Source organism: Sphaeramia orbicularis, chromosome 6, assembly GCF_902148855.1.
Source record: "Sphaeramia orbicularis chromosome 6, fSphaOr1.1, whole genome shotgun sequence".
Taxonomy (NCBI): Eukaryota; Metazoa; Chordata; class Actinopteri; order Kurtiformes; family Apogonidae; genus Sphaeramia; species Sphaeramia orbicularis.
The window spans coordinates 4,610,891-5,149,606 of record NC_043962.1 but is presented as its reverse complement, the minus strand read 5'-3'; the positions used below and the strand labels follow the sequence as shown (position 1 = coordinate 5,149,606).

Below are 538,716 nucleotides of genomic sequence, written 5' to 3'. Positions count from 1 at the left end.
TACACTGTGCGATTATTTCAATCGTTGCACGCAGCTCCATCTCAAACTGTGCGAATCAGTCGTAAAGTCAGGCTCACGATTCATGTTCTCACACTGTACGGACCGACGCTCGTATGCGACCTGACTGCTCACACTGTAGGACCATACACCACAGGACGCACGACACGTTCGAGTGTTGTATCCGGAAATACAACGTTAAAATACCAAGGAATCCGTAAAAGTGCATAGACGATTGTGTATTGGCGTGAGCCACAAAATGGTAGTGCTAAACAAAAACCAACGAGCTGCTTTGGTAATATGTGCCATTATCTGCGGGGAATCAAAAAAGAAGAAAAGACAACGATGTGTTCGGTGCAGGCATTGGTTGGCCAGACGTGGACAGTATGGGCTGTCATCCTACAGCAAAGAGAAGTAGAGGTAAGCTGCAACAGCTAAACTGCACTAGGACCATAGCCAGCTACTGTTAGCTTTTGTACGCTACTGTACGCGTCTGTGTTCGCGCATGCACAGTGTGAGAATTTGAGGCACATCGGTTTGTGGCACTGCTTTGACAGTACGATACACTCACGAGGAGCGAGCAGGATTTCAAACAGCTCCGTTTTCCTTGCGAACACACGATTGCTGGTCGTGAGGTGGTCGTGAGGTGCTAATCGCTTCTCTTTACCCCTTGTACACTGCACGAAGCACGACACACGATTAGAGGCACATCGGGCCCGACCCCAGAAATAGTCGCACGAGTGAGAAATCGTCTCTAAACTCGCACAGTGTAAGGCCGCCTTTAGGGTTTGAGGTTTTGAATTGCATTATTTGCATGTGTTAGTCCCACGAGTAAAAACTTTATTTTAATGGTGTTAACACATTACCATGTACTTATAAAGTCCAGTTTTACCCAGACTATCAATAATTAGTTTTTTTAAGTGTCATGTAAACCCACTGACTGTTTCAGAGACCCCTGGTGGCAGATACTGAGTACTGTATGTTTAAGTACAAAATGAAGAGTAACCAAAGGCATTGTATTTTCCATCAGGATAGTCAACTGAATATACATGATGTACTTTTGCCTCCGGAAACTGCATAAAGTCATCCTTCATCCTGTCATGTTTTGTCTGCATGGTTTTTGTAGCTCACTGTGTGTTTTCACCCTCTTCTCCTACAGATTCCACAGCTACACACCTTGGAAGCCATCTCCGCTGACAAACTGATAGATAGCCTCTGTCTCCTTTGTGTTCTCCCCACTTGGTGCATCACACAGTTTTCCATCCACCTCCACCTCTGCTTTCCTCTGGCAGTGGGTATCCAGCCTTAGCGGGGTGCAGGCGAGGCTGGCTTTCTGCTGATACAATGACACCCATGTATAATTCATAGAGGGAGTGTGCACGGCGGTAGTTACACGCAACGCTGGCCTATGTTATCTGCTCAGAGCCTGGGAGGGGGGCCACAACACTCCATTCAGTGTCACACTGTCGCTATGACAGCTGGTTCACTTAGAAACACCTTTTTGCATCTTGTCTCTTGGAAACAGGCAGATTTCTTCGGTGAATTTGTTCATCATAAGTGCGACAATGATGTATTTTAAGCCTGGTTCAGATACGAGTTTTAAAACCCTGATACATGTTGAAATCTGACTGCATCACACAAATAAAATAATCTCTAATCTCAAATGAAAATAATAGCACATCGCATGCCAGGGGATATTATTAAAGCAGTGGTTCCAACCTTTTTTGGCTCGTGACCCCATTTTAACATCACAAACTTCTGACGACCCCAGACATTCAAAACAGAGACATTTTTTTGCTAAAATTAATTTGTTTATGATCATGTAATAGTTTGCTGTACTATGTTGCAAACAAACATTAATTTTAGATGACATTTAGTCTATATAATGTATATTATTATGGATGGAGGCAGTAAAGCCAGGTGTAGATTACTGCACAAAGGTAGAATTTGATTTTCCTTGGTCAGGATATGTACAGTAAATCCAGCTTGGATTTACAAGGCTGACAATTAATACTGAACAAACAAGAACTCAAACTATGAATTATGAAAGAGCTGCAGCATCTGAAACCAACCACAATGAACATTTGAAAGATAAACAGTAAAACAGTTCTTCAGTTTCAGCTTCAGAGGTTACCATGTCTTTAATGTATTGTGATCATCTCTCTCAACTCACCATACATTTTTTATTAGTAAGTTTTTTATTTTTATCTATTACTAGAAAATTTCAGGCGACCCCATTTGAATTCTAGTTGACCCCCCCCCCCCCCCCCCCCCCCCCATTGCACACTGCCACACCAACAGATCAATTCCACAGGAAACACTGTAACTTATTTCTTTACTTCATCCATTAAAAAAGACATCACAACCGTTTTATAGAAAACAACAGATGCTCTGTGCTTCTAATACTCTTGTTTTTTAGATCCATGTGTAATGTAGCCCACAGCTCCAACTACTTGCAACACAACGCAGTCTAAATTATTCACTCAAAACCAGTCTGTGGAAGCCCACATAATTCACCTTTTTGTTTTTGTAACTGAAGTTTGCCTCAAATTCAATAAATATTTTATTGAACCACAGCTATTGATACATGATCCAGACCTGAGCCTCAGAGAACTAAACTTAAAGCAGCTTCATTTTGTTTTGGGGTTGTTGTTTTTTTTTGTTTGTTTTGTTTTTTTACAAAATGCCCCACACAAAATGAACAGTTCAGGTGAAATGTTATTGCATTAAACGCTATCTAACTGGCAAAGTTATAAGAAGGTGATCAATCTCCCAATAGAAGTGGGAGATACTTTCACTGGAGGAGAACTCAACTAATTCAATCAAAATCCATGTATGACTTCTATCAGTGACCGATAGGAACTATATTAATATCTCTAACAATTTACATGGTATAAATCATCAAAATATGGACCATTGTAAGGAAAGGCACATTTTTAATATTTAAAAAATTCATCAAAAATCCTAAAATCAAAATTTCTCAAAACTGTGATTAAACTTTGTGAACATTGTCCCAAGGAACATACATATAAAATTTGAAAATAATCTGACCAGTAGTTTTGACAGAAAATATGTTTGACGACAAAAATGAAGACAAAGATCAAGATGTAACGAAGATGAAGCCAAAGCCAGATGCAGTGCCTTCACAATAGCTCAGGGCCCGTAAGCCGGTGAGATAAAATTATATAGAGCAGATTGAAATGGGCATTTTCTTTTAAGAATCTCTTCAAAAATGTTATCATTTCAGAAACAGCACAGTTTTAACATCAAGCAAAAATAGTATGCTAGCAAACATTTAGCCTTATAAGCATCAAAATGCATTCACAATAAGCAGTAACCGTCTGTCACTGATTATTATGGTCTCACTTGGAACACCAATATGTAATCATCCATATATTTTTTCCTCAATATCAAATATGTTTGAAAAACTATCAGCATAGCCCAGGTTACTCTTTGAGGTTTGAGATTAGATCTGTAAACCACTTACATTACACCATTATCTTCAGCAAACATTGAGACTGATTGAGGTCAGAAAGGACACTCAGGCTCAAATTTGGGGCAAATCCCATAGTAGGAGCCTGGCGTTCAGCATCAAGTGTAAATAATCAAAAGCCACGGTATGTGTCATTTGTTAAATATACAGTATGTCTCTGTGCCATTAATATACACAAATGATTCATTGTGGTATACTGAGTATGCGGGAGAGTTGTGTATCTTTGACTTTGCCCTCATATCACATTATTACTCACACTGCCCTTTGTTAAATGCATCCCTTTATGTCATTATCTCAAATTAAATTCAGAAGCTTGGTTACAAACTTGGAGATCTGAGGGGCGAACTGACTGCAACATGATTAATGCGTTTCCATGGATATTGTGGCCACAGCCGTTTACAACGTCTGACGCATCCCATAGGAGCTGCATCGTTTCCAGTATTAAACCTAAAAGTATCATCAGTCTAAATTCAGAAGAATTGCATAGAAATTATGTTTCACTTTCTTCAGATGTGTATGGAGACATATGTTTATTCAGTTCCCCTCTGGAACTGCAATGTGAATACTTCATAGATAATCAGAAAACATGTGTGGGAGTCATGTTTGCCATTAATAACAAGGTGCAAAAATCTCATTTTGACATTTTAAACTGTTTATATTGCACATTTATATCAATAGTAAACCAAATGACAATGCTACTATGGAAACTCAACACTTCATTTACACAAAAGCATCATGAGATTAACACGTCAAGCTATGTATGAAAAAACAATGTCACAAATCAACTAGTTACCAATATTAACCCTATGACGCCAAACGTATCACATTTGATACATTAGTTTTGAAGCCCTCTACATGATCAGCGTGATATTTTTTTTCTTGAAAAACCTGATGTATACAATTACGGGGTGGGGAAGCAAAATTTACAATATTTTGAGGCAGGGATTGAAAGACAGTGTATGACCAATTAGTTTATTGGAAGTCATGAGAATTTATTTGCCACAAGAAAATGTACATAATAGAAAATGTTTTTATTCTATGTGTCCTCCTTCTTTCTCAATAACTGTCTTCACACGCTTCCTGAAACTTGCGCAAGTGTTCCTCAAATATTTGGGTGACAACTTCTCCCATTCTTCTTTAATAGTATCTTCCAGACTTTCTCAGAATAGTTTTGCTCATAGTCATTCTCTTCTTTCCATGAAAACAGTCTTTATGGACACTCCAACTATTTTTGAAATCTCCTTTGGTGTGACGAGTGCATTCAGCAAATCACACACTCTTTGACGTTTGCTTTCCTGATTACTCATATGGGCAAAAGTTTCTGAAAAGGTATGGATAATAGTGTTTGGTATGATTATGACATCAATATATGTTTGGTTTCAAAACAATTGACGTAGTGTCTGCTGAGAAAACACAACTAAATGTTCATTGTAAATTTTGCTTCCCCACCCTGTAGATACATACAATACATGGATACTCCACCAGGGGGGAGGAATTCATTCACCAGAGGCCTTTCAAGTGACACTATAAGACTGTCATTAATGAGGAAGGAGGAAGACCTTTGCCAGTTTTGAAAAGGAATTACCAATTTGTTCGACATATTTGTGTTATATTATGTTTTCGTTTGTTTAAAAATATTTGAGCTTTGAGACCTGATTTACCAAATACGATACAAAATTGAAAATCATACATGGAAAATGATATTTGAAAAAAAATTTTTTTTTTTTTTTAGATTGTTCAGAAGGACCATTAAAGGCTCCAGTTTCAAAGAACTGGAATTTATCTTCTGTCAGTGATTTAATGGTTCAGGCTTTAAAGGGTTAATATCAAAATAAATTTTAAATGTACACATCATGCAGAATGACCAACAGTATTAGAGATTATTACTACTTTATCAGTTATTAGTTTTTAATGTACAATTGCCTGTTTTTTACTATTATTTTCACAGCTATTTTTGTTGTGCTGCTACTGGAACCTTAATGTCCTGAGGGCTCTTGCTCAAGGGGTCAATAAAGGTCTATCTAATCTAATCTAATCTAATCTTATAGTTTCAAATTTAAGTCAAAGTTTTGTCATTTAATTCCATCCAAATTATGTGTAATAGTAACTAACGAAAATTATGTTAAAACAGTCTAGCAATGACTGCAGAAAGAATTGGGTGAAGAACGGGAAAAAATGACACATTTACATAACCTGTGAGATAAATTTGTAAACCATTAAGTGTAAAAATTGTGTTGTTTACCTAAACAATGTGATCTTTGTAACCCCTTGACCTCACAACCAGTTTGTTCTGTTTTTTGCTTTGTATAAAAAAAAAAACTTTCATAAATAAAGAGTTAAAAAAAAAAAAAAAAAGGGAAAAAAACAGTCTAGCAGATGGTTTCATGCACTGTTTGTCTTATTTAGAACATAACCACTGTGACAGAATTAGAAAACAGTTTATTTCATTATTCTTTTGGATTTCATGGTTTTTCTGTCACTAATTGATCTCTACCAGCTGTGTTGTTTGTTCAGTATTTACTTCCATAAATCAAATGCACCTCATGTTTCAACAACACAAACTGAAGCCTTAAATCTTCAGTGCGTGATACTTTTTTGGTTGCACAGGACACAAATTCTATAGCTACTTTTCAGCAGGTTGTAATTCATGTAGTCAAAGAGGAAACAGCATTTCCTCCATGCGTAGCTTTTAACTTCTATGAAAATGAGGTTCTATGACACTGTATGCTATTTATTCAATAATTCATTCATTTTCTCAACCGCTTAATCCTCTGGAGGGTTGTTTGTGGGTGTTTATTACTAATTACTGTGACCATATTCAGTGTATACAGGCTACAAGGAGGTGTGAAAAATGCAACATTACAAAATATTAAATCAGACATAACAACAAATCAACTGAAAAATGTTCCAATATGTGATGGAAAAGGTTACAGACACACTGCAGACATTAGTGAGTTTCTTGTGGAGCCTATAGTTGGTGAAACATCAGCAGCATGTGTGTCCACTAGTGACACCACAGCCTTCATGACACTGAGGTCACCAGATTGTCGATTGGTGGATTCGATCCCACTCGGCCAGGGCTACATCTCACAGCTTACAGCGAGTTGTGGGAGGACCATCCAGCTGGCGTACTTACAGACACAGAATGTTTCACAAATGCTCAAGGAGGATTCTCATTGGAGGGAATAAGGAGGCCAGTCTAATGCCTGATGATGTGAGGATTCAGACATGTCTGGGTGGCAAACACGGCATTGTAACATTTCACAAAATTTCAGTTCTGAAGCCAGGATTTTTATAGCCAATAATGCCACAGGACATTTTATGCACTCCCTGTTTTTGTGCATTAATCTAGGAGTCTGTATTGAATTAGTCTAACCTCATGGACACAGACCTGCGTTTTCCATTCCACTCGTGAAATAAGCTCCTAATTCCTTCATCAGTAGTTATAATTGTTTTACTATATTTACTTAATTTCTGTATCCAATACATTATTTATTTGAACACTTATTTATGTGTAATTCTTTAATTATTATAATGATAATATATTGTCTATGTCTAGTACATGTTGCACAAACTGCTGTTATAATTGTGTCTTAACAGAGTGTTTTAATATAAGTTATATTGAATAATACATATACATAAAGTGGTACCTTGATTTACGAGTGCACCAACTTACAGGTCTTCCAAGTTACAATCCGTCGCTCGGTCAGTTTTTTTTGCTTTGAGTTGTGAGCCAAAATCTGAGTTATGAGCAAACTTCTGATATGCCACCGTTAGTTGTCGTAGCCAATAAAAAGAAAAATGTTGGAGGACAGCTAGTAGGTATCCTCATGTCAGATCCTTCAGCTTTCTGCTCACCAAGACCAGAGGAGTACTGATGGGTTCCTCCTGTCAACCCCATTTTTATATAGCCTACTGCCTATGGCTAATTATAAGTGAAGGCGCATTTTTAATATTTTAAAAATTTGGCAAAAATTCAAAAATCAAAATTTCTAAAAACTGTGGACAAACTTCGAAGACATTATCCCACGGAAGATGTATATAAAATCTGAAATGAATCTGATCAGTATTGCTGGAGAAGATGTTTGATGAAATTGCTAATTAAGACCATGACAGACACAGCGCCCTCACAATAGCCCATTGCCTAAAAAACTAAAAACGCAGATTAGATAGATGGATACATAGATAAAATACAATGATGGAAAAAAGTTTTTGGACACAACATGCGTTTGGGATATATTGCATTAAGAATCACTTAACATCACATTCTCCAAACCCACATGCTCCCTCTGCACATGCTCTGTTCCATCAAAGCCACAAATGGATGTTTCAGTGGATAGCGAAACACATCGAGGACATGGCATGTTGAAACTGTCAACAATTTAGTTTGTCATTTTTTTCTTGTTAATAATAACAAAATTTACATTTGTTTGTATTTGTCTGATGCAGCCACACCTTTTGAATTACAGAAAAAAAGGACACAAATATTTCCAAGTATCTGAGATTGTGTAAAATTCTAAGGGTGTCCAAAACTACTATATATATAATTTATAATATAATTGTTATGTTACTGTCATTAAAAGACCGCCCCGATGCTGTAAACACGGGGGAAACAGTGAAAGGTATGAGCAAAGTTTAAACTAAGGGTGAATGATATTCCCTGCAGCTGCCACTGATAAAGTCAGACTGTGTGGAAAACATGGAATCGGTCTCCTTGTTTCAGCTTTAATGCATGTTAAGTATGAATCTTATACAAACAGCATGTATGCAGATACTAATGAGTCATAATTGCATTTACTTGAAAATAATGGTTTGAAAGCAGCAGAGGTCTATATTCTGGTTAATAAAGGGCAACGTTAACAACAAATTGAAAATGACTTTAAGTGGCTGACTCACATTTTTATCATTTATCATTCATGCTGCACTGCATTTTCATATTACTCAGAAAAAGGCTGTAAAACTAGATATTCACCAGTATGCCTGGAAATAATGACAACAGACATGCAGCATGTAGAGAAAAAAGACAACGTGAAGTCTGGTATTAGGAAGAAAAATGGTGTGAGAACATTTTGCTATAATTTTTTAAATTGCGATAAAAGTCTTGCCACTGAAAGACCATAATGGACCTCAGAACATTAACGCCATAAATCTCATATTGTCTGAACAAAATGGTTAAAGACATGTTAAGTGCAAAGGGAAGTCCCACTAAATATAATACAAAAGCTGTTTTTTCTCTAAAACCTTTGTTTTTACTGCTGTACATACTTCACATAGTCGCTTTGGAAAAAGCGTCTGCCAAATGCCTAAACATAAACATAAACATACAGGATATCCAGATTGGATCTAAATACAGACTAACAAATGTATATGTGTGGACATTATAACTTTACTAAACCAACAAACCTTATGTTGGGCCACGACTTTTAAACAGCATTGTGTTTTTGTAAAACTAGAATACTGCAGGATTAGTTCTCTTTGGAAATATCAACTATGATGAATTTCCCTGAAAGTATGTGTACAGCACTACCATCTGTACTGTAGTTAAACCCTGTGAACTGCAGTTGAAAACATGAGAAGGTGGTGCTTTGGGTTCTTTCGTTTAAAGTACCTACCACAAATGTTTACCGGTATCTAGTGAACTAAATGCCAGCCTAATAATAAAGAAAACAACTGTAGCTAGATTAAGTCACTATATTTGAAATGACTGACGCAAACAAAACACAAAGTGCTGTAGAAGAAGAGCACAGAGCATCCTGAGGGATAACCACCACCCACCACATACATGTTTTAGGTGGGTGGAATCTGGCTACGATCTGAGAACACCCCCAGCCCATCAGCATCAGCGCCCACAGGACCCACTTCTACACCACACTTTTTCCCCACCACTGTGAGGATGGTGACAAAGGTCAAACAAGGGGGAAACAAGTCCCTCATCCCCTCGGACACAGCAACCAACATCACTATATGAAATGGATGCTAAATATCTTTGTTCTATGAACAAATCCTCAAGGTGCAATATTTATGTTTTTAAGGTGCAATGCCATGTACTATGTAACTTTTAACATACTTCAAATTTCTTATGACTCCTGTGTATCTATTTCTACCTTATTATGTGTATTAGTGTACAATGCAGCACTTTTTTTTTTTTTTTTTTCCCTTGAACTCAAGAGCAAACAACAGAAACTCCAATATACTTGTATTGTAAATGTACCTGTGGATAATTATATAATAATAAAGTTGTTTTATCTTTATCTTAAACTGTATGAAGTTTACAAAAAATGCTCAGGAAGCGAAATAGGTATGTATTTGAACCTATAAAAAAAACAGTTTCACCTGTTTATGTCTCTGTGTAACAAAAACATTACAGCAACTAAATGCAAAACACCATTAAATCAAAATTTGTCAAAACAAAGAGAAATTAGAATACATCCAAAGTAACACAATATATCTTGAAATTAACAATACCCTTGAAAAAATATATAAATATGAGTAAATAGATCATAATTTGACCTTAAGATAACTGTTTTTCTCAATAATAAATAAGGTACACCCATTTTAAATCTGGCAAAATTGTCAGTTTTCCATACCATAAACTAAAATGTACCTATTTATTCCTCAAAGGTCTTTCTCCATATTATCATAACATCTAACCAGCATTAACCTCATGTACCACTGGACCCACACACAGGTAGTAATAACCGTTTCAGGCCTATATGTAGCTCGGGTTCGGCCAGAAAAATCCATTCCACAAGCATAAATCAGAAAATTCAACTTACAGTTCAGAGTTCCGGTCAGAAACACGTCCGAGGGTCACAGTTCAGGAAGGCGGGCTCCTCCGGTCAGTCCTCTGGTCCAAGGCCACAAACAGGCGACATTAGCGGCTAATGCTAACACCAACTCCGCGTCCTCAAACGGTTCCATCCGGGCAGTAGCGACATCCTCTTCATTGTAACTCCGCGACTCACCGCAAATATTTTCGACAAGAATAAGTGTCTAACACTTAATCAAGCACTGTTTAAGTGATTAATTAGACATATTAAATGCTAACGACCATAGGGTTTTTCTAAGATCTAACCGCTGTGCCTGGTCTCTCGTGGTTCCTCCCTCGCGCCCTCTTGGCTCCTCCCACACCCTTCAGCCAATTAACCACAGGTAAATAATCACCTGAACTGACCAATCAGAAAACAGAAACATTACATATACGGAAATACCGGTGTACTCTACTGACACACACTGGTATTTATTTATTTATTTATTTTTTAATCTATCAACAAATTACAGGCTTTATAACCTCATTCACTCTACTATGATTTTGATATAATAATAAACAGAATTCCTCCAAATTGATCAAAAAAATATCTAAGAAATATAATGTAGCATTTATTTATTTACTTTTGCCATGTTCTGACTTTCTTTTTCCTGGTATTGGCTTCATTTAGCCCCCAGACTCTTCTTTCTGTTGTTCATTAACCCATAAAAACCTAAACACTCACTACTGCATAAAATCATCAACTGATGTAAACAGCTGATAAGCTAATCATGTCAATCCATGTAAATAATTGGTGTAAAATACAGTTATTCATCTTTTCATGGTCATCAGATATAATCCATTTGGATTTTCAGAGGCTTCGTAGTGAACATGGAAACATCGTCATCTTCTGCGACACTGATTCATCAGTAAAACACATGAAGTTTGATCAATGACAATGGTTGAAGATCCTCGCTTTTACTTCAGTTAATTATTTATTTTTCCAAAAAAAGTTATTTTTCTTCATATTTTGTCTTCTGATACAGTAACCTTTGAATTTACTCTACATAATTTCATTGAAAAATGCAGAGTGTTACATTATATATATTATGTCACATTATTATATTATGTTATATGTTATGTGTTGGTGTTATATTATAATAAATGGGGATAAATCACTTATTAAAGGTTAAATCCAGGGGGAAAAAATTTGTTGTTTGACAAACAAGTTTGAAAAAGTCACTTTTTCTTAAGTCTTGGTTGTTTTGATATAAGCTTCAAATTTGCTCTGAGCTTTTATTTCCATCTACACGGTCAGGTAATTAAATAGAGGAAGACACCAGCTTTCCGTCGAAAAACAACATGCAGAGACAGATCTGAAGCGCTATCAGTATTTAAGACACTTAAAACCACCATCTCCTACAGTTAAAACACTGCCAATGGAAAACTGCACTAGTCACTGTATTTGACGTTGAGTTATATAAATTAATTTCTGATCCCTGAGTGTCACCTCACTACAGAAGGACGTTACAGGAATAAGCAGACAAGTATACGGAATGAGTGCATACACAGAATTATGTTTTGTGGGGGGAAGAAAAGCTTAACAACTGACAAAACAGAGGGTTCCAACTGTTTTCATTCTTTGTAAACCATGGCTTTTCTGTCTGTGCTGAAGGTTTTTCGTGCTCTATATTTTTTATTTTCTTAGTAGAGCCATGACATTAGCAGTGGTCCTCATAGTCTGCGTAATAACAACAGTGCATATGTGAATCATTTTATTTTGCCAGCAGGAGACCACCGTAGATTACAAGTGTTGCTGTTCGTCGGTGTTAAGCAGATGGTACTCAATCTGTCAGAGCTTTATTGCTGTGACGAATTAGCAGATAAAATATAATGACAGTTGTGCTGTAAGATGAACATTTTTACTGCTCTGTGTGTTTTAGAATTTACAGACAAGGTAGAAGTGGCATATAATGCAGGGGAAATATACATCATCTTGTTACCACCTTATTTTTTTCTGGATCCTGTAATTTCCATAGTAGTTTCCAGTAGCTTTCAAAAACATGAATGAACAAGATGAATTGTCAGTGCTTAGATTTAAACATTCATGTCTTTGTTAGTGTAAACAAGACACTATTACCTTCAGAGATGAGAGAAAAGCCTTTGCATTTTATTTGCATACAGTGCCTATGCATAAAACATGAAACATACAGTATTATCGTATGTTTATACTACATAGTTTTATGTAAAAGTCCAACATTATGTTTGTTGGTTTAGTAAAGTTCTACTGTCCACACTTCTGCATTTGTCCGTCTAAGTATTTAGATTCAACATGGATGCATGTACAGCAGGAAAAAAATGAAACACTTCAGGGAAAAACACCTTCTATAAACCATTGTAGTCTTATTTATTGTGACCTCCCTTTGTGCTTATCATGTCTTTAACCCTTTTATTCAGACAATATGAGATTTATGGCATTAATTTTCTGATGTTTTACACCAGGTTTCATTCAACTCATGTCAGATGTTTTTAATTGTTTGTGCTGCTTCTTGTCATGGGGTCAGAGGTCAAGCTAAATAGTTACTTTAATCTTTATAACACCTTTAGTTTATTTTTTGTTTGACATTTTGCTGTTTTTTGCTATGTTTATTGCATAAATCAATAATATACATAACCCGTATACTATGCCTAAATTATATCCATTATTATGTCTATAACATCTTCATTGGACTTTAATGCTGTATATTGTAATGTTTATTCATCTGTATATAATCCATATAGTGTATTTATAGCTCCCTAAAAATCCATGTACATACTGTCTAGTCTATTGATTGTACTTCTGGTTTGATGGTAAACTGCATTTCATTATTACCTTGTACTTGTACATGTGTAATGACAGTAAAGTTGAACCTAATCTAATCTAATCTGAGCAGTGATTTACAGTTGAAACATCCAAGAACTTATTGGTTAACCATCTTTTGAATGAATATAAAGTATACATACCATTGTATATTCACTCAGTTCATTATTTCAATACATGACTCAGAGATGTTAGATACTGATATGCCATATAAATCTGAATAATCTCTAGCTACTTTCAGATTTTTATAGAAGTCATCTTTGCTAACTTTGCTGTTTTTTTTTTTTTTTATCTTCCCAAAATGTCAAACCAGGTTTTGCTGCATTTCACATCTTAGTTTATTGTTGTGATCATCGTGATCCAGACCAAAGGTAGGATCTTCTCTGAGCTCCTTCTGAACTGAACACGGTGCAAAAACAGTTTGATGAGATATTTAACTTTTTATTTTTCCTCTCACAACCCTCCCGTTGGCAAACATGTTTTTATTAACCTGGAAAAGAAGCTGCTCTGAGACAACAATTACTTTCAGGCCATCACTTTACTGTTTGGTCTTTATCCATCTGCTGCTCAAATGTACCCCTCAAACCTTCTCAGCATCACACTAAAATAAAATTAAAAACAGACAGTGTTTATGTAAAATAATCCTCATTAGCTGAAAGTCATGGTAATCTTCCTGGGTTCACATCACACCATATTCATATGAAATCTACAACAGCATTTATACACATCACATTCACAAACAAGAAGAGGCGAAGAGGAAGAAGAAGAAAAAGAAGAAGACATTTTTGTTGTTGTTTGTCCAAAAAAGTAAAAGTGCCATTTTAACAGTATTCTGTCTCAGCTTCTCATTTACACATGTATATTTTAACTTACAGATCACAGTGGGTCTACAAATACGCAAAATATTTAGTAACAGACAGAATTTTGGTAAAATTACACTTATATATACTACATGATCAGTAAATTAAATTTAGGAAAATACCAGATTTTCTCATAAAAATTAAAATTACAGAGCACAATATTATATTAAATGGTGATAAATCACTTCAGAAAGGTTAAAAATAGAGAAAATTTTATTTAGGAACTGCCACAAAAGTAGCTCTGGGTCTTTATGGGTTAAAAAAAAAACAACACATCAGTGATTTAGTGAAAGTTAAAGCAGAGTTGTGCTATAATTCCTTATTTCACCTTCTGACTGAACTGTACAGATGGAAAATACCAGATTTTCTCATAAAAATGCAAAACACAGAGCATAATATTACAATAAATGGTGATAAATCACTTAAGAAAGGTTAAAAATAGAGAAAAATGCATTTGGGAACAGACAGAAAAGCAGCTCTGGATTTTTATGGGTTAAAAACAACAACACATCAGTGATTTAGTGAAAGTTAAAGCAGAACTGTGTTATAATTCCTTATGTCACCTTCTGACTGAACTGTACAGACACTGTATCTGCAGACTTTGTAGATAAACAGGTTAGAACAGTTTTTCTCCAGATAGTACTTGGGAGGTAGTCTGCTTCATTTATTCTCACCAGGCTCAGAAAAGAAGTGTCTTGTCAAAGACATCCGTCCCTTTTTGGAAAAAGACCCTCGGCTGCTAACAGGGTTTAGATAGTGTGAATTATTAATGTGAGAGGAACAGGAAGATGGATGTTTAATGTCCTGAGCCCTTACGTTAGCCTAAAGGCCAGTGCACAAAACAGTCGGCTTTTATCAGCACACACACTGGCTGAGATATCCCATAATATGCCTTAAAAAAACAAAAAAACACAAAAACTGGTTTTCTCTGTGGAAATCTTCAGAGGAAGTAAACAGAAATGATAGGAAACAATTCAGCCACAGACAATATAGACATGACGGATGAGAATAATAGTTTATGGACAAAGTGCGTCTGCTGAAGCTTCTACCTGTTGACTTTATTGAACCACAAATCAGACGTCTGCACACATGCATAACTGAGGGGCTGAGATGGAGCAGGTGTCGGTGTAAATCAGTGTGAAAGGACCTTTTACTGTCTGTTGACTTTATGTGATCGAACAGAACAGCTTAAATGTACTGGTGTTAATCAATGTACGGACCTGTCACTTAACAGTAAGTGTAAGTGCATGTTTTCAGAATCAGAATCCTTTATTAATCCCCGGGGGAAATTATTGTGTGTTACAGTGTGTGTATATAGAAATATGTGTGTGTAGTTTAATAATCACAGGATAAAAATACAAATAACGTAATAACAGTAATAGTGGTCGTAACAACGATGTATAAGTAATAAGTAATATAAGTATGTAAGTAATAGAAATAATATTTTTTTTATTTATTTTTTTTTATTTAACCAGGAAAAACAGATCCCACTGAGATTCAGAACCTCTTTTTCGAGAGGCAGCATGAAATACAACACAGTTAGAACATACAAACATTTACAGGACAAGTCAAACTATGAAAAACAAGTGCAAGTTATTAAAAAAAAAATAATAATAATAATATGCAATAACAAAAATAAACTAATAAACTAACAGCAACAACAAACATTGCACACTGGATCACACTGGTAACTATGTAATAACAGTATATCATTCTGTATGTGAACATTAATGCAGTGTACTGAACTTATCACCATGGAAATAATAACCTGTCAAGCTGCAGACGTTTAGTTCATTTTCATTTTTCTTTTGTATCAGCTCATGTATTTCCACTGCAGCAGAACCAGCCTGGTGGACCAACAGGTATTAAACAGTTTGGTTTTAGTCGCTGGTGGACGTTTGGGTATTTATGGGTTTATATGTGCGTCTGTATCAGCTCTTATCTCTTAGACTACGTTTATTCCAACATGGTGAACTTTGGTCCCACCTATATTTGACATTGGCTCTTGTTTCTTCTCATACTGATTTTCTGCATCAAATAATCCTGCAGAGTGAAATAATTCCCACCCATGAATGGACACCGTGGCTCAGTATGTATGCGCTGCAGATTGTGTGGGTTTCTGACCTGCTGCTTTGGTGCGTCAGCTTCTGATTAAAATCTCAACCAGCAAAGAGGAAGTAGCCATGGAGACAGACTGAGGGACGTAAACACCAGGGGTGAGTCCTTATGTTGGCAACCACAGTAGCCGTCTAATCTTTGAAGACTTTTTTATATCCGTGTGTCAAGAAATCAAAGCTCAGCAACGGTTGGTTTGACCGTCCACCCAGGTTTAACTGATGGTCACAGCGACAAACAGGCCTGCAGGAGGTAAATATAAAGAATTAAGTACATTTGAATGACTTCTATGGCCTCTTACTTCTATACTGCAGTGCACAGACTTGTCTTTGTTGTAAAGTTACCTTCATTTCTTTTGTACTTGGAAAAAGAATCTAAAAACATTAACTTCATTTCTTCAGGGTGAAAAGTTTTAACACCATTTCCAATCTGCAGCACAACAGACACACATTTTTACCCCCATCTGAAGGTGCAATGCTATGATGCACAGGTAAATTCCACATTTTGGTTTGTAAATTATCATGCATGACCATGACCATTAATAGTTGTTTTTTTTTAACATCTGAACCAACTTAGAATAGAAAGAATACAATGAAAAACAATTTAGCAGCATCTTCCTCAGCAGTCGCAGTAAAAAGTGATACTAAAAACAAGTCCGATATAAAAAAATAGACCAATAAAATACAGCAGATATACAAAAAATGGACGATAATAAATAAAGTACACAACTGTCTAAAATATTCATTAAACTAACAACAGAAATGTAGAAATGTGAAGTGAAAGAGCATCTTTTTTATGCTATTATTTGGCTATTAGCTGTTAATCAGAATACTTTAATTATTAATTATTGTGTAGATAAACTGGAAGAAAACTCCAAGGCACTCTTTAAATACTGTTTGACTTCCTGATGAAGGCTTGAAGCCGAAATGTGTAGAGGTGTTTTTTAAGGTCTAGATATGACCATGCCATGGTAATAAAGGCATTTTAATGTTTAAAAACAGTGCCTTGGAGTTTTCTTCCAGTTTGTTATCTACTTTAAGAATCCCTTTTTCGAAAGAACACCTCAAACAAACTCTCTTTTGGTCCTAGAAGTACTCCTTCCCATGAATTTTTTAATTATTGTGTACAGTTACTTCATTCAAATATAATCAAAGTACCAGGGGAGAAATTATTAATACCTTAAAATAATTTAAATATTTATAAAGGTGATGTATGAAATCTTTGTATGGACAGTAGGGGGTTAACATGTAATTTTTTTTTTCCTGTTTTACATTTCCAAGTTAAAGACCAATGGAACTCGTCATCCATGGTGACAGATCTCATATTAACCCTTACACTTCCATGCGCAAAAGGTTTTTATTTTTGCACAGTTCAAATCAGTGTTGCTCACTGACGCATGAAAACTGACCCAGGACACCGGTGTCACATGCTGTAATGATCCGAGTACGGTGACTGAACCCAAATGCAAGACCCGGAAGCAGACGTAAAAGTTTACATTGTTTATTAAACATAGGTTTAACTGACAAGTCAAGGAACGTGTTAGAATACAGATTCTTGAGGTTACAGAGTTCAGGGTTCTTCTCAGGGTTTGTGAGGCGAACCGGAGAAGGACCCTCACAGCCCGGACCGAAAACACACGTCGGGTGTCCGACTAGGGTAGAGCAGAGGGATGTCAGAAAACAGACCAGGTCATACACGGTGAGGCAAACGGAGAGGCAACAGTACATTAGGATAAGACAAGCTCACGTACCAGTAAAACAGGCAATAGGTCGAACACACGTTGAGGCAAACAACAACAGAGGCACAGACAGGGGTCGGGCGGAAAGGCAGAGGTCCAGAAAAACAATCCAGGTCAAAAACAGGTGGACAGACAAACAAGATCCAAAAACACTGGTAAGTAACACACTAGGCGATACGAACTGGCACAGAACAGGGGAAAACACAGGGTTTAAATACACAAGAGGGAGGGAAGACAATGAGACACAGGTGGAGCAAATCAGGGCGGGGACAGGTAATCACACACAGGTGGAAATGATTAGGGAAAGGAAGCAAAGACACCAGACATGACACATGAGGAGAACTTAACAAAATAAAACAGGAAGTGACAGACAAAACACACAAGACAGACAAAACCAGACTAATGTCTGGTGGCAGATGTGACACATGCTCAATAAACACATATGAGCAGATTTTCAAAAGATCACATTTTGGTTTTATGTTGTTTTTTCTGAGGGTCTACTTTTTTGTGATACATCCTGTATATAGCAAATATACACATTAAACACAAAAAATATACATATACAAATACATATATATGTAAAGCCCTAAATATACACACACATATCTATCTATCTATCTATCTATCTATCTATCTATCTATCTATCTATCTATCTATCTATCTATCTATCTATCTATCTATCTATCTATCTATCTATCTATCTATCTATCTATCTATCTATCTATCTATCTATCTATCTATCTATCTATCTATCTATCTATCTATCTATCTATCTGTCCCAATTACAATACCACAGAATAAAGGCATGTACATACTGTGCAAAACTACAGAAATCTCTTCATTTTGTCGAGGTGGATGAACAAAAATAACTACTACTTCCCACTATAACTACCACCTGAGGTCCAGCAATTTCATTACTCTATCTGTTCCAAAAGCCTGCACTGTCACAGACAGACTGTGACAGAATTCCTTTCATTTTGCTCTAGCAAATGATTGGAACTCCCTTCTAAACTCCTTTAAACTTTCAGCTCTTCCATCACTCCATATGTTTAAACAGAAACTACAACATTCCTTAGTTGACTGTTGCACGTGTTGACTCCCCTTCTGCTCTCTCCTCATGCACTCTAGTAGTTATTTATGTTGTTTTTAACTTCATAGTGTTTTCACCATTGGTTGCGAGTCTTGGATTCATCTGTACTGTTTCCTTTTATCTGTTTTTCTTTTGTTACCTGCACAAAGGAACAGCGGAGGTTATGTTTTCATCTGGGTTTGTTTTGTTGGTTTGTTTGCCTGTTAGCAAGATAACTCCAAAAGTTATAGAAGGATTTTGATGAAATTTGCAGGAAATATTGATACTGGGACAAGGAACAAATGATAAAAATTCTGGTGGTGCTTGGGGGGGGGGGGGGGCTGGTCTGAGTGCTTTTCCTTTTTTTTTTGTTCAAAGTGTTTTTTTATTACATATCAAATCATTCAGAAAAGCATAATACAGTCATTCTTTTCTGTTTTTTTTTTAATACCCAAACCCATGAACATTCCCACCCTGTTGCACCATAAAAAAAGATAACTGACAATAATAAATAATTAAATAAATAGGAACACAGATATTAGTCACAGACTCGTATTAATAAGACTACTGTGAAATAAGTGAAGGATCGACCTCTTCTATGTGATTCGGAGCAGGTCGCTCTGAGTGCTTTTCTAGTTTTGTTTTGTCTTTGTTTTTGTCTGTTGGGGCCTCTTGCCAGGTCATCAGATTTTACCTGGTAAAATAAAGTAAAGTAAGAACATGTTCAGATTATGACATTTAATACTTCAAGAGAAACTCAAGTGCAGAACTTCTGAGAAGTATGTAATCATTTCACCAAAGGTCAAAAGTCATTACTGATGTGTATAAATAAGAATTAAAAAAAAAAAAGGAATATGTCTGGAAACACAGTGATTCCAAATTTAGGAGCAACAGTGTGAAATGAATACAATCAAATAACAAACAGTTATGTGATGTGTATATGGATGAATGAGTGTGTGTGTGTGTGTGTGTGTGTGTGTGTGTGTGTGTGTGTGTGTGTGTGTGTGTGTGAATAAATAATATAAAAGAGTAATGTAAAAGGAAGAGGGACATCTATATTATTAATATTTTAGGGAGAGGGGGTGGGATTAAATAAGTTGCACTTCTTCCCACCCCTTTTCGGGCATGCAAATGAAACTACTGTGCTGTTCTTCTGTTTAAGATTGTTATGATTCTTGATATTTGTATTATTATGTATGTTTTGCTAATTTGCATATTATGTTAAATTTCATTGCATGTTCAGAATAAATCACTAAATCAAAATTTTAAAAAACAGTTATAAATAATGATAAAAATGAGCTGAATAATTACTATGCAAATACTGGGAATTATGGGATAAAATCAGTGTGAAATCAGCACCGTTCTGTCACCTTATAAAGCATCCGTGAAGGTGACGTTTGTTGTTCCATGCAGGTTTCATCGTGCTGCTGTGTTCTGGAGGTGGAGTGGCCGTCGTTAGTGTGAGACGAGGTGGTTCTTCAGGAAAACGTCCACATTGAAGTGCTTTTCTGTAAACGTATAATTTGCGTTGGCCGGCGGCTGCAGCAACATGAACTTGACACAGACGAGTGTTTATAATGGGGATGAAAACACCCTGATGAGGATGATGAGGATGGAGTGAGTGCTTTGTGATGCACGTACACCAAAGCACTCCCGTCTACTTGAGCCTCTTCAGTTTTCAGCTCGTCTCAGGCCCATGTGACCGCGTCTACAGCGTATGGACTGACATGGTAATAACAGTGGAGCTGCAGCTGGTCCCTGCATCCAGACTAGAGGACATGGTCAGACAGATGTTAGTGTTGGACATACGCTATATGGACAAAAGTATTGGGACATGTTGAATTCAGGTCTTCACATCTCACTTAACCTATAAAGACCCAAATGTCCACCGTCGACCAAAACCATCTACTGATCGAAACTGTTTAACACCTGTTGGTCCATTGATCCTATTAATACATGTAAATAATTGGTGGAAAATTTTGTACATATAGTACAGTAATAATAATTAAAAATAAACCCCAAAGACTTGCTACCGATGTCTTTGTTTTGTTTTTTTCTCTAAACAGAGAACTTATATGGAACGTGTGCATGTTAAATTTCATGTTGTACAATTGCTGATTTTTCAGACACGATATACAAATATGCTTGGATGTCTGTTGAAAAGTATCTCTCCAAATGAAAAAAATACAATTATTTAAAAAGAAAAAAAAACAGTTGTCCATTTACTGAATATTTACCTTTATAATTATTTTGTATTTACTATACATTTATTTACATTTATAAATATTTAATTTATTTATATTTACTAAATTTTTTTTAATTTATATTAATTTAGTTGCTGTTCATTTTTTTATACTAGACTGAAAATTGTTGTAGACATTGACTCAAAGATGGTGCTGATTCTGTTGTTATATTTTTCTTCTGTATCCTGTTTGAATTGTTGTCCTCTGTTTTATTTACTTAAGGGTGGCGGTGGGGGGTAGATTTCTTTTTCTGTTTTATGATATATCTTGTGTCTGTACTTGAAAATGTAAAATATCCATAAAATATGAAAAAAAAAAAAACAGTTGTAAGAATCCGAAGAAGCTTCCAGTGTCCTCAGTCCTTTTCATCCAACCCTGAAACCTTCAGTTTATGCTGACATTATGTCATACAAAGACACAAATGCAACGCCTACTTGTACTTGAAGAGGAACAAACATACAATGAGAATAAAGAACCTAATCATAATTTCATGACTGAGGACTGATTGTCGCATGTGTTCGTGTACTTTCTGCAGGAGCCTATTGATTGTCAATTACCTCCGTCAAATGAAATGTTGAACAATGACTTTGTTTTCCACTCCATGGAGCTTTAAAAGCCTCAGTAGAAGTGGAAATGTGTGCGTCTGTGTTTGTGCTTTTTGCCTGCACAGCTTTAGCTTTTGTATGTTTTTTAACCCATAAAGACCCAGTGCTGTTTTTATGGCAGTTCACAAATGTTTTTTTCTCTTTCCTAAGTGATTTGTCTCCATTTATTCTAACATTATCTCCTTTATTTTTAATTTTCTCTTTGGGAAAATCCTTCATTTTTCTATATTCAATTCTCTGATCATGTAGATGTTCATAAAAGCTCAGATTAAAGTTGAGGGTTATTATATAAAAAACAGAGAAAACTGAAGAAAAAGTGACAGAGCTTTGTCTGATAACAGCAGTTATCTGATTATGAGAAACCAGATTAACACACCTAGATTTCTCCCCAATACATTTCATGCATGTGTACAGGTTGATCTGATTTCTTTTTTTTTTTCACATCTGCGCATGTGTAAAAAACACCAAACCAAAATCTATATAAACGGAAGTTACACAGCAATGTGAGCCTAAGGAAAAAGGTAAACAATGAAATGAAATGGATAGCAGCAACATGTGACCTATTTTGTAGTCTTATTAGCTCCTCCCACATTAGGACAGCTAACGGTGACACTGTAGGCGTTGCCATGGGCAACAAGACAAGACCAGATGTTTTGAAAATGACAGGAAGTGTATGTCTTACATCATAACGTACATATGTACTTCAAAAGAAATCAAATAATGGACTGAAACATGTAAACCAGGGTTTTTTGATTATCACATTTTGTAAGTACATGTAAACGTGTCAGATCTGATTACAGCAATTATCGGATTACACCCAGTTATCAGATTTATATGGTCATGTAAACGGGCTCAGTGTTGTAGAAGATGACAGTGTTTCCACAGTAACTACGGAGCCTCTGAATGTCCAAATGGGTCATATCTGATGACCATGAAATGATAAAGAACTGTATTTTACACCAATTATTTACATGGATTGATAGAAGTAGTGGATCAACAGGTATTAAACAGTTTATATCAGTAGATGGTTTTATTCAATGGTGAATGTTTAGGTTTTTATGGGTTAATGAACAACAGAAGGAAGAGTCTGGGGGCTAAATGAAGCCAATACCAGGAAAAAGTAAGTCAGAACATGGCAAAAGTAAATAAATATATGCTACATTATATTTCTTTGATATTTATTTAAATCAATTTGGAGGAATTCTGTTTATTATTATATCAAAGTCATACTGGAGGGAACGAGGTTAGAAAGAGATCTATCTATCTATCTATCTATCTATCTATCTATCTATCTATCTATCTATCTATCTATCTATCTATCTATCTATCTATCTATCTATCTATCTATCTATCTTCAACGTCATTAGTTGGTGTGTGATTGAATGATACATTGAGTCATTTCTAATAATATTTTATCATTTGTAAGAGATAGAGACTGATCAATGACATAAAAAACAGATATTTTCCATTTATTACCAATTTCCTTATCAGTTTTTGAGCAGAACCAGCAAAAAACCCAGCTGATGGTTTAATAAATTCATGTCAAAATGTTAGAAAATGTTATTTTTGCAGCCTAGAAATGGTTCAAGGGTAAATTCTTCATATTACAAAGTAATTTAAGGCCTTGTGTTTTATCTCATAACTAAAGTACAGCCACTTAATTCTGTCAAGACTCCAGAGTTATCACAGTTACAGGTGGTTTGGACAGTTCTGTTCTCTGTAATATGCACAGTACACAGTATGTGATTTAACAAACTGAGTATAAAACTGCATATTTCTATTATATGTTTATCATTTATCACTATTTCTTCCTTCTGCCTCATTTCATTACGTAAAAGACTTTTTGCCACAGCATCAACTCTGTTAATGGCATCATTAGTACATTTCATTTTGGTTTCATGTTGTTTCTCTGCTAAATATTGTTTCACTTTACTGTCTCTTATTATAAATATATGCGATTCATATTTATGTTGCTATACAAATGTGGAAAATGAAGTCGACACGAGCACCTGCAACTTCAGGCTCTGCCATGAATCCACAAGGAGAAAATGCTGCATCTGATGTCCTTTTTCTTTGCGGGGTGACGCTGTTCCATTTTATTTATTGATTGATTTTCTTGTTGGATGTAGGAACTTATAGAATTGGCATCTGGAAACGTTAGGAGGATGGAAATCACAAATGCAGGTTCTCACATAATAATGAACTAATTACATGCCACAGCGATGCACAGACCCCGAGTTTCCATCCCGTTTTACTCTTAACATTTCTATATCATATGCATCAGACCCTTGCCGTCTTATCTGAAATATTCAGATTGATGCTGTGACCTTAACAAGAACCCACAGATATGAGTGAAAGGGGGAAACTGTAAAATTGATTACCTTGCTCTGTCAGATGGAAGGGAATTGATTCGGAGCCATTTCATTTGATTCTCTCAGCAGGAGGCTGATTCACAAGAAAGTAACAGTTTCCACCCTTATAATAGGACTTATCGTCAGACGCAGGATTTTTCTGAGGGGATAAAATGAGGATAATTACTGTGATTAAATTTTATATTATATTAAAACATCATTCTTTTGGAGGTGAGCATCATTATCTTGTTTTATATTGAAATAATTTCTGCTATCACAGAGTGAAGGCTTTATTTATCAAGTCAAAATGTTTAGTAAGTCAAAATGTTTAACCCTTTAACCCCTGAGACATGATTCCAGGTAAAGGTGCTGCTGTGAATGTGTGTTTCAGTTCATGAAAGCTGCTGTGAGTATGTCCCTATGTCCATGTCTATGTCCCTTTACTTCAGTGGTTTTGTTTTACTGTGTGTTTTAGGGTCAAAACAGGTGGAAAAACTGAAAAAGACACAGAGAGGAATTGAAGTTTGACAAGTTTTGACTAAATAAGGCACTCAGAATGTACATCAGTAAGAGATTTAGGATGCTGAACATCAACTGTGAACAAGAACACACTGAACAACAAGTGTTTGAATTTGGGCCCAGTAGTTTAACCCTTTCATGCATGAGCTGTGAGAACCTGAGTCAAGATTTATTTTTTGAGTGTTTTTATTCCTCCTTCGCCATGGAAAAAACTATGTGATTGAGTTTTTTTTTCTATGGAGTTACAAAAATATCCATGCATTTAATTTTTGAAGTAAAGAAATGTGTTTAAAACCCAATATCAGAAAGTGATATGAAAACAATGAAATAAAAACATTTTTAATGCTGCTAATCTGATGTCTTCTCACATTTTAACATATTCTAATGCTAGTAATTACTCACTTCATGGAGATAATATGCAAAAAAAACCTTCTTGTCTAACAAATAACAATTGATTTACACTCAAACATGTTCGTGCAGATCAGGTTTATCAAGAACAGCAAAGTTACAGTAATGGTCTGAATTGTCAGTGTATGGAATGATGCATAAGTGTCCACTGTGTTGGCTGATATGGAACTAAAACAACAAAACCCATTAATATACAAGAGAACAGCTGGAGAAGAACTGTCCACTGGAGTGACCTATGCATGAAAGGGTTAAATTTTGAGGCTTTTTTTTTATTTTTATAAATTAGTCCAGCTGTGTTTTGACACCTGGTTGAACTCCAAAAAGCAGTTCCACTGTCAAAACACAGTAATAACAAATGAAGGAAAATCACCACAACACTAAAAATGAAAAACAACAAGAAAAACAATGTTAAAAAAAAAGAAAAAAAAAAGCTCCAACTGTCTATTTTTAAAGTGAGTCGGTCTCACTCACTGCTCTGTGTTTTGCTTCCCATTCCACATCATTTAAAAATAATTTTCATCTTGTGTCTTTTGTAAAGTTAGGTTAGGTTAGGTTACTTTATTTCAGACACAGACATAATACAAAACATAAACTGTCTTTAAGCTGCTGTGGAGATACATTAAATACATCTTAAACATGAAGCCAGCCTGGTGCTTTTCAACGTAAAGTTTTCATCTTGTTCATGTAGTTCTTGTCTTAGGTAGTTTTCAGCTGGCCCTTTAAACGAAAATGACCCCCCCCCCAGTTTGTTGACTGTACCCTCTGTCCCATTCAGCCACTTGTGTTCGTTAGTACAATCAACAACTGAACATTTTAGGTAACTGGCTCGAAGTCTGGACATATTTTCAGTGTGGACTACAACCACTGCTGATGATAAACAATTGTCGTACTGGAGAAAAGTTCCTCTGAAGTCTAGACCTTATATGTGCAAATGTTGTGACGTAACTAATTATAAAATCTAACAAATTAAAGCTCTACCTACTGATGTGGCATTTCTCACAGCACTTAGTAAAAGTTTGAACATGAACAACCCGCCTCCCTCCAAAGCCCCGCCCCCTTCCCTCTGCCTGAGCTCTGAGGCTCCTCCTCCTCTCTCCTCCTCTCACCTGATGCGTGATGGAAATGGAGGAGGAAGCAGAGGTGGAGGTCCGGTCCGTTTTGGCGTGTCCGCGGACCCCTCCCTCTGTAATCAGATGCATCATCCACCTGCCGCGGGCCCACGGCTCCTGTTCCATCAGTAGACCTGGTCTGTGCAGAACTGGGTCAGGGTCTTCACTGCAGTGCCCAGGGGATGGGCGCGCGCACTGTGAACGCGCGGCCTCCGCGAATTTTCCGTGGACATTTGAGGTTTCATAGTCCATACAATTCTCATCCTACATCATCTTACATGTGTGACACCATGTACATGTACCTGTATGAGTCCCACCGTCATAAAAGCTGAGCTTTATGCAGACCTGTTCAGTCCAGTACAGCTGACTTCCGGACTTTTATCTCCATCCTTCATTCATCAGACTCCCGTTTGTGCCCCTCAGTAAATCCGTTTCTTCCCTTCCACATGTGCATGTCAGTTCTATCCAAACACATCCTAGACAGCAGACTGTGGTCAGTGGTCAGTAGACTGTGGTCAGTGGTCAGTAGACTGTGGTCAGTGACAGGAGGAGCAGCGCCAGTGAAGTGTCAGATTCAGAGGGACACATATCGGATGTGAGACGGAGATAATGGATCGGATGCTGGACGGCTGTAATGGATGATTGACAGGAGGCTCAGCCAGGTTCGGCCAATTATTTCATTCGGACCGACTAAAATGATTGGTCAGACTTTTATTGGAAATATATGAGAATTAAACATTTTTGAGTTTCAATACCTGGTGGATTTCTTTTACATTTTAGTTTGACACACACTTATTAGGAGCATTTTAAGATGACAAAAGAAAAATGTAAAAATGCCACATCATACAGTATAGCTTTAAGCAGGAATTAAAACAGGTTGTAGAACTCCACTGGATCTTTGTGTATTGGTTAGAATCTGGCGATATGATTCAAATCACAATACTAGGATCACGATACGATATATCACCATACTGTTAAAAAGGCCATTTTTAGTTTGTTTCTTTTTTTTAAATGATTATTTCCTTAAAGAATTGCATTACACCAGAAATCTGCACAAATACTAAACACATTTTTATTATCACAACAGGATTTAATGCTATATCACAAAATATTCCTGTGTTAAGACTTAAATATGTTTTAGAGACATTACAGTTTAAGATCCTGTTCAAATGTTCATATTCTATTTGTTCAGAACTAACGTCAGAACATTATTTTAGTTCAATCCCAACAAAGGAACTAACATCAGCCTCTCTCAGACGGTAAAAGTGATTTTAGGATGCTTCAAATAACCATTATTTAATAAATTAGTGTTAAACAATAATAAATAAAATATAAACAAAAAAGAAAAAACAAAAATTTACCTCCACCATATCTGCATTTGAATAAATATCTAAAAATACTGATACAGTACTTTTTAATATTGATACAATATTGTGAAATTAAATATCATGATATATTGCAGAACAGATATTTTCTTACACCCCTACTGTTTATTTTCCTTTTTTCTTCAAGTTCTCAGGACCAAAAAACAAACATTATCCTGGAAAGAAATCACTGGTGAGAAATGATCCTAATAATTGAACTAACTTTCCTTTCTGGGCTCTATTCCAGCTGTTAGACGTCATCGCTCTGCCTTTACATCTCACATTGTTTCAACCTGTTGCTTCTTTTCCGGTTTTTAGTCTCAGGGAGAAATGCCTCCAGGGCCAGAAGCTTCTGTGAACACAGACGGCAAAATGGATTTACAAATAGTGCAAATAGGCTTGGCAGGTAAATGGGTTCACATGAGGCCACTGAGCAGCTTCCAAGGAGTGAGTGGGAGGGAGGGAGACCGATGTATTCATCTTAAGCACAAATCAATACCACAGTCTGCTTTAGATAAAGAAATGAGGACAGGGAAGGAGTTTTAAAACAATCACTTCAGTTATTTTCACTAACGATTTATTGGCCTATTATTATTTTTTCTTTTGATTCACTGGCTTCTCAAGAATTAATTTAACCTTCAAAGACCCAAACAGCCACTGGAGACCAAAATCATCTACTGAGCTAAAATATTTAACCCATAAAGACCCAAACACCCATGACCGTCCAGAACTATGTACTGATCTAAACTGTTTAATACCTGTTGATCTGCTAATCCTATTAGGGATGGAAATTATCAATTAATCCATTAATCATTAGTTGGTTGACCTTATCGATCGATTCACAATTAATTGATAAGCAGCAATTTTCGTGAGAACCTGAATTTCTCTCTTTCGATAGGGTCTATAAGAATAAAAGCTAAATATTGTTTATATACTTCATGAAAAAAGCATGTCATACTCCTTAATGATTGACTTATTGTACCATTGGATACAGTACAGGCAATGACATTTATGGAGTAGAACTAAATCAATTGTAAATAAATAGATAAATAACCCCTGTTATTCAACTTCAGCGATGAAGCCTAGTTTGTGCAGTGGCGCCCCCTACTGTCGACACCACAAATCCTGCCATGGAAAAGGGCAATTAACAGACAATTAATAATTTAATCGAACAAATTCTTATTGACAATTAATTGATAGTCGATTAATTGTTTACACTCCTAAATCCTATTAATCCATGTAAATAATTGGTGTAAAATACAGTTATTAATCTTTTCATGGTCATCAGATATGACCCATTTGGACGTTCAGAGGCTGTGTAGTTGCCGTGGAAACACCGTCATGTTCTACAACACTGATTCACCAGTAAAACCCATGGAGTTTGATCAATGACAGTGGATGGACACGGTTGTTTTATGTTCAGTTAATGATAGATTTTTGCTGAGATTGTCACTTAATCTTCTGTTTTCTCTGTTTCTGATATAATAATATAATATATATTTATATTATATAAGTTGAATTTACTCTGAGATTTTATGAACATCTACATGACCACTAAAACAAATATAGAAAAATACCTGATTTTTACTGAAGAAATGCAAAATAAAGAGGACAATATTACAATAAACTGTGATAAATCACTTAAGAAAAGGCAAATATAGAGAAAAATTCATTTGCCGACTGCCACAAAAGTCGCACTGGGTCTTTATGGGTTAATAACTTCTGAAACACTAAACTTATCAATATGTTGAAATAATTCAAGGAAAATTCAATTATTCATCTTTTCATGGTCATCAGATTGGACCCATTTGGATGTTTAGAGGCTCTGTACTGTTACCATGGAAACACCGTCATCTTCTACAACACCAGTAAAACAAAACAGTATATGGCTGTATAAAAAGATCTAGGTAGAACCTGGATAGTAACTGTAATGTATATATATGTATGTATGTATATATGTGTCAAGGCCCAAAACGGAATCTGGCCCCCAGGATGGAATTCTATTCTAGGCCGGCCTAGAATGGAATCCTGCTGGTATAATGTTATTTTTATACCATGTTTAATGCAAATGATCTAAATTATTACAAAAATCAATACATGGAATTTGCAAATATGTGGGAAAAAAATGAAACAAACAACATTTTAATTGTAAACTATAATACACTTTATTTACAAATAGAACCTAGTGGTACTCCCCACCAATACATGGTACAGTGAAATCGACTGAAATTGACAATAGTTACTCAAGGTATGTAAGCCTGAAAATGTAAAATTATGACAAATTATGGAATTATGGATCATTTGCGTTAAACATGGTATAAAAATAACATTATAGCAGCAGGATTCCATTCTAGGCCGGCCTAGAATAGAATTCCATTCTGGGCCGGCCCAATTCTGAATCGGGCCAGATTCTGTTTTGGACCTCGACATATGTGTAACTATATAGTGCAAAACAAGCAAAAAAAAAAGAAGACTGAAGGAGTAAGAACTAGGGCTGCACAAAACTGGAAAAAACTAACATTGCGATTTTTTTTTTACCCTGTGATATATATTGCGATATGAAATAGCTGTGTGGTGCCGACATAAATGGCCAAAGAAATTAGTTGTGTTACGTCTTGTTGTGTTGACCAGTGCAAGGCACTATCGACACAGAACACGTGTTTCAGTTTCATCCTTCTTGTTGCTGAAATAATTCCCGATAACTGACGTTGCTTTTCTTTTTGGCACCAAGTCTTCATTTTCAGTGATTTTTTTCTTGTTCGTTGCTAATTTTTCAATGTTGTTACTAGGGGTGTAAGAAAATATCGGTTCTGTAATATATTGCAATATCTAATTTCACGATACTGTATCAATATTAAAAAGTACTGTATCTATATTTTTAGGTATTTATTCAAATGCATATTGTGGAGGTTCATTTTTGTTTTTCTTTTGTGTTTATATTTTATTTATTATTATTTAACACTCTTTTATTAAATAACATCAGTTCCTTTGTTGGCATTGCATAAAAATAATGTTCTGATGTTAGTTCTGAACTAATAGAAAATGAACATTTGAACAGGATCTTAAACTGTAATGTCTGTAAAACAGAATTTAAGTTTTACCACAGGAAAATTTTGTGATATAACATTAGATCCTATTCTGATCAAATAAAAATGTGTTTAGTATTTGTGCAGATTTGTGGTGTAATTCAATTCTTCAAGGAAATAATCATAAAAAAAAAAAAAAAATTGCCTTTTTAACAGTATCATGACATATCATGATATATATTGTATCGTGATCCTAGTATTGTGATTTGTATCGTATCACCAGATTCTTGCCAGTACACACCCTTAGTTGTTATCAGTGACTCACTCCATGTGCAGGGGCGTGGTCTGCTTCTGCAAACTGATTAAGAACACCTGTGATTGGTGGATCGCTGTGCACAGTGTGTCAGGTACCCTTGAAACTAGATGAGAACACGTTGAGTGCATTTGCCTCCTACATTGCAGGACCTGTGATATGACTATTGCACACATGTACATTGTGATGACGATGTTCAAAAAACAATATATTGTGCAGCTCTAGTACGAACACTGATTCCTGTTGTGCATTTTTCCAAATTCAGTGTATTAATGATGCCATTAACAGAGTCGATGCTGTAGCAAAACATCTTTTACATAATGGAACGAGACAGAAAGAAAAAAAATGTGATAAATGATAAATACATGATAAAAAATATGCAGTTATGGACTTTATACTCAGTTTGTTAAATCACATACTGTGTCTTGTATGTATTAGAGAGAACAAAAGTGTACAAACCACCTGTAGCTGTGATGACTGAGTCTGGACAGACTGAAGTGGCTCAGTCACTCAGTCCCTGCAGTGACTGTAAATGCCACAGTAAATATGGCATTTAGATCACTGTCACTCACTCATCCCCTCGGTTTCATTGTCAGCCTCTGCATCTCTGCCTCTTCCTTCCTCCCATCCATCTGACGTTTCAACATTTATCTCCCATTTATTCTCCCACACGATGTCAATCCTGTTTTCATTTCCTCTTTAATATCCTTCATTGTGCCTCGTTACTCCCTTGATGTGGGAACAAATATACGAGCAAAAACCAACAGATCACAGGACGTTAAAGTCTGGTTGGTTATTTTCTCCAGAACAAAACAGAAGAAGCTGTAATGAGGTAAACACATCTGTCGCTCCTCTGCTGCTCATCGGGTTAAGGTTTAGCTCATGAGAATCCAATGGGCCTAAGATTAGCTTTGCTTTCACAGGTCATTAACGCCTGTCTGGTAATTAAAGACACCATTAGGTCTGTCTTTTCCATGACTCCTTGAATGTGTCTCCTGACAGCTGTACTCTGTTTAGGCTCTAAATATATAAACGTACGCTGAGCATCAGATGGCTTTAGGTTTTTAACCCTTAGATGCATAAGTGGACCAAAAATGAGTCTCTTTACTTGCAAAATTAGATTAGATTAAATTAGATTAGATTAGATTAGATTAGATTAGGTTTTATTGATCCCGTATTGGAGACATTCCCTGGTCAAGGCAGCAACAGAATAAAATGCAAGAAAAAATGTGAATGCATAAAGATAATGCAAAAGACAAACAATATATAGTAATAATAATAATAATAATAATAATAATAATAATAATAATAATAATAATAATAATAATAAAAACTCTAATGATTATAGACATATTTACAACAGAGTGGAACTGTAATACGTCAGCACATATGAGACAAAAACAGGACAGGATTACACTATTGTGTTGTAAAGTAAATATCTTTGGAATGAAAAGTTATTTTATAATCCAGGTGTTCCTCAAAATGTACGTTATTGACATCATGATATTCAAAATTTTAACTTATCCTGTACATATTTTATGTAACTGTATTTATTGTATTTATAGTCCAAGCTTCCATAGGTGGGTCAAAATGTAAAATGTAAATCTGTTAAAAAATGTAAAATTATAATAATAAAAAAATTAGAGGTAAAAATATTTCCAACATCAAGTCATTATTTTGTGGACCAAAATATGGTACAAATGATTATTTTTAACAAGACAAAATGACAAAAGTGTCATCAAAACACACTGATTTCAACACTTGTGCATCTAAAGGTTTAAAATAACTTAAATTTCATATAATTTGCTCCCATTCTCTCTGTTTGTATCAGCACCAAACACTCTATGTGTTTAATATTGCAATAATATCCTAAACTCAAATAAATTCAAAATCATAATAAAATACACAGTGTATAGTCCAAAAAAACATCCAATTTGCCAGAGGGATGATTCAGGCAGGACAATTAATCAAATCACAGTCTGTGTTATTCTGTTTCTGTAAAAAGCTGTGGTTTAGACACATTTCAGAAATGGGAAAAGATGAATACAACCTCTGTTACCTGGTGATGCTTTGTGATGCTGAGCAGACAGAGGTACTTCTGCTTTGTATTTTGATCTTTTTATGTTTCTGTGTGTTTTAGTGGGAAAAAATAAAATAAAATTCTCTGTATTTTCACTGCAAACAAGGACATTATTGTTGACAATTACAGACTGTCAATAAAACTGCAAAACTTCCATACAGAATATGTCTCAGGTACAGGGGTTGGACAAAATAATGGAAACACCTTCACCTCAAGATGATAATGCCCCAATCCATACAGCTAGAATTGTTAAAGAATGGCATGAGGAACATTCTAATGAAGTTGAGCATCTGGTATGGCCGGCACAGTCCCCAGACCTCAACATTATTGAGCATTTATGGTCAGTTTTAGAGATTCAAGTAAGACGTCGATTTCCACCGCCATCGTCTCTAAAAGAGTTGGAGGGTATTCTAACTGAAGAATGGCTTAAAATTCCTTTGGAAATAATTCACAAGTTGTATGAATCAATACCTCGGAGAATTGAGGCTGTAATTGCCGCAAAAGGCGGACCTACACCATATTAAATTATATTTTGTTGATTTTTTAAGGTGTTTCCATTATTTTGTCCAACCCCTGTATGTTCGTTGCCTTCATACATTGACATGACATTATACACTAAATGAATAGAAAAACAATCGGTAGCTCAAGGCTAACTTGAATGGGAAATTCCATATGCATGCTAGCGAATAGCATTCACAAATTAACTGGAGATTTACAACGTCCCTTTATCCAACAACAAAGATTTACATCAAAGGTATTGTAGTATTCATCCATACAACAACTGAACATAAAAAAAAATACTCACAAGAAAACGTTTTCCTGGCCATAAAAACACAGTGAGAAAATAATACCTTTTTAATTCCTTCTTAGGTCTAAACTGAACTGACTACGGAAACACCGGAAGGACAAAATACACACTACTGCGCCTTATTCTGACCACTAGAGGGCTCCCTTCGCTTTGTATTTACAACAGATACAACACGCAATATCACAATAAAAACCACAAACCATTAACTGTTTTGGAAGTTAAAAAAGTAAAACATATATTATGAATATGAACATATAAAATGTAGAATTTAATTATGTCTCTAGTTTTACATAATCTGTCAGTTAAACAGAAACTGGGAGAGAGTTTCACATCTGCACTTTTGAGTGAAGTTACAGCAGCGACCGAGTACTGTAGAAAACCTTCTGTGATCTGATGATTCCAGTGTGATCCCAGACCCTGGAGGGTTTATACTGTTTACATATGTGCTGTATGTTCCAGCAGACTGAGAAATACACATGTGTGCTCATGCATTTCAGTAAAAAAATTAATATTATAGAAGCCATATGGGATCATCTGGACAGAGAAAATGATAAAAGACCATGAAAGCCTCTGGGACATTCTGAAGATGTGTAAGAAAACACAGGATTATTTAAGAAAACATCTAGACCAGGGATGTCAAACTCATCTTAGTTCAGGTTTCACATTCAGTCCAATGGTATCTCAAGTGGGTCAGAGCAGTAAAATAACATGATAGCCTATAGATAATGATAACTCCAAATTCCCCTCCTTATTTTAGTCCAAAAAACCCAAACATTAAAGTTTACATTTAAATATTTTACGTTTAAATATTTACATTTACAAACTATCCAAACAAAAATGATGTGAATAGCCTCAAAAAACTGAAATTTGAAAGTGAAACCAGGAAAATAATAGCATAATAGCCTATAAATAATGACAACTTAACTTGAAAAAACAGAAGTTTCTTGAGAAAAATAAAAACTATTCTAATAATATCATGCCTCAACTTATGATTTATACATATGCATTACAGATCAAATCTACAAACGCACAAAACATCCGGTAACAAGTAGAATATTGTTAAAATTGCATTTAATTTTCATTAGACATTTGAGGTTGTTCATATTTGTTCAGGTTAGTCACATTTTATTGATAAAGGATAGTTTGTTAATGTATATTATTATATATTAATAGTCAATATGATATTTATCCCAATATAAAACTATATTACGACATTTCTCATTATTGTTTTGTTATTGCTGCCACCAGTCTGAAGGATAGCTGTCTTCTAAATGTTTACCTCCATGTGATAAGTCAGAACCTTAAATACTTGACTGTGTTTTGCCACAACTGCAGTTTGTTTTATTAACTTTTTGACCTTGTTCACTTTAATGAAATGCAGGAGTACAAGCATATCAGCTCTACAGGCTTTTAGAGTAAGAGAAGATAACAAAATGTCATCTATATAAAACAAAAAGTTGACTCCTTTGTGGTGGTTCAAATTTTGCTAAATTAGCAAACATTGCTTATGAAAAATTGGTAGGTGATTCACAGTAACTCTGAGGTATTCTGGTATGAATGTATCATTTCATTTTGTATGTAAATGCAAACCAAAACTGACTATCTTCATGTTCTGGTCCAGAAAAGAACACATTGTTAGTGGCAACTACTGAGACAAGGTGGCTTCATGGTCTCAAATTATTCAACAATATTTGTAAGTCAAAATGTGGTCGGTGCACATGGACTGCAAAAATCTAAATCTTACCAAGTGTATTTTTCTCATTTCTGGTCAAAATACCTCATCACACTTAAAATCAGACATAATCACCTAAAGAGGAACTTTTCAGTGAGATATAAGAACTGATTTTTAGACAATAGATCTGGAAAATCTTATCTCAATGCATCTTACCGAGATCATTTTCACTTGTTCCATGGGCAGATTTTTTTGCTTAATTCAAGATCTTTTTTTGCTTAATTCAAGCAAAAAAAATCTGCCAATGGAACAAGTAAAAATTATCTCGGTAAGATGCATTGGAATAAGATTTTCCAGATCTATTGTCTAAAAATCAGTTCTTATATCTCACTTAAAAAGATACTCTTTAGGTGATTATGGCTTATTTTAAGTGTGATGAGGTATTTTGACCAGAAATGAGCAAAATACACTTGGTAAGATTTAGATTTTTGCAGTGTGGAACTACAGCTTTATTAATTTCCTGTAAATCCTGTATCATGCACCAGTTTTCGGATGGTGGATCTTTCTTGGCTAAAAACAAAGGTGTATTACAGAGTCGGTCCCAACAATCCCAGACCCCTGTGAGAAAAGAAACACCTGAATTCAACGTGTCCACATACTTTTGTCCATATCGTGTCTGACTTTGGCAGTTATGCTCTGAGGCTAACAATATGTTAACAGAATGGACTTAACTTAGGGCACAGAGCATAACTATGGAGAAGAATGTGTTTGTGTTTCAGGTGGAATAAATAACACGTGTTTTTCCCGCCTTGGCTGATTATCTGTGATTTACAAAAACACTGCCTTTCTGCTGCAAGAGCAGCTCCGAAAACAGCTCCACTAATAGAAAGTAATGACAAGCTGGAGATAATGCAGAAATACACTGCTGCTCATGCCCTATAGTCCTGTTTGCACTTAAACTAGTGTCTAACCTTGTTCCAGAACATGCATTCATTTAGGCGTGTTCCACGTCCTTGAGGCGTTTCATGTCATTCTGCTTCCATCTGCATTTGTACTGCGGATGAACCAGCACTGATCTGTTATTTTACACACTTACATGTCCACAGGAGTACATTTACCGTGTTTATTCATGGATAAGTTTACTCTGAAGATGTTTTACAGGCGTCATTTTAGTTCAGGTTCCACATTCAGCCCAATATGATCTTGGAACAGCAAAATAATCACATAATAACCTATAAATAATGACAACAACAAACTTCTCACATTTTACAGTGAAAAAAATAAATAAAATTACATTATGAAAATGTTTACATCTACAAACTATCCTTTTAAAAAATGTGAATAACATGAAAAACCTGAAATTTCTTTTTAAAAAAATTAGTGCAATTTTAATATTATGTCTCAGTTTATCATTTACACATGTACATTACAACTTTGCAGATGACAGTGGATCTACAAATACCCAAACATTTAATAACATGTAGAATATTGTTTTTTAAAAAAAGTTATTAAAGTAAAAACTGACTTTCCAACACATACTTCACATGATGCACCAATCTTCCACACTGAACCTTTCAAACAGCAGTGCCAAACATACGGCTCATGGGCCAAAACCAGCCCTCAAAAGGGTCCGATCTGGTCCATGGGATGAATTTATGAAATAGAAAAATTACACTGAAGATAATAACAATGAAGGAGGTTAAAATCATTTTAGTTCAGGTTCCACATAGGATGTAAAGTGGGTCAGACCAGTGAAATATTATCATAATGACCTATAAATAATGACAACTACAAACCTTTCTCTTTGTTTTTGTGTAAAAAAAAAATGACATTAAATTGTGAAAATATTTACATCTACAAACTATCCAAACAAAAAGGATGTGAATAACCTGAAAAAAAAAAAGAAATTTCTTGAGGACAGTAAGTGTAATTTTAAGACTATTCTGCCTCAATTTAACATTTATACATGTACATTATGGATCAGATTTATAAAGACACAAAACATTTAGTAACAGGCAGAATATTGTTAAAATTGTGATAAATTTTCTGTAGACATTTCAGGTTGTTCACATTTGATTTGCACTAGAACAAAGATTTATAAATTTGGAGTTGTATTTATAGGCATAAGGTAATGTAATTATTTTCACATGAAACCAAGAACAAAATTTGGAGTCATTATTTATTACAGGGGTATTGTTTTTGGTTCGGTTTGTTTCTTTGTTAACACTTTAGCAGCAAACCTATTGGTTCAATTCATACCAAATTTGGTTTATAGATTGCCAATGATCCAGGATAGATGTCATTACATTTTGGGAACAGTAGGTCAAAGTTCACAATTTTATGAATTTTTAAATTCTTTTTTCTCCCATTTACTTATAATGGGTGAAATTTCACATGCCCATAAAAGCATCAATTTTGTGTCAATTTACTTCAAACTTGGCACATATATAGAGGCACAGACATGATGACATCACCTGGATCGATGCCAAAATAAGTTACAATACATGCGAGGGGGTGGGGTTTGTTGTGCCTGACACCACTTGTTTTATTATTGAACCTTTAATACGATGTTTAGCTTCTTTCTGTAATGACTTAATGAATGTACCTGTCGCCTTTTTATCTCTTAATTGAGTCGAAGGATGGACATTTAACCTCTGGGTGTCATATTAATAGTGTCCATATTTATCTGGTGTCCGTGCCTTTATCCTTTAAGCTCTGTCTGGATGTTGGCGATAGCACCAGTGAGTGACACTCTTCAATCCCTGCTCTGTTTCCTGTTCCACCGCTGCTCTTCTGATGTTCAGATTTCTCATCCTCCTGATGTTCAGATGGGGCGGCTCTCGTCTGCTCGATGGTCGACCGGCCTCGTTCGCTCTGTAATCTACAGGAGGGAATCGCACAGGCCTCGCTTTGTCTGGAGATTTGTGTAATCTGAGGAAACCGAGACTTTTCTGAGAACGACCTCCGCCTATCGCCGCCGCCATCGCATCCTCTGATGTGCGCAGAGGATGAAGGTGGAAAAGAGCTGGAAGAAATTCAGTTTGTCTTTTTCTCAGAATGTGATACGAGTGGAAATCTGAAAGGCAGAGCAATGGGAAATGCCCCCACTGTGATCCGCTCCTCCACCCCAATAGTTCCAGGCTTAGCCCCCGCTGAGGACTCAGCCGATGGGATGTATTTTTAGAAGAACTGCAGGGGGAAAAGTTCACATGAGCAATTGTAGGTATTATTGTAATGTGGGCGAGCACAGATTCAGTTAAAAGAACCACACACACAAACACAAACTAAAACATCTTTTTGTATCATCATCGGTCTTTCTGTCCATCCTTCAACATCATTTTATTAACGAGGCTTATGCTGTCGAGGGCTGACAGCGATGGTATATCCCCAAATCCCCCCAATTCTCTGCTATATATAAATCTATCCATGATAATTATTAGACAATCAATATGAACTGAATTTGAGCTACATGGACCTGATAGTGGCAGAATGATGGTCAGAGAACCAATTTTTCCCACAAAACTGAAATAAAATGACACATATGAACTCTAGCTGATAGACAGAACATGGACATTTGTAAGACAATCAATATGAACCAAATTTGATCTCAGTCGGTCTATTATTGCTAAATTTATGTCCAAAAACTGATTTTCAACTAAAGCACCCCCATTTAGATGACTTATAATACTCATAGTGAAGCTGAAATCTATAGGGTTCTTCCAATCTTCACCACAAACTTGTGCAATATTCTTTTATTTTGCTTGTGTAATTAATACCCCACAGTCCTGTGTAGAATTGTGCAAATACTACATTACAATGCTTGTTCATCTGTGCAATATGTCATGTAAATGTAAGGCTAAAAATTGCACAAAGACTATAGACCAAACAGTAAAAAGACCAATCGTGCACATATAAAAATGAGGTAAATGTTACATCACAGACTGACAAAGGTGAAATCAGTGTAATATTTAACCTTTTATAGGTCGCTCATTGAAATACTCTGAAATTTAAAATTTCAACCTTAGTGTGTTATTGGACATCGTCATCTACCTCCTCGGTGGTTGCTGTGACAACAGTCTTCCTCCTTTCGCCATAAACCATCCGAGCAGCGCTCGCTAAAAAGTAAACACATGCAATAAAACAACTGTTATATGGTCAAAAACTGACAAAAATCACTCGTATTCACTATTTACAGCTTCAACATGTCTATAAAATGTCTCTGAATCACTGAATACTGTTATAAAAACCAACGTACTTCTGGATCTCACTGAGGCACGGGATTGGTCCCATTTTTAATGTTTGCAGAAATGACCAAAAATAGTCACTTGCCTTAGAAAGGGTTAAACAGATACACCAAGGATGCCAAATATACGACTCGTGGGCCAAAACCATAAAAATGGTCCAATCTGGCCTATGGGATGAATTTACGAAATGTAAAAATTACACTGAAAATATTAACAGTCAAGTTTGTTCCAGGGCCACATATAACCCAATGCAAAATCAAGTAAAATAAGAGCAAATAACCTATAAATAATGACAACTCCAAATTTTCTTCTTGGTTTAATGTGAAAAAAGTAGAATTACGCAAAAAACAAACTATCCTGTCACAATAAAATGTGAATAACCTGAACAAATATGAACAACATGACATTTCTTCAGAAGCATAAGAGCAGTTTTAACAATATTCTGCCTGTTACTCTGGGTTTTGTGTATTTGTAGACCCACTGTGATCTGGAAGTTTTGATAATGTTCTGAGACATAATATTGTTGAAATTGCATTTATATATTTTTTTCGAAAGATATTGCACATGGTTGTTCAGGTTATTCATGTTTTAATAATGTAATTTAACTTTAATGCAAAAACAAAGAGAAAATTTTTGATTATTATTGATAGGTTTTTATGTTGTTGGTGGTTCGACCCACTTCAGATCAAATTGGGCTGAATGTGGAACCCGAAAATAAAATGACACCCCTGAAACACAACCTATCACAACATATCCTCTGCCTTACACACATCCATCTCATTACTACTGTCTAATTATTGTATGAGTACTGGGTTACTTTGCAGTAAATATCCTAGTATATCCCATCTCCTTCTCCTGGATTCGTTGTTATCTAATATTCAGTTAATCTGAGACTGTGCTCGGTGTGTTTCTGTTGTAGTTGGTTCTATTCTTAGTTCTGTCCACTTATTTTTTCTTTGTATGCAGTCATCCAGTTTCCCCTGGAGCATCAACAACTTTCCCCTAATCCCATCAAACCAAGGACTGTGGCCATCACTGTCAATTCAGTGACAACAGTGAGTCACAATAAAAGAAAAGAAAAGAGTTGGTTGTTTCTTTTGGCAGAGCTCCTCCACGTCCTTGTTAGCCCGTCTCCAGGTCTGTGACAGGTTTTATTTTTTATTCTCCAGATGTTTTTAACGCTGACAGAAACAGCTCATTAGCATCATGGAGCTGTTGTTTCCATCTGATCAGACTGACAAACAGCCAAGGAAGGAAATGAGAAACAGAACCAAAACCACCAGCACCTATCCACGTGTCCAATGTTAACGTGTAGTACCGCTGACAGCCACTAGGGGCAGCTCCTAAACACCCTGCTTCCACAGACTCACACTGAGCTTCTGTCTGAGGTCATTTAAACACATAAGTGGGTTTTTATAGAAACAGATTTTATCCCACCTCTGTTTTCAATAATAACACTGAACACTTTTAGATTGTTTTCAGAAAAGTTTTTATCTACACCAGGTATTTCCAACTCATTTTAGTTCAGGATCCACATTCAGACCAGTAAAATAATAACACAATAACTTATAAATAATGCCAACTGCAAATTTTTCTGTTTGTTTTAATGCAAAACAAAACAAAACAAAACATTACATTATGAAAATATTTACATGTATGACCAATCCAAACAAAAAAGATGTGAATAACCTAAAAAAGGAAATTTCTTAAGAAAAATAAGTGCAATTTTAACAATATTACGCCTCAACTTATTGTGTATGTTTACATTTACATTTACATTTATGCATTTGGCTGATGCTTTTTTCCAAAGCGACTTACAGGGGGAAATCCAAAATAACAGATCAGATCAACAAAGACAGAAAACATTTAGTAACAGACAGAATATTGTTAAAATTGCACCTAAAAAAAAGGATACTTTGTTAATGTAGATATTTTTGTAATTTAATGTTATTTTTTGCACTAAAGAACATTTTGTACTTGTCATTATTTATCAGCATAATGTAATATAATTTTTTTCACATTAAACCAAGAAGAAAATTTTGAGTCATTATTTATAGTCATGATTTAAAATGGATTTTTTTGGGTTTTTTTTTACATTTTGAAAATTTGAAAAGCAAAGTGTATATATATTATATAATTATATAGTATATAACAGAAATAGAACAATGTCAACATCCCTTCAGTGAGTGAGTCCTTTGGTTTTGCTGCAGAATTTGTCAAAGGTTCAGATGTAATTCCATTGTAAATGAATGTGGGTCATTTTGACCCACCTATGGAAGCTTGAGATAGTAATACAAAAACTACAATTACATAAAATCTCAATGTGATATCATGGCATAAATATACACGCCACTCTTAACTGGCATGTTATGTGTACGCATTATAAGCTTTCAGCATGTATGTTCATGCTGCATCAAATACCACACACTGAGGGTTAGGGTTAGGGTTATGCAAACCAGAGATCTTGGCGTACATTGACAAGCGAAAGGTCAAAAATGTGTACTAATGGCATCCCAAATGCCATGAGAACTGGCACAATTTCATGACATCAGTCTCTAAAATCTATAAAAGGTAAGTTAAGAATTTAAATAACATGTCAATAACATGTTTTTTTAGGAATATGTGGAATAAGAAATAAGAAAAGCTTTTCACTACAAAGATATTGCAAGAAAACAACCTCGACGGATAATTTTTTTTAGCCACTTATGCATTTAAGGGTTAAAAACATACTTTAAGCAGAAGATAATCGATTGAAACTCCATGTATTAGGATGAAAACGTGTGTTTTACAAATGGCACAAACAGTGTTGGTCCACGCCAGGATCTGCAGGTGGATGTCAGGAAAGTGTGGATATAAAGGAGTTAAACTGGTGATGGATCAGAGTGGGATCCTGTGGTTCTTCCACACATTTAATCCACAGGTGTTGACATGGTGCAGTGAGCTGGCTCATCACCGCCGTCACTGCAGCTGTCGACATCAGGCTGTAAACATCGACTCTGAGTGCATCCACAAAGAAGAACCCAGTGAGGAGTCCAACCAACAGCACACACAAACAAGAACAGAACAGAACAGAACAGAACAGAACAGAATAGAATAGAATAGAATAGAATAGAATAGAATAGAATAGACTGTCATTGTGTGTGCAGTTAAATTAGGCTTTCTCCTCCAGTCAGTGCAACAATATTAACCCATAAAGACCCAAACATCCACCATCGACCAAAACCATCTACTGATTTAAACTGTTTAAAATCCATTAAGAGCCACTAATCCTATCAATACATGTAAATAATTGGTGTAAAATACAGTTTGTCATCCTTTCATGGTCATCAGATATGACCCATTTGGGCGTTCAGAGGCTCCGTAGTTACCGTGGAAACACCGTCATCTACAACAACACTGATTCACCAGTAAAACCCATGGAGTTGGATCAACAACAGCGGATGGACACACTGGGTTTATATGTATTAGATAATAAATAAAATGAACAAAAAAAGAAACAACAAACACACAAACTACAAAAAGATAAATAATGTGGAGAAAAAAAAGCAAAAAATTTTCTAAAACAAAGTAAAAAAGAATAACATGAGCAACTAAATGAATAAAAGTATTCAAAGTAATGAATAAAATGTACAAAAATAAAGAATATGTTCAGTTCTTGATATATTTTGCTGAATAATCACCTTTTCTTTAGTGTTCTCTGTTTTGATTAAATAACATTGGAGTTTACAATGAGTCTTCATGAACATCGAAATGAAATATAAGAAAATACATGATTTACAGTGAAAAGGCAGTGGATAATATAATAAATGGGGATAAATCACTAAAGAAAGATTAAATAGAGGGAAAAATTCATATGAGTTAATAAAAAAACCCAACAATATATCAGAAAATGAGAATAGAATGAACATAAAATTATAGAAAATAAAATGTAAGACAAGAAAATGGAATATAAAACTTTGCAAAAAGTAAAATTAGAATAGAACTAAAAGCAGAATAAAAATATAAATAGACATAACATACGAATAGACACAATATTCACAGTATGTGTATCTATAATATTAACAATATTAATCGTATGTATATCTATAACATTAACAATATTAATAGTATGCATATCTATGAACTTGAGTTTATATACAAATAGTACCTTTATGTTTGGATAAATATTAAATAAATATCGGATTGTTATTGTAAGAACAGACGATTATTGCACGACTTCTTTCACATCATTCGCTCTTATCGTTCACTCTTTTGTCTCAGTAAAGTGAAATGTTCAGAAGGGTGAGATGGAGTCTGGTGCTGTGGTGAAGTGAGTGGCAGGTGGGTGAAACCTGCAGAAACAGACGCCTAATGGAGCTGACACTCACGGAGCCGTCTGATTGGCTGAGAGATTGCATTCCGGTTCTGTCACTTGGAGTGCAGAGAACCCAGGTGTTCCAGAGCGGTTTAGGAGGACAGTCATACGTGTGTGACGGCAGGGGTCGGACATGTCTGTAGACCAGGGGTGACAAACATACGGCCCGTGGGCCAAAACCAGCCCACCAAAGGGTCCAATCCGACCCACGGGAGGAAGTTATGGAAAACAAAAGTTACACTGAAGGTATTAACAATCAATGATGTTCAGATCATTTTAGTTCCAGACTACAAAGATTTAAAGGACTCATATTTAGCTTTTTTAAATGGGGTAAAAACTAGTGCCTGTTTTGGAAATCTAAGTACTGTGTACTGCTTCACCTCCTAAGACCCAGGAAATGTCAGCAAAGTACAAGCTTGTTTTGTTTTGTATTAAATAAGTGCCTATACTGGAAACATCATGATGCAACAGTTTTTTCAGATGCAGTTTTTCAAATTTTTATGGAATGTCCTTTGTGGTGGACAGTTTTCTGTTTTTGTTTTGTTTTTTTTGTATTAAGTTGTGAAACTCTTGTCCACAAATGTGGACAGAAAACCCATAGCTGGGTCTTAGGAGGTTATTTCAAGCAAAAAAAAAAAAATAAAAAATTAAATTAAGCAAAAAAACAAACAAAAAAAAATCTGATTTTGCTTAATCTTGAATTAAGCAAAAAAATCTTGAATTAAGCAAAACAAAACAAAACAAAACAAAACAAAACAAAACAAAACAAAACAAAACAAAACAAAACAAAACAAAACAAAACAAAACAATCTGCCAACGGAACAAGAAAAAATTATCTTGGTAAGATTTATTGAAATAAGATTTTCCAGATCTATTGTCTAAAAATCAGTTCTCATATCTCACTGAAAAGTTACTCTTTAGGTCAGACATGTCCAAAGTCCGGCCCGGGGGCCAATCACGGCCCGCGGTCAGATTTTATACGGCCCACAGCTTGGGTTTTAGAATGTATTATTTATGGCCCGCTTGGACTGTTGAACTGAGTACATGAATTATAAAAGGTTCAAAATGCAGTTTCTCCTTTCACCTCATGGTGGCAGCACCACTCTAACTCTATCTGGTTCTGTGACCTCGCCATGAACTTTTTTCGTTAATTTCAAACCACGGTGCCTGTAAATAAAAAAAGGAAAGTTGACAGTGAGGGCCGCCGCTTCCAGGAGAGATGGGAATTACAATTTTTTTTCACTGAAAATCGAGGCAATTATGTTTGCTTAATTTGTCAAGAGACTGTTGCCTTGTTTAAGGAATTCAATGTAAAGAGACAAAAGCAGACAAAACATGCTAACGCATATGACAAGCTAGCAGGGAGTGAGCGTTCCGAAAAAGTGAAGCAAATTCAAGCTGCTTTAAACTCACAACAGTGACTCTTCATGTGAACCTCAGAGTTCAATGAATTCACCACCAAGGCAGGCTACCAAGTTGCCAGGTTAGTTGCCTCTAACTGCTGGTGTTATGTACTTGTAGATGTGACACAAATATTACTTTCTGAATGATTTTGTGAAAGACAAGAGTAAGAGTCATATGTTTTCATCTGAAATGTTAACAGACTTTGCATTACTGAGTAATATATGAGTAATGATTACTCATATAAGTCATGTTTAAAATGAATGTGGGGTTAAGATTTTTATCAACTTGGACGTTTAAGATACTCCATACAGTTTGTTCTATGTTATCTGACTCCAGATGTGAAAGGAAGAATTGTTTTTTTTGTTTTTTTTTGTTGTTTTTTTTAAATTTGTTCACACCTGAGTGGCTTAGATTTGGTTACGTTGCCATTTTAAAAAATGATATTGTGACAATGAAAATAAAATTGTTGTAGAACAGCGCATTTAGATGTAATTTTTACTGTTTAAAAAATGTCTGAAGGGACCACTGGCCCCTGGCAATGTCCACATTATCAGATCTGGCCCTCTTGAAAAAAAGTTTGGACACCCCTGCTTTAGGTGATTATGTCTTATTTTAAGTGTGAAATGAGAAAAATACACTGGGTAAGATTTAGATTTTTGCAGCGTAATAAGCCAGTTGAGATAAAATTTGGTTCATATTGATCGTCTTACAAATGTCCATGTTCTATCTACCATCCAGAGTTCATATGGTGTCATTTTCATTCAGTTTTGTGGGAAAAATTGGTTCTTTGACCATTATTCTGCCACTATCAGGTCGGTGTAGCTCAAATTGAGTTCATATTGATTGTGTAACAGTTATCATGGATAGATTTATATATAGCAGAGGACTGGGGGGTTTTGGGGGATATACCCTTGTTGTCGGCCCCCGACAGTGTAAGCCTCATTTTATTAATATTCTGCCTGTTACTAAATGTTTTGTGCCTTTTGGTTTTTTCAGGTTGTTCATATCTTTTGTGTTTGGATACTTTATAAAAGTTAAAAACAAACTGTATGCCGGAGGGTTAACCCTTTATCGGGCACTCATTGAAATACTCTGAAATTCAGAATTTACTGGACATCGTCTTCTACCTCCTCATCAGTTGCCATGACAACAGTCTCCCTCCTCTTGTCATAAAACCTCCGAGCCGCACTTGCTAAAAAGTAAACACATGCAATTAAAACAACTGTTATACGGTCATAAACTGACAAAAATCACTCATATTCACTATTTACAGCTTCAACATGTCTATAAAACGTCTCTGAATCACTGAATACTGTTATAAAAACCAACGTACTTCTGGACCTCACTGAGGCACTTGTGGAAATTACCAAAAATAATCACTTGCCACTTGATAAAGGGTTAACTGTGAGAAAAGACTGGAACAGTGTGTATTGAGAGTACACAGATTTACAGATTATATAAAAAAATGAAAAACATGATTCAAGATGTTTTTTTTTTTCAGCTTCCACACATTTTTCTTCAGCCCTAATTAAGACACTTCTGCAAAAACAGCCTTTGTTTAATGTGAGGATGTTTGTATTGTACCATCTGTCGGTCATAAGTTCAACGTTTTTCTTTTTTTTTTAGGTTGAAACCATTGTGCTGGAACTGAACAGCCTCATTAACCTGCCTCCATTTTCTGATGCTAATTTATTCTTGCTGCTAGTTTAACTACATCCAAACTGATACCCAGTACCTCCCTGTATATGACAGACAGGGCAAAAAATATGCAGTAATGACCCATTGTCATTTCAGTATATAAAATGTAGAATAATTTTGCATGAATCACTTTAATTTACTTGTTTTACCACTTTGAGCCAATAGCAAGAGGAGAAGAGGAGAGGAGATGAGTCATGTTAACCCTTAAAGACCTAGAAGGATTTCCAAATACATTTTTTGATACATTTAATCTTTAAGTGACTTATCAACTTTTTTTTTCTTATGCTGTTTTTATCAGATTTATTTATTTAATTATTTGTTTATTTATTTATTTTTTATGATGGTTGTATTTTGTTGTTCTTAGCCCACTTTGCCCCCTGTGTTATCACTGTTTTTACTTATTTACTTATTTAATTCCTTGTTTTATGATTCATGTACGGCACTTTGGCCAGCTGTAAAGTTCTTAAAGTGCTTTATAAATAGTTGGTAGAGTAACATTCATTATTATATTATCTCCTATATTTTGTCTGTATATTTAATTTACTGATCATGTTACATTATTGTCATTGTGTGATATCATGTATTTGGTTAAATGTCACATTGATTTCACCTTTTTCAGTGACTGTGATGTAAAATTTACCTCATTAAAAATCTAATAATGGAACTTCATCCTGTACTAGTGATGACTTGTTAACTCTTAAAGTCCTAGACCTATTTCTTTTCTATAACTTCCAAATTCTAATTCCCAATTTTTCTCTACATTTAATCTTTACTCAGTAATCAACATGTATTCCAATATTCTTCTCTTAATTTTGCATTTTTTTCAGTGAAAATCATGCATTTTTTTTATATTTATTTCACTGATCATGTAGATGTTCATTAAAGCTCAGAGTAAATTCAAAGATTATTATATCTGTAAAGAGGAAACTGAAGAAACCGTGACTTTTCAGCAAAATATATCATTAACTGAACATAAAACAAGTGTCTCCATCCACTGTCACTGGATTTATTTATTGTACTTATTGCGCTGATTTATTGGTTCATTTTGTTCATTACTTTGGCTGTTTGACTTCATTTTTGATTTTTTTTTTTCTTATTTTTTCCACATTATTTATTATTTAGTAGATTTTAAATTCATTTTTGTTAATTTTATTTATTAACATATATAAACCCAGTGTTTCCATCCACTGTCACTGATCCAACTCCATGGGTTTTACTGGTGAATCAATGTTGTAGAAGATGACGGTGTTTCCATGGTAACTATGGAGCCTCTGAACGTCCAAATGGGTCATATCTGATGACCATGAAAAGATGAAGAACTGTATTTTACACCAATTATTTACATGTATTACAGGATAAGTCATCATGTACTTAATACAAAATAAATAAAGAGAATTAATGCTGAAATATAGAACACAATAAATACATTCATATAATAGTTTTATTGTAAATCATCTTGTTTAAACTTTGGCAACATTTGAGGGACATTTCTATTTCATATTATTCAAAATTAGTTTATTTGAGTAGATAAGTATTTATTTTTTGTTGATGAAGGTTCATTTATTACTTAATGATCAATTTATTTATTTTTCTTATCAATGAAGGAGGGCACCTTTCAGTTTTTATTTTGCACACAAAATGTATTTTAAAATGTGTTCTTTTTTATATATTACAGTTAAATACATGTTGTTTGTTTACAAAGTTTTGAAAATATAAACAGACACCTTTGGCACAGGAACAAATTTTGCCAAATTATTTTCAATCAAAAATGCAGACGTGAGAGTTGGAGTGCCGGTCTAAAAAAGTGTACTTCAGGGGGTACTCCACAGTAAAAAGTTTGAGAACCACTGGATTAGTGGATCAGCAGGTATTAAACAGTTTAGATCAGCAGATAGTTTTAGTGTTTAGGTCTTTAAAGGCAACTGCAGATATGGAGTGCAAACATTTTTTTGAGACAGGGTTGAAAAAGCAAATACATTTTGATGCAAATGAGGAGTGCAGAAAGTGGCTGCAGTGCAGGAATATATCTTTGTGCGTTGATGAGAAAGAGTTATTGCTATATGGAAATGTTATCGAATGAGAATCAGGCTCCTCTGCAGAAAGAAGAACTGTGGGTATGAGGTACTTCAACAAAATTTTATTGATTTTAAAGTACTGAAAGAAAAACACTGCACAAATTAGAGCACAATGCATATCCAATAAAGCAATCAAACATCATTTTACAACAGCAATACACAGATAATAAGATAAAGCCACCTTAAAAAACAAAGTGCTTGAAAATCAGTGATTACAACGCACTGGAAACACAACAAACCAGCAGCTCTCCAGGGCTAAATGACGACAGTGTTAGACACACACACACACACACACACACACACACACACACACACACACACACACACACACTGGCATGACTGAGGGAGTTTCACTACAAAGCTACAATCAGTCAGTTCATGCACTGCAATTATCCAAAAGGAAACATGTCATATGCAATACAAGTCATTTTAGTTTGTTTGAAGTGCACAGTTACAGAAATAAGTTGTGAGTCACTGTGCTCTGTTCTGAGATCGTAGTAATAATTAAATCGTCTCGTTGCACTGTTTCGCTGGAAGCCGTCGGCGGGAAACCAAAGGATTTTTACATGGCTGCACTTACACGGCAATTCCCTCTTTGTTTGTGCTCTCAGTTTTAATATCCAGCTCCCTGCAAGTTATACGTGCACACACACACGAGTTATATCAACATAGTGACACAACTCTACTTGTTTTACTGTCTTCATTGTATATATATATATATATATATATATATATATATATATATATATATGTATATACATATATATTTACATTCAGGATACAAAGAAAATGCACAAAAAATAGAATTTGGTAAATAATGTGAAAAAAAATCACAATCACCATCATTATACATGAAACAATAATAGGAAAATAAAAAATAAAAACATTGCACAACAGTTATGAGAATAAAGTGTATCTGCGACAGTTATTAGATCCTAAAACTCAATGATTTCATCTTACCATCATTGTTTTGCAGTTCAGTACTTTCTGTTTTTCTGTTGATGTCCATGTTTGAAAAAAGTACTAAAATGCCTGAAAATATCTTTATTTTTTCAGATTATATGAAGCGGGGGTTGTATGAGGCACCACTTCAGTGAAGGACATGAGAAATAAATGATCTGAGCTGTAATAACTTACCGTACTCACTTAAAAAAGATCTATTTGAAAATCCAAATTAGTTCAAGGGTTCATTGTAATGAAAATAGTTTCACTGCTTTACTTCCTGTCAGACAGTCTTTTCTAAATTAAATCCTGTGTGAACTATGTGGACATGAATGGACTTTCAGGGCTCCTGTTTTACACTGACAACACCATCAGAGGATTCTGTCATTTCATTATCCTCGTAGCATAATTACCTAACTCATAGAAAAATGGACAAAAGTATGTGGACACACTGAATTCAGGTGTTTCTTTTCTAACGGGTCTGGGATACAAAACAATAATGACTAATGTCAGAATTTAGTTTTATATTGGGATAAATATCATTGCATTGGTTAGTTTGGTTTATATTGTTTTGTTTCTAAAATGCCTCAGAGATGATTGATTGATTGATTGATTTTTTTTTTATCCATAACTATGATTTTAAATGGTCTGCCTCTAAATTTCTAAAATATTTTCCTCTAACTAAATAATTTTCTACCACATCTAACCATCTACTTTCTTCACATCTCACGGAGGAAGAAAAATCTCCCATTAAATCTTAAGGAAATATTGGAGTTTATAAACTATATGGACATAAATACTGGGACACATCCTGTCTACAGCTGTAAGATGTCCTGTTCATGATGATTTGACATAAACATAAACATCAACATCAATAATCAATATGACATTTATCACAATATAAAACTATATTCTGACATTAGTCATTATTGTTTTGTATCCCAGACCCCTGTTAGAAAAGAAACACCTGAATTCAATGTGTCCACATACTTTTGTCCATTTGTGGATGACGTAGGCTATTATGCTTTGAGGATAACTGTACATTTATTGACATTCTACTTAATAATAATTCACAGTTCATTAGCTACAGTAACTTGTATTAGCATTAATTCATATAGCAGTCTGCTAATTAGCACAGCTAGCGCTAGTTGGTTTATACACACATTCTGGATTCTGTTCATATTTTTAATAGACAGGATTTCTAGGAGAAGCCAGAGGGCTTTTGGTACATTTTAGTATTTTAAATTTAGCTGTATTTCCACTGGTAAACACAACGACTTTCTAATGAATGTTTGTTGACTGTATTATTGTAAAATGGCTGAAATGTGTTGGTCTTTCCAAATTTCAATTTCAACATACAGTCCATCTACACACAGTACATGTAATGTATTTTAAAGCGCTAAAATATCCTGCACAAAATGATAACATACAAAAAAACTGAAAATCCTATATGCACAAATGAATAAATAAATAAATAAATACATACATACATATATAAATAGATAAATATTATGTAAAATACAGCAGAAAAAGCCAATTAAGCAGGATCAGTGCAGGTAGGTATTGCATTTGTACAAATATAAAGAACAACAACTGGTGAAACCAGTAATTCATGATTTTTACAGCTGTACATCAATTTAATTAATTTAATGAAAGAGAAAATGGAAAATATTGTTTTTCACCAAGACACTTTTAAATTACATGCTTTAGTTTCAACAGCTCAATGGTGGAAACATATTTTTAGGCTTTAGACAGCAGCACTCTGCTGGTTATCCCCATCACTAAATAATCTTTTACAGCCATGTACAGCAAACACAACAGTAAAATGTTACGCTACGTTGATTTAAGAAAATGTCAGTAAAGATGATTTCACCAAACACAGCTTTGGTAAAGTCAAAAAATAAGCAACAAAAGGTGACTGGTGTCAGTTCTGTCATTAATTAAAGGGTAAGCTGACTTATGGAACAAGTTCCTCGAGACCTGGTATATTCCCCAAAAAAGAAAAACAATGTACATACACTACATATATTTATAAATATCTCAGCCTTTTTTAATTAAAAAAACAAACAAAAAACTAACAATAGAATGTATTGTTGCCTTTCAAAAAATGTTCCTTAACCTCCTGAGATCCAGGAAAGTATACGTACTGGCTTTTTTTAATTAAATAATTGCTTAAATTGGAAATATCATGATGCAACAGTTTTTTCAGATGCATTTTTTTTTGTATTTTATGGAATGTCCTTTGTAGTGGAGAGGGTTTTTTTTAATGCTGTGAAATTCTTGTCCACAAATGTGAACAGAAAACCCATAGCTGGGTCTTAGGAGGTTAAAGCTAACAATAAATGTGCAAAAGTGATGAAATAAAGTGTAAGTGTACACATTAAATATAAAACATAATGTTCTTTAGACCAGTGATTCTCAACTGGTGGGTCACGACCCAAAAGTGGGTCTCAAACCCATTTTTAGTGGGTCGTGGGCGTTTGTCTGGGTTAAAATAATGTTAATAAACCAATCCTGTGCTTTGTTTTTTATGGAGCTGAGTGCCGTCCATTCACACTCCCCAACAGTAGGTGGCAGTAATGCACTGCAATAATTAACACCAGACATTTAACAATATAAAAGAAGAACCAAAAGTTTATATTCAAATCATGGAGAAACTCAGGTCTGACACTGACTACATCAGATATAGTTTTACCTCCACTGGACAAAAACCTCAGTGTGTGAAATTCTTGAATAAGTGACTAAATTAACTTTTAATTTTTAATAAAGTGCAAATTTTTGGTTTTGGTTAAAATGGGAAAAAAATGGTTTTAGAGGGAATATTTCCATATTTATCATCGCCACCTGCTGGTCAGTTTGGTTTATCATTAAACTTGTCTTCTGTGTTTTTATACTGTGATAGTCTATTATTTCAGGTTTAAAACAAACCATCTTTTATGAAATACGTTTGAGAAGTTTAACTGTTATCAGTTTGGGTCTTGTCTTGTCTTTGGGGAGTGATAGTGGGTCCTGAACCCAGACCAGTTGAGAACCATTGGATTAGACAGAACAGAACTCTGATATCAGGTTTTTGGTTTTTTTTTTTTAGCTGAAAAACAGTTCAGGAACAAAAAATACAGGATGGTAAACACTTTAAAAACTTTTGGTAAAATATTCTAAACTTCAGGGTCACTTCTTTACATTTGTGTGTGATCATGTGGAGTCTGTTTTGTGCGTTTGTCGCCTTGTCTTTGTTGCCTCCATCACTGATCACAGCCTGTGGACTGATTTCTATGTTTCTTTGCTGATGACTCAGGTGTGTTTTTCTGCATTGCCTATTTTTTGATTCTCTTCAGTAAAAGGAATGACACCTGCTGTCATTAGCTCCACTGACTGAGAAGCAGATAGAAAAAGACCACGAAAATAGATTAAAACAGGTTATGATGGCGTTTTGATCAACTACAGAAAATAATTTTTCTGTTCATCTGATGTTCTGATGAAGCTGTAACAACAACACGGAGGGTGGAAGTCCATTTTTTTATACATTTCACATCCTTCAGGTCATCCTGATCATAAGTACAGTTTGTCCACAAAGTCTCTTCACAATTTAAAAAAATATTACAAAAGCAACTGTTGAGACATGTTTACCAGATTTGTTCCTCAGTGGTTATTAAATTTTTAATCATGCTGTGGGATCATAAGCAATCCAATCATTGGTCTATTTTTCTTCAGTGAGAGACCATTCAGTGCAAATGTTGACCTTTGACCTTTTGACTGAATATGTGTCACCACAACTGGATGACCTTTGACACACCATCATTTTCCAGGTAGATGGTGCACTACCACATTGGGTTCTGCATGTTGGTGAGTTCTAAATCTAACATTTCCAGTATGGTGGATTAGAAGGGATGGTCCAATTCCCTGGACACCTCCTTCACCAGATCTCACTGCCCTGGTTTTCTTTCTCCGGGGTTATGATAAAGATATGGTGTATGGAACAAAGATACAGGACATCAGTGACCTGTTAGATCACTGATGCCACTGATGAGTCTATGATACAAACAAGGAAACAAACCCAGAACTGTCTGGATGGGCTTCATACAACTAATAGTCCCATACAGAGGTGGATTAAATGAGGGGAAAAAAACCCAACCTTCAATATCTACTTTTCATTTTGTAATAATTTCCACAGATTTGTCTAGTTATTTGTGTTTGTAATAAATGTGTTAAATTGTAAATAGACTTTATGGACACCCTGTACTTTAACAGAAACCAGCTGGACATCCTGTTGGTTCTGTAGAATCTGTAACTTCTGTTCCAAAAACCTCCTTCAGTTCCCAGTTACGGAACCTCTGTGGACTTATGATGCAGAGTCTTTATTCCAACTGGTGGTGCTAGGTGGCACCATAGAGCACCTCCTCTGCCGGGGGATGGTTCCAGTTCAACAAACATACCTTTCTCTTTCTCTTCCATTACACAAAGGGTGTCAAACATACGGCCTGTGGCCCAAATCTGGCCCACCAAAGGGTCCGATCCAGCACGTTGGATGAATTTGTGAAGTTACACTGTAGATATAAACAGTCAAAGGTGTCGAAATCATTTGAGTTCAGGGGCCACAGACAGACCAATATAAACTCAATCATAATAACCTAATGTAATAATGACAACTCCAAATATTTCTCTTTCTTTTAGTGTAAAAATTAAAATTAAATACAATTTTTTACATTTACAAACTATCCTTTCAGAACACCTGAACAAATATGAACCACATGAAAAGTCTGAAGAGAAGTAAGTGCAAGTTTAAACATAATTTTGTTAATGTTTCTTAAGGTTTTTTTTTTTTTTTTTTTTTTGTGCATGTTCTGTTCTTGTTATTCTGTATTTTGTTCTTTTTTCTGTTAACTGTCTTTATATTTCTCAAATTTCTCAAAATTACTAACTGTTTGGTGTATTTTTAGATCCACTGTGATCTGTAACTTGTCATGCAAATGTATAAATGATAAACTGAGACATAATATTGTTAAAATTGCACTCATTTTTCAGGTTGTTTGTGGCTGTTCATGTTATTCACATCGGTTAAAGGATAATTTGTAGATATAAACATTTTCATATAATTAAATAATGAATGTTATTATTTTACTGGTCTGACCCACTTTAGTTCATACTGGGCTGAATGTTGAACCTGAACTTAAATGAGTGTGACGCCCCTGCATTAATCCATCTGTCTTCTCTGTTTAGAACGTGTACACTGGTGTCCTCAGGGAAGCGTTCCTTATTGTTCAGATCCAGATGTTCTGTTGAATCCTGACCCGAGGGGCTGGTTCTGTGTTGGACCATGTACTCGTGGTTCTGTTGTTCCTCTATATCCTGAACTGCATGTGCAGGGACGGGTGTCGAGAACTTCTAGCACAGAACCAGCTCCCAGTAGCTCAACTCCTTGGAATCATTTGTCTGTTTGCTTAACGATTCTACTTATCGGTTCTGTCACATCAAAAGCATCTTCATGTGTGACATCATTTCCGTGTTTTGGTTCAGAACGTGTCCAACATGTCATTGAGGCACAAGCTCTGAATTATGGTTTCATTTAATTTTGCTTCCAGTTACAACAGTTGCAGAGCTTCCGTTACGACAAAGGGTTGAATACCTCTGACACACACAAACATTTAACCACAACATCCAATTAAAGTGCACCAATGGAACGGCTGTGATTGGCTGCTTAGAGAAGGGGGTGGTGACTCTGGAGGCGGAGCCTTCAGCGAGGTGTCCAAGCATTAAACTCCTCCTGGTTCTATTGATTCTGTTAATGTTAGCGTCATTCACTGTCAACCTGCTTTACTATTGTTTATGAATAATCTCCATGACAACCAGGCTCAGATGCTGCAGCAGGTAGATCTAACACTCCTTTAACTACACCTTTAGAACCATTTAGGAGGCTTGATCCAATCCAATGTCAAATATTTGTGCATATTTGAAATTAAAGAGTTGATGCAAACAAAGGCATTTGTACTACAGTGAGTAAGAGAGATCAACAGGGAACTGAATCGCAAAATGATATGGATAACTGAACCAGAATCGCCAAATTCTTATCAAATCTCATCCCTATGCATGTGTAACACTGATTATCTCTGACCAGGTTTGTCTAATGTCACGTTCAGACTGTATGAAATCAGCCCAAATACAGACTGATCAACATAAATACTGATGTTTTATCATGTTTGAGGGATGTTTTATCCCATATAGTATGTTAGAATGCACCACAACATCTCAAGACATCAGGACCGAGCTGTGAGCATGTTAGCATGTTAGCATCCCATTGTGTTCTGTCTTGGTCATGATGTTGGCCAATAGAAACTAAGCACTGATGTAACCGTCCTGCATGAACACAACCTTCTGTCAGAACTAGTGGCAAAAGATGCAGCGACATTACAAAACAAGGAGTAAAACAAACGATCATGTGTTTCATTTAACGGTGACTGGACTCAACAGTCATCCTTACAACTTTCCACACAACCAGTGATCCATGAACACTAACATGTGACCAGGAATCAGCTTTCCTGTCATTTATATGGACCTAGTTTTAGTGCTGCAGAACTGCAAAACAAATCCTGATGCTCTGTGTACTGTTACCCTGTCTCTGGTTTAAAGTCTAATGTCATATAAATTATATATAATAATAATGTATCATTAAAACAATAACAAGCTACACTTCCACAGTTACACTGTTGCACAGTCTTTTTTAATCAGCAGCAAAAGTAAATATTTAATAAAATGTTGGATGAAAAGTGTCTGATTTCAAAAAAACTGATACTGTTTTATTCATATGATTCCATTAGTGGAGGTCATTTCAGTAATATGACAGAGCAAGTTGTTATTTATCCATGCAAACACACAACTCTTTTCCACTTCAGGTGTGTTTTTGCTATTTTACATATTTTAAGCTGATGACTAACACTCATTATGCAGGCATAATGTGCATGCCCTCTATATGAGGAATCAGTGCTCTGTTGGGCACATCATGGTCACTTTTTTGTTTCTTTTTTTAGGCATTCCCTACTGAAAATAGCCAGTGTCATACACACCACTTCAGACACTATTGTTTATTTACATTCATGTTCCCCCAAGTTGGTGTCCACATCGGAGAACATAGTATTCTGTCAAATCTCTCAGCTGTAATTGGTACTGTGACGGTTAAAATAGACAAAAATATTTTCCATCTGAACTAGGAATACCAGAGCTGCTGGTCTGGACTGGACCTGAACCCATAAAATGTGCTTATTCCCATGAATATCTCTGTTCTTTACATCCTTCTCTACATCCTAGAGTCTGGTTTCAACCAACTCTATATGTAAAGCATCATGAGATAACTTTTGCTATGATTTGGCGCTATATAAATAAAATTTGATTTGATTTGAATTTGATTCTCCAGGAATTCACATCATACTTAGTCAGAACTCACTTGGCTCAGTCCAAAATGATGCAGTAAATTTACTACTTACTGATTGGCCACTAGTCTGCAGTATAAGGTTGGTATATTAAAGCTACAGGTCTATTTCTGTTCTGTATTTAATTATGTTTAATATCATACACTGAACTTTTAGATCATCCTTGTCATATTTTGTCAAATTTCAAGCAAAAACCACAAACTACAGTTTATCACAGAATTATTTCCCCAAAACCTGACTTATAACAATTGGATTTTACTGATCTTTAGCTCAAGTTTACTAGTTTACTTTATACCTTTTAATAAAATGGATTATGTGTGACAGATTTAGAACTTCTAGCAGCCTCACTAATGCAACCTGTAAGTAATATCTCAGAAGATGTTGTCGGAGGTTTGTTTCAAAGGTGGAATCTGTGCATGAGAAATCCACAGTGGCGTGGAAACACCATATCTTCACAAACTCACATAATGGTTCAGTTTAGTGTGTAACTATTTACATATTTGTAAGTATTTGCTGATCATTTGTTGTGGATGTGTCTGACAAAGTGGTGTTATCGTGTGTTGAAGGGCTACCCGACTCTTCCCTGTCAACGGGTATCTCAAATGGGCCTTCTCTATCGCTGAATGCTCCCAGGCCACCGTCAGTGGATTTATCTGTGTTTGTTCTATTGACTGATATGGTCTCAGAACAACCACTACCGTTCTGCTTTGTGGTCACATCAATGGGCTCATTGAATACTGCTCTCCTGGCCTTTTCATTGGTTCCGTTGCTGTTGGCCTGGGAGGTCCGTGGGTCGCGGACGGTGCCGAGGCTGGCCTGGATCACTGACATGGTCCTTTGGTTTCCCTCCAGTCGCTGACAACGGTAAAGCCCACGAAATGCTGAGCGGAACTTCTGCGACATGGCGTTGTAAATGACAGGGTTTATAGCGCTGTTGGCGTAGATGCAGGTTCGACAAAACAGCAGGAACCAGGCGTCCAGGTACTCCTTGGACACGAAGGAGTTGATCAGAACCAAGGTTCGGTAGGGCATCCAGAGCAGAGCGAACAGGATAACCACAACGGCAAGCATCTTGGTCACCTGTGGGAAAAACAGCTGATTAAAACCTGGATTATGCTATGGAATGCACGCAAAACATAAAGCAATACAACAGGTTCTGTTTGAAGAAAAGTTATACCAATGATTTTGAACTGCTCCATTTCCACCTGATCACTGGCAACCATTTTATTTTTAATACATTAAAGTTTCTGCCATAAAACCTTTGTCAATATAGTCCTGTTACACCTGGTTGGAAAGCTTAGATTCTCCTCAACTGAGTCACTAATATTTTACAAGTGTATATTTTCGGTTTTCTGTCTTTACTGCATTTTATTTTGGATTTGCTGCAGTCAACTCAGAAATTTCCCCATGGTGGGATCAATAAAGTCTCTCTTCTCTTCTCTTCTCTTCTCTTCTCTTCTCTTCTCTTCTCTTCTCTTCTCTTCTCTTCTCTTCTCTTCTCTTCTCTTCTCTTCTCTTCTCTTCTCTTCTCTTCTCTTCTCTTCTCTTCTCTTCTCTCATCTCATTTCAGACATTGTTGATAGGGTGTTCCTGTTTCAAAGCAGCTAGAAAACCAAGGTTAAAAATAGGGGTTTTCAACAATTTTCCCACAGTAGTAGATATTCCAGTGTATGAACACAACCCAACACTTTCATTCCTTTAGCCACTGTCTCACACAACCAAAACTCTACTAATGCACCGTTATAGTGTGTATCTTGTCTTATCTTAAGTTTATTTTACAGTATTCCCGAACATCAAAGCATAATTAGTGAAGGAAACACCTGGATAGCGATCAAAACTAATAGGAATTTAACCTATAAAGACCCAGTGCTACTTCTGTGTCGGTTCCCAAATAAAAATTTTTCTATATCTATATCTAACCTTTCTTTAGTGATTTATCACCATTTATTTATAACAGTATCCTCTGTATTTTGCATTTTATCAGTATAAAGATATTTTCCTGTATTTAATTTACTAATCACGTAAATGTTCCTTAAATCTCAGATTAAAAAAGAGGGTTATTATATCAGAAACAGACAAAACTGAAGAAAAAGTGACTTTTTCAACAAAATCTCTCATTAACTGAACATAAACCCAGTGTGTCCATCCACTGTCATTGATCCAACTCCGTGGGTTTTACTGGTGAATCATTGCTGTAGAAGATGACGGTGTTTCCATGGTAACTACGGAGCCTTTGAACATCCAAATGGGTCATATCTGATGACCATGATGAAGGGTGAAAAACTTTATTTTACACTAATTATTTATATGGATTGATAAGATTAGTGGATCAACAGGCATTAAACATTTTACATGACTAGATAGTTTTGGTTGCCAGTGGATGTTTGGGTCTTTATGGGTTAATAGCATATGAGTGCAGGTTGTATTTTATCAAACACAAACTGAAAAAGAAAATGTTCTGAAACTAGAGGTTATTACCTTTCAAATGAAGAATCATTGATTAATTGGTTAACTTTGACCTTGTGGTTGTTAGGTTAGAAGCTTTGGAACTTGTTCACTAAGAGAAAGTTAACACAAATTAGGTGGGAAGTAACAGGTTAATATCCACAACTGTATATAAGCACTCACTAATACAAAAGGTGACTCAGGACTATGTTAGAAGGAAGTTTCTTAAATGTGTCCACGGTCAAAACAGGGCAGAAGGTTAATGATCATTGAAACCAGGATAATAACATGGGAAGTGTTGACCGGGGGAAATCTAACCTGAGAGTATCCATGTTATATCCATATTATATCCATGTTAGGGCTTCCATGGCCCATTAAATGCATTAACTTGTTTCAAAAAAAGGAAAAAAAAACACCAAGATTTATCCAGTAATACTTTGAAATGTCCATGAAAATATCCCCATGGAAACAAGGCAAATAGTGTGTGGTTTTATGTTGTGTTCTTGTCAACCACCCAGTCTTATAATGAATACGAATTAATAAGAAAAAGTAAAATAAATTGTTGGATTGACCAGGAAAAGTACCAGTGTAAAATTGCTGCAGTTCTTTAGTTTTTCTATTAACACAGATACTCATTGACAAATTCACTGTAACATTATTATATATATATATATATATATATATATATATATATATATATATATATATATATATATATATATATATATATATATATATATATATATATATGTCTGCCCTGCAATGAACTGGCGAGTTGTCCAGGGTGTACCCCGGCTTCGCCCCTATGTAGCTGGGATAGGCTCCAAGTGACCCCCATGACCCTAGTGAGGATAAAGTGGGTTCAGAAAATGAATGAATGAATGATTATATATATACATTTATTATTATGTATAAATGTATTGTAGATATTAGGAGTGGCTGCAACCCAAGAAACCTTAAGACTCCTCCGTATGATGGTAAAATACTGAATTTTTCCTAAAAGTTTTATTCCTGCTCAGTGTGGTTTTCACCTTCTGCTCATTCACACCTCACTGATTTTACTTTCAAGAGTTTGAAAGTCAGCTGACAGTTCCATGTTATTGGATTGTGCAGCACTTGGTCAGAACTTGTAGTCGATATGGATCTAGGAAGACAAAACTACACAGCAAAAAAGTCACCACTCGGATTTAACCCATGAAGACCCAAACATCCACCACTGACCAAAACCATCTACTGATGTAAACTGGTTAATACCTGTTGATCCACTAATTCTATCAATACATAATTAGTGTAAAATACAGTTATTCATCTTTTCATGGTCATCAGATATGACCCATTTGGATATTCAGAGGCTCCTTAGTTACCATGGAAACACTGTCATCTTCTACAACATGACGGTGCCAGTAGGTAAATCCGACATTGATAGAAATCAGCCACTGAGACAATGTTCAGAGCGCAGAATTTGGAGCACAGTACTCAATACACAACTGACACAGAACTGAGACGTCTAACATGTAGCTCCGCCCACCTTCTCCAGCCTCCAGAGCAAAGAACACCATAAAACAACATATAGAGTATTTACAATAATTACTATTCTATACTTTATACTATCACTAATTTCTTCCATCAATTACTACAGTACTGTGGTAGTAAAATACACAAAAGAATGCATTGAAGTATATGTCATACATTGTGGACCCTTCATAAAGTCACTATCTTCTCAATCTCTCAGAACGGGGGGGGTGCAGTCCATACATAACATCACTTATGCTAGCGTGAAATGGAACCGAAACTTACAGCGGATCTTACATGAAATTTACTCATCTTTTATCCTGTATCACTAGATCCCCTCCAATGCTCTATGAGCCCCCCATAAATGCTGGGCCCCATGAATTTGTCATGTTTACCTCCCCTTCACCCCCCTTATCAGCGCCCTAGCATCATATATCACCACAGTACTGTGGCAACAAGAGGCTAATGAGTTCATGGAACAGTATCTGTTATTGGCTCTAGTACAAATGCTAACATTGGATTGACTCTGTGGCAATAGACAAACCTATATTTCATAGTAGCCATTGCCCAGTATTAATAATAATAATAATAATAATAATAATAATAATAATAATAATAATAATAATAAAAAGTTAACAGTAACAATGACAATGATAATACAAATAATAATAATAATAATAATAATAATAATAATAATATAAATTGCACAGAAAAAAGGAAACAATTATTGCTGCTTTAGTCTTCAAAGCTACATGTGATATCAGTCAAATACAATTGACTGATTGAAAATTGACTTAGAGTCTGGTTTTGACCAACTCTATATATAAAATGTCAAGAGATAACTTTTTTGTGATCTGGCGCTATATAAATAAAATTTGATTGATTGAGTGATTTAATTGGTTTCCCCTGTAAGTCGCTTTGGAAAAAAGCGTCTGCCAAATGCGTAAACTAAACTAAACTAAACTGATATATTTTTTTATTATTTAGTTTTATATTATTACAACAAAAACAACAAAAAAGGAACATGAACGTGAAAACAGACACAGGGTCATCATAACAATCAGGAAGTTTGCCAGTATCTAAGGTTAAGCTTGCAGAAGCACAAAACAATAAATGAACAAAAAATGAGATGGGTTCCTTCAGGGTGTACATGTGATTTTTGTTTTGGAGGAAACTCAAAGACTTCCAAAAGCTTACAAACATGCCTATTTTTTCCATAAATCAGATTTCTTTCACATTCTAGATGTGTAATGTATAATGCACCGTGACGCTGACGTTGATTCCACAGTTGGCAGTTTGTCATCATGTGCTAATGTGTCATTATCCACTGATGTGAAAAGTGTAACCTTCAGTACTGAGGACACAACACAGTGCTTTAGATTACATTAATTGGTGTAAACTAATTTATGAGACCCTGGGGTTTTGGTGGAGTTTACCCCGCCTGCAGAAATGCGCGAGTTGTGCCAAAGCTCCAAAGCCCAGCACAATATGAGCAGATGCATCATTGGATTGTCTGTGATTAGCTCTGATTGGTTTATGATTATTAGAGTCATCATCCACACTCCGGGTGAAACACAAACAGAGCGAGTGGGTGGGTGTGTGTTTGTCTGTGCGATCGACACCAGTAATTAATATGTTGTTTGTGCCGTCTGTGTGTTTAGAGGTGGTCGATTGAAGCTACATGAGTCACTGAAGAGTGAAAGACGACAGAGAATAAGGACGAGTGAGAATAGGAAAATAAAAACACTGGCATCATCAGCCCCGTTCAGAGGGGACCAGTGCGACCTGGTGACCTCAGGTGGTTCACAGCCGAGAAGAGAATTCACTGACATTATCCCTGTGGTGTGATGTCGACGCTCACTGTAAACAGGCTTCAGGTTATTGGGAACTGTTGAGGTTTGTTTTGAAAGATGAAAAATGTTCACTGTTACATTCTCAGACTGTTGTCAAATACGACAGCGTATTAGAACCACACAGGAAAAATAAAAACACTTGTCGCTATGAGAACAAAGTTAAAATATTTTGTGAATAAAGCCATAATATTATGAGAATAAAGTCGTAGTTTAAAAAAAAAAAAAACCCTCATGATTTAACGATAATAATGTCGTAGTTTTATAAGATTAAAGTCATAATATTTTGAAAATAAATTCACAATAGTGCAATAAAAGTAATAATTTAGAAATTCTAAGCCTTAAGCCTTGTTGATGACAAAGTTTCTGGTCATAGATCTCTGATGTAACCACCAACAGTCCTGCAGCCGACCACTTCCAGTCAGTTCCTCCTCCACAAAAGAGGCAATTTCCTCAAAATCTGTTCGGTTCTTCACGACGAAACAAACCCAAACATGTGTTGTTGGTGGGCGGGGCTAAAAGGCTCAGTATTTGGCCTTTGTGCGTAAACTCCAAATGAAAGTAGAACCTCACAAAATGTTCTGAGTGCTCCATTATGCGACAAGTGGGTATGACTTTATTCTCGTAAAATTATGATATTTTTCCTGCCTGTTTTTAAATTATGACGTTATTCTCATAATATTACAACTTTATTCTCATAAAATTCTGACTCTTTTTGTAAAAGACTTTATTCTCATGAAATTACAGGTTTTATCTTGATATTTTATGACTTTATTCTCGTAGTGAAAAGTGTTTTTATTTTCTTATGTGGCCCTAATACACCGCTGTCATTAAATGGACAGATACAGGAAATGTTTCCTGTCCCACATTCCATTTGACTTTATTATAACTCACCTCCGTCTGGTGTTTAAACTCTGGTCATTAACCCATTTGCACCTAAATGTCATTTTGCACCTTCTCATACTGAACATTACAGTTTATTTTGCACATAAACAGTTTTATTTTGGCACATTACAGTTAGTTGTCCAGGTCTTTTACCCAGGTCTTTTTTCATACTTCTAATATATTATGTACATTTGTGTATTGTGTGTATTGTGTATGCTGCTGCTCTGTAATTTCCCAGTTTGGGATAAATAAAGTATCTGTCGGTCTGTCTGCCATCTCATAAAGGTTATTACATACTCTACAAAAACAGAGAAATGTGTTTTTTTGAGGTGGCAAGAACAACTTTTATGCCTTTTTCAACTGGACCAGAGTCTATCTGTGTTGACTTCACCCGTTCTGTCCTCCAGGTTCTCTGGTTTCCCCGACCATTAAAAAAAAATAGTTCCAATGTCCCTTGTATGTCAGCGTCATGTTCTATCTGAATCAATCCCCAGTTGAATCTGTGAGGTTGTCAGGTTCTGTTCTATGTTCCAGTCCTGTGGTCTGGATGCAGATCAGTCTCCCAATAGAGGGTATGTACGTGATGTCACCGCTAGCGGAAGTCACCACGGTTCCGCCCACTGAGTGGCAGAAAGAGGGAGATGAGTAGCGGCTTTGGCTTGAATACTGCAAAAATTTTAGTCAAAAAAATGGGGCAGAGCTGTTGTGCCACTGATCGCACAAATAGGTTTAAAAGCACTGGGAGCTATTGTTTTAGCGGCGACCTAAAGCCAAAGACAGAAGAAGCAGATGGATCGCTGCAATTCGTAGAAATAACTGGAATCCAGGCAACGAAACCTGGATTTGTGTCAGGTAACGTTAATTTATACTGTGTTCTTGTATAAAATCATCCCTTAAATTCCATCTGGTTTTGGCTAACGTTCCTTCTTAGTAAAGCTCTTCATGTTAGCATCTGTCATTTAGTTCTATGTTTCAGAACTGAATCGTTTGTGTCTTCAGTTGTGTGATTGTGAACCTTGTGCTCTACATGATTTGTAAACTAGCTTAAACTGAGGCTAACCTAGTTTTCCAGATCAGGGGCTCCTCTAGCACACAGCTGTTGGATCTGTGTTGGATCCAGTATTTGATGTGAACTCTCCTTAAATCTCCACAGTACCAGTAGATCATCCACTCACTTGGGTCAGTACTAAGGGTTCAACTCCAGTAAATCAGTAGTGAACTGTGAGCACTACTGCTGGGCCTTTACCGCCCAAATCACCGCCGACAAAATCCGTCTGCACTGACACAAAACCTCCAAAACAATAGTATGTTGAATGAAAGCACTCACCAGCTGGAATCCTCTAATGAACCAGGACCAGGATGGACACAACTCTGGGTCTGTTGGATGCTTTCAGCCTTTGCATTGGGGATTTTCCCGGCGTTGAACTCAGGTTCATGTAAATGTCAGGATAGGTGATTTCTGTCCCAGATCAGTGTTGGTAGAACAGCTGTTGTTTGGTAGCTTGTATGGATCCATGTCCAGTCCAGTTGTCTTTAATTTCATGTTATATTCCACATTTTTCCCGGTCTCGCTGTAGTTACTGCTATACTCCGCCATGTTGAGCCGGTTTGTTTTTGCCACTCAGTCTGACTGAGAGGGGCGTGGCCTAGGGGGAAGTGACGGATGTGCATTCCCTCTACAGAAGTGGGCGGTACTTTCACTGGCAGAGAGAACTCAACTACTTCAGAGTCCATATATGACTTCTATCAGTGATCAATAGGAACTATACTGATATCTGTAACCATTTCCATGTTATAAACCTTTAAAATATGGACCATTAAAAGGAAAGGCATATTTTTAATATTTCAAAAATTCATAAAAAATTAAAAAATCTAAATTTGTTAAAACTGTGAGCGAACTTTGTAGACATTGTCCCAAGGAAGATACATATAAAACTGTTTGCTATAAAAAAACTCCTACTGCATACAACCATACTGTATGGCATTTTTGTTCCTTTTATTTATGAGATTTATGAAAAAATAAAAATAAATAAAAAAAATTATATATATATATATATATATATATATATATATATATATATATATATATATATATATATATATACAGGGTGGGGAAGCAAAATTTACAATGAACATTTAGTTGTTTTTTCTCAGCAGACACTACGTCAATTGTTTTGAAACCAAACATATATTGATGTCATAATCATACCTAACACTATTATCCATACCTTTTCAGAAACTTTTGCCCATATGAGTAATCAGGAAAGCAAACGTCAAAGAGTGTGTGATTTGCTGAATGCACTCGTCACACCAAAGGAGATTTCAAAAATAGTTGGAGTGTCCATAAAGACTGTTTATAATGGAAAGAAGAGAATGACTATGAGCAAAACTATTCTGAGAAAGTCTGGAAGATACTATTAAAGAAGAATGGGAGAAGTTGTCACCCCAATATTTGAGGAACACTTGCGCAAGTTTCAGGAAGCGTGTGAAGGCAGTTATTGAGAAAGAAGGAGGACACATAGAATAAAAACATTTTCTATTATGTACATTTTCTTGTGGCAAATAAATTCTCATGACTTTCAATAAACTAGTTGGTCATACACTGTCTTTCAATCCTGCCTCAAAATATTGTACATTTTGCTTCCCCACCCTGTGTGTGTATATATATATATATATATATGTGTGTGTGTGTGTGTGTGTGTGTGTGTAAATTTTTGCCTCAAAGGTAACCAGAGGGTGCAAAATGTATCGACGGAGTATAAAACACATACAGTTGCACCCCATGTTTTCTTCAATTTCTTGTTCATTTGAATGCCTGGTACAACTAAAGGTACATTTGTTTGGAGAAATATAATGATAACAACAAAAATGGTTCATAGTAGTTTAATTTCAGAGCTGATATCTATCCATTTTCCATGTTTTCTTAATAATAATCTAAGTCACTTCAGTTCTCACATCAATATCTATGGCATTGTACTGACAAAAACAGTGCTTTTAGGCATTCTGTGTTTTCTTTTCTGTCTGTTTTAGTGACATGATACACACATGAGTTAGTACTGGATTGCATAACCCTTATTTTTGATGACTTTTGACGGTCTAAAAATTTTTCCATGACTGTATAAAAGTCACTGGATTTCAAAAATATAACTAAAAGAAAAGTTCTTGCCAAATTTCATATGCCAAAAGCAGCAAAACAGCAAAAATGATCACGAAATGAATTTTTAAAAAATGAGGAAAAACGTACAGTAATGCCTGAGGTGGATCTAAGGGTTAAAATACAACAGTAAAACAAACCATAGGCAACGGACACACACATTAATGGGCATCAAGGCCACTGACCCTCAAATGCCATAGGGCTGGAGTAATTCACCAAGCATGTATGTGTGTATTAGTGTGTATTTGTGTGAACTGCGTGCCTTCACCCTCCTCGCCCGGCTGGTGGCCATGGTAACAGCTCAGATATTCCTGAACCCAAGTGAGACTGGGAGTGGGAATAGAAGCAGTCAGCCTGTAAGACTCCGGTGATTAGTCTTATCGCCGGCCCATAATGCTCCACACCTTCACCCGTCTGCAGCCTTCGCCCTCCCCGTCTTCAACTCACCGTGACAACTCACCGTGGAAGCACCTCTGCCTTTTCACGGTACAACAGAACAAAAAAAAAAAATTAAACCACAGTGCAGCAGGGTGATACCGGTACCATCATCCACACACCTCCCCCTCAGAAAAATGTTATTTTAGATAAGGTCTGTGTCTGTGTGCCTTAAGCAGCGAGACAGCAACAGCCCACCTCAGCAGGTAGATAACCACAGTAAATGTCTGCACAACAAAGCATTTAATTGGACACGAAAAAGGCGGGGACGCTTTCTAATTACGTCTGTGCCCCAATAATGAGACCGAAAGCACCGAGGTTGGCATTTGGAATCTGCATATCATGAATGTAATGATGCAGCGACAGGATATTTGACTTTTTTTTTTTTTTTTTTCTTTTGCAACAGGCCGAGTCCAGTGATGGTTTCACACAGGAACGATTCTTCACACTGAGCCAAAGAATTCACAGTTAGCTTCAGGAAACAATCAGTCACACCCGTCGCTATTTTCAACATGTCCTTGGAGAGACTGTTGATGAAGACACTATTAGTAACCACATCAGCCTATAGTATTCTCCATGCATTAACCTTCAGGTGTCTGGGTGAGCATATTACGCACACTTTACACTTCATGTTAGAGAAGGTCGTGTTATTGTTTCGCAATTTGTATTATGTTAGCGGAGTGAATATAGTAAATAGCATCATCAGTAAAACATCAGAGAAGATATAAACTCTGCATGTTGGTGAAAGATTCAACCTCATATATGTGACAGTGTTGGTGTTACTCATGTGTGTCCATGTGACCAACAGGCATATTTAACCTTCTTGTATCCGGGTGAGCATATTATGCACATTTTGCACTTCAGGTTATAAAAGGTCATAATATTTTTCATAATTTGTTTTAAGTCAGAATTTAAAAGATGTTAATTTTGGCATTATTTTTAATATTCTGATGCAGCCTCTAAAATCAGCACATTACATTACATTTACATTTATGCATTTGTCAGATGCTTACAGGGGAAGATTAACAATTAAGCTCTCTCCCTCTACTTCTTACTACTTATCTACTTCTGCTTCACCTTAAAACAACCACAGTGGACCAAATTGCTGTACATAAGAATAAATAAAAACCAAAATAAAAGAATAAAATACAAGAATAGACTAAAAACATAAAAGAGCTGTACAATTAAAAACAGTATCGTACAGAAGAAGAAAAAAGCGAAATCATAAAATAATAGCACATTGTAGATAATGTTAAATTCCTACACCCTTCTACCAAGTGAGGACAAAATGCACACTGACATATTTTAGAAAATTTTAACTAGCACAAAAAGTAGAAATGTATACTAATCGATGTTGGTGTTAATCACTGCCATATGCCAGGATGGAAAATTAAAAAAAAAAAAAAAGTGTAAGTAGTTCATTGAAAAAAAAAGTTTTTGGTGTTTTTTTGCATCAAAAAATATGGTTTGCTCATATTACAAACATGACATTTAAAGGGTTAAAAATATGACTGTTATTGAGCGTTGAGTATTTTTGTTTATGGCTCAAGTTGATGAAATGCATAAAAAAAAAAAGTTAAAAACAAACTGTATGAAAAAATGTTTTATATTACTGCATACTATTTATTAGGACGGACCTCTATGGGCAGGACATGGAGGGTTAAGAGGTTTTATGTTTGTTTGTATTTGTTTTTTTATGAAGTATATTAAAGAAAAAAGTTTTTGTGTTTTTTGCATCAAAAAATATGGTTTGTTTACATTACAAATATGGCATTTAAAGGGTTAAAATATGACAGTTATTGAGTATTTGGTATTGTTGTTTATGGCTCAAGTTGATGACATACAAATATTTTTTAAAAGTCAAAAACAAATTGTATGATAAATATTTTGACATTACTGCATCACTGCACAGATTGTGTGCTTTTGGTGTTTTGGTGGACCTCTATGGGTGGGACACCGGGGGTTAAAGTACTATTATCTGAATGAAGGAGCAAAGAAGTGACTATTTTAGAACTGAGAGTGAGCAAACATCTACAGTTTAAGCTTCAGCGGAAATCCCAAAACACATTATGCAAATCCTCCGCTCTTCGACAGAACCCCTTGAACACATTAGATTAGGATCTTCTCTTCGGTCTCTGGAGTCCTTTTACGTAAACACCTCCGATAGCTGCACGGGAGAATTCTACAACACCTGACTCTTATATCAGGACAGGCTTAGTGTAAATACTTGTCCCTTTTAAGACTGTAGATGTTTTTATTTAAATCACAGGTGTCAAATTCATTTTAGTTCAAGTTCCACATTCAGGTTAGTATGATCTGAAGTGGTTCAGATCAGTAAAACACTATCATAATAACATGTAAATAATGGCAACAGATTTTCTCTTTGTTTTAGTGTAAAAAAAGTAAAATTAAATTGAAAAACTATCCTCTAACAAAAAAAAAATGTGAATAACCTGAATAAATATGAACAACATGAAATGTGTTAAAGAAAGTAAGTGTAATTTGACCAATATTCTGCCTGTTATATGTTATTCACTTTTTTAAAGGATAGTTTGTAGATGTCAACTTTTTCTCAATCAATTTATTTATTAATTTTTAGCTTTCAATTACAATTTTTTTTTAACTTTGTTCACCCTAAAACATAGAGAAAAGTTTGGAGAAGACACTATTTATTTATTTATTTATTTATTTATTTATTATTTTATTGGTCTGACACGCTTTAGATCATATTGGACTGAATGTGGAACCTGAACTAAAATTAATTTGACACCTCTGTTTTATAATAGAAAAAAATTTAAATTACATATGAAAACATTTACATCTACAAACTATCCTTTAAAAAATGTGATCAACATGAACAACCAGAAATTTCTTAAGAAAAATAAGTGCAATTTTAACAATATTCTGCCACAATTGATCATTTACACATGTACATACTGTACATAGTGGATCTAAAAATGCACAAAACATTAAATAACAGACAGAATATCGGTACAGTTACACATATTTCTTTAAAGACATTTCAAGTTATTCATATTTGCTCAGGTCATTCACATTATTTGTAAAAGGATAGTTTGTAAATTTAAACATTTTCACACAATTCTACTTCTTTCACACTAAAACATTTGGCTTTGTTATTATTTATAGGTAATTATGATAGTATTTTACTGGTTCGACTCACTTAAGGAGGAGCCTGAACTAAGATGAGTTTGACATTAAAACACCTGGATGGTCTCAGACAAATTGGGAAAGGTCTAATAAATTTGTTAACCCATAAAGACCCAAACGGCCACTGTTGACCCAAACTAACAAGTCATGTAGATTTTTTAATACATGTTGATCTGCTAATACTACCAATACATGTCAATAATTGATGTAAAATACAGTTATTCGTCTTTTCATGGGCATCAGAAATGACCCATTTGGATGTTCAGAGGCTCCATAGTTACCATGGAAACACTGTCATCTTCTACAACATTGATTCACCAGTAAAACCCATGGAGCTGAATCAATGACAGTGGATGGACACACTGGGTTTATGTTCAGTTAATGAGAGATTTTACAGAAAAAGTCACTTTTTCTTCAGTTTTGTCTGTTTCTGATAGAATAACGCTTGACTTTAATCTTTAAATTTTAATGAACATTTATATGATCAGTGAATTGAATTGGAAAAAGTCAGATTTTTAGAGAAAAAACCCGAAACACAGAGGATAATATTACAATAAAGGCTTCAATACAGAGAAAAATTCCTTTGGGAATGGCTACAGAAATAGCACTGGGTCTTTAAGGGTTAATTATGGAAATAAAGTGACCACCATCACTTTATCCTTGTATCACAATATATCATTTTATTCCTTGAATAACTTTGAACATGTCATAAGGTTCTATAATCATATCAACTGTCCAAGGAAAATATGACAGCAGGATATATTAACTCTATTTATTAATAATCATCATCCTTATCATCATCATCAATACCATTTCTACAACACGTGTTATTTTCGTCTTTCCCTGACAGAAGCTGAACTCTGGTTTATCATGTTTCATTTATTACTTTATGAATCAAAATTTCATCCAGCGGTGGACGGCAGTGACACCTTCCATTAACATCAGGGAAACAATTAACCACCGCTGTCACTATTGATCCATCAGGTGTTGTTTATCAGGTGTGCATGAAGGTCAGACAACAACTAAAAACAAAGATTCATAATATCAACAGCTGGTGAGACAATGTGTGGGAGTTTTGCTCATTTTTGTCAAGTTTAACCTTTCTCTAATGCAACCATTACTCATTTAGGTGTAAACTTTTATCACTTTATCTGAGCACCTGGCTTTTTTTTTTTTTTTTTTTTTTTTTTAATTTTCCATTAGAATGCACATAAAGTGAATGAAATATCTACAACATCATCATTCTGCTCTATATACAGATTTATGCAGAGATTTGGGTCATTTTCTGGACTCTTTATTGTGTTCCCTTGTGTTGAAGTATGTGGAAATACCTACAAAACCAACCTCCAACCATTATGCATTAGTAGTATTTTAATATTGATGTGTTTCGGTGTGTGTGTTGTGTTTATTGAATGTATTTATGAGTGAGAAGAATGTAGTATGAATGTTATTGTGGTTTTATTATGTGGGGGGAATGTGCAATTTCATTGTATTTATTATGCAATGACAAATAAAGCTTCTATTCTATGCACACGTCAAAAGAGAGCGATACCAATAAAAAACAAGACAGGATATCTGGAACATATTAATAAAACTATTGTCACTCTCACATACATTCAAATAAAGGGATCTGGTGGACTTGAAAACAGCATAAATATGAAAAAAAGCAAGAAATAAATGACTAACAAGTGACAGAAATACAGAAATTATTCTCACAGAAATTAAGAGAAACTAAATATGAAACATTTCGCCTGAACAAATCTCAAACAGATGTGCATTTCATATTATGGAATAGAACAGAACAAAATTCAGTTTTAATCCACTTTTAACTTTAATATTTCCTAAATGAGCAGGATCGGCCTTGTACATTTAACTAAGGCCCAGTTTACACAACAACGCTCTCGGGTGAAAACGACAAAATATTTGATCAGATGTGCTTTTTGTTTAGATACCAACAGCGTTTTTAGGGGGTTGAAAATGCAAAAAAAGTGAAACCAGTGAAAAGTGAAATCCAGAGTCAAAATCTTAAATATGCTCCACTCTCTCGTCACCATCTAAAGGGTTAAAAACGCAAAACTGCTTTACAATCTTAAGGTTGAAAAGTTGAGATTTTCTCTTAGAGGCTCAATTAAATCATTTCATACCACTTGGGATCCATTTTTACGGTATTTCAATTCTTTAAATTTTCCTCAGAATACAGATGATTAAACATCATTGAGAAAGAGGGGAAAGGAGAGAAAGGAGGGAATGAGAAATTATGTTTTTACTTTTACGATATGAGTTCCTTTATCATTATTTATGGTTTCTGTTTTTGGTTTTATTTATTTATTTATTTATTTACTGATTGATTTTTTTTTTTTTTTTTTTTGGCCTGTGGATTGGTTGGGTGGGATGAGATGGGATGGGTGCTGACAGTCAGATATGTCATTTTTGATTGTGCATTGACTGTTACGAATTGATATGTCTGTCGTGTTCATTGAAAATGTCCAATAAATATAGTTGGGAAAAAAAAACAAAAAACGCAAAACTACATTCTCTCATCATGTAGAGTTTACATCACAGGCATGCACCAGTACAGGAAAACAACATGTTGGATTATATCCCTGCGACGGACCTTCAAGTTGCCCTAACGGGTCGAATTTACATCCAAGAGTCGTTTCACCAATTGTCACAAATCATTATAGAGAGTAGTGTTCTATTTCTTGTTTTGTGATTGTATTTCATGCTAGGAGAGAACAGGGACAGAAGTAAAGGTTCTACACAGGCGCTTGGTCTTGGTGGTGCTGATGCCACCTGGTGTTCATACGACGTCCATAAATAGGAAATTTCACACACTTCTGCGTGTCCGTCTGGATGCAGATTTTTCCGCCACAACGCACGTCTAAACGCGGAATTAAAAGTGAGAACACAATGCCACTTTTCAGTTCAGATCGTTACCATCTAAACGTAGCCTAAATCACACATGTGTGTCTTCAGATTCACCATCAGCATCAGTTTAACCACAAACACATCTGACAATGATCACACAACGAATCTGGATTCAACTGAACGAACATGAATGTGTGACATTAACAGTTAAACAGACAGAGGCTTGTTTTTTTAGTAGAAAAATGACCTAAATCTCCTTATGATTCCATGGTTTATGTAACATAATGATACCTTTGTAGATATTTCATTTCTTTTATGGATAATTTAATGGTCAATTATTTAAAAAACAAACATGAAACCTCTTAACCCTCCGGTATCCCACCCATAGAGGTCAGTTCCTAATGATGAAAGTGCATAATCTGACAACAATTCAAACCAAACTAACAAAAGCAATCATATTTATCCCAATATAAAACTATATTCTGACATTAGTCACTATTGTTTGTATCCCAGACCCCTGTTAGAAAAGAAACACCTGAATTCAACGTGTCCACATACTTTTGTCCATATAGTGTATATTATCTAACAAATGGACCAGTATATTGAAGTAAATCTAATCACAGATATTTTAGCAATGGGTGAGAATATATAATTTCATAGCAGTAAAATACAGAAAAAGTAAAAGCTTAGAGATGTGTGAGTGTGGATAGTGAGGCTGCAGAAGTGTAAAGTTCTCCACAGATGATTAAAGTTCCCCCTGTGCTGCCCACCCCCCCCCCCCCCCCCCCCCCACCCCCCCAGTCTGACAGCCTTTACGCTTTGGTGGTCACAGCTCAAATTGGTCGAATGGCAGCTTGTTGAGTGGAAATGAAATGGATGAGATATCAAAAACTTGATGTCAGAAGCATGTTACTGTGCTTCATCATCTGGGTAGGCGGGTCCAGCTGTGGTGGCCCCGCCCACTGGGCACCTGGTATCTGTAATTAGGATCCACAGGTGACCTCAAGGGGGAGGGGCTTCATTCACATTCAAGTTATATGAAAAATACAAGTTTGACAGAGAAGTAAGAGTGGTTTCAACCCCTTTAGAACACAAATATATGTGTTTGCTGCCAAAAAACCCCAAAAACAAACATTTTTACCTCCATCATTCATTTCCCCATATTTTGTGACAAATGTGTCAAACATTAATTTTTACAGCCCGATCTGATGCCAAGTGGACCAGACCAACAAAATAATAACATAGTAACCTGTAACTGATATCAACTCCAAACTGTCCTCTATGTTTTAGTGTGAAAAAAGTAAAATGACACAATGAAAACATTTACATCTATAAACTATGAAAGAATGAATGAGTGAGAGGAAATTATGGAATTTATACCGAATGAAATTATGAGGATGACAACAAAGAGATACATTATGAAAAGTAAATACAAGAGGATGTGTTGAACAAATATAAAATATATGTGAAATACTGTCACTGATGGTTTTTAGTTAACAATTAAAAAATATAACACATTAGAGCATCCATCCATCCATCCATCCATCCATCCATCCATCCATCCTGTGCCTATTAGCATTAAAAATGAACATTTTAAACAATGCATGTAAATAATGGAAGTTGGTAGACATTGATAATCCTCTGTTGTTATTTTATTAAGAAGCTGAAATTCGTTTGGTGTCCAGGTGGTGTTAAACATGCTGTTAGTCAGAGTGGTCTGTGTTTTTTATAAATTATCACCAGCTTTGTGAGTTTCACCCACAGATTCCGTCCTGTCATTCTCTCTTGGTGATGGAACCCAATGAGCGACATTACCGACTCTTATCACTTTCTTCAGTCGTCCTACAGGCATTAAGAAGGTTGGAGGACTGAGCTGTGGGAGAACTCTGCATTTGTTTTCATCCCTCTAAGTAAAACTTGGCCTTTTCTTTTTGTAGATTTGACCTTTGTGATGCTTTGTAGAAATACCATCATATTTGTGCAGGAGTGGAGCGTGGTGTCCTCAAAGTGTCCCTTATGGCAAAAATAGAATTTACTTATTGTTCCTTCAGTTGGATGTCTGACCTTCACTGTGGGTTTGACATGTGCTGCCTAAAGTGTGGCTTTTACAGGTGATATTTAGCATGATCTGATTATTCAAGAGGAATGGACTCATGTTTGCAGCTTAGGGCGTTTTCACACCTACCTGCTTTGATCCTGACTTTTCATTCTGTTTTCTACCTCATATGGAGGGGTCATACCTGGACCGTAATGTGGTCCAAATAAAAGAGGCTGGTTTCAACTGGGATCAAACAGAAACAGGTTTTGGTTTGGTTCATATACAGCACAGGTGTGACACTTGACCAAAACCAGCCCACCATAGGGTCCAATCTGGCCCGTGGGATGAATTTATGAAATTCAAAAATTACGCTGAAGAAATTACCAAACAAGGATGTTAGTTCACATACAGACACGTACAGAACATTTCGCTCTCAGGTGGACCAGACCAGTAAAATACTAACACATCAACCACGTTACCCCCATCCTCTCTTCTCTCCACTGGCTCCCAGTTCACCAGCGCATTGATTTTAAAATTTTAATGTTTGTTTTTGAAGCTTTAAATGGTCTGTCTCCTCCCTGTTTATCTGAGAATTTATCGGTTCATCGCCCCAGCAGAGCCCTCCAATCATCCTCTCAGATGGTTCTGAATGTCCCCAGATCCCAGTATAAACTATGGGCTGATCGTTCATTTGCCATTGCCACTCCAAAACTGTGGAACTCGCTGCCTCCTGACTTGTGAGTCCTCCCTGACCTGTCCCTGTTCAAGTCCAGGTTAAAGACTCGCCTGTTTAGACTGACTTTTAACCCTTACCACTGAGACACTATAAGGTTATAAATCTGTGGTCTTTTTTTTACCACTGTGTGTTGTGTCTCATTGTTTTATGCATTTTTATAGTATTTGACTAAACTGTTGCTATCTTATAATTTAATCATGCTTTTAGATATAAAACACTTTGGTCTTTATGTTGTTGTAAAGTGCTATACATAAACGTTGATTGATTGAATAACCTATAAATAATGAAAAACGCAAATTTTTCTTTTTGTTTTAGTTTAAAAACAATAAATTATATGAAAATGTTTGCATTTACAAACTAGCCACTTACAAAACTTGTGAATAATTTGAACAAATATGAACAACCTGAAATGTCTTAAAAGAAGTCAGTGTAATTATACCAATATTCTACCTGTTATTAAATATTTTGTGTATTTGTAAATCCACTGTGATCTATAAGTTGTAATGCACATGTGTAAATGATAAATTCCAGTGACTCATCCAATAACCAAATGGTTGGTGGTTCAAATCCTGCTCTGTCCTAGTCATGTGCTGTTGTGTCCTCAGACATACCACCTTTCCTCCAGTGTCACCCACACTGGTATATGAATACGTATGAATGTTCGGAGGGGCCGTTTGGCGTGAATTGGCAGCCATGCTTCCGTCAGCCTCCCCCGGGGCAGCTGTGGCTACAAACGTAGTTTACCACCACCAGAGAGGGAAGGAATAATGGATCAATGATGTAAAACACTTTGGGTGCCTTGAAAAGAGCTATAGAAATCTAATCCATTATTAATTCAATTCAATACTTTATTGTCATTGTACAAAAAACACAAGGAGATTGTAGTTCAAGCATCTTTCAGGCAGACGTAGCAAGACAAATGCAAAAGGAAAATTAAAGTGCAACTCCAAAGAGCGATGAACTAGCATCAAAAAACTGAGAGATAATATTGTTAAAATTTCAGGTTCTTATTCATATTTTTAAAGGATAGTTTGTAGATGTACACATTTTCATCATGTAATTAAATTTTTTTTCACTATAAAACAGAGAACTATTTGTAGTTGACATTATTTATTGGTTAATATGGTATTATTTTACTTTATTTGAGTGACGTGGAGACATGACAAGTGAAGGACAACATACTAACATCACATACAAACGATGAAGACAAGATGAGACAGAGACAAGCAGAGAGTCAGAACATTTTAACAGTTTGAAGGTGTTAAAGGCGTATGTGTGTGTTTGTGTGTGTGTGTGTGTGTGTGTGTGTGTGTGTATATATATATACAGTACCTACATACATATATATATATGTGTGTGTATGTATTTGTATTTGGGGAAACGTAACCGAAAGGTGAGGATATGATTTGTCAAATTAAGTTGGGATTAGATATGGAAAAGAGTAATTTAGGCAGAAGAAAAACATTAAAAATACTACTACATGTTCAAGATGGAGTGGAAAGGGAAGAAAAAGGGGGAAAAAATGGGGGAAAAAAATAGCAATATTAGTAATAAAATTAGTAATGCCACACATTTCATTACTGTTACAATTCTTGCTTCCATGTCTAGTCTTTGATTTCCATTTGTTTTGATACATTAATTAATTTTCTATTTTTAAAGTTTCCCTCCTTTTATCTTATTTTTGTCTTTGCTTCTGCCTTCGCTTCTTTACTTTAGATCATGTTAGGCTGAATGTGGCTCCTGAACTGACACCCCTGGTTTAAAGCCTTAACTCTCTTTCCAAAAACCTCTGACATTTGAGTCAACACAAAACTATGGGTTTTCCAAAGCCATTCCATTTTCAGAAGAACAATATTGTACACCCTTCTGGGTAAAAAAAAAAAGTTAGTCATAACCTTCGTGAGTGGTTATAGGCTTAAGAAGGTAAAGGCTTTCAAGACCAAAAGGCCTGGGAGAAAGTAATCTACATTTAAGAGCACAGAGACAAAACTGCCGAGCAGAGCGATACCACGCAATCTCACAATCTTAGCATGAGAGGCTTTTCTCAGAAAGGACGCTCTTTCAATGCTCAGCCCAAGGAAAAGAAGCCATTACCAACACAATTACCATCAAGGCTCATAACAGCCGTCACAGAGAACCACCAAGAGGGCACTTTTGTGAGGCGACAGCCAGCAGAGACATCATCACCACAGCGTTAAGAGGAAATCACAGCCTCTATACTCCCAGCATATCACACATACCCAAAGATGAGACCAGGGTCAAGTGTGAATACAGCTATTGCACCTCAGATAAGACAAGATGGAGGAAGAATAAAGGAGAGAGCACATGGGGTTAATGGGAAGTAAACCAGACGTGGGATGAAACACAAACCTGTTTCCTGGAGGAGAGTGCGCTCTTTGGTCGAGTCTGACGACCTCCTTTCACTGTTTCAGAGGCTTCGCGGCAGCTTCGGCGGAGCGTGGTGGCACTGGTGTCAGGGTGGTTGGGCAGAGGGCTGGAGGACACAACAGACATGTTAGACCAGGGGTGGCAAACATGTGGTCCGCGGCCCAAAACCAGCCCACCAAAGAGTCCAATCTGGCCCGCAGGAAGGGCAAAAATTACACTGAAGATACTGGCCGTTTCTCAACATGAGTTCTTGCCTGTTCTTTCGTTCTTGCGTTCTCGTGAAACATCATCAGTTGTGGCCCGAGTACTGTTCCAATTGCAAGTTCACATAAACCAAGAACGCATAGAATACCCGGATGTTGTTCTTGTCAGCTAGCTTAAACCAAGGATGCACAGCTGGTGACTAGTGTAGACCAAGGTTATAATAGTTTTGGATTTTTCATTATAGTTTAGTTTATTTAGTTTTGACTTTTTTTTCTCTAATTCAGTTAGTTTTAATTCATTTTTAGAGCAGGTTTGCTAGTTTTAATTAGTTTTCTTTTTTTTTTTTCTAAATGCTTAGTTTTAGTTGAGTTTTAGTATTAATTTTAGTTCTGTTGTATCTTATCTTCTTTGCCATCGTATTCAAATAAATCCCAGAAAGGACTCTGCTTTCTCCCAGCTTTAGTCTCCATGTTTCCAGGTAGAGTGGGGACAAGAAGACCACTCTAAACGACAAGTGATGAGAAGTGACGGACCGTGAAGTACCGCATGGTGCCACTAGCTAAAATTGCTAGAGTGAAATAAATTGCTTTCATATCAATCTGACATTAACAAATACAAAAACGAAGGGAATTTTATCCAGAATTTTTATACGTTTTAGTTAGTTTTGTAAGCATACAATACAGTTTCAGTTAATTAAAGTTTTTTTCTTTTAATTATAGTTTTTATTTATTTCAGTTAACGAAAATGTTTTTTCAATCCTAGTTTTCGTCATTTCATTAGTTTTCGTCAACGATAATAACCTAGGTGTAGACTTGGCAGGTAAATAATTCCCAAGATGCAGTTCATGCCGGCTGGAGCAGGACCCGGACAGCTAAGCCCAGCTGAACTGACGACATGTATTTTTGAAAAATGTACAAAATGTTTAAATGACATTTAAACACTAGTACAAATGTATTGAAATCAAATCGAGTGACATTGTGGTGATTTGAGAGAAATACGTTAGGGAGCAGATGGAGTAAATACAGCAGAGACAGGGAGGAAAGTTCACAAGTACGCAGCCATTCTAAATACAGATGGACTTGCGTTCTTGGGAAGTTCATTCTCTGGGACTGTTCTTACCAAGACCGTGGTCGCCGAGTTCACAAGACTGTACTCTGTACTCTTGATATTGAGAAACAGCCACTAACAGTCAAATCCAAATCCAGTCTTCAAGGTCCGGTATCCTGCATGTTTTAGATGTTTCCCTCTTCCATCACTCCTGGAAGCCATTCCATCGTTATCAGGCTTCTGCAGAGTTTGATGATGAGCTGATCATTAATTGAACCAGGTGAGCTGGACATATCAAAAACATGCAGGATACCGGCCCTCGAGGACAGGGTTTGGACACCCCTGGTCAAGCGTGTCAAAGTGGTTTTAGTTCAGGTTCCACATTCAGACCAATATGATCTCAAGTAAAATAATAACATAATAACCTACGAATAATCACTTCAAATTTTCTTATATAAAACGCAGATTTCCCTTTTTTTTCTCTTGATATTTGTTGTTTTACTAGTGCATATTTTCTATTTGTCTTCCTTGCACTTTATTTTTGTATTTGCGGCTGTCAACTGGGTCATTTCCCCACGGTGGGTCAATAAAGTCTATCTTATCTTATCTTAACTTATCTTATCTTATCTTAACTTATCTTATCTTATCTGATCCTATCTTGACTTATCATGTCTTGTCTTGTCTTGTCTTACCGTCTTGGTTTAATGTGAAAAAAATAGTATTACATTATGCCTATAAATAATGACAACACATAAAAGTATGAAAATATTTAAATGAACAAACTATTCTTTTACAAAAAAATATGAACAACCTGAAATGTCTAAAGAAAATTAAGTGCAATTTTAACAATATTCTGCCTGTTACTGAATGTTTTGTGCCTTTGTAGATCTGATCTGTACTGTACATGTATAAATGATAAGTTCAAGCATAATATTGCACTAATTTCCTTAAGAATTTTCCGTTTTCTTATGTAATTCACATCTTTTTTGTTTGGATAACTTGTAAATGTAAATACCTTTATAATTTAATGGGGTTTTTTGCACTGAAACAAAGAAGAAAAATTGGAGTTGTCATTATTTATAGGTTAATATTTTATTATTTTACTGGTCTGACATATTTGAGATCAAATTGGGCTGAATTTTGCCCCTGAGAGGAAATGAGTCTGACACCCCTGTGTTAGACTGTGCTTGATCCGAGCATTAATGGGCTGGTCTGTCTGGTTTCTTGATATTTTTTGCTTGTTAAGAGCACCATGGTGGGTACTACGTCATTTCAGCCCAGTTCAGATCAAAAGTTTGTGACAAGAAGCAAAAGGGTGCGATGTGCTCTGAGCTGACCCGTCTCAGGTGGACTGGAGTCACCTGTTGGCTTTACCTGTGACTCAGCTCGTCAAAACGCCACTGGCTGGTTTTAGATCATAATATAATGTTATCTATGTTTGTAGCCCACCCGTCACCTGGAAAAATAACACTGTCCTCAATTCCCCCTCAGTAGTTTTTGTTTTGTCTGCCTCTCAGCGGTGACTTCGTGTCCTCTTAAAAAGTGACTACTTCAGGAATACCCTCAAGTATTCACCGTCATCCACACAAGAAATGGAACTGAGTAAATAACCCACTGTTTACCCTTTAAGCGCTAAACTCACAATACTGCCACAAAACAACTGACTGAAACAGACCATAATTCCAGATAGAGTTGACAAATCTTGTTACCAACTCCCACCAACAGATTGCAGACATGTGCCCCTTCAATCCTAACACCATTTCAGGGCATGTTTCTATTCAAAGTGAAGAAGAAAATCCAGTTTAAAGGCGTGGTCCTGAGCTGGTTTAGTAAGTAAGTAAAGTTGATTTAGTTTTAGTTTGGATAGATAAGGACAGATTTGGATAAAAAGATACTAAAACCTACTGTATTTTACTTTCTACTAATGTTCAAGTTCATTTATTTTAAAGATAAAATGACAAAAAAAACAAAAACACAAAGAAAACTTCCATGTAAGTATGTTCAAAGCTAAATTTTTCTAGAAGTTATGTAATCCAATATGGCCACCACCCTGTTATGTCACAATACACCCATCATAAACTTTGGGTTACACCCAATATGTTTCTCATTTATTTTATTTCCTCCGCCAGGGAGGTTATGTTTTTGTCAGCGTTGGTTTAGTTGTGTGTCTGTTTGTGTGCAAGATAACTCAAAAAGTTATGGACGGATTTGGATGAAAATTTCAGGAAATGTTGATACTGGCACAAGGAACAAATGATTAAATTTTGGTGGTGGTGGGGGGTGGGTGGGCCACTGATCTGCCTTGGCGGAAGTCTGTGCTCTCCGAGTGCTTCTAGTTTTATTTATTTATTTAACCCTTAATTGCCAAGACAAGCAATTAAGAACAGATTCTTATTTACAAATTTACAGTTTGTCTTTATTTCTAAACACTTCCAAGATACAGCTTTTTGAAATGTTGATATCAAAATTGAATTAAAAAAAAAAAAAAAAAACTCTGACACCTGCAGTAATTCATATTGCAAGATTCTCCAAATTGCATCATTCTGGTCTCATTTGTTTTATTTGGACCTTCTAATAAATGTTATGGTCCATCTTTGTTTTTTGTTTTTTGTTTCATTCTGACAGATAGTTCTTCTATGGTTGAACTAACATTTACTTTACCATTAGCATTTACCCATCAGCCCTCTCTCTCCCACAGCTCCATTCTTTCTTTTGTCTATATATGGTCACCCTTGGCTCCTGGCTTCAGAATCCTTTTAAAGTGAAGCACATCTTTATATATACATTCATCACACACAGACTGATAGATTTCAAGTGTTTATTTCTTTTCATTTTTGTGAATATAACTTACAGCTAATAAAAACCCAGAATTCAGTATCTGTGTTATCTGCTCATACTGAACTGTGGGTTTTGAAGACATGAAAAGAAATAAACATTTTAAATATATCAGTCTGTGTGTGATGAATGTATATATAAAGATGAGCTTCGCTTTTTAAATTAAATTACTCAAATAAATCAACTTTTTGATGGTATTTTACTTTACTGAGATGCACCTGTGTATGTCTGCTGTATATAAACCTTCATGTCTATAATGCAGTTACCTGAGGTAGAGGACCCGTGCTATCAGAGTGTACAGCACAATGGCGAGGAGCAGCGGAATGACGTAGAAAATGGCAAAGTCGATGAGGTAGATGGGCAGGTAGAGCTCTCGTTCCACCTTGTAGCCGCACACCACATGTCCATCCTCTGTGACCTGGATGTGACACAGGGATCACATCAGATACGACTGAGACCAATATCACAGTCTATAAAAACTACTAAGGGAAATATTCTGTTCATTAACCTCGATGTCCACCAGGAAAAACCACAGCATGCAGTACACGCAGGTGAAAATCCAAACCCCGGCGATGATTCGTTTGGCCCGGGACACTGTGCACACTGTCTGCGCCTTCATGGGATGGCAGATGGCGATGTATCTGTGGATGGGATGTACAGGATAGAAGGCATGATGTCATTCTGGAGGTTAAACTAAAAGGCCGAACGGACGGAATTTTAAACAGAAATATTCAAGTTTGAACCTTTCATGCATAAATTATGAAGACCTTTTTTCCTGAGTGTTTTTATTCCTCTTTAGGCATGAAAAAAAAAACATTGCAATTTAATTTTTTTATTAAACTATTTTTCATAGAGTTAGAAAATCAGAAAATTATAAACTGTGAAAATTATGAAATATAAACATTTTTAATGCTGTTAATCTGATGTTTTCTCGCATAACATTACCATATTCTAACACTAGTTTTTACTCACTTTATGGAGTGACTATTTGATGACTTTTTTTTTTTTTCTTCATTAATCTCTTAAATCACTCCAGCTCTACTCAAAACTACGAAACAGATTGTATCCCTTTAAATGCCACTTCGAATACATAATGAACCTATTATTTATGAAAAAAAAAACAAAAAACAAAACATAAAATGGCCTTTTTTATATAATGAATAGTGGGGGGTTGGGGTGGGGGGTGCTGGTGATTACATTTTAAGATATATTAGCACCTATGATTAGCATTAGCATTAGCACATTAGGAGCACTGAGTTGTCATTCAAGGCCCCTGGGAACCAACTCTGGATCTTTTCAATGAAAAACACTCACACTCTAACAACAATTATCAGTTAATTTTTCCACTAAAAACTATTGGTGCAGATTAGGTTTATCTAGAACAGTAAAGTTACAGTAATGGTATGAATTACATTGTAAATACAGACACTGATGCATGGAGTCCAATTTAGTCAACATGGGATTAATTGCAAATTTTTTCTAATATAAAATAAATATATGGAATTTTTTCCAGTAATATTAATCCTTAGATGTTACTTGGTGCTATCATATTTTTTCTACCTTCAGGGGTGTCCTGATATAAAAGGATTTGTAAGATATTCCTGGGATGTTCAGCATTTCTGAGTGTCCACTGTTAGCTGATATGGAACTAAAAAAAACAAACCCATGCAAGAGAACAGGTTTGAATACATGAACACTGGAGTGAACACTCGGCATGAGTCAAAAACATCCTCAACATGTGGTGTCAGGCACAACAAATCCCGCCCCTAACATGTATTCTAGTTTATTTTGGCATCGATCCAGCTGATGTCATCATGTTTATGCGTGCGGTAATGTCAGCATATCAATTCACTCTATATACGTGCCAAGTTTGAGGTAAATTGAAACAAAATGTATGTTTTTATAGACATTTCAAATTTCACCCATTATAAGTAAATGGGGAAAAAAAGATTTAACCTGTTAAACCCTGACCATATTTTCAGGGGGAAAACAGCTAAAAAGACATACCCAAAGTAAATGAAGAATTACAGTGGTTGGACAAAATAATGGAAACACCTTCACCTCAAGATGATAATGCCCCAATCCATACAGCTAGAACTGTTAAAGTTGAGCATCTGGTATGGCCGGCACAGTCCCCAGACCTCAACATTATTGAGCATTTATGGTCAGTTTTAGAGATTCAAGTAAGACGTCGATTTCCACCGCCATCGTCTCTAAAAGAGTTGGAGGGTATTCTAACTGAAGAATGGCTTCAAATTCCTTTGGAAACAATTCACAAGTTGTATGAATCAATACCTCAGAGAATTGAGGCTGTAATTGCCGCAAAAGGCGGACCTACACCATATTAAATGATATTTTGTTGATTTTTTAAGGTGTTTCCATTATTTTGTCCAACCCCTGTACTTCACAATAATAAGGTTCATATGGATGTTCTTGGTGTCTATGGACATTTAGAGACCTCACAGAATCTATTCCCATTGTCTAAAGTATTGTATCTATTACTATGCCTGAGTAAACTGTAACAAACTAAAAGAGAAATTGGAATTTTTTATCCTCGCCTGTTTTTTTTTTTCGGCTGGACTGACAATGATATGCATAAATTAATTGTTCGTGTCGGAGATTTTTAATAGCGAATATTTCACCCCACAAAGATTAAAAATCATGTTTGAACATTAAAGTTTGCACTAAAATACACTTTTGATGTACTTTTATTAACATTAGGGTCTAAACTTTGAGCAAAAGTTGAAAAAAACATTAATTGTCTTGATTTATTATATTTTTATCGTAGATGAATATTAATATAATTTTTTTGGCTCGCGGGCAGGCTGATAGGGCTAAAGGGGTTAACAAATTTATCAAAAAATTTGGAACTTTGACCTACTTTTCCCAACATGTAATCAGTTCTATTCTGGGTCACTGGCAATCTATAAACCCAGTTTGGTATGAATTCACCCAACTGTTTTGCTGCTACAGACAATTGAAATTTTGCCCATTATAAGTAAATGGGGGGGGGCTTAAAAAAAATCCTAAAAAATTTTAACTTTGACCGATGTTTCTCAAAATGTAATGACATCTATTCTTGATCACTGGCAATCTATAAACCCAATGTAGTATGAATCGAACCAATAGTTTTGCTGCTAAAGTGTTGACAAACAAAGAAACAAACAAACCGAACCAAAAACAACACCTCTGTGGGGGGCGGGGTAACAATGGCGGGGTAATAATGGCGCAGACATAGCGGTTCACCTCTCTACAGTGAAGGCAGTGATGGAGCAGGAGGACACGTTGATGCCCAGGTACTGCAGGTAGGTGATCCCCAGGCAGCCGGCGTGTCCGAACACCCACGTCCCCGTCAGGCTGTCCGACACGTTGGGAAGCCCCGCCGCCACCAGCACCGTCAGGTCTGCGATGGCCAGGCTCACCAGGTAACAGTTGGTGGGAGTCCTCATGTGGCGCGTAGTGAAGACCACCAGAACCACCATGATGTTACCCACGATGCCCACGCCACACACCAGCAGGACCAGGAACACCGACACCGTCTTGTACTCCAAGGACTCGGACACGGAGACGCTGGGGTTCAGCGAGATGTTGGTTGGGGTGTCGACTCTGGAGCTCACGTTGTCGGTCATGTCTGATAAATGCTGGGGTTTGCGTTAATCAAAGGCTGGGCTCAGTCAAATGAAGTTAAATGGAATTACGCCATTTTGTCATTAATAACTGGTCATTCAGTGTGTGCAGATAAACGTGGAATTGTAAATGAACGCTGTGAAGCTCAAACATCGTACTATTTTGACTGTTTTATCAGTAATAGGGCTTTGGATTTGTCTGAACAGGGCACTGAACCACTGACAAAACAGAAAGAAGCTCTGAAATGTGCCTCAGTAATTCCAGTCTTTTGTGTCCGTCTTCCTTTTAACTAACACAGAACAGTGACGAGTTAGAACTAATTGAAGGTCATTATCCCAGGGCTTCCACACACCATTCACTCTGAACAGGTCCCCTCTGAGTCACCTAGAAATAGAAAATGAGCCCAGTTAATACAACAAACAAGGAACAGACATGGCAAATATCCCCCAGACTGGATGTCATGTACACATTCAATAATGCATATTCACACAGATTATGTGTGTGTGTGTCCTTCAGGTCAGTACAGGCCAGTTAGAAACAGATGATAGTTGACTATTAAAGTCAAAAGGCTGAACAATCACATGAAAGAAAAAAAGAAAAGAGGTCAGAAGACTTAACCCTTGTGCATCCCTGTATTCTACTACCTTCTGAGTCATAAATATACACTATATGCACAAAAAACTGCTATAAAGGCATCATATATCAGTATTTTTTTCTGTTTTTTTTTTATTTATTAATCTCTTAAACCACTCCAGCTCTGCTCAAAAGTGCAAAATGTTCAACCATTTTCAGGATTTTAACCCTTTAAATGCCACTTTGAATACATAATGCCTCTATTATTTATGAATAAACACATAAAATGGTGAGGGTGGAGGGTGGGGGTATTTTTAATGCTGCTAATCTGACGTTTTCTCACATTTTTACATATTTTAATACATGTTGTTTTCTCACGTTATGGAGATAATTTTGTTTTTTAAGTTTATTTCTTCTTTAATCTCTTAAACCACTCCAGCTCTGCACAAAACTATCAAAAGTTCAACCATTTTCAGGATCTTAACCCTTTGAATGCCACTTTGAATACATAATGCCTCTATTATTTATGAATAAACATAAAATGGTGAGGGTGGAGGGTGGGGGTATTTTTAATGCTGCTAATCTGATGTTTTCTCACATTTTTACATATTCTAATACAAGTTATTTTTCCACTTTATGGAAGATTTTTTTTTTTTAGTTTATTTCTTCATTAATCTCTTGAACCACTCCAGCTCTGCTCAAAACTACCAAAAGTTGAAGCAATTTCAGGATCTTAACCCTTTGAATGCCACTTTGAATACATAATACCTCTATTATTTATGAATAAACATAAAATGGTGAAGGTGGAGGGTGGGGGTATTTTTAATGCCACTAGTCCGATGTTTTCCCACATTTTTACACATTTTGATACATGTTGTTTATTCACTTTATGGAGGTAATGTTTTTTTTCTTCAGTTTTTTCTTCTTTAACCTCTTAAACCACTCCAGCTCTGCTCAAAAGTGTAAAATGTTCAACCAATTTCAGGATTTTAACCCTTTGAATGCCACTTTAAATACTTAATGCCTCTATTAAATATAAAATGGTGAGGGTGGAGGCTGGGGGTATTTTTAATGCTGCTAATGTGATGTTTTCTCACATTTTTACATATTCTAATACAAATTTTTCCCACTGTATGGAAGTTTTTTTTCTTTCTTCAGTTTTTTGCTTCATTAATCTCTTAAACCAGTCCAACTCTGCTCAAAACTATCAAATGTTCAACCATTTTCAGGATTGTAACCCTTTAAATGCCACTTTGAATGCATGATGCCACAATTAGTTATGAATAAACACATAAAATGGTGAGGGTGGAGGGTGGGGGTATTTTTAATGCTTCTAATCGGATATTTTCTCACATTTTTACATATTCCAGTACAAGTTTTTCCCACTTTATGGAAATTTTTCTTTTCTGTCTTCAGTTTTTTGCTTCATTAATCTCTTAAACCACTCCAGCACTGCTCAAAACTATCAAATGTTCAACCATTTTCAGAATTTTAACCCTTTAAATGCCACTTTGAATACATAATGCCACTATTATTTATGAAAAAACACATAAAACGGTGGGGTTGGAGGGTGCTGGTGATTAGAGACTTGGATATGTCAGCACCTAGGATGAGCATTAGCATTAGCACATTAAGAGCATTGAGCTACCATTAAAGGCCCTTGGGACCAATTCCAGAATTCCAGATCTTCATCAGCAATATGGTCAAGGGGATTGTATACAACTGTTTTTTATGGTGTGTGTGTGTGTGTGTGTGTGTGTGTGTGTGTGGGGGGGGGGGGGGGGGGGGGGGGTAAAAACAACAGGCAAACACATCAGGTAAAACCCTGTGAGCCAAAGGCATGAACCACTACAACACCACGCTGCCCCATGTATATATGGTGCATGTATCCTTGGAAATGTGATAGAAAATATACCGTTAAGAAATGTACAACATGCTGCTGCCATTATCTGTGAAGGGGAAGATACTGGTCGATAATGGACAGTGCAGCCTCACTTCCCCAAAGACTCTGATGATGGATGAGGTGCAAAGTTTAACATTATGATCTGCCACATCAGAGGTGTCAAACTCATCTTATTTCAGGGGCCACATACAGCCAATAAGATGATGAAGTGGAACAGACCACTAAAACAATAACATAATAACCTATAAATAATGGAAACTGCAAACTATTCACCATGTTTTAGAGTGAAAAAAGTAAAATTACACTATGAACATATTCACATTTAGAAACTACCTTGTAAAAAAATGTGAATAACATGAACAACCTGAAATTTCCTCAGAAAAATTGTGCAATTCGAACAAGATTCTGCCTCAGTTTAACATTTCCCCATGTACATTACAATTTACAGATCACAGTGGATCTACAAATACACAAAACATTTCACAGCAGGCAGAATATTCATATAATTGCACTTACTTTTATTAAGACATTTCATATTTGTTCAGTTTGTTCACATTTTTTGTAATAGGGTAGTTTGTTCATGAAAAAATGTTCATGTAATTTACTTTCTTACACTAAAACAAAGAGAAACCTTTGTAGTTGTCATTATTTACACACTGGGCACAATAGGTTTATATATATTTATAAATAAAATGAACAAAAATGAATTAAAAAAACGTACAAAATAATAAACTATGTGGATAAAATACACAAAAATCTACTAAAATAAGTTTAAAAAAAAAAAGGATGAAATAAGCAACAAAATGAAGAAAAACAGCCAAAGTAATGAATAGAATGAAAAAACAAACAAACAAACAAATCAACATAATAATATGTAACATGAATGAAATAAGCCAAAAACTGAATTCAAAGAAGAAAAAAAAACAAAAAGGGCAACAAAATGATTGAAACCAAATAAAGTTACAAATAAATAAATAAATAACCAAAAATGATTCAGAACATTTACAAAATAATCAATAACATGGAGAAAATCGGCAACAAGGTGAATATTATGATGGTATTGTACTGGTCTGATCCATTTTTTCATTTCACAAATTCATCCCATTGGCTGGACTGGACCCTTTGTTGGGTCGGTTTTGGCCCACGGGCCGTATGTTTAACACCCCTGTTCTACAGTATTATGGGTGTATATGTAAGTACAGTCAGCAGAAGGTGCAGGATTCCTGGTTCCTCTCAGACCACTTGAATTCCAATAAGATTTGTTTTCCATATGACATAAAACAAATTCAATTCAGCCCAATAAATCAAATTCTGTTTACGGACCCATTAAGGCCCTGGGCCCTGAAACAAGCTCTAATTTACTACTGGGCCGTTGCACAATTAAATGACATGGAAATGATGAACTATGACATCTTTACCTTTTTCACCCTGCTGCTTTTATACAGGTGAATGGAGCAAGATAATTGTTTGTAGCTCAAATAACTGCAATATGGAGGTTATGTAATGACTGAAACAGGCATAAAGCTGGTTTAAGAGGGATTAAAATAAATATTAACCCATAAAGACCCAAACATCCACCGTTAACTAAAACCATCTACTGATGTAAACCGTCTAATACCTGTTGATTCATTAATCCTATCAATACATGTAAATAATTGGTGTAAAATACAGTTTGTTGTCTTTTCATGGTCAGCAGATATGACCATATTTGGACATTCAGAGGCTCTGTAGTTACCGTGGAAACACCATCATCTTCTACAACATTGATTCACCAGTGAAACCCATGGAGTTGGATCAGTGACAGGGGATGGACACACTGGGTTTATATATATTAATATTAATAAATAAAATGAACAAAAATGAATTTAAAAAAAACCTTACAAAATAATAAACAATGTGGATGAAATACGCAAAAATCTACAATAATAAGTTTTTTAAAAATGCAACAAAATGAATAGAAACAGCTAAAGTAATAAATAAAATGAAAAAAACAACAACAAATCAACAAAATAATATGTAACATGAATGAAAAAAGCCACAAACTGAAGTAATTCAAAGAGAAAACAAAACAAAAAAGGGCAACAAAATGAACAAAACCAAATAAAATTACAAATAAACAAATAAATAAATAAATAAATAAATAAATAAATAAATAAATAAATAAATAAATAAATAAAAACTAATAAGAAAATTTACAAAATAAGCAATAACATGGAGAAAATAAGCAACAAAGTGAATTAAAAAATGTACACATTAACTGAACGAAACCCATGTAGTTTGATAAATGACTGGATGGAGATGCTTCAGTTAATGATATATTTTACTGAAACAGTAACTTTTTCTTCAGTTTTCTCTGTTTCTGATAAAATAACCTTTGAATTTATTCTGAACTTTAATGAACATCCACATGATCAGTGAATTAAATCTAGAAAAATACATGATTTTCACTTAAAAATGCAACATATAGAGGATAATATCCTAATAAATGGTGATAAATCACTTAAGAAAAGGTTAATTATAGAAAAAAGAATAATTTGGGAACTGACAGAAAAAGCACTGGTTCTTCATGAAAAATGTATGAAAAGTACCTTTTACCACTTATGATAAATCCATCAAAACAGCCTGACGTAGAAAAAGAACAGAAGAGAAAGTAAATTATCTGTTCTGGACTTAAGCGTAGGTTGGATAGTGAGTCTGGAGGCACAGTACGGTCAAAGATTAATACTATAATTTCTCTGGAGACACTTTAAGGTTCTGTAATGTTACCCAGGAGACCCTCGGATGAAGAGCCAGGACTGAAATTATACCAAGAGGAGCTATAATAAGATCTGGTTGAGACGTTAATAGTCAATATTCATTTGAGACATTTTGCTGCTTCGGAGCAGGGAGTGCAGGGGTGTCAAACATACGGTCCACGGGCCAGAACCGGGCCGCCAAAGGCTCCAATCCGGCCCGTGAGATGAATGAAGATTACACTGAAAATATTAACAGTTAAGGCTGTTCATACGACTCAATGTAATGTGGAATAATAGAATAATAATGAATGAATAATGACAACTGCAAATTTTCACCTTGGTTTAATTTGAAAAAAAGTAAAATTACACTATGAAAATTTTTTTACGTTTAAAATAAAATGTGAATAACTTGAACAAATATGAACTTGAAATGTCTAAAGAAAATGAAGTGCAATTTGACCAGTATTCTGCCTGTTATTATATGTTTTGTGCCTTTGTAGATCCAATCTGTACTGCACATGTATAAATGATAAGTTCAATTTAAATTTTTTTCAGGTTATTTACATGTTTTTTGTTTGGACAGTTTGTAAATGTAAATATTTTCATAATTTAATGTTTTGTTTTGTTTTTTGTTTTGTTTTATTTTTTTTACTAAAACAAAGAGAAAAATTACTAAAGGTCTTGTGCCTTTGTAGATCTGATCCATAATGAGCATGTATAAATGATAACTTGGCGCATAACATTGTTAAAATAACACTTATTTTTCTTGAGAAATTTCTTTTTTTTCCCCAGGTTATTCACATCTTTTGTTTGGATAAATGTTGGACTAAATGTTTTTCTGCATTTTTAGATTGACTGTGCTAATAATAAGCTGAGACATAATATTGTTGAAATTGCACTTATTTTTTTAAAAAAGATATTTCAGGGTGTACATGGTTGATCAGATTATTCACAACAACTTTCACACTGAAACAAAGAGAAACATTTTGATTATTATTTCTAAGTTATTATTTTACTGGTCTGATCCACATTGGGCTGAATGTGGAAACTGGACTAAAATACGTTTAACACCCCTGATGTAGTTTAACAAATTACCACTAAACCTAAATTTTGGGGACATCTGTCCTCTTCTATTGTAGCACTTAGAGATTCACCGAATGAAAAGTGTGTTATAAATAAAATGTATTATTATTATAATTATAATAAAGCCGCATTCATATAGACACTGTCGGGGAGAAACCTCTTAAGTCCATTTTTGGATTGTATTGATCAGTTTTCACTTTGGCCTGATGGTTTTAGAAATATTTAACCAATGAAACGTGTTGAAAACGGCTTGTGACTACATCTGTGAACTCCATTTATTTATTTAGAATATACATCATTTTTTGACCTGTTCTGTGAACACTTTTTCAAATGCTTGGACTCCGTTTCTCGCATACTTGGAGGAAGTTAAATTGGACTAGAGCGTATATCTGTGTACCAGTGACTGTCTTCAGCCTCTGCCCCTCTTTCTTTCTTTGAACAAGGACTGACTAGTTAATTAATTGATCAGTTGTTACACACATCTGAGCCTTTGTGTTTTTTTTATTTATTTATTTATTTTTTTGTGTGTATGTTTCACATAATTGAAAACTGCAAAATAAAATATTATAAAAAAGAATATACATCATTTTTCCAGTTTCCTGAAAAATAACTGTTTTGGACATAAGAGGTTTCCACCTGACAGCAACGATGTGCAACATAAGTGTATTAAAGTCATCTTAACAGGATATTCTATGAAAACCAGGCCCACACTGCAAATTATTTGGTTCTTACCAAGATTTAAAAAAAAAAAAACTTAGAAGTGTTACATAATTGATCTTGTTTTAAGAGTTAATTTCTTATTTCTAAGTGTTCATTTTACTTTCTGTTTTTTATTTAACCTTTATTTAACCAGGAAAAACAGATCCCATTGAGATTCAGAACCTCTTTTTCAAGGGAGCCCTGGCCAAGAGGCAGCATGAAACATAACACACAGTTACAACATACAAACATTTACAGGAAAAGTCAAACTACGAAAAACAAGTGCAAGTTATTGAGCTAGTCTGTAGCACTTCATACATCTGTAGACATGCTTATTTCTAGATTTAACAATCTTATTCAAGAACTCTTGTCAGGTGAAATTGTCTTGCTGCATGGACAGATATTTCACTTGTGTTGAATACATTTTTTCTCAGATTTAGTGTTTTTATCTTGTTTTTAGACACCTTTTTTGCAGTGTAAACATGCTGAGGGCTTCTACTTATTGTCATTATGCACTTCTGATGCCTCCTAGTGAACGTCTGCTTTACTTACAACCACATCCCAAAGTCTCGCTCTTTCTGATTAAAGCCATTTCTTTGGATGTTATTAAAGACGAGAGTTTGGGTCTCTTTGTAATCTGCAGGATCCAGAGGTTTGTTTTGCGGTGTTACATCCTGCCTGAGGCTAATTAACCACCGTGGAACCCTGGGAAACTGGACCAGGCATGTGTTGGTGCCTCTGCTCGTCTCCCAGCCGGTTCACTCACATATTGGGTTTCCCCTCCTGAGGGCTGCCTCTAATAAATTGAGGTGGACATGAAATGAAAAGTAATTTAGTTCCACTATTTTGCCATCAATCAGGCTGCATCCACTCTCTATTGCATTCCACATCCCACTATGACTCAAAGCTTCTACACGCTGTAAATCTGTGTTTATCCATCATGCTGGTCTGAGCACTTTGGAAACACCGCCTGGTTCCGGAGTTTTCTACAAAACACTTTCCCAAGATGCTCTTAAGAGATAGAAGTACACCACTCATCATGTAAAAGCTAAGATGAGTGTTCATGTCCATGTCCGTCAATCATTTTCCCCTCCTCCATCAGTTGTAATTGCAGTCCTAGAGTGGTTAACCCTTTGTAGTACGTACAGTATACAGACTATAGAACAGGGGGGTCATTTTAGCTCTGGTTCCACATTCAGCCCAATTTGGTCTACAGTAAAATAATAGCATTATAATCTATAAGGAATATTAACAACAAAATTTTATCTATGTTTTAGAGTGAAAAAAAATAATTACATGATGAAAATGTGTCCTTCTACAAATCATCCTTTAAAAAATGTGTTGGCCAGACCAGTAAAATGTTTACCATAAAGTCTCAGAGCGTCTGTCTGTCTGTCTGTCAGCGTGGTTCTGAAAAATTGAAATGTTTTTATCTGGCCAATTTGGTACCTACAGTTGAGGAATAGTCCCATCTCCAAATTAAAAATCTTTTTTCTTTAAAATTCCCTCTTTTAAAGTCAGGAGGGGCTGGTTTAATTCATGTTGCTAAGCAGTTGCCAGGGGGAGGGACAGGAAGCAGCCTTGCACGACAGGAGACAATGGGCGTGTCCACTGTTGTCCTCTGGTGGTCAAACACAGGAGGTCATTCAGTGCTGTCCTCTCAGGCAAAGGGCCAATGTTTTTGGGAGATATTAGAAATTTTGGAATACAATAGCCTTACAATCCTGTTGCTATGGACATGATGATCCCAGTCATCCCCTGTATGATGAGTTCAGGTTACCTCCATCAGGTCGCACATACAGTGTTCCTAAATGTAGGACCAATAGGATGAGGAATTCTTTGGTTCCGGCACCCATTGTTCAACTAAATAACTCGTAATGTTAGTCCTATTGTCTTTAATGGACTATTTATTGTATTTATTGCTGGTTTGTTGTCCGTGTGATACTGCTGGCTGTACAAATTGCTCCTCGGGGATAATAAAGTTTACCTTGACCTTGACGGTTCACAGGAAGTGCAGTATCACACTGCATGATGGGAAATGGAGTTAAAAACAGGAACGACGCATTTACTAACTTCAGTCCCTGGATATCAGTATTAATAGATTAATTGTTGTTTAAATTTTAAAGAATGATTTACCAAAAAAAATGATGTCAGTATAGACTAACATCTTTTCCCAAACGTCAGCTATAAATAATGACAAAAAATTTTGTCTTTGTTTTAGTGCAAAAAAACCCCAATGAAATTATGAAATATTTACACTTACAAACTACAAACTTAAAAAAACACAAAAAGGTGTGAATGACCTGGAAAAAAAACTGTGAATTAAAATTAAAGTGCAGCCAAACTTTGCATATTGTATAAACACATAAACTAGTGTTAGGTTGGGCTATTATCAGGCTAGCTGACTGCCCATATACTTCAATTATTCGTAGCATTAGCTAACATCGATAAGTTGCACTAGCTAACAGACTGGGTATTGTTCTACTATGACAGAAGCAATTTAATTCAGTAACTGGGAACTGCAAATGTACAACTCAGCAGCCAAACTAGAGTCAATTCCATCCTCTAGACTCCAACAAATATACACTATATGGACAAAAGTATGTGGACACATTGAATTCAGGTGTTTCTTTTCTAACAGGTCTGGGATACAAAACAATAATGACTAATGTCAGAATATAGTTTTACATTGGGACAAATATTATATTGATGATTAATATTGATGTTCATGATCTCAAATTCTCATGAACAGGACATCTTACAGCTGTAGACATAATGTGTCCCAATACTTTTGTCCTTATAGTTTATAGACATCAATATTTATTTAAAGTTTAATGGGAGATTTTTCTTCCTCAGTGAGATCTAAAGAAAGTAGATGGTTAGTTGTGGTAGAAAATTATTATTTACAATCAGAGCATGAAAAGCAATTTAGAAATTTAGAGGTAGAACATTAAAAATCATAGTCAAGGATAATAAAAAAAAAATCAGTGTTGAGTGAAATTAAGTAAAGACCATCACTGAAGCACTTTGGAAAACAAAGACAACACTTTAAACCAAACTAACCAATGCAATGATATTTATCCCAATATAAAACTATATTCTGACATTATTCATTATTGTTTTATATCTCAGACCTCTGTTAGAAAAGAAACACCTGAATTCAACGTGTCCACATACTTTTGTCCACATAGTGTAGTTTATTGTGTGTGAATTTTACACATTGAACCTTTAACCTTTAACCATGTTGTTCAATACACTTTCAGCAGCTGTATAGCCACTATTTTTAATCACTAGATGATAAAATAATTCTGAAAAAAGATTCTTGAAGACTCGACACATGAAAAGTGCTTCTTTGTATGTTGCTCAAGGCCTTAAGTATCGTCACAACAGCTTCTACTCTCCAATAAACACTAAAGTCCATCAAACAGCCGCACACACACTCCAAATCTCATTGTGTGGATGCAAAACTTCACATTTCAGTGGACTTGTTGACATTCCACCACGGTCTGCAGGGTTTTAAGTATACTGTGGTGCTTTTCTCTCATACTCTTGTGGTTTTTGTTGGACATTGCCGCAAATTAAGCACTAGACAATAAATGACCTCAGATTCTTTAACAGTCATTGTGTAATAAACCTCTTGAGTAAAGAGGAACCACAGTTCTCAAAATAAAGTATAAAAATGGACAGTTACTGAATATGCATATTAGTGGTCAGGATTCTGATGGGAAAACTAACTTTTCCAGAAAAAAAAATAAATAAATGAAATAAAACAAAAACAAGGATGATGTTATTTTTGTATGGGTCTGGAGCACTTATTTATCATCAAAATACTTCATTTCATGTTCTTTCTTATTTTCCTTCAGTAAAAGTGCAGGTCTTTGTGTAAAAAAAAAAAAAAACAATGGTAAAAGTACAAGTACTGATTTGATTTCTTTACTTCAGTAAAAGATGAAAAAATAAACGTAAAGTAAGTTTCACTCTGGAATCAATAATGCTTATTTGTATCTGTATAAAAGTCTATTGGCCTATGAAGGACATTTCTATCAAATATCATGTTAATACAATAAAGACTCTTTCTTCAGCTTTCACTTTTTTGTTTTGTTTTGGAGTTTTCATGAACATCTACATGATCAGTGAATTAAACATAAAAAAAAACAACCTGATTTTTACTTAAAAATGTGAAACACAGAGGATAATATTATAATAAATGGTGATAAATAACTTAAGAAAGATTCAATAAGGAGAAAACTGGGTCTTTATGGGTTAAGCTGAAATTATTCTAGATGTTGTAAAGGTGAAAAATATATGATAATTCTTTTCAAATGTGATAACATAACATGCCGTGCACTGTTAGTACCCCTCGGCCAAATATAGTGTAAGGTTCTGCTGAAAGTTACTGCCCTATAGGCCCTACAGGTGATCTATGTTTTCAGTAGGCTTTGGCTCCATGCCAAGATGCATCCACAGTATAGATTTGGCGCAGATATCACAATGCACTCTTCAGATTATGCGATTATGTCGATGAATGGACAGACAGACAGATGACAAAACGATTACAATACAAAACTAATGCCTGTTTTGGAAATCTAAATACTGCGTAAAATGAGTAAATGGAAAAATAGATCTGGAAACTATTTAAGTAAAGCAATGATGTATTTGTACATAGTTACTTCATGTTGCAGTTTTGATCATATCTTATAGTTCTTTCATCTTAAAGGAGTGAAATTTTGTTTCTTTTTTAAATGGAATTCTTCATTTCCCAACATTTCCCTGTGCTCTACATAAACTGTAAATGCTCTGCTTGGGTCTGAATTCTTCATTCATTCAACTCCACAGGTCCATCTTCAACCCTTTTTCTGAGTAATGACACCAGAAAGGTGGTTTGGAGCGCTGGCCCTTTAAATGCAAATGAGCCACTTCAGGCCTCGCCCCCTCCAGGTTGTTGACTGTGCTGCTCTGTCCTGTTCAACCAACAACTGAACATTTTAGGTAATCGGCTCCAAGTTTGGACATATTTTCAGTCTGGACTAGAACAAACAATAATGGCATACTCTGAGAAACGTTCATCTGGACCTTATATGTGCAAATGTCATGACATGACTAGTTATAGACAAAACAAATTAAGCAGGAATTAAAACAGGTTGTAGAAATCCACTAAATTTTTGCTAAAATAAATATAAAGATAGCTTCGCAGCACCTGGAGGGTTCAAATTCAAACTTTATGAACTATTAGGGTTCAAATACACAAATAACTGAACCAAAGATTAATAAAAGTGGGTTTAGATAAATATGAGCCCTTTAAGAACAAGTAAATTCTACTTTACTTTACAAGCATTCATGGTCCATCCCCTCTGCTCTCCAACTTTGAGGAGAATAACCCCAGTGATACTTTTGTGGCACCTCCCAAATAAGCTGTCTTTTTTTTAGAAGTGATTTTTCACCATTTGTTTTAATATTATTCTCTATATTTTGTGTTTTTCCGTGAAAATCAAATTTTCTCATGTTTAATTTACTGTCATAAAAACTTAAAAACTTAAAAACGTAAAGTTGAGATTTATTATATCAAAAACAGAGAAAACTGAAGAAAAAGTGACTTTTCAGTAAATCTCTCATTAACTGAACATAAACCCAGTGTGTCCATCCACTGTCATTGATCCAACTCCATGGGTTTTACTGGTGAATCAATGTTGTAGAAGATGATGGTGTTTCCACGGTAACTATGGAGCCTCTGAACGTCCAAATGGGTCATATCTGATGACCATGAAAAGATGAAGAACTGCATTTTACACCAATTATTTCCATGTATTGATAGGATTAGTGGAACAGAAGTTATTAAACCTTTTAGATCAGTCGATGCTTTTGGTCTGTTTGGGTTTTCATGGGTTAAACTAATGATCCTAATACCGTCAGACTGTCTCATGTCCTTGTTAACATTAAAACCAGCGGCTGGTGTTAATGTCTGTTCTATCTCGCTGCTCAGATGAATCCTGACCCCCTCCCTGGACATGGTAATCGCAGATGTGGCAGTCGTTTAAACCTGTTAAAGCTGGCGGTCAGTGGCAAACACAACAAATGAAAGCAGACAGAGAGAGGAAGAATGAATAACAACAAGCACAAACTGCCCTTGAGCAAGGCACGAAAACCCCAGAGCTCTTCCATACCCACTGACCATGAGTGTGAGTGGGAAGAGTGGGACAGATGGGAGATCTGAATGAATGAAATTAGTGTGGAGAGTAACAGACTTGAAGAAAAAAAAGAGGAAAGAGGAGATTAAAAATATCAAAAGTCTCCCTTTTACACCATAGAAAATGAAACCGGCCCCTTCTTTTATTTTTTTTTTTTGCTATAGCCCTGTCGTTGTTCTAGACGCACTTAACCCATAAAGACTCATTGCTACTTTCGTGGCATTTCCCAAATGAATTTATCTCTCTATTTAACCTTTCCTAAGTGATTTATCCCTTTTTCTTTTTTTTTTTTTTTTTTTAAATAATATTATCCTCTGTATTTTCAATTTTTTGGTGTAAATCATGTTTTTTTTTTTTTAAATATCTAATTCACTGATCATGTAAATGTTCTTAAAAGCTCAGAGTAAATTCAAAGGTTATCATAACAAAGCTGAAGAAAAAGTGACTTTTTCAACAAAATCTATCATTAACTGAACATAAACCCACGCACTGTCATTGATTAAACTCACAAACATGGGTTTTACTGGTGAATCAATGTTGTAGAAGATAACGGTGTTTCTACGTTCATCACGGAGCCTCTGAACATCCAAATGGGTCATGTCTGATAACCATGAAAAGACGACAAACTGTATTTATGCCAATTATTTTTTTGGATTAATAGGATTAGTGGATCAACAGGTATTAAACACTTACATCAGAAGGTTATTTTGGTCAACGGTGGATATTTGAGTCTTCATGGGTTAAGTAAAAAAAGAGCGAAATGCTGCTGATATGTTAAACACAACACTTAAAACTTACACACATCCTTATTGATTTCAGAAAATAAATAAGATGCTTTACCTTGTCTGTCTTTGCATCCTCCAGGATCTTGTTCAATTTTAAAATCAATATGAATAAGTCAATTAAAATAAAAAAACACAGAGCTGGTTGTTCTTTGTGAGTGTGCTGTAGATCTGCAGAACAGGCATGCTGCCCACCGTACAACACTATGCCCTGTGTTACTCACTGAGCTCCGTCACTGTCTCACACTCTGCTGGTAAAGGAGCCACTAGTGCCTTCAAAATAAAAGCAGAATAGCATCTACTTATGACGTTATGGCATTTCATAGGTGCCGCAACGATGTGTCATAGACCTGCCCACAATAAAACTTCATCCAACAGACAATATAATTAGAATCACACACAATTATATTTTTGCACACTTATTTCTGTGTTTTTCTCTAATTATCATATTGAAAATATATTGTCTGGTGCATATTAATTAATGACTATATACATATGTAATAATATGTATATAGTCTGTGTAGTTTTTATTATTATTGTTATTATTATTATTATTATTATTATTATTATTATTATTATTATTATTATTATTATTATTATTATTATTTTATATTGCTTTTTGCACTGTCTTGTTTTTTGTACTATCTTTATGTTGCATCCTTTTTCTTGCAGTTTATGTTGTTGCTGCCCTGACCATTGAATTTCCCCATTGTGGGATCAATGAAGTCTAGTCTAATCTAATCTAATCTAATCTAATCTAATCTAATCTAATCTAATCTAATCTAATCTAATATTGTACAAATTGCTGTTCTAATTGTGTCTTAACAGAGTGTTTATATATATATATATATGAAACAAGATCAAAAAGATATAAAAGACGAAACAAGGCAAAAAAGATGAGAACAACATAAAACTTGCAACAACAAAAATGATGTGAAAGCAATGTAAAAAGGACAAAAACACAGTAAAAAAAAATGGAAGAAGCCAAAAACAGCATAAGACAAAATAAGACAAAAAGGATGACAAACATTGTAAAAACTAAAGCAAGAATAAAATGAATATGACATGAGAGGCATCAAGACCAAAAGGACGTAAAACATCGAACGAAAAAAAAACCAACATAAAAGATGAAACAATGACTGTGACGTAAAACACAAAAAATGATGTAATGGATGAAACAGGATAAAGATGAACAACATGATTCAGGTAAAATAAGACAAAAGGACATATGAAGGCCATGTTCATGACGAAAATGATCTATTTCTTTTTGTTCTAAAAAAGTGTTCCATGAACACAGCCTTGTCTCAAGAAATTTTGTCCACACAAAATCCCAGAAGACACTGTAGTATATGCATCAAACCTGTAAGTGGCGCTGTAACACTACCACAGACATACACTAAAAACTACAAAAATGGCATGAATGCACCTAAAACCTGTGCAATGTAAACAAACACAAGAAGAAGATGACATGATGCACATGTGGGTTAAGGGAGAGGCAGGGCTATGACATCATCATTTCAGAAAACGTGTATGGGATGTAAACATGAAAATACAAGGCTGGGGTTTTGGGATTTGTTCAGTCTGGAACCTGGTTTCAAAAATGACTAATGTCTGGTTCCATGTAAATAAAACACCCATATGATAATAAAAACGTCCACAGACAGTCCTGAACTTGTGTCCATGTGGACCTGAACCTGAGACATTTATGTATTTAGACTGATCTGAAATCAAAATAATCCAAATGAATGCAGTCTGAGTTCTTACTCAACAACCTGAAATAAGATGAAACAAATTGAAACAGATGTGAAATGGAGAGTGGGGCATCATTACATCATCACATCATCATGCTTCCAGAGTGTGAACTTTTTCACTTTTACAGAAGCTGGATCAATACTTCTACTTTTACCAGAGTGTTATTTTCCCCCCAAGTATCTGTACTTCTACATCTGTAGCTTTACAGTGAAGCATATTATTGCGCACTTATTTATGTGTATTTAATTATCATGTTGATAATATATTGTCTAGCACATATTGTACAAATTGTTGTTATAACTGTGTCTTAATAGAGTGTTTTAATGTGTGTGTGTATGTATATGTGTGTGTGCATTCAGAGCTATATATATTTGTATATTTAGAGCTTTACTTATGTCATTTTGTTTTTCTTTTCTGTTGTATTGATAGTTTCTTTCCTGCTACTTTTTATTTTACTTGAATGGTAAAATAAATGTAACATCCAACAATTTCCCCATGGGATTAATAAAGGATTCTGATTCTGATTCTGATAAAGAATTCCACACGAATAGAATAGAATAGAATAGAATAGAATAGAATAGAATAGAATAGAATAGAAGCTAAAATAAATAGGTTTTGGGTAAAGTAAATAAGTAAACAAAAACCAGCACAAACCCATCACTCACACACAAGCATACATTCTTTTATTGTACTGATCTCTTTAAAATTTAATAAATAAATAAATCTATTTAGCCGACATTAGTGAATTGTCCATTTATTACTTTTGTCCTGTTGGTTTCCATGACGTCATCACCTAAAAAGTGACTAACTACTATTGTGTAAAAGTAAATGTACTGACTGATTGTTATTTTATGTAAGACTTCATAACATACAGTATATGACACATGTCCTAACACTGTGCAGGTCATGTTAGATGCACATTTGGATCCTGCTGATGCTTAAACAGCTGATGAGAATCCAAATACTCTGGATCTTAGTCTTACTTTGAAAATACTCTGAGGAAGTCATGGATCCTCTCGTCTGCAGCTTGATGATTCATTGTCGAAGCGCTACTGGCAGCGACTATTTCCAGAAGCGCTCCAGCCTTATGTTCATGGAAGGAACTCCTAAGTGCACACATTCACACAACTCAAAGGAAAAAAGGCTGCACTAATGAACTCAAACGATGCTGAGGAGAGCATACAGGCTGGCTGATGTCTGTCACATATGCACATATTCACAGTGGTAAGTGTCCACAGAACCATCAACTAGTGTTTGTCATCGGATTAAACGCCTGTTTTCACAATCAGAGTCAGAGTCACAATACTTGAAAAATACTTTGAAGAATACTTTTACTATTAATTGTGTGTTACAGTTGCTCCATTCAAGTAGCATGAAAGAAATTATTAATTCAATAAAAAAGAAAAATATATGTATGTAGATATATAGAGCTCTAAATACTGTATCTAAACACATACACATTAAAATGCTCTATTAAGTGGTCATAATGGACTGTATACATCACCCCACTGAAGCCAGATTTAACTGAACTGGAACTGACAAGTTATAACTGAACTGGTTGATTGTACTGGAGCTGAAACTTGTGTGATTTTTGGAATAAGAATAATGAAAATAAGGGAAAAATGTGACTTTTTCTGTTCTAAAGTATGTTTAACAAAATCTAACCAAAAAATGGGGGAAGACTTACTTTAAGAACAGCTGTGTTTGTTTTGTTTTTTAAACAGAGAACTTGTATGGAATGTGTGTATGTTAAATTTCATGCTTTACCATTGTTGATTTTGCAGACATGGTACACAAATTTGCTTAACTGTCTGTTGTAAAGCATGTTTCAAAATGAAAAAAACTGAATTATATATATATATATATATATATATATATATATATATATATATATATATATATATATATATATATATATATAATAAAACACCCTATTGAGACAAAATTAGAACTGCAATTTGTACAATATGTACTAGACAATATAAAATCAATATGATAATTGAAGAAATATACATAACCTAGCACACTGACCCATAGGGATCCATGGATTGTAGAAGTTTTTAGATTTTTATCTAACCTTTAGTTAACCAAATAAAATCCCATTGAGATTGAGATCTCTTTTACAAAGGCCAAGATGTGAGGCAGCACACACCATGATGAAAGACAGGCAATTTAGGAATGTCACAAATTAATAACAACAAAACAGTAGATGTGGTAGTGTGGACGCTGTTGGGTATTCATGCATGCTGTACTGCATTTGTCCAGCAGTCACCGCCAAAGCATTATGGCCATAGCAACGTGATTATAAGGCTATTGTATTCCAAAATGACTAATATCTACCAAAATATTGGTCCTTTCAACTTGCCATTTTCGCTAGTGTGTTTCTCGACCAAAAATACATAAGTTTGACAAACTGCAGCAGTCAGCTCTGTACGGATTTTGCGTGAATCCCCAGACACACACACACGCACGCGTGCGCACACACACACACACACACACACACACACACAAATGCACACAGAAGCCACTTGGCTTTTATAATATAGATAACTGTTCAAAAATATTGTTGTTTTATCAGAAATTATTTGGTGACAGATCACTGTTCACTGTCTAGAATTAACACTTTGCCATTATACTGAAGTTAAAGTGTTAAAGTGTGGGGATGTGTAAAGAATTATGAGCCACGATAACATTTTAATACCATTCTGAACCTCTAGAGCAGGAGGGTCAAACTCATTTCAGTTCAGGAGTCACATACAACCCAATATGATCTCAAGCGGGCTGGACCAGTAAATACTGTATAATAATAACCTTTAAGTAATGTCAATTCCAAACTTTTCTTTGTGTTTTAGAGTGAAAAAAAGTAAAATTACATGATGAAAATGTTTACATCTAAAAACTATTCTGTAAAAACTGTGAATAACATGAACAGCCTCAAGGAAAAACAGGTGCAATTTCACAATATTCTGCCTGAGTTTATCATTTACACATGTGCATTAAAACTTGCAGATTTTAGTGGATCTACAAATCCACAAAACATTTAGTAGCAGGCAGAACATTGGTAAATTGTACTCACTTCATACTTCCATGTTCATATTTGTTCTGGTTATTCACAGTTTTTGTAAAAATGACAGTTTGTAAATGTCCTCCTGAGACGCAGCAATGCGTTTTTGTTCTGTGTAGGGAAAAGTTCAATAGTTTTACTTTACTTTTACTTTTTTACACTAAAAGAAAAAGACAAATTTGGTGTTCTTACCATTCATAGGTTATTATGATTGTATTTAACTGGTCTGACCCACTTCAGATCATATTGGTCTGAATGTGACCCCTGAACTAAATAACTATACATATTTATTAAACTACACCATAGATAAATCAGGTATTTATTAAACACCATACAAGGTCTTGTTTTGTCAATGCAAATAAACCTAAAAATGATCTTGTCTATTGAAGTTGTTAAAATACTCTGGACACTACTGCCATCTAGCGGGAGAAGCTGCACAACACAGTGATTAAAAAAATAAACAATGTCACAACGTAGAGAAAAACTATCAACTATCTATTACAGTCGTTAGTTCGAATATGTGTGCAATATATAACCAAACACACACACACACACACACACACACACACACACACACACACACACACACACACACACACACACACAAAAAAACCCTCTTGGACCAATACATTTACCTTTAGTTTGAATGTGCGGTTTTTCTCCTGTTTTCACAATATCCAGCTGTTGTTCCACCATGAAATGATTATTATTATTAGTGGTTGTTATCTGGCACTTAACCGTGGACACCGGACGTGATAGCTCCTAAAATTGCTCTGCACACTACTTCCATCTAGTGGGAAGACAGAGACATTACAATACATTCAATTTACAGTTTTTTGTTTGTTTGTTTTTTAAATACTGGAACATTTTGAGATCTATTGTATAAATGGACATAAACCAATATATATGTATAATAACATCAGCTAACCAGCACTTTGCCATTTGTTTTCCAATTCAATTCAATTCAATTCAATTCAATTTAATGTTATTAAAGTATGTAAGTTTTGGCAGATTTTTTCTAAAAACAAAAAAGAGAAAAAAAGTAGACCATAAACGAGTAAACAAGGAGATCTTGTGTAAAAAAACCAAACAAACAAACAAAAAAACTATTGTATAAAAACTATTGTTACTACTACTACTACTACTACTACTACTACTATAGTAATAATATTATTTGTTTGCATCCTACAAATATGGGGAATAATATTAAGATGAGGCTGAATAGAGATTCTAAATAAGATGTGAAGTACATTATCAAATTTAAATATATGCATGACATAAATAAATGGCACACATTTAAAAAAAAAAATTGCTTTGACCAAGGAAATTTTCATTAAGCATGCTTTTTGTATTTTAGTTAATTTTTTATCAGATGCTATTCTTAATCTTATTCTTATTCTTGTCCACATTTACGCCTCACTGATTCCAGATCAGATTTACAATTTTATAATATCCGAATGTGTCCTGATATCTGATTTCAGATCAGTCCTCATTTAAAGTCTGCGCGGCTTTTTTCCTCCCTCCTGAACTCTGTCGTATGTTGATGACGTAAAATTAATGGCCGCTCTCGCCGTGCCGTGCGGGATTTTTTATTTTCTCCGCCATAGCGGTTAAATTTTACCGTGTAATATTTGCTGTAGAAAGAAAAAAATAATATCATCGGGCGAAGACAGTTCTTAAGGCACCAGGGCCGTCTTTAAAGAGCTCCGGGTCGACAAGGTGAATGAAAATATGTGAATGTTAGCAGGTAGAAAAGTGTAGTTGCGCTGTTAGCTTAGCTTCGGTGCAGGCTGTATTGTTAATTGAAACACGGACTACTGTGTGCTACAGTGACAGAAAGAAAAGTGGAGGTGTCGGGGTCATTATGTCGTCGAGCTTGTTAATCGGTTGTTCGTCTATATTCACCAATGAAGAATAGCTGTCCGCTGCGTGAAGGGTGCTCGGTGGATAGCCAACGGTCTTCGGGTTGGGCCTTGTTGCAAACTCGCGCGACTCATCTGTTAGCACCATTAGCAGTCGTACTACGCTGCAGATGAACTTATGTAGTATTTACAAACTTGGACATGTTGTCTAATTAAATACACACAAGTAGGTATACGGTGTGCAATTCTTATGAGACACTGAAATAAGATTTTTATTCGTTAACATAGCATTTAGCTACTCTACTGGTTCTGAGGGTTTTTAGTGTTCAGTACCAGCGTCGGAAGTAAACTTTAACTTACACTGCACAGTTTTTTGTGTATTACCACTAGATTAGAACGCTTAGCTGTCAGTTTAAAGTATGTTGAAATTATTGATTTTATTTCCATTCAGGGTTGTAGTTTGGTAAGGAGTTTGCCTGTTTTTAAAGACCAAATCACCCGAAATAATGTTAAGTTAGTTTGTTGTCTGACTTTATGAATGCTTCGCTTTGCACTATAGAAGTAGCTATACCAAACACATTTAGGTCTAGTGTTGTTATGTTTTGTTACTAATAGCAGTTCATGGTCCTGCAGCATTGCCTGCTCCAACAAGTCAGTGGGTAAAATAAGTAATGTCAGTGCAATATTCTTTATTTTTTAAATTAATTGCAAATGAACTAGAGATAAATATTGTTGCTGAGTTATAAACATGTTTAATTCAGAGTTTTAAAAATAGGTTGGTATGATGTGAAAACTTTCATGCACTCCTTGTTTACTGTGTCTTACACTGTATTGTTTTCCTGTTTCCAGCAGAATATTCTCTAATGGATACTCCTGAAAGCCCTACCCAGTCCCCTCAGTCTCCAGAGGAAGAGGAGAAGGGTCTTTCTGACAGTGAATTGCTGGATTCTCTCGATGAAGATGGAGACAGGGTCATTTCAGACAGTGAGATAGTCCAAGAGGAGGAGAACACAGGGTTTGCAGAGGAGGATGAAGAAGAGGTAGCGGTGGAGAGCAGAGGGAGACTTTCTGGATTAGAGAACAGGGAAGAGGAGGATGAAGTGGTCCCTGATTTTGTCTCTGACCCAGAGGACGAGGGGCCCAGTGAAGAAATGGGGATGGGACAGGAGGACAAAAACATTGTGCTAATGGAGGAAGATGAGGGTGGGGAGGGGGCTCATGGCAGCCATTTTAATGGAGAGGAGGATGATGAAGAAGAGGACAGAGTGATTGACACGCCACAGTCTCCAGACTCAGAGCCAGAACAAGGCAGAAGCTACATCACTGCAGAGGATGGAGAACGTAGGGAGGAGGAAGAGCAAGAAAAGAGATACAGCAGTTTCAGGAAGGATGAGGAGGAGGAGGACAAGGGTAAGGCTGAGGAGGAAGAGGAGGAAGAAAGACTGAGAGATGAGGTGCGGAGGATATCAGCTGCTGTAAGGGAGGTGAAAGACGACTCCGCATCAGTTTCCCGAGAGCTGGATGAACATGAACTGGATTACGATGAGGAGGTGCCTGAGGAGCCCAGCATCCCCACACATGAGGAGGAGGAAGATGAAGATGATGCCAAGGCAGAGGGTGAGGAGGAGGAAGAGAGTGAGGACAAGAGTAGCAGTAAAAGGAAGGAGAAGAAACCCATTCTCCCTCCATCTCCAAAAGACAATCAGTCCAAGAAGACAGATGGAAGGGGGGAGAGGGTCCGTAGGGATTCTTTCAGAGACAAGAAGAAGGATGAGGATGATGGAGAGATTGACGAAGGAGAGATTGATGTAAGTGATTGTGTGTTTGTCACATTGAGCTGCATGTTGGACAGTTAAAAGCTGACCTTTAGCCCAGCATCCTTAGTATTTGCTCGGGATGGAAAGCACATTAGATTAATTTGACTATTTGAGACCTTTCTTTCACTAAACATACTCAATACAACTTATTCATTGTAATATATTGTGAAATTGTGTCTGCAGTTACTACCTACCAGTGGCACTTTCTTTTAGAGCTGGGCAGTGTGGCCAAAAATGTTACCACAAATATTTAAAATGCACACAATATTTGTGAATATAAATATTTCCTTATCATTTGAGAATGATAATTATCACATAAAAATGAACTTGTTATGCCTTTTCACTTCTTGTTTGTATTGCAAGTGAAATCATTATTTGTGGTTTTGAGTTATTTGCTAAAAGTATAACAGGATGAAAACATAAAGGATCAAACATGACAAAACACATGTAATCCATGATTTTATGATTTAATGGTTATTTTCACCTCTGTAATTGAAAGGGCTAGAGTAGAAAATGTGTGAAACCTGAACTCTTACTCAACAGATACAGAAAGTTACAGAAAATTATGATATATGTGATTTTAAACTGTTTTTCATGGTAAAAACATGAGAAACAATTGTTGTTTGTTTAAGATAAGATTGGATAAGATATACTTTATTGATCTTCCAAGCAGGAAATTCAAATGTACAGGTGCACAAGACAATAAACATCAAATACAGTAGAAAAACAGAGAAGATAAAAAAAAATCTAACTAATATGTTAAAGTGACTGAATGAAGTGACAGAATTTGACCAACTTGTTACTGTATTTATTTGTTGATATTCCACATGAGCAGCATAGTTTTATTAAATGAAACAATATGTTGATCATCTTGAATTTAGACACAACTGACTTAATATCATGATTCATGCATGACACTGAAAGTAATTAGATTACATTTTTTTGGCTGTATCAGCCAGCCTTAACTGCCATTAACTGGTTATTTTCATCACTGCTTAATGTAGTGATTTCTTTTACATCTGTGAATCATTCATTCGTTTGGTGTGTGAAGTGTCAGAAAATTGTGAAAAATATTGATTAGTGTTTCCCAAAGTCCAATTTGATGTCATCTAATGTCTTGTTTGATCCATTTCATGACTTGTAGCAACAGAAAACGGCATCACATCCATTGTTTTAGGTTAAAATGGGTCTAACTGAACGTGTTTATTGCTGAAAAACACAACTGGACTTAAATCCTCCTCCTAGTGACATCAACACAACAAACAATCCTTGAAGCCACACTCTTCCCTGTTTTTTGACCCATGTAAAATGAATGTTAGCCATTAGAGAGAAAGACAAACAAAACAGCGTGTGGTGGTCTCTGATGCAATGTTTGGGGTCACCACAGTGGAGATCTTTTCTTTTCAGTACTCTGGTTTTTACATACACAGGTCACATCACTCATGATGCTCAAGTCTGTTCTGATGTTCTTTCTAAATGTGTAGGATGATGACCTGGAAGAGGGGGAGGTCAAAGATCCATCAGACAGGAAGATCAGACCACGACCTATTTGTAGATTTTTCATCAAAGGTAAGGAGTGAATGTTTGCTTCTGTTTTACACTACGGGGCCAAAAAAGTTCCACAAACTAATATTTCATTGGGTCGTCTGTATCCACTGTGGCGTCGTTAAGCTTCTGTAATGTCACATCAGTTATTTCCATAATTTTATGGACATGTAACGTGAACCTAGAATCAACCCCATATTATAACACTGCCACCACAGGCTTGTACTGTAGGCCCTAGGCATGATGGGTAATCACTTCATCCACCTCTCTTCTCACCCTGATGGATCATCACTCTGGAACAGGGTTAGTCTGGACTCATCAGACCACATGACCTTTTTCTTTTGAAACACACTCCAATCTTTATGCTTCTATCAAACTGATTTTTTTTAAGAAATGAAAAGTTCCTCACAACTCATTTTTGTTCAGGTTCCACATTCAGCCCAGTTTGATGTCAAATTGGTTGGACCAGTAAAATAGCAACATAATAACCTATAAATAAATACTATGCGAAGTGCAATTGTAACATTATGTTTCAGTTTATCATTTACACATCTGTATTAAAACTTACAGATCACAGTGGATCTACAAATACACAAAACATTTAGTAACAGGCAGAATATTGGTCAGATCGCACTTACTTTTCTTAAGAAATTTCAGGTTATTCATGGTTGTTTAGATTATTCACACTTTTAGCTTACCAGCCGACAGGCCGTAAGCTATTGTCGTCATGTGGCGTCGTCTGTCGGCCATTACAAAAATTTCAATCGTCTTCTTCTCCGAAACTACAATTCTGATTGACTTCAAACTTGGTATACAGCTTCTTTATGATGATGTCAACAAAAGTTAGTGAAATTATTTGGATCTGGATCTGATTCTGGATTTGGTGCAACTTTGAAAAATTTCCCCATTATAAGAGATAGGAAGTGGATCGATGCAATAACTCAGTAAATATAAATCATATCCAGTGTAAATTTCTACAGTCCAGCCCTGATGGGGAGATGACCAAAACATAATGTCCACATGCTGATCAGGATCTTCTTCTGGATCCGGGAACTGACGGAAAATTTAACACGGGCTCTTATGGGGAAAAATTTCGATGGTCTTCTTCTCCCAAACTCCAGTTCTGATTGAATTCAAACTTGGTATACAGCTTCTGTATGATGTCAACACAAGGTATTGAAATTATTTCAATTCGGATCTGATTCTGGATTTGGTGCCACTTTGAAAAATGTTCCCATTATAACAGATAGGAAGTGGATTGATCCAATAAATCAGTATCAATGATATCAAGTTGGAATTTGAATTTTTTTACAGATCTGATTGGAATATGACCAAAACATGGGCTATTTCTGTAATAGAATAAATACACAGAACTGGGTGATAATAAATGGCATCTGGATACATTTCCCAAAGCTTTTAATTTGGCCGGTAAGCTACAGGGCTATTGGTCCTGTTTTTTGTGATATGATAGTTTGGAAATCTAGATATTTTCATTGGGTAATTTTATTTTTTCATACAAAATAAAAATATAGTTTGGATTTGTCATTATAGTTTATTGTGATAGTATTTTACTGGTCTGACCCATTTGACATCATATTGGTCTGAATGTAGAACCTGAACCAAATTGATTTTAACATCCTTGATTGTTCCTATCTTCAGTGTGATTTTTGCATTTCACAAATTCATCCCATGGGCCAAATTTGACCCTTTGGTGGGCATGTTTGACCCACAGGCCGTATGTTTACCACCCCTGAGTTAAAAGGTTAAAGCACTGCAACATAATAATCACTGCATTAATTATTCAAGGATCTGAATTATGTGCTCAGTTAAGTCCAGGTGTGGACTTTGTTTTTTGGCCAGGCTGTGTGTATTTACACAAACAGCTTCTGCTAACTGACTTTATTTGTGTTTATTTCATGAATATCACAATAGATTTCAATTTACTTTAGCGGTGTGTGTGAGTCTGTGGTGCAACTTTATTTGTGTATTTGGACTCTTAACATTTCAAAAAATTTGAATTTGAACCCTCCAGGTGCTGCAAAGCTGTCTTTATGTCAATTTTGGCAAAAATCAAGTGGATTTCTACAGCCCGTTTTAATTCCTGCTTAATTTGTTACGTTTTATAAGGTCAAGACTTCCGACGAACATTTCTCAGAGTATGCCATAATTGTTTGTCAGCAGCAGCAGTTGTAGTAAAAACTGAAAATATGTCCAGACTTGAAGCCGATTACCTAAAATGTTCAGTTGTTGGTTGAACGGGACAGAGCAGCACAGTCAACAACCTGGAGGGGGCGGGGCCTGAAGTGGCTCATTTGCATTTAAAGAGCCAGTGCTCAGAATGACTTTTCTTTTGTCATTACTGAGAAATGGATTTGAAGATGGACCTGTGGAGTTGAATTAATGAGGAATTTAGACCCAAGCAGAGCATTTACAGTTTATGTAGACCACAGGGAAATGTTTGAAAATGCATGTTACGTCTCCTTTGATGGTGTGAGAAAAGGAGACATCAACCCGACAATTAAAATAAAGATGAGTCAGAGTATGTGTGAAACAAGTGGAAAGGGTTTATTGAACAAACCAATAAACTACTAACAAAGGATCACTAATGTGGAGGAGGAAGGGATGAGGTGGTTGTGCCAACCAAAATCAGATCAATACAATAAAACTGACTAATCTGATTCTACCCTTGAAACAGAACTCAAACAAAACCCTGACTCATCAAAAAAAAAAAAAAAAAAAAGAACTTAACCAAAGATAAATACAGAAGTGGCACCTGATGTGCCTGATGAGACAATGGTGAACTACGTGAAGGAAAGAATGTAACACGTAACAATGCATAATTCCATTTTGGATGAATTATTTGTATTTTTCGAATGTAACCGCTGTGACACAATTAAGAAGCTAGAAGCACTCGGAGAGCGCAGACCTCCGCCAAGGCTGATCAGTGCCCCCCCCCCCGATCACCACCAAATTTAATCATTTCTTCCTTATCCCATTTCCAACAAACCCTGAAAATTTCATCAAAATCTGTCCATAACTTTTTGAGTTATGTTGTACACTAACAGATAGACAAACAAACAGACAGACAGACAAACAAACCCTGGCAAAAACAGAACCTCCTTGGCGGAGGTAATAACTGCACTCCCTTAGCTCACCTGGGTAAACATAGCGAAAGTTTTCCCAGGATTAACCTCCACAGGTCAACAGAAATGGCTATTTCACAAAAAACTCCTCCTCGGTAATGAATAGCAGGGTGGTCATGGTCATCTGATAATGGCTGCTACTTCACATGCTGTCACTAAGGAGCCCCTTGAAGTTTTAAATGTTTCATATTTGTTACTTTCCAAGCCTGGACAAGTCATGAAAGCACATTACATAGCTTTGAAAAAGTCAGTGTAAAATATACAATAGTATGTCTGAGCAGTGATATTAATTCTAAGGACAGGGAGTAATTTTTTTGTTAAAGCCCATTTTATGTTGAAATGAGGTTGATAGTGGCAAAAGCCAGTTCACAATTTAACTGAACTTCTAAGTAAAAATAATTAAAAGAAACATGTCTGAGTCAGTGAACTTAATTAGTCAGGAAATATGGTAGTGAATCTACACACAGAAAGGTCTTGGTAGAAACAGAGTTTAACTTTTGGGCTGTTATTTTACTTTAAAGGAAGTTACTCCAGTGTAGAGGCCTGATATGAAATATTGGTTCCAGTTTCTGCAGATGTTGGTGTAAACGGATTAATCAGTCCCAACTCTATAACATTTGAAGTTATTTCAGGTTTCCCTTCAAGGTTTCTGTTCCTAAAATTCTATCATCTGAATGTTAGACCTTAAAATGTCATAAAATATTGCATCAGATTTGATTTTGACAGGATTTCCAATGCACTATATAGTAACGTTAACATTACTTTTGCATTTTTTAAATAAATTATAATACAAACTAAAATACAGTAGGTCTTAAATTGTTTTAATATTGGCCCTAAAAGTCTTAAATGTTGAAACCTGCTGAACCCCTGTGTTCTTCTGTCTCTAAAGTCAGACATTTTTTATTTTCTACCATTTTCTTTCAGACTGTTTGTACGTTGAGTTGAAGGAATGTGTCTCGGTGTTTGATGACAGTTTTAGCTTTCAGTTTCTGAACAATAGAGGGCGCTGTTGTACTTAATATACAGATAAGCTCCATTGGTGGCTAACTTAAACCATTAGATCTGGGAAAGTGATTTTAGTTTGATTATTCTTCACATTGAATGTCCACTCATTTGGTGCTTCTCCAAATGACTTTTTTTTTTTTAAATTTCTGTCTATGTTGGCTAATATCACTGTGCTTTTGCGTCGTATACTGGATGTATGTTGAATTTTGCATATATCTTGAGTTGTACAGTATGTGAAATATTAAATACTCATTAAATGTTTGGGTTTTTCAAGTATGATTGCTCTTATTTTCTGATTACATTAATTTTAAAACCCATTCTGCTTGTTTCATCCAGGAAATGGCACTTGGGGTATGAAACTGTCGGTTCATCCACCAGGAGTTAACGACAAAGGAAACTACTCCCTCATCACTAAGCCAGATCTGTTTTCACCCAACGGAGCGCCACCTGGAGGACCCACACCACTTATTCCCAATAACCCCTGGGTATGTCTTTCACAGTGTTCTTTGATTACATAGTAAAGTCAAAAAGTAACATCTTATTTCTGTTTAAAACCCTTTAAAGACGATGAACCATTTGCACTATTGACAAAATTCACATGGTTACTGAAAAGCGGAGATTCAGCACTTCTGATTGCTATATAACACATTATAGTAGACGCCTGCATTGTCTTAGAGGGAGGGGTAGAACTAAGTGAAGCAGGGCAAACCAGCAGCAGGTGTAGTCGGTGGTAGACACATTTCTTTTATCAGTGTTTTAGCGAGTTATGAGCGGTGTTTTTGCATTGAAATCATGTAAATAATTGTATATATAGTGATAGTGATGTTGGGGGAGTTCTATTAGTGTGTCTTGCCCGTGTTTTTGTCGCGTGTCAGTGTTTTACTGTAATTTCGTAAAGTTTTGTTCACATTTATCGTTGTTTTTCATAATAAATATGGTTAAAAATTTAAGTCAGGATTTGTATTTTTTGGCTATAATAATGGCTGTTTTAGCATTTATTACGTATAATAATGATAGTTAATTGCTCGATAATGATATTCAAGTTCTTCCTGAGAAAAGGTACAAAGAAATTATCAACAAAAAAAATGCTTTTTTTTTTTTTTTACCCTTTTCTTGCAAAGCACCATAAAGAAATCTAGGCTGTTTTAATGGTAGTCTCAAAAAGCGTTAAGAAAGACACTGTGTCCAAGCTGCTGAAACAATCTTAACTGGAATTATGCAACAAATGTAAAGTGTTATCTGTTTTAGGCCGGAACCTGCGGTGAGGAACTCCCCCCGCCACCTCCTCCTGTGGAACCTCCTGTGGAAAGCGCCTGGGAGAGGGGTCCTGAGACATGCCAAAGAGGTAACACTGCCTGGATTGAGCCTGAGCCATGACAGCTGATGGTGGCTGTTACACTCCTCAGGCTGTGTGTAAACCAGATGTGACTTCAGACTCTGTTTATGTAGTGACACAGCAAGAGAAGAGCTCAAAAACGAGCAGAATTTAGCACAGTTACTTTTTAGCATGCTATTGTCAGAACACTGGACCAGCTCTTTACCCTCCACAGGCTCCTAGAGGGTTCATGAAGTTTGCTCATCCAATCCACATGTGTGTTGTGGATTTGGAGAAGGCCCCGGGATATCATGTGGGGGTACCGCAGGAGTATGGGGTCCATGACCCGCTGCTACAGGCCATTAGGTCCTTGTATAAACGGAGCCCGAGCTTGGCCCGCATTGCTGGTAGTAAGTTGGATTTGTTCCCGGTCCGGTTGAACTCTGCCATTGCTGTCCTTTGTCACAGATTCTGTTCGTCATTTTTATGGACAGAATTTCTAGGCACAGCTGGGGAGAGGAGGGGGTCCGGTTTGGGGACCTCAGGGTTGCATCTCTGCTTTTTGCAAATGGTGTGGTCTTGTGGCTTTGTCAATCCATGACCTTCAGCTTGCACTGGGACGGTTCACAGCCGAGTGTGAAGCAGCTGGGATGAAGATCAGTACCTCCAAGTCTGAGGCCATGGTCCTCAGTCAGAAAAGGGTGGAGTTCCCTCTCCGGGTTGGAGAAGAGTTGCTGCCCCAAGTGGAGGAGTTAAAGTATCTTGGGGTCTTGTTCACGAGTGACAGGAGGATGGAATGAGAGATCGACAGTTGCGGTGAAGAAGGAGCTGAGCCAAAAGGCAAAGCTCTCGATTTACTGTTTGATATACATTCCGACCCTCACCTATGGTCACGAGCTGTGGGTAGTGATCGAAAGGACAAGATAATGGATCCAAGTGGCGGAGATGAGTTTTCTTCACAGAGCAGCTGGCTTCTTCTTTGGGGATATGGTGAGGAGTTCAGCCATCCGGAAGGGGCTCAGAGTAGAGCTCCTGCTCCTCCACATTGAGAGAAATCAGCTGAGGAAGTGAGAATGCCTCCCGAACGCCTCCCTTTTCAAGGCATGTCCAACTGGAGGAGACCCTGGTCAGACCCAGGACACGCTGGAGGGATTACACCTATTGGCTGGTCTGGGAACGCCTTGGAATCCCCGATGAAACTAGAGGAGGTGGAAAACACCACAACCTGAAATTTCTTAGGAAAAATAATGAAATTTTAACAAAATTATGCCTCAGTTTATCATGTACACATGTGAATTTACAGTGGATCTACAAAGACAAAAAAACTTTTAGTAACAGGCAGAATACTGAGACATAATGACATGTCTATATTGAGACATTTGAGGTTGTTCATATTTGTTCATGTTATTCACAATTTTTTTGTGAAAGAATAGTTTGTAAATGTAAACATTTTCATGTAATTTTACTTTTTTTACACTGAAACAAAGAAAATTTAGAGTTGCCATTATTTATAGGTTATGATAGTATTTACTGGTCTGAGCCACTTAAGATTGAATTGGGCTGAATGTGGAACCTGAACTAAAGTGATTTGACACCTTTAACTAATATCTGTTAATATCTTCAGTGTATTTTTTGCATTTCAAAAATTCATTCCACAGGCCAGATTGGATGCTTTGGCGGGCCGGTCTTGACCCATGGGCCATATGTTTGATACCCCTGCTTTAATCCCTTTGCAGTTGTGAATGTGCAGTGTATGACATCAGAGTTTTAAACTCATCCTTTTATGTCTCATGTCGTGTCCAACAGGTGCTGAAGAAGGCCACCATTCGTAAAGAGCAGGAGCCTGACTTCGAGGAGAAGCGTTTCAATGTGACCATCGGAGAGGACGAGAGAGAGTTTGACAAAGAAAATGACTTTTTCAGAGAACGAAGTTACCGCATCATCAGAGAGTAAGACCATGTTTACATTCTTTCACAGACGTAGTGACACAAATATGCCAAGTATGAAGATGTCAGTGTGTTTCTTGTTATTTTGTGTTTTTCCTCTACAGTGAAATGGACTTCAGAGATCCTATATACAGGTTAGTCTTCATATTACATTCCATGTCACTATAGTGACTTTTCTGTTTTCTACATGTACTAAGTTCCTATAATGTTTGGATGTCACTTTGGTACAAAATGAAATGGATTCAGAGTTGGATGGAAGTATTGTATTTTCACTAGATATGGGTAAAATCTGTTCATCTTGGTAAATTAATATGATAAAAACACGATAAAGCGGTGAGTTTTTTCCCCCAATTTTTAGCAACTGACCTGAGCAACTGACACCATATGGACAAAAATATGTGGATATGTTGAATTCAGGTGTTTCTTTTCTAACAGGGGTCTGGGATACAAACAAGAATGACTAATGTCAGAATATAGTTTTATATTATGTTGTTATATAAAATGTCCCATTAAAGTTTGAGGAAATATTGATGTTTATAAACTATATGGACATACATATTGGGACACATCATGACTACAGCTGTAAGATGTCCTGTTCATGATGATTTGAGATAAAAACATCAATATTTCCTCAAGTGACGTGTCAAGAAAGTAAGTGGTTAGTTGTGATAAAAAAATTATTATTTACACTCAGAGCATGAAAAATATTTTAGAAATTTAGAGGTAGATCATTTAAAATCATGGTCATGGATTAAAAAAAAAAAAATGTTGAGAGAAATTATGTAAAAAACATCTCTGTGGCATTTGGAAGTAAAGATAATTTAAATCAAACTAACCAATTCAGTAACATTTTTCCCAATATAAAACTATATTATGACATTTGTCATTATTGTTTTGTATCCCAGACCCCTGTTAGAAAAGAAACACCTGAATTCAACATGTCCACATACTTTTGTCCATATAGTGTATATAACATGTGGTTGGATTATAGATGTAGATGCATGTTTAGGATCAATATTTAACTGTTTTAATCCAGTAATAATCCCAATTAATGATCTGACAGGTTTCATTTAAATGCCCATAATTTCAGACCAAAGATGAGGTAGATGTGACTGTGGCCTTATGGTTATGTTATGTTGTGTATTGACCTTTACTGAACCTTAACCAGAGTTGTGTTTGTTGTCTGCAGTGATCCATACGCTGACCCGTATTATGACTATGAAATGGAAGCGCTGTGGAGAGGAGGCCAGTATGAGAACTTCAGAGTCCAGTACACAGAGGCTCCGGTTCCATACCACTACAGTGTAAGTCAACCCAGATTATTATTCACACATTTAACCCTTTAAGGTTTATTTCTGTGGTGACTTCTAAATTAATTTTCCTGATATTTAACCTTTCCTAAGTGATTCATCACAATTTGATATAGTGCTGTTTTGGAGTGTTCTACCAGTGTGTTTTGTCAGGTTTTTGTCAAGTTTCACTGTTTTTTTCCCCTTGTTTTTATCTGTATTTTTGTGAGTAGTTGATTGATAGTTGTAATTTAGCTGTAAATATTACAGAAAGTTATGTATATTTCTATATGTATGCAGCGCTATCCAGGGCATACAGAGATGCAGTGTCTGTATTTGAATCAGATAATGGATGTTTTTGTCAGTGAAATGAGAGGCTCTGTCTACAACTAGACAGAAAGTGAACACAGACTATCACACAGGATAAGAATGACTAGAAAGAATTAAAAATAAGAAGGACCTGGACACAGAATGATCTAGACAAACTAAAATATTTGAACACATGGAGAAAAGTTTAAAGCTTATTTCTAGAATTCCGTAAAGTTTCGTTATGCACATGCAGTTATTTTTCATCATAAATATGATACAAATTCAAGTCAGTTTTTTAAATTTTTACAATAGCACACTGTTTCAAGCTTTTATTACATATAATAATGATAAATAATGGACAGATATTGAGAGTTAAGTTCTTCCTGAACAAAAGTGCAAGAGAATTGACAAAAAAAAAGACATTTTCTGACACTTTTATTGCAAAAACAACAAAAAGAAATCTAGGCCTGTTATAATGGTAGACCTTAAAGGGTTAAGAGTGACTTAACAAATACCATTTATTTCTAAATCATGTTTGAAAAGGCTCAAACATGACAGACCGTTACTTAAATAGCTGGTGCTATCCTTCGCCTGAGTATGACTGTAATTAATGGACAGATATTTAGAGTTAAGTTCTTCCTGAAAAAAGGTGCAACAGAATTGACCAAAAAAAAAAAAGACATTTTCTGACACTTTTATTGCTAAAACCACAAAGAAATGTCCTGAAATAATGGTAGTCCTAGGGTTGATTAATAAGAATACCGTCCATGTCAACAGGAACGTGAACGGGAACGCGACCCCCGAGAACGTCACCGCGACCGAGAGAGAGAGCGAGACCACCGCGAGAGGGGAGCGGCGACAGAGAGAGAGGGAACGAGAGAGGGAGAGGGAGCGTGAAAAGGAGAGGTTGAGGCGGAAAGAGGAATGGGAGAGAGACCGCATGAAACGGGACGAGAAGGATCGGCCGAGGATGAGGCCGCCTCGAGACGCCAGGGAGAAGAAGGACGAGGACAAGCTGAAACCACGCTCCCCGCTCAATCTGCCACCCAAGTAAGTGTCACTAATGATGCCTTCATGTGCTGTCGGGAAGATGAACCTTTCCACCTGTGAATTTGAAAGTGCAAGTGTGTTGTGTTCAAGTGCTTTTGTTGTCGTAGTGAAATGAAAAATGGCCAACACACAATTGATGGTGACCTTCTACTTGGGTAAAACACTTTTTGTCGTGTTAATTAATCTGATAAAGCAGTTTTCATTATTATCCAAATTGTGTTTACTATAAATGTGTAAAATCCTCAGTTAACAGCAGCAGAACGTTAATATAAGTGTTGTTTATCATTTGCATTGAATCAGTTGTTGCTCTGCGCCATGTTGAAAAGGTCAAAGGTTATTTTCATCTCAGCAACTCCTGGATCAAAAATTTTTCCAGTTCGTGAGGGGACTGGGTACAGATTTTAGGTAATTCTACTTGACTTAATTGGTTTTATGCAGTTTTATACAGTGTTTTGCAGAAGTCTTCACCCCCCTTGAGCTTTGGTTTGTTGTATGGTTGTTATGAACATACATATTTTTGAGTTTAGTGAAGCCTCAGTGACCTTTAACCTCTCGAAATCTCTAAACAGTAAGAAACATTTGACTTGTAGAGTAGAATAGAATAGAATAGCCTTTATTGTCATTGTGTGTACAGTTAAATTAGTAGTGCAACTCCAGTCAGTGTAACAATATTAATAAAAACCAATACTTCAGAAAATCAGAATAGAGTGAATCTAAAATGGCAAAAACTAAAAATAAGATAAGGAATTAGAATATAAATTTTTTACAAAAGTAAAATTAGAATAGAGCTTAAGTAGAATAAAATAAAAATAGCCAAAAAATTTAAAAAGACACAATATTAACAGTATGTTTTGCCTATGAAAATCAAATCAATATGTATATCTATGTACTGAAGTCTATATAAAAATAATGCATTTGTTTTGATAAACATTGAATGTATAAGGTGTAAAAAGAGCAAGTGCGCCAGGAAATAGACAGTGCCAGATCCCCTGGGCCTGTTCGACATCCGTCCCATGAATCTGAAAAACAAAAACACCACATCATCTCAGACATATGTTATAGTTTTTACTTATTATACAGTTTCTCTTTCTGTTCAGTGAATCTCATGCATCACCAAAACCATAAGTTTTTATCTGTTGGTTGAGTTTAAATTCAAGTCATTCTTAAGTCTGTAAAAGAAGGAAACAGTGGAAACACTAGAATTTGGCATGCCTTCCTCTTACACAGTTTTCTCTCTAATTTAAGAGACTGTATCTAAAGGTGGATGATTGTACCATCATGCTACAAAAGTAAAGCCAATATATGATTTATGGATTCTACTGTGTTGTGTCTGTTGAGCCACAGTAGAGCAGGAGAGATGGATTTGAAGTAAAGCTGCAGTGATTAGTTGGCTAATAGTCTACGGCAAAATGAGTCAACAATTAATTTAGTCTTCGACAGGTCATTAGTAATGTCATGCTCTTACGTTTTAGGAAAAATGTTTATTTTATTGCCGATTGCAACCCTCATATATTTAGTTGTTTAACAAACTTTGTTAGACACTATAATTGTTTTGCACAAATAAGTATTTTATTGATGCTGGAATATTTGTTGAGTATTGAATTTATTTGCTATGCACTCTAATTGTTGTACACCAAATGTTCTTGTTACAGGAGAGAAAATGTATTTTCCTGCGATAAATATAAATAATAGTCATTGATTTATTTATTTGTTTTTTTGCAGTTTATAATCTGACTAGTCGACTAGTGAAAGAGTCATTAGTTGCAGCCTTAATTTAAAGCTATCAGTAGTATATTTATTTAATTGCTGGTCTAAAATATTGCAGACTTAAAGTGTAGGCAATAAAAGCAGAATTAAATCTAATCTAAGAGCCCAGAATGTTTTTCTGTGCATCAAATTAAAATTAAGCTTTTTCAGTGTTTATTTCTGGAATTCCATAAAGTTTCGTTACGCACATATACAGTTGTTTTTCATAATAAATATGATACAAATTCAAGTCGTTTTTTTGTGTATCGGATAAAAAGTAAGCTTTTTCTGTGTAAACCACTTATGATTTATGATATGTCAGAAACTGGACAGGATAATCACTACTGTAGTTCCAGCCTGTGTGTTTTATTTTTTATTCCTTGAAAAAAAGTATCTCCGCACTTTAATTTCATACCTTATATTTATGGAAAGATTATATTATATTGTCAAAACAGAGGCAGAGTTTGACTGTAAATGTTCTGATTTCACATGTAGCCTATTTGTTACTTAATCCAGTCAATCTAGTGTGATGTTTAATAAATACTTGACTTAACCAACATTCACTCCAGTTCCACTTCCCCGTCCCACTCTGGTTTCTGTTGGCTGATGGTGTTGTTTCAAGTACTATTCATGAAGCGATTTTTTTTTTTTTTAACGAGTTTGACAATTACTTGGCTCAGAGTGTTGACATAGGCAGGTTCTCCAACAGGTATTTCTCCAGACAGACGGTGGGTGGAGTATCGCACATCTGATGAAACATTTGTTGGCAGGGTCATGGTCAGATAAGACTTTATCATCTCATCCTGGGCTGTGAAACTCATTTTAGTTCAGGTTCTACATTCGGTCCAATTGGATCTCAAATGGGTCAGACCAGTAAAATATTAACATAATAACCTATAAATAATAACTAAATTTTTTTTTTGTTTAAGTGGAAAAAGTAAGAGTGAAATTTTAACAATATTATGCCTCAACTTCTCTTTTACACATGTGCGTTACAACATGCAGATTGCTGTGTATCTAAAAATACACAAAACATTTAATAACAGACAGAATATTGATAAAATTTCACTCATTTTTCTTAAGACATTTCTGGTTAATGGTTAAGATTATTCATATTTTTTGTGATAGGATAGTTTGAAAATTTAAACATTTTCATTGTTTAATTTTAGTTTTTTCACACTAAAATAAAAATAATAATTTGGAGTTGTCATTATTTATAGGTTATTGTGATAGTATTTTACTGATCCTGAGGTCACTTTAGATTATATTGGTCTGAATGTGGAACCTGAACTAAAATGATGTAATTTTTGCATTTCACAAATACATCCCATTGGCCACATTGGACCCTTTGATGGGCCGGTCTTGACGCATGGGCCACATGTTTGACACCCCTGAGCTTAAGGGTTAAAACACTGCAACATATTAATCACTGCAGTAATTATCCAATGGTTCATGGTTGTTTAGATTATTTATATTTTTCATGAAAGGATAGTTTGTAAATGTAAACATTTTCATCATGTAATTTAACTTTTTTCACCCTAAAACAAGATGAAAATTTGGAGTTGTCATCATTTATAGGTTATTATGTTATTATTTTACTGGTCTGATACACTTGAGGTCTAATTGGGCTGAATGTGACCCCTCTACTAAAATGAATTTTACATCCTTGTTTTGTTAATATCTTCATTATAATTTTTTTCACCTCAAAATTCATCCCATTGGACCCTTTGACAGGCTGGTTTTGGCCCACGAGCAGCATGTTTGACACCCTATCTAATCTGTTCTTTGTGTGTTTTAGCTTCAGGGGATTATTTATGCAAAGGCCAATTGAGTTCAGCTGTAGAAAACTGTCATCGATATGTGATAGATGAGTTGGTCATATGTTAAAGGGTTTTTACCTTTGGCTGTGTTTGGGTTTTGGTTCTGTCATAAATTAAAACTAATGCAAATCAGATGTACAGGCAGAAATACAATATGTAGCCTGTAGTTTTGGTGCTGGTCTTTAACCCACCATCTCAGTTTGATCATCAGTACCTTTCTTTGTGATGAATATGTTTTGGGAATATGAAAGCTAAGTTGGTTAATTATTATCCCTCCTGAGTCCAGATTTGCACACAAAATAAATATTGTTGTAATGGCATTGAATTATAGCTTCATTCTATGAGTTGTTGGCTTCACAGTGCAATAACAATGCTACTTCAGTATATATACATTTATTAATATATAACTAAACTTTAATGCAACTTAAGTATGACGATGCTGCAGAACTATACATGTGGAAATGTTCTTTATCTGGACCTCCTTGAATCATAACTGACCCCTGGACTAAAGGAACATGAATAATCCTCCACACTTCTTGAATTGATGATGAATTGTTCTTTAGTGCTCATGATTTCCATAAATATACTCAAATAGCAAAAATATGGAGAATCTAAACCTTCTGATGAGATGCAGCATAAATAAATTGACAAAAGTAATACCTTTATAAGTCTTTTTTTTTTTTTTAAGTTATATGTTAATAACTTAACAAATATTTGTGAGGTATCTATGATTGGAACCTGATGGACATCCATTAACCTGTTGCAGCCAAACGGAAGCAAAAAAGAACTGAAACTCATTTTCCACAGACACACTGGTAGTGCTACGGCTTCCTGATAGGCTTCTTCTCATCATGGTGATACATTTCTGACATACTTTTAGGCTGCCAAAAATGTGAGAGGAAGTTTAATTCACATTTTTATCTCACCGTCCAATAGACCACGAGCTTTTGTGAAGGCGTTTTGTTTGTCTTTGTTCCTTCGACAAAACTACAGATTAATTTCAAATTTTACTTGTAGCTTTCTTGAGACAATGTCTACAAAGCTTGTTCACAGTTTTGAGAAATTTAAATTTTTTAAATTTGTATTAATTCTTTAAAAATACTCCAAATGTGCCTTTCCTTCTAATGGTCCATATTTTTATGGTTTATAACATGTAGCCTAAATATTTAGAGATATCAATATAGTTCATATTGATCACTGATAGAAGTCATTTATGGACTTTGATTGAATTAGTTGAGTTATCCTTTAGTGCTGTATGTTCAGCCCTGTGATGAACTGGCAACTTGTCCAGGGTGTACCCTGCCTTCGCCCCTATGTAGCTGGGATTGGCTCCAAGCGACCCCCGTGACCCCTGAGGATAAAGCGGGTTCAGAAAATGAATGAATGAATGAATCCTTTAGTGCAGGGGTGTAAAACATACAGCCCGCGGACCAAAACCAGCCCACCAAAGGGTCCAATCCAGCCCACGGGATGGGGGGAGGGGGTGTGTGCATGCGCATGCGTTTCAGTCGTTAACTGTGCGCGTGCGTCGGTTTCTGTCCTACTTATAATACTATGGGGGTATTATATGTATGCAGTTTGTGCCCCCACAGAAGTGAAAGTGAAACTTTACGCTCATTTACCTTTTCCCTACCTCCTGAAGCTTCGCAAACTTTCATTTGAGGGGGCAGGACATGTGTCCCGGCCTATTACATATTATACATATGTATAATAAGTCTAATGTGATGGTGATGATTTTTTTCTATGAAATGTTTGGTGTGGCAGCATGGATTTTGCCACGGTGCTGTGCCACAGCAAAGCCTTCCTTGTGGAAATGCTGATGATGTTAAAATCATTTTAGTTCAGGTTCCACATACAGAACAATATGATCTAAAGTGGATCAGACCACTTTAACAACTTGAAATGTCTTAAAAGAAGTGCAATTTTATCAGTCCTCTGTTATTAAATGTTTGTGCATTTATAGATCCAGTGTGATCTGTAAGTTATAATGTGCCTGTGTAAATGATTAACTGAGGCAGAATACTAATAAAATTCCACTTATTTTTCTTAAGAAATTTCAGGTTTTCATGGCTGTCCTTGTTATTCATATTTTTTTAAAGAATAGTTTGTAAATGTAAACATTTTCAGAATGTAATGTAACTTTTTTGACTGTTGTTATTTTACTGTTCTGGCCAACTTGAGATTATATTGAGTTGTAAGTGTCCCTTGAATTAAAATGAGTTTGACGCCCTTGCTCCAGTGAAAGTACCACCCACTTCTATTGTGAGATTGATCTCCTACATCCAGACCACAAGACTCTAACAAAGAGATAAAACGTGACAATGTCACAAATTCAACTGGGGATTGATTCTTGATAGAACATGCCACTGAGATACAGGGACATTGGTCCAATTATTTATTAGGTGTTGTGGTATTTATTTAGAGGCATGTCTCTACTCTGGTTGCACTGCATGTTTCTTTCTACAAATATTACACACCACCATACTGTTCTGTTGCTGAAATAGAGGCTCATTCAGTCATGAAATCTATTGTCCATGACACAGCAGGTAGTCTCACATTCTTCCACTGTTTTACTGACATGCGAGGTTAACACTGTTGAAATTGTGCAATAGAACACTTTTTTTATTGTCAACCCTGGAGGCAACAACAATGCACATTACGTTCACGGTACACAAAGCAGAGGCAACACCCACCCATGTTTTACTGTTTTGCTCACAGCAGTGTGACGTAGACTACTTAGGCAACATTACCTGCCAAAAGCAACAAGGAAACACTTGCAGTATCACCAGTTATTTATGTTTATGTGCAGTTTTTCATGAGTAACAAGTTCACTGCAGTGCAAAAGACACAATCAACCTTAACTGATAACTCGTAAAAATAGATGCAGACTGAATATTAATTAACTGAGTTTAGAATAGCGTAGAACAGATCATTATTGTCACAGGAACAATGAAAATTTGTTGAGCAGCAGGAAAACAATCAGTGCAAAAAAGGACTATAAAAAAATATCACACAAAATACCACACAAAGTACAGAAAAATGTAGGCAATGTTTGGAAGCTACAAGATAAACATTAAACATACATATACTACTAAAGTACTACAAAACTCATCAACTCATTTGTCATAATTTGACTGTGTTTTTTAAATTACTCATCAACATCATGAGTATTTTAAGTGAATATGAAAATAACTGACAATGACAGAGTGGAAAAAAGTTGCCTCTGTTCATGGACTTAAAGGCTTTGGGTGGTCATTGAAATTATACAGGATGTCCATAAAGTCTCTTTACAATTTAACAAATTCAATACATAAGCAAATGAATAGACAAATTTATGGAATTGATCACAAAATGAAAAGTAGATATTGATGGGGTTTTTTTGCCTCATTTTAATACACCTCTACATGGACACACGATCAATGTTTTCCTCAGATGTTCTTGGTCATCTATATCCAACACTGCCCCTGTCCCCATAAAAAATATAACGTGCATGTGCATTTGAAAACCCTCGGCCTTCAGTCCATGCTTAAGTTTTTGTACTCGAGTGAGTTCATATGGACTTTTGATTATCTCATTGGGTGTGTAAGTATTTTTCTTTAACATGCACAAATATATTTTTCACAACTTGCAACCTCAATGCACACATAGCCTTGCACCCCCCTGGGATCTCTGGGATGCATGCATCCTCTGTCCTAGACGATGCCTAGAGATGAATAAAAGGACTGACACGCAGTGGAAGTGTTTGGTCTGGGATGTGTTCCTCTGCATTGTTGTGGACAGGAACTGTTTTAGAAAGGGGCATAAAATGATCTTTTGTGACACCTGATTGTTTGTATATAGTTGTGAAAGTTCTATATAGTTTTTTTGAGTTGAAAAAATAGTTCGTTGAATGTGTTTGTTTCATCATATTGTGACACCAAATTGTTTTTGAAATAGCTGTTTAGGTTTCCTAAAAAATGCTTGCGGTATTACCTGCATTTTCTTTTAAATAGTAGTATATAACTTTATTATTGGCTAAATTTACAATTGTTTTGAAGATTTCTATTTATATGTTCATTCTAAGTCATGAAAATGGTTCATTCAGCATGTTTTTTGTGATTTTTTTTTTTTTCTTTCTCTACTCAGATTTCATGTTTTTTGTGTGATTTTTATGTTCAGTGTGTTAATATAGCATGTCAGATGAATAAATATGACTGTACAGTCACACAGGTGAGGTGCTGAAAAAAATGGGACCAAATAAGGCAAGGTAAACAGTTTTTTGATAAAAGTATTCAAAAACGGCCGTCACCCTTCCTGTTTCTCTACGAAAGAACAAAGAGCTACATCAGATCCATCTGCTGATGTTCACTTTCAGTTAAAATAAACAGCCTGCTTTTACAGAAAGCTCCTTTGGTCTATTAATAAAACTCTGGAAGTTGTGCAAACATCCTATTCTGTGTTCCACTGTGTGGGTTTAATGGGTTTATTTGCCCGATTTTCCTCTATCATTCCTTCCTTTATTAGAATACATATTGGAGATCTAAAAATAGAAGCTGTGTTGTGGTCCTATTTTTAGCTGCGTGGGTGGTGCTTAGATACACTCATTTGTTTTCTCTTGCATCACCCCTGTGGAACTTGTTATTCACTTATCTGAGCCATGGACTGGTGGTGTGTGTTTACGGTACAGGACACCCAGTCGGTCATGTTTGTCATCTACACGATGATGCAAATCAACTGACATGTTCCAACACTGATGTGGACACTTTAATAAAGGGTTTGTGCAGCTGCCTTCATTGTCTACACGCAGTTATCTAAATGGCTTCTGTTGAAATAATAAACCAAAACATAGTCCCGTCACAGGCTGAAAAATCTAAACCAAAGCCATTCACACACCTACAGCATTCTAGGTGTCTCTAATTCAACACTGCCTTTCCACAGTTGGGAATATCCACGGCACCTTCATTTCCTTCAGTAAATATTTAGATACTGGCTTTGAGCTAAACACTTGAATTTTGCCGTCTTATTAAAAAATGAACAGTGATTCATTTACTCTGGAAATTCCCACGGGTGTTGGTGTTAAACGTCTTAATTATGAAAAATCCAGCACCTCCCACTTAAACAGGATTTTTTTTTTTTGTTGTTTTTATACTTTTGTCTAACAGAAGGTACTTGTTGATGTCACTTTCCCACCTGAGCATGTCCCTTCAGTAGTAGTGGCAGTGTAAATGCCAAACTCCAGCCTTCAAACTACACATTATTTCTCAATTGGCTGCTGTCAGATGTGTCGACACTGAGCCAAAGCTTTTGTTTTCTTCTTGGGTTGGTTTTGTAGTAGCTTAAGATGCATAGTGGAAATAAAAAAAGCTTCTTGAAAGCTTGTTTTGTAATTGGGTCAAAAAAATTCAAGGATGTACAAGGACTCATGAGGTTACCAAGAAATCCCCAGTTTTTATCAATATGCACCAGTCATTAATATACTTAGTCAATAAATGAGCTGAAGTTTCCATGACTTTCATTGAACCCATTGTGCTTTGTCTTAAATGTGATTTTGAAATATGACCAAACTGTCATATTTGCATAGTTTCATTGGTCACATAGTCTGACTCATCACTTCTTGGAGTCTGCTTTAACTTTGTCCGACCTGTTAATCACCTTTTTATGTTCATCTTAGCCCACTTTCTGTATTAGTGATGGGGGAAATCCACTGGTTCTGATCTTTAGGTATGGGGGAGTGCATAGAGTCCACTTACACTGCTGCTGACGGGCAACATTTGATTGATGTATATCAGCCAGAAACTTCCATAGCCGTCCCACTAGTTTTTTTCCTGTAAATATTATTTTAACTGTTGTGTAATCCTCCAAATCAAAATGAGCGTTTGTTTAGAACAAGGTTGTCAAACTACATTCTGACCAATATGATCTAAAGTGGATCAGGCCAGTAAAATAATAACACAATAAACTATAAATAATATAAACTCCAAGCTTGTCTCTGTTTTAGAGCAAAAAAGTAAAATTACATGAAGTAAAATATTTACATCATGAACAAACTGAAATGTCTTAAGAAAAATGAGTGCCTTTATAACAATATTATGTCTCAAGTTATAATTTATAGATTTGCATTACAATGTATAGATTAAAGATACACTATGTTTTAATACAAGTGTGGGATTTTTATTTGTTTTATCTTCTGGTTGTGTTTTTAGATGCTATTTATCCTATTATTGTGTATCTGTTTTGATCAGTTTTAGTATATCTTAGATTCATTCTTATTTTACTAGTTTTAGCATATCTTGTAGTTGTATCTACAACTTTGTACAGCACTTTGGACACTTTGCATCATTTTAAATGTGCTATAGAAATAAACTTGAAATGGAATCTACAAAGGCATAAGACAATCAGTAACAGTCAGAATTTGTTGAAAACTGCATTTATTTTTCTGAAGACATTTCATTCATTGTTGTTCATATTTGTTCAGGTTATTCACATATTTTGTGAAAGGAAAGTTTATAAATGTAAACACTGTAAACAAATGTTGCACACTGTAATTGTACTTTTTACACTAAAACCAAGAGAAATTTGGAGTTATCATTACTTATAGGTCATTATATTATTATTTTACTTGTCCGGTTCATTTTAGATCATGTTGGTCTGTATGTGGAACCCTTGACTTTTAATATGTCAGTGTAATTTTTGCCAGATTGGAACCTTTGGCGGGCTGGCTTTGGCCTGCGGTCTTATGTTTGACACCCCCTTGATTAGAAGATAAACTCATAATTTGGGCCAGCACACTGCAGTATGAATGCGATTGGGATATACTATTTCAGCACAGTACTGAGCCTTAAAGTCTGCACTGCACTGTGGGTAATAATGTCATGCAGGTAGATGTAGTTGCATCATACATTAAGGAGTTTCAATGTGTGTCTTTCAGTGTCCCCTTAGATTCTGCGCAAGAATTAGACTGAGATGAAACCTGAATGTTAAGAACATACCATAGAACAAGAATAACAACAAAGATCTAAAGCAGCCGTCGCAGATGACATCACAGTCTAGGCCAGGAGTGTCAAACATATGGCCCATGGGCCAAAATCAGCCCGCCAAAGGGTCCAATCCAGCCCATGGATGAATATGTGAAATACAAAAATTACACTGAAGATATTAACAATTAAGGATGTTAAAATTCTTTTAGTTCAAAACATTCAGACTAATATGATCTCAAGTGGATCAAACCAGTAAAATAATAACATAATAACTACACATTTTTCTCTTTTAGTGCAAAAAAGTAACATTACATGAAAATGTTAACGTGTACAAACTATCCTTTAACAAAAAATGGCTTAATACAGTGGTTGTCAACTGGAGAGGCGCAAGGACGGGGGGGGGGGCATCACGGATTGGCTGGCTGTTAGTACAGAGGAGGTGCAGCATATTCCCCCTATGTCAAAATGCAAGTGGTTGGACTATTACACCCCCACCCCCCATTGCATATTTGTTTTTGGGTGGGAAATGATGAGGTGAGGGGAGCTTTATCTAATAGAGCTCAAAATTTTGGGGGAATAGTGGGGGCAGCAGGAGGCTCATGATGTCGTTAGTGGGGCTTTGGCACATAGGACTTATGTAAATATGAGGCACATCTAGTTCATTGTAACCCAAAAAACAGATTTGCTTCCACCCTGCTGCCTGTCTCTAACCAGTTTTTTTTACATATTCTCAGCAGACCGATGGAGCCTCCATCAAAGAAGGAGGTCGTCCCAGTCATGAGGCGACCAGACGAGTGGAAAGATCCGTGGCGTCGGTCCAAATCTCCCAGAAGACGCCCTGGTTTGGGATCCCCACCCCGGGGACGCCGCCGACATCGGCCCTCGGGCTCCTCTGTCTCTCTTTCCAACTCATCCAGGTGTGAACTCTATATTACTTCTTAGAATCTGAGCAAAATGAGGCAAGTCAACAGCTTTATTCTAAGAGATGGAGTTGTGTGAAGACGGAGAGGAATGTTCAAGTGCTTCTTCGCCTGTGTTTCACTGTTTTTCTCCATATTTTTTCGGTTAGTATTTTATTTTTACATTTTGAACAGTGTCTGATACTATTAGCAGTATCCAACATGCTGTTTCAACTTTTTCTGCTTTGAGGTTGTATTTATGCATTTATTCATTTAGTTTTAACTGAACCTATGATTATGAACAGCTTGGAGATGACAGGTGAAAATAAACTCTTTAGTGAACTTCAACACATTTACGATGACGTAAATGTACATTCATGTGAATAGTCAGTGAAAATTAAAGTACAGTTGTGGGCTGTTAAGTAGGGATTGTATCATTTGCTTTAAGTCCTTTTTAATGTCTTGTTTATCTTTCTCAGAAGCCAAGATACGTTTACTGACATGCGGAAATATTGTACATTAACACAATTAGTTTACCAATTAACTCATCTGACAACTGACGTCTTAAATTAATAATTGCCCTGGATGACATCACATCATCTGAGGTAGAGTCGTCACATAACAGAGAAATTTGTTTGGTTAATCCTGGGTCTGTTTGCAGTAATGCACCTCACAAATTGACTTGAGCCTTCAGAAATTCCACTGTTAAATCAGGCTTAAGTTGACCTATTAAATGACACTCCTCATAGGGGCTCAGACATGAATCATCCAAGCCTGTTTTCCTATCAGTTTGTGTTTCCTCTTACCTTAAACCAAGGGTGTCAAATGTTTGGTCTGCCGGCCAAAACTGGCCCAACACAGGATCCAGTCTGGCCTGAGGGATAAATTTGCGAAGTGCAAAAAGGACACTGAAGATATTAACAATCAATGATGTTAAACTCATTTTAGTTCAGGTTCCACATATAGACAAATATGATCTAAAGTGGGTCAGACCAGTAAAGTTATAATAACTTATAAATAATGACAGCTCCAACTTTTTCTCCTTGTTTTAGTGTAAAGGAAAATTACGTGAAAATGTTTACATTTATCACGTCTGCGACGGCTGCTTTAGATCTTTGTTGTTATTCTTGTTCTATGGTATGTTCTTAACATTCAGGTTTCATCTCAGTCTAATTCTTGTGCAGAATCTCCCAAGGGGACACTGAAAGACGCATATCGTCTTAAAAGGGAAACTCCTTATTGTATAATGTAACCACATCTACCTGCATGACGTTATTACCCACAGTGCAGTGCAGACTTTAAGGCTCAGTATTATACTGAACTAGTATATCCCAATTGCATTCATACTGCAGAGTGTTGGCCCAAATTATGAGTTTATCTTCTAATCAAGGGGGTGTCAAACTTAAGACCACAGGCCGAAGCCAGCCCGCCAAAGGTTCCAATCTGGCAAAAATTACACTTAGATAATAATAGTCAAGGGTTCCACATACAGACCAATATGATCCAAAATGGGCCGGACCAGTAAAATAACATAATAGCCAATAAGTAAAATTACACCAAAGTGTTTACATTTATCCCACAAAAATGTGAGTAACCTGAACAAATATGAACAACATGAAATGTCTCAACAGAAGTGCAATTCTATAAATGCTCTGCCTGCTACTAAATGTTTTATGTATTTGTAGATCCACTGTGATCTGTAAGTTTTAATGTACATGTGTAAATGATAAACTGAGACAGAATATTGTCAGAATAGCACTTCTGAAATTTTAGATTGTTTATGTTATTCACATTTTTTAAAGGATAGTTTGTAGATGAAGAAACAATAGGACTTTGTAGTTACTATTTATAGGTTATTATTTTATTGGTCTGATCTATGTGAGAGAATATTGGTCTGAATGTGGAACCTGAACTAAAATTAGCTTTAGCCCATCCGAAGATCAGAACTCCACATATTCTGGTTCTGTTATGTCCTCTGTATTCAATTAGAGTATCTGCATACAGCTGGATCCTGTTGAATAAATCCCCTGTGACGATATACTGTACACGGAAACACTTTCTAAGTGTCCTGAAGTCATAATGTGGCTAATTTAGAGCATGGGTTATTTATGTCTGTGTTTACACACATCGTGTGTGGTTGGATATTTGAGGAGAAAACATCCTGTTGAGTGACGTAGAACGCAAGACAGAGAAGGAAGGGATTTGTCATGGAAGCTGAATCGTGATCCGTCCTAGTTTTCACTTCGCAATGCTTTGGCACTGGCATGTTGTCACTGCATGGACGAAAGTATGTGGACACGTTGAATTCAGGTGTTTCTTTACTAACAGGAGTCTGGGATACAAAACAATAATGACAAATGTCATAATATAGTTTTACATTAGGATAAATATAATTGCATTTTTTAAGTTTGGTTTAAATTGTTATCTTTGCTTCAAAAATGCCTCAGAGATGGTTTTGATTTAATTTCTCTTTGATTGAGTTTTGGGTTTTTTTAATCCATGACTATGATTTGAAATGTTCTACCTCTAAATTTCTTAAATATTTTTCATGCTCTGACTGTAAATAATAATTTTCTACCACAGCTAACCATTTTTCAAACTTTAAAGAATTATTGTTTATATCTCAACTCATCATGAACAGGACATCTTACAGCTGGAGACATAATGTGTTCCAATATTTTTGTCCATGTAGTTTTTAAACATCAATATTTCCTCAAAGTTTAATGGGAGTTTTGTCTTCCTAAATGAGATGTGAAGAAAATAAATAGTTAGTTGTGGTAGAAAATGATAATTTACAGTCAGAGCACAAAAATATTTTAGAAATTTAGAGGTAGAACATTTAAAATAATGACCATCTCTGATTTATATTATCTTTGCTTCTAAAATGCCTCAAACTAACAAATGTAATGATATTTATCCCAATATAAAACTATATTATGACATTAGTCATTATTGTTTTGTATCCCAGACCCCTGTTAGAAAAGAAACACCTGAATTCAATGTGTCCCAGTACTTCTGTCCATGTACTGTATCACTGTGTGTTTGGTGAAAATCACCGTCACTTGTATTCAAGATGAATTTTGTTACACTTGAATTTTGAGCACATCTCACAGGACTTTAAATGTGGCCAGTAGTAATGAAATCTAAGAAAGTCTGTGTTTGGTGGTTTAGACGTAAGTTCTTCTGGTCTAATGTGTAAAGTCGACTCAGATTTTAAAGGGTGTGTTTTATAAGTAGACAAAATGTTTTGGCTGTACCGGACAGAAGACTCTCCAGAAGTTCCCAGATTGTTTGTTTGTTATCGTCACGGAAAACAAGGCCATGTCTCAATACTCTTCCATGTCCTGTCTCTATTTGTGTTGCAGGTCTTCGTCTCGTTCGTCATCCTACACAGGGTCTGGGTCGTCACGTTCTCGCAGCCGTTCCTCGTCATTCAGCTCGTACTCCAGCCACTCGTCACAGCGCAGCTCCTTCAGCGGCAGCCGCTCCAGGTGGATCACATGCTCTAAACATTACAGTAAAACACACACTGAACTCTAGCAACACCTCAGTCAACATAAATGGACACAGAGGTTCAGGTTAATACATTCATTTCAGCTGTAGTACACAAATGTTTTTAACTCAAGATCCAAAAGAGAAGTGTGGCATCTGCCTCGTGACTAAATAAACAAGCAAAATAGTAAACACTGAACAAAACTGAAGAACTTGTCATGGAAATGAACAAAACAATCAAGAAAATTCACCAAAATGAAACAAAATGTACAAATTAATGAAGGAAATTAACAAAAATGACACAAAATGGTGAAGAAAACTGAAAAAATGAGCAAATTGTCAAGAAAATTAACAAAACAAAGAAAATTAACCCAAGTGAAACAAAGTAATAAATAAATGACAACAATGTAGTGAAGAAAATGGGCAAAAAGTAATAATATGACCACGAAAAGGGACTAAAAAAAACCCAAAAAATGATACAACATGAATGAGACAATCAAGAAAATTAACCAAAAATGAAACAAATTGAGCAAATCAATCAAGGAAATTAACAACAATGAAACAAAATGATGAAAAAAACTGAATAAAAATGAACAACTTGTCAAGAAAATGAACAGAACGATCAAGAAAATTAAACAGAAGGATAAAATTAGCAAATTAATATGGGAAATTTGCAAAAATTAAACAGTGACCAAGAAAATTTAACAAAAATGAAGAACTTGTCAAGAAAATTTCATACTTGTTACAATGACAGTAAAGATATTCTATTCTAAAATAAAGAAAATTAACCCAACATGAATCCAAATGATGAAATAAAAAAAAGGATGAAGAAAATTGCAGAAAAATGAACAACTTGTCAAGAAACTAAACAAAACAATCAAGAAAATTAACAAAAATGAAACAAAATGATGAAGATGTGAACAAATTAATTACTGAAATTAACAAAAATTAAACCAAATGATCTACAAAATTCAACAAAAAATTTAACAACAAAACATTATAGAAATGTGGCATAACTGCCATCCAAAAATATTATTCAGTAAATGCTAATAGCAGTCGTGTGTCTTGTTGAATAGATCTATTTTAACCGAGGCGTAGAAATGCCTGACGGTAATGATTAGATTATAGTGAGTTAATGACTCATGATATAAATAGATTTATTTTAACATACTGGACTGATGCCAAAGTTTAAAATAAATACAAAGTGATGACTGATGTAGATACTGGATTGGTTGGATTTGTTTTTCTCATTTTTGCCAGTGAACAATGATAAATATTACTCAACTGTTTTAAACTCTTTATGAACTCGGAATGAGCACAAATTCACTCACACAACTTTATGAAACAACGCAAACACCTGATACGATGATTATCTTATTATCATTAAACCTACATTTTACAATCAAATGTTGGCAATTACATCTCAACATGTTCATTTCTATGTAAAAGCTTTACTGTAGAATTCACACTAAACTTTAGCAACATCTTAGTCAACATAAATGGACACAGAGGTTCAGGTTAATACATTCATTACAGCTGTAGTTCACAAATGTTTTTAGCTGAAGACCCAAAAGTGAAGTGTGACATCTGCTTTGTGACTACATAAACACAAGAACATTAAACAAAAATGAACGTGTCAAGAAAATGAACAAGACAATCAAGAAAATTCACCAAAAATGGAACAAATTAATGAAGGAAATTAACAAAAATGACACAAAACAGTGAAGAAAACTGAACAACTTGTCAAGAAAATTAACAAAACAAAGAAAATTTACCAAAATGAAATAAAGAGAAATAAAGAAATGGCAACAATATAATGAAGAAAATGGTCAGTGAGCTTAACTAAGAATATAGTCGCAAAATGTTTCTTTTTTTAAGAAGTTTTCTTCTTTTTGTACATTGTCAATATTTTTCTGTATGTTTTTCGTTTAATTTTGTGTGATATTTTTATAGTGTTTGTGCACTTAAAGTGTTTACTGCTAAACAGATTTTCATCGTTCCTGTTACATTGACAATAAAGATGTATTCTGTTTTTTTTTTTTTTTTTTTTGACACTTAGTTTTTATTAGTTATTTATCACTTTGTCATACAGAACATAACAAACAACAATCGGCAACAGATAATAGTCACAATCTAATAGTAAAGATAATTTAAGTTACAGTTATGAAATGGCAATCAAGTTACACAATTTCATTTTTAGAGCAGCAGTTTATGTAACACTTAACAGAACTATGAGACAAACCACCAATTAGTTGTTTTTAAAGAAACTAATCCATTTGCCCCATCTTATTATGTAAAGTTCAGCTTGAAGCCTCAGCATAAATGTTAATCTTCATTTTGTGAGTTTCATCAACAATTTTCAATCAGTCCTCCAGCACTGGTAGATCAAGCCATTCACGAGTGATTGTTTTTTTGTTTGTTTTTTTGCTGCAGCACCAAGATTTTTAGAAGGTATTTATCATTATTGTCAAATCACCAGGAAGCTCTCCTAGCAAAAGTGGTAAAGTGGATTGCTGTAATTTAAAACCCAAAATCTGTTCTATTTTATTCCGACATCTTTACAAAAAGTTGTACTTTTCATACAGGGCCAAAAAATGTGGGTGTGGTTTGCCTCTGTGTCTTCTATTCTATTCTATTCCAGTCCAGTCCAGTCCAGTCCAGTATGGATCACCATAATTTTGCCGTATGCTGTTATCATATATGAAATGAAACTACATCCTGCTGACCTTTTTATGTTTGATGTCTAGATCTCGATCCTTCTCCACGTCTCCTTCACCAAGTCCAGCAGCACAGAGGAATGCGAAGAACCGACCGGACCTGCCTCCTGTTCCAGCTAAAGGGTAGGTGTAAACGTAGACCTGTTTCATCCACAGTCAACCATGATTATTGATCTCAGCTTCATTCATGTTTCTACTCACAAACACATTCACCGTAGGTCAGTATGAAGCTCAGCACGTCATTTTCACTGCACCTGGAATGATTACTGTTCATTAGCTGTAGCAGTGCATGTGCTCTGTTAGCATGCGACACTATATGGACAAAAGTATGTGGTCATGTTGACTTCACATGTTTTTTTTCTAACAGGGGTCTGGGATACACAACAGTAAAGACAAATCACATAATATAGTTTTATATTGTGATAAATATCATATTGATTATTACTATTGATGTTCATGATCTCAAATCCTCATGAACAGGACATCTTACAGCTGTAGCCTTGATGTGTCCCAATATTTTTGTCCATATAGTTTATAAATGTCAATATTTCCTCAAAGTTTAATGGGAGATTTTTTTCCCTAAGTGACATGTGAAGAAAGTAGATGGTTAGTTGTGGTAGAAAATTATTATTTACAGTCAGAGCATAAAAAAAATTTCAGAAATTTAGAGGTAGAAAATTTAAATTCACAGTCATGGATTTAAAAAAAAAACAAAAAAACAAAATCAATGTTGCGAGAAATGAAGTCAGAATCATCTCTGAGGCAAATAATCTCTGAGAAAAGAAACACATTGTTATGGAAAAAATATTACTCTACTAATTTGTCTATAATAGAGAAGGATAAGTTCAAACGTTCAGTGTCAAAGAAATCCCTTTATTTGGAGCTCCATAGAAAGAGATCCCCCTCAGACAAAGACTGAGACGGTCTGACCCCAAAAATACAAATCACCCTGTAGTCTTCTGTCTCCCATGAAAAAATTATGACGTGTGGAAAGTGTTTTGGTTAGTGTCAGGAACTTAGAGATAAGACCCCTGTGAGAAATGTTGGTTTGACCTTCTACTCTGGACACAACACAAAAGAGGTCCAAACTGCTCTATAATACACAGTGACATGAATATATCTGAAATAGAGTTAGAAGCCTATATGATATATGAAATATATGAAAATATATATGAATATATATGGATATAAGTAATTTTGCCATTACATACTCCCCCCTCTTGATCATTCATTGATCACTAAGAATAAACCATAACAAAAAGACCAATCACACACATCCATCCCTACACCCCCGTCAAGGTTCAAGTAGAGATTTCCTAAACCATCACAGAAGAATGCTTTGTTTTCCCAGAGGGCAGACTCTTAAGTAATCATCAAGCAAATGTATAGAAAACAGAGAGATTTTCATATGTACATGTTAACAAGTTTACCAAGTACCAAGAGAAACAGGCTCATCATCCGGAAAAAAAAGTTGTTTAAGGAATATCTGAAATAGACAGTATCTGCAAACATGTCTGTGCACTTTCTGTGTTTCTGTGGGGTGCCCAATTTACAAACAGAGGTCATCGTACATATGGACAGGAAAAGGGACCTAAAGGTAAACTAAATCTCCAACGGGACAGAAGTGCAACATGAGTTTGGAGTCGGTGAGGTTCACCGGAAAGGATCTGAAATATAATGTGTGTTCAGTTTGTTTGGACTTTGTTTCATTAGGTGAAATTATAAAAATGGGTGCTTTTATTTTAAAAGAATTCAATTTGTCCACATACTTTTGTCCATATAGTGCACTGGTGTCAAACATACGTAGGACGAATTTGTGAATTACGAAAATTACACTGAAGCTATTAACAATCAAGGATGGTAAAATCCTTTTAGTTCAGGTTCCACATACAGACTAATATGATCTCATGTGTGTTGGACCACCAAAATATTGTTGTAATAACCTTTGAATAATGACGACTTCAAATTTTTCTCTTTGTTTTCGTGCAAAAAAAGTAAAATTAAATGTTTACATGTTTTACAAACTATCCTTTCACAAAAAATGTGAATAACTGGAACAAATCTGAACAACCTGAAATGTTTAAAGAGAAGTGCAATTTTAACAGTAGTCTGCCTCTTATTAAATGTTTAATGTGTTTGTAGATCCATTTTGGTCTGTAATTTGTAATACATATGTATAAATGATAAGCTGCAGCAAAATATTGTTAAAATTGCAATTAATTGCAATTATTATTCCTGTTATTCACATTTTTAAGGGAACTTTGTAGATGTAAACATTTTCATATTGTAATTTTTAGGGATATCCTGATCTGATCTATAGATTGGTATCAGCTGCTGATCTGGCATTTTTTTTAGAAGATCAGATTTAGTCACGAGATCAGGCCGATCCGGGACCGGTTCTGGGGGAGTAAACAAATGTCCTGCCCCCTCAAATTAAAGTTTTGGAAGGTAGGGAAAATAAAATGAGCTACACAATAGCAGGAGGCTTAGAGGAATTAGTAGATTGTCTATAGGTTTCTCTTTCTGGTCCGGTAGTGATGCACGAATCGGGTTTTTTTCAATCCTTGGGGCTTTTGTGGAATTAATTGACCCGACCCAACCCACCCCACAAATAAACCGACATCCTTTTGACTTGCCCCAACCCGACCTGCGAGTATAACCCGCTGATCTGCGTATTACGAATGTACGTCACAGAACCCACCCCCATATAATCCCTGGACAGACCCGTCCATAGACGTTGTACAGCAGTGGCAAACATACGGCCCATGGGCCAAAACTGGTCTGCCGAAGGTTCTAATTTGGCCCACAGTATGAATTTGGAAAGTGCAAAAATTATACTAAAGTTATTAAGAGTCAAAGGTATCAGTTGTTTTAGTTCAGGTTCCACATTCAGCCCAATTGTGATCTCAGGTAAAATAATAGCATAATAACCTATAAATATTGACTCCAAATTTAAATCAAAATTTCATTGTAAAATGTCGTATCGTTGTCAGCAAAACTAGTCATAAAAAATATCGGATCAAAAGCAAAAAAAGTCCAGATTGGGACACTTTTCACTGTTATTATTTTACTGGTTTGGCCCCCTACTGATCATATTGGGCTGAGTGTGGCCCCTGAACTAAAATGAGTTTGACACCCCTGATACAGTGTATGACTTAGAACATGCCTGCTCGTGTGCATGCTTCAAAAAACAAGAAATGCCTTTTCCCCCTAAAGTGTTCCGCTGAAGCCTGGTGCCATGCCTCCGCCTCGTAGGGACGCCAAGCCTCCCATGAAGAAAGCTCCCAGTCCTCCTCCACCCGGTGGACCGCAGGGCAGGCCGCCCAAGCCCATGGCAGAGGGAGGGAAGCCCCCCCCCAACCCACGGGAAGCCGGAGGCCCAGGGTCCGGGCCTCCTGGTGAGGGACCCAGGAGGCCGATACCGCCACGGGAACCCGGAAAACCGCCTAACCCGCGAGAAGGCAGGCGGAAAGAACGGCAGCATGTTCCCCGCAGGTAGGTGACTGTTCACATCACACTGAATGAAGGCCTTAATTCTCCTTAAAAATGATAATTAATCCTTAAAGCTGACACTCAAAGGTCTTTAAAATCCCACAGACACAATAAATTTCTATATTTTCTTTGTAAATCTGGGTACAGAATTAGTCCAGTGTGTAATTAATGCTGATCATTTTATTCTAACAGAGATGGGAATGAGTGGAGTGTCCAACAATTATTCATTGGTCGGGTGGTCAAGTATGAGCTTTAGCAGCTTGAACATCAGTAACAGAAACATTATTCATAGACAAATGGAAATGTAACATTAGTGGACGTAAACGTGGTTCAGACTGGTTCAACATGAGGTCTGTTGGAGTGATATTTATGTGAATGGAAGGAATGAAATTTGACCAAAGAGAAAGATGTCTTAAAAAGTTCTAAATTTGGCTTCATCAAACCTGCAGATACCCTGTTTGTGTATTTAGTGTATTTTTTGCATTACATTATATTCTAGCATATTTTTTGTATAAATTAGTGCATTGTAGTGTAGATTTGGAGCATTTTAGTGTATATTTGGGTCTATTATAGCGTATTTTTGGAGCATTTTAGTGTATTCTTTTATGTATTTTATTCTGCATATTGGTATATATTACCTATGAGGCCTGTTGGACTGTTATTTATGTGAGGTCTGAAATTTGACCAAAGGTCTTAAAAAGTCATAAACTTAGCTTCCTCAAACCTGCAGATACCCTGCATATACTGTTTCTAATGCCACAGTCACCAGGGCTCCATTCAACATAAAGTGTTACTAGATGTGACATAAAACCAAGCAGATCACAGACTGAGCTTGAATCATCCCTGCATCTGGACTTTCATGGGTCATCGTGCCACGAGGTTTGATGTTCAGCCAATTTAGAGAAAACTCTCTGAAAATGTTGGATTCTTGATAAATTCACCACATATTTGAGCCGAAATGGCTGTATTCATGTATGAGAAAATCTTTGTCCAGTCCTTGTATTAAGTAAAAACACTTATTGTTTTAAAAAGTTATATCATGGTCAATATAAATTGGCTTTTTTGACAATAATTTGCCAAAAAAAATTAAAAAATACTGTTAAATCTCAAAGTTTAAACAAATTTATACCAAATAACATCAGTGGATTAAAAGTTTAAGATTAAAAGCATAGAATGGAAAATAACCGATTGCCTAATTATTCATTTGGGATTTTTTGTGTCCTCCAGTGACTTGGAGTTTCTTCTGTTTTCATGATGTAATTGTAACTAGAAATACTGATAAACCAGTTAGTGGGCCTTCCAGATACAGGCTTATTTACTTAAGACACTTTCAGTTCATTCAGCAGATCTCTGTTGTACTAGTTGTGGGATTAGTGACATCAGTTTCCTGGACCTGTTCAATGAAGTCAAAAGTCAGGCAGAAATTTTTCACAAATTTTATTGCCCGTATTTCATTTGTTAAAGAAATCAGTCAGTCCAAGAGTGTTAATACTTATCATAGGTGCAGTATGTTTACAGTTGTAAGTCTAATACCCTGTACTTCAGTGTTTTTCAACCTTGGGGTCGAGACCCCACATGGGGTCGCCTAGAATTCAAATGGGGTCGCCTGAAATTTCTAGTAATTGATTAAAAAAAAAAAAAAAAAAAAAAAAAAAACAACAACTTAATAGAAAATATATGGTGAGTTGACAGAGACAATCCCAGTCCATATGAACTCTGATGAACTCTGAAGCTGAAGCACTGTGGTACTGTTTATGTTTCAAATGTTCATTGTGGTCGGTTTCAGATTCTACAGCTCTTTCATAATTTGAGTTACTGTTTTTTTCAGGATTAATTATCAGCCTTGTAAATCCAAGCTGGACTGACTGTACATATCGTGACCAAGGAAAATAAAATTCTCCCTTGGTGCAGTAATCTACACCTGGCTTTTCTGCCTCCATCCTTAATAATATACATTATATAGACTAAATGTCGTCTAAAATTATGTTTATTTGCAACATAGTATAGCAAATTATTACATGATCAAAAACAAATTAATTTTAGCCAAAAAAAAGTCTCTGTTTTGAATGTCTGGGGTCGCCAGAAGTTTGTGATGTTAAAATGGGGTCAGGAGAGAAAAAAGGTTGGGAACCACTGCTCTACTTTGAGTTGTTTCAGTAACAGTGAAGACGGCATCACAATAGTTGTCGCAGCATCAGTTTGATAACTGACGAGTATGATATCTACAGTTGAAATGAGACAAGCCGGTCCTTCCCGTACCTTCCAGAGTCTCCAGCTAGAGCAGGGGTGTCAAACATTCAGCCTGTGGGCCAAAGCCAGCCAGCCAAAGGTTCCAGTCTGGTCTATGGGATGAATATGTGCAAAAAAATTATACTGACAATATTAACAATCAAGGATGTTAAAATCATTTTAGTTCAGGTTCCACATTCAGACAAATATGATCTAATGTGGTTTAGACCAGTAAAATAATAACATAATAACCTATAAATAATGACAACTACTCATTTTTCTTAATTTTATTGTAAAAAAATTCAAATTACAAGAATGTATTTACATTTACAAATTATCCTTTAACAAAAAATGTGAATAACCTGAACAAACATGAACAACCTGACATGTCTGAAGAGAAGTGCAATTTTAACAATGTACTACTTAACCAAATTACACTGAAGATATCAACAGTCAAGTGTGTCAAACTCATTTTAGTTCAAAACTCCAGATTTCAACAATATTCTGCCCGTTTCTAAAAGTTTTGTGCCTTTGTAGATCCGATCCCTTATGCACATGTGTAAATGATAATTTGAGGCATAATATTGTTAAAACTGCACTGATTTTCTTTAAGAAATTTCAGATTGTTCATGTTTTTGTGAATGGATATTTTATAAATGTAAAAACTTTCATAATTTCAGACTTTTGCACTAAAACAAAGAGAAAAATTTCAGTTCTCATTATGTATAACTTATTATGCTATTATTTTACTGGTCTGACCAGTTTGATAAATGAGTTTGACAGCTCTGAGCTGGAGTATCTATTCAGGATGAGGTTCTAGTAAAGATCCGTATCTGCTGCAGTATCGTCTGTCAAGGAAACTGTCACAACACGAAGTGAATTTAATTCATGCTGGGAATCAGGAAAAGGAAAAACTTATCTTCCTGTTCTGTGCATTATGATTAATTACATCAAGGTAGCCAGTATCAAAACACAGGCCGATGCTTCAGTGGGGTTTTCTACAGTTTTGACATCACCTGGCCCAAACACATCTGAAAACTAGGTTAATGATAAACTGAACCGGTACCTTCTGTCAGGAACTGTTAGTCCAGTTCAGGGTTTTCCAAAATGCTGAGGCTCTGTTTTGGCTCCAGTGTTCTCCTTCAAGTTCCTTCGGAGTTTCAGTTTTCCAACCAGAAAATATTTGTCTTTCAGTACAAATTTATTTTTGTTTAGGAGAGATGTATTGCACCAGGTTGTAGTACTAGTGCTAATTTCCACCTGTCGTCCCTGGGAAGGCTGGTGTTCTCATTAGTAAAAAGCAGGCATTGATGCCAACTGAAACATACAAAGCAGTGTAAGATGTATTTTCATAACTCCAGTGATGTTAAAAAATCATTCACATCCAACCATTCACTCTTATTTGTCCCACTGCTGTCTGACACACACACACACACACACACACACACACTCACACTCACTCACTCACACTCTTAACACGTTTACATCACATTACATTATGGCTACGGGTTTGGTTTGAGCGTAGCCGTTTTTTCACCAAGTGCAAAAATGTGTGATAGTTCGTAATTGTTTGTAGCTCCATTGGTAATGTGTTCCACTGTTGCATGTAAATATAGATTATTACACATCATAATGCATGAGTGTCAAACTGGTTTTAGTTCAGGTTCCACATTCAGCCCAATATGATTTGAAATGGGTCAGACCAGTAAAATAATAACATGTTAACTTATAAATCATGACAACTACAAATTTTCACCATGTTTTAGAGTGAAAAAAGTAAAATTAAATGATGAAAGCATTTATATCTACAATCTATCCTTTAAAAAAATCTGAGTAACATGAACAACCTGAAATTCCTTAGGAAAATTAGTTGAAATTTTAACAATATTCTGCCTCAAGTTTATCATTTAAACATATACATTACAACTTCAGGTTGTTCATATTTGTTCAGGTTATTCACATAGAATAAAGTAGAGTAGAATACATCTTTATTGTCACTGTTTCAGGAAAAATGAAAATCAGTTTATCAGCAGATTCTTGAAGAGTAAAAAGAAAGACTGTATATAAAAACTATCACACAAAATTATACTGAATATGCATATCTATATTATAAAAGAGAAGTGGACTCTGTCTGTGTGTCTCGGGCATCACAAAAAATCTGTACAGAGCTGACTGCTGCAGTTTGGCATACTTATGTATTTTTGGTCAAGGAAGAGGCTAGTGAAAACAGCAAGTTGATGTTGCCATGGTGTCAGATTTCATGTGCAGAAACAGACATGCCAGCTGAGAGGTTATTTAACTGAAAATGCCAGTGGAATTTACCAAGAAGGTAAAGGAATGACCTGTATCAGAGGATCTAGAACCCGTGATTCCCCACAGGTCAACACAGTAGTTTACTCACATACAAAACTACAAAGAAATGCTGAACATATACAAAAGATCAAACTAGTTGACAGGAGAGAATAAATGTTTAAATGGTAAGGATGCTATTAATAAAGTTTAAAAAGATGCTGTTAAGCCTCATGATTTATATAGGTTAGGATACCAAAGGATTAATATACATGTGTATTTATCGTTCATTAATTTTGTGATTTTTACAGTTAAATATAAACAACCTAATAATAGAATAGAATATTTTTGTTCTTGTAACAAGTCCAACCAAATGAAAAGTGCCATTCAGTCTGTACATCATATATAAAACCTACTTTAAAAATACAAATAAAAGGAGCTAAAATAAAGAGATTTTAAGTCAAATAATAGGTAAAAAAAAAGAAGAAAAACCAAGCAGAAACTCATCACTCACACACAAGCATGCAATCTGTTTTTGCTTTCATCTCTTTAAAACATCATACACATCAGATGTGTTTTTCTTTAGTGTTGTGACTGTTGTTGGGTAAAAACTGTTCTTACATCTGTTTGTCCTTCTATTTATTGTTCTGTATTGTCTTCCAAAGTAAGAATTTAAAGCAAAGCGTGCTATTTATTAGCCTGGCCAGCCATCCGTCTTTCTCAAAGAGAAATCTGTCTGGAATCGTGGGGCTTGAATCCAAATATGAAGGTGGCACTAACAGGTGCTGAGTAAACCAATCACAGATAAGACAGATGTGATTACTGTCGCTTTTGTCAGAGAAACTTGAGAATACAGGGTATAATCTGTAATTCAACCCTTATTTTTGAATCAAGTAAACAACCAACAACAGTTGTAAAGAGATTTGCTGACTTGGAACTGACTTTGACTCACAACAAAAAGAATGTGTGTATGACGCATTGTGAAACACCTGCCCCCCAGACTTGTGATAGGTCAGTATAGAATAATCGTACATATTTCACAGCGGCTGGCCCAACTCCAGACTGTTTTCTCAGAATTGAATACACTGGGAAGACCGGATGGCTGGCCCTTCTAGCAATTTATTACTTGTTAAAATCAGTTTAGAGAAATAAAACTTACAAAACTAAACAAAAATCAAACACTGAAGATGCAATTTAAAAAAAAATAGAGTAACTAGAAAAGACTCGGAGAGTGCAGACCTCCGCCAAGGCAGATCAGCCCCCCCCCCCCCGGTCACCAGCAAAATTTAATTATTTGTTCCTTGTGCCAGTATCAACATTTCCTGAAAATTTCATCCAAATCCATCCTTAACTTTTTGAGTTTTCTTGCTAACAAACAAACAAAACCCCATGAAAACATAAATGACTGTTTTGTCTGATAGTGGGTGAGTGTTGCTTCTGTATGGGAAGTTCTACTCATGCCTCATGCTCCCTGTGGACTAGTGTGGGTTAAATGTAGATAATGGAAGAAATTGGACTTCATCAGCTCCATTGTGCTTCATATCAGACTCCTGGTGAGTCATGTCCCTGCAAACAATACTACAATACGAATCTGGTCCATTTGGATCCATGTTTTAATAGGCCACTGTTCCAAAGGTCATATTTGACTCACATTTCTACAATAGATGTGAACTTTGGATTGTTTGTGGACGCATTCCATAATACTTGTTAAAAGTGTTTGGCATCAACAGCTATGGTACACTGTTCATCCACATATGATTCCAGATCAGATAAGAGGGAAACCTGTCGAAGCAGTTCAAATGACTGTTGGACATATTTGAGATGCTTTCTTCTAGTTTTCATAAAGCTGCTACAAGGTGCAACTTCAGAGAGAAAATTGAAATTACTGCCTCATAGTTGTGTGCCACCTAAAACCAATCAATTAGCATCCATTTTTTTTAATACACAGTGGTGATTTTGAGGAAAAGATGTGTGTATTTTTGGGCAAAATGGAAGTTTACTGTATTGTTGTGTGGTTGTAGTGAATCAGTCTCAGAAAACATGGTATATTCTTTAAAATGCAGATCTCAAGTTACATTAAATGAAATTTAATACAAATTACCAAATCACGAAATATTAAAGTGTGGGATTTTTGTTTTGGCCAGATTGTGTAGAATCATCCATTCATTCCAGTAAACTAATTACACATTATCTAGGTCTGGAAACACAATAACTTTTCCTCAGTAATTTGATGTGATACTCTTAAAAAATACATTTGTTAGGACCACTGGCATTGCCCATTGTGTTTGCATAAAGGAAACACTTGTAAAAGGTAAAATGCAGACGTTGTAGTCTGTCATGTTATCTATTCTACTGTAGGTTGTTTTGATGAATTGAAATTTTAGCTTTTATTTCTTCATCATGGATGCAAAATAAGTTAATAAGAGACACAACTAGAAGAGGGCTGCAATTTAATTTTATTAAAAGTACTCAAAAGATGTCATTTTTGTTCATTCTAGTCTTATGTTGCTTTGTTCACCTAAGTTAACAGGCCCTTGTTTCACAAATATGTAGTTTATGTTTTTTATTGGTTCCAGTTTGCAGTTATTAACCCATAAAAACCCCAAAAGGCACTGGTGAGCAAAAGCATCTACTGATTTAAAATGTTTAATAGCTGTTGAGTCACTAATCCTATCAATACATGTAAATAATTGGTGCAAAATGCAATTTTTTTTTGTCTTTTCATGGTCATCAGATATGACCCATTTGGACATTCAGAGGCTCTGTAGTTACTGTGGAAACGCCATCATCTCTTACAACATTGATTCACCAGTAAAACCCATGGAGTTGGATCAATGACAGTGGATGGACACACTGGATTTTATATATGTATTAATAAATAAAATGAACAAAAATGAATTAAAAAAACCTATGAAATAATAAATAATGTGGAATAAATAAGAAAAAAATCTACTAAAATAAGTAAAAAAGAACAAAGTAAGCAACAAAATGAACAAAAAACAGCCAAAGTAATGAAAAAAAGAGAAAAAGAAATCAACAAAATAATATGTAAAATGTACAAAATAAGCCACAAATTTAAGTAATTTGAAGAAAAAATTTTTACCAACGCACCAGATCACAGGTTTTGGTTTTCATTGCATTATAGAAATGGTTCAAACTTTAGTGTAAATGGTGTTTGGTTGTACTGACGAGTAAGTTATTTCACGGTGTGGCGCACATGAAAAGTATGCCTCTGATTCTTTACGACATGTGTGGGCAAAAAGGGAAACTGGATGTGGAATAGTTTCAGGTGTGTGGGTTTCTGCCTACCTGCCTGTTCACTGTTGACAGTGAACGACACTATTACCCAGACTCACCGGTGAAAGGTAGGTCTGTGTTTCCTTACACTGTTACATTTGCATATATTTCTGCGTAGGACGGGGAGGCGCAGGTCTATCCCACAGCTGTGCATGTGGGGGAAGACCATAGAGACTCTGTGTGGGTTAGGGAGTGGGTGGAGGTTTTGAGGAAAAAGTGTCCAGTATTGGGTTTGGTATGTTTATGTTTATGCCAGAGAGGAAGAACAGTTAAAGGGCAGGGAAGAACAAAAAAAGGTGTGTGAAAATTTTTGTGTGTGTGTGGGTGGGCAGGATGGATCACACCCTGGAAACTATCCAGGAAAACCAGTTCAGACACCTGTTTGTACTTCTGTCATCTACTTCCCTTACATTTTTATATAATGATATGGGTCAGTGATACTAGTCGGGGATATAAGATGAAGAAACATGCAAAAAAAAAGGTAGTTTTCCATCATTAAAATGAGATGCAACCACAGGATACAGTAGTGCTTGCTGGTTACACTGGTACACACTTTTATTTACTCCTCTTGTTTGTTTGTGTTTTTAGTTTGAATATTAACATTTAAAGCCAAAAACAACAAAGAAAAACAAAAAAAATGTATTTGAAAAGAGCAGAATGAAGTTCATCTTTTATACTCCTGCCCTCTTACAACATCTTCCTCTACTGACCACAGTCCCATGTTGGCTTCACAAAATAACCTAAGACATCTTGCACATACCAGGATAAATTCTGACCAATCCTGCACAAAATGCAAAAATGTTTTACATATCAAAATAAACTGTCTTTCTGCTTTGACATGTAGACGGGTATTTTTCAAAATGGGTATTTCCCCCTCTGTTTAAAAAAAAAAAAAAAAAAAAACCCTTATGCATATGACCTTTTTCAAAAGTCTTGGTTTACACAGCCCTGTATATCTACACTGTCAGGAGCATGCCAGGCCTGTAGATGGCAGTGTGGTGAGACCATAGAGTACCATCAACCAATCAGAATCCTGAGAAGAATCATAACGAAATGTTACTTCTGTTACTTCGCATGTGACTCAAATGTATTTCCATCGAAAACTGTTACTTCCATCCGAGAGATTTAGTTTGAATAGATAAGGACAGACAGCAGCACCTTTACCTGGAATCATGTCTCCACCTTTTTTGGCTCGTGACCCCATTTTAACATCACAAATTTCTGGTGACCCCAGACATTCAAAATGGAGACTTTTTTTTGGCTAAAACTAACTTGTTTTTGATCATGTAATAGTTTGCTATACTATGTTGCAAATAAATGTTAATTTTAGATGACATTTAGGCTATATAATATATATTATTTTGGACAGAGGCAAAAAAGCCAGATTGAGATTACTGCACAAAGTGACAATTTATTTTTCTTGGTCACGATATGCAGACTGATCTCATGAAATTGCGTTGTATGTCACGCCAGTTCTTATGGCATTTGGCGTGCTATACATACGCATTTTCATTCTTTCATGTGTTATTCAGTGCCATTTGATCAGGTGTCAATGTACGCCAAGATCACCAGTTAACATATCTGTAACCGCTAACCCTAACCCCTACCTGCTAATTGTGTGGTATTTGACACGGGGTGAACATACACGTGGAAAACTTATAATGCATACAGATAACATGCCAGTTAAAAGTGGCATGTTATCTGTACACAATTCATGATATCACGTTGGGATATGTACAGTCAGTCCAGCTTGGATTTACAAGGCTAACAATTAATATTGAACAAACAATAATTCAAACTGTGAATTATGAAAGAGCTGCAGCATCTGAAACTGACCACAATGAACATTTGAAAGATAAACAGTACCAGTACCACAGTGCTTCAGATTCAGAGTTTGTCATGTCTTTTATGTATTGTGAATGTCTCGCAACTCAACATATATTTTTTATTAGATTTTTTTTTGGGGGGGGGGGGGGGCGTCATCAATTACTAGAAATTTCAGGCGACCCCATTTGAATTCCAGGTTACCCCACGTGGGGTCCTGGCACCAAGGTTGAAAAACACGGGGTTAAAGGGTTAACTCCGTGTAAAATGTGTAAGTGTGCCTGTAGTGCCATGCGTAGTTGTTAGTAACATGAGATGGTTAGTTTACTTTCTGTGTCGGAGCTACTTTATCTTAAATCTGTGTGGAGTGTCAAACTAAAGGCTCTGCTCTCTGTCTATGTATCTGTGTCTCTTCCAGGAGGACTGTGAGTGGCAGTGTCAGTGGAAGTGGAAGCAGTTATACTGGTTCAAGCTCCAGGTCCAGATCTTCTTCCAACTCCCTCTCACGCTCGCGTTCCGGATCCAGGAAATCCAGGTACTTGCTCAAACACTCCCTAGTTGCTGGTGTAATTGGACATTCACAGGCGACGGCAGCACCGGCTAGTTTAAGTAACGAGTCTGTTGTGTTTGAGCCTTTTCAAACGTGAATCAGAAAAAAACGTTCTTTGTTAAGTCACTCTTAAATAAGTGAAATGTTGCCTAAATTGTTTTTTCATTCTCTTCTCTCTTGTCTTCTTGTGCTTTTCTGTTGGAACTCTCCAGGAAATCCAGGTATGGGGTTGATGGTTCCACTGGTGGGTTTGTGTCTGTCCATTCACTGTATTTGTTTCATGACATGTTTATGGCCTGGTTCGGTGATGCTGTGTTGACATGTGTCTTGTCTTGTGTGCACAGATCCCTGAGCGTGAGCAGTGTGTCGTCGGTGTCCTCGGCGTCGTCCAGCAGCAGCTCGGTTCGCAGCGCTGACTCTGACGACATGTACGCCGACCTGGCCAGCCCGGTGTCCTCCGCCAGCTCTCGTTCGCCCACGCCCAGTCACCCCCGCAAGGACAGAGGAGCGCCACGGGACCGCCCACCCCACGGCAGAGATAAGGCCAGGGGTTAGTAAAACACCAGGGGCAATAAAACTTGTACCCAGTAAACCCACGACTCATTCCACATCGGTTCAACACGCACTCACAGCAAACAAAGATCTGTGAAAACCGCTGGTAAATTCATGTAAATCATGAAAAACCAAATGGCTTTACTCAACTACTTCAGCTCTGAGTTTGTTCTCAGGAGCTAAATAGATTCTGCTCCTTTTTCTATTCCTCCTTCCTCATCTCCTTCTGCTCCTCCTTTGTCTTCGTTTTTCTGCTCCTCCTTCTTCATCGTCTCCGTCTTCTGCTCCTCCTTTTCTTTCTCCTCCTTCTACTTCTGCTTCTTTTTCTCCTTCTGCTCCTCCTCCTTCTGCTCCTCCTTTTTCTCCTTCTCCTTTTTTCTGCTCCTTCTTTGTCTCCTTCTGTTCCATCTTCTTCTTCTCCTTCTGCTCCTCCTCCTCCTTCTTCCCCCTCTGCTGCTCCTTGTTCTTCTCCTCTTGCTCTTCTTTCTTCTCCTCCTCCTCCTCCTTTTTCTTTTTCTGTTCCTCCTTCATCTCCTCCTTCTGATCCTCCTCCTTCTTCTGATCCTCCTGCTTCTTTTTGTCCTTCTTCGTCCCCTCCTTTCTTCCCCCTACTCCTTTTTCTTCTTTTTTCTGCTCCTCCTTACTCCTCCTTTGCTCCTCCTTGTCCTTTCACCTCCTTCTACTTCTTTTCTTTTTCTTTTGTTCCTAATAGACTAGGTGATGCTGATACCACCATTTCTGGTTCTTTATTTCATTTTGTTCGTATTTATCCTCCTCTTAACAAAGACCTTTTCATCATAAATATTAAAATAGTCACTATATCACAGTCTTTCAGTCCTTCATCACATTATGTTCAATTGAACACGGATTCACACATATTTTCACACATTTATGACAAATACCTTGAATGGAACACGACAGATAAATGACAATACATGACTGTATCGATGTTTGGCCAATGTATCAGTGCATCTCTAAATTTGTTGAATATTTGTATTGTGTAAGTGATTATATTCATTGCAGATATACAACTTTAGTGGCAGTGACAGTCAAACACATGGAAGCTCAGTGAAATTACTACCTGTTTGTAACTATCACTTCATGTTTGGCACAAAACATAAAAAATAATGGTATGTCAGGTGTAAACTCTGAGCATCATACTTCATTTCCTGCATTCCAATGAATTTTTTTTTTTTTTTACTCTATCCATAGCTGGGCCCCGTGGTAGAAGTGTTTATTTTACTTTCAAGTCTCACTGAATTGCTTAAATTGTCATTTTCCCCAGTTATCGCATCTTCTTTCAGATATTGAATCTTAGTGTTTATATGATGCAGATTTTTAAATGTACTCGTTTTCCTCATCACAGAGCGGCTGTCAAAGAAAGACGAACAGTTCAGGGACGATCGTAGGAAGATGGACCCAGCTGGTGGCCCCCCTCAAAGAGGCAACCCCATGCCCCGATCAGGGCCTGGAAGCAGAGGTGGCCACCCTGTACACCCCCCACCAGGCGCCATGGGACCCCCAGGGAGCTATGGAGGATCAGGTTCCCACAAAGACATCAAACTCACCCTCCTCAACAAGGTACAACCAGGTCTCAGATCAGTTATACAGGTGTTAAATACTGGACAGAGGTGAATTTAAGGAGTTGCGTTAGTGTGACACTGGTAGTATGAAGCAGAACTGTGTTTAAGATGTCAATAAAAGCTGATGCGCAGGAGTACGAAGGAGAGTCAAAAAGGTCTCAGATGAGCGCTGTGCCACTGGGGATGAAATTTGGATTTACCAGTTTTACCTAGGAATTCAAGGCTGAGGTCTGTTGAATGAATGAATGAATAAATAAATAAATAAAATAAAGGTTTTATTAGATTTGTCTGAGAACTTTTTGACTCCCTTGTTCAGTAGAACCTCGTAGTAAGAGATTAATTAGTTGCAGGACCAAGCTTGTTTTGTGATTTACTTGTTTTACAAAATCAGTTTTCCACATTGAAATGAATTGAAATATAATTTGTTTATTCCAGCCTCCAAAAACTACCCAAAAATCCGTTTTAAGGGCTTTGAAAACAGAATGCAGTTTGAAAGAAAATGTGTTGAACTTTATTTTGAACATAAGTAGGAACAAAATACAAAGGTGAACAAATTGCAAAGAGAAACCACACATTTAAATGGAACACTCCAGAATATCAAAGGCAACAAGCCAACCAAAGAAAGAAAGTGGTGCCAGGCACAACAAACCCAGCCCTTCACATATTGTAGCTTATTTTGGCATCGATCCACCTGATGTCATCATGTCTATGTGTGTGCTGAGCTTATCAATTGCATCTATACATGCGGCAAGTTTGAAGTTTTTTTTTTTTTTTTTTTTTGAAGTTAATTGAAACAAAGTTGATGTTTTTATAGACATTTGAAATTTTGCCCATTATAAGTAAATGGGAGGGGAAAAAAAGATTTTGAAAATTCATGAAAAATTTTGACTTTGACCTGCTTTTCCCAAAATGTAACGCCATATATTTTGGGTCACTGGCAGTCTATAAGCCCAATTTGTCGTGAATTCAGCCAATAGTTTTGCTGCTACAGACATTTAAAATTTCGTCCAATATGAAATAGGAAAAAGCCAAGCTGATATTGTCCAACCCCAATTTTTCATAACTAATATATACAGTCCATAAAAAAAGAACAGGTCGGCACTAAGTTACTGGAAAAGCTCAAGTTATAACATACCATAGACAACAGAACAGCACTGCTCAGTGATGCACCAATGATGTTCTACTGTACATTGTACTCTGGTGTAAAATTGCGTCATCAGTGATGGTCCTGTTCTTTCCATCAGGTTCAGTGAACGTGCTTCCGGCGTTGAGCTGAACTCACAAGTGGAATCTGTGGTTTCTGTTTGGAATGATAAGCCACAGATTAATTATAAACTACAAGGCTTTCGGCATGACTCATTTTCTGGCCTTGGTGTCCAGTCGAGAAGTCTCCATAGACCATTCCTATGGTTACCTCAATGACAACGAAACTTTACACTGTTGGCGAAATCTCTACAACTACTGTCTGATTTTCAGTCATGGATGTGTAACAAAATGGTTCAACTGCACATCTGACAATATTGGAAAAAAGAAGTCTTTGCGTAAGGAAATGCAAAAATGTACCTGGACCGAATACACAAAAGATTCTCCTGGAGCCAACAGGAAGTCCATAATTTAGGTTTGAACGTGCAGTTTTCACCTGTATTTTGTTACCAGCAGCCTTTCTACATAAAATTTCTCATACAGACTTAACCTGAGCAACTTCACACGTGGTTTGTTTTATCTTGGGACCTTTGGGAAATGGACTGATTTATGGTGATTAGCAGTTTTGCATTTGAGGGGGTGGATCAGAATTTTAAAAATCATGCAAAAATGAACAACTTTTGAATTCCGACCTAATACAAATTGTGAAAAATAATATGACCTTTTACAACATGAAGCACAGTGAGCATAATACGCTCATCCGGATACTGGAAGCTTAACTCCTTTGAGGAGTAAACCGGAAGAGCTCAGGCCTGAAGACATCCATATGTCCACTGTAAAACTCCTCCACTGTGGTTGATGCGAGGGTCTGATCATGGCTGCTGCAGCTTTGATTCTTACATGAAATTCAATGGTTTCGTGTCAGATTTTCTCCAATAAACAGATCTCTATCTTCAGAAGTTTATTTTGGACATTTAGAACATATACATTCTGACTTTTAGCTGAGGTATATTCCACTCCAGGCTGTCACATACCTGCACTTAGATCCAAAAGAACATTCGCTAGTGGTGAATCTGTTAGTTTGGACCAAATGATAAAGCAGGAGGACGTTGTTTCTTGGATGAAGTATCTTGGCACTTTGGTTTTCTTGGTTGATTCATTGGAATCTATCCTGTCATTTTGCAGCAGCAGGGTGATAAAGGCAACAGGAAGAGGTACCTTCCATCAGATAAAGATCGGCCGGGTTCCCCTGTCAGCAAGAGGATGGCCATGTCTCCAGACAGAGGTGAGAGCTTAGACCTTTATGTCTTTTACACCAGTTATACTCATATAATGACCAAAAACACAGTATAATATACAGGACCATCTGGGTTGAACTGCATATTTTCACTTTGAATCATATAAACATGTTCATTAACCCTATTAGGACTACCATTATAACAAGACTAGATTTATTTGTTGTTTTTACAATAAAAGTTTCAGAAAATGTCCTTTTTGCCAATTCTTTTGCACCTTTTTTAAGGAAGAATTTAACTTTCAATATCTTCTCATTAATTATCATTATATGTAATAAATGCTTAAAACAGTGTGTTATAGCCAAACATTTATCATGAAAAACAACTTTAAATGTTCAGAACGAAACTTTATGAGATTATAGAAACAAACTTTCAAAGCATTTGGGCAGCGGAGTGCAGTCGGTGAGAGAGAGAGAGGGAAGTTTTTTATTACTTTTAGCAGCATTTTAGCTGTGTTTTTGCTCTGAATTCTTGTAAATAATTGTATACAATAGTGATAGTTCTGGTTTGAAGTGTTCTACTAGTGAATTTTTCTGTTTTTTGCCTTTTTTTTCCTACCTTTTTTTTAAATATATATATATATATATATATATATAGTTCACTGATAGTTGTATTTTATTTTTTAGTTTAGTTTTCTTCAGAGTATGAATGTGTGAGTGAATGAATAATGGATCCACTGTACGTGCTTTGAGTATGCATTCATAGAAAAGCGCTATATCCATCTAATCCATTATTATTAATAATAATAATAAGTTTTTCGTTTTATTCAATTTTTTTGGTTTTGTTCATCTTTTCATTATTTTGCTTAATTTTTGTACAGTTTTCTTCATTTTTCATTATTTTACTCAATTTATGCTTAGTTTTCCTAATTTTTTCATTTTTTTGTTCAATTTTCTTTTTCAGTTTTAATTATTTATTTTAATCACTGTTCCTATCTGTATTAAGTCAACCCAGATTATTCTTCATGTATTTAACACTTAAAGGTTTATTTTTGTGGTGACTTTTATACCTTTCCTGTGAGTCATCACAATTTGATATCACACAGGATAAAAATGACTAGAAAGAACTAAAACATTATAAGAAGAACATAGAAACAGAATGATCTAGACAAACTAAAATGTTTGAACACATGGAAAATAGCTGAAAGTGTATTTCTATAATCTCAAAGTTTCATTATGAACATTTATATATATATATATTTTTTAAATAATACACGATAAAAATGTAAGTCCCTTTTTTATTTTTACTACAACACACACTTTTAAGCATTTATTACATATAATAATGATAATTAATGGAGAGATATTGAAAGTTAAGTTCTTCCTGAAAAAATGTGCAAAAGAATTGGGGGGAAAAAAAGAAATTTTTTGACACTTTTATTGCAAAAACAGCATAAAGAAATCTAGGCAGCCTGTTATAATGTAATCCTTAAAAGGTTAATGAACCTGTGCATTTATTTCTTTCCTGTCTACTTCACACAGCACAGTTGTTGTGGACTTTTGTATATAAGTGAATTTGTTTGCGTACGTCATTGGTTTTTTTTTTCACTATTTTTCTTTGTCATATTGACCTATATAAATTTCTAAAAGAAGATATGCACGGGACCTGAAGGAGTTTCCGTCTTTAGTTGAAAGTACTGTATTCTCCACTAACCTCAGTTACATCATTGTCTTTCGTTGTAATGTATTGTAACGATGAAATGAGTTGATTTTAAACAGGAACATGACACTATTGTATACTGTAACAGACCCCCTGCACATTATTAGAAACGCTTTTATACCCAGCTATCCATGTTCATCATTATTACCCATGAGCATTTCTTTACAATGATGCCTTCCCCTGGTTCTTTCTACACTAAAGTTCAACTGTTTCTCATGAGGAACTGTCATAGTCTTAATATGAAGCTCTTTGGTCACTGTGATGTTCTCATAATCACTGTACTGGTCACTGCAAGTCACATTTAATTCTAGTACCAGTAATATTTATCTGAATGGGAACTTTTCTAACAATCAGAAATAAGACAAATATAAGTCAAAGCAGAATTTTCATATTACATCAAAAATGTTAGAAAAATCCCATTTAAACCATGTAATAATATAGTTATTAACCCTTAGTGACCCCTCAGGCCATTTTCGTACTTCTTTTCTTTGTTCATTTGCTGATCATTATGTCTGTATTTCAGTTTACGGCATGAATGTCTGCAGAATGTTTCTTCTTGACATGTTTTTGAATCTAATGTCAGATTTATGCAGAAAAGAAAATTGATAAATGAGGATTTTATAGCAGAGTGTGTAAAACGGTGTCAGTTGTGTTTAATAGGCCTGTAAGAATAACTGATATTAGATTAAAAAAAATATCTCAAAAAGAAACATTCTGCAGAAATGCATGCCATAAACTGTAACTCAGACGTAATAATCAGCAAATCAGTGGCCCAGGGGTTACTAAAGGTTAAGTAGATTTTTTTGGCCCTATGTTCTCCTAAACCTGTTCCTTTGAGTTGCATCCTTTTGCATCAGCCTGTGGTTCGATGTATCAGGCAGATACACTGTGAATAGTTCTATTCTTTATCTTGCACATCCAAATATTGTGTCACAGAGCTCTTTGTTTTGACAACTTCTTGTTTTTTTTTGTTTTTTTTGTTTTTTTTTCTCTGACTTGGAAGTACACAGCTGTTTTTCAGCAGTCTCCAATTCATTTCAATTTCAAACAAATCCACATCCCTCTTTAACCACCCCACAGTGGAAGTCATTAAATGTCATGAAAACCAGATGACGACATCCTTGTACTGTTCAAAGCCACACTCCGTTTTCTAACATGTGCTAACATGTAGATAAGAACAGAAGAAGTAACGGACTGACTGGCTGGTTTTACATGATACTGAATAACTAAGAGTATTAACTGAAATGTAGTAAAGAATGATTAAATCATAATGAACACTGGAGTGACACAACACCGAACACAAAAATAACTAAATACTAAAAAGAAAATAATAGAATAGAAACACTGAAATGCCACAGATGTATGTGCAGTTTAGAAGAATTATCGACAGTTTGCAATATTGTAATAACACACTCCAAAATTAGGTGGAAATGTAGAGTTTTAAATTAATTAAGCCCAACCTAAGCCTTCAGAAATCAATAGTTCGGATGATAATCATCAGAATCAGAAAACTTACTTAATACTTAATCCCAGGGGAATTTATTGTGTGTTACAGTCGCTTCATTCAAGTGTAATAAAATGTAGCAGGAAAGAAATTATCAATACAAAAAAAAGCAGTTTGTGCAATATGTACTAGACAATGTATTATCAATATGATAATTAAAGAAATATATGTGAAAAGTGTACAAAAGTATTGTTTCATTTGTCATATTGGTGCATTTGGGTGGAATCATCATCATAACTACATTTTATAACAGGTGAGAAAAATTACAATTTCATCTTTCCTCCAGGTCGTCCGGTTTCCCCCAATCATTAAAAACAGTTACATATATGTTAGTTGTCATGTCAATGCCTCTGACAACGGTGCTGCTGAAGATCTGGAGTTAGTTCCTGAACACTTTCGATGGCAGCTAAATGATGCCAATATGCTAATGCTAATGCTAGGTGCTGTGTGTGTATTAGGATGGGTAAAGTGCAGACTGAATTTCCCTACAGGGATAATAAAGTGAGTTGACCTTTGTTGCGGGGTTCTTTCCCACACTGCTCAAAAATTATAACACCACAGGTGTAGTTGAAAGTGCAAAAAGATGGTGGTGGTTTATTTTGCCGTCGGCCTCCCAAAGTGCAGTGCAGTATTTACAAGTGAAGTCAAAAATGGAAAAACAAAAAAAAAACACTATTTACAAATTTACAAAGCACAAGAAAAAATACGCATCTGAACAGAGTTCTCCAATAACTCACCAAAAATTTCCCCCCCAAAAAATCTCACAAAGGTTAAGCGATACACAGTACAGTTGCCAGCTCTGCAACTCAGAGAAGACTGACCACCAGGGCTTCAGCAGCCTCCTTTTAAACTCCAAGCTCCTCTTTTTGGGCCGGTCAATTAAAGACTTTTTTAACAAAACATATTTTTAACAGTGTTTTTAAATGTAATTATTCACAACCGGAATAAACATACAACACCTCATAATTCAATAGATTTTCCAAGTAATTACCTAACCCAAATACCTCCTTCCTTGAAATAAAAATACAGAAAAACCAAAAACACTACATTATTAAGTCACATGATGTGAAAACCGCACAAGATTTCCCCTATAATATTGCCCCGGAAATGACCCCTCATTCTTTTTCCTTGAATGACGTGGCGGGCATGACAGAACGCCAAGACAACACGGACCCAGGTAAGTGATTGAAACTGTTGCTGCTGAGTGTGCACCCTCGGTTGCACTATAGTTTGGACGGGGAAGAGAGTGTGAGTGGCGAACTGATGAGTGAGTGCAAACACGGACGGGGAGAGACTGAATGACGTGAGTGTGTGTGTGCGCTTGCCTGTATGTGTGTGCGCGTGCCGGGTCGCGTGTGCTCCGCTCATAGCGGGAGACAGCGGACTCAGTGACGGGGTCGCTCCATCACAACCTTTAAAAAAATAATGAACAACATGAAAGAAACTCCATGACTTGTGAAAAAAATGAAATATAAAGAATTACTAAGTGAAAGTGGCTAAGTAATACAGAGTAATAAATTAATAATATTGTGTAACTATCACAACCTTAAAATAAAAAATTGCAGAATAATAAAGCACAACATGAAAACTACCATGGGAATTTAAAAAAGATGAAACAAATACAAACAGCAGTAGGACCTGAGGATAAGTGTCTTCTCTCACAAGGTCTGTGTCAGTTTAACGTTAAAGTTGCTCTTGGTGTTTTTCAGGACGGGACAGGAGGATACCAGGCCGAGCTCCGCCGTCCCCACGCATGGATCGGCCCAGAGCCCAGGGGCCACGGCCCCTCCCCGGCCCCCAGGGAGACAGGTGTGTGCATCCTTCCTCCAGTAGACGTCATAAGTCAAATACTGCTGAGTTGGAAGTGTGGAAATTCTACATCATGTGGCTCATTGTTGTTGTCACTAACATGTATTTGCTCCTGTTTGTCAGTGTGAAGTTTGACCACAACAGTTTGGCCCAAATAAGGAACATGTCACACAGTGTTTTACAGCAGCACGTGTCATAATATTTACACACAGAGCTGAATTTCCCATGAAAGGGAACTTCATTCTTGTGGTCACATCTGGAGTATGAGCAGAGATCTCATAGAAGTGTGAAATCTAATAATCTGACTTTAATTAGAAATAGATTTATCATGTTTATCACATTATCATGTTGCTTATTTTTGATGCAAAAGTAGTTGGATTTCCTACTGTGATGGTGTCGCAGTTTCTAACATAGTTCACTTTGTAATTTAACACAACCTGCCACTACAAATGTTGCAGCCAGTTTGTGAAAATCCAACTGATGTAAACTGGATGGAACCAGAACAAAACAGCAAAACATTAGCCTCATACCATAGTTGCCAAAGTTATAATTTTGGCCAAATTGTAATGCAAGCAGCAGTTTTAGGAGAGTAAAGTAACACATGAGATGGTGGGTAGGATAAACAAAGGTCACACACAACGTCAATGCATTTTTGTCACATTCTTTTAGTAACAAATGTAAATTGGAGTTTTATGTGGATGAAAGATAAAAAGGTGTGAAAATATAGCTTTTTCCAAATACCTGGCTACATGTATACATGGCATTATTTCCATAAGCATGTTTATTTGGCATCATTAACAATGAAAGTCATAATAATAGCAACAACAAGAACAATATTGACAACACCAATAATAACAATAACAGAAAACACATAACAGTAATAATAGTGATAATAATCATCATAGTAATAACAGTAATAATAGTAACAACAGTAATAACAGGAATAATAATATAGTAATAACTGGAATAATAGTAACAACCATAATAATAATCATCATAATAATAATCCAATCAGATACAACAGGGCTTTGTGTTGCTTCTCTGTCGTCAGGCCTAATTATTAAAGTCATAATGGAAGGTTTTGTTGTTCTTGTCCAGCTCCACCACAGAATAGAGGTTAAAGGTGCCGTTAGAGGACCGCTGCCTCAGGACAATGCTCACACTGATGATCAGAGTTTTTGTTCTTCCTGTGTTTCTAATTAGGAGTTTCCTCTTTTGCTTTTTGTTCTGTCATATTATCTGCTTCTACTTAGAGGAAATAGTAACTCTAACTCTGTTCTTCAGTAGAAAACGTCCTCTGTCACCGCCCCCCAAGTCATCTGGGAAAGGCCCGGCGGTGCCATCGGGCAAACCGGCCGCTCCCGGCTCAGTTTCGGCCGCTGGCTCTGGTTCCGGTTCTGGCTCCAACAAACCCAGCAACACACTGTCCCGCCGCGAGGAGCTGCTGAAACAGCTGAAGGCGGTGGAAGACGCCATTGCCCGCAAACGAGCAAAGATCCCCACCAAATAAAACGCCCGGGTTGCACCGCGTCGCAGCCCGCCTACCGGTCTGCCTGTCCACCGCCGGCGCTGCCTCGTTCGCCAGGGCAGCGGGAGGCCCCTCCCCCGCCGCCTTCAGTGGACATGTACAAATGTTCTGTGGTTCATGTATAAAGGTTATTGTGTAAGTGAATGAAAAACAGCAGCCACGAAACAACCACCTTCTGCTTTGGTCGCCCTCGGAGATTGATCTAGGAGCGCCATTGACTCCCTTATGCCCCGCCTCTGCTCCCTTTAACTCTGTGAATGTCTGGGCTGCAGTTTTACCTCATCAGTAGAAGCAGGATGGGACAGTGGGGCATTCGGGGCAGATGGTGGGCGGTTCCTTTAACGGCGTTCGGGTTCGCGCTGCTCGTCCTTCGGTGAACAGGAAGAACCTTTCCTCGTACCGTGTTTCTGCCCAGAAATTAAATTAAACACAAACTGAATCTATTTGTTGTCATCCCCTTTTTTTTTATCGTGTTCTGTTCTCATGTTTTTCTTTGGAGTGGTATGAGCTACAGGATACTGACCTCCACAGCGCTTCTTCTTCTTCTTCGTATAAATCTGCTTCCGTTCCGATCACCAGCCCACCATCCTTCACCGTGGGCCCACTTTGAACTCCACGTGTAGGTCTGTGTTCTGTGTTTTAGGACGGCGTTCACTGTCGCACCTTGTACAATAATAGCAACTCATCGGATTCTCTCCAGCATATGATTATAGACAGCAGTGATGTGAAGTATTGCTTTCTTTAAAAAAACAAAACAAAACAAAAAAATCGACTGCATTTTTGTTTCCTTCTTAGCTCTTCTCAAGTGATAAATCAGTGTTTTATTTGTTTGTTCACATTTTTAGTTGGAGGACTGAGAGATGGAACGGGGACATATAGAGACGAGATATGTCATGCTTTTGTGATAAAAGCCTTCTAAATAAACTATTTTGATAAAAAGTTCACCTGCCTGTTTTGTCTGCTGTTGTTTAAGTGGAAATGAAGAGATGTTTTAATGAAGACGCTCTGTTACAGGTTTATGGAAGCGTGTAGGCGAAGAGTTGTTGAGTTTGAAGAATGGGCCGTTCTCTTAGAGCCTCCGTGGAGCTCTTATAGGTCAGTCATCCATGAAGCAGTCCACTGCAGTGAACCACAGCCAGTACAACCACCAGGTACTGTATCATAAAGCACGTTCCATAAGTCTGTGTAATTCAACAGGCTTCTTCCCTGAAACTACTGGTCACATTCATTTCAATTTTTTATGTAGCTTCCTTGAGATGATGTCTACAAAATTTTCTGAAATTTTGATTGTTGAATTTTTAAATGTAAAAAATTCTACACAGCCTTTACAAATAATGGTCCATATTTTGATGGTTTATAACATGTAAGTGGTTACAGATATTAATATAATTACTATTGAGCACTGATCGGAAGTCATCTATGGACTTTAATCTGGATCGGTGACCTTTGACCTTGAAGAGTCAAATGCAAGGTCACCAATGTCTAGATTTTAACAGTCATCATCTCTGAAACTACTGGTTGGATTCATTTCAAATTTCATATGAAGCTTCCTTTGGAAAATGTCTACAAAATATGTTCAGAGTTTTCAGAAATTTAGATTATTGCATTTTTGAGAATTTTTGAATTATTAAAAATGTGTATTTATAATGGTCCATATTCTAATAGTTTATAACATGTAAATGGTGAGCGATATCAATATAATTATAGTTGAGGACTGATTGGAAGTCATGGACTTTCATTTGGGTCGATGACCTTTGACCTCGAGTGACCTTGAAGGGTCAAACTCAAATTCACCAATGTCTATATTTCAACAATCTTCTCCTAAACTACTGGTCGAACTCATTTCAAACTTTCCAAATAGCTTCCTTGCGACAATGTCCACAAAGTTTGTTTACAGTTTTGAGAAATTTTGCTTTTTGAATTTTTAAGGAATTTTTTTGAAATACAAAAAATTTGCCTTTACTTATAATGGGTCATATTTTGATAGTTTATAACATATAAATAGTTACAGATATCAATGTTATTTCTGTCGATCACTGATAGAAGTCATATATGGACTTTGAATTAGTTGAGTTCTCCTCCAGTGAAAGTACCGCCCACTTCTATTGGCAGATTGATCTGCATCCAGACCACAGGACTGGAACATAGAGACAGAACCTGACAACCTCACACATTCAACTGGGGATTGATTCAGATAGAACATGATGCTGACATACAGGGACACTGGAACTGTTTATTCTACATAAAGCTGTTAAGCTTCGTAAAATCACGTACGTTTTAAATGGAAACAAATGACGTAGTAATTGCTCAAAATATTAAACTGTAGCTTCTGTAAAACTGACAACATGATCATATGTTTGTGTCCATTAACATAATAATTATATCTAATGTATGAAAAACCCCTGTTCAACTCTGTACCACGAGACAATGTTTTGAGGATGATCATGTGCCCCATTTGCATTTTTACAAATGTCAGCACAGTCTGCAGTCATATGGTTTCCCTATTTTATTGGCTTCTGTATTAGAATTAAACTACCCCTTGGCTGCACTTACACCAACATTTCTCACATTTTACATGACATATAAGTAATATGTAATTTAAAATCCAGACTGAACAGTCACAGTTGAAGCACAATGTTATGGAGGTGAAGATTTTTTTGCACATCGTTAACCTCAGTATAATTGCTCAAGTCATTCACTATATGGACAAAAGTATGTGGACATGTTGAATTCAGGTGTTTCTTTTCTAACAGGGATCTGGGATACAAAACAATAATGACTGTCAGAATAATAGTTTTATGTTGGGATGAATATCATATTGATGTTTCTATGTCAAATCATCATGAACAGGACTTACAGCTGTAGACATGATGTGTCCCAGTATTTATGTCCATATAGTTTATAAACATCAATATTTCCCTAAAGTTTAATGGGGGATTTTTCTTCCTCAGTGAGATGTAAAGAAAGTAGATGGTTAGTTGTGGTAGAAACTTATTATTTACAGTTAGAGCACGAGAAATATTTTAGAAATTTAGGGGAAGAACATTTAAAATCATAGTCATGGATTTAAAAAAAAAAAAAAAAAAAAAATGTTGAGACAAATTAAGTCAAAACCATCTCTGAGGCATTTTAGAGGCAAAGATAATTTAAACTAAACTAACCAGTGCAATGATATTTATCTCAATATAATATAAAACTGTATTCTGACATTAGTCATTATTGTTTTTTATCCCAGACCCTGTTAGAAAAGAAACACCTGAATTCAACGTGTCCACATACTTTTGTCCACATAGTTTATGACTTAGGCTACTATGCTGTGAGGTTAACGATATGTTAACTGTTTTGTATCTAAGAATCCCTTTCATTCTGTGACCTTTACCTGTACCAGATATTTGCTTACTTTTCCATATCTTTGGCATAACTGAGTAAACACTCATAGAATAAGAGCTTGGTCTCTGATACTGAAATAAATCCCAAGTGTTACTGGACAGGGGTCTCTGACTGTTTTACCTGCTTCTTGTTTTAATAAGTTTTAAGAATTTAATCATAACATACATGCGTTAACCTTTGAGCATCCCTCTAATTTACCACTCTCCAGGGCTACTGACATGTAATGACAGCGGTTTTAAAATTATCATATATCAATATTTTTTCTGCATAAATTTCTTAAACCACTTCAGTTCTGCTCAAAAATACCAATTGTTCAGTCATTTTTCAGGATTTTAACTCTTTAAATGCCAGTTTGATACGTGTTGTCACTTGTTTTATAAAAAAAAAAACCCAACAAAATATAAGGTTATTTCCATATAATACATGGTGGATGGATGTGTCATTGTTTTATATTAGAGTCTTGGACATGTTAAAGATGATCAATAATACTGATTTCATTGCATCAGTAGTTTTTGTTCAGTGTTGTTGGACCCTCATGGAAAAAATTACTCACTGACTTGCATTGAAACACGTTTTTTAATCTCACATTAAAAAATACTAATGCAATGAAATCAATGTCATTGCTACTTTTTGACATATACAAGAATCTAATCACCAGCAATGAATCCCCGCTATTAATTATATGAAAAATGGCTTATGTTTGTGTTTTTTAAAATAAATATCAGTGGCACCATGTATTAAAATTGGCATTTAAAGGGTTGAAATCCTGAAAATTATTGAACTTTTGGTGGTTTTGAGCATGAAATGGTTGAAGAGATTTACACAGGAAGAAAAAATATTGATATATGATGATTTTATAGCAGAGGGTGTAAAAGGTGTCAGTAGTGTATAATAGACCTGTAAGAGTAACTGACATTAGATTAAAAATATATCAAAAAGGAGCATTCTGTCGACAATCATGTCTAAAATGTAACATATAGTGATCAGCAAATCAAAAAAGAACAATGTACGAAAATGGCCTGAGGGGTCTCTGTGGTTATTAATAATTTTTCCTAATAACCTTTTTCTGCTGTAATATGAAAAGTCTGATTAATATTTGTCTTATTTCTGATTGTGAAAAATGTTTATATTCAGATAAATATGACATGTACTTGAATTAAATCAGTGAGTGAAAACAAACCTGTCACCACAGTTTACGAGGACAGTGTCTTCAGCTGTAGTTCCTCTTTTACCCATAATGCACGCTTTCTTCAAGAAAACAGGCTGAATTCCACTCAGAAAGTCCAAACTTCTCTCTCTGAAACCACTTGGTGTTTTTCCACAAAATCTGATATGATTCTATCGATTGTCTCTGAACATAAATGTAAAATACAAAACAAGAATGATGCAGCAAAAGTCAAAAACACAAAGATGAAGTTTGACGTAAGTATTTTAAAAACATTTGTGGCGACACCAAAGACACAAGACTAAAGTGTCAAAATGAGATGAAAATGATTTGAAACAGACTTCCAGACACTGTTTTGGCAGCAGAAAATCGAGACACTCATATCTGTGTACATTATCATTTGGACTGATGGTCTCTTGCGTGTGTTGGTGACGTATTTACACTGTTACTGCTCAGTGTTAGAAGTATTTGTTTACGTCATCTTGCTCCTGTGACGCTCCATTAAAGTGCTACTTTTATGATCATTCACAAATGAATTTTTGTCACTATCTAACCTTTTATAAGGGATTTATAACCATTTATCAGATTCAGATTCAAGTTTGTCATTTCAGCATACAAAAAATACACAGAAACGAAACATAGTACTCAGGTCCCTGACTGTCAGCAGCATTTAGTAAATAGTATAAATTACTGATAAAATAATAAAATACTGATATAAAAATTATTAATTATAAAATTATTAGAATATTATAATCTGTACTTTGTTTTTTTTGTGTAAATCATGCATTTTCCAATATTTAATTTAGATGTTCATGATAGTTCAGAGTTAATTCAAAGGTAATTTGATCAAAACAGAGAAAACTGAAGAAAAACTGACTTTTTCATCAAAATGTAGTATTAACTGAACATAAAACAAGTGTTTCCCTCCACCGTCACTGATCAGATTCCATGGGTTTTACTGGTGAATCCAGGGGGACTGATCTGCCGTGGCAGAGGTCTGCGCGCTCTGAGTGCTTTTCTAGTTTGTTAGTGTTTTGATGATGAAAGACTCGGTAAATACTCAGAGAATGATGGTGTACGTTTGTAAATTTGCGTCATGGTCAGATATAAAGTTGATGACGTTCAGTGAGCTCAGTTTGAGTGGATTCAGACCTTGTGACAGCGCAGCAGATTCGGGATGTTTGGATTGTGTCGCAGGCACTGCACCCATTGGCCCGTCCATCCTTCTCTACACTTGACCTCAGTGTGTGGTTTCCCCTCGAGGCTTTTGCACTGATGTAAAACACATTCTACGTCTGTTTATTTCCCCGTGTGCAGAGGGAAGATGCTGCAGCGCCAGTGAAAAGTATTGTGGTTTGACCTCTAGGTTCAGATCAGGAACTCACTGCACTTCAGATCTGTCATTATTTCTCGTCTGAGTTTGCAGAACAGTTTATGTAAATCATTGTTGGTGAAACTTACAGGTTGAATCATAGTGAAACGTGTTGTTTATTCTTTGTATTATTATCATCGGTCCTCTGTTCAAGCTTTATGCATCATCTTTGAGGATACCCACCCAAATTACACACACAGATACAGATTCCGATGAACTTTATCAGTCCCTAGGGTGAAATTCAGTTTATTAATCAGCTCAGAAAAATGAAAAAGATTGAATCATTTACTGAGATGTAGCCTCTGAAGGATCTTCTGAACCTCTCACTCAGTAGTTGCTTTAATAGAATACAACACAATTCAGGGTTTTCACAAGGATTTTTTCACAGTGTAGGGGCACCATGTACGCGGTGCGCGCCTGTACATGGTGCGAGTTTTGTAGTTTTGGGGGTGTGGGGGCATCCTCCCTTGGAAATTTTGAAATTTATAACTCTCTGAACACTATTTCCTGCATTTTGAGGGGCAAATTTTGAGGAATGAAGCCAAGTTTTTGTCTTTGTTACAACAGTGATTAAAAGCAAAAACTGTTTTTTGTTTTTTTTTTTCAATTTGTGAATGGTAATTATTGATGGGAAACGATGAAACGATTATGAAATGATGCGATATTACCCTTGCGTTTACCCACGCTTCGACGCTGACATGATCATAGAAAAATATTCACTTGCACGAAATTAGGGATAATCGGAGCGGCACTCACACTACACGCACGCACAGGCTAAATTTTAGATATAATTTTCCACGGGTGATCACGGGTTTAAATCAGATAAATTGATTGAAGTCTCATTGTCAGCCAATGGGCGTAAGGCAAGTGATGTTGCCAGGTAGGCGTCAGACAATATCAAGGCACACAAAGGGGTGTTGATAATATTGTTCTCATTTCCTGTCTGCAGCGCTTTGCGCCAAGACAAAGGAATATATTTTTTCAAATTCAAATCTCGTTATCATTACGCTGGACGATCACACACACACACAAAAAAAAACACCGCAGCGCTGGTTGAAAGACAGTGTCGCGAGTCAAATCTCAGCGTCGGAGCCCCCCAGGGACAGCGTCGGGGGCCCCGACGTTCAATGACACTAGCGAGAACCCTGCAGTTAGTGCTGTCAATGATTAACATTTTTAATCACATTAATCACAGGGTTGTTGTGGATTAATTTTGATTAATCACAATTGAATATCATTCATTTTTAATGCACTGTATGTTAATCACCTTTCATTTTGCATGTGCAAACAGACTCAAGAAAGAAGGGAATATATATGCTTTTAATGTGTTTATCGTAAGCTGGGCGACGCGTTAGCTGTAGTACTAGCAGAATCCCAGTGTAATGTATGCTTCGTGTTAATGTGGTATTTTAAACTGGAAGTGCTTCAGTGAAAAGAAAACTCTCCTGCAGAGTGTGTATAATACTGTATGTGGGTCGACTGTTCAGTCTTGGTTTTTTTCGTCCTCATATTTCCATCCAGAGGGCCAACGTGCTGTTTAGTGGCTTCCATCTTTATGGGTTGGTTCTGCTGCCTGTCACTACCGGATCAACTGACCATTTGTTCATGTGCGTTAACGCTAACTCTACTCGGACAAATTGACCCAAATGTGTTTGCAGAGACGTTCAGAGTCATTCTGCTGCAGATGGGTTAATTGCATTAAAATTTTTAATCAGATTAATGATGATGATGGATTAATCCACATTAACGCATTAATTTTGACAGCCCTAAATACAATACCATACCATACAGTAGCTTTTATTGTGCTATTCATGTTATTGTAACAATATTAATAAAACACCAGTACTACAGAAATAAGAACAGAAGGAATGTAAAATTTAAAAAAGATAATAAAATAGAATATACATTTTGAAATTTTACAAAGTAACATAAGAATAGATCTAAGTAGAATTAAAATAATGAACAAAAAATGAATAGATGCACATTTACAGTATGTGACAGTATTAATATGTATTACCTATGAAAAAAGTATGTATATTTATGAAATCAGTATGTATATATATGTACACTAACAGTATGTATACCTGTGAACCAAGTCTTGAAAAAAATAGTGCATTTATATTGTGATAAATATTGAATAAATATTGCATTGTTATTGCAGAACAGAAGATTATTGTATGACCTATTGCACATACTTCACACTTGTGGGATTATTACACATTATAGGAACTGATTTTGAGGAAACATTAAGGGAAGTGCTTGAACAGGAAGAAAAACACCAGAGTTATTACTTTTTTCAGTCAAGTGTGGTGACAGTGCATGGGAAGAAATTGTCTTTGAATCTATTTGTCCTTGTTCTGAGGGACCTGTAACGTCTACCGAAGGGCAACAGGTCAAACAGATGGTGACCAAGGTGGGATGGTCTGTGTTGTCCAAAATGTCCTCCACCTTCCCCAGTGTTTCCAGCTTCTCTCCAAAAACAGAACCAGCATTTTCACCAGTTTGTCCAGTCATTTCACATCCTTTTGTCTGATGTTACCCCCCCCCCCCCCCCCCAAACAAACAAACAAACAACACTGTAGAAGAGACCACTGGATACAGCTGATTCATTAAACATCTTAGACCAGATATTAAAGGACCTGATCCGACTCTGTCCCTCTCTACTGTCCATCTGTCTTCAAGGACCAGTCCATCTCATTGTCATGAGATGTCATGTCACCCCAAGATATTTGGATGTTGGCACCACCTCAGTGTTCACCCCACAAATGAAGACTGGCTGAAAAGGGGATTTAGACTTTCTCAAATCCACCACCATTTCTTTGATCTTGGAGGTGTTCAGTCGGAGGCAGTTTTTAGTGACTTCATACACGTCATAATATCTGCGTCATCAGAATATTGTGTATGCGACCGGACTCAGAGTTGTATTTTTAAGTCCACTGTGAACAGGAAGGGAGCCAAAACGGTCCCCTGTGGAACACCAGCTCTGCTCATTATTATACTGGTGACCCAGTTCTCAGCCTGATGGATTGTGGTCTTTGTTAGGTAGTTTGTGATCCAAACACGGGATCCACGCCCGTCCCTTAGATATTGAATTATACAGATAAAGTACAAGAAAATTTGCAATTCAAGTATCTGTGGCGGTGAAAATCACAACAAAACACTATTAAGATGATGAAACCCATCACTTCTGACCCACATTACTCAGCATTATTACCTCCGGCAGGGGGTATTGTGATCGCTTTGCTTTGTGTGTGTGCGTGCGTGTTTGTTTGTTAGCAAGATAACTCAAAAAGTTATGGACAGATTTTCATGAAATTTTCAGGAAATGTTGATACTGGCACAAGGAAGAAATTATTAAATTTTGGTGGTGATTGGGGGGGGGGGGGAGTTTTGTCTTTTATATTTGTTTTTATGCTTTCCCCTAATTTTTTTTGGTTTGTTTGGTTTCAAAACAATTGACGTAGTGCCTGGTGAGAAAAAACAACTAAATGCTCATTGTAAATTTTGCTTCCCCACCCTGTATTGATGTCATAATCATACCTAACACTATTATCCATACCTTTTCAGAAACTTTTGCCCATATGAGTAATCAGGAAAGCAAACGTCAAAGAGTGTGTGATTTGCTGAATGCACTCGTCACACCAAAGGAGATTTCAAAAATAGTTGGAGTGTCCATAAAGACTGTTTAGAATGGAAAGAAGAGAATGACTATGAGCAAAACTATTACCAGAAAGTCTGGAAGATACTATTAAAGAAGAATGGGAGAAGTTGTCACCCCAATATTTGAGGAACACTTGCGCAAGTTTCAGGAAGCGTGTGAAGGCAGTTATTGAGAAAGAAGGAGGACACATAGAATAAAAACATTTTCTATTATGTAAATTTTCTTGTGGCAAATAAATTCTCATGACTGGGGAGAGGGATGTCTGGGCATCCCTGCTTAGACTGTTACCCCCGCGACCCGGCCCCGGATAAGTGGAAGAGAATGGATGGATGGATGGACTTTCAATAAACTAATTGGTCATACACTGTCTTTCAATCCCTGCCTCAAAATATTGTAAGTTTTGCTTCCCCACCCTGTAGTCCTTTTTAATTAACCACGTTTACGTATGGCTCGCATGCACATATGTGTATGATTGTACTATGGGCACACTGTAGTCGCTAGTGTGTTTTTGCACTGACAAGGAGCCATGTAATGGATGGGTAGGCTAACATAGGCTAATCATCGCAATGTGCACATGCATGATAATCATAAAAATAAAACCCATTGAATTAAAAGAAATACGCTGTTTATCAATTTACCTGTGATAAAATGTTCGGAGCAGACTTTATAGTGTTTTTTGTTTGGGTCAGGATCGAAGCCTTCTCTGTTTATTCTCGCCAACCATAGATTGCGTCACTTGGACAAAAGCCTTTCTGTTTCCGTTCTTTGGCAATAAATCACTTTTGGTATGTCGAAATAGTGTCTCTTCATCGTGTTGGGATTAACACGATTTGTACAGCCCCACACAACACAGGTGTGGACCATTGTTTCAGGATGACTAACGCTTGCGCTAAGGTTTGGAGGACGTTGTTGTTGATCTTAAGACAGAAGACTCAAAATTGGGTCAGTGAATGAACAGGAAGTAAACATGACCGCTTGCGACACAAGATGGCCGCTCGCTGCGGTAATTCAAGAAACAGAAATGCATCTGTATTAAGATGTTAATGTTGAAACATTTGGGATGCACTAGTCTACCTGTTTCAGCTGCATATATGCCCAATGAAAATGAACGCATTGTAGTCCAATACAAATTAATTAAAGAACCATATATGTGTCCTACTGAGCATTAACATGGGTTTTATGGAGCTGAAGATATGAGGACTAGTTGAATATGAGTATTGGAATGGTACAAAAAGTCAGGTGCAATGGACGGCGCACAAACCAACAGGGTGTTGGAATGTAACATGTTTATACTTCTAATCCAACCACAACTAAATTCACTCTATCCGGATGACGCCTTTATCTGGATAGTTTTTTTTTTAAGTTGAACAATGGCAAGCTGGAATGAAAACAAGCCCAAATGAAACAGGACTAACGAGGCTATTTTTAAAATGTAAGGAGTAGAAGTAAAAAGTTGGCTGAAAAATAATTACTCCAGTAAAGAATAGATAAGCAAAACTTCTACTTAGGTAATGTAACAAAGTATTTGTACTTCGTTTCTTGACACGTCTGACGGCACTTGAATGTTAAGGCATTAAAGAGAGAGAGTTAAAGGAAGCAAAAGAGAGAGAGATGGGGGGGGTCGGAGATATACATGGATGCACAGCAAATTGAAATATAAATGTTAAAAAACTAGAACTGCTGTTGCTGTTAATACTACTACTCCAAATACAAGTAGTAACAGTGGATATACGAGTACTGCAGCTGTTAGTACCAATAATATAAACCTGTACCATCTATGGAACTATCGAATAAATACTATCACAACTATATGGATAAATGAATAATGAGGATGGAGGCAGGAGCACAGCAGCTGTGAGGGTTTCCATGCGGTTTCATCTTCAAATGGGAAGTGAAATAGTTGTATAGTGACTCATAACACCATGTCTTATAACTGGATGGTCCACATTACAACAAAACAGAAGTTTACAAACTGACACAGTCGGCATCTTCAAAAGCGTTTTTGGAAAGTGAAACTGCCAGAGTAGTGAGGACACTGTTTAATAGGAGTATAGTTATACATTAAACTAATCTTTTCCCTTTTCACTTCGTCACACAGTTTGGATTCCAGGGGCGTTGTGGAGGTGAATCTGCACAAAGCATCAAGTACTCCTGTCATTTCTGATTGGAAATCCTAACATTGTGCCATTACTTCTACCACCCATGCAACAAAACCCTCAGTTTATTAAATGACAAAAACTACGGTTCATGTTGCTCTCTATGGGCGGTAGTTTACAGAGGTGTCAGCAAAACAAAAGAGAAACCAACATTGGCATTTACCACAACATGCACAGTCATCCTATCACCGGAATACCATAGATCAACATGTTTTTAACATCTAAAAAAACATCAAGTGACAGCGGTGGAAGTTCTAAACCTGGAGAGGGAACGTCTGCAAATTTATAGGGACTTACCTGGTTCAGGTGATCATTTAACTTTCAAGGTTTGATCACAGAATTTTCACACAACTATCTCATGCTGACGTCGGCTTAAGTTTCTAAAACCCTGTGTGCTGTTCTGGGTGTTATTGCATATTAACTTTTGTAAAATGGAGGAAGTCGTATGAGTCGTACTATCGATGCAAGGGTCAATAGCTCACTGAACCCCCAACAAGTGTTTATATATATATATATATATATATATATATATATATATATATATATATAAAAACCAGTAATGGTAGGTTCTGCAGAATGTGTTACAGTTCATCCCCAAACAAAATACATTTAGGTTAGACTTTAGTTACAGATTATTATTATAGATTAAAGTCTAATCAAACTGTCCACTGATCTAAACCTGGACGGTACCTTTAACTGACTGGTTCTAGACGCTGTGAAACCCCCTCTGTGACTCTAACCCTCTTGAATGCAATGTTCAGACTTGTTTGTGAGGACTTCCCCATGGTCTTTCAGCCCTTCATGTCCCGTTTCTAAGTTTATTATTAATGCGAAAGGGCAAGATTTGACAGCATTGACAGCTGCTATAAAAATAAACAAACAATACAATGCAATAAACAATCAAATTGGAGAACTTTATGGAACAGATAAGAACACCAGACATGTATAATTTTAAAGATGATAACTTTGGGCAGATCTGTCAACCTCCCCTATGGTGGCCACAAAAACAAGTGAAAGAAATCAGCTGGTGGAACATTTTTCATCTAAGCAAGTGACTGAGCCTATTTACGTTCACACTAGTTACCATGGAAACGCCGTCATCTTCTACAACATTAATTCACCAGTAAAACCCGTGGAGTTGGATCAGTGACAGTGGATGGGGACACTGGGTTTATGTTCAGTGAATGATAGATTTTACTGAAAAAGTCACTTTTTTGTTTTTGTCTCTGTTTTTATACAACTTTTAAATTAAAATACCTCATTTCACAGCAAAATGCAGAGGATAATATAATAAATGGTGATGAATCACTTACCAACGGTTAAACATTGAGAAAAATTCATTTGGAAGTTACCATAAAATCGGTTGTCTTTAATGGTTAAATAATCTGTATATGTACAGAGACCTTTGAGTCAGTTGGAAACATCTGGTGCATCATGAAACAAAATATGCAACAAAGAAGAACCAGAACTGCTGAGCATCTACAATTCTATTTTGGATAAGAAGGGGATATTTGTTTCTGAGAACTCCATCAACTAGTCTCAGTTCCCAGATGTTTATAGAAGAGGAGATGCACAACACATTCAAAATCAGCCAAATTACCGAATTTCTGTTCTGAAAATGGCCCATTTTTAAAAACAGACTTCCTCAGTTTTTATTATGTTTTATCGACAAACTTTGTGGGGAAATAAATCAAAACTGTTTAGGCTCTGTAGTTACCATAGAAACACCGTCATCTTCTACAACATTGATTCACCAGTAAAACCCATGGAGTTGGATCAGTGACCGTGGATGGACACACTGGGGTTATATTCAGTGAATGAGAGATTTTACTGAAAAAGTCACTTTTTTGTTTTTGTGTCTCTGTTTTCATACAACTTTTGAATTAAATATTGGAAAATACCAAATTTCACCACCAAATTTAATTTTATTTACAGAGCCCAATATCACAACAAAGTCTCCTCATGGGGCTTTACAGAAATTGTTGAATTAATAAAAAAAAAAACACACAATGAAAATAAGCAAACAGTCAAGTAATCAGTTAGTAAACAGTTGGTGAAGCAAATGGATCAATGTCCTGGGCATCCCCCGTCCTTAGACCCTCCTTCTCGACAAAGGAAAAACTCCGAAAAGAGGAACCTCAGGGAGAACCACAGTGAAGCAGAGATCCACTCCCATGGAATGTAGAGGATAATATAAAAAAATGGGGATGAATCACTTCAGCTGAACCGGTCCAAAACTGAACTGCTGGTCTTCCCAGCTAAGCCAACCATACAGCTGGACATTTCCATCAAAACTGACTCATCTCTGGCTCCTACCAAAGTAGCAAGGAACTTGGGAGTCATGATTGATAACACTGGTCTACAAGGAAAATGCTTCCAGACTAAAAGTAATGAAATTTTACCACGAGTCACTGATTTAAAAAAAATCAAGTCAAAAATGCTGGTTGGCTGAACTTTCCAAGATACAGCCTTGGGTCAAAATGGGAAATTCAAGAATTAACGAGAGAATGGGTTTGACTCAAAAGGAATATTTGTCTCAGAGCTACAAGATCTACTTCAAAACACTGTCTGCACATTAGAATACATTCACTTTACAGGTTCTATTTAGTGGAAGATTTATAAAACTATTATATAAATGTACATAAACCAATATGTATGTGGAATAACACTTCATCATATACCTTGAAAACATCAGCAGACCGGCACTTTTGTCATTTATTTTCCAATTAATCTTATTAAAATACGTAACATTTAGCACGTTTAATCTCTGAAGCAAATCATTTCTAAAAAATTGTAGACCAGTGTCATCAGTTGACCTTCACAGATCACGTTGCCTCTGTCACCCTATCATGTCGTTTCACTCTGTTCAACTTAAGAAAGATCAGGCCATACCTAACCCAGCAGACCACCCAGCTCCTGGTGCAGACCATGGTTATCTCCTGCAATGCCCTTCTAACAGGCCTCCCAGCTAGTGTTGTCAAACCACTACAGATGGTCCAGAATGCAGCAGTGTGTCTGGTCTTCAGTCAGCCTAAAAGGGCACATGTCACCCCCTTACTCAGTAAGTTACACTGGCTACCCATAGCTGCCCGCATCAAATTCAAATCATTAATTCTAGTCTACAAAGTTCTCCATGGGTCTGCTCCTACCTACTTACAGTAGGTGCGCTGATAAAAGCTTATGTTGCCCCATGACCACCCCGCTCGTCTGGGGAATGTTGTCTGGTGGTCCCCAGACCTTGTACAAGACAGTCCAGGCTCTTTTCATGGGTCGGTCCGCGGTGGTGGAATGATCTACCAAGCACTACCAGAACAGAGGCGTCCCTGCCTGTCTTCAAGAAGCTCCTGAAGACCCAGCTCTTCAGAGAGCACTTCCTGTCCTAGCACTTTCAGACATTCCATTTTAAATGTATTATTATGGTTATTCTTTTGTTCTACTTGGTATTTTTATTTCACTGTTTTAAATTGCACAGCTGTTTTTATGTCTTCTTAATCTATTCTTGTATTTTTAGTCTGTAATTTTGCTTTTTAATCTTCTGTACGACCGTTTTTAATTGTACAGCTGCTTTATGTCTTTAATCTATTCTTGTATTTTATATTATTTTATTATTTTTATTTTCTATTTATTTATTCATTTTTGGTTTTCTCCTGTAAGTCGCATTGGAAAAAAGTGTGCCAAATGCGTAAATGTAAACATATTCAAAATCAGCAAAATTACCCATTTTTTTCTGAAAATGACCCCTTTTCTCAGTTTAAACATGTTCTCCAAGTTTTATTGTGAATAAAATCTGGGTTTATGAGAGCTGCAAATTATTCCATTGCATTTTTATTTACATTTTACACAACTTTTTTGGAATTAGGGTTAAACTGTACACACCCCTACTAAAAGCATACAGTCCTGTCTATGCCATCACATTCACTGACATATTGACACCTTAACAGCACAACCAAGTGACTAACCCTTTAAAAGGCTCATATTTGTCTAAACCCACTTTTTAGTCTGTGGTTCATTTCTTTGTGTATTTGGACCCTAATAGTTCATACAGTTTGAATTTGAACCCTCCAGCTGCTGCAAAACTATCTTTAGATTAATTTGAGCAAAAATCAAGTGGATTTCAACAGCCTGTTTCAATTCTTTCTTATTTTGTTACATTTTATAACTAGTTACTTCACGACATTTGCTCATATAAGGTCCAGACTTCAGATGAACATCTCTCTGAGTACGACATAATAATTTGTCAGTTGCAGCAGTTGTAGTCCAGACTGAAAATATGTCCAAACTTGGAGCCCATTACCTAAAATGTTCAGCTGTTGGTTGAACGGGACAGAGCAGCACAGCCAACAACCTGTTGGGGGTGGGGCCTGAAGTGGCTCATGTGCATTTAAAGGGCCAGCGCTCCAAACCACCTTTCTGGTGTCATTACTCAGAAATAGGGTTGAAGATGGACCTGTGGAGTTGAATGAATGAAGAATTCAGACCCAAGCAGAGCATTTACAGTTTATGGAGACCACAGGGAAATGCAAAATATCCTTTGAAATTAGTCTTCCATGACACAGTAGATTACATCTCACCCAAACTCCATGAGCTCATGTCTTATTTGTGAAATGCAGTGTCAACAGTTGAGGAATCCTGAGTAATGGTGCAGGGGTTGTACATGATGTAATCCTGTCCTGGTGGAAGGTTACATAAAAACACAACAAGAGCAGAACTCACACAAAGATCACAATGGAATCGATCTTTATCCTTTGGTGCCACTGAGCAGCGACAACAATAGATTGTTAGGAGTAGCTGTTACCTTATCTGGGACAACCAAACATAACACTGGTGGAAGTTGTGCTGCACCACTGGGGGAGCTAAAAATAACCACAAATCCTCCTATTTTTAGGTCTGTAATCGTCACAGAAATGTAATATCAGCCAAAATTATGTAATGTGAGGGAGTATAAAGTGAGCTCTGCCAAACTGGAAATTCTAACTCGAATCAAGTTTATATATTTGACTGGAAACCAAGTATGAGTTCATCCATGAACTAAAAGTTTTCAATTAATTGATATGCAACACATACAGATTTGCTATGAAGGAGTGAAAAACTTATTTTGCTTTGTTTATTTTGCTTCATTTTCACAAAGAACCTGAAAATTGTGCTCAGTGACTGTATTTTTATGGTCAATTAAGACATGGGGAAATAAAACAAAGCTGAACAACAGTTCAAGTATGACCAAGTGGTGTCACGCACAACAAACCCCGCCCCTTGCATGCATTGTTATCTTATTTTGGCATCGATCCAGCTGATGTCATCATGTCTGTGAATGTGCTGATGTCAGCATGTCGACTCCCTCTGTACATGTGCCAAGTTTGAAGTAAATTGAAACAAAATGTATGTTTGTATAGACATTTTAAATTTTTTCCATTATAAGTAAATGGGAGGAAAAAAAAGATTTTAAAAAATTCATTCAAAATTTGAACTTTGACCTACTTTTCTCAAAATGTAATCACATCTGTTGTGGGTTACAGGCAATCTATAAATTTAATGTGGTATGAATTCAACCAGTAGTTTTGCTGCTAAAGTGTTAATCAAACAAAGAAACAAACCAAACCAAAAACAATACCCCTTGCCTCCCCTTTGGGGGGTGGGATAAAAATTTTGTATTTCAATAAACCTATATAAATCACGCTTCTTCCTACATAAATGGCAGAATAAATCTATTACCCCTTTTGCATATTTACAGACACAAGATAAAATCTGCAATTCTAGCTAAACTAAACTGCCTGTCCAGTCAGTAATGTTGAAAGTGTAAAAAAAAAAAGTAAATAAATAAAGAGTGAAGCTGTTCAGACTACAAAAGCACAATTTTTTCCATGTTCATTTACTTGTATTAAAAATTAAACACTGCCAGCAAAATATCTACATGTGTTCAGTACCAGCTGTTAGCCACTCATAGCGCTTGTAGTTACAGTCTTTGTAATAGTGCATAAACCTTTTGGAAAATCTACGGCCAAACTAGATTTCAACTATTTCTCTTTTTACTCCAAAATGACGCTTTGAAAAATATGCTTTCAGGTGATCTGCAACAAGATCTGATGTAACGGTGGCAGCAGATTCCATGTCGTTTTTGCTCAAGTTCACGTTCATACATGGGAATTTCCTTGACAAATGTTGGGGGCACCACAGGGCACATTACTGGGCCCAGATGGTGTCCTCTTCATTTAACATCCAGCTGTGTTTGGCGGATGATTCTGTCACTAATACTTATTGTAAATCAGATGTATGGTATTTGTAGTCATATTTTACTTGTTTTTGTTCATTTTGTTGCCCTTTTTTTTCAAATTACTTCAGTTTGGGGCTTATTGTGTTCACGTTACTTATTATTTTATTGATTTATTGTTTATTTTTGTTCATTTAATTCATTACTTTGACTGTTTTTGTTCACTTTGTTGCTTATTTTAACCTTTTTAATTTTATTTCAGTACTTTTTTTAAAAAAGTTTTTCCACATTATTCGGTATTTTGTAGTTTTGTTTTCTTTTTTCTTTCTTTTTTTTTTTTTTTCATTTTGGCTCATTTTATTTGTTAATACATATAAACCCAGTGTGTCCATCCACTGTCTTGATCCAACTCTATGGGTTTTACTGGTGAATCAATGTTGTAGAAGATGACAGTGTTTCCATGGTAACTACGGTGCCTCTGAACGTCCAAATGGGTCATATCTGATGACCATGAAAAGATGAAGAACTGTATTTTACACCAATTATTTACATGCATTGATAGAATTAATGGATCACCAGGTATTAAACAGTTTAGATCAGGAGATGGTTTTGGTCACCGGTGGCTGTTTGGGTTTTTAAGGGTTACTATAATAAAGTAAAGTATTATTTTTACTCTATTATATTTACCCTCAATCAGTAAAATCTATCTATCTATCTATCTATCTATCTATCTATCTATCTATCTATCTATCTATCTATCTATCTATCTATCTATCTATCTATCTATCTATCTATCTACACTATACTATAGTATACTGTTCTATACTATTCTATTCTATACTATTCTATACTATACTGTACTATTCTATTCTATTCTATTCTCCTTTTCTATTCTATTTTATACTATTCTATTCTATCTTATTCTATTCTATTTTATATTATACTATTCTATCTTATTCTATTTTATATTATACTATACTATTCTATACTATACTGTACTATTCTATTCTATTTTATACTATTCTATACTATTCTATTCTCCTATTCTATTCTATTTTATACTATACTATTCTGTTCTATACAAGTCTATTCTATCTTATTCTATTTTATACTATTCTATTCTATACTATACTGTTCTATACTATTCTCCTATTCTATTCTATTTTATACTATACTATTCTATACAGTTCTATTCTAATTCTATTTTATACTATACTGTACTATTCTATTCTACTCTATTCTGTTCTATTCTATTCTATTCTATTCTATTCTATTCTATTCTATTCTATGGGAGATGGGGTTTGTATCACCATCTAGTGGCCATCGGTGGTATCACACCTTAACGTACTTCCACGTTTGCGTCATTCTGGAGTGTTGGTCCGCGGCCCTCTGGATGGACCCCCACCCAGGTCATCCTAGGGTGAAGATACAGTCCATGTTCATGTGAGTGCGTTCAGGTCTGGACTCTTCATCATCATCGTCATTATCGTCATCACTATTGTAATCATTATCATCAGGGGAACATGAGTAGCCCTCCCTCCCTCACACACACACACACACACACACACACACACACACACACACCGAGGAGAAGAGGAAGTCCAGGAACTAAACCCTTTCCATTTCCTCATGCCGTTGGTTTTTCCCACTGACTCTTTTGTGTTTAAATAGCCGAGCAGAGCGCATGATGGCACGAACCAGCGCACACCACAGACAGACGCACAGACCCGGAGGATGGCCCTGGACCTACACCTGAAGCAGGTGACGCACCCAGACCCGGATCACAGCCCGGCTCCTCCATCCGTCCCTTCAGCTCCCTCTAACCCGTGTCTCTCCTCCTCAGATCATCCTGTTCCTCCTGCTCGTGCCCGGCTTCACGTGCAGCAGGATGTGTCTGGATGAGCGCAACCTGACGGACGCGGTGCTTCGGAAGCTCCACAACCACTTCCTGCAGCCGCCGGCCCCACCTTTACGCACCGCAGAACAGGAGCCTGTCACCTGTCCCCTGGATCTGTACCAGCATCAGAGACCCTCAGAGGACCCGAGAACCAGGTCCCTGTCCCCCTGGAGATACGTGTAAGTCCACAGCCTTTAACAGCTTTACAGACAAATTTAGTTATTTATTTATTTATTTATTTATTTATTTATAGTTGTGGTTTCAAGTAATTAACGACCGAATAAACTACTACTACAACTACTACTACTATTATTATTATTATTATTATTATTATTATTATTATTATTATTATTATTTCAAGATTCAAGAATGTTTATTGTCATTATTTAGGTAGTTCTGGGTTAAGAAGGTGCAAGCTTAAATATATAGATATATTAAATGAAAACAGTATAAACACAGTATAAGCACAGTGTGTATTTGATCATAAAAGAGTAAAAGTTGTGATAATATGAGAATAAAACTGAACAGATCTGGATAATTCTGGGTCTGGTCTATTCAATTACAAACTCATTTGAGCCAAACTTTAATATCAATAAGCAGCTGGTATCCACGAATGTCAAACCAATACAGATCAGTATGATTTAAAAAAAAAAAAAAAAAAAAAAAAAAAAAAGAAAGCACTTTTTATTCATATTCTCCCTTTTAAACTTGATAACATGACAAAGACACATCAAAACATACATAAAAACACAAGAACAGCTGTAAATGAACAGAATCTGAGGTAGAAGAAAGAATTTTTCACTTAAAGTAAGTAGAATGGAAAAAATAAAGTGAAATTTTGTGAATAAACAGTTTGGTCACATATAACTGGGGTCAATCTCAAAGTGCATAAAAACTAAATGTGTACAGTCTTTTCTGAACTAACTGAATAAAAAAATACTGTTAAACACATGAAACACGAAACTAAACCACACATCTACTACATGTGTAATTAGAAACTCTTCTCATTGACATTTTTTGTTCTGAACAATCGCAGTAATGTTTGGTTCATAAGTTGATTTGAATTTAATGATAGAATAAACCACTTTTTGTCCAGTTCGGGTTAAATTGATTATTTTCATCATCAGTTTTACATTCCAGTGTTGAATAGGACATGTTTTAGACTCAGTATCTGCACTAGTTTAGTCAGAACCACTAGCCATGCTTTAAAACAATGCAATGCATTGTGGGTAGACTGTTGCTAGATTGCCAGGATTGTTGCGTTCATGGTCTGAAATACTGTAGGATATTCTGAAATCCTACATAAAGAGCTGCCCTCTGCATGTCTGTCTGGACCACTCAGGGGTTGGACCTGGACCACATGTGGCCCGCAGACCAGTGGTTGAACAGCTCTGTTATGAAGTGAAAGTACTGAGGGTTAATTATATTTGCAAAGGTTTCTAACATAAAACAGTGGGTCAGATTTCCAGAAACCAGGAAAACAGAAGGATCAGGATTGAATCAGGATAAATGTTACTGTCCCTTAAGGGAAATGTTTGTTAGACGAAAAAATACATCATATTTACATCAAAGTAAAACAGAAAACAGAAACAACTCTCTTCCATGTAGTGGCTTATTAGACCAAAAAATGGTTTGTGCAATGAAAACGTAGATCGGTTATAGACTGATATGCAAATAGCTTCCACTTTGGCAAAGTTGTTTTTCTTTATCTGCCCGTAAATTTTATTTGATTTTATTTACAAACTGTTTATTGTCAAATGTGTCAGTTATTTGTGTTTTCATGGCGGAATCTTGTAACTGTGTTTTGTATTTGCTGCTGCCTATGTTGGCCAGGACTCCCTTCTAAAAGAGGTTCTGAATCTCAGTGGTATTAATAAATAAATAAGTGACTAAGTGATGAATAATAGGAGAGGAACAAGATATAATAAAACAATAGAACACCTCAATAAACAACCAATCCCGCGATAAAAGACAAAATGTAGTAATGAAGAGCCACAAAGTACTAACACCAATAAAACTGATAAAACAGAATAATAAAAGGCAATAAATAATATAAGACAAGATGAAAGTTGAACTTGAAATTGAATGAATGAATTAAAATTTAAGTTTGCAGTTATAGACTCTGTGACTGAAGGAGTTAACGGATCCCACAGGAGGTTTAAAGGTCAAGTCAGATTCAGGTTCATTTCCAGATCAGGTGAAAGTGGAGACGGTCGTCTGTCAGATCAGACTGGAATGTGTTTCCAGTTAGACTTTAACTCCAGGAATGGCCCTGGAGACGTAACCACACCGGAAAAGAATCTGGCACATGGGAGGAGTCGAAAAAGTAGAAAAAAACACAGTGTGACAATGTGAAAGTGACTGCGTTTTCAGCGCTAATGTGACAGGTGATCAATACTACATACAATCAATACAAAACAAATAGATCAGATCCTTCCAGTGGATAATTACTACAGTGAGTCATATGTTTCAGTTCTTTAACTGCATTTTATATATATATATATATATATATATATATATATATATATATATTTTTTTTTTTTTTTTTTTTTTTTTATATATATATATATATATATATATATATATATATTTATATGAATTTGCCAAATATACATATTAATACATTCTATTAAGACACAATTTTAACAGCAATTTGTACAGTATGTGCCAGACAATATCTTATCAACACGATACTTAAAGAAATACACGTAAATAACTGTGTAAAAATATTGTTGTGTAATTATACTTATGTGGTTATAATGTGGAAAATGGAACGTTCTTCATTTATCAGAGGTTCACAGCCCTGGCTGTCCATTATATTCCTGTTTTGTAGATGGATAAGGTGGTGCTAAATCATGGGAAATCTGTTTAGTGTTGAGGGCGTGGCAGGTTCAGTGACACAAATCTGGCATCTTGTGCTTTGCCTTTTCAGCAAACGAGGAAATTAATATTCCCACATGTTATCCGAAAACCCTGTCACCACTGTGAAGTTGTAAATCCACTTTACAGCCTCTGTGGTGATAGATGTGGAGCAGCTCTTTGAAGGTTAATGCTGTCAGGTGTTTGTGCCGGTGATGCGTTCAGGTGTTCTGCATCACTTTCACAGACAGGGGAAAGTCCCGGTGGGAACGGCGTGGATTTCGTCAGTCTGTTTATTGTGTGTTTACTTTAACAGCCTGTTTGACAGGAGCTTTTCCTCTGGAGGAAAACACTGTCAAAACCTTTAACCTTCAAAATGAAAACTAGTGGTTTATTCATAAGAACATTTTGGATCTAGATTCAACAGTCTGGTAATGTTTTTAAATGTGACAAAAGTCCACTCATTGTTTCCTCTGGAAATACAGACAAATGTGTAGAACACCAGTGAAAGAACAAACACTGATTAAACGTCATTGCTGCAGTAAAAGTGGAAAAGTCCAGGCTCTGAAATGTTCAAGTATAAAACTCACAGAGGTTCCACATTCAGACCAATATGATCTGAAGTGGATCAGATCTGTAAAATAATAACAGAATAACCTATACATAATGACAGCTACAAAAATTTCTCTATGTTTTAGAGTGAAAACAATAAAATTACATTATGAAAGTGTTTACATCTACAAACTACCCTTTAAAAAATGTGAATAACAGGAACAACCTGAAATTTCTTAAGAAAAATAAGTGCAATTTGACCAATATTATGCCTCAGTTTATCATTTACACATGTACATTACAACGTACAGATCACAGTGGATCTACAAATGCACAAAACATTTAACAACAGACAGAATATTGTTAAAACTACACTTAGTTCTCTTCAAACATTTCAGGTTGTTCATATTTTTTCAGGTTATTCACATTTTTTGTGAAAGGATAGTTTGTTAATGTAAATATTTTCATGTAATTTTACTTTTTTTTACACAAAAAAAAAGAAAAAATTGTTAGTTGTCATTATTTATAGGTTGTTAAGATAGTATTTTACTGATCTGAATGTGGATCCTGAACTAAAATGATTTTGACATCCTTGACTGTTAATATCTTCAGGGTCGTTTTTGCATTGATTCACCAGTAAAACCCTTGGAGTTTGATCAGTGACAGTGAATGGACACACTTGTTCATATGTTATTAATGTATTTTACTGAAAAAGTAAGTTTTTCTTCAGTTTTCTCTGTTTTTGAAATAATAACCCTTAACTTTAATGTGAGCTTTAATGAACATCTACATGATCAGTGAATTAAGTGTAGGAAAATACCTGATTCACACTAAAAAATGCACGCAAGAAAAGTTAAATACAGAGAAAAAAAAAATTATTTGGGATCTGCCACAAAAGTAACACTGGCTCTTTATGGGTTAACATGTATGTAGTATTCATAATTTCTTTCCTGCTACTTTTTATTTTACTTGCACAGAGCCACGGTAACACACAGTAATTTCCCCTGGGATTAATAAAAGACTCTGATTCTGAAAATGTTGGAAGTAAAGGTGAAGAAATGAAAATAATCAAGTAGTGAACAGGTCAGCTCCTCTAAATAATAATGAAGTGTTTGGTTTCGTCTGTTCTCTGTATGTTTTGTGTCGTTCTCAGAGTGTTTTTGACGGTTTTTGGTCTTGTGTGTTTCCAGACATAAAACCGACCCAGATTACTTCCCGTCCTCCTACTACGAAGCCAAGTGTCTGTGTACCGGATGCATCATGTTCAAAGACGACGTTCCGTACCAGAACCACAGCTTCAACTCCGTAGCCTTAATGCAGACCCGGCTGTTCCTGAAGAAGGAACCGTGTGCAGGCGGAAAGAAATACCGCCTGAAGCTGGAGGCCAAGAAGGTAGCAGTGGGATGCACATGTGTGAGACCCCCCAGAACCTTCTGAAGTGGACTCATCCAGACCTGCTGACCTGTGGACAGCTACACTGCACGTTGTGTTTGTTTTAAAATGCATTCAGTTCTCTGGGGGGGGTTCCATCAGGAGGTTATATGGGACCAGTTGGACCTCTGTGGTCTGGAATGTAACACTAATGTGGGGCTTAAGTTCTCAGCTTTATGCTTCCTCAGGACCCAGATTCACAAACATACGTCATAAACTCCTTTTAGTTCAGGTTCCACATTCAGACCAATATGATCTCAAATGGTCATAGTGTCAAAGTCAAATTACATTATAGAAATGTAAAGAACCTAAACAACCATGAAATATATTTTCAAAAAATAAGTGTAATTTCAACAATATTATGTCTCAGCTTATTATTAACACAGTGGATCTACAAAGACACAAAACATTTAGTAACAGAAAGAATATGGTCAAAATTGCACTTATTTTTCTTCAGAAATTTCAGATTTCTCATATTTGTTCAGGTTATTCATATAAAACTTGTCTGAAAGGCGGTAAAACAAGTCTAAAATATGGGAAAAACATATTATTTGATGGTTAAATCAGATTTAAAGTTGGCAAAAACAGCTTAAAAGACAGTTAAACTAAACTAAAAGATGTTTAAATCAGATTAAAATTTGGTGAAACAAGTCTAAAAGTTGTAAAACCAAATTATTTTATGATTAAACCAGACTTAACAGTTGGTAAAACCAGTAAAAAAAGACAGTAACAATAATCTAAAAGATGATTAATAATAAACTAAAAGATGGTTGAAGCAGAATAAAAGTTGTTGAAACGGGTCTAAAATGTGGTTAAAATCAGGGTAAGAAGAGGTGGATGAAGTAATTACCCATCATGCCTAGCGTCTACAGTACAAACAGTCATTGACACAATGCTGTAAATACCAGTCTGTTTCAGTTTTTTTGTTTTTTTTTTTCATTCTGGGTCCTGATGAAGTTTGGGAAAAGCAGGTTTAGACAAAGCAGCTCCAGGTTTCCACTGCAGCTAGAGGGCGCTGTTGTAAGTGTCCGTAAACGCTCACTGTTTCCTGATTGGACGTCACTGCGTCTGTCATTCAATCCTGGATGTGACTCATGTTCTCAGTCGACAGCTGGGGTTCAGCCTGCTGTTACAGGGTTATTTATTGTCACAGAACACGTTTATTTACTTCATATATATATATATTTATGTGTGTTTGGTAGGTTATGTATATGTCTATATATACATATTTATGTGTTTGGTAGGTCTTTATAGGCCCTGTTGGAATGAACCATGATGACCTGTTTACAGCTGATGTAAACTTCTACTGTCTTCATATTGATGGCATCGTCATCACAGAATAATAGCTATTGTATAGTTTTTAAAAAAATAATTTATCATGCTATTAATATTTGAGTAATTATCTATTTATTTGTTAGTTTATTTATCTTTCAAAAGTGTAGCTTCTTTAAGGAAAATAAAGAACATATTTCAGAGACAAAATGTGTGTTCATTTATTCAAGGCTGGTTGTATTTGATTGACTGTGAATTATGCAGGAATGACAGACGTTCTCACAGTGTTTTTGGCAGAAGAACAGATATTTGCACCGATTAAGCCTCTTCACAAGTTTTCTTAAATGTCCTCGAAGTGGAAAAACTTAAATGTCTTTTTTTTTTTTAAGGACATAGTCTAATGGTTACAGATTTGCTTCAATAATATCATTATTTTTTTATCCAACAAGCAGTTTTCTTTTTGCTTTTTCAGTCAAATTCTGTACATATTGCGAATATTATTGTATGTATTTGTTTATTTTTAGATTACCCAATGGTAAATATCATGACAGCAATAATAAGTGTAAAAATGCCACTACAGCTGAACCAGAGTAGATGAGCAGGTATAATAAAGGCTTTAGATAAGGACAGATCTTCACACACCTACACCTCTGTTTTTCCTTTAGTGCTTTTAAAATCCTGTGTTTAGTTTTTTGTTGCTTTTCAGAATGAATTTAAAAATAAGCAACTGCATGAAAAAACACTTTTAACTCCGTACGTAAAAGATCCAAAGTGGGTTAATTCCACATTTATGCGCGTAGACATCGAATGCCCTGATGGATGAAATCTCACACAGGTGTGAGATTTTGCCTGAAACATCGCGAGAAGTACAATTCAAACAAATTACCGCGAGAGGCTAGTAAAGATGGCAGCTTGTAACTGTTTGAGATGCACGTGCGCTGAGGTTGGACCCGAACGGAGTCTGTTCTGGTCGGATAACAGACAGAAAATGACCACGGAACGGTAAGGAAACATTATTTATGACTTTTAATCTGAACAGATAAATGACAGGCTGTGAAATGCACAGATGGGCTTTGAGTTTGTTTCCGGGTTGGAGTGAATGGACCAGTGTACAGTGGAGTTTGTTTGGGGTCTCGCTCACATGTCGCGTGTCCTTTTAGTGGCATTAGGGCTTTTACTTTTAATTCAACTATTTTTAGGAACTTTTTACATAAAAATATACCCGATAAGGTCCGGCAGGTGACACAGGTTAAACACAGGTGGAAAGATGAACCTTGACTTAAAAAAAAAAAAAAAAGCACTAGGAGACCGCAGACCCCCCCCCCCCCCCCCCCCCCCCAAATCACCAGCAAAATTGAATAATTTGTTCCAGTATCAACATTTCCTGAAAATTTCATCCAAATCCGTGAATAGCTTTTTGAGTTATCTTGCTAACAGACAAACAAACAAACAAACAAATCTGCCCCCCCCCCCCCCAAAAAAAAAATCACCACCAAAATTCAATCATTTGTTCCTTGTGCCAGTATCAATATTTCCTGAAATTTTCATCAAAATCCTGTCATAACTTCTTGAGTTATCTTGCTAACAGACAAACAAAAATCCGTTACATCTGTAATCATGTCCACTTTCACCTCTGCAAAAATCAAACCCAAAACTCCAGTCTTATTGATGCTGTCCATGTTAAACCTGATTTTTCTGTTAATAAAACACTTTTCCCCACAGCACTGCCGTTTGAGTTGGGGATTATTTTTTTCTTGTCTACATCTCGGATTCAAACGAACAAAACCAGTTTAGTCGAATTTAGAAAAAACTACTTAAGATGAAAGATGACTTGGACAAATGAGAACTGACATAGATGCAGTCTGTACACTTTACCCTTCTTTGTTCAATGTAAAACAGACTCATTTCAACCTCTGATTAGATTAGATACTGTTCAAATATTCATTGTTTCTACCAAATGTGTATCTATATTATATTTAATAATTTATTGAACTTTATTTTTATAGTTACAACCAGATAAATAACATTTTTTACTTTTTATTTGGGAAAGTATTGTCTCAGGGTCTGGTTGAAGATATTTTTTATCATTCAAGCAAAAAAATGTAAGTTGTTTTTAATTTGCACAACAAAAAGTAAAGTTTGAGAACGCGTTTAAATAGTTTAGTGAAACCTTTGGCTGTGGTGCTGCCATCTGCTGGCCAAACAAGGCACTGCATCAAAAGGAAACGAGATATGAGGTGACAATTAATAATACAGATAATTTTTTTCCCACAATTTTTTAAAGTTTTATAGATAAGATACAAAACTATCAACATAGCATCTCTGCTACACTATATAAAAACAGTAGGCAATCTACGACAACCAGTGCATTGTGCAGTGAAACAAAACATCAAATTCTAAATAATACAGTTAATAATCAAGGAACTACCTTGAGACATTGGATGAAATTAAAAGAAAATAAATAGATAAATAACAATTAAAATAAAATAAGATTAAAACAGAAATAAAGTAGAAGTAATACAAATTAAAATAAGTTTACATAAATGTAAAACTAATTCATACAAGTAATTTTAATGAATACAATTATTGGTTAATTTATTTCACTTTACACCTCCCTGTATTGGTCTAATGCAAGTTTAATTATGTGCAAATACCTAATGATGGAAGTGTTTGACAGGAACAATTGGAACAATTATTTATATTTCTTCTTGGCTTTCCTTAATAATAAAAAATTAGCAAAGCAAACATGACGGATAAAATATATAAATCCATTTACTCACAGATTGGACCAAGATTTTAAAAAAAAAGGAAGAGAGATGAGATTATGGACCTTAAACATGCACCAAATATAGAAACTAGAGCTGCAACTGATTAATCGGTTAGGTGCTTGAAGCGAATGCAAAAATTCACGATTCGATTAATCAACTCGAATTGATCGAAGGGAAATATTCTATTGCAGTTTTCCTGAATTGAAGCTTCTTTGTGAGTCACACTAAGTGTCTGTGTGAAACACAACAGTGGAACCAATGTTTAACAGCAGAGAAATGAAGGAAACAAAGCTTTGATTCAGGAGAACTGTGGTTGAATGATTTTTTTGGATCACTTTGAGTCGATTAATCGGTTGCAGCTCTAATAGAAACAATACAGAAATGATATTAAAGATGATTATGTGAAATAATCAGATTTATTTCATGTAACTGAGCTATGGTGTTTGTAATTATTGTAACATCCACCATACATTTTTACAGGGAAAAAAAATAAAACTTTTCAGGACATTGACTGTGTCCTGTTAATGACAGTGTTTCTGTTTCAAATATGTGCCAAATTAACATTTACTTTTTTTTTTTTTTTAAAAAGGGGTCAAATCAATATGTTTTCAGTTCAGATATTAATAAATCCTAGTGAACTTGTATCTGTTTGTGGTGGAAATGTCACTTGTGTAAAAGGAAAACACAAAATTAAGATTCAAATCAATGTGACACTATTTTGCATTGTTTAATTTCAGATATCGTTAGCCTCGTAGCATAATTGTCTAAGTCATAGACTATAAAAGTACGTGGACACATTGAATTCTGGTATTTCTTTTCTAACAGGGGTCTGGGATACAAAACAATAATGACAAATGTCAGAATATAGTTTTATATTGGGAGAAATATCATTGATTATTAATATTGATGTTTTTATCTCTAACCACCATGAACTTCATGATCTTACAGCTGTAGACATGTGTCCCGATACTTTAGTCCATTTACTTTATAAACATCAATATTTCCTTAAAGTGTAATGGTAGATTTTTCTTCCTCAGTGAGATGTGATGAAAGTAGAGGGTTAGTTATGGTAGGAAATGATTATTTACAGTCAGAGCATGAAAAATATTTTTGAATATCAGTGTTGAGAGAAATTAAGTCAAAACCATCTGAGGCATTTTGGAAGCAAAGATAACAATTTAAACCAAACTAATGAATGTAATGATATTTATCCCAATATAAAACTATGACATGTGTCATTATTGTTTTGTATCCCAGACCCGTTAGAAAAGAAACACCTGAATTCAACGTGTCCACATACTTTTGTCCATATAGTGTATGACTGAGGCAATTATGTTATGAGGCTAACATTATTATAACAATATATATTTTAAAGGCCTTGCCCTGAATTTGTGAAGTGACTTAATATAATTATATAATAGCTCTATTAAAAAAAACTAAACTGAGCTGGACTTTCTGCACATTTGTAACATTTAACATGTTCTGAAATGATTCTATGAATATTTACATCAGAATAGATCTACAGTTCAGACCAGAACGGATTATAACATTAAAAGAATTAATGTTTGCTCTAAATATTCTGTATTTTGAAAGTTAAAGATAATTTCTGTTTTACTGTGACAGTTACAGAAACATTTCTTTGGTTCACTGTTGCTACAAACCACACGTGAGTCTGGCAATAAATGGTTTATTTTATCAAAACATAATACTTTATTGAAAATGCTTGCAGACACAAAACATGTTCAGTCTGTTTATGTGGCGAATTTCTTCTGCCGTACAGGTGCAGGCAGCTGAGACTGGATGTCCAGCAGAGGGCGCTCCACCACCACCACAGAATGGTCCTCCAGTAAACGCACACACAGGAGATGCTGTAGGACCACAGTTAGGGTATGAATACATGTACACACACACACACACACACACACACACACACACACACACACACACACACACACACACACACACACACACACACACACAGAAAGCAAGGACAGGATTTACAACAGGATTCAACTCAATGAGCCTGTTTACATCCACACTAAAACTCTGATCATTATTGATCATGTAAACAGCATAATACGATAACAGCAGTAATTTAATTATGACAAATCAGATTAACACACCCGGATTTCTCCCCAATAGTGTCTTCCTGCACTTATACAAGTTAGTCTGATTTATTTAGTTCTTTCACACCTGCACATGTGCAAACAATTAAAATTGTAGAAAACAGAGGTGACGTAGTTAAGTGTGAGGGGAAAACAATAAGTTTTATTCTGCCATCATTACATACGCACTTGAAAAGAAATCCCATAATGGCCTGAAAAGAGTTTTTCAGTTATTGTATTTATTAGGTGCATGTAAACACATCAGATCTGGTTATTACAGTTATGTCTTGTTTATTTTTTTTAATGTCATGTAAACGAGTTCAGAGAGTCAGTTTACGTGACTTTAAAACTCTGATAACTATTACTAATCAGATCTGATGCATTTACATGCACTTCTGATATATAATTGAAAAACCCTGGTTCAGATGCTTTTTTCCATTAGTGGATAGAATCAAACTTCCTGTTATTGTCTTCAAGTCACATGACTATGTAATTTCAGTTATCTATGATTTTAATTATTTTTACAGATGTAACAGAACTAAATAAATCAGATTAACCTGTATACATGCAGGAAGATGTCATACTGGGGAGAAATCCAGGTGTGTTAATCTGATCTGTTATCAGAGAACAGCTGTTTTGTGTATAATGTTTACATGATCAATAATAATCTGATAATGATCGGTGTATTAGTGTGAATGTAAACGGGCTCAATGACTGACAGGTGCTCTTGACGTTACCTGGAAGGTCTTGCATATCTTGAAGGCGTGACTCTGTCCGATCCTCTCGGCTTCAGGGAGACTCCTCAGCATCATCTGATTATGGAACATGGCCTTAGCTTCTGGAAGGGGCTGCGTATTGAACACAAAAGGCAGGATTCAGTGTCCCTTATCCCTGACAAAACTATCATGTAAATATACACTAAATGGACAAAAGTATGTGGACATGTTGAATTCAGGTGTTTCTTTTCTAACAGGGGTCTAAGATACAAAACAATAATGACTGTCATCATATAGTTTTATATTGGGATAAATATTATTGCATTGGTTAGTTTGGTTTAAATTGTTATCTTTGCTTCCAAAATGCCTCAGATCGTTTTGACTTCATTTCTGTCAACACTGATTTTTTTTTTTTTTAGATCCATGACTATGATTTCAAATGTTCTTCCTCTAAATTTCTAAAATACTTTTCGTGCTCTGACTGTAAATAATAATTTTCTACCACAACTAACCATCTACTTTCTTCACATCTCACTGAGGAAGAAAAATCTAACGTTAAACTTTAAAGAAATATTGATGTTTCTATGTCAGATCATCATGAACAGGACATCTTACAGCTGTAGACATGTGTCCCAATATTTATGCCCATATAGTTTATAAACATCAATATTTCCTTAAAGTTTAATGATGGATTTTTCTTCCTCAGTGAGATGTGAAGAATGTAGATGGTTAATTGTGGTACAAAGTTGTTTACAGAAATTTAGAGGTAGAACATTTAAAAATCATAGTCATGGATTTGAAAAAAAAAAATCAGTGTTGCGAGAAATTAAGTCAAAACCATCTGAGGCATTTTGCAAAGATAATAATTTAAACCAAACTAACCAATGTGATATTTATCTCAATATGAAACTATATTCTGACATTAGTCATTATTGTTTTGTATCCCAGACCCCTGTTAGAAAAGAAACACCTGAATTCAACATGTCTATGTAAGGGTAGAGACTGCGATCTGGTAGGATCGGCGATTCTACCAGCAGAGACTCCGATCGTAGTCTCTACCGGCAGAAACTCCGATCAGAGTCTCTACTGGTAGAAACTCCGATCCTGCAAGTAGAAGGGTTAGGGTTCGGATTGGAGTTTCTACCAGTAGAGACTCTGATCGGAGTTTCTACGGGTAGAATCGCCGATCCTACCAGATCGCAGTCTCTACCCTGACATCTACGTACTTTTGTCCATATAGTGTATTACAAATTTCGATGCAACTGAAAGCTCCGCCTCCTCTACATCCATGTGTTTTGTGGCCAACAGCGCCACCTTCTGATGACTCCACAGCCTAGTTTATTTGTTATTAACTCATGTTCTCTTTCTTTCAGATGTTGGAAACTATACGTACCAGAGTCTGGTCCACGATGCAGAACATGAACGTGTCGTGCAGGATGATGTGGGCGGGGTTTTTGGGGTTGAAGGTCACGTGGGTGATGGGCGTGTCCCTCTGCAGCCACAGAGGGTGGAGGCCTTGTTTCTGCAGCTTCCTGCTCCAGTCTGTGTATTCCTTCTGCACCAGGGAGTATTCAAACATCTGCAGCACAAACATCCACAGAACACACCTGAACAGGATGTATCATGTGACAGACTCAGCTGTGACGGCGGAAGTTCATGCTTACCTGCTGGTCAGCGTGGACTGTGACCAGGTTACTGCTGGTGGGGTGGATGGCGATGGCGGTGGGACAGGAGCTGTACACCGGAACTGTGCAGTGAAGCTACACACATTTCCACAGGTGAGCAGAGTATACACAGTTTACACTGTTATAAAAGGTCAGAATTTAAAAGTTGTTCATTTTTTGTGATTTTTTTATTTTTTTTTTAATCCTTATAAACAATGTTAAATTCCTACATTTTAGCATTTAACCTAGCAAAAAAAAGTATATTAACCATTGTTGGTGTTAATTATTGACATATGCCAGGATGAAAAAATAATTACTAATCCAATTTTTATGTACTGTACTGAAATTTTTTTGTGATTTATTTTTTTGTTGTATCAAAAAATATGGTTTGTTAACATTACAAATGACATTTAAAGCTGCGTATGACTTTTCATCACCAATTTTTCATCAAATCTGTAAAACCCAAGTCGTAGCCCAAGTCTTTCTGTGATTACGTACCTGAACCTCTTCCCTCACGGTGAACAATTTGGAAGTGTACTCCACCATAAATAAACCATTTGTTTACAAACAGAGCCGGTTGGTCACTTGAGCATTTTTGGAAAATTGTCACAACGTGGGGAGTGGAGCTCCACACAGCCGCAGTAGCAAGAAGCAGTTTTCATGTTTGTTGCCGCTGCGGTCATAATGCAGCTGCATGGAACACCACTTCCCACAGTGCAAGTTGCGACAATTTTCCAAAAATGCCCGAGTGACCTACCGGCTCTGTTTGTAAACACATGAATTGTTTATGGTGGAGTACACTTCCAAATTGTTCACTGTGTGAGGGAAGAGATTCAAGTGCGTATTCATGGAAAGACTTACAGATTCATGATACTTAGGCTATGACTGGGGTTTTACAGATTTGATGAAAAATCGGTGACAAGTCATACGCAGCTTTAAAGGGTTAAAATATGACAATTGAGTATTTGGTATATTTTCATTCATGGCTCAAGATGAAATGCACAACAATGTAAAAGTAAAAAAAAAAAAAAAACTAAAACTGTAAGAAAAAACATTCTGATATTACTACAGTGAAGTATAGATGATGCGTTTTTGGATTCCTAAGGTTTAAGGGTTAAACATAATGAAAAGTCAACGGACCTTTAGCTTGTTGAGGTTGTAGACATGGACCTCACAGTCAGTGTTGGCTGTAGCGAGCCATTTACCGTCTTCACTGGGGAACAGGAGGTGGATCGGCTGTCTGGAATCTGGACACACAAACATTAAAAACAAAATGTATGAACAAACCTGATACTGTAGCATTTCAATATACCGACCAAACTGCTACTTAATGATGCATGTTTAATAGATAATTACATAACACAAGAGTAATTATGTATTTTCACAATGTAATTTTACTTTTTTCAAATTAAACCAGAGGTTGAAAAAAAGCTGTCCACTGCAAAGGACATTCCATAAAATAAAATCATCTAAAATCCCTCTGACTCTAATCCTGTGTCTGGTTCTCTTCATTTCTGAAAGTCCGTGAGCAGTGAATGAATACGACTAACCTGATTTGGGTTTGAGGGTGTGGAGGTATTTGCACTCTGACTGGTTCAGGGACAGTATGATGACCGATGAGTTAGTGGAGGAAGCGAAGAGTTTAGAAGAGTCTGAGGAGAAGCACAGCTGGTGGGCTGAGTGGAGGATCTTTGGTAATTTGGACACCTGGACGTAGGAGAGAGAGTTTTATCATCTTAGTATTATATCCAGAGCTTCACAGTGAACTTTTATAGGATATTAAGCCTGGTTACATGACCATAAAAATCCAAAAACTAGGAGTAATCAGATAATTGTAATTGTCAGATGTGATGTGTTTACATGTGCCTCAGAAATATCGGGAAAAAAAAACCCTGGTTTAGACGTTTCAGATTTTTTTTTTTCCCCAGAGTACGAACATGCGTAATGATGGTAGAATCAACCTTCTGATTACTGTCTGCAGTTTAACATTTGACTACATCAGTTCCATTTTCTACTATTTAATTCTCTGCACCTTATGAATGCAATCAGCTGCACAAAGACTGGAAACTGAGTTCTTGAGGCTCCATAACTTGCACTTGTTTTTCCTAATTTGCTTTTTTTTTTAACTAGTTATTGTTTAATGTGTCAGTTATTTGTATTTTAGCTATAATCTTGTTACTGTGCTGTTTTTGCTACTGCCTATCCTGGCCAGGACTCCCTTATAAAAGAGGTTCTGAATCTCAGTGGGATTTTTCTCCTGATTAAATAAATGTACTTGTTTTTCCACATGTGCAGATATAAAAGAACTAAAATCAGATTAACCTGTGTACATGCATGAACACACTGGAGTATTCAGGGTCAATCCAAGTGTGTTAATCTAATTTATTTTTGTTCTTTTATATCTGCACATGTGTAGAAAACAGATGCGAGTAGTCAAACAATTTGATTCTATTACATGCATACGTACTCTGAAATAAATCCGATAATGGTCGAAAACGTCTAAACCAGGGTGTTAAAATATTATTTCTTAAATGCATATAAACACATCAGATCTGATTATTATAATTATCTGATTTCTAACAGTTATTGGACTTTTATGGTCATGTAAACAGGTATGTTGCTGGTGTAACTCACCTTGTTGATGCTAATGTTGTTGTTGTCGTGTTGTAACCTGTACAGTCGGACGCTGGACACGGTGGAATACGCCAACCAACCTCCACATGGAGACAGAGCGCTGCAGCAGATGTGTTCCTCACCCTGCAACGGAAAACCAGGTTACATTCAAGCACCCAAAACCCTTAACCCTATCAGGACTACCATTATAACTGGCTGCCTACATTTCTTTGTTTTTTTTAATAAAAGTGTCAGAAAATGTCTTTTTTGCCAATTCTTTTGCACCTTTTTCAGGAAGAATTTAACTTTCAATATCTGGCCATTAATTATTATTATTATGTGAAATAAATGCTTAAAACAGTGTTTTTTAGTAAAAAAAATAAAAAGGACAAAATTTTTATCATTGGGAAAAACTGTTAAATGGCCAGAACGAAACTTTATGAGATTTAAAGAAACAAACTTTCATCTATTTTACATGTGCACAAACATTTTTGTCAAACTCAATTTTTTCGTATGACATGAAAATTTTTCTGTTTAGTGCAAAAAAAAAGAAAATATTTACATTTACAAACTATGCAAACAAAAAAATGAATAACCTTAAAAAAAAGACACTTTTGAAGAAAAATAAGCACAATTTTAACAATATTATGCCTCAACATCATTTATACAAGTGCATTACAGATCAGATCTACAAAAGCACAAAATATTTATTAACTGGCAGAAAATTATTAAAATTACACTTAATTTTAATTAAGAACCTGAAATGTGTAATGTAAATATTTTCATAATTTAATGTTTTTGGGGTTTTGAGGTTTGTTTTGTTTATTTACACTAAAACATTTGGAGTTGTCATTATTTATAGGTTATGCTATTATATTACTTTAGATCATATTGTTCTGTATGTGGAACCTGAACTAAAATGATTTCAACACCCTTAACTCTTAATATGTTCAGTGTAATTTTTTGCATTTAACAGATTCATCCCATGGGCTGAACTGGAGCCTTTGGTGGTCCAGTTTTGGTCCACATGTTTGACACCCGAGTTAAAATGTTATTTTCCAAAAATCCAAACAGAGCTGAAGCTTCTACATCCAACAAAGAACACAATGTTATGCAGCCTCACACTCACCTTCCTGTTGAGCTGGATCAGTTTCTCTGGTTTCCTGTTCACAGGTAGAGTATCACCAGGCTTTCCTGATCAAACACATACACTTATAAGAATACAATAACTCAGACAGGTGTCCTTCAGAAGCTGTTCATTGAACCATTTGTCTCTTCTGTCCTTCATGTTCACATCAGTAAATGCGTCTTTTTCTCACCGTTTCCATCACTGTCCCCGAGCCTCCAAACCTCCAGATGATCAGGAAACTGGAAGAGCAGCATTCCTGCTTTTTTAGCGCAACAAACCAGGCTTTTCTACATAAATGACAGAGATGAGTCAGTGGTGACGAGTTCTCCATGTTCAGCACAAGTACGAGGCACCAAAAAGGACTTCAGTAGTCGCTTTTCCATTGGACATCTCTGCAAAACTTTACCGATATTTACTAAATGTCGAAAAACAGGAGTGCGTAATGTCGGTTTTTCCATTAAATCACAAATGCAAGGATTTGTTTATTATCGCGAGGTGACACAAGAAGTCATTCTATAATCACAGTGACGAACATAAATATGGTGTTGATTTACAGATATATTCATTATTATATATTACTCCTCTATCTCCTAAATTAAAAATGAGTGGGTTTCCTGGTGTGTCCACACATACCGCAACATGTTTCCTCTTCTTCACTTGTTGTAATGTACATCAACATCCATTTTTTTTAATTCACCTGACTCTAGTTGCAAAAAAAAGGTCTTTCCATTGCAGTTTTGCGTGATATACTATTTGTGTTATACCCGAAAAACCACCTCTTGCCAGCGCAAAAACTTTTAATCAAAAAATGAGACTTTTGGTGAAATTGTTGTTTGTCCATTAGGTAAATTTCTATGTGCTGGTTATATTTGCACAATTTGAGGATCAATGGAAAAGCGACTGGTGTTTCTTTGTTTTACCGTTTACTCACATGTGGGAAAGTGATCTTGCGTAGACTGGACTCCTGTGTGTTTTTATCCACTTTATCCAGTAGAGGGCGAACTACCAGCTGAGTGTCCATACCTGCAACCAATAGAAATAAAACGATCACATGAACACATAACTGAAATGACAAGTTTACCAGTTTTGAAGCGATGCAACAATTTATGAACACATTTGATCCATGTAGAGCAGGTTCAGCACTGACCTCCAGACACCACGGCGGTGTCGGTGTGGACCAGAGCCCGAACGTCATGTGAGTGGTTTTTAAAGGTCCTGGTTCGGACCCAGTCCTTGTCCTGCTGGCCCATGGTGGAGGACAGAAACTGGAACTGGACCACGGTGCCCTCTGACGTCCCAGCGATTAGACTGGTCTCATCCTGAAAACATCAGCGCAGAGTCAAAGATCATGTGACCTTTATAATAGGATATATTATTATTGTATGTGCAATGAAATTAGAAGTGTTACTCCCCTCAGTGCAAATATGAGTATATATACAAGTATAAATAAGAGTAGAGCAAATCTAAAATTACAACAAAGTAGTAACATAAGAAAATAGAATATAAAATTTAACAAAAAGTGAAATAAGAATAGAACTAAAATATGAATAGACATAATATTAAGAATATTACCAGTATTAATAGTATGTGAATGGGTCAGAACACAGTAATGTCCTGTCAGAGAGCTAACTTTAATCGAGTGCCATTGTTATGTTCTGACGCACTTTTATTTTTCCCCCTTTGTCTTTTGTGGGTTTTTTGTTATAATTCTTACTTGACACTTTTGGGTGAATATTGCTCTCGGTTATTTTTTTTGCCTTGATAACATTTTTGGGAAAATATTATGTATTTAGTGTGTTTTTTTAATAGATGGCCAATTGGTTTTCCCGCCGGCTGAGCTTATAAATTGGACCAGCGCTGGGCTCTCGCTCTCTCTCTCGCCTCCTGCTCTCTCCACCTGCTCCAGTGATGCCGGCGTCCGGAGCACGCACATTGAGGCGCGCATCCGCTCCACTCCTTCACGCAGGTTGCTCGACGTCACCGGGGTTTTTGTTAGCTTATCCTTTTGTTTGACCAGGTGGGTCCGGACGTCCTGTTTTCGCTTTTTCTTTCGTTAGGGCTTATTTTGAAGTTTGCTTTATTTGATAGGGTAGCAGTGCGCTGGCAGCTTCTACGGCCCTGTACAGGGTTGGCCTGTCCAGTGCACCGTCCTTATGTTTAGTTTGCCGGTCCACTCTGGTCTTTTCCTTTGTTACTTTGGGTACAGAACATAACAGCCATTCCAACATTAATTTCAATATAAGTAGCTGTTTGTTTTGGATAATCCTTTATGGTTCAACTAAAGCAAAATTAAATTTAAAAGTACAAATGTGGGTTATTTAGCAACACTAATCTGTCAAATTGTCTCTAAAATGTCCCGTCAGAGATTTCGAATACCATGTTTTGACCCGTATCTATGAATATTATCAATATTAACCGTGTGAATATCTATGAAAGTCTATAAACATAGTGCATTTGTGTTTGAATCTCTTTTTAAAGACAACTATTTGCACTGGCTTTCAATACATGAGTGTGACATTTGTTTGATCTTCTGGTTTGTTTTTAGAGCCTATTTATCCCATTATTGTGCATGTTTTATCAGTTTTAGTAGATCTTATCTTTATCTTTGTATTTTTACTAATTTATCATATCTTGTAATTTCACCTGTATATATCTGTATACTTCGGCCACTTTTTTTTGCATTGTTGTAAATGTGTTATAAAAATGAACTTGACCTTAAATAAATGTTGTACTGTTATTGCACTGACTCCAGAGGATTAGTGCATGGAGGTGTGTCTGTTCTTTTCCTGGTCCTAAACCCACCTGGGACACCGCCAAGGCCAGGACGTCCCACTTGGTGATGAGGTGAGTGTGCAGCAGCGTCCCGGTGAGTCCGTCCCAGATCTGAACCTTCCCCGCTGAGTCTCCGCTGATGATGGTGTTGTCAGACAGGAAGACCACGCCCCACACCACCACCTCTCTGCTGTTGGACGTCCCGAGGCCTTTCTCCACCAACAGCCTGTGAGTGGCATGACCTGAAATCAGACAGAACAGCTCATGATCAGAGCATCATGGGATACCACAGGGATATAGGCATCAAGAGTCTGGGAAAAAAGAAAAGGTGTCCACTGCAAAGGACATTCCATAAAATAAAAATTATCTGAAAAAACAGTTGTATTATGCCATTTCAAAGCAAGACCATTATTTAATTAAAGCCAAAACCTTTGATTTCCTGGGTTATCTTTCTATTTATTCTTTTGTGTTGCTCTGTGCTAGTATAATAAAAAGTAGCAGAAAAGAAATTACTGCAAAAAATACTACACAGTTTTTATTTATCTGTTGTACTTAAGAGGTATCCGACAGTCCCAAATCCTCCTCCTCTTCAAGCGTGGGTCAATGATATGTGGTCATTAATACAGATGGAAAAACTCAGGTCTTTGAGGACCTGTGCTGTCAACACTTTTTCAAGTGCTTGGACTCAGTTTCTCACATACTTGGAAGAGGTTAAATTGGACTAAGGATTATATCTGTGTACCTATGACTGTCCTCTGCCTCTCTTTCTTTCTTTCGAATAAGGACTGGCTAGTTAATTACACATCTGAGTGTTTTTGTGTTTTACATAACTGAAAACTGCTAAATAAAATAGAAAAAAAAGATGTATCCGACAGCTACATTTCATGCATGAACTATGAGAACCTTAATCAAGATGTTTTTTTGTTTTTGGTTTTTTTTTAGCATTTTTATTCCTCTTTAGGCATGAAAAAAAACAATGCGGTTCAAAAAATGTTTATGAACCTGTTTCTCATGGAATTGTAAAAATGTCTACTCAGCTGGACACCATGGGTTTAATTTTCAAAGCAAAAAAAAACAAAACATGTATTTACTGAAGTACTGTGTGAAAACTATATATTTTTTTTTTAAATGCTGCTAATCTGATGTTATGTCACATTTTAACATACTGGAGATAATATGCAAAAAAACAGAAAAACTTTTTGTTTAAGAAAAAAATGTTAATTACAGTCTAATAATAACAACAAGCAATTGATTTACACTCAAACATGTTAGTGAAGATCAGGTTTATCAAGAACAGTAAAGTTACAGTAATGGTCTGAATGTCCGTGTATGGGATGATGCACCTTGTTGGCCAATGTGAACTAAAACAATACAAATCATGAATATACACGAGAACAGCTGAAGAATAACTGTCCACTGGAGTGACCACTATGCATGAAAGGGTTAAATGACATCAGATCGTGCGTGCTCACCCGTCTCAGCGTCAAAGATTCGGATCATGTCCATCATACCAGCAGCGATCAGTGAACCAGAAGGATGCCATGACAGAGAAATGACACGACCTGGAAGAACACGGAGAACATCAGTAAACACTGACCACAGTGACAGAGGCCGTCCAACATGAACAAACACACACTGGTCAGACCTCAAAGAAACTAAAAAATAATTCAATCAAAAACTGTGAATGGACAATATTACACCCATAGAAATGTGAACACAGGAGGGAACATGTGCATTTGGTCTCATTTCACTGACACAATACTGGTATTATTTTAACACTGACCACCAGTCGCCTCATTCTTTACCTTTTTGTCTGTCAAGGTTCCTCTGAAACTGAATCCCTGTTTCTAGCATTTCAAAAATCTTCACCGTCCCGTCTTCACATCCAACCTGATGGAGAAAAAGACAAACACGAGGTCACACTAAATACTGGACACTCTTTTGCAGAGGCCTTTTTTCCTTAAGATTTTGCTTTTAGTGTTGTACAGTTGCAGAAAAAATGATTAGTCCACCCTTGTTTTCTTCAATTTCTTGTTCATTTGAATGCCTGGTACAACTGAAAGTATATTTGTTTGGACAAATATAATGATACCAACAAAAATAGCTCACAGTAGTTTAATTTCAGAGCTGATATCTATACATTTAACATGTTTTCTTAATAATAACCAAAATCACTTCAGTTCTTACGTCAATATCTATGTCATCGTACTGACGAAAACAGTGCTTTTAGACATTCCATGTTTTCTTTTCTGTCTGTTTTAGTCACATGATACACACAGGAGTTTGTACTTGATTGCATAACCATTGTTTTTGATGGTCTAATATTTTCTTTCCACGACTGTACATATGTCAGATGTTGTTCGCTTCATAGTAATGAGGCTAAATGAAGCAGCAGTGTTAGAAGAGTAAAGTTACGCAGATATCTAAAGCTGACAATAATGCTCTGAGGGTAATGACATGTCTTGGTTGTATTTTAATACAGAGACTGAGAAATGCAGATGTGTGGTCATTACAAGCAGCAAATCTAATGGTGGCCGTAGATATTTGCACAGTTCTTTACTGATATGTATGGACCTCCATCTTACTGAAAAAAATACCTTTTACTTTGCACATTACAGCTTGATCCTGTTTGTCCAGATTTTCTATCAGTTCTGGTAGCCCTATTGTGGTCTACACCGACCATAACCCTCTGACCTTTCTGTGTACTCTGAGTAATCCAAACCGTCGATTGATGAGATGGGCTCTCTTTCTCCAGTCTTACAGTTTAGATGTTAGACACATTAAAGGTAAGGACAATATTGTGGCTGACGCACTCTCTCGAGCCCCAATAAATTAATAGTTGTGGTGTAAGTATGAGTTTTCCTGTGACAACCTTGGTCATTAATGTATTTGTAAAATGTTATAAATAATTTGTTAACGTTTGCTGAGGTTTTGTGAGGATAACAGGTTGCAGTGATCCCCTTGGGACACTGTCTTAAGGGGGGGGGGGGGGGGGGGGGGGGGGGGGGGTGTTACGGCCCCTGGGGTCCTCTTGGGGGAGCTATGCATGTCTCCAGCTTGTCTCTTAACAGGCACCTGATGTGAAGATTAGGAACACCTGTGGCGCCCAGAGTTCCTGCCTTCAAATAGGCTGCCTATAGCTCTTTCATTTGGGGGGATCTGGCTGGCTGCTGCTGTGCTCTCTGCTCTCTAGTCTCTGCCCTCACAGGTCCTGGTCAGCTTTTGGGTTGGTTATGTTGTTTTGATGTTTGTTCTGTTTTGCACTTTTCAACACCCACATCAGCATACGTCCACTCATGCACACTTACACTACTGACATTACTGATGACTCATTTACATTCTGTAGAATACTTTAGTTTGCTTTTTTCTAATTTGGTTTAATTTGGTCTAATTTGGTTTAATTTGGCTTATTTTGATTTAATAAAATACTCTTGTGTTAAACTTCATTATGGTGTGTTCCCCTTCTTTGTTGTGGCCTTTGAGCCAGGTCATAACAAATACTTCTAATGTATTATGTAAAGTGTGTTTGCTCTTGTATTCTATTTTTACTGTTTGTCATGCTGCTGCTGCTGCACTAAAATTTCCCAGTTTGGGATCAATAACGTACATCTGTCCATTTATTCCATATTTAATGTGCTTCATAAGTGAAAATATGTGTTGCTTAAAAATAAGTCAAAACAGCTGGGTTGAACAGAAACGTCAGTCTTCATCTCTGCATCCACATCATTTTCTACATTTTGACATTGCAGCACCTGCCTCTGTAAATAACATCTTTGGAAATTTCACAATCAGTCTTTGGATATTTATGCCACATTCATGTCAAAAGCTAAAAAACAAATAGACGTGATTTTTAAGATGCTCCAGTGTTTCCCTCTTCTTCAGTAGTGATGTATATTAATAACTTTTAGGCTTAGACAACACTATAGGCATAAAATGACCAGAAGAACAGAAGTCAATGAGGCTTACACTGTCAAGGGCCGACAGCAAAGGTATATCCCCTAAATCCCCCCAATCCTCTACTATATAATAAAGCAAATAAACGACACAATGTACAAAAGATACCAACTTAACTGTTATTCAGAAAGCAGATTATGGATAGATTTAATATGAAATGTGACATTGTATAGAAATACCCATAACTGTCCATTTGATATTTTCAGAACATTATCAAACATCCTCCAACCATTTGGAAAAAAAACACCACCTGGTGTCAAAATATGGCATCATGTAAACTCAAGGTAGTGGCATGAAGAAAGAACTGTTAGACAATCAATATGAACTAAAATTTGAGCTACATTGACTCGATAGTGGCAGAATAATGGTCACAGAACCAATTTTTCCCCACAAAACTCCACCTACTGAATGAAAATGACCTCATATGAACTCTGGATGATAGAAAGAAAATGGACATTTGTAAAATGATCAATATGGACCAAACTTTATTTCAATCGGCCTAATACTGCTTGATTTCTGTCCAAAAAACTGATTTTCAACTAAAGCGCCCCCATTTGGATGACTTATAATACTCATGGAGAAGCTGAAATCGATACGGGTCTTCCACTAGGGATCCACTATGTTGGTTATCAAGGGAGAAGAAATCCAACCAAATCTGTCCTTGTTATTGACAAAACACCAAGGAGATCTGGCAGCGGTTGGGGTAAAACCATTATATCTTGAAACTCCAGGGGATATAATAATAATTTACTTATTTGACAATTAATCATCATCTTGAACTTCATAATTAACAGATCCGTACTGACCGCCAACAGGGTTCCTTGCGTGTTGCTGCTGATGGTCCAGATTGGTCCTCCATAGGCGTCCATGGTGTACTTGGGCCTCAGGTTCTCCAGGTCGTACTCTGTGATCTCTCCGTTCAGACCAGCGCTGAACAGACGCTGTCCCACCCAGCACAGCGCCTCGACGGCTCTGCCATCCTGACCCGGAACCACCTGCACATCCAAGCACACCGAGGTTTTACTTGACTTTTAGCATTTTATATTCAGATGTAGCAGTGAATACAGAGAATAGACTCATTTTGATTTATTCCAATAAATCGTTCAAGTCCGCAAATATTGGTTATGTTCACATTCACTTCAAATTCTCCAGTCACTTTGTATTTTCAGAAACAGCTTTACAGACAGTGAGGAGAAAAGAGTTTCTGCAGGTTTCAGCACAGTCAGTTTAGGGCTTTTAACACTTTAACAAAGTCGATTTAAGACTCATTTCATCTGAGTCTAAAAAAAAAATAAATAAATAAATTCAGATTAATGATGTAGCACAATAAAAGTAGTGGAAAAGACGCAACACTACCACAAAACTAAGGAGCAAGACTAAACAACATAAATGACACAAAGTGGGATAGTTAAAGGGTTAAAACAATGTCATAAAACATGTAACAATATCAACGCAAAGGTAATAACGTTACAAAAAGATGAGAACTCTGTAAAAACACAATTACATGAAAAGTATGTAAAAGACAAAAAACAACACAAAAGCCTTGAGAAGACAAAAATAATATACAGAGTATAAAGAAAAGTATGTACCAGACAGAACAGGACACCAAAAACAAAGTGCACGGTTTAACACAACATTAAATCTAACACTCTTATTCAACAAACTGAAAACATGTCAACACTTACAACATTACACACAATGAGGTGCTATGACTTCTCCATAACTTTTGACAATTGTGCTTGATTTCTACCATAACTAACCATCTACTTAATTCACATCTCACTGAGGAAGAAAAATCTCCCATTAAACTTTAAGGAAATATTGATGTTTCTAAACCATATGGACACAAATATCGGGACACATTATGTCTACAGCTGTAAAATGTCCTGTTCATGACGATTTGAGATAAAAACATCTATCAAACATCGTACTTCCTTAGAGTTTAATTGCAGATATTTCTTCCTCAGTGAGATGTGAGGAAAGTAGATGGTTAGTTATGATAAAAAGCTATTAGTTACAGTCAGCATGACAGATATTTTATTTAAATTTAGGGGTCTGGGATACAAAACAATAATGACAAATGTAGGTACATCGATCGATTTTTTTTTAATCTCAAATCATCATGAACAGGACATCTTATAGCTGGAGCCATGATGTGTCCCAATATTTATGTCCATATAGTTTATAAACATCAATATTTCCTTTAAGTTTAATGGTAGATTTTTCTTCCTCAGTGAGATGTGAAGAAAGGAAATGGTTAGTTGTGGTAGAAAATTATTATTTATAGTCATTGTTGAAATTCAGAGGTAAAACATTCAAAATCATAGTCATGGATAAAAAAAAAAAAAAAAAAAAAATCAGTATTGAGAGAAATTAAGTCAAAACCATCTCTAAGGCATTTTGGAAGCGAAGATAACAGTTTAAACCAAACTAACCAATGCAATGATATTTATCCCAATATGAAACTATATTATGACATTAGTCATTAGTCATTATTGTTTTGTATCCCAGACCCCTGTTAGAAATGAAACACCTGAATTCAATGTGTCCACATACTTTCGTCCATATAGTTTATGTTCACACAAATGTAACCGTGTACGTACTGTAACTTATTTCCATTTAACCGTGTCCTCTCATTGTTGTCCTGTCTGACCAGGTGGGACTACTGCTGTGTTCTTACCTTTTCTTGGTAGTAGTTGTCTGAGAAGTTGAAGACCTCCACTGCTCCGTCGGCCCGGGCCAAAGCCAGCCGTTCACTGCGGCTGTTGAACGCCATGGCCCGGATGGCACTGGGCATATAGTCGAAGAACCGAACCCGGTGCACTTTAAACTCTCCCATTGTAGCTACGAAGGGAAACACAGGCTTATGCTAGCTAAACTGGGAAAAAACAACCTGTAAACCCAGCGTGTGTCACTAAGTCCTGAGAACTGCCTGGTTTTAATGACATTTAAAACACAAACAGTATCTTTGAACACCAACTTTCAACTTAAACTCACATGTACCTGTTTTATTTCACGGATATTCAACTTTCTTCACATTTAACTTCGCCGCTCCGCACACCTGCAAACATCAGTAGCCACGTTGAGGACCTATGACCCGGAAATGAAACACACAAACGGCGACTCTAAGCGGAAATACGTCATGACGTCGGCAGTGCGTCCTGCCGGCGGGAAATAATAGCCAACTATGAACGAGTATAGCTACCGTTGTACTTGATGGTAATTTTGTTAGAGCTGATGTGGGGTTTTATAACTATTTTGATGTAAAGTGAAAATAATTTTGACTAGTTTCGTTTAGCGTAAAGCTGTCGGAGACAACAATGGTTCAAATAGTCATAAGGTAAGAAGTAGAAATTAACGCTATATATGCCTGGAAATGTTATGATTTAGCCTTCGAGTTTATGCTAGGTATTAGTTTACCTGTGTTAGGTTTAAGTTATTGGTATTGTTGGGTTAATCTAGTCATAACCAGAACGAAGCTTGCGTCTGGGCAAAAGTATAATGTAAAGGCAATCATTTCAAGTATTAAGTGTTTTTCAGACGTTTAATCCTCAGAGTCCCCTCAGACCGTTTTTGTCATTTTTATTTTTAGATTTGCTGATCATTAGGTCTGTGTTACAGTTTATGGCATGAACGTTTCTTTTCTGATATGTTTTCAATCTAATGTCAGTTTCTCTAACATTCTACCATAACAAACCATCTACTTAATTCACATCTCACTGAGGAAGAAAAATATCCCATTAAACTTTCAGGAAATATTGATATTTATGAACTATATGGACAAAAATATTGGGACACATCATGTCTCCAGCTGTAAGATGTCCTGTTCATGTTGATTTGACATATAAACATAGTATTTCCTTAGAGTTTAGAGTCAGATTTGTCTTCCTCAGTGAGATGTGAGCAAAGCAGATGGTTAGTAGTGGTAGAAAGTTATTATTTACAGTCAGAACATGAAAAATATTTTAGAAATTTGGAGGTAGAACATTTAAAATCATGGTCATGGAGAAAACAAAATCAGTATTGAGAGAAATGAGGTTAAAACCATCTCTGAGGCATTTTGGAAGCAAAGATAACAATTTAAACCAAACTAACCAATGCAATGATAGTTATTCCAATATAAAACAATATATGACATTATGACAGGTCTATTGTACACTACTGACACTTTTCACAGCCTCTCTATAAAATTAACATGTATCAATATATATATATATATATTTGCATAAACCTCTTAACCCACTTCAGGTCTGCTTCAAACTACAAATGTTCAATAATTTTCAGGATTTTAATTCTTTAAATTTCAGTGCATGAAGTGAAATCAAATAAGTGTGTGTGGATATGGCCCATTGCATAGAAATGTGTATTTTGCTTGTTCTTTGACTTGCTGTTGTGTGTTTGCTGGTGCAGAAGCAGTGTGGATGGCAGTAGTCCTCCAGAGTGGCTGCTCGTGGAGCTGCAGGGAGAGATGGTGTCCCGACACAACTCTGGTCTGGCAGGAAACGTAATGGGAGACCTGATGTACACCAAAGAGGTGAGCTGTAGACATCAACCCTGAACTTTACACATGGTGCTTTAATAAATGCAGCAAGCGTAATGTTCTGCATTTGTTACTCAGACTTTCAAATATTGTGTAAGGCAAGTTAACGCAAAGACATCCTACTAAAACTGCATGATAAATAAAGAAAACATACAATTTTAATCCAACTGATTGACAAGAGAAGTCTGTCAACAGCTCACCGTGTTTGAGTCTTTTTCACTTTTTTGAGTTTGTTGGTTTAGTAAAGTTCTAATGTTCACACATATGCATTTGTCTCTGTATTAGATCCAGTCTGATACATGTGAAGTATGAACAGCAGGAAAAAGTAGTTTCAGGTTAATTACAGCTTCTATAAACCATAGTGGTCGTATTTCGTGTGACCGCCCTTTGCACTTAACATGCCTTTAACCCTTTTGTTCAGACAATATGAGATTTATTGCTTTGATTTTCTGATGTTTCATACCAGGTTTTATTCATCACATGTCAGATGTTTCTAGTGGTTTGTGCTGTTTTTTGTCATGGGGTCAGAGGTCAAACTAAATAGTGACTTTAACCTTTACAACACATTTAATTCAGTTTTTTATGTGTATTTTAAGGCTTTTCTGAATTTTCTTTTAGTACCTGAAGAAAAGAAATCCAAAATAAATATATATGGTAATTCCAACCCTGAAACAACAAAGATAAAGGTGGAATAATACCTTTGCACAGGACTGTAGATCACAGAAAAAATATTACACTCCCATATGGTGCTGCCCCACTCAGCTGTTCTTCTTGTTTCCACCAGGGGGTGCCAGTGCTCATTGTTGGACATCACATTCTATATGGGAAGCAGGTCAAACTGGAGAAACCATTCGCTGTCCTCACAAAGCATCCCGGCCACTCACAGGACACCGCCGACAGCCATGACAACGATGACGGTGCCACTCAGGTTCCCATGGAAACGGATCAGCAAGGACCCTCCACCACCTCTTACTCTGTGTCCGCCCTCATCAAGAAGAAACTGATCTTCAAGACACGACCCAAACCCATCATCACTAACGTACCCAGGAAGGTGTGAGGGACCTGGACCAGTACTGGGCCTTTAACTTCAGCCCATGGGATCATGTTGGAACTGGGGCCTGAATCACAAAGCAAGTTCAACAAAACCAGGCTTTTTCAGGCTGATTAACTGGGAAAAATCCTATCACACCAGAAAATGTGGATTTGCAAAAGCTGTTATCAACTGACTCCTGTTTTCTCATATTTTCGGACACTATTTATGAGTAGGATCATCTAAAAGGGGCAGCGATGGTGGTAGATTAACCCATTAAGACCCAAACAGCGACTGACAACCTAAACCATCTACTGATCTGAACTGTTTAATACCTGTGGATGCACTAATCCTATCAATACAAGTAAATAACTGGTGTAAAATACAGTTTGTTGTGTTTTCATGGTCATCAAATATGACCCATTTGGACATTCAAATGCTCTGTAGTTACCGTGGAAACACTGTCATCTTCTACAAAATTGATTCACAAGTAAAACTGATGTGAAATGCAGTTTGTTGTCTTTTCATAGTCATATTTTGCTAAAAAAAAAATGTCTTTCTTGTAATTTCCATGTAGTAGAGTTTGAAGTAAAGTCATATTCTGAATAAATCTCACATGGAATAGTAGTTTAGTGGCACTTGTAGATTCTATCACTGTAAAATCACACCTTCCTTCCATATAAACAGTGGTTTTATGTCTTTTTTTTTCCTCAATCTTTAATCTTCTATAAACATCTATGTGATCATTAAATTAAATGCAAGAAAATACCTGATTTTAACAGAAAAAAATGCAAAATACAGAGGATAATATTAGAATAAATGGTGATAAATCACTTAAAAACGGTTAAATAGAGAGAAAAATTGATTTGGGAACTGACACAAAAGTAGCTCTGGGTCTTTTTTATGGGTTAACTAACACACAGAGAGGAGTAGAACTGTATTTCTCATAAAAAAACAACACACTGTATTTTTAATTATACTCTTAACTGGTCCTGGTTCTATTCAGACTGGATGGGTCCGTCCCAGTCATTTGTGTTTAACTGATTCAGGGTCAGTTCTAGTTTGACAGTTTGACACGACCTGTGCTTTTATAAGTTTCAGTCTCTGTTTTCTGATGAAGGTCATGTTTGTAGGGGACGTTACCATGGTGACTTATTGCCGATGTGACGCTGAAAACCTGGGCTTGAGCAGGAAATGACATCAGTGGCCCTTAAATCCTGTTTCACAACACATTCCAACACAAACACGAAACTGTACAAATGATTCTAAAGAGCTGTTGGATCGTCAGTCATAGGTGAATGTGACGTAAAAAACATGGACGTTGGTTTGAGTTTACAGACATTAAAGTGTGTGTGTGTGAGCATGTACACGTGTTGGTCTGTGCGTTGGGGGGGAGAGGGGGTGTCTAAATGAATCGGTCTGTTCAGTTGCGGTGACGTTAACAGGACGCCTTTTCATTTCTGGGGTTACACCTCAACATGGGAGACGCCTTCATTAAACACACACACATATATACATATATACTGAAGCACATTTTAGGCTGTTTACCAACACACTGAAGGCCAAGGAGTTGGATATATAGAAAATAAATAAATATACGTCTAAGAACATGGAGGTTCTCAGCTGTTCACATTGTTCTCGTGCTTGTTTCTGCTTTTAACTCCTCGGTTTTCACTATTTTCTTTAGGTCTTTGGGACTTGATTTTTTTCTTAACACTCCTATGACACTGTGTCAGAATGTGCAGTTACATGGGCTTTAGTAAAACTGCTTCAGAGATGTGTGTAATCTCCACATAATTTGTCAAAGTGATATTCCTACATTCCACTAAAGTGCATTTAACCCTTTCATGTATACTGGTCATTACAGTGGACACTTATTCTACAGCTGTTCTCTTGTATATTCATGGATTTTGTTTGTTTTTTTTTTGTTTGTTTTTTTACACATATCTTTATTAAAGATTTAAGACATTACATATCGTTTCTGACATGAATTGGTAACATTATGTAGATTTCCCCTGAGTGTAACAGTTATAGTTTCACGCAATTATCAGTAAATGCATGTTTCTTCGCTTCAAAAATTAAATGCATGGTGTCCAGCTGAGTGGACATTTTTGCAACTCCATGAAAAACAGGTTCCTAAGAATTTTTTTTATTATTATTATTATTATTACATAATATATAATTAATTAATTAATTAATTTTACCTTTTTTAAATTAATTTATTTTTCATAGTAAAATTTTCAATCACATTGTTGTTTTCATGCCTAAAGAGGAATAAAAACACTAAGGAAAAAATCTTGATTAAAGGTTCTCATAATTTGTGCATGAAAGGGTTAATTCAGCTGTGTTTGGATGTAAAAGTAAAAGTATAGACCAGGGGTGTTAAACTCATTTTAGTTCCAGTTCCACATTCAGACAAATATGATCTGAAGTGTGTCAAAACACTATAACAATAGAAAAATGACAATTCTTAAGTTTTTCTTTACAAATTTAAAATTTCACAACAAATGTAAATAACACAAATACAAATGACCTGAAATGTCTTAAATAAATGCAATTGTACCAATATTCTGCCTGTTATTAAATGTTTTGTGTGTTTGTAGATCCACTGTGATCTGTAAGTTAAAATGTAAATGATAAACGGAGACATAATAGTGTTAAAATTACACTTATTTTTCTTAAGAAATTTCAGGTTGTTCGTGTTATTCACATTTTTTAAAAGATAGTTTGTAGATGTGTCACAATCTCATGTGTAATTTTTTTCCCCCTTTAAAAACATAAAAGTTTGGAGTTTACATTATTTATAGGTTATTGTGTTATATTATGTGTAAATCATAAGCTCAAGTATAATAGTGTTAAAATTGCACTTAGAGATTCGTTTTTTTGTGAAAGGATAGTTTGTAAATGTTAATTTTCATAATAATTTTACTAAAACAAAGGAGAAAATGTAGCGTTGTCATTATTACTAGGTTATTATTTTACTGATCTAACCCACTTGAGAGGACATCAGCCTGTATGTGGAACCTGTTTTAACATCTGAACACCAGAGGCTGATTCTTCTTCTATATTAATCTAATGTTCAGTGTTACAACAAAGACCATGACTACAACAGTATTTTTCTTACCTAAGGTCTTTAATTTCTTTCCTCTGTTGCTCTGATGCCAGTCTCGTCTTGAAAACCTATTTCTCCTTTTAAAGCAAACAGTTCAATGAATGAAGATTATTCAGGAAATTGGAAAAGATAGCATGAGCAAAATGTCAATGCGGTCATTTAAAACATGGGGACATCTGTATGTTGGTATGAATGGGATGATTGTGTCCAAAAAAGAAACCATTTTTAATGACTAAGGAAAGTTCCAATGTCCTGCAACAGCTACAGCTGGAAGTCTACAGAACAGAACACGAGGAGATGAGACCTGGTACAGAACCGATCAAAGCCTGTAAACACAACGTGGACTGGATTACAACTTTCAAGTGTAAAATTACACCGAAGAAAAACAAATGTACATACACTACATGGACAAAAGTATGTGGACACGAATTCAGGTGTTTGTTTTCTAACAGGGGTCTGGGATACAAAACAATAATGACTAATGGCACAATTTAGTTAATGTAGCACTGGTTAGTTTGGTTTAAATTATTATATTTGCTTCGAAAATGCCTAAGAGACTGTTTTTAATTCATTTCCCTTGTGTTTTTTTAGTTCATGACTATGATTTTAAATGTTTTCCCTCTAAATTTCTAAAATGTTTTTCATGCTCCGACTGTAAATAACAATTTTCTACCACAACTAACCATCTACTTTGTTCACATCTCACTGAGGAAGAAAAATGTAACATTAAATTTTAAGGAAATATTGATGTTTATAAACTATATGAACAAAACTGTTGGGACACATCATGTCTACAGCTGTAAGATGTCCTGTTCATGACGATTTGAGATTTAAAAAAAAAAAAAAGAAAGAAAGAAAATCAATATTTTCTTAAAGTTTAATGGTAGATTTTTCTTCCTCAGTGAAATGTGAACAAAGTAGATGATTAGTTGTGGTAGAAAATTATTATTTACAGTCAGAGAATGAAAAATATTTTAGAAATTTAGAGGTACAACATTTAAATTCACAGTGATGGATAAAAAAAACTAAATCAGAGTTGAAAGAAATTAAGTCAAAACCATCTCTGAGGCATTTTAGAAGCAAAGATAATTTAAACCAAACAAATCAATGCAATGATATTTATCCCATAATATAAAACTATATTATGACTGTTAGAAAACAAGCACCTGAATTCAACATGTCCACATACTTTTGTCCATGTAATGTAACTTAAATAGCACATAGAGGAAACACTGATTCCAAAACCAGATCTTCAACCAAAGCTGTTTGATCAGACATTTAAGAAAAGACACAGTTAAGGCAATGCTCATATTTTCACTTTTTCACTCCAAGAGAATGTCTTTGGTCTTCAGTCCTTACAATGTACATGATAAAATGAATGAACAATAGTGACAAACAGCATAAAAGGACATAAAGTCCAGTAGTAAAACATTTAGATTCACAAATATGATTTGGCACCTTTATTATATATAAAAGTGACCATATATAAAATCGCTGACTTACTAAATGAAACTGTGATCCGCTGCCGACTGTAAACTGAGATTTGACCAGGATGTACAGTAATAAATTACTCTTAACACAGATCAACAGCACCAAAAAGTACAACTGCATGTCACATGTTTAGAAATGTTCGATTGTCTGTTGTGGTAAATCAGAGCTGCTTCATGAAACACAGATCAAGCAGATGATTGTGCTGTTCATGACACATGAACAATTAACATGCAGTTATGGAACCAAAACAGCCACAAATCATCATGTGATGAGGTTGTTCCTGTTATTCAGTCACATGTTGGCTTCATGTTGAGGAAGTAATCACATGGTTTTAATCAGAGAGATTAAAAAAAACAAAACAATAATACTTATAAAAAGAAGGCCTGATCCACCCTGTTACAACAATAAACGACCAGTTAAACCAGATGAAGATCTTTGAATAACACTGGTCTACATGTAAAAAAACCCTCCAGAATAAAAGTATATTTTAAAATCATTTAAATAAAGAGAAAACTGCAATGGTGCCAACACACAGCCCTGTGGGACACCAGTACTGATTACACTGGTCTACATGTAAAAAAAAAACCCTCCATAATAAAAGTAGTGAAACACGATCAAGTTTGAGTCAAAATTTGGGTCAAAATGTGAAATAGTGAGAATTAATGAGAGAATGGGTTTCAACATTACATTAAAATACATTCACTTTACAGGCTCTTTATACTGGAACATATACAACTGTTTTGGATAAATGGGCATAAACCATTATATATGTGTAATAACAACTGAAAACGTCAGATAACCAGTACTTTAGTCATTTGTTTTCCACTTCATCTTATTAAAGTATATAAGATTTAACACGTTTATTCTCTGAGGCAGATCATTTATAAAAGGCTGTAGAACAGTGTGATCGACATTTAGTGAAAACTTCCATAATGATGTCAGATAGAATGTTCTCCACTGATGTTAACAACAGTGTGACAGAATAAGATCAAACTGACAAACAATGAACTTTAATTAAATTTCTACTGGTGAATTCTGCAGGAAAAAACACTTCTTACACAGTAACAGGGTGGAAGAGAGTTTAGGACGATAGAACACAAAGAAAATGTTAAAAAATAATAATAATAAATTCACCAGACCAGAGGTGAACAGTGTTCAAAGTTAATAAAATTTAGAGTTTTTTTTTTTTTTATCCTGTCATGGTTTTCATTTCTTGTAGCAGATTTAACCTCTCCATTCCCACCGTCATTTTGTCGCCAGTTTTTACAATAAAACTTTTGTCAATAGAAACATGTTATACATTGTTAGAAAGCTTAGACTCCCCACAATTGAGTCACAAAGTTTATTTTACAGTATTCCTGAGCAACAAAACATAATCATTAAAGAATCACTTGGATGGTGACACCTGTTTGTTGTCATGAGGTCACAGGACTGGTCCATTCCATCATTAATTATAGTCCTATTCTAAAACAGGTGGGGAAAAAAAGGACGACAAAACCGGTTTCAGCTAAATTTAACCTGATATAGTTCAGGTTGTATTTTAGCCACAATCTAAAACTTTGACATTCTGAAACTAAAGGTTATTACCTTTCAAATGAGGTGTGATTAATTTTGACCTTGTGGTTCTTCAGTTTTAAGTTTTGGAACTTAGTAAATAGGAGAAAATTAAAACAAAGTAGGCGGGAAGGAACAGGTTAAACTTACCGAAGACATTAAAAGTGTAAAATACAGAACGAATAATTTCCCAGTGATGAAGACGGCCTGAATTAATCATTTATGCTATTTGTTATAAATATGTGCTTAATTTTTGAGAAAATGTGGAAAAATCTCAAGGACAGAAAAGTTACTGAATAACAGGAACAACGCAGTCAGGAATGGGAACGTGATTTCACCAACAGCGAGTCGGCCATATTTGGAGGATGACGCCAGTTCACAAAATAAATCAGATTAACCTGTACACATGCATGAAAACATCGCAATATTAAGGAGAAATCTAGATGTGTTAATATGATTTCTCATCATCAGATTACTGCTGTTATCTGATAAAACACATCAGATTACTGTTTACACGGTCACTAATAATCTGATAACTCCAGAAATCAGGTAATGTTCAGAGTATTAGTGTAAATGGGCTCAGTGTCATCAGTGTACATCTGTAGACCTACATCTGAAAATTCATTAATGTAAACCTATGAATGATGGGGCCTAAGATGGTCCCCTGAGGGATCCCATTCTCAATTTAATGACACACATACTTATGATCACTGGAATAATCTGATAAATCCAGAAATCAGATAATGATCGGAGTTTTAGTGTGGATGTAAACGGGCTCAGTGTCTCTAATGAATACAACCTCTTGCCACATTATTTTTGTGTGTTGTTACCGGCGCCGTAGTTGGCATAATTAATATCGAACCCTGTGACGTACAGTTACAGCTACCATTGCTACGTGCACCATCCTCCAAAGATGGCGGCGCCACAACCCATAATGCACAGCGATTCCCATTCTCACACACTAAACCAGTACCGGTTGCTGTTAGCATTTCTCCTGTCCATACTGATGGAAAAGCATGTCGTAGAGTCACCGCTCAAAGCGAAAATGTACCAGTTTGAGGGGTTCAGGTTTAGCTAAATATACAGCACATTTTTGTCCTGGCAGTCGAGTGTAAATATACTCAGGAAATATAAATAAAGTCCCCCTTTTCCACCATTGGAACTTTTATCATTTACCTGGGATTTTGAAGAGCCTCAGCACGTTTCCACCAAAATTACCCAGAAAAAAGTTAAAAAACTCAAAAAAGTTCCTATAAGGGGGATAGGACTTCACAGATTCCCCAGAATTCTTGAGGGAAGGGGCTGTGTACTGAAGAACACTGACTGGTGGAAGTCACTTTCACCGTTTCGTACTTCCCGATGTTTAATCCAGCTTTTATTTGCGATGTAGTAAAACATGAGGAACAACAAAAGAACTCAAGCATCCTCCATCCTGGCATACTGTGTCACACAAATAATGTAATGATACAGGATTTTCAGTCGTCGTTTATGGCGTCATTGGGATTGTTTGGCCTTAGGTGTCTTTTATTTTTACTGCCATCTGCTGGACTGGAGGTGTAGTGCAGTTTTTTTGTTTTGTTTTGTTTTTTTACCATTCCCCCATATGCCATCAGCCTGATTTCAATACATTTTCTGGAACTTAGAGGTGCGGTGGAAACACGAAGGCTCACAAATTACCCAGGTAAATAAGTTCCTGGATATGTTGGTGGAAAAGGGGCTTATGTTGTGGGTCAGAAAGGAAAATGGACCAAAAAGACAGTAGTTTCACACAATTCAGCGTCTAGAACCATCTGAGGATTTAAGGTAAACTAACATTTCTTTACAAGGGTATGCTTCATGGGCTATATGGACAGGAGGAATGACACAGAGCAGGATTCATCAGAATATAGATATACAGCATGTTAACTTTAGTACTTTTGTCAGTACAGAGAACAGACCTGGATCACAGCAGCTAACACTAAACACCCACCTCTCACTTATTCTCCACCACTTTCCTCTTATTTCTATTTAGTAGAACTAGGCTCAAAAAGTCCTCAAATCAAAGATAATTTTTCTTGAAGTTCAAATATTATATCCTCATGGCATTTCTGTCCCTAAATTGTTCAATTTACCGCAAATTTGTAAAGGCAAGAGTGGTAGGTTTTAACTTATACATCATTTTAACCCATTGGAGCCAAAAGTAAGCATCGGTTTCTTCTCATCTGGACTAATTTGGTTTGATCTGAGATGTTCTTCCATGTTTATCGCCCCCTGAACCATGCATATCTAACCAATGAGATGAAGAAATGTTCTCCTGTGGCTTGTGATTATGCATTTTGTATCCTTCTGTGTGAAAAAAAAACAAAACTGACCAAATCATCCACTGATTTGGACCAAAACACATCAAGTACAGGTTTGTAAAGTCAGTTGCATTCTGTTTAAACCCCTCTAAGATTTCAATCCAGTGTCTAATCCATCTTTTCCTTTCTTTACCTGATTCAGGTGTGCTATGAGAGATACTTATTGAACTATTTTTAATTGTTTTCTTTTTCTTTAAAGCCTCAGTCCAGTACATTTGACCTTATCTGTTTCTCCTTTTCCTGCTTCATGTTCCTTAAACTCATCGTCCTGCACCGTGTTCTCAAATTTTTCCGCTAACATGTACACCATTACCTACTTAATGTTCCTGTCACTGTTGTACATGTAATAAACACTTCATAACCTGGATCAGCTCCATTTTGGTTTCATGATGAAGCACCGAAATGAAATAAGTGAGAGAGCCGTTTGCATCCAGTTATCTTCAAGTCTCCCACAACTGGATCCGGTTTCTGCTGCTCAGATTGAGGATTTCCACCTTTGTTTTTTAGCACCAGTGGTGAGGAGCTGGCTCACAGCTCATCACTCTAGCAGTCCTCGGGGTCTCTGGTGACCTCGCTAGAATCATACTGCAGTGAAACCTGGTGCAGATACTCTACCAGTGTCTGGGGACAGGTTTATGCCTCGGCGTATGGCAGGTGATACTGTTCCTCCCTCTTGTTACACCTCTTGGCTACGATTGCCAGGTAAAGCACCAGCAGAATGAACCAGTAGCAGGCGTAGAGGACAGTCCCTGCTATCAACAAGGCTTTCTCTGTCTCACTAAACGGCTCTTGTGTTTCACAGTATATTGTATAAACCACACCTCCCAGCAGCACCAGAGCCCACACCGTGACCGGTACAGCACCGATTAGGTTCACGACAATCTTTCTGCGTCCTGAAGTTCCCCATCCGGCCTTGTTGATGGTGAGCAAGGCGAATATTTTGGCAGGGAGGAGGCTGGACATGTAGAGCAGAGAGTAGAGTGACATGAAGATCATGACTAAACTTCCACGAAGGAAACAGGCGTATGTGGCCTTGACCATCCCGACCAGCTGAACCGTCAACAGGAAGAGCAGGATGTTCCACAACCGTCCACGGTAGAAGAGGTGGATGACTGTGGCGACCAGGAAAAAGGGGAAGAAACCGGTGACGACAGACTCGTACGTCATCCAGAGGTTGTGCTTGTGGAACCACAGAGCGTTGTAGAGCCACTCACGGAAGTAGGACTTGCTCCATCGAGTTTGCTGGTTGAGCCATCGCAGGTACTGGGTGGGAGTTTCAGTCTGGCACTGGGATCGGGCGGTGAATTTGGTTTTGTAGCCGAAGCTCAGAACCCGGTTGGTGAGGTGGCGGTCGTCTCCAAAGCTGCATTTGGACCCCAAGAAGGTTTGATGGTACCAGGGCTCGAGGAAGCGCTGGAGGAGGGAGTTCCTGTACATTCCCAGAGGACCACTGATGCACTGAACGCACCCGAAGTACGACTGGCAGGCCCGCTCGATGTTGAAGGCCATCCAGTAACGCACGCTGCTCAGGAAGGAGATCCAAGAGTCGTACTTGTTTAGAATCTGGAAGACAGGTACAGGATGGAGTCAAGAGGGAAAGGACGGTCCACTAGACCAGGGTGTCAAACATACGGCGTGTGTTGGTGCGTAACAGCATCAAACAGGAGGACAGTAAAGTGTGACTGTTGTGTAATTCTTCAGTTACACTGAATGTTACAAACAGTAAAGAAGTAACATGCTGGTCCTGGACAAAAAAAAAAACAAACTTTAAAGACCTTCTTGTAATGATCCTCAGACCATGACTTTGGTAAATGTGTCTGCTGACCGTGGTGTCAAACATGCGGCCTGCTGGCCAAAATGCGGCCCACTAAAGGGTCCAATCTGGCCCATAAGATGAATTTACAAAATGCAAAAATTACACTAAAGACAATCAAGAGTGTCAAACTCATTTTAGTTCATGGACCACATACAGACAAATGAGATCTAAGTCAGAATAGGAATATTTTATTAATCCAAGAGGGAAATTTTTGTGAGTTACAGTTGGTCCATTCAAATTTAATAACATTTAGTAGGAAAAAAAATATCAACACAACAATAAATAAATACAATTGTTTGTAGTACTCTTTGTAGTAGTTTTTTTTCTGCTACTGTAATATTATACATATATATATTTTAATTGTAACAAAGATGCAAATTAAAAATACTCTATTAAAACCCAATAAGAACAGCAATATGGTAGAAAATATATTATCAATATAATTAAATAAATACACATAAATAAGTGTGCAAAAATTGTTGCGTTAGAAGTAAAAACACAACATCCTATAGATAATGACAACTCCAAATTTTCTTATTCATTTAATGTGAAAAAGTAAAAATTACATTATGAAAATATTTACATTTACAGATTATCCTTTCACAATAAAATGTGAATAACCTGAACAAATATGAAGAACTAGAAATGTCCTGAGAAAAATAAATGCAATTTTAACGATACAGTAGATCTGCTGTGATCTGTAAATTGTGTTAATAATAAGCTGAGATATAATATTGTTGAAACTGCACGTATTTCTGTTCTGTTATTCTGATATTTGAGGTTGTACGTGGTTGTTCACATTATTCACATTTTCATAATGTAATTTGACTTTTTTTTCACCCTAAAACAAAGAGAACACTTCAGATTATTATTTATAGGTTATTATTTTATTATTTCATTGTTCCGGCTTATTTGAAATCACACTGGGCTGAAAGTGGAACCTGAACTCAAATGAGTTTGACCCCCCTGCTCTATACAAAGCTGATCTACTAGTTTTAAAAGTGAACATATTCTACCTGCACATCTCCACCGACCCCTCCCACCATCGGATCTTCCTCCAGGATTTTCAGCATTTCTATGGTACACGCTGGGTCCAGTACTGTGTCGGAGTCACACACCTGGAAGGAAGACACACAACACACGCACTGGAACCACAGAGCTGACGTTGGCCAAACTGAGGTGCAGGTGTTGCAGAAAGCACAGTGGAAGTACTGCTGCGATCCGCCAGAGAAATGAGAGGCTGCTGACAGAGAACCCACCTGGTTCACTGTCGCTGCACAGGACCAGGTCAGACCTATATATGACCTCTGACCCCTGACCTCTGAGCAAGGACACAGATGGCATGCAAAGGCAGGACATGAAGGGTGATCTAGTTCCAGTGGATGTGGAATGTGACTTGGACCGGACTCTGTTTCTCTCTCAGGGTTTGAAATATGGCATCGAAATCAGTCTCAAATGTGATTGAACTGAGCTATACTACTGGTCTGGTACAAATGACATATAGGACAATGCAATAGTCACCCTCCAGTAATCCCACCCACGCACCTTGTTTTCATTTACCTTGTATATATCTTTTATTACCTGTGTATATCCTTATATGTTGTACATATTTCTTATCTGTAGTATGGATTTTGGGATATTTTAGTCGTATTTGTATAGTTAAAATTTGATCTCTGTAGTTTTGGTATATTGCCAAAATTTTTCAGTATTTGTGTGATATTTTTACACAGTTTTTTGCACTTTAAGTGTTTGCTGCTAAACAGAAGCAGAGCTAATAAAAATGACAAAGATCTATTGTACTGTATTGTATTGTATTATCCACTTCCTATAAAACCTCACTGCTCAAATACACTGACAGTTAAAAATATCACTGGTCTACAGGTAAAATTCCTCCAGAATAAAAGTGGTGAAACTTTACTAATTTTCAGTCACTCATAAATATAAATTCAGTCCAAATGCTGATTGGTTGTAGTTTCACAGATACAGTCTTAGGTCTAAATGTAAAATAGTGAGAATCAATAACGAATGTTTGTGTCTGTCTGTACGTTATAATACATTCACTTTATGGGTTCTATTTACTTTTAGATGTTATTTATCATATTGTGTATCAGTTTGATCAGTTTTTGCATATCTTCTTATATATCTATATATATTTTACTAGTGGTATCATATGTTGTATTTTTACCTGTGTCTCTGTACAACACTTTGGGCACTTGTTTTGCATGTACTATAGAAATAAACCTGACCTTGGTTACTCTGTTATTATTTTACTGGTCTGATCCACTTTAGATCCTATTGGTCTGGATGTGGATCTGAGCTATAATGATTTTCACACCATTTATTGTATTTTCAGTGTAATTTTCACATTTCACACATTCCTCCCTTGGGCCAAACCCGTCCCACCAAAGGGTCCAACCTGGCCCATGGGGTGAATGTGCCGTACGTTGGACCCCCCTGTTCTAGTGCATACAGTTCCAGAACAGACTGGTCTATTCTGGTTTATTCATTCTGTTGGGACCTGTTGTGTTCTTTACCTGAACATAATCCACACTGTCCCCCAGTGCTTTAAAGGCGGTGTACATCACCTCCCTCTTTCCCCCCCACTCCTGCATGATGCAGGAGTAACGGCAGCCTCTGACCAGCCGGGCCACCCGGGCCGCCTCCTCCATGTGGACCGTGTTCCTCCCTCCTCTGCTGACACCTCCTCCACCGCTGCCGTCGCTGTGGAAGTTTCCCTTCCACACCATACATCCGGACTGGTCGGCTCCGCCCATCACCTCCTGGAAAATGTCCATCATGTAGCGGTCCTCAGGCCGGTTCCCGTCCACCACCAGCACCACCTTCAGCCCGGGGAAGGAGATCCTGCGGACGCTGCGCAGACACTTCCTCAGGTAGTCCGGGTCCTCCTGATAGGCCGCGATGCACAACGCCACTGAGCGGCGCAGGTGCTGAGGCCTGGCCGGGCTCCTCATCCGCCGGTGCTCCAAGAAGGCAAACAGGCTCTGGAGGAAGAGGTGGAGGGAGAGGAAGGCGCCATAGAGGCCGAAGGAGAGGTGGTGCTGCTCAGTGTGGATGAACTGGTAGCCTTCACCACAAAAAACAACAACAGGAAAGTCAAAACCATGTCCACATCCACTACTACACATTTAGGACTGTTCAATTCTACTGTAAAACCACATCACTTTAATAATATAACAATATTTGCACACTTATTTATGCATATTTCTATAATTATCATATTGATAATATATTGTCTAGTACATATTGTACAAATTGCTGTTCTGTGTTTAATAGAGTGTTTTAATATGTATAATTGATGTGTATATATATTATTTTATTGTTTTTCTTCTTTTCATGCTGCTTATATGGGCCTTTAAATGACCCCCTTGAATTGAATTGAGTCTTTCTATATGAGTTGTTAGGAGGATAATTCATTAATAATTCAATAATAATCTAATAGAGACATTAACCTGTCACATAGGCCAGCAGGATGGTGAAGAGGACCACCGCAGCAAAAAGGGTGGTGACCACGATGTTCAGCGCATTTCTGCAGCGAGAGGGCATCTGGAGGAGGAAGAAAGGAACAGGAGATCAGGTCACAGTTTGTTTTAAAGCTGAGAAGGTGTGGAGTAAAGATGAGAGGAAGAGGGAATAAAATGAACCAATAAAGACCCAAACATCCACCGTCAACCAAAACAATTTACTGATCTAACCTGTTTAATACCTTATTATCCATTAATCCTATCAACACATGTAAATAATTGGTGCAAAATACAGTTCTTCATCTTTTCATGGTCATCAGATATGACCCATTTGGACGTTCAGAGGCTCCATAGTTACCATGAAAACAGTCATCTTCTACAACACTGATTCACCAGTAAAACTCATAAAGTTGGATCAATGACAGTGGATGGACACACTGGGTTTATGTTCAGTTAATGAGAGATTTACTGAAAAGTCACTTTTTCTCCAGTTTTCTCTGTTTCTGATACAATAACCCTCAATTTTAATCTGAACTTTAAAGAACACCTACATTATCAGTGAATTAAATATAATAAAATACCTGATTTTTACTTAAAAATGTAAAATAAAAAGCAGAATATTAGAATAAATGGTGATAAATCACTTAAGAAAGGCTAAAAATACAGAAAATTTATTTGGGAACTTCCACTAAAGTATCACTGGGTCTTTATGGGTTAAAAGAAGAATAAGACACATCTCAAAAAATGTGAATAACATGAACAACCATCAACAATGGGAAATTTCTTCAGAAAAAATAAGTGAATTTTAACAATACTATGCTTCAGTTTACACATGTACATTACAACTTACAGATCACAGTGGATCTACAAATACAAAAACTATTTAGTAAAAGGTACAATATTTTTTAAATTGCACTTATTTTTTTGGGACATTTCAGGTTGTTCATATATTTGTCCAGGTTATTCACATTTTTTGTGAAAGGAGAGTTTGTAAATAAACATTTTCATAAAGTAATTTTACTTCTTTCACATTAAACCAAAGAGAACATTTGGAGGTGAATATTATTTAACTTCATCAAAACAACTTGTCAGGACTCAGTAACATCCTTGATTGTTAATATCTTCAGTGTAATTTTTGCATTTGACAAATTCATCCTCTGGGCCGGATTGGACCCTTTGACGGGCCAGTTTTGGCCCATGGGCCGTATGTTTGACCTCCCTGTTTCAGAGCGATGGTCCTGAGTTGAATGAAATCCATGCATGAACGTACACGTGAGCCATCTGAGCATGTGCAGGACATGAAAGACGGCTCTGACATACAGAGACCGTGTAACTCTAAGTGCCATTTCCTGTTTTGTTCAGGTCAGACCTTTGACGTATTCCATCAGCTGAAAACACACTAGTGTTAGTCATGGAAAACATGACTGTAGAAACAGGAAGGTGTAAGTAAAAGGAAAACACCAGTTACCTATTGCTGCAGTGAGCTGCTTCCGCTAGCATGACTTCGCTAATACTAATATATTAACATAAAACTGAGTTAATGTATGTGCCAGAACATTACAGGTAAAGTGTGGGAAAACTTTATATACTGGAATAATTTAATGTCTGACTCAAGTATGAGACGACAGAATATCACTGTTGACGACTCTAAGGTCATCACTCCATGAATGGAAACTTTAGCAAAAATATATCATATACTAGCGTACTGCAATTGTTCCTTCCACATGTTAATATTAGACTGACTACTACCACTAAAACCAGGACATTAGATTAGACTAGACTAGATTAAACTCGATTAGACCAAATTAGACTAGACTAGATTTGATTAGACTAGATTAGACTAGACTAGATTACATTAGACGATATTATATTACATTACATTAGATTAGATTACATTAGATTACATTAGGATAGATTATATTAGACTATATTAGATTACATTACATTAGACTAGATTATATTAGATTAGACTAGATTATATTAAAATGTATTGGATTAGATTAGATTAGATTAGTTTCCATCAGTATTCACAAACTCCACAAACTGGATAATAAAGCATGCAATAAATATTAATAAAACACACAGTAAAAAAAGAAAAAAAAAAAAACAAAACAAAGAAAAAGATCGACAGCCCAAAAGCTACAAATACATGATGAAAATGAAACATTTTTGTTGTGTTTATCTGGTGTTTTTTTCTTTCTTTTTGTGGGAATTTTTTTGTTGTAATACCAAGGCTTTCTTCTCCACGTACAAAGGTTTTCCCATGGACTACTTTTGCTAAAAAATGCAAGTCATCATAACTGCATTCTGTACCTAAAAATACAAACAATAGAGAATTTTCCTCCTGCTTCAACATGATAGTGAATAACAAAGTGAGGTGATAGATCTGGGTTATGGAATATACAGTGGTTACATACAACTGAATACCCTGAATCCCTAATTAAGCTCTAAAAGTCCTTACATTGCATTAATATGACACAGAGCTCAGTTCACTTTGCACAAATAACTGATTGTATCTTCACTGTTACATGAATAAGCACAGTGTGGACTTCTACCACCTCTGTTTCCTGCTTCTACTGTTGCTGATACTCGGTCCAGTCCTCATGGTCAAAGAGCATTCAGCTCAGATTTAATGCACATTCAATCACTTCAAGTGAAAGAACTTCCAGCTGAACACCTCCAACCCCCCCGGCCTCCCCCTCCCCCTCCCATCAGCCCCTCTGGCGCTCCCTTCTTCCTCTCTGCAGGTTAATAGCTCTAATTAAAGGCCAGACGAGGTTTGGCCAATACTAGAGACAGGTTGAAACGGGGGAACAATTCTGTCCTTTCATTCATGAAATTACCTCTCTACCCCCCCTCATAGTCCACCCCCCCTATCTGAAATCACCTGGGCAGGCCTATGCAGAAACAGATACAGAGCCATGTTTAGATCACTGCTCAGACAAATTGAACGTTTCTCTGAGTGGATGTTCATGATGTACACATTCTTGTCCCGCGTCCAGACTCCACCACAGGACAGTCAGTCCAACAGGACGATCTGTCTACGGGACACTGAGTCACTGACAGATGGGGGAATTCTGGAGGAACTGGAACTCATGAAACACTTTCCTTCTCAAGTGTTGTTTCCATACACCAACGCTGTAATTTTGAGGCTATTTAGAATCATTCTGAAGTGAAAGGTTTCTTGTGGCAGTTCAGGTAATTTCTCAAAAATCTCATCTTTTCGGTGATTCTTTTTCAGCAACTCCATCCTGTGCACTACCGTACATAATGTTCATTTCTTTACTTTCCTTTTCATAATGAAAGCATCCATCAAAATGATGGATAAGCCTAACCCTGACCAAAGTGCTTTTACTGTTTAAAACAGGGGTGTCAAACATACGGCCCGTGGGCCAAAACCGGCCTGCCATAAAGTCCAATCCTCCCATGGGATGAACTTGTCAAATGCAAAAATTACACAGAAGATATTAACAATCAAGTCAAAATCATTTTAGTTCAGGTTCCACGTACAGACCAATTGAAGACCGGTAAAATACTATGAAAATAACCTATGAATAATGACACTTCTGAATTTTTCTCTTTTAGCATAAAAAAGGAAAATTACATGAAAACGTTTACATTTACAATATGAATAACCTGAACAAGTATAAACAACAGGAAATGTCCGATATTCTGCCTGTTATTAAATGTTTTATGTATTTGTAGATCCAATGTGATCTGTAAGTTGTAATGCACATATATAAATGATAAACTGAGGCAGAAAATTGTTTATTTATATATATATATATACACACATATATATATATATATATAAGATTTTTTTTTTCTTAATTTCAGGGTGTTCATATTATTCACTTTTTTTATAGATGCATTTTTTGTAGATGTAAAAATTTTCATAATGTTTCACAAATTGTAACACACGTATTAATGATAAACTAAAGTATAATATTGTTACATATTGTTATTGTCAGATCAAAATGTCTGTGGATGCAGCTGAACAGATCTACACCCACACCAACAACAACAACATCAGTCAGATCAACACATATCTGACCCGGTCCATATCTGAAAAATGACTGGGATTTCCCAGGAACCATCCACCTCAAACTACAGCGGTGGAAAAATGATTGTGTTCACTCCATGCATTTGTGATGTTACATTAAGAATCACTCTTAAGTCGCTGAACTGTGCCCAGTATTGGTCCATCAAACCCATATGCTCCTTCTGCACATGCTCAGTTCCATCCAGGTCAAAACTGGATGTTTGCGCAGAAAATAAAACACATCCAGGACATGACACGATGAAAGTGTTTAGTTTGCTTATTTTTTTCTTATTAACAATAAACATAAAGAATCATTTGCATTCGTTTGTGTGTGTCTGATGCAGCCACACCTTTGGAAGAACAAAAAAGATTTTTGCAAATACTTCACGATAAACTGGAGATATTGGAGAAATTTTAAGGGTGTTTGAAAACTAAGTTCTACTACTGTATCTCAGTTCCACTGAGGAAACATGACGGATCCTTCAATGATGAATTACCATCAGATTATTTGAGCAGAAACTTATGATGGTAACATTTTACCCTAGCAACTGAGTTGAATTCAGCCCGAAATTGCACTTAAATAACATTAATTGGCTTCATTTTCATTTTTTTCCAGCACAGCTTAATGTGAGACTTTTTCAATGAATTGGTAAGGGAAATAAATTTTAAAAAAAAAAACAATCACAAATGAAACTTTAACAACATTAAGAAAAGCTTTTTGTAAATTGCCTTGACATTGTATTGACTTTTTAGTGCAACAGCCAAGGTCATAGTTTGTCCCTTAAAGCACAAATCCTATTTCTCCACAGACAGCGAAGAGTCTGTATTGAATATGTGACCCATGATGGATTAAAAGAGCCGACTGAGGTGGCGTGGTCTGAACACCCCGAGGCCACAGACCAGATAACAAGCAACACCACAACACGGGCTGTTTGATTAGAGGCCACTGTCACCAGAGGGGGTTGTGGGTAGGGAGGGAAGTAGGATTAGCCCCCAGACTGGGAGATGCAATTACTAAAGCTCCAGGGTTTCATCTGCAGGGAAGGCGACTGCTGGATACTTACACCCCCCAGTCCTGGAGGGTCATATACTCAGTCTTACAGATAAACTACTGTATTTTCTATATAACACTTACAAAGAAAGTCTAAAAAATAAAAAATATAGTTCCAGTGTCCCTGTATGTCAGCATCATGTTCTATCTGAATCAATCCCCAGTTGAATTTGTCAGGTTGTCAGGTTCTGTCTCTATGTTCCAGTCCTGTGGTCTGGATGCAGGAGATCAATCTCCCAATAGAAGTGGGCAGTACTTTCACTGGAGGAGAACTCAACTAATTCAGTCAAAGTCCATATATGACTTCTATCAGTGATCAATAGAGACTATATTGATATCTGTAACCATTTACATGTTAGAAACCATCAAAATATGGACCATTAGAAGGAAAGGAAAATTTTTAATAAAATAAAAAATGATCAGAACAGTGAACAAACTTTCTAGACATTGTAGACCAGAGGTAATGTCAGAGAAGATGTTTGAAGCCGGTGCTAATGACGACGAAGACGACAAAGACCATAACGATGACAAAGAATACAATGACGTACACGACAGTAAAGATGATGACGGCGGATACAGTGCCTGCACTATTTTACAGCTATTTGCCGGTGAGATAAAAATAAAAGTCACCTTCAGACACCAAGAAAGAAGAAAGAAAGAAGAACCAAGAAGAAGAAAGAAAGAAGAAGAAAAAAGGAGAACCAAGAAGAAGATGAAGAAGAACCAAGAGGAAGAAAGAAGGAGGAAGAAGAAGAAAGAAGAAAGAGAAGAAGAGAGAAGAAAAAGAAGGAGGAGAAGGAGAAAGAAGAACCAAGAAGATGAAGAAGAATGAAGAGGAAGAAGAAAAAAGGAAGAAAGAAGAAAGAGAAAGAGGAGAGAGTATTTAGAGTTTGATTATGTATGTATAACTTTATTTATTTATTTTTGGTAGTATTGATCATTTCCTTCCTGTTATATTTTAATTCTATTTACACGGATCACCTGTATCACACAATAACCCCTGGGAGTAATGAAGTATTCTGACTCTAATTGTGATTGTGTGAATGTGTCTGTGCTGTCATATTCCACTAGAGGGCACTGTCCTGGGGCTCAGATGGAGTTCTCCTGTGATTGTAGCACAAAATCCTCTTTTACAGACCCCATTACATAATGAAGGAGGTGATGTAGCGAGGGCCAAATCTAATAAAACAAAGCTGAAGAGAAGTGTGGAGGGAGGATAAATTAAAAACACATAAACAAAAAGTACTTCCTGCTATACTTATGTATCAGATACTACACTGTTACAGCCCCCTGGACCTCTGGACGGGTCAGTTGAACACATTAATAGACTTCCCACCACTAAAACTTAGCATGAATTCTTCAGTTTCTAATATTCTACCTGTGTTTTTATGTCAAGTTCATACAAAATGTAATTATAATTGTCAAAGTGAATGTACTAGAGTTGTATTAAGCTTCTAAGAATGATCACTCACATGGAGATAACATGGTTTTTTTTTCAGCCCAATAGAATCTGAAGTGGATCAGACCAGTAAAATAATAACAGTGGAAAAAGTAAAACTATATTATGAAAATGTTTACATCTAAAAAAAAAAAATGTGAATAACATAAACATCCTGAAATAAATGCAATTTTAACAGTACTCTGCCTCAGCTTATCATTTACATATGTGCATTATAGCTTACAGATCACAGTGGATCTACAAATACCAAACCTTTCATAACAGGCAAAACATTGGCACAATTACACTTATTTCTCTTAAGACATTTCAAGTTGTTCCTATTTGTTCTCGTTATTCAAAAAAAAAATTGAAAAGACATTTTGTAAATGTAAATCTTTTCATGCCATTTTACTTTTTTGAACTGAAACAAAGAGAAACATTGTCAACAGTTGTCATTATTTCTAGGTTATTTTGATAGTATTTTACTGGTCTGATCCACTTTACATCATATTGGTCTGAAATGATTTTGACACCACTGGCATGTTTGTATCTTCAGTGTCATTTTTGCACTTTATAAATTTATCACATGGGCCGGTTTGGGCACATACAGTTGCGGAAAAAATTATTAGACCACTCTTTTTTTCTTCAATTTTTTGTTCATTTTAATGCCTGGTCCAACTAAAGGTCCATTTGTTTGGACAAATATAATGATAACTAGAAGCACTCGGAGAAAGCAGACCTCCGCCAAGGCTGATCAGTGGCCCCCCCCGTGGGCCCCCCCACCCCCGATCACCACCAAAATTTAATCATTTCTTCCTTATCCCATTTCCAACAAACCCTGAAAATTTCATCCAAATCTGTCCATAACTTTTTGAGTTATGTTGCACACTAACGGACAGACAAACAACAAACAGACAAACAAACAAACCCTGGCAAAAACATAACCTCCTTGGCGGAGGTAACAACAAAAGTAGCTCATAGTAGTTTAATTTCAGAGCTGATATCTATCCATTTAACATGTTTTCTAGATAAAAACCAAAATCACTTCAGTTCTTCCATCAATATCTATGGCATGTACTGCCAAAAACAGTGCTTTTAGGCATTCCATGTTTTCTTTTGTCTGTTTTAGTCACATGACACACACAGGAGTTAGTACTTGATTGCATAACCAGTGTTTCTGATGACTTTTGATGGTCTAATAATTTTTTCCATGACTGTATGTCCCGTCTGGTCACGTTGAAGCTGCATGATGAACACAGACGGTTATAATGGTGTCTTTTCAGTTGTTTTGTCTTATGTTTACAGATTTTCACTTTCTGATATTTCTCTACAAACTGTGACTTTCAGTGCCTCTTTAACAGACTTCCATCATATGTGTAAACGATGGCATTAAAATGACTTCTCTGCCAACAGTGACTTCAGTTCATTCTGTGTCCAGTATGAGGTTCCTAAGGCACGTTTCCTCATATATAAATACCGGTTCATTCAGCCATAATAACTGCTCCAGCAGGTTAAAGGTACAATATGGAACATTCATGGATACTTGTGTGTGTGTTTGTGATGCTTGGGTTGGACTCTGCTTCACTCTGGGGGTCACATATTTACTGACATGAGCTGATTCCAGCTACTGTTGCATAACATTACAGAAGAGAAGTAGCAGTCAGGTTTCCATAAGATGACAAGACAAAGTTTAGAGCTAACTTCTGAAAAGAAAGACAGAAAGAAAGACAGAAAGAAAGAAAGAAAGAAAGGAGGAGAGAGAGAGAGAAGGAAAAAAAAGAATGAAACGAACCAACGACAGATCCCAACAGGACTGGATTGGGTGCAATAATTATTTTCATTTTATCTTGCTCTATTCTAAGCTTAATTTTCATATTTTACTTTACTTTTAGGAGTATAGTAGTTTTTTTTACTCTGTAGTTTCTACCTCTGGCCGAAGGGGTATTGTAAGCGTTTTGTCGTCCATCTGTCTGTCCATTCAATGACACAATCACATTTTCTGAAGAATGCATTTAGATATCTGCACCTAATCTATACTGTGGATGCATCTTGACGTGGAGCACAAGCCTATTGAAAACACGTCACCTTGACCTACTTTTTCAAGGTCAAATACCATCAAATGGAGACACGACCCCTTTGTTGGGGTCATACGTTTGCTCGAAACAGCCTTGTGTAGTTATAATATCTGAGTACTTTCAAATACAAATATGTATGGAATAAGTTTTACACAAAGACAATCTAATGTAAATTATAGGGCAGTAACTTTCAACAGAATCTTACACTATATTTGGGGGATTAAAAGTGCGCAGCACATTATTATTATACTATGATATTACTATGTAACATATTTCCATATACATGTAAATACTTGTTGTATTGTTGGGTTGTGATTGTGGATTTTATGTGAAGCTGCTGCACACCCTGAACTTACCCCATGAGGATCAACGAAGGATCTTCTATTCTAAAAAAGGTAAATAAATACATTCTATTCTATTCTATTCTATTCTATTCTATTCTATTCTACTGAATGAATGAATGAATGAATGAATGAATGTTTTTATTATTGTTGTACATGTAGTTACTCGCCACTGTCACCAGTCACAAGTGTTTGCTCCTGGAGGATTCTATTGGGTTTCTGTAAATTTGATTTGATTTTAATTTGATAAAGCACTTTGTGACTCTGTCTGTGAAGTGCTCTATAATAAAATTTACTTACTTACTTACTTAGTTAAATTCTGAATGCTCTGCCTTTTAAGATACATAAAGAGAAAATAGCATAGAGTAAAGACAGTAATAAAAAGGGCAATCACATACTCTGTCTCTCACACACACACACACACGCACACACACAAAGTTTATCTGCATTAAGTGCAATTATAGCTTTAGCACAAAAACTGTTCTTGAGTATTTTTTTATGCTAAAGCAATAATTGCAGTTTCTAAGATACAGGACACAGTGTTTCTAGTCTTTTTATTCTGTTCAAGTCTTTTTATTCTGTTCAAGTCTTTTTATTCTGTTCTAGTCTTTTTATTCTGTTCTAGTCTTTTTATTCTGTTCTGATGCTCATGGGCTTGTGCTTCAGAGTGTGTTGTTCACAGGTGAACGTCACCTGAGGTCTGCTGTGTGCATGGAGTCCAGTACCAGAAGGCTTTGTGTAAAACACCACCAGACCAGGACCCATGACCAGTACAGCAGTGATGCCATGGAAAAGCAAACAACCACAGTTTTCTTTGGAGACCACGGCGGCTGTTCTGAGGCGTTCCTGTTCAACTGTTTCCTAACGGACTCTGTTTCTACACAAGAATGAACCATGTGCCAACAAGTAACACACACACTGAATTATTGTACACACAAATACATGAAAAAAAACCCACACAGGCTTCTTTTTACTACCTCTAATCCTAAAGTCAGAATGAGCAGGACCTTCCAGATGATCAGCACACGTACTCACACAGACTCAGTGTCTCTACGTTACATTGCAAACACACTGACCACACAAGTCCAAAAACACTCAACTCCTTGTCCTGCTTCTCTAAGTTCACTTTAATGGTGCACACTTCCCCTTTTTCTCAAACTTTTCCATTTGATTTCTCTCACGTTTGTTCTCACAAGAGAAAACTTTCATTCATTCTCCAACTGTTAACATGAAAAAAAGGAATGATCATTAATTCAACTTGAACTTAAACTCTAAATCCTAAATGTGAAATAAATAAACCCCTTGTACGAGTGTGGAGCAGCAGTCCAACAGACCATTCCTCATGTGTCTGTGCTGAGGACGGTGGTTTTAATTACAGTTTTTCAGTGTCAGGACATTATTAAAAGTCTTACCTTCCTGATCCAGTGGACCCTGTGTGTCCGGCTCCCCCTCAGGACTCCCCCCTGATCTCAGTCCTCCTGGTCCGTCCGTGGAGGCAGGACGTCCAGCCCTCTCCTCTCCTCTCCTCTCTCCTCTCCTCTCCTCTCCTCTCCTCTCTCCTCTCCTCTCCTCAGGACAGCGCTCTCCTTGTTCTGTCCCCCTCCTTCCACCAGCTCACACTACATCTTTATTCCAGCTTTCGCTTAATTCAGGAGATCCCACATCCAAAAATACAGTGGGTGGGCAGCGTCGACACACCACCCTCCAGCAGCACCTCAGTGGGCCGGCCTCCACGCTGCTCCTCCTCCTCCTCTATCTCCCAGGACTGTCCCAGGGCATGAAGCACCCACCCCCCCCCACCCCCCTCTGTGGATCCGGATCAGAGGTGTTCAACCAGCTGCTGATGCTGTCTCCATCTCAGTCGTCCATCTGACGTCCTGGGCTCTGTCTCCGGACTCGTCCATCCTGACCCCAACGCCAACCCCAACCCTCCGGACGCTGTTTGTGCTGCTGCTGCTTCACCTGATTCCCACCAACTTGCAGTGACGTCAGCCTCCTTCCAGTCCCATTCATTTATCCTCCTGTGTTTGCATGTCCTCGTCTTCCTTTGTCCTCTGCTGTTAATGCTGCAGCTCGTCTCTGCATCTCTAGGTTGCAGCAGACACGTCTCCCCCTCTGTCCTGAGTCCAATCCTCCTCCTCCTCCTCCTCCTGCTGCTGCTGCTGAGCGTCTCCTCCTCACCTCTCCTCTCCTCTCTCCTCCTTCTTTCCTCTCCTGGTGCACCCCACTTACATGGAGCTCCCCATCTCTCTCTCTCTCTCTCTGCAATGCAGCCTCCACTCAACAAGCCTGGGGACTGTTTGACCAGACCCCCCCCTCCACCTCCACCTCCACCCCCCACCCTTCTCCTCTCCACCTCTCTGCCCGACTCAAAGCATCCTTTATGGGTTTATTTATCTAGCCTCCCTCCCTCTGCTCTTGCTGACATCCTGCAGGTTCTGTATGTATGGCACCCGGAGACAAACTGCAGCAGCAGAATCGATAACGACACCGCCACCGATCCAACACATTTCATTTACTAAGTCAGGTAATAAAATGCACTTCAACTAACTCTCCAGCGGGTTCCACTTTACTATATATGCACTTTACTATGCACAGTATATGCACTGCACAGGCGCCTGGATTTAACTAAACAAATAGTCCAGATCTTTCCATAATGTTTCAGTTCTTTAGCATGTGCACCCACAATGTTAATGTTAATATGTAAATAATATTAAAATGTAATTTTATATGCATATAAATATTTATACAAATATCAAATTTCTCATTTTTTTCTTATATCCCATAAAGACCTGGTGTTACTTTTGTGGCGGTTCCCTAATGAAATTTTCTCTAGATTTCACCTTTCTTAAATGATTTATCACCATTTATTAGAACATTATTCACTGTATTTTGCATTTTTTCGGCGACAATCATGTATTTTCATGTATTGAACCCATAAAGACCCAAACATCCACTGGTGACCAAAATCATTCACTGATATAAAGTGATTAATATCTGTTGCTCCATTAATCCTATCAGTATGTGTGAATAATTGGTGTAAAGCGCAGTTATTCATCTTTTCATAGTCATCAGATATGACCCATTTGGACGTTCAGAGGCTCCGTAGTTACCGTGGAAACACCGTCATCTTCAACAACATTGATTCACCAGTAAAACCCATGGAGTTGAATCAGTGACAGTGGATGGAGACACTTACTTCATGTTCAGTAAATGATATATTTTGCAGCAAAATTGATTTTTTTCTTGAGTTTTCTCTGTTTTTGATGTAATAACCTCAACTTTAGTCTGAGCATTTACAAACATCTACCAGATCAGTGAATTAAATATAGGAAAATACCTGATTTTCACTTAAAAATGCAAAATACAGTGGATAATATTGGAGTAAATGGTGATAAGAAGAAAGGTTAAAAATAGAGAAAAATTCATTTGGCAACAGCCACAAAAGTAGCACTGAGTCTTTATGGGTTAATTTACTAATCATGTCGATTTATTTATTTATTTACTAGGATCCCCATTAGCTGATACAATACATCAACTACTCTTCCTGGGGTCCTCCCTGTTATTTGTAAAAGTTCAGATTAAAGTTGGGGATTATATTAAAAAACAGAGAAAACTGAAGAAAAAGTGACTTTTCAAGCAAAGATATCAACATATATATAAGTGAACATAAACCCAGTGTGTCCATCCACTGTCATTGATCCAACTCCATGGGTTTTACTGGTGAATCAATGTTGGAGAAGATGATGGTGTTTCCATGGTAACTACAGAGCTTCTGAACATCCAAATAGGTCATATCTGATAACCATGAAAAGATGACAAAGTGCATTTTACACCAATTATTTACATATTTTGAAAGCTTCAATGGTTCAGAAGTTATTAAACATTTTAGATCAGTGGATGATTTTGGTCACTGGCTGCTGTTTGGGTTTCATTCTTTTGTGTTTTTTCTCTGCACTTGCTTGTTGTATGTTGCTGCTGTTAACTGTGAAATTTCCCCACGGTGGAATAAATAAAGTCATAACTGACCTTATCCTTAACCCTTTAACTCAGGGGTGTCAAACATGTGGTCCCCAGGCCAAAGATGGCCACCAAAAAGTCCAATCCGGCCCATGAAAATGCAAAAAAGTTACAGTAAAGGGTGTCCAACTCATTTTAGTTCAAGGGTCACATTCTGACAAATATGATCTAAAGGGGATCAGACCAGTAAAATAATAACAGAATAACCTATAAATACCACCAAGACCAAAGTGCTTTTACTGTCTAAACCAGAGGTGTCAAACATAGGTTCCCCAGGCCAAAGACGGCCACCAAAAAGTCCAGTTCCTCCCATGGGAAGAATTTGTCAAATGCAAAAATTACACTAAAGATATTAATAACCAAGGATGTCAAAATCATTTTAGTTCAAGCTCCTCAGACAGAACAATTTAATCGTGGGTCAGACCGGTAAAATACTATCATAATAGCCTACAAATAATGACAACTAAAATGTTTTCTCCTTGTTTTAGTATAAAAAAAGTAAAATGATACAAAAATGTTTGCATTTACAAACTAGCCTTCTGCAAAAAAACGTGAATATCTTGATCAAATACGAACAAAAAATGTCTAAAGAAAAGTGTCATTTTACCAATATTCTGCCTGTTCCTAAATGTTCTGCGTATTTGTAGATCCACTGTGATCTGCATGTTGCAATCCACGTGTAAATGATAAATTCAGGCAGAATATTGGTCAAATTGTACTTATTTCTCCTAAGAAATTTCAGGTTGTTCATGTTAGTCATTTTTTTTGAGGAGAGTTTGTAGATGTAAACATTTTCATTGCACAATTTAACTCTTTAACACAGAGAAAAGTTTGGAGTTGATATTATTTATAGGTTATGTTCTAATTTGTCATTTCTGATACACTTGAGATCATATTGTACTGTATGTGGCCCCTAAACTAAAATGAGTTTGACAGCCCTGTTCTAGTGTCTTTGCTGATTTCTTTAGATTTTTTTCATGATGCCAAACACAATGACACTGACTCTGACTTCAGTTACAGCTAAACCCACAGTCTGTAACATGTTGTTGGTCTGAACTTGAGTCAGTTTTCCACTGTGTCAATGTTAATGATAAAAAGAACATGGTGAGTTTGGCTTTTTGGAAACTTTCAGTTAAAAGATCAATGTCAGGTGAGGTTCAAACAGGCCTTTGACATATCCGCAGGGAAAACCAGCGTCCTGGTCCTGACTGTGGTCTAATGAGATCTGCAGACTGAGGGTCACAGACGAAGGCTGAGCCGCTGAAAGGCAGAAATGCTTTACATACAACGTCAGTCCGTTCTCCTGGGAGTTTAACATGCCTTCAGTTAACTGGGTCCTTTTGACTGCCTGTACAGAAAAGAATGATAAATGACAAAATACATAAAACACACACACATATATATGTACAGTCTTATGCAAAAGTCTTAGGCAGTCTTAGCTTTGTTTTTTTTTTTACCAGGGTTGTAATGGACATGTGTCTTTATTTCTAACAACAAATATAAAGGAAATATATGCACAGTATTGAAACGCACAAAAAAATCAGAAGAGCTTCTGCAGGAAAAGTCAGTATTTAGTGTGTCTTCAATTTAGATTCAGTAAATCTTCAACTCTCTTGGGTCGACTGTCTGGAGGTTTTCTTCAGTACTCTTGTGTCATATGACATGAACTATATGGACAAACATACTTGGACATGAATAATAAATATACACACTAAGTAAAAATAATAATTTTCTGCCACAGCTAACCATCTACTTTCTTCACAACACACATAAGAAGAAAAACCTCCCGTTAAACTTTAAGGAAATATTGATGCTCATATGTCAAATCAGCATGAACAGGACATCTTACAGCTATAGACATGTGTCCCAAAACTTTTGTCCATATACTTAAAACATCAATATCAGTGCTTAATAGTAACTATATTGATATCTCCAACCATTTCCATGTTATAAACCATCAAAATATGGCCCATTATGAGTAAAGGCACATTTTCAAGATTAAAAAAATTTGTCAAAAATCTAAATTTCACAAAACTGTGAACAAACTTTGTAGACATTGTCCCGAGGAAGCTATATATAAAATTTTAAATGAATCTGACCAGAATCAGAGAAGACTGTTTAAATCTAAACAATGGTGACCTTGAGTTTGACCCTTCAAGGTCACTCAAGGTCAAAGGTCAGGGACCCAGATGAAAGTCCATATATGACTTCTATTCACGCTCAATAGTAACTATACAGGGTGTCCCAAAAAATTTGACATCATTTTGTCACCGAATAATTTGTTTAAAATTTGTTTGATCTCTTTATTCAAAAAGTGTGATCATTTTTATTGTTCTGCTTTCAGGAATAGACATGCCATTTCCTGCAACAGAAAAGATGTTCTGTGTATTGAAGTACGCCCAAACTCAGTCAAATGTCAGTTTTTTTGGGACACCCTTTGTTGATATCTGTAACCATTTACATGTTATAAACCATCAAAATATGGACCAGTATAAATAAAGGTACATTTTAAATATTTTTTTAAATCATCAAAAATTCAAAAATCTAAATTATTCAAAACTTTGTAGACATCGTCTCATGGAAGACACGTAAAAAATCTGAAAGCAATCGGACCAGTGGTTTTGGAGAGGAGGATGTTTGAAGAAATTGCTAACAAAGATGATGAAGAAGACACCGGACACATCATCTTCACTACAGCTCATGGCCAATGGAGCAGTGAGTCAAAAATGTCTGTATGGCATCTGTGATCTTTGTTTCTGGGTGTAAAACAAACAGGGATCAATAATTGTGATTAGTTACAAAATAATGAGCTCTTTTAATCACTGTCTCTAATGCTCTATAATCTAGTTTTCACATTTATTTAACAATAAACCCAAAAGCTTTGGACAAAAATCATGGCATGTGCTCACAGTCATGTAGCTAAAAAAGAATTCAGGAGAAAGGAACTCAAAGTAAGTTTAAAAACGGTCTTTCCTTCATATCTTTTCTACCACAGGTCACTGTTGGGCTGTAAAATCCCCAGGTTATTATCTTGTTATTTGAGGTGGGACTGAGGGCAGAACCTAAATCTGCCAACGTGATGAAAGAGCCTGAGTATCTGCAGTGGCTTCCACAGTGACGCCTCCACTCGGGGTCGCAGAACAAACACAGCCCAAGCCCGTCATGTTTGTCTGGTGTATGTTCTCACACAGGGCCTGATGGGAGGTCATCCCTCATACACTGTTAACCCATCACTCAATGCATGATGAAGGACAAAGGAGGGGGATCCCGACCCCGTCCCCCCACTGGGCCCTGATTCACTACGTTTACACAGAGTGGGAATTCTGCATTTCACATGACATCGAATGGACACAAAGAAGGAGATGGTTTTGACTTAATTTCTCTCAACACTGATTTTTTGTTTTTATCCATGACTATGATTTGAAATGTTCTACCTTTAAATTTGTAAAATATTTTTCATGCTCCGACTGTAAATAATATGTATGTGTATATATATATATATATATATATTTTTTTTTTTATTAAAGTAAGGAAATATTGATGTTTATAAACTATATGAACATAAATATTGGGACACATCATGTCTACAACTGTAAGATGTCCTATTTATGATGATTTGAGATAAAAACATCAATATTTCCTTGAAGTTTAATGGGAGATTCTTCTTCCTCAGTGAGATGGGAAGAAACTCGATGGTTAGCTGTGGTAGAAAATTATTATTTACAGTCAGAGCACGAAAAATGTTTTTGAAATTTAGAGGTAGAACATTTAAAATCATAGTCATGGATAAAAAAAACACAAACAAAATCAATCTTGAGAAAAATAAAGTAAAAACCATCTCTGAGGCATTTTGCAAACAAAGATAACATTTTAAACCAAACTAACTGATGCAATGATACTTATTCCAATATAAAACTATATTCTGACATTAGTCTTTATTGTTTTGCATCCCAGACCCATGTTAGAAAAGAAACACCTGAATTCAACGTGTCCACATACTTTTGTCCAAATAGCGTAGAACACATTTTGTCTCATGAAGCAACAGTCTCTTACTACTTTCATTTATTTTATCATTAAGAGATAAAATATGCCCCACACATTCTTACCATCCAAATGTGCTCTTACCCAGGTGGGATGAATGTTGAAATATGGGATAGATGTGTTCAATTAGCATATGAGACCACACCCACTAAATACCAGAAAAGGGCAGGTGTTGTGCCGTGTGCAGACGGATGACTTTGGATCAGCAATTTAACAGATGAACCAAAAAAGGGTAGGAAGAAAAAGAAGGACTTAAGATATTCTGCCTGTTACTAAATGTTTGTGTAACATTATGTGTAATGTACATGTATAAATGATAAGTTGAGGCATAATACTGTGAAAATTGCACTTATTTTTCACATGAAATTTCAGTTTTTTCAGGTTATTCACATCTTTTTTGGTTGGATAGTGTGTAGATGTTACTATTTGCAAAATGTAATGTTTTTTTTTTTTTTGAGAAAAACTTTGAGTTGTCATCATTTACAGGTTATTCTGTCATTATTTTACTGGTCTGATCCACTTTAGATCCTATTGGTCTGAATGTGGAACATGAACTAATATGAGTTTGACTCCACTGCTGTAAAACCAGATTTCAGGAGATTTATTTTAGACCTTTATTTTATGAATGGACTAATGGCGGTTCTGAGTCCAGATCTCCAGTGTGTGTCATTGTTGATGTTTGACTGTTAGGTCCATATTACTGAAGTATCATCCACATCAGACGGAGGCAGAAATAGTACCGTCCACAGACACCGACGCTCTACGGCAGGACGACGATCTTCTTCTCCAGTTTTTGCTCAGGGAAGATGAATCTCCTCATGACGTCATCAAGCTCTTCCAAGGCAAGCTGGGCGTGGAGCACGGCCACGTCATCTGAGTCAGAACGCACCACCCACTTCAAGGCCCGGTACAGCTCCAACAGAACATCACTGAGAACCTGAACACAACAGGTTAGGGACAGTCAGTTCAGAGGTGTCAAACATACGGCTCGTGGGCCAAAACCAGCCCGCCATAGGGTCTAATCCAGACCATGGGATGAGTTTATGATACGCAGAAATTACACTGAAGATATTAACAATCATTCAGACCAATATGATATAAAGTAGATCAGACCAGTCAAATAATAACAGACTAACCTATAAATGATGACAATTACATTTTTACCTCCGCCAAGGAGGTTATGTTTTTGTTGGTGTTGGTTTGTCTGTCTGTCTGTGTGCAGCATAGCTCAAAAAGTTATGGACGGATTTGGATGAACATTTCAGGAAATGCTGATATACTGGCACAAGGAACAAGTGATTAAATTTTGGTGGTGATCGGGGGGGGGGGGCAATGATCTGCCTTGACGGAGGTCTGCGCTCTCCAAGTGCTTTTCTAGTTTTCTCTTTGTTTCAGTGTAAAAAAGTAAAATTACAAGAAAATGTTTACATTTACAAACTAGAAAAGCACTCGGAGTACACAGACCTATGCCAAGGCAGATCAGTACCCCCCCGATCACCACCAAAACGTAATTATTTGTTCCTTGTGCCAGTATCAACATCTCCAGAAATTTTCATCCAAATCCGTCCATAACTTTTTGAGTTATCGTGCACACAAACAGACAGACAGACAAACAAACCAACGCCGGCAAAAACATAACCTCCTTGGCGGAGGTAACTACCCTTTCACAAAAAATGTGAATTGTTACCATTCTATTCTGTTCTATTCTATTCTATTCTATTCTGTAAATAGTCTGTCAGTGGTTTATTCCTGGCCCCCAGACTAGGACTGAGCTGAAGCCTCCTTGGTCTGGGCCCCGGGCCTCCACTGGTCAGTCCACCTGGCCTCTGGTCCCTCCCCCTGGCCCCTAGCCAGTCCACCTGGCCCCTCCCTCTAGTCCCTGATCAATCCACCTGGCCTGTGGTCCCCCCTGGGCCCTTGTCGTTCCACCTGACCCCCGATTAGTCCACCTGGCCCCTGGTCCCTCTCCTGGCCCTAGTCCCCTGCTGGACCTGGTCCCTTGCTGTGTTCCCATGTGTCTGTGTGTCATTAGTCCTGTCCAGCTGTGAATCCTCCTCTAATGACAGACTCTGTCCTAGATGCAGCAGCTGGAGTCACGGAAGCAGCTCAGCCCACATCAGACCAGATCCAGAGGCTGGAGGTTCACACGGAACCAGGTTTCAACTCCATTTCGATAGTGCTACTACAGTAGGTTTGAGGTGATGCTGTCCATCAAATGATGTCCAGTATAAACTGTGTTTTCATGAAGACTCTGAAATTACGTTCCCATCAACAGTATCCACTCTCTATAATGATCAGTTTAACCCTTTCATGCATAAATTATAAAAACTTTAATCAAGATTTTTTCCTGACTGTTTTTATTCCTCTTTAATTGAATTTTTTTTATGAACCTATTTTTCATGGAGTTACACAAATATCTACTTAGCAAACCAACAGCAGAAAATGATAAACAGTGTGAAAGCTATGAAATAAAAATTTTTTTAACGCTGCTAATCTGATGTTTTCTCACATTTTAACATATTCTAATACTAGTTGTTACTCAATTTATGGAGATAATATGCAAAAAAATAAAACAATTATCAACTGATGTCCACCCAAACCTGTTTGTGCAGATCAGGTTTATCCAGAACAGTAAAGTTACAGAAATTACAGTGTAAATACAGCCAGTGATGCATGGGTGAAATTTAGATGATTATATTGGACTGAATGTGGAAGCTGAACTAAAATAAGTTTGACACCTGTGACTCAAAGTATAATATACTGGAAAGTAAGTAAAACAGGATAAAGGACCATGTGTTCTAGTTGTAGCTCTAAATAACAGTCACTGATCCTGTCTGAATAGGAGCTGAATGTTAAACATAATATTAAGAGTGTGTGCTTCCTGTGTCTGGTGAGAAACTTGACTTTACTCTGTAATCCCAGTGATGAGAACTGGGGAAACTGGGACTAGATTAGAGGACCTGTCAGAGTCTGGAATGACAACACAGAGCTGAGCCTGAGAAGAAAGGGACAACGTGGACTCAGACCCAGGATGCATTCTTACACCATGGAGACACGTCAGGGTCCACATTAACACTTGAACCTTTGGCCTGTGTGTGTGTGTGTGTACGTGTGTGTGTGTGTGTTTTGACGCTGCAGCTGAACCGAACACACACGAGGAAGTGAAGCTGAGCGTCATAAAGGCACATGGTGAAGGAGGCGTTAATCACCGACTGTGGTATTGGGCCAGTTTCAGCTCCGTTCTCACTGATTACAGGAGGTATTGACCCCTTCAGCTCTGTGTTTCCTCCTTTAATTTCAGCCGATGCAGCTTATACTCAGGGGTCATTCTGTATTAAATCACCCAGGATTCCACCTACAACAGGGCTGTTAAACGCACTTTAGTTCAGGTTCCACCCCCCACCCCACTTTTTATTTATTTATTTATTTATTTATGGTTAAAATCCTGAAGTTAATGAACATTTGGTAGTTTTGAGCAGAACTGAAGTGGTTTAAGAGATTTATGCAGAATAATGCAGAAAAAATATTGATATATGATGATTTTATAGCAGAGGATGTAAAAAGTGTCAGTAGTATTAGATTAGATTAAAATACGTCAAAAATCTTAAAAATAGAAAAGATTACATATTCTTTGAGAGCTATTCCCTCTAAGTTCTACAGTAAATGGCAGCCCTTCTTAACTTTCTTCAAATCACTTCCATTTTTTTAATAATATATATATTTTATGTTATGTAGGTTTGCTTGCCTTTTGTATACTTTGTAAAAAAAAAAAAAAGCTGTTATCTGTTTGTCACATTTTTGTTTTCTGAAATGTTAATTTTCTGTCTTTGATGTGCCATATTTTTCAGTAAAAATATATTTTTTAAAAAATATATCGAAAAAGAAACATTCATGACATAAGCTGTAACACAAACATAATCATCAGAAAATCAACAAAGAAAAACATCCTGAGGGTCACAAAGGGTTAATTTGTTTATACAAGGTCAAAAATCTGGTGTTTGTACTTTGTCAGTTACATAAAGGTTGAAGTGCATCAACAAATGACAGAATTTAGTTTTTAATTCAATTTTGGAAAATGTCAAATTGTTGATTCATAAAATGCACATATTAATGATGACATTTAGCTGCGAATGTTACAAGTCCAGAGCGACAGGAATTCACCTGCATATTAAACATTCTCTCTAACCAGGTTTCAGGAGATTTGTTTTCAGAAGTTTATTTTATTAACAGACTGATGGTGTTCGAGTTCAAATCTGTAGTTTACATGTCATCTCTAATGTTTGTCATTTTATTTGTACAGTTGTTTATTTATTTCGAATTTAAAACCAAAAACAGCAAAGAAAAAACAAGAAAGAGAAAAAAAAAACATATTCGAAAACCTAGCCAAGTCATTCAGATGTTTAAACACAAAGAACTAATCAGATAATACAATCTGTGTGTGTGTGGTTGTTAAAGTGTTTTGAGTTTTGTGTGTTTTTTTGTGTGTGTACCTGTGTGGTTTTGTCGCTGAGGCCTCGCAGCAGCAGCGTGATGACGTGGACGGCCGCCCTCCTCACCTCCACCTCCTTCTCTGTCTTTATCAGAGCCGTCAGACATGAACTCAGCTGCAGAAAACACATGGATTCAGATTTTTATCACAGTCAATAACACAATGAAATGTCATGGACAAGAAGAACCAGTCAACTCACAATATTAGAAAAACAATAAATATGAAATAGGAGAAAAAGTATTAAAATATAAAAACATCATTTATTGTTAGTGCGATTTTAAAGACCTTCAAGACATCCATCCATGACCCCCCCACCCCCTGCCCTCCAACCCATGAACCCCTCCACTCATGACTGTACAGCCTAAACTGATGTGTTGTGTTTGACATGACACATTTGTCAAAGACTCTCCACGTCAGCTCCAGGCCTGCACTGCTGAGGTCAGAACCACAAGCGACTGAATCAATGGACGCATCGGTCGGATCTGAACCAGAGCGCGCGCATGCACGCACACACACACACACACACACAGAGTCAGGGTGAAAGAGGAAATGTGGGCATGTTCATGAATAAGCAGCCCTGTTCCTCACGCTGACACTGCTGCTTATTCATGCTCACAGGGTTGAGTTAACACACACACACACACACACACACACACACAGATGGCAGCATCTTTATTTCATCCTTTGACCACTGCAGCACTCTGAAACCTGCTCATGTAAATGTGGGTTAAACTTCTGTCAGCACTCTGAAGATCAGAGAGTTATGGCAGCCCACACACACACACACACACACACACACACACACACACACACACACACACAGGCACATACATACACAGGGGCATGGCTGGTGTACGACCCCATCAATATTAACCCTTAGATGCACAAGTGTCCTCCATAAATGGGTCAAAATAACCCATATTAAAATCAATGTGCTTTTATGCCATATTTGTCATTTTAAAAATAATCATTTGTATTATATTTGTAATAGTCATTTTTTAATAGCTTTTTATTGATTTCATTTATATTTTTTATAGTTATATGTCGTTTTAATTACAGTTGTTATTATTATTTTATATTGTTTTGTCTTCATGGATGCACCATTATCACTTTGTAGATGTTGTCCCACAGAAGATGCATATAAAATTTAAAATGAATCTAACCTGTAGTTTCGTTGGAGAAGCTCGGTCGGTGAGATTAAAACTACTAATGCAATAAAATCAGCGTTATTGATCATCGTTGACATGTCCAAGACTCTGATATAAAACACTGTCATATCCCTCCACTGTGTATGATATGGGAAATATCTCATGTGTGTGGCTTTGTGGTTTGTGTGGCTGCAACGACGAGTCGACAAATAGTCAATGGCAAAATTAGCCCACGACTAATTTAATAATCAATGGGTTGTTAGTGACATAATCATGTGTATATTACAGCTATGTAATGTTACGCATTGTGTTTGCTATGCACAAAATACACTTGTGATTAAGGAAAAATGATTATTTTATTGCAGCTGTTGAGTATTTAGTTGTTTGTTTATGAAACTTTGTCAGGCACTGGAATTGTTCGGCACAAAATACACTTTTGTTGAAGGGAAAAAAGTATTTATATTGCTGCTGCAATATTTGTTGAACATTGAATTGAATAGTTGTTTAGCAAGCTTTGTTATACATTCTAACTGTTGTGCACCACATGTTCTTATTAAAGGAAAAATGTATTTTATTGCGGTAATAAATATAAATAAGAGCCACTGTTCTTTTTTTTCAGTTCATAATCTGAGTCGTTAACTATTGAAATAGTCATTAGTTGCAGCCCTATTGATATATTAGTAAAACAAGTGGCGTCACGTATTCAAATTAATATTTAAAGGGTTAAAATCTTGAGAATTATTGAACATTTGGTATTTTTGATCAGAGATGAAGTGGTTGAAGAGATTTATGCCAAAAATCATAATTTAATGTAAGCGATAAAATAACTAACTGCATTAATTAATTTCTTCATGTACGTTCTGTTGCTTTGTTACTGATGATTTTGTTAGTGATATTTTTTTTTTATAAATCCCAATGCATATCACCTTCCCTTATGTATCACAATATATCAGAATATATCACGTCCCACCCTCTGTATCATGATATGTGTCTGTTGTCAGATTCTTGTCCTCAGTGTAATTGTGTGAAACAGTAAAAGGACACAAAGGCCCCTCTGACCTCCTGAACCAGGGGACCCAGTGCGTAGTCCAGTCTCTGACAGAGTTCACCCAGGTTGGACAGACTGCTGGTCCTCACGCTCTGGTCCGGGTCCCTGGTCCCACGCAGGAAGACGCCCACCAGGGGACGGCCCAGGTGGGGCGCCAGCTCCCCTGAAGGAACAAGAAAGGGTCAATATGTTTACAAAACACTGTCAGCACACACTGTCCATTCTGTCGCAAATATAACATGAATCATTTTAATACAAATAGGAAAAAAATACATTAACCCCAAACCATGGAATTGAATTTAATCATTAGGAAACGCAGTTGAATCTCTGAAATACACTGAAAGATACTAAGAATGTTTACATGACCATAAAAAACAAATAAATGGGAGTAATCAGATAACTGTAATAATCAGATCTGATGCGTTTACATGCACTTAAGAAATGCAATAATCGGAAAACTTTGATTCTTAAGAAAACTAAGTGCAATTTTAACAATATTCTGCCTGTTATTAAATGTTTTGTTATTTGGAGATGCACTGTGATCTGTAAGTTGTGTTAATAATAAGCTAAGACATGATACTATTCATACTGCAGTTATTTTTCTTCATGAATTTCAGGTTGTTCATGGTTGTTCAAGTTATTCCCATTTTCATGATGTAATTGTACTTTTTTCACAGTAAAAGAAAGAGAAAAATTTGGAGTTACTATTTATAAGTTATTATTATGTCTATTATTTCACTGGTGTGACCCATTTAACATCACATTGGGCTGAATGTAGAAGCTGAACTAAAATGAGTCTGAAACACCCCTGGTATAGAGTGTGACAACAGTTAACAGACAGAAGGAGGGTTGATGTATCCATCTGCCTTTGGCCTCAGACTCAGACAGATATCAGTGTTTACCAGAGGACGCCCCGTCCAGCTTCAGAGCAGCTCAATTCACTTTCAACGAGCTGTGTTTGTGGTCACACTTACATAGGCACAAATACAAAGAACAAGACCAGCTCTGGACGACAGGAAGGCCTGCCAAAACAGCACAGACGGACGCCAAATGCACACACAACCAGACCAACAGATGACTGCGGGGTAGTCGTACAATGTGTGTGTGTTACATCAGTGCGACTGGGGAACACACTCTTACACAGCAGCCTCAGACTCACACCAGTTCAGTTATTCTCTCCATGTCTCAATCGAGCATCATGGCTCTAATACAACAAGGTCTGCATCTATGTGAGCATGAGTCAGCAAGAATATCAGTGTGCGTCACAAAAAACACACCTGAGAGAACAGATGCAACACAAAATCTGCTGAGCTCCTATTTCTGAATATTTAACCGTATAAGGACTAGCATTATAACAGGCTGTCAAAATTTCTTTATGTTGTTTTCGTAAAAAAAACTGTCAGAAAATGTCTTTTTTTTGCCAATGCTTTTGCACCTTTTATCAGGAAGAACCTAATATCTGGCCATAAATTATCATAACAATATGTAAAAATGCTGAAAACAGTGTGTTATAGTAAAAAAAACAAAAAACAAAACAGACTTGAATTTCTAATCATATTTGTTACAAAAAACAACTATAAATGTGCATAATGAAACTTTATGAGATTATAGAAATAAACTTTCAAGTATTTTCCATGTGCTCAAACATGTTAGTTTGTCTAGATCATTCAGTGTCCATGTTCCAGCTTGTTATTTTTTGTTATTTTTAGCCTGTGTCAGTTCACTTTCTGTTCAGCTGTAGACAGAACCCATCATTTCACTGACAAAAACATCAACAATCGGCTTCTTTTGCAGACATAATATTTATAGCTAAAATACAACTATCGAACTATACAAACTGGAAAAATACAGATAAAAATAGCAAAAACAGGTGGGAAAAAAACTCGCTAAAACACTACTAAAAGTAATGAAAATCTTCCATCTCTCTCTCACCGACTGCACTCTGCTGCTCTATGCTCCGCCCACTTCCACCCTTCCCCCTCAGCCAATGCAGACCTCTCCTTAATGTGTTCTATATCAACAGAAAGAACCCAATCTCAGCTAAAAGATGACGTTTGAATTTTGTCAACCGCACCAGAGACACAATCATCCTAAAAGGTTAAAGATCTTGGTCTGATTTGACATTTTGGTGAATCCGTGTATGTTTGCACATCCTGAGAGCTCAGCAAGTGTTCCAGCGTAAGTGCAATAATACGCCAGCAACCAAAATCTGAGCCAAACATTCATTTATTCAACATTTACTCAACCAGGCGGGTCAATTAAGAAAACCTTCTTATTTACAAATGACAGCCTGGCAAAAGGCACATCTTGGCCACTCGGAGCATTCAGGACAAACACAGGGGCTCTCTGGATGAAACTGAAGGTCTATCCAATCTCACAGTCAGGATATAAACCCCCTGATTGTGTCGGGAAAAGTGGTACGATGGCAATCTGGCAGATAAAACTAGAGAGGAGGGAGGGGAAAAAACATAACAAGAGAGGGTTCTGATGCACAGGGTGAACTCTGAGGAGAATTCTGCATCGAAAACAAGTGTGTGCTGGGGTTTTGTGGAGACACTGAGCCCGTTTACATGACCATAAAACTCTGATAACTGGGAGTAATCATATAATTGTAATAATCAGATCTGATGTATTTGCATGCACTTAAGAAATGTGATTTCTTTCAGAGTATGTATGTACATAGTGATGGTAGAATTAAACTTCCTGTTTCTGCTCACGTTTGACTACGTAACATCTGTTTTCTACAATTTTAATTGTGTTTGCACATGTGCAGATGTAAAAGAATGCAATAAATGAGATTAACAGGTTGACATTCCATTCACATTAAAACCTCATGACCACCTTACAAAAGATGTAAGGATACAAGGGTAAAGATGTATTGATATATATTGTCTAGTACATAATGTAGAAATTGCTGTTGTAATTTTGTGTCTTAATATGTATATTTGTTGCGTGTGTGTGTGTGCATATATATATATATATACATATATATATATATATATATATATATGTATATATATATATATACACATATATATATATATATGTATATATATATATATATATATATATATATATATATATATATATACATACATATATATATATATATATATATATATATATATATACTGTACATGTTTATGAATTCAGAGCTTTATATGTTTTTTTTGTTGTATTGATAATTTCTTTCCTGCTACTTTTTATTATACTTTAATAGAACTGTACAACAATAATTTCCCCCTGGAATTAATAAAGTATTCTGACTGATTAATTAACTGACTGATTGATGCATGAAGGAAGACAGTGGAGTACTGAGGAGAAATCCAGGTGTGTTAATCTGATTTCTCATAATCAGATTACTGCTTTTATCTGATAAACCACATCAGATTATACTGTTTATATGATCCCTTGAATAATCTGATAACTCCAGAAATCAATTGGAGTATTACTGTGCATGTAAATGGACTGTGAATATGATGCAATTCCACTCCAATGTTACAATATGTTGTAAAATATATATATAGTCTGTATTCTCCTTCTTCTTATTATTATCATATTTATATTGCTTGTGTAGGTTCTCATTTGCCCAGGTCATCGTTCTTCTTGGTAGTTCTTCTCAGTTCAACTGGGATAGTTCAGCTCTTTTGAAAACATTTAGTCTCTCGTCCAAGAGATTTCAGTTCTGAGGGAGCTGCTAAACTAGCTCAGTTGAACTGAGAAGAACTACCAAGAAAAAAATATTTTATATTGTTTTTTGCACTATCTTTACGCATGTACACTTTTTCTTGCATTTTATTTTGTTGCTGCCTTGACCGTTGAACTTTCCCATTGTGGGATCAATATAGTCGAATCTAATCTGATCTGATCTAAATGAATTATGAAAACTGCAATAATATGCAATAAGGTTAGGTGACTGAGGATGCAGGGGTGTGTGAGTTGTGTACATTATTCTTTTTATCTTGCTTGAACTTTTACTTATTCTGGTATTTTATTTTCACTTCATTTATTTTGCTATTCATTCTTCGATGTGTTCTGTTTTTACCATGGGCTTTGAATTTCATTGTATTTTTATATACAATGAAATATATCTATCAGCAGTGGGCTGCAGCTGAAGGTGCCGAGGGACACTTTCTTCATTAAAGCTATATGACATTGATTATTGGGTTACAACTGGAGGAGAGTTTCAGTGTATTTTATTTGGGCAACTTAGCAGCTGGACTGAGCAAACAGGACAGATAGCTGCTGTGAATATTACTGTCTGCTGGAGACAAGGACATAAGCCACAAATGGCTGAAAAAAGAACCACCGACATTTTCAGAATGAACAGAAATAGAAGATTATATATATGAATATGATACATGAAGCCTATGTTATTGAGAGTAGAATATTTTCCTTGAGACATTCTTATGAAAAATAAGAAACATGAACAATACAGCCTATTCCATTCTGATTCTGACACAAACAGGTTGCCTGAACAGGAATAAATTTCAATATTTTTCAAGAGTATTAGAGAGCAAAACTCTGATTAACTGAATTAATTTAATTCACTCCCCAGTCTTAGACTTCACTATGCTGTATCCTCCCATATGGCCCAGTTTAGTCTCTTCAGTGTCATTGATCTTCCTAACAGCCTGGAGGAGGTTTTGGTATCAAACACAAACATGAAGCTGTGCTCACCCATCGCTCTGCTCGCCCTCATCAGGACCTCTCCCACTTTAAGCCGGGTCTCCAGAGAGCGCTCCTGGTCTGACGTGGAGAGGGAGGGGCCATGTTGGAAGTCTTTGAGCAGTCGGTCCAGGATCCTCTCGGGGTAGGAATCAGCCAGAGCAGCCAAACCTGAAAACAGTTAAGTTCAAGTCAGAAGGTCTCATATACTGATTCAGTTAAATCCCACTCAGCTTCTCCCAATTCTGAACACTTCCTTTAGGTTACTTGGTTTAATTAGTGGTCATAGGCACGTCACAGGTCTTCAATATTAGTATTAATCTGACAGAAAATATGATCTTGCAGACTAAACCTAAAGTTGTAATTTATGAGGATAATTCTACTGAAAATGTTCTTTTGGAAAAAAATTATTACATGCCAACAAAAAGAGTGCAGTAGACTAAATGTGAACATATACTGTTACCTATAAAAGTTGGAATACTTTTGTTATCAGACACATTTCTTCATTTATTTCTATTTGTACACATCAGTATTATTAACATCAACTTTAACCAGGTGCAAAACAGAGTCACTGTTACACTTTATCATCAAGAATAAATCCCATTTACTCAATCATTTCATGAGAAGAGGTAAAAAATATTTTATTCCAACTTTATAGGCAAGAGTGTATTATTTGGGCACAATAACTGAATCGAATAATATATTTAAACTACAATCAAAAACCAAATGGAATAAATGAAACTCAAAACTACAATAACTCTAGGGTGGAATTGTGAAAAACTAAGTGTGAATACTTTTAACCAAAGTGAATCAAGGGTACAACCCTTCCAACTTTGTCTCAGTGGATTAAAAATCTAAGTCTGCAGAACGAAGAATGTTGTGCTGCAATGGAAATTGTATGATATATTTGCAAATGATGGCACCGACAGGCAGCATTTAGTTTGAGAATGAAATTGTCCCCAGGACTGAACCCTCTGGGATCCTGTAGAGTAAATCTACAGAAGATGTAGGCAACACAACCACTGACACTGCGAAAATGTACTAGTTTGATAGAAGAACCCATTTAAAAACAGACCAAAAAAGAAGTGAAACCATTATAATACCTTGAATAGCTGAAAGGTAGATGAACGAGTCTTCATGCTCCAGGTTTTCTAAAAAGAGCTGCAGGAGACATGGAAGTATCACAATGATTAATCACCAGATATCCTGCTGAATCGACATATTCAATAAGCCTCTGTTGTAGCTTACTGGTGGAGCTTAAAAAAAAGAAAGAAAAAACATCAGACATACCAGAAGAGTGGGCCTCCAAAGGATTGATACTAGCACAATACTGAATACATTACAAACAATAAGACTGGCTATCAAAGGGAATAATCCAGACTTTAGCCCCAGGTAGTCGATGGAATCCTTGAAGATATAGGAGTTGTGTGTCTGGAGGGGAGATTTTCTAAAACCGTCTTTGAGAAAAGTGACATTTGGATAAAGTTAGAAAGATGATGGACGTACATATTTTGAAATTACAAGGTTGAACCAGGGGCAACGTGGGAGAACTCACCACAAAAAAAGGGGATATAAAAGAGTTTCTGCTGTGATGCAGAAGGTGTTTCTGCTGTGATGCAGAGGGTCGAGTTATCTAAGGTCAACACGGTAGGGGGCTTCTTTCATTACAGAGAATAAGAAATGAGTTGTTATCCTTTCTTACTTGTACCACCTTAACAAGTCCCCAGAGAGCAGCATGGTACCCTCCGATGCCCATGGGACACAGCTTTAGCCCCCTCATTTATTATACATGCCCCAGGAGACATAGATAATACCACTACACTCTGATACATACAGAATATACAACAATGGCACAATGTAACTGTGCAGTGACACCTATGAGGTAGGACTGGACACTGTCTTGTCTTGTCTTGTCCCAAGCCTGGGCAAATAAACAATAATGATATTATCAAATGATACGTATCGCAATGTAATTTATATTACAGTAAATATTATTATGATAGGCATTTTTTGTTTGTCTGTGTTTTATTTTTTTACATTGTCAGCTAGAAACCCAAAACGCCTCAATGTTTTGTTGTTTTGCTTTATGTCATTTTCGTCTCATTATGTGCTTTATGAAAAATGTAAAACTTAAAAATCTATTTTCAGAACAATACACCAATTTTAGTTTACATTTAGGAATTTGTTTATAGTATGTTCTTAGCTTTATTGCTCTATGTTACTTAAAGCACTTTTGTACTGGATATCTATTAGTACATTTAGGTACATAGCTATAGTTATATATTTGCCCTTACTTTAGATTAGAATAGAATAGAATAGAATAGAATAGAATAGAATAGAATAGAATAGAATAGAATAGAATTACTATTACTGTAACAAATACAAACACATTAAACATGCCATCCAATCTGTGCATCATATATAAAACCTACTACTCAACTCAACTTCATATTTTGATATATAGCCATCAAATTTGTGACTTCAAATTTTTAAATTTTATGTTCTTATCCTGGTTTTTATCCCAGATTGTTTCTATTTTATCTTTACTGGTTTTTATGGTGTTTTATTGCATATTTTTTTTATTTATTGGATCTTATTTTTTTTTTTTTTTTTTTTACTTATCCATGCTGCTATACAGATGAATGGTGGAACACTGAGCACTTTTTGTCCTGTCTTTTTGTCCTGTCTGTAAGCGTGATCAAGTACCTGTCTTGCATGTTTAATGTAAGTGTTGTTGTAATGCCAAGGCAATCACCTAGACTGCAAAACAAATCTGACCTTGACCTTGAAAAATAATGGCCAATTGATCAGTCATAACATTCTGAAACATTCTGACCACTGACAGGTGAATGTTGTGCTACCATGGCAATTGTACGTTACATTTGCAAATGCTAGCACTGAGAGGCAGCGTTAAGTTTGAGAATAAAATTTGCCCCAGGACTGAACCCTGTGGGACACCATAGAGTAAATATACAGAAGATAAAAGCAAGACAACCATGGACACTGAGGAAATCTATAAGTTTGATATAAAAAATAATTTAAATCTGCTCCAGTAAGCCCCACTGTCTTTCAGTGAGTATAGTGTGATCTGCTGGGTTGAAAGCTGCACTGTACCATTACAATGGCAGCTTTCAGTGGGGGGAATATATTAAGCTGCAAGTGAACATATAGTCCTCAAAGTTGATGCGGAAACAGCAAAATGGACAACGTAAGGAAATGAGTGTTTTTGACAATGGCAATGTTGTGATGGTGATGATTGCGTGAGAGCATCTCCACAACAGCAGGTCTTGTTGGATGTTCTCCATCTGCAATGGGTAGTACCTCCCATAAGTGGTCTAACAAAAGATCTACTGCTAACACCATGTGTAAGGTATCACATTTCACTCTCACAGGTCTTGTGGAGTCCAGATCATGCATCAGAGGTGTTTCTGATGGGAAAGGGGGACCTCTACTCTATTAGTCTGATGGTAAAATTGTGTCATGATATTATAATATTTTAGTATATTTTGTGAGGGATATCAACCATTTGACCGCTTTCACTGTTTGCAGAATCACAACAATCCCATAAAAGTAAGAAACTCACCATGAGGACCTTCTCCTGTGCCTGGACAGCCTCTGGGTTTCCATTTTGCACCATCTGAGTCAGGCCTCTAAGAGCAAATGCTTTTGTTGGAACATCCGGGTCACATGCCTCTAGTAGCCAATCAGAGAAGGGCTTGGTAGCAGGGCAAGAGGCAGCAGTACCTGAACTCCTCACTCCACCTTTTCCTCCAGGTGCAGCAGATGCTGGCTTCGAGTTAGTATTACTGGGTGTGTTTACATCAGAAGAAGACTGAGGTGGATCACAGACCTCAGTCTGAATCTTTTGTTTTTTCTTACAATGTACACTGGTGGTGTTTTCTGCTGGTTCAGACTTTTGGGAGTGTGGAGCAGCAGCAGCGGCGGCAGCAGTGAGGTCATCAGGCATGTAGGCACCATGCGTGGCAATTACCACTCTGAGGTTTGAAGCCAGTTCCTGAATGAACACCTCAGGGTGCTCCTCAGATAAAGTCTGTAACGGTGAGAGCAGCCTTGACATACAACGATAGTCGTCTGAACTGAGCTGGAAAAAACAAGGACAGAAAAGGTTTCAGATTATAATCTAGTACAGGAACCATCACACAATTAGAACTATAAACATTATAAGTGAAACTGGCATCATATAACATTAGTGGTCAATTAATCAGTGGTAGTGGGATGGTACTAGGTTCAGAAACCAGCAGATAATACTATGCTTTTATCCGTTATTCAATTTCTGACAACATGAATATGAAGTATATGGACAAAAGTATGTGGACACATTGAATTCAGGTGTTTCTTTTCTAACAGAGGTCTGGGATACAAAACAACAATGACAAATGTCATAATATAGTTTTATATTGGGATAAATTGATGTTCATATCTCAAATCATGATGAACAGGACATCTTCATGTACAAAAGTAAAATGGAATTTTTCAGTAGGCTGTAGGTGCATAAATAACAATAAAGTGCCTAAGTGCATGTAGTGGACATGTCCAGTGAATAGTCAGTAGAAAAGTGTTTAAAGGCAGCATGTATTACCTGAGGTCCAGACAGAATGGTGGCCACCAGACCCATTCCATGCTCAGCGTCTGACTCTCTATTGGGTTCTCATCATCAGGACCATGGGCCTTATTCAGGCTCACACAGGCTCTCTGTAGCAATGTCACAATGAAGCCGACCACCTGGAGAAGCAAACATATGCACAGTATACTCACAAAAATGGGACCAATGTCCCTGTATTTCACTGACATGTTCTATAAAGAACCAATAACAGTTGAATGTGTGAGGTTGTCAGGTTCTGTCTTTATGTTCCAGTCCTGTGGTCTGGATGCAGGAGATCAATCTCCCAATAGAAGTGGGCAGTACTTTCACTGGAGGAGAACTCAACTAATTCAAAAAAAGTCCATACATGACTTCTATCAGTGATCAGTAGGAACTATATTGATATCTCTAACAATTTACATGTTGTAAACCATCAAAATATGGACCTTTATAAGGAAAGGACCATTTTTAATACTTTGTAAATTTGTCCAAAATTATAAAATCTAAATGTGTCAAAACTGTTCACAAACTTTGTAGATATTGTCCCAAGGAAGATACATATAAAATGTATAATGAATCCAATCAGTAGTGTCAGAGAAGATTGGTGAAATGTAGACATTGACAGACCTTGAGTTTGCCCCTTCAAGGTCAAAGGTCATGGACTTAAATGAAAGTCCATATATGACAATTATCAGTGATCAATAGGAACTATATTGATATCTGTAACCATTTCTAAGTTATAAACTATCAAAATATACCATTATAAGTTGTATTTGTAATATTTCAAAAATTCGACAAAAATTCAAAAATCTAAATTTCTCAAAACTGTGCATAAACATCGTAGACATTGTCCCAAGGAAGATACATCTAAAATTTGTCACCTGTCATTATTTTCGGTTGCTAAATCTGGTACTGCGCTTTTTCCCCCAAGCATTACAAGAGACGTCACAAACACTTATTGAGTCCTTATAAAGTCATCCTGCTAAAAATAAGAGCTCATTCAGTCAAATACCTCAGGTTTATCAGGCCTTTCCTTATCTACAGGCCAGTGTTTGGCTCGATAACCAACTTCAGTATCTCTGTATAGATTACCCCTCCTCATCAAACCCACCAGAGACAGAGCAAACAGTCTATTTTTATGTGGCAGTATGACTCAACGTGGCCTGATTCCATTACAAAACCTCCCATGGGATGGAAGCCTGATTTTAAAACATGTTGGTTAAGCTGAAGAGAAGCACAGCAGGATGGGTGGACACCTGAGAGGAGGTGAGATATAACGCCTACAGTGAACAGAAGCCTCTCAGACACAGACTCATCTGAAAACAGAAGCAAAGTGTCCTGTATATGTGACTGACTGGAATCCTTAAAACCAGCACAAAACGGAAATTTAGGACAAAGATAGAGCCATAACCAGGCCACACACACTGCTGATGTTCTGCTGTGCTTCTCCACATGCAAACAAAGCCATCTGAAAGGTTCTCTGTTACCTGTCTTTAAACTAAAATAAATCAAAACATACACTAAAATGCTCCAAAAATACACTAAAATAAACAAAATATAAGCTAAATACAAAACTAAGGTAGGTGCAGGTTTGATGAAACCAAATTTATGACTTTTTAAGACATTTTTCTCAGCGTCTTTGGACAAATTTCAGTCTTTCCATTCATATAAATACCAGTCCAACAGGCCTCATAGTTATTATATACCAATATGCACAAGAAATACACAAAAGAATACACTAATATGCTCCAAAAATACACTAAAATCAACCAAAAATATATTTAAATAGACCAAAAATACACTAAAATGCTCCATAAATACACTAAAACAGACCTAAAAATCCACTGAAATACACAAAAACATGCTACAATGCAATAAATACACAAAATATATGCTAAATACACAACCAGGGTATGTGCAGCTTTGATGAAACCAAATTTATGACTTTTAAAACTTTTTTCTCAACATCTTTGGTCAAATTTCAGACTTTCAATTCATATAAATAACAGTCCAACAGGCCTCATAGTTACTATATACCAACATGCACAAGAAATACACAAAGGAATACACCAATATGCTCCAAAAATTCACTAAAATGCCTCCACCTATGAATGACTGTTGAAGACTCCACTCATTCCCATCTCTGTTATGATAAAATGACCAACACTAATTATACATTGGACTAATTCTGTACAAAGATTTACAAAGAAAATATAGAAAACATAATTTATTGTGCTTGTGGGATTTTGAAGACCTTTGAGGGTCAGATTAAAGGATTAATTTTAAGGATAATTAAGGCCTTAATTAAGGACACATTCAGACTTTTTAAGGGTATACATACACCCTGTGTACATGTTTTTGGTACAGTGAACTCACCTGTGCTGTTTTCCTCAGCAGTATCGTGTGCGGCAGAGACTCAACCATCATCGCCAGCGCCTGAAGCAGAGCCAATCGACGGCCTCGCCTCTCAGCGTCGCCCGTCAGCTGCTGCTCCACCTCCAGCAATGTCATGGATGACACATCCAGCTCACCTTCATCCTTGTCCTCCTCATCCGCCGCCGCCCAGCCGGTCAGCTCCTGCACAGGAAACCAAACAGTGAAGTCTGGACAATACAGGGCTCTGACTGAAAACACTGATCTGAGCCGTTTGTCCACCTGTAAAAGGTCCAGGAATAAGTGTCCAGGCAGGTCGCTGTCTCTGAGCTCAGCCAGCAGATGCATCACACACTCCAGCCTCCACTGCTCCCCTGACAGCTTCTCATACAGAGCATCATCCTCATCACTGACACATGGAAACACAAGTTATCTTTGACCACGAGCACCATTTAACCCAGGGCTGTTAAACTCATTTTAGTTCAGGTTCCACCTTCAGATGAATGTGGACCAGACCAGTCAAATAATAACCTATAAACAATAATCCAAAATGTTCTGTTTTAGTGTGAAACTTAAATTATATTATTAAAATGTGAACAACCATGTACACCCTGAAATATCTTTAAAAAATAAAACTAAATAAGTGCAATTTCAACAACATCATGTCTCATCTTATTATTAACACAGTGGATCTACAAAGGCACCAAACAATTAGTAATTTTTCTTTGTTTTAGTGCAAAAAATAACATTAAATTATGAAAATATTTACATTTACAATGATCCAAACAAAAAAGATATGAATAACCTGAAAAAAAAAGAAATTTCTTCAGAAACATAAGTGATATTTTAACAATACTATGTCTCAGCTTATTAACACAGATTACAGGTCACAGTGAATCTATAAATGCAGAAAACAGGCTTATTATTGTTAAAGTGCGCTTATTTTTCTTAAGAAATTTCAGGTTTCCCATATTTGTTATTATGGCTATGGTTATTCACATTTTATTGTGACAGGGTAATTTGTCAATGTACACATTTTCATACCATAATTTTTCTTTTTCATCTTAAACCAAGGAGAAAATTTGCAGTTGTCATTATTTATCAGTTATTATGTTATTTATTTTACTTGAAATCACATTGAGTTGTATGTAGCCCCTGAACATCCTTAACTGTTAATATCATCAGTATAATTTTTGCACTTTCATCCTGCAGGCCAGATTGGACCATTTGGGAGGCCAGTTTTGGCCCATGGGCCTTATGTTTGACACAGCTGATTTACCCAATAAACACTCACTGGTTCTTTTGTGGCAGTTCCCAAATAATTTTTCTCTATATTTGACCTTTCTTAAGTGATTTATCTCCATTTATTATAATTTTCATCTGTATTTTGCATTTTTTCAATATAAATCATGTATTCCCTATATTTAATTCACTGATCATGTAGATGTCTGACTCACTTCAGATTAAATTGGGCTGTATGTGGCCTCTGAGTGAAAATGAGTTTGACATCCTTGTTCATAAATTCATCCTCCAGGCCGGACTGGACCCTTTGGCGGGCTGGTTTTGGCCCACGGGCTGTATGTTTGACACCCCTGCTGTAAAGTGTGAGTCACCTGCAGTTCTGTCTGGAGCTCAGTCGAACGCCTCCATCACTGCCGGGCCTGAAGTGGAAGTCAGCTGGGACGTCGTTCTTCTGGACCTGAAGGCCTGAGAGCTGCTTCAGTACCGACAGAGCTGGACCTGTGTCTGAGTGGCTCAGGTACCACAGTAAAACCTCCTGACAGGGGGCGCTGCAGAGCACAGAACACAGCTCCCGTTCAGTATGGTCCGTTTTAACTCATACTAGCAAACAGAAAGTATAATCCAGTGTGTAATAACAGCATACCATTAGATACCTATATGGACAAAAGTATGTGGACACATTGAATTCAGGTGTTTCTTTTCTAACAGGGGTCTGGGATACAAAACAATAATGACAAATGTCAGAATATAGTTTTATATTGGGATAAATATCATTGCATTGGTTCGTTTTGTTTAAATTGTTATCTTTACTTCCAAAATGCCTCATTATTTAATTTCTCTCAACATTAATTTTGTGGTGTTTTTTTTCCTTTTTTTTTTATCCATGACTATGATTTTAAATGTTCTGCCTCCAAATTTCAAAATATTTTTCCTGCTCTGACTGTAAATAATAATTTTCTACCACAACTAACCATCTACTTTCTTTACATCTCACTGAGGAAGAAAAATATCCCAAGGAAATAAATACTATTAACTATATTATTAAGTAACTATTAATATTATAAACTATACGGACAAAGTATTGCAACACATCATGGCTACAGCTGCAAGATGTCCTGTTCATGGTGATTTGACATATAAACATCCCAATATAAAACTATATTGTACTACATTTGTAATTATTGTTTTGTATCCCAGACCCCTGTTAGAAAAGAAGCACCTGAATTCAACGTGTCCACATACTTTTGTCCATATAGTGTAAGTCAGTAAATATGAAGTTAGCTTAACCTTATGTTAGCCAATACTGCTTGTGACCATTTTTTTAAAAATAAAACTATAATGCCATGATTGTTGTTTGAGTCTTGATTTTCAGACACAGTAATGAAAACAACACTTCCCATAATTCCCTGTTATATTCTGATGGATAGACTCCTAGTGGCAGAAATGATAAACTATGTATTAAAGTCTGGTCAAACTATCTCAAGTGGAGCTAAAATGTGGCACATTAGCTGTGACTTTTTCTGGATGAAATGTAGGATTTATTATTATTATTATACATAAAAACACATAAAGAGAAAAACGTACCGTAGGTGTGAGACAGACTGCTTGGTAAAACAGAAGAGTGTGAAGACGACAGGTAGAACATCTTCCAAAGCTCTGAGGAGAGAAGTTGATGGACTGTTCCCGACCACCCAGACCTGACGACAACATCACACAAAACAAATGACAAACACTGTGTGGGAGGAGGCACCACAGTCACAAGAAGAATACAGTCTAACTCTATGGTGTCACACTCATGTTAGTTCAGGTTCCACATTCAGGCCAATATGATCTAAAGTGGGTCAGACCAGGAAAATAATAACAGAAGAACCTATAAATAATGACAACTACAAACTTTTCTCTATGTTTTAGAGTGAAAAAAGTAAAATTACATGATGAAAATGTTCACATCAACAAAGAATCTGAAATTTCCTAAGAAAAATAAGTGCAATTTTAACAATATTATGTCTCATTTTATCATTTACACATGGGCATTATAACTTTGAAATCTGAAAAACATGAACATAATTAACAGGGAAAAAAATAACAAAAAAACCCCAAATATGAACAAAATAGAGAATAACAAGAACAAAATGTGTACAACAATGAACAAAAATTTGGGAGACATGAAGAACATGAATAGAAATAAACAAAAAAATAACAAAAAGTAAACAAACATGATTGAATTAAGCCAAAAACAAGAACAAAACATGCACAGAAATGAACAAATACTTGAGAAACATTAGCAGAATGATATTAGAATTACTCCTCTTAAGACATTTGAGTTTGTTCATAATTGTTCAGGTTATTCATATTTTTTATGAAAGGATAGTTTGTAAATAGAAACATTGTCATGTAACTTCTCTTTTTTACACTAAAACAAAGAGAAACTTGTAGAGAAAACTTGTAATTATCATTATTTATAGGTTATTCTGTTATTATTTTACTGGTCTGATCCACTTTAGATCATGTTGGTCTACATGTGGAACCTGAATGAAAATGATTTTGACACCCTGGATTGTTAATATCTTCAATGTAATTTTTGCATTTCACAAATTCCTCCCACAGGCCAGTTATGTTTGACACCCCTGCTCTGAGGTGATATGAGAGCAGCAGCTGTCACAGGAACAAAATATGAGTTGAAATGGAGTCAACATACAGCTCCCAACACAAGCTGCCAGTTGAGTTTACATGTCTGCGCAGGTTTTAATGTAAAATCCACCAAGGCTACACAGTAAGTATATATAATATATATGTGTGTGTGTTTGTAAAAAATATAGAGAGAGTCATCGGAGGCCTTTGCGTGTCCTCACCTTGTACACATCCTCCACACAGCGGGTCAGTTCCCACTCCTCCACTGCATCTTGGGAAGGAGCCACATCTGGAAAACACACATTGGTCAGAGGTCAAAATGTTTCTGTCTTTGCGTCTGAGTCTCAGTTCTGGTGTGTCATGTTCACAAAAATGTACCATTTTAACCCAATGCCGGTATTATTTCATCATCAGTTTATCATTTACACATGTTCATTGTAACTTACAGATCACAGTGGATCTACAAATACACAAAACATTTAATAACAGACAGAATATTGTTACAATTACACTTAACTTGTTTTAAGACTTTGAAATTTGTTCATATTTGTTCAGATTATTCAAATTTTTTAAGGATAGTTTGCAAATGTAAACCTTTTCGTGTAATCTTACTTTTTTTTTTTTTTTTTTTTTTTTTTTTTACAGTAAACCAAACAGAACTATGTTTCTATATGTTATTATGATAGTATTTTACTGGTTTGATCCACTTGAGACTGAGTTGGACTGAATGTGGAACCAGAACTAAAATGATTATGAATATCTTCAGTGTAATTTTTGCATTTCATTTGGTGGGCTGGTTTGGCCCAGGGGCCACATGTTGAACACCAATGATCTAATGTTATGTCCAAAAAAGATGGAAAAAAATGTGATGTTGCAAAAGTTCATCGAAACACTGCCACAGCTAATGCGTCCTGTACTCAAAGACATACTGGAGATGTTGCCCAGACTGTGGAGATACGAGTTTTCATTTAACATTGTGTATAAATCCAGACAAAATGAAACCCATCAGTTTTCCCTGAAGCTGCTGATAAGAGCTGCGTTACCGACCGGAGGCAGCGCTGCAGCGCTGGAGCGGTGCAAGCAGAGGACTGAGCAGGTACTGCTGAGCAAAACTGAGCTTTTCCTGCACCATCGAGAGCACCGCCCTGGTGGCCACACGTTGAAACTGCAGGGCGGTCAGTTTGTCTTTGAAATGCAAGAGGTCAAGGATCTGCACAAACACACAACGGGTTAATACTAACAAACAGCAAATCATTTGTTCATTCATTTAAACCTTTGGTCAAGCCTTGAAAATGATTGAGATTTATGTTATTCACAATGACGTCAAGATATAGAGACATTTAGAGATAAAACATGCAAAGATTGTTCCAATAACACTATTTGTGAAAAAAAATAAGTGCAAAAATATTAAGAAAAATAATAAAATTAATAAAATAATATGAAAAAAGGACTATATTGTTGTGTCGTTAAAATTATGTGATTATAACGAGGAATTAAACAGTCAATTAATAAAAAAGAAATTCTATAAACAAAAATACACCTCAGACATCTCATCTTATATTCACTATAGTGCAATTATTCAAAGGAAAAACACACTATTTGTCTGTCATCTGAGTGTGTCTGTGTGTGTCGAACTGACCTGAGGACACACTTGTCTGTAGTAGCTGTCCTCTGAGGTAGACTGTTGAGGACAGGCCACCAGGATTCTGGCCACACTGTCACATTTCCTCCAGTCTGAGTCGCCCCCTGCAGGACAAACACAGAACTTCAGACGAGTTTGGACTCAGCAAGCAGACATATCAAACTTATATTCGTTCAGGTTCCACATTCAGCCCAATATGATCTTAAGTGGACAGGACCAGTAAAATAATCACATAATAGCCTATAAATAGTGAAATTTACAAAAGTTTGTGTTTGTTTTAGTGCAAAAAAAAACATTATTGTTTTTTTGCACTAAAACATTATGAAAATACAAAAACAAACTATCCTTTCACAAAAAAGATGTGAATAACCTGAAAAAACTGACATTTCTTAAGAAACATAGATGCTCCACTGTAAAAAAAAAAAAAAAAAAAAAAAAAGGCAGAACAGAACTTAGAAAATGAGGTGAAAACCATGGAAAACACTGTGACATTTGTACCCATATATATACAGAAGTTTCCCACTGTTGTGTTTTCTGACCTGCTCCTCCTTCCAGGATTGCTCGGACAACAGCATGGACGCCCTGAGGCTGCATGAGGCGCTCAGACAGAAGCTGACCACACAGACGCCTCAGCCAGGCCGGAGCTGATCCCAGACCTGCCCTACTGGAGCCCCCAGAGCCTCCTGCTGGACCAGACTGGAACAAGACAGAAAATACAACAATTCACAAACACTATATGGACCAAAGTATGTGGACGCGTTGAATTCAGATGATTCTTTTCTAACAGAGGTCTGGGATACACCACAATAATGACCAATGTCATAATATAGTTTTATATTGGGATAAATATCATTGCATTAGTTAGTTTGGTTTAAATTGTTATCTTTGCTTCCAAAATGCCTCAGAGATGGTTTTGATTTCATTTCTCTCAACATTGATTTTGATTGTTTGTTTTTTATCCATGACTAGGATTTTAAATGTTCTCCCTCTAAATTCCTCAAATATTTTTCATGCTCTGACTATAAAAAATAATTTTCTACCACAACTACCCATCTACTTTCTTCACATATCCCATTAAACTTTAAGAAAATATTGACATTTCTATGTCAAATCCTCATGAACAGGACATCTTACAGCTGTAGACATGATGTGTCCCAATATTTGTCCATATAGTTTATAAACATCAATATTTCCTTAAAGTTTAATGGGAGATTTTTGGTCCCAGCACTTTTGTCTATATAGTGTAGCTGTAAACCAGAGCCGTCCTCATTAAACCTGGTCTTTCAGAATCCTGCACACAGACCTGCTTGGGTCCACCTTGGAGGATCAGCAGCTCCTTGATAACTATTGGCTGATAGACTTTTCCCAGAATGCTCCTGAGGGCCTCCCTGCATGTTCGACGCTCCTCCACATTCAGCTCCTACATGAAAAAACTTTATTATTCAAAGATATTTTTATATGATCAGTCACCATCCACTCAAACTTGTGTGAATTCTGTTTCTGAAATGGGCTCAGTTTGACCCAATAGAGAATGAAGATGGTTTTGTTCGATGGTGGATATTCGGGTCTTTATGGGTTAAACTTGTATTAGAGTTCAGTATGATTTCATATTCACCATGAAAATTATGGACATTGATTGATATGGACATGTTTTTCTTGAAAATATATTTTTGGACACATCATCCACCTGTATGGTCAGTTTTGTTACCATTTCCTCGGTGCCTCCTCTGTCTGCTCTTTGTGGCTGAAATCCAAGCTGACTCAGAGCTGCCATCACATCCCCCAGATGCCGAGTGAACACTAGCGTGGCCAGTGACGACAACTCTGCCATCTGCAATAGGACGTTTGTGGTGGTCAGAAGACGCCGTCCGGCTCCCTGCAGTCTGCCACCGTGGACCACCTTTTCTACCATGGCCCCAAAGGCTGACCTTCGACCCAGTGGCACCCCGACCCCCAGAGCCAGGTAGGGACACAGCCCCAGGGAGACCACAAACTGTAGGGCACCTCCAAGCGTTTTCTGCTGAGAAACACTAAGGACATCAGGAGGTAGAGGCGGAGCTGCCTCAGGTGTACGAGCTTTGGTGGGTGGAGCAGGGCTTTGGTTGAACAGCTCCAGCTCAGAAGAAATGTGTCGTGTTAAGGTGAGCAACAGGAGGAGACATTCCTGAACAAACGCCCATGTTGGGTCCTCTGTGTTATTGGAGAACCAGTGTGCCTCGGACATCGCCTCATCTCGGAGCCTCCTCACTTCCTCAAAGCTCTTCTCACTGTGGAGCTGCTGCAGGAGAAGGGCTCTGTTGGCCTGCAGTGCTGCCAGGAGCGCCTCCTGCTGGGACGACTGGGCATCACGGACAGACTCTGTGGAGATTCAGATTGTGGACAGTGATGTTTTAATGACAGTACTGTGCTAAATACTTCTACCTTACTATTTCCATTTTCTACAGCTTTAGACTTCTACTCCACTGAATCACTGAGGCAAATATTGTACTTTCCTCTATGGGTGAGATGTCAAAGTCTCCTCCTAAAACATCTACAAAGGTGCAGGTGCCTAATCAATCAATCAAACAATCAATTAATTACTGAAAATCTGTAATTTTTAGCATTTATGTTGCAAAGTTAGAAAGTAATGCTTAAAGTCAAACCAGGGCCATTGAGTAACAGACTTTTAATAATAAATAATAATGGACTGGATTTCTATAGGGCTTCACAAGGTACCCAAAGGGCTTTACATCACTGATCCATTATTAATTTGCCCTCACATTCACACTCTGATGTTATTTACTTTGCAAATTTTCTGATGCGCCAACTTTTTTTGTAGTGGATTATTGTGTAATTAATATTTCATTAAGGATTTACACTTCTTCTTCTTATACTACTCATTATTGTTGTATGTTTTGTTTTAGTCTTTGGGGTTTGTGTCATAGACTGTATATGATGTCTGCAAAACACATCATGTTTTATATCTCTACTTGTAGTGTATTTACTTGTCTTTTTACCATTATAGAGTAACTGAATTTAATGTTCTACCTTCAGAGTTCTTTGGAAGTGTTTGTCATGTACTGACTATAATTAAAGAGTTTGACAACACAGATAACTGGTTTCTTCAACTTTCCATGAGAACTACAATACTTTAAACCGTAAAAAATTTTTTTATAGTGACCATGATCGATATTCAGTGATACAAAAGATTAGTCACATAATGTTTTACTCATAGTGGCTAATCCATGTATAAATATAGAGTAAACATATAACTACATAACTACAAACCACATACATAACTGAATGATACACAGACACAGCGAATTTACATTAACCATTTAAAGTGCCTTCGTTTTCTTTTTTTCACATTATCCTCTTACCTCCGAGAGGTTTCGTGAGGATATTTATCGCTGAAAATATGGCTGTAGTCATCTCTCCATGACACAGAAACCTGCCTTTAGACTCATGAACAGATAGAGGTCCAGTCCAACTCGCGTCTGATAGTCACCAACATTAGCCGTGCTGCTAAAAACATCCTAAAATGGCGCTGAAATTATACGTCATCAAGCATCGTGCCATGATTGGCTGACGCTGCACTGACGGCACGCATACGCCGGAGTTGTCGGGACATGAGAAGTTAAAATATTCTTTTCCTTATTATATCACTAATAAGATCAAGGAAATGCATATTTGACGTTTTAAGTTTACTTAGAATTAAATATTGTTTGGAATGATGTGCAGGTCGTTCCACTCTGACTGCAGTACTATCTATGAACACAGGGAGGTGCTGAATCAAATTTGTTACTGTGTTTTCTTCCAATAGCACTTCCGGGTTTCGATGTTTACAGCTGGAACCACAGGGCTGATGAAAACCATCCTTTCTCACAAATACAACATGGATTATAAATTCTAGGATTTACATTCATTCACGGTAGGATGTTTATAAAAACTGAATTAGTCAAAACACTGATGCAAACCGGGTTCAGACGCAGTGGTTAGTAAACGGTGTGCACTAACCAGCTAACAGCTAACGTTAGCCACATGAAATACACACTAAAGAATGATTTCATACATTTTGTTTTTGTTTTATTGGAGAAAATGTTTGGTGGTGAAGGCTGAAGCTTAAACTGACAATGATAATGAAATGTGACATTTATGAAACAGCGATGTGCTTTTCATTTTAAATGTAAAAACACCTTAAAGTATAATGAAAAGTTTAACCACAAGAAGTTGATATCTTACAATTAAAAAGCTCATTCTATCCAAACTAAAACAGGATAAGACCAGTAAGAATAGTCTGCAAAATAAAGAAAATACGGCCCCTAGCTTTGTGTTATATGCTTGACCTTTATGAGACCAAGAGTGAACTGTTGGCATGAAAAATGGGCACATAATGAAAGTAGTGGGTTTTTATGGTTTGTCCTGAGTATTTTTTCTCTCACCTTTACTGGAGATTTATCATGTTACCTTTTCACCAAATGTTTTTATTACGTTGTACATCAATTATACCTTTCAGTTGTCGATATACAGTTATAATATGTTTGTATTAATATGTAATATGTTTGATATTGCTTATGTCTGTGATGGATGCACCAGGTGCCAGTATTCATCTTTTGCTCAAAGTTCCCTGTCATCATAGAATTTGAAGAAAAAGCACGGAGGCATTATTACAAATGAATACATTTAGTTGAAAAATCAAACATAAAAAATAAAGGCTTTATATGCCAATATACATCTACATCTACAGTGTACATCTACGTTGCTGTCATTTACATGGATGTATAATTTGGAATTATAAGTGATAGTAATGTACAATATACATTGTATATTATAACAATTAATATGGTTAACACTTAATTAACAATCAAATTAAAAGGTATATTTGGTGTACAACGTAACAGAAACATTTGTAGATAAGTTAAGATGATAAATCTCCAGTAAAGGTAAGGGGGAAAAAAATGCTCAGGAAAACCCACGACTTTCAGTCTGTGTCCACTTAGTTTATAAGGTAGTGTTAATATTAGGACTTTTACCCTAATTCTCATCTATTACATTTTAAGGACCTCACAGATTCTTTTTTTTTTTTTCAATTTGGCTCATCATTTTTGCAATTACAAACCCCACTCATTAATTTTCTGCAGGATTGAGTTATTACCTCTGCCAGGAGGTATTGTGATCGCTTTGCTTTGTGTGCATGCATGCAAGTTTGTTTGTTTGTTTGTTAGCAGGATAACTCAAAAAGTTTTGGATGGACTTTCATGAAATTTTCAGGAAATGTTGATACTGGCACAAGGAAGAAATGATTAAATTTTGGTGGTGATGGGGGGGCACTAATCTGCCTTGGCGGAGGTCTGTGCTCTCCGAGTGCTTTTCTTGTTTCTGAATGTTTACACTATTTAAATGAATGAAACGACAATTGATGGAATAGACAATAATGTTTCCACTAGTTTTCACTTTCATGCACAGGATCTTTAGTGTTTCTTAAGACGTTCAGCACAAATTTCAATTCAGTTCAGTGGAAAATAAGCAACTGGTGGGAAAAAGAGATGCATATAAACTAGGAGTAGGGTTAATGCAATACTCACAACCCATGCAGTGTTTTTTTGTTTTTTTATTTACCTTGTAAATATCCTATACTACCTGTATATATCCTTATATGTTGTATATATTTCTTTTGTCTGTAATATAGAGTTGCCTTTCTGAACATTTCAGTATTTTTTTTTTTTTTTTTATTTTGTCAGTACTTTTCAGTATAATTTTGTGCGTTACTTTTATAGTCTCTTTGCACTTTAAGTGTTTTTGCTGCTAAAGAAGAAACAGAGCTGCTAAGCTGATTTTTATTGTTCCAGGAACAATGACAATAAAGATGTATTCTATTGTAATATAATTAATCCATGCACGGGGGGACCATTGGTGAGTGTTCACACCGTTTGTGTGTAGTTTAGTGTTTGGTTTATATAGAACAAACACACCTAAAAGCTTACACATCTTTACACATGTCTACAGCAGCAGAGGCAGCACAGCTCACCATCAGTTTCAACTGCAGAATCCACACAAAGAGAAGCAATGAAGAAAAAGAGCCGACGGCCACGGTCATCGGACACGTCGCATCAGACCTCGAGCGTGAGCGAAGAGAAGAGGTCGTCTGGAAGCAGGGGCAGACCTCGCAAGAACATCCCAGCGGTCACAGATGCATTGTACCATGAAAACACACAGATGGAAAAACCAGCTGAATACAGCGAGACGGCCGAGGACACACACAAACATGGAGAGAGCAAGTTCAAATCCTCAGGTGAGTGTTTCACAACAAACAACACTTAAGCAGCTGTCAGCCTCCAAGTAGCTCTGGATATTAGTAACCACGTCTCACATTTCTTAACACTTTTTCTGAATAATCTATTTAACAGTTCCATATTAGCCTGTTTCAGTGCAGAAGGGTTTCATTTGGTTCTGCTCTCTAAAATTCTGTTGTACAGAGTAGAAACTGGATTTTTTTTTTTTTTTTGGTAATTTACTATTTTTGGTGTTTTTTTATGTTGATCATAAGACTTTATCCTAATTGCCGTGAAAACAAAAAAATGCAGGAAACATGAAAATGACAAAACAAAAAAAAAAGATTTAAAACCTGAATTTGGAATTTTAACACTCATCCATCTATTTAAGACCTAACTGTAATGCAATTGAGCATGAACAAGTGTTTTAAGGAATACTTTATTAGGTCCCACATAATGTTCTGCTGTCGCTAGAATTCTGCTGGTGGTAGTAAAGAGTGGAAAGTATATTTTCCATAGCAGGTAATGTACTATTTTTGGGGGGGGTTTTCATGCTGATCTGAAGACTCATATCATAATTGCCATGAAAACAAGATGAAAACAATAAAAAAAAAATGCAGGAAAGATGAAAATGACATTAAAAATGAAATGAGATTAAAAATTACTCCAAACACTATGTCATGAAAAGAATACAAAAACTGTGATAAAAAGCAAATTATGTAAAATATAAAAGGAGACAAATTTGCTCTAAGGATGTAAAAGATTAAACGAAACAAAAACATGGTTGAAGAGTAAATGAGATGAAAATGAATGAAATGAATAAAATAATGTAATTGACAAAATGAGATAAAGACCATGATAATATGGATGGATGGATGGATGGATGGATGGATGGATGGATGGATGGATGGATGGATGGATGGATGGATGGATGGATGGATGGATGGATGGATGGATGGATGGATGGATGGATGGATGGATGGATAGATAGATAGATAGATAGATAGATAGATAGATAGATAGATAGATAGATAGATAGATAGATAGATAGATAGATAGATAGATAGATAGATAGATAGATTCTCCTACTTTCTTCCTGCAGTATTTTGGGTCTGTTTCAGGTGCTGAATAGTTATGGATGTTTTTTCTTCTCCTTTAGGTCGTCTGTCCACAGCTACCTGTCGACTCTGCCATGGTAAATTCTCTCCACGCAGCCTGCGACACGCCTTCAACAAGTGGCCTCAAGACTCCATACACATCGTGGAAGACGAGTCCGATGCTGCGACGCAGACGCCCGTTTTATTCCACACAGACTTTCAGCGTCTGGTCGGGGTCCAGCTGGACAGAGACCCCCGTTTATCAGAGTTTATATGTAAGAAGTGCCATGCCAAGTTCTACAAGTGCCACAGCATCCTGGTCAGGTTCCTGCAGAGAGTCAACCTCCCACCGGTTGGGAAGGACAACTCCAAAACCTGGTAAATAAATGTGTTATGAACTACCAGACTGTTGGCTGTTTGTCTGTCGGCTTCATTTCTATTGTGTTTTTATTTCACCGGCTGATTGGACATGAGGTATGTGAAGGAACTGTGTCTGGCATCGTCTTCTCCAACAAAAACTACCAGTTGGGTTCATTTAAAATTGTATATGTATCTTCCTTGGGACAATGTTAGCAAATTTTTGAGAAATTTAGATTTTTGACAAAAATGTGAAATGTTAAAAATTTGCCTTTCCTTCTAATGGTCCGTATTTTGATGGTTTATAACATGTAAATAGTTACAGATATCAATATAGTTCCTATTGATCATTGATAGAAGTCATACAGGGGTTGGACAAAATAATGGAAACACCTTAAAACATCAACAAAATATAATTTAATATGGTGTAGGTCCGCCTTTTGCGGCAATTACAGCCTCAATTCTCCGAGGTATTGATTCATACAACTTGTGAATTATTTCCAAAGGAATTTGAAGCCATTCTTCAGTTAGAATACCCTCCAACTCTTTTAGAGACGATGGCGGTGGAAATCGACGTCTTACTTGAATCTCTAAAACTGACCATAAATGCTCAATAATGTTGAGGTCTGGGGACTGTGCCGGCCATACCAGATGCTCAACTTCATTAGAATGTTCCTCATGCCATTCTTTAACAATTCTAGCTGTATGGATTGGGGCATTATCATCTTGAGGTGAAGGTGTTTCCATTATTTTGTCCAACCCCTGTACATGGACTTTGATTGAATTAGCTGAGTTCTCCTCCAGTGAAAGTACCACCCACTTCTATTGGGAGATTGATCTCCTGCATCCAGACCACAGGACTGGAACATAGAGACAGACAGAGACAGAACCTGACATCCTCACAAATTCAACTGTTATTGATTCTGATAGAACATGACGCTGACATACAGGGACATTGGAACTATTTTTATTTTGTTACCAAGAGTAAACCTTATGTACTGAATCTACTCCTGACAGTACACCTGTTTCTGACTAATATTCTGTAACACAATGAAGCAGTTAATTTTGTTCTTCATCTTTTTTTAGTAACATTTTCTTTTTCCTTTTCAGGAAGACTGCAAAGTGTGCAGAGTCATCTGTAAATCATGGCTCAGCAGGTAAATAAATTCATTTCTCCCTTGTTTTTCTGTACAGAAACAAAAAAAGCTTTAACAATTGTCAATAGAAATACAGCGGTAGTTAAAAAGTGTTTGTTCTACCAAATGCATTTGAGATTTATTATATTCAGAATCCCTCTTCAGTCATTGAACTGTGCCCAGTATTGTTCCATTAAACCTGCATTCGCCTTCTGCACATGCTCAGTTCCAAACTGGGTGTTTGAGTAGATAATGCAACACATCCAGGACATGACGTAATGAAACTGACAAGGATTTAGTTTGGTTATTTTTACATGGTAATAATAATTTGCATTTGTTTGTGTCTGTCTGATGCAGCTATACCTTTAGAAACACAAAAGAAAGTATTTCATGATATTTGAGATTGTGTAAAATTTTAAGGGTGTCCAAAAACTTTTTTCCATTACTGTAAGTATAGAGATCCGTCCAACCCATCATGGGTCTAACATTCTTGATTGTTAATATCTTCAGTGTAATTTTTGCATTTCACTAATTCATCCCATGGGCCGGATTGGACCCTTTGGCGGGCAGGTTTTCCCCCACAGGCCGTATGTTTGACACCTGTGAAACAGAATTTTTATAAATCCAACAGATTATGGAATCTTTCTGCTCCTTTTCATTTATAATGTGGTCATTTTGTTGACATGTACAGATTTTCTTTTTCTGTGTCTTTCTTTAATGAATGAAATAAATGAATATATGAACGTCTGTTGAACTCCTTCCATTCTATGTCATTTCTTTTAGCTCCGCCCTCATTTACCTCAGACCCCAAGTGCCTCCACAGTCTGGTTTCGTGGGCTCACCACCACGGGGAGGCGTGTCGCTCCTGCCCCGACCTGAAGGAGGTTCTGGAGGGTCAGTGCTGGGGCTCGGTCAAAGCCGTGTGGGGCTGCGTCGACGGACACCAATACATCATGGACGCTCGGTGCGACGCAGCCGCTGGCACCAACGTAGAACACACTCTGAACTTCAGCAGCAGAACGTTAGGAAGCAGAGACGGAGACGGGTCTGAGGAGGAGGAGCACAATGAAGAAGAGGAAGAGGATGAAGGGAGTGGGAGGACCCCGGCAGGAAGTCTGGTTCAGCACAGTCCAGGTCCAGTCACAGCACAGAGTCAGAGTTCAGCGCTGAACGACTGGACTGGCAACGCTGAAGGTGAGGAAGCAACCATCAGCTGTTCAGCGCAGGATTATGAAAGAACAGGGTTAAGGAAGACAGTTCTGGTTTACAGCTACACTATATGGACAAAAGTACTAGGACAGGTTCTTTTCTAACAGGGGTCTGGGATACAAAACAATAATGTCGAATGTCATAATATAGTTTTATAATGAGATAAATATCATTGCATTGGCTAGTTTGGTTTAAATTGTTATCTTTGCTTCCAAAATGCATCAGATGGTTCTGACTTAATTTACCTAAACATTGATTTTGTTTTTTTTAATCCATGACTATGATTTTAAATGTTCTACCTCTAAAGTGTCTCTTTTTGGTCATTCAGATTTTTCAGGACAAGAGGAATCTCTTGTTGCGGCTCAGATGGAGGACAGGATGGCAGACAGCGAGTTCTCGGACAGGTCAGTCAGGAAAAGGCTGATGCTAATGCTGCCTTCAGGTGCTGTCGGAAAAATGATGGTTTCCACTAGTGAACTGGAAATTATGTTTACGTTGTGTTCAAGTGCTTTAGTGACATGATAAATGTCTGACACACAATTTATCATGACCTCTTACTTGGGTAAAACAGTTTTGGATGTGTTTCATCTGATACAGCATTTATTTTTTTGCAAATAGTGTATACTATAAATTAGATTAGATTTTATTTATCCCACCACGGGGAAATTCAATGGCATAAAGATAGTGCAAAAAAAACAATATAAAATAATAATAATCGTAAAAAGAACTACACAGATACATATTTACAACATATTGGAACATTGCAGTGGATTTCCTAAAAGCAAAATATCAGACAGTACAGATGAAATGTGCTAAATCATCAGGCAACAGCAGCAGAACGTTAATAAAACCATTGTTTATCATTGGCCATGAATCCCTCGTTGCTCTCTGCCATTTTGAAAAGGTCAGAGGTTATTTTCGTGTTGTTTTTCCCAGTTCACCAGTGGAAAATGCGACGTGAGGGGGCATTCATATGTAATTTTCGAGTTTAGCACATGAAGGCAGCATAAGTTGTGACTGGTAAATTATCTGTGACAATAGTTCCACTGACACTAATATTAATTGAATCTTCATACGTGTGTCTAGAGTCATGTCTGAGGATGAGTTTGGCAAAGGCGGATTATCAGATGACGAGTTATTCGAGCCATACCCCGACTCCAAGAGGTGAGAGGAAACGTCCTGTTGTGTCTAAAGCAGCAGAGACAGAGTTTTACCCAGGCGGTGTGATAAATGTCCCTGTTGTGTCCAGACCTCGCAGCAAAGGACGACAGAGCCTGAAGACCCCAGAGGAGCCCAAAACCAGGAAGAAACCTGGACCCAAACCTGGATGGAAGAACAAGTTCAAACCTAAAGGGTACGAAACCAGATCTGACATTTGACTATGAAGGCTCTGATGAGTAAGAAAAGAGAAATCGGACTCATTTAGTTCAGGTTCCACATTCAGACCAATATGATCTAAAATGGATCAGACCAATAAAATAATAATAGAAAAAAAGTAAAATTATATTATGAAAATGTTTACAAAGTTTCTCTAAAAATCTGAATAACACGAACAACCTGAAATGTATTAAGAAAAATAAGTGCAATTTTAACAATATTCTGTCACAGTTTATCATTTATACATGTATATTACAACTTAAATTACAATTACAAATACACCAAACATTTAATAACAGGAATCTGGAACTGAAAAATATAGATTTTTACTTTATGATCAATACAAATTGTCAAGACTCAGAGACATTTTTGACTGTCACTGTCTTCTATGTAATTTTTGGACACTACAAATTCATCCCGTGGGTCGGATTGACCCCTTTGGTGGGTTAGTATAGGCCTGCAAGCTGTATGTTTGACACACCTGATCTAAGCTAAAGTTCAGTTTCAGGAAGAATGAGTTTCTAAACATGTCAGAGCTAGATCCTGGACTTTTAACACTTTCAGTGCCATGGGCCGATTAAATCGGCTCTACGAAAACCACCTGTAAAGTGCCACGGGCCGATCAGATCAGCTTTGGAGAACACGCCACATTTGTGTACAAACAAACCATCCACCCCCATTTCTTTCTCACATTTCGATGACGTTCTTTCTGTGTCCCCCTTTTGAGACCAAGCAGACGGGAATTTGAGGTCACACGACCGAATAATATTTTTCTATCTTTTTAATGTTTCTTATTCTCCGGTGTTTCATCAGAGGGAGCCCTCCATGCCGGGGGGCGGCTGTGGACTCCGGGGGCTGTGGCGCCTTCTCTCACTGGGGTCCGCTCCTTTCTGGTGGGTGGGGGTCCCAGTTGGCCCTCTCCCACTAGTTGGGATGCGGGGCTGTGTTGCTGGTGCCTGGTCGCCGGGGTCGGCGGCTGCCTCCTGGTGCGGATGGCTCCCTGAGACAGCACCTCCTAAACTGATGTTTTACTTGTACATTTTTGTTCTGGTCTACCCGTGCTCAGTCAGTCTTCTTAAGTATGTGTGAGCTTGTGGGTTTGCATGTATATGTGTGTGTGTGTGTGTGTGTGTGCGGGTGAGTGGGTGGGTGTGGGTGGGGGGCAGTACTGATTTTTAAACTGATATGTAAAGCACTTTGTGCTACAGTTTTTAATGTATGAAAAGTGCTATATAAATAAAGATTATTATTATTATTATTATTATTATTATTATTATAAATTATGCAAATTACGATCAATAATGAATCGGCTGCGTCCGGTGCGTTTTGGATCTAATCAGCAATCGGTCGGATGTTACCGAGCGGTTTCCTGCAGGATTCTTCAAATATTATAAAAACGACGCGAAATACTGAAAAACGGCCAAATTCTGTGGCACTTTTAAGGCTTATTAGCCCCTTAACTGTCTGGCACTTAAAGAGTTAATGGAAATGACTGGAATATTTAAGGCACTGTTGAGTATTGAGAATTGCCTGAAAATCATTTGGTACCACATTTTAACATTAAAACGGTATAAATGAAAGGTAACATTAATGGTATACATTAAAGTACTACATTACCTGAATACACAATTTTCCCATTTAATGGACTCCACAGTCTAGTGTGTCTTACTACAATTTTAGAAAGAATCCAAAATCCACCAGCACCAGAAAAACCCACTGAAGTCCCTGAAAAGTGTTGGTTAATGTCAACAGGTGAGCGTCTCCCAGTGGGACACAGACACGTACATGTTCAGTAATACTCTGTGTGTTTGGATGTTCAGGGAGGAGCTGCCCAACATCTACAAGTGTCCATATCAGGGCTGCACAGCGGTCTACAGAGCACCAGATGGATTGAAGGTGACCCTGATCTGTAACGGATCAGAAATAATGGACTGAACATGACTATGACATACACTATATGGACAAAAGTATGTGGATACATTGAATTCAGGTGTTTCTTTTCTAACAGGGGTCTGGAATACAAAACAATAATGACTGATGTCAGAATATAGTTTTATATTATGGGATAAATATCATTGCATTGGTTAGTTTGGTTTAAATTATCTTTGCTTCCAAAATGCCTCAGAGATGGTTTTTTACTAAATTTCTCTTAACGTTGATTGTTTTTTTTTAAATCCATGACTATGATTTTTAATGTTCTACCTCTAAATTTCTAAAATATTTTTCCTGCTCTGACTGTAAATGATCATTTTCTACCACAACTAACCATCTACTTTCTTCAAATCTCACTGAGGAAGAAAAATCTCCCAAGGAAATTATTGACTATATTATTAACCAACTGTTAATATTATAAACTATATTTGTATATATTATGTATATTTCAGTAGTTTTAGTAATACTTTAGAAGCATATATGTATTTAATATTTTATCCTGTAGCTTTTTGCACATGCCTACATTTTTCGGTATTTTGTGTGATATTTTTAGTCTTTTTTTTTTTTTTGCTGCTAAACTGATTTTTATTGTTCCTGTGACAGTGACAATAAAGATCTATTCCTTCTATATGGACAAAAATACTGGGACACATCATGTCTACAGATGTAAGATGTCCTTTTCATGATGATTTGAGATAAAAACATCAATATTTCCTTAAAATAGATGGTTAGTTGTGGTAGAAAATTATTATTTACAGTCAGAGCATGAAGAATATTTTAGAAATTTAGAGGTAGAACATTTAAAATCATAGTCATGGATTTAAAAAAAACAATCAATGTGAAGAGAAATTTAGTACAAAACCATCTCTGAGGCATTTTGGAAGCAAAGATAATTTAAACCAAACTAACCAATGCAATGATATTTATCCCAATATAAAACTATATCCTGACATTAGTCATTATTGTTTTGTATCCCAGACCCCTGTTAGAAAAGAAACACCTGAATTCAATGTATCCACATACTTTTGTCCATATAGTGTACATTTTGTGATGTAATGTTTTAACAGAACTTCTTAAACCAGTATAATGCCCTCTGAATTTCAGCTGTCCAATGTGTCTGTTTAAATAAGTGTGTGTGATTGGTTGGTTTTTCAGAAACACATCAGGGAGCATCATGAGGAAGTCCGAGAACGACCCTGTCCTCATCCAGGCTGCAACAAAGTGTTCATGATCGACCGCTACCTGCAGCGTCACGTCAAACTCATTCACACAGGTAGGATGACAAGACTGAACGCTCATGGAGTATTCTGTCAAACTCAGCCCAACAGCAGAGGTGGAAGAGTCTGAACACTGAAGAACAGCAGCAGCGGTTTAACAGAAAAACACTGGTTTTAGTTTAGAAAAGTTTTTTCTCTGTTTTAGTGTAAAAAAGTGAAATTACATGAAAATATTTACATGTAAAAACTGACCTTTCACCAAAAATCTGAATAACCTGCACAAATATGAACAACCTGAAATGTCTTAATAGAAATAAGTGTAATTGTATCAATAATTTGCCTGTTGTTAAATGTTTTTTGTATTTGTAGATCCACTGTGATTCTGTAAGTTGTGATGCATGTGTGTAAATGATAAATTGAGACATGATATTGTTAAAATTACACTTACTTTCCTTTACAAATTTCAGTTTGTTCATGTTCACATTTTAAAGGATCGTTTGTAGATGTAAACATTTTCATGATATAATTTTACCTTTTTCACTATAAAATAGAGAAAAGTTTAGAATTGACATTTATAGATTATTATTTACAGGTCTGATCCACTTCATATTGGGCTGAACTAAAACTCAAACTCATTTTAGTTTGACCCCCCTGCTTTAATAAATCTGATTATTGCTGAAGTTTGTCATGTACATTTTGCAGAGGAGAGGAACTACATCTGTGACCAGTGTGGTCAAACCTTCAAACAGCGGAAACACCTTTCAGTTCATCAGATGAGGCATTCAGGGGCCAAACCGTTACAGTGAGTACGGCTGCATGTTCACATCCTCAAACACACCAAGATACACTAACTGACATCTCATCTTATATCTTAACTTAGTCTTATGTCATCTTACCAAAGGGTAGTCAGTTATAAAATGAGCAACACTGCCACCTGCTGTTGTGGAAGTGAACTACTCTTGACATTTGCAAGAAAACCATCACGTTTTTTGTTAAATCTTAGAACTGATCCTCATAATTTACCTTTTGTTTGCAGGTGTGAGGTGTGTGGTTTCCAGTGTCGTCAGCGAGCGTCGCTCAAGTACCACATGACCAAACACAAGGCGGAGGCAGATCTGGAGTTCGCCTGTTTGATTTGCGGGAAACGTTTCGAGAAGGCCCACAACTTGAACGTGCACATGTCCATGGTCCACCCGCTGACCCAGGTGGAGGCGCACAGAGGAAACAGCCAGCAGCAGCAGACGACCTACACAGACCTGCACACCATCACACTGACCGGGGAGGTGGTCCAGCACGACCAGGACAGATGACACCAGGGGGTCCGTGTCCAGGTCTGCTGCACTGGGACATGACCCCCAGGACAGGGACACCAGGGACTCCATGTCCCCCAGGACAGATCACACCAGGGACTCCATGTCCCCCAGGACAGATGACACCAGGGGGTCCATCTCCCCTAGGACAGGGATGCTTCACGACAAACCGTGGTTTTCAGGATGGTGCTGAATTTCCCGTTTTCTTCACTATGGTTTCACAGACATGGATCAGAGCTGCACCATCATATGACACAACTGGATCAATTTATGCCGCAACATCGACTGAAATATGAACTTAAATTTTACAAAGCCTTCTTCTGGGACGTGTTCTGATGTTACCCTGAGATGATAAACCTTGAGATGGGAAACACAAGTGTTGAGCTCCTTAACAGATTTGTGATACACTATATAGACAAAAGTATGTGGACACGTTGAATTCAGGCATTTCTTCTCTAACAGGGGTCTGGGATACTAAACAATAATGACAAATGTCATAATATAGTTTTATATTACGATAAATATCATAGCATTGGTTAGTTTGGTTTAAATTCTCTTTGCTTTCAAAATGCCTCAGAGATGGTTTTTACCTACTTTTTTTTTTTTATCCATGACTATGATTTTAAATGTTCTTCCTCTAAATTTCTAAAATATTTTTCATTCTCTGACTGTAAATAATAATTTTCTACCACAACTAACCATCTACTTTCTTCACATCTCTCTTAGGATAAAAATATCTCCCATTATATTAAAAAAAAAAAAAAAAGATGTTTTTATCTCAAATCAGCATGAACAGGATATCTTACAGATGTATAGTTTATAAACAACCATCTCTGAGGTATTTTGGAAGCAAAAATTCCAATTTAAACCAAACTAACCAATGCAATGTTATTCATCACAATATAAAACTATATTATGACATTTGTCATTATTGTTTTGTGTCCCAGAATTAAACACAAGCCTGATGAGTGGAAAAAAATCCACTGTCAACAGAGCTAAGAGATGATGCTTCACCATGGCAACAGGAAATCCAGAGACAGAGCTCCCATGTTAATTCAGCAGAAGCAGAAGTATATGCATGTGAATGTGGACTCGTTTGGGAAAATAATTATCAGCCACAGAGATGGAAATCGAATGGAGTGGAAAAACCCAGGGTATCTTAACTCATAAATAATCTAATTAATTCCTTTTAGTGCTTGATGTTCACATCGATTTCCTTGGCTGATTACAGATCTAGATGGTGGTTATTTCTTTAGCTCTAACTTAATCAGACAGGAATAAATGTAGGAGGCAGAAAAAATAGAAATGCTGTCTCATACGGTCTGTTACATGAGTTCAGATTCTGCAAAAATGGCATCTTCAAACTGAACTGAACATGGTTAAAATGTAAAAATACTCATTTTAGCTGCAATATTCACATCAACCTGTACAGAATAAGCAAGTTTCCCCTCATTTAATCATCTGTTTTGTATTGGTCAGTCCTAGACATAGCTGCTACAAAATGATTCACTGACAGTTTCCATGTGAAATGCAAAGGTTTTACCCTCAGAGTGAAAGTCTCTCTCATCTCAGGGTTAATTTCACTAAACCATCATTCATAAACAGACTCCTGGTGTTTGCATTTCCACCAGAGGAGCTTCTTCAGGAACAACAAAGCTTTGAACCAACTCTGAAGTGGACTTCCACCACTGGGTCAAGGGTCAAATGTTATCTCCAGGGACTTTATTTTACAGCTCTGATTACAGTGGACTGATTTTTAGGTGAAGATCTCTGCTACGAACCTGACTTGACACTTCCTATGGATCTAAACAGACATAACAGTCTAACATAATCTTAACAGACTTAACTCATGACCATAATAACTACATACTGCTGATCCAAGTCCTATAATGCAAGGGTGTCAAACTCATTTTAGTTCAGGTTCAAGTGGGTCAGACCAGTAAAATAACAACATAATAACCTATAAATAATGTTTCTCTATGTTTTAGAGTGGGAAAAGTAAAATTACTGTATGAAAGTGTTTACATTTATGAATTATCTTTTAAAAAATATGAATATCATAAACAATCTGATATTTCTTATGATAAATAAGTGCAATTTTAACAATATTCTGCCTCAGTTTATCATTTAAACATGTACATTACAACTTACAGATCACAGTGGCTCTACAAATACACTAAACATTTAATAACAGGCAGAAAATTAATAAAAATGCACTTCTACTAAGACATTTCAGGTTGTTCATATTTGTTCAAGTTACTCACATTTTTTATGAAAGGATAGTTTTTAAATGTAAATATTTTCATGTAATCTCATGTTTTTATCCAATCCAACCCACTTTATTTATATAGCACATTTAAACAAGAACATTTCCAAAGTGGTGCACATCATAGAAACAATAAAACAATTAAAAGAAATATTAACAACAATAAATAAGTACATAGAACTACAACAATGCTAAAAAGAAAACAATAAAATCAAATAGTCAAAAGTACTCAAATTAATAAAAATAAATAAATAAATGAAAGACACAGAGGACCACACTAAAACAAAGAAAAAACGTAGGAGTTGTCATTATTTATAGGTTATTATCATAGCATTTTACTGGTCTGACCCACTTTAGATCAATCTGGGTAGACTGTGGAACCTGAACCCTTGATTCCTAATTCATCCCATTGGCCAGATTGGACCCTTTGGCAGGCCAGTTTTGGCCACGGGCCACATGTTTGACACCCCTGCTATAATGCAATATTCTTGTAACCTATCGTAAGCATTTATTGTGTGCAGAATGAATATGAACATGCAGTTTGAGTTTTGAGGCCATTGTGTTTATTAAGTTATTCCAATGCTAGAGTCTCTGTGTTGTAAATGACTAAAGGGCTTCAGATGTACATGTGTAAAGTCCTGTGTGTGCTCTGTACAGAAGACTTTGTAAATAAACTGCCAGTTCTTTTTCTTACAGAGTTGATGTATATAATATAATGTAAGGTGTGTAGTGAAATGGGGTTGATACAGTCAGAAGCTGCAGATGGAGTCAAAGGTTCAGAGGAAGTCCATCTCTGGGCTGAGGCTGTGAACGTCCAGGTGAACCGAGAGCGCTGATGCCAACTCTGGGTCCAGGTCTGCACACTGGGTCTGCAACTGTGGACCACAAGAGGCCGGGGGGGACAGGTTAGGTTTAGGGGTTAGGTTGCTGGAAAAAGTTGAAAATCACCCTTAAAAGTGCTTGAATTTGACCTTGTATGAACCCTGATTTGGACTGAATTTATATTTATTAGTGACTCAAACTTGGTAAATTTGGGAAGTGTTTTACTTGTAGACCAGTGTTTTAGGTTTAAAGCTATTTTCCAAGTGCAGAATTCATTTCTAGTCTTTACATTCTGAAGAATTACCTAGTTTTAGGTTCATTTTTACTTAAACACATTTAAACACTTTTAGTTAAACAGATTCACTTGAGTTGTGTGTAATTGGAGGAGGGTAGGAACATATAAGTTTATACTTCAGCCTACTCCTTTTCAAACTTGGCAAGAAAAGCAAATATAAATGTGCCATGTGAGAACTGTGAATGTTTAACATGTTTGAAATTTTAGATAGATAGATAGATAGATAGATAGATAGATAGATAGATAGATAGATAGATAGATAGATAGATAGATAGATAGATAGATAGATAGATAGATAGATAGATAGATAGATAGATAGATAGATAGATAGATAGATAGATAGATAGATAGATAGAACTAATTAACTGTCCTCTTTCTGCCACTGAGTTCTCCTGGTGTTACTGCAGTGAAAGCTGTACAAACCTGACGGAGTTGACTGGAGGACAGTCCTGTAGGGGACATCTGTGAGACGGTCTTCAGGACAAACCTCTTACTGTGGCTCAGTATCTGCGACGGCGCCATCTGACAGGACAGTTCATCTGTTTTAACTTGATAACATTGTCACATGTTTACCTGTGGTCACCTGAGGCTGTATTCACCTGATTCTTACTGGACTCAGTCACTGGTGAAGGTGTGTGTCCATCCAAAAACAGCTGGAGCAGACTAATGTAGCAGAGGACGGCTGTGTGGACGAACCCAGGACAAGAGGACGCTCTGTGAAGCAGCTCAGAGCTCTGACCACACAACAGGCTGAACACATGGACACAGAAACACATGGACATGTCATTAGATTCAGAATCTGCAGGTTGGGAGTAACTTCACAGAACATCTACTATCAGTCTGCTCACATTTAATTCTGAACCATATGATGCTCCTTAAAACATAAAACACTACACTTAGAGACTTTGTGGGACCAATGGAGCTGATCACTATCATATGTTTTGGAATTGTCAGGTCATCAGAAACTATTGGCAGGAGATTCACAATCACATCAACAATACAAATCAACGAAACAAATTCTCCTTTCAAATGTGAAATGTATTTGGGTGATATAGTGTGTAAAACTAGAATAGTAATGATAAGAAATTACTAAATATACTATTGGCAACAGATAAAAAGACCATTACAAAAAAATGGGTGAAAGTAGAACCCCCCCCCCCCCCCGATCGATAAATGGTTGGACATTACATATGAAATTTATATTATGGAAAACTTGCCCAAAAGCAAAAAGATTTGGATTAAATGGACTGAGTGTGTAAAACCAGTACGATCTAAATTTGTATCTATGTGTGTATGAGTGTATCTATGTAGAATTCTTTCTGGGGTTTTTTGACTAGGATGTATTTTCAGTTCTCATTTATTTATTCATTTTCCTTTTGAGGTATCATCTGGACAATAAACCACCCCTCCCTCATGGTTTTGTTACGCCAGTGTTATTAATATGTAAAAACACTGGAAAAGGATCTTGTAAATGCTTTTGCAGATATGGATGCAAGTGTATTTACATTGCTTTTTCAAATAAAAAGAGAATTAAAAAAAAAAACCACTACATTTGTCTTATCAAGGAACTCAATTGTACTTAACCTTCTAGTACCCAGGTGAGCATATTATGCACACTTTCCACTTCATGTTATAAAAAGTCATATTATTTTTCAGTTTGTATTTGGTCAGAATTCAAAAGTTCTTCATTTTCACCTTATTTTTTAACATATTAACCAATGTTACTGTAAATAATTGACATATGCCAGGCTACAAAAATCAAAAATAACTAATCTAATTATTATGTAGTATACTGAAAAAAATATGGTCAAATATGACAGTTATTGAGTATTTTTGTTTATGGTTCAAATTAATGAAAAACAAAAAAGCAAAAAAAAAAAAAAAAAGGAAAAACAAACTATGAAAAACATTTTGACATTATTATGACACTGCGCAGATTACTTTATTATAATTACTAATGTTATTATTACACTATATATATTGTTCATATTATATTATACTCATTATTACTCATTTATTATTATTACTACTTTAATTAACTATATTTATTATTTCTACTAGTACTTTCTAATGTGCAACTGCCTGTTTTTCACTACTGTTTTTATAGTTATTGTTCTTACTATTTGCTTAAAATACTTATTATATGTGTGCATTCAGTGTTGTGCTGATACTGGAACCTTAATTTCATGAGGGATCAATAAAGTTCTATCTAATCTAATCTAATAATTTTAATAAACATTTTATAAGCCCTTCTTCCACATTAACTACCACTGACTTCAACCTTTACCAGTAACTGACCTGTAGAAAGCCCAAGGCATCAGTCGAGCAAACTCATCTGGTGTCACCATAGCAACCGCATCATAAATACCTCGCTCTGGAGTTATGGGAAAAGATAAAGTGAAAATAAACCCCAGAGAGAAACCACACCGACACTATGAGCCCATGTTGACTTGTACTTTTAGAAGCAGAACGTATAACCTGTACCGGTAGATTTAAAGATCAACAGCCAGTCATCAGAGTCCACCAACGCATCCAACAGGACTGAACACTGAGTCTCACATGTTTGGCTTCGTTTTTCCTGCAGAAACAATCATACACAAAACAACAAGGGTGTCCACATATGCCATTGATTCTGTACTTTGATTAAAGCTTCAACTAAACAAACTAGAGTAGTTTCAGCCTTAAATAAATGTGTAAACTTTAGACTTTTTCCACCTCTCCATGATTTTCATAGCAAAGTTAGAGCACTTTAATTTACTTTACTATGTGTGTAAATCAAAAGATGAAATTTTACTGGATCTTATTTGAGTCACTGCATGGTCATGTAGAAACTTGTGCCGATCTGTCTGTGTCTGTGTGTACATAAGGATTACCTGAGGACACAGCAGGGCTGACAAATACCGATTTACACTCAGGAAGAGGAGAAAAACCAGCACCTGGAGATGAGACATGACAGCAAAGAGAAATAAAATCAAATACGACAAAATGATTAAATGATATATAATAAATGTTTCAAATGATCCTGTTACTTTCTTTCATTTTTAGCTTTAGGAACTACACCACGGGGACAGAAGTATTGGGACACGCTGAATTTAGGTGTTTCTTTTCTAACAGGGGTCTGGGATACAAAACAATAATGACAATCATGACTTAAGAGAAAAAAATCTCCCAGTAAACTTTAAGGAAATTGATATTTATATCCCTAATCATCCTGAACTGGACATCTTACAGCTGTAGCCATGATGTGTCCCAATATTTTTGTCCATATAGTTTATAAACATCAATATTTCCTTTTAAAGTTTAACAGGAGATTTTTCTTCCTAAGTGAGATGTGAAGAAAGTAGATGGTTAGTTGTGGTAGAAAATTAGTATCTACAGTCAGAGCATGAAGAATATTTTAGAAATTTGGAGGTAGAACATTCAAAATCATAGTCATGGATTTAAAAAAAAATAATGTTGAGTGAAATTAAGTAAAAACCATCTCTGTGGCATTTTGGAAGCAAAGATAACCATTTAAATCAAACTAACCAACTGTTGCACCCCCCCAGGGTCATTAGTTCATTTCAGCTCATAATGAAACACTGCCTCAGTCCACAATGAGGTTAAATTGTGTTGGTGTTGATCTTTTTGACGTATGCATCATCACCTGCTGCTGTTGACCATCTCTCTCTGTTTGCAGCCTTTCAAAGTTGCAGCTCTTCTTTTCTTTCTCACAGCCTTGTAAGGCACGCTGCAGGCTGGCAGCCAGCTGTAGGGGTGGAGCTAACGGCATCTGAGTCACCTGACCCCTCACGAACCTACAGACCCATCAGACACACACTCATCAACACACAATAAAAACCCAGACAAACTAAACAAGACTCTGACGTAGAAGCAGAGGGGGTTACACTGGAGCTGGATCACAGACAGTGACAGGGGGAGGGGTGGGTTTTACCTGGAGGCCCAGAGATGACAGTCGATGAGGAGCTGCAGCTGGTCCGGCACACGCTCGTCATCACCCAGGCGACGCCACAGTGACAACAGCAGTGGGTTCAGATGATCCCACCAGTGCTGCACAAACACAAACACACACAGAATGGATTGTCTTCTGCTCACATTTGAGTACATCACTTCCATTTTCTACCATTTTAAATGTGTATACACATGTGCAGATGTAAAATAAATTAAACAAATCAGATTAACCTGTGAAATCCTGTGGCTTATATCTTTACTTTTTTACTTATATTTTTATCCTTACTGATTGAGTATATTTATTATGTATTTATGTTATTTGTTCGATTAATGTGTACTTGTGGGAGGGATGGATGGATGGATAACCTGTATACATGCATGAAGACATTGGAGTATTGGGGAGAAATCCAGGTGTGTTAATCTAATTTCTCATAATCAGATTACTGCTGTCATCTGATAACACATATCAGATTATACTGTTTACACGATCACTTAAATAATCTAATAACTCCAGAAATCGGATAATGATTGGAGTATTCGTGTGCATGTAAACAGGCTCGGGGACAGTGAGCAGAGGTGAGTTTGTGTCCACTTTACACCAGCTTTCTACAGACAGTATCTGCACCGGCCAAACTGTGGAGCAATCCATGCTGGTCTTTTGAGAATTACATAGTTTTTGCAGTGAGGCTTATTTGCATAAAAAGGGGCTGATTATGCACAGTGTGTGAATATTCTCCAATTTACACTCATGCAAATAACACATGCACAACACTGGCACTATCTGCCTGGCAGCACATTCTGGCATGAATTCCAAGTTTTGCTGATGGAGGAGTGAATGTAAAACCTGTTCGTTGGATTACACTGCAAAACATAAGTCAAAAAGGTGATTATTCATGTGGAGAACAGACAGTACCACAGTGGAGACCAGGAGTAGAGGACAGCCCACACTGATCTGACACCAGGCCCGGTTAAACTCCTCCACTGGACGCCCACAACGAACACTGGCACACAACAGCCCCTGGAGACGACACACAGTTAGTGAACAGTCAGTAATCACACAGGAACAAACCGCATTTACAGCAGGGCTGTCAAACTCATATCAGTTCAGGTTCCACATTCAGCCCAATGTGATCTTAAGTGGGTCGAAAGAGTAAAATAAAAGCAGAATAGCCCATAAATAAGGACAACTCCAAACTTTTCTCTTTGTTTTAGTGCAAAAAATAACTCTGAATTCTGAAAATATTTACATTTCCAAACTATCCAAACAAGAAAGATGTGAATACCCTGAAAAAAATGAAATTTCTTAAGAAAAATCAGTGCAATTTCAACAACATTATGCCACAACTTATCATTTATGCAAGTGCATCACAGATCAGACCAACAAAGGCACAAAACATTTAGTAATAGGCAGAATATTGTTAAAATTGCACTAATTCTAAGACATTTCAAGTTGTAACAGTAAAATAATAGCTCAGAAATATTTTTAAGTAATGACAACACCAAATTGTTCTCTTTGTTTTAGTGCAAAAAAAGTAAAATTACAGCATGAAAACATTTACATTTACAAACTATTCTTAAACAAAAAATGTAAATAACCTGAACATCCCTGAACCTGAAATTTCTTTAAAAAAGTTCAATTTTAAAAATATTATACCTCAGTTTATCATTTACACACGTTCATTACAACTTACAGATCACAATGGATCCACAAATACACAAAATATTTAATAACAGACATCTAGAACTGAAATATATAGTATTTAACTTAATAAACAACAATTTGTCAAGACTCAGTGGCATCCTTGACTGTCAATGTGTTCTGAGTAATTTTTGCACTTTGTAAATTGATCCTGTGGGCTGGATTAAACACTTTGGAGGCCTGGATCTGGCCAGCGGGCCGTATGTTTGACACCCCTGGTTTACAGTTTTACTTCAGTTTTTCTCACTTTCAGGAAATGTGCTGTTAGATGGCAGGACAGCAGACCGGCTGGAGAACACACCCTCCTCTGATGGAACAAAGATAAGACATGAGAATTCTGAAGACTGATTAATTAAAACTGATCAGTGCTTACAACACTAATGACCAGCTAACCTGATGCTGGTTGACATGTTCAACCAGGTGAGTCCAGTCCAGAGTCGTCCTCCCTCCTTCAGTCTTTACTTTAATGAACAGTACAGCAGGAAGACTCAGCAGCACTCTGAAACACACACAGGTCATCACACAAGTCAAGTTTTATTTGAACTGAATGATCAGAATATCTGCAAAAGAGCAAAGAAATGCAAGTCTATGTCCATCTACAACAGAAGTGTCAAACATGCGGCACATGGGCCAAAAGCGGCCCTTCAAATGGTTCAATCCAGCCCACAGGATGAATTTGCAACATGCAAAAACTACACTGAAGATATTAACAGTTAAGGATGTGTATATTTATATCTTTGAATATACATAACAAATATAAATAAAAGTAAAATACTATCATAATAACACTTAAACAACTGACTCCAAATTTTCTTCTTGGTTCAATATGACAAAATATTACATTATGCCTATAAATAATGACAACTCCAAATTTTTCTATTTGTTTTAGTGCAAAAAAATAACATTTAATTATAAAAATATTTACATTTACAAGCTATCCTTTAACAATAAAATGTGAATAACCTGAATAAATATGAACAACCAGAAATGTCTAAAGAAAATTAAGTGCAATTTTAACAATATTCTGCCTGTTATTAAATGTTTTATGCCTTTGTAGATTTGATTTGTAATAGAGTATTGTTAAAATTGCACTTTTTTTCCCTCAAATAATTTTTTTTTTTTTTTGTTTGGAATGTTTGCAAAACCGTTTTAGTAGTAGATTTCACAGAGGTAGGGCAGTGTGTGTTCACCTGTTCCATGTGTGCAGAGTGCGTTGCAGACTGAGTTGTGCGCTGATGTTCTGTGAACCTGAGTCAGTTATGGAAGAGAGCCTTTCAGACACGAACTCGAACAGGAAGTCGCACAAATCAGCTCTGCCTCTGAAGCCACCAGAGAGCTCAGTCACCTTCATCTCATAGACACACTCCTACAAACAAACACAAATACACACTGTAGATATAGATAACATGAAACTTTACTGATCCCACAATGGGGAAATTCATGATTAAGGTAGCAACAGGATAAAGTGCAGAGCAAAAAAAAACATGCATGCAGCATAAAGATCGTGCAAAAAACTGACAACACAAATACAAACACTTATTTTTCTAAAGAAATTTCAGATTGCTGGGGTTATTCACATTTTCATAATGTAATTTTACTTTTTTTCACACTCAAACAAACAACAATTTGGATTATTATTTATAGGTTATTATGCTATTATTTCACTGGTTTGGGGTACTTTAGATCACATTGGACTGAATGTGGAACCTGAAATAAAACACCCCTGATCTACACAGTTCAGACAGTGCCATAAAAACTTAATCTGCACATACAGAGTATACATTACCCACCTGTAGTCTGGACAGGATGTCTGGAAGACAGGTTCCTACATCTGACACTCTGTGATGTAGCTGTTCCAGACTTTGATCACTGTCAACAACAACAATATCACACCACAATATTAGAACTGACGCAGAAAGAATTCACCAGGAATTTTCTGACTTTTTATAGACTGAAAGAAAGAATTTTGATTATTGGTATCATAACATGACATCTATAAATAGCCTTTTTTTGTTTTTACATTAACCTTAAGTTCTGGTCCATGATGGCATTGAGCAGATGAGAGCAGAGAGTCTTCACATCTCCTCCACAGCCTCCCTGTTCCGCTGGACGCCTCAGGTACAACTCCAAACAGGCCCACTGCTGGTATTCCTGCCTACATCCACACACACAAAGGTCTACACAAGGCACAGTACAGATGGCTTCTACGGTGGTGGGTGTGGATTTGGGTGTGGGTCTCACCGCTCAGGGTCGGACAGGGCATCTTCACTTCTCTGCACTCTGAGCTCATTCCTCAGCCATTCTGAAAATGGCAACTTGACAAAAAAATTGTTGGTTTGAGGATGTCAAAGATACCAAGGCATCATGTCCCCTGTGTGTTGTTTCATTCATGTAGGTTGAAATCAGTCTTGATGTTATGAATGTGCAAAAATGCAGTTTAAATTGTGTATTGTATCCTGTGTGCAATGTTTGTTTGTAGTTGTTGTCAATTTATGTTTCTTCTTCTTCTTCTTATTATTATTATTATTATTATTATTATCATTATTATTATTATTATTATTATAGTATAGTTGTTGTTATTGATATTGTCTTGTAATATTTCTTATATGTGTATATTCAGTGTTGTGCTGTTATTGGAACCTCAATTTCCTGAGGGTTCTGCATGAGCGATCAATAAAGTTCTATCTAATCTATTCTAATTGCAAAGTAACAAACACAGAGTAAAAAGTACATATGTAAAAATATAAGGAGTGAAAGTTGTCAGAAAAATAAGTACAGACAGATGAAAACTCTACCAAAGGACTGTAAAAAAAAGTATTTGTACTTCATTACTTCTTACCTCAGCTCTTCAGTGAGGTAACTCCGTCATTCAAAGAAATAAAAATAAACATCCCAGTCCCCGTTCCATTTAGGGGACAAACATCCTACCTGATACTGTGGTTGGTGTTGGAGCTGTTGAAAGGTTGGATGCCTCCACAGATGCAGAGCTGTCCTCCTCCAGGTGCTGCTGCTGTCTGTGGAACTTGACCACAGGAAACAGACACTGTCCTCTGGAAACTCATCCTCAAGAGAATCAGCGGGGGACCCTCGAGCTTCAGGCAACAGTCGTGGGATAAGGTATAGGAGCTAAACACACAGTTACATGTAGAGTTAATGTTAAGCAAGAGAAGGTCTGCTCCTCGCACAGAAAGATCAGGTCACCAAGGCTGTGATAGTTTAGATTTTTTTTTTTTAAATTATTTGGAAGTTTATATTTAATTGTTTAACTGTTGTTGATTAACTTATAAAAATATCAGGTTACAATATGATCATATGGAGTCTTTTTTGGGGTAATATTGGATATGGTACTTTCTTCCCGCTTTTTACTGCCATGATGTTAGGTAGATTATAGATTTATGGATTAATAATGGATGGAATAACCTTGCAGAGGACATGACAATGATCTGACATAAATTACTCAAAAAACTTTTAAAGTACATACAGGAATCAGTGTTCAGAGCAGACAGGAGAAGGAATCATCATCATTTACATGTTGACTGACAATTCCAGTTTGACAGTTTTCTCCTTTTAACTCACAAAAAAGGCAAAAAAAAAAACAAAAAACAAAATGTGATGTTTTCTCTCATTTCTCTGTTTTCCCTGACAGTGTGAACAGCACATACAACATGGAATCTAATTTTTTCAATTCTGATCTGGGCCATTACTATTTGTGGTCGTTCAGATTCAGACCTAATCTTTTACAAAACAACCTCAGTCTGAACAGTCAGTTAAAAATTATTATCATAACTCTGCACTGCATTCATAGTTGTAATGAGCTCAGCCTTAAACATGTAAGTATGCAGCAGTAAATGTAATGTATACATGAATGCAACGCTAATGTGAATTGAAACAATCATGTTGGTTTGAAACACAGTACTTTTACTTGTAGTGAAGTATTCACACAGTGTGAATAAGTACTTTAGTGAAGGACATGATCACACTGCGTTTGTGCATGTGGGTCAGTTCTGGACTGAGACCAGTTCCAAATCTGATTTGAACATGAATGCTAAAGGTGGTAGTGTTTAATTTTGAGAAAAACGAAACAGTAAATATGCAAAACAAATGTGGAACAGAGTGATACCTTCTTGTAAACACTGCTGTGAATGTATTCCTGCTGCTGAGGCATTGATTGCCCTCTGCAGATCCCGTAACACACTGCCGCCACACACAACCTGTAAAAACCAAGAAAACTGTCGGCTGCAGTTCAAATCAGAGCTGTACATAACTGTCACAGCTGAGTGGTCATACTGCCTCACCTGATGCAGAAGAGCATGTTAGTGTGTGTGTCACAGACCAGCATTGAACTCAGAGCCTCTACGATAGGTACTGGTTTGGGCAGGACGGGGGGGACCAGCTGAACCAGAGGACTGTTGGGGAGGGAGGCGTGGAGGTGGACCAGAAACACTGCCAGACCTAGTGAGTGGGCAGGACTTAGCAACGGCCCCTTCAAACAGACGAGGGGTGAGGAATTCATTTGTGTTATGTCTGGATTTCAACAGCCCTTTGATTATATTTTCCATTTTCCAAAGCATTGTTCAGTCCTACTGAGGTACTTTCGAATAAAGGAAACCAAATGACACCTAGAGGCACAAACAGCAGTGGAAATGAACCGTCTTTTATGTACCTGATGATGAAACAGGTCCCAGAGTCTGTGCAAAAGGCTGGAGAGCAGCTGTGTGTTACCAAGCAGCGCACTCACAAACCTGGAGGCCCACGGGCTTTGTCTGAAGATGCAAAAAAAGAAGGGTGAGTCACACAGAACATAGAACAAAGGACCTGGGTGGTGAAAGTGAAAAACCATTTCAAGATCATGTACAACATCACTGCTGGCCTTTTTATACTATACATTTAATACTAGCTGCTGCTATGTGATTATCCAAGAAAAAGATGATTATGGACAAAAGACTGAGAAATTCTATGAATTATGGCATTAATTTATTCAGATCATTGACTCTATCCATCCATCCATCCATTTATTTATTTATTAATTTAAGAGGTCGGTAGCACTCACCATGAATGAATACAGGTACAAAAGACAAGTAATAACAATAAATTAAAACAAACAATAACTCAGTAATAACAAAAGTGCAATTTTAACCTTTTTTAAAGTGCAATTTAGTTAAGGTAAATAGCATTTTAAAAACACGGGCAATGTCCAATAGACTCTCGCTGTCTTGTCCATAAGATGCAATGAAAAGCTTGGGGTGGCATGAGATCAGGTCTTTATTTTCAGTTCCAGTTGATGGATGTTCCAGGCAGAGGGGGCAGCAAAATGAAGGCTTGCTTCCCAGTTCAGTCTTAACTCTGGGTACATTCAAATATTACATTTCACATGTCCGTAAGGAATACTGGCTAGTGGTTCTTTGAGGAAATGAGGATAGGTATGACAGAACCAAACCAAGAGGAGCGTTATAGATTAAGATCAACCAGTGGGAAAAACCTCCACGAGTTCAAAGATGGACACTCAGCTTTACTATAGTTCACAGCAATGGCTGAGGCAACTACAACCAGTAATACAACATAATGCACAATGAGTAACAGTGTTCAAGGACTCAAATTACTGAATGTAAATCTCTGCTATGTTGGTTTGTAAACACTCACTTATTAGGAGGGTTTACCCTGGAAGCATCTAACAGGCACTGGCAGAAGTTTCTCAGGATGGTATTGATGACCTGAGGATACAAGAAGAAGGAGATCTATTATCATCAACATTTAGGAACGCAGATATATCAGCCTTGGTCAACTATAGGATGTCATTTCTCAGATGGCTCTGTCTGATGTTGATCTGTTTCACGACATTAAAATTAAATGACACAATACATCTGTTGTTTAAGGATATCCACATGGATATCCATGGATACCACATGGTCTTAACTAATCTAGAAATAAAATCCCTAGTCGTCTTTGTCCCAGACAAAGGAATAGGTTGTAAAAATACAACCTATTCCATGACAAGTCAGAGCACGAAAAACCTTTTAGAAAATTAGAGGTAGAACATTTAAAATATTAGTCATGGAAAAAAACAAAAACAAAATCAACACTGAGAGAAATGAAGTTAAAAGCCATCTCTGAGGCATTTTGGAAGCAAAGATAATTCAAACCAAACTAACCAATGCAATGATATTTAACCCAATATAAAACTATATTATAACATTTGTCATTATTGTTTTTTTTATCCCAGACCCCTGTTAGAAAAGAAACTCCTGAATTCAATGTGTCCACATACTTTTGTCCATATACTGTACATCACATCCCTTTCAACAAATTGCATGTAAACTTCTGACCATAACTGTACAGCAGGCTGAGTAAACACTGTTAAGAGGATCAAGTAGAACAGCTCATACTCTGACATGGAGTACAGGAGACAGCAGTTGGTCTGTGTGGAGTTTGACGACTGTCTGACCAATCAGCTCATCGGGATCACCAGGGAATACAACGGTCAGTGTGTGTGAGATCCTGGACAGTCGGGCTGACATCTCTGATGACACATGAACAACATTATGAAAAGCTCCACTTCACTAGACAGATCCATTAGTCTGACTGACTTCAGGTTTTGAGGCTTCTTCCTAAAAAAAAATCTATTTGTGTCTGCTTTCAATGTCTGCCTACCTCCCTCCTTTTCATCAACAACCAGCTCCCTGAACTCCTGCAGCTGGATTCTCAGGACCTCCTCAGGATCATCATGAGTCTCTACACACACTGGACTGTCTGTCAATGCAACAATTATTGGTTTATTAGAGACTATCATCTAAAATGAAGTTAATGATGGTAATAAAGTAAAACCCACCATCCTGCTGCCTCTGTCTCTGACAGGACTCAACATAAGACGAATACTGTGCAGCAGGGATTTTATCTGCTCTGAATACAGAAAAAACAGCACAGAATTAAATCACCACAGAAACAGTCCATAATTAAACCAAAAAACGTGTATAGTTTTCCATTACAGCATTAATGTTGTCAGGTTTATCTATATTTATATTCTTTTGATTTGGGACAAGAGGAGAGAGTTGAAAAAGCAAGGAGGCATTTTCCCCCTGATTTTGGCTCCTGCAGCTGTAAATGTCTAACGTAAGGGTCAAGCTCATATTCAGCCCAATTTGATCCCAGTGGGCCAGACCAATGACATACTATCTTAATAACCTATAAATAATGATAACTCAAATTTTTTTGTTTTAGTGCAAAAAATAATATTAAATTCCAAAAATACCTACGTTTACGAACTATCCAAACAAATATGATGTAAATAACCTGGAAAAAAATGAAATTTCTTAAGAAAAATAACTACAATTTTAACAAAATTCTGCCTTAGTTTATCATTTACACACATACATTACGCGTAGTGGATCTGCAAATATAATATAATATTTGTTCAGGTTATTTACATTTTATTCTTAAAGGATAGCTTGTGAATGTAAATATTTTCATGATTTACTGCTATTTTTTTGTACTAAAACAAAGAGAAAAATTTGGAGTTGACATAATTAATGGGTTATTATGTTTTTATTTTTCTCCTCTGAGCCACTTTAGATCATATCAGTCTATATGTGGAACCTGAACTAAATTGATTTTAACATCCTTGATTATTAGTATCTTCACTGTAATTTTTACATTTCACAAATTCATCCCGCGGACCAGATTGGACCCTTTGGCAGGCCGGTTTTGGCCCACGGGTCGTATGTTTGACACCTGTGGTCCAATATATGAAGAACAGATGAAAGACTAAATAAGCTTAATTTGTTTCTAAACTCACTTTTTCAGAGCTTCTATGAAACTCATCCTAGCATCTGGTTTCACAGGAAGCTGAAACAGAAAAACAGGTAAAAGCATGAAATATCCATGCAATGAAAGATTAAAACATCTAACAGAAAAAGCTCATCAAAACAAAAATCATAGATAGATAGATAGATAGGTAGGTAGGTAGGTAGGTAGGTAGGTAGGTAGGTCGGTCGGTCGGTCGGTCGGTCGGTAGGTAGATACTTTTATTAAACCGTTGTATGAGTACATAAACTGGAAGTGAATCAAATGTACTGCATGTACTGCACATTTTCAGTTCCTGCTGTTATGTGAGTATGAGAAGTAAAACAAAATAAGCAGAATACTGACCACTCTTGGTTTAAGCAGAGCAGGGAGGAAGCGAGTGAGGAAATAAGGCCTGCGGAATATACTGTAAGAAGAAAATTCAGAGTCACTTTTACACTGACATGAATCTCCTTAAAAATTGTATAGAAAGTAAAACGTTAGGAATCAGTTTCATGAAACTGATCTGTTAAGTACCTGGCCTCCATCACTGTGGCGGAGATCCTTCCTGTGTTCTCAAACAGAGACACTGCCTTCTCCACATCCTGGACACCCTGACACTGAGCCTACACACAAACACACACCTTATAGTGTAGTGGAAATCGACCCACAGTTCACTCACACGTTCATTTCCCTGCACAATAATTTCCCAGTTTGAGATCAATAAAGTATATCATGTATCTATAACAGGGGTGTCAAACTCGTTTCAGTTCAGGGGCCATATTCAGCCCAGTATGAGCTCAAGTGGGTCAGACCAGCAAAATAATAACAGTGGAAAAGTTAAATTACATTAGAGAAAAATTTACTTCTACAAATTATCCAATAAAAATTTTAAATAACATGAATAACCTGAATGTATTTTGCAAATGTATTATGCTTATTTTATGGAAGAGTGAGTAAAAAAGTAGACATCATGTGGAGTTGTAGCATATAGTCTGTGTGAATTTGACATAAAATTCATCTTTTGTGTCTCAACAAGGTGTAAAATCTTTGGTATAGAATAGATGATCATTTGGAGTTAAAACACCACTGTTATCAGATTAAACTAGGGGCCACAAACAATCCAATATGACCTGAAGCATAATAACCTAGAAATAAAACAAAATTTTCTGTTTTAGTGCAAAAAATTATAACGAAATTATGAAAATATGACCTGAACAACCATGTACAACCTGAAATTTGTAAATAAAAATATAAATAAATAAGTGCAATTTCAACAATATTATGTCTCAGTTTATTATTAACACAACTTACAGATCACAGTGGATCTACAAATACACAAAACATTTAGTAACAGGCAGAATATCGGTAAAATTACACTTATTTTTATCAAGACATTTCAGGTTATTCACAGAAGCTAGCTTGTAACTATGAACATTTTCATGTAATTTAACTTTTTACACTAAAACAAGGAGAAAAGTTTGTAGTTGTCATTATTTATAGGTTATTATGTTATTATTTTACTCGTCCACTTTAAATCATATTGGTCTGAATATAGAACTTGAACTAAAATGATATATGACATACATGATTGCATATATCTTCAGTGTAATCTTATCATTTCACAAATTCATCCTGTGGGCCAGAATGGACCCTTTGGTGGGCTGGTTTTGGCCCATGGGCTATATGTTTGACACCCCTGATCTATAACATCTGTACTACTACCTGTGAATTGGCAAAATGGGCTTAGGTATGATAACTCTAAACATAAGAAGGGTCCTGGCTTGCAAATAAACAGTGACAGAAGTAAAAGTTAAGATGTAGCTAAATGCAGTTTGTGAGTTCTGGTTTTCTTTGAGTACCTGAGATGTAGTGGCATAGAAGTTAGAAAAAAAAAAACTCCATCTCATCAGTAGTTAGTTGTACATAAAAAACCACTGGGTGTCACTGTTACCTGTGCTGACCCTCCTGAAACGGACACGTCTTCATACAGACCCATGTCCTCCACCGGCTCCTGCGTCCACACACAAAATAGATATTAGATTTAACTAAGTAAGACTAAAACTAAATAACCTGAGAAACGTAGTAAGCTTGCTAAATGAAATAAAGCACAGAACATTAAAATTTGATGATAAAATGTGATTAACTCTAGCAATTCAATCTCAACCTTTGGGTCATAAACAGCTTTGTAGGTTTTATCAATCATTGCTTTCCTCCAGACAACTTGAAAAACTGGAGTGGTCTGTGTATATGTTAATCCATATGCTACTGAATTTAAGTGTTCATTAGTTTATGGATTAACACCTACACAGACCACTCCCCCCACAGGTTTGTATGTCTAATTTCCTTCACCAGTTGTTAGAACTGAAGAAGTCTCTTGGATGAGAGACAAAACACTTTCAAAAGAGCAAAACCTGTCCAGTTAAACCTAGAAGAACTACCAAGAAGAACGATGACCTGGACAAATGAGAATCTACACAGACATTTGTCATTATTGTTTTGTATCCCAGACTTGTTAGAAAAGAAACGTCTGAATTCAATGTGTCCACATACTTTTGTCCATACAGTGCATATCAATAAGAGTGGTAGTTATATTACATTATATTATATTACAGTCATGGTGATTTGGGTTTTTTTAGAATGATCTCGAGGCCAACTTCCACTGGATCTTTTACCTTGAGGTCGTCCAGCCTGGTCTTGGCCAAGGAAACATAATTCATGAGGAGACTGCGGTGTTTCACAGGAACATATGGAGGATGGAGGATGTGAACCTACAAGGAGAAACCACAGTGATGTGTAAAAACAGCTGATCTGCTTTGACTCAGTTACTAGACTGGTCATACTATTCTACTGTCTGGTCACCTTGAGGTACTGTGAGGGTTCGAAGGGCACCAGGTCAGACAGGAACTTCAGCAGGAACACCAGAGACCTCTTACTGGCTGTGTGGTGGCCACTGGAACCTCCGAAAGACATCTGTAATGAGAGGACAACAGGACAAGAGCTGATGTAAAGACATGAGGATCATTACAGATAAGATAAGATAAGATAAGATAAGATAAGATAAGATAAGATAAGATAAGATAAGATAAGATAAGATAAGATAAGATAAGATAAGATAAGATAAGGTAAGGTAAGGTAAGGTAAGGTAAGGTAAGGTAAGGTAAGGTAAGGTAAGGTAAGGTAAGGTAAGGTAAGATAAGATAAGATAAGATAAGATAAGATAAGATAAGATAAGATAAGATAAGATAAGATAAGATAAGATAAGATGATCCCCAAAATATATCATATATTAGTACCATCACACATTGTAGTTCAAATACAAGCATAATCAAAACAATATTAAAGGAACAAGAAGGAAAAAAGGAGTGGAGGTTGATGTTTTTTTAAGAATGAAATCACTCATAAAGCACTAATGAGTAAGAGTAATGAGGCCTCTTACTAATCAACCTTTCTGTGTGAAATAATAGAGCTTTATACACCTGTGTGTCACAATTCATGTATACAAATATCTTTATTGATGAATCACCCTTTTGGATGACTCATAAATAATAGCCCAGTTTTTCATGTGATCCATGATGAATATATTACAAAAAAACTCAATTTTATGCCATATTTTCAGGTTCATAACTGTTCATGACTTTTAAAGTGGAACCTTGTTTTGCATCACAGACCTCCAGGGCTTTCTGGCTCATTTCCTATTTTTTTAAACCACTGACAATCATCTTGGGTGACCTAAGCTGAGGAGACAGTATCGGTACTTTTGTAAAGAGCGTTGGGGATACAGCAGAACCTGGCAGTATGAGTGAACTGTAAGAAGAGAAATTTATTATATTTCCATTCATTTCAAAGGGGAAAAGTGATTCATAAAACGAGTAAAGCGTAAAAAGAGCACAGTCATAGAATGAGTTAAACTCATACTGCGAGGTTCTACTGTACTTGTTTTGGTAGTCCACATGTGTTTGTTGGTGGACGAGACCAGGCAGTAAAATAGCTGAAGAAAACACAACAAAGAACCGAGCAAACCTGACGCACTGTATAATTCAAGTCCTGGACTCAGTTACCATTTTCTATGTGTAGCTGGAGGTTATAATTAAGGTGACGCCATATGGCCTCACCATTAGCGGTTGTAGTGGTGTTTTCAATGGCTAGGTATGTTGTGTGGAGAGGAGCAACGACAAAAACCAGGAAATGAAAACAGAGTACTGCATCACATCTGCTCTCCACATGGGAAGATGACAGAGAAATGACGGGAAAAGTTAGCCATCATGTAGAAGGCACCCTAATGCACTAATGCTATGATTTAGTCTCAAAATAAATACTCTTCCACACTTCATTATTCTCTACACTGAAACCTATTCTCAATATTTCAACTTTATTTTTAAAATCTACTGACATTTTCACTTTATTCTCAATAATCCTACTTCATATTGTTAGCCTCATAGCATATCTGCCTAAGTCATATTTTTTTCAGGTCATATCCAGTGATGCAAAATGGAGCAGCAGTGTTAGGAGAGTAAAGTTACACAGATATCACAGTTTGGCCAAAAATATGGCTGCTATGAGGCTAACATTATATTAATATTTAAACAATATTCTCAATATTCCATATTTAATCCCAACATTCTGAATTTGTCGTCTAAACATTATTTCAACCTTGCTCTTGACACGTTGACATTATTGTCTGTATTTTGAATTTATTGTCAAGATGAGATGGTCTTTCAGCATTATTCTTGCTTTGATTTTGTTTGTTCTCATTGTAGCTTTTTTCTTAAACCAGAAATCTTCTTAACTTTTCCCCATTTTATCACCCTAATACTCCTGCCAGAATGCACTCTGAGTCTGTTGTGAACCGGTGCATTTTGCAACAACACATTTACACAATAACCACAGCTTCATGCTTTGTCGACTTATTAAAATGAATACGAAACCTTGAACCAGTCACTGTAGGAGGGGAAGATGGCGGCTCCCTCCAGCGCCCCCTGGCGAGCCAACAGGAATGCAGTTATCACGGTTTCCAGGTCGAAGCTTTCAAATGCAGAACTCAGCATTTTTGACAGCAGCTCTGATGGAGAGGAAATAACCCAACGAACCAACATATTAGTAGATGTAGAACTTCAACAGCTGACATTCATATTAGTGCTGTTCTTGTCTCTACTGGTTTTAAATGAAACAACAGCAAAGTATACGATATGGACAAAAGTATTGGGACATGTTGAATTCAGGTGTTTCTTTTCTAAGGGGTCTGGGATATAAAACAAGAATGATAAATGTCATAATATAGTTCATATTGGGATAAATATCATTGCATTGGTTCGATTGGTTTAAACTGTTATCTTTGCTTCCAAAATGCATCAGAGATGTTTTTTACTTAATTTCTCTCAACATGATATTGTTTTTTTTTTTAATCTATGGCTATGATAATATGACTATGAATATCAATATGACTTTGAAATATTGATGTTTTATCTCAATTCAGTATGAACAGGACATCTTATAGCTGTAGACATGATGTGTCCCAATATTTTTGTCCATACAGTTTATAAACATCAATATTACCTTAAAGTTTATTGGTCTATTTTTCTTCCTCAGTGAGATGTGAATAATGTAGATGGTTAGTTATGGTAGAAAATTATTATTTACAGTCAGAGCAGGAAAATATTTCAGAAATTTAGAGGTAGAACATTTAAAATCATAGTCATGGATACAAAAAAAACAAAATCAATGTTGAGAGAAATGAAGTAAAAAAACATCTCAGAGGCATTTTGGAAACAAAGATAATTTCAACCACACTAACCAATGCATTGATATCTATCCCAATATAAAACTATATTATGACATTTGTCATTATTGTTTTGTATCCCAGACCTGTTAGAAAAGAAACACCTGAATTCAACGTGTCCACATACTTTTGTCCATATGGTGTATATGAGTCATACAGGGCTTCAGGGGTATTATGAATGTTCCCAGTGTTTGTTTTTTTGTTCACCTCTGAGGCTGGCCTGAGAGCAGGGATTGTAAATTAGCAGGGTGGACAGGAAGCAGAGGACATGTTTCCAGTTGACCTCATGGATTTCTAAAACCTGCTGCAGGTGACGCAGAAGCTGCTCCATGTCAAAGATCACAGCCAGCTTTTACCAAAACAATACGGACAAAAACAGAACATAACATTATATGCTGGGTTCTGCTCAAATGGACACCACATTTACTGACCGTCACAAGCTGCAGGAACATCTAAGTGAATAAATTAATGAACTCTCTATGCAGCACTCAAGGATGTACTTTTAACACCTTTTCACATCCACCGGTGGAAAACCTCAGATGGCTGTGAAACCCAACAGTGAGAACGGCACACAGAGCAACAGGGAGTGTTTTATATGCTCAGGGTTCAAATACATTTTTCAAGGTCAAATTCAAGAACTTTTAAGGGTCATTTTCAATTTTTTTCAGTACAGCACCTTATTGCTGGGGTAAAATACATATCTACAGTTCTGGTAAAACCTGGTGCATTTCTTTATTACACCTATGAAGAAAATAAGCAGTTAAACAGACAGCAGAAATGTTGGAGGGAATGTGGAGAATTTGATGTAGATCATACACATGCCTTTTGGAAATGTAATAAAATAACTGTGTTTTGGGAGTTGGAGTGTGGAGTGCTACAACAAATATTAGGGTATGAGATACCAGTGTGCTGTGATGTACTGTATTTGTGTAACTTGCCTGATGGAAATGTAGTGGGAAAGGACATATACTTGGTTAAGGTACTTTTAGTGGCAGCAAAAAAAGCTATTACAAGGAACTGGGGAAAGACAGAACCACCAACAAAGGACCAATGGATCACAATTCTTGAAGAAATATGTACAATAGAAAAAGTAACTCACAAACTGCGACTACAAGAAGCACAAATGGACAAAAAATGGAATAAATGAATGGATTACAGAACCCAGAATGGTGGAAGGACTGAATAATGTGAATGTAGTGTCGTGTAGTGTACCCAAGCAAGATTTGTTCATTTTTTGTTGTTTTGGGTGACTATGTGTTTATAAAATTTCAATAAAAACTTAAGTGAAAAAATAAATAAATAAATACATATCTACAGGAATACACATACTCATGATTATATATTTCACTTTTTATCACAATGATGTACACTGTATTATAATATAAACATCTAGAATTATGTTTCATAAAATCTAAAAGTTTAGAAATTAAAAGAGAACACAGTTTTATCCAAAAAAGGGAAGTCACTTGGTGTTCTTCAGACACACACTCGTACCAAGACAAAGTTTAAGATATAAATGTACCTGGAGTCGACCTGGAAGCACCCACTAATTTTCTTTTTTGACATAAAGTTTTATATTTCAAAATGTTTGGCTTGACATCTAACCTGGCAGAGTTAATATTAAAAATAGAAAAAAATCACATCATAGAGTTATAACTGCAAGCACTTTCAAGCACTTATACTAAAATTTAAGCATTTTTCAGACCTTGAAAACAACATTAAAATGCAAGCATTTTCAAGGATTTCAAGCACCAGTACAAACCCTGTGTGTTTAACCTGTTACATGTATGTTGGTACATTTACACTAGTGTCCATCTCTCTGAAGACTAGTAAAGACATAAATAATAAATAATAATAAACATTTACCTGACGGAAAAGACAGGTCAGCAACTGGCTGGATTTAGCAAACGTCCATTCGTTCTGCAGAGTGATGGCATCTGACGCTGAGGAAATGAGACATACTTGTTTAAAAGGTCTTTTTACACTGAATATAGTGAAAGCAACATGTATTCCATCACCCCTTCTGGTCATGCACACACACCTTTGTCTCCGTATATACTGGACATACATACATACATACATTCATTCATTCATTACACATACAATCCATACGTCTGTCATCCACCTGTATAATGTCGTCGCTGTCAGATGGAAACCTCATAAGTTCGAAAACAATTCTGCTGGTCAGTCTTTACGTTGACCTGACGGTTTTAGAAATATTTAACCAATAAAAAGTGCTTGTGACTACATCTCTTAACTCCACTCATTTATAAAGAATAAACATAGTTTTTCCAGTTTCCTGAAAAATAACTGTTTTGGACATAAGAGGTTTCCAACCAACAGCATAGAATTTAAATTGTACAGTATGTTAATATCACCTCAATATGTATATTATGCCATTATCCACCTGTATAGTATGTCCACAACCTGTATATATTATGTCTGTACCACTCAAATATATCCATTTATTAGGTCTATTAACACATTCATTGTACTTTAATACTGTATATTATAATCTGCTTATCAGTATGTAATAATCCATATAGTATATTTATAGCAGCCCAACAAATCCATACTGTATATTTATGTACAGTCTGTATATCTACTGATTGTACTTCTGGTTAGATGCCGAACTGCATTTCGTTACCTTGTACTTTTAAATGTGTAATGACCATAAAGTCTAAACTAAACTAATCTAATCTATTATACATCAGCTTTTAAAGTCTTATTTCTATTGGAATGTTCTTTGACTGGTCTTTACCTGTGAGTCGAGGCTTGTAGGTAAGAGTCTGTGTGAGGGAGTGTGTGAAGAATCGCTGAAGGCCTTCTGCAGACACTGAAACTCCACACAATGAAGCATCAAACAGCCCAATCCTATTCAAAACAACACAGATACATCTTCATTTCACAGTAATAATCTCATGTGTTCAAAGTGTTTATGTGATTCATACGAGGGCTTCATTGACATTTTCTACAGTTGCACTATTGAGCGATTGTGTCTCACCGATGACCATGACAAACATTTCTAGAATATGCTAAATTTGACGAGTTTTTCCCCTCCAAACTACAAGTTTTTTTTGAAAAACAAGAAAACGAAGTACAATCCTGCCATTGGCCAGTTATTGCACTTCATTCTCCTTCCTTATGTGCTCTGTGTGTTACAGTTTTCAAAGTCTCCATTTCTTGGTGAAAGATCATCATTTGCAGTTTCATGTTCCCTCAAAAACCACTTCTTCCCTGTCTCTGTCGCTGCATCTGACATTCAAGATCGCTGTCATTCATTTACATTTTGCAACCCCATGCCAGAATGACAGCGGATGATGCAGAAATATCTCCAGCACTGATAAGGTCTGGCGACAGGACGGGCTAAAAAATAATTTAGATAACATTTCACTTTGAATAATACCCACATACTGTACATCAACAAATAACATACAAATACATTAAAAAGGTAAAAGGTGATGATATGAAGCAAATAAACAAAAAAAGACCAGACTTTTAAATTGAAATAAATGCTAAAAACATTAAAGATCTTAAGTGGACGATAAGGTATTATTTTGTGTTTGTGAGCAGACATACAGTGATCTACCTTCCCTAATAATCTTCTTTTCTGCAATAACAACGCAATATTTATTCAAAATTTATTAAAATATAAATTCACTATTTTTATATAGACTTGAGCTCATAGATATATATAATGTTTTCATAGGTAATAAATACTGTTAATATTGTTCATGGATATACATACTGTTACTATTGTAAATGTTGAGTCTATTCATATTGTATGTCTATTTTATATTCTACTTAGCTCTATTCTTATTTTACTTGTGTAAAATTTCATATTCTATTTTCTTATCTTTTTTTTCGTTTTTGTAATTTTACATTCTGTTATCTTTTTTATTAATATAGTTGCACTGACTGCAGTAGCACTCCTAATTTAATTGTAGAGCTGCACAATATATCGTTTGAGCATCGCCATCGTGATGTACGTGTGCACAAAAGTCACATGGCATTTGCCTCCTGCGATGTAGGAGGCAAATGAACACGTGTTCTCATCTGATTTCAAACTGGGTACCTGACACACACTGCACACAGCCATCCACCAATCACAATCGTTCTTAATCAGTTTGCCGAAGCAGGCCATGCCCCTGCACATGGAGTGAGTCCCTGGTAACAACATTGAAATATGAGCAATGAACAAGAGAAAATCACCGAAAATGAAGACTTGGTGCCAAAAAGAAAAGCAAGGAAAGTTATCTGGAATTATTTCAGTTACAAGAAGGATGATACTGAAACACATGTTCTGTGGTAACAGTGCCTTGCACCTGTCACCACAAAAAGAGGAAACACAACTAATTTGTTTAACCATTTACATCAGCACCACACAGCTATTATATACTCCAGAGTATTTTTTCATATCACAATATATAATGCAAAGTTATAAAAAAATCTCAATGTCAGTTTGTTCCAATATCGTGCAGCCATATTTCAATAAACACATGACAATAAAAGCTATTCTATTCTATTCTATTCTATTCTATTCTATTCTATCTTAAGAGCCTGCTTCAACCAGCTCTAAATGTAAAATGTGATGAGAAAACTTTTGTTATGATGAGTCGCCATGCAAGTAAGAATTTGATTCAGATTCAGATTTAGATCCAGATTCTGTTCTATTCTATTCATATTCTATTCTTTTTCAGTGTCTGGGACTCAGTCTGGGAGTTTGAGGAATACAGGCTGAGCTAAGCCAGTTACTGTAACAGCCTGATCACCGCTGTAGTTTTTCAGAATCCGACCACCTCCTGGTATTTTCACACCCCTCTGTTGGAGTTTACCAAGAACAGCAGAGCAAAGGGAATGTATCCAACCAGCTGTAGTCCTGCAGGATCACAGTGTTCTCAGAAAAGGTGGCCAACCTACCAGACGGTAGCAAAACTACGCCAAGATTTTTCTGTCTGCTTTCGTTTAGTGCATGCAGAAGCAGATGAAGCTGGAGAGGATTCATGTGTGAGTACAAAAACCTCAGGTATGACAGAAAATCTTGATTTGTGTCAATTCCAAAACTATATATGTATGAGGCCCACTGGCACTGGAATTTAGTGTTTTATTTAGAGGTCTCTTCTGGAATGTATCGTTGATGTAAAAATACATATATATTGTGACCCTATCACCAGTTTTTACCAATCAATGATACATGTTCTCAATTACAGATCCAAACACAACTTAACAAATCAATAAACTGACAGGCTAACATGAATTATTAATCCCTTTAGCATTTTTTTTCAGTGCCAGCTTCTCAATTGCAAGGATTTCCATGACATATGACACCTGGTTGGTTAAAAACAAAATACTCTAAAACATCACCATCTTGGATCATAGTGACCACAGTGAACAATTCCGCTAGGTTGTGAATACACTAATAGAAACATATAACGTATATGTTATATAGTGATTCCTTCGCTTGTAAAACATCCTCCCACAATTCCCTGTTTCTATCAACAGTTGCCTTGAAGTTATTTGGTGTGGACTGGATGTGAGTTCAGTGTCAGTGCTGTCAGTGTCAGTATAAGACTAAGGATGAACAGGTCTAATAAGACAAAGGAATCAGCAGTAAATGTAAAATCCAGATCTGAAGTAAATATGTTCAAAACTGATGTCACCATCACACATATAACAATGTCACCATCACACATATAACATATAAGATTTAGAATATGCTCTCAGTTTTGGGTCATCTTTTGGATCAGCAACAAATGGATCAAATAGTCATGTAGAGTGTACTTTAGGGATATCCATGCAATCACTTCCAATAATGTGCCATAACCCTGTATAATGTGAATCATGTGCAAAAAGTTGCACAATAATCTTCTGTTCTTGCAATAACAGTGCAATAGTTATCAAAACATAAATGCACTTTTTATATAGTTTTGAGTTCATAGATATACAAACTGTCAATATTGTTAATATTGTGTCTATTCATTCTTTATGTCCACGTTACATTTTTTTAGCTCTATACTTATTTTACTTTTGTACAATTTCATATTCTATTTTCTTACCTTATTTTTAGTTTTTGTAATTTAATATTTGCTCTATTCTTATTTTCTTAAGTATTGATGTTTTATTAATATTGTTGCACTGACTGGAGTAGCACTCTTAATTTCATTGTACATACAATGACAATAAAGGCAATTCTATTCTATTCCATGATATGATTTATAATCCTATATTTTATATATATATATATATATATATATATATATATATATATATATATATATATATATATATATATATGACAGTAAGACAAAAATTAAGAACCATAGCTGCGCTCCTGCTCCAGTAGACGTTGGTGTTGCATCTTTTTCCACGATATCCAGAAGCCCTGTTGAAAAAGGACAAATAATTTAGAATAGAAAAGATAAAGTGTATGAAGGTAAGACAAAAAAAGCACTGAAAAGACACTGGGATGTTTCAAGAATGCAAAAATGTCCCCAAAGGTTCCAAGGTGTGAATCTAAGTGCCTGGATGAATATTTGATCAATAGAGGACGGGGTAAGCGGGACATGTGGACTCACATAAAAGCATGTCGTCCAGCACTGAGGAGCAGAGCAGGGACATCCTCCGCTCTGGGGCTGGTGGATCGTGGTTCTGCTCAAAGCCGATTCCCACCAACACTCCAACTACAGCTGAACCACAGGAGACCCAATAAAACAACAATAACAACAGCAGCAGATAACCAGGTCTGTACTCTTTAATATCGCTGCATCTGTTCCCCTTGAGTTTAAATAAAATATCAGAATATGGCTTAAAATGCTGATTAGTTGGGTTGTGTATTGACACGAATCTGGCAAAAATAATACACATCATAAAACTAGGATAGTGATTCACTCTACTGCAATATACACTATATGGACAAAAGTATGTGGACACATTGAATTCAGGTGTTTCTTTTCTAACAGGGGTCTGGGATACAAAACAATAATGACAAATATCATAATATAGTTTTAAATTGGGATAAATATCATTGTATTGGTTAGTTTGGTTTAAATTGTTATCTTTCCTTCCAAAATGCCTCAGAGATGGTTTTGACTTAATTTCTCTCAACATTGATTTTCATTTTTTATCCATGACTATGATTTTAAATGTGCTACCTGTAAATTTCTAAAATATTTTTCGTGCTCCAACTCTAAATAATAATTTTCTTCAACAACTAACCATCTACTTTCTTCACATCTCACTGAGGAAGAAAAATCTCCCAATAAATTTTAAGGAAATATTGATGTTCATAAACGATATGGACAAAAATTGGGACACATCATGTCTACAGCTGTAAGATGTCCTGTTCATGATGATTTGAGATAAAAACATCAATATTCACATATCTACACAACTAAACAATGCAATGCAATGATGTTTATCTCATTATAAAACTATATTATGACATTTGTCATTATTGTTTTGTATCCCAGACCTCTGTTAGAAAAGAAACATCTGAATTCAACGTGTCCACATACTTTTGTCCATATAGTGTATTCCTTTACCATAAGCAAAGAGACGTGTTCCAGTCCTGTCCAGACAAAGTGTGACAAGCATCGATGTACTGATGATCTACTCTCTATCTAATGTATTATCTATTTTTCAAAATCTTAATAAAAAAGACCTTGATCAAAAAAAAGCTATTATCTGAACAGAAGAAGCCAATGATTTGATGATTAATAGCATGCTCTTACTTGACAGCACCCTGTGTTGAACTTGTCTGGCCTCTTCTCCATCATGTGCAGGAGTCCAGCAGCACAACGCCTTCAGCTGAGGCACCAACCATGACCTCACCCCTTCATCACTTAATAGACAGAAACAAACAAAAAAAAACACATTTCACTTTGTATTTAAAAGTAAAAACGGCCTTTTACTGCATCCACACAGGCACAAGTGTGTTTATTGAAAAGTAAAGATAAATAGACTAATGAAATAAAATAACCATATATGCCAGGGAGAAAACAAGAACCAGCACTTAAAATTCATGCTTTTAAGACAGTATCGAACCAAATTTAAGATGAAATCATCTTTTTCTCATTCAAGCAATGCAGGTGGACATATGTGGTGTTATATACTTTAATATGGTTATTGGGGAGAGGTAGGGTTGTCTAACATGTCAGTGTAAATGTAGGTTTAACATTATATTTGAGTTTACCTGTAGACACAGTCTGAGGCTAATAAGGTTTTTAAGAGCTGCACACATGCTGAACATTCAGTACGCCTCACCTTTCCAAGATGTACTTGAGGGCGAGTATGTTGTAGGAATGAAGATGGAACACCACCTCCAGCTTTGGGAGTCTCTGTAAATACATCACACTATTTCATGTATTCTGTAAAATAATGCCACAAGGTAAACAAGATAGTTATACTGAACAAAGAATTAACAATTGATAAAACTACATCATTAGCAGAGGAAACTTTTTCCTCTTCTTTTTATATGTCTTACCTCTCCTTAGTTTCACACAAATAAAAATTTTAAAAGAAATATTACATCATAAAAAATGCAAAATACATTTGAGTACTTTATTATAGATCAGGGCTGTCAAACTCATTGTAGTTCAGGGGCCACATTCAGCCCAATATGAACACAAACGGGTCGGACCAGTAAAATAATAACATAATAACCTATAAATAATGTCAACTCCAAATATCTTTCTATGTTTTAGAGTGAAAAAAGTACAATTACACTATGTAAATGTTTGCATCTATGAACTATCCTTTAAAAAATGTGAATAACATGAACAACCTGAAATTTCTAAAGAAAAATAATGGCAATTTTAACAATATTCTGCCTCAGTTTATCATTTACACATGTGCATTACCACTTACAGATCACAGTAGATCTACAAATGTACAAAACATTTAGTAACAGGCAGAATATTGGTATAATTAAATTATAAGAAACACCTCAAAACCCTCCTGTTCAAAAAGGCTTTTTAGTCTCCCACCTGACCCAGGACCACCACAGACTGATTACACTCTATGTATTCATCATAACGTACTCCATGTGTCATCCCCCCCCCCCAGTCTCTCTATATCTCTATCGCTCTCTCTTTTCTCCTCCTTTACTCTCTCTCTCTCTCTTTAACCCCAGCTGGTCAAGGCAGACAGCCATCCTTCAGGAGTCTGGGTCTGCTCGAGGTTTCTGCCCGTTAAAGGGAAGTTTTTCCTCGCCACTGTCACCAATCACAAGTGTTTGCCCCTGAAGGATTCTGTTGGGTCTCTGTAAACTTAATTTGATTCTGATTTGAATTGATAAAGCACTTTGTGACTCTGTCTGTGAAAAGTGCTCTATAAATAAAATTTACTTTACTTTACTTTACTTTACTTATAATTAGACTTATTTCTTTTGAGACGTTTTAGGTTGTTCATATTTCTTCAGGTTATTCACATTTTATGTGAAAGGATAGTTAATAAATGTAAATATTTTCATGTAATTTCACTTTTTTACACTAAAACAAAGAGAATAATTTCATCATTTATCATATCATCATTTCTAGGTTATTATGATAGTATGTTACTGGTCTGATCCACTTTAGATCAAACTGGGCTGAATGTGGAACCTGAATTAAAATGACTGTTAATGTCTTCAGTGTGATTTTTCTATTTCACAAATTCATCCCACAGGCTGGACTGGACCCTTTGGCATTCCAGTTTTGGCCCACAGGCCATATGTTTGACACCCCTCTTACACTGTAGGTGCTTATTAATTTCTCTGTGCATTGTGGAACACACCTGAGCCTTCCTGTATTCTTGCCATAGCAGCTTTGGGCACAGAGCTCCATGGGAAAGGAGGTCTCGGACAGACTCCAACAGGACACGCAGCTGGACCTTCAGAACCCAGACAGACCAGAGCAGGATTTCATGTTAGTTTCTTTCTGTGCTCTGCAACAACAGGCAGTAAAATGAAAGACAGACCGCAGAAAGAGGAACAGTGTACCAAGGGATCTGCAGCACAGATGTGATGCAGCAACTATTTCCAACAGGCAGACCAGTAAACAGAAGTTATCCACAAAGCACCATGTCACCATGACAGTGTGTGTCAGAGAGACTCAACCACAATGACAAAGTGAATCACACAAACACAAAACACTCCAGAGTGGAGCGGTACAGTTCATTGCTTAGTTCAGTTACAGTAAAAGCAAACTTTAGAGGCTGAATCTATTCTGTGTCAACCCTAACCCTGACAATGAACTTAACACCTGTGAGATTTAACCTGGTGTTTGAATAAAGTCTTAATATTGAAGATTTGCTCATCTGCTGTTGTTGTTAAGTATACATAAACAAGCTTTACTCTGATGAAGGGTCATTTCCACAGTGGGTGTGATACCCTATATGGACAAAAGTATGTGGACACGTTGAATTCAGGTATTTCTTTTCTAACAGGGGTCTGGGATACAAAACAATAATGACAAATATCATAATACAGTTTTATATTAAGATAAATATCATTGCATTGGTTAGTTTGGTTTAAATTGTTATCTTTGCTTCCAAAATGCCTCAGAGATGGTTTTTACTTCCTTTCTCTCAACATTTATTTTGTTTTGTTTTTTTAATCCATGACTATGGTTTTAAATGTTCTACCTCTAAATTTAAAAAATATTTTTCGTGCTCTGACTGTAAATAATCATTTTCTACCACAACTAACCATCTACTTTCTTTACTTTTCACTGAGGAAGAAAAATCTCCCATTAAACTTTAAGGAAATATTGATGTTTATATCTCAAATCAGCATAAACAGGACATCTTATGTAGCCATGATGTGTCCCAATACTTTTGTCTATATACTGTATTTATTTCCAAAGCTGTAGAAGCAGAATTGATCTCTAACACAACAGAGGAGTCAAACTCAGGCCACAGTGAACTACAACTGTGAACTGTAGGTGAACTCTGAACCCCACAGTGAGGCGCTCACTCTTTGAGAGGAGGTAAGCAGCTCTCTCTCCTCTTTATCGTCCTCTTCCTCAGCTGCAGTGATCTCCATCAGTCTCTCCAACACGATCTTGACCGACAGCACTGGCACTGGGACACCGAGCTGCACAGCCTGACGCCTCAGCTCACACACTGACAACACAAAACAAACACACACTGTCTTTAACTTGGATTATTGAGGCTCTAGGCCTTTGTATGTCATGTCTCAACTTTGGCCACAAACCTCTAATGAATTATTTCAATAAAACTTACACACAAGTGAACCTGCAATGGCTGCTGGAATGCCCCGATGTGGTGTCTGGTTCTTTTTTTCATTCTCAGAGGAGAAAATATTATATGGATTTGCATTCTGGTAACAAATGGAGAATAAAGATTATTTAAAGTTGCGGTGCTTGATAAATTCATGAGTAAATATTCAATAATAATTTTTCACTATTGTAATTCAAGTGACCTGTGAATAATAATTCTACCCCTTTGTTGGAATCTGTTTTCAGGCTATAGAACAGGGGTGTCAAAATCATTTTTCTTCATGGGCCACATACCAACATAAAATAATAAGTGAAAAAGTAAAATTAGATTATGAAAATGTTAGATCAATAAACTATCCTTTTTAAAAATGTGACTAATATAAACAACCTGAAATTTCTTAAGAAAAATAAGTGCAATTTTATTAATATTCTGCCTCAGTTTATCATTTACACATGTACATTATAACTTATAGATCACAGTGGATCTACAAATACACAAAACATTAAGGAACAAACAGAATATTGGTAAAATTACACTTCTCTTGAAATATTTCATGATGTTCACATTCGTTCAGGTTTTTCACATTTTTGTGATAAGACAAACTGTCTTATCACAAAAATTTTAACATTTAATGTAATTTTACTTTTTTAGACTAAAACAAAGAGAAAAATTTGTAGATGACATTATTTATAAGTCATTATGATATTATTTACTCTGGCCTGAGGAGTCTGAGTATGAAGGTTGGGCCTGAAAATAAAAATCCATTTTGTTATAATAATCTCTCCACATATTTCTGATAAATAATATTAGCTGCAACAGTAAAGCTTAATGTAGAAAACTTTGCTCGCTCTTGGTCCCTTCAAATGTCTTTGTTTTGACTGGTTAACAGTTCAAAGCCCCAAGATATTCATTGGACAGTGATAATAAACAAAAAGTGGCTCATTTTCATTGTGCAGAAGCTAGAACTTTAGGAGCAAACGGAGCACTAGAAGAGTCATCCATGGTTGTTCTGTCATGTTTGAGTCCTCACACTCACCCCAACCTCCCTGAGCAGAGTGCAGAGGTTCTGCTGCTGCTCCAACAGCTGGATCGCTGCTTCCTGCAGCTGCTCAACGTCTCCATGCTTTGCCTTCTTTAACACACGACCAGCTGAGAATACAGAACACAGGACAGGAACTAGGAAATATGCGTAGTTTTCTATAGGTTCATGCTGATCTGCTTGTGAAGAGTTCAGACAGTACTTCTAGAAAGAGTTGGCCCAGTATGGGAAAAAAATTACTTACATTACTTGTCACTAACTTGAGGGTTTGTTTGGGCCTTAGAGAGACTCTATATTTATCATTTGGGTCTTAAGCTGCAGAAGTCTGGGAAAACTGTCACAAAAGGAAAGATTTCCTTTTATTCTTTTGCTGCTCTACTGTAATTAGAATTCCACCTGGAGTCGAGTTTCAGAACTTTTTTGTGAAAGGCAGGTGTGTAACTGAAGAAGTATGAATAGGGGGGTATTTTATTTCTTTTGCTCATGCACATTGTCTGTCAAAAGTGTGGAAACACCTAGTCTTCTCTCACTCTAGAAAGACACATGCAAGTTTCTGTTGTTTATATTGTTCATCGGCAAGAAACTGGGTAATTACAGAATGACAATTTATTTTGAACAAACATGTAAAAATTTACACATATTGGGACAAATAGCTTCATTTTTGTCAAACTGTCACTTCAGGTAATAGCAGTAGATTTTGGATGAAACACAAGTAGCTACGGTTCTGTACAGAAGTCTTATTCTACCTTTAGCTTTGGTGTTTTGATAGGGATGAAATGATAAGATATATCTATTTTTCCATTCTCTTGTCTTCAAATACAACAAAATAATAAAAGTATGTAAAGTATGTACACAGCCTTAAAAGACACACAAAAAACTGAACTAAATCTGTTGTAAAGTCACCATTTAGTGTAACCTATGAGCTCATGACAAGAAGCAGCACAAACAATTAGAAACATTTGACATGTGATGAATGAAACCTGGTATAAAACATCATAAAATGAATGCAGTAATCTCATATTGTCGCATTATCTCATAAAATAGCACATCTAATGTGGGACTAGGAGTTTTGCATAGAACTGTATATTTCTGTTCAGACCAAGCTTGGCAACTCATTTTATACATGTAGGTTAATACAATGTAGACTATGATAAGGTGACAATTTGTACCATTAGCAGTACATTTATATATTTGCTTGGCAAAATAATTCTTCACAGTATTAAATTTGTAAACCTAGTTTGTTACATATAAGTAATAGAAAAAGACATGTGTCTTTCAAAGATATACAGGACTTGGTGTTTCCAAACTTCTGACAGGCACAGTATGAGGCACTTTTTGCAATAAACTCAGCCGAGTGGCTTTTCCGTTTTACATTTTGTTAGGATTCTGGATCATATTTGTATTATCAAAATCCTTGTATTACTTTTTTTGGTAATTTGTGTTTCACATAAACACCTGTAGAAGGATCTGAGTTATGGATATCCCTGGTATGATCTGTGTGCCTCTATCTTTACTTCTCTTTCACTATCTTTCTTATATTGCTTCCATTTATTTAGCATATTTTATGTGGTTCTTGCACTCTGTCTGACGCCCCAGGAGGGCAGGTATAGATCACTTGTATCTCAATGGGGCTTTGGTGGATAAATAAAAAATACAACACTTGAGGAAAGTGTTGGTCTTAACCAGTAGCTCAGGTGGCAGAAGAAGTCTGTTTCATCTGTAGGTATACAGTACATACCATTAAATTATAGTCATGCATACAATAAAGTTTAATATATAAATGGTTTAAGTATATTTCCTCTGCGTGTTTTTAGCCGTTAGCTTACTTAAAGTTAGCTAGTGCTTGAGCTGTCAACTCACCCAAAAGGCTCGAGACAGTCCTTTTCTGCGATACCAAATCACACGTTGCACTCAGTGACATTTTTCTTCCCGGGTAAAGGCAAAACTGACACTCGCTACTTATCCTTATGAAATAAAATAGTTCGTAAATGCACTAGGTTAACATATAATACTACATTTTCTCATCCAGCTACTTTCGCCGTTCACTTTCTCCTCCATGTTTCCCCCTCGCGCTCTTCTCTCTCATTGGTCCGTGCTGCAGCCAATCAGAAGGAAGCGACCCGATGTGGGCCAAACAAATTTACCCGGAGTTTTAAACTCCTGTATAGTTTATCCTCAAACTCTCAGATTAACTAGGCCTGTCTAGTGTTCTTTCCATTTATTTAAATACTGTGCAAAAGCCTGAGGCGGACATTAGCTTTGTTATTTTTACAGGTTTTTTTTTTTTTTTTTACAGGGTCTGTCTCTTTATTTGTAGCAAAAAAAAAAAAAAAAATTGCAAGAAATATGTACACAGTATCACACACTCACACACACAAATACACACTAAGAGTTTCTACAGGTAAGGTCAGTATTTAGTGTGACTCTATTGATTTGGCTGTCTGGATGTTTTTTTTTAAATAATCTTGTGTTATATTACACACCTTGGAATGTCCCACAGGCTTTCATAGTCTTTCTTATTTATTTATTTATAAGGTTAAATGTTAGGTACAAGGTTAAATGTAAAGAAAATATATTTGGAAGTCACCACAAAAGTAGTTATTGGTCATTAAGGGTTACTGACACCTTTTTAATGAGGTTTAATTAAGTACATAACTCATTACATGTAACTATTACTCCCCTTAGAGTGTGTAGTGTAGGTAGAACTTTGTTATATGTGAAGCTCTCCATTATTTTCATGTGTTTCTTGTTTCGTGTTAAGAGTCCAATGTGTGTCCTACCTGCTACAAAATGTATAAAGGAGGAAGTGACTGTGAAGACCTTACTTAGAAGTGACCAACTTCCCCATTCTAAGGTATGAAAAACACCAAAATTCCTCTTTTGTAAGACTAGACACTGATGAAAACACGATTAGAAATACTATATTCCAGTTCTGCAATTTGATTCTCATTCCCTCTACACCTTTCATACTGACAGTGTACATACTATACACAAGTAGCTTACATCTGTACATTTAAAGTGACAGTCCCAGGGGCTTTCGTGGTCTTTTATCCTTTTTTTTGTCCAGATGAACCCACACTGCTTTTACAATATTTAGATTTTTTTTCTGTAATGCATTTTTGTTTTTAATAGTGTTTACATATTTGCTGTATATAGAAGTTGTACATATATTACTACCAAGGCTGAGAAATGCACATGTGTGGTCATAGTCATGCTCAAACAACAAAATCTGCACAGTATAGAATATCATATTAAAGTTTCTAATTAACACACAGCTTTGCATGCACTTATGTACTGGTGAATCACATTGGTTCTTGCACAAACTAGTCAGGGAATTAAAAAACAAATCAATCTTCTCAGACTGGCACAGGGACAAACAGATCAATGACTGATACAGTAGGCAGGTCATTCTCTCCTCTCCTCTCATCCTGTCCCTTTGTCCCTCATGTCTTCAGGTGTTTACCTCCACCTCTGACTACAGCAGCCAGTTCATTAGATGTAGTGAATGTCACATGCACCAGCATAAACTGATACTGCTTGAAGACTCTCACGACAGTAGGTGAAACAGTGTCTCAGGTACCACGAGGGACCTTGTTAGTCCTTCCTTTGGGATATTACTATTGATCTGTTACTTGTGATATGTAACATATATTTTTTTTAATGTTAGAGTTCCATCAGGTTAATATTTAGATTTTACATTCTCACTGATTTGTGTTATTATTTAATTTCCGTTTTGCAGGGTTAAACTGGAATGTACATGGTTTGATGTATGTGTTGTGACAGTACATTGAGTTCAGTGTGATCTTGCTGAACAACATTATTTGTAGTCAGTGCAAACACTTCACTGAACAATTCAAACCAGTTTTTTACGCCCAGTCTATTGTGTGTACGTATTCATCAGTCAAGAAGTCTCATCTTACTGAACTCTCTTATAAAACACTCACACCTCTGCTCTAATTTCTATTATATACTCTACGAGTATAATTTCTATTATATTTTGTATGCATGCATTTCGTTGAAATTTAAATCATATAAATAAATTAAACTGTTGTTTGCATCATTATCTCAGTGAGAAAGCATTCTGCTGGCACCAACCCTTACAACATAACAAGTTCCTGTTTCTAAAATTAGAAACTAGAATTGACTCAGCGCATACAGAATGAAGAAAACCAGAATGAATAATAATACACCCTACCATTAAGTACTGGTTTACAGCCGACTGTATAACATTTAAAGTCCCCCAGAAATAAGACAATACTCAGCAGCTTTGTTGCTGAGGACTGATTTAACTTTTTGGATCCTATATTTTATTCTGCAAATATTTTAATTTGCACATATTTTATATTTTATTCTGCATATATTTTATTCTGTGTATGCATTGTGACTATTGCATGTCTGTTTTTTTTTTTTTTACTGTCGTACTCCAGTTTCATCAAACTATTGTACAAAGTATGATTGTGCAAAGACAATAAAGATTTATCTTATCTTATTTAATGACCCCTTAATATTTGTACATAATTTGATTTATGTGATATAGGAAAGCAGTTCATAACCTTTTTTCTGGCATACCACAAGGATCAAGCACTGACCCACTCATATGTTTCATAAAATAAATTTATGCTAATTTTTAAATACTTCTAATTTAATTATAGATAAAGTGCCTGATGTAACAGTATTTTTCATACCATACAAATCAACTATTATTATTATAACCTACTATTTCAGTATGTTTTTACATTTTGTATTATCTATCTTAGCATTTATCTTTTATTTTTAGGTCATTTTTCATTTTGCTAACTGTTCTTTATCTTAACATACTTTGAACATTATTAGCTTAATCCTGAAAAGCATTTGACCGACTGTTAGCTTGCTGTATTAAACATGTACATTACATTTGACTTTTACTTATGTTAGCTTGCTTCGAACAACATTAATTTAACCCTGTTTATCATTCATTACATTTGTTGTACTGTCATTTTTGTTAGCTTATTTTGGCATTAGATTACATTTAGATAACCATACATCTTTGCTTGATAAGTAGCTTTTAATGTACTCTCTATGGGAACATGTGGTGTTAAAAGTGTTTCATCTGATTCATGACAACAGCTTACTCTACTAAAGATGAGTCTATGTTTGTAATACTGTCTGCGTAGGCCGCTATGTTTTTTCATTAAATTTAAATTGAAGTACTAGTATCCTCTAGTAACTCCAGTAGTACTCCCTGGGGTATACCAGAGGAGCAATGATGGTGTTTACCGGTAAACCATTATTTCACTTGGTCCTTTGACCACGGAAATGAATCCTCAGGGGAAACAAATGTGTACAGGATTAATCAGAATACAAGGGCAGTCAGGACAGGTGTGGCTGTGAGGTAAGCTTCCTCATTTTCATAAAAAAAGAGTTGGCCTGGTTTCAGAGGCCTAAAGGACAGAGCTGGGAACCACTGGAATCCATCTATTTAAACAGTATTGTTTCAACTGAAATGCAACAGATTAACCTACAAGACCTAAACGTCCCCTGTGACTAAAAGCATCTACTAATCTAAACTGTTTAATACCTGTTGATCCATTAATCCTATCAGTGCATGAAAATAATTGGTGCAAAATACAGTTTGTCATTTTTTTCATGGTCATCAGATATGACCCACTTGGATGTTCAGAGGCTCCATAGTCAACGTGGAAACACTGTCATCTTCTACAACATTGATTCACCAATAAAACCCATGGAGTTGGATTAATGACAGTGGATGGACACACTTGTTTTCTTATATATTAATAAATAAAATTTAATAAATAAATAAATAAAATAAAATAAAAAAAACATACAAAACAACAAATAATGTGGAAAAAGTAATTTATAAAACAAGTGAAAAGGATCTAATAAGCAACGAAATGAATAAAAACAGCCAAAGAAATTTAGAAAATAAACAAAAATAGATAATAAATCAACAAATGATACATAACTTGAACAAAATAAGCCACAAATTGAAATAATTTAAAGAAGAAAATTTAGAAGGGCAACAAAATGAACACAAACGAGTAAAATAATAACCAAAATTTACAGAAGTGATTTTGTGTTCACTTAATGGTATATTTTCCTGAAAAAGACACTTTTTCATTCGTTTTCTGATACAATAAAAATAGATCTGCTGACTGATGTGTACCATTCCTTTTTTTTATCCAATGACATTTTGACCCAGTTCAGACCACACCCAGCCTGTTCTTGGTTTTACCAAAAGTTCCACGTTGCCCTTGTTGTGATGGGGTGAATATCACTCCTCTCCCCGCAGCCGTGTGCATTATTTTGGACTTCCCAGCTTCATTGCGGCAGGCAGCAGGAAAACCGTCTCACGGGAGAGCCGGTGAAAGGAACTCATGAAATCTTAATGCAATGTGTCCTCATGAATTTTTAAGAGCTCCTCTCTTCCTATTGTGCCACTAATGTGCAGGACAGAAATATAAACAGGAGTGCTGATGTACAACCTGAGTGCAAAGCTGAGGCTGAGGAGACAGAGCGTCATCACCTGTCAACGGCATGAAGAACAACACACACTGACACCTGAGGACACACACTTTCACATTCAGTTACAGTGGCAGCTCTTGTCTGAATCATTAGGTGAGCCGCTGTCACCTGAGGCCTGGAAGCAGAGTTTTGATTAAGGACTGGCTGCTACAGCGCTCAGCAGGATTTCCTGTATGCGTTTGGGTCCAGAACATCACAACAACACAACGAAACAGGAAAAAATCTTCACTTTTAAACATACATTAAATCTGAGACAGCAGTTTTCATACGTCATACAGGATACAGCATCCGAATACCGGAATTCCCCACAAGTTAGGGGTGTCAAACATACGGCACAGGGGCCAAAACAGGCCCACCAAAGGTTCTGATCCGGCCCATGGGATGAATTTGCAAAGTACAAAAATTACACTGAAGATGTTAAGAGTGAACAGTGTCAAACTCATTTTAGTTCAGGTTCCATATACAGACCAACATGATCTAAAATAATAACATAATAATCTTTAAATAATGACACCAAGTTTTTTTCTTGGTTTAATGTAAAAAAAAAAAAAAAAAGTAATATTACATAATGAAAATATTTACATTTACAAACTATCCTTTAACAATAAAATGTGAATAACCTAAACAAATATGAATGTCTAAAGAAAATTATGTGCAATTGTACCAGTATTCTGCCTGTAACTAAATGTTTTGTGCCTTTGTAGATCTGATTCGTAATGTATAAATGATAAATTGAAGCAGAACACTGTTAAAACTGCACTTATTTTTCTTAAGAATTTTTTTTTTTTTCAGGTTATTCACATCTTTTTTGTTTGGATGGTTTGAAAATGCAAAATATTCATAATCACAGAGTGCGACATGTGAGTCAGGAGGTGTTTTTGTACTAAAACAAAGACAAAATTTTGGTGTTGTTATTGAGTATAAGCTATTAAATTACCATTTAATTAACTGACCCATTTGAGATCAAATTGAGCTGAAAGTGGAACCTGAACTAAAATGAGTTTGACATCCCTGGCTTAAGTAATCACTAATTTAAAGTCATTTAAAGATGCAAACAAAGTGTAATACTTCCCTATGCTTATGTGAAGTTTACGTGCCCACGTCGATGGTCGTCCTTTTTCAGCAGCAGATTTCAGTCCAACATTGCAGAGGTGTAATCGCTCATATGCACTTATGTTGCCATGGAACAAATTATTAACTTTAATTTTTTGGTGTTTCATAGCTAAATGTGTTAGCATGCTAACACCTGACACTGTAAATGTATTAATTAAGTATGTAGGATTTGTATCAAAGAGCAGAAAAGCAAAGAAATTAAAGTAGTACTTTTTTAACAGCTTTTAGCCCCACATGAAGGAGATATAGTTCTGATGTAGCCATGGAACAAATAATTCAAGTTCACTTTAACCCTTTCGTGCATACTGGTCACTCCAGTGGACAGTTCTTCTCCAGCTGTTGTCTTATATATTCGTGGGTTTTGCTGTTTTAGTTCCATATCAGCCAACACAGTGGACGCTCATGCATCATCCCATGAACTGCAATTCAGTCCATTACTGTAACTTTGCTGTTCTTGATAAACCTGATCTGCAGTGACATGTTTGGGTGTAATTAAGGGTTGCTTTATTTATTTATTTATTTATTTATTTATTTATTTATTTTCACAAACAGTTTTTGGTTTTTTTGTATATTATCTCCATGAAGTGAATAATAAATAGTTGTGTAATATAATATAATATAATATAATATAATATAATAACAAATAGTATTAGAGTATGTTAAAATGTGAGAAAACATATGATTAACAGGATTACAAATGTTCTTATTGCATAGTTTTCCATATCACTTTCTGATATTAAGTTTTAAATACATGTTTTGCTTCAAAAATTAAATGCATGATCTCCAGCTGAGTGGACATTTTTGTAACTCCTTAAAAAAAAAAAAAAAAAAAAAACCTTGATCACAATGTTTTTTTCATGCCTAAAGAGGAACAAAAACACTCAGGGAATACTAACAAAGGTTCCATAATTCATGCATGAAAGGGTTAAAGCAGCATATGACTTTCCTCAGTAACTTTTCTGCAAATTTGTAAAACCTGAATGATAGCCTCCTTACCACTAGTCCATTAGTCTTTCCATAATTACGCACCTGAATCACTTCCCTTATGGTGAACACCTCTGGAGTGTACTCCATCACAAGCATCTGTTTGTTTACATACCAAATCGAAACCAAAACCAAACCGTCACTTGGGCCTTTTTGGAAATTCCACGAAGCCACAAGAAGCAAGAAACAATAAAGCTGTTTCTGTGTTTGTTGCAGCTGCGTGGAATTTCCAAAAAGGCCCAAATGACAGTTTGGTTTCAGTTTGGTATGTAAACAAACAGACGGCTTGCGATGATGTACACTTCAAAGTTGTTCACCTTGAGGGAAGTGATTCAGGTGTGTTGTAACGGAAAGACTAATGGACGAGCGATAAGGAGGTTATCACTCAGGTTTTACAAGTTTGAAGAAAAATTACAGATGAAAGTCCTACGCTGCTTTAAGTACAATAAAATGGGGGCATATTATATTATACATGAGATAAAACTGTAGGTGTCTGAGTACTTACAGATGTTTATTGTGTTTTTTGTTCATTCATCTGTTGGTTTGTTTGTTATATATGGTTTTTGATTGTTGTTTTTGTTCACTTAATTTAATTATTTATTTAGTTATTCATTCCATTTGTGTTGCATGTCATTATAAGAGTGTAGGCATGTATGTGTATTTTGTGAACATGGCAGTTGGGGTTAACAATTTACAAAGAGATCAAAGGGAATTAATTTTTTGTGCAGCTGTATGCTGATATGAAGCTAATGATTGACAGCTGTGTGGAGAAGGGGTGGGATTAAATAAATTACTCTTCCTCCCACTTTTTTTTTTCAGACATGTGAATGAAGTCATTATATGTTATAGTCATGTATGTGTATAAGTTTCATGTTTTTATCAAATCTGTTTTATTTCTAGGCACTAAGGTAGGATTATTTTATTTGTTTTGTTGCATATTGGAAATAAACTGAAACCGAACTGAAATTTCTCCACAGTTTACACTTAATTGCACAACATACTTTGTTAATTACAGTAAAGTAGGTCAGCCTTTCATGACCTGTGCTTGTAAATGATATCTGGGGATGAGGAAAGTGGCCATGATTCCTCTGGATTATATTACTCTTTTTTCCAATAATTGTAGAGAAATTGGAGGGTTCTGGGAAACAAGGACAGTAAGTAGATGTCCACTTCCTCACCGACGGCCACACACACAGCGTCACCCACTGAAGCTGAGCTCAGGCCTGGAGGCTTTACAGCTGCGCTACATTCCTGAGAGCTCAGTCAAAGCGACCAAGCCCAGGCAGCAGCAGGACCAGGCTTTGGTTTTCCACTACAAAACCCCCACCACCTCAGAGAACATGCACATTAAAGTCTGCTGCTCTGGACTGGTAAACAGGAAATGCACTCTTACATAAAGACAGAAGCTCCATCCTCCTCAGCCCCGGCCTTTCTCTCTGTGGAGCTGCTACATGATTGTTTAAAAGAAAAGGAAACGTTGATTGTGAAAGTGAGAATTCAGCTCAGGCCTGTTCGGCAGCTGATAAAAGCTGGACTTTGTCCTCTGGTCCAATAAGTAACTACACCAAGGCCTTGTTACGCATAGATTTACTTCCAGCCCATATTGTGTTGCTCTGAATACTCTTTGTTTGAGTCTTTTCCACTTCATTTTTTCTTCTTTCTCTGTTGTAAGAGTCACTATACAAAGACCTTTGGCTTTATCTTGTATCTACATTTCTTTTAATTATCTTATTGATAATATATTGTCTAGAACATATTGTACAAATTACTGTTCTATTTGTGTTTAGTATTCATATACCATATATATTCGGAGCTTTATGTATGTTTATAATTATATATATATTATTGATAATTTCTTGCCAGTTACTTTTATATTCGAATGGAGCTACTGTGATGCACAGTTTCTCCTGGGATTAATAAAGTACTTTGTTTCTGTATCTTTTTTAACCACATTTTTTGCTGTTATGTTTTTGTTTTGTCGTCATTTTTATAAAACATGATGCTTTGGCATTATTTGCTGTATTTTACTGGCCAATATTGGATCCCATATACCACAAATGCAACTTTTTCTTAGCTTTTCAGACAAATAAAATATAATAAAATGTGTTTTATTGTATTCTGCTGAAGTTGTAATGAAGTATGTAGAGGTGGTGGTTAGTTTGAGTTTTAGTCTTGGCCTGCTTCATACTATTGAGTTACATGTAAAATAAATAAGTACTATTACACACAAAATATTCTAATACAAGTAAAAGCCCTGCATTTAAAACATTTTAATACTTAGTGTTAAGTATCAGTAATCAGTAATCGCTGTGCTGTAAAATGTTTCCTATAAATGTTTTACTCTTATTTATGATGTTTTGGATGTTTTTCCTTTAAGGCTGAGTTCATTTGGACTTTATATCTACAATTAGATAAACATGTAATGTTGCTGTCCTGTGAGAACTACACCAGCCAAAAGACAGATTTTACTACCTGTATTGTATTTCTATTTTCCTTTTTCTGTACTTTTATTGTTCAATTTGTATGTTTTATTTGTGGATTTTTTTGTTACCAAAGGTTATCTGAAGGATGACAGATGCAAATTAGCATTTTAGCCACAATCCAGCATATTTACATCTGCTGTTACCTCAGTACAGATGTTCATTCATGTGCACTGTCCTTACCAAATAAACTAAAATGTTTTTCCTTTTCTAACCTTTAAAAAGCCTCTTGGACAAACAAAAAAGAAAATGTGAATTAGCTTTTTTCTTTGTTTGTTTCAGGCACTTAATTCACAACGTTTGATATTTGTCCATAATTGTATGTTAGTTCCAATTCCACTGTTATTGCCATTAAAATTAAATAAAATATAGTCAAATCCAGGAACCATTTCTGAACCTGTCTTGTTGGTTCATTGTAAACAATGGCAACAGCAGTATCTAAAGATAGTAAACAAATAAGAGTAAGAAGCACAAGATTTGATGTGATACAGTCAACACAACATGGACATACTTATGTGAAGTGTAAGTACGTCACATTTGGACTTGAGTAAAAGAACTTAGTCACATCCCACCAGTGTTTCACTCAACAGGTTTGTGAGTTTTATAAAAACCTTGTAGTGATTAATCAGACGTTCTTAAAAAAAAACAAAAAAAAACAATGCTGTCCTTTAAATTACCCACAGCAGTCACTTTACAGTTCAGCTCAACTACACTTAACGTCATCTGTTTAACTCTTTGAGGGTCATTTGTGTCAGCTGAAGCTGCATCAGATAAAAACTGTGGTATTTGTATGTTTTTGCTTGGGTTTTTTTGACAGAATTGCGGCACTGTGATGTATTAAAAACATCATCAGTAATTTTCGCTGCACAATAAAAGTTTTTACAGCTCAAATGCTAGACTAAAAACAGGTATCTGCAACTTATATCTGAAAATATAAAAGTATAAATGCTCCACAACACTGGACACTTTTCCATCCAACAAACTGTGTGATGCCTTCACTGACACCTCAGACAAACTCTCACAACACATACTCTTGAAAACGGAATTCCAGTTTGACAATGATTCTTTTTTTATTTTCTTTTTCTTCAGTTCCCCACCCGTTTGTTCAAGTACATGGATTCTCACAGATCCAGGAAACACAATCAGTAGCAAATACTTTCAAAACGATTTCACTTTAACCCCAAAAATCCCCCCCTCAACCCCAGGCTAAGACACATGGACCAGTTGTAAACATGATACAAATCAATCTTTGATTTTGGATTACAAAAAGTAATCTGGTAGAAAAATATCTTTTTATAGGTATTTATCTTAGGAATATTTACATTAAGTAGCTCCCAGTATAATCTGATTTAAAAAGTACAGACTGTAAAATAAACACAAAAGGGTCTCAGAGGGGTAAAAGGCCTTTGGTTTCCATGAAAAATACAACAACAAAGAACCACAAAAAGTCCATTCACTGTCCTGTGTACAACGACAACAGTGATGACGGGTTAGTGATTGTTGGGCGCCCCACGGACACGCGTGGAGGATCTTTCCAAAGATTTCAAAAAGGTTCATTCTTGGAAAAAAAGTTCAGGCTACAATCAGGCGTCAGTCCTGGGGACGGCGGACCCGCACAGCCTCCGCTGGGCGAAGTGGGCCAGGACGATGAGCAGCATCTCCGAGGTGCTGCTGAGGGCCACGATGAACGGCGCCTGGGACGCGAAGTCGGCCTCCACCCTCCGGAAGGACAGCTGCATGACGGCGAGGGCCAGCAGGCTGTTCTGGACCCCCACCTCGATGCTGACCGTCTTCCTCTGCGGGGGGGCCAGGCCCGCCACCTTGGCCAGAACCGCCCCGACCACCAGCCCCAGCAAAGGCACCGTCACCCCGACCACGACTATCACCGGCTTGACGTTAGCGAGGATGGAGGCGCCCATCCGGTAGGCCATGAAGATGCCCCCCACCATGAGCGCCAAGCTGAGGGGGCGGATGAGGACCAGCAGGATGCGGGTGAGGGCGGGCAGCCGGAGCTTGACCAGCATGCCCAGGGAGATGGGGATGGCGATGAACAGGAGGGTCCCCAGGATCTTCACGAATGGGACGTGGAGGGCGGCGTGGACCCCCAGCAGTCGGCCGTAAAGCGCCGACGACAGGGGCATGGCCGCCGCCGCCACCACCGTGGACACCAGGGTCATGGAGATCGCCAAGGTGACGTCACCACCGAGCAGCAGGCTGTACAGATACCCCCCACCTCCACCTGGGGCCGAGCAGGTGATGACCAGGCCCAGGGACAGGGTCTTGTGCAGGGCGGCCAGCTGAGAAACACAGTAGGCGTACAAAGGCATGACCAGGAACTGGCCCAGGACCCCCAGCAGCAGCGGCACCGGGCTCCTCAGCAGACCCCGCAGAACCTCCACCTCCACCTTGCACCCGAAGGCACACTTGTTGATGAAGATGAGCGGCAGCAAGGCGAACAGCACCGGGTTCTCCGAGAAATGGGACAGGCCGCCCGACTGGATGAGCCGGGTGGCCGGGTCGTCGTTCCCGGGCGCCACAATGATGGAGTAATCCGTCCTCTCCTCAACCAGAACCGGCACCGAGTCCTGATCCAGGTCCAGCAGCTGGATCTGCAGCTGGGCCGTCCCCGGAAACCCGGACCGGATGCTGATGATGTAGCTCCGGGCGGGTCCTGCGTGGCCGCCGTCGGTCACGTTGAGGATGGACAGAACCTCCGGGTCCAGGGACCGGACCTTCACCGTCTGCTTGCAGCTCTGCCGGCCCTTCCTGCTGGCCGCGGAGCTCCGGTACTGGCTGGAGATCACGATCACGCCGTTGGTGTTTTCGGGAAACTCAAATTCGTGCGAGGATCCGTCTCCGATCCGGATGTACCTGCTGCCACTGCCGCCGGCCGTCAGGTTCCCGGTAGCCCCCGCCCGGTCCGCTCCGCCGGTAACGAGCACCAGACACCAGAATGTAAATATGGTCCTCATCGTGTTGACGGACAGGGGGCGGAGGGGCGACGCGCGCACGCTTCTCCCCCCGCCAGCGGCCTCCCCCGGACGGCTCACACCGCCGCCCCGGAGCACGAGCACCGCGGACTCTTCATATTCCTCCCCGAGATGGAACGACAGCGGCCGGCTCCACGCCTCGTCTGGGTCCCATTTTATACCGGAACCGACACATCACCCCGCCCTGTCCGTTCCGCGGTGGCAGCCCCCGGTTCACAGGAAACACATCCACGCGCCCTTCTCCCACGGCCACGGTTCCTACTTTAAACCGAGATTAGATGTCCGTGTCCGGGGAACAGGTCCGCGCCTCGTCGTCCGTTTGTCGCGTCTCGTCGGCGGATGGAAACACAGAGCATCGTAGCTCCGTCTGCGTGGGTCTCCGGGATTAATGTGGACCCACCCACAGCGAGAATCACACATCCGGTTGTCAAACACCAAAATAAAAGCACCGGAGGAAGGAGAGTAAAAACATGAGGACAGACCATCAGGGTTAGTTTCATTTGTTTAACACACTTTAAGATTTACATGCAAAAAATACTATTAACTCATTATGCATCATGATATGAGTTATATGAGGTAAATATGTAGTCTAAAAATATTTCATTTTTAATTCTAATTATTTATATACATATTTAGTAAATACCACATTTTGTATTTTTCTCTTTATATTTCATTTTTCACTTGTTTGTGGTTTTTCTACCTGTCTTTTCTCTGCATCTGCTTGTTTGTTACTCCTGTTAACAGTGAAATTTCCCACATGATGGGATAATAAAGTCTTATCTTATCTTAATATTAAAAAAAAAAAAAAAAAAAAATCTCTCATCCCGCCCATAGAAGCCCTTCATAAAGACCAAAAGCAAGTAATCTTCACCGTAATGTCAAAATGTCTTTCATGCTGGGTTTTTTTTTTTTTTTTTTTTTACTTTTTTTTTTTTTTTTAACTTTTTTTTTTTTTTTTTTTACATTAAAAAATATTTGTAAAAATTCCATCAACTTGAGCCATAAACAAAAACACCAAATACTCAATAACAGTCATATTTATTCATTTAAATGCTATTTTTGAATAAGATAAGATATGACTTTATTTAGCCCACTGTGGGGAAATTTCATGGTTAACAGCAGCAACATACAACAAGCAAGTGCAGAGAAAAAGACAGGTAGAAAAACCACAAGTGAGCAAAAAATGAAATATAAGGAGAAAAATAAGAAATTTGGTATTTATATAAATATGTATATAAATATTGAATTAGAAGTAAAATTAAAATGGAATATTATTTACATATGTAATGTAAACAAATCATACTTTTTTAGGCAATAAAAAACACAACATTTTTTTAACCAATAAACTCCAAAAAAAAAATGGCTTTTTTTTTTTTTTTGCAACCTGGCATAAATCAGTGATTAACAGCAACATTGGTTTTTATTAATATGCATTATTATTTTTTGTGTTAGGTCAAATGTTAAATGCTAAAATGTCACTTTGGAGAAGGGTGTGGGTGTAGTCATTTTCCATTGTTTACAATGTGCTGATTTTCATGGCTGGGTCAGAATATTAAAAAGCAGGCAAAAATGAACATGTTTTGGATTCTATTCTATTCTATTCTATTCTATTCTATTCTATTCTATTCTATTCTATTCTATTCTATTCTATTCTATTCTCATACTTCAGTACCTGTGTTTTTCCCCCTGTCTGGGCCATGCCTTTATTTTGTTTAGTCAAACCCTGGTACTTCCGCTCTTACTCTGCGTAATTTCGTGGAACTTGACGCACATCTTCATTAATCCAATCGCAGCGGCCAAAAGCGTCACATCTCCCCCGACCCTCAGCCAATCAGCGGCGGCGGTCACATGGGAGAGGGAACAGGCCGATTTGTACCCACTGGGGGAGGATGAAGAGGAGGAGGGGGAGGAGGGGTGGCGTGGGGATTACCCATCACACAGAGACATGATTAATTTACTGAACAAAAGGAAAATGGCGGAATCACTTGAAAATAGCAGAGCTGGAGCAGCAAGAGATGAAAAATAAAGGCTCAGTTTCACTTTGTTTTGTATGATTTACAACTACAATGTATTTAAGTACCATTAAAAAGTCTCCTATACACAGAACCATCACTGTCATTTATTTTAAGGTTCTGTTTTAGGTGAATGAAGGGATGTGGACAACAGAAATGATTCATTTTAAGTTGAATCTTCGTAGTAGTAGTAATAGTTGTACTAGTAGTAATGGTCATTGTGTTCGTAGTATTAGAAGTAGTAGGAGTAGAAGTATCTAGTGGTGGTGGTTATTATTATTATTGTTATTATTATTATTGTTGTTATTATTATTATGAGTAGTAGTGTAGTAGGTCTAACTGCACTTGTATTTTCAGGAAGTGCCCCCCCCCACCCCCAAGGTTTGTCAAATGGTCATGGGTCGGTGTCATTCATAACGCTTTCTGCATGTTCATAAAAACACTCTTCAACTCTTCAAAATTCCTTATTACCATTATTTCTTTAACCCACTGCTTGGTCAATAAATATTCGTAAAAGTTAAATTTGTCACTTTTTAGATGGAGTCTTAAATACAACAGTTCTGAAGCTAAAATTTACCAGTGAACGACTCAAACATGAATATTTAATTCACTGATTCAATCCAAATTTTGTTCCAGTTTCCATCTCTTGACCTTTGACCCCTGTACTATCTATTGACAGTCATTCATTTTACTCCCAGTGGAAAAGCTAAACAACCCCACCCACCCCCTTTCAGCTCTGGTTTCCAGTTCCTCTGCCAAGTATGTTGCTTATTTGTCATCCACAACAACAGAAACAATCAGGGAACGTGACACCGCCGCCCATATCAGCAGCGTTTGCATTAGAGGGAACTCCACTCTGTCTGCCCTCCATGCCTTTTTATAGTAACCGGCTCCTGCTGTGAGTCACTTGCATATTTAAAAGGCCATTTACAGCTCATAACTTGTGTTTCTGCTCCCATGGGGGGGGGGGGGGGGGGGGGGGGTCGGGTCAGTGAGGCTGGCGGATCAGTGTTTTTCCAGTGTCGGATGGGGGGGGCTAATCCTGGATGTTAACTGTCACTGCTGGGACACTTTGTTCATCATCTATTGTGTTTTTCATGAGTTGTGCGTCCTCCTTCTGTCACCACGGTGAAGTCGAGGTGGGAGGGTGTGTGTGTGTGTGTGTGGGGGGGGGGGGGGGGGGTGGTCCTCAGCAACACTAAGACGACCTGCTGGGTTCATCGCTATGGACTCTTCTCTGACATTTCATGGAGCGACAGCCAGTAGTTATGGGGCTGCCAGGCACGCACGTCTTCTGCCTGGCATTTGTAAACCACCCCCCCTCCCACACACACGCACACACACACACACACACACACACGCACACACACACACACACACACACGACTGTCTACTTCTTTAACCACGGTATGCAAATTTACCTCACAACAAACAGAGATGGTCAAAATAACATCTTTTATAACCATATCACACCACGTCCATGTACAATGTAAATATGTAAATAATATTAAAATCCAAATTGATATAAACATTTATATTATGTCTTTTTCTCTGCACTTGCTTGTTGTATCTTGCTGCTGTTAACTGTGAAATGTCCCCATGTTGAGATAAATAAAGTTTTATCTTATCTTAAAACACAGAGAAACAGTAAAAAAAAACAATACAAACCTATGGAGTTCATTTTCTGACAATGAAGTTTTACAGTTTTGTTTATTGTAAACATGTCTGTCAAGGTAATACACTACAACTCAAACACAAACATGTGCCATACAAGTTCATCTAAATTTATTCTACAAAAATCAAACATTTTGAACTGTATCAATGTGTTACTGCCAAGTCAGAATAAGAAGAAAACATTACTACCACATTCAAATACTAATTATATCAAATCTTTGCAGGCTTATTTATGTATATTTCTTTTAATTATCATATTGATAATATATTGTCTAGTGCATATTGTACAAATTGCTGTTCTAATTGTGGTTAAGTGTTTTAATATGTATATTTTGGTGTATAGAATGTATATTTTTAGCTTTATATATATGTGTGTATATATATATTTATTTTATTTTTGTTGTAAGGATCATTTCTTTCCTGCTACTTTTTATTACTGGGCTTCTGCAGGTATCAGCAAATCTAATTTAATGTTTTTTAATACCCCTTTAAACAAATTTAATGCGCATGTCTAACTGCAGATACAGTTTTATACATAGTTTTATATACACATGACAGTTTCCCATCGTCAGGCTTTAACCAGGTTCTGGACAGTTTCTCCTCCAATCACTTCTGCTGAAACTTGCATTTTCACATTTTTCAGACATTTGTCGATATTCCCTCCATACTTTCACCACAGTATGAGCACACTCACAACACGGTATATATACCAAGCATCCGGTGTTGTGACTTTGTGTATCGGCCGAATAAATTGTGAGTAACAATACTTTTTTCCATCAAGTGTATTTAATTTTTCAATGCCTCTAGACATTGAATTTGATGCTTTTTAATGCCATTTAAGGCCTTAATTTTCACAAAATCTATTTAATTACTTCTAATGCTTTTTGATGACCTGCAGAAACCCTGTATTGTACTCGAATGGAGCAACCGCAACTCATAAATTTCCCCGTGATTAATAAAGGATTCTGATTCTATCTATCATTCTAACACAGATTATCCTGAAGTTGGATTACAATGAAATTAGGGGAAAAGTTTCCATGTCATTTAGTCTGTTACTGTAAAACTGTCTTGTTACAAGATGGAAAACATGTCATTAAAATGTGAAATTAAGATAAGGTTTGCCACAGCAGCTGAATAATACAGAGTAGAAAAAGGATAAAAGATGGGAAATGGCAAAAAGAAAACTATATATATGTTATATACATAGAACTATTAAGACAATACAAGCTTCACAAACCACTGCACAAAGTAAACCTGGACCGTGAAATGAAAAGACTTCAACAGATGGATTGAAGATTTTTATTTGAACAAGATAAATATACAAAACAAAAGTGCTTCAAATTCTGTAGAACTGAGTATAAATGACTCTCATGGTGTTAAAATGGACAAAGATGTGAAAATGTTTTCCAGACTGTAAATCTGCTCCGTCAGAGTCAAAGCTGTTCAACGAATATTTATATAATATGATCGAAAACAAAGACTCTTCTGTTGCATGAAGCACATTCTTATATCTGAGTACATTTATTTGATCAGTCTTTAATATCACTTATTCTGTCACACATCATGCATTTAGTCTGTCAGAATTACACAAATTCTTTAGGAATATGTTTTTACACAAGAAATGGTGCCATTTTCTGCAGAATTTGTTTAATTTTGACAAACTAATTTAACAAGTTAAGCTTTAACATCACTGTCTCGATGACGGAGCCAAATCTGGAGCAGTTTCGTTCATTTGGGGGAAAAAAAAACTACATTGTGTTTTTTTTTTTAGTGAAACAGTAAAACAGGATCTAAATCTAAAAAAATAAACCAAAACAAATAAGTCCTGAGTGTGACATTAAATTTGCACCTGAAAAAAGCTCCTAGAATATCAAAATACATAATGTAATAAAAATCAGAAATCATAATTTTATTATGCATATTTGTGATTTGAATACACTGAATACAAATACAAAAATGATATAAAATTCAGTTTTGGACACTGAACTTTGAAAAACATATTGAAATTAGTACGAAGAGTTAGGTCAATTTTTTTTTCCAAATTTCACATAAAAATGTATTCAATTAAATTTTTCAGTGCTTTGCATATTTTGATATTTTAGATAGCAGGCATTTTTGATATTTAGGTGAATTTTTGCCACACATTTATTTTTCATCTTGTTTTTTCAGTTTTAAATCTTTTATCAGTGTTTGCTGACAGTCCTCTGTGGAAGATGCTGCTAAATTATATTTCACTGCATTACAACAATTGCATGAATTTACATTTAATTTATTTATATAATTTCAAGTTCAAAATTAGAAACTGACAAAACAGATTTGTCTCCGTACAATCTGAGACAGATGGAGCGATTACAACACAGGTGTCAAACCTACGGCCCGTGGGCCAAAACTGGCCCACCAAAGGGTCCAATCTGTTCCATGGGATGAATTTGAGAAATGCAAAAATTCCACTGAAAATATTAAGAATCAAGGATGTTAAAATAATTTTAGTTCAGGTTCCACATACAGACCAGTATGATCTAAAGTGGATCAGACCAGTAAAATAATAACACATACATGATGACAACTCCACATTTTTCTCTTTATTTTAGTGTAAAAAAGTTAAATCCCACGAAAATGTTTACATTTACAATCCATCCTTTCACAATAAAATATGAATAACCTGAAATGTCTTAAGAAAATTTAGTACAATTTTATCAATATTCTGCCTGTTATTAAATGTTTTGTGTATTTGTAGATCCACTGTGATCTGTAAGCTGTAATGAACATAATCAACTGAGGCAGAATATTGATAAAAATGCACTTATTTTTCTTAAGAAATTTTTTTTTTTTTTATGTTTTTTTGTTGTTTTAAGTTTTTTTTTTTTTTTTTTTTATGTTATTCACATTTTTTGTGAAAGGATAGTTTGTAAATGTAAATAGTTTCATAATTTAAGTTGAGTTTTTTCACACTAAAACAAACAGAAACATTTGGAGTTGTCATTATTTATAGGTCATTATATTATTATTATTATTATTATTATTATTATTATTTTACTGGTCTGACCCACTGGATTGGTCAGTCTGTGACCCCTGAACTAAAGTTTGACACCCCTGGATTATACCGATGCAGCGAAGCTTCCGTAAATATCTGAATGAGGTTTAATGTTGCTCGCTGGGGGGGATATCTGAAGTCAAACAGCCAAAAAACATTCCTTCACCCTACTGAGTCAAAGAGCTAATAAATGTCAACCCATGACAGCTACCGCAACCAGAGCTCCCACCCGTCAGTGCCAGCGTTGAAGTGGATCTGGCTCCACTGAGACAAAAACACGTCAGTCTCGTCTGGCAGCGAGACGGATGGAAAATCTCCCCCCCCCTCTCTTCGGCTGCTCCAGTTCGCCTTCAGTGCACTTCTGTTGGCTTGTTCTCTAAACTACTGTCCTTCAGGCACTGGGAGGGGAGGGAGAAGCACCTACGCCAGCACCCAAGCATCCCATAATAAGGCGTTCAAAGCAAAAAAAAAAAATCTGAATTACAGGCAACAACAAAAAAAGGAGAACTGGGGAAAATAAAAAGTACAGATTCATTTTGACACTGAGAAACAAGGAGGCAAAGATTGTATGGAAGTCTGTTTCTGCAACTGAGGCGGGAAAAAGACGGAAAATGACAAATGACTTATGACATATAACATTACATGGACAAAAGTATGTGGACACGTTGAATTCAGGTGTTTCTTTTCTAACAGGGGTCTGGGATACAAAACAATAATGACTAATGTCAGAATATAGTTTTATATTGGGATAAAGATCATTGCATTGGGTCTGGGTTACTTTAAGGAAATATTGAAGTTTATAAACTATATAGCCAAAAGTATGTGGACACATCACATCTACAGCTGTAAGGTGTCCTGTTCATAATGATGTAAGATAAAAACATCAATATTTCCTTCAAGTTTAATGGTAGATTTTTCTTCCAGAGTGAGATGTGAAGAAAGTAGATGGTTAGTTGTCGTAGAACATTATTCTTTATAGTCAGAGCATGAAAAATATTTTAGAAATCTAGAGGTAGAACACTTAAAATCATAGTCATAGATTAAAAAAAAAATCAATGTTGGGAAAAATTGTCAAAGCCATCTCTGAGGCATTTTGGAAGCAAAGACAAGAATTTAAACCAAACCAATGCAATGATATTTATCCTAATATAAACATGACATTATGACATTAGTCATTATTGTTTTGTATCCCAGACCCCTGTTAGAAAAGAAAAACACCTGAATTCAATGTGTCCACATACTTTTGTCCATATAGTGTTTCTCTATATTTAGACTTACAGGTTCCTTTTTATCCACCACTGTGGCAGAAATGAGCTTCCATAAGATTGTCCTTTAGTCGTGTACAGTGTCGGGAAAACCTCGCAGCTTAGATGAAACTGGAAATAGCAGTTTATGATGACGTTAGTGTTTAGCATGAAAAGAACGGGCAGAATCCAGAATCATCCAACTGAGTGGTTTCTGACAGTAGGATGAAAACAGACGTACAATGACACATATATGAACATGTTTCACCCAAACAGGGAAAACACAAATCCTTTATACATTATATTCTGCTTTTTCGTTTCCATTACATTGCTTTATACAGTTTGTTAAATTTCTGTCTACACCCACAAATGTGTGATCTCGGAAAGGAGGCGCAAAAAAGGAGGGAAAAAAAGAAAGAAACCAAATGGAGGTAAAATAAGATCCAATAGGGAATTAGAGGGAGGATAGAAACACGAGTAGAGATGGATGGAAAAGGGAAGGTGAACCAAAAAGAGAGACAGACAGATTGGTGTCTTCTCAGGTGATATTTCTAGTTGGTGTGTGAGTATTTATAGAGCAGGGGGCTGGGGGGTGGGGTGGGCTGGGGGTAGGGATGGTAATCAATAGGCTCATTAAGTCCTCCCGGTAGGAACAGTTCAATAGAAACACACTCAGCTCCTGTTGCTGCCGTGAGGCTCGTCTGTTTCCTCGCAGCTGGAAAACTGTCGCTTCAGTTCCGCAGAGCAGCCAATCTGAAAGAAGAAGAAGAACAGGACGGAACGGCATCATCCACTGGACCCACATCTGAAGGAACACTCTGACTGGCTCTGATCTGCCCTGCACTGGCTCCAGTTCATAGTCACACTGATTTAAAAGTCCTTTTATTTGTTCTATATCACCTTATAACTAGGGATGTAATGGTACAGAAAAATTTCAGTTCGGTACGTTTTCGGTACAGTGAAGGAGACCAATTTACCTTTTAAATACAACCAATCTTCATGAAACAGTGCCGGCACACTGCCCTCTTTTTGTCGACTTGTCTCTCTTTATTAACATAACTGACGGGGAATCCGAAATGCTCCTAAATCGGAGACCTTAGAGAAGACGGAGGGTCTTCCAACTCTGGCTTTGTACCTGTGATGCTGCTCTGAGCTGCCATTCTAGTTCACCTTCAGCATGTGTATGATGTGTGCACCGCTTAGATGTCCATCTGGCTTTTTATGTTTTTTAATCTATTCTTGTATTTTATTCTTTTATTTATTCTTCTGTACAGCACTGTTTTCTTTTTTGAACAGTTCAATGTCTTTTAATCTACTCTGTTGTTTATTCTTCTATTTTGGTTTTAATTATTCTTCTGTACAGCACTTTGGTCCACTGCGGTTGTTTTAAAATGCTTTACAAATAAAGTTGGATTGGACTGGATTTGTTCCGTCTAGGATATCAAATATTACACATGGGTTCTGCTTGTGGACACTGCTCATAATGTGTGCGTTACGCTTCAAGGTTTATGCAGAAACTTAAGGCGTGTATTTGCGTTCTTCATATAGGCTGCATGTATTCATTCACACACACAATTAACAGTTACACATTTCACTCTTGACTTTGTACAGAGTTTCTAGTTTTGTATGAATCAATTAAGAACTAAGCCCTGCTGGAAAACCTTGTCCTAAAAACTGAATATTACGACTGAAATATGAACAGGTTTAACTCTTTCAGTGCCATGGGCCGATTAAATCGGCTTTACGAATACGACCTTTGAAGTGCCGCGGGCCGATCAGATCGGCTTTGGAGAACACGCCGGATGTTACCGAGCGGTTTCCTGCAGGATTCTTCAAATATTATAAAAACGACGCGAAATACTGAAAAATTCTGTGGTACTTTTAAGGCTTTTAAGGCTTATTAGCCCCTTAACTGTCTGGCACCGAAAGAGTTAATGGTAAAAACATACAAATGATGCAAACATGGTACTTGATTCTATGCAGACTTGTGCCCTGTTCACATCATAATATGTGAGATTGTGTAAAATGTCGAGGGTGTCTGGAACCTTTTTTCCACCACTGTATATGTAAGTGTATGATGTAAATGTAGGTTTATCACTGTCAAGACACGACACCGTAATGTCTGCTTTCCAAACCACAGTTTATGTGATTCTTCTAATTCTCAGATCATATTACAGTGTAACATCTTCCATATGACTGGTGTGTCTTTCCTTCCGTCCTTCAGTGCTTATGACTTAGTGACCACAATACGTAGTGTTGTGTGCAGAATAATCTCATTTCCGGATCTCGTGCTCTGCTTTTGTGTTTGCTGGTGGTTTTTACCGTCTGGACAGCTGGTCCTCTTTGTCCTGGCTTCGTGCGCTCTCTGCGCCCACTGAGGTGGCCCCCTCCGGCAGCTGGTTCAGCTGGTCCATCACCTCCAGGCCGCTCTCCTCCGCTATCTGGTGGATCAGGTCATCCACCTGATCCTGTGGCGTGGTCAGGGTCGTGGCTGAGCTCATGGAGTCCTCCATCACCTGGTGGAGAAAACACACAGACGGTCACGCACAGGAAACACTTCAATACTGGACTTAGGACTAAACTGAATTACTAACTGATTTAACCCTTTAACCCCTGAGACATGATTCCAGATAAAGGTGTTGCTGTGAATCTGTGTCTGTTTCAGGTTCATTAAAGCTGCTGTGAATATGTGCTTGTGTTCCTTTTCTTCAGTGGTTTTGTTTTACTGTGTGTTTTAGGGTCAAAACAGGTGGAATAACAGAGAAAGACAAAGAGAGGAACAGAAGTTTGACAGGTTTTTACTAAATAAGGCACTCAGAATGTATATCAATAAGAGATTTAGGATGTTGAACATGAACTGTGAACTGGAACACACTGAAAAACAGGGATTTAAATTTGGGCCCAGAAGGATTTTTTTGGGTTCTTTTTCTTCTAAATCAGTCCAGCTGCTTTTTGACACCTGATTGAACTCCATAAAGCACTTCCGTGGTCAAAACTCCATAAAAACACAATAAAAAAATAAAGGAAAATTACCACAACACTGGAAACAAAAAAACACAAGGAAAACAGTGTAAAAAAAAAAAAAAAAAGTCTATTTTTATAGCGAGTATAAATCGGTCTCACTCACTGCTCTGTGTTTTACCCCCTGTTACACAGGCGGTGGCGGGGGGGGCACTGAGCATGCTCAGATGTCTAAGGAAAGGAAAGTGTATGTGGGTACTCACTGAGGTGTGGACATCCAGGTTCTGGACCTGGGTTTCAAATTTATCCATAACTGCTGAAACCTTCTGCAGGTCCATGGAACCCAGAGCTTTGTCCAATGCTTTCGTCACCTGGCCCATGTTTTTGGTCACCTGATGAGAACAGAAAGCATTAGTACGATTATCGGAAGGCAGACCTGGGTTTGTGAGCTCAATGGGTACTTACTCCCTTCATGGTGACGGCGGTCTGAACTTTAGAGGCCACCGCGTCGACTCGAGACGCCATGCGCAGCCAATTAATGCCTTCGTTTTTTTTCCGGATGGCATTCTCTGCATACACTCGGGCACAGTCCACATTTTTCTGCTGCAGAGCCTGATGAGGAAGAACAGCAAGAAATAAGAGACAATGAGTCTTATATCCTGATCTGACATAATTACATCTGTCACTTTTTCTGTAAAGGTACATTATTTTTCTTAGTTTAATCCAGATGTAATTTCAGTTCCCTCTAGATCTATCATCATGGTATTGAGTCAACATCTAGACCAGGGGTGTCAAACACATGGCCCGTGGGCCAAAACCGGCCCGCCAAAGGGTCCAATCAGGTCCATGGGATGAATTTGTAAATTACACAGAAGATATTAATCATTTTAGTTCAGGTTCCACATTCAGACCAATTCAATCTCAAGAGGGTCAGATCAGTAAAATACTGTCATGACAACCTATAAATACTGACAATTTTTCCATCCAATTTTTTTCTCTTTGCATTATTGTAAAAAAAAAAGTAAAATTACATGAAAATATTTGCATTTACAAACTATCCTTTCACAAAAAATGTAAAGAATCTGAACAAATATGAACAACATGAAATGTCTTAATAGAAGTCAGTGTAATTGTACCAATATTCTGCCTGTTACTAAATGTTATGTGTATTTGTAGATCAACTGTGATCTGTAAGTTGTTATATACATGTGTGAATGATAACTGAGGCAGAATATAGTTAAAATTGCACTTATTTTTCTTAAGAAATTTCAGTTTGATCATGTTATTCCCATTTTTTAAAGGACAGTTTGTAGAAGTAGACATTTTAATCACGTAATTTTACTGTTTTTACTCTAAAACATAGAGAAAAGTTTGGGGTTGACATTATTTCTACATTACTGTGTTATTATTTTACTAGTGTGGCCCTGCTTTAGATCATATTAGGATGAATATGGCCCTAAACTAAAATGAGTTTGACACCTCTGATCTAGACAAACAGATACTACAGTATTTTGTTTAATGTGTTTCAACAGTAAACAAAATCATTACCTCTTTTTTCCTTTTGTGACTGAGCAGCTCTAAGTCACGGTGCCGCTAGTTTTTTTTCCACTTGCTGCCGTCACAACTATTACATAATCAGTGCATCGTGACTATTCGAGTGAATCACAGTTATTTTACACATTACTGATCTAATCATTTCCATTCACCTGTATAAACAGTTAGGGAAAACTAACAGAAATAACACATTTTATCACCATTTCCACACTGGTTCCCAGTGGTTGACTGACATTCTATTCAAGTGTAACTTTACTTCTATTCTGACACCACACATGTATCATTCTCAGTGTAACTACAGGTTTGAAGAAGCTGAAATAAGGCCTTTTTAAGATGTTTTTGAAGGCATATTTGGTTAAAAATGCTGGAGTTGCATTGACATAAGTGGTTTCCATCAGACAATGGACAGTAGCAGCTTAAGAAAGAAGGTATTTTACAAAATGTTTCTTAAAAAATGCAGAAAATCAGTGTGCAACCTTATTTTGGATAATCAGAACTAGTTAATGTGATTAATGAATAAGGTGACTGATGTCTGTTTTAAATGATATTGAAAACATCTGCTTTAAGACATAATCGTATATATGACTTACTTCATTTCACAAACCTGCTGTTCACATTCATGCTGAATATTCCTGTCATTTGTGTGTCATTGTGTTTCAAGTGCTTTTATGTTGATGCTACAGAAATAATCCTTTCTACACTGTAGGTCTGCTCATCTCAAATGCATGTGAGCTTTTCAACAGGATATGAGAAGTGAACACTATCATGACTCAACAGGGAAATATCTGTTGTCTGTCAGACGACAAGGGCTGGGCTTTGTTGCTCCATAAGATCAACCACATTATTATTATTATTATTATTATTATTATTATTATTAATAATAATAATAATAATAATAATAATAATAATAATAATAATAATAATAATAATAATAATAATGTAACGTCTAAAACAATCATGCATTTAAAAACAACACAGCAGCCAAATGTTGATGTTGTGAATACATAGGTTCTTATTTCGCCCTTAGATACACAATGTACTAGTTGTTCAAAGTTAAGGTTGCACTGCCCCCTGCTGATCACTCTAACTGATACAATATTCACTATATGGACAAAAGTATGTGGACACATTGAATTCAGGTGTTTCTTTTCTAACAGGGTTCTGGGATACAAAACAATAATGACTAACGTCAGAATATAGTTTTATATTGGGATAAACATCATTAACCATCTGTAGACAAAACACTGGTTTATGTTCATCTATAAAGCTCTGCTGGGTAAACTCCCAGAATACCTCTGTAATCTTCTTTGTTAGCTCTAGTAGTTTCCATCTACGTTCCTCCAAGTAGTTGCTTTCGATTGTTCCCTGAGTTCTAACAGACTTTGGAAAAACATCATTTTCCAACCATGCACCATGGTCATAGAATAATCTTCAAAACACTGTAAAACTACATACATTTATTTCTTTTCATGATTTTAAAAGTATCATGGAGAATGCAGTGGAGGATTACCACTGTTTTTCTTGATGCCATTATGGTTGAATAGTTGTTATTGTGTTTAATTGGTCATTGTGTATCATGTATGTGTTTTGTATTGTTTGGACTTTGTATGGCTGCTACCTTGGCCTTGCAAAACAGATTTCTTATCTAAATGGGACTTCCTGGTTAAATAAAGGTAAAATAAAAAAAAAAACATTTAAAAATTGCATTGGTTAGTTCTGCCTCAGAGATGTTTTTTTTAATTGATGTTTATAAACTATATGGACAAAACTATTAGGACACATCGTGCCTACAGCTGTAAGATGTCCTTTTCACGATGATTTGACATAGAAACATCAATATTTCCTTAAAGTTTGATGGGAGATCTGTCAAATGTCAACAAAGTAGATGGTTAGTTGTGGTAGAAAATTATTATTTACAGTCAGAGCATGTAAAATATTTTAGAAATTTAGAGGTAGAAACTTTAAAATTATAGTCATGGATTAAAAAAAAAAAAAAAAATCAATGTTGAGAGAAATAAAGCAAAAAAGGTAAAAGTCTACTCTTTTAATCTGTCAGACAGAAAAGAAAAGGAAATCTTTTTATCTTAAGTAAAAACCATCTCTGAGGCATTTTGGAAGCAAAGATAACAATTTAAACCAAACTAACTAATGTAATGATACCTATCCCAATATAAAACTATATTATAACATTAGTCATTATTGTTTTGTAATCCCAGACCCCTGTTAGAAAAGAAACACCTGAATTCAACATGTCCACATACTTTTGTCCATTTGTGTATATCCAGTCATGCTTTTTAATATTTAATTGAGAAAAGAGTAAGAGGCTCAGATGTCAAGAGCCACACCCAAACACTGACAGAACAAAAAAACAAACAAACAAACCCCCCTCCACTTTATCTGTTAAGGGATAAGATCAGGACTAATAACAGCAGGGGGATGTCAGTGCAGAACTGGATGTTTTACATTGTTCACTGGTTCTAAACATGAACGTGAAAGAGTTCAGCTGGTTAGACTACTTCAGATATAACAAAGGGACAACCACTGCTGCCCATTCAACATTTCTGAGGTCACTTTTTATTTTTAATCCAAATGCATCTTCCTGTTATTTTCACGCCTGGATCCACGGTGAAAAAAATGTACATATAGGAACCATGTTTCATGTCAAAATCATGCCGTCACGTATATGTGTGCATATGTGTGCGTGTGTGTACATACATCTGAAGGTAATTTATATATTTTTGTATGTATGTAAATTATATTTGGCTGTATATACACTTAATAAAGGTCCAGGACTTGGGGTGGGGGGATAGTTGGATAGAAACTTGATTTAACAGTTTTATGTTCAAGTTGTATGTTCCTGATTATATATTTGTAAAATCACCTTGATAAAAAAACAAAACAAAAACAAAACATGCAGTCTTGATACCTTCACTTCAGTTTCCTCACCTTCTTGACTTTGGCTTGTTCCTTTTCAGATTCCTTCTCTGCCTTTTTGGCCAGTCGCTCCAGTTGCTTGGAGGTAAACTGTGACCCACAGAGACAGAGCAACAGCAAATAAATGAAGAGTCCACAACAACAAATCATGTCAAGCTGAAATGCAACCTTTTTACAAGATACATACCTTTAACTGGAAGAGTGTATCTGTGTGGAGACATGAGAGACACAATTAGGTATAAAAATATCAGTAGTTTTTACTTGTCTTTTAGTTTAATGTAATCTTAGTTTTACTTTGAGAACTCTTTTTTTTTTTTTTTTTTTTTAACTTAATTTTGTTTTATTTGTTTTTAAGATGTGAGGAGAACCTTGATTAACAGAAGGTTAAAATGACTGAAATCAAATATGTTTATGAAATTCAACCAAATTTTTGTAACACATTTGTTTAATTGTATTTTCCCAGGAGTTTCACCATTCATTACAGTTCTTTAAGCAAAATGCTGAGTCATACTTCACCAAATTCACTTCCATATTTTATCGTGGGTACTGAAAAGAACCTAAGGTTTATCATGGGTGTTGACTTCTCTCAGAATCCAATGGAATATTTTTCCTTAAGTTTGCTGAAGGCTTGATGACTTTTTTGTTACTGTTATATGACTGACAATTATACAGTTGTGCCTAATTTTGGGCCTATATTATAATAGCACTGACAAAATAATTCAAAGAAACAAAATCAACATGATTTTGAACTTTGCAAATAATACAATAATAGCATACAATGCCTTTTTGGTAAAATTACTTAACTCAAAAAACTGCCACATTTTCATGACAAAAAAAAAAAAAAAATCAAAACATTACATCTTTTCAGAAAAGCCACTGTGAAATTACTCACTTCAAGCCCTGAAAATCCCGTAAAAACTCAACAGAATTCTGGTGGGACTGATTAAACGGAATCAAAATTTTTTCTATTGTCTTATCTAAATGTAGTTGATGTAGATTTTGGATTTCGAAAATATCAATCAACATTAATAAACCAAACAGTACATTGATTAATTAATAAAGGAATAATTTACAAAGAAAATCATTAGTTGTAGCCATACATAAGATATGATTTACTAAATGTTTGTTAAAAGGTCTCATTCTGTGTAAAGTCATTTTACTCCCATACACCTCGAATCATTAACAGTGGGGAATAAAACAAAATTCAAGTTGATTTTAACTTTAACTCTGTTTCATTTCATTCACCTTGAATTATATTGCAGGTTTAAGTTTTCATGTGTTTTGTCATTTTTGTTTTTATTTCAGTCCCTTCTTCATTATGCTTTCACTGTTAGTTTTAATTATAGCCCTACCCTGACAAAGAATGTGAATGGTTTTGATATTACATATATAATCTCATTCTTAATACTGTAAAAACAACAGATAAAAGAAACACAAAGTAAAAGGCTGACAGGTTATTAATATTAACTGTATACTACCATTTTTCTTTCAGTAGGTGGTGTCAAAGTAATTCAGAAAAGGAAAAATGTTAAATATGGTATATTATAAGGATAGTTTGATTAAAAATTTGGCTCACAACTAAGATAAAACACTTCATTTTTCACCCTTAAGTTAATACACAACCCTATTTTCAGAAAATAGGGAGGAGTCAATAATGAGAAGCATGAACACAGTGGGACATTCCTAACACAACAGTCACTTTCTATGAAAACCAGGGAGCGCTACAACACACAAGGCGTTAAACCAAACCTAAAGACCACTTTACTGATTAATGACAAATTAATATCTCAACACAAAAAACATTGGTGTTGTAAATTTAACCTACACGTAACTGAAGTAATAACAAGTGGTTATAACGTTAGCTAACTACCCACCCAAGCTAACAGGCTAACGTCAGCTATCTATCATTAGATGGGTGGTTTCACAGACAACAGAAGCCAAATGTACCATGACAGACATTAGAAACAATCCTTCAAGACATACCGTCCATCTCCAGACGAATATGAACCCAGTGGAATGAAGTAAATCTAACTTTAACCTCTCCGACGAGCTCGTTTTTATTTTGTTTTGATCTCACCGTCTGACAAACACTTTTCCGGGTTCAGGAGAGGTCACGTGATCATGCATCGTCTCTTCTTCTTCGTTTCCGTCCTGGTTTGGGGTGCGCTACCGCCCCCACTGTCGAACATTATTATCACAACACGGCTTTATTTCTTTATACTAGGGGTGTCAAAACATACGGCCCATGGGAAAAAACAGCCCGACAAAGGGTCCAATCCAGCCCATGGGATGAATTTATGAAATACTAAAATTAGACTGAAAACATAAACAATAAAGAATGGGCTCAGCTGGCTGACAGGCAGCTGTCTGTACCGATAAGGCAGCAGCCAACACCAACTGTACTCCCAGTCATCATTGCCCATTTTTCTGACACCTTAGCTTGTGTATCCTCTTTTATTTGGACATTTTACCAGGGAGTATCTCACACTACCTTTTTTTTTTTTCTACTTGTCTTGTCCAGCGTTCTAACAGCAGAATGGTAGTCTGGTTCCTCCTGGTGCTGAACAAATTTGCTTTGCCAAGGGTAACTTCATAAAGTATATGAAGCGCCCTTTGATATTCTACGGTATTTGTTATGAGTTTTGGTGAACCACATTTCGATGCTGGACCTGACATGGGGGGGGTGGGGGGGTGGGGTAGAAGAAGGGGAGAGAACAAGAGAGAAGAAGGTGGTGAAGACCCTCACAAGAAAATATCAACAATACAAACAGTAACAACCATGGAGACAATTATGATGGTAACAATAACTACAACCTGAACTGGGTAAACTGGGCAGAAGAGAGAGAAAAACTGAACAAAACAAACAAAACTACAAACAACAACAACAACAACAATGAAATACATACGACCTATGAAATGATGACTACAAGAAAAGAAAGTATGAACAAAATATTGTATACCATGTTTGCACAAATAATGCCTATAACAAATAATACCAGTAAGAAATCCACACATCAGTTGTTCACATTAATCTGCTGAGTGAACAAGGCAAACAGACTGAGATGAAGGACACAGACAAGGAAAATAAATAAATAAATAAATAAATAAACAATAAAGAATTTAAATTATTTTAGTTTAGGATCCACATACAAACCAATATGATCTAAAGTGGATCACACCAGTAAAATACTATCATAATAACCTAGAAATAATGACAACTCCACATGTATCTCTTTATTTTACTGTAAAAAAAAAAAAAAAAAAGTAGTTAAAATTACCAAAAAAAATTAACATTTGCAAAGTATCCTTTTACAGCAAATTTGATTAATCTGAACAAATATGAACAACCTGAAATCTTTAAAAGAAGTAAGTGCAATTTTACCAGTATTATGCCTAAAATTAAAAGTTTTGTGTATTTGCAGATCCACTGTGATCTGTAAGTTGTAATGTGCATATGAGGTGTAAATGTTAAGTTGAGACATAGTATTGTTAAAATTGGACTTATTTTTCTTAAAGACATTTGTAATCAAAGTAACATAAGAAAGAAAAACTGTCTGAACTAACTAAACATATCGTACAGCTGCATGTATTATATGCCACTGCACCACCTCGGTTCTGAATTTAATACACTGACTGCTGACTGTGCGGACCTACTCATTAAATCTGTAAGGAATTACTATGAACAGGATGACAAGGCGGACTACTTAGTGGCTCACCAGTTCCAACCAAATCCCTCTGATTAGAACAGCTTCAGGTATGATTATATAGATCCAAGAACGATTCATGACAAGTAAGAGGCCTTTATGCTTCTTTATACACATCCAATCAAATTCTGATACGGCCTCGTTCATATGTTAAGAATCTGCAGATTATATTTTAGAAAGGAATTCCATAGAGTCATTAGAAACAATGGGCCTCATGCAAGACACCATATATGTACAAATCTCGTACTTTTGTTCCTATCCTACATAATATCTTATTTTGTTTGTATGTATAGATTTGTGGGATTCACCTGTGTTTTCTTATTTTTATTTTTACTCCAAGTCAGAAAATGTTTACGAGTGGTCAAATGCATTTTAACAACCGACCTCAACACCTTTAAATCCCTTTTAAAAACTAATTTATTTAAGATTGCTTATAATGTTAAACTGTTTTACATTCATATACTTGCCTTTTGCACCTGCTTTTTATCTGTTTTTAATGTGTTCAGTTTATGTTTTTAGCTGCTGTTTGAAAAGTGTCTTTGAGTACCATGAAAAGCACTGTACAAATAAAATGTATTATTATTATTATTATTATTATTATTATTATTATTACTTAAATAAGAGAAAAATGTCACAGCACAGGAAGAAAAACAGGAACACATCTAATTTAGATTATTTGACATTTTAGAGGAATTTTTATTACTAATTATTAAACATGAGGTTGAAAATTGAATTTAATACAATTCAGTTGTTGTGGAGCACCTGACTGGACACTTGGCATCAGAAATAATAAAAACAGCAATAATTAATTAAAGGACATCCTTGGGACATAGTGGATAAATAGATGAATAATGGGGTGGGGGGGGGGCAGTAAATCCTTTCAGATTTAATTTAATTAATCAGATTTTCAAATTTAAGGACAAAACTATGCCTGTCCATCTTGCAGTGAAAAAAAATTATTATTTTTTAAAATTCTGAGCATAATATGTAGTGAAACAGTATTCGTTCAGACCCAGATGAAGCTGTTGTCCATACGCGCAGGTCTGTTTGTCTGTAACTTACACTCATACATTAACTTATGTTTTCACTGTAACATGGATGGAACATAATTTCTGACAGGACTAACTGGATCCACTTTTTTTTGTTCTTTTACTGGCAAAACTACAGAGATTACCTGCCAGAGAGCATTTTTCTATCTAATCTCTGTCGTCACATTCACAGTATCACACGTGTTTCCACTGATGTGTTTTTTCTGTTTTTTAAAGTATCATCAGTACTGACTCTGAAACATCACGTTTCATTTGTTTGACTCCATTTTGCTGCTGCTAAAGATTTTTTTCTTTCTGCCTTATTCCGGTGGCATCTCTGAAATTGCTGACCCAGAGTCAGCTGTTTGCACACCTGCCCTTTTATGGTGTTTAGTGGGTGTGGTCACATATGCTAATTGGCCACGCCTACTCCATTCACAATGAAGTGAGATTCAACATTCATCACATCTGATAAGAGCAGATCTGGATGATAAATGAGATTAAGGATTTATTCATCTTTAATAGGAAATATATTCCTCTAATCTAATTTAACCAAAGTGTTATATGTATATTCTAACTTTTATGTACACCTTTGTCTCTGTCCTGACATTTATTGACTCTATTACAGGCATCAAAATCTGAATTTGTTTATTTCAAGAAATGCCAGATTCCTAGTCCTGTCTAATGGGTTTTGTAATTGTTCAGTTTGAGAGTAGAATTAGAACTGAAGCCGAATTCAGGTCCCCATAAAGACCCAGTACTACTTTTGTGTCAGTTCCCAAAATGAATATTATCCTCTGTATTTTGCATTTTTCACTATAAATCATGAATTTTCTATATTCAGTTTCCCATACTTAATTTAGATGTTCATGAAAACTCTGAGTAAATTCAATGGTTATTATATAAAAAATGAGATAACTGAAGAAAAAGTGACGTTTTCAGCAAAATATATGAATAACTGAATATAAAACAAGTATCTCCATTCAGTGTCATTTATCAAACTCCATGGGTTTTACTGGTGAATTAAACTTTCATATTTTTTATTCGTTTTGTTCATGTTACGTATTATTTTGTTGATTTATTATTATTTATCATTTTTGTTTATTTTTTCATTACTTTGGCCATTGTTGTTCATTTTGTTGCTTATTTTATCAATTTTTAACCTTATTTTAGTACTTTTTTGGCTTATTTTTTCTGCATTATTTGTTATTTTGTTGGGGTTATACTGATATTTGTTCATTTTATTTATTAATATTTATAAAATCTAGTGTGTCCATCCACTGTCATTGATCCAACTCCACAGGTTTTACTGGTGAATCAATGTTGTAGAAGATGACAGTATTTTTACTTTCACTACGAAGCCTATGAGTGTCCAAACGGGTCATATCTGATGACCATTAAAAGATGACAAACTGTATTTTACACCAATTGTTTACATGTATTGATAGAATGAATGAATGAACAGGTATTAAACATTTTAGATGCTTTGAATGCTTGGGTGTTTATGGGTTGAATTCAGAGATAATCACATCCACAGTAATGTGGTTCCTTGAAGTTGAGTCCTTAGTGTTGCCTTCCTAACCTGCCCTTAAAATCCTGGACGTGCTGCTGCCAGACAGGATTAGAGCCTTTCACTGGAACAGAAGGAGAGGCCGAGGCAGGACGGAGCCACGAGCACCGATGAACAACATGCACTGAAGCAGACGATGACCGGAGGATGCACGTGTCCCATGGTGTATATTTATGGACGTTTATGGACTATTCAACAGCTGAATGAAGGCTAATGGGGGCTGGAGCAAGTCAGAAACAAGACACAGGTAAGACTGGACCGATACGGAATGAATTTAATAGAACTGATTCAGGGGTAGATCAGTTTAAAATAATATGAAGCTAAAGTATAATACGACAGTTTTACAAATTATCAGCAGAACCTGGCTCCTGATGTTACTACTGTCAGGTCCACTGGAATTAAAGGATAATAACTGTAAAAGGAATGTAATCCATAAAGACCCATACATTTAGCTGTTGATCCATTAATCCTATCAATACATGTAAATAATTGGTGTAAAATGCAGTTATTCATCTTTTGATGGTCATCACTTATGACCCATTTGGACGTTCAGACGCTCCGTAGTTACCGTGGAAACACTGTCATCTTCTACAACACTGATTCACCGGTAAAACCCATGGAGTTGAATCAATGACAGTGGATGGACACACTGGGTTTTATAAATACTAATAGATAAAATGAACAAATATTAATTAAAAAGCTCTACAAAATGACAAATAATGTAGAAAAATAAGAAAGCAATTTACTAAAATAAAGTAAAAAAGGATAAAATAAGCAACAAAATGAATAAAAACAGACAAAATAATAGTAATAAAACAATAATAATAATAAATCAACAAAATGATAAGTAATATGAAAAAAAAAGCTACAAACTGAAGTAATTTGAAGGTTTTTTTTAAAGGGCAACAACATAAAAAAAACAACATTCCAAACAAAATTAGCAAAAATTAATAATAAAAAAAAACCAACAAAATAATAAATAACATTGAGAAAATAATAAAATTACAAAAAACAAAATCAATAAAGATATTGAAACATTGATTCACCAGTAAAACCCTGATCAATGAGAGTAGTTGATGCTTGTTTTTACATTTAATTAATGATATATTTTCCTGAGAAAATCAATTTTTCTTTAGCTTCCTCTGTTTCTGATATAATAACCCCCAACTTTAATCTGAGCTTTTATTAACATCTACATGATGAGTGAATTAAATATAGGAAAACAATTGATTTTTACTTAAAAATGCAAAATACAGTGGATAATATTATAATAAATGGTGATAAATCACTTAAGCAAGATTAAATAGAGAGAAAAAAATTGGGAATTAAAAGCAGCTCTGGGTCTTTATGGTTTAACATTTTAAGGTCAGTTTCAGTGAGTTCAGTTTCAGAGTTATTGAGTCGTTACTTTGAGCTTTATGTTCATCTCCTTAAAAGTAATGATTATTTCCACTGTTAGTCGGTCAGTCAGTTATTTTCCAAATTAACTGATCAGTGTGTTGATCTGTAAAATGTCATAACATGGAACAGCATGTTAGTCATTGTTTCCTAAAGTTCAAGATAACGTCCTTAAATGTCATGTTTGATTCACAACCCTGATATTAATTTATTTTGATGTTCGCTGATTTAGTTGACAGTCAACTGATGAACAGTTGAAATGTTGAAATGAAATAAAACAACAAACTGGAACACCGCTCAAATACTGATCATGAAACGGCTTGGACTATCATAAACCAGGTTTAATGTTATTATCCTCTTAAGATTCAGATCATTCAGCGCTAAATCATAAATGGACAATGATTCATTTGTTCATTCATACATTAAAGTCATGGACACGTTTTCAGTGACATTAGAAACACAAGAAAAGAGATAAAATACATAGAAATGAGAATAAACCACCAAACGTACAGTGTCAGAGCACAGTCTTAAGATTTTAATGAACAGATTTTAATGAAATGTAAAGACAGGGATATATGCAATAGTGATTAAAAGAAATGTGCAATATTATCAGGTGCAATAGTGACAATGGTAAATGTGCAATACAATTATGTGTAATAGTGTCAGAGGGTTATATGTAGTGGAATCTTGTGTAATAGTGACAGGGGGACATGAGTACTGGTGACAGAGGGGTATGTGTAGTACAACAGTGTGCAATAGTGAGAGAGGGATATGTGTAATAACAGCAGTGGGATATTTACAGTATAATCATGTGCAAACCTTTATCAATTCATGTTTGGTCCCCCAGCTTTTGGCTTTGTGTGCACTGTGTTGTTGTTTGTTTTTCTTTTTGAATGTCTTCGTTCAGTTATGGTATTATGTTATCTGTAAGTTAGTTTTGTTTGTTTGTTTGTTTTTTACCTGCCAATTGGAGTCGAGATGGAAATTATATGGCTATAGTCTCTCATATTTATATGTAAATGTTCATTAATACAAACTGTCCCATTTTTTAAATCAATCAATCAATCAATCAATCAATCAACCAACCAACCACCCAACCAATCAATCAACCAGTCAGTCAAAATGTTGGAGGTAAATACAGCAGAAGAGTCAAGAGCAAAATTTCTTCATTTATTTATTTACAGTCGAGGAAAAAATTATTAGACCATCAAAAGTCATCAGAAACAATGGTTCTACAATCCAGTACTAACTCCTGTGTAACATGTGACTAAAACAGACAGAAAAGAAAACATGGAATGCCTAAAAGCACTGTTGTTGTCAGTACAATGGCAGAGATACTGATGTGAGAACTGAAGGGATTTTGGTTATTATCAAGAAAACATGGAAAATGGATCGATATCAGCTCTGAAATTAAACTACTATGAGCTGTTTTTGTTGTTATCATTATATTTGTCCAAACAAATGTAGCTTTAGTTGGACCAGGCATTAAAATGAACAAGAAACTGAAGAAAACAAGGGTGGTCTGATATTTTTTTCTGCGACTGTATTTTACCAGGTAAGTTAGTTGAGAACTGATTCTCATTTTCAATACATACAGAGACGAATAACAAATCACTGATGCATTCACATGTATGGGCAATTTAGATTTACCACTTAACCTACTAGTGCACGTCTTTGGATGGTGGGTGGAAGCCGGAGTACCCGGAGAGAACCCATGCAAACACAGAAAGGTTCCTGGTGTTGGAATTGAACCCAGGACCTTCTGTGACCTGCTGTGAGGACACAGTATTATCCACTGCACCACCATGTCGGCCGCTGTCTGAATTCAGCAACTGCGAAATGAACTTGTGTTCACTGAAAATGACTTGATGGACACTTGTCGACATACTTTAGGATCAGAACTATTGTTAAGGTTACACTTGAACCATGATAAAACTGATATAGTTTAGATCAACGGTTCCAAGTCCTTTTAATTCAGGATCATATTCAGACCAATGATGTCAAGTGGGTCAGACTAGTAGAATACTATCATAATAACCTATAAATAATGACAATGACAAATGTTTCCATTTTGTTTTAGAGTGAAAAAGTAAAATTACATGAAGGCGTTTACATCTACAAACTATCCTTTAAAAAATGTAAATAACATGAACAATCTCAAATGTCTCACAAAAAATAATGAACCACATTTTTGTCTTTTGTAAATTACTTATTTCTTCATGAAAATAAGCATAATTTTAATAATATTTTCCCTCAGTTTATCATTTACACATGTTCATTATAACTTACACATCACAGTGGATCTACGAATACACAAAACATTTAATAACAGACAGAATATTGGTACAATTGCATTTATATTTTCTTCATTTTTTTAATTTGTCACATTTATGTTATGATCTACAATCAAAAATAATATGTCCATTCATCCTTGGCACTTTGCACAAGCCTGTTAACTCTAATTTCAATCCTGTTACCGTATCATTTTTATCAAAATAATCCTAAGTGATTTTAGAAACTCGTAAAGGTTTTGGCCCATTGTTCTTTTAATAGTTTGATTTAATGCACAATAGATTTGAGTAAATATGTGGAAATCAATGCTAAAATTAAGAAAAATAAGAGTAATTTTAACAATATTCTGCCTCAGTTTATCATTTACACATGTACATTATAACTCACAGATCACGGTGGATCTACAAACACACGAAAGATTTAATGACAGACAGAATTTTGGTACATTGTTAGTGCAGTGTATATTTTATTCTTTTGAGAGGAAGGTTTGTTAACATCTGTCTCAACCACTGGGTCACATCTGGTCTTTGAGGTTTTTTTCCACAGAAGTGATTTTGGTCTTTTTATCATGTGTTTATCATGAGACTAATTTGTGTTCATCCTCATCATATAGTCATATTTTTAAGGGTTTTGGATGTTATGTTATTACTTTACTTGTATTAGGTCATATTGGGCTGAATGTGGAACCTGACCTTGTGTGGGTCACAATGGAAACTCTGTTCAGGGGCGAGACTGGAACTTAACTGGTCTGTAAATGTGTAAGGGAAGATGAAGCAGTGATCAGTTTCAGGTCTTTAATAGGCGTCTGATTCCATAAACAGTGAACCTGCTCTTTAAGGACTGCCATTGATTACTGTCACAGATAATTATTGTTGCCCTGTGTGGTCCTGTATGATGTGGACGCAGCTCTAACACTCTTAAAAAATTAGCACAATCCAATTTAAAAGTTGCTGCTGGTGTTGACAACAATCAGAAACTCAATGACAACACAACGTCCTGGACATAATCCCATTAGTGTGTTTATCACATCTCACCCATCAATGGTAATAACAGAACCTTGAATGGAGAGAAAAACAAATACACCAAATATTAGTCAGTAACTTAAGGAATCCTCCCCCTCAGAAACATCCACCTCATCACAGTCCAACACCGAGAGCTCAGAATCCACTGACTTCCCTGCACGTCCACCCATCATCCTCGTCACCGCTCCATCACGAGACAACATCTATGGCTCGCCGTCCACCATAACCATCGCCGAAGCTGCCAAAGAGCGCAGGCCGAATTCAACACCGTTTTTTGTGGGGAAGAAACTATTGACCAGACAGTAACCTCCTGCAGAAGAAGGTAAAAGGACATGTGTTTGTTAAACACTATATGGACAAAAGTCTGCGGACACATTGAATTCAAGTGTTTCTTTTCTAACAGGGGTCTGGGATACAAAAGAATAATGACAAATAATATAATTAATAATATATGATTAATATGAACTATAAACTATAATTAATATAGTTTTATATTGGGATAAATATTATTGCATTGGTTAGTTTGGTTAAAAATATCTTTGCTTCCAAAATGCCTCAGAGATGCTTTTTTTTCTTAATTTCTCTCAACAAATAAAAAATATATTTATATCAATATTTATATACATACCAAATTTCTAATTTTTCTTTACATTTAATTATTCAGTTGTTTGTGTTTTTTCTACCTGTCTTTTCTCTGCACTTGCTCATTGTATGTTACTGCTGTTAACTGTGAAATTTTCCCACAGTGAGATAAATAAAGTCATATCTCATCTCATCTTATCTAATTACAAAAACTGCATTTAAAGGATTAAAATATGAAGTTATTGAGTATTTGGTATTTTTGTTTATGGCTCAAGTTGATGATATTATATATATATATATATATATATATATATATATATATATATATATATATATATATATATATATATTTTTTTTTTTTTTTTTTTTTAATCTAAAAAAGTTAAAAACAAACTGTATGAAAAACATTTTTACATTGGTGATTATGAAGCGCTTCTATGGGCGGGATAAGAGTTTATTTATTAAAAATATTGATAAAACATGACTAAGATATGACATTATCATAAATAAATACATTTCACACATAACAGCAGCAACAAATAACAAGCAAGTGTGGAGAAAAAGACAGGTAGAAACACCATGAACTAGTGAAAAATGAAATATAAATAGGAAAAAAATAAGAAATTTGGTTGAGACGGGTTTTTTTCATAATTTCTTTCAACAAAAAATAATATTTAATGTAAATTATATTTAATTTTTGATTTTTAATTCCAATTCTATATTTATACACATATTTATAGAAATACTAAATTTCTTATTTTTCCCTCTATATTTAATTTTTCACTTGTTAGTGGTTTTTCTGTCTGTCTTTTCTTGGCACTTGCTTGTTGTATGTTGCTGCTGTTAACTGTGAACTTTCCTCACAGTGGAATAAATGAAGTCTTATCTTATCTTATCTTATCTTATCTTATCTTATCTTATCTTATCTTATCTTATCTTATCTTATCTTATCTTATCTTATCTTTCTAGTATTAACATGCTCTTCTTTAAACTCTTCTTCCAGTCTCACAGATATGGGATGGACCAGGGGTGGACACTCATCTTTGGACCCCCAGACCCCACGTGGACACACACCTGTGGAAAACTCTGGGAAAGTTCACAGTTGTCCAACAGGAAACAAAACAATCATGTCTTTGCTGTTGGAGGACTGAGCTCCTGTCTGTCGAAGCGGGTTTACGGTCGTCCTTTGAATTTGAATATTCTCTGAAATGAGACAATGGACGCCGTTGGAGAGGACGAACCGGACCCTATAAAACTCAAGTCCATAAAGAACAGTAAAACCTTCACAGTGCCTCAAAACGATAGGGTAAGCAGTTAGCTTCTTGTGCTAATGTTAGCTAAACGCCAGACTCTGTTGACAACGTTGGTACTTTGAAATGTTAGCGCTTCTTAGCAGCGTTTTATATCTTACACAGCACAACAGAACTCAACATACAGATTCAAATAACGTAGCCGAAATTTCGGCATGAATTTGTCACATATAGTAATCGCGAATGTGTAAAACAATCGCTTTATATTCTATAATCCAGCTAGCTAACAATAGTTGCGTTAGCACGTAGCTACGGTGTACACATGTTGACATTTTAGTGAGTTTAGTTTCTATTCTCACTTGATGTGAGAAAACCCTCCGTTTGTTTTTGACAAAATTACCCAAACCTGTGTGAATACACTACGCACACGACATGAATGCATAGTTATAAAGTATGGAGATGTTCATTCATGCACAAAAGGGGAAATATTGTAAATAAATAAACTAAAAATAGAAGGCAACACATAAAAACGGGCCAATATTCTAAAAACATCAAACAAACAAAAAAACCAACCTAAGAAAAAGAAAGTTCAGATTGCTGAAATGTTCTTGAATCAGGTTCAGTAATAAGTACATTTTTGACAGTATTCTTTCAGCTGTTTAATGCTTGAAATTTTTATATATTATTTATAAGCTAATTTTCCCCACCTTGCTTTTGGCGTCAGCAGTGTGTGTATATAAATAGAGCAGTGAGAGCTGTTTGTTCAGTGTGAAGATAAAGTTAAGGTCTGAACACTTTTCGGAAGCAGCTGCCAATCTCATTACAGGCTTCCTTTATCACTGGACGTCATCAGTGACTCTGGGGTCAGTTTTGCCCATGTCTTTACCCTTATGTTACCTATTAGGGACAAATTACAATTATTCACACTATTCACACTGCTGGTTAAAGGGCTGAAATCTGACTTTTTGCCCTTATGTGACACGAGTTCACACATGAGTCTGATGGCATTGCATTTGCATTATAATGTAATGTGTATACATTATAAAGTCTGTCAGCTCTGTGTGAAATTCACTGTAACATGTTATTTTTAATTTTTTTTTTAGCTTGGAAGCTGCCGAAGTGTCAGAGAGTTTGAGAAACTTAACAGAATAGGAGAAGGAACCTATGGCATTGTGTGTAAGTTCTTCATGTTATGGATTATATTATTATCGTTTTGATTTAACAGCTCAGTAGATGAACATGTTTGTGTTTTCTCTACAGATCGAGCACGTGACACCAAGTCAGATGAGATCGTAGCGTTAAAGAAAGTCCGTATGGACAAAGAGAAAGATGGTAAAGACCTCAAATTCATTTGCATGTGAAGAAAACATGTTGGACATACACACAAACTTCAAATGTTCTCATAGTCATCCTCAGCTAAAATTAAGGTTTCTTACTGTTCCTGTTGCATGCTGGGTAAAGTGTTCATGTAGAAGTTGTTGACGCCGTGCTCTGTATCTGTCAGGGATTCCCATCAGCAGCCTCAGAGAAATCACACTCCTGCTGAGGCTCAGACACCCAAACATAGTGGAGCTGAAGGAGGTGGTGGTGGGCAGCCAGCTCGAGAGGTGAGTATGGTCCTCAGACACTGGGAATGGAGACAATGTCCAACATTACATTTCAGATGTTTACATTTATTAGAGACAATCTGATTTCAGCCCTTGTCTTTTCTTGTGTTTCCTGTTTAGTTTGTTCTTGGTGATGAGTTACTGTGAACAGGATCTGGCCAGTCTGTTGGAGAACATGCAGACCCCGTTCTCTGAGGCTCAGGTGCTTAAACGCAGCTCGACTCTAGTTGGTTTTTTTTTGTCATTCAGTTACTTAAGCCATGCAATAACTCTCTCCTCCCTCCTTTCCCAGGTGAAATGCATCATCCTGCAGTTGCTGAGGGGTTTGGAGTATCTTCACCACAACTTCATCATACACCGGTCAGTCCCACATGGAGTTCATCTACAAACCTGCACACTGTCAAGTTTTCTAACACAGAGAATCTCACACAATTATTATCTTTCATATATATCATTGAAACAACCTTTGACTAATAAAGTGAAACATGTCATTTAAAAAAATCTATTTTATTTGAACTTTTCCACATAGACATATAGTACAAAAAAAATGAATGTCACACCTGACGTTACCATGTCAGTCAATTAAAAAAATAAAGAAAAAAAAATGCATTGCTAAAAATAATCACAATTATTACACCAAGTTCAACAACTTCAGTCCCCAAAGTCTGCAAGTATGTTTTTATTTTAAAACTTAAATAAAAAAAATAGATAAAAAAAAGTCTTTGGGAAGTACATTTAAAACACTCAATTTAAATTACACAGTGATTGCATCTAAAGAACAAAGCATATGACAGCAGCATGACTCAGACATAGATTTAGAATAGAATAGAATAGAATAGCCTTTGTTGTCATTGTGTGTTCAATGAAATTAGTAGTGCTACTCCAGTCAATACAACAATATTAATAAAAACAAAAGACCCAATATGTCAGAAAACAAGAATAGAGCACATATAAAATTTAAGAAAAAAGTGAAATAAGAAAATAGAATATACAATTTAACAAGTGTAAAATAAGAATAGAACAGTAGAATAAAATAAAAACAGACATAAAATATGAGTAGACACTATTAACAGTATGTACATCAATGAAAGTCTATAATAAATTGTGCATTGTATCTGAATACATATTGCTTTTAATGTCTTTTAATTTAATTTATTCGTACCAAAGTGAATCTGTTCCATTTTAGCAACAGAGACCAGTTCACTAATCCACCTCTTGAAGTATGGAGGTGATGGAGACTTCCAGTTTTCTATTTGTTTTTTTAGCTGTGACCATGCTTAAAACACTTCATTTTTAGCCCAGGTTTGAACAGTATCTAAGAGTCATTGTTTAGTTCCATGTTAATATTTCCATGAGTTGAATTAGTCTTTACATGCAGCGTAGAAACACGTCGCCAACAGTCGCTGACGGCCGTTGTTCGCTCTTCTGTCCGATCCTGTTACCAGGGACCTGAAGGTGTCTAATCTGCTGATGACGGACAAAGGCTGCGTTAAGATCGGTGAGTCATTACTACTACTACAACCGCTGTCAGCGTCACCATGACAACAATAACATGTGGCTGACATCACCTTTGACCTGCCCCTCGCCGCGACTAAGAGACTTGTCTCCTTTACCTTATGTGTTGTTTTTAGTAAGCGTGTATTTGCTTAGCAGTGGGTTATTAGCTTAGCATGTCTGCCTGTCTGTTGTTGTATTTAAGCTCTTTTCATTAAGTTGATCAAGGTTAGGAACCAAAATATCTGATTGTGCAGGGATGTCAAATATAAGGCCCGCAGGCCAAAACTGGCCCGCCAGATGGTCCAGTCCAGCCTGCAAAAATTACACTGAAAATATTAACAGTCAAAGGTGTTCAGGGGCCACAAACAAGTATTTTATGCAGATATCACAATCTGCTCAAAAACATGACTCAGGCAGTTATGCTAGGAAGCTAACAATATGTTAGTGTTGCTGAGGATCCACTGAAACATCCTTGATCATGTTCTAAAGGAAGGACTCGGCCCTTGGTTGATGCTGTTGACGTAGCTTTATGTAAATGAACCCCTGAAGGATTCTCCTTGACTTTGAGAAACAGAATAAATCTGTCAGTATACCACTACTGAGAGCTTAAGGTAAATGAGGCTTACACTGTCGGAGGCCGACAGCAAGGGTATATCCCCAAAATCCCCCCCAGTCCTCTGCTCCCCCCAACCATTTGGAAAAAACACCACCTGGTGTCAAAATATGACAACATGTAAACTCAACATAGTGGCATGAAGAAAGATAATTGTTAGACAGTCAATATGAACTCAGTTTGAGCTACATCACCCTGATAGTGGCAGAATGATGGTCAGAGAACCAATTTTTCCCACAAAACTCCATCTAGTGAATGAAAATGACACCATTTGAACTCTGGATGGTAGACAGAAAATGGACAATTCTAAGATGATCAATGTGAACCAAATTTGATCTCAATCGGCCTGTTATTGGTTGATTTATGTCCAAAAAACAGATTTTCAACTAAAGCACCCCCATTTGGGTGACTTACAATACTCAAAGAAGCTGAAAACCGTAGGGTTCTTCCATTAGGGGTCGACTATGTTGGTTATCAAGGGAGAAGAAATCCAACCAAATCTGTCCCAGTTATTGTGTTTGTATGAAGGATATCCAGTGGGATGGCGTTCGGGGTAAAACCATTATATCCCCGAAAAGGAGTTTCGGGGATATAATAAACCCAATTATCACTAATAAAACTGGAAAATTAGACCTACACACAGGGTTCTCACAGGGTCTTAAAAAGTCTTTAAAATCTTGAATTTACAAATATATATTTAATAACATAAAAAGTTCTTCAAATGAATTAAATTTGATATGGTTGGTCTAAAGTTATGTTCCCATAAACATTACTGTATTGTGTTTAAATGTTTTTGGGAAATGTCCAAACTGCAAAGAAAGTAACGTTGGTCTATTCAGTTCCACCCGTTCCATCCTGATAATTTATATTGAAATTAGGAGCCAGTTATTGATAAATTTGCAGCCTCCAGAGAGAAATGATCACAGAACATTCAGTTCAACACACGTTCAGCTGTTAGTCATGCATGTGTCACCCAAAAAGTAAGCATGGGGAAGTGCAAATTTAACAATGCCTTTTGGGAGAAAAGATCATTCTCGACCTAGTTTACATAAATTTTCCTACATGTCAGGAGCCACTAAGTTCTGCCAGTATGGCCGTGAAATGGGCATTAAATTCTGTTCTAAGTAGTCTTAAAAAGAGGTGAGAGTAATCAGTTAGATTAATCAGTTTGACTTAGATATGGAGGTTAGAAGTAGTGTTGTAGTAATGATAATAATAATAATAATAATAATACTTGCTGATGGTCTTGACTGTTATTTACAGTGGTGTTGAGTGTGTGTATCCCTGTGTGTTATGTTCAGCTGACTTCGGTTTGGCCCGGATGTACGGCATCCCTCAGCAGCCCATGACTCCCAGAGTGGTCACCCTGTGGTGAGTGTGATAAGAGTCCCATTAACCCAGTTGTGTGTGTATGCGGTGACCAGTACAGATGACCTCACTGTCCCTTAGGCTGCACTTGTGCTGCGTCGGTGGAATCTCCTCGTCTTAATCTCTGCTGTAATCCTCCTCTCTTAGCTCCATTACCTCATATTGGCTCTCTCTCTTTCATGATACCTACACACCCCCCCTCTCCCCGTCACCCCTACTCCACCCTGTCTGTCCTCAGGTACAGAGCTCCAGAGCTCCTCCTAGGGACCAAGAGCCAGACCACAGCCCTGGATATGTGGTGAGGACATACTCATTAACTCTGCTGGAGTATTATTATTATTACCCCACCTCCCGAAGGGGAGGCAAGAGGTATTGTTTTTGGTTCGGTTTGTTTGTTTGTTTGTTATCACTCTAGCAGCAATTCTATTCATACCAAATTGGGTTTATAGATTGCCAGTGACCCGGAATAGAACTGATTACATTTTGGGAACAGTACGTCAAAGTTTAAATTTTTTTCTGATTTTTTTTTTTTTTTTTTTAATCTTTTTTCTTCTCCCTTTTACTTATAATAGGCGAAATTTCACATGTCTATAAAAACATCAATTTTGTTTCAGTTTACTTCTAACGTGGCACATATATAGAGGCAATTGATATGCTGACATCAGCACACGCATAGACATGATGACATCAGCTGGATTGATGCCAAAATAAGCTACAATACGTGTGAGGGGCAGGGTTTGTTGTGCCTGACACCACTAGTAGTAGTAGTAGTAGTAGTAGTAGTATGTATTATGTATTATGTACATGTTTGGTAGTTTTTACACCCCCAGTTTGGAGTTGCAGACACAATAGACCACTATAGACAGAAGGGGCAATAAACCGTAATATAACCAGACTGAAAACCAGATACCAATATGTTTCTTGAGGGGACCAACGCCTCATATACATGTAGGCCTATCTGTAAAAACGGATATTTTATCTTTCATCCACATGAAAACTCTAATTTATGAGACTGAAAATGATGTGTTTGTGCTTGGGTTTTAAGGGGGAAGGTTTTAGGGTCTGAATGTCACAGAATGTGTGACCTTTGTTTTCCCTAACCCCATGATAGCACTCTACTGTGTATTTATGCAGGTTTGTGTTGTTGAAAACTTTTCTGGAAACAGTCTAGTGCAGGAGCGTTAAATGTACAACCCATGGGCCAAAACCGGTCTCCAAAGGTTCCAATCCGGCTCGTTTAAACTTCAGTGTACAAAAATTACGCTGAAAATATTAACAATAAAGAACATTGAACACATTTTAGTTCAGGTTCCACATACAGAACAGTATGATCTAAAGTAAAATAATAGCATAATAACCTATAAATAATGACAACTCCAAATTTTTTTCTTTGTTGTAGGGCCAAAAATCCCATAAAATTATGAAAATATTTATATTTACATGCTATCTTTTAGCAGTAAAATGTGAATAACCTGAAATGTCTAAAGAAAATAAAGTGTGATTGTACGAATATTCTGCCTGTCACTAAATGTTTTGTGTATTTGTAGATCTGATCCATAATGTACATGAATAAATCATAAGTTGAGGCATAATATTGTTAAGATTTCAATTATTTTTAAGTAATTTTTTTTTGGTTTTTCACACCGTTTTTTGTGAGAGGATAGTGTGTAAATGTAAATATTTTCATGATTTAATGTAGTAGTTTTATAGTACTTTTTGACTAATAGAAAAATGTGTAATTCATTTATTATTATTTATAGACTAATATTCTGTTTTTTTACTGGTCCAGCCTGCTTGAATTCAAATTGGGCTGAATGTGACCTTTGAACTAAAATGAGTTTGACAGCCCTGGTCTAGTGTGTACGATGATAGTATTGAAACCACCTCTTTAGGTACTCGGATACATGGGTACATGTCCGCCATCGTCCACAGTCGTTCATCTGAACTCTGTATCAGTCTAAACTGGGTTTGTCATGTCCACTATGTACTGTACAGTGTCTCTCAGAGCCACCCTTCACCTGTCGCTGTCTGCCTTCAGGGCGGTGGGCTGTATCCTGGCTGAGCTGCTGGCCCATAAGCCCCTGCTGCCTGGAACCTCAGAGATCCAACAGGTGGACCTGATCGTCCAGCTGCTGGGGACGCCCAACGAAAACATCTGGCCGGTGAGTGCCCACCTGTCAGCGTCTGCTCTAGGAAACCATCAAACAGAAGAGTAGGAGTGGAGAACAGGATTTAGATAAAAAGATCACTTTATTGTCATACATTTTACACTCAATAACTGCACATATATCAAACTGTTCATCTCTGACAGTTTACACTATTACTCATACATTGCACACTTATGTAAATGTATATTTTCTCTTAGTAGTAGTATTTTATATTTTTTGTATTTTTATGCTAATTCTCCTTTTCGTTCCATTTTTAAAAGCCACTTTGTTTTGTTGGTTTTAATTTCCTAGTTAAATTATTATGCATCTTAAATTCTCTTGGTATTCAGTGTGGCTGGCAAAGTAAGATTTTCATTGTACAGGAAAAACTATTTCTATACTGTACATATGACAATAAAACACTTTGAATCTTGAATTCCAGGACACACAGTATAAAAAAATAAATGCATTTGTCAAATATTCAATCTCAATACATAGAAAGTGCTGTTATATAAAACATGTGTGTGTGTGTGTGTGTGTGTGTGTGTTCCAGGGCTTCTCCCAGCTGCCTCTTATCAGTCAGTACAGCCTGAGGAAACAGCCGTACAACAACCTGAAGAATAAATTCACCTGGTTGTCGGACGCAGGACACCGCCTGCTCAACCTGCTGTTCATGTACAACCCACAGCGCAGGTACAAACACACACTGGACACCAGCTCAGGGTCAGGACACGGACAGTATCCACAGTACCAGCTTTAGGGTTTTACCAACATATTAGGTAGAAAACATGTTCGGCTGTGGTTTAAAAGGGTCTATATCAGAATTAGAATACTTTATTAATCCCTGGGGGAAATTATTGTGTTGGTCCATTCAAGTTTAATAAAAAGTAGAAGAAAAGAAATTATCAATACAACCCAAAAAAATTAACTTTTAGTTAGATAGATAGTATTAAAACAATTAAAACACTCTATTTAAAACACAATAGAACAGTAATTTGTACAATATTTACTAGACAATATATTATCAATATGATAATCAAAGAAATATACGTAGATAAGTGTGCAAAAATAGTGTGTGTAATTATTTAGTTTAGTTTTTTAGTTTAGGTTATTTATTTCGAATATGCAACAAAACCAAGTAATCCCACTTAGTCTTTACAAATGAAACAGATTATAAGAAAACAAGACAAACAAAAACCTGTACATATACTTGAAAACAAAGTATGACTTCATTTGCACATTCGAGAAGGAGTGGGAGGAAGTATAACTTATTTAATCCCACCCCTTCTCCACAAAACAGTCTATCGTTTACTTTCCTATCAGCATAATATGAAAGATCAAGGTTATAAGGTGGAATTAAACAGTCTGATGGACACAGGCAGAAACAGGCTGCAGGCTGGTTAACACATTTGCACTGTTGGATTGGAGGGGTGTCAAACATACGTCCTGTGGACCAAAACCGGCCCCCCAAAGGGTCCAGTCCAGCCCATGGGATGAATTTGCAAAGTGAAAAAATTACACTGAAGATATTAACAGTCAAGGATGTTGAACTTGTTTTAGTTCAGGTTCCACATACAGACCAATATGATCTAAAGTACAGGGGTTGGACAAAATAATGGAAACACCTTCACCTCAAGATGATAATGCCCCAATCCAAACAGCTAGAATTGTTAAAGAATGGCATGAGGAACATTCTAATGAAGTTGAGCATCTGGTATGGCCGGCACAGTCCCCAGACCTCAACATTATTGAGCATTTATGGTCAGTTTTAGAGATTCAAGTAAGACGTCGATTTCCACCGCCATCGTCTCTAAAAGAGTTGGAGGGTATTCTAACTGAAGAATGGCTTAAAATTCCTTTGGAAACAATTCACAAGTTGTATGAATCAATACCTCAGAGAATTGAGGCTGTAATTGCCGCAAAAGGCGGACCTACACCATATTAAATTATATTTTGTTGATGTTTTAAGGTGTTTCCATTATTTTGTCCAACCCCTGTATAATACTGTCATAATAACCTATACATCATGACTCCAAAGTTTTTTCTTGGTTTAATCTAAAAAAAAAAAAAAATACTACATTATGCCTATAAATAATGACATCTCCAATTTTTTCTTTGTTTTAGTGCAAAAAAATAACAAATTATGAAAATATTTACCTTTACAAACTATACTTTAACACAGTGGTTCCCAACCTTTTTTGGCTTGCGAGCCCATTTTAACATCACAAAGTTATGGCAACCCCAGTCATTCAAAATGGAGACTTTTTTTTTTTTTTTTTTTTAGTTAAAATTAAAAAAAAAAAAATTAAATTTGTTTTTGATCATGTAATAGTTTGCTATATTATGTTGAAAATAAACGTTAATTTTAGAGGACATTTAGTCTATATAATGTTTATTATTATGGACGGGGGCAGAAAAGCCAGGTGTAGGTTACTGCACAAAGGGAGAATTTGATTTTCCTTGGTCAAGATATGTACAGTCAGTCCAGCTTGTATTTACAAATTACTACTAAAAAAACAATAACTCAAACTATGAATTATGAAAGAGCTGCAGCATCTTAAACCGACCACAATGAACATTTGACAGATAAACAGAACCACAGTGCTGCAGTTTCAGCTTCACAGTTTGTCATGTCTTTTATGAATTGTGATTGTCTCTCTCAACTCACTGTATGTTTTTTTCATTAGTATTATTATTATTTTTAAATCAATTACTAGAAATTTCAGGCGACCCGCATTTGAATTCCAGGCGACCCCACCTGGGGTCCCAACCCCAAGGTTGAAAAACACTGCTTTAACAGTAAAATGTGAATAACCTGAACAAACATGAATAACCTGGGGCATTTATTTTGTGACCACTAGAGGGAGTTTTGTCTATTTTAATATAATCTTTGAATTTCCTCTGAGCTTTAATGAACATGATCAGTAAATTTAAAATCCTCCCAGTGATGCATTTTCTTTCCTAGAGTCCATTTGTGTCACTGCCAGAACCTTCGTCTACGACTGTACATTTACAACAAACACATGTAGTAATGGTTTGTTTTGTGCTTCCAGAGCCACCGCCAAGGACTGTCTGGAGAGTTCCTACTTTAAAGAGAAACCTCTACGTGAGTGACGTTTTAGATCTATTTATATAATCTATTTATCTATACAGTGTCACATCTGTCCAACCTTTTCATGCATGAATTATGAGAACCATAGTGAAGTTTTTTTTCCTGTGTTTTTATTCCTCTTTAGGCCTAAAAAATAACAATTTGACTGAAATTTTTTTATGAACATATTTTTGATGGAGGTGCCTAAATGTCTACTCAGCTGGAAGCAAAGGAATATGTATTTAACAAACTAATATCAGAAAATGATGAAGACTATCAAATAAATACAAGGTTCAAGGTGACTTTATTAATATTCGTAGGTAGATTTGTTCTGCAGTGTGGAGAGGGCATCTCAAACATTATACACAAAAAAACATTAAAACCACAGGACACATACAGGGGACAGATTAAAAACAGCACAGACAAAAGACATGGACAGGTCCTCCCAGCAGCTCACTGATCATGGTTAAAACAGACTAGAAATAAATAGATAAAAAAACAGACTAAAATAAATAAAAGTCATCAAATATCGCTAAAAATGCCAATGTAAAACCAATGTAAAAGCATGATAAAAACATCATGACATAATGATATACTACAAGGGACAATAAATAAAATATAAAAGACCATGTAAAAAATAAGCCACAACCCAAGAATTAAAATAAAATGAAGTGCATCAAGGCTTTTTAAAAAGTGAAATAGCAGCAGGAATAAAGCTGTTTACAAATACATTTTTAATGCTGTTAATTGGATATTTTCTCACATTTTAACATATTCTAATACAAGTTATTACTCGCTTTCTGGAGATAATATGCAAAAAAAAAACAACAACTTATTTACACTCTAACAGTTTATTTATTGATTTCCACTAAAACCTGTTGGTGCAGATCAGGTTTATCAGTAACAGTAAAGTTACAGTAATGGTTTGAATTATAGTGTAAATGCGTTACAGTGATGCATGGCAGCCAATGTAGTCGACATGGGATTAATTGTAAATTTCCTTTAATATGAAGTAAATATGTGTAATTTTGACCAGTGATATTAATCCTTAGATGTTACTTAATGCTTCCATATTTTTTCTAGCTTTAGGGGTGTTTCCTGATATAGAAGGATTTATAAAGTATTCCTGGGACGTTCAGCATTACTGACTTCCTGTCGGCCATCTTGGTTAAATGAACACATACTATAGCCTTATGCTTTTAACAATGCGGGGCGCTAATAACCCCCTGACAAAAACCCCCTAACAAATTGTTTTAAACACCCTAAAATACCTCAGAGGTGACTTATTGATGTGCTTTGGATTATCTAGAACTGTTTTTAAGTCAATTTAAAATTTTGATTAAAATTTCATTTTTCAGTGGACATAGCATTATGTTTTTTCCACCGGGGGGCGCTAATGACCCCCTGACAGATGGCTTGAAACACACTTAAATACTTCACACATCACAAGTAGGTGCTTCAGAGATGATCTAGAACTGTCTTAAAGTGAAAGTAAAATTCTGACTAAAATTTCATTTTTCAGTGCATATACTATAGCCTTATGTTTTTTCCACCGGGGGGTGCTAAGAACTCCCTGATGAATTGTTTTAAACACCCTAAAATACATCAGAGGTGACTTGTTGATGTGCGTGGGATTATCAAAAACTGTTTTTAAGTGAAATAAAAATTTTGACTAAAATTTCATTTTTCAGAGCACATACTATAGCCTTATGTTTTTTCCACCGGGGGGGCGCTAATGACCCCCTGACAGATGGCTTGAAACACACTTAAATACTTCACACATCACATATAGATGCTTCAGAGATTATCTAGAACTGTCTTAAAGTGAAAGTAAAATTTTGACTATAATTTCATTTTTCAGAGCACATACTATATAGCCTTATGTTTTTTTTCCACCGGGGGGCGATAATGACCCTGACAAATTGTTTTTAACACCCTAAAATACATCAGAGGTGACTTGTTGATGTGCTTGGGATGATCTAGAACTGTTCTTGAGTGAAATAAAATTTTGACTAAAATTTCATTTTATGCTTTTTTCCTTATGCTTTTTCCACCGGGGGGGCGCTAATGACCCCCTGACAAATGGCTTGAAACACCCTTAAATACTTCACACATCACAAATAGATGCTTCAGAGATTATCTGGAACTGTTTTAAAGTGAAATAAAAATTTTGACCAAAATGTCATTTTTCAGAGCACATACTATAGCCTTATGTTTGCAAAAAAAACCCAACTGTTATTTACACTCTAACAGTTTATTAATTGATTTCCACTAAAACCTGTTAGTGCAGATCATGTTTACCACTCACACTAAAGTTTCAGTAATGGTATGAATTACAGTGTAAATACAGACACTGACGCATGGTGTCCAATTTAGTCGACATGGGATTAATTATAAATTTCTTCCAGTATAGAATAAATGTGTGTAATTTTGACTAATGATATTAACCCTTAGATGTTATTTGATACTTCCATATTTTTCTACCTTTAGGGGTGTTTCCTGCTGTAGAAAGATTTACCAAAATTTTCTGGGATTTTCCACATTTCTGACTTCCTGTCGGTCATCTTGGTTATGAGTAAAAAAAAAAAAAAAAAAGCACTTCCCATGCCTGACCAGTAGGTGTCAGTGCATGGGCTGATGCACCAACATCCACTGTGTTGGCAGATATGGAACTAAAACAACCGAACCCGTGAATATACAGGAGAACAGCTGTAAACACTAGACATGAAAGGGTTAAATATCACTTGTGTGTGTTGTTCTGTTGCAGCGTGTGAACCAGAGCTGATGCCAACCTTCCCCCACCACCGAAACAAACGCGCCGCCACCGTTGCCACCGCCGGGGACGCTCACGCCAAACGTAGCAAAGTGTGACGACGACAACCAGGATCCTCGTGTGGAGTCTGTTCGGTAGATGAAGGTGCTTCTTCACCTCCAGGTGTTGAGTGTAAAGAGGATGTAAGTTTAGACGCAGACGTTCACAGCGATGGACACAAAGTAGAGACGTCCTCTGTCCAATCAGAGGCCTGAGCCCTGCAGGCAGAGGTGGCAACACACTAAGAACTAATACTTATGTCAGGGGTGTCAAACACATATTAGTTCAGGTTCCACATTCATCCCAATATGATCTGAAGTGGGTCATACCAGTAAAATAATAATGCAATAACCTAGAAATAATGTCAACTCCAAATTTTTCTCTGTTATAGAATGAAAAAAGTTAAATTACATGATGAAAATGTTTACATGTACAAATTATCCTTTAAAAAAATGTGAATAACATGAACAAACTGAAAATTTGTTTAGAAAAATAAATGCAATTTTAACAACATTATACCTCAGTTTATCATTTACATATGTGCATTACAACTTACAGATGACAGTGGATCTACAAATACACAAAACATTTAATAACAGACAGAATATTGGTACAATTACACTGATTTATATTAAGACATTTCAGGTTCACTTTTTTTGTGAAAGGATAGTTTGGAAATGTAAATATTTTCATGTAATTTTACTTTTACAATTTTTTTTTTTTTTTTTTACATAAAAGAGAAAAATGTGTAGTTATTATTTATATTTTATTATGATAGTATTTTACTGATCTGATCCATTTGAGATTGAATTGGTCTGAATGTGGAACCTGAACTAAAATGATAATTAACATCTTCAGCGTAATTTTTGCATTTCACAAATTCATCCCCTGTGCCAGGTTGGACCCTTTGGTGGGCCGGTTTTAGTCCACTGGCCGTATGTTTGACACCCGTGAACATCAGTTTGAGGGATTTATCGATCTCCCCGTTTACAACTGAATGAAACAGAAGCAGAAAAAAAAGACAAAATGAGATAAAAACAACATAAAGATCTAATGAGATGGCGATGAAACAACTGCGTTAATGGTGTGATGTTGTCTCTGATTGGGTAAAAAGTGCATATTTTGTTCAGTTTTTTAAATTTTGTTGAATCAAAATCTGAATCTGAAACAAAAAGTCAAAACTAAACCCAACTGTGACTGGATCACAGACAAAAGACTTCGGAATTTTTTTATTTATTTTTTTTAAGTCAGAATGTCTTCATATTATATTAATATGATGATGTTAGAGAAGTCTGATCGTTGACTTTTGCACTTCGACACCCTTTACTTGTTCATTTTTACTGCAGTGAAGAGGTTGAATCCGTACTTCTGCTGTTACCAGAGTACCCAGTGTGTGTTTACTCGTAGTACCATGTGGGTACTTGTGCCACCGCTGCCTGCAGTGTGTCCGGTCAAAGTGTCCTTCAGGTCAGACGCACATTATCTACCTGGTGGCGGGTTTCCTCTTAAGTAGGCGGAGTTTCCACTGCAGGACGGAGAAACAAACAGAACAGACATGACTCACCTCTTTTGGTTTTTCTATCGAGCGAAACTGATCCTGATTTTTGCTTTGGGCGTTTTTACACAGCGTACCTGAGTCTGTATTCGAGTACGTTTGACCAGTATGTGCTTGTGAACGCGACATCTGCAGGAAAGGTGTGAACGTATCCAAGTACGGTGCAGACTCAGGTACGCAGTGTGAAAGCGCCCTTTGTTATCACAGCTTATGTGAAATACTGCTGATTGGTTCATCATTATCACTAATAACCACCGTTTTCTATGCAGTTTATTGTTGACAGTTTATTGTTTGATTCCAGTTTTTGAGTCACAAGTAGAAGCTTTTTCCTCATGTCAGCGGAAAAACTGTTAAACTAAACCCGTCTGTGGAAGCAAATCTGACTCCTATTTAGAAAAGCTTTTAAAATTCAACCACTGAAATGATTTACTTTGGAAATATATATACATTTCTGAATATTTTTTCACCGACTCATTTTCAGATTTGTTTCTCATCTGAATGTTTGTGAATCTTTAATCTGAATTTGGCCTTTTAACGTAACTATACATAAACTGTATAGACAAAAGTATGTGGACACATCATAGCTACAGTTGTAAGATTTTCTGTTCATGATGATTTGAGATAAAAACATCAATATTTCTTTAAAGTTTTATTTTTTTATACTTTATTTTTATTTGTTTTATCAACAGACAATACAACAGAGAAACTAGAGGTCACCGGTTGATCTCAAAATATTTAAATGACAGTAGTAATTATGCTTTGTTTAGTTTAAAATCCAGCGCTTTATGAGGATATGTTCCTTGATCTGTAGGTAATAAATCAATCTTTCCATAGAGTAAATTTCCTCTGTTACAGCCACTGATCCTCATGGGGTGCATCAGTTTTGAGCCAGTTCCTTGTAATGGCCTTTTTGGAAGCAATTATAAGAATTTTAAAGAGGTATTTTCTATTACATCTTTCTCTAATACATCTCTAGGTAGCAATCCCAGAAAAAAAACAAACTTGGGGTCCTTAGGAATAATGCAAGTCATAATGTCCTCAGTTATTTCAAAAAGCCTTTCCTAGACATACTTTAACTTTGTACATGTCCAGAAAATATGAAAGTGATTGTCGCTTTCATGCCCACAGTCTCCAACAATATCGTTGATGCCAGTTTACTTTAGTAGTGACATGTGGTGTAATAAAGAATCTAATCAGGCTTTTCCACCCAAATTCCCTCCATCTTTTAGAGGTGGTAATATTTCCTTAAAGTTTAATGGTAGATTTTTCTTCCTCAGTGAGATGTGAAGAAAGTAGATGGTTAGTTGTGGTAGAAAATTATTATTTACAGTCAGAGCAGGAAAAAATATTTTACAAATTTAGAGGTAGAACAGTTAAAATGATAGTCATGGATTAAAAAAAACAAGAACCACAAAAATCAGATAATTTAGATAGATAATTTAAACCAAACTAACCAATGCAATGATATTTATCCCATAATATAAAACTATATTCTGACATTAGTCATTATTGTTTTGTATCCCAGACCTGTTAGAAAAGAAACACCTGAATTCAAAGTGTCCACATACTTTTGTCCATATGGTGTATTATTAGAATTGTTAAAAGCTGAACACTGAATAGAGTTATTGAGACTTTTTGCCTCTAAATTGATCAGATTTGTTTCCTCAGACTCAGCTCATAGTTGACTGAAAATACGGTTTTCACCTGCAGACTTTATGGACAAACCAAATGCACTGTAGCACATGTTCACGAATAATAAACAGGTCAAAGCAGGAATGACGGCGCTTTGTTTTTCATTTGAAATGTCAGTTTTTATTAATTTAGGTTAAGTTGGTAGTCATGGTTACATGGGCAGCAGCAGGTTCGGTCCCCGTACAGGGACGTCGAATAACCTCCCACCGACCCAGGATGTACCTCCACAAACACAGCAACACTAGTACTGAGCTGTTACACGGTCCTGCCACGATAACGGTGTCGATCAGCAGTTCGTGTTCTGACAAAGAGCAGTTTCATCGACAGATTCCGACGCTGCGGGATCCTGCGTTCCTTCATGTCAGTTTGTCGACGACGGGACTAATACTGTCTAAAGCAAGAACCAGAACAGATGACGTGGTGTCGACGCTCGCCTCCTGGTCCAACTTTACACCAGAGGAGTTGGGCTGTAAACATACTGTCGCCCTGTAAAGGTCAGTCATTTACAATTTACACGTCAGCTGGGATCGAAAACGACAACAAGTAATGACCTGAAACACTGTTTAACAATGAGAAACTGCAAAAACAAACCAAAAACTGGACTCAAAGAGATGTGCTTGGTTGACTTGGTGTCGCAGATGAAAAGCTTGAGTGCTGAACGGACGTCTCAGTCCAACAGACATTCTTTCACAGTGGCAGGGATTATGGGAAATGTAGTGCAGAGTTACAAGCAACTAGGTTAAATAAATACTTTAGTAAATGCATGGTCTTCAGTTGGAGCCTTAATAGTGTCAAGAACATTGGCTTAAGAGCTAAATAAATTTTTTTTTTTTTTAAAGGTAAAACAATATGATCAGGAAGTCACAAAATAGATGCCATTTTAGAGTTGAGAAACTTCTTAAAGGGGCAATTTGGAATTTTAGTGTAAAATGTAAAAAAAAAAAAAAAGTATTTTTTTTTAAATAAATAAAACTCCCCCAAAAGACTGCAGAGCAGCAATTATGACACCATCTTAAAAATATAGATGTAAAGTTTTGCAGAAAATTAGCATGCTAAACAGCTAGCATCCCCTCTGTCTCCAATAGAACACAAATGCAACAGCTGACAGGAAATAAACAAGAGGTAGAAACAAAATGACCAATCAGGAAGTCACAGAATAGATAGTTTTTAGGGTTGAGAAATTTGTCAAAGTGGCAATTTGTAGTTTTAGTATAAAACTTTGTAAAAAAAAAAAAAAAAAAAAAAAAAAAAGAAATAAAATTATAATAATAAAGCTACCCCCAACAGATTGCAGACCAGGAATTCTGACACTATCGTAAAAATATCGATGCTAAATGGCTAACATTCCGTTGGTCTGATAGAACACAAATGCAACAGTCAACAGGAAATAACAAAGATAATAAATAAGTGGTACAAACAAAATGACTGAGACTAAACTGTAGTATAACGTTCCACCACTGTATGTAGCAATAGCTTATTAAGTTAGCTAGCTTCCCAATCTTAATGTTTGCGAAGTTTCTGTTCATGTGGTTCAGATCCGTTATGTACACGTAGCTGAAGTATCTGCTGAAACACTGCTCACCTCCATTTATTTCTGAATCTCAACCTTAAAATGAATCAACGGTGCGAGAAAGTCAACATTAACACTAGCTTTTCCCATTTCATACTGTTTACTGACATGACATTAAATACCATTTATCTACAATCACATCAAGTTTCTGCTTCTGACAGAAAATTATTAATTTAAATTTTACAAACTGCCCCTTTCAGCATTTAGATAAGAAGTTAAAGGAGTGTAGAAGGAAAAATAAACAGGGAAAATATGTCTCGTCTTGAACACTATCAGACAAACAACGAGGACCATGGGATGTGATTAAAGCTCCAGAACATCTACTGAACAGACAAAGGAATTAGTGTTTGGAAATCCTTCGTATCATCTGTCAATCAAACACATCTCTTACTTTGAACTTCATCAAACCTCGGTCATAGAACGAGCAGAGATGCGACACGGAGGCGGCAAATGAAACGCAGCTCTTCATCAAGTAACAAAATAACAGGGCTCTTTGCATACAGACGTGTACATCAAGACACATTTAAAAAAAAATATGATGCATTCACACGCTCGCATGCCTGGCAGGAGAACCAACTTCATCTTCAAACAGCTTCAGAATCTTTACGTCAAATGTCCTTCGTTGCAAAACCAAAGCAAAGTGCACCATGGCAACAATAAGTACAGTCTTTCAGTCACAGAACGGGCTCAGAGAGGGATGAACTCTGCATTTACGCTCCAATGCACCTTTTGTTTTGTCAGCGCGGGTCACGGGGAAGAGTTGAGCAGTGAAAAGCTTTGAAACAGAACGTATGAAATGGGTTCTACTGTTGAAACTTTCACGCCGGATGACAGGATTGTTTGCTTCTGTTCAAAGCGTCAGTTTCATTCTGAAATCCATGAGGATGTGAACGGAGTGGTGGGCGGAGTCATGGACGCCTACGGGGTCGGGGGTCGGGTGAGGTGAGTGTTATCGGGAGCAGGTCCAACCCTTCTGCTGGTCTGGACCCTCAGCCCTCCATCCCAAAGTCCTCTGTGAACTTCTTGACCTTGAGCAGGTCTTCAGTGTTGACGGTGGGACGGGTGGTGGACAGAGAGCGCAGCATGTCCGACTGGAAAAGACCGAACACACAGCAGGCGTTAACGGTCACTGGGTTTGGCCCAGTTACTACACAGACAAATGGACATGGGAGGAAAAGAGGGGTGAGTGTGTCCATGTGTATGTCCCCCTGAAAACTTCATTTGTTAAAGCACATTCTATAGCCTTATGCTTGACCACCAGGGGGCGCTAATGACCCCCTGACAAATGGCTTGAAACACACTTAAATACTTCACACATCACAAATAGACGCTTCAGGGATTATCTAGAACGGTTTTTAAGTGAAATTAAAATTTTGACTAAAATTTCTTTTTTCAGAGCACATACTATAGCATTCTGTTTTTTCCACTGGGGGGGGGTGCTAATCACCCCCTGATAAATTGTTTTAAACACCCTAAAATACACCAGAGGTGACTTGTTGATGTGTTTGGAATTATCTAAAACTGTTTTTAAGTGAAATAAAAATTTTGACTAAAATTTCATTTTTCAGAGCACATACTATAGCATTCTGTTTTTTCCACTGGGGGGGGTGCTAATGACCCCCTGACAAATAGTTTTTAACACCCTAAAATACCTCAGAGGTGACTTGTTGATGTCCTTGGGATGATCTAGAACTGTTTTAAGTCAATTTAAAATTTTGACTAAAATTTTTAAAAATTTAGTTTTTCAGAGCACATACTATAGCCTTATGTTTTTTCCACCGGGGGGGCGCTAATGACCCCCTGACAAATAGCTTGAAACACACTTAAATACTTCACACATCACAAATAGACGCTTCAGGGATTATCTAGAACTGTTTTTAAGTGAAATAAAAATTTTGACTAAAATGTCTTTTTTCAGTGCACATACTATAGCCTTATGTTTTTTCCACTGGGGGGTGCTAATGACCCCCTGACAAATGGTTTGAAACACACTTAAATACTTCACACATCACAAATAGACGCTTCAGGAATTATCTAGAACTGTTTTTAAGTGATATAAAAATTTTGACTAAAATTTCATTTTTCAGAGCACATACTATAGCCTTATGTTTTTTCCACCAGGGGGAGCTGACAACCCCCTGACAAATTGTTTTAAACACTCTAAATTACATCAGAGGTGACTTGTTCATGTGCTTGGAATTATCTAGAACTGTTTTTAAGTGAAATAAAAATTTTGACTAAAATTTCATTTTTCAAAGCACATACTATAGCCTTATGCTTTTTCCACCGAGGGGCGCTAATGACCCCCTGACAAATGGCTTGAAACGCACTTAAATACTTCACACATCACAAATAGACGCTTCAGGAATTATCTAGAACTGTTTTTAAGTGAAATAAAAATTTTGACTAAAATTTCTTTTTTCAGAGCACATACTATAGCCTGATGTTATTTCCACCGGGGGGCGCTAATGACCCCCTGACAAAGAGCTTGAAACACACTTAAATACTTCACACATCACAGTAGATGCCTCAGAGATTATGTAGAACTGTTTTAAAGTGAAATAAAAATTTTGACTATAATTTCTTTTTTCAGAGCACATACTATAGCCTTATGTTTTTTCCACTGGGGGGCGCTAATGACACCCTGACAAATGGCTTGAAACGCACTTAAATACTTCACACATCACAAATAGACGCTTCAGGGATTATCTAGAACGGTTTTTAAGTGAAATAAAAATTTTGACTAAAATGTCTTTTTTCAGAGCACATACTATAGCCTGATGTTATTTCCACCGGGGGGCGCTAATGACCCTGACAAATTGTTTTTAACACCCTAAAATACCTCAGAGGTGACTTGTTGATGTGCTTGGAATGATCTAGAACTGTTTTTAAGTCAATTTAAAATTTTGACTAAAATTTTAAAATTTCATTTTTCGGAGCACATACTATAGCCTTATGTTTTTTCCACCGAGAGGCGCTAGTGACCCCCTGACAAATGGTTTTAAACACCCTAAAATACATCAGATGTGACTTGTTGATGTGTTTGGAATTATCTAGAACTGTTTTTAAGTGAAATAAAAATTTTGACTAAAATTTCATTTTTCAGTGCACATACTATAGCCTTATGTTTTTTCCACTGGGGGGCGCTAATGACCCCCTGACAAATGGCTTGAAACGCACTTAAATACTTCACACATCACAAATAGACGCTTCAGGGATTATCTAGAACTGTTTTTAAGTGAAATAAAAATTTTGACTAAAATGTCTTTTTTCAGTGCACATACTATAGCCTTATGTTTTTTCCACTGGGGGGCGCTAATGACTCCCTGACATATGGCTTGAAACACACTTAAATACTTCACACATCACAAATAGATGCTTCAGGGATTATCTAGAACTGTTTTTAAGTGAAATAAAAATTTTGACTAAAATTTCTTTTTTCAGAGCACATACTATAGCCTTATGTTTTTTCCACTGGGGGGCGCTAATGACCCCCTGACAAATGGTTTTAAACACCCTAAAATACACCAGAGGTGACTTGTTGATGTGTTTGGAATTATCTAAAACTGTTTTTAAGTGAAATAAAAATTTTGACTAAAATTTCATTTTTCAGAGCACATACTATAGCATTCTGTTTTTTCCACTGGGGGGGGTGCTAATGACCCCCTGACAAATAGTTTTTAACACCCTAAAATACCTCAGAGGTGACTTGTTGATGTCCTTGGGATGATCTAGAACTGTTTTTAAGTCAATTTAAAATTTTGACTAAAATTTTAAAAATTTAGTTTTTCAGAGCACATACTATAGCCTTATGTTTTTTCCACCGGGGGGGCGCTAATGACCCCCTGACAAATAGCTTGAAACACACTTAAATACTTCACACATCACAAATAGACCCTTCAGGGATTATCTAGAACTGTTTTTAAGTGAAATAAAAATTTTGACTAAAATGTCTTTTTTCAATGCACATACTATAGCCTTATGTTTTTTCCACTGGGGGGCGCTAATGACTCCCTGACATATGGCTTGAAACACACTTAAATACTTCACACATCACAAATAGACGCTTCAGGGATTATCTAGAACTGTTTTTAAGTGAAATAAAAATTTTGACTAAAATTTCTTTTTTCAGAGCACATACTATATAGCCTTATGTATTTTCCACTGGGGGGCGCTAATGACCCCCTGACAAATGGTTTTAAACACCCTAAAATACACCAGAGGTGACTTGTTGATGTCCTTGGGATGATCTAGAACTGTTTTTAAGTGAAATAAAAATCATGACTAAAATTTCATTTTTCAGAGCACATACTATAGCCTTATGTTTTTTCCACTGGGGGGCGCTAATGACCCCCTGACAAATGGTTTGAAACACACTTAAATACTTCACACATCACAAATAGACGCTTCAGGAATTATCTAGAACTGTTTTTAAGTGATATAAAAATTTTGACTAAAATTTCATTTTTCAGAGCACATACTATAGCCTTATGTTTTTTTCCACCAGGGGGAGCTGACAACCCCCTGACAAATTGTTTTAAACACTCTAAATTACATCAGAGGTGACTTGTTCATGTGCTTGGAATTATCTAGAACTGTTTTTAAGTGAAATAAAAATTTTGACTAAAATTTCATTTTTCAAAGCACATACTATAGCCTTATGCTTTTTCCACCGAGGGGCGCTAATGACCCCCTGACAAATGGCTTGAAACGCACTTAAATACTTCACGCATCACAGTAGATGCCTCAGAGATGATCTAGAACTGTTTTTAAGTGAAATAAAAATTTTGACTAAAATTTCTTTTTTCAGAGCACATACTAAAGCATTCTGTTTTTTCCACTGGGGGGGTGCTAATGACCCCCTGACAAATTGTTTTAAACACCCTAAAATACACCAGAGGTGACTTGTTGATGTGTTTGGAATGATCTAGAACCGTTTTTAAGTGAAATAAAAATCTTGACTAAAATTTCAAAATTTCATTTTTCAGAGCACATACTATAGCCTTATGTTTTTTTCCACCGGGGGGGCGCTAATGACCCTGACAAATAGCTTGAAACGCACTTAAATACTTCACACATCACAAATAGACGCTTCAGGGATTATCTAGAACTGTTTTTAAGTCAATTTAAAATTTTGACTAAAATTTTAAAATTTCATTTTTCGGAGCACATACTATAGCCTTATGTTTTTCCACCGAGGGGCGCTAATGACCCCCTGACAAATGGTTTTAAACACCCTAAAATACATCAGATGTGACTTGTTGATGTGTTTGGAATTATCTAGAACTGTTTTTAAGTGAAATAAAAATTTTGACTAAAATTTCATTTTTCAGTGCACATACTATAGCCTTATGTTTTTTCCACTGGGGGGCGCTAATGACCCCCTGACAAAGAGCTTGAAACACACTTAAATACTTCACACATCACAGTAGATGCCTCAGAGATTATCTAGAACTGTTTTAAAGTGAAATAAAATTTTTGGCTAAAATTTCATTTTTCAGTGCTCATACTATAGCCTTATTTTTTTCCACTGGGGGGCACTAATGACCCCCTGACAAATGGCTTGAAACGCACTTAAATACTTCACACATCACAAATAGATGCTTCAGGGATTATCTAGAACGGTTTTTAAGTGAAATAAAAATTTTGACTAGAATTTCTTTTTTCAGAGCACATACTATATAGCCTTATGTTTTTTTTCCACCGGGGGGTGCTAATGACCCTGACAAATGGTTTTTAACACCCTAAAATACCTCAGAGGTGACTTGTTGATGTGCTTGGGATGATCTAGAACTGTTTTTAAGTCAATTTAAAATTTTGACTAAAATTTTAAAATTTCATTTTTCAGAGCACATACTATAGCCTTATGTTTTTTCCACTGGGGGGCGCTAATGACCCGCTGACAAATGGCTTGAAACGCACTTAAATACTTCACACATCACAAATAGACGCTTCAGGGATTATCTAGAACTGTTTTTAAGTGAAATAAAAATTTTGACTATAATTTCTTTTTTCAGAGCACATACTATAGCCTTATGTTTTTTTTCCACCGGGGGGCGCTAATGACCCTGACAAATTGTTTTTAACTCCCTAACATACCTCAGAGGTGACTTGTTAATGTGCTTGGGATGATCTAGAACTGTTTTAAAGTGAAATAAAAATTTTGACTAAAATTTCATTTTTTCAGTGCACATACTATAGCCTTATTTTTTTCCACTGGGGGGCGCTAATGACCCCCTGACAAATGGCTTGAAACGCACTTAAATACTTCACACATCACAAATAGACACTTCAGGGATTATCTAGAACTGTTTTTAAGTGAAATAAAAATTTTGACTATAATTTCTTTTTTCAGAGCACATACTATAGCCTGATGTTTTTTACACTGGGGGGCGCTAGTGACCCCCTGACAAATTGTTTTTAACACCCTAAAATACATCAGATGTGACTTGTTGATGTGTTTGGAATTATCTAGAACTGTTTTAAAGTGAAATAAAAATTTTGACTAAAATTTCATTTTTCAGTGCACATACTATAGCCTTATTTTTTTCCACTGGGGGGCGCTAATGACCCGCTGACAAATGGCTTGAAACGCACTTAAATACTTCACACATCACAAATAGACGCTTCAGGGATTATCTAGAACTGTTTTTAAGTGAAATAAAAATTTTGACTATAATTTCTTTTTTCAGAGCACATACTATAGCCTTATGTTTTTTTTCCACCGGGGGGCGCTAATGACCCTGACAAATTGTTTTTAACACCCTAACATACCTCAGAGGTGACTTGTTAATGTGCTTGGGATGATCTAGAACTGTTTTTAAGTCAATTTAAAATTTTGACTAAAATTTTAAAATTTCATTTTTCAGAGCACTTACTATAGCCTTATGTTTTTTCCACTGGGGGGCGCTAATGACCCCCTGACAAAGAGCTTGAAACACACTTAAATACTTCACACATCACAGTAGATGCCTCAGAGATTATCTAGAACTGTTTTAAAGTGAAATAAAAATTTTGACTAAAATTTCATTTTTCAGTGCACATACTATAGCCTTATGTTTTTCCACTGGGGGGGCGCTAATGACCCCCTGACAAATGGCTTGAAACGCACTTAAATACTTCACACATCACAAATAGACACTTCAGGGATTATCTAGAACTGTTTTTAAGTGAAATAAAAATTTTGACTATAATTTCTTTTTTCAGAGCACATACTATAGCCTTATGTTTTTTCCACTGGGGGGTGCTAGTGACCCCCTGACAAATTGTTTTTAACACCCTAAAATACATCAGATGTGACTTGTTGATGTGTTTGGAATTATCTAGAACTGTTTTTAAGTGAAATAAAAATTTTGACTAAAATTTCATTTTTCAGAGCACATACTATAGCCTTATGTTTTTTTTCCACCGGGGGGCGCTAATGACCCTGACAAATTGTTTTTAACACCCTAAAATACCTCAGAGGTGACTTGTTAATGTGCTTGGGATGATCTAGAACTGTTTTTAAGTCAATTTAAAATTTTGACTAAAATTTTAAAATTTCATTTTTCAGAGCACTTACTATAGCCTTATGTTTTTTCCACTGGGGGGCGCTAATGACCCCCTGACAAAGAGCTTGAAACACACTTAAATACTTCACACATCACAGTAGATGCCTCAGAGATTATCTAGAACTGTTTTAAAGTGAAATAAAAATTTTGACTAAAATTTCATTTTTCAGTGCACATACTATAGCCTTATGTTTTTCCACTGGGGGGGCGCTAATGACCCCCTGACAAATGGCTTGAAACGCACTTAAATACTTCACACATCACAAATAGACACTTCAGGGATTATCTAGAACTGTTTTTAAGTGAAATAAAAATTTTGACTATAATTTCTTTTTTCAGAGCACATACTATAGCCTTATGTTTTTTCCACTGGGGGGTGCTAGTGACCCCCTGACAAATTGTTTTTAACACCCTAAAATACATCAGATGTGACTTGTTGATGTGTTTGGAATTATCTAGAACTGTTTTTAAGTGAAATAAAAATTTTGACTAAAATTTCATTTTTCAGAGCACATACTATAGCCTTATGTTTTTTTTCCACCGGGGGGCGCTAATGACCCTGACAAATTGTTTTTAACACCCTAAAATACCTCAGAGGTGACTTGTTAATGTGCTTGGGATGATCTAGAACTGTTTTTAAGTCAATTTAAAATTTTGACTAAAATTTTAAAATTTCATTTTTCAGAGCACTTACTATAGCCTTATGTTTTTTCCACTGGGGGGCGCTAATGACCCCCTGACAAAGAGCTTGAAACACACTTAAATACTTCACACATCACAGTAGATGCCTCAGAGATTATCTAGAACTGTTTTAAAGTGAAATAAAAATTTTGACTAAAATTTCATTTTTCAGTGCACATACTATAGCCTTATTTTTTTCCACTGGGGGGGCGCTAATGACCCCCTGACAAATGGCTTGAAACGCACTTAAATACTTCACACATCACAAATAGACACTTCAGGGATTATCTAGAACTGTTTTTAAGTGAAATAAAAATTTTGACTATAATTTCTTTTTTCAGAGCACATACTATAGCCTGATGTATTTTCCACTGGGGGGTGCTAGTGACCCCCTGACAAATTGTTTTTAACACCCTAAAATACATCAGATGTGACTTGTTGATGTGTTTGGAATGATCTAGAACTGTTTTTAAGTGAAATAAAAATTTTGACTACAATTTCATTTTTCAGAGCACATACTATAGCCTTATGTTTTTTTTCCACCGGGGGGCGCTAATGACCCTGACAAATTGTTTTTAACACCCTAAAATACCTCAGAGGTGACTTGTTAATGTGCTTGGGATGATCTAGAACTGTTTTTAAGTCAATTTAAAATTTTGACTAAAATTTTAAAATTTCATTTTTCAGAGCACTTACTATAGCCTTATGTTTTTTCCACTGGGGGGCGCTAATGACCCCCTGACAAAGAGCTTGAAACACACTTAAATACTTCACACATCACAGTAGATGCCTCAGAGATTATCTAGAACTGTTTTAAAGTGAAATAAAAATTTTGACTAAAATTTCATTTTTCAGTGCACATACTATAGCCTTCTGTTTTTTCCACTGGGAGGGGTGCTAATGACCCCCTGACAAATTGTTTTAAACACCCTAAAATACACCAGAGGTGACTTGTTGATGTGTTTGGAATTATCTAGAACTGTTTTAAAGTGAAATAAAAATTTTGACTAAAATTTCATTTTTTCAGTGCACATACTATAGCCTTATTTTTTTCCACTGGGGGGGGGGCGCTAATGACCCCCTGACAAATGGCTTGAAACGCACTTAAATACTTCACACATCACAAATAGACACTTCAGGGATTATCTAGAACTGTTTTTAAGTGAAATAAAAATTTTGACTATAATTTCTTTTTTCAGAGCACATACTATAGCCTGATGTTTTTTCCACTGGGGGGTGCTAGTGACCCCCTGACAAATTGTTTTTAACACCCTAAAATACATCAGATGTGACTTGTTGATGTGTTTGGAATTATCTAGAACTGTTTTTAAGTGAAATAAAAATTTTGACTAAAATTTCATTTTTCAGAGCACATACTATCGCCTTATGTTTTTTCCACCGGGGGGCGCTAATGACCCCCTGACAAATTGTTTTTAACACCCTAAAATACCTCAGAGGTGACTTGTTGATGTGCTTGGGATGATCTAGAACTGTTTTTAAGTCAATTTAAAATTTTGACTAAAATTGTAAAATTTCATTTTTCAGAGCACATACTATAGCCTTATGTTTTTTCCACTGGGGAGCGCTAATGACCCCCTGACAAATAGCTTGAAACACTTAAATACTTCACATATCACAGTAGATGCCTCAGAGATTATCTAGAACTGTTTTAAAGTGAAATAAAAATTTTGACTAAAATTTCTTTTTTCAGAGCACATACTATAGCCTTATTTTTTTCCAGTGGGGGGCGCTGACACCCCCCCCACCACCGCCCTGACATATTGTTGTACAGTGGACCCTGCCCTTTGACCTCTGTTCTGATACAGGCCTGTGTGTTGTTCGGCGTCTGTGCACTGAACCTCACCATGCACACGATGGGCTCCAGTAGTTTATCACTCGGCACATCCATCCAGGTCATCTCTATGGCAGCGGGGTCACCAGGGGAACAAGGGGTCAAGAGGTCATCCACCATTACCTGGCTGTTGCTACGCGACGGGCCGCGAACCTGCACCAGTAAAAACAGAGACAGAAAAGAGATGAGACCGAGCAGCGACGCCCTCCTGTGGATGTGTTCATGGTGCGACAGCGGCGTGTGGACATCTGGACTTCAAGGTGGGCGGACCTTTTTGAAGTGGGTGGCGGACTGGACCTTCCGGACCGGCTGCATCAGAGCGTCTCGGACGATGATGCTGATGTCTGCGCCAGAGTAGCCGTCAGTTTTGCGGGCGAGCTGCCGCAGGTCGGCGTCGCTCAGGCTGTGCGGCGTGTTCCCTAAATGCAGACGGAACATCTGGGCTCGGGCCGGTTCCTCCGGGAGCGGGATGTAGATACGCTTCTCGAATCTGACGCAGGAAGAGACAACAGGTGTCAATTAACAGTCGCAGATCAGGAAAGAATCCTGATATTGGCTGGAAAATAAGGGCTGTTAAAAGGTAAATAATATGAACAGAACTCGTAACAGAACTAGAGGATTCTCGTTATTTCCTGTTTGACTCCTGAATGTTTCTGTCTGTGTTTCTGCACTTTGCTTTTGTATTTTTACTTTCCCCACAGTGGGATCAATAAAGTCATATCTGATCTTAAACATAAAACATATCAAGTTGTTCCAGTTGTCTGTCAATAAAAGCTCATTTCTTCCTTTCTTTTCCTGTGTGGACGACATACACTGTCTTTACACCAGATATCATCAGGCTGCGTACCCTTCAGGTCTCTGGGTGAATGCACACTTTAAACTTAACGTTATAAAAAAAGTCATGTTATTTTTCACTACTTGTTTTAGGTCAGAATTCAAAAGTTGCTAATTTTTACATGATTTTTAAACAGACAACTCAATACAACTGACAGATCACAGTGGATCTACAAATACACCAAACATTTAGTAACAGACAGAATATCGGTACAATTACACTTATTTTTCTTAAGACATTTCAGGTTGTTCATATTTTTGTGTAACGACAGTTTGTAAAAAAAAAAAAAACATTTTCACGTAATTTTACTTTTTTACTGAAACAAGCAGAGGTTTGTAGTTTCATCAGTTAGAATATTTTACTGGTCTGACCCACTTTAGATCACACTGGTCTGAATGTGGAACTTGAACTAAAACGATTTTAACACCATTGATTGTTTATATTTTCAGTGTAATTTTTGCTTTTCACAACTTCATCGTGTGGTTTTGGCCCAGGGGCCGTAGGTTTGACCCCCCTGCCTTAGATCATGATGTATGTATCATATCAGCAGATTCTCAACAACATGCGACCCTAGTTCTGCCTGAATATTGGACATTAATACAGTTTTATCAAATACTACGAAAAATGCTGTCAACAAGAGTTGACCTCTGACCTTCTGCGAATGGCGGCGTCTAGAACCCAGGGGATGTTTGTGGCTCCCAGCACCAAGATACCATCGTTGTTGTTCCCGACACCTACATCAGCAGAGAGTTGGAGTCAGTACGAACACATCCTCACATGCTGTGACATGTGACTGTTCAATACTGTATATACACAATATATGGACAAAAGTATGTGGACACGTTGAATTCAGGTGTTTCTTTTCTTTCTGGGATAGAAAACAATGATGACCAATGTCAGAATATAGTTTTATATTTGGATAAATATCATTGCATTGGTTACTTTGGGTTAAACTGTTATCCTTGCTTCCAAAACGTCTCAGAGATGGTTTTGACTTAATTTCTCTCAACATTTATTTATTTTTTATCCATGACTATGATTTTAAATGTTCTACCTCAAAATTTCTAAAATATTTTTTGGGCTCTGACTGTAAATCATAATTTTCTACCACAACTAACCATCTACTTTCTTCAAATTTCACTGAGAGAGAAAAATCTCCTATTAAACTTTAAGGAAATATTGATGTTTTTATCTCAAATCATGAACAGGTCATCTTACAGCTGTAGACATGATGTGTCCCAATACTTTTGTCCATATATTGATAAAAAAAAAAAAAAAAAAATCAGTGTTGAGAGAACTTAAGTCCAAACCATCTCTGAGGCATTTTAGAAGCAAAGATAATTTAACCTTAACTAACCTATGGAATGATATTTATCCCATGATATAAAACTATATTCTGACATTAGTCATTATTGTTTTGTATCCCAGACCCCTGCTAGAAAAGAAACACCTGAATTCAACGTGTCCACATACTTTTGTCCATACAGTGAACATCTACTCACCCTGCATCTGGACCAAGAACTCCGTCTTGATGCGGCGGGCCGCCTCGCTCTCATTCTCGTTCCTGGATCCGCAGAGCGAGTCCACCTCGTCGATGAAGATGATGGAGGGTTTGTGTTGACGGGCCAAGTCGAACAGGTTCTTCACCAGTCTGTGGAGAACAGCGAGGCAGGAGTTAAGCAGAAGGGAAACAGCAGCGTTAGAGGAAAGTCCTCCAGAGGACAAACGTACTTCTCACTCTCTCCGAGCCACTTGGACATGAGGTCTGATGACGACACAGAGAAGAAGGTGGAGTTGTTGGCCTCGGTGGCGACAGCTTTGGCCAGGTACGACTTCCCCGTCCCCGGAGGACCGAAGAGGAGGATGCCTCTCCACGGAGTCCGTTTACCTGAGAACAGACAGTAGGAACAGTCAGACTGGGACAAAAACCTCCATCTGATGCTATTTATCCTATTATTGTGAACCTGATTTTATCAGAGCAGATCTTATCTTATATATCTATAAACTTCTACTAGTTTTAGCATATTTTGTATTTTTGCCCATATATTTGGACTGTATTTTGTGTTGTTTTAAATGTGCTATTGAAATAAACTTGACCTTGATCTAAACTTTAACTTAATACCCATGGAAAACAGTGATGAATGTGAGTCCAAAGACCCAAACAGGTACCGCCAACCAAAACCATTTACTGATCTAAACTGTTTAATACCTGCTGGACTATAAAAACACGTCTCAGGCGACATTTAGACGGTAACAATCTGAACCGAAAACGCTAAAGTGGCGCTGGGTTCTCACTTTTAATTCTGCGTTTAGACGTGCATTTTGGGAAAATCTGCATGCAGACGGAAACGCAAAAGTGTGTGAACTTTCCTATTTATGGATGAAGTATGAACGCCAGGTGGCATCAGAACCACCAAGACCAAGCACCTGCATAGAACCTTTTACTTCTGTTCCTGTTCTCTCCTAGTGCCAAATATGAACACAAAACAGGAAACAGAACATGGGTTAGGCTGAAGGTAGCTGCTCTCTAATAAAGATTCGTAACAATTGCTGAAACGGCTCTTGGATGTAAATTAGAGCGGTTAGGGCAACTTGAAGGTCGTTCACAGGGAAATAATCTGACATGTTGTTGTTTTCCTGTACTGGCGCGTGCCTGTGATGTAAACTATACGCACGGGAAAACGCAGTTTAGCGTTTTCAACCCTTTAGACAGTGATGTGAGAATGGAACATTTTTAAGATTTCCACTCTGGAAGGTGGTTTCACTTTTTAACATTTTCAGCCCCCAAAAATGCCATTGTCGTCTAAACGAAAGGCACATCTGATCAAATATTTTGTCGTTTTCACCCAAAAGAGTTGTCGTGTAAACTAGGCCTCAGATATATCTCAGTGCTGGACAACATTTCCCCTCCCATTTTGTCACATACACAGGTGTGGGTGTGTCAGAATCATGTCTAGTCAATTGAATCTACCACAGGTGGAAACATCTGAAGCACGATGAGTGGAAACAGGACGAACCTGAGCTCAGTTTTGAGTGTCATGGCAGACACTGTGAATACTGATGTACATGTTACATCTCTGATTTTAATTTTTTTTGGCAAAACTTTCAAACAAACATTTTTCAGTTTGTCACTTTGAGGTATTTTGTGTAGAACAATGAGGTAAAAAATAAATTCAGTCTATTTGGGAATAAGGCTGTAACATAAGAAATTGTAAAAAAAAAATAAAAAAAAATAAAAAAAAGTGTTGTGAAAACTTTCCAGATGCACTGTACAACTCCACAAAACAATAAGTTAATCACATGATTCATGTTTTCTGACAAGTATAATGTGTTTAGAAATAAATCTGTGAATTTTCCCACATGGACAGGAACCAGGTCTGTTTTCTTTATGCATTTTCATCATTTGTCATTTGGTAATAGTGGACATACCTGTAAAGAGGTGAGGGAATTTGATGGGCAGGATGACCGCTTCCTTCAGTGCTTCCTTGGCTCCTTCCAGCCCGGCCACATCATTCCACCTGACATTAGGCTTCTCCATTACAATAGCACCTGAACACACCAACATATAATACTTCAGAAATATAGAAAATAATACTGAAATCCCAAAACACAAATGGAAGATTAAGAAAGTGGCTTGGACTCGTTCCGGTCACATGAACACAGCCTCATATCTATGCTGATGTTTTTTTTTCTCACCCATAAGTTGCTCTTGCAGTTTCTTTTTCTCTGGGTTCTCTCCCTCGCTGTCACTGTCACTCCTACATCAGACACAAATACATAAACAACATGTAAATACAATGAAGTGTTTAGAAAAGACTTAACGATGCTCTCTGTCAGCGTACTTGTCGTTGCTCTGTGCCTCCTTCACAGGCTTCTTGCCCTGTTTGTCTTTATTCTTCAGGTATTCCTTAAGCTTCTCTGCTCGGTCCAAATACTGCATACACTTGGCTCGTATGCTCTCCTTCGCCTTGTCACTGTGGGCCTCATCTGAAGAAAAAAAACAAACATCATGAGGTAGAGTTACAGCGCTGGGTTCTGCCTTCATTTGAACCTGTATGTTAGGCTGCAGCTACTCACATTTAATGGCATGTAGGAAATATTCCACAGCATGCTGATACAGGCGCAGGGCCTCTTCATAATTCTTTGCCTTGTCTTCCTCTGTGGCTTTGGTCACAAGATCAATCGCTTTCTGCAAGAAATTAAGACAATCAATGCAATAAAGTCTTCAGATGAATGGGTGTGTGGAGGAAACCGGGGCAGCATGTAAACACAAGGGCTCAGTCCTAACAATAGAGCAGTTTTATGCTTAATATTATATTCCCCAATTTCTTTAGCTCACCCTTAACACTGTTATAGCTATTTCTTGTTCATGTCCCTGCAAGAGGATGTTCTATGACGCATATTTTAATGTTTTAGTAGTTTTATGTATGAGCAGGACACAGTCTAGCTAAGTGAGATAGCTCCTGTTAGCCATGTACCGTTATATTAAGCCTCCTGTTCAGGTTTACCGTTAGCCATCAACTCCCTAACTCTAACCTGTAACCCTTATTATGCATTTTTATACTAATTATTTACTCAGCTGATTCAGGACCATCAGTTGCGTAATGTTTATTCGACAAAATTACATTAGCTTAGCTGCCTCAGGTTGGATAGAACGCTTCTGACGTGCTAATAACGTTAGCTCCTGGTTTAGCGTCAGCTGTTTTTCTAGCCCGTTAGCTTCCATTCATGACACTACAGCAGCTATGTAAAGTTGTAGCTTGTTAGCTAACGTTAGCAGGTACCTGTAATGTTGACGTTGTCATTTCATCTCACTCGTCTGCTCTCCGTCCAGATTTTCTATATTCTCCCCCTCACCGACGGCGGACGTGTGAAGAAATATACCCGTTAGCTGTCCTGCGATGTGCGGGGACGACGTGCTCTTGACATGACAAAAACAGTCACTATAGGACAAGAGCTAGCAAAGATGACAGCTCCGCTTCGACCCAGTAAAACCACAGCAACCGCACGGACTGCATCTCCCGACAAGCTCCCCGACAGCAGGACTACTTCCGGTTCAAACTGCCAATATAAAACTTCGAATAACAAACAATTCCACAATTCGGCAACAAAATCCATACAGTACGTCCAATCATTAAATTAACGAATTTTATAATTATGGGCATTTCCCGAACTTGGTCAGATATCTGTTTAACGACGTATCTAATTCAACAAATATCTTTTTTAAATCGTCGTTTCCGGTTGAATGTCTACTTCAACTTGACAGAAATGCTTACAGTTACGGCAGTGCCACCTAGCGGCCACAATGCGAATTACATACACCATATCTAATCTGCAAAATGAATAACAAATGACTTGAATTAAATATTTAGGTCCTCTTTATCAGTTGAAACCAGATATACATCACATTAAATTAATAAATAAAAAAACCTTTGTGCCCTTGAACTTTCTCCTACCCTGTTACTGTGCAGTTTATCACCCTTCAAGACAAGATTCTCAGGAAATGATTGAAATGTTTATTCCTAAATAAATCAGCTGTGCAAACTCAAGCAGGTCAGTCACTTTTACCCTAGAACAGGACTGTCAAACTCATTTTAGTTCAGTTCCACATTCAGCTAAATTTGATCTGAAGTGGGCTGGACCAGTAAAATAATAACATAATAACAATATATAAATGTCAACTCCAAACTTTTCTCTGTTTTAGAGCAAAAAAAGTAAATTTACATTATGAAAAGGTTTACATCTACAAACTATCCTTTCAAACAATGTGATTAATGTGAACAAACTGAAAAAATAAGTAACTTTAATATATTCTGCCTCAGTTTATCATTTCCACATGTACATTATAACTTACAGATCTCAGTGGATCTACAAACACACAAAACATTTAATAACAGAATATTGTTAAAATTGTACTTACTTCTCTTAAGACATTTCAGGTTGCTCATATTTGTTCAGGTTATTCACATTTTTTGCGAAATTATACTTTGTTTTAGTGTAAATACATGAAAATATTTACATTTACAAAGAGAAAAATTTGGAGTTGTCATTATTTATATGTTATTATGATAGTATTTGACTGGTCCTGCCCACCACTGAATTGAATTCAGACCATTGAATTGGTCTGAATGTGGAACCTGAACTAAAAGGATTGTTATTATCTTCAGTGTAATTTTTGCATTTCACAAATTCACCCAAGGGGCCGGACTGGACCCTTTGGCGGGCCAGATTTGGCCCCCGGGCCACATGTTTGACACCTGTGGCCTAGAAAGTTACTTCAGAGGTTTGAAGAAATATGGTCAAAAGATATGTTGCTGAATCATAATTATATTTATACATTCAATTCAAGCAAATGCAGTAAATGTATCAAAAAGGTCAAAGGTGTTAAGTTTCACAGCTGCAAACCTTTGTCTGGAACTTGAAGTTAGCAGATTGAACATCCAAGAGGACAACAGGATGTGTGAATTATAATGAATAGAGAAATAAATGCTTTCTCTTCAGCATTTTACTAATTATACATTCAGGATGAAATAAGAAAAAAAAAACAAACACAAAACACAATATTAACATTTTGCCCATAAAGTTTCCACAAACTACACAAATACATTCAATAGAACTTGTAACAGTTTTATTTATTTACATTTGAGATTATTACATCGCTATTATACATTGTATACTGTTTCTCTGTAGGAAGTCTAAAATACTTTGCATATGACAGGTTTTTGCAGCAGCACTTTCTCCTCTTGTGACTTTTCAGTTTAATGATTGTGTTGGACGCAAGCTGCCACAGATATTTAGCTTTGGTTTAGAAACCCCTTCTTTGAAGCGTTGCTTTGCATAGACAGGAGAGCCACGATTTCAGAGCGTAAGAAAAGAGATTTAAGAAACATGGAAGAGGAGGAGAAAGTTTACATTCAAGGGGTTAGAGGAGTTTCAGAGGTTAGTGCATCACACAGAGGGAACAATCTGACCTGTAGTTAGAGAAATGAAATGGAAAAGAAAGTGATGAAGGAGGATGATGGAGACAAAACAGCCTCTCATCAATAGTCATTTAGCAGACAAACATACACTATATAGACAAAAGTATGTGGACACGTTGAATTCAGGTGTTTCTTTTCGAACAGGGGCCTGGGATACAAAACAATAATGACTAATGTCAGAATATAGTTTTATATTGGGATAAATATTGCATTGGTTAGTTTGGTTTAAATTATCTTTGCTTCCAAAATGCCTCAGAGATGGTTTTTACTTCATTTCTCTCATTGAAATTGATTTAGTTTTTTGTTCTTTTATCCATGACTATGATTTTATATGTTCCACCCCTAAATTTCTAAAATACTCTTCGTGCTCTGACTATAAATAATAATTTTCTACCACAACTAACCATCTACTTTCTTGACATTTGACTTGTGAAGAAAAATCTCCCATTAAACTTTAAGGAAATACTGATGTTTATATGTCAAATCATCATGAACAGGACATCTTAAAGGTGGAGACATGATGTGTCCCAGTACTTTTGTCCATATTCGTGATTTATAAACATCAATATTTCCTTAGTTTAATTAAAAAAAAAAAAAAAAGATTTATATTATATATATATATATATATATATATATATATATATATATATATATATATATATATATATATATATATATATATAAAATTTACAGTCAGCGTGAAAAAAATATTTTAAACATTTAGAGGTAGAACATTTAAAATCATAGTCCCGAATAAAAAACCAAAACAAAATCAGTGTTGACAGAATGAAGTAAAAACCACCTCTGAGGCCTTTTGGAAATAAAGATAACAATTTAACCCAAACTAACAAATGCAATGATATTTATCCCATAATATGAAACTATATTCTGACATTAGTCATTATTGTTTTGTATCCCAGACCCCCGTTAGAAAAGAAACACCTGAATCCAACTTGTCCACATACTTTTGTCCATATAGTGCACATAGATGCATTTCCACCTTCATAAACGACACCAAAATGCTGACCAGGCCCCGGACATTATCCTCTGACTGGAACAGAGGTCGTTTAGATGTTAGGCTGCGATTGTTATCTGAGGACAGAGAGGTTATCTTGTTTTTTCTGTTTCATGGTCAATGGAAACAACGCAGCTTTGTCTGAGGTCCAACAGGAACACAGAGGAGCTACTGAAGGCTCGGTTTTAACAACATGTAGCACGAGCCAAGTGAACGGGAAGAGGAGAAACACTGGCTTCTGTCCAGAGTCGGCCCAAAACTGACCACAGAATAGACTGAGAGGGTCAAAGGTCACTGACCACATGCATGTCAACCATGTGAGACCACCTGTCATCACTAAAATGACATTAGTAGGGGGTCATTCTACTGGAAATAGGTCCGTTTAAGAGTATTTTACAAAGATAGTTCATCCAAAATAATATTTACACAGCAGTAAACTTAAAGCCTCTATTTAGGATCATGTGTACATAGTGGTGAACAATAAAAAAGTACATTATTAATCAGTTTAATTTACAAATTTAATTTAAAATATTGTCATGTAAGTGTCTGTAAATGAGTCTGCATTGGGAGTGTTACTGCGGCAGATTTATTACAGTTAACTTCACAAACCAGTAATAAAAGTATCTGTCAGTTGTTAGCTGCTAATAGCTAACAGCTAACTAGTGAGCTAACCATCTATGAATGTCCCAGTAATGGTGATTGATCAAGTACAGAAAGTTAAATATTAATAAAGTTAGGCTACATGTTGTATGTAACAGACTCATTAATGTGACATTAGACTGAATTTATGTCATTTGACTAGCTTAGCGCTAATGTTACAAGCTAATGAGACATAATCTGCAGACTATGAATATAAAAACAGTCTAAACCAGGGCCGTCAAACTCATATTAGTTCAGGTTCCACATTCAGCCAATATGATCTACAGAGGGCTTTGTTCTAGTGAGAAAACAGTAAAATTACATTATGAAAATGTGAATAACCTGACAACCATGTACAACCTGAAATTTCTTAAGAAAAAAAAAGGGAAATTTCAACAATATTAAGTCTCAGCTTATTATTAACACAACTTACAGATCCCAGTGGATCTAAAATGCACAAAACATTTGGTTTTCAGACAGAATTTTGGTCAAATTACACTTATTTTTCTTAAGACATTTTAGGTAATTCATATTATTTCAGTTTATTCACATTTTGTTGTGAAAGGATAGTTTGTAAATGTATTATTTTCTAATGTAATTCTACTTTTTTCACATTAAACCAATAACAAAATTTGGAGTTGTCTTTTTTTTTTCTTTTAGATTATTATATTATTTTACTTGCAATCATATTGTTCTGTTTGTGGAACCTGAACCAGTTCGACACCATTGACTGTTTATATCTTCAATGTAATTTTTGCACTGAAGGGCTGGATTGGACACTTTGGCGGCCCAGTTTTGGCCCATGCGCCATATGTTTGACACCCCTGTTCTAAACAACTAAATGATCCGTTTTGAAATTGGTTTTCTAATAGTGTTGATTTTCATTCTGATTTTGGTGGATGTTTAATGAGACACATTTCCATATCTTCATTTTTACCATTTCAGCCCACACTTCTAAAGGCTTTAAAGGAACATTAGGTAACATTTGTGTTTGTCCATGTGCTCATAACGCCTTCATTTAATCTGTGGAATTAGAATTTCTAGATTCACATCAGGAATTTTTAACTGTAAAACTTCCCAAATCACAATCTGCAAGTTCACTGACACTGCCGAAAAAATGTAAGATGTTCAGCTTCACGTATCAACAGCAGTAAACGCTGAAGTAGTGGATGTTAATTAGCATCTGTCTTATTCGTTTCATTAAATCAGTCGTATAAATGGAACATGAGGAGCTAATCATGAAGCTAACATAGCTAGCATTGCTAGTATCCGACCTCTATATAGAAATCAGTGTTACCATGGATACAGGCACTGGAGACGGATGAAGAATGTGATATTTTTTTTAAGTCAAAACCAATTCACACATTGGAAATAAAAAGATGTTGAATGCATGCCCATGGCTGCAAATGTTAGAAATAGTACCTTTAATATTACTGCTATTTTAAATATTATTTTGGATTTCAATAAAATACAACAGCAGCATCTTAGAAAGCATCTAAAATTTGCACTTAAATGGTTCTTATTTATTAATTTTTTTGGTTTGAGTGGCCTAATTTGGTCTCACATGAGTCACATGACTATTGTTCATGTCATGATCAAGACCTCATAATTACGTAGAAAGTCCCAGGAGTGAATATTAAGAGTGAGTTATCTGAAACATCAGCTGTTTGGTGAAGTCTGGGGCTTTGTGATGGTTCACCTTGAAACAGAAATGAAAGAGGATACGAGTCATGCCAAGCAAAAAGCGGACTGAGATGACGGAGACGACGTGGTAGTTAGTGTAGATAAAGGAAGAGGTAATGCACGGTCACGTCATATATCATCATCTGATACAGAGTTTATGTTAAAGTCAGGATGTCATGCTATCATGAGATATATACACATACAAAAAGACGTACGACGTAAAAACAAAGTAACACGGTTTACACTATAAGAGTAATACTATTGCTTGTGCATGTCAAAAGCTACAAATCCTCTTATTGTGTGAAATAAAAAAGGAAACATTACAAAGAGTGTCTTTGACTACATGTGACAAGGCACGGTTGGCAAATCCTGATTCCAACAGTAGTTTGGGATAATTCGCTAAAAGGTGAGTCTATGAGAGCAGGCACGCTATACAGCCCATAGAAGCAGGAAGTACAGAAGAACATCGCAGTACGAGGAGTTCACTTTACCAACCATTGAGTATTTAGTCTGGAAATATGAGCGTAACCCAATAAACGCATCATTCTAATTACACACAACCATATTTGTGCTCTTATGTATATCCCTTGCTTGTCTTTCAACATGGGGTGAATCTGCTGCATCTCCTTTGAACCAACAACTCGTGAGTCCGTGATTTTTCGTACATTTTTCTCCCTCCTACCCTGTGCTCACGACTGGAACACCCAATAATTTCCCCCTGGAGTTAATACAGTGTTGTGGTTCTGAAATGGGCTGTGGGAGCAGGTGGAGGAGGCGATCTCTACCAGGAAATTAAAACAAGTGTTGGCGAAGAGGACAGAGGTTTCTGAGTTTGGTGAAAAAAATCATCCTTATAATACATGGATTCAAGAAGTTTGGCATATTTACCAAATGGAGCAGATCACATTCTTACTAAGGCTTCAGAAAAGCACCTTTACTAAAAGATGGGAACCCATGTTACCTTTGTTGCTGTAATAATATTTATTGATGACTAGCGGCATTCTACCCATACGATAGCGCCCTCCTGTGGTGCAACAGCGGCATTGCACCCGTATGCCCTCCCATGCTGCAACATGTCGGACAAAGATGCGCCAGACGGACACCGGACACGGGGCGGGGCCGAAACGTGCATTATATAGTAGGATGCAAAACCCCACATTGTTTATCAAGGTGTTATCGTCCTGCTTTTGATGAGGATTTATACCTAGAGCCTTAGTTTTGGAGTGGACATTATTTGTTTGCTGTGATTGTTATTGTTTTCTTTCATTTCCATTCTAATTTGCCTATGGAGGTTTGTAGGAATACACATACAGCTGAGAAAAAGGAAAAGAAACTAACTGAACTGCATTTAAATTTATATATTTTACTGTACTAATAAAAACTAAGTTAAAAAAAAAAATTGTCCTGGCAAATTAAAGTGAACCTGTACCGGTCATGTTTACCACGTCACCACGTGTTTTGTGTTTTACTCATAAGCAATAGAGGCGCAAAAAAAAAAAAAAAAAAAAAAAAAAAAATCATCATAAATGCCCCACACTGGACCTTTGTATTACATGAATTATGGGCGGGGGCAGAACCTATGCTGGCCGGTAGTAATGTACCTGTCATTGATTCCAGGTGATGGAGTATGAGTAAACATGCAGCAGTCAGTGAGACAGATTGAGTTACAGTACGTGTTGGTGTTTGTTGTTTGGGTACTCATACCTATCCATTCCACCGTTGTCATAGAGACGTGACCCAGCACTGGTTGATACTGTGTCGTCTTAGACTGGTGTCTGCTGGACAGGGTCAGTGACCAGTCCATCTCAGCCCAGATAATGGGACAATACAACCAGTCTGGGTCAGTACCGGTGTTGGAACAGCCCCTGAAGGGGAAAACATGTCTGTGACTGTGAATGACTGATGGAGCAATGACTTCGTACTCGACAACGGGATATAATTTAAGTTACCGACGGAACAGCTTGTATTACAGCTAACAATGAAGATTCACTACAGGTACCTGTTAATGACAAAGGTCTGGCACATTTTAGGAACAAAGCAGATTTCTCTGGATAAGTTTGTAATGAAACTACCTGTAAGTGCAGACAGTGAAGGTGAGGATAGAAAGAACAAACTAAATGAAGACAAAACGCCAGAAATTCAACTACCTGACGTTTTAATGGAAGGAGATCCTCCTCCTCCACCTCACGCACAGATCGTCTCATATTTAAGGTAAATAAGTTAATAAAACCAGTTTGCTTTTATAATTGCCATTTTCTTTCTACCTGCACTTTTTCTGTTTTAAAAACCCCTAAAAAAAGGATTTTTGGAATGGATTAATTATATTTCAATTCATTTCAGTGGTGAAAACTGATTCGTAAAACACGTAAATCACAAAACAAACAGTCATGGAATGAATGAAAGTCGTACTGCGAGGTTCTACTGCATGAACAAACACTCGAACAATCTCTCAAGCTCGTTGAACTGCATCTCTGACCAGAAAACGGCTTCGTTCTCTCACGTCGACATAAAACCACACATAAAAAGAGCCTGAAGTTCAGTGGAAGGCTGTCATGGAATGATAGGCAAACGGTAAAAACGGGGACCTTTATCAGTCTGTGGATCATTGTCTAAAAAAAAAAAAATCCTTCCTGTGATTTCAATTCTGCAGCAGCACCTTACCTGAAGTACAGCCGGTTTTGCACATCACAACTACATTTTACAATCGTTTTTAGCATATGACCATGTGGAATGTTTTGTTCGTTTTTTCTTTTAACGCCGTAGGATTCAAGCAAAGTGCCGCTGACTTTTCCTGAACCTCGAAGTGACGGAAGAGGCCGAGGAAAAGTTGCAAGAGAAGGCACGTTTTTTTAAACAATCGACAATAACGACTCATCAGGGTCACGAACCCTCCCCTCAGGCCCAAGTCCAACTGTGAAAGGAGAAACTGACGGAAAATCTAACAAAAAATAAACAGAAAAAGAGTAAATCAACCCCCATCGTCAGCGTTGGGAGGGTCAGTCTGAGCCTGGGTCCACGCCGCCGCCGCCGCCAACGGTCGCTTCACGTCAGCAAACCCATACGAGTGAGTTTGGCCGAAAGGAAAGAGTGGAGGACGAAGACCACAGGCTTCGGACCCGAGTGGAGGTCGAACACCTGAAGGAACAACACCAGAGAAACAGGATGAAAGTGGAAACTCAGACCAAAGACGTTATTTAAAACACTTTAGTTTACATTCACATAAACAACAGTAGATATTTAATACCAACATACACTAAAAAGAACACACTAAAACACAAAAAAATATATGCTAGAATACACTAAAATATGCTAGAATGCACTAAAATACACAAAAATATGCTAAAATACACTAAAGTACACAAAAATATGCTGAAATACACTAAAACACAAAAAATATATGCTAAAATGCACTAAAATACACACAAAAAATGCTAGAATACATAAAGCTATGCTAAAATACATGCACAAATAAACTAGAATACACTAAAGTACAAAAAATATGCTATAATACACTAAGATACACAAAAATATACTAAAATACAATAAGTTCAATTCTTAAAAACAATGTGATAAGAAACCAAACAGATTAGACCAGTTCACTCTGGTTTAACTCTATTAATGTAATATCTAAATATGCGTAGTTTTTTTGTTACTGTTTTATATTTTTATTGTCTGTTCTTCTTATTTGATTACAATCTTTCCCGTTCTGCATGTTTGTGAAAATGACCCCCAGTCAGATAAATTAAGTCTTATCTTATTCCATCTTAATGCTGCTCATGAACAGATTCACAGGAACTTTGACTCTGAATTAACTGTTGTTCTGCAGTTTTTTTTGCTTTCAGTCTGCTGTTGTAGTCTGCTGTCGTAGCTGAGAAACACCTGCCTTAGCTGTTGTTTTCTTTCTGCTGGAGGATGTGCACAGACCCAACAGGACTCAGATGACTGGGTCTGAGAAACTCCACTGAAACATGAATAAAACCACCGTTCCTGTTTCATGATCCAAACTCACCATTTCTCCTTCGGGTCCTCCAAAGTCCAGGTACAGGTTTCGTATTCCGTCGTCTGCAGACATCTTGAGTTTCTCGTAGGGGTACCTGAAGAGAACAGCGCCCCCCGTTGGATCGGCCGGTTCCCTGGTGACGGTGAAGCCTTTCTCATAATGCAGCGTCAGACGAACGTCCTGTCTGTTCAACGTACAACCTGGAAAAGACACGAGGACGGAGACCATTGATTAGACGGACGCCGTTCATCCACCGACATGATCCGTCACATGATGATCATTCAGCGAAAGATCCTTTAAAAGGGAATCTGATGGTTGAAGAAGGTAAAGACAAAACTTTTACAGACATTTTTACAAGGTCTTTTGTCAGACTTTACAGTCACACAAATAACAGTCAAATGTGCCTCATAGTTATTTTACACCAACATGTACTAAAAAAATACACTAAAATGCTAAAAAATAATACACTAAAATATACGAAAATATGCTAGAAAACACTAAAAGACAGATAGAATATGCTAGAATACACTAACATACACAAAAAAGATAAGCTAGTATTACACTAAATAGACAAAAATATGCTAGAATACACTAAAAAAAAAGAAAAAAATATGCTAGAATACACTAAAATAAAGACAAAAATATGCTAGAATACACTAAAATACAAAACAAATTTGCCAGAATACATTAAAATACAGAAAAATTATGCTAGAATACATTAAAATACATAAAACACACTAAAATACTGAATAAAACATGCTAAAATATATTAAAATACAGAAAAAATATGCTAGAATACACCAAAATACAGATAGAATATGCTAGAATACACTAGCATACACAAAAAATAAGCTAGTATTACACTAAATAGACAAAAATATGCTAGAATACACTAAAATACAGAAAAAATATGCTAGAATAGACTAAACAGACAAAAAATATATGCTAGAATACACTAAAATACAGAAGAAATTATGCTAGAATACACTAAAATACATAAAACACACTAAAATACTGATAGAAACATGCTAAAATACATAAAAACAGATTAAAATACAGAAGTAAATATGGTAGAATACACTAAAATACAGCAAAAATATTGTAGAATAGACTAAAATATACAAAAAACATGCAAAAATACTGAAAAATATGGTAGAATACAGTAAATAGACCAAAAATATACTAGAATACTGTATTTGTAGCCTGGCTTAGAGTCTGGTTTCAACCAACTCAGTATGTAAAGTGTCATGAGATAACTTTTGTTATCATTTGGCACTATATAAATAAAATTTGATTGATTGAGTGACTTGTCTTCCATCATTTTTTATACTCCATTTGTTCTTTTCATTCATTCTTTCCACTTCAGCTGAAATCACTGTGATTAAAATAATGAGTAAATCCGGTCAAACTTACCTGATTTCAAGGTATTAAGTGTAAAAAGTACAGATATTTAGGTTAAAATATAAGAGTATTAAGTATTTCAGAGTATCTGTTGTCAAACTGAAAAGGCTTTCTCTTTTAATTTGTCATTTTAGTTTATTTCAGACGTGCAACATTTCATTCGTGGCTTTTTTTTAATGTTTCTCTCAATTCAACACCTTTTCTTTTATATCATTCATACGTGAACCTGAATGGGCTGAATGTTCCTGAACAACTGTGTGTTTGTGCAGCGACAGAGGAAGAGGAAAAAAGAAGAAGGAGAAGGAAAAAAAGGAGGTGGAGTCTGTTCCAACCATTGTTCTGCTCAGAGTGGAAACATTCCCCTCTGTTGGATCACAAGTCGGATTTTCCTCCATTGAGCTGCAGCACAGTGTGAACAGTGGATTTGAAGGGTTTATAGGAACTTAAAATGAACAAAAATGTAAAAAACAAAAGAATAATCAACAAAATGGACAAAATAATCAATGAACAAAATGAACAAAAATGAAATAAATGATCAACAAAATGAATGAAAATGAAAAAAAAGAATAATCAACAAACTGAACAAAATAATCAATAACCAATATCAATAAAAATGAAATAAATAATCAACAAAATGACCAAAAATGAATAAAAACAAAATGAAAATAATGAAAAAAAAGAATAATCAACAAAATGAAAAAAAGAACAAAAATGGGAAAAAAAATAATCAAAGTGAACAAAATAATCCATGACCAAAATGAACAAAAATGAAATAAATGATCAACAAAATGACCTAAAATCAAAATAAATAAATAAAAATGAAAAAAAGAACATTAATCAACAAAATGAACAAAATAATCAATGAACAAAAATAAATCAAAATGAATAAAAATTGTAAAAAAAAAAGAACAATAATCAACAAAACAGACAAAATAATTGATGACCAAAATGAACAAAAATGAAATAATCGATCAACAAAATGACCTGAAATTAATAATAATAATAATAATAATAATAATAATAATAAATATGAAAAAACCAATAATCTACAAAATGGACAAAATAATCAATGAACAAAATTAATAAAATAGTCACTGAACAAAACTGAACAAAAATGAAAACCCCAATAACTAAATGAACAAACTAATCAATCGCTGCAGCTCCAGCTTCAGCTTCAACACAACCCAAACTCACCGATGGACACTTCTTTGATGAGTTCGGCGGCGGCGTGCGCTCCCTGAACCAGGGCTCGCGTCCATGACGACAGATCCCAGTGGGTCTCGACCCGGAAGATGTGGGACTCGATGCCTCGGCTGGTGCCGGTCCTGGTGGCGAAGACCAGGTCCGAACCCTGAGCCGGAGAACCACGGGAGTTACCAGAGTGAACCAACCTGAAGGACGAGGAAAAAAAAAAACACACAGGGATGAGTTTAGTCCAAAAACAACACGGTCACTGCATTTACAACCCCATTAAAACCAAAGAAATATTTAATAAAACAATGAAAAACTAAGAACACTAAACTAAATAAAACACAACTATCAATAAACTCTACAAACCAGAAAAATACAAATAAAAACAGCGGAAACTAGAAATGAACTTGGAGAGCGCGGACCTCCGCTAAGGCAGATCAGATCAGATCATTTGGCTTTTATAATATAGATTATTTGCAAGAATTCATCGCAAAAACACTGCTAAAAGTAATAACAAGAAAAACACTCAGAGAACGCAGACCTCCGCCGAGACAGACCCCCCACCACCACCACCAAAATTGAATCATTTCTTCCTTGTGCCAGTATCAACATTTCCTAAAAAATTTCCTGAAAATCTGTCCACAACTTTTTGAGTTATCTTGCTAACAAACAAACAAACAAACAAACAAACACGCACACACACAAAGCAAAGTCATCACAATACTTCCTGGCAGAGGTAAAAATCTTCCATCTCTCTCCCACTGACTGCACTCTGCCGCTCTGCTCTGCTCTGCCCACATCCACCCCTCCCCCTTATCCGATGCTGACCTCTATGTCATATAGTAAGAAAAACCTGACTGACAGTGAATGCATCATCAAAAAAGAACTACTCCAGTGTAAACATGACTGTTGTAACCCAGGTGCATGATGGTCCTCCAGGTGTTTACCTGGTGGCCAGCAGGGGGTGGGTGAGCAGAGGCATGGCCCAGGATTCTCTGCTCCACGGCACCGACTCAAACAGCAGGATGTCCTTCTCCGTCAGCGCCATCACCACGGGCCGGTACTGCTGCCGACCTCCGTCCAACTGGACCTTCAGAGGAACCACACAAACACATTTATTCAGCTGTGACGGAGGCAGATCCAGACTGAAGACACACCGTATGGTTTGTTTTACAGGTGCAGATCAGTTCAGTCTCACTCTGATGGTTTGACCTGAATCTATGACAGTGTTTCTGTAGAAGTGGGTCGGTGCAGGTCTGAGTCATCACTGAGTGACAGAAGCGTGGGTGAAAAATGTGACGAACAGGAAATAATGTAATGCAACCAAAACTTCTATAGGTGTTTCCTGTGAACAGCGGTTGAGCTCCACAGAAACTAAACCTCCATACGTCCAACGTGACTCTGAAAGAACACTTCATCAACCTGAAAAGATATTATTCAGCATCCACGAGCCTTCCTGCATTTCATCTGAGCTCTGGTTAAATTTAGAGCCGGTGTAATTCAGGAAAACAAACTCTTCCTGTTGGCTGTGGCAGGTTCTTCCACTGAAGCAGAAACACCGGCCTATACGTCCTGTTCTGGGTACGAGCGGTGACGCAGGAGCCGTGAACAGACGCTGTATCTAACTAAACCTGTCAGGACTCAAACCAACACTCATTCATTTCCTTCTGAAAGCATATGAGGAAAAAAAAAGAAAGAAAAGAAACTCCTGCTTATGTTATCCAAATGGACGATGATTAAAGCTAATGACGTAATCCTCAAGTGGAATATGAAGGAGTTATTCAGACTAGAAAGATCAGAAATGTATCGTATTCGATTACAATTTTCCTGAATCGAAGCTTCATCTTCTTAATTTTGCTGCTGCTAAACATTGGTTCCATTAATGTGTTTCACACGGATGCTTATTGTAACGAGCAAACTTTTACGCTTTGACACAAAGATACAAAGATTACAAATATTTGTCTATGAAAATAAAATGAGTATTTGTTCATTTTCTTTATTTCTTTTGTTCATTTTATTGATTATTTTCCTGGTTTTGTTGATTATTTTCTTCATCTTGATGATTTATGTTCAGTTTTGTTCTTTTATTGATTTTTTTTCCATTTTTGTTCATTTTTGTTTCTTTCCATTTTGTTTATTTTTTTGGTTCATTGTTTTCTTCATTTTGTTGATTTTTTTCCTGTTCTCAGAGGAGAATGGCGTTACTAGGACACTCCTGTTTTTACACAAATGGAGCTTCCTTACTCCATAGTATACGTTTAAGTACTTTTATGGTGAAATATTGGTACTACAGCTGAAACAATTAATTAATTAAGTAACTGAATTACAATTTTTCTGAATCGAAGCTTTGTTTCCTTAATTTTGCTGCCGCTCAACATTGGTTCCACTGATGCGTTTCACACGGACGCTTATTGTGACACACATGATGCCAGGATCAACACAAACATAAGAGACGAGGACAAAAAGGCAGAAAATATGCATATGCTGTTTTTCAAAGGATGTATGTGAAGGAGTTATTCTGACTAAAGGTGTCATCAGAAATCCTACATCTTTCTTTTTTAACGCTCAACAGGAGGAACGGGGTTTTCAATAAAAAGTCAACTGACAGTGGGGTCGATTATATGAATAAAATTTGATCTAATCTAATCTAATGGAATCATCCATACCTGTTCAGCCAGCCAGCCGATGTGTTTGAGGTGGGGGTGTGTAGACGCTGAGGACGAGGCCCCCAGGTAGGCGTTGATGTGGGCCAGGGTCTGTGGGAGCAGGGCGGCGATGTTGGTGTGGATGGCGGTGAACCAGGAGTTGGCGGTGGGTCCGTCTTTACAGCGGAGGACCACGGTGTGCTGGCCGTCTGGAGAATGAAGCTCCAACAGTCTGGACAGAAACACGGAGGAGAACGAAGAACGTAAACACCTCATGAAAAAAAAACGACAAAACTGAACTGAAGTCAACCACCGCTTATGTTACTAGTGACTACATTAGTGACATAGTGTGTGTGTTTAAGGCTTTTATTGTGAAAGGTACATGTGATTTAGTTACCCGTCGATAAAGTCATGTCCCTTTTAATAAGTTATCCCTTAAAGACCAAGATATATTTTTTAGGTGAGTTCCACACGGACTTTCCTCTATATTTAACCTTTCCTAAGCGAGTCAGCAAGTATTTTCTTATATTTAACTGTAGTGTCCATGTAGATGTGTATTAAAACTAAGAGAAAAGTTAAAGGTTATTATATCAAAACAGATAAAGCCGAAGCAAAAGTGACTTTTTCAGTCAAATACATCGTTATGTTTTTTTTTGTTTTTTTTTTTTAGATATTTATGCCGTCAGGGTTTTTCTTTTATATTTCTGTTTTTGTACACTTTTATATGCATTATTTATACTTTATGGCACCTACGACGATTGCACTTTTCAATTTTATTGTACCTGTACAATGACAATAAAGACATTCTATTCTATTCTATTCTAACTGAACATAAACCCAGTGTCTCCACCTACCGTCATTAATTCATCTCCATGGGTTTTACTGGTGAATCAATGTTTCAATTTGTTATTAATTTTGTTGCTTATTTTGTACATTTTCATATATGTTTTTGTTCCTGATATTTATATATTTTTTTAGTTTTTGTTCATTTTGCCAGTTCAAAAAAATTCTTCAAATTACTTCAGTCTGTGGCTTATTTTGTTCATGTTGCTTATTTTGTCGATTTCTAATAATTTTTGTTCATTTTATTCATTACTTTGGCTGTTTTGATTCATTTTGTTGCTTCTTTTATTTTTTTTTATGTCATTTTAACACAATATTTACTTATTTTCTCCACATTATTCATTATTTAGTAGTTTTTTTTAAATTCATTTTTGCTCACTTTATTTATTAATATATATAAAACCCAATGTGTCCATCCACTGTCATTGATCCAACTCCATGGGTTTTACTGGTGAATCAATGTTATAGAAAATGGCGGTGTTTCCACGGTAACTACAGAGCCTCTGAATGTCCAAATGGGTCATATCTGATGACCATGAAAAAATGACAAACTGCATTTTACAACAATTATTTACATGGACTGATAGGATTAGTGGATCAACAGGTATTAAACAGTTACATCATTAGATGGTTTTGATTGAAGGTGGACCTTTGGGTCTTTTATGGGTTAAGAGAGTTTACGTGGAACTGTCAGATTTATATCTACAGTCAAAAGTATTCCTTTTATTAAATCTAAACCCTCCCAAAAAATGGTTTATGATCCACCTGTGGCCAGCGGCACAACCTGTAACACTGATAAATAAGCTAAAATGGGAAATAAAATGTATATATTTAACCTTCTGGCATCCGTGTGAGCATATTATGCACACTTTGCACTTCATGTTATTAAAGGTCATATTATTTTTCACAATCTGTTTTAGGTCAGAATTCAACAATTGTTCATTTTTGCATGATTGTTAAAATTCTGACCCATCACTAAAATGAACATACTGTAAACAATGTTAAATTACTATTCCACTAACACCCTTCTACCAAGTGAGCACAAAATGCACAGATACATTTTAGCAGTTAACATTTGACCTAACACAAAAAAACATAATACAAATAATAGGATTAGTGGATCAACAGGTATTAAACAGTTTATACCAGTAGATGGTTTTGGTTGCCAGTGGATGTTTTGGTCTTTATGGGTTAAATTACATTTTCTATATAAAAATACAAGTGATCAATATCCGGATTCAGAATATTAATAAAAACTTAGCACAACAAGGACACTTCAGGGCAAACACAGACTGAAACAGAAGCACATATTTACTCTCTAGGGCTCATATTGTTTTATCAGTGTGGTATAAATCTTGCCGGTCTTTTCCACGTTTCCTTAAATTCACCATCTGTTTAATAAGCAGGAGCATGTCTCTTTTATATCCATTATCCTTCACTGAACAAACATTCCAATCTAATGAATGAGAGTTGGACATATGAAAACACACACACACACACACACCTCCACCTCCCCACCCATGACCACACCTAACTTCTACACACTCTGCTGTTTCTCAGAGGACTTTCATATCCGACCTGTTCTCCAGATCTGGCATGGTCAGATTCCTGCTGATGAAGCACATCTTCAGACTGATGACCTTCCTGTCTTTGGAGGAGGAGCTGCTGTGTTTGGGCGAACCCGAGTCCTCGCTGCCGCTGTAGCTGGGGGACTGAGGACGGACGCCGTCCCACGGCAGGTCGGCCACCAGGGACGGCTTCTTGAAGAGCGGAGACACTTCACGGATGTACTTCACTGTGGAAGGACAAAACAGAGGAGGCAACAGATCAGCTGATGTGCAACCACCAAAAGGCTGATGGTGACAGAACAGTAAACCAGCTGATGACAGCTGACTGCGGATGTTACAACCGGAGAAAAAACTACACAGCACAAATAATGAACCTGATTTATTCAACACATGCTTGAAAATTACACCTGCAGCTTATTTCAAGATGTTTTCTGGCATTTAAATCTCCTCCTGAGATTCAGTGATACATTTTTGTCTTTTGTAGTGGACAAGAGTTTCACAGCTTTAAAAAAACAAAAAAAACAAACAACTTTCTACTGCTAAGGACTTGCCATGAAAAAAAAGAAATAAAAAAATTATCTGAGAACCTGTTTGGCTTCATGTTGTTTCCAATCAAGACAATTATTTAATGTAAAAAAGCCTAAACTTTTCATAAGATAAGGATTGTAAAAGCAAAATCATGACAAAAATGACAAAAAGCATATAGACTGAAATGTGAAAGACTGAATCTTAAAATGAAGATAAAATCCAAACTAATAAAATCAGAAGAATCCGAGTCCAACTAAATTATTATTCAACAAAAGCAATGGATGAAATGAAACATTTGCCTTTAGTTTACAATGTATAAAAAAATTTAAATCCTAAAGCAAAAAAGAAAAATGCATATTAAGATAATGATGTTGTGATAAACATGATGAAGATAAATTAACTGTCTTGTGTTACATGTTGTGTCATGCATGTCGTACGTATGTATGGTTTTTAGAGTATCTGTTTTGGAGGTGCACCCAAATTTCACTGTATGGAAAAACAATGACAAAGTCTCTGATCTTATATTAGTTCTATATCATCTTAGTCTTGCCTTACCTTATCTTAGTCCTATCTGATCTTATCTTTGTCTTATCTTTTATTAGTCTTCTTAGTCTTGTCTTATCTTAGTATTATCTTATCATAATCTTAATTTATATTAGTCTTATTTTAGTCATGTCTTAATCTTATCTTAGTCTCATTTGATCTTATCTTTGTTTTATATTAATCTTAACCTATATTAGTCTTATTTTAATCCTATATTGTCTTAGTCTTGTCTTATCTTAATTTGATTTTAGTCCTATCTTATCTTTGTCTTATTTTATCTTAATCTTATATTAGTCTTATTTTAGTCCTATATTATCTTAGCCTTGTCTAATCTTAATCTTATCTTGGTTTTATCTTAGTCCTAGATTATCTTAGTCTTATTTTAGTTTCATCTTGTCTTATCTTAGTATTATCTTATCATAATCTTATCTTATATTAGTCTTACCTTAGTCCTATATTATCTTATCTTAGTCTTATGAACTCAGTGTAATTTCTGGGGATGTTCTGGTTCAGGCCTTTAACTACTGTTTTTTCATTAAAGTAACGTTGCGCGTTACTGATGATTTGGGGTCTTTTTAATTTTCCTCCGAAGATGACATTTTGGAATCTTAGCAATTTGCAGACGTCAGCGTAGCCTTAGAGAAAGTACAACAGCTATCCTTTAATCAACTCATTGCTAATAAGAACAGTCATTTGGTTTCCTCATTGGAACAAATGACAACCTCACAGATTTTCATTTTCAATGACTGTAAAACTGTCACAGAAGAGATAGAGTGCAGGAGGTTTTAATAAGTCTGAACCACTAATGGCTCCAATCCCACCACCGAAGCCCCACGAAAATGTAAATAGTCCACGACCCGGGCTTTGGTTTCCATATGTAGAGGAGCAGAAGTAAGACAGCTGTTGAATATCTACCGAACCCTGGCAAATACAGTGCTGACAGTTGGACCATCTGTGGGATTCCACCCAATAACAGCCAGTCACTCAGGATATATGGTGTGGCCAGCCATAAACCAGGCCATAAGGAAACACTCGGGGATGTTTTCTACAAGAAGTAAGTATTTAATCTGACTTTAAATACACACGAGGGGCCGGTCAGGGTTCCAGTTTTCAACCACGCCGCGGTGTGATTCTCTTACTCATCCCCTTGTGGATTTACGTGGAATGAGAAGGAGATTTCGTCGTGTTTGTGCAGCTTGAAGCTTAAACATGCCAAATTATTCATACAAAAAGGACGCCGATCATATTACAGCCAAGAATTTGAAACATAAATAGTCGCCGTGATCCTACAGCATGTCTTAAAAGGACATGATGGTCGCGTGTGTGAAATTATCTAAGAAAAACATGAGCTGCTTTGGAGTTTGGAAGGTCGGTTGTTTGGAAAAAGAGCAGTGTTTGCTCCGATGCGATGGATTCACTTTCCAAATTTGGCCCCGTTGCCTCGTGCACCTCCCGCCCCCCCCCCACCGCCCCCCGGTCACGTGCCCGTTATCCTTCCTTGTACTTGGTCGTTTTTATCTCCTCAGTGTTCCCTACGTCGTCTATTGGTCCTGTGAAATACAGAGCGTCTGAGTTTGTGTGTATGTTGGACCACGGACCTGGACTGAAACCTGAGACGAAGCCCTGGAGAGGTGAGGTCATTCTGAATGTAGGCTGAGATACGACGTTTGTAAAGGTGTGTGTGTGTGTGTGTGAGCATGAAGAAATATAACAGAATGTCTACAACCGCGTACTTAAGTATGACTAAAATAAACTCCGCCCGATGCAAAGAGTGAGTTCATGCTCATGTGTACATTAAGGTATGAATGAGTGTGAGTGAAGGGCGGTGCTGGTCGTAACACTGACGTAAACCAAGATATTAACTCCAACAGCACAACTCTACTCCCCTCCAACAGAGGGTATGTTCATGGAAAGATTTTAGTGATTATTTGAATGTGGATTTAGTAGTCACAACTGTCAAAAATATGTTAAACGCAAAAGATGCAACATCACAAGAACAATGGAAAAGATGTAGCAAGAAGAAAACAATGTAAAAGACTAATTTTGACAAAGATACTGAATTTAACAAGACAAAATTGCACCTGCAGTCTTTGATTTCCATATTTAATGTTATTCTTTGTTTTTAATGTAAAAAAAAAAAAAAAGAAATAAGTGCGACCTAACTTCCCATTGATTAACAAGAAAATGATCAATATTCAACACAAAGATTTTTTTCAAATTATGCAGGAAAAATAGGTTAAAAAAATGAAACATTCAAGTGTTTTATTTAAAATTGAGAAGAAATGTAGACAATGTGATTAATAGCATTATTGTTTTATCACCCAGCCTTATATTTGACTTTCTATTTTAATAAGGCTGTTTCACAAATTTTCTAATCAGCCTATGGAGAGGTATTAATTTTACTGTACTGGTGTTCCCCAAAGCTCCATACTGACTCCTTTACACTTCTTCATCTATAAAACATCACTGGCTATGTCATCGCTTCCCAGAAAGATCATAAACAGCAGAGTTTCTGTTACATACATTTTGTCCATCACGTCAAAAAATTATTCAGTTTTATTGGAATGTCATGAGGCCATGATTACAACACTCTGCGGAGGGATTTTTGCAAAGTGACATTTTTAGCTTGTTTCTGAATTGGAAAACTATCAGTCCAACCTAAAGAGCATTTCTGATGGCATGTATATCTCTAGTCTCTAAGAACATGAAAAGAATTATTATGAAAAGCATGTGCTAAGTGTGCACATTCTCCAGGTGCATTAAAAATATTTCCCCTCGAGGAAACACTAATGTGTACATGCTATTCTGAGCTGTAGCCTGTGTCTCAATCAGTTTTATTCAGTTCCTATGCACAGTACAAGAGTCTATGCATTAACCTATGAATGACTCTGAGTGAAGATGCCTTCTGAACTGCACCACCCCTTCCAATAAGGAGAATTTCTGCAAACGTAAGTGCTTTGGACTAAGTGAGTGAGTGTGAGAGCACCTTGAATATGTAATAATGTAATGTGTTTATGTCTGGGAGTCATATGTAAGGAAGTACAGCACTGCTCTCACGTTCTAATCAGATCTGATGCACAGATCTGACCTGTTCACTGACTATTGACTGTTCAATGCACTGTAGTCTCAAGCATTAGTCTGTTATCAGAGCTGCAGCAGCTGGTCTGGTTCTTTACACTGACAGTAATATTATTTAGCAGACAACAACAACATATTATTTAGCAAAACCTCCTGCTTATCTATATACTGATAAGTCATGATATGGAGCACATATTAAACATGGTCTGACATGTCACTTCCTTTACACCACAAAGATTATTAGATTTCTGCAGGAATTACAGGACAACAAAATCTGGATTTTTCAAGATAATCTGAAGCAGAAAAAAGGCAATACGCTGTTAATCTATTACTTAAATTAAAAAATGACACTGTGCAAAGTTTACCACATTGACTTTTTTAGAAAGTGGACTAATTATTGAACTGCACAACCAGGTTGAAAATTAACGCTTGAACACCTACAGCCACTGGTGATAAAAGCATCCATGGATCTAAAATGTATAATAACGATGGAACCGATAATCCTATCAATACATGAAAATAATTGGTATAAAATGCAGTTTGTCATGTTTTCATGGTCATCAGATATGACCCATTTGGACATTTAGAAGCTCTGTAGTTACTGTGGAAACACTGTCATTTTCTACAAAACCGATTCACCAATAAAATCCATGGAGTTGGGTCAATGACAGTGGATGGACACACTGGGTTTATGTCAATTTTCTTCAGTTTTCTCTGTTTTGATATAATAACCTTTGAATTTACTCTAAGTTTTTATGAACATCTACATGACCAGTAAATTAAATCTTGGAAAATCATTGATTTTTGATGAAAAATGCAAAATGAAGAGGATAATATTAGAATAACTGCTGATGCATCACTTCGTAAGGGTTGAATGTAGAGGAAAATTCATTTGGAAAGGGCAAAATGAAAAATGACATTGCAGGAAAACAAATAACAAGACCCCTCCCCTCAGCAAACTTTAAATTATTCATGATTACTGCCACAGCTCCCAAAATATAAAACTACAATTTGCATCAACCCAAACAAAAGTGAAGTGAAGATGCATAACTTTACAAAAAACAGTTTATCTTGCTGAAATTTCTGAGGAATCAAAGATCAACGTCAGCCTAAATCTGAGATCAAAATTCTACCTGTAAATTCTGCCTCAAGGCAAGGGAGTAACAGCAAGGCTCTACCAGTTAATATTTTACAGAACAACCATTTTAATCAAGAGAAAAAAAGAGGATATAGGAGCAGTCGACTTCCCAGCACTTGACAGGAGTTTCACAACAGCACTTCTCTGTAAAATGGAAAGTGAAAGTATGACTTTATCTGTTCTGTGGTAAATCTGAGTAAGCACTGACTAAAAAAAGACAGATCTCTAACTCTTGACTAGATTTGTGTTGTATTGAATGATCAGATGACCCAAAAACAGAGTCCTTAATATCAACCTTAATATCAACCTTCCTGAGACTGACTGATCAATGATTATCAGAAAACCTGCTCCCTGCCTAGACTTGGATAGATTTCAGACTGACTGTTTTCAATGAAGAGAACTTTGTGCAAGTATAAAATGCAGTCAAACCAGCAGAAACACAGCGACATGTTTACAGGAATCAGACACTGAACACAAACTTTAACCAGACGACCAACTACAGGCATCATTCTGAACTAAAATCACTGCACTAGTCTGACATGAACCCATGAAGACCCAGTGCTACTTTTGTGGCAGTTTCCAAATTAATTTTTCTCCATTTTTAACCTTTAAGTGATTTGTCATCATTCATTATATTATCCTCTGTATTCTGTATCAATAATTGAATGTAAACCCCGTGTGTCCAGCCACTGTCACTGATCCAACTCCATGGGTTTTACTGGTGAATCAACCTTGTAGAAGATGACGGTGTTTGCACGTTCACTACGGTGCCTCTGAACATCCAAATGGGTCACATCTGATGACCATGAAAAGATGACAAACTGTATTTTACACCAATTATTTTCATGTATTGATAGGATTAGTGGATCAGTAGGTATTAAACATTTTACATCATTAGATAGTATTCCACTTATTAAATCTAAAAATGGTTAATGATCCACCTGTGGGCTGTGACACTATCTGCAACACAGATAAGATAAGCTAAAATGAGCAATAAAATGAATATATTTAACCTTCCGGGATCTGGGTGAGCATATTACGCACACTTTATACTTCATGTGATAAAAGGTCATATTATTTTTCAGAATTTGTTTTAGGTCAGAATTCAAAAGTTGTTCATTTTTTCATGATTTTTAAAATTCTGACCATCCACTAAAATCCACATATTGTAAACAATGTTAAATTCCTACACTAACATCCTACCAAGTGAGTAAAAAAAATACATTTAACATCTGACCTAGCACAAAAAATAATAATTCATATTAATCAATGTTGGTGTTTATCATTGACATATGCCAAGACGAAAAATTTAAAAATAACTAATCAAATTTTTATGTAGTATACTGACAAAAAAAAATTGTTTTTTGCATAAAAAATGTGGTTTGTTTACATTACAATCATGACATCTAAAGGGTTAACAAATATGAGAGTTACTGGGTATTTGGTATTTTTGTTTATGGTTTAGGTTGATGAAATACAAAAAAAATGTAAAAAGGTTAAAAACAAACAGTACGAAAAACATTTTGACACTACAGCACTTTCATCATAGGTATTTGATTTATTCAGTCTTTGTTAAAACACTTCCAAATGTTTCAGTCTTTTGTTGTTTTACTTAACTTTAATCAGGTGTAATTTGTTGAACATTTTATCATGATAATGTTCTAACTCTAGACTTATGGAATGATCAGCTGTTTGCCAAGCAGTGAAGAATTTATAGAAAAGGTGGACTGGTTCAAGTTAACGAAGACAATGGAAACTGTATTCTAAATAATCAGGAGTGGATGAACAACAATGGTCATGAGATCATGAGTGAATAAACAACAAAAGGCAAATGATTCAATTACAACCAAATGGGATTAATGGCAGTAGGTATTTTGTAAAAAAAAAAAAGACGTGTTATTAAAACAACTACATACGAAGAAACTGAAAATAAAATCACTTTTATTCTAGTGTCTTTATTTTGATTTAAAATAGTAAAACCCAGCACATGCTCTCAACTTTTAATTAAAATAAATCAAACTGACACAATAAGCACCAAAATCAGGGGCAATAAGTAAGTTTTTATCTTGATATATACAGAGACATACCAAGAACATAAATCATTTAAAAGCACAATAAACTGTCTGGATTCTTCAACCAAACTCACCAACGAACTGGAAAGAAACAGTGGTTTGACCATCGTGAGAATTAACATCGAATCATGCAAATGTAATTCTATGTTGTACAACAGTCCTGTGTGAAAGTCCTGGTCCAACATTCTGTTTAAGTTCTAATGCCCACACATATGCATTTGTCTCTATTAGATTCAATCTGGATATATGTGAAGTACGAACAGCAGGAAAAACTAAAAACTGTGGCCTCCCTTTGCACTTAACATGTCTGTAACCCTTTTGTTCAGACAAAATGAGATGTATGGCATTAGTTTACTGAGGTTTAATACCAATAACATTTTGAACAAAAATAATCAACATGAAGCAACACTGAACAGGAAGAAGAAATCAACAAAATTAACATAAATTAACAGAATAATGAACAAAAATGAACAATATGAAAAGAATAATCAGCAAAATGAGTAAAAATGAATAAAATAATCAACAAGATGAACAAAATAATCAACAAAATGAACAAAATAATCAACAAAATGAGTAAAAATTACCAAAATAATCAAGAAAATGAACCAAATAACAAAAAAAAAAACCAAACACACAAATTAATCACAAAATGAATAAAATAATCAACAGAAATAACAAACAGTATCTGATAGTGATTTAAACCTTTAAAATTCATTTAGTTGAGTTTTTTTGTGTCTTTTAAAGCTGTGATCATATTTCCTGTGTTGTCTTGTTGTATGTGAAGAAAAGAGAATGACAAATAAATCTGTAAATGATCATTTCAACCCTGAAAACCAACAGAGTTACAGGCTGAATAAGACTTTTACACAGGACTGTACCTGTAAAGCTAACGCTGTGTGTCATAGTTGATCACTGGTCTATTCTTACGCCCCTGAAAACACAATGACAGCAGTGGGTGAATTCACTGTTGCTTTTATTTTTCACAGGTTTTGTTAACAGTAACAGAAGAATCAATGTAGTGACGATCCTCTGGGTTTGTTATGTTGTGTATAATTGGGTTCCAGTCATATATATCTGTCAAATAACTTCACAACCAAGACAACTTGAATTGTGGTTTGTGGAAAGCTCTGGCTGCGGTGTAACACATGAATGCTCTGTTGTGTAATTTGTTGGCAGTACCGGCCGCTGTGCATCTGCTTCTATTCATATTTTTTTGTTGGGTCCAAATGAAAGGGCTGGGAGCTGCTGCTGCTTTGATGTAACCACAGAAATGAAATCCATCATCATGGGAAAGAGCTCCTTTTAACAGCTGAGATGCTACAAACATGACCGCCACGTCCACCTCTTCTATTGTGTCAGTGTGTTTTTGTATGTGTCACTGCTGCCGACAATGTGTCCATGTGTTTTTGGCCGAATGAACAGCACAAACTCAGCACAGACAGAGCATATTAACCACACAGCAGGACGCTTCCCTGTTGTCCAACTCACAACAGCTGAGTATACACTGCAACGCGAGCGGCAACTATTAGTACATTTGTCATTACTGATCAAAAACACTTCCCCTTTCTTCTTGACATTTAGCCCAAAACATGACCTAAAATCCATTTACACTTCACCCTTGACTCCAAGTGAATGTTCATGAGAAGCAACATGTGCTAAATCCTAAACCTGGGTTGTTAAACATACGGCCTATAAGGGTGTGTATTGGCAAGAATCTGGCGATACGATACAAATCACAATAATAGGATCACAATATGATATATCACAATATATCACAATACTGTTAAAAAGGCAATTTTTCGATTGTTTCTTTTTTTTTTAAATGATTATTTCATTGAAGAATTGAATTACATCACAAATATGTACAAATACTCAACACATTATTATTTGATCACCACACAATCTAATGCTATATCACAAAATGTTCCTGTGTTAAAACTTAAAATATGTTTTACAGACATTACAGTTTAAGATCCTGTTCAAATGTTCATATTCTATTAGTTCAGAACTAACATCATAACATTATTTTTTGTGCAATCCCCAACAAAGGAACTAGCATTATTTAATAAAAGAGTGTTAAATAAAAATAAATAAAATATAACAAAAAAGAAAAACAAAAATTTACCTCCACAATATCTGCATTTGAATAAATACCTAAAAGTATCAATACAGTACTTTGTAATATCGATAAAGTATTGTGAAATGAAATATCGCAATATATTGCAGAACCGATATTTTCTTACACCCCTAACGGCCTGTGGGCCTAAACCGGTCCACCAAAGGGTCCAATCTGGTCCATGAGATGAATTTGTAAAGTGCAAAAATTACAATGAAGATTCCCTTTAAATGCCAAAGTTGCAACATTGCGACAAGCAAACAGACCATAACCCCTGATAGAGGTGTCAAATCTTGTTACCACCTCCCACCAATAGATGGCGGACATGTGCCCCTTCAATCCTAACACCATTTCAGGGCATGTTTCTACTCAAAGTGAAGAAGAAAATCCAGTTTGAAAGGCATGGTCCCGAAAGTAAGTAAAGCTTATTTAGTTTAGATAGAAACAACAGATTTGTCCACTCTGCTGCCTGACTAAAAATCTACTAAACTTAGTGCATTTTACTTTCTACTAATGTTTAAGTTCATTTCATTCATTCATTTGCTGCTGTAAACCTGGAATTTCCCCTTGTGGGACAAATAAAGGCATATCTTATCTTATTGTATTTTAAGGATAAAATGAAAAAAAAAAAAAAAACAGAAGAAAACTTTAATGTAAATATGTTCAAAGTTCAATTTTGCTAAAGTTACGCAAACCAATATGGCCACCGCCCTGTGACATCACAATGTGCTAATTAGATGAGTAAATTTACTCCCATCATAAACTTTGTGTCAGACCCTATATTTTTCTCATTTACAGTACGACTTGATCTCTAACCACTTCCTAGATACAGCTTTTTGAAATCTTGATATTAAAATTGAATGTTTTTAGAAAAAAACTTCAGCGCCTAAAGGGTTAACAGTCAATGGTGTAAAAATCAGTTTATTTCAGGTTCCACATACAGACCAATTCAATCTCAAGTGGGTCAGACCAGTAAAATACTATCACAATAACCTATAAATTATGACAACGCCATCCAAATTTGATGCGTCAACCCTGATTTAACCTTGAAAATGAAGGTCAAGTTCAACGGCTAATGAGTTCATCCAAGAGCTTCCCAAGTGACACCTAAACACCATGAAGAAGATCGGACGATTTGTGTTCACACTGATATATGACAATATCCTTGCAGACAACGGCCAAGGGGTAACAGGATAAACCTGATGTAGCCTCAAAGATATAACAAAAGAGAAATGATGAGGATGAAACACGATGACAATGATAAAATATGAGCCAAGACAAGCAAAATGAAAAGACTGTAAACATCTAAATGAAGATTAAATCAGAATACATACAATTAGCTGAATCCAAGTTTTCATTTCACAAAATGAAAAGCACTAAATACCAAATATGAAGATCAGATGATGCCATTACCAAAGGTCAAATTTGACATGTTGACCCTGATTTGACCTTGAAATTAAAGGTCAAGGTCAACGGCCAAAGAACTTGTCCAAGAGATTCCTAAGTTGCACCTAAATACCATACATGAAGGAGATCTGATGTTGACGCTGTTGCCAAAGGCCAAATTTGACATGTTGACCCTGATTTCACCTTTACAATAATAATAAATGTCAAGGTCGACACACACAGAACTCAGCCAAATTGAATTTATAACTAATAATAAGGCTTATGATACTAACAGTACAGACATGACAACAATTGTGTCTCAATAATGGCATTATAATTGAAAAAAATGACATAAGTAACATTAGGATTCATGTATTGCCCTTTTTTCTTCCTTTTACAACCACACATACAGTACAGTAAGGAAGAATAAGACTCATTCCTCACTGCTGAACACTAGGGTATAAGCCTGTTTGACTTTAAGGCTATGAAAATGAATGAAGAAATGACTTATATACATATTCATAATAACCAGCAGCAATAGTACAATAAAGCACCTCAAGTTAACGCCAGACAAATCTCATATAAGGAAACACTGATGAGATCTGACATTTCTGTGAGTTTCATCCTGCAATTATGCAAAAATAATAGCAGTTAGCTGAAATAATTGCAATAAGGTGATTATGTAATAACTGTGACAAGCCTAGACACGGTTGGCATCTTAACCCTGTAAACCACGGAGGCTCCTTCATGTCCAGACTTTTAATACTAGGATCTAGTGGCTGACAGTTCCTGACAGATTTTGGCCTTAGACAGCAGTTCAACTTGTAAAACACCAGCAGATCTTCATGTTTACAGTGGCTGCCATTATGACGGTTACTTTTTTCCATGTTGCGCGTCCAAGTTTTTCTTCCCTTCCCTTCAGTCTGCTTCCTCCAGATACTACACTTTTCCTGACCGATTCAGTTCTTTGTGCTCACGCTGCATGTCAGTTTGTCTGTCCGGGTTAAAAGAACTCATTAGTTGTGTCAGTCCAATCACTCAGCTCCACTTTTGCCTCTAATTAGGCCTGTACACAGAGGACTACCAGCTCACTGTATTAGTGTGTATCTGTATGTTTCACCTCTTTGTGTGCATCTATGTTTAACGTGTTGAAAGGAGATTCCCCAAAGATGTCAACCAATGTCCCACGAGGCCCCTCATCTGCATCCTGTCATACACACAGCAACAGAGGGAAAGAGGAAAGCACGGACTGGACCATGAAGATGATGGATGGGAGGAGCCATAAAACTGTACGCAGCGGGGGGTTAAACTCAGCTTTGGCATTTTCATTAAGTACACTGACTGCTGGAATTTTAAAATGAATGAAAAGTGTTTTTAACACTCTAAGGTAACTCTTAAACGTCTGTGTAAATCAGATACACTGCACATTAGAGTTCACAAACTAAATCTGTAGCTGACAAACTTCAGGTCATTCTTCATTATTTCTTCAATAGCAGCAAAACAACACATCACACAAGCTCTGCAGGTTAATGCAGACTAAAACTGAACACTAGTATCGCTTCAAACAGACTGAAATAAACTCACTAGCCTAGCAACCTGTGCTAGTGACATTAATGCTACAATCTTGATGCAATGGTCTCTGTAAAATACTGTAATTATACTGATAAATGAACCATTTAAAGAGGTCGTATTTTGCTAAACCCACTTTTATTAGTCTTTGGTTCATTTATTTGTGTATTTGGACCCCAACAGTTCATAAAGTTTGAATTTGAACCCTCCAGGTGCTGCAAAACGATCTTCATATTCATTCCAGCAAAAATTGAGTGGATTTCTACAACCCATTTTAATTCCTACTTAATTTTTAAGTCTATAACTAGTTATGACACAACATTTGCACATATAAGGTCCACTTCCGACGAACATTTCTCCAAGCACGACATAACTGTTTATTAGCAGAGGTGGTTCTAGTCCAATACTAAAAAGAAGTTCAAACTTCGAGCTGATTACCTAAAATGTTCAGTTGTTGGTTGAATGGGACAGAGCAGCACAGTCAACAACCTGAAGGGGGCGGAGTCATATGCATTTAAAGGGCCAGTGCTCAAAACCACCTTTCTCATGTCATTGCTCAAAAATAGGGTTGAAGATGGAGCTGTGGAGTTTAATTAATGAAGAATTCAGACCCAAGCATAGCTTTTACAGTTAATGTAGAACACAGGAAAATGTTTTAAAATACATAATTCCATTTAAAAAGCAAAATATCACTCTTTTAAAGCAAAACGTTACCTGAGGTGGTAAGTTTTGATATTAACATTGTTGTGATTTTTTTAAAATGACGCGATCCATACGATCCCTCTGAAAAGTACATTACAAACCAAATTAAGATCAATTGTTCAGACCCAGGTACTGTATATTGTACCAGTAAAGAAAAAGACTCATTTCCATAGCTGAAGTCTTTGACAGTCTTGCCAGTGTGGGAAGGTGATCATTAAAACAGCTAATTCCCATCACAGAATGAAAGTGCACAAACATAGACTGTAGAAGAGAAGTCGACATTGCTACCATTGCCATCTTTTTCAGAAGCAGAAGTAACTATAATTAGACATGAAGGCAACATCGGGGAGAAGTGAACAGTGAAAGAGGCTAATGGTACCTCTAACTTTCTGACAACACCAGCCACACTGATAACCACCACTGCCAACAAGTAAGTTCATCTACCTGATAGAAGTGGACACAAATAGTTGTGTTTGATAACAGTACTGACCTGCCACATAATCCAACACTGACTGACTGTTAAAATCAACCAATGCAGTAAGTCATGCATTGTAACTGAGGACCAGTAAACAAACGGAAATATTTGTTTGACAGAATCCTGTGACGTCTTGTTAGTGTTAATCATGAAAATCCTAAATAATGGGCATAACCACTGTCTACATCTTATTTCAGAGCCAGAGGTGATCATATTTGGGCAACAGGGGAGAACTGGGAAGAAGTGAAAAGTGAAACTAGCCGAGCCAGAGCTACTGCTAACACACTGAAAGCACTGACCACACTGCTAACTAACTCAACAAAGTCTGAGTATATAAAAATAATTAGCAGTCAAACAGACAGACCATGTAATGCACCAAAATAATTCTGATTAGCTAATACAGTTATGCTAACAAGCCAGGAATGACTCAGTTGCATAATCCTAGTGTAACTTCTTAACCAAATCAGTAAATCTATTTTTGAACCAGGCTGTAACCATGTTTAGCTCTGCTCTCAGTTGGACATTTTAAATTGCAGGTCATGGGGTTTTTTGGTTCTGGGATTTCCATGTTAGCCTTTTCAACACTGGAGGATGAAACAGAAAATGGGAAGCAAAAGCGGCAGAAGAGTCTGACTCAACGTATATTTGGTTGTGGCACAAAGCTAATCGCCCTAAAAACCACCCCCTCTGTGTTTTCTCCTCACTAAAAACACAGAAATTATACCCTACAGATGACAGCCAAGGGGTCACAGGATAAAGATGGTGTGAAAGATGTATCAAGGCAGTAATGATGAAGATGAAACAAGAGGAAAATGATAAAATAAGAACCAAGACAAGCAAAATGAAAAGACTGTACACATTTACATTAAGATTACATCAGAATAAATCAAATTAGCTCAATCCAAGTTTTCATTCATCAAAATGAAAAGCACTGAATACCATCTAAATACCAAATATGAAGATCAAATGATGCCATTGTCGAAGGTCAAATTTGACATGTTGACCTTGACTTGACCTTGAAATTAAAGGTCAAGGAACTCATCTGAGAGTTTCCCAAGTTGCACCTAAATACCAAACATGAAGAAGATTGGACATTTTGGTGACAAATAATAGGCTAGTGCTGATGCCTTTGCCAGTGGCCAAATTTGACATATTGACCCTGATTTGACCATGAAAGTAAAGGTCAAAGTTGACACCCAAAGAACTCGTCTAAGAGTTTCCCAAATTGCACTTAAATACCAAACATAAAGAAGATTGGACAACAAATAATAGTGCTGACACCTTTGCCAGAGGCCAAATTTGACATGTTGACCCTAATTTGACCTTGAAATTAAAGGTCAAGCAACTTGTCCAAGAGTTTCCCAAGTTGCACCTAAATACCAAACATAAAGAAGACTGGACAATTTGGTGACAAATAATAGTGCTGATGCCATTGCCAGAGGCCAAATTTGACATGTGGACACTAATTTTACCTTGAGAATACAGGTCAAAGTCGGCACCAAAGAACTCATCTATGAGTTTCCCAAGTTTCACCTAAATACCTTAAAACCATGAAGAACACCTGACGATTTGGAGAAAGATAATAGTGTTGAAGCTGTTACCAAATGTGAAATTTGACATGTTGACCCTGATTTGACCTTGATAATAATAATAAAGGTTGATGCTCAAAAAACTTGGCTTTAATTTAATTCCTAACTAATAATAAGACTCATGATACCAACAGTATAGACAATTTAAAATGGGGTTCATGGGGTTTTTTGGTTTTGGGACTTCCATGTTGACTTCATTTTTCACTGCTGGACGACGACATAGAAAATGGGAAGCACAAAAGGCAGAAGAGTCTGACTCGACACATATTCGGTTGTGGCGTTAGTTGTGGCACAAAGTTAACCGCCCTCAAACTGCCCCCCTTTCTCACCACACAAACACAGAAAGTAATCATCTTCTGGTAGGGCTGAAATAATAGCTTACAGAGCTGCTTGTCAGGCACTCAGACCCCGGCCTCTGGATTTTTTCCCCAAAAAAACTGCCCAGAAATTCCCCTGTGGTTTGGCCCGTTCCCCTCTGCTCCCTCCATCCTCCCCTCAGTCTTCTTCTCCTATCCTCCTCACCTCATCCTCCCTCTATCCTCGTCTTTACTCTTAGTTTTCCCACACCTCTTATGAAATCCCCCCCCCATCTTTTCCTCTGATTCTTGTCCACTTCGTCTTTCTCTGTAATGTCTTCCCCCTTCCTCGAAGTCTGTTTCTGCCAGAAACCTAATGAGAACAATGTGTCAGAATGTAGCCCCAATAGAGAAAGCATGTGTGTGTTTGTGTATGTGTTTAAAGTGGGGGTGGTGTGTGTGTGTGTGTGTGTGTGTGTGTGGGGGGGGGGGGGGGGTCTCATGGAGTACCTACATACTGTACCTCCACACTGGCTGTATGACCCCTTATGTGGTAGGTTTTCATTACATACTGTTGTATACAATTTTTCTAGCCAATTTTGACATTCAACAATATGAAAATGCATAAAGACTTTGTATTTTTGTGTTTAATCTTTACTTTATTTGATAAAAGAACGAGTGTAAAGAAATTAGGAAGAACTTGCACCAATCTGCAACATAAATGAAGAATTACTTGTTGTTTGTGGTGTGTTCTACTGCATGTACTGATAAAATCAGACTGTATTAAATGAACAGAGGTACAGTGAACACCACAGTAAAGCCAGGAGTCTGAGTTGGAGCCAAATGAGATCATATTGACAAAAGGGTGGAGCTGGAGGAGCAATGGGGGTCATGGGTGAGCTAATGCGACATGCTACAAACAAGTACTGGTTGAAAAAACAATGTTCAAGTATAAAGCTATTTTGTGATCTGATTCTTTAGAGTCCGTCAGCAACAAATGTATTATATTAGAAATAAAAAGAAATAGTTCCAATGTCCCTGTATCTCAACATCATATTCCATCAAGAATCAACATTTGTGAGGTTGTCAGGTTCTATCTCTTTGTTCCAGTCCTGTGGTCTGGATGCAGGAGATCAATCTCCCAATAGAAGCGGACGGTACTTTCACTGGAGGAGAACTCAACTAATTTAATCAAAGTCCATATATGACTTCTATCAGTGATCAATAGGAACTATATTGATATCTGTAACCATTTACATGATATAAACCATCAAAATATGGACCATTATTAGTAAAGGCGCATATTTAACATTTCAAAAAATTCATCAAAAATCAAAAAAATCTAAATTCATCAAAATTGTGAACAAACTTTGTAGACATTGTCCCAAGGAAGATACGTAAAACATTTGAAATTAATCCTAAACACAGCGCCTTCACAATAGCTCATGGCCTATCAGTGAAAATCATGTATTAGGCCTATCTACAGCTATTTAATTCACTGAGCATGTAGATGTTCATTAAAGATCAGATTAAAGTTGAGGGTTATTACAACAGAAACAGAGAAAACTGAAGAAGTGACTTTTTCAGTCACATATATCATTAATTGAACATAAACCCAGTGTGTCCATCTACTGTCACTGATCCAACTTCATGTGTTTTACTAGTGGATCAATGTTGTAGAAGATGACGGTGTTTCCATGGTAACTATGGAGCCTCTGAATGTCCACATGGATCATATCTGATGACCATGAAAAGACAAATAATTGCATTTTACACCAATTATTCACATGTGTTGATAGGATCATTGGTTCAACAGGTATTGAATATTTTCGATCAGTAGATGGTTTTGGTCGACAGTTTCTGTTCAGGTCTTTGAGGTTTAAACTCCTTCATTGTTAGATTTATATGATATTATCAAAAACATTCTATTGGCCATAATAGACAATGACACGCACTGCATTAGAACATTTTATCCACTCTGCTCACCACCACAGGACAATAAATTCAGAGCTTTTCGGCTAAAAGCAAATCCTACAGGAATCATGTTAATGTAGAAATACTTTAACCTGGAAAATAAGAACTCCCCTGGTCCCACATGCAGAATCACACCTGCCCCCTTCTCTTTATTGTCCTCTAACCTGGATCAGAGCAGAGGCCACTGGGAAATCATGTTGTTCATGTGTAAATACTCTAGTGTGTCTGTCTGCGGCCGACCCACACTGTAACAGTCATTCAATTAGTCTGTGCATTCGGTGTATGGCCCGTCTGAATACGTGTGCCCACTTTCTACAAAGGATAAAGCAGATTATGGATAAAAATAATCACATTCATCATTCACTGGTGTAGTGACTGTCAAAGATTACAAATGTCGGGCCTGCATGTTTCCAGAGATTTTCTCTGTCCGGCTGATTTTAGTGGGGGTCTACAGGATGCTCTACGCTGTGAGTAGATCACAGAAGAAGAAAAAAAGCACCATTCTCCCTGACTGAGGTCACACACACCATCCACAGAGGCAGCAACGTGGACCGACGGCTACAACAGTCAGGTTTACATCCATATGTACTGAAAAGTTCAACCACAGTTTCAGAAAAACCTCAAAACTACACAAAGTTCTGCACATTCAACGGGTGAATATTAAGAGTTGGTTGGTTAAATATTTCATACAACACAGAAAAGAACAGAATAGAATAGAATAGAACAAGACAGAATTTAACAGAACGAAACAGAACAGAATAGAACAGAATAGACTACAACAGAATAGGACAGAAGAGAACAGAAGAGAATAGAATAGACTTGATTGTCATTGTGTGTACAATAAAATGGAAGTGCTATTGAAGTCAGTGCAACAATATTAATTAAAAATAAACAAAAAACGTCAGAACCATGTTCACATTCAGCTTGAACTTGTAACAACTCCACCCATGAATCTAAGTACAACTGTCACCTTTCCATTAGACACGTATAAAGCTGCAGCCAGTAAAACCAACATAATGACTCTAAAGCTGCAGAATCTATAAGAAGAGGACTCATCATCCACTGGTTTATGGATGACCTTATTAAGCTTAGAGTTGATGATTTGGTTGTTGGGATCTTGGCCGTGGAGTGTGAGCAGTGAAGGGTCAAGTAATGCTAAACACTACCTTACTACCACTGATGCAAAACTAAATCCTTCGCGTTCTTATGTCAATGTAGCTTGGATTATTAAACCCAAGCGCAGAAGAGCTGTCGATAAAAACGTTTTATTTAATACACAGACTCTAGCCCTCACACCTCTCACCAGTTGAGGGTCTAATGTTGAATTATGAACTGTCAATTTTTTTCATTTCCTTTAGTTTTTCCTCTATTGTTTTTCACAATAGCCTTGTGTAACTTCCTGCAGTTTGTCCAAAAGATTAAATAACCATGGTTCAGTTTGATCCAGACTGAGACAGACTGTCTGGTCTGCACCCTGGTCCAAGGGAAGTAAACCTAGTTCATATCAAACTGGTCCAAAACTCCGCACCAAACCAAATATACACTATACGGACAAAGGTATGCGCACACGATGAATTCAGGTGTTTCTTTTCTAACAGGGATCTGGGATATAAAACAATAATAACAAATGCCATGATATAGTTTCAGCAATATGGAGATAAATATCATTGTATTGGTTAGTTTGGTTTAAATTGTTATCTTTGTTTCCAAAATACCCCAGAGATGGTTTTTATTTCATTTCTCTCAACTGCATTAAGAATCACTCTTAAGTCATTGAACTGTGCCCAGTACTGTTCCATTCTCCAAGATAATGAAACACATTCAGGACATGACATGTTGAAACTGTCAATTTAGTTTGGTTATTTTTTCTTGTTACCATTAAACAAAAAAATAGTTCCAATGTCCCTAGACCTCAGCATCAAGTTCTATCTGAATCAATCCCCAGTTGAATTTGTGAGGTTGTCAGGTTCTGTCTCTTTGTTCCAGTCCTGTGGTCTGAATGCAGATCAATCTAACAATAGAAGTGGGCGGGACTTTCGCTGGATGAGAACTCATACAATTCAATCAAAGTCCATATATGACTTCTATCAGTGATCAATAGGATCTATATTGATATCTGAAACCATTTACATGTTATAAACCATCAAAATATGGACCATTAGAAGGAAAGGTAAAATTTTAATATTTCAACAAATTTGACAAAAATGCAAAAATTTTTATTTCTCAAAATTGTGAACAAACTATGTAGACACTGTCCCAAAGATGCATATAAAATTTGAAATGAATCCGACCAGTAGTTTTGTCAGAGAAGATGTTTGTAGAAATTGCTAACCAAGACAACAACAAAGACAATGACAAAGACGACAACAACAAAGATGACAACATTGAAGACGACGACAAACACAGAAAGAAGATGAAGACAATGACAAAGACAATAACGAAGACAACAAAGACAATGCTGACGAAGATGACAAAGACGACGAAGAAAACAAAGACAATGACAAAGAAGACGACAAAGATAAAGACCTATCGGCTGTCGAGCTAAATTAAAAATTAGGCTAATAATTTCCATTTGTTTGTGTCTGATGGATCTACACCTTTAGGAACACATAAACAATATCCACAAATATTCCATGATGATATCTGAGATTGTGTAAACCTTTTTTTCTACTACTGTGAGTCTATGTACAGAAAAATCTACACTTTACAGAAGATATTTGACATTTCCTTGACTGGTGGACACCCACATCTCTTGGTGGACTGAGACAGTGGATACTGCGGCGTCCATAATGAGACGGAGCTGGTTAGTGTTGTGTATTTGGAGCTGTGCAGACTCGTCCAACTCCACGGGGACGGAGACTGACGGACACAGTGATCGGCCGGTTGGCTGCTGTTGGACGCACAACAAAAGAACAAGAGCTGTTGGTCGTCAGGGCTGTCCTCGTTTCATCAATGGCTCCTGTGTCTGGTATGTGCCCGTTTTATTCGTCCAATTACTGACACAAAAGACTCGTCCTGCGTCTCTGTCCGCCGGCCAGCGGGACAACCTAATAAGACTCTGCAGAACACTTTGACTAATCATTGAAACATATGGGATATTATGTGTGTGTGTGGGTCAGCTGTTAACCAGCAGCTGGTCAGGGTATGGGTATGTGTGTGTGTGTGTGTCATGTGTTCATGAGGCAGAAATATTCAATCTATGAAGGATGAGTTCATTTATTACCAAAGCCTTGGATCAGAGGTGTCAAACTAATTTTAGCTCAGGGGCCACATTCAGACCAGTAAAATAATAGAATAAGAGCCTGTAAATAATAACAACTCCAAATGTTTCTCCTTGTTTTAGCGCAAATAACATTCAATTATGAAAATATTTGGATTTAAAAACTATCCACACACACACAAAAAAAGATGTGAATAACCTGAAAAAACAAAAAATTCTTTTCAAAAAGTTTGTGAAATGCGGAAATTACACTGAAGATATTAACAGTCAGTGGTGTTGAACTCATTTTAGTTCAGGTTCCACTTATAGACCAAAATGATCTAAAGTAAAATAATAACATAATAACCTATAAATAATTACAACTGGAAATTCTTCTCTTTGTTTAAGTACCATAAAAACAGTAAATTACACAGCTATTTACATTAACAAACTATCCAAACAAAAAAAGATGTCAATAAACTGACAAAACTGAAATTTCTTAAAAAAAAAAAAATAAAAAAAAAAAAAATATATATATATATATATATATATATATATATATATATATATATATATATATATATATATATATATGCAATTTTAACAATATTATGCCTCAACTTCTCATTTATACATTACGGATCAGATTCACAAAAGGCACAAAATATTTAGTAAGAGGCAGAATATTGTTAAAATTACACTTCTCTTATGAAATTTTTGTTCAGGTTATTCGCATTTTATTGTTAAATGACAGTTTGTAAATGTAAATATTTTCATAACTTAATAAGTTTTTTTGCACTAAAACAAAGAGAAACATTTGGAGTTATCATTATTTACAGGCATAATGTAATATTATTTTCACATTAAACCAAGAATAGCATTTGGAGTCATTATTTATAGATTATTATGTTATTATTTTAGATCATATTGGTCTGTATGTGGAACCTGAACTAAAATGAGTTAAACACCCTTGATTGTTAATATCTTTAGTGTAATTTTTGCATTTCAGGCCAGATGGGACCCTGTAGTGGGCTGGTTTTGGCCTGTGTACCTTATGTTTGACACCCCTGACTTCAACTATGTTCTTAGTGTGGAGCAGAAATCATCCAACCCAGAACAGACAGTGATGACCTTTGCCCTAAATCCAGGAGGTCAGGAATGTGGGGCACATTAGCTAATTGTGGGAATATCTGGGGGTTTATGTATCGTGTACACGACACGGCGGTCTGGAAAGTCGAGCCTCATTCTGACTCTGCCCGACGAGCCGCTGAAGATGAGGGGGAAGACTCAGGAGGAAGGAAGAAGGAGGAAGACGAGCCGGTCCACAAACAACAGCTCATGGACCGTCAAACTGACAAACAGTGACAGGCAGCTGACACATTCCACCAAACAGAGGCCGAGTCTGGACTGGTAGAACACATCCTCCAGTCTGAGCCCCACGGACGCCCAAGGACACACTGTGGATACCAGGGGTGTCAAACAGGGGCTGCATACAGACCAATATGATCTAAAGTGGGTCGGATCAGTAAAACATATCACAATAAATGTGGAACCTGAACTAAAAGGATTTTAACATCCTTGGTTGTTAATATCTTCAGTGTACTTTTTGCATTTTACAGATTCATCCCACAGGCCAAACTGAACCATTTGGCGGGCTGGTTTTGGGCCGTGGTCTGTATGTTTGACACCCCTGGTTTAGGGTCTAACAGAGGAAGTGTATTTCCAAAACGCAGGTTTAAGGGTTTTCCCAAGTGCAGTTACCTCTCAGCCAAAATGAATCCTAATTCCATCTATCATCATAAATGGAACAGATCAAACCACCAACAGCCAAAATAACCCACTTCACACAGACTTCGGTTATTACAGAGGATTTGTTGAAAAATGTATGAATTTCATTTGATTTGTTGTACTTTTATCACTACTTTTATGTTACATGTGACTAAAGCACAACCAAAACTGCACCAGGTCATTTGCAAAACTAACCTTCAGGAGAAGTTCACTTGAGGTTTTAACAGAAGAAGCCAAAATGCATTTATTATGGAGCTAAAACACAGAATAATATAGTCATAATGTCATAATATAGTTTTATATTGAGATAAATATTGCATATCATGATTTGCATTGCATCATCATGAACAGCACATCTTACAGCTGTAACATGATGTGTCCCAATATTTATGTCCATGTAGTTAATAAATATCAATATTTTCTTAAAGTTTAATGGTAATTTTTTGTTCCTCAGTGAGATATGAAGAAAGAAAATGGTTAGTTGTGGTAGAAAATTATTATTTACAGTCAGAGCACAAAAAAAAAATTATTTTAGAAATTTACAGGTAGAACATTTAAAATCATAGTCATGGATAAAAAATAGCCCCAAATCAATGTTGAGAGAAATGAAGTAAAAACCATCTCTGAGGCATTTTGTAAGAAAAGATAACAATTTAAACCAAACTAACCAATGCAATGATATTTATCCCAATATAAAACTATATTATGACATTAGTCATTGTATCCCAGACCTCTGTTAGAAAAGAAACACCTGAATTCAATGTGTCCACATACTTTTGTCCATATAGTATATATCACCTTAACTGTGGTAAAATACTGTCCCTAACACTGAGCAAAAGAACACTTAGCATTAGCATTGTAACAGAGTAGATCAAAACCAAAACACTGAAATCAGACTTCACCTGACAGGAGACAAACCACCCTAAAGTCCATCAGTTCACACATGCTCAGATGGAACTCTGACCTTAACCTTAAAACGCCAGTGACCCGGATAATTAGGAAAAGAGCAAAGTTAATCCCAGTTTTTCCAAAAGAGCCTCAGGTTTGTGTTTAATGAACATGAGCGGCTCAAAGTGACTTTTGCGATGTGCTTTGGCTTATTTTAGAAGCATCAGACAGGCCTGGCTGTGACCTGTTAAAGGACTGGAAATGTGTCACACATTGATTAGTTCCTACAATTAACGCTCGTCAGTATTCATCCAGCATTCATTCCAAACCATTAAACACTGCATTTAGCTGTTCCTGGACTCAAGTTTCCGTTCCCGAAGGGCTCTGTGGCCTCTCCCGACTATTTAGTCTTTTTCCACTTTTGCAAAGATTCAATAGTTTAGGATGTGAACTGATCTCCATGGAGCAGCTCCACATCATTCTACCTCCAGTTTGGGTTTTTAAGTTTCGATTAAAGTTTGTATTAGAGCCATGTGGAGACAGAAAAACTTTAATCATTTCAGATCAGTGCTCTATAGTTTATTCATACATGTTACATATATGTATATATTATGTTAACCAGGATCCAATCAGGGCTGAATATGACCTGCTCTTTGGAAATACTAATGACTAATCACTGTCCATTTTAGGGCATTAACCCTCTGGTATCCAGGTGAGCATCATATTCAAACTTTGCACTTCACGTTATAAAAGGTCATATTATTTTTCACAATTTGGTTTAGCTCAGAATTCAGAAGTTGTTCATTTTTACATGATTTTTAAAATTCTGACCCAGCCACTAAAATCAGCACATTGTAAACAATGCTAAATTATCACACGAACATCCTTCTACCAAGTGTAATAATAATAAATAAATAATTTGAAACTCACTCTTCTGTTTTTTTTGTCAGCTTTAAAGAAAAATATCTGATTGTTAATTGTGAAGTTAATTAACTAATTTTTAGACTTATTTTTACCAGTAAGTTAGTTTTATGTTATTTTGTGCTGTGAGGTAACTACACTCTGATTTAGCTCATAATTGGTTCATATTTTGATAAGCACTTACTTCCACATTATATATACACACACAGTATATGCAGAATATAAGTTATAGAACATACATCTATATGTATTACATGTATAATGTTTAATATATGTGTGCAAACCAAGAATCCCTCATGGCTTTCTCTGTGGACTTGATAATGAATACTTTCCGCTTTAGGATGCTAATGTTTTCCCTCACATATCAAATGACACCAGTTAGCTGGTGGCTACACTCAGAATTAGCTGAAAATTAGCAAATTACAGCAGCTCTTATATTACGGCAGTAAAACACTGGGAGAGCATTAACTTTCATTAAATAACTGACTTTAAGGGAAAATATTACAACTAAAAATGTTAATGGATGCAAGCATTCAGAAAAAAGGCCACTGATATATGATGAATGAATAGACACTGATTTTTTTTTTAATCTTACACACACACACACACACACACACACACACTGTATAGATAAAAGTATTGTGACACGTTGAATTTTCCTGCTCTGACTGTAGATAATAATTTTCTACCACAACTAACCATCTACTTTCTTCACATCCCATTGAGGAAGAAAAATCTCCCATTAAACTTTAAAGAAATATTGATGTTCTTATGTCAAATCATCACGAACAGGACATCTTACAGCTGTAGACCTGATGCGTCCCAATATTTATGTCCATACAGTTTATAAGCATCAATATTTCCTTAAAGTTTAATGAAAGATTTTTCTTCCCCAGTGAGATGTGAAGAAAGTAGATGGTTAGTTGTGGTAGAAAATTATTATTTACAGTTGGAGCACGGATTTTTATTTATTTATTTATTTATTTATTTATAGAAATTTAGAGGTAGTAGAACATTTAAAATCACAATCACGGATAAAAAAAAAAAGAAAAAAATCATTTAGAGAAATTAAGTAAAAACTGTCTCTGAGACATTTTTGGAAGCAAAGATAACAGTTTAAACCAAACTAACCAATGCAATGATATTTATCCCAATATAAAACTGTATGATTACATTAGTCATTATTGTTTTGTATCCCAGACCACTGTTAGAAAAGAAACACCTGAATTCAACATGTCCACATACTTTTGTACATTACGTTGAGATCCTGTCTACATCGTTGTCGACATTGTACTGAGCCACATTTGTTTATGTTGTATTATTTAAGGCTAAACGTACACATTTCCTCCCAGATTATTTCCATGTTTTCCTCTTTCTGTTCTAATGGGATCAGTCCAATCAAACCCAGACTAATGTCATCTGTCGACGTTCACTGTGACCCAGACTCAGTCAGATACACAGAGGACAAACTGGGACTGTGAACACATCTGTGCTTACTTTCCTGTTTACACTAATCAAAGGTTTTCTGTTCTGTTGCTACCATTTGAGCCCCTCCAGATCCTCCATACATCTGTGATTATATCACTGATTGTGTTACGTCTAAAGGTGTAAAATGTAGTGGGTTAAAGTCACAGGGACCACGGTGAGTGTGTGTGATGTGAACCCAAAGGCAAACGCTGATTATTTTATTATCTTATTAAGAGTAAATAAATAAACCTTTATCTATTCCAGTATAAACTGGTCCCACTTCAGACTTTGATCACTTTCTCTTATTTACTTTTTCCTACATAACTTTTTTAATCTGTCTGTGTATAAATGTAAGAAGTTGACTTTTAATGGCTGGTGTTGGTCATAAGAGCTAAACAATTTAACATGACATCAATGTCTGTGAGTGGAAATGTGTAAAGTAGGAGATGTAATAGAGTAGATATAGTAGAAGTAGATGTGGTAGAAGTAACAGATGTTTATATAGTACATGCAGTAGAAATAGTAGGTGTAGTAGATGTATTAGAAGTACATGTAGTAAAAATAGAAGTAGTAGATACACATATAGTAGATGTAGTAGATGAAGTAGAAGTAACAGATGTAATGTAGTAGAGATATGTATAGTAGAAGTAGTGGATGTAATGTGGTAGATGTAGTAGAAATACGTGTAGTATAAGTGAAAGTAGTAGAAGTACCTAGTAGATGTAGATTAAATGCAGTAGAAGTAATAGATGTAGTAGAATTTGTGGATGTAATGTGATAGATGTAGTAGAAGTAGTAGAAATATGTGTAGAAGTGAAAGTAGTAGAAGTAGTAGTTGTTGTAGAAGTAGATATATTAGATGTAGTATAAGTATAAGAAGTTGCAGTAGTAGTAGTAGTAGTAGTACTAATCAAAGTAGTGGTGGAAGTATTAATTACTAGGTGTTGTAGTAGTAGTAGTAGTAGTAGTATTTGTAGTAGTAGTAGGAGGAGGAAGAGGAGGAGGAGGAGTAGATGTAGTGGTAGTAAAAGTAGTAGATACAGTAGAAGTAGAAGTTGTAGTAGTAGATGTAGATATAGTAAATGTAGTAAAAGTAAGATGTACTGTAGTACATATAGTAGAAGTAGATGGAGTATATTTAGTAAATGTTGTAGAAGTAGATGTATTAGAAGTACATGCAGTAGTAGTAGTAGTAGAAGTAGTAAATGTAGTAAAAGTAGTAGATATAGTAGTAGTAGTAGTAGTAGAAGTAGAAGTAGTAGTAATAGTAGTTGAAGAAGTAGTAGCAGTAGTTGAAGTAGATGCAGTAAAAGTAGTAGTAGTAGTAGCAGCAGCAGTAGTCGTAGAAGTAGCAGTAGTAGTACTAGTAGTAGTAGTAGTAGTACTAGTAGTAGTAGTACTAGTAGTAGTAGTAGTAGTAGTAGTAGCAGCAGCAGTAGTCTAAACAGACAGGACAGAGGATCCCAGACGGACCACAGGTCTAATCTCGGCCTTTCCAAATCCCCGCTCTGGCGCGGACCACTTACCCTCCAGAGTCACCTCTTTCCCTGCCTTCTTGAGCGCCTGGACCGCTAAGTCGTGCGTCGCCTCCCGGAGGTCGTTCCCGTTCACCGACAGGATCGCGTCGCCCACCCGGAGAGCCCGGCTCTGGTCGGCGGCGAGCCCCGGGAAGATCTTGGAGATGAGGATGGGCATCCGGTTCTCTCGCCCCCCCTTGATACTGATCCCCAGCCCGCCAGACTCCTGTTTGACAACCCGGACCTTCCGCACCGCCTCCGAAGACCCGTCCAAACTAACGGGGAAGTCGCCCTGCCTAGAACCGAAGCTGGACCCGGGGCTGCCGTAGCTAGACCCGGGGCTTCCAAAGTCAGAGTTCGTGCCGTTATTCGGGTACTTCCCGGGGCTGTTCACACCGTAGCTGCCGTCGTACTGACCCCGACTGCCGCCCCCGCGCCCCGGGCTGCCGCTGCGCCCCCTCACGCCGTGGTTCTGGTTCTGGTTCTGGAGCTGGTCTTGAACTGAAGGCGGACCGCGGCTGGGGTTCCCCGGACTCGTTCCCGGGTCGTTTCCGTTCGACATGCCATTCCGCAGGCCCGCCGAAGAGTTGCTGTAGTCCCAGTGACTGCCCCCCGGGCCGCCGACCTCCGCCTCGGCCGTTAAAGTCAGAGTCTCCCGGGTAAGTTCCGCGGCCACTCGGATCCAGCGGTCGCGGAGCAGAAGGTCCAGCTGGCCGTTTTTGTCGGCTCGGGTCCACACTGCCATTCCTGGACGGTGAGCCTGCTCCGAGGCGGCCCGCGTTCACACTAAACTCATCATCAACTTTTTCCTCTTTTTCAGAGTGCGCACAACCCGCGACTAGGCTCCGCCGGCCCGCATCGACACACCCACTCCCACCGCGACCGAGGAGGGGAGAGGCAGGACGGCAACGGCTCCCAAAAAAAAAAAAAAAAAAAAAAAAAAAAAAAAAAAAGCGCAGGCACCGGGGGAAAAAAAAGAACAACCGGCTGAGATGGGCCAGCCTCACCGGGGCTTGTTGATCAATTGAAGCTCTAAAGCTGTTCCACTTCCACCGCAAAGTTAGCGGCAAAACACCGAGCACCTTCCGCAAACACCTTCCGCAGTAAAATATAGACCATTTGTAGAAGGTCTGTTAATTAGATCACTTAATTTAATTAGTTTAGATGTGAAACTCAATTAATGATTATTTGAATAAAATATTTATTATTCTGAAACAGGTAAAGTTTCTTTCATGGTGTTTAACCCTTTCATGCACAGTGGTCACTCCAGTGGTCACTCCAGTGGACAGTTCTTCTCCAGCTGTTCTCCTGTATATTATATTCATGGGTTTTGTTGTTTTAGTTCCATATCAGCCAACACAGTGGACACTTCTGCACCATCCCATACACTGACATTCAGACCATTACTGTAACTGTGCTGTTCTAGATAAACCTGATCTGCACTAACATGTTTGAGCAGAAATCAATTGCTGATTGTTATTAAACTGTAATTAACAGTTTTGGGTTTTTTTTGTTTTTTTACAAATCTTTTTTTGGTTTTTTTTTTGCATATTATCTCCATTAAGTGAGTAATAACTACTACTACTACTACTACTACTACTACTACTACTACTACTGCTACTAATAATAATAATACATTGTATTTGTATGGCACTTTTCGTGGTACTCAGACACTTTACATAGAGCGTAACTAGTATTAAGAGTGTGTTAAAATATGAGAAAAAAAAAAATCAGATTAGCAGCATAAAAAATGTTCTTATTACATAGTATATCAGTAAATACATGTTGCTTTGTTTCAAAAATTAAACACATGGTATCCATCTGAGTCGACATTTTTGCAGCTCCATGAAAAATAAGTTCTTAAAAAAATGTAATCACGTTATTTGTTTTCATGCCTAATGAGGAATAAAAACAGAACAAAAACATCTTGATTAAGGTTCTCATAATTGATGCATGAAAGGGTTAAACATTATTTAAAGTTGAAAAGTGATTTTTTTTTTTCCCCAATAACAACATTTTTGCACACTTATGTATATTTCTTTAATTATCATATTGATAATATATTGTCTAGTACATATTGTACACATTGCTGTTCTAATTATGTCTTAATACAGTGTTTTAATATGCATATTTGGTAGTCAGAGCTATATGTGTGCATACTTAGAAATGTATATATGTATATTTTTTCTATTTTTCTTTTGTTGTTGGATTGATAATTTCTTTCCTGCTATTTTTATTATATTTGAATGGAGCAACTGTAACATAATAATTTCCCTCTGGAATTAATAAAGTATTCTGATTTTGTAAATTAACGGTAATGACCGCGGATGTGTCAGAGTTGTAATACCGCTGCCGACCACTAGGGGTAGCCCCCATTGACTTACACTGAAGTCAGTGGTCACTGTTCATTACTTTTAGGTCATTACTTTTCTTCCACTGCTCATTCCAGTCTCATCTGTTTTTATCCTTTTATCCTGGTTTATAATCGAGTTGGTTAATTCAACTCAGCTGCCCCCGCCACATTGTAATGTTACATGTCACTTATAGCCGACTATATAAAACAAAAATAAATAAAAAACAATTTTCAGAAAACAACACGACAGACAACGAGCACTTAAATGGCCAAATAAATGATGAAAGCTAACAGTCTGAAACCAGCGTATGTCATGAATAATTTAATAAAACAACAGACCAATGAGACCATCTTTTGCTGTGCTAAGCTAACACTAAGCAGATCCAACAGTACAAAACTATTTCTCCACCGCTAAAACGCACTGAGCGAGACAAAGAACAATAAAAATAAAGATCACATAATGAAAAAATTAAGGTGAATGTTGTCTTACCTTTGCTGTTTTCTGATCACATGTTACTTTTAGATGAATGACGCTTCTGCTATCAGCTAATTATGTTAAGTTGAAATGATTCCACTAGAAAAAAACGGACCAGGGTTAAACAGGTTAATAAATAAAATACATATTTTCCTGATAGACAGCTATACTGTTGTAACGTGGCAAAACGTTTCCACTAATAAGACTGTAAAATTACTTGATAATGACTGTTACTGAGTGCTTTCTGAAGTTTGCAGTTTTACCAGTAAACTAGCAATTAGCATTAGCTGACCTCTGACCCCTCGGACTCCCATAATCCCGCCCCTTTTTGTCCAAAAATGTCACTTCCGGCTCCAAAAACCCAACATGGGGAGGAACAAGTCACTAAAGATCTGAGTGCCATCACAGTCCCTCAGTGTGTGGTTAAAATTATTATTTAGGAACATCATGAGATACAAGTGTGAACAAAATATTTGTTTTTTTAATATAATTTCTCTTTAATTTCCTTTTCATGCCATTATTACATCGATTTCATCTTCTTTAACACTACTTCTGTCTAGTTTTATAATTCATATTTTTCTTTTTGTGTCTTTTACACCATTTTCTTCTACTTTTGTGTTCCTACATCTTCTATCTTTTTGCATCTTTTACTCAGTTTTTTTCTTGTGCTTGTTAAATCTTTAACAGTATTATTTTTAATTATTATTTTCATCTTGTTGCATAAATAACCTAAGAGGTCATTTTTTTCTATGCTCTATGTATTCCAACTGGAATCAGTGTTGATGTAATGAAGGTGAGCAGAATAAATATACACTTACAAACAAAACAAAATAAAAAAAAATAATGCCTAATTCTCCTCATAAAACACAGGTGTCAAACATGCGGCCCGGGGGCCAAAGCCAGCCTGCCAAAGGGTCCAATCTGGCCCCCGGGATGAATTTGTGACATGCAAAAATTACACTGAAGATATTAACAATCAATGGTGTCAAAATCCTTTTAATTCAGGTTCCACACACAGACACATACAGTCCAAATACAGTTATAGTTATACAGTTAAATTTCAAGTGGGTCAGACCAGTAAAATATTGTCATAATAACCTATAAATAATGAAAACCACAAATTTTCTCTTTGTGTTTTTTGGTGCAAAAAAGTAAAATTACATGAAAATGTTTACATTATCAAACTATACTTTTACAAAAAATGTGAATAACCTGAACAAATATGAACAAACAAAAATGTCTTAAGAAAAGTAAATGCAATATTCTGCCTGTAACTAAATGTTTTGTGCGATTATAATGCACATGTGTAAATGATAAACTGAAAAACCGAGGCAGAACATTGTTAAAATTACACTTGCTTTTCTTAAGACAATTCAAGTTGTTCGTGTTATTCAGATTTTTAAGGAAACTTTGTAGATGTAAAACCTGATCATAATATAATTTAACTTTTTTCACTGTTATTATTTTACTGGTCTGGCCCACTTGAGATCAAATTGGGCTGAAGGTGGAACTGAACTAAAATGAGTTTGACACCCCTATCATAAAACTACAGCAACAGGCCTGTAGTGAAACATAAATATAGTAAAAAGTAATTTGAGTTTAAAGTAGCAAAAAATAATTTTGTTTGTTAAGTACCCAAACAGAGTATTTGTACCCTTTCCTTCTGCAAACAGACTACTTCATCTAAACCCACATGTAAACTTCTGTGTTGAGGTTTTATTTTGAAGGTGTAATCGTTCCATTTCCTGTCCCGTCGTGCCTCGTGGAGTGGGCTTGGTGCTGCATGTCTGTCTGTGTGCCTGCCTGTCTGTCTGCAGGGTAAACTCAGCCGGATGGATGACTGACAGCCAATCAACACGTCGACCTGTGGATGATTAATTCATGATGAAGGGGGCGGGGCCTGCCGTGGCATTGCAGATCCATGAGTGGGACTAAAGCGTCTTAACTTCACTGGGCGCGTGTCTCTGTCCACGGACACTGAGACACCTTGTTTACATATTCAGAGGACTAGTCATGGACACTTTAACATAGTTTTGTCACTTTTTTTCGCGGAGAAGATGCCTTTTTCACTCTGTTCTTAATCTAAAGTCATTCATTTGCAGTTATTTATTTATTAGTGCATTATTATTAGTGCATTATGAGCGTTTCTATGAAATATAAAGCACATTTTCAGTGAATTTGTGAAAATAGATGGAGATAATCATATAAACCAGGCTGCATCAGTGTTTTTACACAGGAGGAAAGCATATGGAAATGTGTAAATAAAACCAAATAAATACTACAAAACCATTTACTGTTATATTATGCTCTGTATCAACACAATAAAACAAATGTCATGAACCCATGTGGATTCCTCTAATTTATTACCTATCAAACATGGGGCCAAAAATGTACATGCACAAAAAAAAAAAATCATATATAAATCTAAATCATAATAAAAAGCATCATATATCAATATTTTTCCTTCATTTTTCTGCAAAAATCTCTTAAACCACTTCAGTTCTGATCAAAACTACCAAATGTTTAATCATTTTCAGGATTGTAACCCTATGAATACATGATGCCACTTGGTTTATTAAAAAAAAAAAAAAACAGAAAATGTAAAATTAGATGGAAAGATAATTTCTAAAGGTATCACTAAAAAGTCATTAAGGTACTGACAAATTACATCCATACATTACACACACATTTTTATATCAATGAATGACTGCTTTCCCTAGTTTTGATATAATATTTGGTATAAAAAATTATGTTATCTGACTGTACAATGACAGTGTAGGAAAATATTTCAGTTTATCTATCTGATCCTAACTTTACATATAAAATACACTACATAGACAAAAGTATGTGGACACATTGAATTCAGGTGTTCCTTTTCTAACGGGTCTGGGATACAAAACAATAATGACAAATGTCAGAATATATTTTGTTATATTTTGTCTTGATTTTTTTTTATATATATGTCAAATCCTCATGAACAGGACATTTTACAGCTGTAGACATGATGTCCCTCATTATTTTTGTCCATATAGTTTCTAAGCATCAATATTTCTTAAAGTTTAATGGGAGCTTTTTCTTCCTCAGTGAGATGTGAAGAAAGTAGATGGTTAGTTGTGGTAGTAAATTATTACAGTCAGAGCATGAAAAATACATATAAAAAAAAAATTAGGAGGTAGAACATTTAAAGTCAGATTAATGAAAAAAAAAGTAAATCAATGTTGAGAGAAATGACATCAAAACCATCTGAGGTATTTTAGAAGCAAAGGTAACAATTTAAACCAAACTAACCAATGCAATGATATTTATCCCAATATAAAACTATATTGTGACATTTGTCATTATTTTGTATCCCAGACCCCTGTTAGAAAGGAAACACCTGAATTCCATACTTTTGTCCATATGAAACATCTCTAAAGGAGACCAAAAGTCCCTCTGGTCCTAAATGTGTGTTTTCCATGGGTTTGCCAGTGCAGGGAACAGGAACAGTCACAGATTGTGTTTGTCGTTAGACTTTATTGCAGTCGAGGTTTTACTTAGTGTTTACAAAACCAGAGCAGATTGCAAGCGTCCATGGGGAGTGAGCGAGGGGGTGGGGGGGTTCATCTGCTCACTTGGTATGATCCGTCATGCTGAGTGGGTTAAAGGCGCGTTCGGCAGCTTTAGCCCGTTACATTCACAGTGTCACCGCTCTGCATCCATTCAGCAGTACCTGGGATTAAAGCACGACTACGATGCAAAGGAGGCGTCCATACGCAGCAGCCGCTCACACAAGTCCCCTTTCACAGGATTAAAAATACATTTTATTATTATACCAGCTTATAATTGTACAATTCTGATTCTGTGTCTCTAAGTTACATTCATGACAAAACAAGGCATCCTCAGAGAGCTGAAATGCTAGCGATACATGTCGGCTCTGCGCTGCACGGCTTCCAAGTCCAAACCAGCACCTGAAACCTGGGTCCGCCAGGGTCCACCAGGGTCCACCGGGGTCCACCAGGATCCCACTCCCACCGTGACACACTGTGGGGGCTCGGTGCATGAGTGGAAATGTGAACATCAGCTGGGTGAAGTGGTGATGAACATGTGAGAAGGTGGTGTCCAAGTGCTGTTCGTAAAGGCGTCTTTACAGCTCCACAAAGCAGAGTGACCATGAAACGATGCATTTACGACTCCATTTTTACTTCAAATATTCTGAGTATTAGACCCACACTGGGAAAAATATATAGTTTGAGAACTGAGTCATAATATCACTACAATAAAGTTGGAATATTTAGAGAAAAAGGCAAAATTTGCAAGAGAAGAGTCAGAATATTATGAGAAAATGTGAGTAAATTTCTAATATTTCACAAAAGTCAAAATATTAAGAGGATAAAGCTGTGATATTCTGAGGGGAAAAAAAACATAAATAAACTTCGAATTATTAACTTAAAAACTGTAATAAAGTCTTTAAAAAGTTTGATGCAGATAGAATATTGACAGTTACAGATAATCTTGTAATACTGGATTTCTTGTCATGATATTAGGACTTAAAGTTTGTAAAATAAAGCAACTTTATTCTCTTAATGATTTTTCCCCCCAGATATATCTCAACATTATTCATGTATTAACTGGCCTTTTTCTATAGATAGAATATTGACCTTTTCAGTTAATTTTGTAATACTGGATTTTTTTGGTTGTAATATTGTGACTTAAGCCAAAATAAAACAACTTTATTCACATAATGATTGTATTTTTCAGACATATCTCAACTTTAGTCTTGTATTAATTGTCCTTTTTCTTCAAATATTATGACTTTACCACTGATATCATTGATTGTAGGTTTTTTCCCCTCTGTGGGCCTAATACTCTGTCATACTCTTTGGGTTCGTACGTGTTCCCACTAAACCAGGTGTCAAACTCAGGTTCCACATTCAGACCAATATGATCTACAGTGGATCCAACCAGTAAAACAATAACATAATAACCTATAAATAATGACAACTACTAACTTTTCTCTATGTTTTAGAGTGAAAAAAGTAAAATTACATAATGAAAATGTTTACATCTACAAACTATCCTTAAAAAAATGTAAATAACATGAACCTGAAATTTCTTAAGAAAATTAAGTGCAATTTTAACAGTTTTCGACCTCAGTTTATCATTTCCACATGTACATTATAACTTACAGATCACAGTGGATCTACAAATACACAAAACATGTAATAACAGATGGAATATTGGTACAATTACACTGATTTCTCTTAAGACATTTTAGTTTGTTCATATTTGTTCAGGTTATTCATATTTTATGTATTATTTTCTTAATTTTTCTGTTAAACGCCTTCCTTTTATTTATCATTTTCTTCTTTTTAAGTGTTTTCCTTATTACTTTATTCATTTTTTGTAAAGTTTTTCTCATTTTCCTCATTATTTCTCTACCTAAAAAAAGTCTATAAGTCATTTCATGTTCATATTTGTTCAGGTTATTCACATTTTATGTATTATTCTCTTAATTTTTCTGTTAAACGCCTTCATTTTCTTCCTTTTAAGTGTGCTTTCCTTATTACTTTATTCATTTTTTGTAAAGTTTTTCTCATTTTCCTCATTATTTCTCAACCTAAAAAAATGTCTAGAAGTCATTTCATGTTCATGTTCGTTCAGGTTATTCAGATTTTTTGTGAAACGATAGGTTGTAAAAGTAAACGTTTTGGTGTAATTTTCCTTTTTTTAAAGAGAAAAACTTGGGAGTTGTGATTATAAATAGGATATTATTCTATTATTTCACTGGTCTGATCCGCGTGGAATCAAACTGGACTGAATGTGCATTTCATAGACCCATCCCTTGGGTTGGACTGGACCCTTTGGCAGGCCAGTTTTGGGTCGTATGTTTGACACCCCTGCACTAACCCCTTGTTAACACTAGTGTTTGTGTGCGTGGTGATACCGTTGTGCATATGTGTGACAGGGTTACAGCTCTGTCCGTCCCCTTATTCCTTCACTCTGGTGATGGTTTTGTTGTGGAGCTGTGGTGAAGCCGACGGCGTGGACGACGCGTGGAGCTGCTGTTGTAGCCGGTGGGGCTGTGGGGGTGGGTGGGGTGAACGGGGGGGTGGCAGCGGCGGCGGTCTCTGAGCAGCGGCAGCAGCAGCAGCAGCAGCAGCAGCTTTGGCCTCCCTCTTAGGAGTGTTGTTAAGGATGTCCAGGCTTCGACGACTGGATGAAATGACATCGGCCACAAACTTGGTGCATTCGGCGCAGACGTCTCTCAGCGTGCAGCCGTGGGCGTAAAGGTGGGGAAACTCCTCCTCCACGGAGCGGCGGGAGAGGCTACGCAACGACCTGAGGAGAAACACACCACAGGGATGGAAAACTTACACATGGACCTAAGAGAGTGTGTTTTCTATCAGTATTTTCACATCAAGAATGAAATAAAACCAACAAAGATACACAGAGGAGGAGGAATACCAACACATCCACACCTTCCAAAAAAATAACAAAATAGTTCCAGTGTCCCTGTATGTCAGCGTCATGTTCTGTCTGAATCAATCCCCAGTTGAATGTGTGAGGTTGTCAGGTTCTGTTCTATGTTCCAGTCCTGTGGTCTGGATGCAGATCAATCTAACTATAGAAGTGGGCGGGACTTTCACTGGAGGAGAACTCAACTCATTCAGTCAAAGTCCATATATGACTTCTATCAGTGATCAATAGGAACTATATTGATATCTGTAACCATTTACATGTTAGAAACCATCAAAATATGGACCATTAGAAGGAAAGGCACATTTTTAATATTTCAAAAATTCAATGCCTAAAATCACGGTTTTTGTCAGTACAATGCCAGAGCTATTGATGTAAGAACTGAAGTGATTTTGGTTATTATCAAGAAAACATGGAAAATGGACGGATATCAGCTCTGAAATTAAACTACTATGAGCTATTTTTGTTGTTATCATTATATTTGTACAAACAAATGTACCTTTAGTTGGACCAGGCATTAAAATGAACAAGAAACTGAAGAAAACAAGGGTGGTCTAATAATTTTTTCCGCAACTGTATGGTCATTAAATCTACTTTGAAGTCAAATAAACAGTGTCAGAACCAAAGGGTTCACTGTGTTGGAGTAAACCCCACATCAGGGACGCTAACGACAAGATTAAGGTCAGCTCTTCTGATTAAAATCACACTAACATTTGCTGTTTTTAAAGCGATGTGGTCATTACAGCTGCACAGTCTCTGATAACAGGTGTTAATAAAGGATCAACCCATCTGGAGCGGAAACGATAACAAACCACATATGGACACACTGGACACAAACAACAACAACAACAACAAATGGAAAATGATACTTGAAGGTTTAGATCAGGGGTGTCTAACATACGGCCCACGGACCATAACCAGCCCACCAAAGGGTCCAAAGGGATGAATTAATGAAATGCAAAAATTATCCTGAAGATATTAACAATGAATGATGTTAAAATCATTTTAGCTCAGGTTCCACATTCAGACCAATATGATCTAAAATGGATCAGACCAGAAAAATAATAACATAATAACCTATAACTAATGACAACTACAAATGTCTCTCTCTTTTTTTGTGTAAAAAAGTAAAACTAGATGACGATGGTTACATTTACAAACTATCCTTTAACAAAAATGTGACTCGCCTGAACAAATATGAACAATATGAAATTTCTTAGGAAAAATTACAAATTTTAACAAAAATATGAATTCTTCTTTTTTAATTTTAGAAATAATGAGGAAAATAATAAGGAAAATGAGCAAAAATGGCCCAAAAAAATGAATAAAGTGATAAGAAAAACAAACTGAAAAAGAAGAACAAGAAGAAAATAATGAAGAAAATGAAAGAATGCAACAGAAACATTACAAAAATAATACAGAAAAATTAAATGAAATAATTCAAATAAAATATTCTGCCTGTTATGATGTTTTGTTTGTAAATGTTTTGTATATTTGTAGATCCACTGTAATCTGTAAGTTGTAATGAACTTGTGTAAATGATAAACTGTGGCAGAATATTGGTAGCATTACACTTATTTTACTTAATACATTTCATTTTTTTGCTGGTTGTTCATGATACTCACATTTTTAAAGGATAGTTTGTAGATGTAAAAACTTTCATTATGTAATTTGACTAATTTTTTTCACTCTAAACTCAGAAAAGTCTGGAGTTGACATTATTTTTTTTTTATATTATGACGTTATTTTTTTACTGGTCTGGCCCATTTTAAATCATATTGGGCTGAATGTGGGACCTGAACTCATGGTTTAGATGATGGAATGAAAAGTACATCGAAGAAATATAGGAAAAAATAATAATTGAATGTACAGTTATAAATCAGTAATTGGATCAAATTCACACCAAATACAGTGTGAATGTCTATATTTTTTACTGACTCTTAAATTTGTATCATTACAATCTGCTCTTTTGAATTTAACAGATATGGAAGTCAGTTATTAATGAATCCATTTAATAAGGTTGTTCATATTTTCAGTGTAATTTTTGCATTTCATAAATTCATCCCCTGGGCCAGATTGGACCCTTTGGCGGCCAGTTTTGGGCCACGGGCCGTATGTTTGACACCCCTGTTGTAGACAGTATTAAATTAGGGTTCAGATCTGTACTGGGTGATGACTTCAATTACATTATTGAATCTGTTCAACAGTTGCAGAAATGCGTCTCGTATCGACTTCCTTCCTCTGTCACTTCCCTGTCTGCCTTCACACGGTGAGGAGCCCAATGACAGCTGGGTAATTATTACATAATCACTGCTTAGAGGAGGCCTGGCACCGATTATATAACAGAAGGAGAGGGTGAGTAGTATGAGGTGAATGGATTTAACAGCTGATCCGTGATTGGTTGAGGCCAGCGCAGACGCGGTTGGCGGAGGTTATCAATTAGTGGCGTGAGGGCGGGGCCAACAGAAATAGACTTAACCTGTGTTCTTAACCGTGGCTTTGACCTTGGAGTCGGTGAGTGGAAGACAGGAGTGTCAAACATACAGTTCGCGGGCCAACACCGGACCTCCAAAGGGTCCACTCAGGCCCAAAGTGGAAAAATTACACTGAAGATATTAACAGTGAAGGAACTGGTTTTAGTTCAGGTCCCACATTCAGACCAATATGATCTGAGGTAAAATAATATAAGAACTAGAAGCACTCAGAGAGCGCAGACCTCCACCAAGGCAGATCAGTGCCCCCCCCACCCCCGATCACCACCAAAATTTAATCATTTGTTCCTTGTGCCAGTATCAACATCTCCTGAAATTTTCATCTAAATCCGTCCATAACTTTTTGAGTTATCTTGCACACAGACCAACAGACAGACAGACAGACAGACAAAAACATAACCTCCTTGGAGGAGGTAAAATCCTGTAATTAATGACAGCTACTTTAATGAAAAAAAAAAAATTTAAAAATTACATTATGAAAATGTTTACAACCATCCTCTATCCTCTGACAACATTTTTTAATAACTTGAAAAAATATGAACCTGAAATATCTAAAGAAAAATAAGTGCAATTTTAACAAAAATAATAGACTTTTTTTTTTTTTTTTTGGAAATGAGGAAAATAATGAGGAAAATAACCAAAAATGGCCAAAAACTGAATAAAGTAATAAGAAAAACAAACTAAAAAAAGAAAAAAATGAAAAAAATAAAATAAAATAAAATAAAATGAATGAATGAAAGAAACTTATTTTTCTTAAGAAATTTCCGTTTTCCAGGTTATTCACATTTCTTTTGTTAGGATAGTTTGTAAATGTAAATACTTTCATAACTGAATGTTATTTCTACATAATGAAAATTCCAAATTCCAAACAGTTCATGCTGATTTGACATATAAACATAATATTTATAATCAATATGATATTTATTTTAATATAAAACTAAATTATTTGTGATTGTTTTATATCCCAGACCCCTGGTAGAAAACAAAACCTGAATTCAATGTGTCCACACACTTTTGTCCATATAGTGTATGAGTTTGGTAATTATGCTATAAGGCCAATGATGTATGAAAATAATGTGCAATAGAGATGTTAATTAGAGATATAGTGTATGACAAGGTAAGAAAACTTAGAATATAAAAGTAAAAGTAGTCTAAAAAGGAAAAATGTGCACATATTAATGTAAACATACATGTACCAGGTATGAGTGGTTATTACAGATTACAGTCAGGTTTGGTGTGTGTTAGTGTGTATGGCCCAGGGCCTACATTATTGCTGTAAATTTAACCTTTTTCTTTTAATTGTCTTATGTTTGTGTTTTAACTGTGTAAGTTTGTAACTTTGTTTTGTATTGACTTTGCATGAGGTGTTTTTCCACCACTGTCTGTGGAAATGAAGCAGAGTTCAAAGGGAATTAAAATGATTTGTTTATTACTGACTCTGGGGCTTTGAGGAATAAACTCAGACAGCTTTAATAAATGTAAATGCGTGTTTTCTCCAAATGCGTCTGACTGTGGTGTTTCTGTGGACGGACTCACTTATAGACTTGGCTCCTGTGTCCGTGGTTCTTCGGCGTGCCGTGGAAGCCCACAGTGTACACAGGAATGTGGGCCATCTTCTTAGAGGGAATCTTCATCTGAGGAAGAGGAAGAGGCACCACGAAAGGAAAACAGTCAGAGACGACGAACTGTTACTGGTGTACAAAAGTATGTGGACACGTTGAATTCAGGTGTTTCTTTTCTAACAGGGGTCTGGGATACAAAACAATAATGACTAATGTCAGAATATAGTTTTGTATTATGGGATAAATATCATTGCATTGGTTAGTTTGGTCTAAATTGTCATCTTTGCTTCCAAAATACCTCAGAGAGGTTTTTTTTTACTTAATTTCTCTCTACATTGATTTTGGTTTTTTTTTTCTATGACTATGATTTTAAATGTTCTACCCCTAAATTTGTAAAATTATTTACTGGCTGTAAATAATAATTTTCTACCACAACTAACCATCTACTTTCTTCACATCTCACTGAGGAAGAAAAATCTACCATTAAACTTTAAAGAAATATCGATGTTTTTTTTTTTATTTTTATCTTTATTTTTTAATCTCAAATTATCATGAACAGGACATATTGCAGCTGTAGACATGTGTCCTAATATTTATGTCCATATAGTTTATAAACAGCCATCTCTGAGGCATCTTGGAAGCAAAGATAACAATTTAAATCAAACTAACCAATGCAATGATATTTATCCCAATATAAAACTATACTGTGACATTAGGGCGAAGTCAAGGGAAGGTTGGTCAAAAAAATTTAAATTACAATAATCTACACCAAACTTATATTTCTGGGTAGGTAATTACTTATATTTTCAAGAAAATGTATTTTGAAATGAGGAAAAATTTGTGAAAAAAAATTTGAGGAGTTTTATGAGTGTGAATGTTTGGAAAGCGGCAAAGTGTTGTACCGTCATTCTGGGTTCATTTTATAAACCCTTATAAATAAATGAAATTTATTCCAAATACACTGATATTTGACTATTATATTACTTATATTATATTCTAAACACAGTTTAAAATTAATAAATCCATATATCTATGCAAAATACATTTGAATATAATGTTAATCTTATTTGTATGTTGTGAATAACTTAAAAAATAAATAAATAAATAAATAAATAAATAAATATATATATATATATATATATATATATATATATATATATATATATATATATATATATATATATATATATATATATATATGATATTGAAAATTGAAATAAAAAATGTTTCATTTGATATTTACTTTTGTTGTCCATCCCTGACACTGCCATTTGTTAAAACTCTTTCTGTTTAGGTATGATCAAATATTTTTTTCCCCTAACCAATTATTAGGTTGTAAAATAGTGGGTTTAAGGTATACACTGAATACATTTTAGGATGAAAATGTCCGAGGAACTTCACTTTTGAGAACTTTGTAATTCTTGCAAAAAATGGACGTTTATTTTTTGTCCATCCATGACACAGTAGTTTTTGATATTTTTCATTTAAAAATATTTGAAACAAAAATTTTGCCCTTTGAGTCTGTTTAAGATGATTTAGACCTTTACAATTGCGTCTAATATTTTTCTTAAACTTGTCTGGTTCAAAAGTTATGCATTAAAAACTAGTGGGCTGTCCATCTGTGACACGCTTGACTTCGCCCATTAGTCATAATTGTTTTGTATCCCAGACCCCTGTTAGAAAAGAAACACCTGAATTCAACACGTCCACATACTTTTGTCCATATAGTTTAGGTCTATTCATACGATCTACAACGTATTCACCAAACAGATTCCACACTTTAATAACTGGCATTCATCAGCAGTTAAGACTTAAATGGAAATATTCAATATGAACAAACCACAAAAATATTACAACACAAGGACGGAACAGCACAGCACACAGACGAACAGACACACAAACCAGCAACACAACAGAGACACACAAAGCCCAAACCTACAGAGAACAGAACCACATATCCAACACGGCCAGGGACTGAGGCGACAAATAAAAACGACAAAAGAATTAACATCAACACAAACAGCAGAACAAAATACACACCTGGCAAAATAAAATAACATGTGGTTTTAAATAAAGAATGGGGAGGTGACTAGTAGGCAGAGGGAAAAACAACAAAACTACAGCAGGAAAGTAGTGTGTTTAAACTGCAGAGACATTAGAGTATTACCTTTGCACTGCAGGATCCACACACAGATCTAGAAAGAAAACAAACAGTAGACTTGAGCTGAAATTTTACTAATATACTGATGTTTAGTGAGATGAGACAAAGGAGCTGAAAGTGAAGACAGGACACATTAACCCTTCCACATCTAATGATATATGTTTAACACCTGTTGATGCACTAATCCTATCAATACGTGTAAATAACTGGTGTAAAATACAGTTTGTCATCTTTTCACGGTCATCAGATATGACCCATTTGGACGTTCAGAGGCTCCGTAGTTACCATGGAAACACCGTCCTCTTCTATAAAATTGATTCACCAGTAAAACCCATGGAGTTGGATCAATGACAGTGGATGGAGACATCAGGCTTATATTAAATAATAAATAAAATGAACAAAAGTAAATTTAAAAAAAATGTACAAAATAATAAATAATATGAAAAATATGCCAAACATTTACTAAAATGAAGTAAAAAAGTATAAAATGAGCAAAAAAATTACTAAAAACAGCCAAAGTGATCAATACAATGAACAAAAAATAATAATAAATCAACAAAATAATAAGTAACAGGAACAAAATAATAAGTAACAGGAACAAAATAAGCCACAAACTGAACAAACTTGGATAAAAACAACCTTATAATACATAAGGTTGTAGACAGTTGTTTTTCTGTTCAGTTATTGATATCTTTGCTGAAAAAGTCACTTTTTCTTTAGTTTTTTCTGTTTTTGATATAATAACCCTCAACTTTAATCTGAGCTTTAATGAACATTTACATGATCAGTGAATTAAATACAGAAAAACACATGATTTACACAAAAAAAATGCAAAATACAGAGGACAATATTGTAAGAAATGGTGATAAATCACTTTAGAAAAGTTATATACAGAGAAAAAAAAATTCGGAACTGTCACAAAAGGTGCTCTATGTCTTTATGGGTTAATTAAAAGACTTTTAATTTGAATTAAAACCTTCAATTTATTAAAAAAGCAGCATCTATATAAACATTCATTGATTTTCTGAACCACCAGTTGACATGTTTTTTTGTAGTTAAAACATTTTTAACTTGTATTTTTGTTTTATTGCAATAAGCCAGGTGATCAGTTGTTGTTCTAACACAGAATAATATGTTGTTTTAACAAATGGGCCAAATGATATCTTACAGTGTATTGTCATAGTTGACCTCTGAACCAGATTTTAAAGGAGGATTAAAGTGTTTTGTACCTTTTACACAGTAAGCAGGTGGACGGCCAAGAAAACAGAGGGAACTTCACTCTGCAGCAGCAACAAACCTGAAGCAAACACACACAAACCCACACACACAAACATACACACACACAGACACAAACACACACAAACATACACACAAACACACACACAGGTACAGTTACAGAGTGTTGACAGTAAACGCACCACGCTGTCAGACCGAAACTGTAACCACTGCGGCCTCCGTTACCTTTCCTTTCTTCAGGTTGTTGTACAGTTCTTTGCTCTGAAGAAACTTCTCCATCTCTGCTTTGACCAGAACTCGGCGCACGTTGATGACCTCATCGACTGTTAAGGCCAGACTCTCCACGGGATGGCTGAACTCGTCCTGAACCAAATAAATAAATAAATAAATAAATAATAATAAAAAAACACTTCTAGAATGACTCATTATGAGTTACTTATGCAAGACTATGAGCAATTTTTTAGTTTTGGTTTCATGAGTTTTATTCAACTTTTGTGCTAGTTTTAGAAGTTCATGTTTTCAATTATAGAAGCTGAAAAAGGACAAAAAACATCTAATATCGGCTTCAGGTATTTTATTGTATTGTACTATGTAAAACTGTGCTTGTGATGAATAAAACCTTCAGAAAATCTCATCTTATAGGTATCATATACGGATCCGTTTTTTTTTTTTTTTTAATTAACAGTCCCATTAGGGTTGGCAATAATATAAATAATGATAATAATGATGCTGATAATCAATTTATCATTCCTACATGTGCGTTACGGATCAGAATTACAAAGGCACAAAACATTTAGTAACTGGCAGAATATTGTTAAAATCTCTGGTTGTTCATAGTTTTTTCAGGTTTTTCACATTTTTTAAAGTGTAGTTTGTAAATGTAAAGATTTTCAGAATGTTATTTTTTTTGCACTAAAAGAAAAAGAAACATTTGGAGTCATTATTCTAGGTTATTATGTTATTATTTTACTTTAGATCATATTGGTCTGTATGTAGAACCTGAACTAAAACCAGTTTGATGTCTTTGATTGTTAACATCTTCAGTGTAATTAACCCTGTTCACACACACTGAGTCTCGTCCTGGTCGTTACCCACCATCCACTGGTGCTCGTCTCCAGTTCTGGATCCTGACGTGGGTTCATATCCTTCCGTTGTCTCGTCGACGGAGCTGAGTGACAGACGGGCCGGAGAGGGCGGGACCCAGCCATGAACCGGGAAGGAGGCTGTGGTGAAGAAGAAGAAAACACAGAGGGAAGGAGGAGGAGAAGAAGGAGGAAGAGGAGGGAGAGGAGGAAGAAGATGAGGAGGAAGAAGAGGAGGAAGAGGAAAAGGAGGAGGAGGAGAGTTTATCAGGGAGGAAGTTGGACTGAATCAAACAAAACAAAACGCCCTATCCTCACTCCACCAGAGAAGCCAAAAAAAACTAACATTTGAAAGGGTGGAGACCTTTCACTGATTATGTCCAAAACATAAACATAACACTTGAAGAGGATGAAGGATGTTTATAGACCATGTAGATACCATGTCTGTGAATTTTTAATGTATTGTTTTATATAAATGGGGGTGGGACCTTTCTGTGTGGAGTTTGCATATTCTCTCCGTGTCTGCGTGGGTTCTCTCCAGGTTCTCTGGCTCCTCCCACCATCCAAACACATGCACTGATAGGTTAATTAGTTAATCTAAATCGCCCATAGGTGTGAATGTGATAGTGATCGTTTGTCTCTATATGTTCAGCCCTGTGATGAACTGGTGACTCGTACAGGGTGAACCCCGCCTTCGCCCCTATGTAGCTGGGATAGGCTCCAGTGACCCCCGTGACCCTAGTGAGGATAAAGTGGGTTCAGAAAATGAATGAATGAATGTTTTATATAAATGTATATATAAGTGTATTCCTGCTGCTTAAATTAAACTTGCACAGAGTAAATGTAACACAATAATTTCCCCAGGGTTTAATAAAGTATTCTGGTTTTGGTTCTGGTTCTGCACCAGGTCAAAGTGAATGAGAGGAAAAAGCCACAAACCCTGGTCCAACAGATGTGTGAACTAAACCTCAGTCTGGTTCAGGATCAGTCCATGGACACTAACACTGATGGGTATTATTTATGTAGTTTCAGTGCAGTGGTTTGATCAGTCTGAGATATATATATATATATATATATATATATATATATATATATATATATATATATATATATATATATATATATATATATATATACACACACACACACACAACAGTAATAGTTATTGATGGGATGCTATCATTTGTTCTATTTTTCAATAATTTAATACCTGACCTATTCTTTATATGGTCTGTATATATTAGTCATATATCATTAGCCTTGTAGCATAATTGTCTAAGTCATACTTTTGTCCAAATTATGATATATGCATAAGATGAAGCAGAAGTTTTGGGACAGTGAAGTTACACAGATATGACAATTTGGACAAAAATATGATTTAGTTAAATGTGAAACTATGTATTTTGGGCAATCTACTGTTCGAATCATGGAACATCAAAGACAAAAAACTGCTGGCTATACTATTGGCAGCCAGTAAGAAATCAGTCACGAGGAAATGGTTGAAAGTAGAACCACCCACCATGAATGGATTGAAATTGCCTTTAGAATTATGTTATGGAGAAGATATCCTTTTCCCTCAGAGATGAAAAAGAAAAATTTTATAAGATCTGGTCCAAATGGACTGAGTATGTAAAACCAGTCAGATCTGATTTCATTTGAAGGTAGTTGCGCCTTGTGGGAACCTATCCTCTTTTTTATGTGATGTTTTGATTGTGCCAGGTGGTGCGCTCCCCTCTTCTGTTTTGTTGTGTTATTGCTTCAACTGGAAAATTAGTGATCAGTAAAAGGAAATCCTGGAAGGGCAGTGTGGATATAATCACTCAAACTTTCTGCATTCATCCTTTTTTATTTTCTTGAATGACTAAGGCTGTAATTAATGTATGTGATGGACATTTGCCTTTCCAAATAAAAAGACAATTACAAAAAAAATAATAATAATTTAGGTGATTATGCTACAAGGCTAACAATAAATTTGTTGTTGAACAATAAAAGTTCATTTTCTTCCGTCTGCATTTAGGACAACATAAAAGTGTTGAAGAGATACAATGGAATAAGTTTTACATTGTGTCATTTTTTTCTTTAACTTATTACCTTCAATATTCTGGAGTGTTCTGTTTAAATTTCTTTTTGCCTTTTGTTCCTCTTTATATTTTATTCCTACTTATGTTTGTAATACAGTTTATCGTCGTCCTTCAGTCTGTGGCTGTGACGGCGGTGCTGGGTCTGATTCAGATCTAACACATGCCTCTTCCGTCCTGTAAATGGAAGGCGTCACTGTGGCTCTAATGGAAAGTAAACAGGTAAACACCCTCAGTACACATCATTTGGATCAGCTGTTTAAGGTCCATCCTCATGCAGTCCAGGTGTTTGGAGCCCCCTGTTGGCAGACTCATGTACTACATCATACACCTCCTTGGAGCCTTCATTCACTTTGCAGCCGGAGACAGGACTGGGCGCTGTTCTTCAAACAATTACCTCTGGAAATGGACGCAGCGCTGCTAATGCACCAATCACAACCTATCAAATGGATGCGAGCCGTTTACAGGGACGAATGTACAGCAGCAGGTCAAAGCCATTATCTCCCACCGCCTTTACCACGTTACTCTATATCAGCACATCTTCAGATTCGATTAGAATCCATCACAGCCTTCAGATAGAGGTGCATGGCGTCCCTGCAGCGTGGAGCCTGCAGTATTTTAACATGACACTGCTTCCCTAGTTATAAGGCTGGTTTATGTACAGTTTCCTGAAAAAACACTTTTTACAAATACTTGTGATCCACTAACAAACAGTGTCATTTAGAAACTCATGCAATTTGTTTTGCAAATACAAACTACATGCACCAAATGTTTAAATTTCTAAAAGGCCGAAATCAAATCAAGCATCAGTTACATAATAATATGTTTCAAAAAGACAAAAAAATTAATTCTGATTTTTGGCACAGTCTCTGCAATCTCATAAAAATATGATTAATTCACCTCCATGCCAGCAGGGGGCGATATGAGTACAGTTTAAAGTGGAAGCTTCACATCCTCTCTTTAATTTAATGTTCAGACACTATAAGATCAATAGATATTACATTATACTGTATTTTGGACGGATTTAGATTCTTGCCACTCACTATGGTCGCTGCAAAATCTAATAAAGTCTGTTTAAAACAGGGGTGGAATTTGACTTTTTTCCTCTAAAACAGGAGTGTCAAACTCATTTTAGTTCAGGTTCCACATTAAAACCAGTAAAATAATAACATAATAACCTATAAATAATGACAACTACAAACTTTTCTTCATGTTTTAGAGTGAAAAAAGTAAAATGTCCTTAAGGAAAATGTGAATAACCTGATCATCTTCAAATTTCTAAAGAAAAATAAGTTTTAAACATATCTATACATTTTTCTCTTTTTTTAGTGCAAAAAATTAAATAAAATAATTAAAATGTACATTTACAAACTATCCTTTCATTAAAAAAAACCTGAAACACCTGAAGTTTGACAAAAATAAGTGTAATTTTAACAATAGTATGACTCAACTTATTGCGTCTTATATCATAATGTTTAGTGTATTTGTAGATCCACTGTGATCTGTAAGTTATAATGAACATGTGTAAATGATAAACTAAGGCAGAATATTGGTAAAATTGCACTTATTTTGTGTAATAAATTTCAGTTTCTTCATGGTTGTTCTTGTTATTCACATTTTTAAGGGAAAATTTGTAGATGTAAACATTTTCATGATGTAAGTTTCCTTTTTTTCACTATAAAACAGAGAAACGTTTTGTCATTATGTATAAGTTATTATTTTACTTTAGATCATATTGGTCTAAATGTGGAGCCTGAACTAAACTGAGTTTGTTGGATTTGATTCAATCAAAGACTGTGTGTAATCCTATTGGTCCAGTTTGTACCGACCTCTGTGATTGAGTGGCGGTCCGGCCCCCGTCAGCGTCCTGGCCCGTGGTCTCTCCCCCCTCAGCTTCACCCCCCCCAGATGGACTGACTCCGACAGCATCTCCCCGCGGAGCAGAGCCAGGTCGTGTTCGGAGAAGGACCGGTCTCTCTTCAGGGGTGTCGGAGAACTCTCAGTCCTCCTCAGCTCGCCGCCGCCGTCTGGAGACTCCTCCTCCTTTACGGGGACGGAGAACAACCAAGACAGAAGAAGAAGAGGAAGATATAAACTGTTCCTGATGAATCCACTCAACACATAAACTGGACCATTGTTTTTATTACTGAATTGTTAAGTGTTTATACTCTCATATTGTATTTGTTGTACAACACTTTGATAGAAAGTACTTTATAAATAAATTTAAGCCCAGACAGACAAGATAGTTTATAAACTATATGGACATAGCAACTCCGGTCGAGGGTCGGTATCCTGCATGTTTTACATATTTCCCTCTTCCAGCACACCTGGTTCAATTAATGATCAGCTCATCATCAAGCTCTGCAAAAGCCTGATAATGATGTATTGGCTTCCAGGTGTGATGGAAGAGGGAAACATCTGAATCATGCAGGATACCAGCCCTTGAGGACCAGAGTTGCCCACCCCTGCATCATGTCTACAGCTGTAAGATGTCCTATTCATGATGATTTGACAAATAAACATCAATATTTCCTTAAAGTTTAATGGGAGATTTTTCTTCCTAACTGAGATGTGAAGAAAGTAGATGGTTAGTTGTGAACAGATCAGAGCACGAAAATATTTTAGAAATTTAGAAGTAGAACATTTAAAATCATAGTCATGAATAAAAAAAACAAAATCAATGTTGAGAGAAATGAAGTAAAAACCATCCCAGACTCCTATTAGAAAAGAAACACCTGGATTCAATGTGTCCACATACTTTTGTCCATATAGTGTACTTAATAAAAGCATAGAGAAGCACAGCGTCAGGTTTTGGTGTTTACTACAACCCCCTCCTCATCTCACCTCAGATATGTTCATCTCCTCCATCTCGGCCAGAGTCGGGGCTTTGAGGAGGATGCGGGGGCGGGACGATGGGCGGGGCCCGGGCTCCGAGACGGACAGGTCGATGCACGATGTGGATTTGACGTTACAGGGGCAGGTCTGAGCCAGGCAGGGCAGAGAGCCAAACGCTGAGGAAGGACGAACCGAAATACAGCAACAAGGAAACATGAAGAACACTGAGATCAGACAGAGGAGAGGTCACAGCCGAGAGGATACTGAGCAGAGAACGATGACGTAAACAGGAACCAAACTGGAGAACAGGGGGTCTGCACGAATGAACTGATTTGATTAACAGTTCAATGGGCCTCACTTAGTTATTATACACCAACATGCACAAAAATAGTAAAAAAAATACACTAAAATACACAATAAATATGATAGAATACACTAAAATATACAAAAAATACTCAATAAATATGGTAGAATATACTAAAATATATAAAAAAAATACACAATAAATATGATAGAATACACTAAAATATACAAAAATACTCAGTAAATATGGTAGAATATACTAAAATATACAAAAAATACTCAGTAAATATGGTAGAATATACTAAAATATACAAAAAGAAATATACAATAAATATGATAGAATACACTAAAATATACAAAAAAAATACACAATAAATATGGTAGAATACACTAAAGTATACAAAAAGAAATACACAATAAATATGGTAGAATACACTAAAATATACTAAAAAAAAAATACACAGTAAATATGATAGAATACACTAAAATATACACAAAAAAATACAAAATAAATATGATAGAAAACACTAAAATATACTCAAAAAATACACCAAATATACACCAAATTGCACTAAAATATATCAAATATGCTAGAGTAAACTAAAATACACTACAATATAGAAGTAATCCACTAAAATGCACTAAAATATAGAATAAAATGCACTAAAATACACAAAAAAATTCTAGAAAACACTAAAATACACCAAAATGCACTAAATTATACACTAAAATACATGAAAAAAAAAAATTATAAAATGCACAAAAAATATACTAAAATCCACTAAAAGCTAAAAGCTTTTGGCTTTTGAAGGATTGTTCATCTTGACCGGTTGTTGCAATGATTGGCTCTAATTCATTTTAGCTGTTTGATCATATTTATTAAAGTGGGTTTTTTTTGTATATGAGTCTTAATAGTTTGTTTTTACTGGTTGCCACATGTATATGTTGCAATGACGATAAAGAATATTCTAATTCTAATTCTGTCTTTATTCCGTCGTGTGTTCAATGATTCCTCCTGCGTTTCAGAATAAATACACTGACCTTAATCTGTAAGAACATGATCAATATGTGTGAAATACAATATCTGCTCCATTTGTACTGGAGCTGGAAATGGACAAATACTCCAGTTACACACTAGAATACAGCGTACAAACTTTATGCAGCAGTAGTGTGACCTTAAAGGACAGAAGTACAGAGAACCGACCGGAACATTCACCTTCAGGTTAATGTTTACCTCGTCAGTAACAGAACAAAAACATAACCTCTGTCACACTGAATATACACACACACTGTTACACACTTTCATTCAGTTATGTGTTGATATGTGAAAACGTGGTAAGATCATGTGTATGTCTACATGTTTAAAATGTTGGTTTTATTTATCATCTGAATGTTTTATGCTTATTTGAAACTTTTCTGGTCAGTTTTTCTTTCTAGAAAGCTTGGCTGTTAAGGTTAAGTTTAAAGAAAATGACAAATTAAAGAACAAATTGTTTGTATTTTTTGTATTAAAATGTGCAGTTATCATTATTTATAGGATATTATGTTATTATTTTATTGGTCTGACCCAGCCCCAAAACTATGCTACAATACACTGGAATCCACATAAATACACTAAAATGCTCTTGAATACATAAAAAAAATTCTAGAATATGCTAAAATGCACAAAAATTACACTAAGAAGGACTGAAATATACAAGAAATATGCAATAATACACTGAAATCCACAAAAAGTCCCCTTAAATGCACTAAAACACATAAAAATATTGTAGAATACACTAAAATACTCCAAAAATCTACTAAAATGCACAAAAATATACACTAAAATACAATTAAAATGTACCAGTAGCCAATTACTTCTGTCACTTTAGATCATATTGGTCTTGATGTGGAGCCTGAACTAAAATGATTTTAACATCACTGATAATCATTTTTCCATTTCACATATTCATCCATGGGCCGCTGTGGACCCCTGGGGGGCCGGTTTTGGCCCGTGGGCCGTATGTTTGACCCCCTGGACACGAGGTGAGTGTTCTCTTACGTCTGGACTTGGACGGGGTCACGGGCCGGAGCTTTCTCTCCTGTTTAATCTCAGCGAGGACCAGGTCATGGAGCGACTGCTGCTGGGGGGGAGGAGGGGGGAGGCAGCGCTCAGACACCTGGGGGGAAGGGGGAGGGGGTATAGTATAGTATAGTATAGTATAGCATAGTATAGCATGGTATAGTATAGTGTAGTGTCATATAGTATAGTGTAGTATAGTATATATAGTGTAGTATGCTATAGTATAGTACAGTGTAGTATAGTGTCGTCTTGTATAGTATAGCATGGTATAGTATAGTGTAGTGACATATAGTATAGTGTAGTACAGTATAGCATAGTATAGTATAGCATGGTATAGTGTTGTATAGTATAGTATAGTATAGCAAAGTATAGCATGGTATAGTATAGCATCGTGTTGTATAGTATAGTGTAGTATAGTATATACAGTGTAGTATAGTATAGCATAGTGTAGTGTAGTATAGTATAGTATAGCATGGTATAGCATGGTATAGTATAGTATAGTATAGTCTAGTCTAGTCTAGTCTAGTCTAGTGTTCTGTTGTATTCTATAGTAGGTTGACTGTGTTTAAATAAAGTCATATTAGTAAGTGAAGCCACTCACTGGTTTGAGTGGAGGTCTGGATCTGATGAAGTCCAGTATCAGCTCATGGGCATTTCTCTTCACTCTGGTTGGAATATCACCATCCACCTGGAAAACACCAGAAAATATAGAATATACAACATAAAACAGTTTGTCTGTGTGTCGTCTGTTAATCATACTTTCTGGTGCAGATGTACTTTATACTTCCACGCAAAATACACACATGAATAAAACAGGAGAGATAATAGATCTACAGTCCAGGTCCAATGTTCTGTTTGTTGGTTCAGTAAAGTTCTGACGTCCACACATTTGTATTTGTCTCTGTTTTTAGATCCAGTCTGATATATGTGAACATAAACTGGGATGTAACCATATGAAAATTTCATATCACGGTTATTGTGACCAAAATGATCATGGATATCATTATTATCGCGGTATTATTGAAATTGTGCTCAAAATGTTCAGAGAGTACTTATACACACACTGAAATAATTTAACCAAGTTGTATTAAAAAAAAATAAAATAAAATAAAATAATAGGCACAATGTCCCTTCTGTTGCAGAAACATTCAAATATTAACCCTTAGTGGTCTGAGCCTATTTTGTCCATTTTTCAGTCCTTTTGATTTTGCCTTTATATACTATATAAACAAATGTTTACTATACCCATGTTTGGGATCTTTTTTTCTGCATAACTTCATCTATCTCATCTGCCTATTATTTTTTTTCACTTTAACCTACTATAAAAACATAAAAGGCCAGAAAACACAAAAAAAATATATAAAATCTAATCTGAAAAAATGTATATACTTTATTGCATAAATAACACACAGATGCTTAACGAACCTTTTCAAAGACTTTAGAAGTGAATATTGGTTCCAAATATTAGGTATAGAAAACTAAAATTGTAATAAATTAAAACTATACTCAAATATTTGACATAAAAGCAGATCTGTACATAGGGCTTTTTCCCCTAAAAGTGCGGTAATCAAACATGGTTATCATGATAATTAGAATTTAAGCGGTAATACTAACCATCAAGAATTTTACAGCGGTTTATTGTTATACCGGTAATCGTTACATCCCTAACCTAAACATAAAATATTATTATAAAATATGAAATAAAATGATAAAACCAAACTGTCCACAGTCATTGTGTGTATTTCAATCTGTGGTGATTTGTGAAGAATATGTGCAGCTGCTGCCAGAACAACAGACGGTTCAGAGAAGCTTCATTAATATTAGTGTGTGAGGCTGAATTATGCATCAGTCCATGGAAAAGGCCTTAAGGTGACACATGCATGATGCAGACCCTCCTTCAAAGTCCACAGGATTTACTGGATCAAGGTCATTCACCATCCAAACCTGGTAGGGCTAGGATTTAAAAATAATATATATATATTTTTTAAAAAGATACGATGACATAATAACAATAGATTCTTAAAGTATTTACACTAAATACAGTCAACTCATTTCATTCTATCACACATTAAATTCTAAGGATTCTAAGGATTCTTATTTTTATTTTATTCACTTGTTTATGGTTATCTATATAAATATGCATGTTTTAATTTTCCATCAGTAATTTTGTGTTTTAATTCGTCACATTTGAAATGCCCAATGTGTTATTTTGTTCATCTATTCATTTATATATTTCTAAAAAAAAAAAAAAAAAAGTGTACTATTCCTATTTTATATATTGCATTAGTTTATAAGTTTGAAGGAAACTCAATAAAAAAACATGTGGGAATAAAAGTTAATTAATGGTTAGATATTGAACATTAATTTCTTCCTGAAAGAAGGTGCAAAATAATTGGAAAAACGACATTTTTATTGCAAAAACAACCTAAATAAATCTAGGCCTGTTGTAATGCTCGTCCTTACAGGGTTAAATCAATAATCCTGATAATAAAAGGTCTGTATCTCCACATATCCCTGCACCTCCTGCTTGTCTGTTTTTATTCTGTCAGTTTCTCACCATAACTTTGCGGAGCTGGAACTTCCGCGCCCTTATGTCCTGCATCAGCATCTCGAACGGTGTGAGGCTGAACTCGGTGGGCAGCGGGTTGAACGGCTGCTCCTGCACCTTCTTCAGCTTCACGCCCTGACGGAGCTCCTTCATCAGCTGCACCCACAGACGCGCCTGGGACAGAAACAACAACAACAACAACTCACACATGGATGGATGCGTCAACACCCTGACACAGTGCGGTATTGTCCTCCTGTCACGCTGCTCGCTGCCTGGTCTCACCCAGTCTCTGTGTTTGAGGGCGTCCAGTTCAGCCGTGGACCGGTCCTCCACTGCCTCCTCTGTCGTGATCTTCTTCAGCATCTGCACAAAAACAGGACAGACACACACTTCAAACACCACTGTCTGTCTGTCAGACTGTACAGCGTTTAAAACAGAAACACCACAACTGGTCCAAAGTTCAAGCACAAGGTTTGAATAAAAACAAACATACTCGTAGTTTTACTCATGTACATACTGATGCTGAAATAAGATGTGATCACTGCTGGTTTTTCTACACTGTTCCCATGACATTACATGAAGAATCATTCACAAAGTCAGATTCAGAGTCCAAACCAAGTCAGACATCCAAACAAAAAGACCAAAACTCAATGAGCAAAACAAGTTTCAAACAACAGATGGAAGGATGAGGGATGGAGGGATGAATGAATGAATGAGTGGATGGATGATACATGGATGGGTGGATTATAATGAATGAGTGGATGGAGAGATGAGGGATGGATGATACATGGATGGATGAGTGAGTGGATGGATGATAATGAATCAATGAATGAATGGATGGATGATGGATAGATGAATGGATGGATGATAATGAATCAATGAATGGATAGATAGATAGATGAACAGATAGACAGATGGATGGACAAACAGATGAATGGATGATAGACGGACAGATGGATGATAATGAATGAATGAAAGGATGGATGGATGATAATGCATTGATGGATGGATGATAATGGATGAATGATGGATGGATGATAATGAATGAATGCATGGATGAATGATAATGCATGGATGGATAGATGATAATGAATGGATGGATGGATGGATGGATGGAGGGATGGATGATAATGCATGGATGGATGGATGGATGGATGATAATGACTGACTGACTGAATGGCTGGGTGGATGATAATGCATGGATGGATAGACGATAATGAATGAATGAATGAATGACAATGAATGAATGAATGGAAGAATGGATGTGCACTAGCATCAGTTTTTCCTTTCACACCCATTCCAGTTCCTCTCAGTGTAAATACTAATCACCAGTTGCAGGTCACAGACACAGAACAGACTCAGACTCAGATCAGACTGCACACATTCAGTGTTAAACCGTCTTCTTAGTGGGTTCAGTATTGTTCTTCTGTCTCTGCTGTCGTACCTCTTTAGCGTCTCTGATCTTGATGAGGAAGGTCTGCAGCTCCAGCGTCTCCAGGAACAGCGCCCTGCAGACGGCCTGGTAATGCTCTGGCGCCAGGCTGGGATTGGCCAATCGAGACGCGCACATGGCCATGACCTGGCGGAACGTACACACCGGCCTCACTGCTCCCTCTTCCTCCTCCTCCTCCTCTTCCTCCTGTCCGCTGTAGCCCTCGTCTGTGGTTCCGTTGGCCGCCGAGCTGCCGCTTTCGCCACCCTGCCCGTCCCCCGCCATGCGTTCGATGAGGCGTTCCAGCTGAGGGCTGAGCTCCCGCTCCTCGCTGTCGTCCAGACCCCAGTCCAGGGCCCGGTAGATGGCCACGCCCAGCGTCTGGACCAGCTGGACGGACAGAGGAGACCACAAATACAACAAAGAAGAGGTTGAAAATAGACCAGTGTCCCTGTATGTCAGCATCATGTTCTACCTGAATCATTAACAGTTGAATGTGTGAGGTTGTCAGGTTCTGTTCTATGTTCCAGTTCCAGTTCTGGTTCTGTTCTATGTTCCAGTCCTGTGGTCTGGTTCTGTTCCATGTTCCAGTTCTGGTTCTGTTCCAGTCCTGTGGTCTGGATGCACTTCAATCTAACAATAGAAGTGGGCGGGACTTTCACTGGAGGAGAACTCAACTAATTCAATCAAAGTCCATGTATCAAATCAAATCAAAGTTTATTTATGTAGCACTTTACAACAACATAAACAAGCCCAAAGTGCTTTATATCTAAAAGCAGGATTAAATTATAAGATAGAAACAGGTTAATCAGGTACCATAAATACGCATAAAGCAATAGGACACAACACACAGTGATAAAAGAGAGCACAGATTCAAACCTAATGGTGTCTCAGTGCTCAGGGTTCAAAGCCAGTCTAAACAGGTGAGTCTTTAATCTGGATTTGAACAGGGGCAGGTCGGTGAGAACTCGCAAGTCAGGAGGCAGCGAGTTCCACAGTTCTGGTGCAATAACAGCAAATGAACGATCAGCCCACTGTATATGACTTCTATCAGTGATCAGTAGGAACTATACTGATATCTGTAACCATTACATGCTATAAACCATCAAAATATGGACCATTAGAAGTAAAGGAACATTTTTCATATTTAAAAAATTTAAAAAATCAAAATTTCTCAAAGCTGAAAAAACTTTGTAGATATTGTCCCAATGAAGATGCATGAAAAACAGAAATGAATCTGACCAGTAGTTTCATCAGAGAAGAAAAATAAGACCTACAAAGGCACAAAGCATTTGATTACAGGTATCTGGGACTGAAAAATATATTATTTAAAGCTCTACCTACTGATGTGGCATTTCTCACAGCACTTAGTAGAAGTTTGAACATGAACAACCCGCCTCCCTCCAAAGCCCCGCCCCCTTCCCTCTGCCTGAGCTCTGAGGCTCCTCCTCCTCTCTCCTCCTCTAATCTGATGCGCGATGAAAATGGAGGAGGAAGCAGAGGTGGAGGTCCGGTCCGTTTTGGCGTGTCCGCGGACCCCTCCCTCAGTAATCAGATGCATCATCCACCTGCCGCGGGCCCGCGGCTCCTGTTCCATCAGTAGACCTGGTCTGTGCAGTACTGGGTCAGGGTCTTCACTGCAGTGCCCAGGGGATGGGCACACGCACTGTGAACGCGCGGCCTCCGCGAATTTTCCGTGGACATTTGAAGTTTCATAGTCCATACAATTATCATCCTACATCATCTTACATGTGTGACACCATGTACATGCACCTGTATGAGTCCCACCGTCATAAAAGCTGAGCTTTATGCAGACCTGTTCAGTCCAGTACAGCTGACTTCTGGACTTTTATCTCCATCCTTCATTCATCAGACTCCCGTTTGTGCCCCTCAGTAAATCCGTTTCTTCCCTTCCACATGTGCATGTCAGTTCTATCATACACATCCTAGACAGTAGACTGTGGTCAGTGACAGGAGGAGCAGCGCGAATGAAGCGTCAGATTCAGAGGAACACATATGGGATGTGAGACGGAGATAATGGATCGGATGCTGGACGGCCGTGATGGATGATTGACAGGAGGCTCAGCCAGGTTCAGCCAATTATTTTATTCGGACCGACTAAAATGATTGGTCAGACTTTTATTAGAAATATATGAGAATTAAACATTTTTGAGTTTCAATACCTGGTGGATTTCTTTTCCATTTTAGTTTGACACAAACTTATTAGGAGCATTTTAAGATGACAAAAGAAAAGTGTAAAAATGCCACATCATACGGTATAGCTTTAATATATAATATTAATATAATTTTTGCACTTCCCAAATTCACCCTGTGGACCAGATTGGACCCTTAGGGGGGGCCGGTTTTGGCCCGTGGGCCGCACGTTTGACACCCCTGGATTAATGAAAGGATGGATGCATCCAGACAGACTGAGGGAATGAGCAGGTTTTCAAGGGAAGATAGAATCAATGAACATTTTGGAAATAAAGTGATGATTTGTCTTGACTTTACCTGACACTCAGCAGCAGGAGGAAGAGGAGGTCCATCTGTGTCATCTATAAAAACAAGGAAACAGTCACAACGGAAAATCAACAGTTTAAGGTTATTACATCCTCTAAAAAACAGAGCGGTTTGTAGATTAGATTAGTTAGAACTTTATTGATCTCTCGGGAAATTGAGGTTCCAATAGCAGGACAACGGTGAATGTACGCATATAAATAATATTACAAGAAAATATTAATAACAACTATAAAAACAGTAGTAAAAAAAAGTCAATTGCACATTAAAAAGTACAAATAGAACAAAGTAGTAATAATAATAAATGATAATAAATAAGGGATTCTAATTATAATAGTTCTAATATTATGACATACACACACACACACATACAGACAGACAGACAGACAGACAGACAGACAGAGAGAGAGAGAGAGAGAGAGAGAGAGAGAGAGAGAGAGAGAGAGAGAGAGCGAGAGAGAGATTAAAAATCACAGGTACAAAGTTATAATAAAGTGATAATTGTAATAGTAGTTGTAACAGCAATATATAAGTAATATACTGTAAGTATGTAAGTAATGTTATTACTATTATTATTATTAATTACAATAATACTAATAATAATAATTATCAATAAGAAAAATAAATTGACAACAAACTAACAAAGAAACATTGCATACTGGATACAATAAACAACATTCCACAACTTAAACTGCAGAACTGTGTTTTTTTGTGTGTGGCATCGGACAACTATTGTGTGATTGATAAGAAACTGAAAGTGGGTGTGGTCAGTGTGAAGTTCTGTATTTTTTCATCATGTATGAAACGTTGTGATCCAAACGAACTGTGTTCTTGTTCTTCCACCCTCAGACACACACATAGTCTGTTCTAGTGGAATATTTACACAGACCTTTCTTCTGATGTTTCTAATTTACTGATTTAACCATTTAAGTGCTTGTTGTTTAAGTTGTTATTTTCCTAAAATTGTTTTTGTTTTTTTGAGCTTTCAGTTGATGTTCTTCTGGTATTTTTAAAAGCCTTGATGTGAATTAATCATGTCTTACGTTCAGTGTCTATTAATAAATCTGAATTACGTTGAATTACAGTCTGTTTTTACTGTAGTTTACTGTTTTTCTCCTTTATTCCCCCTAATGCCTGTATTGTATTTGTTTATTGTGACCTCATGTAATGCTGTATATCTTTTTTGTCAATGGTTATTAGTGATTGTTTTTTACGGTGACTGTTCCCAGTGTCAGTCCAACACTGATCTAGATTAAGTTGATCATAACTTCCACCTCCTCCTGATGTCGTTCTGATTCTAAATTTGACACAGTTTCTCTGAACTTGGTTTTTGTTTTTTTATTTATCTTTTTTTTGGGTCAGTGTCCTATTTTTTCCTTCTTTTTCTAATTAATGAACCCCGGATTCATGGAAGTATAGGAACTGACTTTAAATGTGTTTTTTAATCAGAGGTTTTTCATTTGCATATTTTGCATCTTTAGCTTTAATGTGTTAATTCAGATTTTTCTGCCAAAGCAGACGCCGCCTTGATATCATTTTCTGAAACATGAATAATCAGTTCAATATGAACGTCGGTTCTGTCTCACTCCCATATTCTTCATAAATAATGCATTACAAGCTCTTTGCAGGTAAATTTCATGATAAATATTACACTTGATTTGCCTCTTACAGTTTTCACATTCAGACCAAAATGATCTAAAGTGGGTCAGACCACTAAACAAAGAGAAAACAGTATTTCTAGATTATTGTTTTACTATTTTAATGGTCGAATCCACTTTAGGTCATATTGGTCTGAATGTGGAACTTGAACTAAAATGATTTTAACATCACTGACTGTCAATATCTTCAGTGTAATTTTTGTATTTCATAAATTCATCCCATGGGCCTGATTGGACCCTTTAGCGGGCCACTTTTGGTCCACGGGCCGTATGTTTGAAACTGCATTCTAAAGGTTAAAGTCACTGTTTGGTGTGAACGCCCAGTGGACATCAGTTGTAAATGTCTTTATACTTATTTTACTTATGTTTCAGTTGCTGTTTATTTTATATGAAACGATGATAAAACATTAGAAAACAGTGAAAAATCTCATTATAATTTCCCATATTTTTTTCTGGAGGCGACGTTCTTCCTTTCATAAATTTCTAAAATACTTTTCATGTAACTGTAAATAGCCTAATAATTTTCTGCCACAACAAAGTAGGAAATATTGGTGTTTATATCTCATATCATCATAAACAGGACATCTTCCAGCTGTAGACATGGTGTGTCCCAATATTTATGTCCATATAGTTTATAAACTATCTTTTCTGTCTGGTCTTAAATTTATTTATAAAGCACTTTCCATCAAAGTGCTGTACACCAAATATAATATAAGAGGAAAAACACTTAAAACAATTCAGTAAAACCAGTTCAGAGTAGGATCTGGTTGCAGTAAAATTCTAATAAAAACAAGAATATATTGATGTTTATAAACTATATGGACATAAATATTGGGACACACCATGTTGATGTAAGATGTAAGATGTCCTGTTTATGATGATTTGAGATAAAAACATCAATATTTCCTTAAAGTTTAATGGGAGATTTTTCTTCCTCAGTGAAATGTGAAGAAAGTAAATGATTAGTTGTGGCAGAAAATTATTATTTACAGTCAGAGCAGGAAAAATGTTTTAGAAATTAGGAGGTAGAACATTTAAAATCATAGTCATGGATTTTTTAAAAAAACTAAATCAATGTTGAGAGAAATGAAGTCAAAACTATCTCTGAGTCATTTTGGAAGCAAAGATAATTTAAACCAAACTAACCACTACAATGATATTTATCCCAAAATAAAACTATATTATGACATTAATCATTATTGTTTTGTATCCCAGACCCCTGTTAGAAAGGAAACACCTGAATTTAATGTGTCCACATACTTTTGTCCATATATATATATATATATATATATATATATATATATATATATATATATATATATATATATATATAGAAATATATACACACACACACCTTCATGTTTTGATCAATGATCAGCTGAGCTAAAACTCTGTCCCAATGGGAGCAAAATAACAGGAATAAAAAGTGCAGCGTTGTGTTTCCAGTCTTTACCCATTAAATCAAAGCCGCTGCTGCGTCTGCCCGCCAGGTAGGACTCGACCGTGTTTTATTGTGTTACTGCCAGGTTTGTTTGCATCTGCGTGTGCGTGTTTCAGAGAGAGTAAAAAAGCTCTTTGGTCCGGCTCGTATGTCAGTAATGACACCCGAGAGGCCTGAAACTCCTCCATCAGCAGCTCTTACTGCAGAGAAACACGAGAATGGACGGACGAGGGAGACGGGAGGCGAAAAAACAGAACGATCAGGTCAAAAGGCGGAGTAGGAGGGATGAAAAAAGAGACAGATGACAGGGATCAGCAGGAAACACAGGATGAGAAATGTGGGAGTGGGTGTTAACCATTCAGACGCCAGAGTTTAAAAAAAAGTATTCAGTTTTGATAAAGATTTCAAAAAACTGTAGTTTGTAAGTGGTTAGAGCAGGGGTGTTCAAGTCAGGTTCCACATTCAGACCAATATGACCTAAAGTGGGTCAGACCAGTGAAATAATAACAGAATACCCAATAAATAATGGCAACTACTCATTTGTCTTTTAGTTTTAGTGCAAAAAAATAATACTAAATTATGAAAATATTTGCATATGGGTCCAATCAAGTGGTAACACGTGTCAACAGTCTGTCATGTAAGCACAGTAACTTATATGCATGTATTCTACATATCTGAGTAAGGTATTTACATGGAGATTAAAAAATTTTTGGTGAAAAATGTCAAATTACTGCTCAGTAACGTGGACTTGAAACAGACATCAATTTTTTAAGCTTTACGCAAACATTCAAAACATGCGATTCTCAACAGAAATTGATATCAAGTAGGACCAAACCTTTTAGATATTATGTTCACCTACGCTGAAAACAAATTTTGGAGTAAATATCGAAAAATCTTGCATTTTAATAACATGAGAATGTAGTACCATGTGGACAGGTTGCCATAGTAACACTTGGACAACTCTTTACCATTGTATGCATCACCCAAAATGTTGACTTACTTTTTAAAACAATAAGCCAGATATGATCACTATGATTTATTTAACGTATTTTATACTAACACAGTGTTATTTAGAAATCGTGCTGGTCCATACTGATGTAAGTAAAGTACTAATAAAGGGTAATTTCTCTGTGACAGTTCACAGATTGTCTTTTTAAATGTGACCAGTGTATGAATTCACAAATTCCATCATTCAGAATTTTAATTTCTCAAAGTAATAGAAAGTCTTTTGCATGTCTTTTTGTTGATTTATTGCAGCCTAGAAGAAGGTTCAGAAGTTCTCCTGTACTGTGTAAGTGGTATTTTAAAAAGGATAACAGTTCCATAAAAAGAGATCTTGAGCTAAAACATGAGTAGACTTGATAAATGTGTGCAAATTTACTTTTTCATGTTGACGTTCACTTTTGCTCGATCGCACCCATTTACGAACTATCCAAACAAAAAAGATGTGAATAACATGAAAAAATTGAAATTTCTTCAGAAAAATAAGTGAAATTTTAACAATATTATGCCTCAACTTATCATTTATACATGTACATTACAGATCAGATCTAGAAAAACATTTAATAACAGGCAGAATATTGGTACAATTACACTTACTTCTCTTCAGACATTTCGTGTTGTTCATATTTGTTCAGGTTATTCACATTTTTTTATGAAATGATAGTTTATAAATACAAACATTTCCATGTAATTTAACTTTTTTTACACTTAAACAAAGAGAAAAGTTTATTCATAGGTTATTCTGTTATTATTTCACTGGTCTGATCCACTTTAGATCATATTGGTCTGAATGTCCTGAACTAAACTGATTTTAACATCCTTTATTGTTAATATCTTCAGTGTAACTTTGACGTTTTATAAATTCATCCCATGAGCCGGATCAGACCCTTTAGCGGGCCAGTTTTGGCCCACGGGCCACATGTTTGGCACCCCTGTCTTAAAGGGTTAAAAGGGGTGATGGGTCCAAACGCATCACCGTGTCCGACCGTGTGAACGTAGACGCTGCTTCTGTCTTGAACAAAAGGCAGCTCTACGGCGTGGAACCGACTCTATTATGACGTCCAACCCCACAGGAGGCGGATGATAACATGAACCGCTGCAAACCTGTCGAACGGGTTCAAATAATGCACCACAGGGGTCAGCTGGTGTAACCACCGATACCTCCACCGGGTTCCCACAGTCGGGCTTCAGCAAACACAAAGGACAGTCAGAAATGTGCACCAAAACACTTCCATTAAACCCTGAAGCTCCGTCCACAGACGCCCACATGGAGGAGCGAAGGATTCAAAGCTCATCGACGTTAGCATTGGTCTGCGCTGGGCTTCGAGCAACATTTGGGTCAATTTCTGTTTTATTTCCGACGTCTGAGGTTAAACTAGTTTGATTTACGAATGAATGAAGAAATATTTTATTTCTGATACTTCTACAAACGCCCACAAAAACAAATGCCTGAAGCAAATTAATATAAAAGACAAACAAAACCGAAATTTATACTATTACAAAAGGAATACTTAATACAATTTTAGTGTTATTTATACATCTAAAAAGGGGAGGGAAGAAGGGAACACTTATTTAATCCCACGATGATGAAGGCAACAATGATGAAGGCAAAAATGATGATGGCAATGACGACGAAGGCAGCGATGATGAAGGCAATGATGACAAAGGCAACTATGACGAAGACAACAATAAAAACGATGATGACAACAAAAACAATAAAGATGATGACGACAACAAAAAATACAGAGATGACAAAGACTACGGACCCAGCACCTTCGGTCGGTGAGATACAAATAAGAGGAAAGTATTAGAATCCAGAATCCATCTAGAGGTCATTTAAATATGTTCTATATTTCCCACATTTCCACAGTAAACGTCTTTTGACCTAAATGAACCCGATGCTTCAGACGTTCGCTAATGTTTCCAGCCGCCGTCTCATATCTGATCAGGTTTGGTCTGACCTAGTGTGTTGTTGTTTATTCTGGATAACGACACAGACCATCTCAACATAAAACCCTGACATACTTCCTTCTATACACACACAGTTTCCCTGGATGCTCTTTGCCATCTGTTGCCATGGTGATAATGTCTGAGAGAAATAAAGTCAAAGAAAACAACAGAAGTGACAGAGAAAGAAAACTGGACGAGGAAGAACTGGGTTAGTTTGAGCGAAATAATGAAGGAAAATGGAAACATCACTATAAAGAACTAGTGTTAGCACAGAGGGATTTACTTTACATCTAATTTACATTGAAGTCAGAGTCGATCTTTGTGCTTTTGCTCATCATCTTCAATCAAGTAAATGTGACGCAGTGATACTGGACTCAGAATCTGGACCAAAAAAACCCAAAACCTTCATTCTTAGATGTAACTCAATAGTCCAGATCTTTTCATTGGATAAATACTGCAATGATTAATGCGTTTCAGTTCTCACATTTACAACTTCATCCCAAGGAAGCAACATAAACATTTTTAGATGAATGGGAGCAATAGTTTCAGAGAAGATGTTTGAAGAAATTTCAAATGAAGATGATGTCAAAGACGATGATGATGAAGATGAAGAAGACAACGACGAAGACAACAACAAAGACAACGACAAAGATGGCGAAGACAAGGACAACGATAACAACAACGAAGAGGACAATGACGATGAAGACAACCACGATGAACACAACAAAGACAACAACGAAGACAACAATGAAGAGGACAATGACGACAAAGACAACAACAAGGAGGACAACGACAATGATGACAACAACCATGATGAACACAACAAAGACAACAACAAAGACAACAATGAAGAGGACAATGACGACAAAGACAATGGAAATGATGACAACGAAGACAACGACAAAGACAACAAGGACGAAGACAACGAAGACGACAATGACGATGACAACAACAAAGACAACAATGATAATGACTTTGACAATGATGACGACAACAAAGATGAAGACAACAATGAAGATGATGACGAAGACGACGAAGGTGATGAAGATTACGACAATGACAACAAAGACCACAACAGTCACAGTGCCTTCACAGGAGCTCATTGTCGGTCAGTTGAGCTCAAACCCCGTGTCCCTGTGTCTGCTTTAATAATACAGACTCTGTTCCAGACCTACTTCCTACTGGTTCAGCGTCCACGGACCGGCTTTACTCATGGATCAGAGGGTACACATCCACAGACTCACAGGCTGAAATCTGGGACGCTTTATGATCACAGCTGTTACCATGGTTTCAAATGGACACAAAAAAGGACGATGTAAGTGCACTGAAGTAGAATCCCATCTGACTAGAGCTTTCAGACTATTTTTAAGTCAGTGATTTAATTCTGATAAAGCGTGATTTATTATAAATTATTAGATTAAATAACAGAATAGCGGAGCTTCAAGTCAGATGCCATTCTGTTGCTGGGCAACGTGCACTGGACATCGCCTAGAGACTGACTGTTAGCATTCCCCCATTAGCATGCTAGCATTCCATGACAGAAGCTCAACCACACAGATGTTCCTCTGCACAAACACAAAGACCAGAGGGACGGTCAGTGTTGAAGGTCCACCGTCTGCAGCTTCATCTGGTTTCTAATGATCATTTATAGGTTTTTTCCTCCAAGAGTCAACCATAAGGGTCAGGGTGTAAGAAAATATCGGTTCTGCAATATATCGTGATGTTTCATTTCATGATACTGTATCAATATTAAAAAGTAGGATACGGTATCAATATTTTTAGGTATTTATTTAAATGGAGAGGTTCATGTTTTTCTTTTTCTTTTTAGTGTTTCTTTTATTTTTATATTCACATGGGTATTTTGCTCTGTTGTTTGTACTAAAAAAGTAGTTTTGTGATATTGCAGGTCATGCATTTAGTTTTCTTAAACTGATAACACTGTTTTGTTAAATAATGGTTATTTCAATCATCCTAAAAGCACTTTTTACTGTCTGAGAGGCAGATGTTCGTTTCTTTGTTGGGATCACAAATAAATAATGTTATGATGTTGGATGATTCAGAGACTCTCCACTATACGTTCTTTCCACGACTAATAGAATATGAACATTTGAGCAGGATCATTAAACTGTAATGTCTGTAAACATAATTCTATTTATTTAATCATTATTATTATTTATGACAAAATTTCGTTTTTACAGAGCAAAGTTTTATGATATAGTATTAAATCCTGTTCTGATCAAATAAAATTTTGTTTAGTATTTGTGAATATTTCTGGTATAATTACATTTTTCCAGGAAATATTCTCTTAGAAAAAGAAACAAAACAAACAAAAAATACTGCCTTGTTGACAGTATTGTGATGTATCGTGGTCCTAATATTGTGATTGGTATCGAATCACCAGATTCTTGCCAATACACACCCCTACATAAGGGTGACTCTGCCGTTGAATTTTGTATGACGAAAGTTTCATGAAAGTCTGTAACACATTGATTGAAAAGCAGAGTTGACCTTTAACACGATCTGCAAACAGACACAACAAGGACAGAATCAGCTGTAGTTCTGTAACGTAACCCTACGTATCAGAATACATCCATGACCACAGGGCCATGGTTTATTTGGTTTTATACATGCACCTGGACCATGTAAACATTATTTTTAGGAGATTAAAACACCCGAGTACAGTGAAAACCCAGCAGAAATACAGCAAAAGTTATGCCCATTAAAGGGGTCATATTTTTCTAAACCCGATTTTATTAGTCTTTGGTTTGTTTATTTACGTATTTGGACCCTAATAGTTCAAAAAGTTTGAATTTGAACCCTCCTGGTGCTGCAAAGCTATCCTTATATTAATTCTGGCAAAAATCCAGTGGATTTCTACAACCCGTTTTAATTCCATCTTAATTTGTTACGTTTTCTAACTAGTTAGGTCCCGACATTTGCACATATAAGGTCCAGACTTCAGACGAACATTTCTCGAGTATTTCTCCATAATTGTTTGTCAGCAGCAGCGGTTGTAGTCCAGACTGAAAATATGTCCAAACTTGGAGCCGATTACCTAAACTGTTCAGTTGTTGGTTGTATTAATGAACACAAATGGCTGATCGGGACAGAGCACATGGAGTTGAATTAATGAAGAATTCAGACCAAAGTATAGCATTTATGCAGACCAGAGGGAAATGTTTGAAAATGCATAATTCCATCTAAAAAAGCAAAATGTCACTCCTTTAAAAGAACATGAGGAAAGTGTTTTATGGGATGGTAGAGTGAGAACCACATAGACGGACACAGAAAAAACTGAATTAAACTGGTTCTAAAGCAGAGGTCAGGCCAACATGATCAAAATGGGTCAAACCAGTAAAATCATGAGGCTTACGCTATCAGGGGCCAACAGCAAAAGTATATCCCTGAAATCCCCCCAATCCTCTGCTATATATAAATCTATCCACGATAATAGTTAGACAATCAATATGAACTCAATTTGACTACATGGACCTGATAGTGGTCAGTAATGGTCAGAGAACCAATTTTTCCCACAAAATTCCACCTAGTGAATGAAAATGACCCCATATGAACTCTGGATGGTAGATAGAACATGGACAATTCTAAGACAATCAATATGAACCAAATTTGATCTCAACTGGCCTATTATTGCTTGATTTATGTCCAAAAAACTGATTTTCAACTAAAGCGCCCCCATGTGGATGACTTATAAAACTCATAGAAGCTGTACTCCATAGGGTTTGTCCACTAGGGGTCCCCTATGTTGGTTACCAAAGGAGAAGAAATCCAACCAAATCTGTCCTAATTATCGCCAAAACACCAAGGAGGGAGATCCGGTGGCAGCTTTTGGGGTAAAATCATTATATCCCCAAAACTCAATTTCAGGGATATAATAATAATAATCTATAAATAATGTCAACTCTAAACTTCATGTTTTAGACTGAAAAAAGTAAAATTACATTATGTAAATGTTTCTACAAAGTATCCTTTAAAAATGTGAACATGAACAAATCATGAACAGCCTGAATTTTTTGCAGAAAAATAAGTGTCATTTTAACACTATTCTGCCTCAGTTTATCATTTACACATGTGCATTACAACACACAGATCACAGTGGATCTACAAATACACAAAATATCTAATAACAGGCAGAATATTGGTACAATTACACTTATTTTTCTTGATGCATTTCAGGTTGTTCATATTTGTTCAGGTTACTCACATTTTTATGAAAGGTTAGTTTGCAAATGTCAACTTTTTCATGTAAATGTACTATTTTTTAATAGATACACACTGTTAATATTTTATCTATCAGCAATTTTTTTGGTCTTTTTTATTTTATCCTACTTTTAGTGCTGTTCTATTTTATTTTTGTTAAATTTTATATTCTAATTTCCTATTTTACTTTTCGTTTGCTCTAATTTTAAATTCACTCTCTTCTTATTTGCTGATGTATTTGGGTTTTTTTTTCATATTGTTGCATTGACTGGAGAAGCACTGAACACACAATGACAATAAAGGCTTTTCTGTTCTATTCTATTCTATTCTATTCTATTCTATTCCATTCTATTCTAATACTGATAGTATTTTACTGGTTTTACCCACTTGAGATTGCAGTGGTTTGTATGTGGAACCTTACGATTTTAACATGACTGATTGTTAATATCTTCAGTGTAATTTTTGCATTTCACAAATTCATCCCACGGGCCGAATTGGACCCTTTGGTGGGCCGGTTTTGGTCCACAGGCCGCATGTTTGGCACCCCTGCTACAGAGCAGATGTTTTACCTGCTAAAGTGAAATGAATTATAAATGAACTCTTTATTATAATCATAATCGGTATCATGTTTGTGACTTGCTGGGTTGTACTTTCTTTCACCTGTCCCAGCTCAGTGGTTCCTTAATCAGCCTGATTTGTCCTAAAATGCTGCATCTCTCAGGCCTCATGTGACCTGTTGGTGACTGAACCCCAGTGTCCCCTGAAAAACTGCCCCACTTTCACACATAATGTCCCTCATTTCCTGGGGTTGTTAGCTTTTGTGTGAAAGTCTCTAGCCTCGGCTTTTACTTGGTTTGTAGATTTATAGTGGATTTCTTGGGCCCAACCTGCAGTGAGGACATAAATACTTCACATACACAGGGCTTCCGTGTAGGACGGACTGCGTAAAATCCTCTGGGTCTCCGTCCCCCTCCTGAAGTCTCCAGAAGTGTCTGACAGAGGGGATGTCTGAGCCGCATGAATTATTAATCATTTACCGGCATAATACAAGTCATCCTGGTTGGCATTGGTGCGACACAACACAACTTCAATCAACTGATCTGGATTAGAGTGACTACTGATGTAAAGGCACATTCTGAATATACAACACTATCAAACCCCCTAGTTCTGCACATGAAGGTTATGTTATTGAGGACAAGATGAAATATGCGTCCTTTACTGTTGCTGACTGCTTCGTCCCAAATTCCGCTTGAAATGCAGGTAATTTAAGATTAAACTGTCCACAAATAAAGGCGCTTCATTAACAAACAAATTAACACATATAATATGAAAAGAGAGGTGATACTGTAAAATTCGGTGCATTTATAATAAGCAGATATGGTGTAGTTTTGTAAAAAATAAGCGCTTCTTTCCTTGTTTTGCTCTCTTTGTTGCCGCCCACCGCGGACTGTTCTGCTTGACAACAACACCGGGAATGAAGCCAAACGGCGGCAAAAGTTTACATTTTAACAAACTGTGCGGCCATTTTGTCAACAATATTCAAAGCCGAATTAAAGACAGGACCACACACTTTAAAACCAACTCCATAACTCACTGAATACATGATTTAATTGGCGGGACAAAAGCGATAACTCTATAATTTGCCGTATTTACGTCGGGGTTTTGTGTGTCAGTGGACCCGGGTCGCCGTCCTACCGTTGGGTCGAGCCTCGCGCTGTAACGACACGGTTCCGTCCCGGTGCAGGAGGATGGAGGACGGGTCCTTCACCCGGCTCACTCGGTCGTCCGGGGGCGGGCGGGGCAGCCGGAGCCCGCTGCAGCACTGGTAGCACACTGCCCATGCCTGCTCCTCGTTGATGGGCTGCTCGTAGGACTTCAGCACCGCCTCCAGAGACAGTTCCCGGGGCTCGGCCAGGTCTCGCGCCTCTCCCCGGTCCGCGGTCCCGGTGCTCACCCGTGACTCCCCCCCGTCGGCGCTTCTGTTGGTGCTGGATCTGGCCATGGCTGCGACGCCGCGGAGCCCATTCTTCACTTCGCCGCCGCTGGGGCCATGGATGCCGCGTACCGTCCGCCCGGTGTCCGCTCCGCTTCTTAACGACGTCCGCAGCTGCACCGCGTTACCGCACGGCGCGTGAAGCTGCCAGACGCACGCGCACACAACACTTCCGGCAGACGCTTTCAAAATAAAGGGATTTTATTTTGAAGTAGCGACCAGAAGGAAGTTAAATGTGACTGTTTAGTCTGGTGCCTTTAGTGTCAGCTTTGTCATGTTTTGTCTGTTTTATTTTAATATGAAACAATTAAGACCAGAAATGGAAATTTGCTTTAACCCTTTCATGCAGGAATTATGAGAATCTTAATCAAGATTTTTTTTTTCCAAAGAGGTTTTTATTTCTCTTTAGACATGAAAAAAAAAAACAATGCAATTGAAGTTTTTTTATGAACCTATTTTTCATGGAGTTAAGAAAATGTCCCCTCAGCTCGACGCCATGCATTTAACTTTAGAAGCAAATCAAATCAAATCAAATTTTATTTATATAGTGCCTAATCATAACAAAAGTTATCTCATGACACTTTACATGTCGTGCAAAGAAACAAGATACACTGTGTGAAAACTATGAAACAAAAACATGTTAAATGCTGCTAATCTGATGTTTTCTCACATTTAAAATACTCTAATACTAGTTATTACACACTTCATGGAGATAATATGTAAAAAAAAAAAAAAAAAATTATATATTTTTTTATCTTTTTGTTTAAAAAACAAACAAACAAACAAAAAAAACACCTGTTAATTACAGTTTAATAAGAATTAGCAGGGTTTTTTTTACACTCAAACATGTTACGGCTGATCAGGTTTATTTAGAACAGTAAAGTAACAGTAATGGTCTGAATGTCAGTGTATGGGATGGTGCATAAGCGTCCACTGTGTTGGCTGATATGGAACTAAAACAACAAAATCCATGAATATACAAAAGAACGTCTTTGAACAGCTGTCCACCAGAGTGACCACTATGCATGAAAGGGTTAATTTATTGTCAGAACTAAAAATCTGATTATAAATTTGACATTTATTGTGGCAGTTATCAATATCTTTGTGCCTTGGTGAGTATTATAATAATTATCCTGTGGTTCCACATCAGCCTCATCTTTCCTAAGTTCAGCAAAAACATTGAGCTTTTTTGTCTTGTCCATTTTACATCATTTTTGTCAGATTTTTTTGTTTTATATTTTAATAAGAAAAAGTTAACACCTAAAGTAACAAGTTACAGTCAGAAAAAAAAATCAAATCTGACATGAATTTGACATTTATTGTGATTATGAATATTGGTCATTATCTTTTTTTTTGTTTGTTTGCTTTTTTTGTTTGTTTGTTTTTTTTGCCAGATCCTTCGTTTTTGTGTTTGCATTTTCATCACATTAGCTTCATTTCAGACCAAGTAGATCCCTTATTTTTCCTAAATTCTGCAAAAACTACGGACTCTTTAAAGAAAGGATCACAGTCTTATAATACCCAAACCCATATTATGTTACAGTAGCAATGAGAAAGCAGTTATATCTGATGTAAGCAGGGTAAAGGGTAACATTCAGTCACCTATTAAAGAATTAACTCATAAAGACTCAAACGTCCACCGTCGACCAAAACCATTTACTGATCTAAACTGTTTAATAACTGTTGATCCCCTAATCCTATTAATACATGTAAATAATTGGTGTAAAATACAGTTTGTCATCTTTTCATGGTCATCAGATATGACCCATTTGGACGTTCAGAGGCTCCGTAGTTACCATGGAAACACCGTCATCTGCTACAACATTGATTCCCCAGTAAAACCCATGGAGTTGGATCAATGACAGTGGATGGACACACTGGATTTTATGTTAGCTAAATAAAAAGCACAACAAAAAAAAGGAAAAACTTACAAAATAATAAATAATGTGGAAAAAACAAGCAAAAAATGAACAAAAATGAAGAAAAAAATAGTAAAATAAACAACAAAATGAACAAAAATGAATAATAAATCAACAAAACAATAAGTGGCATGAACAAAATAACCCACAAACTGAACAAAATTGAAGAAAAAAAGGCACCAATATGAACAAAAACAAATAAAGTACAAAAAAATGAATGAAAAAAAAAAAAAAACAGAATAAGAAAATTCACAAAAATAAAAAAAATAAAAACATGGAAAAAATATGGAAGAAAATGAAAAATAGCCAAAGTAATCAATAAAATTAACAAAATTAATTTAAAAATGAACAAAAACAATAAGCAACACAAACAAGATAAGCCACAAACTGAGCAAAGTTGAAGAAAAAATAATAATAAACCCATGGAGTTTAATCAATGACAGTGGATTAAGACACTCGGTTTATGTACAGTTAATGATACATTTGACTGAAAAAGTCACTTTTTCTTCAGTTTTCTCTGTTTCTGACAGAATAACCCCCAACTTTACTCTGAGCTTTAATGAACATCTACATGATCAGTGAATTAAATATAGGTAAATACAGGATTTACACTGAAAAAACACAAAATACTGAAGATAAGATTACAATAAATGGTGACAAAATCACTTAAGGAAGGTTAAATATAGAGAAAAATTTCATTTGGGAACTGACACAGAAGTAACACTGGGTCTTTATGAGTTAAACACACTGAGGTTTTTGTCCAGTGGAGGTCAAACTACAGGGTGGGGAAGCAAAATTTACAATATTTTGAGGCAGGGATTGAAAGACAGTGTATGACCAGTTAGTTTATTGAAAGTCATGAGAATTTATTTGCCACAAGAAAATTGACATAATAGAAAATGTTTTTATTCTATGTGTCCTCCTTCTTTCTCAATAACTGCCTTCACACGCTTCCTGAAACTTGCGCAAGTGTTCCTCAAATATTGGGGTGACAACTTCTCCCATTCTTCTTTAACAGTATCTTCCAGACTTTCTCGTAATAGTTTTGCTCATAGTCATTCTGTGTTGTTAAATGTCTGATGTTAATTATCATTACACTGCATTATCACCACCTACTGTTGGGGAGTGTGAATGGACGACACTCAGCTCCATAAAAAATAAAGCACAGGATTAGTTTATGAACATTATTTATTGTCCAGACAAAGGCCCCGACCACTGAAAACTGGTTCAAGACCCACATTTGAGCCATGACCCACCAGTTGAGAATCACTGCACTAACGGATGATATTTTCTATGTGTTACTGTTTCATTCATTAAGGTTAAAATCTGTCTAATCCAGGGATGTTAAAGTCAGTTTAGTTCAGCTTCCACATTCAGACCAGTATGATCTAAAGTGGATCAAACCAGTAAAATAATAACAGAATAATCTATAAATAATGACAAATCTGAACTTTTCTCTGTGTTTTAAACTGAAAAAAGAAAAAAATTGCATAATGAAAATGTTTACATCTACAAATTATCCTTTAAAAATGTGAATAACATGAGCAACCATAAAATAAGTGCAATTTCAACAATATTATGCCTCAGTTTATTGACATTCTGACGTTCCTGCAAAGTGCATTACATTCAATATTGTTCTATAGAAGACTGAGTAAAAATGCAGACATTATGTAGGGTTATAGGGTATTGTATCTGTGTAAATTTGACATAAAATTCATCTTTTGCGTCTCAATAAAATGTAAAAGTTCTGGTATAGAATAGATGATCATTTGGAGTTAAATGACACAAGTATAATCAGATTAAATCAGTGACACAAACAGTCCAATATGAACTCACGCATAATAACCTATATGATAATAATAACAACAATAACAACAACAACAAGGATAATAATAATAATAATAATAATAATAATAATAATAATAATAATAACAATTAGGATAAATAAGTGCAATTTCAACAGTATTCTGTCTCATCTTATTATTAACACAACGCACAGATCACAGTGGATCTACAAATACACAAAAGATTTAATAACAGGCAGAATATTGGTACAATTACATTTAATTTTATTAAGACATTTCAGGTTGTTCATATTTACTCAGAATAGTTTGTAAATGGAAATATTTTCATGAAATTATACTGTTTTTATACTTTTAAAAACACTTTTCAAATATGTGAATGACGTCATGTTTTGTTTTCATGTAAACGTATATGTTTTCATGTTTTTTGCAATCTGTTTTATTTCTAAGGGCTAAAGTGAGGTCCTTTTGTTTGTTTTGTTGTATATTTGAAATAAACTGAACTGAACACTAAAACAAAGGGAAAAATTTGTATTTGTCATTATTTACAGGTTATTCTGTTATTATTCTACTGGTCTGATCCACTTTAAGTCATTTTGGTCTGAACGTGGAAATAAAATGATTTTAACACCACTGATTGTTAATATCTTCAGTGTAATTTTTTGCATTTCACTCATTCATCTCATGGGCCGGATTGGACTGGAAGAACTTCTTTTTAGACAATAGATTTTGAAAATCTTATTTAAAGAAATCATTTTCACTTGTTCCACTGACAGATTTTTTTTCTTGAATTAAGTTTAAAAAAAAAAAAAAAATTAAAAAATAAAGCAAAATTTTTTTTGCTTGAATTAAGACAAAAAAAATCTGCCAGTGGAACAAGTGGAAATTATCTTGGTTAGATTTCTTCAAATCAGATTTTCCAGATCTATTGTCTAAAGATCAGTTCTTATATCTCACTGAAAAGTTCCTCTTTAGGTGATTGTGTCTGATTTTAAGTGTGATGAGATATTTGGACTAGAAATGAAAAAAATACACTTGGTCAGATTTACATTTTTTCCAGTGCATATATATTTAGAGTCATACACATGTGCATATTCAGACCTTTATATGTGTATAAATATATTTTTGTTGTATTGATCATTTCTTTCCTGCTACTTTTATTGGACTTGAATGGACCAACTGTGACACATAATAATTTCCCCTGGGATTAAGAAAGTTTTCTGGCTCTGATTGTGGTTCTGATAAAACAGTATTTGCTGGAATCGTGCAGCAGATGGCGCTGTTACACTTCACACTGACCTCAAACACCAGCAAGAAGAGCAGAAAATGAGGGGGATATAACAAAGTAATAGAGTAATAAAGTATAATAATAAAGTAAAATAGTGAAAATATCTTATCACAAAACCCTTCAGATACTAGTGTGACCAGAATAAAAACATTTATCTGCTGTAAATAGAAAAAAAAGAGAGAAGAAGCTGCACCTAACGTCTGGAAAAAGTCTCCAGAATCACAGCAAAATAAAAGACAAAGCTTGATTTATTTATTATTTGTCTATTCCAGTTGGTTTTAGTATCACAGAGTTTTTCCTTCATAATTAACCCGTAGATAAATACAAGAACAATGTGGTGGTAAAAGTTCAAGTGTGGAACAAAAGGAACATGTGGTTTGGTCTCGTTCACATTGTACAGGAATTTAAAAAAAAAAAAAGAAAATCACTCACATTTTCACTTCAGCCAAACACTGTGAACAGTTTTCAGTCCTGTCGATGCATGTTGTTTAAAGCTTTTTGTTATTTTCAGCTGAATTCAAGGTGTACTTTTACCTTCTGTTGTCATTTCTATTAACGTCTAAAGGCTTTTACAGAGAAAAAAAAGGTGAAAGAAAAACATATTCATGCTAAAACAAGACATTTTCACATTATGACAAACATATCACACCATAAGTTTCCAGGTTATTTGAATATACTCTGTAGTTCTAGTTATAGGATGGTTTAACTTTAAATTAATCTAAAAAGTTAAAGTTCTTCTTATAACATGAATGAAACTGTTTTGTTTTAACATTAAATGATTTTTTTCATTACAAGAACAAATTTAGTTTAACATGAACATATTGTTTTAGTACAAAAAATGTGTTATATTAACATGAAAACCTCTTTTTACAGCACAAAACTATATTTCTATGACATTCAAATGTGTTTTTACCACTTTCATAAGGCTTTAATGTGACACTGATCTGATTTTTAACTTTACGCTGCAAAAGCCCGTCTGTTTCTCAGCTAATGTTCACACATGAAATAAAGTTTAAACTGAACTGAAACTGATGAAATGTAGTTTTACACATGATTTTTTCAAGTCAGTGTTTGGGATAAATTTACTGCTATAAAAGGTACGAACTGAGACATTCTTAACCCTTTAACCCCTGACGTGTCTGTGGTGAGCATTCTGACTGTATGATTTATTTTAAATATTCATAAAATTCAACCATTTGCTCAATAAGAAAACTTTCCATACATGTTGATAGAATAGACCTTGTTCTTTCCATAGACGTCTGAGCATGCTCAGTTCACCCACCGCCTGTGGAATGGGGCGTAAAACACAGAGCAGTGAGACGACACACTATAAAAACAGACTGTTTGGGCTTCTTTTTTTAACACCATTTTTCTTGTTTTTACTGTTGTTTTCAGTGTTTTGGAGATTTTCCTTTATTTATTTTACTGTGTTTTTACCGAGTTTTGACCGTGTAATTGCTTTTTGGAGTTAAACCAGGTATTAAAAAATTAAAATGATTAAAAAGTGCCAAACAAAATCAATAAATGTATCAGATTATTTCAGAAATGTAGAAATTAAACATGAATAATCAACATACGAATGAAAATTAGCAAGAAAAAAAACAAAATGAGTAAAAATGAACATAACAATCCAAAAAATTATAAAAAAAAAAAAAAAAGGAAAAATAATCAACAAAATTGACAGAAATACCAAATATGAACAAAAAAATCAACAAAATGAGTTAAAAGAACAAAAATAAAGTAAAAGCAATTAACAAAAACTGAAATGAACAATTCCAGGTGTGTTCCAGTTCACAGTTCATGTCACACATTCTAGTCATGTGATTTTCCATTTATTTATTTATTTATTTATTTATGTTTTTACTGAATTTTGACTGTGTGACTGCTTTTTGGAGTACAACCAGGTGTCTAAAAGCAGCTGGACTCATTTATATATATAAAAGAAGAGCCCCAAACAAAAACTACTGAGCCTAACTTCAAATCCTTGTTGTTCCGTGTGTTCCAGTTCACAGTTCATCTTCAACATCCTAAATCTCTTATTGATATACATTCCAAGTGCCTTATTTAGTAAAAACCTGTCATACTTCCATTCCTCTCTTTGTCTTTTTCTGTTCTTCCACCTGTTTTGACCCTAAAACACACAGTAAAACAAAACCACTGAAGAAAAGGAACACAAGCACATACTCACAGCAGCTTTAATGAACCTGAAACAGACGCACACTCACAGCAGCACATTTACCTGGAATCATGTCTCAGAGGTTAAAGGGTTAAAAGTAAAAACGGGCGAGTGATGAGGACTAAATGGATAAAACATCTGAAAACGAGGCTGCACTATATAGGCAACATAAAGGATGAGTAATATAAAATCCATACACATCTCTGCGCACACACACACACACACACACACAGAGAACAGGGTGTACTCAGTGAACACTCTGTTCTCAGTGAGTCGGAGTCGCAGCAGAAACAGCCTCGACTCCAGAGACGTGAAGTTAAAGTGGACTTAAAAGCTTCAAAGTTTGAAAATCAGCCCATGTTTGTGTTTGTGTTTGTGTCTGTGGACGTCACACCTACATTAAACCATCACAATGCACTTTATTATAATACTTTTAAAGCATCACTTCTGAAAACTACAGTTTCCACAAAGAAGTCGATATAAAGTGAAAAAGTTGCAAAATAAAAATTTTAATTCTGTGCATTTCTTTAAAGGAGGTTTGGAGTGAATGAAGCGGTCAGCAGGTGGCGCCGTAGGGTATGAGTTTAAATGATTAGGACAAGGATTAATCTGCATGTCCATACTGTTCTAACTAGGTTCTGCTTTGAGATGCATTTATAGAACATTGTTGTACACTTTTAGTACATTTTTATGCAAATTCATAGACTTATGCTGGAAAAAGTCCGATCCACCTACAATAGGTTCTTGGTTTAATGCTATGGCAGAACGTATGGCCCCGGAGAAAAGAACTCATATATATAAAAAAAAAAAAAAAAAAAAAAAAAAAAAATCCCCCCAAAAATCCATGTAACCCTTTCAAATTAATGGTTGTGTTCTTTCTCTATATATTTTTTTTACCCATGAAATAAAATTAAAACCCAAATTGAGCAAAAAGTCAAACAGTAAAGTGAAGAAAATCAACAAAACAAGCAAAAGGATGAAAGAAACCCACAAAAATGAATAAAACACAAAAATAAACCAAATAATCAATAGAAGTAAAACCAAAATGAGCAAAAAACAAACAAATTGAATAATAAAGAAAATGCAAAAAAACTAATAATAAAAGAAATCAACAAAAATGAATAAAATAACAAGAAAATATACAAAATAATCAATAAAAGTAAAATAAAAATGAGTAAAAAACCAAACAGAAAAATTAAGAAAATCAACAAAAACAAGCAAAAAGATGAAGGAAACCCACAAAAATGAATAAAACACAAAAATAAACCAAATAATCAATAGAAGTAAAACCAAAATGAGCGGAAAAACAAACAAAACAAACTGAATAGTAAAGAAAATGCACAAAAAGTAAACAATAAAGGAAATAAACAACAAAAAAAATAATAACAAGCAAATATACATAATAATCAATAAAAGTAAAACCAAAATGAGCAACAAAAAACAAACAAATAAAATAATAAATAAAAGATGTTGATGTTCTTCTGACTGAATCGGGTTCTGCTTTGAGATGCTTTTAAATGTTTGGTACATCAGAATTGAATTAAAGACATGTTTCTATTTCCTCTAAAAACTTCAAAATGCACATTAAATACATTTATCAAACTGCAGGACTAAAACTGGACTCATTTGTGTTTAGTTGGTGTTTCAGTTTGGATCTCCCCGTCCTGTCATCAGATTCGATCCTTAAGTGAACGCGTTTCAGCTGCAGATGTAATGAAACAGTTACATGAACAAACAGGTAAAACCACCGTCAAAGCTTTAACAGAAACTGGATCGCTGTGTTCCAGTTTAACATCTGATACCAGGGATTTAATTCAGAGCCTCCTGACACATAAGTGACCGATGTTTACATCAATGAACTTAAAACCAGCTCAAAAACACACGTATGAGGAAGTTCCATCCACTGGAGAACCACTGCACTGACTCATGTTCTACTTCTTTAACGGAGCGTCTCATTTATGAAACAAGTGTCAGTTTGGAGAAACATGAACGACTGGACTGTGTTTCAATGGATAAAGGTCATGATGAGTCCAGACTGACGCTGTTCACTAGTGATGGATGCATCTGAACTAAACTAAAACCAATGAAGAGATGGTTTAAACATAAAGAGCCAAACATCCACCGCTGACCAGAACATCTACTGATCTGAACTGTTTCATACCTGCTGATCCACTAACCCTATCCATACATGTCAATAATTGGTGTAAAATGCAATTATTTGTCATTTCATGGTCATCAGATATGACCCATTTGTGACATTCAGGGGCTCCATAGTTACCATGGAAACACAGTCATCTTCTACAACATTGATTGACCAGTAAAACCCATGCAGTTGGATCAATGACGGTGGATGGACACACTGGGTTTAAGTTCAGTTAAGGAGAGATTTACTCAAAAAGTCACGTTTCTGATCTAATAACCATCAACTTTAATCTGAGCTTTTACGAACATCTACATGATCAGTAAATTAAATATGGGAAAACGCCTGATTTGCACTGAAAAAAGGCCAAATAAAGAAGATAGTATTATAAAAAATGGTGATAAATCATTTAAGAAAGGTTAAATATAAAGAAAAAAATCATTTGGGAACTGACACAAAAGTAGCATTGGGTCTTTACGGGTTAAACAGACCAGAGGTTGGTAAAACCATTAAAAAAACAAAAACAGTGAAGCTAAACTAAATGAGGGTTAAAACAGACTAAAATTTAGTAAAAGAAGTCTAAAAGATGGTTAAACCAGACTTAAAGTTGGTTAAACTAGACCAAAGTATACAAAAACTAAACCAAGAGATGGTTTAAACTGAGTAAAAGTTGACAAACCAACACAAAAGACACTAAAATTAAACCTGACAGCAGCAGCTAGGGATGGGAATAAGAATTTAACGATTCCGATTCCACTATCGATTCTGCTTATCGATCCGATTCCTTATCGATTCTCATTGGGTGAGGGAATAAAAGAGTACAAACAGGTGTGTTTGCATTAACTGTCTGTTATATTTCCATCTGCACAGAAAATAGAACATATACAGTATGAACAAATAATAAGAACAGATGACACCAGGCCCAGGTTGGGGGGGGGGGGGGGGGGGGGGGGGGGGGTGCGACAGTGGAAGTGAAACTCCAGACTCTTTACTAATTCCTCTGTTGCTGCATTTCCACTACATGGAACCGCTTCGACTCTGCTCGTCTCCAGTTGTTGTGCTCCTCATTTCCTCTCCTCTACCTTCAGAAACTTGTATCTGAGGGGGAACCACGTTTGTTTCCTGCACCAGAACCAGAACTGGACCCGGATGACGGCCTGGTGTTCACTCTGCCGCTAGATTCACAAGCACCGCTGAGTAGAGAATCAGATGAATCACATGTGGACAAATGTTTGAACAGACTGGAGGGATTCCAACCTTTAGAAGGAATGGAAGCTTTGATGGTGTTCAACTGGACCTGGTGTCTGTTTAGACCGGTTCTGCCTCAACGCCATGTTGGCTACGATCTGACCAAAACAATGCAGCGTATGCGTGACATCATCGCACATGTGCAACGAAGGCGGAATCGATAAGCAGAATCATTAAGCAGGCAGGCAAACGATTCCAAGGAATCGAGCTACTGGGATCCTGTTCTCGATTCCCATCCCTAGCGGCAGTGCAACCATATGATATTATATGGCTGCAACAAACATGATGCGGAAACGGCTGAAATGCGGAAACAGCTGGAGGAATATGCATAAAGGGAAGGGAGCTCCTGCCGTTTCCCACAATGCACATCGCGACAAAATTCCACAGATGCCCGAGTTCCCTCCAGCTCTGTTTGTAAACACATAGTCTGTTTGTGGTGGATGGAACTAAGAAACTGTTCACCTTCATGCAAGAGATTCAGGTGAGGAATGACAGACAGACGAACAGACTCATGAGGATATGACTGAGGTTTGACAGATTGGATGAAAAATTGGTCACAAAAGTCTCCCGCACCTTTAATGGTCCATCATTTCTCATCACTTGTGGTTTAGAGCAAGGTTCTAATAGTTTTGGATTTTTCATTCTAGTTTAGTTTTATTTAGTTTTGACTTTTTTTTTCTCTAATTCACTTAGTTTTAATTCATTTTTAGAGCAGGTTTGCTAGTTTTTATTAGTTTTAATTTTTTCTAAATGCTTAGTTTTAGTTTAGTTTTAGTATTAATTTTAGTTTAGTCGTCTCTTTTCTCTTCTTCTCTGTCGTCGTATTCAAATAAATCCCAGACAGGACTCTGCTGCTTTCTCCCAACTTTAGTCTCCATGTTTCCAGGTAGAGTGGGGACCAGAAGACCACTGGAAACCACAAGTGACGGACCGTCAAGTGTCGTACGGTGCCGCTTGCTAAAATTGCTGGAGTGAAATAAATTGCTTTCGTATCAATCCAACGTTGACAAAGATGAAAACGAAGGGAATTTTATCCATAATTTTTATCCGTTTTAGTCAGTTTTGTAAACACACAATACAGTTTCAGTTAGTTGTCGTTTTTTTCTTTTAATTAGAGTTTTTATTTATTTCAGTTAACGAAAATGTTTTTACAATTCTAGTTTTCGTCATTTCGTTAACGATAATAACCTTGGTTTAGAGTCGTCTTCTCATCCTTACTCTACCTGGAAACATGCAGACTCAAGTTGTTTGAAAGCAGCAGAGTCCTGTTTTCTGTGACTACGACGGCGAGCGAAGAAGATAAAAGATATGAAAAAACTAAGCATTTAGAAAATAACACAAACTAATAAAAACTAGCAAACCTACTCTAAAAACGAATTAAAACGAACTGAAAAAGAGAAAAAAAAAAGTCAAAACTAAATAAAAGTAAACTATAATGAAAAATCCAAAACTATTAGAACCTTGATCTGAACATACAGGATATATCCAGGTGATGGTTTAATTAGAAATAAGAGTGTAACCTTAACGTACATGTAAACTTAATGACTCTGAACAGGTCTGCATGGTCCGTCTTACAGCCCACTCCGACATGCATGGCCAACAGCGCTCACAGCTTTAATATATTCTGTTTCTGCAACTAGATCCTCCTAAATCTTACACATTGAACCTTTAAAGCTTATGTATCGTGTGTCTGTAAAACTAAACCACTCAGTGTCCTGGTTCTACGCTGGATACAAAGGTATGTTAACGTTTCCAAATCCTTTTTAATTGTCTTTTGTTACATAAATAAGGTGTAAAACATGACCAGATTTACTAAAACTAGACAAATCTCGCTGTAGTTTTAAAACTTGTATGTAGCGTTTGGACACGTATGAACATCTGATCATGTTTTAGGTCAAACTTATCCCAAAAAAAAAAGACAGAAAAGGATAATAAACCTGCACAATAACACAATAAATGCAGATATCTGTCCGTTAATCCATAAAGATCCAAACCATCTACTGATCTGAACTGTTTAACACCTGTTGATTCATTAATTCTATCAATAAATGTAAATAATTGGTGTAAAATACAGTTTGTCATCTTTTCATGGTCATCTGATTTGACCCATTTGGACATTCGGAGGCTCTGTAGTTACCATGGAAACGCCATCATCTTGGTTGGATCGATGACGGTGGATGGACACACTGGGTTTTACATGTTAGATAAATAAAATTAACAACAAAAAAAAGAAAAAAAACACAAAGTAATAAATAATGTGGGAAAAAACAAGCAAAAAATGAACAAAAATGAAGCAAAAAAAGAACAAAATAAACAACAAAAACAGCTAATCAATTACATGAAAAAAAAAGAATAATAAATCAACAAAATACAAAGTAACATGAACAAAATAACCCACAAACTGAACAAAATTGAAAATAAAAACAAAAAACAAAAAAGGCGACAAAATGAACAAATAAAGTTAAAAAAAAAAAAAACAGTAAGAAAATTTAGTCACAGTCATCTTCTACAACATTGATTCACCAGTAAATCCCATGGAGTTGGATCAATGACAGTGGACGGACACACTGGGTTTTATGTTAGATAAATAAAATTAACAAAAAAAAAAGAAAAAAAAAACCCAAAATAATAAATAATGGGGGAAAAAAAGCAAAAAAATGAATAAAAATTAAGTGAATAAGAATAAAATAAACAACAAAAACAGCTAAAGTAAAGAATAAAATGAACAAAAATAAATAATAAATCAACAAACATACTAAGTAACATGAGCAAAATAACCCATAAACTGAGCAAAACTGAAGATAAAACAACAAAATAAAATAGGTGACAAAATGAACAAAAGCAAATAAAGTACAAAAAATGAATTAAAAAAAACAAAAAAAAGTAAGAAGATTCAGTCACACAGTCATCTTCTACAACATTGATTCACCAGTAAATCCCATGGAGTTGGATCAATGACAGTGGACGGACACATGAAAGTCACACATAGCTTTAAGAAAAATTAGTGTAATTTTACCAATATTCTGCCTGTTACTAAATGTTTTGTGTATTTGTAGATCCACTGGGATCTGTAAGTTGTGTTAATAACAAGATGAGACATAATGTTGTTGAAATAGCACTTATACTTCTAAAGAAATTTCAGATTGTTCAGGTTATTCACATTTTCACAAGGTAATTTTACTTTTTTCACACTAAATAAAAGTAACAAAAAAAAAAAAAAACTAAGAGAAAAATGAGCAGTTATTACTAGGGTTGTAACGATTACCGGTGTAATGAGAAACAGTGATAAAATTGCAGACGGTTAGCATTACTGTTTCAATTCTAATTATCATGATAACCGTGTTTGATTACCGCACTTTTAGGGGAAAAAACTGTTACATAAAGATCTGCTTTTATGTCAAATATTTGAGTATAGTTTTAATTTATTACCATTTTAATTTTCTATATCTAATATCTGGAACCAATATTCACTTTGAAAGTCTTTGTATTTGTGTGTTATTTATGCAATAAATTATATACATTTTTCAAATCCAATTTATATACAAATCCAATTTTTATACAAAAAACACACAAAAATTATATATAATTATAATTATATATAATTTTTAGTTTATAGTAGGTTAAAGTGAAAAAAATAATAGACAGACGATATAAATGAAGTTGTGCTGAAAAAAAAAAAAAAAACAGATCCCAAACATGGGTATAGATACATTTGTTTATATAGTATATAAAGGCAAAATCAAAAGGACTGAAAAATGGACAAAATAGACTCAGACCACTAAGGGTTAATATTTGAATGTTTCTGCAACAGAAGGTACATTGTGCCAATTATCTTTATTTTATTTTTTGAAATACAACTTGGTTAAATTATTTCCGTGTGTGTATTAGTACTTTTTGAACATTCTGAGCACATTTCAACAATACCGCGATAATAATGATAACCGTGATATGAAATTTTCATATGGTTCCATCCCTAGTTATTACTTATAAGTTATTAAGTCTATTATTCTTCTGGTCCATTTGAGATCATATTGGGTTGTATGTGGAACCTGAACTAAAATGGGTTTGACAGCCCTGATGTAGACGGGTCCATTTACCCACCGAACACAACTCAACAAACATTAATATTCATTTGGAGTCGTGTTTCAGACCACCTGGTGAACGCAGCTCTACTGTTCACTCTACTTTTAGCTCCATTTTGGTCTCCTCCGCCCCTCGGGGACATGCTGGGCTCTGCACCTGCTAAATGCATCATGTAAATGTATGTTCTTTAGGACTGGGCAGGTCAAACACAGCAGGTTTTTCCACAGTATTTCCACTACAGCTGCATTCTGCTGCATAAACCATGGCTGAATAGTGCACTGTGAGCCAAAACAATAAGCTGAGAAATGCAGAAAACAAAGCTACATCGAGCTGAAGGAAACTGCAGAGTCAGGTGTTCGACATTGTCTTCCATCTATTTCAAAGATGAGATACAACAGCATCTGACACGGACACAGTTTGGGTTTTCCAAAAATGTAAGACAGACGATAAAACGATTCTACTGCGTATGAGATGAAGAATTATTCATACACTTGTAGATTTAGTGCAGGGTGTCGAACTCATTTTAGTTCAGGTTCCACATTCAGCCAAATATGATCTCAACTGGGTTGAACCAGTAAAATAATAACAGTGAAAAAGTACAATTACATGATGGAAATGTTTACATCTACAAAGTATCCTTTAAAAAATGTGAACGACCTGAAATTTCTGAAGAAAAAAAAAACACATTTTTATTCTCATTCCTGTTTAAATCCCCTTTGAGCAGGTGCAATGATTACACAGCGAGTCCAAGTTACATTTTAGCGATGAAGAATACATCACATCATCATCATTTCATGAAAAGAGGAGAAAAAAAAGACAATATTTTCTCTTTACGGGTATTTATCTCATTCACATTTTGTCTGAAAGGATAAAAATGTGAATAACATGAACCTAAAAATTCTTAAGAAAAATAAGTGCAAATTTAACAATATTCTTCCTCAGTTTATCATTTCCACATGTACATTAAAACTTACAGATCACAGTGGATCTACAAATACACAAAACATTTAATAACAGACAGAATGTTGGTTCAATTTCACAGATTTATATCAAGACATTTCAGTTTGTTCATATTTGTTCAGGTTTCTCAGTTTTTGTGAGAGGATAGTTTGTAAATGTAAATATTTTCATATAATTTAACTTCTTCGAAGATAAAAATGTGTAATTGTCATTATTTATAGGTTATTCTGTTATTATTTTCCTGGTCTGATCCACTTTAGATCACATTGGTCTGAATGTGGAACCAGAACTAAAATTATAAAACTTTCTTATTCTAAAATAAAGGGAACATTTTGGAGTTGTTATTATTTATAGGTTATTATGATCGTATTTACTGGTCCGACCCACTTGAGACTGAATTTGTCTGTATGTATTTGGGATCCTTGATTGTTAATATCTTCAGTGTAATTTTTTTCATTTCACAAATTCATCCCTGATAGGACCTTTGGTGGCCGGTTTTAGTCCGTGGGCCGCATGTTTGACACCCCTGCTGTAAAACCATTAACAGAGAAACATGTTCTAATATGACCAGCAGGTCAGTGTTTAGAGAAGTTAGAGACCAGACTGACTCCTGGAAAAAAAAACAGACATTTTAAGGGGCGTCATGTGGAGGAAGGATTCTCTAAGAGTCAGCTCCTAGTGGCCATCAGTGGTATTACACTTTAAGAACCTTCCAGCTGTGATTGTTCATCTCATTCATCTACACGTCTTACAAGAAAAATTCTGCTTAATTCCAGTTCTGTACAGAAGTATGAGAAGTCTATCTGTTGGTATTCGACTTCCTGGTCCAATCATAGTTTTATCATCTTATAAACATTTGAAAAATCTGGGCTATGCTGACTTAGATAAAGAGATTTAACAGTCTTTTATTCTTCAGCCTTCACCCACTGACCGACTTCAGACTGAAGAACAAACACCGACTGAGGAGTTCAATCCATGACATGTTTGAGATCATGCTTCTATCTGGACAGTTTATCCAGTGTTTTGTGTAGGCTAATGGTGCATGAAATACAGATACATTTTTAATTATTTTGTATTACTTATCTGTGCTAACATTGTCCTTGTTGCATTTTATGGTATCTGTATTTGACCCTGTTTGTATTGTGTGTGTTTTTGTGCAACATCAACCAGCCAGGAGATCTACAGGTGGACATTAGCCTTAGGCTATAATCTGGCATATTTACATTTTTAAAAAAAAATGTTCATTAATATGCTTGTTTCTCCTTTTCATAAATAAATAAATTAAATAAATCCTGATTCTACTTGAATTTTAAAACTATGCTAATTTTAGGTTTCATTTTATTTCACTTCAATTTATGATGTGTTTCTGTTATTAAACACAACTGAAACAGTACGATTTTAGATTTTATTAAGTGTAATTTTCTCATTCAGTAGAAGCACAAGTGAAGAACATTTCAGACCATTCAACAAAATGGTCGGCTCTTCAAACACTACGGTGAACACACAACATGTTAACACTTTAAACTGAAATTTCTATGAGCCTTGTATCTTTAAGGCTGTATTTTCTGATCGACGCTCACAGAAGTTTGCAGGTTTCTTTGCAAACAGCTTAAGAATGCTTCCTCTTGTCTAGAACAGATCGTGCCTGGGTGTTGGCTGGCCTCCGTCCTTCTGTGGAAGCCATCCAACGCTCTCCTTTCACTCACAAGAGGCCACTGGGGACGCGACTCAAATGAGGCCATTGACATTCGCTCTCTGGTTGCGACTGCACCGTCAGCTGTGCATTTTAGAACTTAACATTAGACACAGATTTTCAGGTTAACACACGGACCTTTCACACATTGTTGTCAACATTAGAACGCTCGCACTGAACAAAAATAGGACCAGTATCCCTGTATCTCACTGGCATGTTCCATCAAGAACCAATCCCCAGTGGAACATGTGAGGTTGTCAGGTTCTGCGTCTATGTTCCAGTTCTGTGGGCTGGATGCAGATCAGTCTAACAATAGAAGTGGGCGGTACTTTCACTGGAGGAGAACTCAACTAATTCAATTCAAGTCCATATATGACTTCTTTGAAATCAACATATTGGTGACTTTGAGTTTAGACCTTCAAGGTCACTCAAGGTCAAAGGTCATGGACCCAAATGAAAGTCCGTCTATGACTTCCTGTCAGTGCTCAATAATAACTATATTGATATCTCTAACCATTTCCACCAAAATATGGCCCAATATAACTAATGGCAAATTTTTAATATTTCAAAAAATTTGTGAAAAATTCAAAAACCAAATGCTCAAAACTGTGAACAAACTTTGTAGACACTGTCCCAAGGAAGATACATATAAAATTTGAAATAAATCCGACCAGGAGTTTTGTCAGAGAAGAAGTTTCAAGAAATTGCTAACGAAGAAGACAATGATGACAGTGCCTTCAGAATATCTAAAGGCCCATCGACCGGTGAGATAACAATCGGTCCTAGACTCACTCAGTGAAGAGTAGAGTGTCCTCTATCACCACAGTGGTCTGACATAATTCACAACTTGTGCAACAAAGTGAAAGGATGACTGAAGAGAAACAAGAACCAAACTAGAAAAGCACTGAGTTATACGACGACTGAAACCTGTTGGATCTCAGCTCTGGTTTGGTGTTGACACTAACAACATGTGCAGAACTGAGAGAGGAGACACTAAACTAATGGAGCTTAGCAGGATTTATAGGGAACGGTTGGTTACTGGTTAACATCTCTGGGTTTGGATAAATAAAGCTTATGTCCTGTCAGACCTTATGTTTTCAAGTTAATTAGTTACATGGCGACTTTTGCAAATCACTATTGTGACTTATACTGGGGTTTTTTTCACTTGTGTGTTCAGATGAAGTGTGTTTCGGGCCTCTTTGCTGTTGTATTATCACATTTTTACGGTTTTCACGCCAACATCATGCCAGCGTTCCCTCAGCTGGAGAACCATCTAATGGCAGCAACATCCCCTTGTAAAGTTACGTCTACAAAAACATAGACTTCAATCCAGTGGAGTGTCTTTGTCGTTGATGTTCTAACTTTTTCCAGGGTGTTCTGTTTTAGCGGGTAACCAGCTGAACTGATACGGTTCCCGTGGTACTAAAAGGTCTATGTCAAGCCTCTTCTGCTCCTTTTCGTTGTTAACCGTCCGGTATCCGAGCAGTGACATCGCCCCCTTACAAACCTCCTGAATCCGTTTGACCTTCCCATGGGGCAGCATCGTACGCCAGGCCTGGGAGACGTCGGCGGCGTTACGGGACGTTATTTTAAAGGCCTCCTTCCTGGTGCCTTTACCTTTTCCATGGGTTACTCTGTAGATCCAGTCCTCCAGGGGTTTGGTCATCTCCAGACCAACAAACTCATACATGGAGTTAATCTCCTCCAGCGGGTTCCGCGCGAGGTCCTCATATCGGACCATCTTGTAGCGTCCCTTTAGGAACGGGGGGGGCTTTAGGATGGCCCGCTCGTTGATGCGAACGTGGCTGCGACAGATCTCCTGCATGACCTGGTACTGCACCTCGGCCGTCGGGATGCTCCGCTGCTCCAGGACGATGGCGTTGTCGCTCATGAATGCTTTAGCCGACTCCTCCCTGGACCGCATCACGGCCCGCGGGTCTCGGACCAAGTGGATGATCCGGAGGTCCAGGTTGGGGTCTTGTAGGAGCGGGTAGAGGGATTCGAGCTCGAAGAACCGAACCTCTTTCAACACCACGTGGCTGTAGGTTCCGCAGGCGTTTTCCACACCCTGCAGCGTCCTGGCGTCACACAACTGGAGGCAGCGAGTCTGGTTGCTGATCTGGTTCCGCGGCGTGAGGGGGCAGGCCGGAGGTGAACACAGCGCTCGACTGTGACTCCACATGAACAGTGATGAAACATTGTGCTGCTCCGGCAGGTAGGCCTCCATGACAGAGAAGTCGCACTGGAAAACGCTGCGTAAAAGGTCCCTGACGGCCATTCGAAGTGTACGTGCTCCGGGTTTCTGCAGTTTGGTCCACACGTGCCAAGCAGGTTCCATCAGGTAGAACACCGACGGGTGCTGGCTGAACACCTGACCCAAGAAGGAGGAGCCAGATCGCCATGACGATAATAACAGGACGTGAACTTTGCCATTGGATGGAGTCGATCCGCAAGGACTGAGCTGGACGTACCACCCACAGAACAGAACCACCGCCGCTCCCTGAAGGATGACCAGGAAGATCATGGTGCTGAGGTTGACTCTGCAGCGTGGCATGATGCCGGACGGAAGCGAATCTGGAAATCTGATGTGGCTGAAGGAGTGTCTCAATTCTGCGAGAGAACAGAAATGGAAAAGTTATATCAAAACATGAATTCCTTCTTAAACTTTACATTCAATACATCATACAAAAAACTGAAAATGCTCAAAAACCCTGATGAAATCATTTTTTTAGCGTAATAATGTACAGTTAAAGTTGACAGAAGATGGACCTGCCTGGGAAGTAACGACAGAGAATCTATGTAAAGTATCAGGAGCTAGATGTGAGAGTCTTGGAGCTGAGTAAATAATATCAGACTGTTCAAAGTCAGCAGTGACAACAAATACAATACTTTTCTATCACTAAATAACATGAGACTAATAAACCTGGGAACCTCCGACAACTTAGAAACGTGAGCCCCTTTATTACTTATTCATTTACTGGAATGAACCCTGGATATGACGCCAAGACTCCCAGGATAAATGCTAAACCCACTGAAACATATGAGGGTTATTCATCTGAGCAGCAACAAAGACACTTTTCCTACTTCAAGTCTTGGGCAGGAAATAAAAAGAATAAATATTACAAATCATCCCAAAATGATTCACACTAGAGTAATAATAGTAATACTAGTATCTCATTAAGGTCTGTTTCTCTTATGTCATTATTGCTTTTAGATACATATTTACAGGTTATGTTATTTTATTTGAGATCATATTGGTCTGTATGTGGAACCTGAACTAAAATGACTTTAACACCCCTGACTATTGTTAATATCTTTCATGTAATTTTTTCACTGAAGGGCCAGATCTGACTCTATAGTGGGCTGGTTTGGCCCACAGGCCGCATGTTTGACACACATGGGTCAGTTTATTATTAAGATTTAGATGTTGTGAGTAGATCTTTGCATTGGATCAGGGGTTCATTCATTCTAATACGTTTCTAAAACCGTATAGACTTTCATATTTTTATGCATTTCAGCTGGAACCTTGAGCACATTCAGAACATATGACACAAATCTGTCGCATGTGTTTGTATGAGATCATGATTCAAAGAAGAAAAGAAATAAAAAGACTTCACTCAATATTCAAGCCCAAAGCACTGAACATTCATTTTCAATTATTACTGACTGTCAAACATACGGCTTGTGGGCCAAAACTGGCCTGCCAAGGGGTCCAACCCAGCCCCTGGGATGAACTTGTGTAATGCAAAAATGACACTGAAGATATTAACAATCAAGGATGTTAAACTTCAGGTTCCACATACAGATCAATATGATCTAAAGTGGGTCAGACCAGAAAAATATTATCATAATAACCTATAAATAATGAAAACTATAAATTTCTCTTTTTTTGTGAAAAAAGTAAAATTACATGGAAATGTTTACATTTACAAACTATTCTTTCTCAAAAAATGTGAATAACCTGAACAAATATGGACAACATGAAATGTCTTAAGAAATATAAATGTAATTGTACCAATATTCTGTCTCTTTTTAAATGTTTTGTGTATTTGTAGATCCACTGTGATCTGTAAGTTATAATGTACATGTGGAAATGATAAACCGAGGCAGGATATTATTAAAATTACACCTATTTTTCTAAGAAATTTCAGGTTGTTCTTGTTATTCACTATTTTTAAAGGACAGTTTGTAGATGTTAACATTTTCCTGTAAGCAGATTTACCTTTTTTCACTTAAAACATGGAGAAAATTATTTATTTTTTTAGGTTTTTATATTATTTTACTGGTTGTTTGAGGTTGTTCATGTTAATCACATTTTTAAAAGATAGTTTGTAGATGTAAATGTTTTCATAATGTAATTTTACTTTTTTTTACTGTTATTTTACTGGTCTGACCCATTTCAGATCATATTGGGCTGAATGACAAACCTGAACTAAAATGAGTTTGACTTCTATGCTGTAAGAGAAAAGGAGGAAAAACAACTCCCTAAAACATCCCACACATTAATGTGAGCACACGATTTACTAATGCAAAACTGCTGACACTGTATGTTGAGTTCTGAGATGACTTTCCAAACACATGTGCAACATGTGGACGGATGATGTGATGTGAAGGAAACATGGACATTAATGTGTCAAATGTGTCTTCCATCTATTCTGTTGCATGAACGAACGGGCCAAAGGAAAGACTGAGGCAGAGACAGTGAAGGTCTGTTCATGAAGTGTACATAATCTGCTGCTTATTGAACAAGCCCTGACATGAGCCCGTCACCTCCAGACCCTGAGGCTACCAAGGTAAACAACACTCATCATGACACATCCTCCTTCCACTACGTTCACTGACGTTTCCTCGTCTTTGTCTCACACATTCAGTCCAGGTTTCAGGTCTGTTTCACCAAAATGCTCTGATAGTTCACCACAATGTCAATACTCATTCCTTTTATCTGTTTATCATCTTAAATCCAGTTTAATATAAAACAGTTAAAAAATGTGACACACCCACAGTGTATGTTTTATCGCTTTGAAAAGATTAGATTTATACTTCCTTTGCTGTTGCAAACCATGATGTTATAATGTACACAACGAAAATGACCTTCACACCATTGATTATTAACATCTTATATCCTTTATCTCTGTCTTATCTTACTAGTTTGATTGTCCACTTCTGTCATATATATTTTTATTGCACACTATTATATTTCATATTTTCTGATATATGTTTATATTTTACTGTGTTCTATTTTGTCATACAGTGTACTGTCAGAGATAACCTGTGTAATTAAAATAAAGCCTAATCTATTCTATTGTGAAATCTTTGCATTTGTCCCTCTGGTGTCCTACATTAAATAAAGTCAGACTACACTCACATGTAGAATCTTTTTCTGATGGGAAAAAATTAAGACAAAATAAATAAATAAAAAAATAAGCCACCTTAACCCATAGAGACCCAAACATCCACCGCCCAGACCAGAACCATCTACTGATGTAACTGTTTAATACCTGTTGATCCATTAATCCTATCAATCCATGTAAATAACTGATGTAAAATACAGTTTGTCATCTTTTCATGGTCATCAGATATGACCCATTTGGACATTCAGAGGCTCCATAGTTACCATGGAAACACAGTCATCTTCTACAATGATGATTTACCAGTAAAACCCATGGAGGTGGATCAATGACAGCGGATGGACACACTGGGTTTATGTTCAGTAAATGAGAGATTTGCTGAAAAAGTCACTTCTTCTTTCCACAATTTTCTCTGTTTCTGATATAATAACCCTCAAATTTAATCTGAGCTTTTATGAACATCTACATGATCAGTGAATTAAATATAGGAAAATACATGATTTACACTGAAAAAAAGCTAAATAAAGATGATAATATTACTATAATTGGTGATAAATCACTTAAGAAAGGTTAAATACGGAGAAAAATTTATTTGAGAGCTGCCACAAAAGTAGCTCTGGGTCTTTATGGGTTAAAATGGAGGTCAGAATGCCTCCATTATTGTAACTTTCATTCACCTACTGTTAGTTTTACCAGTTGCCAGTCCAGTTTTACTCCATAATCTTAAACTGGTCATGTCTTATTTTTAACTGTGCTCTGACTATAAAATAATCCATATATGTTTTCATTACATTTCACACATGACATTAGACTAAAAGTTGAAGTGCTACTCATTTATTTCACAAATCTGGTAAAGATAACGATGAAGCACATAGATTTAAATAAAACAGCTTAACATTTCCCAAACTATCCCTAAACCGACACACCTTAGTCCTCTGAAAACTGAGGGAAAACTCAAAGAGGAAGCTCTGCAGCTTGAATGTTTACAGTTTGTCAGTTTAATATGATGGGAAAGTGAGTTTTTCATTTGGCTGTATGACTCTAATGAATCATAAGGCGTGTCTGCCGACATCTGGAGAGACTTTTCTAACATGTAACCTCAGTGAAACAGACCAGTTTATATATAAAGAACTGGTCAGTTTTACACCCAGACAGGTTTGAAAACAAACCCTAACTGTGAAAAAAGCACTGAACTCTGATGAAAGGTGTTAAGTTGTCATCTTCTGATTCACGGCTGCTCACAGATGCTTCCTGTCGGTTAAAATAAAGCTAGTATTTTTTTTTTTTTTTTAAGTATTATGATGTCATAATTGAGTCTCTCTTCCATTTAGACCAGGAATGTCAAACTCATTTTAGTCCATTTTCCACATTCAGACCAATATCATCTAAAGTAAAATAACAGCATAACCTATAAATAATAACTCCAAATTGTCTGTTTGTTGTCCTGCAAAAAAGTAAAAGTGCTATTTTAACAATATTCTGCCTCAGTTTATCATTTACACATGTGCATTACGACTTACAGATCACAGTGGATCTACAAATACACAAAACATTTAATAACAGGCAGAATATTGGTAGATCTGCACTTATTTTTCTGGCTTTCTTCAGGTTGTTCAAGTTCAGATCATTCACATTTTTTGTCAAAGGTAAACACTTTCATCAGATAATTTTACTTTTTCAAACTAAAACACCTGAGATCATATTGGTCTGTATGTGGCCCCTGAATCAAACTGAGTTTTGACAGTTAACATCTGTTAATGCAAATTCATCCCATTGGCCAGATCAGACCCTTTGGTGGTCCAGTTTTGGCCTGCAAGGCGTATGTTTGACCCCCTTTGGGCAGACGGTCTCTGTGAATTCTTTAATTCCTTCAGGCGGGTGCGGCTCTGATTCATGGTGAATACATGCAGGTAAAATGACCAGTTTAAGATTACGTTCCATGTATTGGAATCTACACCACCTTGAATTGTTAAACAGTCGACCCGATGAAGTTAATGTGAATCGAAACACAATCCAGGATTAATGTTCCCCGATGCAGATGAACCCAGACTGACTGAGGCCCTGTTGTGTTCCCTCTATTTTACAGAAATGTAGCTGTGAAATTAATATGGACAAATGGAAAGTGACAAAAGACTCCACTCTAAAAAGGCCTTTCTCCATCTGATCTAAGTAACACAGAAAAACCTGACACGTGTCACATGTAAATGTATCTTCATAGAGAATAATACATAACTGAGAAAATCCACACTAATAATACAAGTCACATAAATAACAGAAACACGACACAACGACAGTGTCAAACATACAGCCCCTGGGCCAAACCAGCCCACCAACAGGTCCAATCTGTCCTGTGGATGAATTTATGAAATGCAAAAAATTACACTGAAGATATTTACAATCAGTGATGTCAAAATCATTTTAACAAAAATAAGTGCAATTTTAAGAATATTAAGATAAGAAATCAGTTATTTATATATAAGTATTATAGGTATTCATAATATTTACGCCTCAGTTTATCCTTTACACATGTACATTACAATTTACAGATTATAGTGGACCTACAAATACACTACACATTTAGTAAAAAGAATAACATTGTTAAAATGCCGCTTAATTTTCTTAAGACATTTCAGGTTGTTCATATTTGTTGAGGTTATTCACACTTTTTTAAAGGACAGTTTGTAAATGTAAACATTTTCATTATGTAATTTTAGTTTTTTTTACAGTAAAAGACAGAGAAAGGCTTGTAGTTATGGTCCAGTTTAGATCAAATTGGGCTGAATGAACCTGAAGTAAAATGAGTTTGATGCCCCTGTAGTGAATCACAGTTCAGAACCAGATTCAAAGACTTAGGATTTTTCATCTCCAGCAGAACATCAAGATTACAGACTCTGCAATTCAGTGTAATATCATAAATATAGACAAGCAAACAGCACTCTACCACCTGTGAGGCTTCCATGAGGAGACCACAGCTAGTGATAGCATGTAGCATTAGCATACATTATAAATAGTATTAATTCCAGGTGTGTAATGGAACAACAAACCACAGCAGAGTAGAGCATCACTCCAGTCTGGAACCAACCGTAGATGTACAGTATTCATCTAAATACGTCATCAAACCAACCAACTGAGGGCTGACTGGGAGCTCAGCATCTGTTTTAATTAGTTCTAACATAATGAACATTTCTGATACTTGATCAGCTGTCTCATCTCCAGCCTCTTCCTTCCATACAACACTCAAATATGGACGATTGTGATGACCTGTAGTGTGACTGTCAGTGAGACAAGTTCATGGGGGTGAGGCTTATTTTTATCTACTTCTAATGATTCCTTTTTTGAGTTTAAAATGGATTAAAAGTGTCATAAATAATATTGCAAAGAAATTGGTAAATGGGGATCATAAACAAACACACCTGTAAAGCAATGCCTGGCCTGAAATTAATGTTTTATGTATAAAGTTTATTCTATGTGTGGATTACATGACCGGAGCAGAAATGAGCAACACTAAGGCATTATGGGTTCTAAAAGCCAAATGGAGATGTCAGACACAGCAGCTCCGAGACAATGTTAATTCTACACATGGTTCAAATATTTTTACATGTTTCCTTGGACACAGTGATGCATTTTGGACTTTATATCATTTATTGACTGCATCTGGTCTCCCTCAAAAAAGAGATTTTATCGCAAGGGACTTCCTGGTTAAATAAAGGCTAAATAAAAAAGAATAAGTCTATTGCTATATTGACATGTTGGGAACCATCTATTTCCTGGCATTAGACTAAGAGACATTTAAAGACTGATAAAATCCTTCATTATTTGTATTTTGTATTTTTTCATAGTTTTCACTGAGTCTTTTAACGATTCCTTCAACAGAGAGAGGAATTCATGTTGAAAAGACTTTGGCCTTGGCTTGGCCTTTGTTCTGTTGGACCAGTGCAGATTTATGGAGTAACAGGCAGAATATTGTTAAAACTACACCTATTTTATCTCAGACTTTTCAGGTTGTTCATATTTGTTCAGGTTATTCATATTTCTTTGTGAATGGATAGCTCAGTCGCTCAAAATATGAAGGTATATCAGATTTGTAGAAATATCTTAATAAATCTAAAATGGGGTGTCAAACATACGGCCCGTGGGCCAAAACCAGCCGAGCAAGGGTCCAATCTGACCTGTGGGATGACTTTATGAAATACAAAAAATACACTGAAGATATTAACAATCAGTGATGTTAAAATCATTTTAGTTCAGGTTCCACATTCAGACCAACATGATCTGAAGTGGGTCAGACCAGTAACATAATTACAGAATACCTTATAAATAATGACAAATACAAATTTTTGTTTGAGTGTAAAAAAAAGTTAAATTAGATGAAAATATTTACATTTACAAACTATCCTTTCACAAAAGATGAGAATAATCTGAACAAATATGAACAATATGAAATGTTTTAATAGAAGTAAGTATAATTGTACCAATATTCTGCCTGTTACTAATATTTTATGTATTTGTAGATCCACTGTGATCTGTAAGTTGTAATGTAAATGAGGTACAGTATTATTAAAATTGCACTTAATTTTCTTAAGAAACTTCCATTTGCTCATGTTATTCATATTTTTTACAGAATAAGAATTAAAGAGTTTGTAGATGTAAACATTTTTATAATGTAATTTTACTTTTTTCACTCAAACATAGAGAAAAGTTTGGGGTTGACATTATTTATAGATTATTATGATAATATTTTACTTGAGATCAAATTGATCTGTATGTGGAACCTGAACTAAAATGATTTTAACATCCTTGATTGTTCTCATCTTCAGTGTAATTTTTGCATTTAATAAATTCATCCCATGGGGCAGATTGGACCTTTTGGTGGGCTGATGTTATGATTGACACCTGTGCTGTGTATGGACCCTCCACCAGGCTCTATGTGAACCTGCTCTGGATACTTGAACCTCCTCAGTGTGAGGTGAGATTGGGGGCTGACAGACATCCCTCCTGTTTTCCTAAAGGAATGTGAGTCCAGTCCTTTTGTGGGCGGAGTCACGTGGGTCTAGATGCTGCTTGACGACAGAGGGAGTTCATAGCAACAAGTGCCACACAGCTCCAAATAGAGCCAAAAACACATTCTGTGATCGCTCAAACACATTTATATTATAACACTTCAGCTGCAAGACAGCATTATGTTCTGAAAGCTTTACCCCTCCAAGGTCATGTCAGTTTGTCAGGAGGCATTCACACAAATACAGCGTCATGTCAAAGCTGTTGTTCTGCTCAGCTGAAGGAGCTGGAACAAAACCTTCTGCTCGGGTTGGTTCAGGGTTTTGTGCAGCTGCATGTGATGGAACCAGAGGAGAACGAGCCCTTTGTGCAGAGGATAAATAAACGACTCAGCCAGGACGTCCACCTCAACAACAACAACCCAGAAAACAGCTGCTCAGCTGCATCACTTCTACTGATCAAATGAACCTGGTTATCCAGGGGTGTCAAACATACGGCCTGTGGGCCAAAACAGGCCTACCAAAGGGTCCAATCTGGGTCATGGGATGACTTTGTGAGATCCACTGTGATCTGTAAGTTATAATGTACATGTGTAAATGCTAAACTGAGGCAGAACATTGGTTGACCCGTGGAGATCCATGAGTTCTAGATGTGGTCGTTTTTATACTGTTGTCTATTCATGCATGCTGTACTGCATTTGTCCAGTAGTCACCGCCAAAGCGTTGTGGGTATAACAACATGACTGTAATTCTATTGTATTCCACAATTACTAATATCTCCCAAAATATTGGTCCTGTCAACTTGCCATTTTCACTAGTCTCTTCCTTGACCAAAAATACATAAGTGTGACAAACTGCAGCAGTCAGCTTTGATCAGATTTTGTGTGAATCCCAAGATACACACACACACACACACACACACACACACACACACACACACAGAGGCCACTTGGCTTTTATAATATAGATTACACTTATTTTTCTTAAGAAACTTCAGATTGTTCATGTTATTCACATTTTTATCCTTTCAGACAAAATGTGAATAACATGAACAAATACCCAAGAGCAAAATAGTTTTTTTTTTTATCCCCCTCTTTTCATGAAATGATTGTGATGACATGATGTGTTCTTGATCTGTATAATGTAATTGGGGCTCATTGTGTAATCGTTGCACCTGGTCACAGGTGATTAAATTGGAATAAAAAGAGGAATGTGTCTGAAAACAAAATTATTCCAATTTAGTGGGCAACAGTGTATGGACAACCTGTAATGCATCAAGAAAAATAACTGCAATTGTGCCAGTAGTCTGCCTGTTATTACATGTTTGGTGTATTTGTAGATCCACTGTGATCTGTAAATTATAATGAACATATGTAAATGATAAACTCAGGCAGAATATTGTTAAACTTACATATATTTTTCATAAGAAATTTCAGGCTGTTCTTGGTGACATTTTTCAAGGATAGTTTGTAGATGTAAACATTTTCATCATGCAATTTTACGTTTTTCTGTTATTTTACAGATCTGACCCACTTGAGTTCATATTGGACCATCTGTGGCCCCTGGTTTAATTTGATAACACTACTGTGATTTAACTCCAAATGATCATCTATTCTATACCAGAACTTTAAAATTTTGTTGAGACACAAAAGATGAATTTCATGTCAAATTTACATAGATACAATATGCTATAACTCCATACAATGACTATATTTGTACTTACTTTTCCATGACACAATGTTGAATTAAATTACACTTTGTAGGAACGTCAGAACGTTGACAATGGATAAAAAGATACTGACACCAATGGACACATAAAACAAACTACATACGTTCTACCAACACACACATGCAAAAACAGTAAAGAAATAATCAAACTCTTCTGTCATTTTCATCTGTCTTGTGTTTTTTCACATCCTGCCACATCTTGTTTAGTGTTTTTGAATCTGGCATCTCCTAAACTCCAGAAAACACATTATTTTTATTTTGAGAAGAAAAGCTAATCACAAATCATGTCTCACATTTTACTGTGACAATATTCAGACCATTAAAACATTTTTTAGTCTGATAACTTATGTTGATGCAGATCTGCAGTAATGAGCCCATTTACATCCACACTAATACTCCGATCATTATCTGATTTGCAAAGTTGTCAGATTATTAGTGATCATGAGTCTGTGTTTCATTAAACTGAGAAAGGGATCCCTCAGGGGACTGTCTTAGGCCCCATCATTCATAGATTTACATTAATGAATTTTCAGATGTAGGTCTACAGATGTACACTATGCACATTTACATCCACACTAATACTCTGATCATTATCTGATTTGTGGAGTTATCAGATTATTATTGATCATGTGAATAGTATCATCTGATCTGTTTTATCAGTTAACAGCAGCAATCTGATGATGAGAAATCAGATTAACACACCTGGATTTACCTTAATACTCTAATGCCTTCATGCATGTATACAGGTTAATCTGATTTATTTAATTCCTATGTGCATGTGTAAAAACAATTAAATTGTAGAAAAGGGAAGTGACAGTCAAATGTCGTGGAATAAAATAATAGGAAATTTTAGTCTACCATCACTAGACTCAAAGTGTATGAATAGAAAAAAAATGGACAAAACTTTACAAAAATTGAATAAAATATTAAGAAATTAACTAAATGAAATTAAAATTTAATGGACAAAATGAACAAAACTGAAAAAAAAAATCAAATAAAATTATGAAAATATGAAGAAAACTAAAGATTGAATAAAACAATGAACAAAATTAAATAAAATATAGAAAAATGAACAAAACTAAATGACATGAGTTGACAGTAACAGAAGTTTGATTCTACCATCACACGTATGTACTCAAAGAAATTCAATAATGGGCTGAAACGTCTAAACCAGGGTTTATGGATTATCGTATTTCCAAAGTCAGATCTGATTATTACAACTATCTGATTACTAACAGTTAATGGATTTTTATGGTTATGTAAACGGGCTCATTGTCTTCTACTAGTTCACCTGTACCAGAGAAATTCAATATCTGCACTTGCACCATGACACGTTTCTCCACTTCTATGGTTTCTGTAGCTTGTCTTAACACTATGTAAAGCTGTCAAATGGTCTTCAACCACAGCGTCCTGACCTATAAGTCCAGATCCACATCCAGTCCACACTCACATTACATCCAGGCCTCTGTCCTCATTTTTCTGGGTCTGTTATGAGGCTCAAACTGGGACACTCGGGGACTATTTGAGGACAATTCAACAGAGGTTTCCAGGCAATTTGAACTTTTAATTAAGTCCAGTCACATAATATTTTACAGGCATCTTAAGTGTTGATTTCTGCAGCTTTTACCTGTGAGAAACTGAACGGGTCACAGTGGAAAAGGGACTAGTTAATTGAGGTCAAACCCTTAGAGACCCTTCAGATCATTTCTGTGCATTTGATTTAATGATCATTATGGCATAAATTTCAGCAGAATGTGTTTTTGTTTTTAAGCTAATGTTAGTTATTCTTACAGGTCTGTTATACACTACTTACACTTTTACACCTTCTGCTATAAAATCATCATATGTCAGTGTTATTTTCTGCTTTTGTTCTGCATAAGACTCTTAAATTACTTCAACTCTGCTCAAAACTACCAGATGTTCAATAATTTTCAGGATTTTAACCCTCTAAATGCCAGTTTTTAATACATGATGTCAGTGTGATTTATTGAAATAAATAAATAAATAAATATACCCCCCACACACACTGCTTCTTTTACTTTGAATATAGTATGATTAGTGGGTGTTCAATGTAAGTCAATGTGTCATTTTTTTTTTTACCATGAGGATCCAACACTGAACAAAAACTACTAATGCAATGACATCAGTATTATTGATCATCTTTGACATTTTAATGGCACATCTGTCCACCATGTAGGCTAGTATACGGAAAACATCTCATATTTAGTGTGTGTGAGATTTTTTTTTTTATATATGAAACAAGTGGCATCATGTATCAAACTGGCATTTAAAGCGTTAAAATGCTGAAAATTATTGAACTTTTGGTAGTTTTTGGCAGAGCTGAAGGGGTTTCAGAGATTTACGCAGAAAAAAGCAGAAAAATACTGATATAGCATGATTTTATAAATACAAGTGATATTAGACTGAACATTACATTAAAAAATGTCAAAAAAAGAAACGCTCATCTCATAAACTGCAACACAAACACAATGATCAGCAAATCAGCATAAAAAAAGTACAAAACGTACAAAAATGACCTGACGGCTTAATAAGGGTTAAAAATTCAGTGATATTTAACACTAAAATATATTTTTGGTGCTGACACAATATTACAGGCTTTAACTGTGATTAGACTGATCAAAATCTACATTACATATGTGAAGAAAGGTAGTTTTGGGCAGAGCTGAAGTGATTTAAGACATTTATGCAAAAAGATAATGACAAATGATGATTTTATAGCAGAGGGTGTAGAAAGTGTCAGTAGTGTAACTGACATTAGATTAAAAAAATATGGCCAAAAATAAACCTTCCGGTATAAATTTGTGTCATAAACTGAAACACAGACATAATACTCAGCAAATCAAGAAAGAAAAATGACAAAAATGAACAAAATCACGTTAAATATTAACACTAAAACATGTTTTTGGTGCTAAAACAATATGATACGTTTTAACTGTGATTAGACTGATCAAAATCTACATTAGAGCCAAAGAGGTTTGAGAGATTTATGCGGAAAAAAAGCTGAAAAATATTGCTATATGATGACTTTATGACATTTGTTTGTGCATGTACACTTTTGGCCACACAGGGTCGTAAATTAGAGAGATGCCCTGGGTTTAACTGTCTGAAAGTGTCGGTTTAAGAGTACTGGTGTAGTTTTAATAGTTAACCCGTTAGTTTCCCAGTGGTGCTTCTGTGGTTTTCAGGTCGGACTTAAGTTTTAACGTTAACGGAAGAACCGGAGCCGTTGGTTTGACTCAGTTCGAAGAAAGTATTTGAACCCCGGAGGTGAAAAGAGGAGCAGAGTCCGGAGACAAGCCCCGATAATGTGTGTGTAATTGGAAAAGGAAATGGCTGACCTTTAGCTTTTGTTTGGAGGGAGCGGAGCCGGTGCCTCGCGCGTCCTGGTCGGTGTCCCCGGTGCGTCCTCGGTGCGCCCTGGTCGGTGTCCCCGGTGTCCTCTCCTCCTCCTCCCTGTGTGTGTGTGTCCGCTCGGATACCTCCAGTGTCCGCTTGTGTTTGAGACGTGGCCAGTGAGTCCCCTCCACCTCCTCCACCTCCTCCACCCCCTCGTGCTCCCCCTACGTCCCCGGCTGAGTCGCGGTGGGCCGGGCGCGAGGGGCTGCGTGCGGGACACAGATACATGTGGGCGGGGCCTGCGTCAATTAACGGTGGACGGGAGTCTCCGCGTGCCGGGAGATACGGGTATCCTGCAGAGTCACAGTTCGAGGTTCACCAAAAGCACAACAGAGGTGGAAGAAGTGTCGATTTTTTTTTCATTTAAGTATTTTTGATTATTTTTTATTTATTTTTTACATTTATTTTTTGTATTTTTTTAGTTTTATTTTTACACTCCTGTCAAATAGGTCTGTGGAATCCTTCACGTACAATGGGAATTGTGGTAAATGGGTAAACGTTAAGTACGAACTCGGAAATTGCACTTGAACGCCCCCTCATGTGTGGAAGTGGAATAAGTATTGATTTTTATTATTATTATTATTATTATTTAAGTTTTTTTTTTTTTTTTTTTTTTTTTTTTAAATTTTTATTTTTTTTTTTTTTACATTTATTTTTTTGTATTTTTTGAAATTTATTTTTACACTCCTGTCAAATAGGTCTGTGGAATCCTTCACGTGCTATGGGAATTGTGGTAAATGGGTAAACGTTAAATACCAACTCGGAAATTGCAAAGAACGCCCCCTTATGTCGTAGAAGTGGAATAAGTATTGATTTTTTTTTTCATTTAAGTTTTTTAAATTATTATTTATTTATTTATTTATTTTTTACATTTATTTTTGTATTTTTTTAGTTTTATTTTTACACTCTTGTCAAATAGGTCTGTGGAATCCTTCACGTGCTATGGGAATTGTGGTAAATGGGTAAATGTTAGGTACGAACTCGGAAATTGCACTTGAACGCCCCCTCATGTTGTAATTTCCACTGGAGAATTGGGGGGTAAAAAAAAAAGAGAGAAACCGGTAATTAGTTCCAATAATCAGGGTTAAACACACAGAAAACCAAGCAGTGTTAATTTTGTAGAGTTCTATTGATCGTATTTATTTATTTTGCCTTTATTCATTATTGTTTTGGTTGGTTTTTTTTGTTTTTTTTTTCTTTTTTAACACTCCTGCGGTTTTAAATAGCCTGGGTCTGTGGAAGCCTTCACGTACTATGGGAATTATGGTAATTACTAGTTACCGCTTCAAAACTTGCACTTGAACGCCCCCTCACGTTTTATTTCCCCCTGGAGAACTGGGAAAAATATTGATTGACGACCTGCTGAGATGAAAATAATGCTGCCTTCAGGTCCTATCGGGAAGATTATCCTTTCCACTTGTGAATTCAAAATTACCTTTGCATTGTGTTCCAAATGCTTTTGTTGATGTTTCCAAATGAAAAATGGCTGACACAATTTATGGTGACCTGGCGCTTGAGTAAAACAGTTTTGGACATGTTAATTCATCTGATACAGTTTTCTTTTCTTTTTTCCAAAATGTGTTTACTATAAATGTGCAAAATCATCAAAGTAAAAGCATTGCATATCTGGCATGATGAATTCCTCATTAATCTACGCCATGTTGAAAAGGTCAAAGGTTATTTTCATGTTGTGGATCAAACATTTTCCCCAGTTCTCTAGTTCATGTGCAAATTTCAAGTTCATAACTAGCATTTACCATAATTCCCATAGCACGTGAAGGCAGGATAACATTTAACCCTTTACTTGTTTTAGAACTTTAAATCAACTCAATAAAACCAGTTTTCACATGTTGAACCATGTAGGTGAGGTTTTATTTTACACTGAAACAGGTCCTGTTGTTATATTAAAGATAAAACAATCTGAAAACTCTGATTTACTAAAACAGATTTTAGAGCCTCGTGTCAGATTCAGATCTGAACTTCAACGGTTTCATAATTTCAACCAAATATTCCACCTCTGTGTGAACTAGTCACAGCTTGATGCCTATAAAACTCTTCTGTGAGATGATTTAGGGTTAGAGCTGATGAGAAGAAATGACTTACTGAAGGCTGTGTGCCACCGTCGACCAAAAGCATCTACTAATGGAAACTAAAAAAGGAACAATAAATAAACAGCCATGAAAAAAACTTCATGGAGTTTGATAAATGACAGTGGAGGGACACAGTTGGTTTTATATATATTAAAGGATTAAATAAAAATTAATGGAACATTTTTACAAAATAATAAATAACGTGAAAATAAGAAAAATAAAATTACTAAAATAAGAAAAAACATGAACAAAATGAATAATTCAACAAAATAAAAACATAAGCAAATTAAGCCACAAAGTAAATAAATCTGAAGAAAACATAAGGAAATAAGCAACAAAATGAAGAAAACAAAACAAAACATGGAGTTTGATAAATGACAGTAGATGGAGACACTTGATTTATGTTCAGTTAATGATATATTTTGGTGGAAAAAGTCAATTTTTCCTAATTTTTTCTGATTTGATATAATAATCTTTAAATTTACCTTGAGGTTTTATGAACATCTACATGAATAAAACATATATATTCAAAAATTCCTTATTTTCATTTAAAGATGCAAAACACAGAGGATACTATAGAATAAATAATGATAAATGATCTCAGAAAGGTCAAATATAGACAAATTTATTTAGAAGTCGCCACAAAAATAATTGTAAGGCTTTAGAGGTTAAAGCAGCGTATGACTTTCATCACAAAGTCGGGTCAGAAGAAACAGAAGGAATCACCAGAAGTCAGTTGTCATCTTATCATACATGTACTGTAAGGAGTGAGTGAGCGGTGAGGGTCCGCCCATGCCCTGTCTGTTTGTGAGGCCTGTATGATAAACCTACACAATGACATATTCCAAAAATGTCATGAAACTGATGTCTAGGTATTGTTTTTCACAATCACACACCATGTATTATAAGATGACAGTTGACTTATAGTGATTCCTTCCATTTCTTCTGACCCGGTAGTGGACACTGTTTCATTGCTTGTTGTCTTCATGTTTGTTGCTGCTGCGGCTGCGTGGAATTCCCATTCCCACAATGCACTTCATGACAAAATTTCCAAAAAGGCCTGAGTGCCGTGTCGGTTTGGTATGTAAACAAACACACTGCTTGTGATGGAGTCATCTTTGAAGTTGTTCACCTTGATGGAAGGGATTCAGGTGTGAAAGAATGGAAAGACTAATGGATTATTATCATTACCTTCTATGTTTGAGTTGGTATTCTAGGCCCACATTAAATGAATCATAACAAAACTAAACTCTTCATTTTTTCCTTCAAATGCTGGAAATCTGTTGAGGATCTGAAAATGAAGATGGCATCAACTATAGCATTTTTAGCAGTTTGTTAGCGTTTAGCATCAGTTATCACTTATTATTGTTTATTTCTGAACAAATAAAATTGCTTCCTGTTTAAAATAACCAACATGGTGACAACAAATGTGATGCACACTGAAAAACAACCCAAAGGTGTAGTAGTTGGATATGAAAACATGCATCACATATTAGCATTGACAGGTTCCTACAGAGAAACAGCAGAGACCATTTGTTTGGGTCTGATGGTGAAACTGTGAAGGACTGATTATAAGATTCAACCACAGGAAAAAAGGATGCATCTGGTTCCTGAGCAGCCCAGACTCATATCCTGCTCTTCTATAGTCGGCTTTTGACCAGGAACAGCCCGCTGAACGGACAGACGGGGGTGGGGGTGAGGGGGGGAGTGCCTCTGGGCGCTGATCTGGGACCAGTTTCAAAGAGCCACAGTGTGGTGTCAAAACAGAAGACAGGCAGAAGGAGGTGAGAGCAGGTCAACGCTCTGTCATTCAAACAATAGAAACACAATAACCTGGTAACTGTGAGTAAAGGCGTCCCCATTTACTCCAATAAACCACTTTAACCAGAGGTGTGACCACAGTGTCATGTGGGGGGGGGGGGGAGTTCACATGTTCTGTGTCCGTGACTGTCAAACAGGGGTCCGTTCGGCTCTGGCAGGCTGAACAGGGCATTTTACAGGGGGGTACAGCTTGGCCCTGGGGGGCAGTGCTTGGCCCTGGGGGAGCAGAGTTTGTCCCTGGGGGGGCACTGTCCCCTCTCAGGCCACGCCCCCGACTTTAACCCTTTCATGCGTGAATTATTGAGAAGCAGGGACGATGGGACATGTATTGAGAAAATCAATTAGACTCAGTTCTTATTTTGAGGGAAATACACACCTGCATACGGACGGTTTGGATGGAGTTTATGGTAAATATCATACTTTCCATAAACACATTCATTGGTTTTACTTGTGAATCAATGTTGTAGAAGATGACGGTGTTTCCATGGTAACTACAGAGCCTCTGAACGTCCAAATGGTTCATATCTGATGACCATTAAAAGATGACAAACTGTATTTTACATCAATTATTTCCATGTATTGATAGGATAAGTGGATCAACAGGTATTACACAGTTACATCAGTAGATGGCTTTGGTCACCAGTGGATGTTTAGGTCTTAATGTGTTCAGTGAAGCTTGAATAACTACAACATCCATGAAAGGGTTAATGCCTTTATGTGACATTTGTCGATGGCTTTGACTGACACCATCGTTTTGTCCTGTTTTTCCTTCTTTTCATCCACCTAACAGTATCTTCAGCTGCTCTGTCGATGTAACAGAAGCTTCTAAATGCCCAGAACATGCGACATAAACGTTCTTTTTAAAGTGGAGCGAACAGGGTGGAACTCTTACAAAACACAAACTGGCAAACGGCGAATGGATTCAGTGACATAATCCTGTGGTGCCGGTCCAGATGTGGAAAAATTCCAGGGGTTTAATGCAACTTAAAACACATCCTGCAAACACACACACAACAAACCTGGACGTGAACATGTGTGTTCAAACATCTCCAAGGACACTGAATCAGAGGGAAAATGAAAACCACAACTCCTGTCCCTGAACTGGTTCCTATTATCCTCACATCAGCCCTGCATCCACAAAACACCATGAAAAATACACAACACACTGTCCCTTCAGCTCTTGTTCTTAAGCATCATAATTGTTTATCTTAACTCTTTCATATGTTGTACAATTATTCAAGTTTCAATTAAAACCACAATATTTACTATAATTAGTCCAAACTAATACTGTTAATAATAGTGTATCCCTCATTATAACCACATACTTGTAACAATTTTTAGACTCATCTACATATATTTCTTAATTATCATATTAATAATATATTGTCTAGTACATATTGTACAAATTGCTGTTCTGTGTTTAATAGTGTTGTATATGCATATTTAGAGTTGTGTATATATACATGTGTGTATATTTTTCCCTCTACTTTAATTATACTTGCATGGAGGAGCTGTAATACACAATAATTTAATGTATTCTGATTCTGATTCTGATAAAGTAAAGAGTCCTGAACAGAATCCAGGAAACTTTCCCCGTATGGCCGATGACGCAGCTCCATCTGAGTCGACTGTATGAACATAAACTGGTCTGCTGTAGAACAGGTTGTACAGTTGTTGAGATACGGTCATGTCATGGCTCATATGTTTGAAGTACAGCGTCTACCATCCATGGGCCATATTTCATTCAGATCTGGACCAGACCCCCTTCACTGTGGCGCTGTAAAACTGACAACATGGAAACATGTACAACTCTGTAGTTCTGGGGTGCGATGTTGTTTATGTTGTTTATTTCAGTGTGCGATGTTTGTTTGTTGTTGGTAATTTAGTTTCCTTACTATTATTATTATCATATTCTGACTTTATTCCTTTATTTATTCTAATTATCATTAGTAGTTTTGCTATTATTAAACTGTATATGTATATATTGTGTACCTTAGAACAGTGGTTCTCAACCTTTTTTCAGTCATGTACCCCTTAACCAGTGCAAAGCATTTTTGGTTGAAAAAAAAAAAAAAAAAAAGACTTAAAACAGAGTGCTGTGCCATCAGTGTCTGATTTATTCAACTTTGGAACTCCATTTGTAATGGTCTCTCTTGAACTATTTGGAAATAAAAAGATATAACTAAAAAAAGAAAGAAAGAATCAACTTAATTATAAATAAAGATTTGTGCACATAAAAATAATTATCAACATAAAGTGTCCTCCTTTGGGATCAAAGTAAAGATCTGTTCGCAAAAAGAGTTACGCTTCAAACATGACTCCATTTTTTGAGTTTTCAAGTGATTGACAGGTGACGCTAGGTGGCATGTGACAGGTTGGGTCGAACCATTCTGGTATGGGGGAGACTCTGGGCTTTTAGGAGGATGAAATTGAATAGTCTACTGAATATAAAATACATTTTATGAACTTAAATATTTTTCTGAGATATTTAATTAATTTAATAATTATTTTTAAAGGATTTTTGCATGGATGCTACTTTTTAAATATATTTCAAAATCTCCCGTACCCCCTGGAGTGCCTTCATGTACCCCCAGTTGTTATTTATTATTTCTACTTTATTATTTCTACTTGTATTTTCTAATGTGCAAAGACCAGTTTTTCATTGTTTTTATAGTTAATTTAATTACGATTTTCTTTCCTTTTGTCTTGCAATATTTTTTTTTTTAACTTTATTTATCATTTCTTACACAATTGTGAACTTGCCCCCCCACCCCCAATCCAGGTGGCATCCCCACAAATACACCCATATAAACACATGTTTCAAATGGGCAAAAAGAACACCAAAATGTCTTGTAATATTTCTGATATGTGTACATCTATCTATCTATCTATCTATCTATCTATCTATCTATCTATCTATCTATCTATCTATCTATCTATCTATCTATCTATCTATCTATCTATCTATCTATCTATCTATCTATCTATCTATCTATCTATCTATCTATCTATCTACCTACCTACCTACCTACCTACCTACCTACCTACCTACCTACCTACCTACCTACACTGTTAAGACATAAGATCCATATAAATTAGACGTTACATGAAGTTAGAAAGACCAAAAATGGACATGTATTTATTGTTTATTATCCCCAAATACTATGTACAGACTAACACGGGGGACAGGATGTTTCTCTACTGTTACAAAATTCTCATAAACATACAAATGATAAAAATATAAAACGTCTTTCATGTTTTTTTCAGCATCAAAAGAGAAAAGGTGTTTTTGAGGAATCCGCCTGACTCCTGTACAAACCTGTTCAGGAACAGATGAACACATGAATCAATCTTTGTGCTTTTATGTCTGATGTTCATGTCACAGAAGTATGAAGGCGTAAAGACGAGCCAAATATTCAGCAGTTGATGTGGTTTTTCACCTCCTGTGGAAACACATGAGGGTAAATGTGTGACTTAGACACTGGGGTAAAACAGATAAAACAGACTGGGCTGCAACAACAAGGCTTAACTTCAGCTCCTTAATGTTACAATACTACTAGTTTACCCTTCCAGCATCCAGGTGAGCATATTATCCACACTTTGCACTTCAGGTTATAAAAAGTCATATTATTTTTCACAATTTGTATTGGGTTAGAAATTTAGAATTCAAAATCAGTTCATTTTTGCATGATTTTTTTTTTTTTTTTTACAAATTAACTGAATTAAATATTGATGTTTAGAAAATATATGGACATAAATATTGGAACACATCATGTCTACAGCTGTAAGATGTCCTGTTCATGATGAATTAAAATAAAAACATTAATATTTCCTTAAAGTTTAATGGTAGATTTTTCTTCCTCAGTGAGATGTGAAGAAAGTCGATGGTTAGTTATGGTAAAAAATGATTATTTACAGTCAGAACATGTAAAATATTTGAGAAATTTACAGGTAGAACATTTAAAATCATAGTCATGGATTAAAAAAACAAAATCTCCCATTAATCTTTAAGGAAATATTGATGTTTATAAACTATATGGGCATAAATACTGGGACACATTATGTCTACAGCTGTAAAATGTCCTGTTCATGATGATTTGAGATTAAACATAAATATTTACTTAAAGTTTAATGGGAGATTTTTCTTCCTAAGTGATATTTTAGAAATTTAGAGGTAAAATATTTGAAATCATAGTCATGGATAAAAAAAAAAAACAAAAAAAAAAAAGGAAACTAAATCAATGCTGAGAGAAATTCAGTCCAAACCATCTCTGAGGCATTTTAGAAGCAAAGATAACAATTTAACCCAAACTAACCAATGCAATGATATTCATCCCAATATAAAACTATATTATTACATTAGTCATTATTGTTTTGTATCCCAGACTCCTGTTAGAAAACAAACACCTGAATTCAACGTGTCCACATACTTTTGTCCATATAGTGTACGTACCTGTGGTCATGAGAGGTGAGGTTTCCCCAGTGGGATGGGTACAGTAGTTAGAACTTGGTTCTGAAAAACAAATCTCTGGATGCGTTCAAAGACCCAGAGGAAGATGAGAAGAACACTGACGTACTGAATCCAGGCAAATTTAATGGTTTCCCAGAAGCCGGGACGATAAGTAGAGGAAGGTTAAGGCACAGACAGCGGTACAGCATGAGTGAAATGTACAAAATAACACATGAGGTGAGTGGGTTCAAGGGTCAGGTCACTTAAATCAGATCCACTGTTACCAGCTGACACCTGAGCTTTGACTCACTGTATTAAATGAGCGTCATTGACACAGATTTAGTTCAACAGCAGAGGTGTCGAACTCATTTTAGTTCAGGTTCCACATTCAGACCAATATGACCTAAAGTGGGTCAGACCAGTAAAATACAATACATAAAACAACATAATAACCTATAAATGCGCATGAACATCTGAATTTATTAAAGATTATAATGTAAGTTGTGTCTCTTATCACATGTTTAAGGCCCCCATTTATAAGCTGAGGACTGCCTCTGGGGTGTCCTGTTACAAAATGTAAAAAATGTTCTTGTAAATGAATTGTCAATTTTAAATGTTGTTATAAATTGACTGATTGATAAATAATGAGAAATAACAAACTTTTCTATGTGTTTTAAAGTGAAAAAAGTAAAATTACATTAAGAAAATGTTTACATTTACATCTCCTCTTTTGGGGGTGGCCATGGCTCAGATGGTAGAGCGGGTTGTCCAATAATCAAAGGGTTGGCGGTTTGAATCCCACTCTGTCCCAGTCATGTGCTGTTGTAATCTTGTAGCTCTGAGACAAATATTCCTTTTGAGTCAAACCCATTCTCTCATTAATTCTTGAATTTCACATTTTGACCCAAGGCTGTATCTTGGAAAGTTCAGCCAACCAGCATTGTTTACTTGATTTTTCTTCATCAGTGACTCTCATGTGGTAAAATTTCATTACTTTTATTCTGGAAGCATTTTCCTTGTAGACCAGTGTAATGGATCCACTGTGCACTTTGAGTTTGTGTTCATAGAAAAGCGCTATATAAATATAATCCATTATTATTATCCTCTTTCCCTTCCTGTTTAAATCACCTTTGAGCGGGTGCAATGTTTCACACACTGAGTCCGAGTTACACTTCATCGATCAAGAATACATCACATCATCACAATAACTTCACGAAAAGAATAAAAAAGAAAATGTTTTACTCTTTACGGGTATTTGTTCATGTTCATTCACATTTGGTCTGAAAGGATAAAACTGTGCGTACTAGAACAGCTGACATGTAAAGGTTTGATCTGAAGGATATGTAATGAGCTCCAGGGGGTAGCGGATCTGAGCCTTCAGCTGAAACGGAGAAGCAGCCGCTCGTCCGACGGTCCAGACCGGCATGGGACAGGACAGGACCGTGGACACTGGAACGGAACCAGACAAACATGGAACTGTCAGTGGGTTTGAAGAACACTGGAGATTCAGTCTGAGAGAAAATAAGGAGCAAAGTCAGAGCTGTTGTCAACGTACGGTTTCTGTCCTGGTACATTTGAATGATGTTTTCGAGGTCGTATGAAGCTGCAAATGGACTGGAACCATCGATCACCGACACCTGGGAAAACGCAAAGAAGAAAAACACACAGACATTAGACCTCAGGCAGCAACATCCTAATAAATGTGGCTTTAAAATGTAGAAATTCTTCTCAGAGACAGAAGGAGATGAACTGAATGTATAAATGTGTTGGGTCAGAACAGTTAGGGTTAAATAATGGAACAGTCCAACGGATGAATTAAAGCAAAGTAGAAACATAAACCAGTTTAAAAACCCTTTAAACCCTAAGCCTAAAACGGTCCACCTGGAGTTTTCTTTTCTTATTTTGATTAATTAAAAGCTTAGAAAGTATGCTGAGTGAGTCCATTTGACCATTTTTCCAGGTCTTTCAAAATTTAGATGATTATTTACAATTTAATGCATGTTATAATACTACTAAAATTCCTTCTTCTCTAGCTTCTAGGACAGGCGTGAGTGAAATTACCGTAATGACTCAATAAATCCTATACAGTGCAACATCTCAGGTTTCAGAAACAGAAACAGTGAAGAGTTACATCCATCCATTTATTCTATTATGTGCGATTGATTGTTTTGGTGAAATGTGAGATATGTACACTTCTGTTGCAAACCAAAATGCAACGTTAAAGATTTTTCAGTTCAATTCAAACTGCATATGTGCAGGGTGAGTCAGAGATGACACGTCAGGTTTTAAAGAGTTAAAGCAGTGGTTCTCAACTGCTCTGGCTTCAGCACCCACCATCACCCCTCAATGATAAGACACGACCCAAAGTTAAAGTTCTCAAATGTATTTAATAAAGATGGTGCATTTTGAACCTGAGATCAAATAGAATATCACAGCATGAAAACACAGAAGACCAGTTTAATGAGAAACCAAACTGACCAGCAGGTGGCGATGATAAATATGGAAATATTCCCTTTTATGCTAAATTAGGTCCATTTGAACCAAAACTAAAAAGTTACAAATTAAAAGTTCATTCAGTCACTTTTTCCAGAATTAAACACACTGAGGTTTTGTCCAGTGTAGGTAAAACCGTATCTGATGTGGTCGTCGTCAAACCTGAGTTTCTCTATGACATGAATATGAATGTTTGATTCTTCTTTTATGTTGTTAAATGTCTGGTGTTAATTATCATTACAGCACATTACTGCCACCTACTGTTGGGGAGTGTGAATGGACGGCGCTCAGCTCCATAAAAAACAAAGCACACGATTGGTTTATTAACATTATTTCAACCCAGACAAAGGCCCCTGACCCACTAAAAAGGGGTTTGGACCCACTTTTGGGCCGTGACCCACCAGTTGAGAATCACTGGTTTAAAGGAAAAAATATAAGGATGAGGAAAATCGAGAACGGTAATGGAAGTGTTTTAAGAGAAATTTAACTGCATAGTTTTGTTCTGTTCTTGATCTAAACAGACTCATCTGAGTTGTGTTTAATGGAAACTTCTAAAGTCGTGGAAAAAATTATTAGACCACTCTTCTTTTCTTCAATTTCTTGTTCATTTTAATGCCTGGTACAACTACAGGTTCATTTGTTTGGACAAATATAATGATAAGGACAAAAATAGCTCATAGTAGTTTATTTTCAGAGCTGATATCTATCCATTTAACATGTTTTCTTGATAAAAACCAAAATCCCTTCAGTTCTTCCATCAGTATCTATGACATTGTACTGACAAAAAAAGTGTTTTTAGGCATTCCCTGTTTTTTTTCTGTCTGTTTTAGTCACATGACACACACATAAGTTAGTACTGGATTGCAGAACTATTGTTTTTGATGGCTTTTGATGGTCTAATACTTTTTTCCTCGACTGTAAGTTTATACTTCTGCTGCTTTACAAACATGGCAAGAAAAAGAAATTTAAAAGTGACATGTAAGTACTGTGAATCTACCTACCTATCCATCTGTCTGTCTGCTGTAATGGAATTTTTGGTCTTTTTATGTCTGAGTGTGAGAGGTCGGCTTTTATTGTTTTAATGTATAGCTACTTTTATTAATTTTATTCATTCTTTTATGTGTTTTTATTTGTTTTTATGTCTGTGTGCAGCACTTTGGCCAACTGTGCTGTTTGTTTTAGAAATAAAGTTGAGTTGAGTCTGTAACTACGCCTTTGCCTTTGGACCTGTATTCATGGTCTATGTCATCTACACTTACATATTTTACATATTTTTATTTTTAGTGAGCAGATGGCATGTCTGTGACGGTTGACCTGGTACTTATCAGATAACTGGTGTCCGTCTTGTCACATCTGTTCAGTAAAGATAGAACTGAAGAACTAAGGTTATGGTAACTGACAAGAAGATATAACATCTGGTATCTGTGGTCCGTAGTTAGGGTTAGGACTCAGACTGATGCGACACTCTGTAGAGGTCGGGGCTCACTTGCAAATAAAAAATAAGATTTTACCTCAGAAGAATTGCAATTTCCTCTATGGACAAAAGTATGCGGACACGTTGAATTCAGGTGTTTCTTTTTGAACGTCTTTAAATTTTAAATGTTCTACCTCGAAATTTCTCAAATATTTTTCATGCTCTGACTGTAAATAATAATTTTCTACCACAACTAACCATCTACTTTACTTCACATCTCACTGAGGAAGAAAAATCTACCATTAAACTTTAAGGAAATATTGATGTTTATAAAATATATGGACATAAATATTGGGACACATCATGTCTACAGCTGTAAGATGTCCTGTTCATGATGATTCAACAGATAAACATAAATATTTCCTTAAAGTTTAATGGGAGCATTTTCTTCCTAAGTGATATTTTAGAAATTTAGAAAATTTAAAATCATAGTCATGGATTAAAAACAACAACAAAACCAAAACAAAATCAAAACTGAGAGAAATTAAGTCAAAACCATCTCTGAGGCATTTCAGAAGCAAAGATAACAATTTAAACCAAACTAACCAATGCAGTGATATTTACTGTTTTGTATCCCAGACCCCTGTTAGAAAAGAAACACCCAAATTTGACGTGTCTACATACTTTTGTCCATATAGTGTATTGAAGACAAAGTGCAGGACACAGTGACCAGAATGAAAGATGAGTTGACGTGGTCTCACATTGTAGATGTTGTAGAGGCCTCGGTGGGGCAGGGGCGTCCTCTGCTGAAGCCTCAGGTCTCCATTGATGAACAGTTTGGATCCAGGGACTGAAGAAGAATACTGAACATAGGCCAGACTCTGCATCACCACCGTAGACATCCGCTGCACAACACAAACACACAAACACTCCTGTAAGGGTCAACAACAAACACAAACGCTGATACGAGGAGAAGGCAGTCCAACCAGGTGAACCAGGACACGTTCACATCTGGTCCTAAATCAGATTCATGTCTGATATTTTGGAATGTGACTTCAGACTGAGCGGTCATTTCAATGATGTAAAAGTCAGATAAAGTGCAACAGATGTCATAGTTCTGCGCTGATGGAGGCAGGACCCGGAAAGAGCCATATTTTGGTAGTTTTTCTTTATATTTATGATAAATGAGCCAAAAATGAACAAAATGATCTTAATTCGTGATCATTTTGTTCATTTTTCACTAGTTTTCTTCATTTTATTGATAATTTTGTTAATTTTTGTCTTGTTTTTCATTAAATTTATGATAAATGAGCCAAAAATGGAAAACATGAGGAGAACATTAACAAAATTTTCTTAATATGTGATCAATTTTTTTCATTTTTGGCCCATTTTTCTTATAGTTTATGAATAAATGGGAATTTTCTTAAAATGCATGAGAATTTTGATCAGTTTTGGCAAATCTTTCTTACTTTTTGAGAATTTTGTTCATTTTTTGCTTGTTTTTGTAAATATAATTTTATCATTTCATCTGACTTTTGCATCAATGAAATGCAACAGATGTCATGACAGATGTGTCTGTACTGAAGGAAGCGGGACCCAGAAAAATCCATATTTACTTCAATAAACACAGTGTGATGCATGTGATGTCACTTCAAGATCGTAGACTGTTCACACATGAGTCTGATAGCATCGCATTTACAATATAATGTAAAAACCACCTAACAAAAATGGATTTTATCCCAAAATCTGAACTGAACAGTAGGAAACTGCAGTGTGAATGAATCTAAAGTGTGTGCTTTGGACATGATACATACAAAGAGCTGGTAGCTGAAGGTGAGCAGTAGCTGGATGCTGTAAACCTGTTCATCAGGTTTTAGCGGCAGCTCCAGCTGAAAATTCAGGAGGTCCAACTTCCCATCCTGGTTCTTGTCCTCTTCTCTCACCTGCATCATATGAGCAAAGAAAGAAAGAAAGAGTTTATTTTTTTGTTTGTCCAATGCCTGTTTTCAAACCACTAATAAAAAACAATGAATCTCTTCTACATCTCATCTAAAACTGAAGGATCTGGTCCATTTAAATACATTCAAAGTCATTTTAAATGAACAATAAAAGGATAAATCTGGATGTAGATGTTTTTCTAACTGATTGAACCGGTTTCTGCTTTGAGATGCTTTTAAGGAACACTGATGTTACACTTCTAGTATTTTTTAAATTATTGATGGTGTGTAATGTTATAATGTTATATTTATGGTTTTAGAATGGAGTTTTAGTATGTGTTTTGTTGTAGATATATGGATGAAGTGTCTTTTAATAGTCTATAACTTCTGCTGCTGCTGTCTTGGCCTCGACACTCCTGCAAAAGACATTTTTAATCTCAACCCGTTTTTTCCTGGTGTAATAGGGTCAAGGTCAAGATCAAAGTCTGGTTTATTTCTACAACAACGCAAAGTGTCCAAAGTGCTGTACAAGGATATAGGCCAAAATATAAAACATAATAAAACAATAAAAATTTATGGATATAAAAGATAAGATATGCCAAAACTGATAAAAAAAAAAAAGATACACAATAATAAGATAATTAGTCTCTAAAAATACAACCAGAAGATAAAACAAATTAAAGCCATACACGTGTATTAGAAGCCAGTGCAAATACACTACCAGGCAAAAGTTTGGACTCATCTTCTTATTTAAATGACATGAGATGGACCATAGATGGCCAACAATTGCTCAGCATCATTTGGAACTCCTTCCAGACTTTTGGAAAACATTTCAGGTGACTACCTCATGAAGCTCATTGAGAGAATGCCAAGAATGCACAAAGCAGTAATAAAAGCAAAATGTGGCTATTTTGAAGAATCTAAAATATAAAACATGCTTTGAGTTTTGTCACATCTTTTTAAACTACATAATTCCATATGTGTTCATTCATAGTTTTGATGCCTTCAGTGAGAATCTACAATGGAAATAGTCATGAAAATAAAGAAAAACCAGGTGAGTCCAAACTTTTGCCTGGTAGTGTAGGTGCTTCTTTAGAATAGATTTAAAATGTTCAACAGACTGTGCACATGTGAAATGTTGGGGCAGAGAGTTCCAGAACCTTGGACCTGTCACAGAAAAGGCTCTGTCACCTTTAGTCTTCAGGCGGGTTCTTGGTACGTACAATATATATGTATATGTGTAATTTTAATTGTGTTTTATTTATTTTTAACAAATTTGTACGGTGACCTTGAATGTCCTGAAAGGCACCTATAAATAAAATGTCTTATTATTATTATTATTATTATTATTATTATTATTATTGAAATAAAGAAGAAAAGCTTTAAGGTTCATTACTGTCACCTGTTATATTTGACTTAATATGAGCCTAGAATAAACAAAACAAACACAGATCATATACATCTACAACCAGGAGAACTGAAGGTGGGTATTCAAGTGTATTTGCATGTTTTATTCTCATTTAAAACTTTTTTTTCTTCGTTTTTTTTTTTTTTTTTTTTATAAAGCGCTTGGCTCTAAGGCTAAAGAAAATGAGAAATTAAAGAATCTGTTTGATTATGTTTTTTTTTTTTTTTTTTTCTAAATCCATGACTATGATTTTAAATGTTCTACCTCTAAGTTATTTTTTTTCTAAATTATTAATACGCCTAAAATTAGACGATTTTTAAATAAAGGTTAATAAATCTGTCATATTAAACTGAAATATTACATATTATATAACACAGTTGACAGGACTCAGAGGTGGACATTTTCTGTCTGTGTTAAATATATTCTTACAGAGACAGACGGGATGCGAAGTCTGGATCCAAGCATGTTGTTGAGGTGAGGGAAGGTGCTCCAGGCCACATAGTCCCCATCAGTACTGGTAGCTGCCACCAGTAAAGTCTGGTACTGAAACCTGACCACCGGCTGTTCCTCATAGGTGCTTCTCTTTATCCAGAAACCTGAAACCATGTAGCTTTTAACAGTTGTGCATACACATCCTTGCAGTAATAAAAGCAGACCAGTCTAATAGTGTGTCTGTACCTTGGCTCCTGTAGGCAACCAGCAGAGGTGGGATGTATGTGAGGCAAACAACAACTACCAGAAACAGTGTGGCTTTCGTACAAACACTCGTTTTGTACCGAATCAAAGCCGGGTGGGAATAGACTTCATAGAAAGCCATGGGGAGCGTTCAACAGCTTTCGTTCAGTAGTCCACCAGAGTTGTACTTCTGTCAACTAACCGGCTAACTAGCATAACAGACAGATGCTAGTTAGCTGTTAGCTAAGTTGAAAACCACGGAGAAGTAACTTTGAGTAAAATTCAGACAAGCGACAAATAACGAACTTAAGACATGACTCGTGTGAGAGGTATCTATCAGGAAAATATGTTCTTAAACATTATTATTAGCTACACGTATTGTTTCCATTAGCCGCTAAAGTAGCAGGAACCGCGCCATGTTGCCGTTAGCTTAGCGTCTCACGGTTACCATGGCTGCGTGGTACCATGAGGCATTTACGGACTGTCGGCACAAATATTCAGCACACTATTCACATGCTGCTGCCTTCGATGTAAGGGTGTCAAACTTATTTTAGTTCAGGGTCCACATTCAGCCCACTGTGATCTGAACTGGGTCAGACCAGTAAAATAAAAACACATAAATAATCTATAAATGTATTTATTTATTTATTTATTTGTATCAGACATGTAAGTAGTTACAGTCCATAGAGTATAATGAGCATTAAAAAAGGGTTATAAATGTAAAAACGACATGTGTACACACACCCTATCTTCAATAACAAGTATAAAGATGCTGGTGCCGGTATTTAACAAGTGTAGAATCAGTAAAAAAGTCAGAGTTAACAATTGTAAAAATCACAACATTCCTAGAATGACTTAAACGCAGTATAAAATTCCAAATTGCTTTCCGTAACCTCTCATAATAAGAAGAAATAATGTCATCTCCAGACTTTTCTGTTTGAGTGAAAAAAGTAAAAAATTACACAATAAAAATGTTCACATGTAAAAACTATCCTTTAAAATAAGTGAATAACATGAACAACCACGAACCTGAAATTTCTTAAGAAAATTAGGTGCAATTTTAAGAATATTCTGTCTCAGTTTATTATGTACACATGTACATTACAAAATATAGGTACCAGTATTTGTATTTATTTTTTTAGTTTCAGGATAGTGTGTATTGGCATTAGTTTCAGAGAACAACATGCATGCACCAGATTTGGCAGAGAAGCTAGTTTCCGTCTGTTGTCTTGGACAAAGTACAAACATAACAAAGCATCACACAGATTACGAACTTCTAATATACTGGAAGGAAACCGTTAAACATGACAGAAATAGGAGAGTTTGCTCAGGCTGAACGGTTACAGCCAAATACATAAAAAGGGCTTACATTCTAAAAGTACAAAAACATTTCCTAGAATAAGAATAATACATAAAAGAAGAATAAGGAAAGAAGAAGAGAAAAACAAAAAAGTGGAGTGGATCTACAAATACACAAAACATTTAGTAACAGGCAGGATATTGTTAAAATTGCACTTATTTTCTTTGGACATTTCATGCTGTACATGTTTGATCATGATATTCCTCATTTATAGGTTGTTATGATCCACTTGGGGTTGAACTGTTCTGTATGTGGGCCCTGAACTAAAATGAGTTTGACATCCTTCATTGTAAGTATCTTCAGTGCATTTTTTGACAGGAGATATAAAACTGATTATTTGGGTCTCAATGTTAAAAAAAAAAAAATTAACCAGTGCCTTTAAGGATGAATGGATTTAATCACCATCTCATTTGCACCATAAACTAATAGACAAAAAGACATAAATCTGTGCATAAAAGTTCACTATATAAACAGTAATGCAGTGTTAACATGTCAGTTTGTCCTGTGTGAATACCTCAACCCCATGCACACACACAATGTACAAATCAAAACAAAGACTGCTCGTGTTCAGAGAGACACATTCCTCTTCAGGGCCTTGAACGCACCACCCTCACCGCCGCCCTCCGGTAGACAGTGACGTCACCTCACGGTTCGCCTCGGCTGCTTCGGGCTCGGACTCGGGGACGTTTGTTGGCGTTTTTGTTTGGATCATTTGGTGGGATTTGTGCAGCTCCAGGCCGCTGTGATCCAGACGCTCTGAAGGCCGGAGTCGAGGAGCAGCAAAGATGAAATGGATGTTTAAGGAGGACCATTCCCTGGGTAAAAGGGGCTGTGGGTTTGTTATGAAACACGAGCTGTTTTTGTCATGTCATGCATCCTCTTCTCTGTTGTGCTCGGGTTCATCTCTCATCACGGTGCGTTCGTGCATGTTTTCCTCGACTCCCTGCAGCAGATGTTGCATGACTTGCAGCCGCAGCCTTTGTGTTGATGTTTAGAGTCGAATAACCGACGACAATAGAAGCACGAGCATCAGCCGTCCATCATCACGTCAGCAGATTCACCCTCAGACAGGAACATCCAAGAGCATGACAATGTAACACACACACACACACACACACACACACACACACACACACACACAGACAGAAGGTGAATTCTGTCAGGTCAGGGACAGTTGGAATGGGCTCATCCTTCCAAAAAGGATCCACTTTATAATGACATCATAAATAATTACAAGACAAATCCACTTATATGACAAACACATTTCAGTTCAGGTTCCACACACAGACCTGTATGATCTAAAACGGGTTGGACCAGTTCAATAACAGCATAATAACCTCTAAATAATACCTGTCAGTTTATCACTTTTAGTGCAAAAGAAGTAAAAGTGCAGTTTTAACAATATTATGGCTCAGATTATCATTTACAAAGTAAAATTTCACAAAAAATGTGAATAACCTGAACAAATATGAACAACCTGAAATGTAAGTGTAACTGCACCTATATTCTGTGTTATTAAATGTTTGGTGTATTTGTAGATCCACTGTGATCTGTAAGTTATAATGTACATGTGGAAATGATAAACTGAGGGAGAATAGTGTTAAAATTGCACTTAATTTTCTTAAGAAATTTCAGGTAGTTCATGTTTGTTTATGTTTTTCACATTTCTGTAAAGAATACTTTTAAACATTTTCTTTTTTCTCTCTAAAACGTAGAGAAAAGTTTGGAGTTGACATTCTTTGTAGGTTATGTTGTTTGTTTTTTTTTACTGGTCTGACCCACTAACAGATCACAACGAATCTACAATACACAAAATATTTAGTAACAGGCAGAATATTGGTAAAATTACACTAATTTTTCTTAGGAATTTCAGGTTGTTCACATATGTTCATGTTATTCACACTTTTATTAAAGGCTAGTTTGTAAATATGAACAATTTCATCATGTTTAACTGTTTTACACTGAAACAAACAAAAAAGAAACTGTGGAGATGAGCCTGTGGTGCTGACGTCTTGTTGCATCTCTTTCTTCTTCTGTTGTGAGTTTGATGTAGATCTACCACTATGATGGTTCACTGGTCCAGTCTGTCATTAATGAGCTTTTATTTAATCGTTTGTTATCCTGCCCATAGAGGTCCTTTCATCACCAAAAGTGTGTAATCTGTGCGGAACAGTAGTAATGTCCAAATGAATTTTCAATTTTCATAGTTTACGTTTAACTTTTCAAAAAACGTTTTGTATTTCACGAACTTGAGCCAATACTCAATAACTGTCATATTTTTAACCCTTTAAATGCCATGTGGCGACACGGTGGTGCAGTGGTTAGCACTCGTGCCTCACAGACAGAAGGTCCTGGGTTCGATTCCAACGCCAGTCGACGGGGGGTGGGACCTTTCTGTGTGGAGTTTGCATGTTCTCCCCGTGTCTGTCCGGGTACTCCGGCTTCCTCCCACCATCCAAACACATGCACTGATAGGTTAATTGGTTAATCTAAATTGCCCATAGGTGTGAATGTGAGAGCGACTGTTTGTCTCTATATGTTCAGCCCTGAGATGAACTGGAGACTTGTCCAGGGTGTACCCCGCCTTCGCCCCTATGTAGCTGGGATAGGCTCCAAGTGACCCCCGTGACCCTAGTGAGGATAAAGCGGGTTCAGAAAATGAATGAATGAAATGCCATCTTTGTAACATAAGCAAACCATATTTTTGATGCAAAATGGTAAATGGACTGAACTTATATATCTGCATTTTTTACACCTTCATGCTACACAAAGTGCTTTACAGTGCCTCACATTCACCCATTCACACACCAGTATGGCGGCTGACAGACCCTACTGGGAGCCATTTAGGGTTCAGTGTCTTGCCCAAGGACACTTCGACATGTGGACAGTCAGTGCCAGGATTCAAACCGCTGACCCTTTGGTCATTGAACGACCCGCACTACCAACTGAGCCACAGCCGGCCAAAAAACACCCCCCAGTTTGTTTTTTGAATATTCTACATAAAAATGGGATTAGTTACTTTTTATTTTTACATCCTGTCATATGTCAGTGATTAACACCAGCACTGGTTCATATACATTATTATTTTTTGTGGCAGGTCAAATATGAAATGCTAAAATGTGTCAGTGTGCATTTTTTACTCACTTGGTAGAAGAGTGTGTAACGTCACTGATTTTAGTGGATGGATCCGAATACTTTTTTTTTTTTTTTACAACTTTTGAATTCTGACCAAAAACAAACTGTGAAAAATTATATGACCTTTAATGACATGAAGTGTAAAGTGTGCATAATATGCTCACCGGACACCAGAGGGTGAATTATGTCCTCAGTATTAAACATGTCTGACATGGGGGCAGCGGTGGTCTCCTCCTGGGTTCGATCCTGTCCATGGTTGGATCCTCATCTGTCTTCATCTCCTGTTAACACATTGTGCTGTAGTTGTGTTGCTGAATCTAGGCCTCTTATCTGGGCTAATGAACCTAAATGGATCCTCATCTTATCTCCGTCACCTCTCCCTCCTCCATGTGGCCTCAGATCTGTTCCAGGCCTCACAGTACAGACCCACTGCTAATGCACTGATAATGACAGATAAAATTTGAACTTCCACTAGATCAGGGGTGTTAAACATACGGTCCGTGGGCCAAAACCGGCCCGCCAAAGGGTCCAATCTGGTCCATGGGATGAATTTGTGAAATGCAAAAATTACACTGAATTAACAATCAGTGTTGTTCAGGTTCGTTCCACATATGATCTAAAGTGGGTCAGACCAGTAAAATAAAAACATAATAACCTATAATTAATGACAAATACAAAAGACGTTTGAATATTTGGATGTGTTACATTTCTGAGGTTCACTTTGTTGGAATCACTGTCCTGAAATCACTCATTCAGGTGACCAAAGATTCAGGAAATGGATGGTTTTGTTCCCTCTGTTAGAAATAAGGATTTTGAGAAATAATCAACACCAAAAAATGTTAATTAACAAATGATGAAAGGAAAGAACAGGGGTCAAAGTCATTTTAGTTCAGGGGTCACATACAGTCAGACCAGTGAAATAATAAATAATAACAATAACCTTTAATAATATCAAATGTTTCTGTTTTTGTGTGAAAAAACTAAAATTACAATGAAAATATTTACATTAACAAACTATTTTTTCATAAAAAAATGTGAATGACCAGAACAAATATGACCATGAAATGACTAAGAGAAATAAGTGTAATTTTAACAATATTCTGTCTGTTATTAAATGTTTTGTGTATTTGTAGATCCACTGTGATCTGTTAGCTGTAATGTACATGTGTAAATGATAAACTACGACATAGTATTGTTAAAATTACACTTGTATTTCTTTAAAAAATCCATTTTTTCCAGGTTATTCACGTTGTTTTTTGTTTGGATAGTTTGTAAATATAAATATTTCGTAACTTAATGTTATTTCTTTGCACTAAAACAAAGAGAAAATTGGTAGTTGTCATTATTTTTAGGTTATTATGCTGTTATTTTACTGATCTGATCCACTTGAGCTCAAAGTTGGCTATGTGGCCCCTGAAAGAACTTGAGTTTGCCAGACCTGCATTAGATGTTCCATGTTGGGTTCTATGTGTTTCCAGTCTGGGATCTGTTCGGTCTGACATACAAACGTTCATTATTTTAATCCATGACTCGTGTTCATGTGTTTCTTTGCAGAGCACCGATGTGTGGAATCAGCCAAAATACGCAACAAATATCCTGACAGAGTACCGGTGAGTGACTGACAGTGGGTGGGGGTGGGGGTGGGGTTAAGGGTTCAGATGAAGACAGAGGGATTGACAGGTTCAGGTCCTGAAGAGGCTCAGAGTCTTTAAGTGTCTGATGTTTGACGTCCTGCAGCAGTAAAACACACCCACTGGAGTTCCATCATACAGGGGTGGAAAAAAGGGTTACCCCCCCCCCCCCCATGCATGTGTGATTTATTACATTCAGATTCACCCTTAAGTCACTGAACTGTGGCCAGTACTGTTCAAATCAAATTTTATTTATATAGCGCCAAATCATAATAAAAGTTCTCTCATGACACTTTACATATCGAGTTGGTCGAAACCAGACTCTAAGCCCATTTACAGAAACCCAACAGAATCCTGCAGGAGCAAACACGTGACTGGTGACACTTCCATTCTCCAAACCCACATGCTCCTTCTGCACATGCTCAGTTCCATCAAAAAGTCTTAAAAAATATTGCAATTCCACTCTGTTGAAAATACATAACCTGGCCAGCCATCCGGTTTTCTCAGTGTATTCAATACTGAGAAAACAGTGAAATATGCACAATCTATTCTATATCGACCAATCACAAGTCTGGGGGGGCGGGTGTTTCGCAATGCCTCATATGCGCCAACTTCTTTTTGTCCTGAGTCAAAGTCAGTTCCAAGTTCACAAATCTCTTTATAACTGTTGTCCATTGTTTACTTGATTCAAAATAAGGGTTGAATTACAGATTACACCCTGTATTCTCAAGTTTCTCTGACAAAAGCGCTGCGTTCATTTTATCTGTGATTGGTTTACTCGGCATCTGTTAGTCCCGCCTTCATATGTGGATTCAAGCCCCGTGATTCCAGACAGATTTCTCATAGTGAAAGATGGATGGCTATAGTTGTTAGTTTTATTACTATTATTATTATTTTATATTGTTTTTATTCTTATTTAATTGTTGATCTTTTGCACTATCTTTATGCTGCATATTTTTCTTGTACTTTATTCTGTTGCTGCTTTGACCATCTGAAGGCAGCATTAGCTACCATGCTAACATTAGCGCCGAACTTAATTCTTCTCATTTGTTTAAGATGTGTGACTTTACTCATCATCTTCATCCACTTCCTCTGTTTTTTATCATCACATGTAAAGTGTTAGAATGAACTGGATGTGTTTTATGGACTCAGATGAATGAACAGGATCGAACCTAAAAACAGGAAGTAAACAGTGGTTACCATGGAGAAGAAGCTGGTATGAGTACACTAGGCTTTCCAACATACACTATATGGACAAAAGTATGTGGACACGTTGAATTCAGGTGTTTTTTTTCTAACAGGGGTCTGGGATATAAAACAATAATGACTAATGTCAGAATATAGTTTTATAGGGATAAATATTGGGATATTATTTTACTGGGATAAATATCATTACATTGGTTAGTTTGGTTTAAAGTGTTATCTTTGCTTCCAAAATGCCTC

At 36.3% G+C, this 538,716-nt stretch overlaps 18 protein-coding genes and 1 long non-coding RNA gene across 30 annotated transcripts in view; 7 read left to right on the top strand and 12 right to left on the bottom strand.

The window, feature by feature from the left end:
• Positions 1 to 55,663: 55,663 nt before the first annotated feature.
• Positions 55,664 to 100,900, bottom strand: trhr2 (thyrotropin releasing hormone receptor 2). The gene is made up of 7 exons (XM_030136923.1): positions 100,728 to 100,900; positions 86,329 to 87,093; positions 83,591 to 83,723; positions 83,349 to 83,500; positions 78,979 to 79,102; positions 57,532 to 58,597; positions 55,664 to 57,391 (listed from the first exon to the last, which is right to left on the bottom strand). Exons 2-6 carry the CDS (start codon positions 86,709 to 86,711, stop codon positions 58,010 to 58,012), a joined length of 1,380 nt encoding a protein of 459 aa, XP_029992783.1. The 5' UTR covers positions 86,712 to 87,093; positions 100,728 to 100,900; the 3' UTR covers positions 55,664 to 57,391; positions 57,532 to 58,009.
• Positions 100,901 to 107,039: 6,139 nt separating this feature from the next.
• On the top strand, positions 107,040 to 163,917 carry zc3h18 (zinc finger CCCH-type containing 18). The gene is given in 22 exon segments (XM_030137330.1): positions 107,040 to 107,204; positions 108,200 to 109,155; positions 110,649 to 110,733; positions 115,194 to 115,342; positions 116,106 to 116,183; positions 116,185 to 116,202; positions 117,979 to 118,121; positions 118,223 to 118,252; positions 119,308 to 119,422; positions 120,494 to 120,565; positions 120,567 to 120,766; positions 132,023 to 132,205; positions 135,553 to 135,678; positions 138,427 to 138,519; positions 141,613 to 141,891; positions 151,946 to 152,062; positions 152,290 to 152,298; positions 152,422 to 152,627; positions 153,996 to 154,210; positions 156,541 to 156,640; positions 161,523 to 161,622; positions 162,907 to 163,917. Coding segments are annotated over 21 exon segments (3,489 nt in total). The 5' UTR covers positions 107,040 to 107,204; positions 108,200 to 108,210; the 3' UTR covers positions 163,133 to 163,917.
• A 265-nt stretch (positions 163,918 to 164,182) lies between these two features.
• il17c (interleukin 17c) lies at positions 164,183 to 188,426 on the top strand. Its single transcript, XM_030137367.1, has 4 exons — positions 164,183 to 164,301; positions 182,771 to 182,860; positions 182,943 to 183,175; positions 187,598 to 188,426. Exons 1-4 carry the CDS (start codon positions 164,257 to 164,259, stop codon positions 187,842 to 187,844), a joined length of 615 nt encoding a protein of 204 aa, XP_029993227.1. The 5' UTR covers positions 164,183 to 164,256; the 3' UTR covers positions 187,845 to 188,426.
• A 5,135-nt stretch (positions 188,427 to 193,561) lies between these two features.
• Positions 193,562 to 209,956, bottom strand: utp4 (UTP4 small subunit processome component). Of its 3 annotated transcripts, none has more exons than XM_030137334.1 (17): positions 209,835 to 209,956; positions 209,512 to 209,675; positions 207,638 to 207,826; positions 204,683 to 204,767; positions 204,350 to 204,439; positions 202,908 to 203,119; positions 201,253 to 201,424; positions 201,037 to 201,128; positions 200,296 to 200,392; positions 200,106 to 200,170; positions 198,998 to 199,120; positions 197,914 to 198,070; positions 197,504 to 197,610; positions 196,364 to 196,459; positions 196,093 to 196,278; positions 194,721 to 194,831; positions 193,562 to 193,746 (listed from the first exon to the last, which is right to left on the bottom strand). In XM_030137334.1, the coding sequence occupies exons 2-17, from the start codon at positions 209,668 to 209,670 to the stop codon at positions 193,630 to 193,632; spliced, it is 2,058 nt and encodes a 685-aa protein (XP_029993194.1). In that variant the 5' UTR covers positions 209,671 to 209,675; positions 209,835 to 209,956; the 3' UTR covers positions 193,562 to 193,629. The 3 variants fall into 3 exon arrangements, with proteins under 3 accessions (XP_029993194.1, XP_029993196.1, XP_029993195.1); XM_030137336.1 differs by having other exon boundaries at positions 209,812 to 209,917; XM_030137335.1 differs by having other exon boundaries at positions 209,829 to 209,917.
• On the top strand, positions 197,319 to 219,235 carry LOC115421471 (uncharacterized). The gene is made up of 3 exons (XR_003935684.1): positions 197,319 to 197,331; positions 213,325 to 213,330; positions 219,127 to 219,235. It is a non-coding gene; the product is annotated as an uncharacterized LOC115421471 (long non-coding RNA).
• Positions 209,984 to 212,543, top strand: chtf8 (CTF8, chromosome transmission fidelity factor 8 homolog (S. cerevisiae)). Its single transcript, XM_030137370.1, has 3 exons — positions 209,984 to 210,171; positions 211,242 to 211,365; positions 212,156 to 212,543. Exons 1-3 carry the CDS (start codon positions 210,152 to 210,154, stop codon positions 212,426 to 212,428), a joined length of 417 nt encoding a protein of 138 aa, XP_029993230.1. The 5' UTR covers positions 209,984 to 210,151; the 3' UTR covers positions 212,429 to 212,543.
• Positions 219,236 to 219,269: 34 nt separating the features above from the next.
• has3 (hyaluronan synthase 3) lies at positions 219,270 to 236,845 on the bottom strand. The gene is made up of 5 exons (XM_030137343.1): positions 236,555 to 236,845; positions 226,184 to 226,277; positions 225,248 to 225,798; positions 223,730 to 223,831; positions 219,270 to 222,460 (listed from the first exon to the last, which is right to left on the bottom strand). The coding sequence occupies exons 2-5, from the start codon at positions 226,275 to 226,277 to the stop codon at positions 221,531 to 221,533; spliced, it is 1,677 nt and encodes a 558-aa protein (XP_029993203.1). The 5' UTR covers positions 236,555 to 236,845; the 3' UTR covers positions 219,270 to 221,530.
• A 6,758-nt stretch (positions 236,846 to 243,603) lies between these two features.
• On the bottom strand, positions 243,604 to 270,538 carry tango6 (transport and golgi organization 6 homolog (Drosophila)). Its single transcript, XM_030137331.1, is given in 19 exon segments — positions 243,604 to 244,140; positions 247,694 to 247,807; positions 249,900 to 250,051; positions 254,569 to 254,727; positions 255,660 to 255,717; positions 258,140 to 258,658; positions 259,157 to 259,197; positions 259,200 to 259,299; positions 261,536 to 261,736; positions 261,815 to 261,941; positions 263,146 to 263,322; positions 264,359 to 264,471; positions 265,627 to 265,694; positions 266,453 to 266,615; positions 267,045 to 267,151; positions 267,587 to 267,743; positions 268,351 to 268,467; positions 268,756 to 269,405; positions 270,407 to 270,538. Coding segments are annotated over 19 exon segments (3,252 nt in total). The 5' UTR covers positions 270,459 to 270,538; the 3' UTR covers positions 243,604 to 243,963.
• A 289-nt stretch (positions 270,539 to 270,827) lies between these two features.
• znf276 (zinc finger protein 276) lies at positions 270,828 to 283,413 on the top strand. 5 transcript variants are annotated; one of them, XR_003935682.1, is made up of 13 exons: positions 270,829 to 270,957; positions 273,033 to 273,318; positions 274,458 to 274,773; positions 275,863 to 275,909; positions 276,672 to 277,082; positions 277,426 to 277,501; positions 278,184 to 278,261; positions 278,347 to 278,451; positions 280,295 to 280,370; positions 281,562 to 281,679; positions 282,326 to 282,425; positions 282,660 to 282,996; positions 283,063 to 283,413. XR_003935682.1 is itself a non-coding variant. In XM_030137341.1 (13 exons), the coding sequence occupies exons 2-12, from the start codon at positions 273,093 to 273,095 to the stop codon at positions 282,931 to 282,933; spliced, it is 1,827 nt and encodes a 608-aa protein (XP_029993201.1). In that variant the 5' UTR covers positions 270,829 to 270,957; positions 273,033 to 273,092; the 3' UTR covers positions 282,934 to 282,982; positions 283,048 to 283,413. The 5 variants fall into 5 exon arrangements, 3 of the variants coding, with proteins under 3 accessions (XP_029993199.1, XP_029993201.1, XP_029993198.1); XR_003935683.1 differs by having other exon boundaries at positions 282,660 to 283,017; positions 283,119 to 283,413; XM_030137341.1 differs by having other exon boundaries at positions 282,660 to 282,982; positions 283,048 to 283,413.
• A 2,087-nt stretch (positions 283,414 to 285,500) lies between these two features.
• fanca (FA complementation group A) lies at positions 285,501 to 319,820 on the bottom strand. Its single transcript, XM_030137328.1, has 42 exons — positions 319,638 to 319,820; positions 317,775 to 317,887; positions 316,742 to 316,838; positions 316,473 to 316,621; positions 315,293 to 315,388; positions 313,784 to 313,857; positions 313,252 to 313,361; positions 312,097 to 312,207; positions 311,840 to 311,903; positions 308,283 to 308,395; positions 307,388 to 307,464; positions 305,729 to 305,870; positions 304,671 to 304,804; positions 302,605 to 302,715; positions 302,418 to 302,513; positions 301,697 to 301,756; positions 300,280 to 300,368; positions 300,109 to 300,169; positions 299,756 to 299,805; positions 298,793 to 298,863; positions 298,615 to 298,713; positions 298,350 to 298,483; positions 297,607 to 297,677; positions 296,630 to 296,729; positions 296,262 to 296,449; positions 296,087 to 296,177; positions 294,895 to 295,092; positions 294,208 to 294,281; positions 293,993 to 294,121; positions 293,757 to 293,835; positions 293,157 to 293,332; positions 292,360 to 292,465; positions 292,214 to 292,273; positions 291,181 to 291,285; positions 290,251 to 290,366; positions 289,963 to 290,113; positions 289,190 to 289,252; positions 288,801 to 288,894; positions 288,615 to 288,690; positions 286,916 to 287,066; positions 286,740 to 286,838; positions 285,501 to 286,074 (listed from the first exon to the last, which is right to left on the bottom strand). Exons 1-42 carry the CDS (start codon positions 319,696 to 319,698, stop codon positions 285,976 to 285,978), a joined length of 4,338 nt encoding a protein of 1,445 aa, XP_029993188.1. The 5' UTR covers positions 319,699 to 319,820; the 3' UTR covers positions 285,501 to 285,975.
• A 10,106-nt stretch (positions 319,821 to 329,926) lies between these two features.
• On the bottom strand, positions 329,927 to 332,267 carry slc10a3 (solute carrier family 10 member 3). The gene has a single exon (XM_030137346.1). It carries the CDS (start codon positions 331,846 to 331,848, stop codon positions 330,460 to 330,462), a length of 1,389 nt encoding a protein of 462 aa, XP_029993206.1. The 5' UTR covers positions 331,849 to 332,267; the 3' UTR covers positions 329,927 to 330,459.
• Positions 332,268 to 339,774: 7,507 nt separating this feature from the next.
• chmp1a (charged multivesicular body protein 1A) lies at positions 339,775 to 349,410 on the bottom strand. The gene is made up of 7 exons (XM_030137368.1): positions 349,263 to 349,410; positions 347,467 to 347,486; positions 347,292 to 347,369; positions 343,257 to 343,403; positions 343,055 to 343,183; positions 342,153 to 342,346; positions 339,775 to 340,583 (listed from the first exon to the last, which is right to left on the bottom strand). Exons 1-7 carry the CDS (start codon positions 349,267 to 349,269, stop codon positions 340,562 to 340,564), a joined length of 597 nt encoding a protein of 198 aa, XP_029993228.1. The 5' UTR covers positions 349,270 to 349,410; the 3' UTR covers positions 339,775 to 340,561.
• A 4,218-nt stretch (positions 349,411 to 353,628) lies between these two features.
• cdk10 (cyclin dependent kinase 10) lies at positions 353,629 to 373,618 on the top strand. Of its 3 annotated transcripts, none has more exons than XM_030137355.1 (15): positions 353,630 to 353,828; positions 358,394 to 358,615; positions 359,887 to 360,181; positions 361,229 to 361,301; positions 361,386 to 361,457; positions 361,630 to 361,732; positions 361,853 to 361,934; positions 362,025 to 362,092; positions 363,178 to 363,230; positions 365,144 to 365,213; positions 365,449 to 365,508; positions 367,249 to 367,372; positions 367,911 to 368,050; positions 370,411 to 370,463; positions 373,216 to 373,617. In XM_030137355.1, the coding sequence occupies exons 3-15, from the start codon at positions 360,092 to 360,094 to the stop codon at positions 373,317 to 373,319; spliced, it is 1,092 nt and encodes a 363-aa protein (XP_029993215.1). In that variant the 5' UTR covers positions 353,630 to 353,828; positions 358,394 to 358,615; positions 359,887 to 360,091; the 3' UTR covers positions 373,320 to 373,617. The 3 variants fall into 3 exon arrangements, with proteins under 3 accessions (XP_029993216.1, XP_029993215.1, XP_029993214.1); XM_030137354.1 differs by having other exon boundaries at positions 359,879 to 360,181; XM_030137356.1 differs by lacking the exon at positions 361,229 to 361,301 and having other exon boundaries at positions 353,629 to 353,828; positions 359,879 to 360,181; positions 373,216 to 373,618.
• Positions 373,619 to 378,684: 5,066 nt separating this feature from the next.
• vps4a (vacuolar protein sorting 4 homolog A) lies at positions 378,685 to 394,033 on the bottom strand. Its single transcript, XM_030137351.1, has 11 exons — positions 393,780 to 394,033; positions 393,073 to 393,184; positions 392,838 to 392,982; positions 392,692 to 392,753; positions 392,425 to 392,544; positions 390,727 to 390,883; positions 390,498 to 390,646; positions 389,648 to 389,729; positions 388,431 to 388,650; positions 388,173 to 388,313; positions 378,685 to 379,168 (listed from the first exon to the last, which is right to left on the bottom strand). The coding sequence occupies exons 1-11, from the start codon at positions 393,798 to 393,800 to the stop codon at positions 379,067 to 379,069; spliced, it is 1,311 nt and encodes a 436-aa protein (XP_029993211.1). The 5' UTR covers positions 393,801 to 394,033; the 3' UTR covers positions 378,685 to 379,066.
• A 7,588-nt stretch (positions 394,034 to 401,621) lies between these two features.
• sntb2 (syntrophin, beta 2) lies at positions 401,622 to 439,302 on the bottom strand. Its single transcript, XM_030137342.1, has 7 exons — positions 438,216 to 439,302; positions 410,971 to 411,187; positions 408,571 to 408,781; positions 406,852 to 406,994; positions 405,908 to 406,104; positions 403,322 to 403,512; positions 401,622 to 402,447 (listed from the first exon to the last, which is right to left on the bottom strand). Exons 1-7 carry the CDS (start codon positions 438,949 to 438,951, stop codon positions 402,355 to 402,357), a joined length of 1,788 nt encoding a protein of 595 aa, XP_029993202.1. The 5' UTR covers positions 438,952 to 439,302; the 3' UTR covers positions 401,622 to 402,354.
• Positions 439,303 to 446,600: 7,298 nt separating this feature from the next.
• spire2 (spire-type actin nucleation factor 2) lies at positions 446,601 to 482,178 on the bottom strand. 2 transcript variants are annotated; one of them, XR_003935681.1, is made up of 16 exons: positions 481,763 to 482,178; positions 469,793 to 469,836; positions 467,294 to 467,671; positions 466,132 to 466,212; positions 465,859 to 466,023; positions 463,903 to 463,989; positions 463,281 to 463,398; positions 460,946 to 461,112; positions 459,931 to 460,144; positions 456,037 to 456,164; positions 455,167 to 455,304; positions 454,935 to 455,002; positions 453,712 to 453,739; positions 453,484 to 453,518; positions 451,519 to 451,616; positions 447,335 to 447,352 (listed from the first exon to the last, which is right to left on the bottom strand). XR_003935681.1 is itself a non-coding variant. In XM_030137333.1 (15 exons), the coding sequence occupies exons 1-15, from the start codon at positions 482,067 to 482,069 to the stop codon at positions 447,001 to 447,003; spliced, it is 2,373 nt and encodes a 790-aa protein (XP_029993193.1). In that variant the 5' UTR covers positions 482,070 to 482,178; the 3' UTR covers positions 446,601 to 447,000. The 2 variants fall into 2 exon arrangements, 1 of the variants encoding a protein (XP_029993193.1); XM_030137333.1 differs by lacking the exon at positions 453,484 to 453,518 and having other exon boundaries at positions 446,601 to 447,352.
• Positions 482,179 to 499,067: 16,889 nt separating this feature from the next.
• On the bottom strand, positions 499,068 to 514,960 carry chst6 (carbohydrate sulfotransferase 6). The gene is made up of 2 exons (XM_030137352.1): positions 514,802 to 514,960; positions 499,068 to 501,979 (listed from the first exon to the last, which is right to left on the bottom strand). Exon 2 carries the CDS (start codon positions 501,921 to 501,923, stop codon positions 500,727 to 500,729), a length of 1,197 nt encoding a protein of 398 aa, XP_029993212.1. The 5' UTR covers positions 501,924 to 501,979; positions 514,802 to 514,960; the 3' UTR covers positions 499,068 to 500,726.
• Positions 514,961 to 521,900: 6,940 nt separating this feature from the next.
• LOC115421460 (transmembrane protein 231-like) lies at positions 521,901 to 531,620 on the bottom strand. 3 transcript variants are annotated; one of them, XM_030137362.1, is made up of 9 exons: positions 531,151 to 531,620; positions 530,902 to 531,068; positions 528,942 to 529,070; positions 527,889 to 528,032; positions 524,776 to 524,857; positions 524,564 to 524,669; positions 523,224 to 523,392; positions 522,176 to 522,213; positions 521,901 to 522,089 (listed from the first exon to the last, which is right to left on the bottom strand). In XM_030137362.1, exons 1-7 carry the CDS (start codon positions 531,287 to 531,289, stop codon positions 523,230 to 523,232), a joined length of 930 nt encoding a protein of 309 aa, XP_029993222.1. In that variant the 5' UTR covers positions 531,290 to 531,620; the 3' UTR covers positions 521,901 to 522,089; positions 522,176 to 522,213; positions 523,224 to 523,229. The 3 variants fall into 3 exon arrangements, with proteins under 3 accessions (XP_029993222.1, XP_029993221.1, XP_029993223.1); XM_030137361.1 differs by having other exon boundaries at positions 521,901 to 522,213; XM_030137363.1 differs by lacking the exon at positions 522,176 to 522,213.
• A 1,512-nt stretch (positions 531,621 to 533,132) lies between these two features.
• Positions 533,133 to 538,716, top strand: part of LOC115421469 (gamma-aminobutyric acid receptor-associated protein-like 2) — a 15,265-nt gene continuing 9,681 nt past the window's right edge. The window contains exons 1-2 of the mRNA XM_030137372.1: positions 533,133 to 533,326; positions 537,197 to 537,252. Of these exons, the coding sequence (XP_029993232.1) occupies positions 533,293 to 533,326; positions 537,197 to 537,252 (90 nt within the window). The 5' untranslated portion in view covers positions 533,133 to 533,292. The remainder of the gene's footprint in view (positions 533,327 to 537,196; positions 537,253 to 538,716) is intronic.

Excerpts from the sequence above, each read along its gene's own strand:
- trhr2 (XM_030136923.1), bottom strand. The coding sequence starts at position 86,711 with ATGACCGACAACGTGAGCTCCAGAGTCGACACCCCAACCAACATCTCG. Across the intron at positions 83,501-83,590 it reads TTTTCCTGGTGGACATCGAG|GTCACAGAGGATGGACATGT; the intron begins GTTAATGAACAG and ends TGTCACATCCAG. Across the intron at positions 58,598-78,978 it reads CACTCTCCTCCAGGAAACAG|GTGACCAAGATGCTTGCCGT; the intron begins GTTTGTGTTTCA and ends TTTTTCCCACAG.
- il17c (XM_030137367.1), top strand. The coding sequence starts at position 164,257 with ATGAAGCAGTCCACTGCAGTGAACCACAGCCAGTACAACCACCAG. Across the intron at positions 182,861-182,942 it reads TGGACCTACACCTGAAGCAG|ATCATCCTGTTCCTCCTGCT; the intron begins GTGACGCACCCA and ends TCTCCTCCTCAG. Across the intron at positions 183,176-187,597 it reads CTGTCCCCCTGGAGATACGT|ACATAAAACCGACCCAGATT; the intron begins GTAAGTCCACAG and ends GTGTGTTTCCAG.
- utp4 (XM_030137334.1), bottom strand. The coding sequence starts at position 209,670 with ATGGGAGAGTTTAAAGTGCACCGGGTTCGGTTCTTCGACTATATGCCC. Across the intron at positions 204,768-207,637 it reads CGCAAGGAACCCTGTTGGCG|GTTGGATGTGAAGACGGGAC; the intron begins GTCAGTACGGAT and ends TTTCTCCATCAG. Across the intron at positions 197,611-197,913 it reads CACCCTCAAACCCAAATCAG|ATTCCAGACAGCCGATCCAC; the intron begins GTTAGTCGTATT and ends TTGTGTGTCCAG.
- chtf8 (XM_030137370.1), top strand. The coding sequence starts at position 210,152 with ATGGTTCAAATAGTCATAAG. Across the intron at positions 210,172-211,241 it reads ATGGTTCAAATAGTCATAAG|AAGCAGTGTGGATGGCAGTA; the intron begins GTAAGAAGTAGA and ends TTGCTGGTGCAG. Across the intron at positions 211,366-212,155 it reads ACCTGATGTACACCAAAGAG|GGGGTGCCAGTGCTCATTGT; the intron begins GTGAGCTGTAGA and ends TGTTTCCACCAG.
- has3 (XM_030137343.1), bottom strand. The coding sequence starts at position 226,277 with ATGCCCTCTCGCTGCAGAAATGCGCTGAACATCGTGGTCACCACCCTT. Across the intron at positions 225,799-226,183 it reads CCTGCTGGCCTATGTGACAG|GCTACCAGTTCATCCACACT; the intron begins GTTAATGTCTCT and ends TTTGTGGTGAAG. Across the intron at positions 223,832-225,247 it reads ACAGTGTGGATTATGTTCAG|GTGTGTGACTCCGACACAGT; the intron begins GTAAAGAACACA and ends TCTTCCTTCCAG.
- znf276 (XM_030137339.1), top strand. The coding sequence starts at position 273,093 with ATGAAGAAAAAGAGCCGACGGCCACGGTCATCGGACACGTCGCATCAG. Across the intron at positions 274,774-275,862 it reads AAGGACAACTCCAAAACCTG|GAAGACTGCAAAGTGTGCAG; the intron begins GTAAATAAATGT and ends TTTCCTTTTCAG. Across the intron at positions 278,452-280,294 it reads AACAAGTTCAAACCTAAAGG|GGAGGAGCTGCCCAACATCT; the intron begins GTACGAAACCAG and ends TTGGATGTTCAG.
- fanca (XM_030137328.1), bottom strand. The coding sequence starts at position 319,698 with ATGTCACTGAGTGCAACGTGTGATTTGGTATCGCAGAAAAGGACTGTC. Across the intron at positions 298,714-298,792 it reads GAGACAGAGGCAGCAGGATG|ACAGTCCAGTGTGTGTAGAG; the intron begins GTGGGTTTTACT and ends TTGCATTGACAG. Across the intron at positions 292,274-292,359 it reads AACATGTCAACCAGCATCAG|AGGAGGGTGTGTTCTCCAGC; the intron begins GTTAGCTGGTCA and ends TTGTTCCATCAG.
- slc10a3 (XM_030137346.1), bottom strand. The coding sequence starts at position 331,848 with ATGAGGACCATATTTACATTCTGGTGTCTGGTGCTCGTTACCGGCGGA.
- chmp1a (XM_030137368.1), bottom strand. Across the intron at positions 343,404-347,291 it reads AACAAGCCAAAGTCAAGAAG|GCTCTGCAGCAGAAAAATGT; the intron begins GTGAGGAAACTG and ends CTTCCTCATCAG. Across the intron at positions 342,347-343,054 it reads ACCTGGATGTCCACACCTCA|GTGATGGAGGACTCCATGAG; the intron begins GTGAGTACCCAC and ends TTTCTCCACCAG.
- cdk10 (XM_030137355.1), top strand. The coding sequence starts at position 360,092 with ATGGACGCCGTTGGAGAGGACGAACCGGACCCTATAAAACTCAAGTCC. Across the intron at positions 361,302-361,385 it reads AGGAACCTATGGCATTGTGT|ATCGAGCACGTGACACCAAG; the intron begins GTAAGTTCTTCA and ends TTTTCTCTACAG. Across the intron at positions 368,051-370,410 it reads ATGTACAACCCACAGCGCAG|AGCCACCGCCAAGGACTGTC; the intron begins GTACAAACACAC and ends TTGTGCTTCCAG.
- vps4a (XM_030137351.1), bottom strand. The coding sequence starts at position 393,800 with ATGACAACGTCAACATTACAG. Across the intron at positions 392,983-393,072 it reads TTTCCTACATGCCATTAAAT|ATGAGGCCCACAGTGACAAG; the intron begins GTGAGTAGCTGC and ends TTTTTTCTTCAG. Across the intron at positions 389,730-390,497 it reads GTTCTTGGTCCAGATGCAGG|GTGTCGGGAACAACAACGAT; the intron begins GTGAGTAGATGT and ends CTGCTGATGTAG.
- sntb2 (XM_030137342.1), bottom strand. The coding sequence starts at position 438,951 with ATGGCAGTGTGGACCCGAGCCGACAAAAACGGCCAGCTGGACCTTCTG. Across the intron at positions 408,782-410,970 it reads ATGCCAGATCTGGAGAACAG|ACTGTTGGAGCTTCATTCTC; the intron begins GTCGGATATGAA and ends GTTTCTGTCCAG. Across the intron at positions 402,448-403,321 it reads GAGGACCCGAAGGAGAAATG|GTGTTCGACCTCCACTCGGG; the intron begins GTGAGTTTGGAT and ends TTGTTCCTTCAG.
- spire2 (XM_030137333.1), bottom strand. The coding sequence starts at position 482,069 with ATGGCCAGATCCAGCACCAACAGAAGCGCCGACGGGGGGGAGTCACGG. Across the intron at positions 469,837-481,762 it reads GCGCGAGGCTCGACCCAACG|ATGACACAGATGGACCTCCT; the intron begins GTAGGACGGCGA and ends TTGTTTTTATAG. Across the intron at positions 455,305-456,036 it reads GAGACGAGCACCAGTGGATG|GACGAGTTCAGCCATCCCGT; the intron begins GTGGGTAACGAC and ends TATTTGGTTCAG.
- chst6 (XM_030137352.1), bottom strand. The coding sequence starts at position 501,923 with ATGCCACGCTGCAGAGTCAACCTCAGCACCATGATCTTCCTGGTCATC.
- LOC115421460 (XM_030137361.1), bottom strand. The coding sequence starts at position 531,289 with ATGGCTTTCTATGAAGTCTATTCCCACCCGGCTTTGATTCGGTACAAA. Across the intron at positions 531,069-531,150 it reads GGTTGCCTACAGGAGCCAAG|GTTTCTGGATAAAGAGAAGC; the intron begins GTACAGACACAC and ends ACATGGTTTCAG. Across the intron at positions 523,393-524,563 it reads TACCCCCTGGAGCTCATTAC|TTATCGTCCCGGCTTCTGGG; the intron begins ATATCCTTCAGA and ends ACCTTCCTCTAC.